Source organism: Theropithecus gelada, chromosome 6, assembly GCF_003255815.1.
Source record: "Theropithecus gelada isolate Dixy chromosome 6, Tgel_1.0, whole genome shotgun sequence".
Classification (NCBI taxonomy): Eukaryota; Metazoa; Chordata; class Mammalia; order Primates; family Cercopithecidae; genus Theropithecus; species Theropithecus gelada.
In genome coordinates, this window is record NC_037673.1 from 49,489,133 (window position 1) to 49,898,806 (window position 409,674).

Consider the following 409,674-nt stretch of genomic DNA (forward strand, 5'->3'; position numbering starts at 1 on the left):
GCTGGGATTACAGGCTTGAGCCACCGCGCCCGGCCAGGTTCTTTTTTTTTCCTTGAGACAGGGTCTTGCCCTGTCACCCAGGCTGGAGTGCCATGGTGCTCACCGCAACCTTGTCCTTCCAGGCTCAAGTGATCTTCCCACTTCAGCCTCCTGAGTAGCTGGGACTACAGGTGTAGCCACCATTCTTGGCTAATTTTTGTACATTTTATAGAGATGCATTTTCACCATATTTTCCAAGCTGGTTTTGAACTCCTGGGCTCAAATAATCTTTCCATCTCCCACCTCAGCTTCCCAAAGTGCTAGGATTACACAGCACCAGACATGAAATTTTGTAGTGAGCTTTTTGGCTCTACCAGATCAGTTTAGTTGTTTCTGAAAATTGCTATTTCATCTTTCAGGTCATGAATCATTTTACTGGATTGCAAAGTTTCCTCGGATTGGATTTCACTGTTCTCGTAAATCTTGGTGATCTTCACTGCCATCTTGATTCTTAATTCTATATCCCTCATTTCAGCCATTTTATCAGTAAAGGATCATTTTTGGAGACTCAGTATGGTCTTTTGGAGGTAAAAAAAGACACTCTGACTTTTAGAGTTGCAGTTCTTGCACAGATTCTTTCTCATCTGTGTGGGCTGATGTTTCTTTAACCTTTAAGTTGCTGTTCTTTGGAAGGAGCTGTGTGCTTTTAAATTCTCTGATGCCCTTGATGGTTTGACCATGATATAAGTTGGGTTTGGTTGACTGGCTTCATTTATGGATGATCTCAGGTGGCTAAGACTCAGCTCATCACTCCTAGGCTGTATGCTCTTACCCTGGGGACTGGGAACAGCTCCATGGCTTTGTACTCTGGTCCCTCGATGTCAAGCATCTGCTGCACTGTAGGGACCAAGGTATTCCCAGTCCACTGACAACAACACTCTGATGCAGGGTGCAAGCAAAAGTTTTGTGTGGGGGCAATGGTAGTGAGTTTCATGCTCATGTGTGCACACCAGGGAAAAAGAAGCAATAGTACAGCTAAGTCCATACCTGCATGTCAGCAATGACTGGGAGCAGGGTACATGTGTATGTATGCAATGGTTGAGGAGGGGGCAATGGTGAGGTCCATGCATGTACACACACTGGCAAAGTGATGGGGTAAGGCTCTGGGCAAATGTGCACAGGTGGGGGTGGAGCCATGGTGAGGTGCTTGCATGTACACACACTGGAAAAGTGGTGGGGTGAGGCGATGGGCAAGTGCGCACTGGAACAGTGGTTGGGGGAGGCTGTAGGTGAGTGGGTGCTGGCAGGAACACATCTGCGAAAACTTTCTGACAGTTAGCTGGGGTCTATCAGTGAAAGAGCTATAGCCATGGCCACTGGGATACTCCCTGTTTTCACATGCAAGGCTGTACGGTAAGCAGATGCAGCCAGATAAAGACCCTGGGAGAAGCTGGCAGACAGGGGACACTCAGATCAGACTGTCACCATTCCATGGGCAAGATAGCCCTGTTCTGTCCAGGTTAGAGAATGAACGAAAGCGAAAGTCACCTACAGGAGTATGGCGAGCCTTGGGCATCCCTGCTTGTGCTCCTTTGCAGCCAATGCAATGTGAAACCCTCTGAGCTCCACACAAGCTGGATTCCTGTCTCTGGCAACTCTCCAAGCAGCACTCTCTACCAGGTCAAATGTCCATGAGGTTGTAGGGTCTCCTGCAGCTGGGATTCCAGAGATTTGTTATAAGAGTGAGCCAGTTCATGCCTATTTAACTTGCCCCTTTGCTAGGAGCTGTTTGGAGCCAGAAAGGAGTCCTTGTGCTTGGTAACCCCATGCAGGGTTCCCAGCTTCCTCCTCCATCAGCCAAGGTCTGTGTCCTCTCTCTGTCCATTCTCAATACCTTCCCTCTGAAGATCTGCTCATAGTGTGCCGGTCTTCTTGATGGTCTGTTCTCTCAGTGGGAGAAGCTCTTCCTGGATGCATCTAGTCAGTGGCTCCTCATCCTTCATCATGTTTTAAACTTCATTGTGCTTTAATCATTTCAATGGTTCCTTTAGGATGATCATGCTTTTTCTTAGAAAAATAATGTTTCTTCTCAGACTTCTCTCCATCTCCCTAGCTCCTCTCCAAAATGTCATCTGAATATTTGTGCCACAGGGCAAGAGGTGTGTGTTTTCCACAATCTCACGGTGCAGAGAATGAGCTAGTCTTTAAGGGTGCTGTCCTTTGCCCCTCTTATAGCCAAGATGATGCCCTTCCTCCACCTTATTTATATTTATATCTGAATTCCACAGTATTCAGGAATTCTTCCATGAATGCAAGAATACCTGAGACTGGGTAATTTATAAGGAAAAGAGGTTTAATCGGCTCATGGTTCTGCAGGCTGTATAGGAAGCATAGCGGCTTCTGCTTCTGGGAAGACCTCAGAAAACTTACAATCATGGCAGAAAGCAAAGGGGAAGTGAGGCACTTCACATGGCCAGCTTAAGAGGAAGAATGCAAGAGGGGAGGTGCTACACACTTTTAAACAACCAGATTTCACAATAACTCACTCACTATCATGAGAAAAGCACTGAGGGGATGCTACTAAACAATTCATGAAGTACCACCCCTGTATTAGTCTGTTCTCACATTGCTAATAAACACTTTCCAGAGACTGGGTAATTTATAAAGGAAAGAGGCTTAATTGACCCACAGTTCTACCTGGTTGGGGAGGCCTCATCACGGCAGAAAAGAAAGGAGGAGCAAAGTCACATCTTACATAGAGGCAAGCAAGAGAGCTTGTGCAACGGAACTCTCATTTATAAAACCATCAATTCTCATGAGACTTATTCACTACCATGAGAACAGTATGGGGGAAACTGCACCCATGATTCAATTATCTCCACCTGGCTCTGCCCGTGACTCATGGGGATTATTACAATTCAAGGTAAGATTTGGGTGAGGACACAGCTAAATCATATCAACCCCCATGATCCAATCACCTCCCACCAGGGCGCACCTCCAACAGCAAGGATTGCAATTTGACATGAGATTTGGGTAGGGACACAGATCCAAATCATATCATCCACAAATGTGATAGTTCATAATCTCTGCTGTGCTTGATCAGAGTTCCAAAGGTTTCCCTATGCCTGTGTGCCCCACCTTAGTTTTCAGCAGTTCCTTCAACCTAGCTGCAGGGCCTACTGTGACTACTGATCTCACCTATGCCACACGGAAACCAAATTTGGCCAGGAAATCTCAACTTCAAGGACTCTTCTTGCCTAAGCAAGCAGCTCTGTCATGTTGCCTTTACCAAAAGGTGATGCACCGGCACCCAGGTAGTTTGAGAATAATCTGTGCAATACCTCCTTCCACAAACCTTCCCTTTGCCCAGTGGCTCCCTCACTTTTCCAAGACATGGCCCTTTCTACAATCTTCAACCTCTGAGGATTTGGAAAGGTGAGAGGAGCAAACATTGGAGCCTCTGTCAATTTTTTTTTCTTCCAGAAATCAGGGCATATGAGTTTTCTATTGCTCCTATAACAATTACCACAAATAGAGCAGCTTAGAAAACACCCATCTCACCATTCCCTAGGTCAGAAGTCTGAAGCAACTGGACCATCTGCTTAGTCTTACAAGGCCTGAATCAAGGTATCACTGTGCTGCATTCTTTCCAGAGGCTGTAGGGAAAAAGTACCTGCAAGCTCTTTCAGGTCATTGGACAAATGCAGTTTCTTGACATGGTAGAGCCAAGGTCCCCATTTCCTTGCTGGCTGTCATTCAGGGATGAGTATTTGCTTCTGTAAACTGCATGCAATCCTTCTCATGCCTTCCATATGGCCTCCTTCCAGCAAGAACAGAATGTGAGTCCCTCTCACCCTTTGAATCCCTTCCCCTTCTGTCATATTTCTCTGCCTTCCTCTTCTGCCTCTAGCTGGAAGTAGTTCTCTACTTTTAAGGACTCCTGTGATGCAACGGGGCCCACCTCCATAATCCAGGATAACCTCTCTATTTTAAGGTCTATAACATATTTTCATTTGAAAGGAGGAGACATTCTACCTACTACAGAGGTATTAATGACTTTCCTCATCCTGTATGGACATCACTTAGATAAAATACTTTGATCTAATACATTAAGCCTACTATTGATGTAGTACATGGAAGTAAAAAAAAATGTATAAAATCTCTCTTCACCAAAACTTGTCTTAGTTTGGTGATGGTTGCACAACTCTTGGAAAAACTAAACGCCAATTAATTTGTACACTTTTAATGCCTGAATTTTGTGGTATATAAATTATAACTCAAGAAATGTGTTAAAGTAAAAACAATAAACTTGGTTTGCAACACTCTTCTGCCCTACAAGATAAGTCTACTCACACGGAAAACTCCAGAAGAACAGTTATATAAAGAAAATGTTAAAGTCTAGGCTGACTTGCAAAAATAGCATCTCCATTATACCTACATGAGGTGACGAGGTAATAATTGCCAGTCATTAAAGAGCAGTCATTATTGACCAGAACGAGCTTTAAGCATGGTATGAATGCTAACACATTTAATCTTATCAACAAACCTGTGAAATGGATAACATTAACATGCTCATTTTACAAAGTAAATTGAATCACAGACAGTTTAAGTCAAACCTGCCAATGAATGCTGAGAGCTAGGATTCAAAACTAGGCATTGTGGCTCCTGAGTTTATGCTCTTAACCACTGTAAGGAAGCAAGAAGGTCTTTTATGAGGACACTGGGTGACAATGTGACATTTAAACAGACCAAGGTTTTAAAGCTAGACCTACTTCTTACTAATTATCATTAGGATGACTGGTTATTTAATCTGAGACTCAGTTTTATCATCTGCAAAACGTGGTATATCAGTTTTCTAGGGCTTCCATAACAGAGTATTACAACTTTAAAGAGAAATTTATCTGGCTTAAACAACAGAAATGTATTGTCTCACAGTTCTGGAGGCTGGAACCCCAAGATCAAGATATCATAAGTTTGGTTCCCTTAGAACTCAAACCATGAGAAGAAAGTTGATTCCATGCTTTTCTCCTGGCTTCTGATGACTTGCTGGGAACCGTTGCATTCCTTGGCATGTAGATCCCTGTCTTCATTCCTTGGCATGAAGCCGTGGCATGAAGACAGGGCTTTCTCCCTGTGTGCATGATTCTGTCTCTAAATTTTCCCATTTTATAAGGACACCATTCATATTGCATTGGATTAGGGATGCCTAATGACCTCATCTTCACCAATAATATCTACGATGACCCTATTTCAAAATAAGGTCAAATTCTGAGGTACTACGGATTAGGACCTCGGCATATGAATTTTTGAGGGACACAATTTAACCCATAACAGGGCATTATTACATTTACCATGGAGTGCAGCAGTGAGAGAGAAATGAGATTGTGCACATGACGTACCCAGAACAGCACCTGGCCCATAATAGGAGGTCAGTACATGTAGCAGTGATTTCATGCAACAATGTCAACATTATAAGTAACAAAGGAGCTTTTAGAGCAAAAATTGAGGAGAAAGGGAAGGCAACTAATTGCATTCTGACTGGGCTTTCGGGATGAATAGTTTTGGCAACCCAAGTGCACCTTGGAGTCTATAAGATTCTGCTGCCCAGTCTAACCTCAGACACACTTCCCCCGCCTACTCTACTCACAAGTGTTTTTCCTGCTGCTGACCTAACCAATTCCACAAGTATGTAAAAGCATCCACTAGTGCAGGGAGGAAAAGAGATGTGGAAATCAAGTAGCACAAGTCCCAAGACTCTTCCTAAAGAGAGTTCCAAGTTCCTCAAGTTTTAATTTAGGAAAGAAGTCATGTTTTATGCCAAAGATCAAGAGACAGATGTAAGGGAATGGACAGCAGATCGGAATTCAGGAGACCAGATCTGAGTTCCAGCTTTCGCGAGCTGGCTGTAGAAATTTACCTGAGTCCCTTGATCTGTAGCATATTCAAATGTTCTCAACTATAGAATATGAGACAGAGAGTTGCTTTTAAAGAACCCTTCCAGCTCCAATGCTCTCTATTATTTTTCTTAAGTTTTTATCACTATGATAACTCATTATGTATAGGTAAATATCCCTAAATTTTAAAAGAATCTCAAAATCTGAAATACTTCTGACTCCAAGCGTTTCACATGAGGGATATTCAGCCTTTAGCTATTTATTTTCTTGCTTTGCATAACTTACCCCACCCTTTTATTCTTCTTTCTTAGGTAAGTTAATAGATTTACCTACCTAAGGTAAAATTAAAAATTTGCTACTTCCAAATTTTGCTGGCCTAAGACTCTGTCTATCTCAATGAGAATGAGCAAACGCACTTTGAGGTAGCTTATATCTATAAAGGATAATTTTCTTTCTTTTTAAAATTATACTTTAAGTTCTGGGATATGTGTGCAGAACATGCAGGTTTGTTACATAGGTATACAATGCCATGGTGGTTTGCTGCACCCATCAACCCGTCATCTACATTAGGTGTTTCTCCTAATGCTATCCCTTTCCTAACCCCCAACCCCCACCCAGTGTGTGATATCCATGTGTCCTCATTGTTCATCTCCCACTTATGAATGAGAACATGTGGTGTTTGGTCTTCTGTTCTTGTATTGGTTTGCTGAGAATGATGGTTTCCAGCTTCATCTACGTCCCCACAAAGGACATGAACTCATCCTTTTTTATGGCTGCATAGTATTCCATGGTGCATATGTGCCACATTTTCTTTATCCAGTCTATCATTGATGGGCATTTGGGTCGGTTACAAGAATGAACAGGCAACCTACAGAGGTGAGAAAACTTGCAATCTATCCATCTGACAAAAGGCTAATATCCTGAATCTACAAATAACTTAAACAAATTTACAAGAATAAAACAACCCCATCAAAAAGTAGGTGAAGGATATGAACAGACACTTTTCAAAAGAAGACATTTATGCAGCCAACAAACATATGAAAAAAAGCTCATCATCACTGGTCATTAGAGAAATGCAAATCAAAACCACAATGAGATACAATCTCACGTCACTTAGAATGGCGATCATTAAAAAGTCAGGAAACAACAGATGCTGGAGAGGATGTGGAGAAATAGGAACACTTACACTGTTGGTGGGAGTGTAAATTAGATCAACCTTTGTGGAAGACAGTGTGGCGATTCCTCAAGGATCTAGAACCAGAAATATCATTTGACCTAGCAATCGCATTACTGGGTATATACCCAAAGGATTATAAATCATTCTACTATAAAGACACATGTACATGTATGTTTATTGTGGCACTTTTCTATTTTTTATCTCTAAAGTTTTCTTGAAAGAAGGTAAAAGCTCCAAGCTGTAATTGCCATTCCTTTAACACAGAAGATTAAAAAATGAGGGAAAAGTCAGGCGCGGTGGTTCACGCCTGTAATCTCAGCACTCTGAGAGGCCGAGGTGGGCGGATCACAAGGTCAGGAGATCGAGACCACCCTGGCTAACACGGTGAAACCCCGTTTCTACTAAAAATACAAAAAAATTAGCCGGGCTCAGTGGTGGGCGCCTGTAGTCCCAGCTACTAGGAAGGGTGAGACATGAGAATGGCGTGAATCCTGGATGCGGAGCTTTCAGTGAGCCCAGATCGTGCCACTGCACTTCAGCCTGGGCTACAGAGTGACACTCCGTCTGAAAAAAAAAAAAAAAAAAGGAAAAAGAGTTAAAAAGAGAAACTCCAAGGTGAAATGCTATGAAAGAAATTCATTGATTAAAGTCTTTCATCTGTGTGGGGGTTTCTAACCTGCAAGGCACATTCATCTGCATTACCAAGGAGGTGCAGGAGGTTTGATCTGCGGTTCAGAAAAAGAAAATGAGGCTACGGAAATTAAATGCCTTGCTTCTATCCCGTGAAAACCCAGAGTGTACAGCAAGGAATCACTGAAACAATATACAGACTATTTTTTTTTCATATTTTCTCTATTAGTATGTGGAGCTATCCTTTCAGTTCTGATGATATTGTGGATAATCAATTTTTAAAACTTGTGGTACAAGATCATGTGAGTTTAGCAATATGGGCCTATGACAGGTGCCTTTGCTCATTCTCATTGAGACAGACAGAGTCTTAGGCCAACAAAATTTGAAAGTAGCAAATTTTTAATTTTACCTTAGGTAAATAAATCTATTAACTTACCTAAGAAAAAAGAATAAAAGAGTGGGGTAAGTTATGGAAAGCAAGAAAATAAATAGCTAAAGGTTGAATATCCCTCATGTGAAACACTTGGAGTCAGAAGTATTTCAGATTTTGGGATTCTTTTAAAATTTAGGGATATTTACTTATACATAATGAGTTATCATAGTGATGAAAACTTAAGAAAAAAAAATAGAGAACATTGGAGCTGGAAGGATTCTTTAAAAGCAACTCTCTGTCTCATATTCTATAGTTGAGAACATTTGAATATGCTACAGATCAAGGGACTCAGGTAAATTTCTACAGCCAGCTCGCGAAAGCTGGAACTCAGATCTGGTCTCCTGAATTCCGGTCTGCTGTCCATTCCCTTACATCTGTCTCTTGATCTTTGGCATAAAACATGACTTCTTTCCTAAAATATGACTTGAGGAACTTGGAACTCTCTTTAGGAAGAGTCCTGGGACTTGTGCTACTTGATTTCCACATCTCTTTTCCTCCCTGCTCTAGACCTCTCAGATGCTCACTTTACTTGTGGCTCTGAAGTATTTTGGGACCCAGAGGATCCTCGTCTATGATGAGCATAAAAATCAAACAATACAGAGAAGGAAAATGAGTCATCACAGTGAAGACAGAAGGATTTGTCCCAAATCTAACTGTTTGCTTCCTGCATTTCCTGTGAGGCATGTTATCCACCACAGGAGGCTAAACTCTAGAGCACGAGTGCTGGTTTATATAATTTATCTCCTAGCTGATTTTATAATATTAGAAGAGTCAGGCAATATGTAGAAAAATGTGACCAATTTAGACAGTACAGCAAAACATGCCATTTGGTCTCATTTATCATAATAGGGATTTAAAAGGACACTCATGAGGCATTTAGAACCCATGAGTTAGTTGAGCAGAACAAGTGGTTTTGCATAAGCTCTACCCTTAAATCATTTAGTGCTTTCTTGCATCATTAAAAGCAAATGATGTTTTTAAAAACTGCAAGAGTCATAACAATTAACATCAGGAAAACAATTTTACCACCACTTAAAGGGCTTGCAGGGGTCAAGAGGACCACCTTTATTGTAAGTTCCAATCCCTTTGAGACACCTCAGTGTATTTTTCCCCTGCTCATATGATGGGGAAATCGAGTTTGCTGGGCCACCTCCAGCCTCCTTTGTGACAGTCTCCAGCTACAGTGTGGAGTAGCCTGACTCGCTGGGAACTCTCAGTCCAGTGGAAGAGAAGACACCTGGCAGCCATTCTGAAACAAGCAATATTGAACACAGAGCAAGAGCAAAACCAGAGGGGACAGCTTTGTGCAGTGGGCTGGTCTGCACTTTGGACGCATTACAAACCAGATCTAGCTTTCTGTTTGCTGGGCACCAAGCCACTTTCATAAAAGTCTACAGCGGATTTAAAAAAAAAAAAAAAAAAAAGGTCTACAGCAGAAAAGAATACGTATCTCCCCATCCTACCCCATCCAGTCAACATCAGAACCCAGACTGGGATCTCTTCATTGCTTGTGAGTATGTTTTTCTATGAACACAGGAGATTGACACTTATAGTAAAGGGACAATTTTGAATACCCAGGACAGTTTGTCAGACCTCTCCTGAGAGGCAGAAATCCTGCTAATGGACTCATGTGCCCATACTAAGAACCAAGGATACAAAAGTTATCTATTATACATGAGAATTCTCAATGGGCTACCTAATGGGGCTACTGCAAATATCGTTTTTGCTGACCTTTATTATAGCTTCTGTCACTATGCATCAAAATAATGTATTTAAATAGTAACCTTACATATGTTCGCTCTCTCTCTCCATACAGTAACCTAAAGAAGTAGATGTCATGATTACTCTCCATTATAGGTGAGGAGCTGAGCAGAACTGAGGTTAGGTCTTTTTCCCTAGATCACACAGTAGCACTAACCCAGGTCTGACCCCAGAGACTAGCGCTGGACCCTGTACTGATAGTGCCTATAATGGCCTGCCTTCCCTGCTGGGTAGCAAGCTCCCTGAGGGCAGAGGCAGCTTATTATACATATCTGAATTCCTGATGCCTGACACATTCCACTGATCCTTCTGGCTAAAACATCCTTTCCTGAAGGTCATGAACAAAGATTCATTCATTAAAAAAAAAAAAAACAAAAAAAAAAACAGATTAAGGAGCTAGTAAAGAGCTGTTAAGGAGCTGGCCAATGTACCTTGGCCACATGGCTAATAAAACATCCTAAATTGGCTGTAGTACTGAATAGTTGCCCTTTTCAAGCTTTTGGAGGCCAACCTGATAAACTCGTTTGGCAGTTTCCTTGACTAACTATTATTCTCTTTTATATTTGAGTTGTTAATCAAGCTATAATTTTATTCACTTGTATACTAAAGCAAAGAAGACCTACATAATCATTGTCTAGAGATAGCAACAAGTATCACTTTTTTCTTTATTACCCAATTGAGGGATGAGTTTTGAAAAAATTACAGTATAAAAGTATGCAAAGAAAAAGATTAAATTCCCCATATATTCCCTCAATTGTGTATTTTCCTTCTAGAGACAATGACTGTGAATAGTTGAGTATGTGTTTTTGCTTCATATTTATATATGACTTTGTCCCCAGATAAATAAGATTGTATAAATTGTTGCTGGACTTGGTGCACTGAAAGTAGGTCACATCGCACAACAACATAAGAAAGAAGATGGAAGTATATAACACTTCCATCAGCAAGGGTTGCTTGTGGGGTCACTGGGTGGGTCTCTGGGACCCTAGATCCTATCCTTCATCAATATCACCTTTTTCTTTACTAAGAAATTGGAAGCTGACTCATTCACTGATATGCTCAATCTCTGGTGCATTCTCTCTGCTGCTTAGTTGTGGCTTGGATAGAAATTGTGGATTCACACACTTAAAAGAGTAATTTTAAGTCAACGAGTCCACAATTTCAGCATTAAGAGCAAGCCTTCTGGATGGGCCTCTTTCAGAGGTAACATGATACCTGTTGATTTTTAAACAAGCATGTCTTGGGATCTTTCTATGCTTCTTAACAACTGAGTGATATTCTCTAGTATGACTGCTCCATACTATTAGTTACCTATTTGCCATTGGATGAAGGAAATTTAGGCTCTTACTAATTCTGTTGCTATTAGAAACACTACTATATTTTCCATATTTAAAAGGTAGCTGGAGCTTACAGAAAAAAAAAAAAAGAAAAGTGCAAAATGTGTATAAAAATACGAAAAAAAAAGGCAACAGTTATGGACTGTATGTTTGTGCCCTCCATGAAAAAATGTATATGTAGAAACTCTACTCTCCAATAGGATGATGTTCAGAGGTAAGGTCTTTGGGAGATAATTCGGTATCAGTGAGGTCATGAGGTTGGAGCCACCACGATGTGATTAGTGGCCTCGTAAGAAAAAACAGGCTAAAGCTATTTTTCTGTCCCCACTACGTGAGGTTGCAGCAAGAAGATGTGCATACCAGAATAGAGCCTTCAGCAGGAATCCAATCTACAAACGCCTTGATCCTGATTTTCCAGGCTCCAAACTGGGAAAGACAAATTTCTGTTGTTTAAGCTACCCAGTCTACAATATTGTTATTATAGCAGTTCAAACTGGCTAAGACAGAAATCTCAAAAAGATAATTTCTGTACTATCTTGAAATATTTGCTTATTTTGAATAGTTTTTGTTATTTTTAATCCTTTTTCTAAGGACATAAAATATTACATTTATATATCTGGTGAAATGCCATATTTTGATTGTGTATATTGCTTTGTATCACACTTAACATTATATCATAACATTATCCAATCCATTATTTATTAAAAATATGACTTTTAAAGGTCACATACTGCATCACACTTACATAACAAAATTTATTTATCCATTCCTCTATCTTAGTCACTTACATCATTTTGAAATTTTCACTTATAAACAATGGACAAATGAATATTATAGTGAATAAATCTTTGACCAAATCTTAAGTCATTATCTTAAATCACTTTGTAAAGTGGTAAAAAACTGTTATTTTTTCTCCTGATTATATTTAATTAAGTTGAACATTGGCTGTTTAAGGTTGACATTGTTGTCTCTCATGTATTAAAGACTATTTTTCTATTCCTGGTCTGTATTAATAATCCACATAAATGGCTTGTGGACTTTATCACATATTTTGAAAGCCTGTGTTTTTTGTTGTTGTAATTGTTAAATTGAATGGTTGATATTATTTTTCTAGAACTTTCACATTAATATCAATTTGATATAAAGCTATGTTTTCTGGGCTTTAATTTTTAGATTTTGTTATCAGAATTTGCTAACTTCAAAAATTGAAGTGTAGGCCAGGCATGGTGGCTCACGCCTGTAATCCCAGCACTTTGGAAGGCTGAGGCAGGTGGATCTCTTAAGGCCAGGAGTTCGAGACCAGCCTGGCCAACATGGGGAAACCCTGCCTCAACTAAAACTCCAAAAATTAGGTGGGCATGGTGGCATACACCTGTAATTCCAACTACTACTCAGGAGGCTGAGTCACAAGAGTCCCTTAAACCCAAGAGGTGGAGGTTGCAGTGAGCCGAGATCACATCACTGCACTCTAGCCTGGGCAACAAAGTGAGACTCTCTCAAAAAAAAAAAAAAAAAAAAAAAGAAGTGTATAGTCTTCCTTTCTTTTTACATACACATTTGGCTTACACAGAACATGGATTTTAAGTTTTTGAGAGTTTACAAGAACTTAGTAAAAGTCTGATTCTGTCATCTGTTGTTTTGAAGTAATGCTATGATAATTTTTTCTATTTTTCTTTTCTTTGCATCAAATCCACTATGATGTTATTTGGGCTATTTATTTCAACATCAGTTTATCTCTGTAAAATGATGGTAATAATAAAACAAGTTCAATGAATTGTTGTAAGTCTCACATGTAATAGCACATATATAGTGTCCAAGAGTTTATAAAGGGTTGTTTAGTCGTTTTTATTTTTAATATAAAGAGTTTTTTTTTAAATTTCTATGTCATGCATTGCAATACAACTTTTAAAAGTTTGTCCTGTGCTTCATTGATGATTTCAATTATTGTACTTAACTTTTTAATTAATATTGAATTTCTTTTCAGTTATGATATAAAATAAAGTTTAACTTGATTTTCACATTAGTATTATAATTAATGATATGGTTTGGCTCTGTGTCCCACGCAAATCTCATCTGAAATTGTAATCATCTTATGTCAATGGGAGGAAACTGGTGGGACGTGACTGGATCATAGAGGCAGTTTCCCCCATGTTGTTCTCATGATAGTGAGTGAGTTCTCACGAGATCTGCAGGTTTTATAAGGAGCCCTTTCCCTTTCATTCAGCACTTCTCCTTCCTGCCACCTTGTGAAGAAGGTGCCTTGCTTCCCTTTCACCTTCTGCCATGATTGTAAGTTTCCCGAGGCCTCCCAGCCATGTAGAACTGTGAGTTAAACTTCTCTCCTTTATAAATTAACCAGTCTCAGTATTGTTATAGCAGTGTGAAAAAGGACTGATAATGGAATTGGTAGCAAGTGTGGAGTACTGCTAGAAAGATAATCTGAAAATGTGGAAGCAACTTTGGAACTCGGTAACAGGTAGAGGTTGGAACAGTTTGGAAGACTCAGAAGAAGACAGGAAGATGTGGGAAAGTTTGGAACGTCCTAGAGACTTGTTGAATGGTTTTGACTAAAATGCTGATAGTGATACAGACAATGAAGTCCAGGATGAGGTGGTCTCAGATGGAGATGAGGAACTTACTAGGAACTGGAGCAAAGGTCATTCTTGCTATGCTTTAGCAAAGAGACTGGTGGCATTTTGCCCTGCCCTAGAGATCTGTGGAACTTTGAACTTGAGACAGATATTTTAGGGTATCTAGTGGAAGAAATTTCTAAGCAGCAAAGCATTCAAGAGGAAACCAGGCTTATTCTGAAAGTGCTCAGTTATATACATTCACAAAGAGGTGATTTAAAATTAGAATTTATGTTTAAAAGGGAAGCAGAGCATAAAGCATGGAAAATTTGCACCCTCACCATGTGATAGAAAAGAAAAGCCCATTTTCTGAGAGGAAATTCAAATCAGCTGCAGAAATGTGCATAAATAATGGGGAGCCAAATGTTAATAGCAAAGGCAATGGGGAAAATGTCTCCAGGGCATGTCAAAGATCTTCACTAGCCCCTCCCCTCAGAGGCCTGGAGGCCTAAGAGGAAAAAAAGTGGTTTTGTAGGCCAGGCCCAGGTCTCCACTGCTCTGTGCAGCCCTGAGACGTGGCACTCTGTTTCCCAGCCACTCCAGCTCCAGCCATGGCTAAAAGGGCCAAAGTACAGCTGGGGCCACTGCTTCAGAGGGTGAAAGTCCCAAGTCTTGGTGGTTTTCATGTTTAGTTGGGCCTGCAGTTATGCAAAAGATAAGAGCTAAACTTTGGGAACCTCCACCTAGATTTTAGAGGATGTATGAAAACGCCTGGATGTCCAAGCAGAAGTCTGCACAGGGGCAGAGTCCTCATGGCGAACTTCTGCTAGGGCAGCATGGAAAGAAAATGTGGGGTTGGAGAAAATGTTGGACAGAGTCCACGCTGGGGCACTGGCTAGTGGAGCTGTGAGAAGAGGGCCCTGTTCTCCAGACCCCAGAATGGTAGATCCACCAACAGCTTGCACCTTAGGCACTCAATGCCAGCTCAAGAAAGCCACAGAGACCATACTCTGAAGAGCTACGGGGTGAAACTGCACAAGGTCCTGGGAGCCCACCCCTTGCATTAGTGTGCCCTGGATGTGAGACATGGACTCAAATGAGATTTTGGAGCTTTAAAAGTTAATGATTGTCTGACTGGGTTTCAGACTTGCATGGGGCCTGTGGCCCCTTTATTTTGGCCAATTTCTTCCATTTGGAATGGGGACATTTTTCCAATGTCTGTACCCCCATTGTATCTTGGAAGTAACAACTTGCTTTTGATTTTACAGGCTGATAGGCAGAAGGAACTTGATTTGTCTCAGATGGACCTTTGGACTTGGACTTTGGAGTTAATGCTGGAAAGAGTTAAGACTTTGGGGACTGTTGGGAAGGCATGATTGATTTTGAAATGTGAAAGGGACATGAGATTTGAGAGGGCTTGGAGCAGAATGATATTAATTTGGTTCTGTGTCCCTAACCAAATCTCATCTCAAATTGTGGTCCCCACATGTCAAGGGAGGGACCTGGTGGGAGATGATTGGATCATAGAAGCAGTTTCCCCCATGCTGTTATCATGATAGTGAGTGAATTTGCACAGAATCTGGCTGTTTGATAAGTGTCTGACACATCCCTCTTCTCCCTTTCTTTCTCCTGCAGTCATGTAAAAAGTGCCTTGTTTCCCCTTCACCTTCTCCCATGATTGTAAGTTTTCTGAGGTCTCCTCAGCTGTGTGGAACTGTGAGTCAATTAAACCTCTTCCTTTACAGATTACCCAGTCTCACACAATATCTTTATTGCTGTGTGAAAACAGACTGATACAGTTAATTTTCAGGCTTTTCTTTGTGAATAAAGATTCAGAGTTTATATTTGTCAGAAAAACATTACTTCTTCATTGACATTTTCAAATTTATTAGCAAAAGTTTGTAAATATTATTTTCTTAAAATGTTTCTATGACTTCCACATCTATTATCTCCATTATCTCATTCTTAATTTTGTGATTTATACCCCTCCCAGTTGGATCTGAAAAACAAGAAATTAAACTTGGTTTTGTGGTTTTATTTAACAAAATAGACATTGGGTGTACTTACAATTCTGTGTGTGTGTGTGTGTGTGTGTGTGTGTGTGTGTTTCCTGTCACTAATGCTTAATGTTCTGCTTTTATGTTTACTACTTGTCTGCTTAAGCTGTCTTCAATTATTTATTTGGTTTAGAGTTGAGTCATTTGCCTTCCTCCCTTCCTTTTTTCCTCTTACCCTCCCTTCTTTTTGCCTTTCTCCTTATTCCTCTCTCCTTCCTTTGTTCCATCCCTCCCATTTACCTTCCTTCCTTGTTCTTTCCTTTATTCATTTTCTTTCTTTTTTCCATTCTTCTTTTCAATATATTTCTTTACCCCTTTTTAAAATTTGTCTTGAGTATATCTTTAATGGTTCCTCTAAGTTTTGACATGAAATGTTCAGAATTTGCTATATAAATACTTTGAAATAGTATTTTTAATTTTTTCTTAGCTCAATAGTTAACTGTGAGACTGTATTTTAAAATTTTTATTTGGTTTTGATTTGTTGTTCAAATTTGTCACTAGTTTTTAGTTTTGTTACATTGTGTGATTTGTATAATTTTGTCTTTTTAAATTTATTGAGATTTCATTGTGGACAATTATGACAACTATTTTTGGAAAGGTTTTAATGGCATGTAAAGATAATACAGTTCTTGTTTCACAGTTTATACATGTACAAACACACAATATTATAAATTATGTTACTCTAACTCCTTATTTAGTTATTACTGCATCTGGCAATAACTGGAAATAATAATATGAGATTTTAAAAATGTCCCTATGAACTTACACAAATAATTCATCATCTCTTTGTGGTATTTATGTGTATACACCATACATACATGTTTATGTATTATCACAAATAATAATTATTTTATTTATAATTATTTAAACTTTCAGTTAATATCTTGATAAATGAATGATTGCTATAAAGTCTCCAGTGACACATTTCAGTCAATTAGTCTCTGATTTTGTATTTTTCCTATTTTTGCACTACATATTTTGTTATTAGAAAATTTGTTATTTTTCTAACCTGGCATATTCTCCAAGTGTTTCCTAACTCAAAGAACAACATCAGTATCAATGAATTGATTATAAAACCTTGAAATCATTTTTGGCCCTCGTCCATAAACCTTCTACCGACTTACACATTGATTTCACTTTGTTAAATAAATATATGCCAAATCTATTCATCATTCTCCATTGGCATCACTAACTTGCCAACATCTGCCAACTGACTGAGAGCAATGGCCTCTCAACTGATTTTCCCATATTCTTTATTTGTTGAGTGAATAAGTGACTAAATTAATAAATATTTTTTATTGTACAATGGGATTGTCTTACTCTGCTCAGGATACTATAACAAAATACTATAGCCTGGGTGGTTTAAACAACATTTTTTTTTTTTTTCTCACAGTTCTGGATGCTGTGAAATTCAAAATCAAGATGCCAGCATATTTGGTGTCTGGTAAGGGCCTTCTTCCTGGTTTACTGATAGGCACCTTCTTGCTATTCCTTTAAGTGATAGAGAAGGAGAGGCCATTTCTCTCACTTTTCTTACATAGGCACTGATTACTTCATGAATGCTCTACCCCCATTATCTAATCACCTCCCAAAAGTCTCACCTCCAAATGCTATCCCACTGTGAATCAAAGCTCCAGCATATACATTTAGGGGAGACACAAACATTCAATTTATAGCAGTGTTCATAAAACATATGCCTATTTTAATATATAATGTTTATACATTCATTTCTACATTGTTTAAAATTTTGTCTGATTGCCCTACAGTATTTTTTTTCTTTTTGTTTTATAATTTATACTAATTATTTATGTTTTGCTATTCTCTATTGGATATGTTCCCATACACATTATAATTTTTTTTTTGTTTTGAACTCTATCTGGGTTGTCTTTTAATAAGTTAGTTAAAATTTATGCCTGTAACTATAATGCATATAGTCTGTCTTGCTACTGTTTCTTGTTTCTGAGGAATCTGATTTTTGCTTTTATTTTTTACATTGATTTTGAATGTGTAAATAATAGATTTTGCTAACTGGTTAGCATTGTGCATTACTGTAAGCTTTGTATTTCTGTGTGCAGTTGGATTTGCACCAGGAATTGGTGCATAGTCTCCATTATAAACAGAAGTACTCACAATATATTTTAATAGTTCCCTCTTAATCAAAGAATTCAATTTTGTGAAAAGAATGATGATGATAATAATGACAACAATAAATAACACATTTAGCACTTTCTATGTGCCACACACTTTGTTAGGAACTGTGAAGAGTTTGAGCTTTTACTCTACTTCAAGCTAAGAAGTTACCCTGTTACAGTATCAAGAAAACTGAAGAAAACACAAGTTTCCTGGATCAGAGACAAAAGTATTTCTTACCCACAGCAATGAGAGTACCCAGAACATCCACATTTTCACCAGTTTCCTGAACCTCAGTTCTCACAGGGTGACACAAAGAGGGACAAGTTAGCCTGCACACAGAGTGGGTTGTATTACAGGAGAACAAAAGCCTTTTACATGGGAATGATTTTTTATAATGATCTTTTATCATGAGAAGTTAACGAACCAGTTTGATCTTCACTCTGAATAACATATTATTTTAATTATACTGGATGGTATGTAAACCTGCCATCTCTTCCAGAGGGAGATACTATCTCTATATTTTAAGGCTATTCTCTACCCAAATATTTGTGAAAAGAGAGTCTAAAGAAAAGGCAGTCGGTGACTCCGCTTGTAGAATGTATAGAAACCCATAAACCATGCATACAATTCTAAGGATTTTTAAGTGCTGCAAATATACATACTCATTTCATCCTCACAACAAACCAATAAAGTGGATAATATTATAAAGAACAGTTTAGGTATAGGGACCCTGAGCCACAGGAAGGCAAAGTATCTTGTTAAATAGAGGAAGCATATGAAATAGAGAAAAAGAAGAAATAACAGTAACTTGTTTCCCACATTACCTTCTCTCCCTCAATTACCTTACTACCTACAAAAAGCATTAGGAAGATAAAGTCAAAATGTTGAAATTATTTTCAAAAGAAAATGTTATCATGTAAGTAAAAGTGGTCCAGATATTAAACCAAAATTTAAGGTGAAACTCTATGCTAGGAAAACAGTCAAATACAGCAGAATTATCACTTAATTTTTATTTCATAGGAATTTGTCTAAAAAGAACAAAATGACTACTTTGTGTCTGTTGCATTAAAAAAAAAAAACAAAAAAAAACCTGTATTATCAGGTTAGAAAATTGGCTGTTCTCATTTTATACTTCCTTGGCAATTCCTTATTACATTTGAGTTGATTCCCTAGAAAAACTGTGTTCTAGAGATCCTATCTAATTTATTACCAGTTTAATTTTTAAAGTAGAACTAATTTATACCCATGTGAATGATCTCTATAATTTCTAAATCTCTTTGGATCATTTATGAAAGATAAGTCTAAGGCCGTGTATGTTTTTGGTGATTTATGTTTTCACTAGGTTCTATAGCTTATAGACCCTAGATATGAAAACATGTTTCTCAGAAAGCGAAAAGATCATGGGCTATATAGAGAGTGAAATTTCTTAATGATTGGTACTAGTAGTAATACTAGGTAACTCCTGTGGTTGCAATCCAAGGACACTATTGTTTAATAAATTAAAATAAATAAAATAAAATGAAAAATATAGTATAAGAATATAAAATAAATGGAAAAAAGAGAATGAATAATGAGGTAGATTACAGAAGTAGATACTGTACATGATTGAGATAATGCCAAAAAAATTGCAACAGTTAACATTTAACGTAGCAAATATTGTATGTTACCTATGCTTTTTCAGAAAATATTCCAAAAAAAAAATTTCATTTGAGTTAGAAATTATAAAGCGGTACACCCAATATAAACTGCCTATCACATCTTTTCAACAAGTCATAATCAATATTAGATTTTACAGACATTCTATAACCAATGTTTCCACTACCCACTATAGTCATGAAAGATACCTCTTCTCAGTTCAAGGATCTTTGGTAGGAAAGACTGTTTGTTTAGAAGTGGTAACTCCTATCCATTCCCCAAAATGGTGATGCAATCAATTCTTCTTCTGTTATCAAATGTCCCACCCCCCACAAGTCAATTCTAACTTCCTATCTCAATTTCCACTCTTCCCTATCACTCTTCTAATCTGAAAACTGTGATAAATCAAAACATTTCTGACTTATTCAGAAATCCCTACATATCAAGTGTTTCTTTGTTAATGTTTTCAGTTGTAAGGAATAGAAATCTCCACTCAAATTAGCTTGAAACTTCTAAAGGAAATACATACTTGGCTGATTTTACTGCAAATCCAGAGGCAGATCTGAATCCAGGAGAGGCTTCATCCAGTGGTTTGAAAGTGGTCACAAAAACTCCATTCTTCTCTGTCCCTTTGCTTTTCTATCAATGGTATTTACTGTGTCCTCAAGCTCTCCAAAGGGGCCTACCAACAGTTCTGGGTTGGTAATAGACCTGGTAATAACCAATGGTTACTACAGTTCCAAATATTGCATGCTCACACCATATCAACCATGAGAAGAGAGAAAACATCCATGTTCTAGAAACATCAGTAAACATCTTGTGTCTCATTGACTCTGATTAAAGTTTGGAATAGCTAGAAGAATGGGATTGTTGGCTGGGTTTAGTTGATGATGACTCAAGGCTGTAACTAAAAGTAGGGTAGAGACTATTCAGAACACATAGCTGCCATCAGGAGAGATTTGGTGTCCCAAAACAAAATTGAACAACAATTTTGAATAAGAGGGGAATTAGATGCCAGGCAATAAGGGCAACAACAGATGCCTATTACAGTTGCTGTACATAATGTTTTTGAAGAAGGAAGATGTTGAAGAGATGAAAGGTAATGATAACATGGCAGCACATCAAATCCAGAAGTCATTTAAGGTCTGTAAAATGGAACAGGACCAAGAAAGAATTAAGTCAGACTACCTTACATGTCAACAAACATAACCTTGGGAAAAGTATCTTTTCACTTTTCTGAGTTGCATCTACCTGATAAATATTTAATATCATTTTCCTCATTATTGCTGAAGTTAATCAATTTTGAAAGAGCAATTATTAACTTTCAAAAGTTGGAAGAAACAGAACACATTTCAAACATACATTAATTTAGCAGTACACCTCCTAAAAAGCAGATAATAATAAATTATGTACATCTTCTTAATCTTCAGTATCACAGGGGAAAAAAAAAATCAGACCGATTCTAAATGGAATACAAATTTATTGTAGGAGACAGATTTTAATGCTCCTTTCAGAGAGCTGTTGCAGTCTATTATGTCAGCTCTCACACCTCCCACAACGTAGCTTTGTCAGTGCACAGCCTTTCAAAATATGAAAAATCATAGATCTCAAAATGTTTAGAAATCTGTGGTTTGTTGGCAGTGCATTAGAAGAAAACATGTTTAATAAGATCAGAAAATCCAACAAAAGTCAGTCATTCTCTCAAAGTTGAAATGCATTCCCTGCAGGTATTGAGAGAAAAGTTGGCATCACGAAGATCAACACTTAGGCTCAGATGCTCCCAGGAATTGACTGACAGCAATTCTTATCCATTACACCTCTCAGCTCCTCTCCTACCTTCAACCTAGCAGTCTAACCCAAGCGCCGGTACGCTTTCATGGTACAAGTGTATAAAACTCAGCCTGCTGCTTCAGAGCATGTTGGCATAAGAGATGATGAATTAAAAAGATGTGTGGCATTGACTACAAAGGATATTTCAACTCATTCATTCAATTAATAAATAATTACTAGATATATTTTATGTGCCAGGGATTATGATATGTTATAGGAGTATAAACCATGAGTAATAAGGTTTAGTGAAGAATACTGACAAAACTACTATGTGATATAGCCTAGGCCTGTAACTGAGAATTCAGACATGGAATGGGTCCATGGTATCAAAGAGAAAGATAAGTCAATCTAGAATGGCTTGGTCTATGGTCAAAAAGGAGGAGAGCAAAGAGTGGGGGAAACTGGAAAATACGTCATGGGTGAGCTTCAGCTTAGGTTGAATATTTAAGTGTGTATATTCAAGATTATTTGTAAATACTCATTGCAACTAGATATTTCCTAAAAGTGCATTTCAAGTCATTGCGCAATATAATGAAAAACGATTAAGTGTTATATGTGGAGCAGACATTTGTCCCATTGTGTCTGAGACAATGCAGATATACACCTGTTGTTACAGCATATTTATTAATAACACCCTCTACACCCTCAAAAGTATCCTGGTATGGATAATAAATTGTGTGATTACCCTGTTCTAACAAATATCAGTATGGTCTTTTGTCATTCAGAGATTTAAGTAAATTTGACTAGAATCTTCTTCCTTCCTACACAATTTCTTGACTTTGGGAAGCTTAAGCCACTCCCTGAGAATGATAGTTTCTCAGTATCAGAAACTAACCTGGTCATCTGAGCTCCCATGACCTTGCATTCTCCCTCTCTGCTGCCCCTATGGCCCCAGACAGGAAACCCATCCCCTCAAATTCCACACAAAAAAAATGCATTCCTATAATTAACATTGAGATTATTTATTAGTGACTACAAGTGGAAACAGAGCAGAGGTGTGCAATGCTCATCACCCAGATAACTAATTTGTCCTTTAAATTTCATATCTGCTTCTTAAGGGAAATAGTTCCAAAGTTTCCTTTCTACCCCCTCCCCAAGGAAGTATCCAGTCTTACAGTTTCCTGGGTCCTCTCCTCTTCGTTTACCTTCTTTCCAGGCATCAATTTAACATTTTTTCCCTTTGTCATATATACCTTTGACATGATTCTTGGGATCTGCTTACATTTATTCTCACTGACCACAAGAGAACACAGTCAATTCTCTCTTTAATTGCAGCTCTACTGCCAGTAGAAGTAGAACTAGAAGTGCGGAAAAAGAGAAACAGATAGAGATTGAGAGGTAATATGTCTTGGTAATGACTAGGATTGAGAGGTAGTATGTCTTGGTAATGACTAGGACAAGAGATAGCACAGACACCCAGATTAATACTCAGGTGCCTATACTTATTATCCTTAACCTCAAGATTTGATTATTTATGTTCATATGTATTTATTATTCTGGAAAAGAAATAAATCTATGACTTCTTTTCATAATACAAATAATAAGGTAAAACATATGAAATGGAAACAAAAAATTTAGCAAATTTTTTAAAAATGCATTTTATAAATGCACCTATTAATATATATGATAGAGGTGGGCTGCAGATTCAACTCAGTGCTTCCTAGCAATCAAAACAAAGAATGAAATAAAACCAGTAAAAACATTCATGGTATTCATAAGAATTCTTTTTAAACTTAGGTACAGATATCTTTCTTGATACTAGATATCTGAAAAGAACTTCATCCATAAATTTTCATTAAAATCATACTATGAGATGTAACAACCCACTTCCTTAGTGATACCCCTTTAAGAACTTTAAGTAGGGTTCCTTTGTTTAGTCCATACGAGTTAATGTCACATGCGCAATACAATTGATTTAAATCAATTTTAGAAGAGGCTACATGGTGTAAGTGTGCAACATTCTGATGGTGTAATACAAAGATTTTAAAATACATTCAATGACTTTTGTAGTCTGAGTCAATCCTCCTTGATTATAATTTCTCAAAAGCAAGATTTTGATAGGAATTGAACAGCAAAGAATTCAAAATTATGTTCTCTGGCTAGAACTTGCAGTGCAAATATTCTGAACTGCTGATTAAGGGCAAATCCATATTCTTTGACAATCAGCTGAGTAAGTTTCTTGTAGTAATTAAATTGCCTAATCAAGTCTTGTTGCTGAATAAATGGTCAGCACACCTCCACACACAGGTGGGTCAATAAACCCGTATTGGCAGAGCAAAGAATTTCCTCAGACCTCATCTCTGGTTCTGCTCCAACACACTGACAAATATGCAATCAAGACCTAGGAGTTCTATGCTTTAGAGCATGGCCATAATAAAGCATCCATTCAAGTCTTACTTTGAGTCATATAACTTCCCACTGTGCTCTATTCTAGTTTGCAAAAATGTACTCTCTATATAATATTGGATCTGCTGAATGGGGTTGGATGGTCTTATGCTATTAAATATTGGGTGACATGTGCTGAAAATAGCAATTTGGTTTTGAAACATATTATTTTGAACCATTCTCTATAACAACAATTAGCTAGCAGAATTTGTTGAAGCCATTTGTTACTAAGTACATTAAAACAGAGTGGAGAAGAATGAGTAAGTTTCTGTTTTCCATCATACTGGTGCCAATAGAGAAAAGAAGATATTATTCTTCAATAGGCTGAACTACCCCTTGAAGAAGTGGGAGATTCATGCTTGAAATGCAGAGAGGTAGCAGAAACAAAGCACAGGGAAGGGTAGTGGAGGTGCAGGGCTGCAGCCTGGAGGTCAGGACCTGGGTTGTGGCTGGAGTTCTATTTACACCATGTGACCTAAACCCACCACTTAACCTGTTTGGATCTTTGTCTTTCCTCTATAAAATAAGGGGAGAGGAAAATCCAGACCAGATCAGTGGCTCTCAACCATTTTAAGGTAGAGAGCTTCTTCAAATAAAAGCTTACTTCTTATCCACATGAGTGAAGGTAAAGGTGAGGTTGCTCTGGCTGAAACTTGGCCAGCAGTATATTTACCAATTTCTGCAAAGGCAGCCCCTATATGTTTCTGAGAAAACCTTAAAATTATATAGAACAAAGTCTTGAAAATAAACTGGTCTAGGTGATCTAGAACATGAGCCCTGACCATGACATCAGAGATTTTCTAGCAAAAGATGTTTGTTGTACAGATGAAAAACTGAAGACTTTAGCAAAGAGTTTGAGTGGCTTTGTAAATGCCAGAACAGTAACTCAAAATGCCAGGCTCTTTATCCAGGAATCTAGTCACTATACTTCAGCCAAGTACAAGAAGAAAAAAAAATATTTTTGGAGGGAATAACCCTCTACATAGTGGATGCTGAGTTAAAGTGACTTTAATCAAATTAAATTAAAATACTTTATCATATCAAATAAGGCATTACTGAAGTGTATCACCAATTACATTTTTATACTACCAGAAAATCAGATAAGATTTCTTGACCTACTTCTATGGTGACCACTACCACTCTCTTCCCATCTAAATGTCCCCATCCAAGCTGCTCTTTTTATCAACAGTTCAATCTGTGGCTTTGCCTTTTTCTTTTTTTCTTTTTTTTTAAATTACAATAATTATAGTTGAGCTAGTATTAGAGCTAAGCTGAAGATTTTGAAAGCTCTCAGAATTCTTATGATGCTGGCTGATTTAGGAAGGAAGGAAGGAAGGAAGGAAGGAAGGAAGGAAGGAAGGAAGGAAGGAAGGAAAGAAGGAAAGAGGGAGGGAGGGAGAGAGGGAAGGAAGGAAGGAAGGAAGGAAGGAAGGAAGGAAGGAAGGAAGGAAGGAAGGAAGGAAGGAAGGAAAGAAGGAGGGAAAGAGGGAAAGAGGGAGGGAAAGGAGGGAGGGAAAGGAGGGATGGAGGAAGAAGTAAGTTGGTTGCATCAAAACAATTTAACAGAGTTTTGAAACAATTTTTATTTTTCTAAGTTAATTCATCTTCCAACTTAGAATAATGTCTATCATTTACCTTCATTAAAAGAGGGCAATGAGGATCTATAGATAAAATATACACTATACTATATACTCTTGGAATACTACAACAGAGGTATGGTTTTATTCTCCATTCGCTGTATATAACTTTTGTGTAATTTTATAAATGTGAAGAAATATATCAATGGTGTTTCTATGTTCTCAATATGGGCAAGCGTCAGTCCAGAGTTCCTTCATTTACAAACCTTTATTTTTTTGCAGTGCTTTTAAAAAATGTGCATAAATGTGTATCTTTATTTTAATAAAAATCATTTTCTTTAATGTTTTCTATGAGCAAACTTAATTATAAGACATCTTACTATTTTGGTGCCATACAGGTCAATTTATACAAATAACCTTTCACAGGAAACAAAAATTGAGATCGTTTTTCATTTGAAAGAATCAGAATTTTAATTTTGACTTTCTGTATAACTTAACTGATGTCATATACTAGCCAAATAATTATAATATATACATGTGGCTCCTACATATTTCATTGTCAAATGTTTCCTTCTGAACTAAATTGGACCCTTCAAACAAAAAGAAATCCACCATAGGGGAAAAAAAAAAAAATCAATTTAAAGAACACGGTGATGATGAACGTGTAAGTTCCAACTCTTCTTAGTAAGAACTGACACTTCCATGCTAATCGTACTGGAATAAAATATGTGCAATGTGTACCATCACAGAAAAACACATTTTCCCCTACTCAATGCTCATTTATAGATTTCAAATGGCTTTAATCTTTTAAACAGATTTCCTTTTTCATGACTCTTTAACAGATTTCCTTTTTCATTACTCTTTAAACTAAGATTATGTTTTCTAGCTAGCTAGCCTTCATTTCATTAAAAAGAAAATTGTTATTTTAAAAAATCACCTCATTTTTGAGGTTGTATCACATAGTACTCAAATTATGCCCAGGATTCACCAGCCAAAGTGCAAAATTTGAACTATAATTTATTTCTCTCTTTTATCCTCATAGATAGACATGAAGGCTGAAGGAGAATCCACTATCCAAGAAGCATCAGTCCACATAGAAGGGGACCAAAATGTATTCAGAGTTTTTCAGAAGACACGTGGTTAGGTGAAAAATGTATCAAGGTATGTAATCTTCAGCAGGTTGGAAACTGATGTGTGCATATATGTATACATAAAATCTTAAAACTGCTCTCCTTTCAAGTGAGAAAACTATTTCATTTGTTCCACTTGGAAGTCGCTGAAACAATAATACACCCAGTTCCTTCCGCAGCATAATTATAGAAAAAAACTTAACTATGAAGATGTATACTGCCATCTTGTGGTTATTGCTAAAGTAACATGTTTTAAGTGAAAACGTAATTCACAAAACCATCGGGAACATCACTGCAATTTATCCATTCTTTCCCGAGTCCCAGGCACCACATTAGGACTCTCCATATACTATCTTATTTAGTAGTCAGAACAGCACAAAAAGGGATGTGCCACTTAAATTTCACAGTAAATTATGTAATTTTATAATATAAAAATAATTCAGTACATCTATAACCCCATTTTTTAACTTCACAGATAAGAATAACTGAAGTCCTCATTGTTGAAAGGCTTATAGTCATTGACTAGTCATTTACTCTAATAGAGTTCAGATCTCTTGGTTTCCACCGTTGTGCTAAAATATTCCATGTCATTTTGTGTTATACTATTCTATGTGGACCTCTAATTTAAAACTGTAAGTGTTACTATTTTCAAGTTCTCTCTATAGAAATAAATAGTATTATTTATTCTTGGCAATTAGATATAGAGTTACAACTGCTCTCTTACCGGGGGGAGAAGGGTTTCATTTTTATTACATAATGCTAGATCAGGCCAAAATGCTAGTTTTGATTAGTCAAAGATCACTGAAAAATATCCAGAAGAAAGAACAGGTACAGTAGGTCTTCAGACTAATGACAAAAGTTCCAAAAAGAACATAGTAGGAAATTCCATGACTAGAAGTACACATTATTAACAAATTAATTTTACAAAAATAAGTAATCCAACCTCCATGCCATGGAGCTCATTTTACTGTATCATCTAATTCTAGCAAACCAGTAAGAGATGAGAGAGAGACAGAGAGAAAGAGAGAGAGAGAAAGAGAGAGACTCATTACAGTCACATCTCCTTTAAAGAGAAAGTAACATTTTCTGGAACTGTTCCTTGTGAACATTTGTTAGATTTACTCTAAAGACTTCCCAGCAGATGCAGGAAGCAGAATTACTTTATTGTGGGAAGTCCTCCATTTCATAGACCCCAATTATAGGTTACTGTTTTGGAGGGCTCTGCCTTAGATCATGGCAAGGAGCAAAGCCTTAATAAGGATTTCCATTTTTTAAAGCTTGCTTAAGCTTGGAAAAGATAAGATTGGTCTGATAAAGTCATTCATAATCACTGCTGTTTGGTTATTTCCATCCTGTTGATAATGTGCAGATACTATTTTGTACAAGGAGTAGGAAGCAACTCCTACCTTAGCCCTTGCCCGCGCCTTAACACACAACGGATCTGCAGAAACTGAAGAGAACATTCTTCTATCAGCTGATACAAGGCGGAAGGATGGCGCTTTCTGACCTATTTTTGTATCATTATTAGGAATCCACACTTCTCACATTTTATTAGTTTGAATAACATAAAATAAATATTTAAATTAATAAAGGAATCAATAGAATTCTATGTTCTTACTGAAAGAAAAAGAGCAAGAATTATATGATCACACCCTAATTCTCACAAGCTAAGATTTGGTTTTTAAGTCAACCTAGTGTTAGAAAAGTATACCCTAATGAGAGTTTTGAAATTATTTTTAAAGATGAATCTCAATATTGTTTAATCTTTTTATACAAAACACTTTGAACATCAGGGCAATTTCCAGCTCAGCAAAATATGATTCCATTTTCAAACGTATGCAATACTATATACCATACTAAGATAGATTATTAGTTTGTTTTCATATTTTAAAAATAGACCCAATTTTTTAAAGTGGCCTTCATTCTTGCATATTTCAAATGCATAACTGAATGTCCAATTCTTCATACTATATATGAGATAAAAATTTTTCATGTAATAGCAAAAATTGTCATTTTATGACTTCTTAAATATCTTAAGTTATATACAGAGACTAGCACTGCGAGTTAAAAGCTTGCCTTAAAAATCATATGTATTCTACTAGTCTTGGACAACAAGCAAAAGATCATGTGTGCTGCGCAAATTAGCTGCTCCCTAGAGGGTGTGAGCATCTCAGTAACAAACTACACTAGGTATAATAGTCTTCGCAGCCTGAAAGATCTCCTGAGGTAGTATCTTCAACATCTGTATGCATGACTTAGCACATAAGCTACTGTTAAAATTGAGATACCAAGCTGGGATATGTACAATGACCAAATTAGCACACCACTGTTTCTTGCTATTGTTAAAATTCCACCAGGCTTTCTTCCTCACGAATTATGTCATTAACTCCTTCCACTAACAATAGCAATTGAATAAAACAGATACATAAGCAAACAGAATCAAATCCAAAAGTCCCATCTAGATTCAAGTTCTTTAAAATAACAGGACACCCACAGAAAACTTTGGAAATAGGCCTGGCACAGAGGTTTATGCCTGTAATCCCAGCAGTGTGGGAGGCCAAGGCTGGCGGATCACTTGAGGTCAGGAGTTCAAGACCAGCCTGGCCAACATGGGGAAACCCCGACTCTACTAAAAATACAAAAAAAAAACACACACACAAATCAAGCGTTGTGGCACATGCCTGTAATCCCAACTACCTGGGAGGCTGAGGCAGGAGAATTGCTTGAACCCGGGAGGCGGAGGCTGCAGTGAGCCGAGATGGCACCACTGCACTCCAGCCTGGGCAACAGAATGAGACTCTATCTCAAAAACAAAACAAAACAAAAAAGCTTTGGAAGTAATATACGACAGCAGTCAGGATTAGATTTATGAAGTTTCTATCCATTAAGAAGGTTATAGCTTTACATCCTCAAGAAACTTGATTCTTAATCACCCTTAGGGGAGAGACAGAATGCTCCCCAATTCTTAATTCCCTCTAGACTCTGCAAGAAGAATGAGAGGTACAAAAGACTGTAATAGCTCTCTTAAGGGATCTTTCAAGGCCCTTCCAAGTAGAAATATAAACTCTACACGCCCAGCCCTATAATGCTGACAGTGCTTGGGGCAGATCGGAGGCAAGGCAGGAAGTTATTTCACCGCACACATAGGACCAGAATGGCCTCAATGGAATATGGGGCCATTCACAGGATCCTCATTCAAAGAACACAAAAGTGTCCTCAGAATTATCACTCTTTCTCTTTGAAGGCCCTGAATTGCCAGCATTCATTCATTTCACTTTAAAGCTGGAATGCTTTGACTGTCAGGAGGTCCTTATTGAAAAGCAGATTATTTTTGTGCAAGGTAAAATCCCTCCACAGTTAATACATAAGTGAAGATTAGTTGGACCTTTGCTAAAGATAATTTGAAGGAGAAGATAGTGTCTGAATTACCTAGCAGCAAAGTGAAAACAAATGGATAAAGCATAAATTTTATAAAAATTCAATTTGTCTGGCATTTAGTTTTTGCTGTGGCTGATACTCTGCTTTTATTCAAAATATCTGTTATCGGTGGCTTCTCAGGGATTACAAAACTATGATTTGTGCCTCTCAAAATAAATATAAACACTTTAGGAAATAATTTATTTTCTCCCTAATTGACAGGAACAGGACATGTTCTGCATTTGGATAAACTGCATTCTGATATCTACCACGGAGATTTCTACTAGTCTGGTTTTCAGGAGCATCACATCATTGAGATAATTCATTATAAAAGGGAAGCACATCAAAAGCAAGCAAGAAGTTAGTGATAAACCTGAGTCTTTTCATTCCTACTATAAAGTTTTCACCTCCATTTTATTCTGAAATATTTCTTAATATTTGTAGTTTCATTCATTGGTAAACCTTCATTGTCTGGGTTAATAGGACATGGCCTACTTGGCTGGATTCTGACTAACTTCTCTGTGTTCTCTAACGGTGGGAAGAGATCATTAATAGAAAGAGTGCCAACTGGGAAAGATTCTTATAAAAGGACATACTGAGACATTGCTGACATTGCTGCAGACTTCCTCTCTACAAAGCTCAAACTCATGTAGGTGTGTCCCCACTTCCAGGGGCACACCAGTTCCACTATTCTTGGTATTTTACCCCCTAGAAAAAACATGATATTTACTGAGTCAATTTCAAGAAGGTGATCTAGCCATCGTATCTAGGGTCCATCATTCTCTCTTAGGACCCCAACCTGAGAACAACCATTGGTAAATTGAATACTTAAAGGAAGAGAGATTGTTCTCATCTGTTTGGAGTATAAACTTCCTTAAGGAATTAGCATCTCTACACCACATTACATTTGCTATCTTACTGTTCCCTTTGAGAAGAAGGGAGTCATTGAACAAGTTTCTCTCCTCATAAAACTCCTTAATTAGATTTTGCCATTTCAACTTTTTTCATTTGATCCAAGTAAAAAAAAAATGTCAGAATCCCCAAAATATGGGTGGGACTTCTTTCTCTTCTACTTGGATTAAATGATTTCTACTCTATTTCTAACAGACTGGATCAGTTTATTGCTGTCCCATTTGGTTGCAGATAATCCTGGATTATATTCTTAAAGTAAAGAAAGAAGACCATAAATTTTAGTGTACAATGTGTTAAATTTCTGAAACTTTTAAATAGGAGATTTATTGTCTGTTCAAATTAAGGAAAAAATGCTAGAAACTTCAAAGCTTAAAATGCTTTGTAGATTCTTGCCGAAAGGTAACCAGAAGATAAGGTAACAAATACTGAATATTAGATTTAATCGATAAATGTTTCTTCAAATAATGTAAAGTGTTTACCAAATTCTTTTCACCCTAGCTATGTAATGCTAAATTTGCAACGTTTGAAGTTGTGGGTTCCTAGTTACAGAAGCAACCGGTCTGTGGTGCTCAGTTTTGTTTACATTTGGCAAATGGTGTCTTCCTGCTTTCAGGAAAAGAAGGCTTAAGTGGGCTTATAACTACCTAGATATCAAATGGTTTCTACAGACATCTTCCTTCTTAAATATAAGTTAGATATGTACGTAATAATTAGAAAGTTGAACTAAAATGGTCAGAACAAAATACAGGAGATACTAGTCCAATCAACTCTTACATATTCGAAAGCTCTACTGAGGTGTTCACAAAATCAAAACTGCAGCTGAATTCCCATTTCCTTCACATAACACCACCTTGGCTATAAAAACTTAGCTTACTTCCAGAAAAGGATGTTTACTGGACTAATCCCAAGAATACATAGTGAGTAAACTTTGAACTTCATTCTCAAGGGTTCTTCAACCCAGACAGCATACAAATGCTAAAGTCTAAAATGATTTTAGCTGTTAAAAATGTGTGCAGATTCATATAAATATTTAAACTATAATTATAAATACATATAGCATTGTATTATAATAGTTCCTGATAAAGATTGATAATTTTATTTTAAAAATATATTAAACTTTTAATCTCCCATCCTTCAGTTAACTCATTTTTAAAAATATCTGGCAACTTATATGCAGTTTCTGAAGAGAAAACCCAAGATCCAACACCCGTCTATGTAGGTCTGGTTGTTTATCCATGGACAAGTGGCATAGCAAAGGAAAAGCAAATGAATCTAGACACTGTTAAGGAACAATAAGCCCACCAAGACTAAGGAAAATGCTTGCCACAAGACTTAGCTTTCCTTCATACAGTAAGATTACATTCATTCAGAATGATATCAAGATGCTTTTAACAATGAAATCAGGAAATTTATGTCTGTGGCAGTTGCAAATATTTCTACCAATCCTGACAGAAGAACAGAGACCTGAGAAAGTCTGAAGAAATGAAAGGAACTCAATCAAACACGAATCCAAGAAGCTCTGAGGATTGTGTGAGATTAATTCCAGGAAGGTAAGCAGCAAAATCTAAAATATCTTTACTCTCAAAGAATTCATGTTCCACCAATGTAATGAATCTTTAAGATGGCCGTCATTTGGATTCAGCCTTAAGAAGAAAAACTATCATGCATCAAAAAAGGTATTTTTCTCATTAATTTCACAACAGAACATCAACCAAAGCAATTCAAATGGATCAGCTCCAATTCATCTGGAGTGGTCAAACTGTGGGAAGGATTTCCAATCACACAATCAAGACCAGAAATAAAAGCTATATCAAAATATAGTCATCTCCTTCCTCCTTACCCCCTCCTTTCCACCAACTACTTTACCCCATGACCTCAAATAATCACTGAATCTGGGAAACATTAGTAGAGTTGCTCTAGCTGACCTCCATCACTGTCCCCAGTAGGTGAAGGTAGTCTCTGAGGTAGCGAATGTCAAGGTTTAGTGTGAAGTGTAATGTTCATTTCAGACACAAAAACGCTCGTTTAGAAATAAAGAGGCCATTGATGGAGAAGTGCATGAATGTCTTACAAGCCTAGAACAATATTCTGGGTGAGGAAGTGATAAATAATAAGTTATTCTGACCACACCTGCTACTCGTTAAGTGACAGAAGCCTCTTGGCCACCACTAATACTTTCAGCATCAGTCAGAGGAAATACAGGGCTTTGTAAAGGAAAAAATGTTTTTAAACGGTGGTGGTAGAACTGAGCAGATGTGCATCTATTTGCTGATTACATTACAGTGGGATTTAGTGAACAAAGGTTTAATAATTAAAGCTGAGGCATAAACAACATAGATCAAACACAAAGTATCTAAGAAATTAAAGACGTTCAGTTTAACTCAGAAAGACTTTGTTCTAGTACTCACTCTGCAGTTAACACTGTGTAATTAAAAGTTATTTATTAACTACTGGGACATTCTTCGGAGTTTCTATAAAATGAGATTTCCTATACATAGTTTTTGGATTTAGGGGTTTAGGGTGAAAATGAAGACTATAAATAGAAGCCAATCCTTCCTCCACAAAATGGGAATTTCACTGCTTTAAGAATTTATATTAGCAACATGATGTGGCCCCATAGGCTCTTACAAGGCACTGTCACTGGAGAAGAGCAGAGGTGTGAAGATAAGTCCTCTTTGTCTTCTCAGACTGAATATGGAAGCTACCCCAAGAATGGTCTCACTGAGATTGGGAATGAGGACAAGGGAACCAGCAAAAGTGCAGACTTCTGGAAACACTGAAATTTGTACATTTCTCTCTTTCTAACAGGAATCACTGCTGCAACCCAAAATTAAAAAGCTGCATTGGAAAATAGACACAAGACTGGAGTTCCATCATCCTTGTAAGGCTAGTTCCTTGAGAGTTTGACTCTAACCCTGGATTGAGTCAGAAAAAGAAAAGGAAATGTAGTAATTCTGCAGTGAATTAATTTTCTATTAGAAAATCATTTGGCCCAATTTGTCAGAGTCTGACTTTCTTGAAAAAAAAAATTAGTAGGAGCTTTAAGTCTTTAGGACCACTAAGCGATAATTTTAATCATTACTGCTGAGCTACTCTCTGGCTCCAAATCTATCTCTAGTGTCCTTTCAGTGTGACTACCTTCTTCCCAGTGTCTACATGGGCACTGAGGGAAAGCTATTTGATCACTCACTATTGAAATCTTGATTAAGAGCAAGTGTTCTCTCAGGGTACTTTAGCTCTCTCTCAGGGATCTGATTTTTTTGTTGTTGTTCTATCTCAACAGCTAAGTTTGAATTCTAACTCCTAAATACAACATTTGCTATTTAAAGTTGCAACCACAAGATAGCAGGATAACTTAATTTGGGTTTCAACTGGTGAGGGAATGGATTCTAAAAACTGATAAGATGGGAGACTATGGCAGATGGGTCACCTAAGGTCAGGAATTTGTGACCAGCCTGACCAACATGGCAAAACCCCGTCTCTACTAAAAATACAAAAATTAGCCGGGCATGGTGGCAGGTGCCTGTAATCCCAACTACTCAGGAGGTTGAGGCAGGAGAATCGCTTGAACCCGGGAGGCGGAGGTTGCAGTGAGCTGACATAGTGCCATTGCACTCCAGCCTGGGCAACAAGAGCGAAACTCCATCTTAAAAAAAAAAAAAAAAAAAAAAAAAAACTGGTAAGAGCAAATTATAGAAACATGATTATGATGTGGTACAGGATGAAATACAATTAGATAAACTTCATTGTTTAAACTATATTTTTTAAAAAAATAATGCCTGAATGTATTATTTTATTAATAGTGAATGATAAAGAAATATTAATATATAGAAATTTATAAATTACACAGCAAAGTGAGTATATTACTAATATAATGATAGCCATAATATAAAAATCCCTTTTAAGTTATCCGAGATAAAAACAATATATGTAAACGTGTGTTTGTTAATAATTTCTAGCCTTTATTATTGGCAATAAGTGTTGCTGTAAAATTTGTAGCTGAATTATAGAACTGACATTAAAAAGCAAGAGAATATTGCATTATTTGTTTGTTTTCAATTAACTCCTGAAGTAATAAAATGTTCTCTAAGAATATTTGAGCAGAATAAAATGTTTCATCTTAACAGTCATGGATGATTCTTCACAGAGCTAAACTATAAACTTGTCTCAAGAATTTCAGCCAGTCCCTGGAGATTTCACAGAGCTTCCTTCACATCTCTCCTTAAGAAGAGAAGCCTGAGAAAACAGATGGGTCTTCCTCTGTGACTCTGAGATCAGCAGCCCAGCCTCTGGCAACTAATCAAGAGGAAGAATTCCAGGGCCAATGGCCCTTCTGAACAAAATATTCTGCTTCCTTTTTCCCAGAACTCAAAGTGAAACTCAAATTTATGCATCGTTGGTTATCCTGTATCTCAACAAATCGCTAAATGTTCCCCCAGATTTCATACAAAAGAAGAAAAGGAAAAGATAGACGAAGTTGGGAGAGTGCACATGCCCCTTAGATAATATAGTCACTCTCAGGAGAAGCCAAATAGCTCATAAGATTATGTTGCAATTATGAAGTGAAGTAAAATAAGAATAAAATGAAGCAAATTAGCCTTGATTGATATCAACAAAAGTGAAGGTACTAAACTTTATAAGAATGATAAGTCAGTACCACAGTTGGGGGCTTAAGTATATGAAGTATACAATATGATGGGATAGTATGCAAAATATTTTCTCAGTTTAAGGATTTTTGAAAACATTTGCAAGGATGAGTCAATATATGTTTTCTCTACATTAGAAACAAAAACTCAGTAAATAAGTCCTGGAAAGACTATGAGCATCTTTATTTTTATTCCTGTCTCCAGAAAGACTTGATCTCCTAGACAATATATAACAAAAATTTTGAGGTTATTACTTGTTTTACATAATCACAAATGGAAGTAAGGAACCAAAAGATCGTGTTCTACTTTTATCAAAAATATCTCCTCTCATTGTATTTTAAATACATTATTCCTCAGACACTAACACAAATTATCTTTCATTTCAACTAGTAATTAGAAAAGAAGAACAGATATTATGGTCTTTTTAAAATGCTGTGTGTGTGTGTGTTGACAAGAAAAATATTCATACTTGAAGGAAACTAATTTCATCTTTCTTGCTCTAAGCCATATAAAACAGGAAGGGTTTTGAAGGAAGACAGTCTTTTTCTATATTATGTAGAGCAAATAAGATGAAATTAGTTTCCTTCAAGCACAGATATTTTTCTTTTCAACACACACACACACTATGACAAATCACGTCACAGAAAGACTTTAGGCCATCTTCTCCTTGCATCCTTTTCCCAAAGCCGTGTTTGTATTTTAATCTAAAATTTGATGAACCCCAAATTATACCTCCATCACAGACTGCCCTCTTGCAATCATATTTCTATGTTTAGCTGCCTCATGGATACCTGGAAGGTCTAGAGGCTCCACAAGTTCAGCCAGTCCAAAGCTTTAAGGAATGAATGAGTACATCTTTTCCTGCCAAAGCATTTTATCTTCATTGTATGTTTTCTTCATTGACTCCATTACCACCCACTTACCAGTCATTCATTCCTTGGGTTCTTTCTCCTCCTCTTCTTTGCCACTGCATTAAGACAATATCTCTCTGCCTATTGTATTCCATCAAAATTTTAAGTTGCCTCTGCTGCTTCCCATTTTGAATCCTTCCATTCTACCAAAGAGGACTTTCAGAAAAGCACGTCTAGAAAAGTTACTCTTCCTACTCAAAACTTTTAATGGCTTCCCTATAGGAGAAAACCAACATTTCTTAAGATGGTATACAAAGTCCTCCACATACGCTTACAGTTAAGGCTTCAGGTCTAAACCATTCCCTTACCACTACCCTTCCTTCTTTATGTATTATTCACCTTGTGTTCTAGACACTCAGAATTGCATGTAGCTTTCCATGTGTCATGCTGTTTCACACCTCAAGGCCCCTGCTCAAATTCTTCAGACTCTTTAGGATTTCATCATTTTTATACTCCTGGATAAACTTTCTTTGAGTACTTTAAGATCCAGATTTCCCAGGATTTCTTACTCTACAAAACTGTCCTTAAGTCATCCACTCAGATTTTATTACTCTTTCCTTTGTGCCAGACTGTACCCAGAACACAATTTAATACTCAAGCATACACTGTATTTTAAAATAATTTCCAGAATGTCTTTCCTGATAGGCCTTGAAATCCATATAACAGAGAAATGTCTTTGTTTCCCCTGTGTATTCCCAATACTTAGAGATGGGTGGTATATACGAAACACTAAAACAATTTAAATTTAAAAAATAATCAAGAATTGAATAAGATTATATGAGTTTTACAAGGTGTATGTCATTATTCTAAGTATTGTGTGGAATACAAATACAAATAAAACAGTGTTCTACTCTTCATGAGCTAATAGCACGTTTATAAATAAGAATATATAGCAAGATGGAAAGTGACTCTGCTGTGGGAAATCAGAGAGAGAGTTTTTTTGTTTGTTTTGTTTTGTTTTTGTTTCTTGTTTCTTGTTTTCAATCAAAAGGTCTAGAAACTTTTCATGGAGAAAGAGGAATTAGGGTAGAGATGGGAAATGAGAGTCATGAAGCCCAAATCTGGACTGAAGTACATGGGCTTTACCTGGAATTAATCAGGAGCCCTCAAAGTTTCACAGCATGAGAATAAATATTCAGAGCTAAGCTTCAACGTGGTTAATTTGAGAGCAGTAGTTAGGATAAACAGAATCAGTGAAGGCTGGGAACAGAGAGGCTATTTAAATAATTATTACAATTAATCATAATTATTGTTAATAGTTATTCTATATTTAATTATTTAATTTTTATAATTATTCAAACTATTCCAAAGGACTTGATATTTGAATCTTAGAAATGGGGTTGGAGAGTTCCCGAGGGAAACATGGCGGATAGGAGGCAAGACTAGATTGGAGACTCACTTGCATTATGAACTTTTGCTCCAGAACTGCTGCAGGAATATACCAGGAAAGCCGAGAGAATCCACAGACCCTCTGAAGGAAGCGGATTGCTCCTGCAGGACTGCAGAGACAGCCCAAATTCTTGTCTGCCTAGTCGAGGAGGAGTGCCTCCCAGGCTTGGAGGGCTGGTGTGAGTGTTGACCCTACCTACCTCACGTGTGCCAAGACTCTCATGTCACAAGCATAGATTGCTGCCCCGCCTGCAGCACCGTGCACGACGTGGATCAGCTGAAGATGCTCCACAGGAAGGAGGAGAGTCACAGCCCATGTCCTGGCCGCGAAGTGAGAGAGCACTGCCCAGAAGGGCAGCTTGGTTGGCTTCTGAGAACGGGACTCTGTGCTTCAGGGAACATCTGATGGCTGAGGTTTGTGTGCACGGCAGCTGCGGGACAAACTGTTGATGCTGAATCGGCAGAAACTGTCACAGAGGGCAGCAGGGATAGGATTGGAAAGGACTTGCAGCCCGGAGACCCCGTCTGGCCCCAGCTGGCCCCAAGCTGATCAAGTGATGGGCAAGTCATGTGACCTTCCCCAGGCTCTGCTTCCGAATCTGCAAAAGGGAAGCGGAGGCTGCCAGCCTGGGCGACAGAGCAAGACTCCACCTCAAAACAAAAAACAAACAAACAAACAAAAGTCTTTGATTCTCAGAGAGCATTTGTTTAATATAATAATAATAATTTTTAAAAAGTGGCTTTAATAAAACCTCAAAACTGTTAAGGCATCTTCTAGGCTTCCCGGATTCTTGACATGTAACCGTTCTGTTCAGAGAAGTTTATAGAATTCAGATAATTCTGTATAAGTTATGGAGATCCGCAATACTTCTTTGTTGAGATTTAAAGTTCTAAGATCAATAGACATCAAAATATTAAAGGCTCTTCAAAAAATTGTTGTTTTTTTTCTTCTGTTGTATACATTTGAGTCCTGCATGCTGTGAAATGCTGAGAATAGAAGCATTAAATCGGTTTCTCTTAGGGGGAAAACACAAAAAAAAATGGGGTTGCAGCTGGGAAAGCAAAGAGATAGGAACACACATGGGACATTTGGAGGATAGGATCCTTGAAACTTGGCAAAAGATTTCACAGAGCCAAACAAAAGGCATATGCACACAAGAAGAATTAGAAGTTGTGAATCTGAGGAACTGAAAGAATCGCCATGCCATTAAGAGAAACAGGGAAAATATGAAGAAGAGCTTTGGGAAGAACATTACCTCTATTTTTTTGTCAGGAAAAGATCTTGGCCTTTCATACAAAGATATTTAAAGACATCGGAAAGAGTGTTAATGCCCAGGAATAAAATGTAGGAAATGTACAAAAGAAACCTGGGAACAATTTATATGTAAGAAACTGGAGGAAGAAAAGAACATCAGAAAAGGAGGAGAAAACAGGAAAACAATCATGAGATCATGAACATTCAACCAACGGCAAACAAAGTGTCAGCATGAAGGTGCTGTTGACAAGATCTAAGGACGCTGAGGTATTGAAGATGTGTGGTCCAATACAGTAGCCAATGGCTATGCGTGCCTGTTTCAATTTAAATCAGAATAAATTTAAAATGTATTTCCTCAGTTGCCTTAGCCACATTGTAAGTGCTTAATACCCAGAAGAGGCAAGGGGGTTGTGTATAAAAATAGTGCAGCTATAGAACAAACTTATTTTGGCAGAAAGTTCCTTTAGACAGTATTGGATTGAGGAATATAAAGACCGAAATAAAAGTCAACATGAAGGTGGTCTGTCAAGGCAGTTAAGGAGTTAGGATTAGATCAGAATTAATTCCTCACTCTTTCGCTTACCCTAAGTGTGTCCTTCTACAAATTACTTAATCTCTTTAGAGCCAATTATTAGCATTTATCTCCTGGAGTTGTTTCTTAAGTGATTAAATGGTAATATGTCTGTATTTCATTGTTATTCCTGGACCACTGTTAATAAAGGGAAAGAGCAGCTGCAGCAGTGGAGTACAGAGGGGTTAGAAGCCCTATTGCTATTGATTGAAAAGAAAGTCGCAGGTTAATATGTGGATGCTGCAGGCCTAGACCACACTTTAATAGATCCAGAAAGCTCAGAAGACAGACTATGTGGGTAACAGTTTGGAGAGGAGTTCTTTTCTGGTAAGTGTCCTAGAGGAAGCATGGGCATGAGGGGACAACAGAGAAAGTACGTGAAGAGGAAACAACTAGGAAGAAAGCTGGAAAGGCTGTGTAAGCATCAATCTATGTCTTCTGATTGTTGAAGGGATGGTTGTGTTGTCTGACAAAGATAATATCACACATCAGTAGAGACATTGGATAGGGGAATTTTTATTGGGGAAAGGCAAGGAGGAAGTCAAAGTAGGACCAAGAAGTGTTCCCCATTCCCCCTGAAATTGCTTTATTACTAGGACAAGAACTGGTTTGATTTCTAAAACCTTAACCTGACTTTGTTGGTATTTGCCGCCTCCTGAAGTCCTATGTTAACAAACATTCTGAGGCTGTATTTGGGCTCATTGGGAAGTAGTGAATGAAAAAAGAATAATTTCGTGGACACAGAAATCTTGCCCTAAGTTCAACAGTGCATATGAACCTGGTTTAACTGGTTTCAAGTGACCAAATGGTCACAGCCAGAAAGAACCATCATTGGCTTTTTCTGCCCTGAAGGTTTCCTGCTTCTGTGACACACAGACTTCGACTTCAAGGACTTAGATTCTGCCTCTGGAGAACTATGCTTTTGTGTCTCACACCCATGTAACCCACAGGTCATATCCTATTCCTTCACCAAATCATAGTAAATTCCCAGCCCCAATTCCCCATCCTTCCTGTGCTTCAAGACTTCAGATGGCCTCGATGCAAAATTAATCCCCACTAGCACTCCAAGATCCCACCTCTGGCCCCTCCCATAGTGAATGCTGATATTCTTTCCAAAGAGCATTAGTAGCCACTTGAACCTTGAAAGACAGAGAATAGTTCATTGAACCAGTTAGAACATCTAAGTCATGGAAGATGGAAGCTGGGGTGAAAACAGAGTAGTGATACAAAAAATTTAGTCTAGACCCTTTTTTGTTTTCTTACATTTCCATGTGGGAATGAAAATGATGAATATTGAACTGATATAAAAAAAATGCCTCATTAAATATGATTTTACAAATTGAGAACCTAGAAATTTTAAATATTCTTTATTGCAGTCTCCATATATTATTCATTTTTGTATGACCTTTAAGTACCTACTAATCATCAATCAATGCATTTGACATTGGTGATAAAATTACGAACAAGATGCTACTTCTGACTTCAGGGCAATTAAGATCTTGCATCTAGTGGGCACACAATGATTTCTGTTGCTTTTAAATGAATTAAGGAAAATAATAAAGGGTTTTTTTGACTACACATAAGGGGAAATTAATTGCAATAATTATGTGAGCACTTACATATATTGTGCCTAAAAACTTCCTAGAACAATAATCATAGTGATCACTAAATGTGTCAGAACAACTTAGTCTTAAGATATATTTGATTAGAATATCTAATTAACTTTAATGTATTAGATTCTCTTCATAATTTTTAGTCATAGTCCTGTATGCCCCATACTTGAAGAAAACACAGAGAATATTGCTCACATCTTAGTTCTCAATCAATTAAAAGCCCAACATAGCTGCTTATTCCTACCCCCCTCCCACCCACACCAACAAAATACTCATTTTGGGAAGAAATGCTAATTTTGACCTGAATTAGGTCAAGGTTTGCCAAAAATATAGTGGCGAGACATTACCACACATTTAGTTCTTCTGATTTCATATTATTTTTCCTTCTTAAATTGAGTCATTTATGATAGGCTTATGGATAGCTCAGAGAAAATGGAAGAATTGGTTTGAATGATTCTGTTCAGTAGGAAAAAAGACGGAAGTATGGCTAATCCTTAAGGTTTTATTCTCCATGATCAAATGACTTTGAAAAATTAAAGAGTTTGGAAAATGAGACAAGGAGTGTTGAAGCTAAAACAGGGACCTCTCAGAAGTTTGTTGAGCTAGACTGAAAAAAAAAAAAAAAAAAAAAAAAAAAACCGAGGAATGTGAAATTCAAAGCCTTGCTCTTTGAATCTCAGTGCTGTTACACAGGAGCTACGTGGCTTTTGGAGTCCAATAGAGCCTTTCATTTCTCCCTGAGGCAAAATGTTTATATGTAGATACAAGAGCTCTGTAAATCAACCAAATCAGTGCATCAACTCTCTTTCTGTTTATATACACTAAGCATATGCTTCCTGTGACCACTTCAAAAGAAATATAACTTTCTTGAATATTATTTAAGTGCAGCTCGATGGCTGTGAAAGAGAGAAAGTATAACTGATTTTGAATCTTTTACTACATGGGTGGAGAAAGAAGGAAGGAGTGATTGAAATGTTACACTGACCAGTCTAGGAAATGGGTAATAACTTGTGATTAAATGCAGATGTTAACCTGAAAAATTCAGTTAATCACAGATATTAAACATGCCTGGAAGCCATAAAAAGGCAGAAGGTAAACCAATGAATAACCTTGCGTTGAAATCGTGTAGTGACACACAACTCACACTGGAATAACATAATGGACTAAATTTAAATTACTTCAACTTTTCCATCTCATATAAATGTTTACATACAAATGATCAGACCATTACATGGACTAGTAACCAGGGAACGCTGGCAACTTGAATATATCAAAATCAAAGTGGAAAGATCCATGAACAACAGGTGTGTAAGTACCACTCAGAAAGCTGAAAAATATTCCATTTGAGTAAGCATAAACCGCATTAGAAACAAACATTATAAATAGGTTTTAAAATCCAGAATACCTGTTACATCTAGAGATAGTGCACTAATATGAAAAGCAGATCATAATTTGCCATAAGTGGTGCTTGGAAATCACAACTAGGCATTTCATAGCTTAATGCTCCACAGTTTAGTACTGGACTTGGGATATAATAATCAACACTCAATAAATGTTGGTTCTGATTTATTGTTAGCAGTGCTCCTCAAAATAAAAAAACCAGAATGTTCTATAAATAAGAGGACTTCAAAAACATTCAAATAAGCAAGTGTAATTGCTACTATAATACATATATTCATACATTTTGCCAATAGTCACCACTCTTTGCCACCTCTAGTTACCAATCTAACATTGTTGACAAGCACCTATATTTCACTTTGAGTTCTAATCAGTCTCGCATTCATCATTTTCAGCTGCTGATTTATCACTTTCAGCAGCTGATTCTTCAAAGCCCACTGTAAATACAGGCAGGAGCTTGGTGATAGAATAGGATAACCACAAGTTGCAAAGTGGCTTTTGCAATCAGAAAATAAAACTATTTCTCACCATTTCTGCTTTCCAAGCACCCTCCAAGATGTAGTCTAGCAAAATGTGGGGACTCCCCATGTCCATATTTCAAAAAATTTCAGTCTTGAGAGTCACAATCTTGGCCAAATTACATTAGACTAATCGAAAGAGTATTTCAAAAGTTATGAAGTAATGGACAATCAAAATAAAAAGGAGTTTAATGTTGGGGGAAATCACTGAGACTGAAAATTGTGAATTCCTAGTATTATTGATCCAATTGCTGATGGAGTTGAGGTTGTTTTTGTTTTTGTTTTGGTTTTTGGTTTTTTTTTGGTAGATTAAAAGATTGAGGCATTGTTGTTGGTCTATAGAGAGAGTTTTATTGAAAAACAAATGGAAAGAGTAATCAATAGAATTGGCAAATAGTGATTATAATAATAACAGTAATAATGAAAACAAAACCCTAATTGCACATGTAATTCTGCATAGAATACGAAGGAAATGGGGCCAAACAGATGACTGAGTGGAAGGGTAAGAGCATTTAAGGGGTCAAAGAACAGTGGCTGTGCCAGTTAGAGTGTGACCACACAGATTCTCTGACCCATGAGACACATTGAGTGTGAAGAAGGAACCTGCAGTCTTTTTGTGGCAAGAATGGAAGATGAAGAACATGAAAGTTAAAAGTCACCTCTAATCTCATACCTATGGTGTTTTTTTTTTGTTTTTTTGTTTTTTTTTGTAATTTTCAAATGTAATTTCTTGCCCATTCAAGCATACAAACATTTTTAATGAGCCAATGACTGGCCAAGTTAGTAATGTTATCATTGTGTTTCTACAGATCAGTCTTCTTGATTATAGGAAACAATACTCTACGAAACAGAGGCTGAAAAAAAAAAAAAAACTGCAAAACAAATTCCAACTCATTTCCTGTGTTGAATTGGAAAACTTAATACCAAAGAGCATTGGTAGTCATTGTCACAAGTGGAGTCTTAACTGTAACTTCTTAAGTTTCAGTTTCTCATTCAGGATCTATGTCTATCAACAAGGAAATATAAATACATTTGTTCAATTAGAGAGAAACTAATTCTTCTGACATTTTTCTTCCTTGTTATTCCCCTGGGCACACTCCTGAAATAAAATAGAATCATTCACATCATCTTTTATTCAATTTAAGTTTAAACTATAATTGAGTATATCCAGGGATAAAATAATGAGTGTATTTAAGGATAGAAATAGAGTCTGTAACCTCTTAAGAACTTAGGGAAATTCTATCTCTTGTGAGTTGCGGATTACCCAGGCAGCTTTGCCACAACATCTCCACTCCATTTGATGAGGTTAGTCACCTTGTTTTCACAGGCTTCTTCACATGTAAGACTTTTCATGGTTCAGCAGTGCTGGCTCCATCACCAGAGATCTTTCCATGTTTCTTCACCTTCTAAAATCTTTGTAGATTTTGATGCTTATATTTAGTCTTGAGGTTTCTTCATCTGAAAGCAATGATTCTGTTTGAAGGGATCAGAGTTCACTTAGATGCATCATAGCATAAAATGAGAAAGTATCGATGAAGCAGCCTGCAAATATTAACAAATTGAAATTATAAATCCAGTTGATCTTAGCATACCACAAATGCTTTTTATTCAGAAAATACATTCATTAAAGCCAGGAGCAAATACATTGTTTGTAACTCTAGTGCCTATAAGAGTGCCTAATTTACGATAGGTGCTCGACAACTATTTATTGACTGACAGTGAATGACTGTTGACAGAAAAATAATTTAGATTTAGAAATGGCCTTAATTGAAGGATCCTGATGCCTATAACATTTAATTTTCTGTCCTAGAAAACTGGTTGGGGTAGGGGATGGTCGGCGGAAAGTACTAGATAATTATCTGTGATCTTGTCTGAGATTGCTAACTCAGTAAAAGATACAAAGTGAAGCCCAAAACACTCAATTGTGTTTCCACCATATCTTTTTAAAAAAAAAAAAATTATTTTGAAATAATTGTAGACTCATATACAATTATAAGAAAAATCTGTCAGAAATTCCACTGAACATTTACTCAGTCTCCCCAACACTGTAAAATTTCCAACCAGCAATTTTACACTGATACAATCAATACACCTTAGTTTTACATGCACTCATTTGTGTATGTGTATTTAGTTCAATGCAGTTTTATCACATGTGTAGATTCTTGTGATCCACTCAGATATCTTCTATTATTTTTTAACACAATTTTATATCAAAGAAATTTTTTCCAGGGGTGAAGGGACCCTTATGGAAATTACAGAAATTAGAGACTCTACTACTGGATGTGCGTATGTGAGTAAGCACAAAAGTCAAAGTTCAGTTAGACTGTCTGCAATACTATAAATAGAGGGAGATATGAACAGAATAAGATAAAACCTCCCTGGAGCTACACACTTAAATTAGGAGCCGGTAAGAGTCTTATGAAGGAATCACGTAAACTGCAGAATGTGAGAGAGGATAGGAACTTGGAAATCTGTTAATATGAAAAAGGCAGGACAGATAGAAACAAAATCCAGATGTTGGTCAATGTGGGGAAAATATTGAGGGAAAGATTTGGGGCAATAAAAGAAGGTAATAGATATCTAGAGAGAAACACAGCAAGAGAGATTGATTATAGGGACTTTTTCATTTCTTCAAAAAAACAAAAAATGGGATACATGTGCAGAAAGTGCAGGTTTGTTACATAGATGTATGTGTGCCATGGTGGTTTGCTGCACCTATTGACCCATCTTCTAAGTTCCCTCCCCTCAACCCCCACCCATTAACAGGCCCTGGCATGTGTTGTTCCCTCTCTGTGCCCATGTGTTCTCAATCTTCAACTCCCACTTATGAGTGAAAACATGTGGTGTTTGGTTTACTGTTTGTTGTTCCTGTGTTAGTTTGCTGAGGATGATTTCCAGCTTCATCCATGTTCCTGCAGAGGACATAGTCTCATTGCTTTTTATGGCTGCATAGTATTCTATGGTGTATATGTACCACATTTTCTTTATCCAGTCTATCATTGATGGGCATTTGGGTTGGTTCCATGTCTTTGCTATTGTAAATAGTGCTGCAGTAAACATATACGTGCATGTGTCTTTATAGCAGAATGATTTATAATCCTTTGGGTATATACCCAGTAATGGGATTGATGGGTCAAATGGTATTTCTGGTTCTAGATTCTTGAGGAATCACCATGCTGTCTTCCACAATAGTTGAACTAATTTACACTCCCACCAACAGTGTAAAAGTGTTCCTATTTCTCCATAGCCTTGCCAGCATCTATTATTTCCTGACTTTTTAATAATCGCTATTCTGACTGGTGTGAGATGGTATATCATTGCGGTTTTGATTTGCACTTTTCTGATGATCAGTGATGTTGAACTTTTTTCCATATGTTTGTTGGGCATGTAAATGTTTTCTTTTGAGACATGCCTGTTTATATCCTTTGCCCAATTTTTGATGTTTTTTTTTTTTTTCTTGTAAATTTGTTTCACTTCCTTATAAATTCTGGATATTAAACCTGTGTCAGACGGGTAGATTGCAAAATTTTCTCCTGTTCAGTAGGTTGCCTGTCCATTCTGATGATAGTTTCTTTTGCTGTGCAGAAGTTCGTTAGTTTAATTAGATCCCATTTGTCAATTTTGACTTTTGTTGCAATCAATTTTGGCATTTTTGTTATCAAGTCTTTGCCCATGCCTATATCCTGAATGTCCTAGATTTTCTTCTAGGTTGCTTATGGTTTGGGGCTTTACGTTTAAGTCTTTAATCCATCTTGAATTAATTGTTTGTATAAGGTATAAGAAAGGGGTCCAGTTTCTGTTGTCTGCATATGGCTAGCCAGTTTTCCCAGCACCATTGACTGAATAGGAGATCCTCTCCCCGTTGCTTGTTTTTGTTAGGTTTGTTGAAGATCAGATGGTTGTAGGTGTGTGGTGTTGTGTCCGAGGTTTCTGTTCTGCTCCCTTGGTCTATATGTCTGTTTTGTTACCAGTACCATGCTGTTTTGGTTACTGCAGCCTTGTGTATAGTTTGAAATCAGGTAGCATGCTGCATCCAGCTTTGTTCTTTTTGCTTAGGATTGTCTTGCCTATATAAGATCTCCTTTGGTTCCATATGAAATTTAAAGTAGTTTTTTCTAATTCTCCTAAGAAAGTCAACGGTAGTTTGATGATAATGACATCGAATCTATAAATTACTTTGGGCAGTATGGCCATTTTCATGATATTGATTCTTCCTATCCATGAACATGGAATTTTTTTCCATTTGTTTGTGTCCTTTCTTATGTTCTTGAGCAGTGGTTTGTAGTTCTCCTTGAAGAGGTCCTTCATATCCCTTGTTAGCTGTCTTCCTAGGTATTTTATTCCCTTTGTAGCATTGTGAATGGGATGATTCGACTCTCTGCTTGCTGATTGTTGGTGTAAAGGAATGCTGGTAATTTTTACACATTGATTTTGTATTCTGAGACTTTACTGAAGTTGCTTTTCAGTTCAAGAAGTTTGGGGGCTGAGATGATGGCATTTTCTAAATATAAAATCATGTCATCAGCAAACAGAAACAACTTGACTTCTTCTCTTCCTATTTGAATACACTTTATTTCTTTCTTTGACTGATTGTCCTGGCCAGAATTTACAATACTATGTTAAAGAGGAGTGGTGAGACAGGGCATCCTTTTCTTGTACCAGTTTTCAAAGGGAATGCTTCCAGCTTTTGCCCATTCAGTATGATATTGGCTGTGGGTTTGTCATAAATAGCTCTTATTATTTTGGGATATGTTCCATCAATACCTAGTTTAATGAGAGTTTTTAACATGAAGCAATGTTGAATTTTATCAAAGGCCTTTTCTGCATCTATTGAGACAATCATGTGGTTTTTGTCTTTGGTTCTGTGTATGTGATGGATTACATTTATTGATTTGTGTATGTTGAACCAGCCTTGCACCTCAGGGATGAAGCCAACTTGATCTTGGTGGATAGGCTTTTTGATGTGCTGCTGGATTCAGTTTGCCAGCATTTTATTGAGCAGTATTTATTGCATCAATATTCATCGGGGTACTGGCCTGAAGTTTTTTGTTGTGTTTCTTCCCAGTTTTGGTATCTGGATGATGCTGGCTTCATAAAATGAGTGAGGAATCCTTCCTTTTCAATTGTTTGCAATACTTTCAGAAGGAATGGTACCAGCTCCTCTTTGTATTTTTGGTAGAATTCACCTGTGAATCTGTCTGATCATGGGCTTTTTTTTTTTTGGTTAGTAGGCTATTAATTACTGCCTCAATTTCAGAGCTTGTTATTGGTCTAGTAAGGGATTTGACTTCTTCCTGGTTTAGTCTTGGGCAGGTGTATGAGTCCAGGGATTTATCTATTTCTTCTAGATTTTCTAGTTTATTTACATAGTGGTGATTATAGTATTCTCTGATGGTAGTTTTTATTTCTGTGGGGTCAGTGGTGATATCCACTGACGTCATTTTTTATTTTGTCTATTTGATTCTTGTCTCTCTATTCTTCATTAGTCTAGCTAGCAGTCTAGCTATTTTGATAATTTAAAAAAAAAAAAAAACAACTCCTGCATTCATTGATGTTTTGGAGGGTTTTTCGTGTCTTTGCCTCCTTCAATTCTTCTCTGATCTTAGTTATTTCTTGTCTTCTGCTAGCTTGTGGATTATTTTGCTCTTGCTTCTCTACTTCTTTTAATTGTGATGTTAGGGTGTTGATTTGAGATCTTTGTAGCTTTCTGATATGGGCATTTAGTGCTACAAATTTCCCTCTTAACACTACTTTAGCCATTTCCCAGAGATTATGGTATGTTATCTCTTTGTTCTCATTGGTTTCAAAGAACTTCTTGATTTCTGCCTTAATTTTATTATTTACCCAGGAGTCATTCAGGAGCAGATTATTCAATTTCCATGAAATTGTGTGGTTTTGACTGAGTTTCTTAATCCCGAGTTCTAATTCGATTGCACTGTTGTCTGAGAGACTGTTATGATTTCCTTTCTTTTGCATTTGCTTAGGAGTGTTTGACTTCCAATTATGTGGTGACTTTTAGAATAAGTGCCATGTGGCACTGAGAAGAATTTATACTCCGTTGATTTGGGATGGAGAGCTCTGTAGACGTCTACTAGTTCCACTTGATCTGTAGCTGAGTTCAAGTCCTGAATATCCTTGTTAATTTTCTGTCTCACTGATCTGTCTAATACTGACAGTGGGGTGTTAAAGTCTCCCACTGTTACTGTGTGGGAATCTAAGTTTCTTTGTAGGTCTCCAAAAACTTGTATTATGAATCTGGGTGCTCCTGTATTGGGTGCATATATATTTAGAATACTTAGCTCTTCCTGTTTAATTGTTCTCTTTATCATTATGTAATGCCTTTCTATGTCTTTTTTTTAACTTTGTTGGTTTCAAGTCTGTTTTATCAGAGACTAGGATTGCAATCCCTGCTTTTTTTTCTTCTTCTTCTTTCAATTTGCTTGGTAAATATTCCTCCGTCACTTTATTTTGGGCCTGTGTAAGATGAGTCTCCTAAATACAGCAAACCAATGGGTTGACTCCTTACCCAATTTGACAGTCTTTTAATTGGGGCACTTAGCCCATTTACATTTAAGGTTAGTATTGTTATGTGTGAATTTGATCCTGTCATCATTATGCTACTTGGTTATTTTGCACACTAGTTGATGCAGTTTCTTCATAGTGTCATTGGTCTTTATAGTTTGGTGTGTTTTTGCAGTGGCTGTTACCAGATTTTCCTTTTCTTATGTAGTGCTTCTTTCAGGAGCTCTTGCAGGGCAGGCCTGGTGGTGATGAAATCCCTTAGAACTTGCTTGTCTGGAAAGGGTTTTCTTTCACCTTCATTTATGAAGCTTAGTTTGGCTGAATAAAAAATTCTGGGTTGAAAATTCTTTTATTTAAGAATGTTGAATATTGGCCCCCAGTCTCTTCTGGCTTGTAGAGTTTCTCCTGAGAGGTCTGCTGTTAGTCTGATGGGCTTTCCTTTATAGGTGACCTGGCTTTTCTCTCTGGTTGCCCTTAACAATTTTTCCTTAATTTTAACCTTGGAGAATCTGATGATTATATGTCCTGGGGTTGATCTTCTTATGGAGTATTTTAATGGTGTTCTCTGTATTTCCTGAATTTGCATGTTGGCCTATCTTGCTAGGTTGCTGAGGTTCTCCTGGATAATATTCTGAAGTGTGTTTTCCAGCTTGTTTCCTTTCTCCTCATATCCTTCTGATACTGCAGTCAATCACAGGTTCAGTCTTTTTATGAAGTCCCACATTTCTTGGAGGCTTTGTTCACTCCTTTTCATTCCTTTTTCTCCATTCTTGTCTGCACATCTTATTTCAGTAAGATGGTCTTCAAACTCTGATATCCTTTCTTCCACTTGGTCGATTCAGCTGTTGATACTTGTGTATTCTTCACAAAGTTCTCAAGCTGTGTTTTTCAACTCCATCAGGTCATTTATGTTCCTCCATAAACTGGTTATTCTAGTTAGCAATTCCTCTAATTTTTTATCAAGGTTCTTAGCTTCTTTGCACTGAGTTAGAACATGCTCCTTTAGCTCACTTTAGTTTGTTATTACCCATCTTCTGAAGAATACTTCTGTCGGTTCATCCATCTGATCCTCCGTCCAGTTCTGTGCCCTTGATGGAGAGACATTGTAATCATTTGGAGGAGAAGAGGCACTCTGGCCTTTTGGGTTTTCAGCACTTTTTTGTTGATTCTTTCTCATCTTCATGAGTTTGTCTAGTTTGGTCTTTGAGGCTGCTGACCCTTGGATGGGGTTTTTGTGGGGGCCTTTTTTGCTGTTGTGGTTGATGCTGTGGTTGCTTTCTGCTTGTTTTTCTTTCAATAGTCAGGTCCCTCTTCTGTAGGGCTGCTGCAGTGAGTCCCTCTTCTGTAGGGCTGCTGCAGTTTGCTGGGGCTTCCCTTCAGGAATTATTCATTTGATTCACTCCAGTGCCTAGAGATGTCCCTCAAGGAGTCTCGAAAACAACAAAGATGGGTGCCTGCTCCTTCTTCTGGGACCTCTAACCTTGAGGGACACCAACCTGATGCCTGTAGGATTGCTCCTGTATAAGGTGCCTGGCAATCGCTATTGGAGTGTCTCACCCAGTTTGGTCGCATGGGGAGCAGGACCCATTTAACGAAGCACGTTGTCCCTTGGTGGAGCGAGTGTGTTTCGCTGGGGGAAAACCCACTCATCTGGGCTTCCCAGATTCCTCAGAACTACTAGGAGGAGAGGCTAAGCCTGTTTGTCCACAGAGACTGCGGCCACCACTCCCTCTAGGGGTTCAGGCCCAGAGAAATCCAAATTCTGTCCCTGAGACTCTGGCTGGAGTTATTGGAGATCCTGCAGGGAAGCCCTGCCCAATGAGGAAGGATGGGTCAGATTTAGGCCTGAAGAGGCACTCTGGCTGAATACTGCCACAGCCAGTGTGTTGGGCTGTGGGGACAAGTCTTAGGATCCAAGCTGTCCAGCCTCCCTGGCTCCAGCAAGGAAAAAGTACAACCTGGAGCTATAGAAATGGACACTCCCCTTCCCCCACCCAGGGGGCTTAGCATGTTAGGCAGTTGCCAATCCCAGTGCTGGCTGTTGCCTCTCTCCCAAGGAGCTCAAATGGCTTAGACAGCAAGCAGCCACAGCTGGGTGCTGGTCGCCCCTCCCCTCGGGAATTCAGTAAGCTTCAGCAGATTCCAGCTGAGAGGCTCTCAGAGTCTGTGCATTCCAGAGTTGGGATGCTAGGCCCAGGTGGTGTGGGTTCGCGAGTGGGATCTTCCGATCCATGGGTTGCACAGTTTCGTGGAAAAAGCACAGCTTCCCTGGCTGGGTAGCAGGCTCACTCACTGCCTTCCTTGGCTGGGAGCAGGGGATTCCCCTTCCCCATGTGGCTCTCAAGTGGGCAGCCACACCACACTGTCCTTCCTTCTCTCCATGAGTCACAACAGCCTTCTGGTCAATTTTGATGAGAGAACCTGGATACCTTGGTTGCAGGTGAAGGATTCACATGCTTATTCATTTTTTTTTTTTTTTTTTTACTTTTCATTTTTTAAAGTTAGCATCTCCCTTGTCCCTTATAGTCCTATTAATTTCATACCACGTTTATTTTTAAAGACCTAATCAACAAAACTATTGGGCTTAGTGAGATAATAAGGCATAGCATTTCATAAACTAGACAAGATATGAGTTACGTCTTTTTTATAGATTATTACACACACACACACACTCCAGATACACACACATGCCACATGCACAAACTTGGAACTGACATCTACCCTTTCAAGTAGAAAAATAAACACATCAGGGTAACATCGTAAGATTATTGGTATCTTGTTAGTATTCCTTCCTTTATTTTTGCATGTCAAAATGAGAGGTAATAAGACAACTGCTATATCCCATAAAAAGGCTAAAAGAACTGGAAAAATGGTGTGTTTATAGAAAAATATTCTAAAATATAGCTATTTCCCATACTAAATGTGAATCTAAATAGTATTCTGCTTCCTAAATCTTAGCAAAAATAAACATTCATTCGTTTGATCTGTATTTTTCTTCTTCATGAAACTGCAGTTTTATCTCTAAAGTTTTGCTTCTGTTGTTTGATCACTTAAGTTAAAAACCTGAAGCTGTGCCATTCCCTAGAGTTTTTGCAATGTTCAGACATTCTGACTTCATAATCAATCTTGCTTACTTGCTCTGTAAGAATGTTTGATAGCTTTTCCTGGGCAATCTATTGTCTCTCTGTTCACCCTTCAGTCATCTCCCACAGTAACTGATGTAAAGAAATTATTAAACATTTTGTCAATTTCTGCATTCTTTTTTCAACTAATATTCTTTCATTTTTATAATAGCCTATCACTTCCATACTTCTGATCTTTGACCACATTTATAATTAACTATTCACATTCTTGAAGGATTAGACATACAAATTCTTGGGAAGTCAGTACACGGTGCTCTTTTTATATTCCTAACTGAACTACAAATAAAAAAATTCTTATAAAAATAAGATTTGGGCCTGGGTTTAGAAGAAACTGAGATAAACAAAATGACATTCAGAGTGAGTCCACCAAAAATAATATATTAGTGTCATCTTGAACACTTTGGCTTTCCAAATTCTACAAACTACACACACACACACACACACACACACACACACATATTAACTTTTAAACAGGTAATTAAAAGAGAGGAAAATTGACACTAAAATAAAATGTCACTCAGATAGTATAGAAAAATGTAAAGCAAATCACAAAAATTGATTTTAAAACATACTGGACTCCTAATACAATTAAATGTCCCCTGGTGTTCAGGACAATTGGACCTAAGATAAAAATGGCTTATAACAGAGTTATTTTAGTACCTTTAACAAAGAACAGTCTACTTAAGCATGGAAGGAGGTAACATGCTCTTACACACTCTTTCCCATCTTTCACTAAACCCATGAAACAAAGTTTTAAAAAACTTTTAGAAAAAAATGCTACCCACTAGCCTGGCAAAGTAGTAAGAATACTTACCAAAATTCAGAGCAGTAAGAAAGGGAAAAGGATTTAACAAAATATATCAGGTGCCCAATCCTATTCTCTGTGTGAGTTTAAAATCTAATTTACCCCAAGCAAAAATTTATTATGAAAACTAGCCTGGAATCAGAGAAACTCATGGAGGTCTACTATAAGCAAATTTAATCCATTCTTTAGCCCTGAGTACCAGTACTCATGGGTCAACACGAGCTGAAGTTGTAGTTGCTACCAAATGGCTGAATACAGGGTAACCATGGGAGAGAAACAGTAGACTCAACAAGAAGCAAATTTTGTACACAAAGGACAAAAAGTATTCTTTTTAATCAGAGAGAAGCTCTAAGTAAATTTAGAATATTGTAAGAAAGAAAGGAATAAAATAGAGAAATAATAAGATGTCTATAGTAATAGGAAAAGGTGAAAATAGACTAGAAATTGGTTAAAATTGAACGTTTAGAAAAGAGAAATACATACGTATGTCAGGGGTCCCCAAGAGCATCCTCAGCCTTGGTGATTTACTTGAAGTATTTACAGGACTCAGAAAATCCACTATACTTTTGGTTAGAGTTTAATACAGCAAAAGAATACAGAATAAAAGCAGTAAGAGAAAAAGGCACATAGGTTGAAGTCCAGGAGGTACCAGGTACACACTTCTATGTGTCTTTTCCCAGTGGAGTTACACAAACCTGTTTAATTATGCCAACAATAATGTGTAATGACATATGTGAGGTGTTGTCAGTCATGAAAGCTCACTTGAGTCTTATGCCCAAGGTGTTTATTGGGGGTCAGTGATGTAGGCATGTAGTCACATAAGCACCTTAGCTACTCAGACTCCAGTCCTGCAGAGCAAAAACAGGTGCTTGACATAAACCACAGTGTTAGCATAAACTATCTGATCAAACTGTGTCCCTTGCCTCAGGCACACAAAAGCTATCAGGCAGAATATTCCAAAGATTCAGAGTTCATCTCCAAGGAGCTGTCCAAGAGCAGGTTCTGAAGACAAGTCCTTTCTGAAGGTGTAAGGTTTGAGCAACTCACACCTGCAAGTTAACCCTTTCCTGCAGAGATTTATACAATTTAAAGAAAAAAAATCAGTGAAAAAAACACAAGACACAAAGAAAATATAAATGGATAAATTGAAGGACAAATCCAAGGACACTTCCCAGAATTCAGTACAAATTGACAAAAGTAAATACAGAGACATGAAGGATGAGATGGAAAGGTCCAGTGGCCCACAAGGAAGCGCTATGAAAAGAGAAAGCTGGCCGGGCTCGGTGGCTCAAGCCTGTAATCCCAGCACTTTGGGAGGCCAAGATGGGCCGATCACGAGGTCAGGAGATCGAGACCATCCTGGCTAACACAGTGAAACCCCATCTCTACTAAAAAAAAAAAAAAAAAAAATACAAAAAACTTGCCGGGCGACGTGGCGGGCGCCTGTAGTCCCAGCTACTCGGGAGGCTGAGGCAGGAGAATGGCGGGAACCCGGGAGGCGGAGCTTGCAGTGAGCCGAGATCCCGCCACTGCACTCCAGCCTGGGCGACAGAGCCAGACTCCGTCTCAAAAAACAAAACAAAAAAAAGAAAAGAAAAGAAAAGAAAAGAGAAAGCAGACAGAATTAGAGAAAGGCTCTCATTGTTCAGAGAGATGTGAAGAACAAGAATCTCAGTGTAAAGGAGAACACCAAGTTACCAGCAGAGTAAGAGAAGCAAATTCATACCTAGACTCATCTAAATACTCCTGCAGAAAGTTATGGAAGAATCTTTAAGCTTACCAGAAAGAAGAGACTCATTATCAAAGGAGGCAAGGTAATTAGACATCATATTTTACATCAATAAATGTCAGCTAAGAATAGAATTTTAGAGAAGGAGATTTTTACCCTTCAAATTATATTATTCCATTGTCTTGGGCATTCACTGTCGGTCACTTTTAACAGTTTACCTCTCTGAGAAATTTCTTTATCAAATCTTCAACTCAGATTCCTCACTTATAAAATGGAAGTAATAGCTGTAGCTTTATAAAATAGAATCCAGACATTTTCAAATATACATAGATAAAGTGTTATGGGTTGGTAGGCCTTTATTAAAAGAAATACTAAAAGAGGTGTTTCAACAAGAATTGAAACTAAAAGAAAAGAGAAGAATGTAAGAAATAAATATATTTTCAAGCGTGTTGGTAAATATAAATAAGTATTGACTTTAAAATATGTTAATGATGAAACAAGGAGGCAATGTTAAAATAAGTTGGAATTAAAATATTAGAGAATAGTAATATAAGACAAATCAGACTTAAATAGTTGTAAGATGTTTCTATTACCTGAATATATAGGGGAGGAATAAAGACACTGAATAATTTCAAATACCCTTCAGTCAAACACACAAATTCAAATTTAAGATAAACTAGTATTTAAAATGTTTTGTGAAATTAATAACCTTTAATCCAGTGGAAAACAGGAAAAGAGAGACAGAATAAAGAAAATTATGTCAATGAAAAAGAAGCAAGAAGAGGAACAAAATAAAAATGGAGGAGAAGGAGAAGCATCATACAATTAAGCTATTCAATAAAATGTATTAAAAGTGCAAATTAAGCTGCAACAAATATCTAAATATGTCAGTAACTACAAAGAATATTAATGTATTATCTACCTTAAAAGATAGAATGTCACATCTGATTACAAAAAGAATCCAGTGATATGCTACTTACGATGGTCACATTTCCCAGTGACCTGGATTTCTGGATTTCACCTATTGTCCTGGCATAATTATCAATACTCGTCTTTTTACTCTCAAGAGTTCTGGCTTGGATGAGAAATGACACACTAAAAGAAGCACTATACAAGGAAGTTGAAAACAAATGTATGCAAAAATAGATTGACAAAATAGATATTTGCCAAAATAATGCTGGTATGGAAATATTAATAGCAAAAAAATGGAATTTAAGATTAAAATTATTAATAAAGAAAGAGGAACATTTCATTAAGCTAAAAGGAAGAAGGCACCAAGGACATTAAGCAATCATTAGTTTGTAAGCCTTCTACAACTTAGCCTTAAAATGCTGAATGAAAATAAATAAATAAATAAATAAATAAGCAAACTTACAATAATGGGAGATTTGAATAGACCTCTCTGAGAAACCAATGGATACATTCTTTTAAATAATAAAGATGAAGATATTTGAACAAAACTCTTACAAACTTAATTTTTATAGAAAATATACATTATTGGTCAGGTGTGGTGCCTCACGCCTGTAATCCTAGCACTTTGCCTGAGCTCAGGAGTTTGGGACCAGCCTGGGCAACATGGCGATACACAGTCTATTACCATGAACTGCACAATTATCTAAAATTATTAGCCTTTCCTGGTAAAGACCTCAACAAGGTATTGTACAATCTTCCCTGAACTTGTACAGCATTAGGATTCTTGGAAAATTGGGTGTACACTATAAAATTTTATTTCTTAGCATAAATCAGTGGTTCTCAAATGTTAGTGTGCAACAAGGAGCTTGATAAAACATGGATTGCTTGGTTGGCCTCACCCATGAGTTTTTGATTCAGTACATCTGGAGCGGAGCCCAAAAATCTGCGTGTAAAATAAGTTATCAGTTGATGCTGATGCTGATGGTCTGAGGGTCACAATTAAGAACACTCACATAGAAAAATGTAATGAATGTTTTTCACATACATGAATGTTTTATGGTTCATTTGGGGGACAAGAAAACCATTCTCAATTTTGCAGGACTCCCCCATTGTTGCAGGAAGTCTACCATCCCTGGCACCATTCCCTAAATGCCAGGGTGGTTAGCTTTCTCACATAGTAATTCAGTGCTCCAAACGCAAGTGTTCTAAGAGAGAGGACATGGAAACTATCAATCTCCTACATCCTAAGCCAGAACCTGTAGAGTCAAAGATGCTGGCAAGATTCAAGAGGAGAAGAAGTAGATCCCACCTCTTCATGGAAATAGCAGAAACCAAATTGCACACATCTTTAATCGACCACAATCTACCCTCTCACCAGAAATTATTCACATTTTTCCCATATGCAACATTAATTAACTACCCCTTCTAAAATCCCCACTCCTCAAGTCTAAAATCTTGTCTCCATCAGGTCCAGGTGCAGAGGAAGCTCCTTAGATAAGTTTCTCAAGTATAGCTTTCCGAGTACTATTCCTCTCTATGTGAAATCTGCTCATCACCCACACCCATCATATGATGTTGGGACAGAGGTAAGATAACGTCAAGATATTACCAATCTGAAAGGAGAGAATAGAAGGTACACTGCAGTCACTGGTTCATAGCAATTCTGAAATCCATTGAACACATGGATGCCAGTGTACTATGGACTGAATTGTGTCCCCTGTGAAATTAGGATGTTGAAGCCCTAACCCTAAAGTGATATGTCCTTGGAAATGGGCCTTTTGTAGACAATGAGGTCAAGAGAGTGAATCCCTCATTATGCCACTAGCACCTTTATAAGAAGAGACATGGGAGAGATCTCATTCTCTGTCTCACCTCCACCTCCACCACATGAGGACATAGCCAAAAGAGGGCCATCTGTAAGCCAGGAAAAGTGCACAGCTGAACTGACCAGTAGTACTTAGCTGTAAGTATTTCCCGTTAAGGCCTCAGAGGTTGTAGATTAAATCAGTGCCTTAAAACCATTTCTTACTTTGATAATATTTGTTGGAAGAGACTAGGATGATAAATAACCTTTCTTAAAAAAACAATAGACTAAGTCCTGGATCCTCTACATAATCCTTTAAATTCCCCTCAAAGTTTTAACAGTTCTATGTATCTCGTATGGCTCTTTTCCCTATCTTTCATATGCAGCTAAAATAAACAATAGGAACTTTTGACTTCCCACATCAACACTTTATGTGATCCACCAGTTTATTAGACACAATTTTTATTTGCCATGACTGCAAACAACAACTTCACTAAATTTTCTGCCACTACCATTGTAGCAGGATGAGCCACAGACAAAACTCCTCAGACACCGAGTTAAAGAAGGAAGGGGTTTATTTGGCCAGGGGCATTGGCAAGACTTCTGTCTCAAGAGCTGAGCTCCTGGAATGAGCAATTCCTGTCCCTTTTAAAGGCTCACAACTCTAAGGGGGTGCGTGTGAGGGGGTTGTGATTGATTGAGCAAGCAGGGGGTACGTGACTGGGGGCTGCACACACCGGTAATTAGATCGGAACAAAACAAAATAGGGATTTTCACAGTGCATTTCTATACAATGTCTGTAATCTATAGATAATATAACTGATTAAGTCAGGGGTCGATCTTTAACTACCAGGCCCAGGATACAATGCTGGGCTGTCTGCCTGTGGATTTCATTTCTGCCTTTTCGTTTTTACTTCTTCTTTCTTTGGAGGCAGAAATTGAGCATAAGACAATATGAGGGGTGGTCTCCTCCCTTATTCCTCTCTTCTCAGACTCTCACTCATTTTATTAGTGGGAGTTCTCACTTTCATTTTCACTACCCATGTCTTCTTGCAAGACAGATCAAGTTTTAAATCCTCCTAGCACTGGGAACCGTTTTCCAGACATGGCCCCAGGATCAAATCCATGCCACACTGGCACGGGCACATGTACCAGTTTTGTTATATCTCTAACTATGTCTTCAACTACTTGCCCTTGATTATCTATTTGTAGACAGCAATCAGTAAGGTTGAATTTCCCACAGACCCCTCCTTCAGCTGCTGGCAAGTAGTTGAGAGCCAATCTATTTTGATAGATAGCATTTCTCATCTGAGTTTCTTGCTGGGCCAGAATAGTCAAGGCTCTGCCAGTTTTATTAGTGATTATTTCTAAGACAGCTTGTAACTGTATGATTCAGTTGATCATGTAAACAGGGGCCTGGTATCACCATAAGCTGTCCTGTGCCCAAGTAGCAGGCCTATAATGTTGTATGATTCTCTTGGGGGACCATTCATCATCTTTCCAATTTCCTATAGCTATACATCTCTAATAGACAGGGAAACCCAGGAGTTCACCTGTTTTTTGGGGCAGTAAGAAGAAAGATGGTTTAATAGTGCCAATAACAAAACTACCTGCCCACTGGTCAGGTAATTTGGTGTAAGCTCTATGCCCACATATCCAATATAATCCAGTGGGGGCTGTCCAGTCCTGGTGGGACTTCGGGTGCGTCCACACACTTTGCAACTTTGAGAATTTGCTAAATGGATTCATCTCTGTTTGATTTGAACTTCACCAAGTGACTGTTTTTGTTGTACCATTATACAGTTTCTGTCTCAGACAACTAAGTCATCCTACAAGTGAATTCTTTTCCTTCTCTAGCTATGCAATATTGTCCAATAATTGAGGCTTTTAGGACCCAGAAATTATCAGGGTGATTCTTTTGATCCAGGAATTCATCAGGAACTGCATCTGTAGGTACTAATTATCAGGCTTCCCATGGCCATTGATCTCCCATTACAGTTCCTCCACATACATAACAAAAAATGACATTGAGAGACTGGGCTACATGCTTGGCTAATTGCAAAAACAAATTTCTTGTTTTTCCTGGAATTTCTGGTACTGGTACATTTAGTTCATCATTGAAAGTCTGAAACACTAGGTCAGGAGATTGTTTGTAAACTTCTCCTTGAACCAAGATATGTATTCGAGGATCCAGTCTGGCCCCATCGATTCCTAAGGTCACATGCTCTGCTTTTTTCCAGTGAGGATCAAGGGGACTGATTATTACTAGTTCTAAGGGGTTACATTGTCCCTTAGTACAGGAAGGGCCATTTTTTCCTTGTTGAAGGGGGACTGGATCCTTTTCATTTTTATACAAGCGGCCCAAATGACACAAGACCAGTATCCACATTCATTTCCACACAATCCTAATTCATGACAACTATACTTATTTTCAGTCATATAACCTTTTTCCCAACTAAAAGAGCCACACCCCCTCCCTAACTTATTGCAATTAATGACAGTACAGACATCAAATTTCAAGATTATGCATTTGGGCACTCCTTTTTCTTCTGTTCTGGCTAATACTTTACTTGTATCATTTATGAGTCCCCACCAGTCTTCAGTCCTTCATCTTATTTCAAAAACTGTGGACATGGGAGGCTCAGAGGGGTCATAACACACATCTGTTTGGTCGTTTCCTGGGCTACACACCTTGTACTGAGTGTCATTATATAAACATGCTCCTTTCAAAGTTCCTAGGCATTTATAGTAACTATAGAACAGAAAGATTGTTTTAACTTGTTGCCCTACCTCGGTAACCTGATGTATACACTGAGAGCAGTCTTCCACGCGGGGAAAATCTGTGAAAGTTTTTACTATACAAGTCCAAATTATAAGGAAAATGAGTTCCACGATGATTCTCCTCATGCTTCGGCAGTGTGTAGACCAGTCAGCTTCCGGGTGTGACTGGAGCAGGGCTTGTTGTCCTCCTCAGAGTCACTTTGCAGGAGTTGTCCGGGCTCGGTTTTGCCTCCCAGGTTTCATCGGCTGCAGGTTTCACACGGCTGTGGTGGATCCAGGCTGGGATTCCTTCTACCTCTACAGCCATGGAGGTGGTCAGAATGACGGTCTGAGGTCCTTTCCACCATGGCTGCAAAGGAGCTACGTTCCAGTCCTTGATCCACACGCGATCACCTGGAGAGAAAGGGCGAACTGGGGAGAATAAGCTGATGGGACACCTCTCATTTACCCAATGAGACTGTCTGTGTAATTTTTCCTAAAGCCTGTAGCTGTCGCTGTAATTCAATTTCACCTAACTCTTGGGGAGTGCCTGAAAGCTCCCGTAGTATACGAGGAGGCCTATGATACAGTATTTCATGAGGGGAGTATCCTGTTTTCTTAGAAGGAGTGTACCTAATTTTAAACAATACTATAGGAAGGGCCTGTCTCCACTTTAATCCTGTTTCCTGACATACTTTCCCTAAACTATTTTTGACAGTCCGATTCATTTGCTCCACCTTTCCGGAACTCTGAGGTCGGTAGGTGGCATGTAGCTTCCAAGTGATTCCTAATGTCTTTGCTGTCTTCTGTACCAAGTCAGCCACAAATGCCAGCCCATTATCTGAGCTGATTCATAAGGGCAGTCCAAACCTAGGAATATAAGATCTCGGAGAAGCACACGGGTTACCTCATAGGCCTTTTCAGTTTGTGTTGGATAAGCTTCCACCCACCCAGAGTAAGTACACACAAGAACCAGCAAATACTTGTTACCTCCACATTTTGGCATTTCTGTGAAATCCACCTGAAGATCCTCAAAAGGAGCCGCTCATAAGCTTGTATGCCAGGCGGAACAGTGGGGCCTTGCCTCACATTGTGCTGTTGGCAAGTAATGCACCGCTGTGCTACTGCTTTGGCAAGGGCTGTCAAGTGTGAGACGTAGAAGTACCAGCCTAACAATTTTTCAAGTGACTCTGGACCTAGATGAGTGGTTTCACGCACGACCAATACCATTGGGGCTCCCAGCAACTGTGGCACAGCTACCCTCCCATCTGGCAGTCTGATCCATCCTCCTTTTATTACTTGCCCCCCTTCTGCTTGGAAGAAGTCTTTTTCTTCCTTAGAATAGGTAGGTATCAGGTCAGGTGTTTGAGGGAGTAACGGGGCTACTATCGATGCCCGGTAAGGGTAGATGCTGCTTTTCAAGCTTCTGAATCAGCTCGAGAGTTTCCTAAGGCCACTGAGGTAGAGGCTTGCTGGTGTCCCCTGCAGTGCATGACTGACACCCTCTGAGGTTTCCACATTGCCTCTAATAATTGTAGAATTTCTTGTTGATATTTTATATCCTTTCCCCCAGAGTTTAACAGACCCTTTTCCTTATATAATGCTCCATGCACTTGGAGGGTTAGAAAGGCATATCAAGAGTCAGTGTAGACGTTTACAGTCTTACCTTCACTGACTTCTAGAGCCTGAGTTAAAACAATGAGCTCAGCCTTCTGGGCTGAAGTGCCCTGTGGCAACGGTTTGGCTTCAATGACAGCATCCAAAGTCACCACCGCATATCCTGCACATCTTTCTCCTTGTGGGTTAATGAAGCTGCTCCTGTCCACGTATAACTCCCAGTCTACTGATGCCCATGGCTGGTCCCGAAGGTCAGGTCTGCTAGAATAGACTGAGTCCAACACCTCTATACAGTTATACTCGACCAGGCTCTCTGATACTGGGAGCAGGGTGGCGGGATATAGGGGGTTACAGACTTCAATAGTCATGTGGGGATTTTCATATAGCAAGCTTTGGTACTTGGTTAATCCAGCATTTGTTAGCCAATGATGTCCTTTGGTACTCATCAAAGTTACCACAGTATGAGGGGCCTTTATATTCAGGTTTTGCCCAAGGGTTAGTTTATCTGCTTCTTGTGCTAACAAGGCTGTTGCTGCCAGGTCCCTTAGACATGGTGGCCAGCCTTTGGAAACCTCATCTAGTTGTTTTGAGAGATAGGCCACTGGCCTTGGCCAGGGCCCCAAGGTCTGGGTTAAAACTCCAACTGCCATTTTTTCTCTTTCCGACACATAGAGTATAAAGAGCTTTGTCAAATCTGGTAGTCCCGGGGCTAGGGCCAACATAAGTTTTTTCCTTTAACTTACAAAAGGCTTGCTGTTGTAGATGCCCCCATTCAAAAGGCTCCCGGTGACTCCCCTTTGCAACCCTGTACAAAGGTTTGGCTAGTACTGCAAAGTTTGGAATCCATAATTTGCAAAACCCCACAGCTCCTAGGAATTCCCTTATTTGCCTTCTGGTTTTAGGTTCCGGTAGGCTGCAGATGACCTGCTTTCTTTCTGACCCCAGACTGCGCTCCCCTTTCTGAATGGTGAATCCCAGGTAGCGTACCTGCTGTCTGCAGATCTGAGCTTTCTTCTTGGATACCTTATACCCACAGTCCTCCAGGTGCTGAAGCAGGGTATCAGTCCATTTTATGCACCTGACTGCTGTGGAGTATCCCAGCAGAAGGTCGTCCACCTACAGGAGCAAGACACAGCCTAGGTCTTTAGCAGGAAACTTTTGCAGGTCTTGAGTCAGGGCCTCCCCGAAGAAAGTAAGGGAGTTCTTGAACCCTTGGGGAAGCCATGTCCAAGTGTACTGAGTAGTAACACCTGACTCCGGTTCTTCCCACTGAAAGGCAAACAGCTTCTGGCTCTCAGGAGTTATTCTGATGCTAAAGAAGGCATCTTTTAAGTCCAGACAAGTAAACCAGCTGTCATCAGCCAGCAGCAGCCCTAACAATGTGTCAGGGTTAGGAACTGTTGGGTGCAGAGTCACTGTAGCTTTGTTGACCAAGGGCAAGTCCTGTACTGGTCAGTAGTCCTTGGTCCCTGACTTAGGGACAGACAGGAGGGGGGTTTTCCATGGAGAATGGCAAAGAACTATAATTCCATAGGCTTTCAAGCACCTGAGATGAACCTAGATTCCTTCGAGAGCTTCTCTGGGAACCAGATACTGCTTTTTTCTAATTGGTTGGGCTCCAGGCTTAACTTCTATGAGTACGGGGGCTTGGTTGACTGCCAGCCCTGGAGGATTATCCTCTGCCCATACTTGGGGCCATTGCTTAGCTAGAGCTGGTTTTATCTCTTGGCCTGGCATAGTTAAAAAAGTCTCCATTCTTCTTCCCTGGGGACCGTAAGGGCCATGATAACTCCTGTTCTGGGTAACTTTAGCTGTAAAGAGCCCTGTTTTGTAAAGGAGATGGTGGCTCTCAGCTTGCTAAGCAAGTCTCCTCCCAGCAAGGGCAAGGGACAGCCAGGCATGTACAAGAACTGGTGAACTATCTCATGTCCCCCCACTGAGCAGGTCCGTTGGGGTAGACAGAAAGCCTGCTTAGTGGAACCTTCTGTTGCTCCGATTATATCAATGGTTTTCTTGGATAAGGGGGCGACCAGGGTGGTCACTACTGAATGTTCAGCACCAGTATCGACCAAAAACTTAATGTCCTTACCCCCAATTGTAATCCTGACCATGGGCTCCTTGGGGGCACTTGAGCCCAGTCCCCTTCAGTCCAGTAGCCCTTCAGCCAGACTGAACAAAGCTCCCTCGTCTTTACCTGAGGTCTTTTGTTCCAAACCACCTTGCTTTTCCTTCAGCTGGGGACACTTATCTTTCCAAAGTCCTATTTCTTTACAATAGGCGCATTGGTTACATTGCAAGTGTGGGCGATTAGACTGGGCATTCTTCCCTGAACCCCCTTTTTACCTCTCCTTTTGGGGGAATTCCCTTAATGGCCGCGGCCAGTAAGTTGGCGTTTCGCCTAGCCTGGCGTTCGCCTTCCTTTCGGCTTTCTCTGTGGCTTGTTGCATATCTATTCACTAACACTTGACTGGCTATTTCCAGTAACTGTGAGGTATTCATACCTGCAAACCCAGCCTGTTTCTGCATTTTTCTCCTGATATCTTCCGCGCTTTGACTAAGGCCATGTTAATCATGTGCTGATTTTCAGGGCTATCTGAATCAAAAGGAGTGTACATACGGTAAGCCTGAAACAGTCTTTCATAGAATTGCACTAGAATCTCTTCTTTTCCTTGGATGACCTCAGAGACCTTATTTACATTTGTAGCCTTTTGAGACCCTTTCTTTAGGCTTTCTATTAATGCCACAAGGTACCGTCTTAGCCTGTCCATGTCTGGTCCCTCATTTGGGTACCATTGGGGGGTCTGTTCCTGGCAGTTAAATTCTTATATATTCTTGGGGGTTTTGGTAATCGACTGGGACGTGATCCTCTAGCCACTTAGTTGCTTCCTGGAGCACCCTTTGCCTTTCATCTGTATTAAAGAGGTACATGAGCAGCTGGTGGCAATCAGCCCCCATAGGATTATGAGTCTGTATAATAGTTTGGAGCAAGCCAATTAAGGCTTGAGACTTTTCAGTGTAAGATGGAGTATTATTTTTCCAATTGAGGAGGTCAGCAGAGGTGAAAGGTTGATAGACAAAGGCACGCCTTTCCACCATGTGTCCATCCTCATCTACCCCAATATATCGCTGCTCTCTCAGGGGCATTTGGATTCCAGTCTTCGGCCATAAGGGAACTGCCAAGGGAGGAGTTTTTCCCACGGCTTCACTTCCTCTCTTGTCTACTCTGGGTGGTCTAGAGGTGTGGTCATCTGGCGGAGGTGGAGGTGCTGTGGGCTCAGGGGTGGGGAACCCTTCCTCCCAATAAGGAGGGGGTATTGCTGGTACCAATTCCTGCCATGATTCTTCTGGTGTTGGGTCAGACAGGACTTTTGTTTCCGAATTCCCTTGGCGGGTGGAGCAAGGACCTTCCTTAACTAACTCTCCCTTTGCTACTAGTACTGCTGCTGCCTGTCCTCTTAACCACTGTGGGGGGTCCAAAACCAGTTGTAACCAATAATCTATATATGGGAACTGATCTGGGTACCCTGGGTTACAGGCTACCCTGTGCCTTCAAGACAAGGGACATGTCCAGGCTTCCTTCTGATGGCCAACCCACCTCTAATGCTGGCTAGTCTATCTCAAACAAAGTTCTAAGTTTTCCTGGTGTCATGGTGACTCCATAGTCTTCTTTAAATCCCTTTGTGAAATTTTTCAACATAGTTCCTAGTGGAGTGGGCTTACTTTGTGCCTGACCCATGTTTCCTCGAGACAAAACACCACACTCACACCACACGCACACCACAAAAGGAAGAACGGGTTAAAAGGGCACACACACACTTTTATAGTTTATGCCAAACCAGAATCAAAACCAAAATCAGAGTATCAAGAAATCTAAGCCAGGTCAAAATCAAAACCAAAGTATCAAGAAATCCAAGTCAAGTCAAAAACAAAAACCAAAGTGCCAGTACAGGCACACTATGGGTGATCAGGCCTTGCTTCCACTCGAATAGAGTAGGCAAGTTCCCAAGATCAGTCCTGTCAAGCAATTCAAACCAAGTCAAAACCAAAACCAAAGTGCCGATAAAGGCAAGTCATGAGTGATCAGGCCACATTTCCACTCAAATGGAGTGGGCAAGTTCCCAAGACCGGTCCTGTCAAACAATTCAAACCAAGTCAAAACCAAAACCCAAACCAAACCAAAGTGCCAATAAAGGCATGCTGTGGGTGATCAATCCACGCTTCCACTCAAATGGAGTGGGCAAGTTCTCAAGACTAGTCTTACCAAGTTTTAGATGTGCAGACTCCAAGTACCAGTTCCTTCTCAGTGTTCAGCCACTGAGTTGATCCTCCACGGGAGCCTGCCACACACTGCTCTGGCGAGACATCCCACCGGGGCAAATGCCTACCTGGGAGCACTCTCAGGATCCACATCGCTGGGGCTGGTCAGAGTCCCCCCAAAGGGATGTTCCACATTGCAGACTTAAGCCGCCTAAGGAGCTGCCTCGGCCATCGGCCAATCACCTCGCTTCCTGGTCAGAGAACCAAGACATGTAGCAGGACGAGCTGCAGACAAAACTCCTCAGACACTGAGTTAAAGAAGGAAGGGGTTTATTCGGCCGGGAGCATTGGCAAGACTCCTGTCTCAAGAGCTGCACTCCTTGAATGAGCAATTTCTGTCCCTTTTAAGGGCTCACAACTCTAAGGGAGTGCATGTGAAGGGGTCGTGATTGATTAAGCAAGCAGGGGGTATGTGACTGGGGGCTGCATGTACCAGTAATTAGATCAGAACAAAACAGGATAGGGATTTTCACAGTGCATTTCTATACAATGTCTGTAATCTATAGATAACATAACTGATTAGGTCAGGGGTTGATCTTTAACTGCCAGGCCCAGGGTGCGGCACCAGGCTCTCTACCTGTGGATTTCAATTCTGCCTTTTAGTTTTTACTTCTTCTTTCTTTGGAGGCAGAAATTGGGCATAAGACGATATGAGGGGTGGTCTCCTCCCTTACCATCACAACAGCCATCTTTCTTCAGCTTCCAATAACATTTTCTCCACTGTCCTCGAATCCCTCATCAACAGCCTCCTAAAGTCCCTTCCATGTTAACAAATAGCCTTCTTGAGGCCTTTCCAGTCTCTACTCACTGTCTTGTCCTAAAATCAATCGTCCATGAATTTTAGGTTTTCCTTACAGTATCACCAGGTGTTGAGTACCAAAATGTGGGTATGTTATCTTTGTTGGATAACAAACTAACCCCAAATGTTAGTGGTTCTTACAGTATCACCAGGTGTTGAGTACCAATATGTGGGTACGTTATCTTTGCTGGATAACAAACTAACCCCAAATGTTAGTGGTTCCTTCACATACCTATAACCTTGGCAAGGACAGCCAGAAACTGTCTGGCTCCTTTGGGCCTCTCTTCTCGTACATTCTCAGAGTCTTCCCACTGGTCTCATTAGACTCCGTGTATGTCGAATCAGGGCTCCCCAAGTGAGTGCTCCAAGAGAGAAGAAGGGAAAGCCACTAGTCTCATAAGGCCTGGGCCCTGAAACTAGTACAACACCGGTTCTGTCAAGCACTTGTAAGGTTTACCCAGATTCCAGGGAGAGAAATAGGCCTCACTTTTCTTTCTTTTTTTTTTTTTTTTTTTTTTTTTTGCCCAAGGTGGAGTGCCATGGCATGGCATGATCATGGCTTACTGCAGCCTCAATTTCCTGGGTTCAGATGCTCTTCCCACCTCAGCCTCCCTAGTAGCTGGGACAATGGGCACATGCTGGTTAATTTTTTGTATTTTTAGTAGAGACAAGGTTTCACATTGCCCAGGCTGGTCTCCAATTCCTGAGCTCAAGTGATCCTCCCTCTTCCGGGCCTCCCAAAGTGCTGGGATTACAAGCATGACCCTCTGCCCCAGGCTGGCCTCACCTTTCAGTGGAAAAAGTAGCAAAGAATTTGTGTCTGTACCACACCTCCTGTCACTAAGACAAACAAAATGCCTTACCAATTTGAAAACTGCCTCCCAGGGAAGGGGGCACACCCATCAACCTGATTTTAGGATAATTAGCATTCCCAAGGACCTGAGTTCTCACATTTCCTTTCAGTGAAGGAGCTGTTACATCTGGGGAAGTGACCACACCCACAATCAGTCCCAAGGTCCTGCTAGGGATATTTCTACAGGGGAGAAAGGATTTTATGAGACTAACAAGAGTTCTTTTCCTCAGGGTTAACTTTTACTGTTCTTGAGGTATTTGAAGGCAATCGCTAAAGTGCTTCTATGTTGGCTGACAAATACATTCCTGGCTTATCTCAAGGGAATTCCCAAAGTGAGTTTCCTATTTATAAGCTGAATATCTAGTCCTATAAATCTTCCTATATTTCTCAGGAAAAAGGTAGGGGCAGGCTGCTCTGAGCTCTGGGTGGTCTGTTATAAACTTTCTTACAGAGGTTATGCTTAAATGTCCTTCTTGTTCTGCTCAGCTGGAGTCTGTTGTCTGAGCAATGCTAGGACGAGAGAAAAGTATTAAAAGGTTTCAGAGATTTAGACAAAAAGAAAAGTGCTGAGGTCCCATGCTTCTGAGGAGCCATATCTAATGCCATGGCCCAGGATTGGAGATAATCGGCCATCCTTGCTTGTCGATGGAAAAGGAAAAAAAAAAATACTGAAGAATATTTTTTAGGTATTCCTGTATGAAGTCTCCTTTAGCAGAAGTCTTTCAAAACTTCTGTTAAAACACAGACTTTATAACCTACATTTCAGTTGTGTTAACTTTTCCTGAAACTAAGTGTGACCACAGACATTCGTGTAAAGCCAGAAACTTCAGAATTTGGGGGTCTCCCAAATGTAGTACCCTTTTCAAAATGCATGTGACAAAACACCTTTCTTCCTTGAGCTATGAGCTGGAAGAATTTTCTCAGCTTTCACATAAGTGAGTAAGCTCTTTTCATTTTGTGGTTGTACCTCTTTTAATACTTAGAATTTCATTGTCATGTCCAGTAAGCCATGATTAAATATTGAGGTCAGGTGCCCTCTGCGGACTGGAGTCACTAAGTTAAATCCTGTCCACTTGCTGGAAATGTGTGAAGTTTCCAATCCAATTACATATAGCTTCCGATTGTGACTAGTAAGCACTGAATAAATATTTCTAAGCTGCTTACTAATTCATAATTGTATGTTTTTCTGCAGATCTATTTCTTTTTTTCCAAGTCTACTAATTCCACATTAGTGTCTCAGTCAACATATTTCAAGCCATCTCAAATCTAATCATCCCTCAGTGATTCAGGGGACTGAGACACAGGGAGAATCTAAGGTACTGATATTTTGTACACCTTTGTGTCAGGTCTTCCTTTTCACATTCAGAAGAACACAGCTGAATCGTGAGTGTGGGCTACAAAAACACACAGGTGAAAACAATTAGAGATTTTAAGTCAGTTAGGGGTGCAGAGAGAAGTTATCCATTTGTTCCTTTAACAAAGAAAAACCTTTGATTTTCTTTCCTAAGCCCTCAATGATGCTCTAAGCTCTCCCAAGCACAAAGTTATCACTCATGAACACTAACTACAATGACTGATTTTCTTAGACTTGTTTGGTTCTTGTAAAGTAGCCAATAAACTAATTGCATGAAAAATGACAGGTTAAATTATCTCTACTTTTTTGGAAAAAGCAGATTGATTTACTTTTTTATTTTATTTATTTATTTTTTAAGCCAAGCACAGATGAGGCATTTTCCAGAAAGGCACTGACTATAATTATAAATTAATGCAAGGGAATTTTATCTGTGCCAATTTGAGCTTGGAAGAAAATTGTATAGAATTACTTGTCTCTTTGTGCAGGTCATGTTACAATGCTTCTCAAAGACTGATCCAATATTCAGTGTATTGTACAGTAACGTCTAAGCGAGAAAGGGGGAGTAAAAGCTGAGCTGGTCAAATGCAATGTCCTCTTTCATGAGGTCAGCCAATAGGAATTGTAACAGCTAATATTCTAGACAGTGGGAATGCAGTAGAGGGCTTTTTCCCTTCTTTCCCAGGAGAAAAAAAAAATAAATATCAAGGCAGTTGTTTTGAAATCCAGAAAAATCACACTTGGAAACCCAAAATAAACTATCCTCAACCGTCAGATTCTATCATTTGATGTATTATCTCCTAGAGAGTCCAAATAAAGTGAGACATTAGCTTTACATAGTTTCATTCTGATTTCTAACATAGGACCCCAATTAGAGGTAACTTCTGTTTAGATTAAGGTTTGTTGCATAACTTTTAAAGTTCAATATCACTTATAAATAATTTCTATCCCCTTACATTACCTTTCAGCAACCTGGCTTTTATTATCCTTTTCTCCTATTCAAGTAAGTCTTTGTGAAGTTAAACCTAGACGCTTTTCCGAATTATAGATTTCTCACCTGACATACTTTGCACATACTGTCTGTTCCCATTCTTCCTCCTTTAAAAATCCAGCTCAACTCTTGCCTGAGGAAATAGAACTGAAATGTAAGGATCTTCAAAACTGCTGCACAATCAACCAATGTTTCTGCACAAGCTGTGTCTACTGCCCTTGTTGCCTATTCTGCTTGGAAACAGGAGAACAACAGAAGAAACAAGTGACCAAAGAATGAATAACATGTCCAGCCTTTTGTATTACTCCTGATATCATAGTAAGATGTTATGTATTTTATTCACATGGATCTTGGCCATATATTGAGTACAGCGAGACCTCACTGGCTTCAATGTACACTAGACCAGGCAAAGAGCAAATGGTGGCACCAAACCCATCCCTGCTGCCCATCCCATGACCCTTCTGAGCAACACCTGAAAACCTCTTTAGCATATTCCTGTAAATTCTACCAGGTAGTTAACATCTGCTAAACATTTTTCTCTTCTAAATTACTGATGCTTATAGACAACATCAGAAATTCATTTTAATAAAAGCATTCTCCCTGTAATAGTAGTACACAATTTTATGGCACTAACCAGGTACCAGGTTCTTCACATACACAAACTCATTTGAACCTCACCATATTGCTGTGAAGTAGGTATGAGTCCCCTCTCAAGTTATGGTACAAATGAGGAAACTGAGGTACACAGGTATGCAATAAACAACAGAGCTTAGGTTTGAATTCAAGATGTCTTGATCTCAGGTCCATGCTCTTAACACCACACTGTGCTGCCTATCTGGCCACCAGAGGTCAGCTTCCCTGAAGGAATCAATATTTGACTGAGGTGTGGTGCTTTCTGCAGGGAAGAAGAGAAGAATCTCGGGGAATCCCATAGTGTTTTTAGCATCAGGGTTGTACACAAAAGGAGTACACTAGCAACAGATGAAAGAACACAAATGTCCCTTGATTCAAAAAGTTACAGCTACCCAGCTCTGCTGAGGCTTATTTGTACTAGAAAGACACATAAAACTTACCTGCGAATATTGAAGATTCGAAGGTACTAAGGGGATACCCACATAACAAAAGACCAGGGCTATACATACACGAATCTTCTGCTGTTCATCAAGTTAATTCTACAAACATTTATCAAGCATCTATTATTCACAGCATAATTAAGCATCTATTGTACATAAAACACTAGACTAACTAACAGGGGGATGCAAAGATGAATGCCATTTGTTTGGAGTCTGGAGTGGACATGCCTCGTTATTAGATTCAACTTGTAGAGCAATGGTTCTTGAATTTGCCACATGTTATAACCACCTGGGGGAGTTCCAGTGAAAACTTCCAAAGGAAAACATTCCCAGACCAGTAAATTCAGAATCTCTAGGGTAGAACCCAGGCATGAGGATTTTTTTTAAAGCTCCCCAGGGTTTCCAATGTGAAGCCAAGGTTGAAAACGCTGAGAACTACTGTTTAGAGTAACCCATTGTGTCAAAGCTTAAATGACCTCAGAAAAAAGTTCACTTTTGCCTTGGCATTTTCTTTCTTCTTGAACAGATAGATACTAGGCTGTAGCTTCCTTATTGCATTTTATGTAACCCACTTAGAGTGCCTTTTTCTGGAGCACTTACTTGCTTCTAATTCAAAACTGGCAGCAGGGTAGTGGTGTGAGGGGAAGGTGGGGTCACTGCCAATTGCTTTACATGTCCAATAGTGGAAGATTCCACTGGGAGGTTAGGTGGGGAGCAGTGGCCTGGGCTCTAAAGAGAGATGTAGCTCAGTTTTTCTGCTTGACATTATTACCCTGGACAAGTCCCTTCACTCTTTGAGTCTTGGTTTCCCTATTTGTAAAATGGGGTCAATGATGCCTGTTTGTGAGAAGTAAACTAAGTAACTTATGTGGAGTGCATGGTACAGAGCAGATACATCGTGGAGGCATCTTCTCTACTATAATTATCCTATTAATTCAAGTGAATCCTGCTTTCTTGAGGCCTTCTTTGCCAGGTTCTCATAACTGCCATGCTGCCTGGGGAATGAAGTCAAGGGGCTACTCTCCCCAACTCAGACAAAAGTCTTTGAAACTCTCCATTTCCTTTAACAGCAATTTCCCACACTGGATCGCTGAAGTCACATCTTGGCTTCATCCTAACAGTTTTCAATTCTTCAGATTCTTTTGTCTCTCTCACTTCCCCCCCCCGCCTTTTCCTCAGGCTTGCCCTTTAAAAGTGGTCTTTGCTTCAAGATCTTTCCATACCGTTCCTCCCTGTTAGCTTCCTCTCCCTTTCTCCTTCACCAGGATCTCACAGACATAAAATGGACGCTAAAACTCTTTTTATTCCAGCTTTTTACTTCTGCTTTTACTTTAAAGATTAAAGCTATAAACCTGGTGAATATTTCGTGTGGAACATTTCTCAGCCCTAATTCACCGAGGTGGATGTAATAACTAGCAGAAAGGCTGTAATAAAGTAAACTTGATAAAGATAACCAGACAGAACATATTAAAAGACACAAATCTAGGACTGCTTGATGAGGCAAAATGTTCTTGAAGAAGATTTGCAGGTTCCTTTTTCATTTCACCTTCCTTCATCTCCTTTTTAGTGCTGGTTCGCATCATCCTTTACTCCTCTAACCTCTACTGGCTTCCTTTTTCCTTTTTAAATCTGTAAGTCCCTATTCTAAACACTTTGTTTTCTCTTTTATTGATTTTGGAATAGGCTGGAAGCCGTGATCCACTGTGTCCCTCTTGGATGTCTCCTAATATCACAACCCTGGCTGCATTTTATGCAGCAGCTCTGCTTCTTTTCATTTCTCGTTTTTCCCACAATTCTAGCCTGATGACGGCTGGAAAATCCCGGTAACAGGTAACACATGGCCTCTTTTTCATATGTACAGTAGAGTCTCCTGGAGGCAGTTTAACTTAATCCTGGTGCCTTCCTCTTTTTGCCAACCCACCCATTCACTAAGGAGATGCCAGGTATAAATTTGTGAGGTGCCAGAGTGACTGACATTTAGATAGCAATGAGCTCATATTCACCATTTTAAAGAAAGCAACATCATCAGCCTGCCTAATGCTATTTGGTCCATTAATCTTCTTGTTTCTAATTTAGCCATCTTTTCCTGTTTTCTCAGCTTCTTAATGTAGTTTGCAACCTTTGCAACCTTTCCTGTTTTCTCAGCTTCTTAATGTAGTTTGCAACAGATCACAATTATCTGTGTCTGTATCCACTGTTGTTTCTGCAAAATTCAGTTTCCACCATGGCTTGTAAAGTCACATCTTCAATTCTCTTTCTCATAAAGTCAGTGAGAGGTTAACCTTTCAGGTAACTGTTTTTAAATAATCTCTTTAAACTATTCTATTAATAACTTAAATACTTTTTGAATTGTGCCCTTTTTGTTTTGATCTTTTTCTCTTTCTTTAGAGAACGGAAGCATGTATGCTATATACACAGGCTAAAAGCAGACTATCTTTAAGGTAATGCCTTTGGATAGCTGAGAGCCACTCAAATAGTTAGGTCCTAGTTCTGGCAATGTTCTCTAAATTCTTCCGGGTTATATATCTTCACTAGTGTTCAATTTAAGTTGTTCTTGGGAAATTTTGGATAATAGTTATAAAATATAACTTTTAAGAACCAGAGATGAATTAATCTACCCAGGCTTATTGTTGTCCCCAGAAGTTTTATAAAATGTATGGCTCCTGACGTACGTAATACTAAATATATTCTCGATGTCTTTGTGGTGCCAGAATTGTGGACAGTAGAGAGGAGCAGTAAAAGATCTCTGAACAGGAAATTCCAAGATGTCAAAGAAAAAATTTCAGTTGGGAAATCATAACATCAGCACAGTTGAATGTAGTGAAAATGCCACCTATTTTATTTTAGTCCCAAATACTAAGTAATAAAGCACAGAGCTGGATACACAATAGGATCTCTAAAGAGTATGCAATAATTTGTTTTAATTTGGACAATGATATTTCGGCTAAAATAAATATTGATGAGAAGGTTGGCATCTAATCAGTTAAGCTGTGATCATAATATAAAACCACAGAATTGCTTACAAATAAAAAAATACATTCAATATCATCAAGTCCAGTCAGAGAAAAACTTAAACAAAATAAGGGAGTCCTTTATGCTAAAGACATAATAAGGGATAGAAACAGTGTCTCCAAGCTTGAAGAATGAATGAGAGACAACAGAGTCTCACACAGTAAGCCCACCCCTATCCTCTCCATCCCCATGGAGACTCGTTTGAAAATAACTGATCGAATTCAATATGTTTACTTATGAATAAGGGTACTAAGGCCTAAACAGTCTGTACACCTCACCCAAGGACACAGACCTTGTTAGCAGTGTAACATAAAGAAGAACATTTCTGGCCCACAGGGCTCTCAGTACGTCATGTTGCCTCATCAAAGAGACCCATTTTGGAAACCACACTTTTACTACAAAAGAGGCAGTAGAGGAACATCTCAAGATTCTGCTCAAAATTGAGAAGTGTGCACTCCAAGAAAGCAAGTAGACAAGGCCCATCACTGTAGATGCATAAATCCTGTGGTTTTTGCACTCTGGCATTTATATCTTCAATCGTATCATTAACAAATGGGCTAGACAGCAGCCTATAGCTAACTCCCTGGTTTTATATGTATGGGAACCTGTTACTGTGGCTATAATAATAATGATGGAATTATAAAACTTGTTATGGGACCATTCAGCTGTGTTTAAGTTAGGCAAGCTTTAAAGAGTCTGAGAAAGAATGTTTTCAGATATATTCTATAACAATCACTGCCCGATAGCTATGACCTAGCCAGTGGTATGAGTTCAACAAATAAACAAATTTCTATAAACTGTAACTTTTCTAAGAGTGAGACTTTATGCTAAAGCCTCAGGAAGACATTAACAGGACAAATCATGTTGAGAAAAAGACTACGAAAACTTATGTGTATCATTCATAATGATTAAAAGAATGACTCAATTAATCTGAACACCACTGAATTAAAAACCTACAACTGGGGTGGGGCGTGGTGGCTCATGCCTGTAATCCTAGCACTTGGGGAGGCCAAGGCAGGTGGCTTACGAGGTCAAGAGTTCGAGACCAGCCTGATCAACATGGTGAAACCCCACCTTTACTAAGAATACAAAAAATTAGCCAGGCATGGTGGTGCATGCCTGTAATCCCAGCTACTTGGGAGGCTGAGGCAGGAGAATCACTTGAACCCAGGAGGTGGAATTTGCAGTAAGCCAAGATGGCACCACTGCACTCCAGCCTGGGCAACAGAGCAAGACTCCATCTCTGAAAAGAAAAAAAAAAAAACCCTATAATACTTCTAATTAATATGCATTATCTTAGTCAGTTTGCGCTTCCATCATAAAACACCATAGACTGAGCAGTTCAAACTATAAAAATGTATTTTCTTACAGTTTTGGAGGCTGCAAGTCCAAGATCCAAGTGCAAGAAGGGTTGGGTTCTGAGTAGGGCCCTTCCTGGCTTACAGATATCTGCCTTCTTGGTGTGTGCTCACATGACAGGGAGGGAGAAGGAGCTCTCTGGTGTCTTCTTCTAATCCTATGATATCAATTGTCATCTTCATGACTTCATTTAACCAGAATTACATTTTTAAAGGCTCTATATCAAAATATAGACACACTGGCAGCTAGGGCTTCAACATATGAAGTTTGAGGGGACATATTAATGTGTCTCACTGAATATAAAACTTGGAATAAATGCCATAACAAGCCTTTCATGTTTATTACACTTATTATAAATTATTTTATGTATTACATAATTACGTTGAAACCCATATTATATCTATATTTATCATATGCATAATACAAGGGCAAAAGCCATTTTTCAAACATCATGTGGGAATAAACTATTTAGTACATATAAATTTTTCGGATAAGTAAAAAGTACCATTATAAAAGTGGATGGATCTTTAATATGATAGACATTTAATAAAATCATTTGTAGCATGTTCACAAGTCTTATTTACAAGTTGTAGAGTATATTTTTAAAATAATTCAAAAGTATTTTCTGACAATGCAAGTCCATAATTTGGAGGATCAAGTTTTATACTTTAACCATAAAGAATGCCAAAAGGGTGTAAAACTGTTTCCCTCTACTGATAGAGACCCCAGATTTAAGATCTCCACACTCAAACATAAACAATCCCAGAGAAAAACAATTCTCATACTTCAAGATAACAGACCTTCTCATGTGTTGTTCTATACTATCATTTATTGGACAACCCGTTATATTAAGTTGTTATTTTTCCTTTAACATTCAATTCTGAATCAGTAGAACGTGGTCTAAGAGCCTGAAGTTTCATCCCTGGGAATAAAATATGAAGTCTGTAACTTTTAAATTTATTGCTACATTTAACTTATTTATTTGTGTTTTTCAAAAGTTTTGTCTCAAGAATTAAAGTTACTAAAAGCCCAATCATATCTGAAAAGTCATTTTATTTAAAAGTAATCAAGTTGCTTTAAATTTAAAATATTCTTAAATTCAGTCTTTTTACTAAATATACTGTGTTCATCAGTATCAGTTGAGTTTAACTTAGCATTAATAAAATGAATGGGAAACATTATGTTAACACGATTATTATTATTGAAATATAATCATGTAAATAACTCAGTTCCACTGGGAGAAGAATAAGTACTATTTTTAATATATGTACTTCCTTTTCTCATAGACTCTACATATTTAAATAATTTAACCTAAATAAAAGCAAATATTTTTGTATAATCACAAGAATTTAACTAAACTTTTTCATTACAAAAATGCCATTGTATATTTTTTCAATCTTTATTTTATTTCTACTGAACTAACATGACTTTGCTGATGATTTTAAAGTTTTTTGATGTTTTTATTACCATAGGCAAAGCTAAGCCTTAAATTGTATTTTGCATATATGATATTCAATAATTTAAGTAACATTCAAGTATGTATTAAATATATAATAGAGCCATTCATATTTTGGAGTTTAAGAACATATTTTCCTTCCCTTTTGAAATTCAATATGTATAATTCCAAGGAAACATAAATAAAAATTAAAACTATTAGTTATTAATATTTAAGAAAAGATCAGTTTCGGATAAACAATAATTTATTTTAAAAGAGGTTTGGCATGTATTTATGTTGAGAGTTGACTGAAAATTCTGATTTATTTTCTCTCAAGAATTGTACTAGTGCTTCACTAAAATGTCATTCTTGTTGAGTAAAATTTGGCCTTAATTTTCACTCTGACAACCCCAACCTGGTGAATCAAAGCACAATATAATCACAAAGTAAGCTGTCACATAAACTATTTGGACAGTGATTTAATGAAAAAGTAGTTTAAGATTATTTCATTGTCACAATCATTGACAGAAGCAATATAGGATAGTAACAAGGTTTAAACTTAAAAGTCAGAAATTTTGTTTCAATGTCATTTGAAAATATGTATCAAGAGATAAAACAATTCATTTCTTTTGACAATATTTTTCTCTTGAGGCCCTAATATTAAATAGGAAGATATTAATTAATATTAAAACAATATAAATCTTTTTACACAAAGATAAGAATTGGAACATTATGTTATCAATGCCTGCAAAAATTCAATTTATTGACTGATTACATCTTCATAAAAATGTGATGTAAAGTCTAAAATTAAGGTCCAATATTATATCTACCTTGATGTCTGGTGAAATCAGAAAGGCTTCAAATGTCATAACCACAAGTCACCCTCCCTACTCTGCCTCCAGTGGTAAGGTTCCAGATCCAAGCCTCTTTATCTATCTCTTTATCTTTATCAAATCTCTTTATCAAGATGGGAGGAGGCTGGGTGTTATTTCTGCTTAGCCCTGAGTAACTTTTCAGTTTCCTGCAGCCACAGAAAATTATTCAAACAAGCAAGCCAATGAAATCCTCCTGTGGGAACCAAGGGACACCTACCCTCTTAATACTACCAATTCCATCTCCCACAGTCCCTATTACTTATACTGTTCTTGATTGTAACCTTCCTGTGGCCCTGCATGGCACAGTGTCCTCCTGCCCTGGGCTCTGAGTTTAGGATACCAGTAAACTGCCACCAATCTCATCTGTCCAGGTTGGGCGCCATGTATTCAGCCATCCCATAACCTGGATTCATCTCTCACCAATGGTATGACTAGCAAGAGATTTAAAACAAACAAACAAACAAAAACTTCTTATACACACAACAAAATTGTTGTTAAATGGGAAAAAGAAGTTACAATAATAGATCAAAATTCATGGCCAAAAATGTATACCAAATACAAACTTAATATTAAAAATATTTTTCAAAGAACTAGAAAGATGCAACTAATGTATTAATAGTAGTTTCCTCTCCATAGTGGGATTCTGTACTTTTCCTTTTTTCCTACTTGCTTTACTTGACAATAATTTAAAATTTAATAAATAAGAACCCTTAAAAATAAGAAGCCAATGTTTTTCCCCTAGCTAATAAAACTTGGACTGTTAAACTTGCTCTATTCCTCATTTTATTCTCCAATATGGGGTGTAATAATACCTTCCACAGTCATGGCTACATTCACTTAAGGGTACTTTGAGTCTGTCTTATGAATTTTAAGAGGTTAGATAATGTAAGTCATTTTTGTTGTTAATTATTACAGTAAAAATAGAGTTCTTCCATTAAAACAGCTAAAACTGGCTAGTTGAGTAAAAATAGTTTCCTGTCTTTCTCTGCCAGCTCTACAAAAAACACCATAGTCGTAAGCTGACTTCAGTATGCCACTGCTTTCTCCCAACAATTCAGTGTGAACCCTTTCGACGTTCAGGGCCCCCAGTTTTCTATCAGACAACCCACAAAGGGTCTCACTTCACAATGCAGCTTTTCCCTTCTTCCTACTACTTCTCATCTTGTAACAAAATGTACTGAATTTTATTCAAGTCTCTCTAGTTCCTTTTTTCTGCTTTTCATGATAGCAATCAGAAAATCACCCAAACCATCTTTATAATGGATTAAAATGTGTCAATGACTTATCCAGCCTGGGTAAGACATGTGTGTTTTAACAATGCCTTCTTATAACCTTAACCCAAAGAAGTGACTAGAATGGAATTAATGTATTTTATTCTAAAATTATCATTGTATCTTGTTCCTGATTACCTAATGACAGGGATTTGTGGCACCAAAGTTAATCAATGTGGCAAATAATTAAAGGTAGAAGGAACCTCCTTCCCCACCTTTGCCCTATGTATGACTGGGTCCCTCAAGGAGAAAGTCGTGGAGAAACTGTGAAAGAAGGCATTCCACAAACTGCCTGAGACAGACTGTGAAGTAAGGGGCTAAAGTGGCCAAACTTCTAACATTATTACCATGTGTTATATTTTGCAAACACATTAAAGAATACATACTGGGGAAGGGAGTTTTAAAAAAATACTTCTGAGTATGTTAATTTAGTCACATACAAAAATGTACAGTATTCTTAAAAGTAAATGTAATTTATATTTTCATGTTCATTATCGCTTGTTATTCCTTTATCTTGATAAAGGTCAGAAAGCTACACTTTTCAGGTAAGTTGCGATTGCTTCAGAACTGGAGCATACACTGTGATTATATGCTACACGGTCGACAGGTAAGGAAGTGAATGGCCATTTATAATGCTATTGGCAACACGCTTATTCCTTTGTGCTCGGAATTCAGGTGCTTGTATTCTGCCACAATTATTACTTGACAGTTGCAATTGGCTGAGGTTCGCGGTTTTTTTTTTTTTTTTTTCAACTACTGATCATCAAAGGACTACACCAATGATAATTTTGAACATCTGAAGTCTGTTTCCATCTTAATCGGTTGATCTCATGTAATTATAGGTTAATACTCTATGTAGAAAGGCTTTGGAAACTGTAATTCAACGCATTCACAGAGGTACCTGCTGCATCATACTGGACAATGTCACTCTGGAAAAGCAAGGTTAATAATGATGAATAGTTGACCAGAAGACAGTTTAAGTGATAATAAAGTGCTTGAGTGAAACTAAGTGAAGAAAAGGGGAGTTGGAAGACAACAAAAAGCTATAGAACATATTTCAAAGCAAGCTACCACCAAATTGTTTCCTTCACTAAAATTAGGCAGATACAGAAAGGAAAAAGCATATCATAACTAAGCAAAATATGTGCCATGTGATATGATACCTTCTTGCTTTTCTCTCTTTAATAGGTATTTGCTTTTGAATAGAGCTTGCAAATTAATTTCTTTCTGTTAGGAATAAAGGGTAGAGTCTCTTTTTCCCACATAAATACCACCAATTATCACTTTTGTAGGCCAATAGGCCAGTGACTATTTTTAATATTGTTTTGGTTGATTTCTCTTTTGTAAAAATCTAAAAATTAACAAAAGTAACTTGGGAAGGCATGCAAATATTTAGTTATTTGACTTAAAAAGAGTTCCAAGGGGCAAGGCCCATCTCATGAGATGGCCTCTGCCATCTGATTTATAGGGGTCCAGGCCGACCTCCTGACTCGTCATTTGCTGGTTCACAACACCAAACTCACCACTTTGCCTTCTATGAAAAGTCTTCCTAGAGTCCAGTGTCTCTAATATTAGGGGCATAAGGCCTTATCTGCCAATCCTTTGGGCAGAATTATAATGGGTACCCTTAAATAGGACTTTTCACAGGATAGAAACTCAGGAGAAAGGAGAGTATCTGGTAAGGAAAATGATGGGGGCTTGAAGGGAAGGAGATTGACTGTATCAGTTATCTTTCACGGCTTTCTATCAATGCCTTGGATGCAAGTTCAGACATAAATATTAAAGTCACACACACACATTTTTTGACACTAATTCACAACTATTTTTTGATCACTAAGATCATATCAATTGGCTCACTTCAACCTCTAATAATAGATTTGCATTAGTAATCAGCTCTAGGCATGATACTCATTAAGGCACAAAGACCTGCTATTCTTTCCTAGGCTCAGGAACTGGGACTAATGTTAAAATATTATCGTAGCCAGAAATGAGTCAACTTAAACTTATGAGAGACAAATCAATCAATGAATAAATCTGAACAATTATTTCCTTGTTATTTTTCTTAGACCTGCAATAGCCATGGCATTTGGTATTGCTTTGTTAGGTATATGTAGGTGCGTCTAGTTGAGTATTTTTTTGGAATAACTACTGATAACATCCTTTTGCTAGATCAATACCGTCCTTTTGTTACATCAATACTACTTTTTAAATATTCTTATAAAAATGGTCAGTACTGCTATATATTTTTGAGATAGACAGACTTCAGAGAAACTTTCAGTCTGTGTACATGCATTACCAGCTTCAATTAAATGATTTCCATCGATTAACATGACAGAGCAACTAGCAAAGACTGGAGAAGTTCTCAGTGGAACCAAAATTTGGGTCTTAATGGCAAAGTCCAGAGTTTACACAAATCTCAAGCCATACTTCCAGTTCATGCTCATTATGGAAATTCTACATTTTTCTCACACCTCTGCACTTCCAGTTGTCTTTACCACTGAACATGGAAGTGCTCAAATACCAAAGGCATGATTCCTTCATGTTATTTATGGCCTGACCATGGCAGGAAGTACCAGAAACCTCATGAGGATTTCCTCCCTTGTGTTATTTTCAGCTTTGTGTTCATGCTGTAAAGGTCTAAATAGTTCTCAAGTCTTTCTCAAAAGCAAATGAACCTGAATATTTTTTTCAAAAGCAAATTGTAGGGGTTTTCATAGTTGTATTCTCTAAGTCCTGTCAGAAACTAAGAAGATTGCATCCCAGAAAGCCAATCAAGGTTTCCTGACTTATAAACTTAATTCAATAAAAAGAGGTTAGCTTAGATTTAAAAAATCTGAGTCTTATTCAAAATAAATCATGTAACTTACATATCTATGACCAAGGGACCCAAGCTGATACAGAGCACATAGCCAAGTATACTTATCTCTATTCTTATTTGGCTAGTCAGAGATTTATTTAATTCTATCGAAAATACCACGTCATAAAGTTTCCTTTGAAATGAGGCTGGGGAAGAGTGGAACCAGGTTTCACCATTAGCAATCATAAAGGTACAACAACAAAAACTTGGCAAAATGATAAGAAAGTACAATAATTCTAACCAAGGCCACTGCTAGTGTTCAACAGAACACATATCTCCACTGGGAAAGAGACACTGAAGAAAGGATGCCCTTCCTCCAGATAATGGCATTGGCATTTGTGGGCACGTGACCTGGGGGTGGCTCAGGCTGCAGAATCCCACCCCCACCTATCCCCTGACTCTGCTTTTGGGCTCAACTACACAATCATAGCACACGCTCTACTTTTTATACACAGCCCAGACCTTATTATGCCAGATCCCTATTAACTTCAGTAGGGATGGCACCAGGTTCAAGAGGCCAAAAAAGAGACTCAGAAACAGCAAAGGAGACACAGGGGTTTTACTAGCCTGAAACTTACATACAGGGGCATTCCAGTGGCAGTGTGCTGGACAGGAGAACTGCAACCACTTGAAAAAAGCACGCAGTTTATACAGCACCTTCACTGAGCACTCTCCCCCAACAACCTCCACCTGGCAACATTCATTAAACTAAAAAAAAAAAGAAAAGAAAAAGAAACGGCCTCAATCCCTTGCATGGCTCTCATTCCATTTCACGGGATGGGCTGGGGCTGGGGAGAGGGGCTCAGATGTTTCTAATGGGTAAAGAATTAATCTCCAACTTGGCTACTCACAGATTCCTTAGCGCAGAACACTAAACACTCATTCAGGTGCATCTGCCATACAGGGTCATTCTCAGGGTTTGCTTAAGTTATTGCTGTCAGGTATATTGACCATATAAGGCTGTACAGATATTTTTTTCTCTTAAAAACAAAAATTGCTATCCTTAACCTAATAAGCTATCTCTTGACAAAATATGAATTGCTCAACAAATCCCTCTGCACAAACATTCATCCTCTGTGGTTCTCAAATACATATAAAGTCTGGAGATACTTCCATTTGTCACAGCTGGGTATGAAGGATGTGCTATTGGTATCTAATTAGTAGAAGCGAGGGATGCTGTTCAACAGCCTATACCCCCCCCCAAACATACATAAATACACATGCACCCCAAAAAGTCGTCCAGTCCATATGTCATCAGTCCCAAGCTTGAGAAAATCTGATCTAACTGAAGTCATGTAACAAATCAAATGTAAAAGAAAGTTTGTAGCAAAATAACCAGTCTGTCACACCTGGGAAATCATCTCAAAATGGACTCAAGGTGACTTGGATTAAATTTTAAATAGCTATTACATCCTAGTACTTATCCCAAAAACACTGATATAACTATGGTCAATTAATTCACTCATTAAACTCCTCTTTACTGAGTAGCCCCTATGTGAAAAGCACTGTGATAAACACAGAGGATAAAATAGTGAGAAAAACAGAAAAAACAGACACGGTTCCTGCACTGATGGAGCTTATAGTACAGTAAGAAACACTGTTTATCAATTCAGTGACTAGAGTTGTTTGCACTTCAAGTTTTTGTTCTTTACTCAATGTGTGTTTGCTTTGGCCTTACTGAATCCTAAGTACTGGCTAAATGTGGCTATGTGAAGTGCAGACGATACACCCTCTGCCGCCATAGAACTTCTGAATAACTCTAATATGATATGACAGAGGTTACAGGATACTTTGGTGGTACACGAAGTTTACCCCAAGCTTGGGGAATCAGGGGAGGTTGTTCAGAAATTGTGACATCTCATTAAGGCCCGAAAAATGCATGCAAATTGATCAGGTAAAAAAGAGGGAGGAGTCAGGCAAGGTGGAAGAGTTTCAGAGAACTGTCAGCACTTCAATGCCATTGAAGATCAAGGAGCAAGCCTGACAGGTCAGCAGGGCCAGATCATAAAAAGGTTATGTAATATATGTAGATAATTGACTTTTTCCCAAGGACAATTGAAACTATTGAGCATCAATTTCTTTGTTGTTGTTTTTTAGACTTTTTCCATCTGAGACTTCATTTTGCAGTAAATCAAATAAAATTACTTTTGTCTACTATATTCCTACCTTAACCCTAATGCTGGAGATAAAGAGACACAGAAAAGATATTTAGGATTGGTCAGAGTAGGTAACAGTGGCCATTTCTATAAGTGGAGAAATGCCACAAACTAATTTTATTAGCCGTAGTGCTGAAAACATTCACTCTTTCAGAGACAAAAGGAAATACGATTTTTTTTTAAAGCTCACTTCTTCCCAAAACATGCACATTTTTGTTGCAGATATAGATGAATTACTGCCAGATTCCACTTAAAATGACAAATACACCCAGATAATTGTTGCCTGAGTATTTCAGTGTCATAGTAACATTTTTCTCCAGAGTGTCAGACATAACTCTTCACTTAGTACTTGGGGGAAAAAAAAAAAAAAAAATTACAGGAAGTTTCAGAGGAACCAGGGCAGACAAAACGGTGATCCACTGCTTTTTAATTTAATTTCCATTCTCATTTTCCCATTTTAAAAAGCAAAACATAAGTGAGACTTCACGTTTTTGTTTCCAACATTTACTAACTTTTGCACATTAAGAAAAGAAAAACTGCAAAATATGGGAGCAAATGGCTTACTAAGAGAGGTGAAAACAATGATGTATTTATAAAGCCCATCAAACACTTTGTGGTTTGGGTTTGCAGTTGTTAACTTCCTCCCAAATATAATTTTCTGCTAATATTTATGCCTATTATGTAAAGGAATTTTTTTTCTCTGAAGTAAAAATGAATACTAAGAATCAAAACAATAATAGAAGTAACCTTTATTGCTTGCTATTTGGTTACTTGTTTTTATTCTACTCTCAAATTAAGTGAAAGATGATCTGGCATATTAGATTTTCTTGCCTATTTTAAAATAAAAGTTGTAGTTGATGGACTTACACTTTCTTGGGCTAAGGATGCATACCGTGCACATATGAGAATACTTTCCATGGTATCCTTTTTGTGGATCCATTATTCCTAATGTAGCCACATAGAAGAATCACATTTATTCAACTTATAACAGACATGTATTGCACAACTACAGGATGCAAGTCATGGTTACAGCTTCTGAGTTAGATACAAATATGAATAAGCCATAATTCCTACCCTCAAGAAGTTCAGAGTTTACCAATTTAGGTAAGAGATCTTACTGTCCAATGGTTCCTGCATCTTTCGTTCAACAGATAAGGAATAAAAAGATATATAAGGAACAGAAATAAATTTTCTGGCCCAAAGTCACATACACGTAAAGAAAAAGAACAAAGAAGCACCGGCTCCTTCAAAGCTTTAGAGGTTTCCCACAAAACCCACATTGCTTGACCTAGCAGCAACAATGACTAATGGAGATAGTTAGTAAAACACTAGACATGCTGTCAGATCTTCCTTGTGGGTACACTTCACAACAAACTTCAGAACAAGGCATGCTATTTGTTCAAGAGATCACTGGTGTTTTCCTGGAAGACACCAACGAGCTGGGCTGAAATGTTCATTTCCTTCTACTGGACTGTCCGGAAGAAGATCACTTGTCCTTCCCACGCACTGTTTAGCTGGAAAACAGCCAGGAACCTTGGCCTCATGGACCCACACATAATTCCAGGACTGAGCATTGCATTTCTCATTTTTATTTTCAAGTTTTATATAATCCATGACTTTGGGAACCATTAAATATGTATTATAAGGTAAGGTAACAATGTGTACTGCTCTTAAGGGTTTCTCCAAGATTCTCCAAGAATGTCCATGTGGAGCAGATGGAAAATTCAAATCCACTGGGATCAAAGGACCTCCACGTCTCGAAGATCTCCTTTCCATGGGACGCCTCCTACCATCCCCATTTAAAGATGCTCCTCCAGTATTTCCTTACCCCATTTCCCGTTGCATTTCATTTTTTCTTCATAATATTTGTTGCTCTCTAACAGACTACACAAAATGTCCTTCCTTTTCTCTATTGCATCGCCCAGCTAGAATATAAGCAGGACACAGATTTCTGTGTCAGTATTGTTCATTGCTGAATCCCCAGCATCTAGATTAGTTCCTCATCTCCAATAGTGCTCAGTAAATACTGTTTAATGACTCATAAATAATCTTATACTGAAAATTGTTGTCTGTATTCCATAGGATCATTAACCTGAGAAAGTGTATATAACACTGTGAACCTCTTTCATGAACAAATTTGTTTGAGGAAGTGGTATGGTACGATCGATTATTAACTGCATGACCTAGAAACTCAGCCTGTTGAATTTAATTCCAGCTCCACTACTACTTGCTATGTTACCTTGTCAACACCTCTGTTTTTTCACCTATGAAATGGAAATGAGGATGTTATCACTGACTCCCTAGTAGTGAAGATTAAATGAAATATACATTTTATGTATGACATACTTCTGTTTATTTCCAGTCAAGACAGTGTCAGTATTTGACCAAGCTATATTTACAATAGTGTCTTTTATTCTGTAATGCAAGTATTTTACTATGTGATCTACTAACAGTCACAGTGAGTGACAGACAGCCTTATCTTTAACCTCAACTGCCAGATTGACACAAAATCTGGGATCAGTGACCAGGCAGAACACCTCTTTCCTGGTGCCCTTAACAGCTTCAGAAAAGTCCATATTCTTTCCAGCAATTACCTTTCCCAAGAACCATGCCCCCTTTTTCAAAAAATAAATCTAGAGTTATAGATTTTCATAGACAAAACAAATGTCTTTTAGATTTTATCTAGGCTGCTCACACCAACCACTGCTCTGCTCACTCCCATGTATAAACTGGATCCCTTTTATAATTTCCCTGTATAAAGCAGTCATGTATGCAACCTCTGCTTCATCTCTTGCAGTTGACTTCCACCCCTTTACCAGGAAGTCTGTCTCATATATGCATAGTATGTATTATTAGAACATCCTTCCTCATACTGAATTAAATCTAGCCACTGGTTTAGTTCTGACTTTCAGGGCCGAGAGTAATATGACTGCACCATCTTTATCATGTTTATGGGATATTTGAAGACAACCTACAGTTCTCTTCCTCTGATGAAACATTCCTGGTTCCTATGGCCATTACTCATACAGCAAACTTTCCGGATCCATTTTTATTTTGCCTATTTCTGCCAAATTTATTACTCTGAGTGACCTTTTGAATTATGATCCACAGGACATGACCCCAAACTCAAAGAATGTCATGACCTGGTCTATGCCTTGGAATTCCTCTATGTAGGATTTGATTTTTAACCTCTTTAAAGACTATGTGGTTTTGGATAGATATTTCTAGAAACAATGTCATGCTGTTGGATCAGAGCAAGTGTGTAGACACATAAAATCCCCAAATCTATTTTGTGGAAGGTGCTATGAAGCCGGGTTTTCTAGCTTCTTGGTAAACTTGGGGCAATGCTCTATTTTCTCAGAAGATCAAGAGACGTGCTGGATTCACACACGATTTTCTTTTGGCACACTATGCACTATGCTCCAGCAACTAGATTGTTGTATAAGAAGCCAGGCCAGAGGTTTGGTGTCAGGAGGAAACAAACCTGACATTATCTAAAGACACTAAAAGGGAAGGTCTGAGTTAGCACAAATAATTGAATAGCTATTCATGGTTCTGAAATGATTTTGGAAATTCTATCATATAGAAATACAAAGTTCAAAAAAATTTTCTGTCCAGTTATTCTTACCCTTTGATCCATATTACTTCAGGAAGTCTATAACCCTCCTCAAAGGCATGCAAAATTCATGTAAATATATATTCCTAATTTTTTGTTTCTGGAGAGAGAATTTATAGCTTTCATCAGGCTCATAAAAGGGCCAATAACCAAAAGAGCAATTAAGAACCACTGTCAACTTTCTTACTTTATAAAGGGCATATTTGGGCATTCTAGGTGTTAAGAAAAGTACTCAGTCACATAGCTGATAGATAATAAAGTCTGAACTATAACCAAGGTCCTCTAAATCCCAGCCAAAGCTCCCTCCACTGCCACATGCAATGGTAGGAAAGCATTACCAAATACAAGAAAAATATATGTGTGTATGTAAATGAATATGAATATATATATTTGATATATACATATCTAACATTGTAAAACTTACATTAGTCAATTTTAGATTAGCATATTCAAATTGCTAATTGAAAAGGATATTAGGCACTGCTAATGGAAGACAGACATAGTTAAAAACAAGGCTAGCGATACAATATAGGAAATAATGTCTTCTCATGGTTGTTGTATAATAGCCTTCTTTGTGCTTTGTAACTGATGACTTGAACATTGTAAACTTCAAAGTGAAAGCTGTACTTCAAAAGTTCAGAGGAATTAACACCAGAAGAGTACTTAAATATAATCAGCTTTGTTTTATTTCTGTATATGATACATAATGCTTAGAAATATTAAGAATTCACACCGCATTCTTCTAAGTAAAGGGTGGGTGCCCTTTCTACTGGGGAAAAGTAAATCATAGTCCTGTGGTATTTGCAATTTATGAATTTAACACACACTATTTAACAAATAGGACATTTTATATTTTCTAGTTTTATTCTCATGCTAGTTTGAGTTTTTAACTAATATATTGTTTTATTTTAAACCTCATGTTTCTGTTACCCAATTTGAAAAGCATGCATACTGATATAGTACTTAATAGTAATTTATTGGACTTTAAAACTCTAAGTTACAAACTCACTTAAGAAAATAACCTACAGAATGGGAGAAAATTTTTGCAACCTACTCATCTGACAAAGGGCTAATATCCAGAATCTACAAAGAACTCAAACAAATTTACAAGAAAAATACAAACAACCCCATCAAAAAGTGGGCAAAGGATACGAACAGACACTTCTCAAAAGAAGACATTTATGCAGCCAACAGACACATGAAAAAATGCTCATCATCACTGGTCATCAGATAAATGCAAATCAAAACCACAATGAGATATCATCTCATGCCAGTTAGAATGGTGATCATTTAAAAGTCAGGAAACCACAGATGCTGGAGAGAATGTGGAGAAATAGGAACGCTTTTACACTGTTGGTGGGAGTGTGAATTACTTGAACCATTGTGGAAGACAGTGTGGTGATCCCTCAAGGATCTAGAATTAGAAATACCATTGGACCCAGCCATCCCATTACTGGGTATATACCCAAAGGATTATAAGTCATCCTACTGTAAAGACACACACACACACATATGTTTATTGCAGCACTATTCACAATAGCAAAAACTTGGAACCAACCCAAATGTCCATCAATGATAGACTGGATTAAGAAGTGTGGCACATTACACCATGGAACACTATGCAGCCATAAAAAGGATGAGTTCGTGTCCTTTGCAGGTACATGGATGAAGCTGGAAACCATCATTCTCAGCAAACTAACACAGGAACAGAAAACCAAACATTGCATGTTCTCATTCATAGGTGGGAATTGAACAATGAGATCACTTGGACAAAGGACGGGGAACATCACACACAGGGGCCTGTTGGGGGGTGGGGGGCTGGGGGAGGGATAACATTAGGATAAATACCTAATGTAAATGACGAGTTGATGGGTGCAGCAAACCACCATGGCACATGTATACCTATGTATCAAACCTGCATGTTGTGCACATGTACCCTAGATCTTAAACTATATTTAAAAAAAAAAGAAAGAAAATATCTTTGACAGTAATGAATAGTTCAGACATGAATCATACATGTCTACAATCTTTGATTTGGGAGGGAAGGGAAAGATGTTTGGCTGTGGCGTCTTGTTTCATAAATGGGAAAACTAATACCTGAAGAGATAATGTGACCCACTTTAGCAAAGTCACACTAAATGTTAATATCAATGATGAAGAGGAAAGTCAGATTTCAGTCTAGATTATAATAATTTCAATGACAGTAAACTGTTTAGCCTGTCAAGGTATATTTGAAAAGATAAAAGTAGTAATGTCATTGGCACTTATTTTATCTTAGTCTCATTATTTTGATGAGGTCAGAAATTATACAAGTCCTCAAAATGGTCTTCATTACCAAAGGAATATGCACCATAAACAGTAAAAGTTTCAATCCTCTAGATGTTGACCTACATATGTGTTCAAAGTTTTTGAAATATGAATGATCTTAGGATAATGGGTTATTAGCAATGGAACAAATGCTGGAGATTGATCACCCACACCAAAGACTTCAATTTATAGAGATGTGGCACCTGAAATGCCAAAGAGTTGCATAAAGTCCTCAAAGTCACAGTAGAAGTAGCTCTGCTCACTATCACTCCCAGCAATTCTTTTGGGGAATTTGTGCATCTTGTTCTCATAAATATGGACTTTGTAGGAAGAGTTCCATCAAATCTTAAGCTATAGTTTCCCGCTGCTCACCTTGAACTCAAGGTTTTGAGAGACCAGCAGGCAAGGAAAGGAGTAACGCTTCTTTCATGGGTATTGGATACTAGATCATCAAGGGCTGCTCTTAAACAATGAATGCAGGAAAGGTTTGTCACTGAACTGATCCACCTGACAATCTCGTAGTACTCACATGTGCAATTTTTCAAGACTTTATTTTTAGAACAGTTTTATGTTCACAGCAAAATTGAGAGCAAAATATGGAGATTTTCCATATACTTTCTTCCAGAACACATACATTGCATCCCCTAGTATTAATATCACCCATCAGAATGATACATTTGTTGCAAATAATGAAACTATGTCAACATATACAACCATATGTCAATGTAAACCATATTGAGAATATGATTTTAATACTCAAAAACCATAGTTCACATTAGGGTTCAATATTGTTGTCCATTTTATGGGTTTAGACAAGCATGTAATGATATATATCTATCGTTATAGTACAATCAATGTAGTTTCAATGCCCTAAAATTCCTCTGTGCTCTGCCGATTCATCCCGCCCTGCCTGATAACCCTGGCAACCATTGTGGCAATGTTTTCATTGTTTATATATGGGTTTTGACTTTTCCACAATGCCGTATGACTGGAATCATACAGTATGTTGCCTTTTAAGATTAGTTTCTTTTATTTAGCAATGGGCATTTCAGTTTTCCCTAGTACTGTTCATGTCTTAGTAACTCATTTCTTGTTAGTACTGAAAAACATACCATCGTCTAGGTATACCACAGTTTATCCATTTGCCTACTGAAGGACATATCAAACCTTGATTCCAAGCTTTGGCAATTTTGTATAAAGCTGCTACAAATATCTGTATGTAAATCTTTGTGTGAACATAAGTCTTCAAAAAATACTAAGGAGGCCAATTGTTGGTTCATAATGATAAAAGTATGTTTACTTTTGTAAGAAAATGCCAAACTATCTTCCAAAGTAGTTGTATCATTTTGAATTTACCAAAAATGACTAAGACTCCCTGTTTGTCCATATCCTAGTCAGCATTTAGTATTGTCAGTGTTCTTTATTTTGGCCCTCTGATGGGTGTAAAGTGTAATCTCACGTTGTTTTAATTTGTATTTTCCTGATGAATGATGTGGAGCGTCTTTTTATATACTTATTTGCCATCCATATGTCTTCTTTGGTAAGATGTCTTTTAATTTTTTAACCAGCTGGTTGTTTTCTTATTGTTGAGTTTTAAGGGTTCTTTGTAAATTTTGGAAAACAGTACTTCATAGGACATGTCTTCTGCAAATATTTTCTCCCAATCTGAAGCTTTTCTTTCATTCTCTTGATAGTGTCTTTGACAGAGCAGAAATTCTTTATTTTAATGAAGTTTTGTTTATCAATTCTTTCTTTATTTCATAGATGTGTCTTTGGTATCATGTCTAGAAAGTCATCTCAATTTTTCTTCTATGTTTTCTTCTATCTTCTAGAAGTTTTACAGTTCTGCATTTTACATTTAGTTATGTGATTAATTTTGAGCTAAGTTTTATAAAGGGTATAAGGTCTGTGCCTAGATTTACTTTTTTGCATGTGGATGTGCAATTGTTCTAGTACTATTAGTTGTGGAGTTTTTCTACATTTTCTTAATTTTTTCTACATTACTTTTTGGAAAAAAAATTTGGAGAAAAAAAGTATTTTTTTTTCTACATTACTGCCTTAATTACTGTAACTTTATTATAAGTCTTGAAATCAGGTAGAGCCAGTTCTCCAACTTTGTTCTTCTCTTTCAATATTGTGTTGTCCAACTGGGTCTTTTGTCTCTCTGTATAAACTTTCTAATAAGATTGGCAATGGCCAGGTAAGGTGACTCATGTTTTTAATCCCAGCACTTTGAGAGACCAAGGCAGGTGGATTACCTGAGGTCAGGAGTTTGAGACCAGCCTGGCTAATACGGTGAAACCCCATCTCTACCAAAAATACAGAAATTAGCCTGGAGTGGTAGCAGGTACCTGTAATCCCAGTTACTCAGGAGGCTGAAGCAGGATAATCACTTGAACCCAGGTGGCAGAGGCTACAGTGAGCCAAGATCATGCCACTGCACTCCAACCTGCACTCCAGCCTTTATCTCTGTCTCGATGATAAAAAAAAAAAGGAATAAGATTGGTAATATCCACAAAGTAATTTGGTGGTATTTTTATTGGGATTAAACTGAATCTACAGATCAAGCTAGGAAGAACTGACATCTTAACAACATTAGATTCTTCTACTCATGAATATGGAATATCTCTCCATTTTTTTATTTAGGTTTCCTTGAAGTCGTGCATCAGAGCTTTGTAGTTTTCCTCATATAGATCTTGTCTATATTTCATTAGATTTATACCTAAGTATTTCTTTTGAGGGGTACTAATGTAAATGTTATTATGTTTTTAATTCTAAATTTCAATTTTTCTTTGCTGAAGAAAGTGAATGACTTTTGTATATTAACCTTATATCCTGCAACCTTTCCATAATCACTTAGTAATTCCAGGAGCCTTTTTGTTGATTCTTTAAGATTTTCTACATAGATAATCATGTTATCTGAGAACAAAGAGAGTTTATTTCTTTCTTCCCAATCAGTATGCCTTTTGTTCTATTTTCTTGTCTTATTGCATTAGTTAGGACTTTCAGTTTAGTTTTGAAAAGGAGTGGTGAGAGGTGGTATCTTTGTCTTGTTCCAGATCTTAGTGGGAACGTTTCTAATTTCTCACCATTATGTACACTGTTAACTATAGGTTTTGGTAGATATGTTTTATCAAGTCAAGGAAGTTTACTTCTATCCCAAGTTTATGGAAAAAGTTTTTACCATGAATGGATGTGGAATTTGTTCCTATATCTGTTGATATATCGTGTGATTTTTTTTTCTTGAGTCTGTTGATGTGATGGATAGCATTAATTGATTTTTGAATGTCAAACCAGTCATTCATATTTAGGATATGACACTTGGTCATGATATATAATTATTTTTATATATTGTTGGATTCCATTAGCCAATATTTCATCAAAGATTTCTGTATCAATGTTTGTGAGAGGTATTGATCTGTATTTTTCTTTTATTATAATGTCTTTGTATGGATTTGGTATTAAGGTAATGCTGGCCCCATAGAATATATTGGGAAGTATTCCCTATGCCTCTAACATTTGGAAGAGATTATAGAGAATTGGTACAACTTAAAAAATATATATATTTGCTAGAATTCATTAGTGAATTCATCTGAGTCTAATGCTTGGGGTTTGGAAGATTTTAACTATTGATTCAATTTATTTCACAATCATAGCGCTATTAAGATTGTCTATTCTTTCTTGTGTGAGTTTTGGCAGATTATCTTTCAAGGAATTAGTCTACTTTATCTAGGTTATTAAATTTATGGGCATAGAGTTGCTCCTAGTATTCCTTTATTTATTTTTTTAAATGTACATGGGATCTGTAGTGACGTCCCCTCTTTCATTTTTGATATTAGTAATTTGTTTCTCTCCCTTTTTTTTTACTCTGCCAGACTAGAGGCTTTTTAACTTTATTATCTTCTCAAATAGCCAGCTTTTATTTCTATTGATTCTGTTAAATTGTTTCTGACTTCATCGATTTCTGCTATAATTTTTTGCTATTTATTTTTCTTTTACTTTGGAGATAATTTCTTCTTTTTCTAATTTCTAAGTTGAAAGCTTAGATTCTTTCTTTTTTCTTTCTTTCTCTTTCTTTCTTTCTTTCTTTCCTTCTTTCTTTCTTTCTCTCCTTCTTGTTTTCTTTCTATTTCTTTTTTTTCTCTTTCTCATACTCTCTCTCTCTCTCTTTCTTCCTCTGTCACCTAGATTAGAGTGCAGTAGCACTATCACAGCTCACTGCAACCTCAAACCCCAGAGTGGCTGGAACTACAGGCACATACCACCATGCTTGTCTAATTTCTTTTGTATTTTTGTAGAGACAGGGTTTAACCACGTTGTTAGGGTCAATCTCAAACTCCTGGGCTCAAGTGATTTGCCTGCCTCAGCCTCCCAAAATACTTATTTTGATAAGTTGTATTTTCATTTTTATTTAGTTCAAAACATATTTTTAAAATGTCTCCTGAGATTTCTTATTTGATTCATAGGCTATTTATTTATTTATTTATTTATTTATTTTGAGATGGAGTCTTGCTCTACTTTTCAGGCTGGAATGCAGTGGCTCGATCTTGGCCCCATGTGATCTCTGCCTCCTGAGTTCAAACAATTCTCCTGCCTCAGACTCCCAGGTAGCTGGGATCACAGGCACCTGCCACCACACCCAACTAATTTTTGTATTTTTAGCAAAGACAGGGTTTCACCAGTTTGGCCAGGCTGGTCTCAAACTCCTGACCTCAGGTGATCACTCGCCTTGGCTTCCCAAAGTGCTGGAATTACAGGTGTGAGCCACTGCAATCGACCTGATTCATAGGCTATTTAGAAGTGTGTTATTTAATCTTCACATATTTAGGAATTTGCCAGCTACCTTTCTGTTATTGAATTTTAATTTAATTCCATTGTGGTCTGAGATGAAACATTGTATAAACTTTTTAAAAATTTCTTGAGGTGTATTCTATGGCACAGATATGTCCTATCAAGTTGAACTTTTATGTGAGCTTGAGAAGAATGTTTTCTGTTGTTTTTGAATGAACTAGCCTATAGATGTCTATTATATCCTGTTATTTGATGGTGTTGTTGAGTCCAACTCTCTTCTTGTTGATTTTCTTCCTGATGCATCTGTCCATTTCTCATCGATGGGTGCTGAAATCTCAAACTATAATGGTGGATTCATGTATTTCTCCTTGCAGATATGATGAATATTGCCTTACATATGCTTGGGTGTAAGTGGGTTCTTTTTTTTGACATTTATTCTTCTCGGAGTTCTCTGAGATTCCTGAATCTGTGTTGTGGTATCCAACATTAATTTTGAAAAAATTCTTAGTCATTATTGTTTCAAACATTTCTTCTGCAATTCTTTTGTTGCTTTCTCACTTTCTTCTCCTTGTGGTATTTCTATTAAGTGTATGTTACACCTTTTGTAGTTACAGTTCTTGGATACTCTTTACTGTTTCATTTTGTATTGTATTGTTTTCAATCTTTTTTCTCTCTGCTCTTGAGGTTTCGAGGTTTCTACTGAGATATCCTTAGGCTTAAATATTCTTTCGTGAATTGTATTCAGTCTTCTAATGAGCTCATCAAAGATCTTTTTTTTTTATTTAATTATTTTTCAGTACTTTTTTTTTTTTTTTTTTTTTTTTTTGAGCAAGATTTTTTTTTTGCTCTTGTTGCCCAGGCTGGAATGCAATGGCAAGATCTCGGCTCACCAAAACCTCTGCCTCCTGGGTTCAAGCAATTCTCCTGCCTCAGCCTCCCGAGTAGCTAGGATTATAGGCAAGCACCACCATGCCTGGCTAAGTTTGTATTTTTAGTAGAGATGGGGTTTCTCCATGTTGGTCAGGCTGGTCTCGAACTCCCAACCTCAGGTGATCGGCCCACCTCAGCCTCCCAAAGTGCTAGGATTACAAGTGTGAGCCACCATGCTGCCCAGCCCATTAGAGCATTTTTATCTTTAGCATTTCCTTTTGATTCTTTCTTGGACTTTCTATATCTGTACTCACATTGCCCATCTGTTCTTGTGTGCTTTTTGCTTTATATATTGGAGCCCTTGGCATATTAATCACAGTTTCTTTTTAATCTTTAGTCTGATAATTCTAATATCACTGCCATATCTGAGTCTGGTTCTGATGCTTGATATCTTTTAAGTTGTGACTTTTGCCTTTTACTGTGCCTTGTAATTTTTACTGATAGCCAGACATTATGTATTGAGTAAAAGAAATTGCTGTAAATAGGCTTTAGGATTGTGGTAAGGCATGATGGGAGAAGAAGTGTTCTATAATTCTATGATTAGGTCTGCATCTTTCAGTAATCTTCACTAGCCCATCCCAGTTTTTTCCCCTCCTTTTTGGGAAGGATGGCTGCAGTGAGCTGGAGTATTTCCTTTTACCCAGGTCAGTTAGGCTCTGATAAACCTCAGCAGATTGGGGTCTGGCTAAATAGTTTCTTCTGAGAACAGGCCTTGTTAAGAAAAACAGAAAGATCTAGTCTATTTCAAATTCATCTATTTTTCCCTCCCCCTGATGGAAGCAATGAAGAGATTTTTTTCTCCAATACTCATTGTGAGATCCAGGTCAAGCTCCTGCTTAATAAAACTCACAAAATTATGACAGCCACATTATGAATGAGTCCCCTTGGATTTTATAACTCTCACAGTTGTCTTCACTGAAGCCTTCAGCAATTCATTAATACAGTTGAGGTTTTCCTACCACCCACCCCCCACCGTTATGCAGTTCTCATGGTAAATGGAAAAAATGCATCAGCAATTTCCTAAAAGGAACATGGTAACCTGTGGCTTAGGCTTCTTGAGAACAAGAGTCTTGGTCACCCTACCAGTTAACCTGGACTAAGAGTTGCAAGCCAAAGATGAAAAGAATCTAGAATGATGAGTAGAGGAAGGAATAGGTGAGTATCAGTTGGACCTTCAAGATCAGTTGCAATAGCAGAGGCATGAACGAGAATCCCAAAGGAGCTATTCACAGAATTTATATGAACCAAGTCAATCTGAGCAGCTTAAGGGGTAGACCAAGATGAATCACCCAGATTTTTCTTTAGTACTGAAGCACTCATGTCTGCAGCTCCTGATACTGCAAACTGAGATGCTCTCCAAAGATTTCCCTTGACTGAAGAGACATACCCTGCCAAATGTGCTTCTCTTTCTCAGCGGCAACACACATGCAACAAGTGGTTGATGTAGGAATATAAAGACATGGTCCCCCTTTCCCAAGTCAGAACTAACTTGCAGGGCCATTTCAACTCCAGAGCACCCATGGGGGATTGGCTGAAGCTTTTGTTGAGACCTCATGGTAGTCCAACTTCTTCTTCCATCCTACCTCACTTTATTTATATTTCTATTCTGAGTACATTACCCAATAAACCTCCTTGCTGTGGAAACTGGCTTTCAATAGTCACCCATCTTTTTGATGTGAGAAGTATACTACATACTGGTCTCTTTATGTTCAGACAAGCCAATGTAAGGCTCTTTCCATTTTATGATTTCTGTAAATTGAATCCGAAACCTGGAATTTTGTGATCATGCATACAACAGGAGCATTCTCATAGTATAACTTCATCAGAAGTCTGTGTAATCTGAATACCTCAGACAGATATATGTTCAACTCACTGCTGACCACTCCTGATGAAAAAGAAAAGGATGGTTTAGAATTCCATGCATTGCAGATGAGGGTGCCATTAGGAAAGAAGTAGTAAAAAGACTAGGACATCTGGATGAAGCAAATGAATCTAACCAGGCTTAAATAATCAACCCTTTTTTAAATGACAAAAATTTGATTGAAATTACTAAAGTTGGCTGGGCATGGTGGCTCACTCCTGTAATCCCAGCACTTTGGGAGGCCAAGGCGGGTAGATCACCTGAGGTCAGGAGTTTGAGACCAGCCTGACTAACATGGTGAAACTCCGTCTCTACTTCCTGGGGATGGTGGTGCATGCCTGTAATCCCAGCTACTTGGGAGGCTAAGGAAGAAGAATGGCTTGAACTCAGGAGGCAGAGGTTGCAGTGAGCGGAGATCTCACCATTGCACTCCAGCCTGGGTGACAAGAGCAAAACTAAAAAAAGAAATCACCAAAATTTAAGGATCTACTTTTGAATAAATGTAAATACCTTTTGATAAAGTGCTTACTTTCCTAACAAATGCATTTATTCTTATGTTCAGTTAAAACACATACACATGTATTCATAGATAACAAAATGTCTCAGGAATACCTGGGTAGTAGTATTTTCACTTATTCTGGACAACAAAAATATGTCTTAATCTAATAGAGAAATCAGTGTATCTTTGATATTAGAAATTCATCTTTATTAAGCATTTCCTTTCATAAAGTTCTTCTAGCTAATATGTTAAGCATGTTACATTTGATGTTTAGCTAAGTAAGGATCTGCAAGAGTTTGAATAATAATAAAGTGATTACTTCAAATCAATAGCTGACCTTGTTTTATTTATTTTAATGAGTTATAAATACAAAGTAGAATTTTTTGATAAAAATGACTTTTATCCCAAATTTATTTTATTTATTAAAATATAGTTTTAATATAATATCAACTTTATAATTTATTAGAAATTATTTTTTGACTAAAAGTAAAATAATTCTTCTTGATACTGAACAGCAACTCTCTGCTCCTCCATCAAGGCCTTGGGTCCACTGTACAATTAACAAATATTTGAGAACTTATTTAGAAATGATCAATATTATTTCCTCCTTTTTTTTTTTTTTTTTTTCAGATGGAGTCTCGCCCTGTCACCCAGGCTAGAGTGCAGTCGTATGATCTCGGCTTACTGCAACCTCTGCCTCCGAGGTTCAAGCAATTCTCCTACCTCAGCCTCCTGAGTAGCTGAAATTATAGGTGCCCGCCACCACACCCGGCTAATTTTTGTATTTTTAATAGAGATGGGGTTTCACCATGTTGGCCAGGCTGGTCTTGAACTCCTGACCTCAAGTAATCTGCCTGCCTTGGCCTCCAAAAGTGCTGGGATTACAGGTATGTGCCACCGCGTCCGGCCCAATATTTCTTCTTCTCCCACATTTTCTCTTACAAAACTATCCACTAAATGTAAGCATAAGACCTTGGGTGAAATCCAGAGGTGAATATTTTTAAGAATTAAGCTCTTAGTCCTTTTTCACTTAACAGTCAAAAGTAAAACGCAGAATTGAAATACTGTTCTCTTTGATTCACAGAACAAGTCAGGACTGGGGGTCCCAGACACAACACACTGATGGAGACAAGATGTAGCTGACTGAAAAAGCCAAACATTTCAATCCTATATAGCATCTCCATATAGGCATATTTTCATTCTCCTGTGTGAGAAGTCTCTTGCTCCTAACCCAAATCACTATAAATTGTGGGGTTAAACTAGGAGGAGAGATGTTGATAATAGGCAGGAGGGAGAGGAAAAGAAATAGAATGAGAGTGGATTCTGTGTTAAAATATAAACATGCAGCCTGAACTATTTTTAAATTTTAATGTAAGTGAATAGACCTCATTATCAACCTACATAACATGAATGCCCGAAAGTAATATTATACAAGACTAGGCAGAAGTTTTCTTAGTGATCCTTCAGATGGAAGCATGAACAAAGTATCTTTCTTATATATGTGTATGTTTAGGGTATAGGAGTGGTTTATCAGAAGGAAGTAGAATAGAGAGGCTAAATGAAAAAAATACAAATGTGAACAACAGAGCCATTTAAATAATTGACTGAGGACAGGAAAAAGAGATAAAGAGATGATCCAAAATGGAAGGTCCAAAAGACAAGCGGTAGGGAACCTATAAGAATAAAGGCCAGTATGCTGGTGTCACATCACAGGCACCCATCAAGCTGGTGAGCAGGTTCACCTGAGCTCATAGGAGTATAACCCTACCAAAACCAAAATCCATGTGGTCCAGGCCCAGAGACATATTGTCTTTAAATATAGGCAAAATGGGAATTCCAATATTTGTTTGCATCTCTCAAAAACATCTAGACAGATTCTAGTATATTACACATTCACAGCAGTCTTAATAATATCCGATGTTCATCTTTCATCCCCAGTAACTCTCAGATGCTTTATATTCTTCCTTCCCAGATGAATTCAGCATGCCTTGCTACCTGATTACCTCCCACCTTCAAACAGCATCTTCCGCCATGAAATACTCCCCTAATTTGCTTAACACTTAGAGGTTAATTTTTTTAAAGAACCTGCACACACTTATTTGTCCTTTCTCTCTTCAAGGCCAGTTGTCTGAGGTGGAGGAACAGGGTTGTGAACCTCCTAATCATTAGTGTTGTCTCCTCCTACTAGTTTTGACCAAGGTTGTAGCTGGAGCTTTTATTCCTTTTGGAAAAACCTTATCACCTAGGATCAATTGGCCCTAATGGCCTAAGGCATCTAAGCAATGAATTAACTCAATCTTCTATGCATGTGAAGTGGCACCCACGATCTACCATTTTTGGAAAAATTGAGAAAACAGTCACTCAAACCATTTCTGTACAGACTAATTCTCTTATGGAACTAGTTGAGAAAGCCTGTTTTAGAGAGCCGATGAAGGCTGTATACTATAGCTACTCTACAAGATTCATATCTAGGAGTTATGATTACCAAGTTTCTCACAATCCTGAGTGCCTGACCCAGTGAACAGCATTTAATAAAGACTTGAGGCCGGGCATAGTGGCTCATGCCTGTAATCCCAGCACATTGGGAGGCCAAGGTGGGTGGATCACCTGAGGTCAGGAGTTCGAGACCAGCCTGGTCAACATGGTGAAATCCCATCTCTATTAAAAATGCAAATATGTGCTGCAGGTGGTGGTCCCAGCTACTCAGGAGGCTGAGGCATGAAGAATCACTTGAACCTGGGAGGCAGAGGTTTCGGTGAGCCAAGATCATGCCACTGCACTCCAGCCTGGACAACAGAGTGGGACTCAGTCTTAGAAAAAAAAAAAGACTTGAAAGAATAAATAATGATTCAGGACTCATGATTCTATCTAGACAAACAAACCATAAAAGTCAGAGTCCTAAAGTAAACGATAACAGAGTACACCTGAAAAAAATTCACTTGTACTTTAACCTATGCCAAGAAATTTTTTAATGTAACACCTTCCTTGTATTAAACCATGGCTACAGTGTACTCCATTGTTCCCTTTCTCTGCAGAAAGGTTTCGTTGTGCACCTGGACAGATTGACTGTATGAGCTGGAACACACTGTGTGCTATCAGACAAGGGATGTGTTCCAGAGAATAGAACAGGAGAAAATCCCAAGCTTAAGTGTTTGCTTTTGATACATACTTGTTCTATTTTTACTCTGGAACCTAGTACATGAGGTTGGGGGTGAGGTCAATGTCTGGTAGTATGACATTTCTAAACCAGTCACTGCTTGCTGTTTCACCTCAGCTATCAATGACTTCCTGTTGTTTCATGTGTCAGATGTGGTCTGATAAGCCCAAGGTGAGCCATGTCCTGTTTCTCATCTCTGATATATGGGAATCCATCTTCATACAGGATGCTGTAGTATGTAAAACAAACCACGGTGGAACAGTCAAGGAGTTGCTGCACTGTTTTAAGCTTCTGCATTTTGCAGTGTTCTCTCACCACGTTTTGGAGTCAAGGCGATGAATACTCCTTAACCTTCTTCTTCCTCTACTCCCCTACTAGCTTGTGAATTCTTAAACCTTCAGTACAACGTGGACCTGCAAGAGGTGCTGCACTTGTGCTCTCGATCACATTCAACAACATCAGTAATTACAGAAACAGAACATTAAGTAAAAGGAAGGGTGATAAACAATGGGGTCCTGGAAGGCAGCCAGTCCCTCGGCCTCGAATCAGTGCTTACCCCAGTGTAACGCTAATAGCTGAATACAGGTGGAGCACAAAAGGCCCAAGCTGCCCAGCAGTGTCTCCAAGCAGCTGCTAGCCTGTAAGGTCAAGTAGGGCAATATGTTCAGACTTTCCAGAAAGTTCCACTTGTGTGTAGGAAAAAAAGTCCTACATACCACACTTTTCAAAAAGTGGAATAGGCTATAACTTAACAAATGAGTTCCAGCTGTTTAAAATTAGACCGCTAAAAGAAATTCCATATAAGAATATTCTCTAGGACTATCACATTTTCATTAAATTAGAACCTGGATAATTCCTTCACTTAAAGAACTGACCTCTCTAAACTGAAGGCCGAGATAGTTACATAATTGTTGATAGGCATGTTGGTTGTAGTAATGCCATCTCCATTACTTAAATTGCTTACATTACTTAAAGTTGTATGTTTTTAAAAGTGAAATGCTTGCATTTCCACAGAGAAGACACTGACCACACTAAAACCATTTGACTCATGAGAGGGCAATGGAGTGGAGACTGGAGGAATTTTGCACCAGCATTTAGGAACCTGGGTGATGATTCCTATTTTACCATTCATTGTTTCCATGCAGTTGGAAAACTCTCTTCAGCTCCTCTGTTCAAGTATAATATTGAAATTATGTGTATGGAACATCAGGGTTGCTCAAAGTCCATCCCAGCTCTCAAATTGAGAATGCCATGACTTTTCTGGTATGAACTGTATTTTTAAGATATGTCTTAATATCAAACATAGACACATGTAACCTGGCCTCTTAAATTAGGGTAGGGGTTTCTCTAGATATACCTCATCCATCTTCCTTCTTTCATGTCTGCTTAATGTAATAAAGTGACAAGATCCTTTCTAGTTTCTATTTCCCTGGTCTTAGAGTCTGATTTTATGGTGATATTGGTCTCTTCCAAATCCCAAACCCACCATTCTTAAGTTGATTCATTCTTTGACACATTGAAAAGTATCCATTCTTACTCTTCTCTCATTTGGGGATACTTCAGTGGGAAAGTTTGAGGGGAATAGATCTAAGGAAATCTGAGAGTGTCTCTTCTTTGAAATGCAAAAGGACTTACATAATACAAAACATACATATCCATTTTGCTCAACAATATAGATAACTTGCATTATAAGCTTATGTCTGAGTACATATTTTTAAGTCCTTGGAGTTCTCTCTACCATTGAGCTTTTTACTGACTGCTCACTTGTGCTGTTCGTCTCTTTGATATCTTCTCCAGTGCACCATCTCAGAGCCTTATAAGGCTATCCAGATCCTGGCAAGAGATTAAATGTTTTTTATGCAGTATTTTTCATCTTTGTCAAAGCAATTATCGTTAGTTTAGGAAAAGTGCAACCCAAGTTTTTCCATATACTATCAGCAAGATCAATTAACAGTATTTACAAAATGTATGATTTACTTCAGTTTAATTTTGTGAAAATGAAACTGGCAAGGATTTCAAATTTTTCTCTATCTGTAATAATAAAAAAGAAAATTATTTATCTTTGTGCATGCACAGAGTTTCATACACAGTATAATTCTTAGAACAAATAAAACAATTATCCTGAGATAGAGAGAGAGTTCCCGAAGGGAACAGAATAGGAAGATAAATATCACCAGGAATTTGGCCTTTTCCTAACTGTCTAATTTCTGGCATACAATAACTTTCTCTAAAAATGGCATGCAAGCTTTCTGTAAAAAAAAGTTTTGAATGCCAGAATAGGTCTGGCAGTTGTTTCTCCTTCATATCAATAAAGCTTCGGTCACAGACTTCACGTGGTCTGTTCTTTGGAGAAAAACGCTGGCACACTAGGTGTGGAGATAAAGGAGAGAGGAGACCAGAGAACAGAGCCAGTTTCCCTCTGAGTCAGACACTGAAGGGCTGTGGGAAAGGGAGCTGGCCTCCAGGGCCTTCCAATCTGACCACTTTTCCAAGCCACTCCTTTATCCTGCAGGAAGGAGGAGGCTGAGCTTTCTTGTCACCAGAGAAGATCAATCAGGATCCCTTTAAGGCAGGGAGAGCCACATATCCTAGTCTTCCAAAGACACAGGATGAATTTCAAAGGAACAGAAATGGCAAGTCACCAACAAATAGATCCATATGTTGTTGTTGTTGTTGTTTTTACAGTGAAAATAGCTTTTTTTTTTTAATAGAAAAACTACCACATGCTTATTATGAAAAATTCAGACAACACATAAAAAGAACAAAGAGTAGAGTCAAAATTTGAACCCAGGCAGGCAAGCTCCAGAATTTAAGGTCTGTATGTTGTGGTAGTTAGTTACTACTGCCTCTTGGGTCTTCCCAGAATTAAACAAGAGCTCCAAGCTGCTATTTGAATCACAGTTTGGTGAAAGACAGGGAGTGAATTTTTTAGAACCTGGAGACCTGGCACCAAAGAACAGGCTTATAAACAGAGTTATAATAATAATGACTCACATGCTTATCAGATGGAAGGCATTATACCAAATAATAAGTATGTGTATGTGCACATATACAGTGTGTGTATGAGAAATCTCATTTAATCCTCACAGTAATCTGTCAGTTACAATTTACTCTCATCAATCTACAGACATGGCACCTACAGCTCAGAGTTTCAAACAATTTTCTAGAATCACAAAGCTTATACTCTGTAGTAACGAAGTTAGGACTGTGATCTGTCTGACCAGATTCCCAACTCTCAACATGAATTTGAGTGTCAGAAGTATGCCGGTATTACGAAAAAGAAAATAAATATAGAAAAGAAAGGAAAAATCACAGATCCTCTCCCCTACAATGTGCAATAATGACTAAGCACCAGGACACATGGGTTTCAATCCTAAGTTAGCCATGAATGAACTACACAGTGATGGGCAAATCACTCAGTGTCTGTACTTTAGTTTCCCATTGAAATGAGCAGGGTGTGATAGGTTAGTGGTTCTAATTTTTGGTGATCATAAACCATTTCCATGAATTCAATGAACTCTCCCTCCAGAAAAATGTATAAATGAGCACAAGATATAAAACTGCATTCAATTCAGTGGTGACATCCTAGTATGTCAGGCCTTCCGACTGAAATGAAATATGAATGAGGGCAAAGGACTCTGTTTTTCCTGTCTATATCCCCAGCTACTACAGCATTACTTGGAACATCATAGACTCTGTAAAACTATCAATTGAATGAATACATAGATCAGGGCTCCTGGTCTGCTTGAAGTTGACCCATACTCAACCCAGTTAAAAAACCCATGGATTGAATTATTTATGAGATCCTTTTTGGTTCTGAAAGATCTAAGCTTCAACCAAATGAAATAGCCAAACACTCTACTTTTTTTGACCAGTAATATTGGTAATTACATGTGCTTCAACCTAATATGTTAGCTTGCAATTTTACCAACTTGTCTAACAGTGAGCATACACACATGCACTATCATATATGACACTAATTTTTTAGCGTTAATCCTGCTCATCTGTGACAGCTGTTATTTACCTTGCGTTTACCACATGATAAAACCCAGGCAAACAGATAAATGTGTAGTATTTCCTGCTCCTTAGAAACTGGCTGTGAATGCAAAGTCCCTTACTGTTTAAGGTACAGTTCAGTTGTATTTTCTTCTTAAATTACATAATTTAAAATGTATCATGACCTAAATAATTCCAAATGCTTTCTTAATGAGTTACAACTAAACAGATTACAACTGAATTTAATATAAGTAGGTCAGTGATATGGTTCAGCTCTGTGTCTCCACTCAAATCTCACCTTGATTTGTAATCCCCCTAATCCCCATATGTCAAGGGCAGGACCAGGTGGAGGTAACCAGATCATGGAGGCAGTTTTCCCCGTGCTGATCTCATGATGATGAATGAGTCTCACGAGATCTTTTGGTTTTATAAGTGTCTGGCATTTCCTTTACTTTCACTCACTCTGTCCTGCTGCCCTGTGAAGAAGGTGCCTGCTTCTCCTTTGCCTTCCACCATGATTGTAAGTTTCCTGAGGCCTCCTCAGCAATATGGAACTGTGGGCCAGGCGCGGTGGCTCACGCCTGTAATCCCAGCACTTTGGGAGAGTGAGGTGGGTGGATCACGAGGTCAGGAGATCGAGACCATCCTGGCTAAAATGGTGAAACCCCGTCTCTACTAAAAATACAAAAAATTAACTGGGCGTGGTGGTGGGCACCTGTAGTCCCAGCTACTCAGGAGGCTGAGGCAGGAGAATGGCATGAACCCTGGAGGCAGAGCTTGCAGTGAGCCGAGATCGCACTACTGCACTCCCGCCTAGGCGACAGAACAAGACTCTGTCTCAAAAAAAAAAAAAAAAAATATATATATATATATATATATATATATATATATATGGAACTGTGATTCAATTAAATCTCTTTCCTTTATAAATTACCCAGCCTCAGGTATTTCTTTATAGCAGCGTGAGAACGTACTGATACAGTAAATCAGTACTGGGAGTGACGTGCCACTGTAAAGATACCTGAAGATGTGGAAGCAACTTTGGAACTGAGTAACAGAGGTTGGGATAGTATAGAGGGCTCAGAAGAAGACAGGAAGATGTGGGAAAGTTTGGAATTTCCTAGTGACTTGTTAAATGGCTTTGAACAAAATGCTTACAGTGATATGGACAGTGAAGTCCAGGCTCAGGTTTTCTCAGATGGAGATGAGGAACTTGCTGGGAACTGGAGAAAAGGTGATTCTTGCTATGCTTTAGCAAAGAGATTGGCAGCATTTTGTCCCTGCCCTAGAGATCTTTGGAACTTTGAACTTGAGAGAGATGATTTAGGGTATCTGATGGAAGAAATTTATAAGTGGCAAAGCATTCAAGAGAAAGCAGAGCATAAAAGTTTGGAAAATTTGTAGCCTGACAATGAGATAGAAAAGAAAAACCCCTTTTCTGGGGAGAAATTGAAGCCAGCTGCAGAAATTTGCATAAGTAACAAGGAACCAAATGTTAATCACCAAGACAATGGAGAAAATATCTCCCCAGGAAGGGCATGTTAGAGACCTTCATGGCAGCAGCCCCTCCGATCACAGGCCCAGAGGACTCGAAGGGAAAAATGGTTTCATGGGCCAGGCCCACGGCTCTCCTGCTATGTGCAGCCTTAGGACATGGTACCCTGTGTCCCATCTGCTTCAGTTCTAGCCAAGGTTAAAAGGGACCAAGGTATAGCTGGGGCTGTGACTTCAGAGGGTGTAAGCCCCAAGTCTTGGCAGCGTACATGTGGTATTGAGCCTGTGGGTGCACAGAAGTCAAGAACTGAGGTTTGGGAACCTCCATCTAGATTTCAAAGGATATACAGAAACACCTAGATGTCCCACAGGCAGAAGTTTGCTGCAGGGGTGGAGCCTTCATGGAGAACCTCCGCTAGGGCAATACAGAAAGGAAATGTGGGGTCAGAGTCTCCACACAGAGTCCCCGCTGGGGCACTGCCTAGTGGAGTTGTGAGAAGAGGGCCACCATTCTCCCAGAATGGTAGATCCACTGACACCTTGCACAGTGCATGCGGAAAAGCTGCAGACATTCAATACCAGCCCATGAAAGCAGCTGAGAAGGGGCTGTACCCTGCAAATTCACAGAGGCAGAGCAGCCCAAGGCCATGGGATTCCACCTCTGACATCAGCATAACCTGGATGTGAGACACGGATTCAAAGGAGGTCATTTTGGAAGTTTTAAGTTTTAATGACTGCTTTGTTGGATTTGGGATTTACATGGAGCCTGTAACCCCTTTGTTCTGACCAATTCTTCCCTTTTGGAATGGGAGCATTTACCTAATGCCTGTACCCCCATTTTATCTAGAAAGTAACTAACTTGCTTTTGATTTTACAGGCTCACAGGCAGAAGGGACCAGGCTTGTCTGAGATGAGACTTTGGACTGTGGACTTTTGAGTTAATGAAAAAATGAGTTAAGACTCTGGGGTACTGTTGGGAAGGCATAATTTGTTTTGAAATGTGAAAGGACATGAGATTTAGGAGGGGCCAAAGGTGGAATAATATGGTTTGGCTCTGTGTCCTCACCCAAATCTCACCTCAAATTGTAACCCCCATAATCTCCACATGTCAAGGGTGGGACTAGGTGGAGATAATTGGATCATGGCAGCATTTTACCCTATGCTGTTCTCGTGATAGTGAGTGAGTGAGTCTCAGAAGATCTGATGGTTTTATAAGCATTGGGAATTTCCCTGCTTGCACTCACTCCATCCTGCTGCCCTGTGAAGAAGGTACCTGCTTCTCCTTTCCCTTCTGCCATGATTGTAAGTTTCCTGAGGCCTTGCCAGCAATGTGGAACTGTGAGTCAATTAAACCTCTTTCCTTTATAAATTACCCAGTCTCGAGTATTTCTTCATAGCTGTGTAAGAACAGACTAATACAATCAGACTTCCAAAATAATTGTTAACATGAGAAAACAGCGTGCTCAACCAGAAGCAAAGCTTTTTAAAATGCATGCTGAGCATAAACTTTGGGCGAAAGTGTAGACTCACTACTCCATTGTGTGACTTCTGTATTTGATCATAAGACATCAGGTTTAGTATTTATTCAGTTCTCTTTCCAGGTATTCTGTGACCTCCAGTGTCCACTACTTAAGTATTGCACATTATGAATTTTTTTTTTAACAGAGTCTTTTTATGTTGCCCAGGCTGGCCTCAAACTCCTTGGCTCAAGTGACCCTCCTGCCCCAGCCTCCTGAGTATCTGAAACCACAGGCACATGCCACCATGCCTAGCTCTTTCTAAATTTTTTAAGACCTCGAAATATATCTACTGTAGAAGACTCTTGGTGTTAAAACTTAAAATTTTTTAAATTAAAATTACTGAAGTGAAGAGTATACACTCTGAATTAACTTGATGCAGTATAACCCTTGTGATAGTATTTCTAAAATATGCTATGGAATATGTTGGCTAATTAAGTCTTACTTATAATTTACCTATGGCAATGGCAATTTATTTGGATTTGTGAGAAAAAAATTTACAGTATATGAAAGTTCTAACATGTGCTAAGACTACAGTGCCTGCTCCTTCTTAACCATAAAAATTTAATGTATGGTGTTTCAGTGGGATTCCACCAGCCTCGAGCTAAATGTGTTTCTTCTAAAACATTGTTTTGGGGAAGTTTCCATTAAGATGGATTGAGGTAGAATTAAGATTAAAATAATAAACCAAAAAAACTTTATGCAGAAAAAGTGAAAGCTAAGAGAAGTCCAGGGCATGTCAATGCTTGCCAAATAAAAGAAAAATGGAAATGTGATATGAATGTGTAACCTTTAGCATGTATTCCCCAAAACCATTCCTACTGTCTGCTATATTCATTATCAAGTCCAAAGTGGGGAAAAAAGAAATAAAAGGTTTTGTTGTCTTGCTCTACTAGCTGCGGTTTTGAAATAGTTGGCTTGTCCTTACTAGTTGGAGGTGTCCAAAATATGATAGAATTGGATAAAAGAAATGAACATTTGAACCCTAAAGCAGTCCACATTCCTGAATGGGGTGTGTGTGTGTGTGTGTGTGTGTGTGTGTGTGTCAGAGAGAGGGTACTAAAACAAAAATTAAATATGTTTATTCAATTAGTCTAGTAAATAGTAAAATTATCCAAAGATGCTGAATAAAAAAGGCACAGGCACAGGAAAAACAAAGGAATTGTATTATCTAACCCAGAATTACCAAACTTAGTAGTCTTTTTTTAATTCTTTATAGATGCTCCCCTATCATTCAGTCATGGAGAGGTAAGTCTGAATTTATTTTCTAAGAAAATAGATCTTATTATAATACCATGTAACTCTTCAAAGCAGCTCTTTCTAAAAACAGTATTACCACCATGCAGTCTTAAATACCCATACTCTGGGAACTCATAGAGGGAATGAGATGATTGGGGGAAAGAAAAAGACGGAAATCAGATCTACCTGAAAGAAAGACATTATAAGGAAACTTGAAACTATTGAATACAGAGCAATTTGAGAATCTTTTTTAATCTTAATAATTTGTTCTATATTTACCTCCTTCTATCACTGATAATGTAGTTTTCTGTACCCAATAAAGGTAAACGTAAGCATTATGTTTAGAATGTAATTGTATATTTCCTCAAGGAAATGCCTTTCTTTCTTTCTTTCTCTCTCTTTCTTTCTTTCTTTCTTTCTTTCTTTCTTTCTTTCTTTCTTTCTTTCCTTCCTTCCTTCCTTCCTTCCTTCCTTCCTTCCTTCTTTCTTTCTTTCTTTCTTTCTTTCTTTCTTTCTTTCTTTCTTTCTTTCTTTCTTTCCTTCTTTCTTTCTTTCTTTTCTTTCTTTCTTTCTTTCTTTCTTTCCTTTTTTTTTTTTTTTTTTTTTCAAGACAGAGTCTCACTCTGTTACCCAGGCTGGAGTGCTGTAGCACAATCTTGGCTCACTGCAACCTCCACCTCCCAGGCTTAAGCACTTCTCCAGCCTCAGCCCCCTGACTAGCTGGGACTACAGGTGCACATTACCACACGCAGCTAACTTTTGTATTTTTAGTAGAGATGGGGTTTTGCCATGTTGGCCAGGCTGGTCTTGAACTCTTGACCTCAAGTAATCTGCCTGCCTCAGCCTCCTAAAGTACTGGGATTACAGGCATGAGCCACCATTCCCAGTCATGGAAATGTCTTTTCATAATAGAGAGTAGAGTTTAGATTGTAAAATTATTAACTACTTTAATGGGGTATGTGTTACCAAGTGTCTTGAAAACTGGTGGTCTAGAATTCCTTTTTAACCTACCCTCCTACTTCTCTCTGATCAATTTAAGTCATTGAAAATTCTAAAGAAATACAATAAAGTGAATTATTTTTGGAGTATATCAACATTAAAATCATAAAAAATATTAAAAGGATATGAGGAAAAGTAGAAAAGTAGAAAATAGGAGATTTCTGCATACTCCCCTCTTTATTAGAGAGAGCCACAAAAACCATGAAGATGTGCTTTTATGAGGCCATGTGAGAGAAGGAAGAAAAATTGTGAGAAAATTTAACATTTGCAAGTTGGAAGCAGGAGCTGAAACCCATCTGGAGCAGTGATGTCCCTCTTAATTACCTTATCTCCCAATATGAAAAGAAGCAGAATAAAAGGCCAGGGTCTCTCCATAATCACTAGTCAGAAAACCAGCTAAAAAGGAGAAAAAATACAACTACCCTGGAGGAAGATGTAAAAGATTTCTACTATATTGAGAGACAAAATGTTACTCATCAGTGCACTGTGGTTTACATTTTTAAAAATGTCTCGAAAGGATCAAAGAAAGCAAGGGGGAGAGTAAGGAATGCTAAAACAGAAGTATCATAGACAAAATACTAAATCTTAAATACATTTGGTCCTCATTTGACCTAATGAATAGTAAAATTATAAAGAGGTACTAAATAAAAGGGTAAATTAAAAAAAAAAAAAAACAGAAATAACAAAAACAAAAGGCATCATTAAGTCTTTTCCTCACCATCAGATGGCAAAAACTATAAAGAGGAAAACAGAGTCTCAGACAATGAAATGGCAAAATAATCTTCAACTTGAAACTGCAAAACTCCATTGCAGAAAGCATCTCAGATTACACTGTGCTGGTTGCCTGCAATGATTCCAGGTTCAGATTGTCATAACGATTCATAGGAAAAGTTTGTTTCTCTTCCCAGATCATGACAGTCAAGATGATACAATGCCTTTGAGATTTTTATCAAGAGAGTGAACTACAAGAGCCACTAATGTCTCTAATTTAGAGATTAGAATGACCTGAGGAGCTTGTTAAGCATTCTGATTCACATGATTCCTCCTTGCCAGGGATGCTATTTCATTATCTAGAAGGAGGCCCAGGGATTTGCATTTTTAACTGGTATCTAAGGTGATCCTAGAACAGGAGGCTCCTGAATCTCACCTTACGAAGCACTGCATTCGAAGTTGCTATAGTAATCTCTCGATTCTTATGCTGCCCTGAGTAGGTTGTGTTGGTGAACTTAAGGAATGTTAGTCTGCTCCCTCTAAAACACAGTGAGCACAAGTTTAGTTGCTCCCATATTTGCATAAAGGGAAAAATTTAAGGTATTTCCTAGGAACCTGTGCAACTACTAGCAGGCCTTCTCCCTGCTAAAGCTAGATATTTTGTGAAATTTACCAGACTACTATTGTCCAAGGTTCAAAGGAATAGCGTGCTTTGAAAGCCATTTTCAGATTACGTTTTAAGATGCTATGAAAACAATCTATGTAAGTATATATTTAAGTACATCGTGTTAAGGGCAAAATATATGCTACTCATTCAAGTCACCACATGAGGTTTTCAGTACCATATACTGGCTTGATTTGAATGAAAATTTCTAGAAATAGGATCTTAGAAGATTACCTTCAAACAATTAAAATCCCAAAGAAAAAATGGACAGTCCTACATCTGTTTCAACTTTACTTATTTCTGATGACACTCATTTTTCTAGATTTTCTTACTGTTTTATGCCCCTGACTTTCTAGTAAGGTCTTCTGAAGCACTGTGGGCTGTTTATAGGCATTTATGTTTGTGAGAGTATCAGTACATTATCAACCGCAGATCAAAACCCCCAGATAACAGTCTTGCTTTACTGACTTAAAAGGAACTTGTAATAAAAAGTCCCTTTTCAATAGTGGCCTCTGTGTGTTACTTTATTCCCTTCAGCGCTGTTAAGGTATATTATTTGGCTTCAGGTTAATCTACCTTTTTAGAGACCAAAAATGACTTTCTTTACACTCTGCTCTGTTTTTTCAATTATGAGATCTTACAGTTTTTGTGTTAGCTCTCCATGCTGTATTGAATGCTCAATGACAGATATTTTCTGTAAAATAAAATACAAAATATTACTAGACTAATTAGGTATTTGTTTTGCTGTGGCCATGATGGCCTAGCCAGACATTTCAGTCCTGGTTTAATATCAGATGTGTTAACACATTTCTTATGTTGTTATTGAAACAGTGGATCACATTCATCACTTTTGGGAGAATCTGAGGTTTATATTTATATGATAATTTTGCATGTTACTTAACATCACTCTTCATTTTTCTTATGTCCCATCCATAGTAGCTGCAGCAAGTGTTTATCTTAGATTTTCTGAGATAGTCCTAATATTAAATACTTTTCTCCTATTTTCAGACTCTTTATTACAGTGTCAAGACAGCGATGGCAAATTTTTCTTTGGAAAATATAATTACAAAGTCAATACATGCCTTAGAAATGACTGACCAATTTTGAGTATTTCTGGGGCAACCTTCTTACTCCTTCTCCCATTCTTGGGCTCTGTTAGGATGGTGATTTGTAGAGGTTGGCATTGACCTTAATGTTCAAGGCCTTGGGAAGCTCTTGCTCTGTAAATAACATCATCTGTTTCCTGCCTCTGCAAGAGGAGATTTTCCGCTGAATAGACTGCACCTTGGTTTCAAGGCTCTCTTATCTCTTGGACATGTGTCTGCTGCTGCTGCTTTCCTGGTAATTTTTCTAACTGTGACCTGGAATTGACCTCTAGTTTTCACCTATTCTCTTGTTCCTCTTACTCAGCCACAATCTCCTGGTTTAGATCATCAGGGACTTTTCCATCTCCCTTACTCTGGCCTTTCTGGTTCAAGCTTTTAGTCTTAAAAACCAATAGCATTCTGACTTGTGACTTGGCCCAACCTCATCACCTGCTTTCAAATTCTCCTCCATACTAACTCCCACCCACAGACTTTCTCATGCTCTCTTTCACTACACAAAACCCATTTCCTTCCTTATAGTTTCTGTTCCAATTTTTGATTTTCTCTTCTCTGCCACTGCATCTATGTTTCTCAGATGAATTTCTGACCATTGAAGCTATAAGTAACAGAAGCAGAGATCTACTAAGAAATTAGCATTGAAAAATAAATATATGTAATCCTGAGAAAAATGTTGATATTAAACTTTGAGAGTTCAGCTTCAAAAGATAGGTACTACACATTAATAGGTTTAGCTTTTCTTCATACACAAACCAGTTTGTTTTAATTTATTCATTAGTGAAAAGAAATACCAAGTTAGTAAAAACGCTGGTAAAGTTAATTATTCAACCGACTTGAGAGTTTTTCTAAAACCAAATTTTGTAGCAATTTGATCAGAATAGCAAGCTCGTTTGAACATATGGCCCAGTCTAAAAAAATATATACGTATCATAGCCATGAGCCTCATATGTTTTTAAACTATTAAGTGTTAGATAAATGTATTAGTCATCAAAAATAACCCAGGTCATTTCCAACTTTTCTAATTGTGAGTACTTTTCTATGTGCATATATTGCTTATTTTATACTTTTTTATTCCCCAACAATTTCTAGCCTGACCTGTAGTTCATGCCAAAAATACTAATGCCAACTCCTCTTATTTCACATACCAACATGGTTTTTCAGTAGCTGTCTGTCAAAACACAAGGTGATTGTATAAATAAAGATACTATTTCCCATGAGATAAACCATTCATATCAATAAGAAAGCAAATTGTACTCAGAATTAATGAAGAAAAGGAATCAGTCACCTGGCTTTTTTAGTAGTCTGCAGAATACATTGGTTTCATTTGAAATATATGTTTTTGGGCTAGGACTTTCTCTGGAAGGCTAGAGCTTTGAGGAATTACTAACATGGTAGTTGAAGTCACGGGGTTAGATAATATTTCCAAGAGATACTCATTGCTTGGCATTAAAAGAAAAGTCAGTGTTTAGCTGGTAGGACATAAATTTAAAACAGGTAGGATCTTTTGTAGTCTCCCCAAATCACATTACTTTATCCTGACTGAGGTCAGCTCTTGAAGTTGAGACGTCTGTCTCTATGCACAGGCCTTTGCACACACACAAGTGCACACGTACTTATTCATGTGTACATGTGTGCACAAATACACACACACATTACATCAATCATTTGAATTACTTATACACGTAAAAAAGTATGGCATATTTATATAAGACTGTTGAGCAGAGAGGCAAAGTCAAGTCATCATAAATATGGGTAGAGAAGGGTAAGCATTTGTTGAAATCCCTGTGGTAATCATGGTTGAAATGTTGGGGTAACAGAAGAACCCAAAATACATAGCCTTAAATATTATGAATCTTTTTATATGCTCTGTGGATACCAAACACACACACAAACACAACACAAACACACACACATACACACAAACACAAAGGCTCTATAACTGTGTTCTTAGCTGAACATAGATGTTTAATGGTCTTAGACCCTAGTAAAATTGTAATACGGTTATAATGCATCCCTGACACTTCAGAAATATGGAGCTGAAGGTACCTAGAAGTCATTTAACGTAAATATTAATTTTACAGATAAGAAAACTAACAATACGATGAAATATCTCAAATCTCACACAGACCATTGCTTCCTCAATCCATGTGACATTTTCCTCTTGATGACAGGAAGCAGCGGTCTTTTGAGATTTTCCCTAGGGCAAAAGCCACATCTGATTTATATATGTTCCTGTACCCTGGAATGTTGGCTAATTTTAAAGTCCACACTTAGTTTTTGTAATGGAAAAATGCCAACAGTTTACATTTTCCTCATGGGTGTAACAGTAGCTGCCACTTATTGAGCATTAAATTGGCCAGGCCTTGTGCTAGACACTTGATTCATCATGTCTCATTTCATCCTTAAGACAATCTTGTATATTGGATATTGCATTGTAATTTTATAAATAAGGACAGTGAAGCTGAAAAAATAGAGATTATGCCTCAGGTAGTATATTAGGAAGGTGATAAAATGAAGATTTAAGCCCAAGTCCATCTGATTACTAAGTCTTTTCTGTGCTTCTTTCATCACTGGATTCTATCACCAGGGTCCAGGGATAAAAGAGGAGCAACAGAGGGCACCTAAACAGAATCACTTCTGTAGAGTGCTCAGAAGAAACACTATAGAAGCTCACCTGACACAGCTACATGGCCGGCCAGCTCTTATTTAGGAGAATGGTAGGTAATGCTGTTTCAGCACTTAGAAACACATGCTTGATGGGAAGGAGTGGGGAGACACTCCAACAAAGTCTCTCATGATATCACTGTGTTCAGTTTTACCAGAGCAGATTTCAGTGCCTTCCTTCATCAAATTGACTGGTGTAACAAAATATCCGGCTACAAAATTCTAATAATTCTGAAAAAGAATAGATACCAATTTGGGATATTGCCTAACTGAAATTATTTACATATCTGAATTTAAGTATCAAACCTAATCCAGCATGAGGTTTTTTTGTAATAAATTCTCAAACTCCCAAATATTAGGAAATGTTATCCACAAATAATAATAAAATTGTTGGGGACAGCTGGAAAGTAAACATTTTGGGCTTGAGCAACTTATTTGGCACATCCTTTCAGGAGCCTTAAGATATGGATTGCACCTTAATAAACATCAGGTGTAAATTTCACATGAAATCTAAAAAGTAATGAAGAGTAGGTGGGATCAGATCCAAGGAATTATTTGGTAGGAGTTATGGATTTCATTTTGCCAATATGTAAAATATACCTCGGAATGTGGCCAAGGAAAAAGATAATGTTTGCCCCTCGACCTTTCCACTGAAGATCAAGAATCCAAATCCCTGTGAGAACATCATGCCAGCTAACATGCTACATTCTGTCACTCCTTGGCTTAAAACCCTTCAATAGCTACTCATGGTTCTTAGAATAAAATCTAAACTCTTACGTATGGATTTATGGATCTCCCTTATTGTCTCTTCTTCCTTATTTTTAGCCACACCACTTATTCTACTCTCCAGTCGTAGTCAGTTTCTTTCCTCTCCAATTTCTGTCTCTTCTTCAAGCCTTATCTTACGATATGCCTTCTTGCTGGGACATTCTCTGCTGCACCGCTCTCCTGCCCTCCATATTCCTTCTATCACTCCTGGCTGGTAAGCCCCATTCATCCTCCAGTTCGCACTTGGACACCACTTTTTGCAGAAGCTCTTCCCTGACTCCCTGGGTCTGGATTAAGGGCCTCCCTGTGAGGCCCTTACCGCCCTCTGTAATCATCATAGTTCACTATAACTTCTTGTTATATGGTTTCTTTTGCCAGTTAGACTGTAAGTTCTAAAATGGCAAAGACATGCTGCCAATTAGCAAATATTTTTCATGTCAACTCTGTGCTAGACATTTGGGATACTGTGGCACACTAAATATAAAGTGTGCCCAACATTGCATCTTAAAATGGGGCTTTTCCTCTCAGATGTGGTTCATTTATGATAGAAGACATGTCTATGGATATCATGGACCTTTTTGTTCCATGCATATACATGAGGCAGGGCAATTTCTAGAGGATGGAATCATGCTCTCCTGGAAGGTGGAATTAGGGTGCAACCATTGGAAATTGCCTTTGCCTGGGCTAGATAAGGCAATGCCGAGGGTAAAATACTTTGGTGGATTTTTGAGGTACTATGTGCCAAACTCTATGCTAGCAACAAGAAAGAGATTGTACTTGAACTAAAGCCAACATGTCTCAAAATACTCTGAGCACGAATCTTAGTAGTCTTTATGGTGACACTGTTTGATAGTACTAACCCATTATAAGATTGCTTTCCTGTATGTACTTCCTGCTAATTTATTTAACAAAAATCCTGATTTGTGATATACATGTCAAGCAATTAATGAGATTAGAAATAAGGTAGTTCAGGAATACAACTGCAGAAGGAATCAATTTTCAGCCAGAAAGTTTACATTTGGCTGAAAAGCCACAATTTAGACCTCATCTCTCTGGTCTAATAACACCTGAACTAAAGGAGGCATTTCATTTAACTATCCAAATATATTGGCATGTAAATTCAGGCTATCAGTAAAAATGAAGCGAGATGATGAACTAATCCCTTAGGACTCTTGGTTTTGAAAAGCTTTTCTCTTTTTAGTATAATTTGTGGTGCTTTATTATCTCAGAAAATCCTTCATTTGTCATGGATGAACTGAGATAAGGGAAATTATTGCCACCTAGATGCCTCTCTAATTTTCTAGCACAATAATTTGTATATATTCACCCAGTGAGAAGATTATACAATTTTATGTCTTTCCCTCAATCTAAGGGCCACTGGGAAAATGGAAAAAGTTGACAGAAAGGAAGAGACAGGCAGAGAGAAGGTAAAAAAACAAAACAAAACAAAACAAAACAAAACCTCCAAAGAGTAGAATATTATATTAGATGTTTGACATGAGATTTAATGAGTCTACCTCCATGGTGGCTTGGTGAGAGAGATCTATTAGTCTTGAGTCCAGAAGAGAGAGATTCATTATTATTAAGAGGAATTTTGGGCCTCTGAACATGCATGTTAACTTCTTTTTCTTTATTAAATTACTTTAAAATTATAATGTAGAAAAAGTGATATTGAAACTGCAAAGTAGATACAGGACTGGTTACTGACTGAATAGAGCTAAGGAAGTGACTGCTGAAGTCTCCACAGGGGAAAGGCACCAAAGACAGTGAGTCATTTCCCTCTGCAGAAGCCTTGAGGGTCTCAGGGTTTAGGGCCACTAGGGATCAGGATAAGCAAGGCCCTGGGAAGGAACTTAGCTAAAAATAGAGTGATTATTCAAAGTCTGCATTGTAAACTGAGGTCTTTTCAAAAAGGCAATGATTAACTGTAGGAAAAGCCAAAAGTTGTCTGGGAAATAAACTTGGAAAAGCAATGGATGTTATTTATGTAACCATAACCATGCTAACATGCCTGTCTAAAGAGAATGTGTGGTACAGCTATGCTGGGAGGCTGAAGAGAAGACAAGTAGGGGTGAAGTGATGGGAAGGGAATGCTGGGAAGGGCAACATTTTTCAATGACTACCAAAGGAAGCTAGTAAATCGTACATAATCGTGATATATGAAGACATATCAGGAATATTATCTACAAATATGTAGGAAATAGGGTGAAAAAGTTGAAGAGATGAAAATGGTTGCTCTGGGGCCTAAGGCTGGAGCATTGGGTACAGTGGGTAGGAGAAGGGACCACTGCTTCCCAACAGGGTGCTTTTTTCTCTATCTGATTTCTTAAACTCTGTATATGTATAAAAACAAAAGCTTTTTTAATAATTGAAAAGAGAAGTGGGTGGCTTAGGTTGCTGGAGTAGTGGGGATATTAGCCTGGAAGAAATTTTTGATCCTTTTTTTCATTAGCTTTATATACCCAGAATTTCAGGATCTTCTGTGTCTGTAAGTAGGTGATAGATACTCAAGCCTGAATTGGTTCATCACTAAAGTAATCATAGAAGTTTGCAGCAAAGAGAAGATAGCACAAAAATTCAAGCCACAAAAGGTTGCACTGTGACTCTTCTGTAAACCTCAACCCAGTGTCAGAGGGCTGTTTCTTCCTTTCTTACTGCTATCTTTTCAGTGTTAGCACAGTGACTGGCTCACATGGGTGCCTTAGAAGTAGTTGACGAAAATGCAGAGATTACAGAAATGTTAGTTAAGAAAAGATTGATGAATTAATTGGCATGGATTGGGAGGAAGGAAGTTCTAAGGAAGACTCCACTTGCAAAAGGCCAAATATAACTGGGAGCTAGGCCAAATTTTATCCCTTGTTAAGGAATCAAAACCAAGGTTAAGCCAGGGTCAAACCACTAATAAAGGAAAATGAGAACAAAATAAGTCCAAACTGGTATATCTGTGAATTTAATTTGCTTGCTAAGCACGTTGTGTATGAAGTGGGTGGAGTTTGTGAACTGAGGGTGTTCCACATCTCATATGTAGTCCATATCTCATATACATTATTATAGCTGATATTTCAAAATAAAGAAAAATGATAAAGTTTTCATCACTCAACTTATTTGGATGGTCAAGAAAATATAGAGACTATGTGATAAGTGACATAATCAATCAAGTTCAGAATATAGTTTTGAAAAAGAGAAGTGGTCTTCTGTCTAACTAGGAATAGAAATTTTATGTTTAACAGCATGCATTGTTTACTAGGTCTGCCTTAAAAAACACCACACACTGGTTGACTTAAACAACAGAAATGTATTACCCTGAAGATTTGAAGTCTGTGTTAGTCCAATTTCAAACTGCTATGAAAAATACCCGAGACTGGTAATTTATCAAGAAAAATAGGTTTAATAGACTCACAGTTCCACGTGGCTGGGGAGGCCTCACAATCATGGCAGAAGGCAAAGGAAGAGCAAAGGCACTATTACAAGAACAGCACAGGAGAAACCCGCTCCCATGATTCAATTACCTCCCACTGGGTCCCTTCCACAACACATGGGGATTATGGGAGCTACAATTCAAATGAGATTTGGGTGCAGACACAGTCAAACCACATCAAAGTCCAAGATCAAGGTGTTGGCAGGTTTGGTTCCTCCTGAGGTCTCTGAGAAAGAATCTGTTCCATGCCTCTCCTTTAGTATTTAGTGGTTTGCCAGAAATCTTTGGCATTCCTTGACTTATAGATGCATCACCCCATCTCTGCCTTGATGTGCACATGGTATTCTCCATGTGTGCATTTATGTGTCTAAATTTCCCTTTTTGTAGAGACACTAGTCATATTGGATTAGATGCCTACCCTAGTGTAATTAGTCAGGGTTCTCTAGAGGGACTAAACTAATATAATATATATATATACACACACACACACACATATATACATATATATGTATATATATTTATACATAAATATGTGTGTGTGTGTGTGTGTGTATAGGGGAGTTTATTAAGTATTAACTTGCATGATCACAGGGTCCCACAATAGACCATCTGCAAGCTGAGGAGCAAGGAGAGCCAGTCCGAGTCCCAAAACTGAAGAACCTGGAGTCCAAGTTTCTTCAGGAAGCATCCAGCATGGGAGATAGATTTAGGCTGGGAGGCTAGGCCAGTCTTGTCCTTTCACAATTTTCTACCTGCTTTATATTCTAGCTATGCTAGTAGCTGATTAGCTTCTGCCCACCCAGGTTAAGGGTGGGTCTGCCTTTCTCAACCCACTGACTCAAATGTTAATCTCAAATGTTAATCAAATGATGGTTGTTGATTAAAGAAAAAGTTGCTTTAAAGTACTGGATGTTGTCATGAATTACTTATGAATGACTTTAATCTTTTTGATTATAAATAAAATTCATTTTCCTATCTCCTGACTTTTACGAGGAACTTCCTTTTGCTTTCACCTTTTTTTTTTTTTTTTCGCTCAATCCCTCAATGCCTGCCCCTCTCCTAATACTACTTCTAGATCTCAGGTCTGGTGAGAGCAACCATTCCCAGAACAGGCATCAGCAGGTTCTAAAGTTGGACATGTGAACCATGGTAAAGAGAAAATAGCAAAAGAGAAACTACAAAACATTGTTGAAAGTAACTAAAGACGATCTAAAAAATAGAAACAATTCTTTGTTAATGGATTGGAAGACTTTATATTACTAAGATGGCAATAGTCCCCACAGTGATCTACAAAATCAATGCAATTCCTATCAAAATTCCAACTACTTTTTTGTTCAGAAATGAACAAGCTGATCCTAAAATTCATATGGAAAGGCAAGAAATTGTAAATAGAAAAATCAATCTTGGAAAAGAAAAACATAAGTGGAGAAATTTTGAAAAGTTTTCTGATTTCTAAACTTGCTACAAAGCTACAACAATCAAGACAGCAAGTGTGGTCATGGCATAAGGACATTATATACACCAATGGAATACAATAGAGTGTCCAGAAATAAACCTATACATTTGTGATAGGTTAATTTTCAACAAGAGTTCCAAGACTGTTCAGTGAGAGAATAATAGTCTTTCTAACAAATAGTGCCAGGAGAAGTAGATATCCACAATTCAAAAGAATGAAGTTGGACCTCCACTTACACAAAAACTAAACTCAAAATGAATCACAAACCTAAATGTAAGAGCTAAAACTATAAAATTCTTAGAACAATACATAGTTGTAAAACTGCATGAACTTGGATTAGCAGTTTCTTAGATATGACACTGAAAGCCCCCAAACCAAAGATAAGTAGATAAATTTGTCTTCGTCAAAATTGGAAACTTGTGTGCTGCAATGAACACTATCAATAATGTTAAAAGTTCTCAGGATGGAAGAATATATTTGCAAAGCATATATCTGATAAGGATCTGGCATCTCCAATATGTAAAGAATTATTATAACTCAACAACAAAAAGACAAATAACCCAATTAAAAATGGGCAAAACATTTCAACAGACATTTCTCCAAAGAAGATATAGAAGTGACCAATAAGTACATGAAAAGATACTCATCTTTATTAGTCATCGGGAAAATGCAAATCAAAACCACAATGAGATAGTCTTTCACACTCACTAGGATAGGATTAACACAGAAAATAACAAGTATTGGTGAGGAAGTGGAGAAACTGGAGCCCTTATGCATTGCTTGTAGAAATGTAAAATTGTACAGACACTTTGGAAAAGAGTCTGGCAGTTTTTCCAAATGTTAAACACATATTTGCCATTTAATCCAGGGTCCCACTCTTACGTATGTACTCAAGAAAATTAAAAACATATTTTCACAGAGAAACATGTGCATAAATGTTCATTGCAGCATTACTCACTACAGCCAAAAAGGAGAAACAACTCAAATGTCCATCAACTGATGAATGGATAAACAAGATGTGGTATAACCAAACAAAGTAATATTATTCAGCCATAAAAAGGAGTAAAGTACCGTTTCATGCTACACCATGGAGGAATCTTAAAAGCATTATGTTAAACAAATGAAGTCAGACACAAAAAGCCACATATTGTATAATATCACTTACATGAACATTCCAAAATAGAAAAATCCATAAAGAAAGAAAATAGGTTAGTGGCTGCCAAAAGAGATGATAGAAGGGGAAAATTAGGACTGGCTGCTGAAGGATAAGTGGTCTTTTCAGAGTAGAATGGAAATTAGTGTTTGTAACCGGATAGAAAGATAACAGCACAATATAGTGAACATACTAATAACTACCAGATTGTGTACTTTAACATTATGAACTTATTATGATGTGAATTATATCTCATTTTTTAAAAAAAGAAGTAACAGTTCATTGTGTGCTCCTGCATCATAGTTATTTGTCTACATTTTAAACAATAAAATAGAAGTCATGTTGTCCATAGGACCTCCGTAAGAGTTACTAAAAAAAGTCCCTATAAAAGCCTGAGCCAGGTGGCTACAATGATGCCTATCTGGGTGCCCAAAGACCAAATGTGGAAGAAAGAGGATATCACACTTAGTATAAATAACATAAGGAATATATTTGGAATTCAGGCACTATGTGTGTCACCCATACATGCTTTGAAATATGACCAAGGGTTGCTCTTTTGAGTTTTCCTGGGCTACTGGCTCTCCCTTTTCCTGCACCCAGTGGTTTGGGTAGATGTGCATATTAAAGAGCAGCTAATTCAACTCATTCAACTCAAGCAAAGAACAAAAGATATTTCATTCTTAAACTTCAAAATTAACATGACAGCAATTCTAGGAATCTGTCTCTCTACCAAACAGCATCAAGAGACAAATAAGACAGAACATCTTTACTGGTTTTTGCCAACACAGTTATAGAAAAACTGAGAAAGAGGTACAGAGGGCTTTTGAAAACAGAATTTAGGGAGCTATAGATTGCAAAGTGCTGTCCCTTCCCATTTTTCTCTGTTGCCTTTTACCCCATTTTCTCATAAAATTTGGCAATGGTTTGGGCCTCTCTTAGGGAAGATTCCTCAGAAACAGACTCTGAGATGAAAATTTGCTGCAGGAATTTTACTGGTAAACACCCACGGATTAACCTCTGTGATGATGGAGGAGGCAGGTAAAGATGAGGTGAGCTACAGTGCAGTGCAAGATAGGCTTTGGCCAGTCCCGGGAGAGCTGGATGGCCAAGGGGAAAAGGACTGGGGCTTTATATGTCCACACCAAACTCATGAGTGAGCAACTTTGGGTTGAAGGTAATTTTTGGAGAGCAACTCGGCTAAGGGCCATAAGCCACCTAAATTTTTAGCAACTGGGAGAATCAGCTCTGTCATCCTGAGGGGAACCTGGATAATGAGCTACAGGATCCACCACAGAGGTGTCTATAGACCAGAAAAAATGGATATCTCATTCACAAGTTGAATTGTGTTACAGAGCAGTGTCGGTGGAACACAGAAAATACCGAATATTTGATAGGATGTTATTGTAGTCTCCTTTCTCCATTTCTTATGGACCAAACATTGGCATTGTGGGGAGACCTGGGCTTCCCAAAAGCTGAGAGAAAGTTGTAAGGTAGACCTCCCTTGGTGGGAGAGCAAAGGAATGGGGTGAATCCATTCCCTATAGGAGCCTGAGCCAGGTGGCTACAATGATGCCTATCTGAGTGCCCAAGACCATAAAAAAAACCAACAGGACAGACCAGTATGAATCCGTAAGGTTTGAGGGCTGCAGCAATCAGACCCATAAGGAAAGGAAATGAAGAAAACCCACATGCATCCCCATTCTCACAGGCATGCTCCTCAAACCCCTCAAGAAAGCATACTCTTCTCCTCTCCTCTCTTACTAAACCTGTTGCAAGGCAATGGTGTATCTGAGACTCTCTGGGAGTTTTAAGTCAGAATTTATTAGGTTGGTGCAAAAGTAATTGTGGTTTTTGCCATTTTAAAATGGCAAACCTAATAAAAGGGAGGAAGGATCCAGGAATTATTAACATGAACTAATAAAATGGTAATAGCAGAATCTGACTTAATATTTACCTATGAGTAAATGATTATAAATGGAGTGACTGAAATGGAGTTACTGAAATGGCCTGTTTACATATTAGAAGAAATTTAATTTTTCTGCTGCCAAGTGGGGATAAGGGATTCCCCAATAGCATGATTACATATGTGTGTGTGTGTGAGTGTGTGTGTGTGTGTGTGTGTGTATGTATGTTCAGCTTTAGTTTTGTACATACCTGATGTATACTTGATATATGTCTGGTCATTCATATCTGTTGCATCCAATGTGGTCCTTATGAATTCCTTCTATGCAGAAAGAAAAATGAAGACATAAAAAAATTTTCTCTTTGTCAAAATGGCTAGTAAGTGACAGACCTATAATTCAAACCAAGTCTGTCTAATTCAAAAGTCTTTCAACTATTCTAAGGTACCTTTTTGGGAGTTTATTGAGATCTTAAGCTGTCCAAGTGTCTTAGTCATTTGTGCTGCTATAACAAAATATCACAGACTAGGTAATTTATAAATTAATAGAAATTTGTTTTCACAGTTTTGAAGGCTGAAAAGTCCAAGATCAAGGGCCCAGCAAGTTTGGTGTCTGGTGACAGCTGCTCTCTCTGCTTCCAAGATGGTGCCTTGCTGCTGCATCCTCCAGAATGGATGGATGCTGGGTCCTCATATGGCAAAAGGTGGAAGGACAAAGGAGGCAAACTCTCTCTGTCAAGCCCTTTAATGAGGGCACCTAAATCCCATTCAATCACTTCGTAAAAGCTGCACCTCTTTATACTATTACATTGGGTATTAAGTTTCAACATGCAATTTGAAGAGAACAAAAACATTCAAACCATAGCACCAGGTAAAAATAAATACACAGGATAAGAAAGGGTCAGAGGACTTCTGAGCCATCTCTAAATCTTACAGAGACCTCTCAGGACATCCCAGGACCAGGATTTTGTGTGAGACATGTAAAAATGGACCATGCATGCTGTTAGCCTGCTTGTGGCTGCTATGGGTTCCAGCTCTGGGCTATGAGTCTTGTGAGGCAGCTGCCTAGAGAAGCATTCAACAGAAGATCACTAGGAGGAAGAATGAATCAAAACCCAAAGCACAATTTATATCTTTGGCCAAGTTTAGTAAAGGAGGAGGGTGGGGTGCGAATATATGGAAATAATTTTGGTTTCGTAAAGACCATTTTTAATGTACTTAATTTCATATAAAGGAATGAACTAATAACTATGCATCATCCATACTCTGGTCATTTTTATATTATAACCTTTAAAAATATATAAAATCAAAAAATCATAAAAGACTGATTTAACATTGCCGTATCAGTTTCTTCTTTATTTCAGAAATGTTTGATCTAGTTGTTGGGCTATTTTTTCTCTCCTCATTGCAGTATTTATTTCATGAAGCAGTTGTTTGTCACTTTCCATTCTCTGAAAGGCAGTAGTGTAGTTTGGGCTCTTGTGCTCTGACCTTTCAAATAATTTATAATTAAGTTAGTGAATGCTGTTCCCTATTTTCCAACCTCAAAGCTAGCAAGCAACTGCTAGAATAGTCTCTGACCTATAAGAAAGAATGTGAAAAAGCTTGTAATTATTACAGAATGGTACTCTTTTGCAAAGCAACTAGACACGAACTTCTTGTTCTAGAGAAACTAAATACGAGAATAAAAAATTCTCTGTAAAATCCTGTACAATCTATGATTACAGTTATACTTTAACTCAATCATTTTCAATATATGCCCACTATGTGCCAGATACTCTGCTCAAGACAGAGGTTCAGAATGAATAAGGACTTCACAGTTTAGGGGTAGAGAAAGACATATAAACAAATAAATTTAAATTCATTTTGATAATCATAACAACAGAATCATGCACATAACACTGGAGAAGGGGCTGCTTAATTCTGAAGAATGTCAACAATATCCCCACAAGGTCACATTTTCTAATTATAGGATTGCATAGCACTATGACTATCATGACAGCGCTGGTCACAGGGGTATCCCTCCATTTACCCATGGATTATCCGATTAATGCCTACCTCCTCCATTAATAAATAAGTTTCATTGGGGCATGAAGCATGTTTGTTGTTCCTCACTACTAAATGCCCAACACCCAGGATAATGTGTACAAAAGTCTTTCAACTAATATATCTTAAACATTGTCAACTATGTGTAGGAAACATATCCTTAAAGGAATACATCAGGATACCTGACTTAGCTCAGGCATTCCAACTTAGTTGGAAGAGTTAGGAGTTTCTCAAGAGAACAAGGCAAAAAGAGGAGGACATTACAGGCAAGGGGTAGAGGCAGTATGCGTAAAGAGGTGAAGGCATGTGTGCTTGGTGCTAGGTGTAAGATGGGATTTGAAGGTGATGTGATAGGGAGCGAAAGAAGGAGTGTGCAGAATATGAGAACCGTCATACTAAGGAATTTCAGCTTTTGTCTCACAGGTGTGTGATAGGGAGTCACTATAGCATTATATGCAAGTGAGAAGCGTAACTAGATTTTCCTTGAAACGTTAAAAGGACTAGTTTTTTGCAATGCTCTGGTCATTAGGTTTTTTTGTTTGCAAGTAACAGAAGATCACCCAAGTTATATTAAAAAGGGAGGTTTACTTTAAGAATAAGATGAAAATCGGGAGGGGTAATATTAACAATGAAAGAGAAAATGTGGAGAAAACTTGGATGTCTTCTTTGACTTGGCAAGAGAAGTTACATTGATAGGAGCAGACCCCCGATTATAAGTAGAAGTCTTAATTGGTGGGAAAGAAATGGAGATACTACAAATAGACTACTTTTTCTTTTATTTATTTATTTATTTATTTATTTATTTATTTATTTATTATTATACTTTAAGTTGTAGGGTACATGTGCATAACGTGCAGGTTTGTTACATATGTATACTTGTGCCATGTTGGTCTGCTGCACCCATCAACTCGTCATTTACATCAGGTATAACTCCCAATGCAATCTCTCCCACCTCCCCCCTCCCCATGATAGGCCCCGGTGTGTGATGTTCCCCTCCTGAGTCCAAGTGGTCTCATTGTTCAGTTCCCACCTATGAGTGAGAACATGCGGTGTTTGGTTTTCTGTTCTTGTGATAGTTTGCTAAGAATGATGGTTTCCAGCTGCATCCATGTCCCTACAAACGACGCAAACTCATCCTTTTTTATGGCTGCATAGTATTCCATGGTGTATATGTGTCACATTTTCTTAATCCAATCTGTCACTGATGGACATTTGGGTTGATTCCAAGTCTTTGCTATTGTGAATAGTGCTGCAATAAACATACGTGTGCATGTGTCTTTATAGCAGCATAATTTATAATCCTTTGGGTATATCCCCAGTAATGGGATGGCTGGGTCATATGGTACATCTAGTTCTAGATCCTTGAGGAATCGCCATACTGTTTTCCATAATGGTTGAACTAGTTTACAATCCCACCAACAGTGTAAAAGTGTTCCTATTTCTCCACATCCTCTCCAGCACCTGTTGTTTCCTGACTTTTGAATGATCGCCATTCTAACTGGTGTGAGATGGTATCTCATTGTGGTTTTGATTTGCATTTCTCTGATGGCCAGTGATGATGAGCATTTTTTCATATGTCTGTTGGCTGTATGAATGTCTTCTTTTGAGAAATGTCTGTTCATATCCTTTGCCCACTTTTTGATGGGGTTGTTTGTTTTTTTCTTGTAAATTTGTTTGAGTTCTTTGTAGGTTCTGGATATTAGCCCTTTGTCAGATGAGTAGATTGCAAAAATTTTCTCCCATTCTGTCGGTTGCCTGTTCACTCTGATGGTAGTTTCTTTTGCTGTGCAGAAGCTCTTTAGTTTAATGAGATCCCATTTGTCAATTTTAGCTTTTGCTGCCGTTGCTTTTGGTGTTTTAGACATGAAGTCTTTTTCAAGAAGCTTGAAAAAAGAGAAGGAGGCCTCTGGGCCAACAGGATACTGAGAATGTATGCTTCAAAAAACCTTCTTCCTAACACAGCAATGAATGGTAAAATGTTAAACACACACACATGAACAGACACACACACACGCACACACACCACAGCTGGGCTCAAATATAAGACAAATATCTACATGGGTGAGAAACAGAACAGAAACAGAGTGGTGAATCAAAGCTGAAGTCACAATTTTCTGAGTTTTGTAGTTGTGGCAAAGCACTAAGCAACGGTAGCTCAAAGGTCAATAATAGTAATCCTCTCATAATTGGGGAGACTTGAGCTTCACTTTCTGCTGAAATCTGGTGAGATTCCTCCCCTTGCAAAAGGAAGTAGCAAGAATGTAATGTCTATTAAATGTTATTAAATGTAGTTGAATAGAGCTAAGGGCACATAGAAATTGTGGGTTCAAGGAGGCACTGAGGAAAACAACCACAGTTTCATTCTCTAAAACTGAGTCAAGTTGCCTTCAAGCTGCAGCCTATATTTCTCATATTCCTGACCGCTCCATAGGGCTGGTAACTTCAAACTGTGATGATAAAACCTAGTCCTGTATTGGAGACTAAAAGTGTACAGAGGCAACCACAAAACGCCTAGACCAGGAAGGGTGAGCTGCTTGGGAACCTGGCAGAGGAGGGTGTGTGTGTGTGTGTGTGTGTGTGTGTGTGTATGTATGTGTGTGTAGAGCAAGAGAGAAAGAGAGAATATTCAAAATAAACCATCATACAAAAATTCTAAAACATATGTAGAAAATACAGTCAACAAAATCAACAATCAAACTAATGAAGTTTTCTATATGATATTTATTTTAAAGAAGAGTTTGGCAAAGATTTAAAAATGTTAAGGATGCCAAAGAGATAATAGAAAATGTAACTATTTAAATAGAATACAAAATTATTGAACAAAAGTAAACATGAACACAGCAAGATCAGAAATGATAGATGATAGATAGATAGATATGCTAATTAGAAATTTTGGAAATGAAGAAAAATTGTCAATGAATTGGAAAATGCAATAGATGAGAAATTTTCTTGACAAAACAAAGCCCAAGAATAAATTAATGAGCTGGAACACAGAACTGAAGAATTCTAGCATGAAAAGACAAAGAGATAAATAGGAAAATATTATTAAAAAGCTAGTTTGAGAGTCTGCAACATTTATAAAATAGGAGATCTTGAAGGAAAAAAAGTAATAGTGAGGATGTAACCTTTAAGGAAATGATTATTGAGAAGTTTTTACAATTACAGAAGGACTAAATTTTCAGCTTTAGAGGGATGCAAAGAAACAAGGCCACTAAATAAAAAATAAATCTCTGTAAGAAAACATTATAAAAATCATGAAGATACGATCTCAAAAGTTAGCAGAGGAAAAAGAGTGATTACTTATGGATAATGACAATAAATTTTACAGGATATTATTTATTAGCAAAATAGAGGCCAGAAGAAAATAGGTAAAACACTGAAGTAGGCAAGGGAAAATAAATGCCAAACGATAATTTTATACCCAGCCTAAAAATCATTCAAGACTAAAATATCTTTAGATATTTTCACATATACAAAGTCTACATACACACACACGCATACATAATCCACTCACTCACGGTCACACTCACACTCACACATACAGATACACTTATGCTCACATTCTCACACACACACACACACAGTTCTTATTTAAGATGTGTTTTAGTTGGTGGACAAGTGAATCTGGAAGAAGAAATATAAAACAATGTTAAAATATGTTAATTAGCTATTGACTATAAAAAATAATTTCTAAAGTTTAAAATAATGTTTAAACTTCGGCAGGCCGTGGTCGCTCATGCCTATAATCCCAGCACTCTGGGAGGCCCAATGGGCGGATCACTTGAAGTTGGGAGTTTGAGACCAGTCTGACCAATATGGAGAAAGCCCATCTCTACCAAAAATACAAAATTAAATGGGCATGGTGGTGAATGCCTGTAATCCCAGCTTCTCAGGAGGCTGAGGCAGGAGAATAGCTTGAACCAGGAGTCGGAGATTGCGGTGAGCCAAGATCGCACCATTGCACTCCAGCCTGGGCAACAAGAGTTAGACTCTGTCTCAAAAAACAAAAATAAAAAAAAAAAATGTTTAAACTTCAATAAAAACATAAAATTGAAATTTCAAACAACAGTAATGAAGTGACAGGGGTGGAAGGTTATTTACCAGGTAAGTAAATCCTGACAGTTCTTATAGTTGAGAGAGGACAGAATTACTGTACTGGACAGCAATACATTTTTTAGATGGTTTTATATTTTATTATGCATATCCAAGTGTAGATAGTAAACGAAAAAAAAAATCAATCATGAAGCCGAAGAGATTTTGCTGAGATAAACCATTATCCCTGATCAGCAAGTTTTCTCCAGGTAGATACAAATTTTCTCAAGGACAAAGTAGTGGTTGGTTGATCTTAGAGAAATACTGGACTGATCAGGCAGGGTGACAATTAGATGTTTCTTTTAAAAGATAGCAAGCTTCAAGGGAGTGAATTTCTGTCTTCATCAGTGAAGATACCTTCGAAGTTGGCCTCAGAGCACTGTGATTGACACTGGATGATTTTGCAATGGTTGCTACCATAGGATGCTGGTGTGGAATTTTCACAGAGTTTCTTTAGGAAAAGAGAATTCCTTTTCCTAAAGGAACAGGGCTTGCAAGCTCTCCCTGCCCAGAGTTCACAGCTTGAGGTGAGGTCTTGGGTTTTTCCTCAAAGCCTTGCATCAGGGTGTGGGTCTGTCCTTGGAACACTAGGTCAGACTGAATCAATAACTCCCATCACACTAAGACAGACCTCTGTTATTTCCTCCCATTCTCTTGGAAAACCATTTTTTCAGTGGAGAGAATCGGACCAAAATGGGTCTTTCTATAGAGCTCACACCCTGAGACTCTCACAGTAACTGCCATTTATTTCCCGTACTGGAGTCTACCCTCCATAGTGCCAGGGTAACATTCTGTCCCTGTCTATGCTTTGATTGAGGGTCATATAGAATGCTACAGAGGAGAGAAAAAGCTGAAGCCGTACTTTGAGCCCTCCCTGATGACACTGCTGACCCCAGCTGGTTCCAGGCACTGCAGGGGGACATAGAACACTTTGAGGAAAGCATTTTAAAGTACATGGCTCTCTGAGGCATAGGGTCCCTGCTTGCTCAAGTCTAAGGCCAGTACTATGCAATGAGAAAAATGCTACATAAATGTTTAGGAATGAATTTGACCCCATTTCTCAATTCTGGCTGGGTTGAATGGCCATAGGGCTTAGGACTCAGGTTGGTGAGGGCAGTAATAGAATCATTCCTCCTGGAGTCCCAGAAGATGGGATATGATATACAAGGCTGCGGGTTGGTTATGAAAAGAGAAATAGGACACTTCATCAAACACATTGTTCTTATTTTGCATTATCACAGGATGTTGATTATTTCAATATTCATGTCTAAGATTTTGTTGAATATAAAATCATTATTACCATTTCAATAGCTGCTATTTACTTACTTTGCCTTTCAATAAATTTACAGGAAGATTTAATTAAGTAAGAAGGCCTTGACAAGACAATATATTTCTGAGACATTGTAGCATGCTACAAATGGTGACATGAGGTCAAATGCCGATGATTTTATCCTCAGATGAACTATAATAACTTCCCTGAAATGCACGCCCTGGAATTTGCAATTGTTATGAAACAGAATTTATAATTAAAGGAAGAAGCTAATACCATATGCTAGACTAGAATAAAAATCACAAAACCTCTACTTATTAATATTTTTAAATAAAAAGAAATACAAAGAAGGAAATAGAAGAGAACTAACATTTATTCAGAGCTTATTGTAAATCAGAGTGTGTGTTAGACAATTTAAGTTAGAATTCATAATGACTCAATATAGCACGTTCATTAAAAGGATAGGAGATTTCAGGTTTAAACGCATACCAGCAATGTTCCCCAGTGAATGGATTTGTCAAAGGGGTGTGTGGGGATAAAGAACAGGAAATACTTTCAACAGCCTGATGGCCAGACATCATTCAAGGAATTGAAGGACTGTAATCTCATTTAGGATACAGCTACACATGCAAATCCGGCCTCAGGGATGACTAAAACTCCACCAATTCTCCTGTTTGCATATACAGTTTTGCCCACAGGCACCATTTGCTCCCGTATTATGATGACTCAGATAGACCTTGTCTCAGTTTCTACATCTCCTTCTATAGCTCAAATAATATTTTCTATAGGTCTTAAATTAAAATATAAGAAGAAAAGTAAAGTGTAATCTATTAAAAGAAAGCAAACATGAGAGTAAAAAAATTCCATGTGACCTTGCTTGTAGGCATAACTCCAATAAACTGAGCTTCAGTATACTTGATTTTGAGTATACTGAATTGACGTGGCTCATGCCTGTAATCCCAGCACTTTGGGAGACGGAGGCAGGCGGACAACCTGAGGTCAGGAGTTCAAGACCAGCCTGACCAACATGAAGAAACCCCACCTCTACTAAAAGTACAAAATTAGCCGGGCCTGGTGGCACATGCCTGTAATTCCAGCTACTCGGGAGGCTGAGGCAGGAGAATCACTTGAACCCAGGAGGCGGAGGTTGCGGTAAGCCAAGATTGTGCCATCGCACTCCAGCCTGGGCAACACGATCAAAACTCCGTCTCAAAAAAAAAAAAAAAAAAGTGATTGTATAATAATTGATGTGAGGTGAGTTCACAACGTATAGTAGAAATTTTGTAATTTAGTTTTGAACTGGTATTACTGGCCAAACCCCACCCAGTATAAGGAGTGAGCTCTACAAGCCTGGATACCTTACAGTGTATTTGCCAACTTTGGGCCCACTGTAGACCCACCAATGATAGCCAGAGTAGTAGGGTCATGGGATCTGTCTGGCGGGGCTACTTCACAAAGCTCTGGATGATGTTAGATGTTATCCTAAAGTCTGATGGCTCTCAACTGTAGCTTTGCTTGCTCACTGCATCATCACCAAAGTCACAATTGGTGGTGGGCTTCCCCAGCTCAAATTATGCCTCAACAGTGTGTATGGTCCCTAGTTTGCAATTTACATACAAATGATAATTAATAATTGAACATTTTTACTGTAAACTATTCAACACTGTCCTTTCTCTTTTTAGAAGAATTTGTTAATGGTCTAAGCTCTATGAATGAAAGAAAATTTCCTGCCAAGTTTGACACCCACTCTAAATGGACAAATCTGAGCTTGGAAGGCAAAACAAAACATTTGGGATTCTGTGATATTTTACCAATGACCAAACCTAACTTCCTTTTTTGGAGAAGAAATTTAATGTAAACCTTCATGTGAAAATTCCCAAAGATTTTTCAGATACCACAAGTCCTCTTAAAACCAAAAGCTGGAAGAACAAGTATAAATATACTAAAACATGTGGGATTTGTTTTCTTTAAAATGTACATTTTTTTTTTAAGTTCAGGCAAGGGTCATTTGAATAATTCTATGAGCTGTACCAAGCCAAAGCCAAGAATACCTCATGGCAGTGTGGTGAGAGGCTCTTGATTTCCCATGCCCACATATGCACATAATATTGCCTTTAAGAGATATTTTAAGGAATAAAGATAAAGGCCATGTTTGTATAAACATAACATTAATAATGATAAAATAATAATAATGATAAAAGCCCTTGGATACATAGCATATGGTCACTGGCATAAGAAATTCCCAAAGATTTCCACATAAATAAGGAAGGACAACTCACCTATGGTGAAAACTTGTTCATATGAATGGTATGGTGACCCCCCTAATTCTGACTTCCTCTCACCTATAATCAGTAGCTGCACTCTCCAATAGAACTATCTGCAATGATGTCAATGTTCCTCGTTCTGCAGTGTCCAATACGTAGCCACTAGCCATGTGGGGCTATTAAATAATAGAACTATGGCCAGGACTAAGGAATTTTTAAATCTTATTTAGTTTTAATTATCTTGAAATTAAATAGCTTCATGTGGCTAATGGCTGCTATAATGGGCAGTATAGCTCTACAGAGCAGGAATAAACCCTTGATTAAATCAACATTATTCCTTGAATACATCCATAATAATAAATAATTAACATTTGTTTAACACTTGGGGCTTTACCTACTTACTCCTCACAGAGCAAATTTCAACCATCATTCATGCCCCAGGTATTTATAAACTTACTCTGGATAAAATCCTATCGTAACAACTGAAGTGAAGACTCAGGTGATAAGTATGATGATGGCCCTGGATCCAGGGACACAGAGCATACAAGTTGGTATAAGGACTGGTGTTAATCAGCTCAGTGCACCGGATGGACAATCACATGAAAGGGTAGCAGAAGTCAGAGATAAATTTATGGACCACATAAGAGAGAAGAATGGTGAACTCATAGGAGTAGATAGTCCCCTTGTAACCCAACAGGCTGTAGGTAATCTTGATATGGGTCCCAGTCCTATCTCTGATCTTAGTATTCTCTGAAACAAAGAGGGAACAATGGCCTACTGACAAGGAACTCCAAGGAGTGTAATATAATCACATACTTTCACAAGATGTTGAGATTTACATAGAAATGTTTGCAAATAAGAAAGTTTGCCTTTGGTGACTTTGGAGTCACACTCAACAACTCTCTCTCACACCCCACATCTGATCTCTTCAAGCAAATACTATTGACTTTATCTTTAAAATACATTCAGAACCTAGCAACTTCTCATCACATTCACCGTGTTCTGACCACTATCATGCCATATCAGGATACTGAAATTGTTTTCTCACTTCTTTTTGTGTCAGTCCTTACCACAGCACAGTATTGGACATATGGTATATATTTCCACCAAACAAGCAGGCGGAAATGGAAAACCCCAGCAACGTTTATTGCAACAGTTGGATTTATCACTGATATGATTTGGCTGTGCCCCCACCCAAATCTCATCTTGAATTATAGCTCTCATAATCCCTATGTATCAAGAGAGGAACCCAGTGGGAGGTAACTGAATCATGGGGGCAGGTTTTTCCCTTGCTGTTCTAGTGATAGTGAATAAGTCTCACAAGATCTGATGGTTTTAAATAGGGGAGTTCCCCTGTACACGCGCTCTTGCATGCCATCATGTAAGATGTGACTTTGCTCCTTCTTTGCCTTCCACCATGATTGTGAGGCCTCCCAGCCATGTGGAACTGTGAGTTCATGAAACCTCTTTTTCTTTATAAATTACCCAGTCTTGGGTATTTCTTCATAGCAGTATGAAAATGGACTAATACAATCACAGACATGATCAAATGGTTGTAATTATATTTTACCTATATCTAATTATATTTTCTACTTGTGCAATTTTTCCTACTTTGTCTGAAAAGTCAAAAATAGTGATTACATAAAAGTCCACTGAAACTGTACGATATCTGGAAAGAGCACAGAGTGATGCTTTAAAAATGTGTCTGGTAGAGCGCCATGTCTCACACCTGTAATCCCAACATTTGGAGAGACTGAAGCAGGAGGATCACTTGAGTGCAGGTGTTTGAGACCAGCCTAGGCAACATAGCAAGGCCATGTCTGTACAAATATAATAATAATAATGGTAAAATTTCTTTAAAAATGTATCAACTAATGCTACCTTTCCACCCCAAATTCTCTACTAGCTTCCATCTCTGAATAAAAGCCAAATCCTCTAAATGGCCTTTAAGTCCCTACATAATCTGACCTCATCTTTCTACCATGGCCTGCCTTAATCACTCCATTCCAAACAGAGTGGTCTCCTGAACTTCCCAAAGATGCTCTTGCCTTAGGGACCTTCTGCTGTAAGTTTCTTACCCTACATTCTAGCATAGATCTTATAGACTGAATGTTTCTGTCTCTCTCAAATTCATATGTTGAAATCTTAATTTTCAATGTGATGGTATGTAGAGATTGGGCCTTTGGGAGGTAACAAGGTTAGATTAGGTCATGAGGGCAGGGTCCTCATAACACAATTAGTGCTCTTATTAAAAAAAAAAAAAAAAAAAAAGGCAGAGACACAGGATCTCTTTCTCTATGCTCTCCGTTATGTAAGGTTTCAACCAAAAGATGGTCATTTACAAGCCAGGAGGAGGGCCCTCAGCAGAAATGAGATCTATTGGTACCTTGATCTTGAAATTTTCAACCTCTAGAACTATGAGAAATAAATGTTTGTTGTAGAGTAACCCAGTCCATGGTAATTAGTTACAACAGCTAGAACTAAGACAGACCTTCCTCCCACCTTTGCTCAAACATCATGTTTGCAATGAAACCTTTCCTGATTATTCTGTCTTAAATTTGCCACTCATACCCTCACATACACTCTTTTCTCTAGTTCAGCTTCATTTTTCTCCATTAAACTATTAACTATCTGAAATACTATTTTTTTATATTTTATTGATTGTCTATTTCTCTCCACCAAAATATAAGCTTCATTAAGATAGGATTTAGTTTTGTTTTGTTTAGTTCATTGCTTTATCCACAACATATAGAGAATTTCTTAATAGGTAGTAGACACTAAAACAAATAAATAAAATGAAGAATAAAGCTTTCTGAGTGGAAATTTGATGAAAAAGAAGTTTGATAAACCACTAAAGTTTGTTGTTAGGACAAAGTTTGCATGCATTTCAACCATTGCACTTGTCCTCCAATGTTTTTTCCTCAATTTCAACAACAGACATTAGCCCACAGCTATATTTTGTTTGTAAGAGAATTTCTCTCCAACTAAGAGGGCATGAATCTTGCTTGGCCACAGTTAAAAAATGTAGACACATTGAATGTTACAACTGGAAGAGGCCATAGGAAACACTACTCCAGTGGGCCTCAAACTACGTTCCCACAATAGCTAGACCAAGGTTTCCCACCATAAAATAAAGTAACGTAATATTTTATCCAGTTTTCAGAAAACATAAAGCCAATAGAAAAAGTTTTCTCATTTTTTTTTCTCATAAATTTCTCTTAAGGTATTGGCACTGCAATCACTTAACTAATGATATGGTTTGGCTGTGTCCCCAACCAAATCTTATCTTGAATAGTAGCTCCCATAATTTCCGCTTGCTGTAGGAGGGATGAGGTGGGAGATAATTGAATCATGGGGGGCAGTTTCCCCCATATTGTTCTCATGGCAGTGAATAAATCTCATGAGATCTGATGGTTTTATAAGGGGTTTCCCGTTTCACTTGGCTCTTCATTCTCTCATGCCTGCCAGCATGTCAGACATACTTTTCACCTTCCTCAACAATTATGAGGCCTCCCCAGCTACATGGAACTGTGAGTCCATTAAACCTCTTTTTCTTTATAAATTACCCAGTCTCAAGTATGTCTTTATCAGCAGCATGAAAATGGAGAAATACAACTAACAAGCATTTTGAGATATCAAATATTAATAAACAAGAAGCAAGGAGATAGAAATAGAAAATCCTAGAAATGTTTATTGCAACAACTGGATTTATCATAGATATGATCAAATGGTTGTAATTCTATTTTGCCTACATCTAATTACATTTTCTACTAGTGCAATTTTCCCTGCTTTGTCTAAAAAAATTAAAAATAATGATTACATGACATTCCACTAAAACTGTATAGTATCTGGAAAACAGAATTCTAACTGTAAGTTCTCTAAGTTGAGACAAGTTTGAAAACATCTGACCTAGTCTAGGCCTTAATTTCACAAATGCAGCAACATACACCAAAGGGAGATGGCTGGCTTTTCTGCTTACCTGTTTCTTCCTGATTTCAAATCTCTTGGATTTAATTTGTTTTTTTTGTTTGTTGGTTTGTTTGTTTTTAAGATCTCACCATTTACTTTATTATATGAGGAATATCTGCTCAAAAATCAGTGTATTAAATTGAGTTTCCCTGGAAGCCAACTCCTTTTCAGTCTCCCAACAAGCCCACTTTTCTAATCACTATGTGTATTAGAGTTCTCAGACATACAGAATGAATAACTTTATATATATATAAAACTTTATATATATAATAGCACATATGTACATATATAGAGATAGATATTATAAATATATGTGTGTATATATATGTATGGAGACAGAGAGATTATGAAAAATTGGCTCATGCTATTGCAAAGGATGAGAAGTTCTAAGATCTGCAGTTAACAAGCTAGAGATCTAGGAGAGCTGATAATACAGCTCCAGTCTGAAAACCAGTGGAGAACACTGGAAGATCTTGCAATACAAGCCCATTTGTTAAATGGCAACAATCAATTGGATCAAGTAACAACTTCTAGGCCTTTACACAGGCCTAGAGTTTCCTGTTCACCCCAGTTCTCTCTGTCTTTTTCACCAGAAAATGTTAGTTTCCAATCAATACTAATTTGATCAGCATTTTTATCTTAAGTAGAATATTTTTGTGTCTTCATGTCATCATCAAAATTGGGGAAAAAATAAACTAAGGTGGTAATGAATTTAAAGAATATGGTGAGAAGAATCACATTTATTTTGTGGAAATTAATTATATTATTATGTTTTAATATGCATACAATATGTTTCTGTGTAGAAACAACTAAAATCAGTTTTGGTTTTTTTTTCATATATTAGCCCATGGCTTTACTTGAGTTTGTGATTCCTGTTTTATAGTCATGATTATTAACTCACTTCATATATAGTAATTGAAAGTTGTGGGCTTCCTGTTTGCTTTCTCTTCTGAAGAATATTACTAGTACTCCTAACTCATAGCAGACACATGCCATGCCTAATATCTCTGCAGCTTCCTTGCTCACCACCAACCCATCACACAAACACACAATAACACCCAACAACTACACGTTCAATGAAACAGTTGTAAGTTGTTCCTTGCAGAGAAGTGGTAATTCATGGTGACATTGCCAGGCACTTGGCTCAAGGGCACTACAACTTGAACCCACTAAGCCAGGGAGAGACCTAGCTTTTTATTATGGCAACCAGACTTGCTCTGTTTTGAATTTTTGATGTTATAAGATTTTAATTTTTATATGTTTAAAATTTCAATTTTAATTTAATGAGATTGTTCAGACAATAATGAGAATAGAGGAGAGAGTCAGACAGGACAAAAACAGAAAATAAGATGAGACTATGTGGTACATAAAAAAGCTAGCTGGGCATAGTGGCTCATGCCTGCAATCCCAGCACTTTGGGAGGCTGAGGCAGGAGGATCACTTGAGCCCAGGAGTTCAAGGATGCAGTGAGCTAAGATTGCATGACTTACTTCAACCTGGGCAACAGAGTGAAACCTTGTCTCTTAAAACAAAACAAAACAAAACAAGAACTACTGAGAAATTCATGTTTTTTTAAAGCTTCCTCTGTGACCAAGTGATTATTCCCTTTCAGAATATAAATATTAGCCTAAATTAGATTATATAATTATACTTTTTAAAAGTTTACTTCTTTTTTTTTTTATGTCTCAAGGAACTGCCCATACTGAGGGACTCCTAACTGAGTTGGCCTCTTGTTCCAGGTAATTTTCAACAATGACCATGTCTATCAGTCAGGGTTCTCTAGAGGGACAGAACAAATAGCATATACGTATACAGGAAAGGGAGTTTATTAAGGAGAATTGACTCATACGATCACGAGGTAAAGTTCCACAATAGGCTTTACCACAATAGGTAAAGTTCCTCCTACAAGTTGAGGAGCAAGGAAGCCAGTAGTGAATCAGTCCCAGTCTCAAAACCTCAAAAGTAGGGAAGCCAACAGTGCAGCCATTAGTCTCTGGCAAAAGGCCTGAGAGGCCCTGGCAAACTACTGGTGTAAGTCCAAGAGTCCGAAAGCCGAAGAACTTGGGGTCTGATGTTCTAGAGCAGGAAGCAATCAGCACAGGAGAAAGATGAAGACCAGAACACTAAGCAAATCAGACCCTTTCACCTTCTTCTGCCTACTTTTATTCTAGCCATGCTGGCAGCTGATTAGATGGTGCTCTCCCAGATTGAGGGTGGATCTGCCTCTTCCAGACCACTGACTCAAATGTTAATCTCCTTTAGCAAGACACTCACAGACACAATACTTGGCATCCTTCAATCCAGTCAAGTTGACACTCAATATTAACTGTCACATGATGTAACCAGAAATCCACTAGTGTGGGTTGAGTCTTTTATTCCTAAAATTGGTAAAGAATATTTTTCAGGACTCACTCCAATTCTGAATCTAGGTTGACATCACCAAAGATGACTTTCTGATTTATGTTGGTAATTTCTAGGTGTTTGGCCATAAGCTGAGTATATCAATAGTTTCAAAACTGATATACTCATCTCTCAAATGGCATTAGTATGTCATCTTGTTAAGAAAAGTTCACTTACAGTTTGTCATAGTTCATTTTCTTTTGCTATAACTGAATACCACAAATTGGGTAATTTATAAAGAAAAGGAATGTATTTGCCACAGTTCTGGCTGCTGAGAAGTCTAAGAGCATGGTACTGGCATCTTGTGAGGACCTTCTTGCTGTCTCATAACATGGTGAAGGGCATCACATGAGGAGAGGGCAACAGCAGGCCAACTCAAGTCTCTCCTCCTCTCCTTATAAAGCTACCAGTCTTATCAGAGGGCCCTACCCTATGACCTTATCTAGTCCTAATTATCTCCCGAAGACCCCATCTCCAAATACCGTCAACATAAGATTTGGTGAATTAAGTTTCCAACACATGAAATTTGGGGAACACATTGAAACCATAGCACAATTTCATCAGTTTCTTTGGATATTGTGGCTTATAGATATACCACATTTCTGTAATTACCTAAAAAATAATCTTGGTGTTTATTTTCCAAGAGCCTCTGCCAAAACTTAAAGTGTGTTTCAGACTTATTGTAACTTCAGAACTTCCTCTATAACTGGGCCTTTGTTTACACCAACATATCTGTATATCTAGGCAATCTATATCTCTACTGAATTCAGGGAATATCATAAAAAGGAAACAAATGTGCATTGAGTCAATCCACAAGTTCAGTTTGAATCTGAATATTTCACTTCCTTAAAGAAAGCAGAGCTATTTTTGTGTAGCTTATCTGTCCTTTAATTTTAAGTTTAATCTGTGACATTCTCTTCTCACATCAGTAAGAAACAAGAATCATACTATGAGTCCTGAGGGGTTGGTCCTACAAGTTAGTTCTTGCAGATTTTCTGAACTCCAAAAATTCCTTGGTATCAATATGTAGTTAAATTCTTTCACCTCCTATCTGCCTGATAGCACAAAAACTAGCAAATTTTTCATACTTTGTTTTAAATTCCTGCATAAACTGGTAAGATACGGTCACAAGCAGAAAAATTCTTTACAAAGTTGATCATTTCCTTTGTCATGTAATGAAATGAACCTAGCTTGGAAAACTCGCAGCAAAACTTGTCTGGTGAATTTGGACACTAGGCACACTAACAGTCTCTTGGAACATGAATAAACTGTTGAAAGCTTCTTTAGTCTCTTTCATCACAGTGCTCTATCTGAAAAAAGCAAAATTAATTTTTCAAATTTTGAGCAAACTTCTCAGCTTTCTTTCTGGCAAATACTTACTTCATTATTTTGGTCTTTAAAATATTGCTAAAAATGACAGACTGTCTGCACTGGAAGTCAGGTGGGCAGAGTTGACCTGCTGTAGAATATTTCTTTACAACCTCTAGCTCCTCTTATTTACCCTGAGCTTTTGTGCACCCATATCCTGTATGCTGCAGTGTTTGTTTTCCACAATACAATGTCACCCACCTACCCCACACAAAATAGAGGCAACAGACAAAAGTATTGCTTCATATGCCAATAATTTCCTATGATCTAAACAAAACCTGTTTATAAAATTCTACACAACCTAAAGTAAGCAAATATTAATACAATTTTGCCCACATTCCGATTTGATTAATGACTGAACTGTTGGCAGAAACATTATTTTATTTATTATTATTATTTTATTTTATTTTATTTTGAGGCAGAGTCTCACTCTGTTGCCCAGGCTGGAGTGTAATGGCATGACCTCGGCTCACTGCAACTTCCACCTCCCAGATTCAAGCAATTCTCCTGCCTCAGCCTCCCAAGCAGCTGGGATTACAGTCATGCACCATTACGCCAGGCTAATATTTGTAGAAGGGGATTTGGCCATGTTGGCCAGGCTGGTCTCGAACTCCTAACCTCAGTTGATCCACCCACCTTGGCCTCCCAAAGTGCTGAAACTAAGGCATGAGCCACGGCGCCCAGCCAGAAATATTATTTTAAAGCCAGCACAGTTGGTACATCACTATTTGCGACCTAGGAATCCTAATCCCTCACTTTGTATTTTCTCTGACTCATGTCATGACCCCTCCACAGCTGTGTTATAATGTGGAAATTTATCTTTCATATGGGTCTTGATTTAATCTTTACTTTTTTTTCTGTCTGTCACATAAATCATGATGTTTGAGTCCCATCTTGCATGTTTTTTACTATTCTCTCTTCCGGTCTTTGCCAATTCCTGGGATTTCCTAACTACTGGGCCAAACTCAAGGCACATTAATCCATGATTCATGATTAATCCATGATCACCTTTTGAGGTTCTATAGGGAAGATGGTATGATTAAGATTCTAATGAGTATAGATGGGGAAAATGCTGGTCAAGTTTTATTTTTTTAAGATCCCGGGCCAGGCGCTGTGGCTCACGCCTGTAATCCCAGCAATTTGGGAGACCGAGGCGGGAGGATCATGAGGTCAGGAGATGCAGACCATCCTGGCTAACACGGTGAAACCCCGTGTCTACTGAAAATATAAAAAAATTAGCCAGGCATGGTGGCGGGCACCTGTAGTCCCACCTACTCGGGAGACTGAGGCAGGAAAATGGCGTGAACCCGGGAGGCGGAGCTTGCAGTCAGCCCAGATCGCAACACTGCACTCCAGCCTGGGCGACAGAGCCAGATTTCTTCTCAAAAAAAAAAAAAAAAAAAATTGATCCCGCCGAATAGGCAGGGTTTCTGGGCTGTGAATTAATTTATTAACTGTAACGTTGACCTTTGTAAGCCATCTGACCTGTTTCTTGTTATGGCTTTGTAGTCATCGATCCTGTATGTCTACCTAAGCACAACCTTTATTTGTTACTGATGGACTTTTTATATCTGACTAAAGGAGACTGACTGTTCCTAAATACGACACTTCAGAAGATTCAAATAATTTGGTTGCATAATCAGTTAATTCAATGATAGCCAGAAAATTAGGAGAATAAGTTTTATTGTTCCTATGCAAATAACTACATTGTTATTAATATGATACAGAGGGAGAAAAAGAGAGAAAAGAGTAAAAGATTTATTTCTGGATTCTGAGGGTCAGTGAGAACATGAAACCATTTAAATATCATACTAAATTAATGATTAAAGAAAGAATAAGAATAAACAAAGATTGTTCAGCTTAGGTTTAGAAAGGATGTTCAGCTTATTTTTCATCATCATTTACAGATGGGCTTCTCAGATCTCAGCTTTGAGGTCTCATCTTGGAGGTTTCCACTTCTGAGAACCTTTTGCTGACTTCCTTATACTGGACTAAGGATCCATCACATGAGCTTTTGTTGCACTCTGTTTACCCAATTAGGTACGTGTGTATGTCAATTAAAACATTGTTTATGTAAGAAAAATTGGAAATGACTTAAGTGGTCAACAGAAAATAACATGGCAAATCTATGTAATGAAATGTTGTAATTAAAAATGGTGGTGTCAATGTATATTCAATGGCATGAACATATGTTCATAATTAAAAACAGATTAATAGTGAAATTACATAATAAAAACAGACTACAAGAACATAATACACATAATATGGTTGCATTTTTATAACTGCACATATATGTATGGAACATTAACTTTTTTTCTTTTATTTTAGAGATGGGATCTCACTCTTGTCACCCACGCTGGAGTGCAGTGCCATGATCATAACTCACTGCAACCTCGATCTGTTGTGCACAAACGGTCCTCCTCCCTTAGCCTCCCCAGTAGCTAGGATTACAGTCATGAGCCACAGTACCTGGCTTTCGCATAGAAAAAGTTCTAAAGGTTATAAATGTTACTAATAGAGGTTATCACTTAATGGCAAGACTATGCATTATTTTCATTTTTATTTACTGTCTAATTTTTGCACTTTTATTAAGCATGGATTTATTTTGTCTCAAAAGGAACAATAAAGTCTATTAAACATTTTCTTAGCAAAATATTGGTAATTTGAACAATAAAATATGATGCATTCAATCTTCACAAAGATGCTTTACTACCCCTCACACCAGATGGAGCCGAGTGTTTTAAAATGGAGTTTTGCAAGATTTGGGATTTTTCTGCTTAAAAAAAGGAAATGCCTTTCTTTTCTCCCTTTCTTCTGGGGAAGGCTAGATTCCAGGCAATCCTCATAAACAGACATTTAAAATTTAACCTACAGGTTTTCAAAATACGAATGAATTCTTCATTCCATTTCGCAAGGCCAGGCATGGTTTTTCTTCTTGGACACTTGGTATAAGTGTTCTGGATTGGTCTGGTACAGTGGTGACTCTGGACGTGAGCCAAATTCACCTGTTTTGTTTTGTTTTGCTTTTTTTGTTTGTTTTGTTTTTTTGTGTAATTTCAGCTTATGTACCACAAACTAGAATTGGAAAACAGTTGGTTCATAGATTTTCGTAGTTAACTTTTAAGCATTCCAGTTAGTAGCCAAATTTATTGCTGTGCGTTTTTTCCTCCAATTGTAAAGAGCTATTGATAAGTGACTCTGAGATGGAGAACACAACCTAAGAAGCCACGGCCCACTGGCGGCTTCACATTCAGACTTCTGCGAAAGATAGAGAAACCACAGTGTAAGAAGAACTGATACTTTCATACTAGTTCACTCATAAAAGAAAAGAAAAGAAAAGGAAAGAAAAGAGAAATCCATTGTCACTGTGAAAGGAGGGTCAGGAAGCATACAATTGGATTGTTACTCACTTATTCTTATTGATTAAAGAATGTTTAACTCTAAGATATACATTCTTTAAAGTTCCTTTTCACAAGATAGAACCGAATTCCAGATTCTAAATAAAATGATAACACTAACTATGGGTGAAAGTGACCTGAATCTCCTAACAGTTTCCTCCTCTCCCTACATAAATAGCACATGCTATTTGTTCAAGATGCATCCGCTAATACTTTGCATCTTCAGGTCTGGAGGAGAGAGAGATGAGAAATAAAAGGGAATCGCTGTGTTTTTTCACATTCTTCTTCTTCTTACAACCTCCACATATTCATGCCATAATTCATTTTTACTTTATATTTGCCTCTACAAATAACTCGTCTTCTGTGCAACTTGCTCCTGGAGTTATTTTTCTAACATTACTTTCGCTCAAAATCTATACACATTCACCAGTCTTCTTGAACAAAGGTGTACACATTCATTAAGGAGGGTAAGGGGAAATTTGTGACATTAAACAATTTTAAGTTTACTTCTGTTTTGTTTTTCAGATAAACTTAGATGATCCTTATGTGATCTTCACAAAGCTGACTTCTTTTCATTCAAAAAGCACATTAAGTGTTGTTTTTATACATGTCTTCTCTGACAATTCAAATGAAAGTGGCCACTATTCTATTGTAATTATTTGTGTAATATTATTTCTATGTAACATGTTTAACCATTTATGTATTTATGTATTTATTTATTGTTTATCTCCTCCCAACAACAAGAAAAATTAACTTCATGAAGGCAGGGACTTGTTGATCTTATTTAATACCCGAGAATAGCTTCAGGTATAGTAGATGCCCAATAAATTCTGAAGACTAAATGAATAACTTTGTGTACAAATCCTCTTCTCTGAGACCAGCAGTCACTTAACTAGCAGAATAGTGTTAAATAAATATTTCACGTTAGGTAAACAATCTTCATTTCTACACAGTCCTGCCATACTCTTGTGGACTTAGTCAATGCCAACAGAAGAACAAACATGATTAATTAATCTTATTAACTGATGGCCCCAAAACCAGAACTCAATTACAACACAGACTGCAGTAGATATATTCATCAACAGCATGTAAAATCTTGGTTCCAAAACTAAAGCTCAGTAAAATGACAATATAATGTGATTTGAGTAAGCTACTGGGTTAAAATAATCCCACTAAGTCACCACAGCAAAAAAAAATTCTGTTAAATGACAGTTCATTCTAGCAGAAGTTATATTAGAAAGCATGGATTAAGCAAGGCAGGAGCTTAGCTCTTAATTCTGACTTATAGAAAATTATCAGGGTGGCAGTTCCATGATGGCCAAATAGGAACAGGTCCACCCTCCAGCTCCCAGAGTGAGTGACACAGAAGACAGGTGATTTCTGCATTTCCAACTCAGGCACCAGTTTCATCTCACTGGAGTATGTTGGACAGTGGGTGCAGCGCATGGAGCAAGAGCTGAAGCAGGGCAAGGCATCGCCTCACGTGGGAAGCACAAGGGGGAAGGGAATTCCCTTTCCTAGCCAAGGGAAACTGTGACACACAACATCTGGAAAATTGGGTCACTCCCACCATAATACTACGCTATACCAAGGGTCTTGGCAAACTGCACACCAGGAGATTATATCCCGCACCTGGCTCAGAGGGTCCCACACCCACGGAGCCTCCCTCACTACTAGCACAGCAGTCTGAGATCTAACAGCAAGGTGGCAGCAAGGCTGGGGAGGTGCTCTCGCCATTGCTGAGGCTTGAGTAGGTAAACAAAGCAGCCAGGAAGCTCGAAATAGGTGGAGCCCACCGCAGCTCAAGGAGGCCTGCCTGCCTCTGTAGATTCCACCTCTGGGGACAGGGCATAGCCAAACAAAAGGCAGCAGAAACCTCTGCAGATTCAAATGTCCCTGTCTGACAGCTTTGAAGAGAGTAGTGGTTCTCCCAGCCCGGAGTTTGAGATCTGAGAACAGACAGACTGCCTGCTCAAGTGGGTCCCTGATTCCTGAGTAGCCTAACTGGGAGACACTACCCACTGGGGCAGACTGACACCTCACACCTCACACGGCTGGGTACCCCTCTGAGACGAAGCTTCCAGAGGAACAATCAGGCAGCAACATTTACTGTTCAGCAATATTCGCTCTTCTGCAGCCTCCACTGCTGATACCCAGGCAAACAGAGTCTGGAGTCAACCTCAAGCAAACTCCAACAGACCTGCAGCTGAGGGTCCTGACTGTTAGAAGGAAAACTAACAAACAGAAAGGACATCCACACCAAAATCCCATCTGTACGTCACCATCATCAAAGACCAAAGGTAGACAAAACCACAAAGATGGGGAAAAAGCAGTGCAGAAAAGCTGAAAATTCTAAAAATCAGAGCACCTCTTCCCCTCCAAAGGAACGCAGCTCCTCGCCAGCAACAGACCAAACCTGGATGGAGAATGACTTTGACGAGTTGAGAGAAGAAGGCTTCAGATGTTCAAACTTCTCCGAGCTAAAGGAGGAAGTTCGAACCCATTGCAAAGGAGCTAAAAACCTTGAAAAAAGATTTGATGAAGGGCTAACTAGAATAATCAATGTAGAGAAGTCCTTAAATGACCTAATGGAGCTGAAAACCATGACACGAGAACTACATGACAAATGCACAAGCTTCAGTAACCAACTCAATCAACCGGAAGAAATGGTATCAGTGATTGAAGATCAAATGAATGAAATGAAGCAAGAAGTTCAGAGAAAAAATAGTAGAAAGAAATGAACAAAGCCTCCAAGAAATATGGCACTATGCGAAAAGACCAATCTATGTCTGATTGGTGTACCTGAAAGTGACGGGGAGAATGGAACCAAGTTGGAAAACACTCTGCAGGATATTATCCAGGAGAACTTCCCGAACCTAGCAAGGCACGCCAACATTCAAATTCAGGAAATACAGAGAACGCCACAAAGATACTCCTCGAGAAGAGCAACTCCAAGACACATAATTATCAGATTCACCAAAGTTGAAATGAAGGAAAAAATGTTAAGGGCAGCCAGAGAGAAAGGTCGGGTTACCCACAAAGGGAAGCCCATCAGACTAACAGCAGATCTCTCGGCAGAAACTCTACAAGACAGAATAGAAGGGGACTAATGTTCAACGTTCTTAAAGAAAAGAATTTTAAACCCAGAATTTCATATCCAGCCAAACTAAGTTTCATAAGTGAAGGAGAAATAAAATCCTTTACAGACAAGCAAATGCTTAGAGATTTTGTCACCACCAGGCCTGCTCTATAAGAGACCCTGAAGGAAGCACTAAACATGGAAGGGAACAACCAGTACCAGCAATTGCAAAAACATGCCAAAATGTAAAGACCATCAAGGCTAGGAAGAAACTGCAACAACTAATGAGCAAAATAACCAGCTAACATCATAATGACAGGATCAAGTTCACACATAAAAATATTAACTTTAAATGTAAATGGGCTAAATGCTCCAATTAACAGACACAGACTGGCAAATTGGATAAAAAGTCAAGACCCATCAGTCTGCTGTATTCAGGAGAGCCATCTCATGTGCAGATGCACAGACAGGCTCAAAATAAAGGGATGGAGGAAGATCTACCAAGCAAACGGAAAACAATAAAAGGCAGGGGTTGCAATCCTAGTCTCTGATAAAACAGACTTTAATCCATCAAAGATCAAAAGAGACAAAGAAGGCCATTACATAATGGTAAAGGGATCAATTCAACAAGAAGAGCTAACTATCCTAAATATATATACACCCAATACAAGAGCACCCAAATTCACAAAGCAAGTACTTAGAGACTTACAAAGAGACTTATACTACCACACAATAATAATAGGAGACATTAACAACCCACTGTCAACATTAGACAGATCAACGAGACAGAAAGTAACAAGGATATCCAGGAATTGAACTCACCTCTACACCAAGCAGACCTAATAGACATCTACAGAACTCTCCACCCAAAATCAACAGAACATACATTCTTCTCAGTGCCACATCACAATTATTCCAAAATTGACCACATAGTTGGAAGTAAAGCACTTCTCAGCAAATGTAAAAGAACAGAAATTATAACAAACTGTCTCTCAGACCATAGTGCAATCAAACTAGCATACAGGATTAAGAAACTCAATCAAAACCACTCAACTGCATGGAAACTGAACAACTTGCTCCTGAATAACTCCTGGGTACATAATGAAATGAAGGCAGAAATAAAGATGTTCTTTGAAACCAATGAGAACAAAGATACAACATACCAGAATCTCTGGGACACATTTAAAGCAGTGTGTAGAGGGAAATTTATAGCACTAAATGCCCACAAGAGAAAGCTGGAAAGATCTAAAATTGACACCCTAACATCACAATTAAAAGAACTAGAGAAGCAAGAGCAAACACATTCAAAAGCTAGCAGAAGGCAAGAAATAGCTAAGATCAGTGCAGAACTGAAGGAGATAGAGAAACAAAAAATCTTCAAAAAATCAATGAATCCAGGAGCTTGTTTTTTGAAAAGATCAACAGAATTGATAGCCCCCTAGCAAGACTAATAAAGAAGAAAAGAGAGAAGAATCAAATAGACACAATAAAAAATGATAAAGGGGATATCACCACTGATCCCACAGAAAGACAAACTACCATCAGAGAATACTATAAACACCTCTACGCAAATAAACTAGAAAACCTAGAAGAAATGGATAAATTCCTGGACACATATACTCTCCCAATGCTAAACCAGGAAGAAGTTGAATCCCTGAATAGACCAATAACAGGCTCTGAAACTGAGGCAATAATTAATAGCCTACCAACAAAAAACGTCCAGGACCACATGGATTCCCAGCTGAATTCTACCAGAGGTACAAGGAGGAGCTGGTACCATTCCTTCTTAAACTATTCCAATCAATAGAAAAAGAGGGAATCCTCCCTAACTCATTTTATGAGGCCAACATCATCCTGATACCAAAGCCTGGCAGAGACACAACAAATAAAGAGAATTTTAGACCAATATCCCTGATGAACATCGATGCAAAAATCCTCAATAGAATACTGGCAAACCGAATCCAGCAGCACATCAAAAAGTTGTTCCACCATGATCAAGTGGGCTGCACCCCTGGGATGCAAGGCTGGTTCAACATACGCAAATCAATAAACATAATACAGCATATAAACAGAAACAAAGACAAAAACCACATGATTATATCAATAGATGCAGAAAAGGCCTTCGACAACATTCAACAGCCCTTCATGCTAAAAACTCTCAATAAATTCGGTATGGATGGAAAGTATCTCAAAATAATAAGAGCTATTTATGACAAACCCACAGCCAATATCATACTGAATGGGCAAAAACTCAAGCATTCTCCTTGAAAACTGGCACAAGACAGGGATGCCCTCTCTCACCACTAATATTCAACATAGTGGTGGAAGTTCTGGCCAGGGCAATCAGGGAAGAGAAAGAAATAAAGGGTATTCAATTAGGAAAAGAGGAAGTCAAATTGTCCCTGTTTGCAGATGGGATGATTGTCTATTTAGAAAACCCCATTGTCTCAGCCCCAAATCTCCGTAAGCTGATAAGAAACTTCAGCAAAGTCTCAGGATACAAAATCAATGTGCAAAACTCATAAGCATTTTTATACACCAATAACAGACAAACAGAGAGCCAAATCATGAGTGAACTCCCATTCACAATTGCTTCAAAGAGAATAAAATACCTAGGAATCCAACTTACAAGGGATGTAAAGGAACTCTTCAAGGAGAGCTACAAACCACTGCTCAGTGAAATAAAAGAGGACACAAACAAATGGAAGAACATTCCATGCTCATGGATAGGAAGAATCAATATCGTGAAAATGGCCATACTGCCCAAGGTAATTTATAGATTCAATGCCATCCCCAGTAAGCTACCAATGACTTTCTTCACAGAATTGGAAAAAACTACTTTAAAGTTCATATGGAACCAAAAAAGAGCCCACATTGCCAAGACAATCCTAAGCCAAAAGAACAAAGCTGGAGACATCACGCTACCTGACTTCAAACTATACTACAAGGCTACAGTAACCAAAACAGCATGTTACTGGTACCAAAACATAGATATAGACCAATGGAGCCGAACAGAGCCCTCAGAAATAATACCACACATCTACAACCATCTGATCTTTGACATACCTGACAAAAACACGGGAAAGGATTCCCTATTTAATAAATGGTGCTGGGAAAACTGGCTAGTCATAAGTAGAAAGCTGAAACTGGATCCCTTCCTTATTCCTTATACAAAAATTAATTCAAGATGCATTAGAGACTTAAATGTTAGACTTAAAACCATAAAAACCTCAGAAGAAAATCTAGGCAATAGCATTCAGGACATAGGCACAGGCAAGGACTTCATGTCTAAAACACCAAAAGCAATGGCAACAAAAGCCAAAGTTGACAAATGGGATCTAATTAAACTAAAGAGCTTCTGCACAGCAAAAGAAACTACCATCAGAGTGAACAGGTAAACCACAGAATGGGAGAAAATATTTGCAATCTACTCATCTGACAAAGGGCTAATATCCAGAACCCACAAAGAACTCAAACAAATTTATAAGAAAAAAACACACAATCCCATCAAAAAGTGGGCAAAGGATATGAACAGACACTTCTCAAAAGAAGACATTTATGCAGCCAACAGACATATGAAAAAATGCTCATCATCGCTACCCATCAGAGAAATGCAAATCAAAACCACAATAGGATACCATCTCACACTAGTTAGAATGGTGATCATTAAAAAGTCAGGAAACAACAGGTGCTGGAGGGGATGTGGAGAAATAGGAACACTTTTACACTGTTGGTGGGACTGTAAACTAGTTCAACTGTTGTGGAAGACAGTGTGGCGATTCCTCAAGGATCTAGAACTAGAAATACCATTTGACCCAGCCATCCCATTACTGAGTATATACCCAAAGGATTATAAATCATGCTGCTATAAAGACACATGCACATGTGTGTTTATTGCAGCACTATTCACAATAGCAAAGACTTGGAACCAACCCAAATGTCCATCAATGAAAGACTGGATTAAGAAAACATGGCACTTATACACCATAGAATACTATGCAGTCATAAAAAAGGATGAGTCCATGTCCTTTGTAGGGACTTGGATGCAGTTGGAAACCATCATTCTCAGCAAACTATTGCAAGAACAGAAAACCAAACATCGCATGTTCTCACTCATAGGTGGAAATTGAACAATGAGAACACTTGGACACAGGAAGGGGAACATCACACAGTGGGGCCTGTTTTGGGGTCGGCAGAGGGGGGGAGGGATAGCATTAGAGATATACCTAATGTAAGCGACAAGTTAATGGGTACAGCACACCAACATGGCACATGTATACATATGTAACGAACCTGCACGTTGTGCACATGTACCCTAGAACAAAAAGTATAATATAAAAAAAGAAAATTATTAGATATGAACCTAAACTATAAATTTGGGTTTTTCAGAACAAAACTTTTCTTGGTATATATGAAACTTTAATCTCTACGCCTGAAAAGTTTCATAACATAGTCTTGGTTTTTAAAAATTTGACATCAGTACATTCTATCTACTAAAGGTCATTTGATTTCTTGTAAATGTAGCTCTTTTGAGTGATCCAAATAATTAGTAACACACTCAGTGATCTCCAGTTATTTAGTGTCGCACTACATTATAACAGAAGCCATTATATCCTGTGTGACAGGAAAATGGGTGGAGGCCCTTGTATATCAAACTTCCAGAAATCCTTGTTTACAAGGCTGAGTTTTTATGTCATAGTGTGGCAGTCCAAAACTTTTTCAGCAGGTCATGGCTTTTTTTCTAGGAAAGTTATCTTCACAAAACACATTGACAATTGTTTCCTTTTTGCATATATAACAAAATACCTAAAACAGACACATACTAGCATGAAAAAAATCTTACTAAATTAAAGAAAAAAATGATATTAAGTGATTTCTTATGGCGGTCTTATAATGCTTTGCATACAGTAGGTACTCTGTAAGTATTTATTAGTTTAGTGAATTAGTTAAAAAATTAAAGCACATGCTTCCCTGATTCTCTCCACTGTTCTGAAGACTGCATGCAGGTTCCTGAATAACAAGTGGTAGATCCTAGTGATAAACAAATTTAAAAGTTTATTGATTATATGAATATATGTTTAGAAGTTTTAAATTACAATTTCAAACTGCACTTAAACGAACTTCTTCCACTTCAGACTCTCTCTGCACAAGATTGCCTCTGTGCCACCCCTCTTCCCTGCTCTGTGTCCCTGTCCCGGTAGTTCAGCTTTTTATCAGCCTCTCTCCAGTGACACAAATGCACTCTTTTATTTGTGTTCCCCTTGACCTCAGAGTTTTCACAACTGAAACAAAATTCCAGGTTTCAGAGTCCTATTCCTGCATGGTAACATTTCATAACCCTTTTGTTCAGCTACTCAGAAAAAAATAGTTATTGTCCCTTCCTTTGTGCCCTCACAGCAGGTTGTGGTGCCTTTAGGTTGTGCTGATCTCCAGCTACCTCCTTTGACTTGTCTGGCTAGGCAACCCGCCCTTCCTTAACATTTCCCACCTTCGTCTCCATGTCCCCACCCCTATCTCTACCACAGCAATTAAAAGAGAATCTCATTGTTTATCACTGGGTTGGTAAACAATCCAGTTAAAATCTGAATTTAAAGACAAGATTTTAGCTGATATTTCGTGATCTTTCTCTATACACATTTTAACAAACAAGATAATTTTGAGTACTCTGAGCCATCAAGCAGTAAAATCTCAAGGGCTGCTCATTCACTCATTCTAAAGCGAACATTCTAATGTCCTTATTTCCTCTATTTTGTAAGTTTTGAATGTTTTAAGCATTCTCTTATTGAATTCTTTTCTTCTTTAATTTTATCATCCAGCCTGGCCAACATGGCGAAACCCCGTCTCTACTAAAAATACAAAACTTAGCCAGACGTGGTGGTGGGCTACTGTAGTCCCAGCTACTCAGGAGACTGAGGCAAGAGAATTGCTTGAACCCAGGAGGCAGAGGTTGCAGTGAGCTGAGACCACGCTACTGCCCTCCAGCCTGGGGTATAGAGCGAGATTCCATCTCTAAAACAAAAACAAAAACAAAAATCACTATATATTTGACTAAGACTAAAACTACAGAAGGACATACTGTAGTAATAGCAATCACAAATTTTCTAGTCAAAATTTTCTCCATATTTTGGAAGAATTTAATTCTGCTTAACAGCAGTACATTGGATCAATGGTGTCATTCAGTGGAAAGCCGCAGCTAATTTCCATGTGTTAGCTACAGTTTTTCCCTGATATCTTAGAGAGGTGCGTCTAATAACCTTCAAAGCATGGGCAAAATCACATTCTTTAACAATGTTTAGTAATATTAAATTATCTTCATGTTAGCCCATGTTTACATGACACCAAACAGATCACATTTTTAAGGACTATTCCAGCATCTTGAAGCAAAACAGTTTCTTTCTTAAAATGAGAAACAGAGCAATACACAAAAGTAATACAGAAAAGTTTATTTCATGTATATACATTGAAGAGTGTATATGCTCTGAACCTCTAGTGTTAACCAAAATCGAATATTGAGTTTGATATAAAAAATTTTTCATTTTATAGAAACATAATATTTTGGAGTTTTGGACAAGGATCTTTCTAGCCTGGTGAATTCTTTTTTTTTTTTTTTTTTTGAGACGGAGTCTGGCTCTGTCGCCCAGGCTGGAGTGCAGTGGCGGGATCTCGGCTCACTGCAAGCTCCGCCTCCCGGGTTCCCGCCATTCTCCTGCCTCAGCCTCCCGAGGAGCTGGGACTACAGGCGCCCGCCACCGCGCCCGGCTAATTTTTTGTATTTTTTAGTAGAGACGGGGTTTCACCATGTTAGCCGGGATGGTCTCCATCTCCTGACCTCGTGATCCGCCCGCCTCAGCCTCCCAAAGTGCTGGGATTACAGGCGTGAGCCACCGCGCCCGGCCTAGCCTGGTGAATTCTTGTCTAACTGGAATACATACACTGATATTTTGAGCACAGAGTACCTTAGCACCTCTGGGGAGTTTCTACTAGCTCTGAGGTATGAACCAATATGATAACCAAAGTCTTTATCTAATCGAAGTTACTGGAGAGGACTGTGGCCCACCTGAGTTAAGGGTCATTCTGGGAGAATAACTGGTCTCCATGAAAGTGGATCAATACATAGTTCTGTATAAGAACCCCCAGGATCTCTCCTTCAAGATGATTACTGTCCTGACTTTGACTCATCCTGGTCAATTAACTCTGGGAAACGGGGAGCCTAACTTTAGAGAGACCTATTGGAAAACACCCCCAAGCACCAGAATCCATAATACGGGGTCTAGGGCTTGAAAGCCAGGACAGAGGGTGACCTTGCCTGCTTTCATGTTGTAGCCCCAGATAAAGAAATGGTCACTTATGTAAGCACACAGTCAGAGCTGGGAGAGGTTAGTTTGCCTGGTCAGTAGGCAGCCAAACTGAGAAAATGAAGCACTGGGGATGGGGGTTGGTTATTTTCCATTTGCTGCCACTGCTCCCCTAGATCCATTCTGGACCCTTTTCCACCCAGCTCTGTGTTGCAGGAGGACTGATCCCTATGGATGGGATCCCCTTGCCCCCTGGAAGCTTAGGCCAGTGGGAGCCACTGGCAGGATATTGGAGGGCAGAAAAAGAAAGATGTCAAACATTTCTTATGCCCTGCCTAGCTCCCTCTAACCCTGCACACAACTTTACCCTCCCCCATCTCAAACCACTGACTGCCCCCTTCCACAAAGACAGCTTCTATTGGATATCCACTCCCTTTCAAGACTCAGTTCTCACTGGTAATGCTAGCTCCTTCCTTTGCACCTTGAGGTCTGGGGGTGCAGAGAGTTGGTGACTCAAGATGGTTTGTTGGTTTCCTCTGATCTGTGTATACCTCAGTAAACATCTCCTTTATTTCATGTTACCCAAACTCCTGCTGTTGTAACTTTTAATACCTTCTGGGACATGGCTGACAGAGTGGGAGGTAAATACATATACGCATGCATGCATATATATGTGTGTATATATATGTATATACGTATAAATATATGTGTGTGTATATATATGTGTGTGTATATATATGCATATGTTTATCTGTGTGACCAGAGAGACCTCATTCCTAGGGAGGGACCTTTGATTTCTACAAAAAAAGAGTCAAAGGCTGCAGAAACTTTCCCTTGAAGGAAATGAAAAAGGGAAGGAAGAGAGAGGAAAGGAAATAAAGATAATTTCTTCTTTGCCTTAGTATAATTTTTTTTAGTCCTTGATGTCTGATATGTGTTTAAATATTAAAGATTCCATTTCAAATAAGGTAATGTTAGGCATGTTTCCTCATCTAAAGAATTCTAAATTTCAAGTCCTTAAATTAGACCTTTTAAAGTGTTAAAAAAAATCTAAATTAATTTAGATTTCCTAATTTCTTAATTTAAGCTATCTTAATTTAGCTAGTTAAGATCTAAAGGCAAACTTCAACAAACTTTATTCCAAATCAAAAGTTGGCAACCTGCTCATAATATAGGATTATTTTAAAATGTACACCTATTTAGGAATGCATTCTGGTCCTTTAACCACTGCGTTACCTAAAAGAAAGAATAATATATGTATATATGTTGCACACATATGGGTATAAACTTTTGACATCATCTCAAAATTAACAAAAACTACCTGGGAAAGAATTTAAGAAATGTTTAGCATTTTTAAGAAAATCACTGTGTTATTTATTGAAACTCTAATTTACTGTTCCTGGTAACCATATAATTTCAAGATTTATTTCCTAGCTGAATATATTCAAGGTTTGCTTTATTTTATAAAAGCTTTTGAAATAAATAATCAGTTCCCACATTAGCAGTGAGAGCTGAAAAACATCATCGCTGCTGCTACTGTCATTTCTTGAGGTTTTCAAATGTCAATTTTCATTCCAAAAGCTTATAACATGATGTGCACAATGAACAGGAAACAGATGTGTCCTAGAGATTTATTTTGATATTTTGTGTATATTTACTACAAACAGACAAGAATTAAAATATCAGCGTAGTGTAAATTATCTAAAAAATGATCTTTAAAATGTTCCTAGATCGTGGGTACACAGAATTTAAAATATATATATACAAAAATTTTCCAGATTTGGGTTTCAGTCATAGCAATTATATTTATTATGTTGCTCTGAATTTCTTAAAACTAGGCTATCTACCTAGCCTTCCTAATGGGAATGCTGAATTCAAATATAACTATAAATGGAACAAATTCTAAATTAATTATAAAATGCCATGCATATAATAATTATTTTTTTCTGTGAGACTTTATGAACTTCATAACTTCTTATGAATTTAGTAACTTCTTAAATTTGGAAAGAGACTAAATCTTTTCAAAGAATGGTGAAAGATAATATCACTTAGAAGCCTATGAACCTGTAATATAAAGTCACTAAAGGAAGAAAAAGTGAAATATTGCAAAGATTCTTACTAAATAGGTGAGCATTTTTAAATAACCTCATCTTGTGTTTCTGCATAGACCATTGCCATATTGTGGGGATTATGTACTGAGGGGTATGTGTGTGTGTGTGTATGTATACACTAACAGTCATGTGTGTATTTTAAATGTTAGGACACAACCAAACTGACTTTTAATTTGCTGACTTGATTGGGGTGTTTTTTGGCTTTCAAATGTAGAAACAAATTTTATTTAAGATATGAAATACAATTTCTAAAATATCTTTTTTCAGAAAACCATGGCTACACAATAATAATTGCCTTTATCATGTTAGAATGTTCATTAGTCTCAAATACAAAAACCATGAAATAAGCCACCATCCTTCAATAATTTGAGCAAAGATAGAATGCCTAAGGAACAACATAGGTGGACTTGCAGAGGATGGGCTGTTTTACTTCAACAACCATTAAAAAAAAAAAAAAGCATGGATTTTGGGGTATATACATTAAGTTGAACCTTTGACACTTGGAATCAGGGCATTTTGTCACATAGCATTAACACATATTAGAAAATTGTGTAGTATCAAAGAAATAGAACCACCAGCATTCAAGCACTGTTGTCGACTAGGCAATAAAATGTTCTACTGAATGTTTCTTCTTTGTTCTAATTACTGTATACACTGTGTAGCAACTTTCAAATGAGAAAAGGAGCTTACACTTCTTTTATTTTCTGTTTAAAACAGCACAGAAAACAAACTGTGCCCTGTTATACATTAACAATTAGCCCTGTTATACATTAATAATTTTAAAGAACATCAATCTTACAAGAAAAAGGCTAAGAACAAAAAATGTTTCCAGATACCAGACAGATAAGAATGAGTGGTCTGTAGACCCACACAGGGCTTTGCAGTGGTATTAAGCAAAAGCCACTTTGTAATTAATGGCAGTAAACAGAGATACAGAATTATTTACCAGATGCAAGGCTCTTCTCTTCAGGGGTTGTATAGACCAACATTTCTCTAATTCTTACAATAATCTCAGTAGGTGTGGTAGTACGTAAACCTGGGACATGGGTGCATCAGGGTGAGCCAAGAGTATTTCAGCATACTTAGACCTTTTAAATTTGTAGAGCAGCTGAGTGCCCAACATCACAGTGAAATATTGTTTAATTCCTGCCACGTTATTAACCACATTTTCCCTATTATCGATGGTTCCCTGAGATTTCTTGCAGTTTGCATTCTCTTCCAGAATTGTACCTACCTTTTTCTTAGCAGTAAGTTGAAATGGCTGCTTCTGCCTGGTAAGAAAGTCCTAGTCCTCCATAAGCCATGGTTTTAATTCTTCAGGAATCTTCACTTTAACTTTCATTCTATTCTTAAATACTTCCTCTCTTTCAACAGTGAGATCTGCCAGGGCTCTTTTCTACTGAGGGGGCTGAAGTGCTTCACTGGTACTGCCACCATCTTTGTTTCCAGGAGTCTTCTGCTTGTTCCTTCTGGTCTTCCTCACAGATCCTGAAGGAATGTTCTCTACAGAGCGACCCCCCTATCTTACCGGGAGAGCTAGTTCAAGATTTTTCTGCTGTGTATCAGTTGTCTTTTTTCTTGAGGAGTTCCCTCACATATCTTACTTCTCTGCATGTTGCTTCTAGTTGGTTTTTTAAAGCTGCCTTCTGCAGATTGTTGTCCACAAATTTGAGAACCCTGCTTTCTGGAATGCATTCAACCTTGTTTTTATTCCAACCAACAATCTTCCTTCTTTTCCTTCCAAGATCTCCTGGTTATTTCCCAGATGGAATCTTATAGATCTTCTGGGATGGTCTGGAAAGATGAAGTAGGAGACACAATCCAATAAAAAACAGCCAAGTATATTTTTGCACTTATAAGAAAATCTTCAGACCTCTCCTGGAATATGAGGTCACTTCAAGTCTCTCTACTTCATTTTGTCAACTCTGAATTCCATTTAATTGCTTAATAAATAAGGGTGGAATAATTCTTAATATAAGAAACTGGAGTTAATTATTAATATGGTTTGGCTCTGTGTCCCCACACAAATCTCATCTCAGATTGTAATCCTCACATGTTGAGGGAAGGAACTGGTGGAAGGTGATTGGATGATGGGGGCAGTTTCCCCCATGGTATTCTTGTGATAGTGAGGAAGTTCTTATGAGAGCTGATGATTTTAAAAGTGGCAGTTTGCCCTTCACTCTCTCTCTCTCCTGCCATGTTGTGAAAAAGGTGCTTGCTTGTCCTTCACCTTCTCCCATGACTGCAAGTTTCCTGAGACCCTTCCAGCCATGCAGAACGTTGGGTCAATTAAACCTCTTTTATTTGTAAATTACCCAGTCTTAGGTAGTATCTTTATAGCAGTGTAAAAAGGGACTAATACAATTACAGACCATTAGGAGTTGCCTACTTCTTGGGATTTTACTTCCAGTATTTCTTTCTGTTTTCAGTTTGGGGGCACCTAATTCATTAGAATACTTATTATCATCATTGATTCAACCACAGAGCTGAAAGCAAATGGAGAAGGTGCTTCTCTATGTGGCCCACTTTGCCACGTTCTCATTCATATCTAGAACTCGTTCCCACTGAATACTCTCTATACTTTCTGGTTTCTTGTCTACTTTAGGCAAATGCCTTAAAATTTTTGTGATCAATGGAGATATTCTGGAAAACCTTTATATTCTCTAGCACTTTCTTCTAATTAGTAGGTATTATTGAACCAGTGCCTCAACCAAATAGTAAATGAACTATTATCATTTAAATAACCGAAGACTATTTATCTTGAAGAACTCTAGTAGTTTTTTCTGTTTTGTATTCATTGTTGGTATAGTATTTCATGTTGTTCTCTAGAATTTTTATATGTACCAAGTTGAAAATAAAAAAAGAAGATCTTTTAATTTTTCTACATTTACATGCATAGCAGCCAAATTACTGTAGAATATTTTAGACTAAAATTTACAATCACGCTCTTCTACTGTAAAATTTCTACACATTACTGAAAAGCATGATAGGCAGTGATTGTGAATCACTGATTATTTCTGATATGCCAATGTAGACACATAAGCTAATCAGTTTTACCAAAAGTTTAAAAAGGAATAATTTTACTACTTCATTAATTTTACTACTACTCATGTAGACTAGGCCTCTTGATCCTCACCCACCACCTACAGTCACCTACAGTTTATTTGCAGGGTATATTTTTAATAAAATATTTATTATATAATATAAAATTAACCCTTTTAAATTATATAATTCAGTGTTTTTTAGTATATTCAGAGTTGTGCCCCATCACAACTATTTAATTTTAGAATATTTTCCTCACCCTAAAAAAAGAAACCACTTACATATTAACAGTCATTACTAATTTCTCCTTCCCTCTAGCTCCTGAAAACCACAAATCTACTTTTTTTCTTTACAGATTAGCCTATTCTGGGCATTTCATAAATGGAATCACACAGTATGTAGCCTCTTGTGTCTGGCTTTTTTCACTTAGCTTAATGTTGTCAAGGTTCACCCATATATTAGTACTTACTCCGTTTTATAGCTGAACAGTATTCTGTTGTGTGGGTATGCCACATTTTACTTGTCCATTCATTAGCTGATAAACCTTTAGATAAACCTTTAGCTTCAATACTATAAATAATGCTACTTTGACATTGGTGTAGAAGTTTTTGTGTGGATATAGGTTTTCAATTATCTTAGGTATAAACCTAAAAGTGAAATTTCTGGGTCATAAGATAACTTGATGTTTAATCCTTTGAGGAACTGACTGTTTTCTAAACTAGTTGCACTGTTTACAATTTCACCAGCAATCTAGGAGAGTATTAATTTCTTAACATCCTTGTCAACACTTGTTACTGTCTCATAGCCACCATAGTAGATGTGAAGTGGTATCTCATTGTGATTTTGATTTGAATTTCCCAGTAATTAATGATGTTGAGTATCTTTTCATGTGCTTGTTGGTCAGTTTCCTCCCTTCTTTGTAGAAAGGTGTATATATAGCATTTATTTATTTTTAAATTGGGTTATCTGTTGGAGTTTTTTTAATCATTGAGGTATAAGAGTTCTTTATATATTCTAGGTACTAGATGCTTCTCAGATTTATGATTAGAAAATATTTTCTGCAATCATGTGGGTTGTGTTGTTGGTGTTATATCTGAGAAACCACTGCTTAACCCAAGGTCATTAAGATTTAATACTATGCTTCTATTAAGCGGTTTTATAGGTTTAGCGCTTATATTTAGGTTTGTGATCCATTTTGAGTTAATATTTGTGTATAGTCTAAGGAAAGTTCCTCTATTCTTCTATTATTGTTTTAATTTTGTTAAATTTATATTTCTTAGTGTACCATAGTAATTCCCTTATTTCTTTTACACAGTTTTTAAGTTATTTTCTTCTTAGTTGCCCTGGGGATTACAGTTAACATATTAACCTAAAATAGTCCAGTTGGGATTAATTTTAATAGCATTCAAATCTTTGCTCCAAGACACTTCATTCCTTCCCCCTCTTTTCTGAGGCTATTGTCATTCAAATTATATCTTATTAATTATAAGCCCATCAATACAGTTTTATGATTATTACTCTATGTAGTTATCTTTTAAGTGTGATATGAGAAAAGTTATAAACAAAAATATATTTTTATTCCCTTTCACAGTAACACATGTAGTTACCTTTACTAGAGTTTTTTTATTCCTTCATGTGAATTTGAATTATTGTCTAGTGTCCTTTCACTTCAAATGAATGACGACTTTAGCATTTCTTAAAGAACAATTCTGCTAGCAATGATTTCTCTAAGTATTTCTGTATCAGAGAATGTCTCAATTTTTCTTTTGAAAGATAGTGTTAGTAGATATGGTTAATAGTCTTTTTACTTTTAGCAATTTGATTATAACATCCTACTCTGTTCTGACTTTCATGATACCTGAGGAGAAGTCAGCTGAAAACTCCTTGCATAGGATGAATACTTTTGTTGCTTTCATAATCTTCCCTTTTTCTTTGGCTTTTGGCAGTTTGACTATTGAATCAAGGTGTGAATCTCTTTGGCTCTATCCTAATTGGAACTCATTAAGCTTTCAAAAAGTAATTATTATTTTTCACCAGATTTGGAAAGCTTTCAGCCGTTATTTCTTCAGATACTCTTTTTCCACTCTTATTCTCCTCTTCTTCTGAAAATCTCTTTTTCTGGAACTCTCATCATGCATATGTTGGTATACTTGATGGTATTCCACACATCTCTGAGGCTCTGTTTATTTTTTCTGTTTTTTTCTTTTCTTTCTTTCTTTTTTATTTTTTTAGTGTTCTGTTCTTCAGACTGAATAATCTCAATTGACCTATCTTGAAGTTAATTGATTCTTTCTTCTGCCAGTTCAAATCTGTTGTTGAGCTTATGTAGTGAACTTATTATTTCAGTTACTGTGCTTTTTCTACTTCATAATTCCTAGTTTTTACAACATTTATATCTTTATTGATATTTTATATTTGATGAGAGATGATTCTCCTACATTTAATTAGACTTTTTAAAATTAATTAGACTACATTTAATTAGACGTTTTTCTTTTAAACATGTTTGCAACAGCTGACAAAGTTTTTTCTAACAAATCCATAGTTTGGGATTCCTAATAAATGGTTTCCATTGCTGTTTCCCCCCCCCCCCCCCACTGTGTTTAGGTTATACTTTCCTATTTCTTTGTAGTATTGTTTTGGTTGAACTGGAAATTTTAAATATTATCATATGGAAACTCTAAATCAGATTATCCACCCTAGAGTTTATTTTTATTGTTGTCTGCTGCTGTTGTCATTGCTGCTGCTGCTGCTGATGATGATGATAATGATGATTTGTGTTTATTTAGTGACTTTCTTGGACTAATTCTATAAAGTCTTTCTGTAGCTACTGAAGTCTCTCCTTCATTAGCTTAATGGTTAATTAATAATTAAACAGAGATGTTCTTTAATATCTTAAAGAAACAATAAATCTCCTAGCCTTTGCTGAAGGGTTCTCTCTCTCTGTGTTGCAAGTACATCTTCAATGCACCAGTGGGCAATTCACAACTCTACCTTAGCTATCACTTCCTGATGGCACAAAGCCTTAAGGTCAGTCAGAGGTGAGAGATTGGGATCTCAGGTCTTTCCAGGCCATATGCACAGACCCATACATGTACATATCCTTTGAGATTTCTGGAACATGTAGAACCTTTCTAAAGTTCCCTATGGACATCTTTCAGATTACTTGATCACCAATACCTTGACTGGTATTGCTGCCTCAGATTGCTGTAGGATTAAACAATTGCCACAGAATTTTTTTTTTTTTTTTTTTTTTACTTGAAATATAGCTGCTTTTATAGAGATAGCTCTAAGACAGTCCAAATAAAGACAAATCTTGAGAATGGAGCTTTTCAAGAAATTGCCTGCCATATAGGTCAAATAGCAATAATTTTCTCAGGATGGGGTTTTACAGGAGCTCCAAAAGTGGCTGCTTTGTCAACTCCAATGGCTGCTAGATAGACTACTGTTCTCTATCACCTCCAGTGACTACTAGACTGCTGATTTTCATGGTTCCAAGGCCATTCCCCTTCAGAGCTACCACAGAGCCAGGAAGTGAGGGAAAATGGAAATACAACAAATCAAAATGTCACAGAGTTTTTTTCTGTTTTTCAAGATTCTGCTGTTTTTCTGGATTTCTTTGTTAATTTCTGCAAGTCTTTGGTTAATTACAGAGTTCTGAAAAAGTTGATTTTGACCATTTTTGCTAATATTCTCATTGCTTTTATCGAGGAAAAAATGTTTGGAGGTTCTTCCTCCACAATCCCAGAAATATTTCTAGCCTCTTGTTTGTTTTAATATTGCACGAATATGCCTATTAATATAGTCCATACAAGATAAGTTTTTCATTAAAATATTTTAATGAAATTAAAGTATCATTTTCATTCCTAAGACTTGACTTTGATTAACACAAAGTAGAAAATTCTAATTCATTTCCCCTAACTCCTGGTGACATAAACAACAAAACAATCTCAAAACTAAGTATTGTGGCTATAATAAGGAAAATCTAAATATTGCTACTCTAGCTAGACTGAATTTATATTTAAACATTTTACACTATTTTTTTGTTTTGCTTTTTCTTTTTTGTTTTTTAGCAATGGGGACTCGCCCTCTCACCCAGGCTAGAGGGCATTGGTGCAATCATAGCTTACTGTAACTTCCAACCCCCGGGTTCAAGCAATCCTCTGGTCTCGGCCTCCTGAGTAGCTAAGACTACAGGTGTATGCCACCACATCTGGCTAGCTTTTTAAAAAAAAAATTTTGTAGAGATCTCTCTATGTCGCCTAGGCTGGTATCAAATTCCTGGTTCAAGCAATCCTCCAGTCTCAACCTCCCAAAGTACTTAGATTACAGGGTGAGACACCACACCTGGACCTGGGTTTATTTTTCTATGAGAGGTATGGGTCATAGTAAAAATAAATTATATGATCTTGTAAAACATTAATATAAATATCCAGTTATGATGTAGTCAAATGCCAGATACACATTGTTTGTAACTTTTCAGGACTTTTTTCTAAGTCCTTTAATGCCCAATTTTGCTAAGCACTAATAATCATTCCTAGACTAATTAAATACAATGTATTTTTTATAAATGTATAACAGATGCTTTCATTCTGTCCCAAGTCAAATGAAGACTGAGTCTGGTTCAGTCAGTTTCCTTCAAACATAAGTAGGTTGGGAGGGAGTAGTTACTTTCCTCTCTTCATCACCACCACTTTTCCAGGTGTATAGTGCCCACTCTTAAGGTGTTTTAAGTGCTGTACACTGTTGAGAGTTATGTTATCTTCAGGGATGGTCAGATGTGGATTGACTCAGGCAACAGCCAAGTCAACACAACAGCTGGCCATGGCTGATGGTGGTTACTGGGTCTTAAAATAAATGATATACTTTGCTTTTTCAAATAGCAACTGATAGGCCCATGAGTAGCAAGAAGGCACTGAATGGGCACCTGAACAGCTACCAGGTGCTACCAAATAATGCTGCTGCTTTAAGTATGGATTGGGCCCATGTTTGGATGCTCTTTCCACCCTTCTGTGAAGTCACTCTACGTCCAGATCCCCCATTACAGGATCCACCAATTTCTCTTCATTCTCATATCCTTTATGAGACTCTTTTTCATCCTAAAGTGTTCTGTAACATTCTGTAGTTCCTGGAGAAAAGAAAACTAACTCTTTGGCTATGTAATCCTCCATTTTTCTTTTCTTCTCAGCAGGAGTTAATTTTGTTTTTAATCAATTCCAGGGGGAAAAAAAAAAAAAAGAGGAGGGGGAACACTAAATTATCTCTTATATTAGGAGCTTGAGAGAAAAATGTAGTCTTAAAAAGTTTCCTTTGTTATACCTCTTCTTTTTATGACCTTGAGATATTTCCCTTCTGTGTAATCATGTAATTGTTTAATTAATATTATTCTCATTTTACTATTAGCCTTGCTAATATTACAATTACCTATCCTATTACTTTTTATAGTTCAGATATATTTAGCCTTAATTTCACAGTAGATTCTTAAAACTCTTGCCCTTTTTGCTCTGTGGCATATCTGGACCCACATTGGAGGAAAAAAACAAAACAAAAACAAAAACCTGAGCAGACCCTAATATTTACAGCCTTAATTTTGAACTTTTCAAACCTTCTGGTCCAAACATTGCTCTAGAGTGCTTCATCTTCAACTCGCACTTGACTCTTCATTCTTGCTTTACCCTGGTGTCTTCAGTGGTTTTTAACTCACAATCTGCCCCTGTCCCCTTGGCTGCCTGCACTTTTCTTTTCTGGCGAGCAATCAACTAGTCATGGCTATTTTTCTGAAGAGCCCTAAGGTCTCCTCTAACCATGCAGGGCTTTAAAAGCAGTCCCCACCCCACAAAACAAAGACTTGGATGATAATGATTTAACAGTCCCTCCATCCCAGTAATTTACTTTGCCTTCCCCTAAAAAACTTAAAATGGCCAATATTGGTAGCATCCATTTACTAATGTTTAAATACCTATTATATGTTGTTCAACAAAAGTGTTTAAAGCTTTTTTGGGTACCATTACAAGTTGCTTCATTTTTATCTTCTTCCAATTTTAAAAGAATCACCAAGGATTATTCTTCTAGCTTATGCTCTCTCATCAGAGACAAGTGTCCACTTTTACAGCTTTATTCTGGTAATGCATACAATTTTATTTATTTATAATAAATAATAATAAATTTCTTTACAGAAGGCATTACATTAAATTTCATTGTATAAAAGTTTCACAGTATACTTCTTGCATATGATATATTTCATCCCCTCTACTACAAAAATAAGATAAAAATCAAGCCACTTCAGAAACCAAATAAGAGAAAAAAAAAAAAACCATGTTTGTATATGTCAATAAGAACTGTGAAAATATTCTATGCTTATAAGAAGCCCAAATTCCCTGGTATCTTTCTAAGATCCTTTCTAATCTGGTCTCAGCTTCACTCACTTTTCTTAACTTCTATTCCAGTCTCTTCATCTATTTTCATGTTACCTCTGCATAGAATGTCCATTACCATTTTCTCCACCTACAAAATCCCCTACCCACTCCCTGCAAGGTTAAATTTCAGTGCTATCATCTATTTGAAAGCCTTGACTTTATTTATTCTCTATTACGGGGATCAGATGCAATTAGATCATTCTGTGTATGTTGTCTCTACGTAGTCTGTGAATATTCTTGAGGTTAGGGCCTAGTACTTCAACATCTCTGATTCCCCAGTATCTAAGAGACTTCCTCCTGAATAGAAGTAAGTTCGTAAGTGTTTCAGTGCATTACATGAGCACAGATGCTGCAGAGAACAAACATTAGCAATTGACTATCATTGTATAGATCATGATCTAGGAGAGAAGATAAAAAATGGGCACATTGTTGTAAAATAAGCTATGTAAGTATTATTATTTCAGAGCCAAATAACAGACTTCCTTCCCTTGATGCATTTATTTTGTATTAAAGACAAAGGGTATTTCCCCACACATGTGTTTACTGACCCAGTCCTACCACAAGAAATGCCAGTCTTCTTGCTTTGAAATACAAATTAATCATTTTTTGTTGTAATTCTGGGATTTTAGAGCCCACTTACTTTATTTAACTTTTTACAAATTAGTTAAAAGAAAACAATTAAATCAACTTGTCCAAACGATCCTAGAATTGCATAACAGCTTAAAATATAATTAAGTCGTATTGCAAATTAAGGGGCCCAGCAACGCAGCTAAAATGTTACTGCTCATCAGTGGTTGTTATTCTGAGTCATAGAATGCCACGAATTGAACATTCCTGCCAGGGCACCACCCTGGTCCACCCTTCCCTGCTGCAGCCCTGGTGTGTCACTCATGTTGAAGTCTGCCAGTAAGTCCAAAGAAGTTTCCTATAGTGCTGAGAACTGTTCCTCACCAGGATTCTGAAGTCAAGTTTTTGTTTTTTTTCTTAAATACCAGTTGCCCAAATGTCTTTGGACAAGGTTTCTGGCACAGGCTTGTCCAGGAAGTAGGGAGGGAGAAACACCTATTTTATATTTTAAGTGAAAAAACACACAGGAATATTACGTAATAACAAAAAACAAATGGTTGGCTCATGGTGAAGTTTAAGTTCCATAACACTGTGACTTTATTTTGGTCAGAGAGGAAGCAGTTATAAGTTCTCAAGGTATGTCAACAACAACTATTAGGATAATTTCACTAGACTGCTTAATTTAATAGGCTTAAAATGAAATATGCCAATGTTAGAATTGAGGACAAAACTACTTATTTTCTGCTTCTAGTTACAAGTGAAAGAAATTAATGAATAGCAGGTTTGCAGTGGAATAACGACTGTTCTATCCATTTTTGCCTCTGCAGAACACAGCCCTGGAGCCCAATATATGCCAGAAAATTAAAAATTATTTAACTAAACTAAGTTGTCCATATGAGTTAGCTTTGTGAGTTAGCCCCACTGTATATTCCCCTAAGTGCTTACACAGTAAAACTTAAAAATTCAAATCTTCATAAAATCTTTGTAAAAACGGAAACAGTTCTATATACTTCCACCTACCCCTAACACCTGAGAGCGGAGGGGATGGGGTTGGAGTAAAACCACACTTTGATGCTACCTTAAAATGCATTTAAAATGTCATATTTGACTTTTAAAAAGAAAACATGATTTAAAAATCTTTCTTATAAAAATCTGTTATTTTAGCAAACAATTTTTAAATTATTTACTTTTGAGTAAAATCAGCACCACCCCCACTACCCAGGTGGGAGTACCTTACTCATCCTGTGGCTTTGAGAACCCATAATCTTACTGCTAGAGAACACTGGCATACATTAGACACGGAGTTCTAGACCCTCTTCTATTCCCAACCTTAGTGGAATGTTCTTCTCTTGTAAAAAAAAAAAAAAAAAAAAAAAAAAAAAAAAAAAAAAAAAAAANCAACAACAAAAAAAAAACCTCTGATGGCCAGCCAATTTGAAAAGCAAATTCATGTGAATGTTACAATGGGTTCTGATGTCTTCATGCATGCCCATTTTGTAGAAATATCTTCAAGATAATTCCCTAATCCAAGGTAAATATTTTTAAAGTGAGGATTCCAGAAACAATAATAGGTATTGATAGAGATATTTTTACGCAGACATTAAAGTGTCCTCTTGTGATGGCCGTCAAATTTCACCACTTCCTACAGGGTCTACCACACACAGAGCCTGCCGTTTCCATGGTCTGTCTAATACCAATTCTTCTATTTACGGAGAAGAATGATTCATACTAACTGAGCACTTACTTTAATCCAGGCATTGTGCTAAATGCTTAGAGGCTCAGTTCATTTAATCCCCACAGCAATCCTCAGATCAGAGGTAGTACAGGATTTTCATTCCCACTTTACATTTGAGAAAACTGAGGCCTAGATAAACTTGATGACATTTCCCAAATCACACAGCTACTATATTGTGGTTCCAGGACTTGAGGCCAAGCAGTGTAACTCCAGAACCTTACTTACTCTAATTACTTTACTCAGTATATTAGATTAACTCCAAGAAGAATACTTTGGTTTTAAGTATATGTTTTTCTTTTTGAGATTATTAGTTAATAATATCAATTACTCTTGCCTCAATTAATAGACACCCACTTTCCAAATTCTTAATCTGTTCAGTCTCTAATCTTTCAGCACAGCCATCCCCAACCTTTTTGGCACAGATACCGGTTTCATGGAAGGCATTTTTTTCCACAGACCAGGGATGAGGGGAACGGTTTCAAGATGATTCAAACACATTACATTCATTTTGCACTTTATTCCTATTATAGTTACATTATAATATATAATGAAGTAATTATACAACTCACCATAATGTAGAATCAGTGGGAGCCCTGAGCCTGTTTTCCTGCAACTAGACAGTTTCATCTGGGGATGATGGGAGACAGTGACAGATCATCAGGCATTAGATTCTCATAAGAAGTGTATGCAGTTCACAATAAGGTTCATGCTCCTACTCATGCTTCCAAATCCTAAAAGAGATCTGATCAAGTCTCACTTAAAATAGAAAAGTATGTAGTATAAAGTCTACAGCTGAAACATTTGTCATCAAGTATCTCATATCAATAACTAGTTTGTGCCTCTGGGCAAGTTTTTGTCTTCTCTAAATCTTTACTCAATGACATGTCTTTCTGTCAGAATAAAATTGGTTAAGAAAATAACTGGCTTGGCATTTATTTGTATTTGGGTTTATTGAAGTTCAGAAAAGAAGCATTGATTCTAATACTAATTCTCCAACAATAGTTATCTCTCAGTCTCCACATTTGTATTGACTAGACATAAAAAAGATTCATAAATATCTAAATATGTACACATAAAATTTGTAACATGTGAAAATTAATTGTAACAATATCACTGTTAGTGACGGTTATCACCAATAATTTGTAAGTCCTAAAGGAAATAAAAATATCAAAATTGAAATTATGTATTAGCCCCCAGAAGAAAGGTAAATTTCCCAGTGATTGTAACCTTGAACATATGTTAACCCTACTTTATTTCAGTAAGATAGTTTACAATTTCTTTTTGTTTTTTCTAATGAAATATATTGCAAGTTGCTAAAATGTCATATATGTATTTGCATATGTATGTATATGCTGTACATTTGTATATACACATACATACACACACATATATTTGTGTATATATAGACACACTATTACATATTTTTGAAAACTAAGCAATTTAGAGAAGTATCACTGGGAAAGTACTTATGATTTTTAAATGTCTATGCATTAATCAATATCTATTGGTTACTGTTCAAAGCAAAGACAGTCATACTGAGAGGCATAAGACATAACTGATACTACGGACAGGGAAATGAGATGTACACAGGAAATGAATTCCTTGGCAGGATATGAGAGCGTTGAACACAAACAAAGGAACTCAAGTAAAGTCCAATAGGATTGGACTGTGACCCAACACAATGCAATTTTTCTAGAGACTCATTTGTGTACATTTGAAGAAAGAACTGAGAAATGACATTATAAAAACTAAAAACATCTGAGAACAGGATTTTTAATGTATTCACTAAATAGTGAATCAGTTCAGATACATAACAGAAAAGGAATTTCTTGACTAATGGGTCAACATACTGAGATCTGATGGCCTTCAACTTCCTTGGGTCTGCCCACCCCATTTTTGACCCTCCTTAAACTTCTTCAGCTTTTGTCTTCTCCAGCTTTTAGTTGCTGCGATCCTCTAATTGGCAGTGTATCCAGTGATCCCTGTGGGTTTCTTCCTTCCTGTCCCTCGTGTTACCTGTTCTGTGCTACCTGTGTTGTGTTCTGCTCAACGAACCCTCCTTTGGGTGGCACTCTTGTCCTGCCTAGCCCTAGTTCTGTTAGATAGAGATGCTCAATTAGTTGTTGAGTTGAAGTGAATTGAATTGAACTGTTCCCCTCAGATTCCTCTAAACACAAATCCACTCATCTTTTCTGTTCTTTGAAACTCTCCAAACCGCTAAGACACAGCTATTTTGAAAATAGCAAGCATTGGTTGAAGTTAGCACGAATATGGCTTTTGACTCAGCCAGGTTGTTCAACTCACCAGGAAAGGGAAGCATTGCAACTTCCTAAGCAGGTCTGGACTCTTAACGAATTTTTACTCGTAAAAGTTTCAAGCAAGAAAAAAATAAAGCAGTGCCCCGAGTTCTTTATTAGATTCAATTACCAGCGTACAAACATCCTAATTCACTTAAACAAAATAGCCCACACACATTCCATTTCCAAAGAGGCTGCTTTTCTTCCTCTCTTCTCTTCTCTCTCTCCCTCTTTCTGTTTTTCCTCGGTCTTGCTTCTCCTTTTCTCCCTTTATCATAGTTATCTCAAAGAAAAGCTCATCTGCAACCACTGTTTAACCACGAATTACCATAAACTAAGCAAAGCCTCCCCCCACCCCCGCTCCCAATAAGCGAAAGCAAAGCCCTCAGTGGAGCCTGTCGGGGTGGTAGGGACGCCCCCTTTCGTGCAAAACGACTTCACGGTGAAGTTCAAGTGTCCGCAGGAGATGGAAGGGGGGATTCCAGATCCTCTCATTTTCACAGACGGCCTAATCCCTCTGCGTAATGGACCTCGGAAAGCTGCCTCCGGTTAAGGGCGCCCAGGTACTGCCAAAGCTCCTTCGCTACCCGGACCGGGAGAAGTCAGGGGTGTGAAGGCGGAGCCACTTGGCTGGCGACACCCTCCCGAAGTCCAGCCCTTACCCGCCTTCCTACCACCTTAGGGGATTTGGCCCGGAAAACGAGATCACCCTCTCAATGAAAGGCAGATGTCCCTTTAAGGTTTGCTTCTACAGCCCGTGGACTTTAGCCTAAACACGGACCCGCGAAGCTGGCTTTATTTGTCCATGTCTCGGACAGAGCCTGGGAAGCTGCCAGTGAGATTTCAGAGACCAAGAGCGCGCAGGGGCGGGCGATGTGGCAATCCGTCTGGGATGTGAAAAGCGTGGAGCGCACTTAGAGGCATTCGACGAAAACACAGGAAATCACTCCTCTCCCGCTCCTGGACGCCGCTGCCACTGGGGCAGAGGACTGGGAACCGCGGCAGCGGGCTGAGTGGCCCAGCCAGAGCGTGCAGCTCCCGCGCCCGGTCCTGCCAGGTCCTGTCCTGCGAACCAGCGCGGCCCCCTGGCGCTGAGGCCGCTCCGGCCATGGCCCCTCGGCCCCGCGCCCGCCCAGGGGTCGCTGTCGCCTGCTGCTGGCTCCTCACTGGTGAGCAACTCGCTTTTCTCTGAGCATCTCCGATTCGCGGGCTTGGGGCTTGGAGCGGGGAGGGAGGTCCTCAGAGCCATGGGCCAGATAGGAGAGAGTGCCCTTCCACTTTCGGGCACTCCAGGTACTCAGATCAGGCTACGGAGCAGGCAGGAGTTTCGTGTTCTGGTTTTGATGTGAATTAGTCTTGCTGTCTCTCCAAAGTCCTTCACCCTAGGAGTAGGAGTGAAGCAGCACTGAAAACCTTACAAAGTAGAATTGACTTTTAAAATTAAAGTTGTTTTTACAATACACATTGTATTTTAGGACTTCGCTGAATATTTCCTCCCCTCCACCCTTTTTTATGGCATGGGATGAGAGGGTGATGCTTATAGGGCGCCTCATACGCAAAATTCCTACCCTCGGGTTGTTCCAGAGTGGACATTATTGAATTTTCTTGCTGTCTACTATTCAGACTTTTTTCCCATGCAGAACAAGAAAAAACAGGGATGCAAGGCGAAACTGCCACTTGTTCCAAAATGATGTTTCTATGTCAGCATCCAAGAGGAGGGATATTTTGAAACGTAGAAAGGAATGGTGAACATTTTCTCTGTCAATATCACAGTGCAGTCTACTTTTAAGATGCAAAATATACTATTGTTATTTGTACATAAATGTGTATTTTTAAGGAGGGGACTTAAAAACATAGTGGAAATGCAAAGTTGTATCCAATTTAGGAAAAGGTTGAAATATAGTATTTTCTAAGATTTTCCCAATAATTAACTCATGGTCAGATCTTTTTTACCAGTTACTGATTGGGATGGTGGGAAGTTGAAATGGTGAAAAATGGAAGGAGGTGGGGGGAAAGTGTATGGATAGAATCTCTGTGTGAAAGAAAATCATGTTTTTAATGGGATAATTAACAGCTGGCTTTAACATATCATTGATATTCAGTTGTTCCGTGTTTTTACTGCTGGCATGGTTATTAGTACTAGTTAATTTAGCATTTTTACCATTAAAAACAAGGTAGAGCCAGCCAGTTTAGACCTGCCTTAGATGTCCAAGCATTGTTAACTTTTATGAAGATCATTTAGAAGTTGATTATCAGCAAGCAAAGCTTTTTTCAGAAGGGAGGTGATGTAAAGAGAGTTAATAATGAGCTACTGGCTTTTCATCCAAACATTTCCCACTACTCAGGAAATGTCCAATAATCCAAACAGTGGTAACTGCTGAACAGCATTATGGCTAGTGAGTAGTTTAACTTACCAGCTACTGCCACTACTCTTTACACATACTTAACCTACGAGTCTTCTCCAACTGAATTGTTTTTAGATTGTATTTTGTTGTTTTTGTGCAAAATCTGAATACAGTAGTCTACTATTTGAGTTGTACCTATTTCATTCTACCAAATAAGCAGTCTCTAGAGTAGAAATGATGAAATGAGGTTTGCATATCCTCTAAAAAGACAAGAGTGAAACTTGATGTAACAGAGAAGTTTAGCAAGTAACAATTTCATATATATGTTGGTGAAATATACATTGGTGAATCCAGGAAGAGACTTAAAATATTTAGAACCCTTGTGTGTTTTATGCCCATTTCACAACACATGAGGCATCTGAAATTGGACTGCTTTCCTTTGCTGATTCCCCATCAGTCATTATATTCTGTAGGCTCTTCTTTAGCAATCTCTTTCAGATTTGGAAACTTCTTATCAATTAACAGAGTCCATTTGTAACCTGGGTACTAATCACCATACTTATCCATGCACACCACTGTAGAGCTTATCTTTCTGTCTTCAGTCTGAACCCAACTTCCAGTCTACTCTCCTAATACATCATTTTCATTATATCTGTTTTTAGTAAAAAATCTTTGGTGGTTCTTTGTTGGCTTTAAGATAATATCCAAAATTCTCAACTGACTGCCCTAATCCAACACGCTTTCTCTATCTCCTATGTCAGTTTCTTATTGCTGTTGTAACAACTTGCCACAGATCACCACCTTAAAACAACATAAATTTACTATTGTACAATTCTGTAGGTCAGAAATCTCACTGGGGCCGGGCGCGGTGGCTCAAGCCTGTAATCCTAGCACTTTGGGAGGCCGAGACGGGCGGATCATGAGGTCAGGAGATCGAGACCATCCTGGCTAATACGAACCCCGTCTCTACTAAAAAATACAAAAAACTAGCCGGGCGAAGTGGCGGGTGCCTGTAGTCCCAGCTACTCGGGAGGCTGAGGCAGGAGAATGGCGTGAACCCAAGAGGAGGAGCTTGCAGTGAGCTGAGATCCGGCCACTGCACTCCAGCCTGGGTGACACAGCAAGACTCCGTCTCAAAAAAAAAAAAAAAAAAAAAAGAAATCTCACTGGGCTGGAATCAAGATGTCACTAGGGCTGCATTTCTTCTGGAGGTTCTAGGGGAAAGTCAGTTTCTCTGTTTTTATCAGCCTCTGGCCACCACCTGCATTCTTGGCCTGTGGCCCCTTTCTCCATCTTCAACCCAGCAGGGTAGAATCTTCAGCTCTTCCCCTGTGATTCTGCTTTATCATCATATCTCCTTCTCTGACTATGACCCTACTACCTTCCTAAGGATCCTTTGTAATTACAATGCGCCTAACAGAATAATCTCATCATCTCAAGATCTTTAATTTAATTACATCTTCCAAGTCCCTTTTACCATCTAAGATAACATATTCACAAGTTCCAGGCATTAGTTCATGGATATCTTTGGGAGACCATTATTCTGCCTACCACAACCCTTAAGCATAAAGTGTCCATTATAGCCAATCACCTTTATTTACTTTCTCCATAATCCTTATGTTCACTTTGCCACTGAAGATATGATCTTGTTTTATGCATCAAGAAAAGAACTCCACCTTTCCTTCCTACAACCATCTGCCATCTAAACAAACTCTACAGCCTTCAAAGCTGGATTTACATCATCAGAACAACAAACCACCAGCATCTCAATAAACTTCCCATTTGATTTAGAATGTCTCATATTAGCTCCTTACAACATTTACTAAAATGATTCATCAAAAAGATGTCCTTCCTGATGTCCAAACAAAGTATTGTTGTTTTATGTACATCAAAGTCTCAGTATAAACTAATGCCACATATAAAGAATTTAACTGAAGACAGTTTCATAAAGTGACAGTTTAGAGAGGCCTTAAAGGAACAAGAAAAGAGGGTGGAACATCTAGCGCAAGCAGCGGTGGGAAAAAAGAACCTGAAGCAACAGTGAGAAGAAAAACCATGACCATTCCTAGGCCTGAGGAGGTGGCAGTGTTAGTCTGTTATGAACTCTAGCTATGGGAGGGTGGCCATTAGACTGGAGTTGTGGTCATAAAAAGGAATGCAGCTAGTGACAAAATTGAAGCCTAGCAGAGAAGGAGTAAGGAAAATAAATATACCTCCTTTCCTCCCACCCTCTGATGTCTTGCTCAGCCTTCCCATTGGCCATACCCAAATGGCAAGATCCAACCTTCCAGAGGACAAAGGGCAAGACAATCAATAACGGAATAACTAGCACAACTTAACCCCGAAATGTGTTATGTGCAAGGCACTGTGCAAGGGCTTTGCATGTATTATTTCATTTTAATCTAAAAAAGTAAGTTTACTAATTGATCACAACCAGTCACAGATTTCTTTGTTCTTTTTTCACTCCTTCTGCTTCAGTTGATTAGCCTTGAAAAAAGGAAAAGAAAAAAAGTAAAACGTTATAACTATTATCCATATTTTAGAGATGAAGAAATCAAAATACAGTACTAAGAAGTTAATTTCACCTTTCCAAAGTTGAAGAACTAATGACAAATCTACTCAATTCCTATCTCTGACCTCAAATTAAATGCTCTAAAATAATATGCTATATAGGCTGCCTAAAGATAAGTTCATTCTCTCTTGCTCACTCCTCTAAATGTGAAATCCAAACATAATTGTCTAAAAGACTTAAAGACCTAATTAATGATACATCAATCTTTTATTTCCATGATTTTTAGGTGTACAGCATTAAGTGTAACTCAAATAAGACTACTATCTCTTGTTATTAAGAATATAAATATAGAATTACCTCTAATTAAGTTATATGTCTGTCTTCCCTAGAAACATTTTGGTTGGCCTAGAAGCAAGGGTCTTCTTTTGTGACTTTTTTCACAGGCAAGAGTTCCTATTCAAAATGAAATCCAGTGAGGAGACGGGAGATGGCTGAATATGGGGAGGAAGTCAGCCACCTATTCAAAACAAAGAATGACTCCCAGTGGCAGACAATGTACTGTCAGGAATTGCTGAAGATGGTGAAAATTGTCTTACTCATTGTGATGTTTGTAAAGGCAGCAATGAATTCATGGGATTTTTGTTTGTTTAGTAAACAGGCAACGAGAGTAACCATGAGACACATATATATGCTACACTAATTTACCTATTTCTCTTCCCTCCTGTCATAACACTTATCCAGCTATTTTGAAGCACGATCTCTTGGGCTACAGCTTATCACAGATGTTCTGACTTTAGTAGATGGATGCTCCTCTAATGTGTTCCTCCACTTCCAACCCAATAAACTTTCCACTAGATTTAGAACTTGCTGAATTTCCCCATCTCTTGACATATCTTAGTAGAATAAAGTAGCTCATGTTTAAAATATATTTAGAAAAGTTGGGGGCTAAAATGCTATTCTTTACCTACACTACTCTTCTGTTGAATGAAATACAAAATAGTGTACTCAAATTCATGTTAAGAAACTGAGATGAAAGATATTTTGAAACTGTTGCCACAGTGCTAAAGTCAGAATAGATTGCCTATTCAGAGCAGTCTGTGACTGGAGAATTGTACTCGCCCTCAAAGCAAGTACAGTAGAGTATCAAGAGATGCAAATGACTGCATATATTTCTATCTTCAAGATTATTGAGCTTCTTTCAGCTCCTTCATTCTTCCAGCTACTCTAAAGTCTCCTTGGGGACTTTGCATAAGTAGTTACTCCCACTGCTACTGATCTCAATCCCTGAATAAACATCATTTCCAAAAGACCCTGAAGTAGATTGAACCCTACCTTAGGGCATGTGTATCCCAGCACCTTTGCTTCCATTATATAACGCGCCATGGTATTATAATTAACTAGCTAATTGTCTGATTTCCAGCTTGCTGTATGCTCTGTGAGGGTAGGATCTTTAACCACAGCACCTAGAAATAATAGACACTTTTTAATTGAATGAATCACAAAAGAATTGACTATTGACAAACTCATAAAATACTTAAGGGATCCGATTGTCCCTTTATTATATACCTTCATCTGATTTTTATTATACCTCCACCTGAAATATTTCTGTATACCCAAATTTATAAATAATGGAATGGAAGACACCACCAATTGAAAGATGCACCATATTTTATGTACCACTAAGAAAGACAAGCCACTCCCAATCCAATTATAATTGCTAGATTGTTAGATACTTCCTAGTTTCAGAGATGTTGAAATTGGGAAAAAAGTGCATCTGAAAATTATGATCAATAATACACAGTGTAGCTACATGGTAATTTTCTACTTCTTTGGACACTTAAAAATTGTGTCATAAGATTTCGAAGAGGCTAATATGTGAACCCCATCTAGATACAAAGATATGACATTGTTCCTCTAAGTTCTCTTCAAGTGCCAAGTTTGTATCTGATTTAGGGGATAATTGCTCCTCTGGCACCAACAGCGTCACCAGATCCCCAAAACAGAGCTTCCTCCAAATGCTCTATCTTTGGAAGAGAGCTTCAGGAGAAAGGTGACAATAAAGTGATCAAATAATGTTCCAGTTGCACAGGATTAATGACTCTAGCTTTGGCAAACTCTTAACCTTTTGTCATGTTGGTGGTAGGCTCCAGGGCTGTGTATATAGGAAGGAGACTAATTTTCATCAAAACTTTCCTATGATTTAAAAGGAAGATAAAAAAGTCAACTAAATATTAAAAGGAAATTAAAACGCACATGCTGGTTGTTGTTAAGAATTCACTTTACGTGTTAAAAAAATTCAGTTTTATCCAAACAGGAGATCCCTATTAACAAAACAAGTAAGAGATCTGAACTGAAAAATCATTGTAATTCAAATATGCAAAGGAGTGGATATACACATACTCTTTTTGTGTGAATCATATGAGATCTCCTAAAATAAATGCCAATTCTTACATTTAAATATAGCACCTAAATCACTTTAAAACATCAATAGTTAAGATGGTTTATATATTTTGTTATAAATCATATATCCTTATTATAAATTAAATGTACTTTCAAAATTATTTTATTAATTTGACTTTTATTTTACCAAATACTGAAGTCTAGAAATACATGGCTACTGGCCAGTCCTTAAAAATACCTGTGTTATACATTTTACTTATAATATCTTTGGTGAAATGATCTTATGCTGTGTAAGAATACATGCAAATAGAAATACACACACACACACACACACACACACACACACACACACTTTTGTTGATAGGATTTTCTTTATTTGGTAGGAGGTTTTGTATTATTTTGTGACAACTGCAAGTAAGCATTTTCCATCATGAGAAATTTACATAGTGAGAACAAGTTCCTTAAAACAAACAAACAAACAAAACCCAAAAAACACTTTCTCTTTTACTTTTTACCTTTTTGTCTATATTAGCTAACTAATCCTCCCAGTCATCCACTTAGCTTTGTTGGTGGAGGTCACATGGGAACCTTTGCACAATCTGAGGTTTGCACATTCTCTCTAAATAAACAATTGCGTTTATCACTAGATATTCATAATTGGAGCTCTGGCTTCTTATTTTATAAAGTTCACTTTCCAAACCATGTATAATAAAACTAATTACCATTATGTATTATTTTAAAACATTTTAAGAACTTTTCCTGGGGAAGATGTATTTTAAATTACCATTTTCTTACCTAAGCATGGCTATCTCAAATATTGAAATAGGCTTATATATAAACTTACCTTAAGAGTAACCTTCTTTTAAAATTTTTAGTAACATTATAAAACAGAATGTGATTCCCTAATTTTAGAATGTCAGTTATAGGCAAGTTAAAAACTCTGAATTAAAGACAAATTAATAACCATTAATTTTTGCATACTAAAAATATGAGTATGTGCCACTTGCTATGCTGTGTTCCAGGAGCACAAAGACAGATAAAACGTAGTAAGTCTCCGCCTTTACTGGTGGAAGAGGTAGTAGACATGGAAAGAAGCAATGGTGGGAGCGATTCCCAAGGTTCTTTATATGGAGTAACAAAAGGATTAGGTTTGTGTTGCAGGAAAGTAAGCCTTCCAAAATAAAATACAAGATGAAAACAAGACAATTTATACAGCCCTGTTTAAGGGTCACATGCTAAGCAGAGGGTATTAAAACAAAATTTCCATCTTTCAGGAGCCCATAATTCCCTTTCATATCATATAAAACATTTATTTCATATTATTATAATAGGAAAGATAGTAATTCAACTCACCAATGAGGTCCATGAACCATTTCATTCAGTAGAGCTGACCTATGGTTTCCCTGAAAGGGGGGTGATAACATAAATTAATGTACCCCAAAGATTATCCATCAGTCAACTCTACCAAACCAGTTATTTTTCCAAGGCTGAATAATCATGATCATGTTAAAATGAGCTCTTGTCCCTTGTTTTGTCTGATCCAGTTTTCTAGCTTCAAGTCAGGCATTTTTAGAGCTCTATAATTTATTAATATCAAGTATCATAATATCCCTAGAACCTCATAAGGATGGTCAAATGAGAGAGCAGGACAAATAATCTTATTTATAATTTAGAATGAAAATAATTAGCTTTATTGCGGTCTGGGACTTATTTCAAGTTGGTAGAATCCATCCAGGAAAGACCATATTTGAGGTCTGCCAATTCTTGGTCCACAAGTATGAAACTTCGAATCAGTCTTCCACCACCGAAATGGGTCTTAGAAAAATCAGATTTGAAAGATAGCATGCAAAATTGAAAACAAATATGTTAGGATGAGATTATAGGTGCTGTTTAAACATTTTAAAAATATTACTGCAGCATAATTTTTAGTTACAAGTTTAACTATTGAATTCAATTCCCTCAATTCTTCAGTAAAATAAATTGGGTTCCAAAGAGACTGAGTACTGCCAAAAGTTACAGTAAAAACAATTGAAGAGTAAGAACTACAATCCAGGATGCTTGACTTCTAGCCCAGTTCTCTTTTTGAGACACTGGAAGTGTCTCAAGAGCAACAAATTAAAAACTTTTAGAAGTAACATTACTTTTTTTCCCCTTATGAAGAGATTAATATAAATTGTAGGAAAAATAGGTATAATTAAAGTTACTGATATAAAGATTTATACTGATACAAAGTTACTGATATAAAGATTTCTATTTTAAACAGCCAATAAATAAGTATAAAATTAGTATTTAAAGCAACAGAGCTAAAAACACTGATATTTTCCTCAATATTTTGCTTATTTGGAAAAAAAATGAAAATAAATATATAACTACAGCAGTTTCTAAACTACCATTATTAAGTGAAATACAGTCAATAAGAATATAAGTGCCTTAAGAAATGTCTGGAAATGTCTGCAATAATGTTAAAGTAGCTGCCATACTTTACATTTGACTCACCTAGCTTATCATTAATACATGAGTGCATACTATGCGCAAAGGACCTTTCAGAAGACAAAAGAGTATAAAGATGAATCCTTCCAGAGTTCAACAAAAAATATATGTGTTTAAATTAACATGGTTTCAAGATTACACAGTTTCACGTTTGAGACAACATTTAAGCTGGACTTTAAAGATAGGCAGCATTAATGGAAGCAGGGATGAAAAGAAGTGACATTTTAAATAGAGAAGTTAGTATGTGTTAAGGTAGCAAATGAGAAAGTTCCTAGCATATGTAGGAAACAAAGGTTACTTTCAAGGTGGAATATAGGATGCCCTGAGGGGAAAAGCGGGAAGTAAATTTGTAAGGCCAGTGCAATTTGGTATTGTAGAGAGGGATTGTAGACGTTAATTCATAGGGAATGAGAATCCAAAATGAATCAAAATAAAAATATAATGATTGGTCTAGAAATACTAATTCATAACACAAAATCTGGGTGAAAACGTCTAATAGTCAACTACAGGTTTAAATTACAAAAAAAAAAAAAGAAAAAAAAGGAAAAAATGTTCCCAACTATTGCAGATGTTTCACATAAAACAGTAATTCTATGAACGATTTTATAGTATGCTCAATTATGGAGGCACATTGATTTTTTTTAAAATGGCCTGAAGTGGTTTGTCTCATAACTTAAAATAAAACTTTTTAAACCATGGATTTAAGAGTCAATAAGGGTTTTTCACAGGTTTCTAATGTAGATAGATAGATAGATAGATAGATAGATAGATAGATAGATAGATAGATAGATAGATATTTTTTTTTCTAAAGTAGAATATTAGATCTTTCTCTAAGAGTGTAATGATGACCTAGGCTGGACAGAAGGAAAAAAAAAAACTATGTAGAAGACAAAAGTATAATAGTTTTAAGAGGTGATAAAAGCAGGAAAGGGACTAGTGCCTTTCAAATCCTCTAGGTTGGTTCCCAAGCTGTGAGTTTTTGTTTAACTGGTAAAGGTGACAGTTGAGGGGAAGTGACAGTGGATAACAGCACATAATTTGCAGTGACAAAGATGATTACAAACATTCATAACATAGGATGGTGGTAGTGGAAAGAGAGGGTATAGAGTTAAGCAGGCCTGAATTTCAATGCTAGTCATGTGATCTTGAAAATATTTCTTAACTTCCCCATGGTTGATTTTCTTCTATAAAATTAGGATAACGAATATTTACCTTACAAGGGAGAATTAGAGCATAGGAAAGAACTTGATAAACATTCAGTAAGTGATAGCTCTTCAATAAAAACCTTTTGTTAAGATCCTACTGTGTGCTTACCACTGTGATTCTGTGGCTTTTAATCTTTGGCAGACTATGGGAAAGATGAATTGTACTTAGAAAGATGATCGAGGAGCACTTCAAAGCCCCAGTTCAAAATTATTTCTTCTCTCTCTCTCACACATACACACCCAAGCACACTTCCACCCTACCAATTAGGTAGGAATTTTAAGTTAACAAGATACTTTAAAAAAAAATACAGTGTCCTTTGGATAGGCAAATCACCTTCACACTTCAGTGTGATCAGTTCTTTGCTTAGTGAAAAGTTGCTGGGTTCTCTTGGAATTGGAAGAAGGCAATGTGAATTAGGAACTTCTTGAGGGTACTCAGTATGATTGGAAGGTGGGAAGGAAGGAGGAAGTAAAGGGAGACATAGAGAACGAGAAACAAAGAGAAAAGAGGCCACAAATATTAATAAGTAGTGGTTCTTACTTGGACTTTCCCCTTGGAGGGGACCTTTCCGTCCCCTGATAATCTCTTAGGAAGATAATTGACACTTAAATTTAAATTGTGAATTTAAATTGAGACAAGTCTCAATCATTTTAGGACGTCTATTTGACAAAATTAAGGACGCGCGCCGGCTATGCCTTTCTGGGAAGATAATTTTGAGGGCTCCAAATTTAAAGGGGAAAGGGTGGGATACTGAGAAATACAGTTTTCATGTGAGAAGTTGGCAGGGGGAAAATAATCATTCATGCCCCCATCTGGCATAGTGAGTCTGAATCTGCATTTTTACATAAGGTAACATAGATAAATGGGGCAGGAGAACAATCAGATATGCATTTGTGTCAGGTGGGCAGAGGCTGAAAACAGAAGCTATCCATTTACATTCCCACGGTAAATTTTAATATAAACACTTTAGGGTAAAGATTTTGGCGCTCACTGAGAATTTCCTTGTGGGCAAAATATGAGCGACGTGTGTAGCTTTTCATCTGGTAGCCATCTCATTTAAAAACCAAGAGGCAAGGCAGTTTTGTGTGACCCAGTTCCCAGCTTAACTTTTCCCTTTGGCTTAATGAGTTTGGGGATCCGAGATTTATTTTCCTTTCACAAGCCTATGCCAAACTCAGATTCCTTCCTTTCATCCCTGTTTCATCTGTTCAGGCTGATTAGTTCCCCTTTCCAATCCACACAGAGTAAAACAGAAAAGACAGTGAGAAGCTATGTGTGCAGGACTCTTCTGCGCTCCACTCCATCTAAGCTCTCAAGAAACTTTTGGATTTTTTTGTTTGTTTTTTCTATTCATCGGTCTTTTAAAGAGGCAATCCCACTTCTCCATTTCCACTTCCTAATAAAAAATGCTAAGTAACTTAAGGATTGTATTTAAATTATGTAGCTATTCAATCAGGGTCAGTCATAGTTAATTGTTTTCCCCCACTTCCCATAGCCTTGACTTTTAGCTTAGCTGTGGCAGTGAAGATCTGGCCCTAAGCTATTGCGACCCAACCCCCACCCTAAACATTTCACAGGCTACTGGACTGCGGAAAGCTGAGACTGCCAACTTTGGAGCCTAGGTTTCTCAGGACATCAGGTCAAGCAACTGAGAGGTCCACCCAGGGGTAAATTCCTCACATAGTTTCTTCTCTCTTGGGACCAGCGCTTTAACATCTGGGTTAATGAGATCGTGCAGACACGGTAACTAGGCGCAGAAAACAGCTGGACATGTTGCTGGGAGCCCAGACAGAACGTGATCAGTAGTTCTCAGAAACTGCGTCTAAATACCAGCTCCAACAGGCTTGTAGCGTCCGAGTGCGGATAAGGCAAGTGCAAAAACGACAATAGTTTGGGCCTTTGGGGCCAAATCTGCACTTCTGAGAGCTACTTTTACTGCTAAGTTTTGAAATTTAATTTACCCAGAAGGAAGCGTTTCAGAGTGGCAACCGCAGCCAGGTAAAACTAATATTTGCACTCACACACTCCCCGGATTCTTCACAGACAGGGATGGAAGAGAAAACTTGGAAGTTCAAGTTTGGCATTAAACTAAAGGACTCGCCGCCACTCTGCACCTTCTTTAGGGAGTTCATTCGTCCCAAGCGCCTCACAGCTTAGTGCGCCTGCGCGTGCGCGGACTGCGGCCCCGCCTACCCCTTGGGGACGTGGACGTGCGTCGGGTCGCGGGACGCGGGCTGCGCATGCGCCTTCATTACGTCAGCCCGCTGCCTCGGGCTGCCAGCGGGAACCGCGGAGTGGACGATTTTCGCTGCTGTGTTTCCCGTGCCTGTTAGGCGCAGCGAGCCCGCAGACTGAGCGAGGAAAGGATAGAGGAAGTGCTCCCCTAGGCTGCAAGAGTCGAAGCAAGAGTATTTCCTTCCCACCAGGCAAGTGCCCATAGAAACCGGGCCCCGCCCCCTTCCCGGCCTGAGTTCCCATCCCCTCTCCGGGGCGGAGGTGAGGACCTCCTTGGTTCCTGTAGTTCTGTCAGTGAGCCCCTTCCTTGGTCATGAAGCTCGTGAGGAAGAACATCGAGAAGGATAATGCAGGCCAGGTGACCCTGGTCCCCGAGGAGCCTGAGGACATGTGGCACACTTACAACCTCGTGCAAGTGGGCGACAGCCTGCGCGCCTCCACCATCCGCAAGGTACAGACCGAGTCCTCCACGGGCAGCGTGGGCAGCAATCGGGTCCGCACTACCCTCACTCTCTGCGTGGAGGCCATCGACTTCGACTCTCAAGCCTGCCAGCTGCGGGTTAAGGGGACCAACATCCAAGAGAATGAGTATGTCAAGATGGGGGCTTACCACACTATCGAGCTGGAGCCCAACCGCCAGTTCACCCTAGCCAAGAAACAGTGGGATAGTGTGGTTCTGGAGCGCATCGAGCAGGCCTGTGACCCAGCCTGGAGCGCTGATGTGGCAGCTGTGGTCATGCAGGAAGGCCTCGCCCATATCTGCTTAGTCACTCCCAGCATGACCCTCACTCGGGCCAAGGTGGAGGTGAACATCCCTAGGAAAAGGAAAGGCAATTGCTCTCAGCATGACCGGGCCTTGGAGCGGTTCTATGAACAGGTGGTCCAGGCTATCCAGCGCCACATACACTTTGATGTTGTAAAGTGCATCCTGGTGGCCAGCCCAGGATTTGTGAGGGAGCAGTTCTGCGACTACATGTTTCAACAAGCAGTGAAGACCGACAACAAACTGCTCCTGGAAAACCGGTCCAAATTTCTTCAGGTAAAACAATCTTACCCAGGGATAGTTAAGAATGGGCAGAGGGATTGGTATAAACTACTCCTAAAGTTTTAGAACTGGGAAAAATAAGAGGAGAAAGGCTTTACTTACCTGGAATTGTCATGAGATAATGAAATTAAAAAAAAAAGAGAATGTTAAATAGCAAATTTGTGGAGTCAACTTTGCTGAAACATATGAAGCCCTATTAGCGCTTTTGGCTTTAAGCCTTTGTGGGCTGATCAATAGGTGTTCTGAGAGATTCTTTTGCCTAACTTTTGTAATTGTGATTCTAGGTACATGCCTCCTCCGGACACAAGTATTCCCTGAAAGAGGCCCTTTGTGACCCTACTGTAGCTAGCCGCCTTTCAGACACTAAAGCTGCTGGGGAAGTCAAAGCCTTGGATGACTTCTATAAAATGTTACAACATGAACCCGATCGAGCTTTCTATGGACTCAAGCAGGTGGAGAAGGCCAATGAAGCCATGGCAATTGACACATTGCTCATCAGCGATGAGCTCTTCAGGCATCAGGATGTAGCCACACGGAGCCGGTATGTGAGGCTGGTGGACAGTGTGAAAGAGAATGCAGGCACCGTTAGGATATTCTCTAGTCTTCACGTTTCTGGGGAACAGCTCAGCCAGTTGACTGGGGTAGCTGCCATTCTCCGCTTCCCTGTTCCCGAACTCTCTGACCAAGAGGATGATTCCAGTTCTGAAGAGGATTAATGATTGAAACTTAAAACTGAGACAATCTTGTGTCTCCTAAACTGTTACAGTACATTTCTCAGCTTCCTTGTGACAGAAAGCTGCAAGAATGGCACTTTTTTATTCATACAGGGATTTCTTATGTATTTGGCTACACTAGATATTTTGTGATTGCCAGGACATGTATTTAAACAATAAACTAAAAGGAAATAATCTCCACGTACTACCATCTTTATTAAATTGGGTAATTTTTATAGGAATTATGAGTTATCTGTAGTACTTGGAAACAGAAAATGTGTGTATTTAATAACGATGCCTATATAGTATGTTGTTTGGGGTAAATTGTAAAATTTCACACTGCATGCTTTGAAACAGTTTTCCTTAGAAAAAGCATTTGCTAACTTATCCTCAGTTTGCATTATTTCTTTATTTTAATTCTGCATGGTGTTCTTGCATTGCATTTAATGATCCCTTTTCTCCCCACCTCCACACACTACATATTTTTTAGATTTAAATAGTTTTACTATTTTAAATGATTGCCGTACAATTAGTAGACTTGAAGACAAGTTTTAAATATTTTTCTTCAAAGGCTTGTTGAACCAATCATGTTAAAAGGAAATTCTTGGTTTTGTTTTGTTGTTGTTAGCATTAGTCATATTTGATTTAGAGGGTAACTTAATCAGTTATTTTTAGATTTTTAGAGCTTTGATCTGCTAGGGATTGTCAAAATAATCTTGAGGCATCTTTATTTTTAAAATGAGATTGAAGTATGTGATTTGCTTGTTATGTGGCTAATTAGTGGCAAAGCTGGAAGTCATTCCCAGTCAGGACTTTAGCTCTTTGCACCAAAACATGCCATATTATTTATTTATTTTTTGCTTGTCAAAGTTGTACTTTATTCTGTTTTATATTTGTATGTGGCATTAATTTGAGTTTGCACATTTTTATTGGACTATTTTAGTTGTGAAGAAGCCTGTTCCAAAGTTTAAGTCACATGACTAGTACGTGGCAGTTTACTTAAACTCCAGTACTCTTTACTATCATTGACTTAAACTCCAGTACAATTTACTGTAATTATGGAATTGTGCAAATACCTCCGAGTTTAAAATATTATTTTTATTAAGTATTTTTGGTGCACATTTCTAAAAGTTAAGGAAGGAGCTTCAGTAATGGAATTGCTTCTTGACCTTTTCAAACCTCAATTTAGCAAAATAATTAGTAATGATCTAATAGTGATGATTCAGTTTTTAACTGCTGGATCAGCAACGCCTATTTCAAGTAGTGATACTAAGTAAACTTTTGCCTCTCTTTCCTGTGTCTGTGGGCCTTCTTCCTGGTGTGAAAGACTTCGGGATTTTTTGTAAGCTTCTTAACTAGTCTGAACCTTTTTATTTCTTATAGGGAACTGACTTTCCTCTATACTTTAAAACTCACATATTTATATTTTTATAAATCTACCTCCTAATTTAAAATAATTGAGATTGTCATTTCATTATAATTCCATGAGTATTTATCTTTAAAATACTGTTTAAATATGTTACTAAATAATTTAATAAGAATATAGAAATGAAACCACTGAGATTCTTCAAGTTGGAACCTGATTGATAATTATATTTTCAGTAAGGATTTGGAGATTTTTGGACATTTTTACTCTCATAACCTATGCAGTACTGAAATGAGGCCTAATAAATATAACCAATACATGTGAGGCCATAGGTTCTCAAATTTAGCTACCTGTTCACCTCAACTTGAGAGTTCTTAAAACCCTCAGTGTCCAGGTTGCAGCCCAGACTAATTAAGTAATGTTTTATTCCTAGAAATGTTTTTTTTTAAAGCCACCCAGATGATTCCAATAGGCATCAAGGCTGAGAGCCACTGATTCAGGCCTTGCTATTCAAAAGTATGGTCCATAGACAGCAGCATCCCCGAGAGCTTGTTAGAAACTAGAATTCAGGGATCTTTTGTAGACCTAGTGAGACAGACGCTACCTGTACCAACATCTCTGGATGATTCCTGTGCATAATAAAATCTGATAAAGGCAATAGGTTATTTTTCCTATGCTGGTAAATATCTGGCAGGGGTCCCCAGTCAGGAAAAAGATTGGAGTATTAAGGTCTTTCAAAAGAGTTAACTGGCCATACTCAACTATAAAACCTCTAAAAATTTCTGGTTTTATGTCTATGAATTAATTAAAATTTAACTGATTTTTAAGAAATTACATTTCTGTTATCAAGAATACAATTCTTACTAGATCATAGGTGAAAATGACAAAATGATAGCAAATTAAAAATTCAAATAATTATTTTTGACTTTTCTAGAAGACATAATGGTCTCTGGAAAGCATATACAGTAGTCTAATTCCAACTGCTACTCATTAAGTATTGGATATGTGATAAAAACTCCATAACTCCAATGTACCTTCTCTAATGTACTGTAAATTTCTATTTCCTATCATGTGCTTACAAACAAAGATTTGCTATGCCCACTAAACTCAGTAAATGAGAAGCTTGCACATTATTTCATTTTGCTATAGATACGATACATATCAAATGACACTTAGCTACTCCTGGTCCCCCATTTATATGTTAAATGCCTTGTTAAAATGACAAGATTGGATTTCACTTTGATTACCCTCTTAGATTGGATCTTTCTCTTCCCAGATGCCACTGGAGTAGCTTTGTAAAGCTCATTTTTCTTTATCTTTACTTAGTTTCTGTCTCTAACTTTAGTTTCCTTTTTCAGTTTCCCTAATTCTCTTAACTGCCATTTATCTTTAACAGAAGTTACTAATTCTGGAATTCATATATTCTGGAACTGAAATTATCTGTGTTCCTAAACAACCAGGTATACATATGAAATGGTCTGTACATTAATCCCCCATAATAGCAGCTCTTATTTGGGAAAGGGTTATAGAACATTTAAATCATATGGTTTTCCAAGCGAGTTAAGACTGCTATTTGTGTTTAGTGTCAGAATATGTTGAATTAGAAGTTGAAGAGTTTCTAAAGTGATTCTAAGGGCTTGAGGAGAGATGAACCCTTTTTCTTAGAGCAAGAGCTCTATATTCATATAGAGACAATATAGACATGGGGTGTCTATATTTATATTACACTACTCATTAAGAGTAATATTTCTATTTATATTAATATAATATATATTAGTAATATAGTATTACTAATATATACTAATATTAGTATTACTTATATACTAGTAATATTAGTATTACTAATATAATATTAGTAATATAGTAATATCTATATTTATATTACACTACTCATTAAGAGTAATATATTTACTTTTATCCATTTTTTAGTGCCTTTTTTGAAACAGTCACTGGGCTAGATGTGGGGAAGACAAACATGTAAGCAAATCACTGTTAAAAGTATAAGTAACTTGTACAAAGTGTCTAAAAGGACACAGTGCTGAAAGGGGTCACTTTTAGGAAGAACTTTATAGAGCAAGGACCACTAAGTTTACCTAAAATGGGAAGAAGAAATACGGAGAAATTAAGTGGGAATATGGGGAGGGGAAGTGTGCTAATCACCTAAGAACCTCAGTGCCACAAGGAGGAGTTTGGGTCTGACCATTAGGAGAAACAATTACAAAATTTAAGCAGCATGCTAAAGTGCATTTCACAAATATCACTCTTCGGCAGCATCAAGGATGGATTGGAGGAGGCAAGACTGGAGGCAGGAAGACTGGTTAAACAAATGCATATTAGGAAGATACGAGAGAAAAATGACAATGGCCTTATCAAGGGCAGCGATAATGTTCCTTGCAATAGGAATGAACAGAAGTCAATAGGCAATATTAAGAGATGGGATCAAAAGGACATGACTGCAGATTGTTGTTTAGAGTTATGGAAAAAAGTAGAATCCAAAGGTAAATCTCAGATTTCTTGAGTGGTGGGAGAGATGATGACACAAAATGTAACTTTAAAAATGGTAATTAAAAAAAAAATGTTTTATATGATGGTGGTTAAATTTACTAAAAATATTTTTCAGGATTCCCATAGTGGAGGAATTAGCAAGCTGTATCTCATTCAGGCCAACCAGTTACTGCTAGTGGACCCCGTAGCCTTGTGCTCCCCATCTGAACGTGGTATCTCTGATTTGTCTCACCAGACATTTGCTTCACTTCCCTTTTTATTCCCTGAAGAACCACAAGAGTATGAACTGTGGCATCAATTTTGCAGTTTGATTTACATCTTTCTTAATGATTTGAAACTAATTTGTTTCAAAAATTGATTTTGACCAGAGCACAATTTTGCTGGTATATCACGTTAAGTAAATGAATTCTCCAGCAGTGAGTGCAACTAAAGGGAAGAGCTGACGAGCAACTTAAAAAAGAACTATTAATTCCAGTAAAGTTGGTAAAATGCTCAGTAAAATAATTTTCTTACAATTGATGTCAGCATATTTAAACTTTGTGGTGTGATTCAGTTTATATACTCTAAGAGATTTAGTGTTTTAGAAAAGTGTTCTTCAAGATTTTCCTAATGTATTATATGTATCTCTCATAAATTGAATTGATTTAGAAATTTAGTGTAAAAGTGTTACTACAAAGCCAACAACATGATATATAAAGGAGCTAGGATGCAATTATAATATTTTTGTGAATCAATTATGCCTTTTTAGGAAAAGATTTAGAATTCAAAAATGCAGCTAATGAAGATGTTAGAAAATAAAATCTATAATAGTAGTTTTGGATTTAACAAGGAGAACAATCAGAAGTTACTAAATATGGTCATCAAGTAGTAAACTTTCCTTAGAAATAAAAAAAAATTGACCAAGTTCAGTAAAGAGATATTTATTTAGGTTGAAAATACCATTCAGAAACATTACGAGAAGGTATTTGTTAATGGAAATACCTTTTCAGTGGAGATGATAAAGTCTCATTCATTGTTTTTCTTTATATAGTAAGAATTAGACTTTTTTAGAAAGTGTGTGATATGTATCACCATCTATATTCTCATCCACATGTTACAATATTATTTCTAAATTTCTAAGAATAATCTGTAAAATAACTATTTTGCAGTAGATCTCTGTTTTTGGTAACATGTTTTTATATTGTGTTGAGATAACACTGATTGATTGGAATATTATGAATGTTTTAATTTAAATTGAGAAATGAATGAGTTTCTGTAAGGACAAACACCTTTGTGTGTAGTAGTATAGTTGCATACAAATTTGAGGCTGCAGTGTTTGCTTTTTACAATGAATATTTTAACTCTATAATAATTGGCATTGATATGGGAAGGTCTTAAATTTTCAGATTTTGTTTGTTAAGGATGATAACATTTATGATAAATTGTGAAGACTTGGATATCAGTCTTCTTTTAAATTTCCTTTATTTCCTAAAATTGCCCACATTAAAACCCCATTCTTTAGAATGTTAGTTCAATGGAAATGCCTTTTTTCTATGTCAGAGATTTAAGGAATTTAAAGCTTATTTCTATTTGGGTGCCACATGTGTTTTCAAAACACCCGACACTGAAGCAAGAGCAGTATTTGCCAAGTAGCAAATACAAGAGCAAAATGTTTTGGCAGTCATATTGCCTGGCTTCGTCCAGGGTTGGTACTACTGTCCCCACTCCAGGAATGGACAACCTGTTATAACAAAAGTAACTGTGTGCTTATTAAGTGTCAGGTATTATGGTAAGTGCTTTAAAATGCATTAGTCTTTCAAGAACCCTGTTAGAATGGTTTTGTCTTTACTATTTTCTGATGCAAAAAGTTGAAATTAAAGAAAGTTAAATAATTTATCCAAAGTAACATAGCTAGTGGGTGTGATGTGGTGCTCCCTCAGCTATCACCCCAAAAAAACTAAGAATGCCAGTTCTTCTCAGCTTTCAGTTTGGAGTAGGCAAACACGTATCTAAAAATAAAAATAAATTATTTGATGACACTAAATTTTATATAATCAGCTAAAGTTTATGCATTTTTTATGTTTTTATTATTTTGTCATCTCTCATGAAAAATCAGGAACTCAATTCTATGGTCCTGTAATCTATCTGGATCATAGTGGAAAATTAGAAAAAGCAGAGAAAATGTGGCAAATCTGTGTATTAAAGCAATCCCCTCAAGCATTACCCAGCATCCATTTATTGTTATTTCACACCTAGTTTCAGCAAGCTTTTTTTGTTTGTTTAATTTTAAACCTACAATTAAGTCATGCACTATTTCAACAACCTTGTTTTGTTAATGATGCACCTTAAGTAACTAGAACTATGCTACCCCTGGGTATGCAAGGATGAATTAAGACAGTTTTCCCTGCCTTTAATCTTGAAATTAGATAGCAGCAGGAGATGACCACAAGTGACCAAGTTAACAGAATTGATAGCAGTCAAAAGTGACAGCTGATAGTGGGAGTGGATCCTGAAACGCTGTCAAAAGGAAAAAAGCTTAGGGTATTATAGAGTTTTTCGTTGGGGCTTGAGGATGTTACTGAGTACAATACCAGTATCTGGTGTTCACATTGAGGAAAAGATCAAATTACATTCAGTGTATTCTGTTAAAGAAGTTAAATACATGTAATGTCTTTCAAAATGATTTTCATCCAAAAGTAGTTGTACTTAAAAAAGTCTTTAGCTGTCATACGTAGAATGACTTCCAGATAACCAGTTTTACTATGCCTTAATAGTCTCAGTAATAAAACTCAAATAATTGTTGAAGGATGAATTTTTGTTAAGGAAAAAAAATCCCAGTAGGTTTTAGTTATACAATTCATTCAGAGATAGGAGGTCCTTCTGAGTTCAAGTCTACGTACCAGAAGTTTTATGTCTGGAATTTTTCATCAAGTCCTAGTGTAAACATTGACTAGAACTTTTTGTTTGACACCATTATGAAAAATTGCTCTGTGGATAGAAAGCATTTTAATCTTGTGTTTCAGCTCATTTGATCTGATGACCATAACTTATAATTTATTTTTCCTCCCCAAGTGTGTTGTTGACTATGGTATAATTCTTATTTTCTTTTTCTTTCTTTCTTTTTTTTTTTTTTTTTTTTTTAATGAGTTTGAAGAGGAAGCCTAAAATACATTTCAGTACATGACTCTGAATCATTTAGAATCATAAGCGGTTAAAGCTGTAAGGAACTTTATATATTTTCGGACCTAGTTACTTCATGTTACAGATGTATTGGTAACTTGCTCAAATACAAGAGGAGTTTTTCACAGGGTCCACATTCCTGTTTGATACATCTGATTCCAATGTTACCTATTTTTTGTCACCTATTCATATTGAGTAATTTGGGGTAGAGGAACAAGGAACAATGCAAGATTCAAAAATGCCTTAAACTCTCCTTATTTATCAAATTATCACCTTGTGGCAAGGCAGTTTTTCTCTGAGCAGCATTGCTGAGACTCAAACTCAGTTTTGAAGTCTTATTCCTTCCTTGGAGGAGTATTTATATTTCTCTATAGGAACTCTTCCTGCCTTTCTTCTGAGAACCATTTCATTATCCTGAAAATCATGCACTAAGTACCTACTATGTGACAGGGACTCTGATAGCCCCCAGTGATCGGAGGTAAAGAAAGATCACAGTCCCTTCCTTGCAAAAATACACAGTCTACAATGGGCAACAAATGGTAAAGCAGAAGTAATAGCAGTGCAATCTGGCACAGGAACATGGGAGCTCAGAGGGCTCCTAACTCAGCCTGACTTTAGCGAGGAGGTATTCCCAGAGTTTAATCTGGCAAGTTCCAGAAGCCCACACTGATCTTCCATTAGTTTCTAGAGTTATCAGGCAAAGGACCTGAGAGCATTCCTCTTTTAAGACCTCTCAACTTTACTTTTTTTTTTTTTCTTTGAGACAAGAGTCTTGCTCTATCCCCCATGCTGCAGTGCAGTAGACCAATCTTGGCTCACTGCAACCTCTGCCTCCCGGGTTCAAGCAATTCTCATGCCTCACCCTCCCCAGTAGCTGGGATTACAGATGCATGCCACCACACCCAGCTGATTGTCATATTTTTAGTAGAGACAGGGTTTCACCATGTTGACCAGGTTGGTCTCAAACTCCTGACCTCAAGTGATCTGCCCATCTTGGCCCCCCCAAGTGGGATTACAGGCGTGAGCCCCTGCACCTGGCCTCAACTTTACTTTGGTAATATTTTTCTTCTACATAGTGGTATCTGTATTATCTGATCTCTCTAAATGTTAAATATTTACTGTGGAGTCAACAAACCTGAGAGGAGACATCACGGAGAAGGAGATTCCATTACCTCCTACCCTCATAAGTGAAAAGGTGTACGTGGAATCAAATACCGACCAGGGACCATGACCGAAAGGACTCTGAAAGATTGTGGAACCTTTGTATAAGAGGATCCATGTTTTTGTTGTCTCTTCTGCGTTTCTGACATGACTAAGCTCTGACTGGTTAAACGAAAAAAGGAAGCTTCTTTCGTTTTTAGGACGGCAAAGACGGGGATGGTGAAAGGGGAGTTTGAGACATTCTGTCCCTTTCCACAGCCATTCCTGGAAGAAAGAATGTCCAGGATTGACTGGTTGGTGGGAGCCACCTCAGGGAAAGGGAAACTGACCCCTGGGGACTGAAGTCAGGAATAAAGAAGTGACAGGGAGCTAGCTGGGGCCTGAGAAAGGCCCTGGGGCTGGACGCTAGAAAGACCCACTGGGGTCTTTTCTATTTTCTTATTCAACATTTTATCTTTGGTTGTAAAACTCAGGAAAACACCTTTAACAAACAATAATAACTTATCTTTTAAGTTGTTCATTTACTAAATGGTGAACATGGATTGGGTGTGGTAGAAGGAAAGAACATTTTCTGCAGAAGGGAGGAAAAAACCACAATCAATTTTAGGAGGAGGAATGAAATCTGGGAATAGTTCTCTGACCCTTTGTGTGTCAGTGTGTTCTCAGCCTGAACTGGAAGGAAATGGGATAGCATGTGGAATGTGGGAAAGTGAGAAGAACTGACGCAAAATTCACTATCTGCCTCATTAAATGCACTAGTAGATTTTCAAGAGAATGAGCCTGTTATCACTACAGTAAATTTCTCACTCTGGGCCTACCTCCTTGTCTAAAACTTAATAGAGCTTAATAAGTGTTCAAATTTTTCCTGTCTTTCTGGGAATAATTTTCACCTTTATCTCTGATGATCCTGTACTTTCCCTAGGTCAGAGTAAAATATAATAGGAAATGGGCAAGTAGGTAGGAAATCTGGAGAAGGTCAAGGCCTTTTTATAATGATTCATTGTAAATTTAAAATACTTAGATTTGTATTTCATGCAGATTCACATATGTTCTTCTGGATGAATCAGAAATTTTAATTGTGAGGATGAAGAAAGTAGTGCAACCAGCTTTCATATTTGTATGAAATTTAGGACTTTGGAAAGGATGTTGCACACTAAAAATTACAAAATAATTCAACGATTATTTGCTACAGTTACAAAGATTATAATATTAACATTTGCAAGAACATTGCATTTGTGAATAACAAGTATGATACAAGTAAGAAATCATCCATGTCATTCTCAGAAGTCATTGTGTGAGAACTGGACTGATTCGTGAGACCAGGCCCTGCCACTAGGTTGTGTGACTTTAGAAAATCATTTCATCTTTTTGAGAGTTGATTTCTTCATCTGCAGAATGAACAAAGAAGGGTGGCTCTTGATTTCATAATCTCTCTTGCACATATCTGATTCTACTTGGTGCAGTAACAATAATTGCTTGTTATGTTTGCGATCATGTCTTTCCAGTAAAATAAATCTTTAGTGACTCTCAGGTTTAAAAAGAATCTTTTTTTGCACCCTATTTTAAAAGCTGCCAGATTTGGGGTTTGGCTGACTACTAAGGAGAGCAGCCTGCTAGAAGGAGCAAATTCCAGAGCTGAGGGTCATTTATTTGGAATGCTTTGCCAAACACTCCCCTATTTTTAAAGTTGTTGGGAGCCTTTAAACTTGAACATGGGGTGGGAGGACAATTGTTTAAACCACTTTGTCAATACGTGCATGAAAATCTTGAGGTTTACAAATAATTTTTAATAGTTTGCCACATTCCAATGGCATGCTAAGTTTCAGGGTCCTGCCACTTTTCTTCTTGTTATTTTCCTCCCCTATCAACTTTGCTCACTCTCCCAAAGAAACCGGCAGTGAGAAAAAACAGGTCTTCATTTTTACTGGAATGCTCTTTCCATTTGGCCAGAGGTTTCTCAAACCAGGCAGCACCAACCACCTACGGAGTTTTAAAATCATAGTGATGCCTGAGCCCTACCCCAACTAAGTCAGAATATTTGGGAAAGGAGCCCAGGCATCTGCACATTATAAAAGCTCCCCAGGTGCTTCTTATCTGCAGCCAGGTTAAACCAGGAGTGTCATCACTGATTGGCCTATTGGCTTTAATGTGTCCTGTGACGACAATACCAATCAGCCGTCTGGTTAAGAAAAGAGATGGACATAGATATTCTGAAAAGGCAAGTTTAAAAAGTTGAGGGGAATGTATTTCTTTAGCTTTAATGCCTCACTGTGGGATTTGTCTATACATTTATGTATTTTAAAATTACTATCATAAATTCACAATACCAACACTGATCAATTTGTGAATATTTATTGATGCCATTTTCATGCATATGTGTCGCTAAATACAATGGGAGGGGGCCTACAGAAAGAGAACCCAGATCCTACCCACTTCTTAAAGCTTATATCATTTTGGGGTGCAAGAATTGTGTAAGACAAGACACAAAAATCACACATGTTATACAGATTAAAAGCTAATATCACTGAGAACAGGAAGACATTACAATTGGCTAGAATCACCTGAGGAGATGGTACTTGGTTCTGGGCACCCTTTGAATGTTTTTCACTTATCTGGTATGTAAGGATATTAGCTCTGGACTAGAAAATCTTGGATCGCCCACAGGTGAGCTCCGTGACCTTGGGCAAGTCATATTACCTTTATGATCCCCAAATTTAGCTTCGTGAGCTTCAATTTGTAAAATGGAAAAATATAAAACTTCCCTCACAGAGTTGCAAGGAATAAATGATATGATATAAGCAAAATACCTGAAAGTTCCTGAGAGTTTAAGTTCATTTTGTTCCTTCTTATTGCTTTTTTTTTTTTTTTTTTTTGCCACATATACCGCTTGGGCAACAGATCAGCCATGGAAATACGATGCAGAAGATCTGCCTCATGCCTGTTCCCAACATAAATCTCTCTCTCCCAAAACTCTGTCAGAGATTGTGTTCAAACCTGAACAAGTGGACCCACTCAGTCCAGAGTTACCCTCAGCATGAGACAGGCTACCCAGATGGTTCTTTGTCTTTATAATATTTTTATTTCTTTAAATTTGGTGAAGTACACACTTTTGTGAGTTATACATGCAAATGAAGAGGAGTACAGAAGAGCACATTTCAATTGTAATGTTCATGCCAAGAATAGTAACCTCTTCAAGGATACCACTGAGTGCACACAGAATGCTAGGAGGTCTTGACTCTGCTTATGGAAACCACAGAAACTCATCCCTGAGGCTGATTCTATAGCAGCCATGACCCTCATTAAACTTCCAATCAAGTAAAATTAATATTAGCTGTTAGGTTAGATGTTAGATATTGTCCTTCCCTCCATTTAATTATCTTAGTTCCTATGAATCTCCTTCCTTAACGGCTGAGCCTTCTATACCTGGGTGTTTCAGCCATATGTAAGTCATAAACTACAATTATCTTACTATTTATAAGTTGCTTGCAAACAACAGGAACCAAGTCTTATAATACAAGAAGTGAATAAATTTTCCCGAAGAAGGTAAAGAGACTCAGATAGGAACAAAGAGAGGAAGGCACAGTCAGAACCCTGCTATAGAAATCACCTATGTAAGGCAATGCAGCTCATGGAATAGCCACCCCCAGACAACCATCACCGGTACACTGGGGCTTCTGAGAGACTCAATCAGAGCTTCTGAGAATAATCGCTGAGTGTGAACATCAGATTGACTATTGAAAGGTCACATGCCCACATTCTATGGACCAGGAGGCAGGATAAGGGACTATTCTATATGCCTACATCTTCTCTTCTCATCCCCATCTCCTATGTACCTTCCCCAACCAGGAAGAGTGTAGATCTGGTTAGCCAAAACAAAAGAAAATATTCACTAACCATTTTAAAGGAGTTGAAGTAAGGGGACTAACGTTTACCAGATATCTTGCCAAAGCCAGACATTGCATTGGTATTAGGGGAACTGATACACTGTGCTGTTATTAGTACCTTGTAGTCAGACTGGCATTGTTCAAATCTCAGCTCAGCCACTTGCTGGAAGAAACAATGAATGGTCTTGCTGGGTCTGGACTGGCAGGACTCCAGAGCCTGTTGACATATCACTCTTTTATGTAGCTCTGTAGGACTGATTTCACTTATCTTTAGTCTCAGGCTTTAATTCACAATGAGTTGTTTTTCAGTTTGTTTGTTTGTTTGTTTTTGAGATGGAGTCTCATTCTGTTGCCCAGGCTTGAGTGCAGTGGCGCAATCTTGGCTCACTGCAACCTCAGCATCCTGGGTTCAAGCGATTCTTTGCCTTAGCCTCCCAAGTGGCTGGGACCACAGGCGTGCAACACCTCGCCCAGCTAATTTTTGTATTTTTAGTAGAGACGAGTTTTCGCCATGTTGGCCAGGCTGGTCTCAAACTTCTAACCTCAGGTGATCTGCCTTCCTCGGGCTCCCAAAGTGCCGGGATTATAGGCATGAGAATTGTGCCAGCCCTCAATGAGTTTTTAACACTCAGTGATCCTCATCAGAGATGCCAGTTTGTTAGGAAAACAGACTGCATCCCTTTCAGGCTTCATATCTGCTTAGAAAAAAGCATAATCCTGTAAATTACCTAATCATATAAATTAGTTGAGTAATACAAAATTATTTTTCCTTTTATCTGATTTTTTTCTGAATAAACTACCTTAATCCTGGCTTCATTTTGCTCATGAGCCCCCGATATTTGAACAGATATCTGATTCCTCCACAGAAAAGAATTAGTCCTCTGCATATTCTGAGAAGTATTAAAAAATATAATAAAAATAAATAAAAAAGGAAAAAAAATCAGTCTTATTGGTAGATTTTAAATGGCTTATTTAAATATTAAAAGTTTATCAGTCTCTAAATTTTCAGCCTGGGAAAATCTCAGCAACGAATTTGATATTAGCCCTGATGCATCATGGAAGTACAGGAAACTCAGTTTCTACAGACTCAGGTCTTCCTGGGGTCACCTCAGGCCACTTACATCTCTTATCTGTGCTTTTCCTTAGCTGACAGTTGGTTCTGGAATGAAATGGAAATCAGGAAAGAGGAAGATGATGTTGTACTTTCCCACTCACAACACACACTTGTCTTTAGCCTAAACATTGTTTTCCAATCCAGCTGTCAGTCTTCAAGTATGGAAGAGGAGGAGAAAAATCAGCTAGCAAATATATCCAGATTTCCTGCTGGGCACCAAATGCTAAGCAGAATAGGCCAAAAATATTTAATCAAGAAAACAAGATTCACTAGGGTTTTTACTCTCCTAAAGAAAAATCTAAATTTGGAGGTGAGCCAAAGTTAAAAATATAAAAATAAAGCAAGTGTTTCTCTCCTGCTTTCCTAGGGTTGCCAGGTTTTGGGAGCCGGGGATGGGGAAAAATGGTAAAGGAAACATACTTATTATAAAACATTCAAAACAGTGAATGGGAAATACTTCTTCTAAAAGTTTACTTATTGTTTATCTGAAATTCAAATGTAATTGAGTATCTAGCAACCCTGCATCCTGATATTCAACTTTCATACTCCTCTGGCCATGACTGGCTTGGGCAGGAGAGATCTTTGCCTGGATAGATGTTGGGAGGAGCCTGGTGAACGTATTCCTTCCCAGGATTGGTCTGGAGCCTTTATTGGGAGAATGGTGCCCTTTCCATTCTTGGAAGAAAGGGCACCATTCTCCCAACAAATGGAATAGGGATCTCCTTCCCTATGTTTGGAAAACACTGGTCTAAGCCTTTCAACAATAGCCTTGAATATAAATGAATGTCTACTTAGCAGTCATCTTTTCCAGATGATTCTTGTATCTTAAAATAATGTTACTTCAAGAAGGTGCCTAATTGTAAGACATCCTTACAGTAATAGTAGTTGAGGTTATGATGAAATTTGATAATGTGAGATTCTCTTAGAAAATAAAATTAGTAATAAGTAACTACAACTGAGTTTATAATCTTAATAAATTAAAGAAGCTTAATTTAAAATGTATAACTAAATAGAAACTAAGTCACAAAAACTCCTTGATGACAGAAGTAACATATAACAGGGAGACAGTAGTAAGTAGTGGCTAAGGGTAAAGGCTGTGGAATTACACTACCTGGGTCCAATATCTAACACTGATTATTGTGGTGACTTACTGAATTTTCCTCACCTACAAACTAAGTTACAACCTATTGTGTTTTTTTAATTGATTGAGATTATTAACACTTTTTATAATGCCTGGTCCAGAGTAAATGCTCAAAACACTTTACCTATTTTATATGCTAAATTTAAACTTAATCTTTTTGGGACTTAATATATATCCATGCACATTGAACATATTTCAAATTCAGAAAGGAAACCGATATGCCAGCAAAAACACAGCAAATATTCTTGTTTTCAAATAAAGACCATTTCTTTATGAGAAAGTTGAAAATTAAAGATGTTTTAGAGATAGTTCAGTGTTAGCCACTCACAGTCACAGGTTTAAACCATGAAGTTAGTGTTTATTAATCTGAAAACAATTGTTCCCAGCCATGGCATGAAGTCTTCTTGTTGCCCCCAACCCACATAAACACACTAGAAACTTTCATTCTTAGGGAGCGATAGGGAGGCTGGGGGCTAGTGAATAGACATTTTGTTAAGAGCTCACTCACAGGCTGAAGGAGTGTTGAATAGGTCCACTATTAACTACTCTAGCCATACCTCTCTTAGAGATTGGAGTTCTTGTTACCAACGAAGGACCATGTGGCCATATCCAGAGGGTTGGAGCAGGTCTCAGGGTCCATTGCCTGGCACACCTCCTCCCAGAATCCCTGAGGTATAACCTTCTTAGGGAGATAGCAAAGCACTTTTCTAACACTCCGCATTTCTGGAGAGTAGTGAGTATATTCCCCTCCAGGCCTTTTCACTTTTATTCAGAAACACAGGGAAAATAATAAAAGTCTGTCTGTATTATGACTGGCTACAGCAGGTGGGGGTTTTCTTCTCAGTAATGTTTTCAAGTGGTATCACCTAGCAGCTGGATTCCTTTGCCTTGACAGAATTGGCACCCTAAAAGCAAAAGAGATGGAAACACTGGGGGTGATAAACTGTGTCAGTTTGGAATCAATTTAGAACAGTTTAAAACCATTCAAACGTGACACATTCAAAAGCTTTCAATGCTATCCACTGAGAAATCATATTTGAGGAATTTTTTCCATTAAACATTTAGTCTGGCTTAAATCTAGTAAGATGCTAATCTCTTCAACATTTGTTTTTCTTTCTTTTTGTAAAAGTCGGTCGAGTATAATATAACAAAAGGACTGAACACAAGAGGTAGAGTAGAAAGTGTCCCGGGTTTGGTTTCAAGACAACTAGGTCCTGGGTTCTACAACTAAGTGATTTTATGACCTTGAGCATTACTAAGCCATCGTAAGCCTCATTTATAAAGTAGGGATAAAGATTAAATTATTAGGTCTTTCTGTAAGTAATTGGCACACAGAATATGTGTTCAATAAATATTAACTCTGTAGCCTAGGAGTGATCTGGTTACAAGCTTTGTTAAAACTCCTTCTTTTAGGAAATGTAAAAATGAATTGGTACTATCAAAGCTTTTATGCCCAGGCCATATAGAGATTATCTTCCCTCCAAAGAAACTAAAATGGATTGAGAAGACAAATACCATTCCAAGAAAAGGCTAGAAATCTGCAAAATTACGCAATTGTACTTTAGTGAACCAAAGATTAAAAATAATGCAGTCAGAATAACATTTATTTCATCTACCAGAATCTTACCCTATTTCTTGCCTTTGATTAGTTTAAGAATAGGAAACGAAGACAGTATAGACTTATAAAGATCTAACATATTTATAAATATGTACTTTGCATATGCAAATTATAATATACATATTTTTAAAGTTTGCTTCAGTGAAATTTAGAGCATGAGCAGACAACCTAATTTTGGTGAAGAGTCAGAGATAGTAAAGTTTTTAGCCTTTGCAGGCCACACAAGCTCTGTAGTGGACTGTCATTGTACGGCAAAAGCAGGTCTCAGGGCCACAGACAATAGTAAATAATAGGATATGATTGTGTTCCCATAAAACTTTATTTACATAAACAGGTAGTGGGCAGGATTTGGTCTGTAGGATATAGTTTGTTGAACCCTGGCCTAGAGCATGATATAGAGTACACTTACAAACCGGGAATAATTAAGATAACTAATTGAAGAGAAAAATAATGTATATGCTTAGATCAACTCAGCAATTGAATAAACACAACTGTAGTACATACGTCTATTCCTTTAGCATCAAGGCTTGCTGAGTTGAAAAAAAAATAGTATGATTCTCTAACTACATTCTGTTGAGTTGCTGGTGTGTAACTCACATTGTAAATGACCTACATTTCACTATTACTTTTTGAAGTTCTAACATACAACCATGCTTATTTGCACATTAGGGTTTACTGTTTCTCTGTGATAGACAAATACTGAAATTTGATTCAGACCCATTTCAGAAATGGCCAAGGCAAGATTTCCTTATGATGCACAAGAATATTCTGTGAATTTCCTGGGAAGTGTATTCAAGTATCACTTACCTGACAGCATCCGAGTCATTGTGTTATAAGGAATTTCCTGCAGGGATTGAATTAGTTAGGCTTGGCCCTCAGTGGTTTTATAACTATTTCCCACATTTACCTTAAACAATGCCTTTTAGAAATGGGTTTTGGTGATTCTTTTTCTCCTGGAAGAGATTACAAATAATGAAATGTCTAGACCATTAGAGAATATAAATCAGTAGAGAATGCTAATTTCTTTTTATGTCATAGTAACAGAGCAAGCCAACTTAATCCTCAGTGCCCTGACAAAGCATCCAGCACCAACACTTACATTAGAAAGGTATCTAATTCCTCATCTTTTTGAGATTCTATTTTTATAAATTTTAATTCTATTCCATTTTGAAAGTATCTAGGAATCAGAACCTTTATGCAAGACTAATAACAAGGTAAACACTATTACCTAGCTTAAGAGACCCCAAAATGTCAGTGACTTCATACCACAATGATTTATTTTGCTCATGTGTCTCCTTCCTGTGTGAGTTAGATAACCCCACTCCCTCCTGTACTATGCCCTTGGGAATACACGCCTCTATGATTACAGTCAAAGGAGAGAGTTGTAGATAGAAAACGGCACACTTGCTCTTGACTCCCTTGGCTGGAGGTGGAGGTAATACGTTGTCAGTTCTGATCCTTGTTCATTGACAAGAACCAGCCCACATGGCTTCCAACTACTGCCAGGTGCTCTGGGACATACAGACAAGCACATAATTATTTGGTGATACTTGGTGAGCCCTAACTGCCACAGAAAAACTTTTGAAGAATTTAGTTCTGTTCTGAGACTAGAAATCAATCAGGTAAAGACGAATAAGAAATTTATAGTATTATCTCAGTTTTTTTAAATTGACTTTAACAAGAGTATATGCTGGGAGGATATTTGCTATATTCTACTAGTTTTCCCAATTTAAGGTTGTCTGTTTTGAGTAAAACCATCTGCTCTTTAGCCCAGTGGAAAGATGAAACTCTCGTCTATTTAGTCCTTAATATCTCTATCATTAAATGGATAGATTTCATGTACTCTTCAGTATTGATAGCCTACTTTCTAAGTGTGTGTGTGTGCGTGTGTGTGTGTGCGTGTGTTTCTGCCATTACAGTCATTGCAAGAAACAATTATGTATTCTGACAACAACTAGCACAGATTTATTTATTTAATAAATGTTGGTTGATTAATAGATAAAGACACGTTTATATATACCAGCAAATACGAAGACTTGGATTCAGTAAAGTTTGATACCAATCAAGAGCATGAAGATTAAGGATGACTGTGACTGGCTTTAGTTTGCATTTTTAGACTGCTTAATTTGGGTCAGTGTTTCTCAAAGTTATGTCCAATGGTCTGAACTGTGAAATCTGTTCTGAAGTCCAGGAACCTATATTAGTCAAAAAATAATGTTTTTAGACAGCTCTCCTCACACCATTCAGTGTGAAGATGGCCCCACTGATATTCATAAAATAAAAAGAAGAATATTCCCTCCCAATGAATGTTACTATAAGGAAATTTGCTCATACAGAATTGGTAAATGGAAAAATGATGTCACTGAAATACATAAGTCACTGTAATTCAGTTTTCCCCAGCACCTTAATGTTTATACTACCAATACCGCCACTTGAATGCCAAATACACTAAGAGCTGGACACAGTAAGCATATACTGATACAGTATTGTAAGGAATTCCATTCTCCTTGGATTCTTCCTCTTTGCTTAGTTTTGCTGTATGTGATTTCTTGGAATGGCTTGTATAATTGGCCCCAAACTTAGTTCATTTTGCCCTTGTCCCCACAACTATTCAGCCTTAACATTCTCTTACTTCATTCCATTGCAATCCTTTATTTAGTATAGAATTTATTAAGAATCTAAATGCCTTTAAAATTATGCTAGTATTTTTATTTGAGTAGTTTTGACTTTGTGTTTTGGCTAAAAAGGTGTATGGACTTTGAGTTGACTGCCCCAACTCTGTTTTTATCATAAGCTCTATGATTTTTACGTGTGATTTTGTAGAAAACACAAGATTGCTTTTAGGAATGAATATATCACATTATAGTAGAAATGCCTGTTTTCTTGCAACTTAAATTGCATATATTTTATGAATGGAAGAATGTCAAAACAAAATTGGCAATGGGCCTATTTGAGAATTTGCCATGTGGAGGCCGTTTCCTGACCTTTTATCCTTTACATGCTAGAGTGCTTTAGAGTTCCCAAATGGTGTTCATATGTAGAATTTTATGTCAATCCTTAAACAATACTACAAGGATCATTATTAACATTCCTACTTGATAGACTTGGAAATCCAGGCTCAGAGGAGACAAATGTTTTGCCTAAGGTAGATTGGTGACAAAATTCTGGCTATAATTAGTTACTCTATTCAAATAAACATATTTGAGCATCGATTTTGCTTAGGGCACTGGGGATACAAAGGTAACTAAAATGAAACTCAGTCCTCATCCAGCCAGTTGCCTCTCCTCTTCCTCCTATTGATTCAGGGACACTTCAGCTTGGACTGGGCAGAGCTAGACAATCTCAAACTCATAGAGGCATCTGCATTGCTAGTTTCCTAGAAGAGCTGGAAGCTGAGTATTCTGGCTGCTCTGCATAGGGGATATGGGACACTTAGGTGGCTCCTGGCCAAGTGGCCCAAGCCTGTTGCTGACTGGAAGTCTGTCACTTGGCTCTCCTCCCTCACCGGTTTGTATTGTAGCCTCTACCCTTGACACTGTCTCACCCAGTGGAAACACAGCTGCAAGAGCTGCAGAAGGTCTGTTGCTTCAAATCTTTCTGCTTTGTATGATCGGTAATTACACTCCAGGGACACATAATGAAGATGGTTCATCACTGCTTTTCATGTGCTTCTTAGTGTGAGATAGTGGACTGGGAACTTGAATCAGAGCAAGAAAATTGTTTTCTGCTCTGGGCTTGGTCACTTAAACTAGCCACACTATATTAGGCAAAATATTTCAACTGCTTGGGCATGAATGTTCTCATCATTTGAGGACACTGTCTCATTAGATGGTCTAATAGGGACTTTTCCAGCTATAGCCTTCTGAGATTCCTCAAGGACACATTGAGTTTGTATTGCATTGTCAAAAGAGGGCTCCAAGGAACCAGGTCTAACAAGCTTTAAGGTGAGTGAGGTCTCTCAATGGTGACCCGACTTTCCTGACATCCTTCTGAATCTTAGACAAGCCTCAGAGAGAGATACCCATGGAATAACCAAAATGGTAGCACCAGATCTGTATGAGGTATTTAATTATTTTATTTTATTTTATTTTTTAGACAGTCTTGCTCTGTTGCCCAGGCTGGAGTGCAGTGGTGTGATCTCAGCTCACTGCAACCTCTGCGTCCCAGGTTTAAGCAATTCTCCTGCCTCAGCCTCCCGAGTAGCTGGGATTATATGCTTGCACCACCATGCCCGGTTAATTTTTGTATTTTTTAGTAGAGATGGGGTTTTTCCTCTGTGGGCCAGGCTGGTCTCGAACTCCTGGCCTTAAGTGATCCACCCGCCTTGGCCTCCCGAAGTGCTGAGATTGCAGGCGTGAGCCATGGCACCTAGTCAAATCATTTTAAATGGTGATGATTATGTCCAATAAGTTCATCTTATTCTCTTGGGCATCTCATCCTTTTCCTGTCTTAGGAAAATGGAGGTCCTCTAACTCCTAAGATCTTGTCACATGATCCTGCTGTAGGCAGAGCCCACACCAGTTAAACGTTTATTTACTTAGTCAATGTTTAGCCTGTGATTGGCTTTTAAATATCCCAGTGGAGACTGAGAAAGCAGTCCAGAGAGTGCTAAAACACAGACAAAGGAAAAGAAAGAATTAGAAACTAAGAGAAAACAAGGAAAAAGAAGGGGAAAGTGCTTTCAGCATTTCTTTTTAACTTCTCTCCAAATGCTTAGAAAACAGAATTGGCTTTTGTATGTCTGTGGTAGCTTTCAAAGAAATTAAACGTATTATCAACACTTGCCAATTTATTTTACAAGTATACAGAATATCATTAGCACATTCTGGTGATAGTATGTCAGATATTTAAAGAGCTCTAGCTTGAAGAAAATGGGCCTCACTTTAAGAGTACTATATTTGTTTTATGTTCTCATACTTAATGATCTGGGACCTAATTTTCTTCAGTCCTGATCATGCTTTGTTTCATGAGCTTTAAATATATATATATATACACACACACATACATATATATAGTAATCATTAAATAAAATAATTATAAGTCACTTACTGAAGGAGTTAAATATGGAAAGTACATATGAATATGTAATGAATCATCCACATTTTAATATCTATACTTACTTCTGTTTCCTTTTGTCTCCCATTAATGACAAAATAGCTGAGAAGATTGTTCTCTCTTTTTTCTTTTCTTTTTCTTTTTTTTTTTTTTTTTGAGATGGAGTCTTGCTCTGTTGCCCAGGCTGGAGCGGAGTGTCATGATCCCAGCCTATGGTGACCTCTGCCTCCTGAGTTCAAGCAATTCTTCTGCCTCAGCCTCCCGAGTAGCTAGGATTAAAAGCATGTGCCACCACGCCCCACTAATTTTTGTATTTTTTAGGAGAGATGGGGTTTCACATGTTGCTCGGGCTGGTATTGAACTTCTGACCTAAAATGATCTGCCCACCTCGACCTTCCAAAGTGCTGGGATTACAGGCATGAGCCACTGTGCCCAGCCAGATTGTTCTCTCTTAATGGGCTAATAAGTAACCAAGTAAAACATATTGTACTTTTACCCCATGCTAGAGGCAGGAAGCCCAAGCTGCAGAATGCCCAGTTACACACTCCTTTATTAGACACCAAAGAGAAGATACTTTTAAATTTTATTACATTATTTAAATAGAAAAAATAAAAACAGAAGATCCTTTAAACAGCAAACTGGATAAATAGTACATGAGAATTCTATATATTATTTGTTACAACTGCATGTAAACCTATAATTACCTCAAAATGAAAAGTTTAATTTTTAAACAAAGCCTATTATTGTATGATTAAGGTGGATAATTGAGCTGCTCTTATTTTTATTATAGTAAAATATAAATAAAAGAAAATGTATCATTTTAACTGCTTTAAAATTATAATTCAGTGGCATTAAGTACATTTACAAGGTTGTACAATACTGTGAACCACTGTCTGTTTCAGAACTTTTGTTACTACATCCAATGGAAATTCTCTATCTGTTAATTAATCACTCTTATTCCTCCCTTCCCTCTGCTCCTGGGAAACGCAGATCTGTTTTCTGTTCCTATTAATATGCCGCTTTAAATAATATCTCGTATAAATGAAATCAGACAATAAAATGGTGTTTTGTGTCTGGTTTCTTTCACTTAGTGTGATGTTTTCAAGATTCATTCATGTTGCAGTATGTATCAGTATAGGTCCATCTTGTTTTATTGCGCTTCACTTTATTGTGCTTCATAGATACTGCGTTTTTCACAAATTGCAGGTTTGTGGCCACTCTTCACATGAACAAGTCTCTCAGTGCTGTTTTTACAACAGCAAGTGCTCATTTCATGTCTTTATGTCACACTTTGGTAATTCTCGCAATTTCAAAATTTTTCCTTATTATTATATCTGTTATGGGGCCTTGTGATCAGTGGTGCCAGGAACTGTGCCTATATAAGATGAAAAATGTGATAAGTATGTGTTCTGATAGCTCCACTGACCAGCCATTTCCTTCTCTCTCTCCCTTTTCTTGGGCCTCTCTATTGCCTGAGACACAAAAGTATTGAAATTAGTCTAAAATCGGCTGGACATGGTGGCTCATGCTCGTAATCCCAGCACTTTGAGAGGCCAACGCAGGCCGATCACGAGCTCAGGAAATCGAGACCATTCTGGTCAACATGGTGAAATCCCATCTCTACTAAAAATGCAAAAATTAGCTGGGCGAGGTAGTGCCTGCCTGTAATCCCAGCTACTTGGGAGGCTGAGGCAGGAGAATCGCTTGAACCAGGGAGTCAGAGGTTGCGGTGAGCTGAGATCATGCTATTGCACTCCAGCCTGGGTGACAGAGCGAGACTCTGTCAAAGAAAAAAGAAAAAAAAAAGTTAGTCTAAAATAACCTTACAATGGCTTCTAAGTGTTCAAGTAAAAGGAAGTCACACATCTCTCACTTTAAATGAAAAGCTAGAAATGACTGTGCTTAGTGAGGAAAGCATATTGAAAGCCAAGATAGGCCAAAGCTAGGCCTCTTGGTCCAGTTAGCTGAGTCATGAATGTAAAGGAAAAGTTCTGGAAGAAAATTAAGTGCTACTCCAGTGAACACCTGAATGATAAGAAAGCAAAGCAGCCTTATTGCTTATATGTGGAAAGCTGAGTGGTCTGGGAAGATCAAACTAGTCACAATAGTCCCTTAAGCCAAAGCCTAATTCAAAGCAAGATCCTACCTCTCTTCAATTCTGTGAAGACTGAGAGAGGGGTGGAAGCTGCAGAAGAAAAGTTGGAAGCTAGCAGAGGTTGGTTCATGAGGTTTAAGGAAATAAACCATCTGCATAACATAAAAGTGCAAGGTGAAGCAGCAAGTGCTGATGTAGAAGCTGCAGCAAGTTATTCAGAAGATCTAGCTAAGATAATTGGTAAAAGTAGCTACACTGAACAACAGATTTTTAGTGTAAGTGAAACAGCCTTCTAGTGGAAGAAAATACCATCTAGGACTTTCATAGCTAGAGAGGACAAGTCATTCTGGATTCAAAGCTTCAAAGGACAGGCTAACTCTCCTTAGGGGCTAATGTAGCTGGTAACCTTAAGGTAAAGCCAATGCTTACTTCAAAAATCCTAGGGCCCTTAAGCTCTATGCTAAATCTACCTATGCTCTATAAATGGAACAGCAAAACCTGGAATGCAGCATATCTGTTTACAGCATGGTTAACTGCATATTTTAAGCCCATTGTTGAGATTTACTGCCCAGAAAAAGAGATTCCTTTCAAAATATTACTGCTCATTGGTGGTATACCCAGTCACCCAAGAGCTCCAATGGAGATGTGCAGAGATAAATGTTGTTTCAATGACTTCTGATACAACATTAATTCTGCACCCCATGTATCAAAAAGTAATTTTGACTTTCATGTCTTATTATTTAAGAAATAACATTTCATAAGACTATAGCTGTCATAGACAGCGATTACTCTGATGGATCTGGGAAAAGCAAATTGCAAACCTCCTGGAAAGGATTTATTATTATAGATGCCATTAGAAACTTTTTTTTTTTTTTTTTGGTTTATGGGAGGAGGTTAAAATATCAACATTAACAGGAATTTAGTAGAAATTTATTTCCAACCCTCACGGATGACTTTAAGGAGTTCAAGACTTCAGTGGAGATAGTAACTGCAGATACGGTGGGAATAGCAAGAGAACTGGAATTAGAAATAGATCCTGAAAATGTGACTGCATTATTGTGATCTCATGATAAAACTTTAGTGGATGAGTTGTTTCTCAGAGTGAACAGAGAAAGTGGTTTCTTGAGATGAAATCAATTCCTGAAATTAACTCCTGGTGAAGATGCTGTCAACATTGTTAAAATGACCACAAAGAATTTAGAATATCCCGTAAACTTAGATGATAAAGCAATGGCAGGATTTGAGGATTGACTCTAATTTTGAAAGAAGTTTTACTGTGGGAAAAGTGCGATAAAAAAAAGATGCTCAACAGCATTAATCATTAGGTATTCAACCGTGGGTAAAATTGCATGCTCCAGAGAAATCTTTCATAAAATGAAGAGTCAATTGATGTGACAAACTTCATTGTTATTTTAGTCTAAGAAATTTCCAGAGCCACTCCAGCCTTCAGCAACCACCACACTGACCAGTCAGCAACCATCACCATCGAAGCAAACCCTCCACCTGCAAAAAGATTATGACTCACTAAAGGCTCAAAGGATTGTTAACATTTTTAATCAATAAATTATTTTAAAACTAAGGTATGCATATTGTTTTTGTAGAAATAATGCTTTTTGCACTTAATAGATTACATTGTAGTTTAAACATAAGTTTTATATGGACTGGAAGACCAAAAAATTTGCACCGCTTGCTTTATTGCAGTGGTCTGGAACCAAACCCACAGTATCTCTGTGGTGTGCCTGTATTTCATTCCTTTTTTATAGCTGAATAATATTCTGTTGTATGGATATACCACTTTTCATTTATCTATTTAGATGGACATTTGAGTCATTTCCACCTTTTTGGCTATTGTGAATAGTACTGCTGTGAAGAATTGTGAACAAGTTTTCTGTGAACATGTGTTTTCAATTCTTTGGGAGTAATATATCTAGGAGTAGAATTGTTGACTTGTAGGGCAACTCTAAGTGTAACTTTTTGAAGAACTGCCAAACTATTTTCCACAGCAACATTACCACTTTACATTCCCACCAACAATGTATGAGATTTCCAATTATTACACGTCCTTGTCAATACTTATTTTCTGTTTTGTATTTTTTTTATTATGGCCATTCTACTGGGTGTGAAGTGGTATCCCATTGGGGTTTTAATTTACCTTTCCCTAATATTTAATGCTGTTGAGCATCTTTTTATGTGCTTTTTGGTCATTTGTATAACTTATTTGGAGAAATCTCTATTAATATTATTTACTCATTTTTTAATTGGGTTGCTTGCCTTTTTGTCGTTGAATTGCTTCTTATTTTAAAAGAAATCAGACCCAAGAGGACTTTAGTTGCATGGGAAATATTCTATGTCTGGGTGATGGTTTCATGGATGTGTTCACTTTGTGGTAATTTGTGCACTTATATATTTGTCAAAAATGTCATGTGTTTCCTTTCCTGAATGTATTAGTTTCCTAGAGCTGCTATACCAAATTAGTACAAACATTAGTGGCTTAAAGCAATATAAATTTATTCTCTCACAATTCTGGAGACCAGAAGTCCAAAACCAAGCTGTTGGCAGAGCCATTCTCCCTCTGAAGGCTCTATGGGAGAATCACTCCCTGCCTTTTCCAGTTTCTGGTGGTTCCTGGCAATCCTTAGCATTCCATGGCTTCTTGACACTTGATACTAATCTCTAACTTTGTCTTCACATGGTCTTCTCTCTCTTTCATGTTTCTGTTTGTGTGTCTAGGTATCTTAAATATTCCTCTCCTTTCTCTTATAAGATAACCAGTCATTGAATTCTGGGCCCACCCTAAAAATCAGGATGATCTCATCTAGAGATCCTTAAGTTAAGTACTTCTGCAAAGAACCTGTTTCCAAATAAGGTCACATTTACAGATACTGGGAATTAGGACTAGACATCTTTTGTGTGGGGGAACACAATTTGGCCCACTATAATGAACATTTGTTAGGCTTCAGTTTTTAAAAGATGGCTTTAAAAAATATAATGGAAAACAATTTTACTGGTCGGGTGTGGTGGCTCATGCCTGTAATCCCAGCAGTTTGGGAGGCCAAGGCAGCTAGATCACTTCAGGCCGGGAGTTCAAGATCAGTTTGGTCAACATGGTGAAACCTGTCTTTACCAAAGAAAAGTAATAATGATAATAAAAATTTTAAAAACAGGAAAAAGAAAACTAGAAAAATGTGGTAATCTAGATTTTTGAGTCAAAATATCTTTAAGTTAGGGTGGAAAAGAATTTACAGGATGCTCACCACCATAAAAGTTATAAATTCTTAATTTTTGAAAAATGATCTCACTATTTAAAAAGCATAGTTAGATGGAAAGGGAACTTTTATAAAAAAGACTTTCAAGGGATATTTATCTGTTGTGGGGTTTTTTTTCATTTTTTTTGAGAGGAAGCTAATGAAAACAGTTCAATACTCATGTATGTAGAGAATATCTTTCAAGACATTAAAAAGCATATTTCTTAGTATTGACAAATACAGAGAATTCTATTAAAATTTCCAGAAGGCATATTTTTTTGTGTTCACACTGTTACCCACGGCACATTCCTGGTTTTTTGTTTTTGTTTCTGTCCTTAAGTGATCAATAATGTTGGTATTTGGTCATTTTGAACTTTGTGATCTTTACTTTTGTACTTGTTAACAACTGGCTGCAGATTCAAGTCATAAAAGGTATATTATACTTAATATTGAGCCTCAGCACCTTTGTATTTTCATGTGACACGTGGCTGATGATCAACCTTGTTGGGTCTCATTTCATATATCAGTTAAATAAATATATGATGAAGTAATATTTTCTTCCCAAGAGTGACATTTGATTCAATAGATTAAAAGTTATTTTAGTCCCTAAACATCAAAAAGCCAGTAGCTCTGTGACAAGCAATCAGTATCAGAACACATGAATTTAAAACTTTGGACAATGGCCTTATTCAGAAGACTAAAAGCTTACAAGACTACTCTTTAGATTGTAGTGCTATTTTGGAAGCATGTCTTTTTTCTTTTTTTCTCTTATTTTTTCTTTTTTGGATAGTATTATCTGTTAAGAAACAGATGATGAGGCTTTAATTTAGTACATTCTTAAATTGTTCCCACTACAAAACTTGTTTCAAAGGTAAACTTTGAAAGTTTTCATAGATAGGACTGTAAGAATGTTTTAAATAAATCCTAATCATTTTACCAGACGGTATACCTTAAAACAATTTTTTTTTTTTTGCTTTATTTGACAGTTGTTTTTCTTAAAAAATAATCATTTTTAAGTTGATTGCAGTTCATCCAATAACTTACTCCATGTTGGTAAAGGTTAAAAATTAAGAGAGTCCGATTTTTGAAAATTTTCACAAAGCTCTTTTTATACTTTTAAATTAGTCAAAGGCCAAGTATTTCCTAAAGTGTTGATGTAAATTGTGTTACTGATTTTTGATCATAATGTGGAATAGTAGTTGCACTCAAGATATGAAGGAAAAATATGTTACAGGGTTTGGCTTTGAAATAACTGACATACAGCAGAAGCACTCACCCTAACATATTTTCCATCTAAGCACCAGGCAGGGCTGTCAGTTTGTGGAAAGGCAAACTGGGGCCTCCCTCAGCTCTGCCCTCCTAATAAGACCATCCTGACACAAAGCAGCAATTATTGTTCGATGACATCACCACCATCTTGCCCGTATTTTTATGTGCATAATGAAAGATTTCAACTTTAAATCTGACCTAGCCATGAAAGTCAGTGTGAGTCCTGCGTCATGTTTTCATCCTGCTATAATTTTACTTTCTGGTAGTTCTTTTAACACAGTACTCTCTTTTAACACAGAGAGTTTCCAACTTGAAATATAGAGACCTTTTAGGAAGTTTTTTATATAGGAATCACCTGTCTAATCAACTACAAGAGGTCACACTTTTTTTTCTTTCTCTGAGACAGAGTCTCCTCTATTGCCCAGACTGGAGGGCAATAATGAAATCTTGGCTCATTGCAACCTCCGCCTCCTGGGTTCTAGCGATTCTCATGCCTCCGTCTCCCAAGTAGCTGGGATTACAGACGTGCACCACCACACCCAGATAATTTTTGTATTTTTAGTAGAGATGGGATTTTGCCATGTTGGCCAGGCTGGTCTCAAACTCCTGACCTCAAGTGATCCACCCACCTCAGCACCCCAAAGTGCTGGGATCACAGGTGTGAGTCACTGCACCCAGCCAAAAAGTCGCACTTTTTAAAATGATACACAGAGTGTTACCCAAACTAAGTCTCAAGATACCTGTTTCTAATGACTTTTAGATAGCGTAGACCTTTTCATTGATTAAATATGAAAGAAAAAAGAAAAAAAAAACTCTAGAATTTTTAGGATTCATAAAATTGGCATCACAATGACAGTAATCACTTATAGCGCCTAAGAATTTTTTCTTTTTTCTTTTTTAACCTTTCAGATTAGCTAATTTAATTATACCTTAAATATATCTCACAAGTGACTACAAATTCTTTGAGGTCAGGGACAATATTTTATTTTTTTTACCTTTTAATCCCTTGAAGGCGTTCTACCTTTCCTTTCACATGGTGGACTTTTATTAATGTCTGCTGAATGAATATAACATATTCATAATATAGTCATGTCTATACATTGATTAACATATTTGTTATCTACATACAGAGTAAGCCCAATCTTTCTCTTTTACTCTCTGTCCTTTTAAAAAATTTAAGAGGTTTTGGGGAAAATAAAGTAAGAAGAAAACAATGAGTCTTGTCTTTGTAGCCATCTAGATTTCTTAGCTCTGTTGCTTCATTCTTCCTCCTCATTCTTCCCCTAGCCGTGGTAGAGAAATAAAGTTGTCTGGGGGCTCATTACTGGAGTATGGAGATTGGACTACCCAATCTCAGTTCTCTTCTGTACTTTAGAACTCTCTCCTTCCCTCATCTTGATTTCACTAGGTCACACTACAACCCTGCTTCCTGGAGAGAATCAGACCCATGTGAGCTCTTGAGTCTCCTATTCCATGGATCTCTCCACCAAGACAAGAGCCTACTCCAGGCTGCGAACCTGAGATTAGAGAGTACAGTACTCTGATTGGTCCCCATAGAATTAATCAACTGTGGCCAAGAGCGTAGGAAACTCGATGGCTCATTCAGATCTGATACTCATTCCTGGACTTGTCAGTTGTGGCCCAGGTGGCAGAGTCACTTAAAAACATTGTGGCACCTTCAAAAATCTTTGGTTGAAGTAGAACAGATACCAAAAAAGGTAGTTGTTGGCTTCTGATGAAATGGAAGGGTCAAATTAAATAATAGCTGAGGTGTCTCATTCCTTCCACCCATTAGATTCTATGATGTATCGCTAAAACAATCACATATTAGGAGGAGGTCAAAAATAATTCTATGCAAGTTCTTCTAATCTCAATATTTTCTTATACCTATGGTCAAATACGTCTCTCTTGCAAGAATTGTATAACCAAATATTACATACACTATATTAGAATAAAGAATGAACACTATCACTAGAAACTTGGAAGCAGATTTAAATACTGAAAACTATTCTAGGTATTGAAAATACCCTTTTGATTCTGGCAGAAATATATAAATCTGTGTGTGTGTGTGTGTGTGTGTGTGTTTTCTGGTGCTATTTCTCAAAAGATGTTTTTTTTGCTTTTTTTTTTGGTAGGTTGTCTTTGGTTACTTTTTTATTTCATTTTGTTAAGCCATCAAAAACTTTGAGTTTGGGCTGGGCATGATGACTCATGCCTGTAATCCCAGCACTTTGGGAAGCCAAGGTGTGAAGATCATTTGAGGTCAAGAGCTTGAGACCAACCTGGCCAACATGGTGAGACCCCATCTCCCTAAAAATACAAAAATTATCTGGGTGTGGTGGTGCACGCTTGTAATCCCAGCTACTTGGGAGGGTGATGTGGGAGGATCACTTGAACCCAGGAGGTGGAGGCTGCAGTGAGCCAAGATAGTGCCACTGCACTCCAAGCTGAGTGACGTACCGAGACTGTCTCAAAAAAAAAAAAAAAAAAAAAAGGAAACATGCTTTGAAATTGGTCTTTACCTGTGTGTACTACAATTTAAAAGACCATCTTTGAAAAGACAGTAAAATAGACTTTTACTATGAAATGCTACTATCTGGAACCCTTAGTATACTGACTATTACCTCATAAAGAGTACAACCAAGCCTAATGCAACTTAATTGTTCACACAGTTTTGTAAGATGTGCTTTTTGTATAACTCTACAGGTCTTAAAAGAAATCCTCATAATATTATATAATTGTATTATGGGTTCCATAAAACATTATTACAATATATTTTCTGGAAAAATGTTTCCTAGTGAACATGCATATCCTAGACATTTTATCTTTCTCTTAAATGATTCCATCTGATTTTACTACTTTGCTCTTGCTAGAGTTAAGAGTTTTCTGTAAACTTATTCAGTGTTAACTAACATTACTTTTCCTGGGCTATTTTTGTTGATATTGAGTTTTTTCTTTATGTGATCATAAAGTTATAGCTTAGAACAAGGTTATTTTGTGGCAAGAGTCTATTTAGGAGTAATATTTTCTAAGCAAGTTGAAGTTGTTCTGATAAATGTTTATCTAAATTAAAATAAAGCTTAATTAACTATGATGTGACCATTTAGAGGGGGGAGATATATTAACTTTGTGGGATTGTGCCATTAAATACAAAGAACAGGAAAAAAAGAAAAACAGTGGCTGGATGAGGTAGTGTAGAATTGCAAACTTACATGAGATAATAATTAGACTCAATAAGACACCTAATGGAAAAAGAATATTCATATGACATATTCATTCATTCAACAAATTTTATTAAACACATCATCTGCCAATGAATCTATGAAGATCGGGTACTTTAGCACTATAGAACAATGTACAATAACAAATAAGACAATCCATGTGAAGGCAGTTCGTTGCTGGTGTGGTGGCTCTATCATCAGCATAACCCTGTGTTACTTTCATCTTTCTGCTCCAGCACCTAGCAAACATCACTTCCATTCAAGTTCAATTCATAGTCCAACAGGGCAGTTGAAGCCTGTCTTAGTCTGCTTAGTCGCCATAGCAGAATACCACAGACTGTGTGGCTTTTACAACAGAAATGTATTATCCCTCTGCTGTGGAAGCTAGAAGGTCAAAATAAGTTGCTTTCAGCTTGGTTTTGAGGCTTCCCTTTGAGGCTTCCCTTCCTGTCTTGTAGATGACCACCTTCTTGCTGTATCCTCACACGGCCTTGTCTCTGTGTACATGGTGGAGAGAGACAGAGAGAAAGAGAGAGAGAGATGGGGAGAGAGAGACAGGGAAAGAGGGAGAGACAGAGAGAGAGAAGGAAGGAAGGAAGGAAGGGAGGGAGGGAGGGAGGGAGGGAGGAAGGGAGGGGAAAGAAAGAGAGAAAGAAAGAAAGAAAGAAAAAAAGAAAGAAAGAAAGAAAGAAAGAAAGAAAGAAAGAAAGAAAGAAAGAAAGAAAGAAAGAAAGAAAGAGAAAGGAAGGAAGGAAGGAAGGAAGGAAGGAAGGAAGGAAAGAAAGAAAAAGAAAGAAAGAAAGAAAGAAAGAAAGAAAGAAAGAAAGAAAGAAGAAAGAAAGAAAGAAAGAAAGAAAGAAAGAAAGAAAGAAAGAAAGAAAAGAAAGAAAAAAAGAAAGAAAGAAAGAAGAAAAGAAAGGAAGGAAAGAAAGGAAAAAAGGAAGGAAGGAGAGAAAGAGAGAGATAAATGGTATCTATTTCTTTTATTATAAGGACAACAGTCCTATCAGATTAGGGCCCCACTGGCTGTGATTTCATTTAACCTTAATTACCTCCCTAAAGGCCCTATTTCCAAATGCTGTCACTTTAGGGGTTAGGGCTGCAACATATGAATCTCAGGAGACACAATTCACTCTTGAGTGAATGCTAACTGTTAAGTAAGAGTTCATAATTGAGAGAAGGACAAAGAAGAAAGGTATAAGAAGGATAAAAGAGAAAATAGAAGGACATAAAGGGCATTCTGAGTTGAATCAGTTCTACACAGGGGATTTCTGGAATATCCCACACAATACTTCCACTTACTTTTTTGGGGCCAGTATTTAGTCATACAGCTATGCATATCTACAAGTTGTCTTCTAGCTGTGTGTACTGCTGCCCCAAGTAAAGATTTTATTACTAATGAAAAAAGTAGACATTAGGAGCTAACAAGCCTTCTTAATTACATCCAAAAATTGTGCTAGGCATTGAGGATAAGAATATAAGTTCTTATCTTTAAGTACTTGAAGGACTTCCAAGTCTAACAGGAGACTAGTACATGTAAACCAGTTACCTTTAATATAAAGCAATACATCCTATGGGAGAAATGTGTAAAAGTTCTGCAGAAACAAAGGAAGAATGATTATCAATGGGGGAAGCTGGAGAGAGTGACCTTGTGGTAGCCTTTGATAGATGGTTGAGAGTTCACCAGGCTAAGAATTGAATAAAGGAATTTCCAGAAGTAGGGAAAATTTTAGCAGAAGTTCAGTTGAGAATACAAAATGTTTCAGGGAATTGCACATATTAAAGGGTGGCCATAACTTGACATTCTGAGCCAGAGTAGTAATGAGACTGGAAAGGTCAAATGAGCCCTCATTTTAATGGGTCTAAAATGGTGCTTAAAAAGTGGGGCAGCATTTATTGGGTGATGAATTTATAGACGTGTGTGTGTGTGTGTGTATTTTGATATAAGAAACCCTTCTGAGGAAATAAGTTATTAGATTATATTGATATCATAAGATCTTGTTTTTGTTGTTGTTATTGGTTCGGTTGTTCTAATTTCTGTCCTTTTCAAGATTCAAATCATAACTTAAAAGCAAGGAGTTGCAAGAATATATGGAATGGTGAGAAATGATTGATGTTAGAAAGCTTTCAAAAATTGCAATATATAAGGAAAATTGTCCAATGCACATTCTCATTTATCTGCGTTTATCTTTCTATATCCTGTTGAACTTTGCTGATAATTGTAGAAACTCCTTGGCATTTCTTTCTTCCATCTTTATATTTTCTTGATATCATTAGAAATAGATGTTCAGTCCACCTCTTGCATGCTGACCAATCCTAAATTGGATGATGACCTGTTTATTTTGCATCTTCCCTGAATGCTTAATATTCATGAACTAGAAATGGCCAGTAGAAAGTCAGTAAGTGTTACTTAATTTACTTCCCTATTTATTCAATTTCTCCCAGAGTAAGGAATTATGAGTTCCTGGAGCAGCACATGTGTCTCTTTCTTAAAGAAAATTTCAGTTTCATGGTGAGGATTATTTGCACATCTCTGAAGAGGCAATGGTACAACCAGACAAAATAGCACAGAGCTAGTACATAAAATAAGAAAGTGGACTGTGGACAAGTACTGACAAAATTATGGAAAGAGAAACTAGTGAAAATTCTAGCAAGTCAGTATCTTTTCTGGCCAGTACATTTGTGTCAGCAAATTGAACTTTAATCAGAATGCCAATTTGATTTCCAAAATCTTTGTCTTTTTTTTTGTCCCCCCTTGGAAATTGAGTCTCAGTGATGTACACCAGAATATGAATGCAAGATGACAGCTCCCACAACAAATCACCCTTGGCCAGATTTCTGCCATTTGGTTGTTCACTTTGCCTACCTCTGAAGTTAGCACATCTCTGCCTTTTCCTACTCGTACCTTCTCAGATCTGCTGCTGCTGGCCCATTCCTTGTTCTCAATGTGGCTGAAAGTATTAAGATTTTAGAGAATAGGAAATGCATAAAGATAATAAAGGTCATTCAATCAAGCTCTTCTATTTTGTGCCTTTTTGCTTCTCTAAGAAGCAAGAATGGCACTGTGATTTCATTGTTGAATTAGTTAAGAGAATAGGGGACAATTTTAATACAATTAGAAAGTCTTAGAGAAGTATCCTGTTACTACATCTTCAAATGTCTAATGATAATTATACTGGAAAAATTTAAAAGCATTTTTATCATGAAATACTTCAAGCAAACTAGAAAATTGTGAGGAATAATGTATCAAATAGCAGTGTGCCCTCTACCCAGCTTTGCCAAATCTAAACATTTTTCTATAATTGTTTATTTTTCACAAGAAATAACACTTCATTAGGATTTTTGAGAAAGTCCAGTAAAGACCAAACCTCTTCCTTACTTGAGGTCAGAACCAATTGGGAAATGACAAAGAATCAGACTGATGAATCAGCATGGTTGAGGAATTAAATTCCCACTACTGAACCCCAGACGCGGCTGTCTACACTCCAGCACCAGCTGAGAGCCTGGTACTGGAAGAACAAAGCAAAGCATTTTCTTAACGTAGGCAGGCTCACTTCTAAAAGCAAATGAGAAAGAGAGGATGGGGCTGCCCATACAGTGTCTCCTTCCAGACTCACCAATCAGTTAAGTGTGAAGGAAGGGCAGGTTGAGAAATAGCCCTTAACCAGTTGTTAAGTATTACAACCGGTGAGGCACTCACCCCATGGAAGGAAATGTCAGAAGTGGAAAGTCAGCATTTCCCTCTAAAAACATGCAAAGATAAAGCTATGTTTTTATTTCCTTTTAGATCCTATTTTTTTTCCTCCCCTTCCCCCATGCAGACATAACCTCTACCCTGAATTTTAAGATCCTTATATATAACAAATACTTAGTCACTAGTGTTGCGATTCTAAGTATCAGAATACTTCCATTTAAGGGAAATATTGGCTGCTTGTTCTTGGGGATACTGACTATAACATCTGTATTTATTTCAATTTCAAGATACTCTTGTAGACTAATGGAAAGAATGTAAAAGATGATGCTACTAGATAGGAATAGAGTTTGGATCCAAAGGATGTTACTGCCCAACTAATGTTCTAAGTGCTGGAAGATCATCCTGGTCTTAGCAACAGCAATTATAACTAAGAAAACAAAGTTTAGAGTTATCTCAAAACAGAAAAGAAAGCATCAAAAAGTTATCTCTTTCCTCTGAAACAAAAACAAGCATTCTAGTGACCCTTGGCTTCTGAAATATTTCAACATTCCAGGCTACTGAGACTTTTCTTATTTTCTTATAAACAAACTTTAATGTCCTTTAAAATACTTTCTGAATTCTTTTCTAAGTGTTTTCAGGTGAATAACAAGTTACATTCGTTCGACTTATTTTCTCTTCATAAAATGGGTAAGTTTTTAGTTAAGCAGAGGAACCGGAAAACTTCTGAATGAAGGAAATATTTGGTAGTGAATGATATAATGGAAAATTGCTATAATAAGTAGCTGGGAAGTAGCGAAGAAGGGAGAGAAATTATACAGAATCATTTTAGTTTAAGTGGCAGTGTATGATTAGAAGCAGTATTGAGACACAGAAAAATAGCCTATTACACACCATAGGAAAATCAACAATGGCATCTCGGAATATGGAATTGCTAGTTAAAGCTACTAGGTGACTCTAGGATGGACAATTTTTTTAAAAGATTTTTGGTTTTGGTTGAGGCACACTGTCAGAGTGTGCAGAGTATTTCATTTTGTTAGTTAGCTTCATGAAAACTTTAATTTATTAATGTTAATGATTGACCGTTTGTGTGTTAAACCAGAAAGTATTTAGACAATTGAATTCCATCAGAAAAGAAATGTTATGAATCTATATATTTTGCCTCCTGTTTCTGAGAAATATGGCAACTAAAAAAAGAGAGGTGAAGGCAAACTAAATCTAATACCTCTTTAAGGCTCACAGGAAAAGAAAACATAGGTAGACCTCATTTTATGTTTTGAATATGTCCCGAAAACCTTGTATAAAAGTTAATCTGTAAAAGTCTAGGCATGCTCCATTTTTGAAATAAGGTGGTAGATGATTTAAAATGCCAGTAATTATTTTCCAATCTAAATAATCACAACATTGAGTCAGGGTGTGGTGACTCACGCCTGTAATCCCAGCACTTCGAGAGGCCGAGGCAGGCAGATCACTTGAGCCCAGGAGTTCAAAACCAGTCTGGGCAACATGATGAGCACTTTTGTATTTTTCTATACAAAAAATACAAAAAGTAACCAGGCATGGTGGCTTGTGCCTGTGGTCTTAGCTACTTGGGAGGCTGAGGTGGAAGAATGGCTTGAGCTGGAGAGGCTGAGGCTGCAGTGAGCCATGATTGCACCATTGCATCCTAAGCTGGGTGACTGAGTGAGACCCTGCCTCAAAACAACAACACAGTCACAACATAATTTAGTAGATTTTTTCATATGTTGGAGTTTCACTAAGTGAAGAATTGCTGTTATGTGTTATAGGTGATACCATAAGATATGTGAATGATCATATTTCTAAAAAACTTTATACTTTGACTCCTAAATTTCAATGATCTAACTAAGTACTTTGAGGTATATTTGAAAATGTTATTCTTCTTCATTCATTTCTATTTTATTTTTATTTACATCTAAATGTGTTTTCGCTAAACAAGTTTAGCTCCAAACTCCAAATTGTACTATTAGGGAAAGGGAGAATAGCTTTTGGCTCTTCTTGTAGTATTTGAACATTAGGTAACTGGGTACTGTCTTTTGCACACTTTTAGGATGTCATTGATTTAATCTCAGGGTCAAGTCTTACCCAACTATCCTATGTACTCTGTCCATTGATGCCTTAAAAGAAATAACCTGAATAAAAAGTTATAACTTTATTAGCAGGTTCTTTTAAATGAATTTTATTAATTTACATATAATTTCTTCTCAGTAAGATACGTGAGCTGGCAACACATTGCCAGTCCTATGGTTATTTTTGTTAGTATGCACAACAGGTAGTTTCATGGGCCAGGAAAGCAGAAATAGTATACAAGGTTAAGGAAATGATTTTTAGTTCTCTAATTTCCACTGGAATTGTTAAACTTATAAATAAACAAAAGAGAAGATAACTCACTGTCCCCAGGTGAAGCAAGGAAAGTAGGTGAAGTAGTAACTGTGTCTGCTGTTTCACCCTCATGCTTGGACATGTGTATGCCTTCAAAAGCTCACATCCAAGTCATCCAGAAAAATTAGCCTGTTAAATAGTATAGGAGAATCAACAATGGAATCTCTTAGTGCCTGGAATTTGCAATTGCCGGTTAAAGCTAGTGGATAAATTAAAAATAATTTGTTTTACAGTGTATACTACCTCTTTGCTTTACTGACCCTCAAAGCTACCTGCTGTATATACTAACAAAAATACCTTTATAACTGGCAATATCTTACTGAGAAAAAAATTATAAGTAAATGAATAAAATTCATGGAAAATATTCCACTAATAAAAGTACCACTTTTATTCAGATTCTTATACATGTGAAGGCTTACAATACCACATTTCTGGGTAAATACTTGAATAGGATGCCACCCTGTTTTGTTTTGAAGTGTAGTACGCCTTTCCGTATGCAGTGCTCCATGCTGTGCAGTCACAGAAATTAATGAGTTCAGCATTCAGGATGCCAGGGCAGCTGGAGAACAGAGTTCTGTGCTCATGTGGCTTACACAAACACACGAGTTGTGTTTCCCACAGTGGGATCCAGGGACCCCTGAGGTTCTGCAGCTTTTTTATTTGGTAACACATAGATCTGAAAGATGATGCTGATGTGGTGAAGGGGGTTGGTTTCTGAAACTGTTTAAGAATTTTAGAGATCAAGAGTAGGTCTGAGAGGAGCTGGCAAAGCAGGCAATTATTTGTGGTGGGAGGATATGGGGAAAGAGCAGATGTCTGTAGATACTACAAAGGAAAATAAACACCACGAAAGAACAAACTTATGTAGAAAAATTTTAAAGGAAGATTTTTTAACAAAGGATGTTTGCGAAACACTCTAGGAGTTATTCTGGGTAGCACTTATAAAATGGGACAAATTCTTTTTTTTTTTTTTTTTTTTTTTTGAGACGGAGTCTCGCTCTGTCGCCCAGGCTGGAGTGCAGTGGCGCGATCTCGGCTCACTGCAAGCTCCACCTCCCAGGTTCACGCCATTCTCCCGCCTCAGCCTCCGAGTAGCTGGGACTACAGGCACCCGCCACCACGCCCGGCTAGTTTGTTTTTTTTTTTGTATTTTTAGTAGAGACGGGGTTTCACCATGTTAGCCAGGATGGTCTCGATCTCCTGACCTCGTGATCCACCCGCCTCGGCCTCCCAAAGTGCTGGGATTACAGGCTTGAGCCACCGCGCCCGGCCAAAATGGGACAAATTCTTACAGCCAGAATGACCTTTATACTAAAAGTCTTTATTTTTTTTGATTTATTCCATCCTGTCCCATTTAACAAATTTGTATTAAACAGCTACTTTGTATCAAAAACTATACTTCCTTGCCTCCTTTCCACCAGACACAGATATACATATATATGCACACTCACTTTGAAGTTCAAATACCATTTGTAATAACTGGAGAGCCACAGGACTTTAGCACTAAAAGTCAAAACAATTAGATCGCTATGGCAAGATGAAGTTAAAAAGCAGCTTCCCAGGATGAAACTTGGAAAATGCTTGAATGAGGTGTTTATTTGGATTTGCTTTTCTAAACTTGTTGATGGAGGTAGGTGTCTTGCTGACATATTACATCATTTCTGATGAAAGAACTTTGATAAGATTTATTGAGCCAGATTTTCTTCTTACATCAATTGTACTGGGAAGTTCCAATTGTTTGAAGGAGACACCGAGTTGGATATATTATTTTTTACATCACATATGAATTTTCTGTATTTGAGATTATGATGTCATTTCCAAATGGTTGTGTTGATTCTGTGCTCATCGGACAAGGCCCTATAACTATTGTCATATTTTAATTATCTTTGTTTCTTGTATCTTTACCACTAGAGGTCTGTGGCTCCTGCTTCTCAAGGTTATAGTGCTATAAAAATACTCATTTTAGATTTCAAACCAACTAGAATGAATGTAGTACTATAGAGTTTTTGGATTCAGTTACACTTTGAGTCAAATGTTATCTTTTACAGCAACCATATACATCAAAACTGAGATCAAACTCAACCTATTAAGAGTAATAAAACTGATTAAAATTTCTGACCCATAAGACTAATATTATAAAGTCGTTATACATTAAGGAAAAGGGCTTCCAACTTTCACAAACTCTTATTACTAAAATATTTTTCTTCCAACCCCCTGTAATGCCTCAAAATGGAATATATTTCATCTGAATTTAGGAGATTGAAAGTAAATTTGGAGTTATAGAAAATACTTAATATATCACCTTTTAGTTATAGTGAGAACATATGACGTTGGCAGTTTATACCATGTGAATGGGGTGAATTAACTCTTTCCACCAGGAGGCTTTGGCACAAGAGGTAAGAGCTACCAAGAATATACTAGGGCTCAGGCTTGGGGAAGGGAGGGGCCTCTCCAGCTCTTCATTATAGAGCTCATACTTTCTAGATATGCTGTCTGATTCTCAGGTGGTTTAGGTCTGTGAATTCATTAGTAGGACATTAATATACTAGAAAGAGTCACCGCAGGGTCACCCTGTCTTTGTAATAGACTTGCAACCCTTAAAATAGGTTAGAGGGGAGTAAATTTTCGTTAGAGTGAAAGAAGGTCCAACTTGTTATTGGCTCAGATCCTAGGTGGTATCACAGATATGCATCATGTTTTGAGCAACTGAGATGAGAATCCAAGGGTTCTAACTGAATGGACTGGTGTCATCTGCACTCCTCCTCCCTGGCTAGCTCTTCCACTTGGAAGGCCTGACACCTTCATCTTAGATTTTCTTTATGTATCTCATTGCAGCCAAGTTTAGAAACAGGAAATTTGCTATGAGAATGAGTCCAAGAATCTGCTGTCTCATCCCCACTGATGTAACATACCTGTATTGTGTTTCAAGATACAGTCATCAAAATGAGGGAAAAGTCCTCTTTTGAAAGAAAAATCAACTGCCAGATGGTATATTGATTATTTGTATTCTACCTATGAAATCAGTTAGCTCATTTCTTGATCATTCTCTTTTGCTAAATGCATAATTTGTATTTCTTGCAGCAATTAATACCTGAAAGTTATTTGTAAGCTCATTTCAAATATGGTAAACTGAGGTTCATAGAGGTGAAATCACTTGCCTTTTTTGGGGGGGAGCTGGGAGCATCATCTTTTTTTTTTTTTTTTTTTTTTTTTTTGAGATGAAGTCTCACTCTGTTACCCAGGCTGGAGTGCATTGGCACAATCTCGGCTTACTGCAACTTCTGCCTCCCAGGTTCAAGCAATTCTCCTGCCTCAGTCTTCTGAGTAGCTGGGACTACAGGTGTGCACCCCTAAGCTCAGCTAATATTTTTGTATTTTTAGTAGAGATAGGGTTTCACCATATTGGCCAGGCTGGTCTTGAACTCCTGAGTTGAGGTAATCCACCTGACTTGGCCTCCCAAAGTGCTGGAATTTCAAGTGTGAGCCACTGTGCCTGGCCTAGCACCATCTTTTTATGACTGTATTTCCAGGGCCTACCATATATTCAATTCAGAGTAAACACTTGGTTATATTTGTGGAGTGGTGGAATATATGAATGATTTAATAAATAATATAGATGAAAAGATTAGTTCATGTGTCTCCAGGGATGACTATCTTTCTTTATCACCAAGAAATTTGCCCTAAACCATTAATTCACTATAAAAACATAATTATGATTATGTCTTATCTTAATCTTATGTCATTATTTCATTATTTATATTAAAAATAATAAAAATAATGTTAATTCTATGATTTCTTCTATTTCTAAATAGGATAAACATATATAGGAAGCTTTGAAATAAAGCAATAGCATTTTAATACATTACCTTGTCATCATTTATTTGATATCCTCTTTCCTTGGCTTGAAATTTGCAATATTCAGAATTGCATTCATTGTTGAATATTCCCATCTGGATATTACTAGATTGGGATTCAGTCTGACCCACCTGGTCCAAAGACAGACTTTCTTTATTAAGAAGCCAACAACTAAACGGGCTACAGTAACACTTCTTGGAACTCAAGGATGCGTACAAGAGGGTGGCTTCTTTCCATCTGTCAACAGCCTCTGTCACCTCCATTTATCCTTTTTCTGCCAGTCCTATTGTCAAATACTCCAGAGCTACAAGATGATTAAGAGCCATCATGAGCCTTTTGAGGATTGTTGTGAGCTGGGTTATTTTTACTTTTATTTTAATTAATCAGACCAACTCAATAGCACCCTAGTTACAGAAATCCTATGATTTAGCCTCATAAGATCAATGTTGAAATCTTGGCTCTGCCATTAAAGCAGGCTGGCCTTTGGCAAATCACTCAACCTCTCTGAGCTTCAGTTTCCTAATATACAAAAAGAGGGGAATGTCTGCTGTCCTGCCTCACCTCCACAAATGTTTGAATAGCTCAATATCATTACGGTTATTATTATTATTATTATGTTATTATATTTAAAATGTTTGTAAGCAGAAAGTACGGTAGAGCTGTAGGTTGCTTCTCCCTCTTTCTCATTTAGTTTTCTTACATATCAAATTCCATCCTGGGGTAAAGGAATTGCTCATAATTTATTTTTATAAGAGATACCCTTCAACACCAGCAATTTCACCTTTCTCTTTTGTTCTTAACACTTACATATATCGCATATATAACCATATTTGAATGGGAGCAAGTCTTTTCATTTCTTTTCTACCTAGACCTGTAAGTTGTAGCTGAAGTCCTTCACGAAGTTAGATCTGGAGCTCTGTGGCCAGGATTTCTCTCCTTACCCAGCCTTTCCACTCATTCCCCAAATCCTTTCCAGCCCATTGCTATTGTAGAAAAGTCTCCTCCCCAAATTTGCCTCTCAGGAGATGCAGTTATGCGGACTAATATGTGGCTGTCTTCTAAGCTCATCCTCATATCACTTTGCATAGCCCTTTCTAGTTTTAGACCTAAGATGTAAAAATTGAATTAATATGAATATTGGTTACTACTTTGGACTTGGAAGCCTGTGGAAATGTGGGCACATTTCTCTGCCTTCCCAAGCTTTCTTCTCCTTATTTTCAGAATGATGATAGTAATGGTATTTAATTATAGAGTTGCTGGCAAATTAAATGAGAGTAACACCTGGTCAGTACACAATATAGTTATTATTTGCTAGGGGAAAAAATACTGGTTTTCAATTGCTGGTACATGTGAAATCAGAATTTACTTTTGATATCTGTCTTATCTATGTTTATTTCCCATTATCTTTTGTATTTTTTCTATGTTGTCTCTGAAACCACCTCTGTGTTTTGCTTTTTTGGGGATGGAAACAGAGGCTCAGTTGTGAATAAGTACAATTTTTCTTTACTTCTGGTACATAAAGTTCCGAATAGTATAGTATAACAAAATGCACATTGAACTAAAAGTTATGAAAGGCTACTTTTACTGTTTACTCACTCCTTTAAATCAAAAGAAGTAAATGTAAACTATTTTGTTTATGTCATCTCTTGTTCTTCAGGCTCTTTGGTGCCTCAGAAAACATAAAAGAGTCTGATTTACAATCATTTTGGGCAAATTGCCTGTAGAACTCTAAGGACAGGAAATGAAAAAAGAAGTACAGCACACACCCCCGGGCATTCCACACAACATGTAGAATAAATAAACAGGCCCAAAAAGGAAACCAAAACTGCTTGGTCTTACGTTGAGGAGGGGTACCACAAATGGCTTTTGGAGAAAATGTACTAAAGATGATGACATGCTAGAAAAATCCTTCAAGGGGGTGAAATTGACCCTGATTAAAGAGGATCCTTTTCCCCTCTTCTCTACAGCATAGTAAGTATTTTTTATTTAGGTTATCTGTATTGACATTATGAAAAAGAGATACCACGTTACAGAGCTGTGCTTCTCAAACCTTAATAGGCATGATTGCCCTGGGGATCTCGTGGAAGCGTAGGTAGTGATTCGGGGAATCTGGATAGGGCCTGAGGTTCTGCATTATTCACAAGCTCCCAGGTGATGCAGAGTCTGCTGGTTTATGAGCCATGGTTGGTTTTCAGTCATATTCTTCAACAAAATAATTGGTGGTGATGTTCTGCGCTTCATCTGTTCAAGAGTGGTTTTCAACTGGGGACAATTTTGGCCTCATGGGAATTTGGCTGTGTCTGGAGATTTTTGATTATGACAATTCATGAAGCGCTATTGGCTTCATGTGGGTAGGGGCCAAGGATGCTGCTAAACACTCTATAGTATACAGGATAGCCCCGATAACAAGAATTTTATGACCCATACGTGAATAGTACCAAAGTTGAGAAACCCTCCTACAGAAGTATTATTTTATGCATTTCTTGTATCAAAAAATACTTCGTTGAAATTGTTCAAAAAATAGATACACAAAGCCTATGAGCAAAGAATAGGAGCATCTGCTACAGTCATGCATCACCTAGTGATGGAGATGTGTTCTGCAAACTGTGTCCTTAGGTGATTTCATCATTGTGCGAATATCATAGAGTATATTTACACAAATCTAGATTTTAGAGCTACACATCTAGGCGGTATATCACCTAAGTTTTCTAGGCTACAGACCCCTACAGGTGGTTACTATACTGTGTACTGTAGGCCACGGAAACACAATGGTGGCCGGGCGCAGTGACTCACACCTGTAATCCCATCACTTCGAGAGGCCAAGGCAGGTAGATCACTTGAGGCCAGCAGTTTGAGATCAGCCTGGCCAACATGGCAAAACTCAGTCTCTTCTAAAAATATTTAAAAATTAGCCAAACATGGTGGCAGGCACCTGTAATCCCAGGTACTTGGGAGGCTGAGGCATGAGAATAGCTTGAAGCCGGGAGACGAGGTTGCGGTGAACAGAGATTGCACCACTGCACCCCAGCCTGCGCAACAGAGTGAGACTCAGCCTTAAAAAAGAAAAAAAAAAAAAAGTAAAATATTAGTGTGTCTAAACATATCTGAACATAGAAAAGTACAGGTACACTAAAGCTATTGTATTATAATCTTATGACACCACCATTGTATATACAGTTTGTCATTAACTGAAACATTATTATGCAGTGCATGACTATTTAGTTTAGAGAGTAAGCAGCATTTAAAACTGTCTTCAAATATATGAAAGACTATTATGCAGAAGATGGTAACCAGCTGTTCTCTATCACCCTTGAAGAATGAACAGCAAATGTACATAAAAGGACCCATGCAATTCACCCGTTCTTTTTCTGCTTCCTTCATGCCAGCTAGACAAATCTCTTCATGATCTTGCAACCGTATTTGTCCTGACCTGTGTCTTAATACTTGCAGAGACCCTCTCAAATCCTGGGTACACATTTTCTTTTCACTGCCAAATCTCATCTCTTTCTCTCTTTAAAAATCTTAGTTGAAAGTTTCTATCTCCATAAAATCTTCTTTAACTAAGATGAAATAGTTGCCAGTTCATCTTTAACTAGAGGTGGCATACTTCTTCCTTCAACGTTTTATCTGTCAGTCTGAAAATATGTTACTGCCCATCTGTGTACAAGGAGTTGTGCGAGATTTTGATAAAGGATTGAAAAAAGGTAAGTAAGAGAGTCATTGTTTTCTAGGAATTTTCCAATCTGGCGGGGGGAAATCTCACACAGATAACTATATAGTATTCAATAATTATCTCCATGAGAGGTTTCTTAAAAAATACGAAAGGAGGTTTTAGAAGTTTAAAGATTACTTCTAGGTAGGGAGGTCAAGAAAGACTTTACAGATAGATACACAGGTGTATCTTTTTTGTTTCTTTGATGAATTTATTCTTCAAGGAAAAAGCAGTTACTATTGTTGCCAAAACTTAAAGATTATAAATTTAGAGTAGTGTGGACTTAAAGTACATTTATGAAAAAAGTTCATAGTGAGCAAGGGTTAAAATATTAGAGTGATTTAATCCACTCACAATTTATAAGACTAGAAAAGATAATTTTTCAGAATCTATGTGTCTATATGGTGATTTTAACAAAGGAGACTGAATTTAGCCACCTCTGAATGTACCTGATGAGGCTCTATAATTTTATAAGACAGTGTTCTTTGGAAATAATTTTGTTTGTTTGTTTGTTTTGTCTGTTTGAGACGGTCTTTCTCTGTTGCCCAGGTTGGAGTGCAGTGGGACAATCTTGGCTCACTGCAACCTCCGTCTCCCAGGTTCAAGCGGTGCGCCTGCCTCAGCCTCCCGATTAGCTGGGACTACAGGTGTACGCCACCACACTTAGCTAATTTTTTGTGTATTTTTAGTAGAGACGGAATTTCATCCTGTTGGCCAGGCTAGCTTCAAACTCCTGACCTCAGGTGATCCACCCACCTCTCAAAGTGCTGGGATTACAAGCATGAGCCATTGTGGCCCCCTGGAAAGAATTCTTAGTTACATCTAGGAGAAGAATATTTTGGAACTTCATAAGTATACTTTAAAAACCAAAACCAAAGCAGGAATTTGGCACCATCCATTTGAGGTGGTGATTCTAGAACTTCTTTAAGAGACAGTCTCACTTACTAAGAGTTTCCACAACCTGTACTGTGAGAAAATTAAAAAGAATTAACCCTCATCAAATATGTAGTATGTGCCAGGCATTGGGTAGACCCTTTAGATATATCATGTGATTTAATCTGGATAACAACTGGTGAATTTATCAACACCAATTTTATAAGGAAGCTTCAGAGAATTAGTATAAGTTTCCATCCAACACTTGATTAAGGAAGGGAAACACAGCAATCTCAGGCCTGCATGGGAAGCCATCTCTGGGTGGAGAGCATCAGTTTGCCTTTTCCTTTGGAAGCAGCAAGGAGAACAACTATTTTTATAAAGCTTTACATGGTGATGTGTGCATTCTCTATAGTTGAAATGGGAAAATGAGCTGTTCAGAGTTCACTGATGGCCATGGTTTTCTGCAGGGCTCACTGCTGGAAAACTATCTGCAACTGTATTAGTCATATAAGAATCTGAGTTTCTGCCTGCTCTTTTCCACACATTCTGAAATCCTTAGCTCTAGGAATGGTACAGATATTAAATTAGTATGGAATTTTTTTGAATGTTAGTATTTGTGTTCTTTAAAGTCATTATGTTGATTTACAGTTAGTAATACAGTTAAGAATGGTGACCTTCCTTGAGTTTTCATTCTTTGAGTTTCATTTTTTTTTAAATAGAAACAGCTTTGGATGGTAACCTCAACAATGCCTTCCATAACTCAAAACATGATGGAATCTTAGTTAACTTTATGTAACTGGATTTTGTTTTTCTCCTAAAGTTGTTCTACGCTGCTGCGTATCATTCAATGTTGATGTGAAAAATTCGATGACTTTCAGCGGCCCAGTGGAAGACATGTTTGGATATACTGTTCAACAATATGAAAATGAAGAAGGAAAATGGTAAGCCCGTGGGTTTTGTTGTTGTTTACTTATTTTACAAGGTAATGGGAAATGTTATTTGATTACAGTTTCTTTTATGAACGAAACTTTAACAGAATGAATTATTTATGGTGGAAAATGCAATCTAGTCATTTGGCAATGGAAGCTAACTTAAAGTAAAAAAAAAAAAAAAAATGCCTTGGTAATATTAGAGGAAGGGATTAGTGATTTTTGTTGATGCCTGGATTGACCTCAAGGAAGTTCTGTATCCAAAAAAGCTATTGTTCCATAATTATGTTCTTTTGGCAAGAATTCTTTAATTGTTCTCATTTCAGAGTAGCTTAAATGCACCTGTTTGAAATCCAGTAGGAAGGATTTGGAGGCAAATGAGGTGGTGCTCTGAAAGGGTTAATATCACTTCCGTGAGTTTGGGCTTTACTGATTTATTGAGCTTGGTCTAATGTTTATAATGAACTTTATAGGGTTTCTTGTATCTACCTTCAAACCCTTTAATATTGGTTACGTTCATTGTAGATATTATTATTATTATTATTATTATTTTCAGATGGAGTCTTGCTCTGTCACCCAGGCTGGAGTACGGTGGTGTGATCTCAGCTCACTGCAACCTCTACCTCCTGGGTTCAGGTGATTCTCCTGCCTCAGCCTCCTAGTAACTGGGATTACAGGCACGTGCCACCATGCCCTGCTAATTTTTGTATTTCTAGTAAAGATGGGGTTTCACTACGTTGGTCAGGCTGGTCTTGAATTTTTGACCTAGTGATCCACCTGCCTCAGCCTCCCAAAGTGCTGGGATTACAGGCGTGAGTCACAGCTCCTGGCCATAGATATGATTTTTAAAGTATAACTAACTTGTTGAAAATTATATAAACTGAATATTAGAGCTCTTTTGCTTAATATTTAATAGAATTTTTAGTAAATGCAATTTTTGTTTAATTGGACATTATAGAAAAAAAGAGCAGTAGCTAGTTAAACTTTAGTTTAATAATTTAAACTAAACAAGCCTATATTTTTAGTAGCTATAATAATAAGCAAAAACAGATTATATCTACTTGGATAACAAGGATCTATGAATCACTATAATTATTTCATTAATAAAAATATGTGGATTTTCTGCATTTTATCTTTTAGACTTGGTTAATTTGATAATAATGCCCTAAAGACTATAAAAAGTAATGAGTTCTCACATTTTTAAGTACATTATTTTATGCTAGGTATAAAGTAGAATTTGTTGAGATACTTCACTCTTTTACTCTCCTTACGTATATCTCAGATAACAAACCTAATGCTAGACGCTAAGTTTTTAAGTTCTCTTTCCCTCCCTCCTATAATTACCCTCCTATACTCTCCACCCATCCCATCCACCAGTTTTTAAGGTTAAATGAGTACAGCTGTCCCTCTAGACACCAGCTTTATTCTTTTAGGAATTATACCTTCAATTCAGGTACCTCTGGGAGAGTAATGGTGAGTAGACCAACTGGCCAGACTTTGTGCATAAGCTATAATAAACAGAAATGCAGTTCATGTTATTCTTCAAAACCTTAACTTTACATAAACACATAAAAGTTAATTTTCACTAATTACTAATAGTTACACAAATTTTAAAGAGGAATATAGTAAACAGCAAGCTTTAAGACTTAAACCACCTACTTAAAATGAAGTGTCCCTTTAAAGGATGGTTAAATATTGCTAAAATATTTTATGAAATTCTCATTTTCAGTTTCTGATTTGAGAAAAACCTATATGTTTTCTTTCTTATCTAGTCCTGTCTTTGTGATTTTAGAAAAATCTGATGTCAGAAGTCCTTAATTATATGAATGAACCTTAGTAGAGTGAAAAGGGGTTCATATTTCTTTTTAGAAGCCTTAGTGCCCCCATTTGATCTCTTCAGTCACTGTTTCTCATTATAAGAACCTATCCTATTGTGAGATTTCCACCCTCTAAATTCTACAGTCCCTCCTTTCAAGGCACCAGAAGTCAAAGCAGTGGAAAATTGAGAAACCAGGCCTGAATGAAGCCTTGATGTAATGAGGAATGTCCTTGCTAAGGTTATTCTATCTTTGTAGAAGGTTAAGGTATGGATGAGGAAAAAGGAAGACAGCCAACACTGGGAAAGGAACAAAAGAGTGCATACATTGGATAGTAAGGGTAAGGTTGCAAGAAGGATGTTGCTAATGGTCTGTCTGAATGAATCTAGACTGGACTGAACCATCAGAATTCTACATGCATTTGTGAAGTAATGTTAATAAGACATGAGGGACTATGCCTTATATCTTGACTTACCCATAAAACTGAGTTGAATTGTCTCTGAAAATGTTTGTTGGTGGGTTAAGGTTTTTTTATTTAGCCATAGCATAAATGTGGGTCAGTCAATCAACACGTATTTATGTAATACATTTTATGTGTCTGGCATTATGCTAAATTCCATGGGAAATGTTTACATGTAAAGCAAATATAAAAGCTTTAACCTAATCAACGACATACATGAAATGCTTAGGAATAGGGAATAGTGCCAACAACCAGTGCAGAAAAGACTATAAATTCAACGGGAATTCAAAACATGAGGAGATGATTCTTGGTTCTTGACTTAAATCTTGAAAGATGACTTAACTTTCAATATGAGAAGAAAAATGTCACTCCAAGCTTGGGAAGCCACAAGAGCAAGGGCCTAGACTTGAGAATAAGTGAGTGTGTTGGTAAGTAAACAGGCCTCATACTGAGATGAAAGAAGAGGAAAGGATGGTGGCAGATCTTGAAAGACAAACACAGGAGCTTGGACCTAATATGAGGACATTGAGAAGCCATCGTAAGTTGCCATTTTATGAAACTTCATTTGGGAAGTTATATATAAATTGGATTGGATAATGGGGTGCCTGAAAACTAGGAAATATATAGACACTCAAGAACTATAATCTGCTACTTAAAGGATGAGCCTTCAGGCTGTATTAGGGGCAACCGGAAAAAAAAAGAAAGATGTATTCAAGACAAATTAAGATGAATCAGTAAGTCTTGGTGGAAGTTTGGAAATGGTCAATGAAGGTGTAGGAGAGGTCAGATAGATTCCAAAATTTCTGTGCTCGCTCATTGGGAAGTGGGTTGTCATTGACAGAGAAAGGGAAATTGACTTGTCAGGAAGTGGATAAGTCTGTTTTTAAATAGCTTGATTCAAGGTGATTTTTAGGTAGTGGGAAACCTCAAACTGGAATGTAGGTAAGAGGGAGAAGTTAATGTGTTAGTGGAAATGCCTAGAAAACAAAGACTGATTTTGCAGCCCACTTGTAACCCTGGGCACTACCCCACATCTAGCATGAGGCCTTATACATAATATGCACTCAATCATTTGTTGGCTGAACAACTAAATCTAGTTAGACACTTTGTTATCATCAATTAAAAAAAAAAAAAAAAGCTCCTTAAAAAATAAAGTTAAATGTGGCTCTCCTAGGGAAATGAAACTACTTAGGACCAGAGCTGTAATAGATTTCATCTCTACACTCCGCCTTGTGCCTTTTTCTTCATTAGAACTATATTTAAAAGTAAATGTTGTTAAAACCTATTTTTGTGGTAGGTATCAGACTTTACATATTAATATGTGTGCATTTGTAAGCATTTGAATGTCAATGATATCAGAAACCTAAATCTCACACTGACATTTATTATTTACAATGATTTTATGGAAAAGTTGTGAAAAATCAGAGCAACCAATAAGATATGAGCAATTGAATTTAAAAGTAAGCAAATTACAAATACCTAAATTTCCAAACTTTTAAAGATGGCATGGTAGCAGCATATTGTTCTAAAGAGATCTGGGATCTGGTAGTGCAAAATAAATGTAGAAACATGTTTGGATGTTCTGTAAGTGCCTATAAAATCAGATAGATTGCAGACTTACTTCAAGAAATGCACCACAGAATAATTGACATATTTGGAGGAACATGGATTTTGTTATTTAATTATCTCTAGAGGTAGGCACCTTCATAAGTCATATTTACTGCTCATGCTTTTGAATTTTATTATAACCTCAGATTTAAAAAAAAAAATCACTCTGACCCATCTTACATTGTGGCTATAGTACACCTATAGAAGGAGCACTTGTTGGCCCATGACAAGTACGGTCTGTGTATTTGAAAACATAGCTTTAATTCTGATGAAAGAAATATAAGTTAACAGAAAAGGTAGCCTTATGTCCTCTTTGCTGTTCAGAAGTTTGCTGTGAAGTATAATTTATATCTTTGGCTCAGAAGCCACATGCTTTCTCAGTAGCAGAACACATCATACATCTGATTAAGATCAGCCGTTGTTCATTATGTTTAGCATGAGCTGGAGCATCCAAGTAATTGTAATGTGGTTCAGAAGAATTCAGAAAGAACATAATTGCCTTCATAATTTTGCTTTGAGGAAAAGAAATTCAAACATGCTCAGCACAGCACAAGCCTTCCAGATTTCCAGATTTAGTGATAAACATCAGCATGGCCAAGTCTCAGCTGAATGGGAAAATGTGAGATGTCTTTTTGGGGCTTTCCACTCTAATCTGTTGCTGCTTTGCTTCATTCCTTCCAGCATGTATGCCTACCCTTTTAATTGCCCTTCAAGCAACCTTTCTTGGGGGCTTCAGTGACTTCACTGGACCTGTCTGAACGCAAAGTAGATTTTCAGGATCCATCCTTGCCAACCTTCAACCCAATGTTTATCTTGACCTCATGCCTTTTCCCCTAGAGGACACTACTTTATGCCAGGTCAGGGTACCAATGGGCTCATGTGATTGATGCCCTATTCCCAATATGTCTGTACCTTAAAAGAAAAGAAGAATCCCGGCTGATATGGAACTATTCCAGACTGGGGAGGAGAGACATTTTAAGGGTTTACACAATTTTCTGTTACAGATTTAAATATGCTTATTTTACATTGCTTCTATGCCGTTTGAGGTTGAAATTTCCTCATTGCCAAACTTGTCATTTCTTTGGCTCCCTTCTTTTCCACCCCTCCACCTTTTATGAGCAAATCACTGCAGTTGATGGGGTCACCGTGTAAGTTTCATTCTCTCAGACGAAAAAATGCTTATTCCATTTATTTAAAAAGAAATAGGCGAGCAGAAGTTGCTTGGCATTCTGAGAGTGACTTTGGCTTGATCTATGTATTAGACATCAAGGTAAAGTTAGGTGAAAAGGATCTTAATGAAATAATGTAAATATAAGACGCTCTTCTCCAAGAAACTATCTTTTACAGGAAATAAAACATAAATATGAAACAGAGACATCAGACACCAGCTACCCTTCAAATAAATATAATAATGGACATAATAACAAGGTGACTATTGTGAATAGCAAATATTTCTGCTTACTAAATATTATTATAATTGTAGTTTTTTCATGGAGAAATATGTTTCTCTCACTTTAATGATCCTTGAGTTGATCAGATGTTTCTCCAGAAATCAGTAATGATATCCATAACATGTTTTGATCCTGTTAATCTGCATACAGGTCATTGCAAAAATGCCATATAAAAAGCAAGATCTAATAGAAATAAAATGTAATAAGTTAAAACTAACTTGCATTAAATTTTAGAATAATGATACTCATAGTTTATAAAACAATGTGCCTGGGCCTTCACATTGACCCTGTGGGTTTGGGTGGATATCGTTGTTATCATCTGTATTTTCTAGACAGGAAACTGAGACAGAGAATGAATGTCCAAAGGTTTAATATAGCAAGTATGTCACGGGGTCAGGATATGGAACACCAGCCTTCTGACTTTTCAGTCAATTGTCTACCTCTAGCAATAAGGATTCTCTAGCTCTTTGACCTGGAGAAATGCCTTTGGTGTCACTCAAAGGCATGTATAGCATCCCACTTATGCAGAATATATATCCTCTAAAATGGAAAAAAAGATTTTGCAATCCAGATCTCTTGGCTGGTCACATAAGTGTAAATTCCCTGGTCTGCCTTATTCAGATTCTTAAGTACTTGACACAGTCGTTAATTCATTCATTCAATAGATATTTATTGAATGCCTATTTTTTGCTTGGTACTAGTATAGGCACTAAGGATGTGTTAGTGAACAAAATAGAGAAACAAATCCCTACTATTGTGGAGCTTATATTCTTTTAGGGAATAGAGAACAGAAAATAAACAATGAAGTTAATAAACAGGTAGTTTACATCAAATGCCAGAATAGGATCAGTGTTGTGAGAACAAACTGAGCAAGATAATAGATTGAGAATGCTGGAGATTCCTGAAATTCTATAAACACTATGCTGACACTTCTCTAGGATCTTGTTATTTTGATGTAGTTTGAGAAAAGTGAGGCTTACTTAGAATTAAAGTGGTAAGATACATGTACTTTCAAGCTTGTTATTAAAAGTTTCATGTTTGTTTTCAGAGAAAACAGATACTAGGAAAATACAGAAAATTAGCAGTCCTACAATCTGCTAACCTAGTCTTTACTGTTAGTCCCAACTCCCAAATTCCCTGTCTCAATCCTGGGCTCCTATACTCTACCACTTTCTGAGTGCTCACTCGGCAGTCTTCACTTATATTACAATATGCAATAGGCCGTGGTTGAGATTGCTGTTATCAGGTCAGTTTCCAATTATCGCCATACTCTAAGTACTTCTCTTGCCCTAGAGGTCAAACATAAACTCCAGATCTTTTCCTTCAAAGCTAAATTCTTGCCAAATCTCAAGCTCCCTGTTCCTGTGTATAAGCAAGCTTTATCCTGAGTTCTAAACACCCATACTTTCTCATTATCTTCCATTTTCAATCTTCATTCTCCTGTCTCCACACTTTTCCCTGAGCTATCCATATCTCCCTTTCCTTCTGCCTTACAATCCACAATAGCTCTCCTATTAGCATGCTGTACAAGACTCACTTTTCATCAGTTATCCTAGATTTTTCCCCACTTGATATTACATGTTTTCCAACTAGTGAGTAAATTCTTCTCTACAAACTTGTATTTGTTTTAGTCAGATGATGGAATGTTAGAATTGGAAAGGACTTTGAGGGCCTACCTCCCATCCACTATTAAAACCATTTTCCGAAACATCCGTGGCCAGCTGCAACCCACCTCATCTTGACCAGAGGAGCTGCCTGACAGATCTACATATGCCTTATCATTTTAAATCTTCGTCGCTCTCCACAAGCCCAGCACCCCTCTACCTCTTCCCTAAATCTCACTAGGTGACTGCAGCTACTATTTTCCAAAGAAGAAAAAGAGAGAGAGAGACAGAGAGAGAGAAGCTACTAGGTCAAAATTTAATCCTCATTTCCTGTTTCAGTTAACTATTGCTGCATAATAAATCATTCTAATACTTAGTGACTTAAAGCAGCAATGGTCTATAATTTCTCAAGATTTCTGAGGATTGAATGGGCATTCCCCTATTGCCTGGGCTCATCATCTGGTCCCTCAACTGCGGCTGGAGTGTCCAAGCTGGCTTTCCTCACATGTCTGGAAGTTCCTGCTGTCAGCTAAAGCACCGATTCTGCTCCATGTGGCCTCTTATCCTCTATTAAGCGACACTGGGCTTCTTCATATCATGATGTTCTCAGATTTCAAAAACAGGTAAAATGGAATCTATAAAGGCCTTTTAAGGCCTAGCCTCAGAAGTCATAGTATCATTTCTGATGTATTCTATTTATCAAAACAAATCCTAGATTCAATGGGTGGAAAAACAGATTCTACCTCATGAAATAATAAAAGTCAAAGTCATGTTGCAAAAATGTACACAATTCCAAACCATCAACCACCCTTGCAAACAGCTCAATACTGGGTCGCCCAGAGTGCTGCCTAGGGAATGGTCGCTCTTCCTCATTTTTAAGACAAACCTCTCTTTCTGGATCCACCCTGTCTACCTGCTCAGAGATTCTACTCCCTCTCCTCTGAAATCAGGGTTTCTCTTGTTACTGGTTCTTTCTTGCCATCATTTAGCCATATGCAGGTTGCCTCCATGATAAATTTAGACACACCTCAAGATGGTTTGTCATTGCCCCCCACCAAAGAAAAAGCCACATTTATTAACACTGCCCATCTCCCTCATTTTTAGCCAAGTTACTTGAAAGGAAATTTGCCACAAACATATGCCTCTCATTCTTGCCTCCTATTATTTATATTATTTCCTTGTTTGGTTTCTGTGACACCACTGTTTTCTGATTCTTGCTCGCTTTCTGATTGCTGTTACCTAGTTTTCTTCCTTTGTTCATTGAAACCTTAAGTGTTATTTCACCTTCAGATGTCAGCATTTTATGCTCTTCTCACTATATTTCGAGGTGGTAATATTTACTTTTAGGGCCTCAACCATGCTCATATCATGCTCATACGTGTTCCACATGGTTTCTGAGATGTTCCCCAGCAAGACTGAGTCCACCTGCCCACAGGAGTAACTCATTATCAGTGCATCCTTTCTTGGCCTTTCTTCCTTCCTCCTGTTCTTTTCCCCATCTCCACACTTATGCATACTTGGAATTGCCTCCAAAAAACTTAGCTGTACCAAAGTTTTTTGCCTTGGATCTACGTTTGGAGAAACCAGAACTAAGACAGCTTATATTCTAAATATTTATAGAGTTAGTCCTTCCATCCTCTGTACTTCCTGAATTCAAATCCTCCTCTGGATTACTTTAGGAATTCGTATCTTGTCTTTTGACTCTGATTTTGTTCCTCTTCAATTTACTCATGAAACTTCAAGCAAATAAGCTTTGTAAATCAAAAAGGTGATCATGTTATACCCCTTTTTAATAGCTTCAGTGGTTCCCAACTTCCCCCTACATAGAATAAAGCCGAAGTTCTTAAAGCTGACTATGAGAACATTCATGATCTGGACTTGTTTTACCTCTCTAGACTCAACTTCTACTGCAGCTATACTGAGCTACTTGGCATTTATCAAAGCAGTGGTGTTCTTCTTACTTCTAAGACTTTGCTGAAGTTGCATCAAGTTCAGACCTATTCAGTATTGCAATAGTACATGTATAGTTGTGCTTCTCTCTCTAAGTTATAAGCAAACTAAAAATTGTGTTTTATTCACTTTTATGTCATTTTATATCCTCAGGACCTGGCATAAATGCCCAGCATGTAAAATGTTGTTAATGAACATTAATTACTCTAGCCTCAAATTAAATACTTTCTATAATTGTAGGATCATTTTTTTCTCTAAACTGTTTTTAACTATAAAACTAATTTATTCCATTACATATTTTAAAACTGAAAATATTAGAAAAAATAATCATAGCCTCATTAATGTAATTTGTTATATTCTTGATATATTCCTGATTAATCTTTTAACACACATGTTAGTTGCTTAATCATCTGAAATAAATACATAATAATAATAATAAAAAGAACTAACATTTAGACAGCACATACTATAACCCAAATACTGTTCTAAGCATTTTGTATACATTAACTTATTTATTTTATTTTTTTTTTTGATGATCCTCTGAAATGATCTCCATTTTAAAGATTAAAAAACTAAATCACAGACAGGGTAATTGACTTGTCCTAAGCCATACAGCTAAGTAAATGGTAAAGCCATAATTTGAACTCATATAGGCTGGCACCAAAGTTCATGCTATATTTCATGGAGAAAATTAAATTATTTAATACACAGAAAGCACTTAGAACAGGGCCTAACACACGGTATAAATTCAATAAAGCCTAGCTGTTATTATCAGTGGTAGTATAATGAACATAGTAATTTGGTATCTTTCAGCTTAAATTAGGGCACAGATTTTTACTTAGATAAATTTTCACTTTGAGTTTGATCATAAATAATTTTTCATCCTACCATACAATGAATGTACAATATGCTATAGAATGATCCTGTAATAATTAGTTTTTATTTACCATATTTTACTCTTTCATAATTATATATAACATCATGAGCATTATCTTTGTGCATTAACCTTTTCCCTCTTATTTTAGGTCATTTTATTTAGGATAGTTTCCCAGAAGTAAAAATTATGTATTAAGGGGTTTGAACATTTTCATAGTTCTTTATACACATCAGAAATTGCTCTCCAAAGGCATTATATTAAAACTATGTTTTAGAGTCTCAATAGCTTAATATTTACAATTGTTTTATTAAATTTATTTTCATTAATACTAGTATGCCTACAGCGCCTACACAAAATAAATCCCATTTCTTTTCAATATGACAGACTTTCAAATCTGTAAATTTTCAAAATGTATGCCTAATCCATTTGTACCTCAGTGCAGCTTCTCAGTTCTCCTGCAGACGTTCTTTCTCCATGCCAAACATCCCTAACTTTCCCAGCATCTTTTGTCTGACAAATTTACCAGACTCCTAACTATCTGAGTCATAGTCTCCTAAATACATTCCATTCTGCCTATGTCCCCTTAATTTAGATATTTCAGACATGGCCTGACCAGCACAGAACACAGAGGGGCTATCACTGCTTGACCAGGGCATCTATTTCCAGCACTGCAGACTAAAGTCACATTAGCATTTTTGGCACTAAAATACGCTGTTGCTCATGTTTATGTGCTGTCATCGAAATCCCCCACGCCTTTTTCACATGAACTCCCATTAAGTGAGGGCTCCCACATCCTGCACTGATATAAATAATAGTATGCAATTGTTATTTATGTAGGTTATTTATGTAGGTTCTAAGTAAACTTTAGTTTATTTATGTTTATTGTTCCGGAACGTTGAGATTCATCTGAATTTCCAAGTATGTATATTAATAAACTTGATAAGTATTTTTTTCTTGCTCTGTCTTACGGTGCTGTTTGATAAGTATATTTATACTTTCTATATCTTCACTAAAGTCATTAATAAAGTTGTAACCTGACTGACACAGTGGCTCACACCTGTAATCCCAGTACTTTAGGAGGCCAAGGTGGGCAGATCATGTGGTCAAGAGACCAAGACCATCCTGGCCAACATGGTGAAATGCTCTCTCTACTAAAAATACAAAAAATAGCTAGGTGTGGTGGTGCGCACCTGTAGTCCCAGCTACTTGGGAGGCTGAGGCAGGAGAATCACTTGAACCCAGGAGGCGGAGGTTGTAGTGAGCAGAGACGGGGCCACTGAACTCCATCCAGCCTGGCAACAGAGCGAGACTCCGTCTCAAAAAAAAAATAATAATAATAATTAATTAATTAATTAAAAAATAAATAAAATTGTAGTCTAACACAATCCCAAGTACAAAATATAATATTACGTAATTACAGTCCTTTGGTTGCTAGCAGTCAAAGTTTTTGGATATGGCTACTTGGCCAGCAGTAAATCAGCAACAGTGGATCCACCCAAGTATCTTACTATTTACTTCAATTCATTCGATTCCTGAAGATATCATGGTTGACTTAAATGACTTGTTGGAACTAAAATCAGTTGTGATTGTATATTTTTTCCATTAATTATTATTAGAATGGTTTTATAATTCTGTTTAAAAGGAAAGTAATTGATTTTAACCTGGATCTCATAAACTATCCTTATTTTCTAAGCAATTATAAACTAGCACATGCTAATATTAAATCTTATGATGATCCAATGTTTATATTTCCTGACTTCTCTATAAAATTAACAGTTTATCATCGGAAAAAGTCATTTATACTTCCATGTGTGTTTTATAAGCTAATACAGTAGCAGACTTAGCCAATAACTATTGATTATGTCAATGCCCCAGTAAAAAATATAATAAAGTAATAAACAAAATAATGAAACAAAATCTCTGAAATATCTCTCCTACATGTACACACATACATGTATATACACACATATATATGTATATGCACACATATACGTGTGTGTATATGTGTATATGTATGTGTGTGTGTCTATATATACTTTTTAATCCACATCAATATGCAAGAGGTAGGCTCTCTGCTTAGTTCAGATAACATTAAATTACTAATAGCATGATTATTATCTGATTATGAGTGTTACTGTCAATTATCTTAAAATCAGTCTTAAAACAACTCATATAAACTGTTTCTCAATGTTCAAAATTGTTTATTGATTTATTTGACTTTCAGGGTGCTTATTGGTTCTCCTTTAGTTGGCCAACCCAAAAACAGAACTGGAGATGTCTATAAGTGTCCAGTTGGGAGAGGTGAATCATTACCTTGTGTAAAGTTGGATCTACCAGGTATGTAAAATAAAAAAATCTGGTTTTAGGCCAGGTGCAGTGGGTCATGCCTGTAATCCCAACACTTTAAGAGGTCAAGACAGGCATATCATTTGAGCCCAGGAGTTTGAGACCAGCCCGGGCAACCTGACGAAACCTCATCTCTACAAAATACACAAAAAAACAGCTGGGTGGGGTGGTGCACTACTGTAGTCCCAGCTACTCAAGAGGATGAGGTGTGAGGACCGCTTGAGCCCAGGAGTTTGAGACTGCAGTGAATGGTAATTGTGCCACTGCACTCCAGCCTGGGTGACAGAGTGAGACCCTGTCTCAAAAAAAAAAAAAAAAAAAAAAAATCTGCTCTTAAATTATACCCAGTATTCTCACTGAAAACCGATTTTGGGCCGGGTGCAGTGGCTCACACCTGTAATCCCAGCACTTTGGGAGGCTGTGGCAGACGGATCACCTGAGGTCAGGAGTTCGAGACCAGCCTGACCAACATGGAGAAACCCCGTCTCTACTAAAAATACAAAATTATCTGGGCGTGGTGGCACATGCCTATAATCCCAGCCACTCAGGAGGCTGAGGCAGGAGAACCGCTTGAACCTGGGAGGCAGAGGTTGCGGTGAGACAAACGTTGCACCATTGCACTCCAGCCTGAGGAACAAGAGCAAAACTCCACCTCAAAAAGAAAGAAAGAAAGAAAAGAAAACAGATTTAAATCAATTCAAGAAAATATTAGAAGTAATCTATAATCATTTTTCATATAATCATTTATAATGTATAATCATTTTTCTGTAATCATTTATCTTGCAGATTCACAGAGAATGCCATTTCGATTCCCTCTGTCCTTAATTTGCTTTAGAAAGTCATCAAGGAGCATACATAAATTAGAATATCTTACTAATTTTATAACTTTTAACTCCCTGCATTTTTCAGGATTCTTTCTAATTCACTGGTAATGTGAAAGAACTTCTCCAAATAAACCTGCCCACCACATTCCCTCCACAAAATTTAACTTAGTGCCTGGTTTCCAAGAGGAAATAGAATCAAAGGAATTGTAATAGATAAATTTAATTTTAAAAATGGAATTGCACAAGATAAATTTATATTGAAATAGATGTATTTGACAGAAATAGTTGGAACATGACTGGAAAATTCCTACTAAAATTATCTAGAAATTAGAACCCTGTCAATGTTATATACAATATTACATACTATGGAAATGATTTATAGTCCCACAAGTTTATTTCAGATATTGTATTTTTTGGTTCTCTTTTTTTCAATTTTCTATTTGTTTGTTATTATGAACTTTTTTTTCTTTACATGCATAAGCATACTTATAACAGCTGCTTTAATATCCTTGCCTGATAATTCCAACATCTGGAATATCTCAACATCGCGTTCCATTTATTACCTTTCCTTGAGGCTGCATCACATTTTCCTGTCTTGTCTTGTGGGTAGTAATTTTGGATCATAACCTGTATTATGTTTTTTAATTATAGGTGTGGAGATTCTAGATTCTGTTATATGCCTGTGAATAGTCTTAACTTTTCTTATTAGCAGGAAATTCACTTGGCTCAACTCAATTTCCAAGCATTGACTTTCTTGCAATGACAAGTAGTTAAAATCTCTATTCAGATTTTATTTCAGCTGGGCTATTTGAAATATACTCTGTACATTTATTATGCAAGTCATCTAGTTATTTGGATAAAATATGTATGCATATTATAGAACTGCTGTTTTTGTGGCTGTTTTTAGAAGATATACTACTCTCCTCCTCACTTTGCAGTTGCTGCCATTGCCCCTAATCTCTGTTCTCTTTTTATTCAATACAGTAAGACTAGGAGTTCTATTTGAGTTTTAGCCACTGACTAGGACCTTCCCTAGGTGGGGGGGTGGGTTAGGGGTGAGGGACAAAAACAAAACAAAACACAGAAACAGGAAACTCATTTAGTGCCAGTATCTTTTTCCAAGTATGGATTCCCCTCCAGTTTCTGCCGCCTTTCTAGTGCCTTCAGGTGATTGTTTCATGTAATTTTTTTTTTTTATTCTTCCGAGAATTTATAGTTGTGGTTTGCAGAGGAGCTGTTTTGATAGGAGTTACTCCTTCTTTACTGGAAATTAGAATAGTTTTAAAATTAGCCTAGAGATTTTAGCCACATCAAGAACAGTAGGGAAGTTTCCACTGTACTCCCTAATTGTCCCAGGAATGCTTTTCCTGGGTCAAGCTTTGTATATAAAACTCTAATACAGATTACTCAAGATCAATGCATATAATCACCCAGCTCCAGGTGCTTTCAAAGCAAACCAGACTAAACTCTTGGACAAAGATCATTGCTCACATCAGGAAGTCCAACTGACCATTTCAGAATCTCTGCTTCCATTCCCCACTTTAAATCCATATACAGTCTTAACGTGCAAACAACTTCTGGAACAAACAGTGAGACAAATCTTTCTCAACCTGAATTTTGCCTCTTTGTAATATTCCACTCTACTAAGAAGATTTAGAAGTTCTTTTTTTTCCTGTCCAGTCTTTTTTTCTTTTTCTTTTTAGTGTGAGAAAGTGGAACTTCTTACCAATGTTGTCAGGCTGGCATGCTTCATGCTTCAGGACCCAACATTCCCTTCAGAATGTCAAATGTAGTCTCTTTACTGTGTTTCCTTTATTGAAACTTCCTGGACACTGCTCTAATATTCCTCTAGTTTCCTTTGTCACCCAAAGGATGTCCTCATGATTTTGGAAGTCATGGTCAAAAAACTGGTGTTTGAGTTTTCTTTTCTGATCTTCTACCCATTTCCCCTTTTCTTACCAAAAATCATGTTTCATCACTGGTCTTTTATAACAAAGTTATGAGATTACATTATAACTACAGTGTTATGAGACTTAAAACTTTGTTTTAATTAGCAAGAACGTGCAAAAATCAATCCCACATTTTCATTGCCCTACTAGTTCTGCATTCTTTAGCAGTTCAGCAAAACTATCTGAAATAGTTTCTGGGACATGGGCCAACTCTTCAGCCTTAACTTGTTCATTATATTCTTTAAGAATACTTGGAAGCCTAATTAGTTGAACCAAAAGAAGAATGTGCTATGATATGAGCAAAACAAATAGAATGTCTTAATGAGAGATGCTTAATTTCACTTTGTGAAACTTTTCTCCCTCATAAAATTTTGTTCTATTTTTAGTTAATACATCAATTCCCAATGTCACAGAAGTAAAAGAGAACATGACATTTGGATCAACTTTAGTCACCAACCCAAACGGAGGATTTTTGGTAAGAACTGAAAGAATAATGATATTTATTGACAACAGATATGCTATCATTTTAATTCTTTGTAAAATCTGTTATATAATTTTCAGTCTAATGATTTCTAATTTTAAAATAATTTTTTAAAGGCATGTGGGCCCTTATATGCCTATAGATGTGGACATTTGCATTACACAACTGGAATCTGTTCTGACGTCAGTCCCACATTTCAAGTCGTGAATTCCATTGCCCCTGTAAGAGGTACAGATTTTACGCAATGTTATTGCACGTTTGAAAAGCCTAAGCAATGAATGACACATATGTATACAAAGGAGCATACCAAAAAGCTTAAAGTATTTTCTTAGCTACCAGCATTACCAATTTAGGTAAATGTTTGCTTTACCAGTGTATAACAAAATCTGACTGCTATTTTTGCAATTGATATTAGTGTAAATAACTTTACAAAGTCATTTTTAAACTTCATAGATGAAGCTCTTATGCTGCTTATATTTAAAGAGTGAGTCTCTTTGAGGAAAGAAGTAACTTAATTTGAGATATGCACAAAAACTGTTTTATAAAAACTGTTATATAAAATTCATATTGAGAAAATTTGCAAAGATAACTCTCATGCAATATTAATTAAAACTCAGTAGGTATGAATTTTACTTGATACAGACCCCACACCAATTGTTATTGAAAGCAATTAATATTTTTATCACCTTTACTTTTTCTAAAACTATATTTTATTGCTAACACAGTGTATCTACTATGTAGAACATCAGTTCATCTTTTAAAATGAATTTCTTTCATCCATGAAAGCACTTCATATGCCTCTGAAAAAAGTAGATTCCAAATTTGCACAATTGACTCCTTTTATTGCAGAATGCAGCACTCAACTGGACATAGTCATAGTGCTAGATGGTTCCAACAGTATTTACCCATGGGACAGTGTTACAGCTTTTTTAAATGACCTTCTTGAAAGAATGGATATTGGTCCTAAACAGACACAGGTATGTGACTTTGTGTTTTGATTTCTGTTGTTCTAAAGATAAAAATGCAAAAATTTTTAACAAAACTAATTATTCTGAAAGCAAATTAATCAATACAACTAACGTTGAGAATTAATTTTATATCCATTTTCCTGTTCTTATTTCTGATAAAAAGGACATTACTTTAAGCTGTGTTATTTTGTATTTTTTTCTTTTAAGACAGAGTCTCACTCTGTTGTCCAGAATTGAGTGCAGTGGTGCAGTCTCGGCTCACTGCAACCTTCACCTCCCACACTCAAGCAATTCATATTCCTCAGCCTCTCAAGAAGCTGGAGTTAACAGGCATGTGCCACCACACCTGGCTAATTTTTATTTTTGTAATAGAGCTGGGATTTCATCATGTTGGCCAGGCTGGTCTCAAACTCCTAGCCTCTGGTTGATCAACCTGTGTCTGCCTCTCAAAGTGTTGGTATTACAGGCGTGAGCCACTGTGCCCAACCTAGGCTGTGTTATTTTCTAAACAAAAAATATTATGAAAGCTGCCATTTGTAATGCACTTGGAAAATAACTCCTATAGATTTCTATAAACTCATAATTTAATTCTTACTTAAAATAGATATAGCTACTTTTGGTAATATCAGAGCAGGGTGTCAGAGTTTGTAGAAACCAATCTGACATCCCAAAAAACCCATCACATTATAATCTCTCTTCTCATATTATATAAATAAGTTAGTAACTGACCAGAGGATACTACTTAAAGTATGTTGTCCTCTCTATTAATAATTTCTTTTCCCTAAGTTAAAAGCAAATGCCCCTGGCTATCTCTCCATAAAATCAAATAGTTGTTCGTTTATTCCCCCAATTAATATCTATTTCTAAACACATCTCCTTTATTGCCACTAAATGAAGTGGAACTTCTCACATAGCTTTTCCACTTTAGATACTGAGTTTAATTGTATTTAATTAAATACATTTGACTGATTTAATGTTTATTAAACTTATATGGGCATATATATTAAAATACAGAGCAGACATAATGGATAACAGGCAAATAAAATGTCAAAATTAAATCGATGCCTCAGGTCAGAAATTAGCGCTAGAATCAGAGCCTAAAAGGTTATTGTGTGGTTTGAAAGCTGTAGAGAGCATAGGAGACTTTAAGATTGTAGAACTGCAATCAGTACAGTGATCATCTTTTTTTTTTTTTTTTTTTTTTTCCTGAGGGATTTACTTTGGAAGAAGTTTCTGAGGCACTGAAAAAGCGGTCTGAGTGCGTTAATGTTTGCCACACCTACATTAAATTTGGAACATAATACGTGCACATATATATACATACATGTGTCTTCATGTGTCTGTGTATATTTATGTCTCGCTTTATATTTTAATATATATGTATGTATAATTTTCTAAAAGGATGGTGGTTGAAAATGTCAAAGTTGAACTCAGACCTCAAAGTGAAATGTATTACTGCATTCCAAGACTGAATAGGTCTCTGTAGAGAGCAAGTGGAAGGATAAGGTTATATACATCCTACTGGACAATAGAAAACTTCTTGAAATCAGGGTAAAATCATTAAAAATGAAATGGGCTTTTACATACCACAAAATGTAATTTTCCGTGGAAGTGACTTATTTGCAATTGACCTTCTCAAGTGAAATTACTAGTGGATGGTAGGGGACCTTTTATCCCTTCTTGTACAGGGTTCAGGGCAGTCCGCATCTTAACAGACCCACTCCAGGATGTGACTTGCTCTTCCTTCCGGCACCTGTTCTGCATGGACCTCCTTTTTTCCCTTCTGAGGACCACTCTCCCTTCCTCCTTTCCTCTCTTCCTCTATCCCATCTCTCCGTGGCCAATAAGATAGCATAGAGTCATAAAATTAAAGCTGGAAAGAATCTTAAAGGTCATTTGACCCCAAACCTCAATTTATGAAGGTGACACGGAGGCTAACTGACTTGTTTAAGGTCTTCCTGCTTGCTGATGGCAGATCAGAGCACACAGTTCTCTAATTGTAGTTGAATTTGTTGTTGTTGTCGTTGTTTTTCTTTCTGAGAGCTCTACTTCTAGAGAAGCTTCAGAGCCCGTACCATCTAATGCCCCTAAATAGTAGATTTCAATCCCTTTCCGTCTCAAGAGGATGACTGTCCTCATCCTTCCTCAGGCAGCCTCTTGGCTGAAACAATGCTAAGCTTGGCAATGCTTCGCTCCCTGCACTAACATACCTGAAATGAAATGGCTTGTGTTCCCGCTTTCTCCACTTTTGCCCATGATGTGCTTTCTTTCCTTCTCCTTGTTTTGTCCATCCCATTTGATCTTCTTATCCAGTTTTTTCCTTCCAAAGCTAATAACATTCTTGAAATATATTTTAAAATTTATTATACAGCCATCTAAATATTTTATTTTACCTTTAAATTCACTTATATATATTACTCTAAAAATTAATTTATTAGTGGCTATTTGTGAAAATCAGTGCAGCTGTGACATGTTTGAAGTCAGTCCACAACTTTAGAAAGAAAATCTATATGGTTCTTTTAGACTAATGATCACAGCTTCTGTGAAGATCTATGCCAGTGACTCCATTTTGTAAAGAAATAAATAACAGTCAATTGCTTATATGCTCAACTTTTCTTCTGCAATTTTGATGTTTTTCAGTTAGAACTATAATTAATTTACATTCCTGTGTTGAGAGTCCTAAAAGAGGAGCTATTCTTCTTGTCCACCAGAGGAATTCTAGCCTGCCAGGGTGGGCAACATGAAGTTATATGTCTTTCCTGGAGGGAACAATGGCTCTATTCAGACACATGCAGGAGCGCCCTTGGGGTCCAGATGCTACCACTGAATGGGAGGAAAATGATCTTACCCTGAGGCAGAAGAGTTCAGTTGCATTTACTCAGGTTCAGAACCTCATTCCACAGAGAAGAATATTTCTGAATGAAACACTCTGCACAGTGTCGTTTACAGTATCTTCTGACTTCATCCAAGGAAACCTGCTTTTTAAAGAGAGAAGCTGATTATATTTCTGTTTTATTTTTTATGTCACATCTTGCTTGCATTATTGATTGTGGAGCTTAACCATATACATTCATTCATTTATTCAGATGTATGCACTAAGGGCTTACTATGTTCCAAGTTCTATGCTATAGCTTGGATAATAGTGGGGAATAAGACAGACAAGGCTGCTGCCTTAATGGTGCTTCTGTCTAATGCAATGTTTCTCCAATTATGGCTCATGGAATTTCTGCTTCCAAATCACTGGGATGCTTGAACTATACCCCAAATTTTCAAAATCAGAATCTCTGAGGGTGGGGCTATAGAGCCTGCATTATACATAAACAACCCATATGATTCTTTTTGTTTGTTTGTTTTTTTTGACACGGAGTTTCTCTTGCCACCCAGGCTGGAGTGCAATGGTGCAATCTTGGCTCACTGCAGTCTCCACCTCCCGGGTTCAAGCGATTCTCTTGCCTCAACCTTCCGAGTAGCGGGGATTACAGGCATATGCCACTATGCCCAGCTAATTTTTGTATTTTTAGTAGAGACAGGGTTTCGCCATGTTGGCCAAGCTGGTCTTGAACTCTTGACCTAATGATCAGCCTGCCTCAGCCTCCCAAAGTGCTGGGATTACAGGTTTGAGCCACTATGCCTGGCCCCATATGATTATTAAACAGATTAAAGTTTGAGAAACACTGGACTAAGCCATAATTATTATATTGGTGGGTGTGTGTGTGTGTCTGTCTGTCTATCTGTGTTTGCTGCATACTGTAGATAATAGGGACCTCAAGAGCAAAGGCTGCATCATCTTTCTATCTTCATCAGTGGCCAGCCCAGTGGTTTGCTGTAGCATAGTAAGCCCTCAACGAGCACTTGTTGAATAAATGTTTGTATCATAATGAGTCCAGTTTTGGGGTTTTCTCTGATTATTGGACATTTAATAAGTCTTTTTTCTATAACTGGTATTTTAAAAATTATTTTAAGTATATTACTTTATACTTGATTCTCTAGTGTTCAGTCTTTTCTAATCTTCTTTTCTATTTTGGCTTATGTTATATCAGTGACTAATTTCATAAATAATTTTCTAAAATAAAGAGATTGGAAAGGACATATTTACCAAGCCATTGCTTTTGCTAAACCACTTTTAATAGGGTTTTAAGTATAATGCATGTAAACTCTTTTTAAAGTTTGATCATCATTCAGTGGATTCAGAAAAGAAATCTAGTCATAGAAAATTTGGAAAGACATTTTCTCTTCAAAGAAAATGTGTGCTGAAAAGCATGCTTATCTTTTCATGTAGTCTTACAGTAATTCTTTCCAAAAACAGTTTGTTTGCTTGACAACCAATTCTTTTTCTTGATTTGTTGCTAATGTAATTTAAATCTGTTTGATTTTGTTTGTTTGTTTGTTTTAGTTTTATTTGTTTCTTTTAATGAAAGCATTCAGTTCCACCCTATGATTGGCAAAATTAGCTTCTGGAATTTATTCTCCCCTTTATGTATTCTCTCTATCTCCATTTCTGAAAGGAGCAGATATAAAAATGAATTGTGAGAAAGATTACCCAGAGGAAGGTGCAAAAGATAGAAAGCTAAGAGCCAGACAGAGAACTTTTAGACTCCTCATCCATACCAAATTTCTAAAAGACTATTAATGTAGTTGATAAGATTTGTAGAGAAGATTTCTCTGTAGAAAGAGCCTACTCAGAAAGACTTCAGTGGCGTCATACACATCTTGGTATGTGTATACTGGAGTTCGGACACGTAGTTGATTGACTAATGCCTAACTCCTGCCTGAAGTGTCAGAGCATGACAGCAGCTGTTACGTCTAGCTGCTGACAGGGAAGTCAGAGCAGAGGTCACTGCACTGGAGTCAGCCTGCATCCCCAGAGATTGTTAGAATGCATGTGTTTTCCCAGGATTGGCATGGGTACTCAAAAGAAAGAGCCAGCGTGAGGTCATGTCAGGGTCTGTCCATAGGGATTACTGGAAGTGAGTGGCTGCCTCTGCAGAGAACGCACAAGATCTCTGTAATTCTTAGGGACTGAGGCAGTGGGATGCATTCACTCAGGGCAGGGGTGTAGGTGAGACATCTTAGTGAAGGGAGTTCTCCAAAGAACCCTTGAAAAAGTTGTACATACCTATTAGGACCTGATTTATCTTAGGATAATACCAACGCAGTAATAATTTCTCTATCCTTATTTATCTTCCCTACCTCTGTCCCTGGAAGGGCAGAAATCACAGTTAGCAATCTGAGTGAAAACAAGTAGGAAAACAAATAAAAGCCAGTCATGCATCTTTCTCAACTACAGGCTTCTCACCTCATGTAAGCCCTTAGTAGAAGTAGGAGAGAAGATTTAACTACAAATGTGCTTTGATGTTTCGCCTTGTTGGTTTTTAGACAGAACCACATGAAAGTATTGCTATTTGATCTTTTCTTTCCAACCTACAAATACAGCAGTTTCATTTGGTACAGGCTAAATTAAAATATATAACTTTGTAAATTAACAGACATTTTAAAACTAAGAATTAAAAAAAAAATCTTAAGATATTTATCTTTCCATCTAGGGATAGGAAAATACTTCACTTTGAATAAATTTTGAAGGGCTGGTGGGCCACAAATAAAAGTTGTATTCTAATTACACCTCCTGTATTTTTGTTTGCAGTATTGATTAGTTACACATTTGGTACAATAGATATAGATTGAATATGATTCCTATTCTCTGCAGTCATAGATTTGTCATTTAGTAATTGTAAGCAATAAAAGGCAGAGTCAAAGATATGGAACATTTCTCAAAGTAACTGTTACCTCCAAAAAACAAAAATAGAAAAAAAGAAAAGGAAAGTGGGAAGGAAGGAAGGGAGGGAGGGAGGGAGGCAGGAAGGCAGGAAGGCAAGCAGGAAGGAAGGAAGGAAGGAAGGAAGGAAGGAAGGAAGGAAGGAAGGAAGGAAGGAAGGAAGGAAGGAAGGAAGGAAGGAAGGAAGGAAGGAAGGAAGGAAACTTATATTAAGTTTTCCATGTGACAATTCAGTATGCATTAGGGAAATACATTCACTCTAAATAGTTACTCAAAATCCATTCTATGTTTCTGTGTGGCCCAGTTAAGACTTTTGCAAGCATAGTTAAGGAATTTTTGTCACCCAATTTTTTTACCCAAGACAGAGTAAAGGCTATAAAATTGCCTTTTAAAAAACACCTATAAAAACAAACCTGAAGCACTCTGAGCTTGCCATAAAAGATATGATGGTAAAACATTATAGAGGTCTTATTGATCCTCAATACCTAAACATAACATTGCTTTTAATAATAAATGAAGATCATATAAATATGTCAAATATGAGTGCATTACCCTAAATAAAACCAGTAAATTGTGAAGCTTGATATAAAAGTGAAATATACTAATGGAACAATGTCTAGATTGTTCACATCAAAAGTGTAGCATAGCATTAAACCAGGCAAAATGAAAGAGAGAAATTAATTAAATTTTAGGAATATTATTTATCTTTCTTTTTACTGCTGATTTTATGGCCATTTCCCTAGAAGCCTTAAATCTGAGGCCTGATTCATTGTTTTCAGGTCTGAAAAGAAGCCTGAGGGAGCCAGGCAGCCATACCTTTGTCAGTCTGGCTAGGGTTTCCAAATGTGGTATAGGGAATGGGGTGAATCTTCTCTCTCACTAGCCTCTAGTCTCCATTCTCCCACCCCTCCAGCCATCAGGCACTAGAATAATCATTCCAAAGTAAGTTCAGAACATTTTCCTAATAACAAACAAATAAACAAACAAACAACTCCTCTTGTTCCTTGCTAAATAATATCCAGGCTCTCTAGTGCACTAACTGACATCTGACCACCTGGCCCAGCCACTCCTCTTGCAACCTACTTCCCCTTATACCCACCTCAGTTTTTTTTTTTTTTTTTTTTTTTTTTGGAGATGGAGTTTTGCTCATGATCTCGGCTCACTGCAGCCTCTGCTTCCCAGGTTCAAGCTATTCTCCTGCCTCGGTCTCCTGAGTAGCTTACCCTTCAGCCATCCCTGGGCCCTTGCCTTCCTTGGTCATGAAGTGCTGTGCTCTTTTTATTTGCTTTTCCTGAGATTCCCTGCTCCGTCTCAAGCACTGTGTGCTAGAAGAACTTCAAATGTCACTTTCTCTGTAATTTTCTATGATTATCCTACCCACTGCTCTTGAGAAAAATGCCTTCACCTCCTATGTTCCCATAGCATCTGCAACCGTGAGAGCATATTTCCTTACTGCTCTTATCACTCTGTAGCTTTGCTCTTTGTTTTTTGGGTCTGTCTCTCCCAGTAGACTATGAATTCCATGATGACAGAATTGTGCCTTAATCTTTTCATTTATGGAAGATAGTCTAAGGTTTTAGAATACATAAATACACTAGCACATGACGTGAGCCTTTTTTATGTTGAAAAAAATGAGAGTTTTTGAATTTTTACCTTCTCATGTATAAAATCATTGTTTTAATGACGTCTTTCCCTTACTCTGCTTCATGAAGTCTGATTGATCTACTGAGCTGGAAGGTACTTGCTTGTTAGGGATTTCCCTGGACAACCCTTTACATTGTATTTCAGTCTTTTCTTTGCAAGTGTTTACCCATCTAGCCCCATTCCCCTCAGACCTAATTTCTCCTATAGCCCTCTCCCTTCTCCACAAACACAGTGAATTAACTATCTTAACCTCTCCTATCTTTGCATTTTTGAGCCTAGGTCACTTTCATTGTAGCATCTTCCATGAAGCAAGAGGCCAGATAAAGACACCCTTTTTCTAGAGCCTGTATCTATTATTTATCAACTTTATTATGTTTCTGAAAACTTGTTTCCTTAGGAAATGATCGTCTACCTGTAAATCAGTCCCATTTATATCCCTCTTCATAATGACAAAATGTTAAACCTGGCCTCTGCCAACGTAGCTTCAGAATGGTTTTTGCTAACAGTTAACTGGGATTGTAGCCTGTATAATTACTACATTCATATCCTGACTTAGTCACACTGGAAGCATGTTGTGGGGTAGGGCTTTGTAGCATAGTTTGATAAAAGAAAATATACATTGGCCAGACATAAAGCCTGAGCTCTTTTCATATTAAGCAATTGTGCATCTTACAGAAACACAAAAAAAAACCTCATTGTTTCACCTTGTCATTACTTCCTTAACGAAACCATTGACTTGGTAATTGAATGAAAGCCCAGAAACTTAGCTTATGCTGGGCATTAAAATTTAGGTGCTGGTGTAACCCTGACTTAACAAGATAGATATAGAAGATAATAATATGATTATTAATGAATAAATAACTCCATTCCTTCATAACTCTTTGACTAAATATACTTATCCTAGTTGACTTTGCACAAAATGCCCAAGACTAGATAATTTGAAGAAAAAAAAAAAAGATGGATTATTTAGCTCATGATTCTGGAGGCTGGGAGGGCCAAGGTAGGGTGGCTGCAGCTGCTCAGCTTCTCGTGAGGGCCTTGCGCTTGTGTCATAACGTGGTGGAGAAACAGGAAAGGAAGCAACCATATACAAAAAGAGGCAGCCACGCTTTATAACAACCTGCTCTCTTGTAGTAACTAATCCACTCCCACAAGAGTGAGGACTCACTCAGGTGATGAAGTCCCTCTTGACTCTTTTTTTACCTCTTAAAGGCACCACCTCCCAACACCACTCCATCGGAGACCAAGCCTCAACCTGAGCTTTGGTGTTTTGGTGGGGACAAACCATATTCAAGCCATAGCAGAAATTCATAGCTACTTTAGACACTTCTTTTTCTTAAACACTCTTTTCATTTAAGATCTTTCTTAAAGTCTTAAACATGACTTTCAGTTTCGTAAGAGACTAATCCAAAAGGCCCTCCTTTCAGTGTTTTCTGATAGTGTCCTTCCTTTCATGTTCTCACACTCACTTTTCTCCCTCTTTCTTCTCTACCCATGAAAGAAATGAAGTCATTGGATAATTAATTTTATAGAACTGAGTGAATATTTATAAAGTGTCTGGTTGATCAGGTATTTTGCTAGCTGTGAAGAGCAATAAAAAAAATCACTGAAATCTTGTTCCTGATCTCAAAATCTTCCAACTTAGAAATGAGGTAAAATCATATATTGGGACAGCTACAATGCATGATGGTAGGTCATAAATATAATGAAGGTGAATTTAAAACACAGAACAATTAGTTGATCTTGACAATTAAGTAACTCTTACTGTTGTAGAACAATGTTTCCCAGTCTGAGGTGTTGAATATGATCCTCAGAAAAAATATTACTTTAAATAAGAATAAAATATACCAGGTCTTCCAATAAGTAATCCACAATACCTGTTTTTAAAGACTCCGAGAAAACTTTTGAAAGAATTTGCTTATAAGTCTAAATAGAACAAGTGGGGATAGGACTAAGACAAAACCTTACTCTTTTGCACCATTTGCAATTTGTGACAGTTTTCATAGTGATAGGATAAAGGTAGAGATGGGGAGGAGTCTGCTATAAAGATATATACTTTATTTTACTCATTGTTTTCCAAGATTATTTGACCATAAAATTATTTTTTTAAATCAAACTTAGTAACATACAAAGGGATGCTAGTATTCCCTGGGAAAAAAAAAAAAAGTGAGTGGATATTTGCTTAGGGACTTACCTGAAAACATGATTGTAAATCTCATATTTAAGTGGAATGTTCTAATAAATATTACAAACCTCTTGTTCGTGTAACAAAATCCATAGCCAATTGTGTACCTGATTTATGCCATAGCCTGAATCAGCCTTTAGGTCTCTTCGGCCTTGGACTGTAATTATCTACCCATCTATTTATTTTGTTCTACTTAATCAAGAGGTTTAAAACACATCTCCTCAGGAGGTAAATGTGTCCTTTTCAGTTGTCTCTGAAAAGGAATTTTCCTTCCACATGTGACTCCTTATCCCCCTTGATATTATAAGAGACTGTTGTTTCTATATTCATCTACTCTTTTACTGATACCATAAACTGCTCTTTACAATCTCTGGGAAAGAATGTCCACATTCAACCCACTTGCATCTTTTAGCTGTCATCCCTGCATACCCATTTCCATTCATCAAAATGCCTAAAATATTTCCACCTCCATTATTTGTTGTCACCAGCCCTCTATCCAACTTCCACTCTGACTTTTGTATAACTCCAATGTAATTGGCTATTTAAAGTCAAATATTACAATTACTGTTTTTTTTTTCCTTTCTCCTCTCAATTTCTAGGATGACTTAAACTCCTTTAATTATCATCTCTGACGTATTTTCCAGGCTGAGGCCACTTTGTTTCCTTCCATAGTACTTTCATAACCTCTTGGCTATTTTTGAGCTGGCTTTCAGATTCAGGAAGCTGAGTCCTCCTTCCTCCTTGAGGATTTTCAGTGGGAGAGAATAACTATGCTTGTGATTTTCTCTCCTCTTCCTTCCTCACAATATTCATTACTTGCCTTACTTTTTAACTTGCTATTTAATTCTCATACTTATTTGATTCTGCTACATACATATACATTATGCTTGTTTTATTAGCCTTAAATTATAAGCTAAGGTGAGATGGAAACTATCTCTGTTGAATTGAATCTCACCAATATTCAGCACAACATTACATTTGTCTGTTTTGTGATTTGACTCTTTGCCTGTAATGAAAATTAATATTAGGTTAGTACCAAAGTAATTGCGGTTTTGCCATTACTTTTAATAAATGGTACCATTTTCTGGGAAAGATTCACAGCAGACCTGACTCTGTCTGGTTCCTAGGAAACCAAGCACCCCAGTATCAGCCAGGGACCTACACTGAATGTCATTTCCCTGAGACTTGAGTTTTTCCACTGCTCCCTCTTCACATTTCCCAGACTTTGTTGTATCTCTCTTTTTCCGCTTATCATTATTTCCCTGCTATCTCAGTTTTCCATTTGCTTATGCAAAATGTTACAGTCATCTAGTAAGAATGTCTTAGGGTCAGCTGTGAGCAAAGCAAAACAGCAGTGAAGGATAAGGGAATATCAAAAGCCATGACATAGTCCATACTCTTTACCCCTGCCTGTCCCTATAAAGTTAGGATGTACTTGGGAAGATAAAGTGTGCACTCAGACAGTTGAGAAGAATGTAATACTCACAGACAAGTTTGTTTCAGAGTTCCAAGAAGGGGAAGCTCAATATGGGCTACCTTGGTAACAAGGTAAGAAAAGTTTTGCAGAGAGGATGGAACTTGAATTAAATCTTACAGGATTAGCTTAGTAGGAGGGACAAAGAAGAGCATTTGGTAGGAGTGGAATTCTTACTGGGGTGTCCTGAAGATGAGGGTGAATGGAGAATTTAGCACTGGAATATTGAGGGACTGAAGGGCCGGGGGAGAAAAATGGATTTTAACATATGGACCTAGTATTTCAAGGAGTAGCTTGAAGTTTTATCTATTTTAAAAAATATTAGAATAAAAATCTATCTTTTAAAGTACATTTCAAAGTCATTGATACAGGCAATGGAGAGTTATTGGAGGTTTTTGAACAAGTATGTTATAGGATGACAGCAGAGTTTCAGGATAATTAGTCTGCCAGGAATATGTAGAAGGATTTGAAGAGAGTGGAAATGAAGAGAGGGAAATCAGTAGCAAAGAGATTGACCATTGCCATGGTCCAACTTCAAAGCAATGATGTCTGGCCTGAGCTAAGGTAATGAGGTAGGAGGCGAGACTTGACTCTGGAGTCGGGCTCTGACACCAGACCAAATTGAGGACTAGCTAAAACAGGGATGAGGCAGAAGGTGCTTTCCATAAACAAGCCCACCAGGGTGCCATGTTAGTTTACCATTGCCATGGCAACAACCAGGGGTTACTGTCCCATTCCATGGCAATGACCCAAGGACTCAAAAGTTATTTCTCCTTCCCTAGAAAGTTCTGCATACACCACCTCTTAATGTACATGTGATTAAAGTTAAGTATAAATATAACTGCAAAACTGCCCTGAGCTGCTCCTCTCTGCCTGTGAGGTAGCCCTGTCTGGCAGGAGCAGTCACAGAACTGTAATGCCACCAGAGCTGTAACGCTGCAGCTTCAAGATAAAGGTGTTTTCTTCCACCTCTGGCTTGCCCTTGAATTCTTTCCTGAGCAAAACCAAGAACCCTTATAGGCTGAGACCCATTTTGGGGCTCACCTGTCCTGCATGAGTAGGAATGAAGGGACACAGTTGACAGCTGCCTTAGGTCCAGCTCCCAGAAGCAAACGTTGAGAGGACGGTTCACATGATTGTGATTTATTTGTGAGGAAGCATTTCCAACAGAAAGCAGTGGAAGAATTGGGGAAGCAAAACAATGTATCAACAGAGGAAAAAGGAAAGTGCAATTTCAAGTGGAATCCAGGCCTCAGCTTGATCTGGAAGGAGAGTTTCTACTTGAGTCACGGGGCTGATTTCTCATTTCCTGCACTCAGCATTACCTGTGGATCAGGGTGGTGGGGAGCTGGGGAGGGCAGGGGACTCCCAGACACTCCTGGTTCTTTCAGTCTTTGGGGTAAAGCAGTCTAGTAGCCCAAGTGCAGTCATCTGAAGAGAGTCTCAGCTAGAGTTGTTAGAAGCAAAGTATCCAGAGCAGATAAGGGAATAGGCAGTTATAACTCATCTTATATTTTAAGATTTACAAAGAATAAGCTTTTAGAAGCCAGGCACATATTGGAGGTGGATAGGTGGATGATAGAGATGTAAAATTTAAAGCACTGATTTCTGACTTATCAACATTTTGAGTTTTTTACTATTCCTAATGTGAAGATAATTTTTCCAGATAATCCAGTAGTTCATAGTAGGTTATTTAAGATATGTAGAGTGTGTTGTAAATGTAAAGTATTAACACACATGTGGCACAAAGCAGTCTTGTTAAGTTGGCATCCCTTCAACTCCTCTCATGTGAGCTCATCCCCACATATAAGTGACATAATCCTTTTTCTCAAGGAGTTGGCAGTTTATGACAATTAGATTAAAACCAATAAATGAGAGCAGCGTGCACTCATTAGTAAAAAAATAGTAGTAGTGTTTGGCGGCACTCAAATGTGCAACCTCCTTTGAGATTCATGGTCATTCCTTTAAAAGGAGACCAGGTTACAAGTTGTGTGACTTGTGTCAAGCAGCATTCAAAGCCACAGAAGCATATACAGAGAAGGAGATAATAGGATTTAACCAGAGTTGGAAGTTAGCCAAGTGAGTCAATGGAGGAAAAAAAGGTTAAAGGAGTTAAATGTTTGCAAATAAATGATTATAGTGATTGGACCATGGAATCTAGTCTAAGTACAAAAAAATGGCAGTATTAATGAATTAGTTGGAGGTCTCGATGTAGTCAAGGAATTAGTGAAATAAGCCAAAGTTAATGGTCAAAAAGAAGGACATTTAAAATTGGAATTCAGCTGCTGACAAGGTCTTCCAAATGACAAGGTCAAGGATAAGACCTTGGGAGAAGATGGCTAGAGGAAACATTACTGATGCTGGGGAGGTCAAAGAAATAGATACTAGTATATTCAATAGATTATCAGTAGATATTAGATTGATAGATTATTAAGTAGATGCTAAAATTTTCAAGTAAAACCACAGGAGTAAGAGGGAAAATTTTCAAAGTTCTTTAGCCTCTTACTTAATCAGATAAAAACACGGGGTAATAAAAACAAAGACTCTGTGAGATGTCCTTAATTGATGAGCAATTAACTTCCACAACAGTGTTTGTTCACTTTGATACCTAGAATTAGCCATAATGATTATCCAAGTAACGAAACCATTTTGCTTTTATTTACACTTAACATTTATATACACAAAGACATGTATATCCATGGATATGTCCCTTAATAATTATTCAATGTCCCCAAGGATTACTAATCAAAAGCTTTAGGGTCATTGAAAAAAATAATTTTAAATTTATGCAGAGGGTAATAAAAATGTTCTTCACATTTTATTATAAATCAAGAAAATATCCTGAATTGGAGTCATTGATGTGTCTTTATCTACTCTGTTATTTTTGTGTAATTAATTGGCTGTATCCTATCTTGTTCCCAAAGGGTCTTCTGGTCACCTTTATTCCGAATATGGTAGCTCTCTCAGAATAGGTGGTAAAGGATATTGGGTGAAAGATAAATTCACAGAACATGGCTAACCTGGACGTGGATTGAGCAGAGTGCATGTTCATTCAGCTGATAATGTAACCTCTTCTTACAATTACGTATATTCTCTAGTTATTTCTTATTAATCTTATACCTAACTAAGCAGCTTTAGGAGAGAATTTATATGTTCTATTATTTTTACAAAATACGATATAGGTATTTGTGTGTTTGTTGCATCATATACTCTAACATATCTCAGTTAACTAGCTAGTTAGTCAAATTCATTTAGTAGCCATGAAATGGCAGTGACACTCAGCAGAAGCTAGCAGGTTGAGGTGTATCATGGGAACCAGCCCCCAATATTTCAATGTAGGTTCTTTTCTATTTTCCCTAAGTGTTGACTGGTCTGAGAAATAAAGGGAAAGAGTACAAAAGAGACAAATTTTAAAGCTGAGTGTCCCGGGGAGACATCACGTGTTGGCAGGTTCCGTGGTGTCCCCCAAGCCACAAAACTGGCGAGGTTTTATTATGGATTTCAAAAGGGAGGGAGTGTATGAATAGGGTGTGGGTCACAGAGATCACATGCTTCACAAGGCAATAAAATATCACAAGGTAAATGGAGGCAGAGCGAGATCACAGGACCAGGGGGAAATTAAAATTGCTAATGAAGTTTCATGTCCCACCGGGCATGCATTGTCATTGATAACATATTATCAGGAGACAAGGTTTGAGAGCAGACAACCAGTCTGACTAAAATTTACTAGACAGAAATTTCCTCATCCTAATAGGCCTGGGGGTGCTACGGGAGGCCAGGGCTTATTTCATCCCTTATCTACATTAATAATAAGACAGACATTCCCAGAGCGGCTATTTCAGAGTCCTCCCCCTAGGAATGCATTCTCTTTCTCAGGGCTGTTCCTTGCTGAGAAAAAGAATTCAGTGATATTTCTCCTATTCGCTTTGTAAGAAGAGAAATATGACTCTGTTCCACCCAGCTCTCAGGCAGCCAGACCTAATGGTTATCTCCCTTGTTCCCTGAACATCACTGTTATCCTATTCTTTTTTCAAGGTGTCCAGATTTCATGTTGTTCAAACACACATGCTCTATGAACAATTTGTGCAGTTAATGCAATCATCACAGGGTCCTGAGGCGACATACATCCTCCCAATCATCACAGGATCCTGAGGCGACATACATCCTCCTCAACTTACGAAGATGAAGGGATTAAGAGATTAAAGTAAAGACAGACATAGGAAATCACAAGAATATTGACTGGGGAATTGATAAATGTCCATGAAGTTTTCACAATTTATGTTCAGAGATTGTAGTAAAGACAGGCATAAGAAATTACAAAAGTATTAATTTGGGGAACTAATAAATGTCCATGAAATCTTCATAATTTATGTTCTTCTGTCACAGCTTCAGCAGGTCCCTCCATTCGGAGTTCCTGACTTCCCACAACAGAGGTGACTAAAGAATGGAGGATTTTGGATAGATGCCTTTTTACTGAGAGGAAATAGGGTGATTGAAAGAACCCTGGGATTAGGGATACACATCTTAGACTAGACCCCCCTTCCACCACTTCACTATAGGGATGGGGTGTTTTCAACTCAGTTTCCTCACTTATAAAACATGATCATATTTCTATTATTATAATTTAAATAATTAGAGAAAAAAGTTTTAAAAAGACCATTAAATACATATCATAGTATTCTTATTTAAGCATAAGGACATAATTGCTCCAAGATAACCAGTGTACTCCAGAGGGTAACTCAAAGATGATAAAAATTGCTTTAAATTTTGGCTTCTCTTATTTGTTTCTAAAACATCAGATTATGCTTTTAGTTTCCAAAAGACCCAGTGAGAAAATGTATGTATAAATCAGACATGAAATTAATACTAAAACTTTCTGACGTCAGTGATATCAGCAGACGAGGCTGGAAACCAGTTACTGAGCCTTCTTGCTACTTCAGAATAAGGTTAGACTCAGAAATAGGATTTGCTCTAAAGCAAGTAATAGAGGCAACTTCACCAACAGGCAAAGTAGGCAATTGCCTTGGAAAGAAGGCAGGCTTGTTGCAAATTACCTCCCCTACCCAAGTAATGAAGCACCTGGAATTCCTGAATTAAAGAGACCTTCCTTTGGGCAAAGAATTGTCTGAGTCTGGATTTTGAGATAGGATGGTTAAACAAAAAGTCATCTTCAGCTACAATTTTTCATGCAGATTAGTTTATTGGTTCACATCAACCTTTAAAGGGGGATGTGGAAAAAAGGGTAGGAGAAATAGCCATTTCTGGGGCCAGGAGGCAGGTGGGAAGAGGAAGAATATGGAGCAAGGGAAATCGAATCTGAGGGCACTTTCCCTCCTGTATTTCACTTCATGAAGGCTCTGCAGTTAGCTGCCTGCATTATATAGTCTGTGCACTAAAGGGAATGAAAGGAGGAAGGTGGTAGGAAAGGAAGACAACAAGGAAAGAAGGTGGAGTTGGGAAAGGCTGATTTGGGAGAAATGAGGCTTCTGCTAGGCTAGACAAAGCACACTGCTCAAGTGTGTAACTCTGCAGGCTACATAACTTGCTTATTCCTCCAGCCTCATGGTGCCCTCTTCTTTTCTCATGGTGCCCTCTTCTTTCCTCACAGCCCTGACCATGGCTCACTGTCTTTTTTTCCGTTCTTAGGGTAGATCTATCTCTTTCCCATCCTGGTCTTCTTCACATACACAGTTTTCTCTGTATGGACGTTCTGCCATTCTAGCACCCACTCTTGCAGTCTCAGCTTCTGAGAGGCCTTCCCTGGGCCCCCATTTTCAATCTGGCCTCTAGATTATATTTGTTGATTAGGGATTTTCCAATACAGTCCTTTCAACAGTTTGCAATTGTTCATGTATTTGAATGATCACGTTTTTAATCTCTCTCTCCCTCTAGCTTAAGAGAAGCTCCATGAAGGCAGAGACCATATCAATGTGTTTCATATTCTACATACCAAGGCCTATCAGAGTCACTCTGCAAAATCTGTTGAATTAGATAAACCAATCATATGAGAAGTTTAGTAACAGCATCACAGCATGTTTACTTTTGTTCTTTGGACTATGAAGAGTCACAGAATGGCTACGCTTATTACTGTCAAAATAGAAGGATTTGTGTATTGATAGGTTTGCAAACTCATCTGAAACACAAAAATGTATTATATCTGATTCACATGCTTAAACTGAAGAAATCTGAACAGGAAATTTGGATTGATGTATAACTCACAGTGGCTTGGTATTTCAGGTTGGAATTGTACAGTATGGAGAAAACGTGACCCATGAGTTCAACCTCAATAAGTATTCTTCCACCGAAGAGGTACTTGTTGCAGCAAAGAAAATAGTCCAGAGAGGTGGCCGCCAGACTATGACAGCTCTTGGAATAGACACAGCAAGGTATATGGATAAAAAAATAAACTAAAGTAAAAGACTGCAAAAATAACTGCTCATGATTTAGCCCTTTGGCATATCAATTGAAAGTTTAATATGACAATATTTAAAGCCATTTTATTTAAAATGAGCTTCAGAAGATTAGATAATGGTTACAAGATCAGATGTTTCTATAACACAATCTCACCATCCTTCTTATCCTTCTCTTCTTACAAGGGTTTAATTGATAGAGAATTCATTTTAAAATATCACTGCATCTATAACTTCATATTCTTGGATACTGAGACAATATTAGGTAATATTTGTTTTCATTTATTTTTTGTTTTCAGGCTCTAGGAGTCTTAATCTAAAAGAATGGATTAAAAATATGTCTACCTGTACTCAATATATATTTATATTCTAGATTGTCCATGTATTTTCAGTACTTGATTTACTGCTATTGAAGCTATCAGATAAGAGGTTTTAAGGGGCCAAATTAAATATTGTCTATTTGAAATCATTTTTAGTGCAAAGATTGAAAGAAATGGAAAGGATCTTATCATTTGTAATGCTCTCTTTCTCCTTTTTTTCTTTCTTTAGATTCCCTTCAATTTACAATCCTTCCTTTCTTCCATCTGCAGTTTTCTTTATGGTGAACACATAACTCAGTCTGTGGTTGAATTTCATTTTATAAGAACCAACTGAATTGTCCTCTCTTACAAATGTAGAACACTTTATTTCCTGTATGTTCTCTTATCTCATTTGTTAAACTAGCAAACTTCTGAACAAATTCAAAACAATACAAAAATCACAGGAAATATAATAAGTAATTTGACTAATGTTAAGAATCTTTCTGTTAAATGTCTTCAACTTCTGAACTCTCGCCTCAGGTGGAAAGCTAATTTTCCATGCTCTCATTTCATCTGCCTGCTAAGATGAGTGTTTTAAGGAGGTTGAAAAAGTTAATAATGATCCTGCGAAGAATGGGATTCAAAATTTTAAAATTTCATGTGCAGCTTTTGCCTCGTGAATGTTAGAAAGTCATGTGGTTCTAGTTATATGGGGCCCAAGAGAAAATAACCACAAACAGATGGAGGTAATTTGACATTTACCTAACTATTGGGTCACCAATTTGCATACACAAAGAGTGCACATGTTTAGGTGTACTGAATGCACCTCCTTCAATAATTGATTAAATGTGACTGTGCATTTGAAGTAAGTCAAAGTGTTCTTTGAAACCTCTGAGCCTGTAGGGAGCTGTACGTTTTCCAAAGGCAACCATTTAAGAATGAATACTCATCTTTGAAAACTAACTGAAGAAATATCCTGGCTGCTTTGGCTTCTGCATCAATACTGCTCTAAATACCATGTCCCTATATGTTTTTTGCCTCTGTGTTTCACAAAGGGTATAGCTGTGGGACACAGAATTGATTGAATGTTGATTATACATTAAAAGTCTGTAGTGACAGTACCAAGTATTTTTCTCCTACATTAATTACCTTTTCGTGTTTAAGCACATTTTAATTGTTTTTTATCCCTTTCAGGCAGAGCCAGTTGCAAACAATATTTTTAATATTTTTAGAATTCTTTGCCTTTATTTCCAGTAACTCCCAGTTCAAATTTTCGTGTGTGTGTGTGTTCCCTTCTCCCTATCTCGAATTTTTACTTTTGTCAGTAAACTTACAGGATTTAATCATAAGGCCTGGATTCTCCTGTCTCAAAGAAAGGGACACTATTGCTATATTTTAATTTTTTAAAGCATGCAGGAAAGTCAGTGCTTGGTGCCAAGAAAGGACACTGGATACTGGTACTTTGAGGACAAGGACAATTTGTTAAGGAATGTAGTTGAAACAGAAACGGTGTACTCAGGAGTTCTGCCAATGGCTAATCTTCCATTACGTAAAGCCAGCCCTGATTTTAGAACAGCCACATTTTATTTATGAAAGGCTTCTTAATCATCTCCTTCAGCTGATGTTCATTCAGTTCAGTTGTAACCTTGATATTTAGGAGAATTAGGAAGTTTTAGTGATCTAAGGAATTTGAATTTCAAAAATGATTGAATCTTGTATGATACTCAAATACAAAGATCTGTTAAAGACTAATGTGTAACATCTGTTTTCACCTTTGTTTGTATACATTAAAAATTGAGAAAATCAGCTGGGTGCGGTAGCTCATGCCTGTAATCCCAGCACTTTGGGAAGCCGAGGTGGCTGCATCACCTAAGGTCAGGGGTTTGAGACCAGCCTGGCCAACATGGTGAAACCGTGTCTCTACTAAAAATACAAAAAAAAAAAAAAAAAAAAATTAACTGGGCGTGGTGGTGGGCACCTATAATCCCAGCTACTCAGGAGGTTGAGGCAGGAGAAGCACCTGAACCCGGGAGGCGGAGGCTGCAGTGAGCCGAGATCATGCCACCGCACTCCAGCCTGGGCAACAAGAGTGAAACTCTGCCTTAAAAAAAAAAAAAAAAAAAGAAAGAAAAAAGCCAGAAAATCTACTTGTATAGTATGTTAAAAATTATTCATGACATTTGTTAAAGATTGTAAGGAAGACATCACTCAAGAGGGACCTTTACAATGAAAGTATTGCAGTAGGGAAGAGAGATTGGGCTCAGCTTTGACTACAGTGAGGACAAGTGGGCATTTGCAGTCAAGGAGCAGGGCAGGGATTGGAGGAAACATCAAGGCTGGGGGATTCTTGCTAGACTGGCTCAACAGGATTCTTGCCGAAGGCAGATAAATAGCAGGAAAAATAAAACTGTTTTTCTCTTTCTATGCTCTCAACACTTGACACATCACTTCTGATGCCAGATGTGTGGATTTTTCCCACATTGACCAGTTATCTGACATCAGCTGAGTGTTCTAGAATTCAATTCAGTTCTGACACCAACTAGAGTTTGTGCAGACCTCCCACAGATTAAGGGCTCAGTCCTTCAAGAATTCCCTCCAATTTAGAGCCAGAAGGTTTCCAGGTTACCCACAATTTGTCTAATGTGGCTACAAATTAGACTCCCTACTTGGGTTTGATTATATGCTAAAGTGGATCACAGAACTCAGTAAAGCATCTTACTTACTATTATTAGTTTATTATAAAAGGATATAACTCAGGAACAGCAAGAGATACATAGTGCAAGCTATAAGGGAAAGGGGTCAGAGCTGCCATTCCCTCTCATGGTGTACCCCCTTCCACATGTTCAGCAACCTGGAAAACTTCTGAAACCCGTAGTTCAGAAATTTTTACAGAGGCTTGATCACAGGCATGATTGATTATTAACTGAGTTTCTAGCCCCTCACTTCTTCCTGGAGAATGAGAGCTGGGGCTGAACATTTCAAGCTTCTGATCATGGCCTGGTCCTTCTGGTGACCAACTCCCATTTAGGAGCCCACCAAGAGTTACTTCATTAGAACAAAAGATACTCCTATCACCCAGAAAATTCAACAGATTAGAATATCTACGTCAGAAACCCAGGTTAAAGGCCATATATTAGAACAAAAAATGCTCCTCGCACCAGTAGTGCTCAGGAAATTATAAGAGTTTTAGGGGTTCTGCACCAGAAACCAGAGGCAGAGACCAAATACATATTTATTATATGTTAAAGGAAAATTTTAGACAAATTAAATTTGACAGAGTTTATTTGAGCAAAGAATGATTCATGAATCAGGCAGCACTCAGAACCATAAGAGACTTGGAAAGATCCATGTTAGTAGTGTGCGCAATAGGCTTTTATGGGCTGAATGCAAAATCAAATTAAAGAAATGATTTGATTGGCTACAGCTAGGCATTTAACTTATTTGGGTATGATCTGGTGGAAAGTCCCTAGTTAGAGGTTACTTGCCAGGTTCTGATTGGTAAAGTCTCTAGTTAGAAGTTAGTTGGCAGTTTCTAATTGGTAATGTTTAAGTTTTGTTTTACTGTTTACATTGAATTGGATTTTGGTTTGCTTACATAGGAACATAAGTCACAGGAGCTATCTCAGCCTAATTGCCTATAAATTCAATTCTTTTAAAAGATAATATCGCAGAACAGGGTAATAAGATTTAGAGGGTGGGGAATGAGGAATGTGATCAGATAACAAGGATGAGGGATTTCCACTAAATTGGTGAAGCCAGATTCTTGCTAAAACTGGACTAAGTGGGTAAAGAACACAGCCCAAGGTCAGAGCCCAGTCTAGAAGAAGACATAAAGGAGCCAGACTCAGTTTTTGTCAAGGAGAGGGTCTTTGTCAAGTATAGAGGGCAGAGAGATATAGTTACTCAAAGAAAGTAAAAAGTTAGTACAACTGTATATCCTGTATATCCGACACTCAGAACTGACAGTTGTCAACATCTTGTCATATTTGCTTTAAGTCCTTTGAAGGGAAAAGTAATCATATAGAATCCTTTTGCCCACTTCACCAGAATCCTCTCTTCCTGCTTAAAGATATCAATTATGGTATATTTACTGTGTATCTGTTGTGCAAACTCTTTGGAATGTTAGCTTAAGACAGGCCTTTCCTTAGCAAATCTATCCCTAATGACAGCAGTTTGTCTGTACAACCAAATATCTAAATGGACCGTTCAGTACAATGATCGATGTACTTTGTACCAAAATCCTAGAAATATATGAAATCCTTTCATTACTTTAGTCCTAAATAAAATATACTCATCTCTCCCAAGACTCCAGCGAGAAAAGGTTTGAGTAAAAGGAAATAAAGGGGAAGGGGAGAAGTGTGTGTATATATTTATATAGAATACATAAAAGACAAAAATTTTCCATTTCCCTGTCTTCTGTTTCTTTCCATACACGCTGTTTAATTAAATTGAAATTCGTTTTATTTCGGTTTTTTTTTTTTTTTTTTTTTTTTTGAGACGGAGTCTCGCACTGTCATCCAGGCTGGATTGCAGTGGTGCGATCTCAGCTCACTGCAAGATCCACCTCCTAGGTTCACGCCATTCTCCTGCCTCAGCCTCCGGAGTAGCTGGGACTACAGGCACCCGCCACCATGCCTGCCTAATTTTTTGTATTTTTAGTAGACGGGGTTTCACCGTGTTAGCTGGGATAGTCTCCATCTCCTGACCTCGTAATCTGCCCACCTCGGCCTCCCTGAAATTCGGGTGTTTTTGCAGTTGGGTTATAGCATTTTCCCCTCCTCTCCATGCCATCTTCTCCCACTCTGCTCTCAGCAGCCTGTGTCCTAACACATAGTTCAGGCCAAATGTTTTGTAACTCTGCCAACCACTTTTTGACCCCTAAAACACAACTGACTACTCCATGGACCCAGACCATCAGCATCTGCAGTCTTTTACTCCCATGTGAAAGACTGCAGATGTCCCTATACCCAGAACACTCTCAGGCCCTCACAGCCCCACTAATACTCTGTTCTCTCTCATCTCTCCTCCCCAGATTAGAGGATTTCTGAGCCATTCTACAAATGTCAGAGTAGCTGTGGGGGAAGCGAAGTCTCAAGCGAAAGTTTCTGCTAGAAGCAGAAGAAAAGAGACCTGTCAAATGAGAGAAGGGGTGTTTACAGAGAAAGGAGCAGCTAGGGGAGTGTTTACAGATCTGGCCTTCTCTGACCCTGATGTATGCCTCAGTCACACCCTCCCTTTGAAATTTCCAAAGAACAAAATACTGGCACCTTTTTATATATAGGATGTGTGGTGATTAACAAAATGGAGACCTCTCCATCATCTGAAATAAATTGAAAACTCTTACAAACAAGGCTCATCAAGCCTCCCAGCTTGAATGATGGGGATTGATGCTGATTTTGGAGGGAAGCACCAGGTTACCTAGAGTAGTCAGTGTTTTTGTTTAGTTTTTTACTTTGTCTACTGTAAAGTGGTGTCTGGTCAACCTCTCTGTTGTTTGTGATTACTTCAGAAAGGAGGCATTCACGGAAGCCCGGGGTGCCCGAAGAGGAGTTAAAAAAGTCATGGTTATTGTGACGGATGGAGAGTCCCATGACAACCATCGACTGAAGAAGGTCATTCAAGACTGTGAAGATGAAAACATTCAACGGTTTTCCATAGCTGTAAGTGTGTTGCTAGAGATGTTTTCAAACTCTTGGGTGTAGAGAAGAGCTGTGTGCATATTGGGGTCATTTTATGAAAGTCACACAAACCAGGTTGGAAAAGAGAAAGGTCTCCATTTGAAGGTAAGCCCTGTGAGGACAGACTTGGATCTTGCTCCCTCTGGGTCCTTAGTACCCAGCACAATGCCAGGCCAAACAGACACTCAACAAACAATCATTGAAACTGAGGAAGGAAGAAAATAAGGAAAGATGAAAAGAGGAAGAAGGAAGCAAAAACATAAGAAGGAAGGAAGGGTGAGAAAAAGAGGACTGAAAAAAAGAAGAGAAAACGAGAAGGAAAGGAAGGGAAGAAGGTGGGAAGGTGGGAAAAATGCCTTTGCCTTTTTAAATAAGAGAGAGGATTTGTTCGATATAACAAGAGCAGAGGCCACTGGGCTTCCCTTTCCATTCTGAGCAATTTTCAACTATCTTTTTCATTAATTATCTTCCCCCATCACTTAGCTAAAGTGTGGGGAAGTGCCAGTTATCTCTGTTTAAATATTAATAACTTCTGATGTTTGACACTTGCTTTTCGGAGAAGTAGACAGGAAATGAATTTTTGTTTTCTGATGCAATTTGTAAGCTCCTGGTGTAGACCTTTCTACCTAAAATGTAGACATTCTATTGGGGAACAAGTTCTAAAATAAAAAAGTTGCCCAAATGGTATGCCAATTACTTCAGAGTCAGCTCTAGTTTTCTTTAACAGTGTGCTTCTTCAAAGCAGCTTGAAGTTCTTCCCAGACATTAGTGCATTACTCCTGTAACCTCATTATTCCCGTAACTTCATGGAACAGCAGGTGAGGGAGCTGAGAAAGAGGCAAGGGCACCCAGTGACTTGGGGGGTCCCAGACGATAGGAGCAGAGTTGGCTTAAAGTCCTCTGATGAGACATGTGGTATTTCCTCTGGGATAGTCACTGATACTCCCCAGGGAAAAGGATGAGAGCCTTACTGAAGCAAAAGAAAAGAATTGAGAATAAATCCACCACTGCCTTCTCTCTAGTAAGGAACATTCAAAAGCCACTGCACTGCCTGCAAGACTCACTTTCTCACATTAACATTGAGTGTACATTATAGTATTTCAGTCTTTGCTCTAAACCACTATCCATTTTTTTTTTTTTAAACGGAGTCTCGCTCTGTCTCCCAGGATGGAGTGAAGTGATACGATCTCAGCTCACTGCAACCTCCACCTCTCGGGGTCAAGCAACTCTCCTGCCTCAGCCTCCCAAGTAGCTGGGACTACAGGTGCGCACCACCACATTTGGCTAATTTTTATATTTGTAGTATAGATGGAGTTTCACCATATTGGTCAGGCTGGTCTTGAACTCCTGACCTCAGGGGATCCACCCACCTTGACCTCCCAAAGTGCTGGGATTACAGGCGGGAGCCACCGCACCCAGCCCACTATCCCTTTAATGATACAAATAAACAAATATTTTGTAGATCATAAACAACAACACTTTAAACAGTAATTTTAGTTCTTTTCTAACTTTCTATAAGTGAAAAATCTGTATCCTTCTTAATCAAAATATCAGTTTTTAAATTTATCATTATAAATCTAACTTTAAAAAACTACATGTAGATGTACAGTGGGGGTGAGCTACTCGGGTAGGTAGAGGGAGCCTCGGACCTGAAGGAAAGGGGTGGGGGCAGCCCTCAAGCCCATTGCCCTTGTGCCCACTATCTTTCCAGGCCACAGTGCAGAACCGTGGTCGGAAGGGTGTTTGAGGTCTGTTTTGTAACAGGACTTTGAAGGCAGCACCATGGAGCTCTTCATTTTTAATGATGCCAGACAAGGCTATTATTGGAAAAATTAATGTGAAGTCAGAAAATCCCTGTACCTTAATGGTCACTGGAGGCCAAGACTCTCCTGCTTCTTAGAGGATTTGGATATTCTAAAAATAAAAAAATAAAAAATAAAAAATAAAAAAAAAATCAAACAATACCAAAGGGCTCAATGTCTTTCCTTCATTTTTCGGATTCCAGGAGCATAGCCTTGAATTAATCCTGATCCTTGCTTTGTTCAGGCCACATTGTAATCATTTGTTGAAGTGTGACTCACTTTATTTGTTTCTCTGTTTAGAACTATATCTGTGTATTTATTTTAATAATATTATAAGCATCCATGAACCTACCACCCAAATCAAGAGCTAGCTCTCTTTTTTGACAACTACATGTGAGCGCATTTACCACCTGCCTTCCTCCACTTGGGTAACCATCAGTCCACTTTCTATATTCTTCAACCCTTGCTCTACTTTTCAAAATAATGTTTAGGCACCCATACATATCCAAAAAAAAAAACCATTTAAGAATATTTCATTGCTTTTAACATTATAAAAGGGGTGTAATGCTGTATATAATATTTTGGAACTTTTGAAACTTAATACTATATTAAGATTCATCCATATTGTTGCATATCCATATAGTTCATTCTGTTTTTAAAAATTGAGGTGATATTTACAATACAGTGAAATGCAAGGTTTCAGTGTGAAAAGTGTGCACGAAGTGAACAATTTGGTGAGTTTTGACAATTGTGTGCAACCACATAAGACCTTAATCAAGATATAGGGCAATTTCATCACTCCCAGAAAGTTTCCTGTGCTTTCTTTTTTAAAATTTGTTTTTAATTTTTATGGATACATGGTACATATTTACCTGGTACCTGTGATATTTTGATACAGGCATACAGTGGGTAATGATCAAATCTGGGCAGTTGGAATATCCATCACCTTAGACACTTATCATTTCTTTGTGTTGGGAATATTCCAAATCTTCTCCTCTAGCTATTTTGAAAAATACAATCTTGTTTACTGTCGTTGCCCTACAGTGCTTCTGAACACTAGCTCTTATTCCTTCCATCTAATTGTAGTTTTATACACACTAACTAACCCCTCTTCATCCCTGCTCCTCCCCACTACTCTTTCCAGCCTTTAGTAACCACCACTCTCTTCACTACCTCCATGAGATCCACATTTTTCAGCTCCCACATTTGAGTGAGAATGTAATGATATTTGTCTTTCAGTGCTTGACTTATTTTACTTAATATAATGCTCTTCAGTTCCATCCATATTGCTGCAAATGACAAAGTTTCATTCTTTTTAGTGCATACATTATATTCTGTTCGGAAGATATATCATGTTTTTTTAAATCCATTCATCTGTTGATCCATACTTACAATTAATTTTATATCTTATCTATTGTAAACAGTGCTGCAATAAACATGGGAGTGCAGATATTTCTTCAATATACTGATTTCCTTTCTTTGGGATATATACCCAGCAATGTTTTTTTGTTTGTTTGTTTGTTTTCATTTTAAATACACACCCCCTGTAGTAACCACTGATGTGACTTACCACTTATAGCTCGCTTAGATTGCCAATTCTTGAATTTCAAATAAATAAAAGTGTATAGTATGTACTGTGTGTTTAGCTTTTCACTCAACATAATTATTGTTTGTGATATTTTGTGTACGGGGGGTTCATTTTTTGTTATTGTTATCTATTTTATAGACCACAATTTGTACTCTACTGTTTACAGATATTTTGCTCGTGTCCAGTTTGAGTTATTGTTGTAAATAACAGTAATATAATAATATAAATTTTTAGTGTTAAAAATTTATAGAATTTTAAAATTTTATATAAAAAAATAAAAACCAAAGTGATAATCTGCAGGTAACGCTTGCAACTACAAATGTTAGGATAAAAACTAATTTTTTATTTATTACAAAAGTGATTTTCTATTGTAAGGTTTTAAAAAATATATTGACGCAAATATAAGGAAACACTTAGTGTCCTAATATACAGAAATAAAAAATAAGAAATTATGATACACATTTTTCACATTTTTTAATGCCCATGTAGTTATGTGATTTAAAAAATAGAATTAGGTCATATCTACATATTGGGGATTTTTAAACTTTTTTGCATGTTAAATTTTACATATTGTTTTAAAAATGTTTTCATTATCTTGAACATTTTTATATTAAAAACTAAGTTTTAACATAATATGAAATTTTTACATTAAAAACTAACTTTTTTAGGCAGAAAAAGTACAAACCTTAACAAAGCTAATTAGTTGGACTTCATCAAAATGTAAAACTTCTACTCTTCAGATGACACTGTTGAGAATATGAAAAGACAACCCATAGGCAGGAAGAAAACATCTGCAAAACACAGAAAGGACTTGCATCCAGACTATATACAGAACTCTTACAACACAATTAAGGGAAAATTCACATCTCATTGTCTTTTAATGGGAAAAAAGATTTGAACAGACACTAACTACACCAAAGAAGAAATACTATAGCAAATAAGTGTATGAAAGAGTCTCAACATCATTAGTCATTAGAGAAATGCAAATTAAATAAGACACCACTACACATCAACACAATTGCTAAAGCTAACAAGTGAACAACAACAACAACAAAAAGCTGACAATAACAAGTATTGACAAGCATGCAAAGCAGCTGGATCTCTTATACATTTCTGATGGGAATAGTAAAATGGCAAAATGGGACAATTACTGTGGAAAGCAGTGGCAATTTCTTATAAAGTTAATCATTCACTTATTACGTGACCCAATACTTTCACTCCTAGTTCTTTACTCAAGAGAAAATGAAATATACATCTATTACAAAGACCTATGTGTGAATATTTACAACAGCTTTATTCATAATATCTTGAAGCTGCAAACAACTCAGATGTTCTCATTAAATAAATTATAGTGCATCCATACAATGGAATGCTACTCTGCAACAGAAAGGACCCAGCTACTGCAACATGAAGCAACACAGATGACTCTGAAAAGCATTGTGCAAAGTCACAGAAGCCAGACACAAATGCCTACATACTATATGATTCCTTAAATCTGACATTCTGGAAAAATCAAAGCTGTAAGGACAGAAAATTGATCGGTGGTTGCCAAAGGTGGACGAGGGGAGGAAGGGATTGACTGTAGGGGCAGGAGGGAGCTTTTTGGGGTGATGGAAATATTCTACATGATATGGCAGTAACACAACTATATTGGTTTGTCACACTCATAGAATTGTACATCTAAAAAGGGTGAATTTTACTGTATATAATTTATTGCAATAAGCATTACCTTAAAAAAAACTAAATGTTTGAGAAAACCTGCTTGGACAGCTAAATAATTATAGTTAACTATCATATATAACTCCTGCTTCTCTCTCCTCTCTATAAAAAAGAATGTCCCTGTCTCCAGCATTTGGTTTCAAACAAGAATATCTCAATTGTTTATTGTCTAGATTGCCAATTTAGATCACCACTTAGTCCAGTATGTGTTTAAAATATATATGTGCTGGGCTGTGCCTTGGTAAGAGTTTCAGGAAGAATTGCTCATTCAAGGGCAGGCAACTCACTTGCTGATGGCCTTTGCCAGCAGATAATGACATCACTAGCTGGAATAATGTCAAAGACATTCAGAAACTATGAATATAACATTACTTTTGAACTGTCAGATTTTAAAAATACAGCTGTTAGTAACAGAGACACAGAGTACAAGAGGAGAAATTTTCACACACATACACAATTGCCCTTTATATTTTTCTACACCAATTGTGGTGTTTATATAACAGTTAATATTAGGGAGTCTACAAATTTTGAAAATCAATCTTCCATAAATATGAAAGTACATAAAAATTCCATTATGCTAAGGTACTCTACCCTGTTGTTTACTGACAAAATGCTTGAGATCCTTTATTTAACACATATAATTTAAAATATATTCTTGCTGTTCCTGTTGTGTCTTAGATTCTTGGCAGCTATAACCGAGGAAATTTAAGCACTGAAAAATTTGTGGAGGAAATAAAATCAATTGCAAGCGAACCCACTGAAAAGCATTTCTTCAATGTCTCTGATGAATTGGCTCTAGTCACCATTGTTAAAACTCTGGGAGAAAGAATATTTGCCCTGGAAGGTATGTCTATTTATCTTATTGCTGCATGTTCTCTCTGCAATTCAAAATCAATGTAACGGGATTTTTGTATTTATTCCTAACACATCAGTAATACATTTTTTTACTGTGTACAATAGCTAGCATGGAACAATGCTCTTTTATATAAATCTGTCATTGAGACAGCTGTTTCTCAGAACGCTGTGTCTGCTAGAGGCTCTCTTTGTAAGGGCACGGTAGGACAGTGCTGATGGGACAGCCGATGAAGACAATGGTCAATGTATATGTGCCAGGACAAAAATGTTTCCATGTGCTTTATTCCTTTTCTGTAACATAGATTTAGAAAATGAGGGTACTATCTCAGGTTTTGTTTTTTTTTTTTTAATTGTTTCTTCGTTTCATATTGAGCTGCTACATACAAGAGTGCTCTTATGCAATAACTTCTTTGTTCATTTATTTTCTCTGTATTTTGCTCCTTGCCCAGTTTAAAGGTCTTCATGGAACTGTGCCTTAAAATCCATGGCAAAGAAACATTGGTTCACTGTATTTGTCTAAATCATGTTACTTCTTTGCAGATTTTCCCTTGATTTTTCAATGATGACTGGCTGTTAAGGATAACAAGTTATGGCATTCCCCATTCTGCCTTAGGTAGAGGATGTCAAGTAGCTAATTACTTTGGAACTAGATCTTTCCTAAAAAAATCTTCAGAATTGTTATGCCAGGCAAACTGGCAAAGCTTCTTTCTTCACATTCTTTGATGATCTCTAGTCTCAGGGAACATGCGCCTTTTCTCCAGCTAGGGAGAGAAACCACCAGAGAATTCTTTTCCCCTTAGGCTACATCCAAATCCAGTTGATCGTGTCCTTGTGAGAACACACTAAAAGACTGTTATTTCTGCATCTTAAAAGCAGAAATTTAAGAGCACCTTCTTGGTCTCCCTGATATGATTGATAATAGGAAACAGAAAGACAAAATGGGAATGAGACATAACTGAAGAAAGTGGACCATTTTGATTGAGCATCAAGGGACTGGGAAAATGCAGAAAAATGAGACTATGAAAATGTATAGAAGGGAAAGAAGATTATTTAGAATTATGGCTTTCAAACCTTTTTTGAGTGTGACTCACAATAATAACTGCATGTTGCTTTTTGACCCAGTGCACATAAATATATACATATAAAAATAAGGCAAAGTTTCACAAGATAATTCTTATTATATGTGATACACTGTGATGGCTTCTCATCTCTTCCATTCTACCCTAATCTCTTTCAATGAAAAGAAATGCTGGCTATACTGAGTCTGTTGATTTCATGACTGGGTCACAATCCGTACTTAGAACATTTGATTTAGAGGTGATAGGAATCTACTGCCCAGCCAGACTGAATTTCTCTGCCTCCCTTTTCCCCTGGCCTCTTTCCCCTGTGCCTTTAGAAACAGAACACTCTAATTGTTTATGAGTCTGGAGTTACAGCTGCTTCTGAAGAACTCAGCTGTCTTGTGCTCTGTGTACAAGTCATTTTTAAGTGGCTTTGGTCTCTCAACAGCTATCCCGGTGTCATTTACCAATAAACCAGATTATGAACTTGGCTGGCCTTAAGGAAAATACATAAGGTCTTCCAACTCATTGTGTACTTTTATTTTTAATAACATGGGCTAAGATATGATAGAAACAATCTGTAAAAATAATTTTTTAAAAAAGTTACATAGTTACATTTTATAGTTCAAAAGAATACAGTGTCATTTCTAAATCTCCTCTTAAATAAGCAAGTAATCTAAGACTGGCAAAAATGAAGCCCACATCAGCTGGGGGAGGGGGAGATCAATGATCTGAAATGACATTTCAGATTGTTTCTAATCTGACTACACCACGGGTTAAAGGTGACATGTTGAAGAGCCCAAACACTCCAAGAAGTCTCTATATTTAAATATGACATCATTTTATAAGGAACTTTACAGATTAAAAATGTCTTCTGTATCATCTTTGTTGCTACACTACACCAAAAGCAATGTTTTGACTAGATTGTTTCTTTTTTTTTTTTCATGAGATTTTTACTTTATTTCCTTGTTGCTTGGGAAATCTCCATTTCCTGTCAACATGTATCTTAAGATGACAAATAGCTGTGATTAAGAAATTTCTGCTTGTCAAGGACAGTGCCATCTATTGAGGCAAGTATGCCAAGGACTTGCCTAGTACATCAGAAAATGGTCTACTGTCTCCATTTCCCATTGAGCATTGGGAGAAAATGCCAACATTTCTAACCAGAGGCTGCACAGTGGTTAGAGGGGCTGGCCCAAACACCCATGAACAGTCCAGGGAGGAGTTTGCAACAAGAAGCCCAGGAGAATATAGTGACCTCTTATCATGATGCCACTGCAGCAGGAAGAACTTCACATAGCTTCCTTCTGTCTGTTCTCAGCTGAAGACAGAATAGCAGCAGGGCAGGTGCTGGAAATAATGCAGGCTTCTGTTGCTGCATTCTTACTGATCTTGCAGATAAGTGAGAGAACCCCTGAAAGCATTGTGGACTAAAAATACATGTTTAAATTAAAGTTAAAGTGCATCTCAGTCATTTAAATTACAGGACAATTCGTACAAGAGATTAAAATGATATATTGGAATTATTGATTGCCCTATTTAATCTAGTCCTACAAAGGTAATTACTGATGTATTTGTTCACAATTTTATCCATGTAAATAACTAACAAATACAGTTACCTTCACAAATTTGATTATTCTCTTGCCTCAACGAAAGGGCAGACTGACTTTCTTAAGTGCTATTTTTAACTTATCTGCAAGACCAAATAAATCAGTAACTCCTAGTGCAAGCAAATAAATCAACATTCCATCAACTCCCTCAGGAAATTGTGGCTTTGGGTTTGTGAATATTTTGAGAATAATTTGAGAGTAGCAGACTGCCATAAAATGCTCTGAATTGTCTCTGCATTTCAGTAAAGAGCTTCAAAATGGCTACAGGATCTTTTAAATATATATGATTGAAAGGCATGTGCGCAGCCCTATCCAAAGACCCCTCCTGATCTGTGAGTGACACTTACCAGCAGTGATTAGAGCAAATAAATGCATACTAAAATACCTAAACCCTTTATCTCTCAATGAAACTCTGACAGGATCTATGGCCTGAATATGGGTGGAACTGATGGAGCTGAGAAACCTCCTCAAACATGTGAATGAAATTTTTTTCAGTCCCGTAACATATTAAGGGAATTTCTTGGCAGTGTTCCCAAGGCATGGATTTGGATAGGAATTTCCTCCTGTAGCACATCCAACTTAAACCATGTGGACCCAAAGCACCATAGGATCCACAACATGCTACAGTATAAGAATGGAGATTTCTCAACCCCTCCATCAAGGACAGGGCCGCTAATGAGCAAGAATTTGAGACATGAGTCCTTTGACTATCTTTCTCTGTCTTCTACCCAGGCCTACCTAGAAATTTTGAGTTGAGAAATGTATGGCTGAAAATACCCTAAAATGTTTGAAGTTCTGGTTGGTAAGACCACAAGTCCTACCAGGTATCTGTATTCTGCAAGTCAGTAGTGCATGAAAAGGCATTGTTACTTATTTACAGTGATATTTTCCTATGTTATAGCTACAGCTGACCAGTCAGCAGCTTCATTTGAAATGGAAATGTCTCAGACTGGCTTCAGTGCTCATTATTCACAGGTATGTTGACCAGTTTGTGGAAAATGAAATATATGTTTGCAAGACTTCCTTTCCCAAAACCAACGTCTAGCCATCAGGACTGTAAGTGCAACGTGCAGTTCATAGCTTAAACAATTATGCAGGCTATGATGATGTTTGCTAATTCAAACAGGAAAATGTCGTTTCACAAGCTTCTTATTAGAAAAACATGTTCTCTCACACAGCTCATTGTGTTGTATTAATAGTTGTGAATCAGACAGTATGAGCTGTGCCTTGTAATTATGTATCTGTCTAAATGAAATAATTTAACATATTTGCTACAGATGTGGAAATTTTTCCACAGTGTCAAGGAATTCAACGGTCTTACTACAATTCCGTGTTCAAGACCTACAATTCTTGGCACCCAGAATAAAGTAGAAAGGCGAGATTTAAAAATATATCATTTGCAGGTAATGAAAGAAAAGGCATAATGGTCCTTGCAAAAGAATATGGACATTTTTTTTTTTCAAAGAAAGCTTTTTTATTTGTTTGTTTGTTTTTGTCCAGATCCTGATACGTGAAAAAACAGAATAGAAAACCCCAATGGGCAAGTGGGTAGAGAGATCAAACTTAGAGGACAGTCACTACCTGATTTTGTGACTTTGAGCAACAATCTTACCATCCTTGGTACAGTTTCTAATTATAAGAAGAAGTTTATTTTTAAAAAGAAATTTATAACTAAGGCCCATTCAGATCCCCCCCAATGCGATGTAGGTCTGGCTCCCTTACCTCTTCAGTGGACAGGGCTGTCCCGCGTCCAGAATATGGACATTTTTATGTGCAATTTTACTGTATAACTTGGGCAAGTTATTTGTGCCTCGATTTCCTTTTCTGTAAAACAGGTATGGTAACAATAGCATCTAGCCCATAGAGTTATCATGAGGATTATATGAGCTAATAAATGTGAAGCACTTTGAATGGTATACCTATACACATTGTTAATGGTGTTTAAGTGTTTCCCCTTATTATTTTTATTAAATATAATTATCTTATCCGTTTGCATGTAAGGACTGGGTCATGCTTGGAGCAGTAGGAGCCTATGATTGGAATGGAACAGTCGTCATGCAGAAGGCTAGTCAAATCATCATCCCTCGAAACACAACCTTTAACGTTGAGTCTACCAAAAAGAATGAACCGCTTGCTTCTTATTTAGGTAAGGCTTGGATATAATTATAAAAGAGTTGTCTTACTTTTCAATTTTTTACCTTCAGCATTATTTGCTTATGTTTCTATAGGCTTGCAACCATATAGCAAGATTATTTCAGTGAGTCGGGTATTTTTCAGAACCCATGCAAAGTTTCAGGCCTCTGAGCAGCTTTAGTTAGTCAAAATGACACACATGGAAGACATTGTTTGTTAGCAGGGCTATCTAATGCAGGGAATGGTTTTGGATGATATGTGCCCTTTCTGATATGTTCAGTTTCTCTGTATCTGGTATCAATTTTAACTTCAGAAGAGCTTTGAACCTGTGGACAAGAAAGGAGAGTAGAAAAGGAAACCTCAACTTCTCCTATATCCTGAAAACCAAACTCGCGTATTGTCTTAAATGTCTATCATTAATTTCTCTCTATGGGTCCTAATTTTGGAAAAGAAAAATGTATTTTTTCATGTAACTTCTTCTTTAATAGCTCCATTCACAATCAGACAAATATTGAACTTAAACCCAGTGATGTAACATGATCCTGTTTCCCAGTGTCTTGCCAGAAATGAGGAGGTATATGTCTGGTACCACTTTATTTGGGATCTATACCAAGCTGAGCAATGCCTAGGGGATGCCAGGGAACTCTCCCATCACTGAACAAAGATCTCTGTGAACGATTGGGAGGATCTAGAATAGAAAGGACCATCAGGATATGGATTCCCAGCTCGTACTCACTCAGCAAATATTTGGAGGCTCCTCTTTTGCCCCAGGCATTGATCTTAGTGCTGGGGATGTAGTGATAAAGAAAAAGGATACCTTGGCCTGGAAGCATTCAGTTTCACATGTTAGCATTCCTCTCTGGGATGTTTCTGTCCCAGAGGCAAGTCTTTTTCTCTCTGTCCCAGTTGCTTTCTATTTTACCAGGAAGGTGGCAGGTCTTTACTGCGGTGTTTATACATCTCCTTATTTAAGGACACCTATTAAAGCTGTAGGGGCAGCAGGACTTAAGAAGAATAAAAGGACTATAGTTTTAGATGACTAAAAATGTAACAGTCAACAGCAGCTACACTGTGACTGCTAAAATCTCTTAAGACATGTAGAACTGCATGAATGAAAGTCTACTCTGTTTCTCATAGAAATCCTATTACATTCCACTCTGGTCAGCCGACAGCTAGAGTATCTTGTTGTTCTAAGTATCACATGCTAGAGGGAGAAAATGACAAACTAGGATGTGCCAGTAAAAGATTACATAGAGAAGTTAGCTCCAGAAGCAATTCCTTGCTACAAGTCTCACTCTCTCCAAAACTTAAAGAAATTGAAGGTTAGAAAACAAAGTGTGCATTGCATGTCTTTTAAGTATTTGGAGGATTGTGATATAAAATATAGGGGTTAGACTTAAAATTCATTTCAAATTTCAGCATTAAAAGAGATCCTATGGAGCATGTAGTCTTAATTTCCAATTGAGAAACTGAGAGATAGAACAATTGTGTCCCAGCTGCCTATGATAGGTGTGAAACCACAATTGAGACTTCCTGATTCTTATGTCAGTGTTCATATCACGATATTGAAATAACTGATTCTGGGTTGATTAAGAAAGCACCGCACAAATACTGAGTACCAGCAATGTGCCAAACACTGAGTTTATAGAGAATAAGAAGATAGATGAGGCAGGTCCATTCCTACATTCATAAATCTTACTTTTTTGGGTGAGAGACAATAATGGAACAAGCAATCGCTATCAGCATGATATGTGCTATGACACAGAATATCTAAAAAAAGAGGGCTGGGGATTAGATTAGATATCTTCTAAAAGTTCGCTACATCCTAAGGTTCTATGAGACTGTTTACGTGAAATACCTTGGAATCAAGAACCAGCTTAACCTGAGGCTTCTTTGTATTCTATGTAGAATAAATATAGAACATTTATCTTCCTATATAATGGATGACATATAAATTAGTAAAACTCCTTATGAAAGGCATTTGACAGTGTGTTTACAGAGCTATAAAAATGTTCATACCACATTTATACAGAAATTTCACTTCTGTGGACCTAACCTAAGGAAAAAAATCCAATATTTAAGAATGCCAAGTGAACAGTTATTTCCACTGTATTATTATTTATGGTATTGAAGGAAATGCCATTATCCTAAATGCCCCAAAATATGCAGATAGTTAAGTAAATAGTAAATCCACTTAACAAATATTGTACACTCATAAAAATAAAAATTATAAAGCTGCTGATACTAAAGACTTGAAGCAGTTATGGTACAAGATGTACAATTAGCGATAGCCATGAGGTCATAGAGACTTGAGTTTGTTTTCTGATTCTGCCTCTGGCTATGGCTTTAGGGAAATTACTTTCCCGCTGAAAGCCTCAATCTTACTATTTCTAAACTGGAAATAATTACACCATATATATCATTTGGATTGTTAGATTAAGTAATGACCGTATTTAGTACTGTGCCTGACACACAGTTAACAATCAATGGGTGTTGTCTATTATTTTATTATGTAAATGTTATTTTGTATTTTTTATTATGTAATGTTATATAGTAAACATTCCTCTTATTAGTATTGTGGTAGGCAGAATAATGATCCCCAAAGATGTCCATGTGCTAATCCCTGGGCCCATGAATAGGTTACTTTGCATGGCAAAAGGGACTTTTCAGATATGATGAAATTAAGGAAAAGATGGGAAGATTATCCTCAGATATCTGGCTGGACCTGATATAATCAAGCATTCTAAAAATCAGAGAACCTCTCTTGGATGTGGCCAGAGGGAGACAGAACTATGGGAAAATGGTCAGAGAGATGCAATGTTGTTGGCTTTAAAGATGGAGGGGGGCCACAAGCCAAAAACTGTGGATGACTCCAGTGCTACAAAGGGCAAGAAAATGGATTCTCCTTGATAGGCTCCCGAAAGGAACACTGACCTGCCAATATCCTGATGTTTAGTCCAGGAAGCTCTATGCCAGACTTCTGATGTACAGAATTGTAAGATAATAAGTTATGATGCTTTAAGCCACCAAGTTTTTAGTAATTTGTTACAGCAGCAATAGAAAACTCATACATAATACAAAATAATAATAGTAGCTGACATTAGTACTATTACTAGTAAGTATTGAGTATTTACAAAATCAAAGACACTGTGTGAAGCCCACAAAGATGTGTATGATATTGTTGCCACTCTTAGGAAGCCCACATATTTTAATTGATAGCACTGTAGTTTTTGGTATTCTTAATTGTATGTGATTAAATTCCTTTAAAATAAGTAAACTTTTAAGAATCCTAAGTTTGTCATTCCCAAAAAGCTTTGGTTAAACGTTGCTTAAAGCAGACTTGGATAATTCAACTTAAAGATGGCACTGTAAGTGAGAAAATATTAAAAGAATCATTTCTGACCACAGTATTTATAATATATGACTTCTCTCTGTCCAAAAAGGAAATTTTTGGGTATGTTTTCTACAGTGTGCTGAGATTTCCTTTTCTGTTTCAGAAATTATTTCATTAGCTTATTCACAAGTGAGGGTATGTGACATTTTGCCAACATAAAGTCTGATACATGTAGGATTTCTTTCAAAATAGAAAAGCATCCAAAAGGCAGGACAAATACCTTGTTTTTTTTTTTCACCCAAAATAATATTCTAAATCTGAAATGAAGTTTTCAAAATGTTTCTTTGTGGGGGTCACAAATTGAGAAGACACTGAATGTATTTTTTCGTAAATCTTTATGGATTGCAAGTTGTAAGACTATGAAAAATCTTATGAAGGAAGCAGAGAGGCAGAGGCTCTATTAGAAAAATCCCGTGCTTATCCATAATGATCAGTTAGCTGTCAAACATCTGTCTCAGGACATAATCGTACCCCTATCTTTCTATTACCCAAACTGCCTTATGCCAATACGCATTGCAAGTGGATTTAGTGGTGAGAATACAGCTGGGATTATGTTCCCCCGCTTCCTCCACCCACAGTTTGCTGAATTCTATTCCTGCCAACAGCTTCCAAAGGAGAAGGAAAGATCTGAGGCAATGTCTTGGCATCAAGACAGATCATACCTGTTTCCCATTACCTCACTAGATCCTGGCCCTTTACCCCAGAACTGAATTATGAGAGCTGACAGAATTCATTCTTCATAAATTCATGCAAAGGGCTATGCCACCCATTTTGGCCTTTTCTTCCTCTTTTTTTTCTCTTAATTTGAGTCAGAGTTTCTCTCTTATTGCCCAGGCTGGAGTGCAGTGGCACGATCTCTGCTCATTGCAACCTCCACCTCCTGCATTCAAGTGATTCTCCTGCCTCAGCCTCCCGAGTAACTGGGATTACAGGCACCTGCCACCATCCCCTGGCTAAGTTTTTGTATTTTGGGTAGAGACCGGGTTTCATCATGTTGGCCAGACTGGTCTCAAACTCCTGACCTCAGGTGATCCACCAGCCTCAGCCTCCAAAAGTTCTGCGATTACAGGCGCGAGCCACCGCGCCCAGCCCTTTTCGTCCATCTTATTCTTTTCTTTTTCAGGAAACACTATTAAGCTTAAATATTTATAATTATTTTCCTTCTACTAAATTTAGGCTTTACTTGGCTCTGGCTCTCTTTTTCTTTTCTTCTTTCTTGTCTTTAGACACCCAAGCCTCAATTAGTAACTATGCTAACTGTCCCTGAGATTATTTCAACTAATATTTTTATTTATGAAGTATAAGTCATCAAAGAGAGTTAACTAAATAATCTCACAACTCCTAGCCTCAAACAAAATTTTCAACTTATTTTTAAAAGAGGCCTTTTATCCAGTTACATTCACAGCTCTGCAAATTACACACACACACGTACTAACACTCTCATTCTACTCCCTTCTTCATAGTTCTTAGTAGAGTGGCATGAAATAAAATGGCCTTCGCACATTCTTCGTTTCCATTTTATGTGTGTATAAACATAGCCTGAAAGATTCATTTTATAAACATATAACACATTACATGTTTGAAAAAATATTTTAGATTCTATTTTGCATAATAATAAAAAAACCCTCAAAGAAAGATGAAGGAATGAGAATGTGAGGAATATTCATAAAGGATAATATGCGTGCGTAACTATGTTCCTTTAGCACTTGTAAGAATAAACATATTGTATAAAAACCTTTTTTCCTTTTTAACACTTTTGGAAGAAAGTCAAACTTACTTTATAGTAAAATACTTGGTAAGTGAGTTAGAAAATGATATTTTTCTCAGTGAGAAGTGCTATTCTGTGGCATTTTGAAAAATAATCTGACTTCTACTGCACTGAAGAAATCTGGTTATTAGAAGAGTTATTCCTTTTATAAAATCAAAATCTGCATGTGATAATTTTATTCATTGATGTCGCTGTGTTCTCAAAACACAAAGAACAAATCTGATTTTTCACTCAAAAATTAATTCTAAAGACACAATTTATGCTCTTCCTGTAAGCAGCCTGAGATGATCTCTTAAAATGGTTTACTATTCACTTGACCCAGAATAACCCAAAAAATTATGCAAATCAAGAGATTCAAATCTTCATGTTCACTTTAAGAACATCCATGAAAATACCCAGGCAATCAGGGGTGTGTATATCTGAAAAGCCAGCAAGTATCTGAAAGATGTGACTTTCCAGAAGCAGTGTGTGCCGTTCCATCATTGCAATGGTGGAGTTGGTAGATGTGCCCGAAGCCAAACAGTGGAGCCGGACAGAGGGTTTATGGCCCCAAAAGAGTGCTGAAAGTTTGTTGCACATGCTTAAAAATATAAAAAAAACAGTGCTGATCTTAAAGGTTTGTATGTAGATTCTCTTGATCATTGTGTACATCTAGGTGGGCAAAGCACCCAAGATGCACTGGCTCTATTTACAGGGCTCATGGTCAGATTAACCCACATGTGACCTCCACCCCCACTGTCGCACCCACCGCACTGAGATGATGCTTACTGAAATAGAACAGATTTTTCTAAACCAGAGGAGGAGGTTGCGCAGAAGAAGAAGGTATTCCAGAAGAAACTGAAGAAACAAAATTAATGACCCAGGAATAACTTCAATATAAAATACATGCAAATAAAATCAAAAGTAGAAAAAAGACAATTCAAAATTTTAAAGAGCATGGAAGCTCAATTAAAAAGAGGAAAGATCAGATATGTGAAAAACGATTCAAGCTCTCTGTTGAATAAAGTCACATTAAAATCACAGCAAGGTACTGTTGTTAGACGATGTTTAACACCTATTAAAACATACACAAATTTAAATAATAGTGATAATACACAAAGCCTGGGACAGTTTCATGAAATTGTCTTTCATATGGCTGTTCATAGAAGAAAGTAGTACAAATTTTCTGGAAACAATTTTCTAGACACTATAAGAATCATTAAAAACTTGATCCAGTGATCTATTCTTTAAAATTTACTGTCAAAAATCCAGAAGAGGGACAAATTTAAATGCACCAAGGTGTCTTTGAAATCTTAAGTGTAATAACAAAAATATTAAAACCACCTGAATTCTAGTGTTTTATCGGGCAATGCTCATGTAATATAAATGTAATGTCTTTATGCTTTAACCAAGAGAAATCATCTTCAATTATTTAAAATTACAATTTAAAAAGCTAGTAGCAGCACAGAAAAAGTTTACATTTTCTCTGATCCAACTATATAAAAAGTATTAAATTCTGTAGTGCAGACACATATATCCAAATGAAATACAATCGATTTATTACAAAATGGGGTGGGGATGTGCAATGTTTTTGTGTGTGTCATCATTGTTGTATCATTTGTGATTTTAAATAATGAAAAACTCAGACTGGGGGTAAATAGATTCTCCGGAGAAAGCAATTGTGGTAGATAGAGAGCACATTAAAAGCCTTCACCAGAACAAATTCTTACATGCACTGAAGAAAAAATATTATTTTCAAAATATAACCATATAAAAATGATTCTCTTGGTCATTTAGAAAGAGTTTTAATTTATTACATGAAGACTTTAAGGGTCCAGGTAGTATATCTGGAATCTTTCTTTTGTTAGGTTACACTGTAAACTCTGCTACTGCTTCTTCTGGAGATGTGCTCTATATTGCTGGACAGCCTCGGTACAATCATACAGGCCAGGTCATTATCTACAGGATGGAAGATGGAAACATCAAAATTCTCCAGACACTCAGTGGAGAACAGGTAAACTTGAAAAATATTGTTTTATTTAAATTAATCGATTCATACTCTATGTATGTTTACTGTCTATTGTCCTAAACTTTTAAAAATGCGTTATCCACATATTCAGTAACAACTGGGAACAGGGCCCCATGTTAGGTTCTTTGGAAGGATGTATAGTGTCTGTATCTTTCTCTTCATGTTGGATGGGGGTGGAGGTAAGATGTATAATAGGCTGGGCACGGTGGCTCACACCTATAATCCCAGCACTTTGGGAGGCTGAGGCGGGCAGATTACCTGAGGTCAGGAGTTTGAGACCAGCCTGACCAACATGGAGAAACCAAACTCTACTAAACAGCCTGACTAACATGGAGGAAAAAACTCTACTAAAAATACAAAATTAGCCGGGCGTGGTGGCACATGCCTGTAATCCCAGTTACTAGGGAGGCTGAGGCAGGAGAATCGCTTGAACCTGGGAGGTGGAGGTTGCCGTGAGCCGAGATCGTGCCACTGCACTCCAGCCTGGGCAACAAGAGTGGAACCCCATCTCAGAAAAAAAAAAAAAAAAAAAAAAAAGTTGTATAATAGATGTAGATACAGACATACAAATACATACACAAGAAAAGAGATCCAAAACATTAAGAGGTACGAAACTACCAGTGGCCCAGACAATACAGTCAGAATATGATGAGATTGCTTTAAGCTAGGATTGGTGCAGAAAAGCTTCTTAGAAGATGAAATTTGGGCTGAATCTACAAGGGATGATAGAATATAGATAGGTAGGAAGAGCAGTGAAAGAGAAAGTTAAAAAGATAACATGGACTCATATTATGTGAGGTTTTGAATGGCAAATTAAGAGCTTGGATTTTATCCTGGAGGTAATGGGAAATTGGCTGTAATATTTAAAATTCGAAAATTCTTATTAGGTGGTATTGAATATTAAAAGAAATTTGGGAAATTATACATGAAATAACATTTATATATGTATATATATAAACTGAAAGAAACATCATATATATGCAAACATTTACACACACGTGCACACACACACACACACACATACATATTAACTGAAAGAAAGATCTAACCATGCTTTTTGTTGTTGTTATTTTTGAATTGTGATAGCTCAGGGAACTTTTATCTCTAAAAAGTTTTCTGTATTTTTCAACAGTTCTACAAGGAGGATTTATTAACTTTATTCCACAGTCCTTTTACAGAGGGTGGGAGAGGGGTTCTTCTTAGCCTTCACTAAATATTCCAACTCTCTAGACTAGAGGGGCAGGGCCGCATCAGCCCTGCTGTTCTGCAGGAGTCCCAGCTGCAGCCCAGCGCAGCAGTAAAGCTCAGGTGCAGGGATACTCACATTAGTCATGTCCACAGACTGCACTGGCTTTCTAGCCCCGTGCCCCGCAGGAGCAGTATCTTTTATGACAGCACCATAGACATAGCTTCCAGGGTCTCTACAAAGGGCAGGCTGGCTACAAGAGTAACTGCGCTCTGGGAAGTCAAAACTATGTCATCTTCATCAGGTCCTTATAAATCATTTATAGTTCCACACAGCCTGAATACAATATCCCAATAAGAGGTTATTTTTACCCCATCAGGGGTAAAAGCAACAGCTTAGCCTTAGTGGTAAAGTTGAAATCCCAGCCTCAGCAGATTCCCAGGGCAACAGAGTTAGAGTAACTAAAGGTCAGATCCTCATGTATCAGGTGAAAGGGTTTTATTAACTCTTTGCCCACATTTATACTCGGAAAATGCATAACAGTTAGAGTAAGGCTATTGTTATAGCTCAAACTGGAGGTAAGAAGAACGTCAAATAAGATGTCAGCAGTAAAAATGGAAAAGGAAGGGGCATGACAGATATCAATAAGAAGAAATTGACAATAGTAAAATGAAGCATTTTAGATGACATCTTACATCCATTATCACTCCATTAATTGTCTACAAGACAGGAAGTGTCAAATTTTATGAAAATTTACATATGAAAGTTGAGGAGAGTATCATGAATGATTTAAATCATGAATGACTTCAGTTTCAGCCTGGGAATGTGAAAGAAAGGTGGCTCCATGATTAGAATGTCAACACCTCAAGCAATTTAGGTATTTTTAACAGTGACGTTTGGCTTTTAGACATGTTCCTTGTAACAGTAAGCACAAATTCAGATATTTGCATGTGCCAGTAAAGTAAAATCAAAATAGGTAAAGTCAGTGAGTAAAGCTGCTGGGTGAGAAAACACAGGAAGTGGTGGGAATCATGGCCCTGGGCAGCTTGTAAAATTCCACCGAGCTCCAGTTGACCGTTGCCATGTGGGAAGGAAAACCCAGTGTTGCAAGATCTTCTAATTTATTTATGTTTATAATTAATTCAACTTTTAAAAAGACCTCTTAAGCCCCTCAAAAACCTGTGAGAAAAGTGCACTCAAAAGGCAGTGTCTTTTGCCCACATGCCTAGGAGCAATGTCTAGAAATGTAGAACTGAAGCCTTGAGAAGGAAGACAGAATGATATTTGCAATTGCCTTAGTAGAAATGTTTAAGAAGGATTGGTTATCTAGGGTAAGAGAATGGAAAAAAGCTACAGGTCTGAGCTTTAGAAGAGGCCAAAATTCAGAAAATGGGAGTCGGGGAAGAAGCCAGTAAATATGAAAGAGTGTCTATGCCACAGGGGCAGAAGCAAGATTGTAAGAGTAAAATCACAGAAGCCACTACAGGGAGATGTACAATAAGATAATTATGAAGAGCATCAAATATTAAGCATAGAATAATATTTGAAAAACTTGTTTAAGCATTTAAGTAATGAAGTGTAAGTTCTCTGCTTTTGTCTAAACAGATTACTATCTTTAAATGAGAAAACATATTGCTACAAGGGATGATCCCCCTGCAATCCTTCCATATTTTTCTGTATCCCATAGCTGCTGGGATAACACTTAATCATTTAATTGAGAAGACAATCTTCCAAGACTATGAGGTGAAATATGCCACACCAGTATTCCAGTGCAACTCAGTTCCTTATAATGTATTTAAACATATATGCAACCATTACAGAATGCATTCTACTGCTTATCTAATTTTATTTCCTTAAAAAATCACTATAGTATTACTGACCTTTTCTGATTTGTGGAGAAGAAAGAGAGGTTAGAGTGAAATCTAAAGAAATTCATTTTGTTACTGTCAAGCAATGAAATCTGTAACAGCTGTTCATCCTCAAAGATGGAACCGACTAATATTCTTTATCCTCATGAAAGAGCCAATAAATAACTTTCAGGGAGCATCAATTTCTATCTTTCATTTCCTTTGCCAACTAGCTCCTCTACTAGATTGCTAGAAGTAAAACAAATGTAGATTTCAGCTTCCTTGAGAATTTCCGATGTTCATTGGGCTGTTTTGTTTCATTTTGTGTCCTAGATTGGTTCCTACTTTGGCAGTATTTTAACAACAATTGACATTGACAAGGATTCTAATACTGACATTCTTCTAGTCGGAGCCCCTATGTACATGGGAACGGAGAAAGAGGAGCAAGGAAAAGTGTATGTGTATGCTCTCAATCAGGTAATGGTGTCTGAGTTTGGTAGAAATCCAGTAAAATCTCTTCCTTCTCTTCATTTTTGAATGATAGGTTCTAATTTTTCACTCACTTTGAAAAAACAGAGCAAAGAAGCTATCAGGATTTATTCACTCCACCAACCCCTCAGTTTTGAAATGACCATTTATAATTCTAATAAAGTAGCTCCAACCCTTAGATATTTTCTGCTTGGAAATGTGAATTATGTTTAACACTGTATAGGATAAAGGATGTAAATATAAATCTCACTAAACTGTTAAATAAACGCACAAGGCTTATTTAGGCTGGGAGGCTTATCAGCTCTGGCTTGGAGGTGGATAATAACCTCAGCAGTTAAATCGGATAGGGTTGAGGGGGAGAAGTCATGAGTTTCAAGGCAGCGACACTGCAGACGTCCAGGAAATACTTCACTGGGCTGGAGTGAGATTTTGTCTTCCATGCCTGACTTTAGACATCATTTTTTAAGTTAAATAATTTTTAATTTCTTCATTAGAAGAATGTTTTGCTCTTTACAGCAAAGCCAGTGTTTATTTAGCTTTCCCAAATATGTACATTCTCTCCTAAATTGATTATTTTAAATAATAAATCATGTATCTTTCTTCTTATCATTTTTTGGCTCCCTCCTGTCAACTTTTTTTGTCCCAGGCTGTTTTGTTCTTTTTCCAAGAAAGTGTATTCTTGATCACCTTTGCTAGTACTTTCTGTCTGGGATTTTTTTTTTTTTTTCTTCCACTCTAGGCAGCTTTAGAGAAAGTTTCCTTTTAAAGCAGAATAAATTTTCACTTTGCACAATATTGGGTGAAGAGGGGATAGTGGTACAAATTAAGGATTTAAATATTATTTGGCCTGAAAAAGATGCTCTGAATTATATACTCACTCAATTGCATTAAAGAGAGATTCCATTAAAGTATGTCTCCCACACTTCTACAATCTGCTCTTTGGAATCCCTAACTTTGCTCTCAGATAGGCACAATTTTAAAGAAATTTTACCACCCTTACCACTAATGTACAAATGGCTGTTAATAGCACTGATTTAGTATACTTTAAAAATTTTACTCTGCTGTAGTAATGATGGAAATCTGTAAATATCCTGTTTATCTTTCTTCCAGACAAGGTTTGAATATCAAATGAGCCTGGAACCTACTAAGCAGACGTGCTGTTCATCTCGGCAGCACAATTCATGCACAAAAGAAAACAAAAATGAGCCATGCGGGGCTCGTTTTGGAACTGCTATTGCTGCTGTAAAAGACCTCAATCTTGATGGATTTAATGACATCGTGATAGGAGCTCCGCTGGAAGATGATCACGGGGGAGCTGTGTACATTTATCATGGAAGTGGCAAGACGATAAGGAAAGAGTATGCACAAGTAAGAGTTGAAACCTACAGATTCCCACCCTTCAGTGATAAGTCAGTTCGATGCCAGGCATTACCTGTCTAACTTCATGAGTTATTTAATTTCTTCCTCCTGACCTTATTGGGAAACTAGATTTAATTCTCTTTAAGTGCTCCTTATAGATTAATTACTTTATATTTTATACATTTATCTAATTTCCTTTCTGTTGTTATTTTCCATGTCTCCAGGATTTGACTTTTTGACACAGTGAAAAACAAAAGAATTCTTTGTAACAATGCTGTTTAACATCTTCTGTGTGTCCCATTCTAAATAGAGGGCACTGCTTTGTGAATAAGGCAAAAATAATTATATGACTTAACCAATAAAGGAAATTAGATTCTTGATTTTATATTTAATGTTCATGCTGTTATAATAAATTGCATTAAGTTCATATTTATCCATTAAGTTGTTATATTTTCCTCAAGTGAATTAGGATTTCTAAAGGTTTATAATTTTCTCACAAGTAATCCTTAGGAAAAATAAATCTGAATATTAAGTTTAAGCTGCAGGGAACTTCTGTTATTCTTGTTTGTACTTTGTTGTCAGTTAACAGCTCTAATCCATAAGCGTATTTTTTTCCTGCATTAGAAAAATAACAAGTTACAAAAGTGCTAAATGCACTATAAAAACAAAATAATTTAAAGGAGTTTGAATGTAATTGTCTGTTTTTAGGTAATCATAGTCGGTTAGATATTGAACAGCTACTTACAAATAAATCAGAATTCACTACCTTCTAACTTACATAGTTTGAAAAGAAACCAGAATATTAATTATTTCATTTTCTATTTGAGTGTTCTCTTTGGTTCTGTAGTCAACAGAGCTCTCAAAATCTATTCATGTAATGCAAACATGAGTGATTTTTCATAAAACCATAACAACAATAGTGAACAGAATAAAGAGCTTATTTCAATAAGAGCACTTGTAGCCATTTGATAAATAATTTGTTTCTGTTGAAAATCTTTATGGCATTATTTATGTAACAAGAGACAGGCAATATTAATGACTGGGGCATGATGGAATTAGGAAACACGGGAAGAGGTTCTTTCTTATATTCTTCCACTTTACTCCTTCAGTGTCAATCCTGTAAATTTAATGGGGTAGCATTTGAAGTAGAAAAGGAAACCTAAATCATTGTGAGATGAAATAGATTGTCATAAACAACTTGTTTTCTAAATGGTGATAAATCAAGATGCAACTTTAAACAAAAACAACAAAAAGAATATTAGAGTTGGATTTGTTTAATTACTGGCAAAATGCTTTTTGAAGGAATAGGTGAAGATGTGCTTACTCATTTCCATGAGAACCAGATGCTGCTTATGTGTGGGATAATCCAGAATCAAACAGTCAAGCCCATAGAACCAATGAGGCAGATATCTCCTGAATTCTTCGCTTAAAAAAATGAGGATGGCTGGGTGCAGTGGCTCATGCCTATAATCCCAGCACTTTGGGAGGCCGAGGCAGGCAGATCACAAGGTCAGGAGTTCGAGATCAGCCTGGCCAACATGGTGAAACCCCGTCTTTACCAAAAATACAAAAAATTAGTCGGGAGTGGTGGTGCGCACCTGTAATCCCAGCTACTTGGGAGGCTGAGGCAGGAGAAGTGCTTGAACCTGGGAGGCGGAGGTTGCAGTGAACTGAGGTAGTGCCACTGCACTCCAGCGTGGGTGACAGAGCGAGTCTCCGTCTCAAAACAACAACAACAACAACAACAAACAACTTTAAAATGAGCCTAACCTGTTTAAGCATGAAAACTGTTTCCATTTGGTTTTCCTTAGTGGGCTTCTTATTTTGTGTTTTTTATGTGGAAAACAAGAATCTGAGAAGACTTGAAGTTTAGGGAGGGTTTGTAAGTCCTGTCTGCTTGCCATGGACTTCTGTTAAAAGCATTAGCTTCAGCTTGAACCAATGCTAAGTCAGGAAGTACAGATATCAAACATACTATGTATGGTAATATGCACAGATCTGTCTTCAAGACATATTCATTTGTGCCATCTCAACGTTGTGAATACATGTGAGTGGAATTGAGTCTCGTGCCCTCAACTTTTAGGACAATTTTTGAAAGACAGTAGAGATTACATATTGGAAAATGTATTTGATGGGATGTATTATTTATACCCAGCCACAAAGTTCAGTGAACTCCAAATTGACCCCTAGAGCAATCTTCCACTCCTCTCCCCGCTGCCCTAATATGATATGTTTTCAAGATCTCCAGTACCTTTAAATATGTCTGTGTGATGGGATTGGCTAGGAAGCAGAAAGCACAGAACCAATTACTCATACTGTTTCCTTTGAGGGTTAGACAAAATGACATTATATAATTTTTTCCTCTGTCTCTGGTGTCAGTGACCTTGAAATGATTTTGTCTGTACTATAAAAAGAGCAATATCCTCTGGGAACATCTGAGTTTTTCCTCTTTATCTCCACGTGAGGGACCTCTTGGGCGGATTCCCAAAAGATCTTTAATTTTGATTTTGTTAAACAATTTAAATTCTCAGATTTATTTGAAACTGTTTTGAACAGACTCTTCTCATATGAAACTCTTTTTTTGGATTCTCACAGCGTATTCCATCAGGTGGGGATGGTGAGACACTGAAATTTTTTGGCCAGTCTATCCACGGAGAAATGGATTTAAATGGTGACGGTCTGACAGATGTGACTATTGGGGGCCTTGGTGGTGCTGCCCTCTTCTGGTAAGTATTTTAATAACATCCTGTTAATCTGAGACTGGGTCACCCATAACTTGCCGAGCTCCCAGTGTGATTGGAGCTCGTATCATACCAAATATCTATTTCCTTTTGTGTTCCACTATGCAGATACAAGTTATTCAGCTGAGTGAGCTGAAAGAGTCAATATATCTTAAGAACAAAGAAGCTATATGAAAGAAACAAGTAGAATGAACTCTTTTTTTTTTTTTTTTTTTTTTTTTTTGAGATGGAGTCTGGCTCTGTCGCCCAGGCTGGAGTGCAGTGGCCGGATCTCAGCTCACTGCAAGCTCCGCCTCCCGGGTTTACGCCATTCTCCTGCCTCAGCCTCCGGAGTAGCTGGGACTACAGGCGCCCGCCACCTCGCCCGGCTAGTTTTTTTGTATTTTTTAGTAGAGACGGGGTTTCACTGTGTTCGCCAGGATGGTCTCGATCTCCTGACCTCGTGATCCGCCCGTCTCGGCCTCCCAAAGTGCTGGGATTACAGGCTTGAGCCACCGCGCCCGGCCTAGAATGAACTCTTAATTTGGTGTGTCTATTATGTGGTTTACACTAAAATAGGTATTCTGTTTTAGGAGAGGTATAGGGGAAGAGAAGATCTTACAGAGGATGTATATAAACAATAAACCATCCCTAATATTGGGTTGCTTACAAGGTTTTAGAGATAATCGACTTTTTATTCATTGGCCTGATACATAGAAACAGATAATCCAACAGCACTCTCTGACTGTTTATATTGTTGTCAAGCCTAGAGGCATCTTAAGTAATATCTTTGCTCAGCTGTTAAAATGCCCGCATCCCCCAATTTGCCCAGTTCTTTCAGATACATACATTCATAATGCTTTATTTATTAAGAATAAAATAATAATTTAGTAAGCAATAACGTTAATAACCATAGCTTTAACCAGCTAAAATATCCTATTTCAAAAACTGTTCTGTTTGAAAAAAAATTACTAGGAAGTCAAGAATCAACTTAATGAGAAACCCACATGATAATTTTGAAAAATATAATAAATTTCATTAAGAAATATAAAGGAAGAGTTTCATAAGTAAAATGTCTATTCCAAGTGACCTTATGAGAAGTCCACATGTTGATTCTCCTAAATTAATGCATTGGTTTACTGTAATTCAGGTGGAAACATACCTCAATTCTCTTTTTCCCAAAAATTTACCTAGAAGAGTAGTAAACAGTGAAAGAAAGATGAAGATAGAGAGGTGAAAATAAATGACTTTGCTGTAATTTAACATAATGCTTAAGAACTAATGGTCAAATTAGAATGGTACAGTAAATTGTGCATATACAATAATCACTATGTTAAAAAAAAAAAACTTTACAGTAGAGGGGAAAGAAGACTGAGGGGTGATACCTAAGAAAAGGGAATATTAGGCAGCCAAGTGGCTGGGACTTTGGGGAGGACTCGCCAGAAACCAAGGTTCAAAACCAGAAGTCAGCAGTGTCAGAGACAATATATATATTTCAATTTTGTTTGAACTGTTAATCCTGAATTAGTTTATTATGCTCCCTTTAGCTCACAAATATTTATTTTATTAATTCTCATATTAAAAATATGTCTTCAGGATTTTTATGCTCCAGTTTTGTTTCAAGGCCTTCTTGCAAAGCTTTGCAAACTTATTTATGGCCTCTCCTGCCCCGAATCAAGGCATTGATGGGCCAAAATGATGGTCATTTCTCTAGCATAGTCCAGGCTCCATTGACAGCAGAATGGACCAAACCAATAAACTGGGACACGAAGACTAAGATTGACAATGCCTAACAAACAAGAAGTGAGAGTGTATACAAATGACAGGCAATAGGAAGAACATTTGGAAGCAAATAGTGAGGGTCTTGTCATGTGACCTGGACTGACCCCCAAGAAAGATGTGGCTGGGGCAGAAAGGATGTGTGGGGTAGATAATGGTCAAGACAGCTTCATGCCTGGAGAATCCTTATTACTAAGCAGGAAACTAGGCATGTTCATTCATTGCTGATGAAAGGGTAAACTGGTTGAAACTCATTAGAAGGTCTTTATCAATAAGTATTTAAAAGCATTCCAATGTTCCTACTTTTTACCAAGGATTTAATTTCCTCAAAATGTAAAGATACAATCTAGAAGTACGATTGAAGATGTCATCACAGCACTGTATGTAATACTATCTTTTAATAATGTTAAATTTACCACTATACTCAGAAACCATTTTTTAAAATTAAGCTAAATATCCAATAAGAGGGGACTGAATGCATAGATTATGGTATGTGCATATGCTGGTATAGTCTATTCCCATTAAAAATAATAACTTCCATTAAAAATCATATTCTCAGAAAAATGTAAATATTGGAAAGTTGTTCACTGTAATATAATGGTTTAAAAATATGTATGCATACATATGAAGATGTGCTTTTGTACATATATATATGGACGCATGTGTATATGTATATGCACATTTTCTTCTGTAAAGAAAAATCCACCAAGTGTACTAAATGTTAATGGTGATTATTGCTGAGTGGTAGTATTACAAGTTATTTGTGTTTTCTTTATGCATTTCTATGATGTTTATATTTTCTATGAGTACATTGTTTTAACAGAAAAAAGAAAACCACCGTTTTTTAAAGCAAAAGCATAAGTAGTGACTTCATTATTCACAAGATACGTAGTTACAAGGGGCTAGCTCTGGCCACAAGGCAGAAACCAGGTAAAAATGTGCAATAATTGTTCTAGCTTGGATATAAGACAATGGCCTCAGGATCCATATATTCCCCATGTCTAAGATCTTACTCTGATCTCATTTTGGATTAGTAGACATCATTGGGCTTTAGAGTTAAAACGATTGAGTTTAAAATCCCAGGTTTTTCCTCTTAATAGCTTTTGACCTGGCGTAAAATATTTAACCTTTCAGAGCCCCAGTTATCAAACATAAAACAGAAATGATGTTTCTTATAATTAATCTTAAGAATTCAATGAAATAACATCCATGTCTAGCACACTGCCTCAAATGTTATTTTGCTTTTCCTTCCTACAAATAGAGGAAGAGCTGAACTCACAAGGACTGACAATATTACAGTCCAGATGAGAGATAGCAGGGGCCTACGAGTTACTCAGGGACCTTTAGACTTCTTTCAAATTGGGAACAAACTCGTAAATCCCCAAAATATAGTTGATTCTGGGGTTTCACCTGGGCACTTGGTTCCATCTCTTTTCCATCACAGGCAAAACTAGATCTTTGGCGTTTGAACCAAAAGCCCCAAATGGTTTCCAAATATAACCTGCATGTCTTAGAACATCAGATATAATCTCTTCTGTCACAAAGATTAATTAAATAAACGGAGTCCTGAGTGCTGTATTATACACGAAGCAGACCCCCTTCCATGCCCTCACTTTGCACATCCAAGTTGATAACATTCATTAAATGTAAAAATGTGTGAGTAATCCCATTGTTTTTGTTTGGAGGTCCCGAGATGTGGCCGTAGTTAAAGTGACCATGAATTTTGAACCAAATAAAGTGAATATTCAAAAGAAAAACTGCCATATGGAGGGAAAGGAAACAGTATGCATAAATGCTACAGTGTGTTTTGATGTGAAATTAAAATCTAAAGAAGACACGATTTATGAAGCTGGTAAGCAAAATAATTATAGCAAGTACTTTTGGGTAGAGGACGATGTATTTGCTCCAGCATGATGAAATCCGGCAGGATATTGCATTTTCCCCACCATGGTGAGCTGCACATCATATTTGCCCCAGTGAACATGTAGAACCTTGAAAAAAAATCCTGCTGCAAAAGGAATAGGTTATGGAACCCAGTCAATACTGGAGCAGAAATTACATGTTTGTATGCAGCGCCCTCAACACTGCATAGTGTCTGTCTGGCTCTCCTACTTACTATGTACAATCAGAGGCTTAAGAAAAAAATACCGATTCAGAGGTAGAGTTTAGAAATTGGGTCCCAGATGGGCCCAGTTTTCCTTCCTGTGGGTTTCTGCAAAGAATCTTCTCTCCCTTCTCTTGCCCCCTCCTGGGAAAGACTGGTATTGCAGAGAACCCGAATACTTCACCATTCTCACATTTCTGAGATCCTTTGCTCCACTGAGGTGACCCTAGTTTCTGAGAGTCAGACTTGCTGTGTGTGTGTGTTCTCAGGTGCATCAGGTCAGCCTGTACTTCCTCGTCCTCCCTTTGTTCTCCACTTTCTAAGGCAGGTTTTTAATGATGTTGAAATATGCTCGAATCAAAGCTATAAAGACCATTGACTGTAGAAGAAAAATTTACTCTGTAACCAAATATAAGCAGAATGAGAAAAACCATTAATCCTTAAAATCTGTTTTCCTTGATTTGTTCCATATGTGCATGTATATGCTCTGAAATAGCCTCCTGACTAGAAAGATCAATGAGGTATAGGAATATAAAGTAATGACTTTTGCATTTTATATGTAACTTTGTTTCAGTCTTACTTAATTTTTGCAAAGTAACTAAGTGATCAAATAAGGACTATTGTAGCCTTCATATAAAGTGTAAGATTTCACTTATTTTCTTTATTGTAGTATGCTTATTTTATTGAACCTTAATAGTGGCTTGAACATAAGCTGAGATAATATCCTTTTATATATAAATAGATTAAAATGTATATATTTGTAAACAAGTAACTAATGTATATTTTTGCCTCTATTGAAATATAACATAATCAATATTCTAACAGGGTTCCAGCATTTCTAAAGTTAAAAGGAATATTTTAAGTGAAAATATAATAATTACTGTGGTGGTCTGGAAATTAGATGATAGGCAGGTGTGCGTGTGTGTATGTGTGTGTATAAGAATTATAAACAATAAATGTAGTTAAACACTGAAAGCACAGTGAACTCAGAGAGCAGTTCTATAGAGTTCCTCAAGGTTATCTTTATGACTGCTAATACCATTGTTATTATAGTGTGGATATGCTGAACAATAGAATCTTTTTCGATTGATTGCCGAAGAGATTTTTCTATAATGCTAATTTAATAATCTGTACAATATGAGAATCACTTCAAGTAAACATTTCCATCAATTATTTTTTAAAATTTTTGTAGATTTGCAGTACCGTGTCACCCTAGATTCACTAAGGCAAATATCACGAAGTTTTTTCTCTGGAACTCAAGAGAGAAAAGTTCAAAGGAACATCACAGTTCGAAAATCAGAATGCACTAAGCACTCCTTCTACATGTTGGCAAGTAAATCATATATCGTAGCTGCCTTATTCCAAATCAAGAATATAGTGGAGATGTCTTATTTCAAGTCAATCGAATTCTTACTGTTCTATTTCAAAATGCACTTATGATGTCATAAAGGAAATTTTATCTTGTTTGTTCATTTTTATCATAAAATCGCAAGTCTAATTTTCTCATTTCCAGATATTTTTAAAACTATCTCTAGTCTTCCCTGTCTGCGTTATGACATCCATATAGTATGGAACGGCAGAAAAAGACACAGTGTTCTAGTTGACAAGAAACCTTACTCGTGTCTTCATTTCTTTCATTCATTCATTTATTCCTTCAACTTGAAAACACTGAATTTCTGTGGGCTTTGTCTGTCAGTTGTGGGTGATAAGTGAATAACTGCTCTGGGGGGCAGACTGCTGGGCTGTACGCTTTCTGGGATTCATGTAACTATATATCTCGCTGTTTGACTTTAGAGCAAAGGGGAAAATTATCTGCTATTTTCTATCATCTGTAGGCTTTGTGCTACTTCGGGTTTTTTTGTTTTGTTTTGTTTTTTGTTGTAATTTTAGTGGATGAGGGAGGTTTGGAAAGCAAACTATTAATCTTGAGAGATGGCTGGTAAGCCAGTGTGAACCATTTAAAATGTGTTTTGTTGGGACATTGTGTAGATGGGGAATGTTCCCAACAGAGGGCAGGAGTTTCCTCAACATTTTCTTAAAGTGTACATGAGAGTGATAAAATTAAGAAGCAGCATGAAGGTAATGAGGAAACTGATTTTAGTAACTGACATTAAGACTTAGAGGCTTGATGGTGATCTTGGAGCTTTAAAGGAACCAGGCCAATTTTCCCACTTCTGACTTATTTCTGTATTACTGATATATTCATAGTCTGTATTCTGAAAATTGTAGTTAGGGGCAGGGGAGTGACAGAAAATGTGCATCCTTTTGTGCCACATTTGTTCTTCCTCAGTGATTTTCATGTTGATACGCTTCATGATACTTGTCATGAAGCTTACTCTGTCAGCACCGGATCAATCTATTATTTGATAAAGTAACACTGGAGTTGCCCCTCCTATTTAGTTCACCAGAACTGAACACTTAGGAATTCGAATGTGGATAAAATTTGAAGGGGTATGAAACCAGATATGGCATTGCCTCCAACCTGCTAAAAATCATCTCAGTCTATGTTTGTCCACAAATTCAGTGTCTAAGCTCTGTCTAGGCACTGGTGTTTAAAGGACTGAAATATTTTCAACATTTCCAAAATTGTTTTGGAGTTTGGAATAAGCGCTTTGAAATTTGTTCTGGAGTCAGCCAGTGTCGAATTTGTATCCCAAATGTTCCACATTCTGAGAGACTTTGGCAAAGTTGTTTGTTCTCTTAGAAGCTCAGTCTTTCATCTATAAAATAAGGACAATAATAGTTACTCATCTTAGAGGACTGTGAAATAATTTGCAATAATGTATATAAAGCTCATAATTTTGAATACTACAAAAGATTATTGTTATTGGTGGCATGTTAATAATATTAATCATATTCACATCCTTTCCAAATAATTTTACATTATAAAGGTGTTGGCTGGGCGCAGTGGCTCACGCCTGTAATCCCAGCACTTTGGGAGGCCGAGGTGAGTGGATCACCTGAGGTCAGGAGTTCGAGACCAGCCTGGCCAACATGGTGAAACTCCGTCTATACTAAAAACACAAAAATTAGCTGGGTGTGGTGGCACATGCCTGTAATCCCAGCTACTCGGGAGGCTGAGGCAGGAGAATCACTCAAACCTGGAAAGTGGAGGTCGCAGTGAGCTGAGATTGCGCCACTGTACTCCAGCCGGGTGACAGAGAGAGACTCTGTCTCAAAAAAAAAAAAACAAAAAAAAAAAACTTATAGCTCTAGGTACATATTATATTAATGAAATGTAACTCATTTTATAGAATGTTTGCTCTTCTGAAGGTGGGAAATGTTCCCAGAAGCGTTACATAATGATCTTTGGCTTGAGGTCTCAAGAAAAACTACACTGTGATGTAGGTAGCTCATATGTTGACACAACAAGGCCCTCTGAGGAGCTGGAAGTGAGTCAACAGGTCATACTCTGAAACCTCCACATTTCCCTATGCCCCTTGTCAGAATGCCAGTCCCTCTCCAGGAAAGCAAAAGCCTGATGAAATCTTATGTCAGATTAGATGCACAAAAATGTTGCAGTAAGCCTGACCCTTGGGGACAGAATAAGGAGACATAACAAGATCAGAACACCTGGCAAATATGATACCAATTATATATTGTGTTTCACCCTCTAGGACAAGCATGACTTTCAGGACTCTGTGAGAATAACGTTGGACTTTAATCTTACCGATCCAGAAAATGGGCCTGTTCTTGATGATTCTCTACCGAACTCAGTACATGAATATGTAAGTCGGATTTCTTTAAAATACAAAATACTAACTTGTGAATATTTTAGTGTCACTAGTAAATTGTGTTTTTTCACTACTCTGCATTGGTCACAAAGAAAGGACAACCAACTGGAAGAAAGAAAAAAAAGGCAAGCAGGTTTTATTCCTGGTCAGGAATGGAGAAAGCGTGAGCTCTTGCTCTAAAGACCTCCTTCTCCTCAAGCTGTGAAAACCTGGGGAATTTTAAGGAGTTAGATGTGGGGCAGGGAGGTATACGTAAGCATGTCCAGAGAGAAACTCCAGATGTACAAGTACAGATCATAAACATGCTTCCTTATACAACATATGTTCAAGAAATCGTGGCCATTTTCTTCTACGGCAGGGACTTTAGCCCTATAATGACATGTTAATGACCTAAAGGTAACAAGGGGTTGCTGGTTCTTGTTTGCTCCATTTTCTCAATGGCTTTATCTTCCTCTGGTAATTGGCAAAGGGTCCTGAAGCTCCCAGGCCATCTGGAGTTGTTTTTCAGAAAGCTTACCTACTGATAAATAGAACAGAAACAAACAAACAACAAAAAAAACTGCTTAAAAAAATGCACTTTCTCAACTATCTACTGTGTAACAAAATAATGAACTTTCTCAAAATAATGAACAAAATAATGAACTTTCTACTGTGTAACAAAATAATGAACAAAATCTGCTGTTTAAGAAAATAATGAACTTTCTCAGCCATATCTCCAGGTTTGCCCTGGTGACATTAGGAAAATCTTGAAACCCATGCACACATAACCCTAAATCAATTTGAAATGTTTTAAAAAAGAATTAGGCTTTTCTAGACTTTTCCCAATCCTTCTAATTTCCTATTGTTGGAGTTTAAGAAAACTGATAAATGACACTCATTTTCACCTCACTTGAATTTAGGACCAATGGAAAGAAATCTCCCCTGTTATTCTAATTAGCACTGGATTGCAGTGTATGGTTTAGGTATAAAGATAGTCGTCACACTGAAGCGTTGACTTAGACCACGGATAACCACCTACATCATCAGCAGTGCTGATCCATCTCTGTCCTTCTTCATGGAGCCCACCTTGTAAAACTTGTCAGATGGAGTAGAGCCAAATGTGTGCTTCCTGTGGGTACACAGCTGCTCTGAGAATAGAAACGAGAGAAAGGGAATGAGTTGTGTTCACTTAGTTCCTGTTCCCAAAGTTAGAGTCCATGTGCCACCCCTGAGAGTGAGTGAGGGGAGAGAAGAGGGAGGGTGTCACTAGCGTGGCTCCAGTGGAGGAGACATTAGGGATGGGGAATTCTTTTTCCCCATACACCTCTCTTCCACTCTCTCTTCCTTCCTACCAGATATATTGATATATTGATTATCTTATACACACCAGGCATTGGAACTTACCGTCTAACACTGGAAACAGGTATTAAGTAGTAATTAGAGCGTATGCTATGGGGGAGGATTTCAGAGCTCTACGGGAACTTCCACCTAGGCTGGGAAGTCAGGAGAGCCCTCCTGAAGTTGTGCCATTTCAGTGGAGCCCTGAAGGATAGGGCGATTTCCACCCTATTTAGGGGAGTTTGGGGAGCAGAGGGGATGCTAAGTGTGAAAGTCCTGAGCATGAAGGGAACAACGACCCTCGCTAGTGTGACTGACACTAAAGAGCAAGAAAGGAGGGGATGTGAGGTGAGGCTGGAGGTAAAGGCAGGGGCCATGTCATTCGGGACTTGGTGCCGCTGCACAAATTCTAAACTTTTGAAAGAGGAGCGCGGTGTTTTGAAGCTTTTTATTTGGTTCAGTCACGGGACAGGATACAGCAGAGTGAAGAGTGGTTGGAGGGAAACAGGTGGATGTGGGAGCCCAGTGGGAAGCTGTTACTTTAGTTCGGGGAGGAAATGAGAATGCTTGGGCGAGAGATGGTGGTGGGAATGCAAAAGCAAGAAAGGATTGGAGAGATATTTAGAAGAGGAGTAGAATGGGCAGGGCTTCGTGAGTTACATATGGGGTGGTGGAGAGGCTGTCAATGAAGAAGAATCAAGCGAAACTCCTAGATTTGTGGCTTAACCGTTTTCCACCCTCTCAACTGAGCTTTATGACATTCCTAGGTATTTGATTGATTTTAAGAGAAAAATCTCATAATTAGAGTTGAATAGATTTAGATCTTGCAGTACTTGACTTTGTATTTCAAAACTGCCCTTCCCTGGCAGACAAAAGCCAGTACAAAGCACCCATGAAAATTGTTCATTCTTAAAAGGATTAGCACAATTTACATTCGTAAGTAAATGTTTATTCTTCTCCCCTTTAAATTATAGGGATAAATATAAAATCCCTTAAGATTTTTGCAGGGAAATTTTCTTTATGAGTTACTTAACTTACTTTGGCTGTATGCCATTTTTGTTACACAAATTGATGGGTAATTTTCAATAATGCATAGCGAAATTTTGAAAAATTCTTTCCTGTCATCATTTCAGATACCTTTTGCCAAAGATTGTGGAAACAAGGAAAAATGTATCTCGGACCTCAGCCTGCATGTTGCCACCACAGAAAAGGACCTGCTAATTGTCCGGTCCCAGAATGATAAATTCAATGTTAGCCTCACAGTCAAAAATACAAAGGACAGTGCCTACAACACCAGGACAATAGTGCATTATTCTCCAAATCTAGTTTTTTCAGGAATTGAGGTAAACTTTTAGTTTTTCATTTATTTATTCTCTTAACAGTCATTTACCGAGCCTACTTTTCATGCTACTGAGATAATTGCTTTTATTAGATTGATTTTAAAAGAATAGAAGGATTTTTTTACATTAGTCCTCACCAATGGTGAAAGTATTAAGCTTTTTAAAAAAGTTTTATTTATTCAAATATGTATGTCTTTTCTTAGATTTTGTATGAGGAAAGCATAGCTCATGTATAAAAATTGTATGTTTTACAAAATATTGAAACCACTGAAACTGAAATGGGGTCAAGGAAAACAACAACAATCAAAGCCAAAACAGTTTAACAGAGGTACAGAGAGTTCCCTCTGTGTTGAGCAAAACAATTTTACCTGCAGGAAAATCAAGATGTCATATATCCCTTTCTATGCAAAGTCCTTACTTTGTCAAGATACTTGTATTAAATAACTGTGTCTTTTTGATTCGTAACAGAAGTTTCTTTTATTATGTTGGCAAAAAAACTATATTAATCTGTGTAAGGTGCTATATCAGAGGTAATCAGCGTTTCCAAATTTGAACTTTGCTTTTAATTCTGATCTCCAAATGAATCCCACTGAGTTAAAATTTTGTGTATATTTATATTAATTAATATTACATACAATTTATATTAAAAACAATGCACTTATTCATATTATACGTAGTATTAAAACACTATTGTCTACTTTCTGTAAACTCAGATTTCACGGACATTTCTCTCTATTAGGATGTCACTTAGAGACATGATGACTAAGACAAACCTAAAAATAATGTCCTATATTACTATATTTTGGATTCAATTAAGAATATTAATTATAGGCTGGGCACAGTGGCTCATGCCTGTAATCCCAGCACTTTGGGAGACTGAGGCGGGCGGATCATGAAGTCAGGAGATTGAGACCATCCAGGCTAACACGGTGAAACCCTGTCTCTATTAAAAATACAAAAAATTAGCAAGGCATGGTGGCATGCGCCTGTAGTCCCAGCTACTCCGGAGGCTGAGGCAGGAGAATTGCTCGAACCTGGGAGGCGGAGGTTTCAGTGAGCCGAGATCGCTCCACTGCACTCCAGCCTGGGTGACAGAGAGAGAACAAGACTCTGTCTCAAAAAATAATTATTATTATTAAAATTATAAATATAAATGTACAAAGTAATCTTGGGGAAAATATTACCACAAATTTATTCTCTATTAAAAACTATTGCCTATATCCTCCTCAGCTGATTTAATGGCCTGGCAGACAGGCATAGCTAAAAATCTGACAGTGCATCTCTTCTGTGTATATTAACAATAACAACGGTAATAACGATGGCAACCATTTATTGAGTCACATCATGTTTTAGGCCCTGTTCTAAGGGTTTCACTTATTTAATTTTCATTAATTATTTTGTAAGTAGGTATGACTGTACTGCAGAGATGAGAGGCTAAAACCTTTTTTTCCTGTTTTAACATTCTTGTAATTGCATTTTACAACTGATAACATGTTTATTTACCTGGCAGTGTTATTTTTCCTTCTTATGGGTATGTAAAAATAATGGCATATCTCATGTTCAATGGCATTTTAAATTGCACAAAATAGAGTATATGACTAAACCACTTGAAAGAAAATCAGTCCGAGAGAGGTGAGGAATCTTAACAAGGATAAAGCTAACAGTGGTGCAGTCGGGGTTTAAATTCTGGTGGTCATGGGTCAGAGCCTATGCTCTTATCCACTGCATTAAACTCCTCCAATGACTGACATTCAATGAAGGCTGCTCTGTGCCAGTCTTGAGTGTGTGGATTATTTTATGCAGCCACCGCAATCACCCTGTGAGGGGGGTGCTGTTAGTACTTCCATTTTAAAACTGAAGATGTAGGCAGGATTGTGAGATATGCTTTGTCTTTCAGGCACCCAACAAGTGGTGTTTTAGGATTTCCATGAGTGTAGAACAGCTGGTCCCAGAATTCTGTGCCTCTTCCAGCTAAATCAAGACAAAAATATTGGCAAGGCAGTCACCAAGACACATCTGGGAAAATTCTGAAAGAACACGTTTCAGTATTTCAGCTGCTTGTCCGCTCTGATTCTGTTTACTTTCTCTTCCTAGGCTATCCAAAAAGACAGTTGTGAATCCAATCATAATATCACATGTAAAGTTGGATATCCCTTCCTGAGAAAAGGAGAGATGGTGAGCAGGTTATACAAAATACATGTGGAAATTGAATATGAAAAGTAGTATGTGCAAAGACAAACATATAAATCCTTCCAATGGTAGTTTAGGATAATACAGATGAAAAATGTTCAGTTCAAAATTGTGACAGATTGGAATATGCTATGGTCAGAATGTTTATGCCCCAACAAAATTCGTCTGTTAATACTTAATCCCCAATGTGATAGTAGTAAAAGATGAGGCCTTTAGGAAGTCATTAGGTCCAGAGGGTGGAGCTCCCATAAGGGATTAGTGCCCTCATCAGAGAGGCTTGAGGGAGACTGCTCATCCCTTCTACCATGTGAGAACACATAGCAGGTACCATCTATAAGAACTGGGTGTTTCCAGACACTGAATCTGTTGGTGCCTTGATCTTGGACTTCCCAACCCTCAGAACTGTGAGCAAAATATTTCTGTTATTTATAAATTGCCTGGTGTAAGGTATTTTGTACAAGGTGTAAGGTACACAATACGTTATACCAGGCAATTTATAATAACAGAAACATATTGTAACAACCTTGTAACACTTCTCACACAGGCAAACTCAAACACCAAGACAAGATTTAAAGTTTATACTATGTAACATATCTAATGTATATTAGATAACATATCTCATAAAATAGAGCTGGGAGATTCTGTTATTGGAGTCTCCTAGGTAGTAGGTGTCTCTGGCCTTCAAGAAAAAGAATGCTTCAAATAGATTGGTGTAGAACTTAATTCAGAAATTCTCCTTCCATCTCTCTCTTTTTAAAAACCAATTGCCTTATTGAGATATAATTCATGTAGCATAGAATTCACTCATTCAAAGTGTGTATTTCATTGGATTTTAGTACATTCACCAAATTATAAATTGTACAGTCGTTATGACAGTTGAGTTTAGAACATTTTCACACACCACAAAGAAACCACATATGCATTGGCAGTCACTCTGATTTTCCTCAACAGCCTTTCTCCCAATCCCAGGCAACCACTAATCTACTTTCTTTTTCTATGGAATGAATTTAGTTTCCAAATATTAATTGACTTTTATTTGCAGTTCTAGAATCAGGCAACACCTTATTCTGTAAAATAAAATGAGTGATGGAAGAGCTGAGGAGAGGATATTGGCTTTACAGACAGAAAAGGTCTAAAGAAAGCAGAGACAGAACGAAAAGTTGATTGGTCATTTCAAAGTTATTTTCCTTGTAAAAGTGAAAGTAGAGGGGATTTTCTTATCATGCTGTCTGAAACTGGCTTGACTGGGGATTTGGTGATTATCTCTCACTTTCCTCATCTCTCAAAAATTCAGACAAGTGATTCAATTTCGGCTTTATGGTGTGGAACTTAAGCATTATTTAGTCTGTTGGGCCTAGAGCAAGAGCTCAGTCCAAACCAGTGACCTCCTATACATTTTATTTAACATGTTTCTTAGTCTATTCTGGCTGCTATAACTAAATACTATAAACTGAGTAGCTTATAAACCAGAAGTTTATTTCTCACAGTTCTGGAAGCTGGGAAGTCCAAGGTAAATGCACTGATAGATCCAGTGTCTGGTGAGGGCCCATTTCATGCTTCATAGAAGACGTCTTTTCAATGCATCCTCAGATAGCAGAAGCAGGGAGGCAGCTTCCTGAGTCCCCTGTTACAAGGGTACTCATCCCACTCATGCAGGCTCTGCCCTTATGATCTCATCAGCTGCCCAAAGGCCCCATCACCTAATATCATCACATTGGTGTTTAGGTTTCAACACATGAATTTTGAGGGAAAACATTCACATCATAGCAATATGTAAAACATGGTACACATTCACATTGAAAAAAAATGTGTATATTATATATTATTCTATTTTTGAGATACAATAAGGTTTCATTTTGTAAGACAATGTTTCTCAAATAACTTCATAATTTGAGTTTAGGTAATGTCATTTGTGGAAATTGAATATTTTAGTCAAAGTAAACAATTTCTTATCTGTTACTAAAGACTTATTTTTATTTTATAGGTAACTTTCAAAATATTGTTTCAGTTTAACACATCCTATCTCATGGAAAATGTGACCATTTATTTAAATGCAACAAGGTGGGTTTACATGTGTATAAATATAAGTATATGAATATATATCGCTGCTTCTGTGTATTTTGAATATTTTGCTCTATAAACTCACTGACAGTTTCTTCCAGGTTGTAGGAGATCAGAAGAAGTGGAAGGCAATTAACCACTTTGCTTCACAAAAACACCCTTATGAATGATTAGTAAAATAAAGAAATTTTCATTTAATAGAAATGATTCACCTAACTAGATTAAATCAATGAGCTATAGAAGATACCATAATCACATATCATTTATATCTGCCAAATTGCATTTAAATTCATAAAAAATTTACTGATAATTTAAAAACTTTCACTGACTGCCCATCGAGGTCAAATGAATCATTAGATGGACTTAAAGTTTTGTGATATCCTTTTGTAATTTAATATACTTTATTCAAATCAGTCAGAACTTCTGAAAGGTATCATAGAACACACAGAATGACAACAGCAAAGGCCCAGTAAGGAAGAGTGGTCTTTCTTCCAATTGTATTTTTCCACTGACCTGTCTCCAGTGAGATAGTGTCTTTTACTGTTTTATTCACAGTGACTAGCATTGTGCCTGCCATATTATAATCACTACATAGATGTAGACTAAATGAATAAATTGGAGAAATGAATTAATGGATTAATTCTGTACATTAAGTCAACTCAACAAACATTTATTTGACAACTATTATGCACAAGACATTGAATCGGTCACTGATATTGAATTAGTCACTGTAAGGAATATAAAAATTACATAAGGTAAGTATTACAGTAGGAGGTTGAGACTAGTATAAAATTATTGTAACCTGGGATAGAATAAAAACAATCCATTATAGAGATATAAAGCTGTGTCAGAAAATTACTGGAAGCTGAAATAATATCTACTTGGCAATGGGAACCCAAGAAAGCTTTATCAAGGAAATTATAATTGAGAAAGACGTTGAAGGGTAGACAGCCTTTCACAGAGAGGTCAGTGAATAGCACTAGGTGGAGCATTTCAGGCAAAATATACAGCTTAATTAAAAAGATTATCAATTTTAGCTGAAACATAAAGAATACATAAAGTAGCAATGAAAATAAGCAGGAAGTGTGCATTCTATCATATTACGCTAGGCACTGAATGTCAGTCAAGGTATTATTTCTGAATTGAACAGACCGTGAAAAGCCAGTAAAGTTTCTGAGAGGTAAAGTCATCTGTACAGAGCTGCTGCTTATGGAGACTGATTTAGGAAGGCTCTGTGTGGAATGGGTGAGAGAAAAGGTGACCATTCACGCTAAGAGCTGGGTCACACAAATACCTATAATCCAAGGCAGCATGCTAGCTTTCTCTGTCCTGCTGCTTCTGAGCCACTTTACACATTTGGGAATTACCAGAGTCATTAAAAAGTACTCTTATGCCCATTCTGTGAGACAATATGTTAGGTGCTTGGTCAGTTGGTGGAGGGGTATGTGTGATAGTAATAATGAAAGCTAACACTGAAGATTTCCTATGTCCTAGGCACAGTCTTAAGCACTTTATACTTATTACTCATTTAATCATCATTTATTACTCATTTAATATCCCATTTTATAGATGAAGAAACCAAGGCAAAGACAGATAAGTAATTTGACCAACATATATCAGTGTCCAAGAACAATCCCATTCTCTGGCCCCGGAGCCAGTGTTCATTACTCATTGTATCATTTGTATGTGCTTCTAATATGAGGAAGTATGTATATGTGTGTATACACATATATACATGTGTTTACATAATATATAATTAAAGTGATAACCAAAATCAAAGGAATAAATCAGTGCTTAACAAATAATATGATCATCAAATACTTAGTATAGAAAGACTATTAAAGAAGAAAACAAAAGATTTTAGATTTACTCTCAGCTGTGTGATCCTAATCACTTATCTTTGCTAAGTCCTCATCTGTGATAAATAAGAATCACCTGGGGGTAGATATGTGGTTAAAAACAGAAATTCCTGGGCCCCAAGTTGGAACCACTACATCCACATTTCTAAGGGAAGCCCAGTTATCTCTGTATTTTAACAATTAAACCCAGGGATTCTTATCATTATAGTCATAAAATTTTAAAAAACGTAAGTCAGTGTGATTGTCAACTCTAGTTGCACATCAGAATCAACTTGGGAACGTTCAACCATACCAATCATTTCTGATCTCCTTATTCACCCCAATTTAAAAAATAATTAAAAATTATACTCTTAGATGCTTTTATTTAGTTGCCAGGACAAGCCTCTCTTTCAAACACTTAGAAATATCTCTAAATAGTCAAGATTTTAATGGTTTGTCTGAATGTGCTGTGTATTTTCTAGCGACAGTGAAGAACCTCCTGAAACCCTTTCTGATAATGTAGTAAACATTTCTATTCCGGTAAAATATGAAGTTGGACTACAGTTTTACAGGTAAGAGAAAACTGCATTTTTATGTTGATGCCTTTCTATTAACCCAGTGGTTCTCAAAGTGTGGTCCCTGGCTGGCCAAGGGCATCAGCATCTCCTGGAAACTTGTTAGGCAAATTCTCTGGCCCCACCCGAAACCTACCGAATCAGAAACTCAGAGGACGGGGTTAAACAAGCCTTCCAGGTAATTCTCATGCATCCTAATGCATAACCCCAAATGTTAGGTGTTAGTGATTCCAGATTGCATTCGCTGTCCAGCATTAACTCCTGAATGCAAGTTGAAGACCCAAAAATCCTACACAAAACACAATATTTTCTTAGAGGCCACCAGCATATTTCTTGGTCATTGTTCTCATCCTGTGGAAGCTGATCAGTCTTCTCAATCTGGATACACAAGATTAAAGCATTTCTCATTGATAAGAACTGTTTATTTCTTCCACCATTCATAAACCATTCTTTCCCTTAAGAACTTCTTATCTATCCAAACACAAACCATGTTAACAAACTTTCTCTCTATAATTTTCCTTGCTTAAGCAGAATTCCAAGCTTTTGCTAAATAAACATGTGCAATGTATATATAAAGTATAAGAATCATTGGCAAGTTGGTATATTCTAAAAGTCTTATCACTTTATTAATTTTTTAATAATGGTGGCTAACATTTATTGAGCCTTTGTGTTCTGTCTTATCTGATCCTTATGATAATGCTGTGGTTCAAATACAACTACTATCTCCATTTTCCAGTTGAAGAATTTGAGGTTCGGAGAGGCTAATTTACCCAAGGTTATATATTCAGGAAGTGTTAGTTTAAACCATTTCACATGCTTTTTTTTTTTTCTTTTAATTTGAAAACTATTTTAAATTGACACATAATAATTGTACATACTTATAAGGCGCTTCGAGATGTTGTGATGCACGTAATATATAGCAATTAAATAGGGTAATTAGAACATGCATCGTCTCAAACATTTATCTTTTTTTGCATTGGGAACATTCAATATCTTCCTTTTGGCTTCATTTATTATCTATGGCACTCTCTCTGTACTAACTGGAGACTACAAAAATGGCATGATTATAGGATATGCATATAGATTGTGCTAATATTTCTCAGCCTTTAAATTCTGTTGGCTGTTTTCTATTTTTCTGTATGCACTTCTATTGATGCACTGACTTTTCCCCAAGAGTTTTCCATTTACTTAAAATCAAATTTTGGTGAACACTTAAAAATATTTTTGTCTTCCCTTGACTGAAGTGCGGCTTAAAAACATGCTATTTTACTCTACCAAGTTCATCCAAAGAAGATGGTGACTGTGTGGAGAAGATTGAACTTTGAAGTTTAGCAGTAAATATAGGACTTTAAATTATGAAATGGCAAAAATTTTAAATCTATTTATAATTCAGCATTACATTTTAACTTCATTTTTCAGTAGGTATAAATGGTATTAGTGAATTTATGGAAATTTTTCACTTGTTAACAATGAAATTTTAACTTTTAAAACTCATATTCTAGCATTTTGGGGACAAATAAGCATCAGTGACTATTGAACTAAATTATATAATCCTTTTCACTCTCCTCAAAGATTTAATTTTAGCTTTCAAGGTAAATGAATTCCCCTGTGATTTGAAATCCCTACAGATATTTTTGTGGAATTACATGATATGAAGAAAGAAAATAATGAGGCCAAATAAAAGTTAAACTTTATTATGTTTTATTTTTCTTCTTCTAATTAATTCTTTTAAGCTCTGCAAGTGAATACCACATTTCAATTGCTGCCAATGAGACAGTCCCTGAAGTTATTAATTCTACGGAGGACATTGGAAATGAAATTAATATCTTCTACCTGGTAAGAAATTACCTCTAAAATAGTATTCTAATGGAGTTATTTGTAAATATATAAATTAAAGTATTAACAGATGCATAAAAACATGTTCCTTCAATGTTTAGTCTTTATATTCCAGCATATTTTCTTTATAATTTCATAAATATAAATATAAGCATATTATATATAATTATAATTTTCCATTTATGTTTTTCTTTGTAATTCCACTGAATGTTTAAATTTGTGATAATTATATTTTCAAATCAATTTAGAGATCTAAGTCTCTAATTTCCTCAAAATGACATACCATTAGAATGGCTTTCTAGAAAAAAATATAAACTATGGAACTAGATAGATGCTACCAATAAACCTGTAGACTTTACTTGCATTATTTTTCCAGTTTGACTGAAAAAAGTACGTTTTCATTAATTATGACTATATCAGAAATTTGTTATCACACTTGTCTTGGCAAATTTTTTTACGCAACAAATAAATATGTATCATGTTCTCCTTATTGTTGCCTTTCACATGCATTGTACTATCAATCACTCATGTTGGTACTACCACCTCCTTAAGTGATGCTTTCTATTACATTTATTTTTCCTTTTAAATCCTTCATAACAAACTCTTCCTAACCACTATGGCAAACAATCATGGAATTTTATTTTAGGTAATGGCTAATTACTGACACAGACTCAAGTTAAAATTACTCAAGGAAAAAAGAGAACACAATTCAAATAATGGATTAAATATGTATTCAAAAATATAAGATAATGCAACAAAATTATAAATGAAAATAGCCTCAATCCCTCTGGGAATTGCCAACCCCCCCAAAAAGTTATCTCACAAAATATAAATAAACACATACTCCCAAGATTAATTTCATTTTTTAAAATTTGTACTCTTTGCTAGAATTCCTACGACAAGATATACCCTGGAAATTAGCATAAATGCCAATCACTCTACTGGATTCTAGGATAGATTTTTGGAATTCAGGCTATCTGATTTCTCCAGCCCCATTCACTTTCCCTGAACTAGAAAATTCAGCAAAAAAAGAAAGAAAACAAAAGACTTTGTTGTAGATCTTTATATATTGTAACTTATTAGGGTCCAGATTTGAAATAGGTGCTCTCTGTTATTAAAGTGTTGATATGAATTACATTGCTAGGAATATTCCTGATCACAAAACTTTGTGTGTATCTCTGATTATTTTGCTGAAGTAAATTCTAGAATTGGAATAACGGAGTTTTTTAAAAAGAACTTTTTTTAAGATGAAACTCAGTAAGTTTACTGCTAGAAATTTTCCCTAGGAAATTTTTGGTGATAGAAACAAAGATTTCAGGGATGTTCTTAACAATGTTATTTATAATAGTTTAAAAACTAATTATATGGGCACAATCTAAACACTTAACACAATGAAATTGCTTAAATAAATTATCATATATTTAGTGAAGAGATTATCATATATTCAATGGAGAGACTTTATGTAATTTTTTTTTCTTTTTTTTTTTTCATTATACTTTAAGTCCTAGGGTACATGTGCACAAGGTGCAGGTTTATTACATATGTATACATGTGCCATATTGGTGTGCTGCACCCATTAACTCGTCATTTACATTAGGTATATCTCCTAATGCTATCCCTCCCCTTTCCCCCTCCCCACAATAGGCCCCGGTGTGTGATGTTCCCCTTCCTGTGTCCAAGTGATCTCATTGTTCGATTCCCACCTATCAGTGAGAACATGCGGTGTTTGGTTTTCTGTTCTTGCGATAGTTTGCTGAGAATGATGGTTTCCAACTGCATCCAAGTCCCTACAAAGGACATGAACTCATCCTTTTTTATGGCTGCATAGTATTCCATGGTATACATGTGCCACATTTTCTTAATCCAGTCTGTCACTGATGGACATTTGGGTTGATTCCAAGTCCTTGCTATTGTGAATAGTGCCACAATAAACATACGTGTGCATGTGTCTTTATAGCAGCATGACTTCTAATCCTTTGGGTATATATCCAGTAATGGGATGGCTGGGTCACATGATCTAGATCCTTGAGGAATCGCCACACTGTTTTCCACAATGGTTGAACTAGTTTACAGTCCCACCAACTACTTTATGTAATATTTTAGAAGGCACATTTTGGTGTAAGAGACCGTAATGCTGCTCTTTACTAGCTTTGTGATCTTAGAAAGTTCTTAATTTTCATTCCAACCTTCTTACCTCATAGAAAAAACAAAGATAATAAGAGGATCTGCTTCCTGGAGTTGTTAACAGGGTTAAAGGCAATAATGCGTATAAGAAGATGAGCACAGTGTGTGGCACATAGTCAACAATATTGATATTGTGGTTGTTATGAACAGTCATATTCTCAATAAACTTATACATTTAAACGAAAATGCTATAGCATAATACATTTTACAGACAGGGTACAAAACTTTGTATTTTATTGTGATACAAATTTTATAAATATGCATATATGTAAATAGTAAAGACAGGTAACACACACTAAAATGTTACCAAGGTAGTTGAAGTATAGGAAACTTTTATTTTCTGTTTATTTTCAGTATTTTCCAATGTTTCTACAAGGAACATATTTTAATCAAAAAAAATGGTAATTACAGAGCACAGGATTTCTGACTGAATATCAGGAAACAGAATGTGACTGGAAATCAGGAAGATAAGAGTTAGCGAGCATGTTTAAAGGTCCAGGCGCAGCTAGTCAGAAACCCCCGGAATTCCAGGACTAAAGGATGTATTTAATCTTTACCAACCCAGGAAATTGCTTCAGATCTGAGGCGCTATCAGTCTGGAAGGCTCAGTTGGGTAGATCACCGGCTTTCCTTGCATCTATCTATGTAGATCAAGGGGTTCCCTACCCAGGTAAAGATGCTGCACAGGGATGCCGTAAGCTTCGGGCCTGCAGATTATGCTTCAGCAGTGGGAAGGGGACCACTGCACCTGGTTGTCCCAGTTCAGTTGCACCTTCTAAGCAGGCAAAGACCTCTGGATAGTGAGTTCAGTTTCCTGTTGAACTTCATCCTGCCCACATTTTCCTCTGAGCTATACTCACTACTGGTAGCAGAACATGATGCTAAGTGGAAATTTTGGGTTAGTGGATAAAAACGAATGGAGACAATTAATCTGACTCTCATAAAACCAGATTATCAACAGCCAGTGGCACAGTAGCCCTAGCTGGGGGTAGAATTGTGAAGGGAAGCAGATGGGAGTCTGGTTTGCCTGTATAGTGGTGGCACATCCCATCTAGCCAGTATTAGAGATGATTTATGGGTTTAGGGAATTATGTCAAACTGGGTAAAGGCAACCAAAAATCTAAATTGTTCCATGGTCCTCCCTTCTTTCCAGTTTCAAAAAGAGTGGTATGTTTAAAAAAAAAAAAAAGAGCATGGCAAGAACATAATAACAGATAAAAACTTCCAATTCTGTTTTTCTATTAATCCCAGGTCTATTAAGAGAATGGGGGATGGAGGAACAATATGATTATAGCTGATATATACAGCTACTGATTGTTAAGTGTCCGTATTTTCTTGCTAGCTGAATTATGCCAGTTCTCTGTACAGCACCATAAAGGATCTAGATTCGTTTGGGGATTCAAAATATTACACAACTTACTTCATCAGCTAGAAAACAAAGTCCTACATAAGACAGAAAGAATTCTATTAAAAGAGGAAGAAAGATTACATTTCCATTTTTTTCTTGTAGATTAGAAAAAGTGGATCTTTTCCAATGCCAGAACTTAAGCTGTCAATTGCATTCCCCAACATGACATCAAATGGTTATCCTGTGCTGTACCCAACTGGATTGTCATCTTCTGATGTAAGTCATGTGTGCCTTGGAATTATGTCATTACTGTTATCTTTTCCACTTTATGTTTAAGCCTTTTGTTTGGCATGATACTTGTAATAAACAGTTTTACCGAAGTAACATGGACAGGTATTGAGATAATTAAAAGCAAATACTAATAGATGTATTATTCCCTAGGGCTGCTGTAACAAATTATCACAAATCAAGTGACTTAACACAACACAAATTTATCCTTTCACAGTTCTGGAGTCCAGAAGTCCAAAATCAAGGTGTTGACAGTGTTAATTCCCTCTGAAGGCTCAAGAGAGACTCTTTTTCATGCTGTTTTCTTAGCTTCTGGTGACAGCTGGCAACCCTAGGCATTCCTTGGCTTGTGGCAGCATAACTCCTATCTCTGCCTCTGTCTTCACATGGCCTTCTCTGTGTTTCTGTGTGTTCTCCTTCTCTCTTTGGGTTTCTGCACACTCGTCATTAGATTTAGGGTCCACCCTAAATCCAGTGATCTCATCTGGAGATCCTTAATATAATTATATCTGCAAAGACCCTATTTCCAAGTAAAGTCACATTTACTAGTTCTAGGAGGATTTAGCTATATCTTTGGGGACCACTGTTCAATCCACTAGAGCAGATTTTAGATAATCCATTGTTATGAAATGTTTGTTACCCTTTTCCTTGGTTTGTGGTAATCAAACAACTCTATAAAGTGGCTTCTTAATTGTGCCTAAGCATGCACAGCTGCAAACAAAATAGTATAATTGTATTTACTCACATCCCAAATAATAGCAATATTGCACCCCCTTTATATTTTTAGCATTGAATGAGACTATATGATAGTTCATTATGGTTTAGTGTCTAAAACAAAAAAATCACCGTAAGTATTGAATTAATGTGTGCATGATTTCAGAATTTGAAAATCTGTCTTTTCAGGCATTTTTAAAAGTATTCTCAGACATCAAGAAATAGCAACAGTGCTAACTGGCTTGTGACCACTTAAATGTTTTCCTAAGGGCAAAGAAAAAATAAGCCTCTGGAATTTCCCTCTAATCCAAAAAGGCAGGTTTGTGAAAATCCAGAAGAGAAAAAAAAAAAAATTGTACTTTTCATACTGCTTAGGAAACTTTAATCTTACTAACTTTTATCAAGGGTTGAGAGTACTGGGGAAGCAAAAGGTTTAAGTCTAGAACCAGCTGTCTTATAAACATAGGATTTAAACATAATATGTTAACATCTATCAGGTTGTCTGCTTACGTCTTCCTCCTGTGTAGACTGAGTGTCTTATCCTTGGTGTGTAGGGAATCAAAAGTATTATTGGATGAATACGTAAGTACAGATGAAGGTCCCTCTCTTTTCAATTGTTTCATGAGCCATAATATTGAACAAGTATTTTTGTTGTTTTTGTTTCCTTCTTTTTTTTTTTTTTTTTTTTTTCTGAGACAGTCTCTCTCTGTCACCCAGCCTGGAGTGCAATGGCACGATCTTAGCTCACTGCAACCTCCGCCTCCCATGTCCAAATGATTCTCCTGCCTCAGCCTCCCAAGTAGCTGGGACTACAGGTGCTCACCACCACACCCAACTAATTTTTGTGTTTTAACAGAGATGGGGGGGTCTCACAATGTTGGCCAGGCTGGTCTCAAACTCCTGACCTCAGGTGATCCACCCGCCTCAGCCTCCCAAAGTGCTAGGATTACAGATGTGAGCCACCATGTCTGGCAATTGTTTTTGTTTTTATCAGTAGAATTTTAAATATTTTTCTCTCTCTGTAGTATAGAATTCATAAGCTTATCTTTGATTAAAGTAATAAATTAATGAATGTATTAATCATGTAATAGTAACTTCTATTAGCATTCTTTCTTTTCCATAACAACCTCACTAGTGTCCATTACAATTCAAGAGTAGCATGGTAACAATACATATTATCTTGGGGTGGATATATATGTATGTATGGCTGGTGCACAACAACCTTTTCCATATAGCACACTTACAAAGATGGATCTTTAATATATGGCAATGGCTGTCATTCACAGATTCTTCACACTACTGCTGCAAGTCATTTTTTCCTCTGATATCTGGCATTGTCTAATAAATGTAATATTTTCATTTCTAGAATGCAAACTGCAGACCCCATATCTTTGAGGATCCTTTCAGTATAGACTCTGGAAAGAAAATGACTACATCAACTGACCATCTCAAACAAGGCACAATTCTGGTAAATTAAGACAAGTGCTATTTTTACCTTTTGCTTTCCAAATGAATAAAATTGATATCAATCTAGAAAAACCATCTGAAGTATTTAAATATAGTATATTTGATAAAATGGCAAGAATACTGATATGTATCTCTGGACATTTAAACAGGACTGCAATCCATGTAAATTTGCTACCATCACGTGTAATCTCACTCCTTCTGACATGAGCCAAGTGAATGTTTCACTTATCTTGTGGAAACCAACGTTTATAAAAGTAAGTAACTACATTGTTCTATGCACTGATTGAATAATATCAATACATATTCATTTACCACTTAGAATATGCAAGGCACTATGCTGCTGTTGGAAAGAATGTGAGACTGGAAGTCTAAGAGGATGTGACCAAGCCCCAGCTCTACTTAATCAGCTATGTGTGCCTCATCTTCCCTGTCCGTTAAGAACTAAGATATTACCAAGGTCCCTTCTGGAGAGACACACTTTTTTCAATCTCTCCTATCCACTTTCTTTGTACCTTAAGACATAAATACCTTTCCAGTACCAAAGCTTGCACTTATCTTAATAATTTGGAACTCAATTAATGTGCAGAGTATAATAAAGTGGCAACCTTTGACCCCAGGAACAAGGGAAAGAGCTAACACATACCATAGACTTACTGTGTTTTATCAGACTTTTATTATATATGTAATTTTATAATATACAGGTATATATGAAGACATTTTTAACCCCTTATAAAGCCAAATCTGTCTGACAGTAAGCTACTTTAAAACTTTTTATTTTTTTTTTTGTATTATTTGTTTCTCAAGAAGTATTTAGTTGAACATATGACATTGCCATTTTTGAATTTGATCATAGTAAGTTGCTATTTTTATGTCATTAACTGTTAATATTGGCAATTTCACTTTTTAAATTTCGACTTTAATTTTAGATACAGGGAATATACATGCATGGGTTTGTTACATGGATATATTTATAGGATATTGAGGTTTAGGGTACAGATTCCATCGCTCAAGTAGTGGATATAATACCCAGTAGGTAGTTTGTCAGCTCCCTCAAGTAGTCCACAGTATCTACTGTTCCCATCTTTATATCCATGAGTACCCAAGGCCTAACTCTCACTTATATGTAAGAACATGTGGTATTTGGTTTTCTGTTCCTGTGGAATTTGCTTAGGATTATGGCCTCCATCTGCATGTATGCTGCTGCAAAGGACATGATTTTGTTCTTTTTTATGGCTGTGCAGTGCTCCATGGTGTATATGTACATATTTTCTTTATCCAGGCCACTGTTGATGGGCACTTATGTTGATTCCATGTCTTTGCTGTTGTGAATAGCACTGCAATGAAGGTATGACTGCCTGTGTCTTTTTGGTAAACAGTTTCTTTGGGGTATATACACCCAGTAATGGGATTGCTGGGTTGAATGGTAGTCCTATTTTAAGTTGTTTGAGAAATCTCCAAACTGCTTTCCACTGGCTGAACTAATTTACATCCCTACCAACAGTGTATAAGCTTTTCCTTTTCTCCACTGCCTCACTATTTTCTGTTATTTTTTGACTTCTTAATAATAGCCATTCTGATTGGAATGAGATGGTACCTCATTTTGACTTTGATTTGCATTTCTCTAATGATTAGTGATAATGAGAGTTTTTTCATATGTTTGTTGGCCACCCATGTGTCATCTTTTGAGGAGTCTATTCATGTCCTTTGCCCATTATTTAATGTGGTTATTTGTTCTTTGCTTGCTGATTTGTTCAAGTTTCTTATTCTGGATATTAGACCTTTGTCAGATGCATAGTTTGTAAATATTTTCTCCCATTCTGTAGGTTTTCTGTTTACTCTATTGATAGTGTATTTTGTTGTGCAGAAGCTCTTTAGTTTAATTATATCCCACTTATCCATTTTTGGTTTTGTTGCAATTGCTTTTCGAGACTTAGCCAAAAATTATTTGCCAAGACCAATGTCAGGGAGGGTATTTCCTAGGTTTTCTTATAATATTTTTATAGTTTAAGGTCTTATATTTAAATATTTAATTTATCTTTGTTAGTTTTTGTATATGGGGAAAGTTAGGGGTCCAGTTTCATTCTTCTGCATATGGCTAGCCAGTTATCCCAACACCATTTATTGACTAGGTAGTCCTTTCCCCATTGCTTGCTTTTGTTGGCTTTATCAAAGATCAGATGGCTGCGGTATGTGGCTTTATTTCTGAATTCTCTATTCTGTTCCACTGGCTCATGTGACTCTCCTGTACCAGTATCACACTGTTTAGATTACCGTAGCCTTATAGTAGGGTTCGAAGTCAGGCAGTGTGATGAGTCTGGCTTTGTTCTTTTTACTTAGGATTGCTTTGGCTACTTGAGCTCTTTTTTTAGATCCATATGAATTATAGAATATTTTTTTCTAATTCTGTGATACTTTGAGAGCAATAATGTTAAATCTATAAATTGTTTTGGGCAGTATAGCCATTTAATGGTATTAAATGAAAAGTTTTTTCTTTTATTTGTCTCATCTCTGATTTCTTTCAGCAGTGTTTTGTAGGTCGCCTTTTAGAGATCTTTCACCTCCTTGGTTAGTTGTACTCCTGGATATTTCAGTGCTTTTTTTGTAGCTTCTGTAAATGGAGTTGTTCTTTATTTGACTCTCAGCTTGAACATTATTGGTGTATAGAAATTCTACTAATTTTTGTACACTTATTTTATATTCTGAAACTTTACTAAAGTCATTTATGAATTCTAGGAGTTTTTTGGCAGAGTCTTAAGGGTTTTCTAGGTATAGGATCATATTACAAGTGAAAAAAGATAGCTTGACTTCTTCTATTCCTATTCTGATGTCTTTATTTCTTTATCTTGCCTTACTGCTCTGGCTAGGACTTAGAGTACTAGGTTGAATAAGACTGGCAAGAGTGGGCATCCTTATCTTATTCCAGTTCCCCAGGGTAATGGTTCCAGCAAAAGCTGGAATGATATTGTCAGCAATATCAGTATGATATTGTCTAGGAATAGTTACAGATGACTCTTATTATTTGGAATTATGTTCCTTTGATGCCTGTCTCTGCCTACTCCCTGGGAAAATCCACCTACCAGCTCTGTTGGAAGTTTTTATCATGAAGGGGTGTTGGATTTTATCAGAAGCTTTTTCTGCATCTATTGAGATGATCATATGGTTTGTGCATTTAATCCTGTTTAAGGGGTGAATCACATTTATTGATTTTCATGTGTCAAACTAGCCTTACATCCCAGGAAAAAAGTCTACTTGATCATGATGTGTTAACTTTTTGATGCGCTGCTGAATTCAGTTTGCCGGTATTTTGTTAAAAATGTGTCTCTGTTCATCAGGGACATTAGCCTGATGTTTTCTTTTTATGTTTTTGTATCTGCTAGATTTTGGTATCAAGAGGATGCTGGCTTCATAGAATGAGTTTGGGAGGAGCCCCTCCTCTCCAATTTTTTGGAATAGTTTCAATTTGGTACCAGCTTTTCTTTGTACATCTGTTAGAATTCAGCTGTGACTTTATCTGGTCCAGGGCTTTTCTTGGTTAATACGTTTTTTAATTACTGACTCAATTTCAGAAATTGTTATTGGTCTGTTCAGATTTTCGTGTTCTTTCTGCTTCAATCTTGGGAGGTTGCATGTTTCCAGGAATTTACCTATTTTTGTTTTCCATTTGCATGGTACATTGTTCTCCATCCGCTTCCTTTGAGCCTGTGAGTGTTGTTACTTGTGAGATGAGTTGAAGACAGCATGCAGTTGGGCCTTGTCTTTTTATCCACCTTTCTACTCTATGTATTTTAAGGGGGTGTTTAACCCTTTTACATTCAGGGTTCGTATTGATATATGAGATTTTGATGCTGTCATTGGGGGACTGATGTTCTTTAACTGTGGTGTAAGTTGAGTGTGGTCATTTGGGTTTGTTTTTTGGATGCTTTCAGAGGACCAAGGCTCTGTAGAGTATCTTTATTTGTGGGTGAATGCTCACAGGAGTGTTTGTTAGCAAAGTGATTTTTGATGTTGTTGTTTGAGCAGTGATCCAGTAGAGGGCACTAAAGGGTAATAGGCAGTAGATAGGCTCTTAGTCTTGCCACTCATGTATTTGCTCATTTTTGCAGGTATGCTCTGCATTGGGTGGGGAGAGGCCTCCTCCGATCACTGGCACTGTACCCATGCTTCTTTTGTTAGGTGTTCTGGGCCACAGGCTCCCTCGGGCAGAGGCCATGACAGGGAGATAGGTGACACCTTTTCCGAACCAGCCCTGTGGAGGGAGTCATGCCCTGTCCCAGTGCTGGCCCACACTGGCCCACAAATCCATGTGTGTTACCTGTCTCAGTGGTCTGAGATGGGGGCTGCTCCCCCCTTGAGTGCCAGCCATAGATCTCAGCTTGGTACTTCTGAGCTGGACATACCATCTCTGGGTCTCCAGGACACCCCACAGCTCAGAGTCAGGCTCTGGTTGCTGTGGAGGATCCGAAGTGCTCCCAGGTCACAGGGCAAGTACTCAGGTGGGGCGCAGCACCCATACTGGGCAGCAGAGACTGCGCTGTGTACATGCTCCTGTGGGGCAGTTAGGCAGGGACTCTAGGAGGGTCTGGCAGACGGGAGAGGCTGGAGAACAGACATGCCCTAGCCCCATGGGGAAAGCCTGCTCTCTCCTGGCTTGTGATCACCGGGAGCTAGAGCCTCCCTGAAGGAGATGGGGAGTCCGAGGAGATGAGCACCTATGTCTGTGCTCTGCTCACAAAAGCTCCTGGGCTGCACACTAGCTGAAGCCCTGTCTCTACCTACTCCCTGGGAAAATCCACCTGCCAGCTCACACATCCATTGGAGATGTTGGGTACCCTGTAGCTTAGATCCCAGATGTCTGTGGCGAGAGTGAGCTGTCCCTCAGTCCCCTCCCTCACCCCTTCTCCAGGAGCCATTTGGAGCCAGGAAGTAGCCCAAGCATTCAGGTACCCTACGCAGGGTTCCCAGCTTCTCCATCTTCAGCCTTGGCATCTGTGTTGCCTCTCCACACACTCTCAGTGTTTTCTCCCTAGAGATCAGATCTGCCTAAATTATATTGTCTACTTGATAATTTGGGATCTCTTAGTGGGAGAGATGTCTGTGTCTAGTTAGCCATCTTGTCCCCCCAGATCATCAATTTCATTTTTAATCCTAAATAAGTGCCTAGATAAACTTCATCACCAGAATGTAGCTGTTTCATGTCTTGCTACATTAAAGGTAGGCAGTTTGAGATTTGTTTTTTCTAATGATAAATCAATAGAAAATATTTTTTAAAAAAATTTTCATTCCATAACCAGGATCTAAGTAAGGATTTTCAGTGGCAAATGAGGGAGGACGAGTGCACAGTTATTATTTGATACTACCAGTTCCATTTGGAAGTTAACAAAATTGGAATTTTTAATCTCTCAGAAAAATCTTAGCTTTTATAAATGTCCTACTCAAACATGACTAGCTGTCATTTTGATTAGCATAATATATTAAGAACAAATCCTATTTGCTTTTCAGTCATATTTTTCCAGCTTAAATCTTACTATAAGGGGAGAACTTCGGAGTGAAAATACATCACTGGTTTTAAGTAGCAGCAATCAAAAAAGAGAGGTAAGTGCAACAATGAGTTTTGAAAACATTATGCATTTCACTCTGAATTTTGTGACATAATGTTTTATAATTGTTGATAGTCCCTTAAGCAGTGACTGGTATTGCTCTCAGTAAGTGACAGACACTATTTGCTTCAAATTATACTTCATTAGCTTCAAGTGTGATTTTAGTCTTATTCTTCCTTGTAAGAAACTGGGAAAATCATGATATTTACAATTCACATGCCATTTTTGACTTTATCACTTATAACTATCATGGTGAATGGATGTTTTTACTTTCACTTTGATAACAAATGATGCAGTTGTAATTTTCCTCCTTAAAAGCTGACATTATAAAATGCAGCTGACATCTGAAGAGCAGCCTCAAAAAACAACTTCTTTATAAAAAATGCCTTTATATTGTACAGGAAAACATGTACATTTTTTAAAGTTTTCTTTCAAATTTCATTGAGAAATTTGAAACAAAAATGAGATGGTATTTCCTAATACAAATTCGGACTTGAGTCCTTAGTAAAAATAGAAAGGTTTGAGTTTTTCACTCTTGTCCTTTTATAAATTAATAAGCAAAGGTGAAGAGTAAGACCCCATCTCTAAAAAAATAAAATAAAATAAGTACTTGTTACACATGCAGGCACTTCAGCATGATCTCCCCCCTTCTCATGGGAGACTTTAAATGTCCCATGTGGATAAACAGCACCATGTGAATCATAAAATTCAATTTGGAAGCTCCCTAACTTTCAGATGTTCTTTTCAAATTGCTTATTTCAAATTATTCCAATATCAATGACTTCTGATAAGTATACACTTTTCAAGAAAAAGTAAAATATATGCATATAATGTTTACTTATGTCATAAAGAGCGTTTAGCATAAGCAATGCAAAATGCAAAGTTGTTCCTTACATAGAATAGCCAACATAGCACTAAAACCTAAAAAGTTTGAGTATGGTTTATATTGGGAAAGTGATTTTGATTCCTAAATATGTGTGTTAAAATTTTATAATTAGTTTTATTTCCCCTAAATATTAGTTAAAAATTCCCCTGGAAATATTTGTTCTGCATTCATCCTAAAGGAAAAATGTATCTATATTGATAAAATTACTAAAAGTGATCATTTTGTAATTGTGTGATCTGAGGAAAGTCACTGATCTTATCTAGATTCCAATTTCCATGTCTGTAAGTTCAGGGAATTGTTTTGCATGTGTTTAAAGTCTGCCTTGCTGGGCATAGTGGCTCATGTCTGTCATCCTAGCCTATTCGGGGGACTGAGATGGAAGGATCACTTTAGCCCAGGAGTTTGAGGTCAGCCTGGGCAAAATAGTGAAACCCTGTCTGTGTTTTGTTTTGTTTTGTTTTAAGAAACTGTCATAATGGTCTGATGCTGTATATGTCTACATTCTTGCCAGCTCTGTCACCTACCTGGAGTGATTTGATCTCTCCCTGTTGGTTTCTTTTTCTCCCTAATCTTCCCTCTGGGTAAAGAAATTGAGGTGTTACTGTTAAAGGCAAGTACAGGGCTCAAACTATTACTAGCCATTGATATCTACCTTAAATTAACTTTTTTCAAATATCCCAGGGATGGGACACAGAGCAGATAGGTTTCATTGAGGTTTGAGTGCCACCTTGAGAGAGCTTGAGTAGCTGGAACACTAAAAGCTGTCCATTTTACAGGTTTGCTTCAGTTAAAACCTGATTTAATGTGGACTCAGTGATAAGTCAAGTAAAAGAGACATTGTGGTATAATGAAGAGCACACTGGGAGTGAATATATATGCAAATATTCACTTATCCGTACACTTGAGATTCATGCATTATACTTTCAATTTATAAACAAAAAATGAAGCACGCTAGAAATAAAATAAGGAGGCTTTCTCAGGTTTTTATGACAACAAACTGTGACATTCCAACCTAAATTAATGCTGTTGTGATAATCCAGTAGTCTACTAATTAATTTTTAACACACATAATACTTTGGTTCTCCCTGAGTTAAACAGAAATTCACTCCTCCCTTTGAGCATTCCAATTCATTGACATCTAACTCTTTATGTATAAATTTCTGAAGGATAAGATTATAAATACCTTTTGGTAATAATAAATTTGACATAGTTAGAGATTTAGACTAGATGAAGGGCATTTTCTAATGTAAACTTCATATTTTCTCTGTATATAGGAACGAGATTAATGCGCTGGTAGAGCGTTGTAGCCTGCAAGAACTCAATATTCCAGGAGTTCTAATAGGTGTTTATCATGTTAACAATCTTGTTTAATAATTTTCAGCTTGCTATTCAAATATCCAAAGATGGACTACCGGGCAGAGTGCCATTATGGGTCATCCTGCTGAGTGCTTTTGCTGGATTATTGCTGTTAATGCTGCTCATTTTAGCACTGTGGAAGGTAAACACCAAAATTCCTTTGACTCTCTACTTCAACCATCAAGAGCAAACTGGAGAAATAAGCTATGATCTATTCAGACTATGCAATATAGTATTATCACAGCAATGAAACAAATGTTGAAATGATGACTAAGAGAAAGAAAAAAGAAAAATGTGTATTTCAAACACTGCATACAACTTGAACCAATTTTTGCGAAGGAAAAAAACTTATTTGGGGTTAGAAATATTCAAAAATCTCAAAAGTATCTTTCTAGAGTTAGGACAATAAGGGACTTTCATATATCTGTAACAATTAAAATTTTATAATAAGTATGTATTTATTTTGTAAATAGAGAACAATGAAAACTGTCTTTTATAGAGAAAGAAAAATGAATTCCTATGCCAATTGAAGGATATATAAGCAGTAGATTCATGGTTAACATAAGCCTTGTTTTTATCACACATCTCTATGTGTCTTAAACATTAAATAATTCTTTAATGTTTAAATAGACATGGCACATTTTATGTAATAAATTGTGTGCCTGAGTGGAGGGTGCGGGATCAGCTGATGTAGGGGAGGTCTTTAAGTTTCACAGACTCCTATTTCAAATTCTATGGTAAAAGTCAGTAACCACCTATTTTGTGTCAAGTAGCTCTGGATATTTATGTAGATATTTTGCTTAGGCTGAAATAGACATGATTTTTAAAACTCTTAGAAACTGTATAATTTTCACATTAAGCAGAACTGAAATGACAGCTTTTGGGATAAGTTGAATAGAGAATAACATCCCATACAAAGTTGAACGTTTTTTCAATTAAATATCAAATAGGTATTTATTCTAGCATAATATCCCCCTATATTTTACCTATTATTTTGTTAAATAGTTAACTTATGTTAAAAATAAAGATTGTGGCTACATATTAATTATTCTATTACCTGAGCAACATAATTATTTAATCAAATAGTTTAGACAGCAAGTTTCTCTCCCACTGAAATACCAACCGTTCCTATCCTTTCTTACTCTCCTATGACTCACTTCCTCTTTTGAGGGGCTTAGTCTTAGAGGAGACGGCAAACAAAGCCAGATGTAGGTCAGTGGCATTTAATTCAGTAAATAGAATCCACGGCTTTTCTCCAGCAAAGTTCCCCAAACAAAATTCTCCACTATATCCATGTCTAGCTCTTCCTTCTACTTCTAAGGGATCAGTGTTCTCTGTGTAATACCTAGCTTTGCCACTGTGTGGTACCCAAGGCCTGGCTTATTTGTGTCAAGGTTGTACTTGAAATACAGGAAGTGGTTTCTTCATTTATATGCACCTCTAATAGAGAGTGTTACTGTTGATTTTTTTCAGCATAGTCTTCTATTCTGAGCACTGCACTTACCTGTATGGTTTTAGGACACCACTGACAGGAGAAGAGGCAAACCAGAGCTGATATTTGAATAGGTTCTTTCCGGCCTTGTACCTCTATTTCAGACAAACAAATAGGAAATTTCAGTTACCTATTTTTCAGTCAGTAGTCTGAAAAAGCATAAATGTAAAAATAAGCGCATTATTTCATCCAGATAATGATGTGTTGATACATTCTGACAGCTTCTTAGGTTATTATTATTATTATTGTAGGCCCAAAAGAATGTCATTTGACAAACTTTGGGCTGTCTTACCCAGTAGAAATAGTTCAACAACTTCACTGGGAGGCCCAGCAATCAGAACTGTGATTCCAAAGCAGAAGGGAAAAAACTAGCTCTTACTGAATGCTTACTATGTGCAGGGAACTGTTTTAAACACTTCTGCTTTAAGCATTTCCACTTAATACTCATATCAACCTTATGAGGTCTTACGAACCTCCTCTTGTAAATGAGGAACATAAAATTTAAGTGTATTTCCCAAAGACACATAGTGAGATTCAGAGTAAGGATCTGAATTCTGTGCCAAAACCACTGACTATTATTACTCCGTGTTCTCTCTTGCTTCCATTCCCTCTGGTGTCCTTGCAACAATCTTTTCGACCAAATATTTTAACTACATTTTACACCTGAGGACATTAAAGCAAAGGGAAGTAAAGTGACTCACCCACGATTACTTGCTAGTAAATGAGTGGATTCAAGGAATGATCTACAGAGCTCTTTCTTTTTCCAATATGTCGTACTGCTGCAGGCTGTAGAACAGAGCTCTTTACTCTGGAGCTCCAGGAGTCGGGTTTTGTTCAAGAGGGTCATGAACTCTCTGAAACACATAATACGGTCTTTGGTTTTGGAATGAGGGTCCCTAGTTGGATTCAGACTTTCAGTAGTTCCATTATATCAAGAAGGCTAATCCTACTTCCCCCTACTTTAAAGTTCAGTTGGAAGCTCCCTGAAGCATGAATTCAGTTGCAGTAGGCTCAGAAGAGCTACTCTTATCCCAGACATCTTTTTTATACTAACTAGATCTGGATCAGACACCTCAGGACTATCCCTTCTTCCTTCCTCTCCTGAATCCCACCACTTTGGAGGTCCATTGGACTCCAAAGTCTGAGTCTCTGTGCGAGAGACAGGCCAAAAATTTCTCTTAGAGCAGAGATTCAGTTTCAAAAGACACAGTCTTTATATCTTTGTCTTCGTCGTACACATGACAAAAATTAAAGCTTGACAAAGTGATAGTAGCTGCCTAGTACACTTCATGATTGATGGGAGGAATCTTTTAGGGGACGTAGGTTTAAATAGGTGGAGAAACTTGTCCTGAAATATGGTACTACACGCTGGGGGAGATGCCCAGCCAGGCCAACATATCCAATAAAGTAGAATGACTTCAGCCCACGAGGAACCATGAGAGATTCAGAACGTTCCTCTCTCCTAACTTGACGTCATAATGATGCCTGAAGTTCCTCAACTGATGATTTATTTATTAATCCTAAAGGTTTATTCTTCATTCAATATACATGTTCTGGGAGGTGTGGATGGGGACTGGTATCTCACCACTTTTTAGTCTTTTATACATTAGTGTGAATTTGTTTATTCAGCAATTATTCCATGTTATATTCATTATGCACCTACTTTTTTGACAGAGATCATTTCATCAGACCCTTTGCCATAGGGTTTTGAACAAGGGATCATGAAATAAACACAGGAAGAAAAAAAGGAAAGCCAGCGCTACAAAGAAAGTGTTGGGGCTGAAAGCAAACTGTTTGTTTCAGATTTGGGCTAGGATTGGCCCAGTCCACCTTGAAGCTATAAACTATATTCTCTTAATCTCCACTCTTTGTCACTTAAATTCTCTTAAAAACCCATGTTAATTGGTTGGGTGGAATGCTTAGATAACCGAAGTTATTTTAAAATAGAACATTTAATGTGTAGAAGCCAAGGAGTGTTGTAAAAAAGCAAAAAGATCTGTGAGAGATCAGTAGCAAAGCAGAACGAAAAGGAGAAAAAGTCTTAGAATCCATCACCTGCTTTTGTGAAGCCTTGTGTGTTTATTTTTGACTCAGGACATGCAGGCACCAGTTGAGAAGCCTAATGGTTTGTGAATCTGGAACTTTAACAGTTGGCTCATATAAAAAAGCCTGAGACATGTAGGAGAGCTGGCATTTGGGGAAGACAAACTTATTGTTTTCATGTGTATTTGTTCTGTTACCACCTTTTCTTCATCTACCACCACCTAGATGATGGCATCATAGAAGACATAAGCCCTGAATAAAAATTTTCTAACCTAAAAGTGCATATTTTTGAGGGTTTATCCCCTCTCAGCCCTCAGTTGCTTAATAATTATTTTATAAATACATCGTTCCCTAGCATAATTTGCCATAATTTTGTGATTAAAATGATATAGAGGTACCACACTTTCAAAGAATTAACTCCTTGCCTTTGCTCGATCTATTATAGCTCTCTCTCAAATTTAAAAAATATGTACAAATTTGAAAAAACACTTATCTATGACCCTTAATTTTTTTTTTAAATAAGCATTTTAGGTTAGATAATTGTAAAGATCCCTTCTATCCCCTATACTTAGTTTTGTTATTCTATAGAATGGGAAACAATTGCAACACTTAGAACATTTTATGATGCCCCAAATTGCAAAGCGTACTGAAATATGGCTCACCATTCACCACAATGTGAAATTTCTCTTATGGCCAATGACTTCATTTTTTATTTCCAAATGACGTAGTGTATTTCAAGAGGCTTTTTATATCAGATCTATATAAGCAGACATCCTGATGCATTTAAAGTTAATACAGACAACTCAGAAATCTCCCTAACGCTGTAGCCATAATATACCTGTCAGATTCACTACCATCTCTAATGACTTCAACCTACAGTCATCGATCATTTGATGGAAATTTCTCTGCCACATCCCTGAAAAAAAAAAAAAAAAAAAAAGATGACGGCAAAGTTGAGACAATGCTAGCTAATTTCAGTTTGTTTGTCACCCAAAATATTTTCCCAGAAACTTTTAATTAGTTCAATATGTATACTATATTTTACTAGGGGTCATGATATATTTAACCAATGAAAATGTTAAAAATGATACAGCGGACCAGCAAGGCGGCTCACACCTGTAATCCCAGCACTTTGGGAGGCCGAGGCGGGCAGATCACGAGGTCAAGAGACAGAGACCATCCTGGCCAACATGGTGAAACCCCGTCTCTACTGAAAATACAAAACTTAGCTGGACATGGTGGCGCATGCCTTTAGTCCCAGCTACTCAGAAGGCTGAGGCAGGAGAATCACTTGAATCCAGGAGGCGGAGGTTGCAGTGGGCAGAGATCACCCCACTGCACTCCATCCTGGCGACAGAGTGAGACTCTTTCTCAAAAGAAAAAAAAAAAAAAAGAAACAGCAATTTAATAAATGTCATTTTTTGACATTGAATATTAATAGGTCAATGAGAAAATATGTCTTAATTATATTAGTTGTGTGTCCAGCATTGCCAATATATTATTAAATTTAATTCTATCCAAAAGGATTAATATTTATTACCTAAATTAAAATAGTTAATTGTGTTATGTTTTGTGTTTTCTCAACAGATTGGATTCTTCAAAAGACCACTGAAAAAGAAAATGGAGAAATGAAACATTTTACAAAAGAAAATAATAACAATTATTCAATAATCTATCCTCAGGTTTGCCTCAAATATGTGACAAGAAATGTATAGTTCATGACATAGTCATATAACTATGTAATCCATCAGGGATCCATTATTTGGAAAATGACAGGTCATGCATTATCCAAAAACAATACCAAAAAGACATAATTTATAAAATGATAAAAAATATTTTACATAATTACTCATTTTTGTTGAGTAAGCAAAATTACAACGTGTTTTTAAAAAATCCTATACAAATATGTTTGTGTATTAAATCACCATCCAAAATATTTAAGGAATACATAAGAAGATTGTTATGATCATGGAAACATCTATTTTCAAAACAATATAAATTAAGCTTTTCCCCTTGATTCCTGTTGGATATCCATGTTCAGCATGACAGTCAGCACTTGTAAATGCCAAGAAAAGAATTACCTGAAAAAGATCATTTCTCCCGATCCAAATGAGAACATTTTCCCTTGGTAGAATCCATATACAATATGGATTGAAAATTAAGTCACAAAGAATACATTTAGCATCTTTGTGTTGGGTTCTATACCTAAAAAGTTTCTTCCCCGCCCCAAGGTGATTGGAAAGTACTGCAATTGAGCTGAAATTTTATCTACGATGGAAAATCAGGATAGACTCATTTAAAAACAAGTATACTAAATGGGTTAAATTAAGCTTTTACAGAACATACTTAATTTTGATATTGAGCTCTAAATGCAAAACTCTTTTATACTGAAAAAACACTTAAAGCAGTTTTGTATGGCATCACAGTGATTTGTCATGAAAAGCCATATGTGGGGGACATGCTAAAATGGCTTCTGAATGAAAAATGACAGCAGAGAAAGATGCCACTGAAATGCTGAAATTATCTTTACTGAGCAGCTTTTGAATGCTAAGGGTTGCAGTATGTGACCCAAAGAAGGAGTTGTCTCCACTTCTTGGTACAGGGTTCATTCAAACCCCCAAGCTGTGAGATTGTGTTTATTCTTAATTTTTTTAAAGGTATTTAATTTCCAACCACATTTCTTATTTTTGTGAAAAGACAATATTCCATTTCAGTATTACATTTTACCAAGAAGTCACTGCTTTTTAAGTGCAGTGCATCAATATTTAAATAAAATCCCAGAAATGTATTTTAAAGAATTTCAGGTTTGAAAACTCGAACCAACAGAAAGATATCACACCTTTGTATGTGCTTCTTTGTTCTTGAAGTAGTCATTATGGTTCATTGGAATCTACTGTAGCATAAGCTCCTAGGTTGCTCCATTTCTTAGGAAAATAGCAATGAATGAATGTATAGTAGCTGCATGTGTGAACTACTGCTGTAAAGTTTGCTGACATTTCTGCAAAAACTCCATTTCTCCACCTGATTTATCAGAACCTGTAACAAGACCAGAACATGTATTTATCCAGAAACTCCTGGGGTCTGCTTTGTTCAAAAAGGAGCAAATCCACAAAGAAATTAAATGTTATAAATTTATTTTTTTCAAACTTAATTTTCAAAGAATTTAGCTGAAGATTCAGAGTCAGCCTACCTCTTGACTCTCCACATCTGCATCTAAGATCCTGAAAGTCAAAGGGATGTGCTTATGGGACGCCAAAGCCATCAGTAGCTGGAAGAAAGAATACTTCTTTTTAGAGGTTTGGTGTCCTCTTGCTAGCCTGTCATTATTCGGAAATACATGCTTTTGGAATTTCCTTCATTTTCGCTATCTCCAGGTTCAGAAATCATACCTTCCACTTATTCTTTATTTGCGCAGTAGAACTCAGGGTTTCTCTTATTCGGAGTTACCATGTTGCACACCCCCAGTGCTCAGCCTGCCCAGAAGCCCTGCTCCGATCTCAGCAAGTTCTTAGTAGTAAAGCTAACAGATACATTGAAATTCATACTCAGCATTTGTGACTACTAGACAAAGCCCATTTACTGAACCATGAGTGTGCACTTTTAAACTAAATTGTTAACTGAAAGGTAAAAAATAGAAATGAGGGCATTTTGAAGTTTTTAGAAAAGAGAGGAAGAGCTGTTGGCCAGATCAGAGATACTTACAAGCCTGGCACAATTTTTAACATAAGTCATTCCTGGCTATTAAGTAAATTATTTCATGAACCAGAAGTCCTGTTTCTCTAATATTAAAATTTTTTGAGGTTTGTTTGTGTGTGTGTGTGTGTGCATGTGCAGACACATGTACACATATAAATTGAATACAAAAATAGCTCGGTAACACCAAAAAACGGAATTTACAGAAAATAAACACAAAAGTTATACTTGCAAGACAAGTTTGATTCATCTGCTTTTCATATAGTTTCATTTTTATTAATATTTAGGTTTAACTTATAGTTCTGCAATTATTTAAAAAACAAGCTCAGAGCATTTGATTTTAAAAAGTCAACAGATGTTTCAAAATAGCTTTGTACAAATGTTATAAAACATATTTAATGATTAAGAAATATACTAGACTCTATCATTTACTTTTAAAACATTTAATTAGAAAATGATATTTAAGACTATTTATAAACTTATTGGCTAAGTTGCCAAAAAATTTTCTTTTTCTCTAACTTTGGTATTCTAAATAATTGATTGTTGCTCCCATTGCAAACTGAACCATGTATGCGCTCTCTTTTCTGACCAAACTACAATGGTATATTGGTAAATTATTTAACAACACACTGTCCAGGAAGGAAAGGAAGTCTCTGATTTGTATCATTTGCCAATTTCCATGGTCTAAATATTCTCTCTTCATTTTCAAACTACCAAAGTGACCCTAATCAGCTTACAAAATTCTTGGAAATGTATCTGCCAGCTCTTACCAACCAGCGTGAGCTGACTTCAGCACACCACTGAGACAGATTACACAATAGATAGATTAGATAGATAGATAGATAGATAGATAGATAGACAGATAGACAGATAGAGACTGATAGAGAATATGTTGTGTCTATATAAATATCCAATGACATACAGTATATTCATATTTTAAATTATGCCAAAAGTACTGATTATATCAAGTCCAGTAGACATAATGCTACACAACACCCATTCTTTAATTTTGATTTCTAAAATTATAACCTTCTTTTGATATTAATAAAATGTTATGAACTTGCAGGAGAAGGAAGGAGTTGAAAGAAGGAAAATACAAAGGGTGATCCACAGTGAAAATCAGACCTACACAGCAGCCACAAAAAAATTGTCTCATTTTCACAAGGAATCCAGAATCCAGTGAGACACATTACAAAAGATGATACTTTGTAAATATTTTTAACTTCTGTGATCAAATTTCAACTTCATTGGTCCAATGTGTCAAGCTATTTTCCTCTGAGCACTAGATTCATGGGCAATTTAATCTCTGAATATTTTCTGTGTCATAAGTGTGCTTGAAAAGAGGCTTGTAGTAAAGAGATACTTTTACAAAATTTGATGCTTCTGCAGCCATAATAATTTTATCTATAAAAGCATATATACATACACTTACATGTAGATATTTACATATGTGGATGTTCTCTTTTCCTTTTATAAAATCAAAGTCTAGGTTCAATTGGAAAATGGAAATAATTACACCAAAAGAAAAAAGTGCCATTGTTGTAATCAATGGAGTAAAGCTGGGGTATAGTAGAGGCTGGGGAAGCCCTGCCCGTGTTCTCTCCAAGGCCACAGCTTGCACACTGTGAATGGTGGCCCTGCTGGCTCCATGGAGTGTGCCTTCACACAGGGGAATGTCCTTGTCCAACACGCTACAATCTACTCCATGGGAACTGACTGTCTTGCTTTTCACCACCAAATTGAGAAACAGGCCCAGAGCCTGTCTCATGTGCCAGGTGCAGTCACATTATTGTTCAAATAAAGTGGCTTCTGACAAATCAGTTTTTCAGAATAGCATCCTATGTACTCTTCATTTCTTCCAACAACTCTCAGGCCCCCTTTTGCCAGTTTTCTCCCCCAGGGGAGATTTTCAAGACTACTAGAGAAAAATCTGTTAATAAAGCATTTGCTCCGAGTTCCAGCTTCAGTGACTCAATCATTTATACAGGATTTCAGCGTTTTGTTCTGCAGTGGTGTTCTAAAGGGTTCACACAGTATAATGGAGGAGGGGCAAAGCAGAATATACTTCCAAGCTGGAACATCTTTAAGACATTTACAAACTGTTATGGGATACTATCAGCAACTGTGCCTGGGGAAGCTAGCAGGATTTAGCTCTTCAATGGCCCTCCAAATGCACCCAACAATCGCCAACCTCACCCATGGAAATCATCTAAAAAATGAAAAGAAGGGCCTTAAAATCCTCACGTGGATGCTGTATTTATAACTAAAATGTACAGTTTAATTCTAAATAGCAGGCTTTTAAATGCAACCAGTTTCAAGGTGAGTCCTTCCAATCAGACTGCTGATTCGACACCATTTTCACACAGAATTTCTGAAACCATCACCAGGTGTTAATTCTGTTAACTGCAGGGAAAGGAAACCCAAGGCACATTACAAAAGGCTAAATGCTGCTGTTTCTAAGTGGAAGCACTGTTGTACAACACTCTTAGGGAGAATAAGAAAAATAGGGTTAAACTGTAACATTGTAATCTGATGAACAAATCAGCATCTTTGATCCTCAGGTTAAAATTTAATCTTAAATTTAGAAATTCAAAGTAACAGCCTTTAACCATTAACCTAGAAGAAAATGTGAAGTAGCGTCTGGAGTCTCTTAAGCCCCAGCCCTGTTGTCCCCTATAGCAGCTGGTACCCAGGAAGTCCAGTTCCTAACTAATGGGAATGGATCCTTTTCCCATTATAAAGGGCCTATGCTCAACCCTTGAACCCACCAACGTTCTTATGCCCCAGGATCTGCACCTTCCATCAGGCACCCAGGAATGCTTCTCGTTGATATTTTAACCGTACCAAAAACTATGTAAGGGTGACTCATCACTCCTAACTTTGGACTCCTTGCTTTGAGATCAGTATTTTCTTTCTCTCTACTTTACGTATACCAAAAGCTTTCCCCAGTAGCTAATGAATTTAGAACTTTATACAAGACTCCCTAGCATTTTCCTCCTCCCACAGGCTGGAGAATTTCAATGCTATGAGACTGGGCAGTAGGAGCCAGAGCCAATTTGTAGGATCTCTCTTCCTTCTGCCTTCCAGTTGCCTTTTCTTCTCAGCAGCACAGTGGGGATGATATGGGGCTTCCTTAGCAAGGTTATTCTCTGCCTTGTGCCCATAGCAGGGTCTTGGGTGGTGGGATGTTATCTTTGTTGGTGAGCAGACGCTCAGAGATACTTTAATTATCTGACACACCATGGAAATCTTGGCAGTCAACTAAGGACCTGTGACACTCATAACTACGATTACATTTGGCTTTAGCATATTTCAGGTAATATCTTTATGGGAAAAGATGAAGTATGGAATTGTAGGAATTCTTTTGCAATAGACTGAGATCCAATGTTTAAATCATTTTATTTCAGTTTGATCTGCGCCCTTAGATTAGGGACAGATTTTTAAAAGTAAATCTTCCAAATGACACCACAATGAAAGCCAACTGTGCTCTTGAAAAATCTCTCTATTGCATTACTTGTCCTCATCCTTGTTTTTTAAGAGGTAGAGAGAGATTAACGGGAAGCAGTGAGCCAACATAATTGTCCCTTTCCTCTACAGAGTAACTGTGCAGAAGGGGGCCACCACACTTAGGACCAGTGCCAGGTGACAATCTTTCTGTCATGCTGCTGCAGCATTTTGCACCTTGAGAGACAGGAAAAAAAATGGTGATGAGGGAGTGGGAGATGATGACTATTTCTCTTTTATGTCTACATCCTTACTCCTCAAAATACTTTAAGCCCACTCAGACCCCATGTACCCTGCCCACAATACTAACACATGTACTTTGCATAAATAAATTGTTGTTTAAATAAGAGCAAAAGTATATTCTGATGTGTAGATTAACCAAGCGAGACTAATTTCGTGGAGTTTAATACACTTTGGATTCAAGTAAAAACAATCACTTAATGCAGCAATATCTCAGACCCTCTTCACTCAAGAACCATTTTATACAAGAGAACTCAACATTTACTGTTTTATTTCTGGTACTGCCTGACATTACTCAGGATGCAAGAGATGCTCTGCATTCCTTATTAGGAAAAATTGGCCTGTAAGGAGAATGGTATACTGTGTATTACTACTGTGAGACTGTAAAATTGTTAATGAACAGTGTAAAGAATTATATTCATTTATTAGCAAAAAAATATTGCATACAAGAACTACTGCCCTGAAACATCCGTCACTCCAATAAACTGTTCTGCCTGATCTAACATAAAGTTATATTTCATTGCTTATTTTTTATTTGCCTCACTAAAATGAATAACTTAAGGGAATGTGCATTTCTACAAGACATTAATTGGATAAACTCGTTAGAAGAAAATGTTTCGATTGCATTCAAGAACAAAGAAGCATAACCTTTGCTGATTCTAGTAATTTATTATATGCTTCATTTAAACCCATTTTGCAAAGAAATCAGGGCAAAGAGCAAAGAGTGAAGGGGGAAAGATGGGTAAGGTAATATTACCAAGAATGATAGCATATTTGGCCTTGTTTATTATGCAAACCAAATGTATTATTTTGTTAATACAGTCATTTAATCTGATATAATTAGAAACAGCTGAGAGAGTAAAAAAGCATTCTGAATGTCCTATGTATGGCATATCCTGTACACTGATTGAAGGTCAAAGCTTTGGTATTTTTGTATAATTCTATCTTATCTGGTGCATCAGCTGTGTATTTTACGTCAAGGTAAATGAGCATCCTGTCTTATATGTTAAATAAAAAAATGACTTTTTCAAAGAAGAATGTGATTGCTGTGATTTGTATGTGTACATATATATTTTTTCCAAAATTAATATGACTTCTTCTGAAGCTACAACCTTTTTTTTTTTTTTTTTTTTTTTTTGACGCTTTGGCAGGTTTTCACTTTAATGCTCAAAAAGCAAAAAGCAAAAAGTAAATTAAGTCTGTCTGTGGTGTTTCCTGTACAAGATTCAGCAATGTGAATAGTTTTTTTGCAAACTTGAAACAAAAACCACAGGATCTATAATACTATATATCTTCTTCTAATGAGCTATTTTAATAATAAATAGTCTTCAGTATAATCATAGATTATACTACATAGGTGAGATTTTAAAAAATCAAGAAATTTAAAAATAGCTATTTTCTTTATTCAATTTATAGTTTATTATATAAAATTACTTAACATATTAGGGCCAGAAGAAAATACAGGAAGAAGTTTTAGTAAAAATAACGCATGGCCATCTTATTTAAAATTTCATCCTGAACTATGCTGTGGGGTGAGCGAGGAACTATTGTTACAGAAGACACAGACTGAATTATGAAGAGGTTATATGTCAGGTTGTCCACCTAAGTTTTGACAGAGCACATTTTCACTGCCCTCTCTTTTCTCCCTTACTGTAAAGTAAGAACTTCTTCTCTCTCTTCACCCCTTATCCAGGAAGAGAATACGGTGGAGTTACTAAGGAAGATCTGGATATATTCACTGGAAAATAAATGGTATAAATCAAGATTTATTATTTGTACATCCAGAGAATAGTATAACATTTACCTTCTTACCTTCGTTTACTCTGATTATAAAAATAATGTGATCCTCATAGGCAGATGTCAAATGGAATATTCATCAAACAGAAGTGATCATGAATTAAGAAGACTGAAGATTATGTCTATTTATTCTTTATAAGAGTGATATTATTTTAATTGCTTAAAAATATGTGAATATTAATTTTAAATGAGGAAAACATTTATTGTAAAAGGGGGATATATTCTAACATGTAGGTAATTTGAAAACCACAAGAAAGAATTTTAAAACAGCCATCTTACCAGTACCAGAAATTACATGCTAAAAATCATAAAGAATATAGTACTCTGTACTTTTAAAAAATATAATAATATATTTCTTAATTTTTCTCTATTAAAAAAGGATGATAGTCACCAAATACTTTCCCTTGCTTTGAAGTTGACAATAAGGAAGAAAATTACCTACTTGCCTCCTTCTCCTTCTGAGCTAATAACCACTATACACATATACATATGCCACACTAGAATTCTCTATAGTCTGCATGGAGAATAATTACTTCTTTACCTACTTCTTCAAGCATAAGTGAGGTGGGGCAAAGAGCAAAGAGTGAAGGGGGAAAGATGGGTAAGGTAATATCACCAAGAATGATAGCATATTTGGCCTTGTTTATTATGTAAACCAAATGTATTATTTTATTAATAATCCCAGAGAAAGAAAGAATTTTTGCCAGAAGTAAAAGACCTGGCATCATTACAAGTATTAGCAAAAAAAAAAAAAAAAGTAAATAAGGAACAGAGGAACACATGAGACAGGAGACATATAGAAAACAAACAGCAATATGGCAAATATAACTCTGACCATATCAATAATTACATTAAAGGTAAATGGCTAAACACTCAAATCAAAAAGCAGAGATCTTCAGACTGATAAAAGAATAAAGTTGATCTATATGCCCTCTAAAAGAGTAATACTTTAGCTTGAAAGGTGCAAGTGGACTGAAAGAAAAGTGATGGAATAAAAATACACAATGCAAATAATAACCATAAGAGAGCTGAAGTGGCTATATTATATCAGACAAAATAAACTTTAAGATGTGTCTAGTTCCAGGCATAGGAAGATTCTAATCTTGTGAGGGAGACAGAGACCCCTGGAAATCTGCTAAGCATGTAGAAATTCTAGATTTTTGTTTGGATTGACTTTGATGTCCTGTAGATTTTCAAGGACCATTGGCACCCGAAATAAAACTCAGATTAAGGAAGAATCCATGGAGTCACCCCACTTTGAAATTTGTCTTAAGTTCACGTGTAGGGGGATCCCTAACCTACACAGATTCTGGTTACCATGGTCTAATTCTTACCCTAATGACAGGAATAATAGAGGAGGCATCATAGTCCATAGGCACCTGGGCTTCCAAGCATTTTACAGATGTATGCAGTTTGGTCATGTGCCAGGTCTCTAGTTTGTACTTCACTGGCAAGTGCTGTCTTGAATTAATAAAAGCAGCATTGAAATATCTGTGGGTTTTGTCTTTAGCTTCCACTTCACTCAGCTATTTTTTTGTTTTTGTAGTATCTTTCAACTGAATGTGTGGCATGAATTCACTTAGATACCACAACTCAGAATGGCATTCCAAAGGCAAAAGTGGAAATGTCTCAACTTGGTAAACAAAAATAGCAACCAGATTCAGCCATCAGACAGTAATTAGTGAAGCTGGAAGCTAGCCAGTCCAAGGACTAACTATCCTTGATAAAACGCCCAGGGCTCTTTAGCTTTGCATGCTCAATCTCTCCTTTTCTGTTTTCTTCCTTCCTTTACTCAGATTTTCTATTCCATTTCACTCAAGTACCATCTGTTATCCCTTTTCACACACTTTTCAGACCCTTCTTTTATTCCTGCCCATTCTGCATACCTCATTGTTAAAAGGCGGGTAATTCTACAAAGATTCCAATTAGTGTATTGTTTGACGGCTGATCAGGTTTTCCACCTTTTAAGATGAATAAATGGTGTAAAGAATGTAGTCTTGTGTTGCCAACATCTTGTCAGAATTTTTTTTGAAGTTTGAATTCACTATTGTCCACTTGAGTTGCCGTTAAGCAGAATATATATCTCTATGTGAATATGTCTGAGCCCCTATGTGAGCAAACACATGAATGAAGATCATATGTTTAGATGGGAAGTCATTTGAATTCTGAAAGTGGCAAGACATGTAAGACAGTAATACAGGGAAAGTAGGTAGTTTTGAATGAAACTGATGGTGACTGGTGAAGTGTCTCAATTTTCAATGGGGAGGGGAAGAAAGGTAAGAGACTAACATTTGTTGTCTGCCTCCCACATGCCAGGCATTGAGCTAGGCAATTTTCCAGCATCACGCCTTTTAATCCCATCAGCAACACTAAATGGTATTATTATTATTATTATTATTATTATTCCTATTATACAGATGATGTAATTGAGACCCAAAGGACCTAAGGAGCTACTTCAAGGCTATAAAGTCAGTAAGTAGTGATGTAGAAATAAAAACCAAGATCTATCTGAGTCCAAATCTATTTCCCCAGGGACAGGAACTTGAGAGGAAGTCACTGGAAGAGAAATGAAAACAGAGAGGTAGAGGAGAACACACATCTATCTTGGCAGTACTCGGCACATAGTAACATTCAGTAAATGTTTGTTTATTGCTGAATGGATGCAAGAATTGATCAACTCTATTAGTCAGAGATCTCCAGAGACATAGAGCTAATAGGAGATATATAGATATATATGTATATATAGGAGAGATGTCTATATCTTATACACAGACACACAGATACACACACACACACACAGACAGAGAGATTATAAAGGAACTGGTTCACATGACTATGGAGGCTGAGAAGTGCCATGGTCTACAGTCTGTAAACTAGAGACCCGGGAAAGCTGGTGGTATAGTTTCAGTCCAAGTCTGAAGGCCCAAGACCAGAAGAACTGATGATGTAAGTGGTGGAAGAAAGTTGGTGGTGTAGTTCTAGTCCAAGTCCAAAGGCCTGAAAATTAGAAGTGCCAATGGTGTAAGTCCCAGTCCAAGGATAGGAGAAGACTGATATCCCAATTCAAACTGTCAGGCAGAGAGAGCAAATTCTCTCTTACCCTGCCTTTTGTTCCATTCAGGCCTCCAACAGATTGGATAAGGACTAAAAACACCAGACATCGGCTTTCCTCAGTCTACCAATTCAAACGCTAATCTCACTCAGAAACACCCTCACAAACTTACCCAGAATAATGTTTAACCAAATATCTGGGCACCGTATGTCCCAGTCACATTGACACATAAAATTAATCATCACAAATCCACCTCTGTGAACTTGTCACCCGTACACATCTCATCAAGCCATACTTAACCTCAAAATAAAGGCAATAACAGGGTCATAATTTCACCAAACATGATACAACTATCCCGCATACCACCAAAAATGCACTAACCCCTTCCCCAGAAAAGGAGGCAAAGTGTTTGGAATTCACTCTTCTCCTTGATGTCTTGTAACTGAAATACTATGATTGAAAGTTAGCAATACTTACCTATGATATAAAGTCAATACATCTGCTGTTACATGACAGAAGAATCAGAGATAGTGAAAATCAAAGATATTTTCTTAATACATACAAATATAAATATATTTAAAACATATTCACATTCTAACCAAAATAAGGAGGACTATTCCTAACAATTACAATCCTCTTTTTTCTGTAACTGGTCACTTGTAGCTGATACTTACAGCTACCTTCTTCCACTAGCCATTCTATATTCCTTTTCCCTTCAGCAAGCTCCTTATTTGGTCATGGTTCTTCACCTGGTAGAATGACCCAAATCTTCGTTACTGAAAAGTCTGAGCCATTAGTAGTCCTTCCTGGATTGGGACGTTGTAGCTTTCCAGTGAGTATAATCACAAGGTAAGGTAATACTCAGTGACACACTAAGGGATCTCTTCGAATTCAAGCATGTTCTTTCGTATCTCTATTGTGGAGTAGCAGTTGAATTTCTCCTCTGTAGCGAGGATCAGCCACCTCACCCAGTATAGTATTATAACTCACTTCTTTGCCTATTGATTCAGAAGCACGATCAAAGGGGCCAGGTGGCAGTCTTAATTTCCAGTTCAGTGGAATCATTTGTGTGTCTCCTGGTGGGAGGATTCTTCCCTGAGGAACTGAGACCCCTAGGCCATCAGAGCACAAGGTCATGAGAACAGAAAGCAAAAATTTTGTTAGTGGGTCCCTGCGGGTAATAGTGAGTGGAGTCACTCCTATTTCCACCTTCGATTACTGGACTCATGAATCCTAGTTATTGGAGAAACACCACCATATACTGGACAGTGATTCAGAGGATATTCAATCTTGTAGAGAATCTTGCCCATGCCCTCTGATGTACTGCCACCTAGCTGGTGCTATAGCTGAGTCTTCAGAAGGACATTCCACTGTTCCACCAGCCCAGCTGCTTCAGAAAGGTGGAGAACATGGTAAGACTAGTGAAGTCCATGAGCCTGGGCCCACTGCTACAATTATTTTGCAGCGAAGTGAGTTCGTCAGTCAGAAGCAATGCCGTGGGGAATATCATGATGGTGAATACAGTTTTATAGTTATATTTTTTTCAGCTCACTTACATCTCTTTGGCAAGGAAACCATGAACATACAAAATGGTCACTAATCATAGACTTGAACCCTTGGAGGCAGTTGAAAAATCATGCAGTACTGGAAACTTCTTTACAACATCCCCAACAGTGAAACTTGGTCTATGCTTGGGCACTTTCAACCGTAAGGTCTTCACTACCCCAGCTGCAGCTTCTGTTCTGCTTTTGTGAAGCACTAGTTATTTGAGAGTATATCCTTTTATTTCAAATTCTAATATTAGCTATGCATCAGCAAAAGTCTCTATTTATCTAAGTGTTCTTTAACCTATTAAATCTAACTTAGGGCAATGAGTTCCATAAACTTACTACCCATTGTGCAAAGTAAGACTTTAATTTTTCCATTTCCTTATTAATTTAATACCTAAAATCGCCTCCCCAGTTAATGTCTCTCAATGAATTTACCCTCTACTAACTGTCAGAACTCTCAAACCAGTGTTTTCCTTCATCCAAAAAATAAAGAAGCAGTATTAGGACTGTAATATCTGGATAAAATAAAGCAATATTAGAATTATTACTATGTAGCCTGGCGTGATGGCTCACGCCTATAATCCCAGCACTTTGAGAGGGTGAGGCGGATGGATCAATTGAGGTCAGGAGTTTGAGACCAGCCTGGCCAACATGTGAAACCCCATCTCTACTAAAAATACAAAAATTAGCTGGGTGTGGTGGACATGCCTGTAATTCCAGCTACTTGGGAGGCTGAGGCAGGAGAATCACGTGAGCCAGGAGGCGAAGGTTGCAGTGAGTCAAGATCACACCACTACACTCTAGCCTGGGTGACAGAGCGAGACTCCATCTAAAAAAAAAAAAGATTACTATATAATAAACTATTAAACTATTATAAAAATCCAAACAACATATAATGCTGCAAACATAAGTAAGGCATAGTTATGATGCATCTTGCATCTAATGACCTTTTCTCACAGTGACAATACAAGTGGATCCTTGACAGAATTATTAAAGTTATAAGGTGACAGAAATGCATTTTACAAATAGCATAGCAGCTTATATATGGTGCTGATCCAAAAAATACTACCGATTTAAGGTCTTTGATCTTTGTATTATTATGAGAATAGGCAAAATGTTTTACATCACAACTATTTAACATTAGCCGGCTTGCTTACATCTTTAACAAAAATTGAAAAATGGTGACACTTTTTTTTTTTTATTATTGTACTTTAAGATCTGGGATACATGTGCAGAAAGTGCAGGTTTGTTACGTAGGTATACCTAGGTATACACATGCCACGGTGGTTTGCTGCATCCATCAACCCATTATCTACATTAGGTATTTCTCCTAATGCTATCCCTCCCCTAGCTCCCCACCCCCTGAAAGGCCCCGGTGTGTGACATTCGCCTCTCTGTGTCCACGTGTTCTTATTGTTCAACTCCCATTTATGAGTGACAACATGCTGTGTTTGGTTTTCTGTTCAAGTGTTGGCTTTCTGAGAAGGATGGTTTTCAGCTTCATCCATGACCCTGCAAAGGACATGAACTCATCCTTTTTTATGGCTGCATAGTATTCCATGGGGGTGTATGTGCCACATTTTCTTTATCCAGCCTATCATTGATGGGCATTTGGGTGGCTCAAAGTCTTTGCTATTGTGAACAGTCCTGCAATAAGCATACATGTGCATGTGTCTTTATGGTAGAATGATTTATAATCCTTTGGGTATATACCCAGTAATGGGATTGTGGGGTCACATGGTATTTCTAGTTCTAGATCCTTGAGGAATCACCACACTGTCTTCCACAATGATTGAAGTAATTTACACTCACAGCAACAGTGTAAAAGTGTTCCTATTTCTCCAAATTCTCTCCAGCATCTGTTGTTTTCTAACTTTTTAATCATCACCATTCTAACTGGTGTGAGATGGTATCTCATGGTGGTTTTGATTTGCATTTCTCTAATGACCACTGATGATGAGCTTTTTTCCATGTGTTTCTTGACCACATAAATGTCTTCTTTTGAAAAGTGTCTGTTCATATCCTTTGCCCACTTTTTGATGGGGTTTTTTATTTCTTGTAAATTTGTTTAAGTTCTTTGCAGATTCTGGATATTAGCCCTTTGTCAGATGGATAGATTGCAAAAATTTTCTCCCATTCTGTAAGTTGCCTATTCACTTTGATGATAGTTTCTTTTGCTGTGCAGAAGCTCTTTAGTTTAATGAGATCCCATTTGTCAATTTTGGCTTTTATTCATTGCTTTTGGTGTTTTATTCATGAAGTCTTTGCCCATGCCTACGTCCTGAATGGTATTGCCTAGGTTTTCTTGTAGGGTTTTTATGGTTTCAGGTTTTACTTGTAAGTCTTTAATCCATCTTGAATTAATTTTTGTATAAGGTGTAAGGAAGGGGTCCAGTTTCAGTTTTCTGCATATGGCTAGCCAGTTTTCCCAACACTGTTTATTAAATAGGGAATCCTTTCTCCATTGCTTGTTTTTGTCAAGATTGTCAAAGATCAGATGGTTGTAGATATGCAGGTTATTTCTGAGGCCTCTGTCTATTCCATTTGTCCATATATCCGTTTTGGTACCAGTACCATGCTGTTTTGGTTACTATAGCCTCACAGTATAGTTTGAAGTCAGGTAGCATGATGTCTCCAGCTTTGTTCTTTTTGCTTAGGATTTTCTTGGCTATAAGAGCTCTTTTTTGATTCCGTATGAAATTTGAAGTAGTTTTTTCTAATTCTGTGAAGAAAGTCAATGGTAGCTGGAGGGGGTTGCATTGAATCCACAATTACTTTGGGCAGTAAAGCCATTTTCATGATATTGATTCTTTCTATCCATGAGCATGGAAGGTTTTTCAATTTGTTTGTGTCCTCTCTTATTTCCTTGAGCACTGATTTGTAGTTTTCCTTGAAGAGGTCCTTCACATCCCTCGTAAGTTGTATTCCTAAGTATTTTATTCTCTTTGTAGCAATTGTGAATGGGGTTTCACTCATGATTTGGCTTTCTGTTTGTCTATTATTGGTGTATAGGAATGCTTGTGATTTTTGCACATTGATTTTGTATCCTGAGACTTTGCTGAAGTTGCTTATCAGCTTAAGGATATTTGGGGCTAAGACGATGGGGTTTTCTAAATATACAATTATGTCATCTGCAAATAGAAACTATTTGACTTCCTCTTTTCCTAACTGAATACCCTTTATTTCTTTCTCTTGCCCTATTGCCCTGGCCAGAACTTCCAATACTACGTTGAATAGGAGTGGTGAGAGAGGGCATCTTTGTCTTGTGCCTCTTTTCAATGGGAATGCTTCCAGCTTTTGCCCACTCAGGATGATATTGACTATGGGTTTGTCATAAATAGCTCTTATTATTTTGAGATATGTTGCATCAATACCTAGTTTATTGAGAGTTTTTAGCATGAAGGAGTGTTGAATTTTATAGAAGGCCTTTTCTGCATCTATTGAGATAATCATATGGTTTTTGTCATTGGTTCTGTTGTGTGATGGATTACATTTATTGATTTGTGTATGTTGAACCAACCTTGCATCCCAGGAATGAAGCCAACTTGATTGTGGTGGATAAGCTTTTTGATGTGTTGCTGGATTCAGTTTGCCAGTATTTTATTGAGGATTTTTGCATCGATGTTCATCAGGGATACTGTCCTAAAATTCTCTTTTTTTGTTGTGTCTCTGCCAGGCTTTGGTATCAGGATGATGCTGGCCTCATAAAATGAGTTAGGGAGGAATCCCTCCTTTTCTATTGTTTGAAATAGTTTCAGAAGGAATTATACCAGCTCCTCTTTGTACCTCTGGTAGAATTTGGCTGTGAATCCATCTGGTCCTGGGCTTCTTTTGATTGGTAGCCTATTAATTACTGCCTCAATTTCAGATCTTGTTATTGGTCTATTCAGGGAGTCAACTTCTTCCTTATTTAGTATTGGGAGGGTGGATATGTCCAGGAATTTATCCATTTCTTCTAGATTTTCTAGTTTATTTGTGTAGAGGTGTTTATATTATTCTCTGATGGTAGTTTGTCTTTCTGTGGGATCAGTGGTGATATCCCCTTTATCAGTTTTTAATGTGTCTATTTGATTCTTCTCTCTTTTCCTTTTTATTAGTCTGGCTAGTGGTCTATCTATCTTGTTAATCTTTTCAAAGAAACAGTTCTTGGATTCATTGATATTTTTAAGGGATTTTCATGTCTGTATCTCCTTTAGTCCTGCTCTGATCTTAGTTATTTCTTGTCTTCTGCTAGCTTTTGAATTTATTTGCTTTTGCTTCTCTAGTTCTTTTAATTGTGATGTTGACATGTTGATTTTACATCTTTCCAGCTTTCTGATGTGGGCATTTAATGGTATCAATTCACTCTACACACTGCTTTAGCTGTGTCCCAGAGATTCTGGTACATTGTGTCTTTGTTCTCATTGGTTTCAAAGAAATTATTTATTTCTGCCTTAATTTCATTATTTACCCAGTAGTCATTCAGGAGCAGGTTGTTCAGTTTCCATGTAGTTGTGCGGTTTCGAGTGAGTTTCTTAATACTGAGATCAAATTTGATTGCACTGTGGTCTGACAGACTGTTTGTTATGATTTCTGTTCTTTCACATTTGCTGAGCAGTGTTTTACTTCCAATTATGTGGTCAGTTTTACAATCAGTGTGATGTGCTGAGAAAAATGTATATTCTGTTGGTTTGGGGTGGAGAGTTCTGTAGATGTCTATTAGGACCACTCGGTCCAAAGCTGAGTTCAAGTCCTGAACATCCTTGTTAATTTTCTTTCTCGTTGACCTGTGTAATATTGACAGTGAGGTGTTAATGTCACCCACTATTATTGTGTTGGGGTCTAAGTCTCTTTGTAGGTCTCTAAGAACTTGCTTTATGGATCTGGATGCTCCTGTATTGGGTGCATATATATTTAGTATAGTTAGCTCTTCTTGTTGCATTGATCCCTTTACCATTATGTAATGCCCTTCTTTGTCTTTTTTGATCTTTGTTGGTTTAAAGTCTGTTTTACCAGAGACTAGGATTGCAATGCCTCCTGTTTTTGCTTTCCATTTTCTTGGTAAATCTTCCTCCATCCCTTTATTTTGAGCCTATGTGTGTCTTTGCATGTGAGATGGGTCTCCTGCATACACTGATCGGTCTTTACTCTTTATCCAATTTGCTAGTCTGTGTCTATTAATTGGAGCATTTAGTCCATTTACATTTAAGGTTAATATAGTTATGTGTGAATTTTATCCTCTCATTATGATGCTAGCTGGTTATTTTGCCCGTTAGTTGATGCAGTTTCTTCATAGTGTTGATGGTCTATACAATTTGATATCTTTTTGCAGAGGCTGGTACCAGTTTTTCTTTTCCATATTTAGTGCTTCCTTCAGGAGCTCTTGTAAGGCAGGCCTGGTGGTGACAAAATCTCTCAGCATTTGCTTTTCTGTAAAAGATTTTATTTCTCTTTCTCTTATGAAGCTTAGTTTGGCTGGATATGAAATTCTGGGTTGAAAATTCTTTTCTTTAAGATGTTGAACATTGGCCCCCACTCTCTTCTGGCTTAAAGGGTTCCTGCAGAGAGATCTGCTGTTAGTCTGATGGGCTTCCCTTTGTGGGTAACCCAACCTTTCTCTCTGGCTGCCCTTAACATTTTTTCCTTCATTTCAACTTTGGTGAATTTGATGATTATATGTCTTGGAGTTGCTCTTCTCAAGGCGTATCTTTGTGGTGTTCTCTGCATTTCCTGAATTTGAATGTTGGCCTGCCTTTCTAGGTTAGGGAAGTTCTCCTGGATAACATCCTGAAGAATGTTTTCCAACTTGGTTCCATTCTCCTTGTCACTTTCAAGTACACCAATCAAACGTAGGTTTGATCTTTTCACATAGTCCCATATTTCTTGGAGGCTTTGTTCTTTCCTTTTCATTCTTTTTCCTTTAATCTTGTCTTCACTATTTCTTTAAACTAATCTTCAATCTCTGATATCCTTTCTTCCACTTGATCAATTCGGCCATTGATACTGGTTCACAAGTTCTTGTGCTGTATTTTTCAGCTCTGTCTAGTCATTTATGTTCTTCTCTAAACTGATTATTCTAGTTAGCAATTCCTCTAACCTTTTTTCAAGATTCTTTTTTAAAATTATTATATTTTAAGTTCTAGGGTACATGTGCACAATGTGCAGGTTTGTTACATATGTATACATGCACCATGTTGGTGTGCTGCACCCATTAACTCATCATTTACATTAGATATATCTCCTAATGCTATCTCTCCCCACTCTCCCCACCCCATGACAGGCCCCAGTGTGTGATGTTCCCTATCCTGTGTGCAAGTGTAGTCATTGTTCAGTTCCCACCTATGAGTGAGAACATGCAGTGTTTGGTTTTCTGTCCTTGTGATAGTTTGCTCAGAATGATGGTTTCCAGCTGCCTCCATGTCCCTAAAAAGGACACAAACTCATCCTTTTTTATGGCTGCATAGTATTCCATGGTGTATATGTGTCACATTTTCTTAATCCAGTCTATCATTGATGGATATTTGGGTTGGTTCCAATTCTTTTCTATTGTGAATAGTGTCACAATAAACATATGTGTGCATGTGTCTTTATAGCAGCATGATTTATAATCCTTTGGGTATATATCCAGTAATGGGATGGCTGGGTCACATGATCTAGATCCTTGAGGAATCACCACACTGCCTTCTACAATGGTTGAACTACTTTACAGTCCCACCAACAGTGTAAACATGTTCCTATTTCTTCACATCCTCTCTAGCACCTGTTGTTTCCTGACTTTTTAATGACCATCATTCTAACTGGCATGAGATGGTATCTCATTGTGGTTTCGATTTGCATTTCTCTGATGGCGAGTGATGATGAGCATTTTTTCATGTGTCTGTTGGCTACATAAATGTCTTCTTTTGAGAAGTGTCTGTTCATATCCTTTGCCCAATTTTTGATGGATTGTTTGATTTTTTCTTGTAAATTTGTTTAAGTTCTTTGCAGAATATGGATATTAGCCCTTTGTCAGATGAGTAGATTGTAAAAATTTTCTCCCATTCTGTAGATTGCCTGTTCACTCTGATGGTAGTTTTTTTTTTGTTTTGTTTTGTTTTGTTTTTTTGTTTTTGTTTTTGTTTTGTTTTGTTTTGCTGTGCAGAAGCTTTTTAGTTTAATTAGATACCATTTGTCAATTTTGGCTTTTGTTGCCATTGCTTTTGGTGTTTTAGTTATGAAGTCCTTGCCCATGCCTATGTCCTGAATGGTATTGCCTAGGTTTTCTTCTAGGGTTTTTATGGTTTAAGGTCTAACATTTAAATCTTTTATCCATCTTGAGTTAATTTTTGTGTAAGGTGTAAGGAAGGGAACCAATTTCAGCTTTCTACCTATGGCTAGCCAGTTTTCCCAGCACCATTTATTAAATAGGGAACCCTTTCCCCATTTCTTGTTTTTGTCAGGCTTCTCAAAGATCAGATGGTTGTAGATGTGTGATATTATTTCTGAGGGCTCTGTTCTATCCTATTAGTCTACATCTCTGTTTTGGTACCAGTACCATGCTGTTTTGGTTACTGTAGTCTTGTAGTATAGTTTGAAGTCAGGTAGCATGATGCCTCCAGCTTTGTTCTTTTTGCTTAGGATTGTCTTGGCAATGTGGGCTCTTTTTTGGTTCCATATGAACTTTAAAGTAGTTTTTTTCCAATTCTGTGAAGAAAGTCATTGGTAGCTTGATGGGGATGGCATTGAATCTGTAAATTACCTTGGGCAGTATGACCATTTTCACAATATTGATTCTTCCTTTCCATGAGCATGGACTGTTCTTCCATTTTTTATGTCCTCTTTTATTTCGTTGAGCAGTGGTTTGTAGTTCTCCTGGAAGAGGTCCTTCACATCCCTTGTAAGTTGGATTCCTAGGTATTTTATTCTCTTTGTAGCACTTGTGAATGGGAATTCACTCATAATTTGGCTCTCTGTTTGTCTGTTACTGCTGTATAGGGATCTTTGTGATTTTTGCACATTGATTTTGTATCCTGAGACTTTGCTGAAGTTGCTTATCAGCTTAGGGAGATTTGAGACTGAGACGATGGGGTTTTCTAAATATACAATCATGTCATCTGCAAACAGGGACAATTTGACTTCCTCTTTTCCTAACTGATTACCCTTTATTTCTTTCTCCTGACTGATTGCCCTGGACAGAACTTCCAACACTATGTTGAGTAAGAGTGGTGAGAGAGGGCATCCATGTCTTGCGCCAGTTTTCAAAGGGAATGCTTCCAGTTTTTGCCCATTCAGTATGATATTGGCTGTGGGCTTGTCATAAATAGCTCTTTTTATTTTGAGATAAGTCCCATCAATACCTAGGTTATTGAGAGTTTTTAGCATGAAGGGCTGTTGAATTTTGTCAAAGGCCTTTTCTTCATCTATTGAAATAATCATGTGGTTTTTGTCTTTGCTTCTGTTTATATGATGTATTACATTTATTGATTTGCTTATGTTGAACCAGTCTTGCAACCCAGGGATGAAGCCAACTTGATCACGGTGGATAAGCTTTTTGATGTGCTGCTGGATTCAATTTGCCAGTATTTTATTGAGGATTTTTGCATTGATGTTCATCAGGGATACAGGCCTAAGATTCTTTTTTGTTGTTGTTTTGTCTCTGCCAGGCTTTGGTATCAGGATGATGCTGGCCTCATAAAATGAGTTAGGGAGGATTTCTTCTTTTTCCATTGATTGAAATAGTTTCAGAAGGAATGGTACCAGCTCCTCTTTGTATCCCTGGTAGAAGTCAGCTGCGAATCTGTCTGGTCCTGGACCCTTTTTGGTTGGTAGGCTATTAATTATTGCCTCAACTTCAGAGCCTGTTATTGGTCTACTCAGGGATTCAACTTCTTCTTGGTTTAGTCTTGGGAAGGTTTTGTGTCCAGGAATTTATCCACTTCTTCTAGATTTTCTAGTTTATTTGCATAGAAGTGTTTATAGTATTCTCTGATGGTAGTTTGTATTTCCGTGGGATCGGTGGTGATATCTCCTCTATCATTTTTTATTGCATCTATTTGATTCTTCTCTCTTTTCTTCTGTATTAGTCTTACTAGTGGTCTATGAATTTTGTTGTTCTTTTCAAAAAACAGCTCCTGGATTCATTAATTTTTGAAGGGTTTTTTTGTGTCTCTATCTCCTTCATTTCTGCTCTGATATTAGTTATTTCTCACCTTCTGCTAGCTTTTGAATGTATTTGCTCTTGCTTCTCTAGTTCTTTTAATTGTGATGTTAGGGTGTCAATTTTAGATCTTTCTTGCTTTCTCTTGTGAGCATTTAGTGCTATAAATTTCCCTCCACACACTGCTTTAAATGTGTCCCAGAGATTCTGAAATGTTGTGTCTTTGTTCTCCTTGGTTTCAAAGAACATCTTTATTTCTGCCTTCATTTTGTTATGTACCCAGTAGTCATTCGGAAACAGCAAGGTGTTCACTTTCCAGGTAGTTGAGTGGTTTTGAGTTACTTTTTTAATCCTGATTTCTAGTTTGGTTGCACTGTGGTCAGAGAGACAGTTTGTTATAATTTCTGTTCTTTTACATTTGTTGAGGAGTGCTTTACTTCCAACTATGTGGTCAATTTTGGAATAAGTGTGATGTGGTGCTGAGAAGAATGTATATTCTGTTAATTTAGAGTGGAGAGTTCTGCAGATGTCTATTATGTCCGCTTGGTGTAGAGCTGAGTTCCAGTCCTGGATATCCTTGTTAACCTTCTGTCTCATTGATCTAATACTGACAGTGGAGCGTTAAAGTCTCCCATTATTATTGTGTGGGAGTCTAAGTCTCTTTGTAGGTTTTTAAGAACTGGCTTTATGAATCTAGGTGCTCCAGCATTGGGTGCATATATATTTAGGATAGTTAGCTCTTCTTGTTGAATTGACCCCTTTACTATTATGTAATGGCCTTGTCTCTTTTGATCTTTGTTGGTTTAAAGTCTGTTTTATCAGAGACTAGGATTACAACCCTTGCCTTTTTTTTTTTTTTAATTTTCCATTTGCTTGGTAAATCTTCCTCCATCCCTTTATTTTGAGCCTATGTGTGTGTCTGCACATGAGATGGGTCTCCCAAATATAGCACACTAATGGTTCTTGACTTTTTATCCAATTTGCCAGCCTGTGTCTTTTAATTGGAGCATTTAGCCCATTTACATTTAAGGCTAATATTGTTATGTGTGAATTTGATCCTGTCATTATGATGTTAGCTGGTTATTTTGCTCGTTAGTTGATGCAGTTTCTTCATAGCATCGATGGTCTTTACAATTTGGCATGTTTTTGCAGTTGTTGGTACCGGTTTTTCCTTTCCATGTTTAGTGCTTCCTTCAGGAGCTCTTGTAAGGCAGGCCTGGTGGTGACAAAATCTCTCAGCATTTGCTTGTCTATAAAGGATTTTATTTCTCCTTCACTTATGAAGCTTAGTTTGGCTGGATATGAAATTCTGGATTGAAAATTCTTTTCTTTAGGAATGTTGAATATTGGCCCCCACCTCTTCTGGCTTGTAGAGTTTCTGCCAAGAGATCCGCTGTTAGTCTGATGGGCTTGCCTTTGTGGGTAACCCAACCTTTCTCTCTGGCTGCCCTTAGCATTTTTTTTCCTTCATTTCAACTTTGGTGAATCTCACAATTCTGTGTCTTGGAGTTGCTCTTCTTGAGGAGTATTTTTATGGCATTCTCTATATTTCCTCAATTTGAATGTTGGCCTACTTTTCTAGGTTGGGGAAGTTCTCCTGGATAATATCCTGAAGAATGTTTTCCAACTTGGTTCCACTCTCCCTGTCACTTTCAGCTACACCAATCAGACATAGATTTGGTCTTTTCACATAGTCCCATATTTCTTGGAGGCTTTGTTCATTTCTTTTTACTCTTTTTTTCTCTAAACTTCTCTTTTCACTTCATTTCATTCATTTGATCTTCAAGCACTGATATCCTTTCTTCCACTTTATCGAATCAGCTACCGAAGTTTGTGCATGAGTCATACAGTTTTCGTGCCATGGTTTTCAGCTCCATCAGGTCATTTAAGGACTTCTCTACACTGTTTATTCTAGTGAGCCAGTCATCTAATCTTTTCTCAGGGTTTTAGCTTCTTTGCAATGGGTTTGAGCATCCTCCTTTAGCTTGGAGAAGTTTGTTATTACCCATCATCTGAAGCCTTCTTCTCTCAGCTTGTCAAAATCATTCTCCGTCCAGCTTTTTTCCATTGCTGGTGAGGAGCTGCGTTCCTTTGGAGGAAAAGAGGCACTCTGATTTTTAGAATTTTCAGCTTTTCAGCTTTTCTGCTTTGGTTTCTCCCCATCTTTGTGGTTTCATCTGCCTTCGGTCTTTGATGATGGTGACGTACAGATGGGGTTTGGTGTGAGTGTCCTTTCTGTTTGTTAGTTTTCCTTCTAACAGTCAGGACCCTCAGCTGCAGGTCTGTTGGAGTTTGCTGGAGGTCCACTCCAGACCCTGTTTGCCTGGGTATCACCAGCGGAGGCTGCAGAACAGCAAAGATTGCTGCCTCTTCCTTCCTCTGGAAGCTTCGTCTCAGAGGGGCACCTGCCAGATGCCAGCCAGAGCTTTCCTGTATGGGGTATGTGTCGACTCCTGCTGGGAGTTGTCTCCAAGTCAGGAGGCATAGCGTTCAGGGATCCACTTGAAGAGGCAGTCTGTCCCTTAACAGAGCTGGAGCACTGTGCTGGGAAATCCACTGCTCTCTTCAGAGCTGGCAGGCAAGAACGTTTAAGTCTGCTCAAGCTGTGCCTATAGCTGCCCCTTCCCCCACGTGCTTTGTCCCAGGGAGATGGGAGTTTTTTCTATAAACCCCTGACTGGGGCTGCTGCCTTTCTTTTAGAGATGCCCTGCCCAGAGAGGAGGAATCTAGAGAGGCAGTCTGGCTACAGTGACTTTCCGGAGGCATGTTGGGCTCTGCGCAGTTTGAACTTCCTGGTGACTTTGTTTACATTGTGAGGGGAAAACTGCCTACTCAAGCCTCAATAATGATGGACGCTTCTCCCCCGCCAAGCTGAAGTGTCCCAGGTCAACTGCACACTGCTGTGCTGGCAGCGAGAATTTCAACCCAGTGGATCTTAGCTTGCTGGGCTCCAGAGGGGTGGGATCTGCTGAGCTAGACAACTTGACACCCTGGCTTCAGTCCCCTTTCCAGGGGAGCGAACAATTATGTCTCACTGATGTTCCAGGCAACACTGGGCTATGAAGAAAAAAAAAAAAACTCCTGCAGCTAGGTTGGTATCTGTCCAAATGGCTGCCCAGTTTTGTGCTTGAAACTCAGAGCCCTGGTGGTGTAGGCACCCAAGGGAATCTCCTGGTCTGCAGGTTGCGAAGACTATGGGAAAAATGTAGTATCTGGGCTGGAATGCAGTGTTCCTCATGGCACAGTCCCTCATGGCTTCCTTTGGCTAGGGAGAGAATTCCCCAACCCCTTGTGTTTCCCAGGTGAGGTGATGCCACACCCTGCTTCGGTTCACCCTCCATGGGCTGCACCCACTGTCTAACCAATCCCAATGAGATGAACTGGGTACCTCAGTTGGAAATGCAGAAATCACCCACCTTCGGCGTTGATCTCGCTGGGAGCTGCAGACTGCAGCTGTTCCTTTTCGGTCATCTTGCTAGCCATCCTCTGAAACATTATTAAATGGTGTTCAGAGGATGGGGAATTGAGGCTTTGAAGAATTCCATCACTAAAAGTGCCTTTAACATTTTTCCAAAGTTTTAAATACTATTAAAGCTATAATATCCAAATATTACAAAACATTAAGACAAATCATCTTCCATTATCATAAAAGGATAAATAAACATTTTATTTGGCCTCATATAACAGAAAATTCAATTTAAGATGGCTTAAAATTGAGTGTAATTAAGTAAGTTGTGGTATTGCCATGCGATGGAATACTACTCCGCAACAAAAAAGGAAAGAACTACTGATATTCAACAACATAGTTTAATCTCAAAAGCATTATGCTGAAGACCACATTAGACACCACATATTGAATGATTTGTATGAAATTCTAGAACATGAAAAACCATAGTGATAGAAAGCAGAAAGGCAGTTGCCCATAGCTGACACAAGGACAGGATTGACTGCAAACAACCATGTGAGAAGTTTTTTGAAGTAACCGAAAAATTTCACGTTGTTATTGTGATGATACTTATATGACTGCATACAAGTCAAAACTCTCTATATTTGCAATAAAAATTAGTAAATTTTGTTTTGTGGACACAAAGCTGACCAAAAATAAAATAATTTTCAAAAGGAAATTCTAAGTACCGACCCATTTGCAGAAAATCATCAGCTCAAAGTGTGATAATGAACCCGAATGTCACTATTCCCTCAAAGAGATACCAAAGGATGCTTTATTAGCACAAAATTCTTTTCTGACAATTCTTTGGAAAGTGCTTTTTGCAGAGATTTGAGTTAAATGTCAACTCCAGAGCTCAGATCTTATCTTTCTCAGGGAAGTCCTACAGCAGGGTAGTCTATGACTTCTCCCTCCTCTGAATTTCAATGACAATTACAGTCTACCCCAGTCCTTGTGGCATAAATGTTGTTTTATTTATCTGCATTTACCCATATAATATCTGTTATAGGCCCATGTGAAGGTAAAACTGGGCTGATATGAACAGTCACAAATATCCTTGAATATATGGCCACTCTGTGAACTGCAGTCTCCTGCTTCCTGACCCTTAGAAATAACCTCTTCCAATTCTTTCTGTTCTTTGTTTTAGCTCACCAACAGAAGCCAGACCAGGCACTTTTCAGTAATCAAAGTAGTCCCTTCTTTCAGATTCTAGGTCATTGCTTTGTCTGTCTTCTTAATTAAGGTAAGTTCATCATTCATGAGGCTCCTCAATCCAGAGAGCAAGTTGACTCCCAGTGAATTATCTCACCAGTCCAGAGTCAGAGGCTTTTACTGCATGAGTATCTCTCACTCCACAGCTGACCATCAGCTTCCTGAGGAGAGGACGCATTGCACTTCTGGTTCTCCCTCACTGTGCTTTCCATGCACTAGTTGGCCACAACAGGAACTCAATAAATACATGTTGAATGGAAGAAAACAGGACCTACCTAGCATGAAGAAAGAACCATTTCTTACAGTCCAGGGTTTGAAAGTTGGCTGAAGGCAAAAACAAAAATGAACACCAGATTTTCCAGCACATGATTGAATTTCATTTGATGGTATTGTCAGGGAGGCTTCTTTGGATTAACAGGAATAATTAAGGAAGACGGACTGCTTCAGACACCCTAGCGGCTACTTAGTTCTCCAGTGAGGCATTTTGCTTTCATGTTTAAATATTATTTTCACTGATTATAAAAAGAAACATCCGTTCTCTTTTATCGCTTTCTAGTCAAGGCAGCCAAATGTGCTTAGATAGATGGAAAATGCCTTTTAAGTAAGTAATTACCTATGAAGAATTAGTCTGTCTTCTTTCCTTTTCTAGACATTGTGGCATTAATATTGGCGTTTTGTTTCTTTCAATTGCATCCTAAGGTCCCCTTCCACCACAGCTCCTTCCCAGACGGCGTTACTGTAGACCAGACTTTTTGCCCTATTCGTCTCCTTTTCTAAAGACTTATATTTTCTTTTTAGTTTGCACTTTCAAGCTCTAGCCATAATTATTGGGGTATAATTTATACTCAGCGAACTTTATCCTTTTCAAGTCAACAGTTCAATGAGTTTTGAAAAATTGATATAGTCATGTAACCACCACCACAATCAAGATATAAAATCTTACTATCACTTCTAAAAGTTTCCTTGTGCCCCTTTTGTCAACTTCCTCTCCCCATTCCCAGCCTCTGCAACTGATCTGATTTCTGTCACTTTAGTTTTGGCTTTTTGAGATTGTCATATGAATGGATTCATAAAGTATATCACCTTCTGTATCTGCCTTCTTTCATTTAGCATTCGAATGTGATGGTGATTCATTCATGTTGTTGCATGTATCAATTGTTCATTCCTTTTTATTACTGAGTAGTGTTCCATCCTATGGATGCATTTTGCGATTATGTCAATTAGTTTGTTTTCTTGTCTGTAATATTTGTATGTGTGGTGGGTTGAAAGGGATTTTGTTTATATCATAGTTGGATTTTTTTCACTTTGTATTTCCTATCAGACAATACTGTCCTTTAGGAAGACTCATGCCTGGTATGAACATATTTACATGCCTTGCATTATTCAGGAAGAAATGTACTCAGTTCCTATATGCTGTATAAAAGACCTACTGCATATGTGTGATGATTCTTCCTGTAGTTTTGAAGAGCGTGATCAGGGATTTTGTATCTCAAATTGTGCAATTTAAAGGTATGCAGTTAATTGTTAATTATACCTCAATGCAGCTGTTAAATAAAAATATATAAAATCACTATTAAAATCTCATTCTTAAAAGAAAAATATACACATGCAGCAGGGGTTTGTGGTAGGGTTGGAGCTGAGATGTAGTGATATATGTAATGTGGAATTAGGTAGTTGGAGAAGGCAGAGAATGGAAAAGAACAGAAGCCAAACTGCAGGGAAATGTGGAGGGAAAATTCTGAGCCAGATTCAGACACAGAACCAAAGGTCAGGAGGAGATAGTGTTTCTGAGTCTACAGTAGTTCCTCTCATTTTAATGCTGGTGATCCAGCTATACTGGATGCACATAGGTACCCTGCCAGTGGGGCGTGGGGAATTGACTACAGGTAAATAAGGATGTGTAACACTTTGGGGCATACGAAAGACTTCTCTGGAATCCCTCTAAGAAAATGTTAGTCTGAGGCAAAGCAGCAGTCTCCTCATTTTCAGACAGACTCACAAGCAGACCTGGCACAATAACATCCAGTGTCATCACAAGTTGTTGAAATGGACAGAGATCTATCTACTCCGATTTTGTGATGGAGAAGTACATGGGCCGCCAAATAACAGGCCAACAGCAGCCAGGACTGATCTCTAAGCACAGTGAGAAATAACTCAGGGATTGAGGAACTTAGTCCATTTGTGTTGCTACAACAAAATACCACAGACTGGGAATTTATAAAGAACAGAAATATACTCTCTCACCATTCGGGAGGCTGGGAAGTTCAAGATCTAGTCACCAACAACTGGTGAAGGCCTTCTTGCTGGAGCCTTATGTGACAAAAGATGCAAGGGCAAAATGGATTCAAGCTTTCTCTACCAAGCCCTTAATCCATTCATGAGAGTGGAGCCCTCACCTCAACACCTCCCCAAAGACTCCACTTCCCAACACTGTTACATTGGGGATTAAGTTTCCAACACATGAATTTGGGGGGATACATTCAGATCATAGCTGGGCCCTATATATACAAGCGGAAACGGTGAGAGGAGGACATCTGAGCATTTGCATGGATAGGACCTCATTTGTACCGAAAGGCTGGTGAGGCTGATAATTTTCAGTTTACAAATGAGTATAAGTCACTACCTCTAGGTTTATCGGCCACAACTCTAAGAAGGAAATGGGCCTCTATGTATAGGTCACAATGACAAGAAGAAAATAAACTGCATCACCATGATGTACCGTGTGAAAGTTTATGGTTGTAGGGGCTTTTAAAATATTAGTTCCTCTCAAATTTAAGCTTTAGAATGTCTTCATTTATCTACACATACAGAGTTTTTTGATGGTACAAGCCACCTTCCATATAACTGTACTTTTATAAAGGTTCCTGATGCATCTAAAGAAAATGTGCCTAGGCTGGGCATGGTGGCTCATGCTTATTCCCAGCACTTTGGGAAGCCGAGACAGGCAGATCATCTGAAGTCAGGAGTTCAAGAACAGACTGACCAACATGAAAAAAACCCCATGTCTAATAAAAATACAAAAATTAGCCAGGTGTGGTGGTGTGTACCTATAGTCCCAGCTACTTGGGAGGAGGCTGAGGCAGGAGAATCACTTGAACCCAGGAGGCGGAGGTTACAGTGAGCCGAGATCATGCCACTGCATTCCAGTTTGGGCAACAGAGTAAGACTCTGTCTCAAAATAATAATAATAATAATAATAATAATAATAATAATTTTTTAAAAAGGTGCCTAAACGTTCTGTCATTCCACTGAATAGCATGAACCAGACTGAACTTCCATATTTTCTGCTCATATCCAAGCATATGATTTCAGCTAGAACAAGACTCTGAAGACAATATCTGGTAAGGAGATTTCAAGCCCATCGAGCACAGCCACTGAGGATGGTCATGACTGGTTCTCAACACGGTGCTTGGCTCAATACTTTGCACATTGCAGATGCTAAATAAATATGTGGTAAGTGAGTGAACGTTAAAAAACTGAAGAGATTGCAAGATTCTCAACTTAATCCAAGTGAAGGATAATGTTAGAAACAACAAGAATCTGTGAGAAAAAGAGACAGAAAGTCTGGAGAAGAAGTATGAAAGAACCTAGAGACAAATATCAGGAGACCATGAAATAGGCCACCATTTGTGAGCCGGGAATACTAGCTGTTGCTTTCTCATACGGCATGGTAGGAAATGTGAAAGCAGAAAATATTTAGATTGTCATTAAAACTGAGATTCCTGGCAAAACCGAAGTTCAAAATCTTTCTAGGCTCTCCCAGCTTCACTGATTCCATTCTTTTGATGGGCAAGCAAAGTTCACCAGTCTGCCAGTCAAATAGATGCTAATGGTAAAATTGGCTCCGTTTGACTTTTTGATGTTACACATTTGAAATGTGTTTCCATCTAAAAGGCCAGGCTCCAATCTAAATGGTACCAACAAAATTACTTCAAACAAAACAGGAGTTAATGTCACTCAAGATGCACTAGAAGTTAAATTGCAAAATGGCTGAAAAGGAGAGGTCTTGGCTTCAGAAAAGAATAATAACTACCTAAAGAACAAAAGTTTGTGTTCTTGGCAGGAAATTTTAAAAAAAGAAAAAATCATCTGGTGTGGTCACATAGTGTATCAAACTGAAGAAGACCCTTTCTTTATTAAGTTAAAATTAGGTCTTATAGAATCCTAACCAGAGACAAGCCATGGAAAACTAAAGGCACTGGCAAGTTGAAGTTCTGGGGTGATGGAAATGTTGAGTCATTAAGGAGGAAGTCAGCCTACAGAGAAGAGAATAGACCAGGTACACACAGAGAAGCAAAGCCAACAAGTCATGCATGCCCTAAAAGCTGCAGAGAGTTAATTAGGTTCCTATCATCCCAGTCTCCACTTTAAGTACCCAAGGGCTATAATTTCTGTCTTTGGGTTCTCAGAAATTTCTTCATATCCTTGCAATTAACTATTCTTTGACGTGGGCTAGTTTAAATGTTATTTATTCCCCGCCCCCCCCCGAAAAATAACTGCTCTCTAACTGGAACATGCAAGTTTTCCAGACAGAGCAGAGTAGCAGATAGCCATAAGCAGCCTTAATCCTTCATATGACACATTTCTTTAAAAAAAAAAGTCCAAAGTATGGATGAACAATGTTTCCCTCTCGTTGAGCTTTTCCATGGAGATAAAATTCTTCTTCTTTTTTTGGGTTCATCTTAACAAATCAAGACATTAGTCACTAGTTGAAGAAGTATGTTTATTCATTTGGGGAACAAACATTCATTGAGCATCAACTCTATGTCAGCCCCTATTTTAGGAACTGTGAGTGAAAGAAGTTAATGAGACACGTTAACTTGGAAGTCCTTAAGATTTCCCAGAAGAGAGACAGATATGTCTTAAAGGTAGTCTAGTACAAGGACTAGAAACCTGCTCAAATTAGCTTCAGAGAAAAAGAGAAACTATTATTAGGTTGGTCCAAAAATAATTGTAGTTTTTGCCATTAGAAGTAATAGAATGATGCACAGATATTTCATGGAAGTAAACCTAAGAAGAACAGCCAGATTCACACAACTTCAAACAAAGTTAAAGAACTAGAACAATCTCTCCCTGTATCTGTCTTTCTCTGTCTGTCTGTCTCTTTCTCTGTCTGTCTGTCTCATGCATGCACACCTCAGTTTCTCAGTCTCTCATATCTGTCTCTGTTTTTGATAAACAGTGCAGACTGGCTTTTTCTACACTAATTGAAGAAAATGAGTGGGCTGGGTGTAATTCCAACACTTTGGGAGGATGGGGCAGGAGGATTGCTTGAGGCCAAGAGTTCCAGACCAGCCTTGGCAACACAGTGAGACCCCATCTCTATAAAAAGAAAAATTAAAAAATTAGCCAGGTGTGGTGGTGCATGCCTGTAGTCCCAGCTACTCGGGTGGCTGAGGTAGCAAGATCACTTGAGCCCAGGCGTTTTGAGGCTGAAATGAAGTATGATCACACCACTGCACTCTAGTCTAGGCAGCACAACAAGGCCCCATCTCAAAAACAAAAACAAAGAAAGAAAGAAAGAAAGAAAGAAAGAAAGAAAGAGAAAATGACTGTACAAAGTGAACACAAATTTCCATTTCATGTGATCAGCAAAGATTCTAGAATCTCTGTACCATGAATATAAATCCCTAGGAGAAAGAATTTGATCGATCAAGCTTGGTTAGGTATTTGGCTTAGTGACAAGGAGGCAGGATTATGTGACTCAGTGTCTTCTAGAAGAGAATTGTGGAAGACTCTGAGAAAGCCCTATTAACAGAGCTGGCAAATAGCTTTGCATGTCTGCCACATGCATGAAAACAAGTAAGGCCAGTCAACCGTAGTAGTGCTAGAATTGAAATATGAATACGATTCATTGGTGCATTGACAGGTCCAGGAAGCTAGGAAACCTAGAATTATTTTATTTGTTTTGTTTGTATTTAAGTTAGGAGTGTCTCTTTTATTTTGGCCATTATGTACCCCAGCCAGTGCTTAGAGACTTGTGTGTGAGTCAAGCTCAATGGATTCTAAGCTTTACTCACTCATGCCATGGAGTCATTGAGTAACATTTGAGAAGTCACTGGTTACTTCACTTCAAATTTACTAGGACTTACCTAAAAGTTCATATTTACAATCCTTTTCAGGTCAAGGAAGAAGAATGTGGAATTGTTAGGAAATTCATTTCAATGTATTATAATAACTATTAATATTTATTAGAAATTTATTTACCAGGTATAGGACTAGACTCTTATAACACAAATGTATAAGATTTCAGAGACGCTGCATTTAAATGAGAAGGTATACACATGTAACTCAATTTAAGTTACTCTGTAATGCATACAAAAGAAAGTTTATTTGGGGGAAAAAACAAAACAAAACAAAAAACTAGAGGAAACCGGAGCCAAGAAAGAAGAATGATGAGTTCTCAATGAAGAAGATAGGAAAGGCTGGGCTAATAACATAAAATTTGACTGAAGCCTTGAAGTACAATTTGAAACAATGGAAGAAAAAAAAGAAAGCTATTCTAAGTAGAAAAATAAGGTATTGACATGAAGAATGGGAAAGGCAGGCAAGTGAATTGGGGAATTTGGTCTAAACATAGTGTGCAAGAGGGAAAGACAGCTACGGAGCCACAAAGGTAGGTTGGGGCCAAATCGTGACCTTAAACACTAGGGTACTTTGAATGTCCTGAAGACATCTAATGATTTTCAGCAGATCAATCCTGCATTTTTGGATAACTATGACAACAGGTATAAAAGATGAACTGCAACAGGAGAGGAGGAAGCACAAAGAGGTTATCTGGGAGTCTGTCATCATGGTGAAAAATCAAAAGGGTTTGAACCAAAGAGATTAGCAGCGGAACAGAAAATAGGAGATGGCACAGAAAACCCTAGTAGGGTATAAAGATAGAATTGGTATGGGATGTTAGCAGCGGGGCTGGTGGTGCACCTGGGGAAGAAAGCAGAGGTTTCTGGTTTGGGTGATTGTCTATATGAAAACGAGATAAGCAAAGGAGAACAGGGCATGACAATACAACAGATCAGAAGGAAACACTGGGGAAACTTACCTGAGCCATCTTTCCCAACAAAATTATTTTCTTAGGAAAAGAAAAAAAGGGAAAAGCCTCACTTCACCCCTGAGTACTTTTCGGAGTAGGGTCTCTGGGTCTCTCAAGATCCTTTCAAGAGGCCAGTGAAGTCAAAACTATTTTCATAACAATACTGAGACATTACTGCCTTTTTCACTGTGTTGACATTTGCCCTGATGGTGCAAGAACAAGGATGGGGACTGGTGGTCATCGTATTCTTCATCACTGGGCACTCACAAGAAGAGAAAGGGAGAGGGACAGGAAGAGGCCAGCAGATCAGTGAATTTTAATGCCACGGAATAGGAGAAACCATTGATATGGTTTCCGATTCCACATTGCAACTTTAAGAAACTACCACTTGTTGAGTTTTGGTGTAGTATCAGAGGATTATCCAGAATTATCTCCTGTTTTTCTAAGTCCTTATCTGTGTAACACCAGATTAAGCAATATAATTTCACCAAAACTACATGCCACAACAGATTGGATGCAGAAGCAGATCTGAGAATCCAAATGTCTGTTTCTAAGCCAGATATTTAAAGTATTAGTAAAAATGTAAAGCAATGCCACTCTTCTCCTGGATTCTTTCATTTGCAGAAATATAGTTATTTGTCATAAAATATACATGATTTATGTTCACACATAATAGACTTTTTGTTAAAGGACTTATTGAGTAAAGGACTCTTGAGACCAAAGAGTTTGAGAAGCCCCAGCTTAACCTTCCATATTTCCTGCTCTGAGTGTGGTGTCCGTCACAACTGCACCTAGGCAGGAGAGCACCCCAGAAGGGGTTCTCAAACTACTTTGTCTCAGGAACACTTTATCCTCTTAAAATTAATGTGAGACAGGAGTTTATTCTTTGTTTCTTAAAAGTTTTACCTGGCTCTGGAAAATCACAGCTCCTGACTTATTCTGCACTTCATGCCAGTGTAATGGTAATTGGTCCAGTTCTGAGAACAAAACCCAAGAAGGATGCATGTTAATTCCCCCCACCCCCAGAGATAAAGCACAAATTCCTGTCTCACATTAAAGGAACTGTCCTGACTCCCAAACACAGGTCTGTTCCAAACACTTACTCACATTTCAGTGAGTCAGAAGGAAACAGACAGATATTCATCTCCCTGAAACCTGGCTGACTTCCTTCAAAAAGTCTGTAAGGAGCGTCAAAATTGTGTCATAGGTTAGTGAGCGGTCACCTAAGAGGTCTCAGGTGATAGCTGGAGTTTTAGTAAGCAGGTGAGTACCACAGACAGTTCAGAAAAAAAAGCCTTCAGGTGTTTGTCAAGGTGAGTAAGTAGAGCCAGTAAATGACTGATAAGAAAACAGGAAAGAGCCTGGTTCTATATCATTTGGGTTCAAAGGGTGTTAGTCATAACCCGTCTGCAGCAACATCTGATGCATACCAATTTAATACTTTAACAATGTGACACTTCAGCCCTATGTATAGTAAACAGTAGAGCTTTGATTTTTATGAATTATTAAGTCCTTCCCACCTTGAGCCACTTTGCTTCCTAGAGGCAGTATCTCAGGCATCCCATTCTGCTCATAGTAGCATTCCATGAAAATCTGGAATGATGACAATAATGATGATTATTAGACTCATAACTCCTTAAACTTGATTTATGAAAACATTTGGTTCCTTCACAAAAGTAGTCACTGGAAGAATTCTGGTTTCTGGAAATTTGTGGCCAAACTTTTGGATAAAACATAAGATTTAGAGAAGAAAAATTAATATCTTATTTCTTAGGTTTTTAACTAAAAGTCTCGGATATAGAATGTTCTCTTTCCAGATGTGAGACTGAAATAATGGAAGAAAATGGTCACAGTCTATGTCACGGTGTAATCTAGACAGAGAGTGTCACAAGTGCATGTATGGGCTCTCAGCCTTCTCGCTGGCCTTGAAGTTAATCTCCTAAACTCGGTCATTAAATCAGCTCTTTATTATCTCGGAGGCTCGGAGGAGAGGAAGTAATAATGATTTCTCTTTCTCTCTCTTTCTCTCTCTCTCTCTCTCTCACACACACACACACACACACACACACACACACACAGCGCTTGCAGCAGGTATTGCTTAAATATCACCTCGGATAATCATAACTTGTGAGCAGATCTTCTTTCCTGATGAGTTAGTTTCTAACCTGGTCATTCTGTGCTTATTTTTGTCCCTTTCTCCACCCACTTAGGAAAGAGAGAGAAAGAGACGCACCGCGCAGACCCTAGGAACTGTGGTTTAGGGCTGGTGCCCTCGGCACCCGCTGCCAGGAGCCGGGCGCTGCCAAGGGCTGCGGAGGGGCCAGGTTCTCCCGGGGACTGGGGCATCTCCTGCGGGTTGGCGACAGGCTGCAGGGGCGGGGTAATGCCAGGGCGGGCGCTCCCCCGTCGGATGTGCCCACCCGTCCGTCCAGGGCAGGAAAGCCTGCCAGGGCGCCATCCCCATCTCCACCGCCTCCAGGCTGCCGGGGCTGGGCCACTGTACTGGAGCCAAGGTGCGGTGCCCCGGGTGTGGACCAGTAGCGGTGCAGCCCGCGGGGCCGCGGAGCCTCAGGGCCGGGGTGGGGCGGGGCGCGGCCAGGGCAGATCCGGTGTTTGCGGAATCAGGAGAGGCGGGCCGGGGCGGGCCCTCGGCGCTCCAAGAACTGCCCAGCAACTTTTCCCTGCTCTCACCAGGCGAGGGAGAGAAGCCCTCTGGACAGCTTCTAGAGTGTGCAGGTTCTCGTATCCCTCGGTCAAGGGTATCCTCTGTAAACCTCTGCAAACCCAGCGCGACTACGGTCCCCCGGACAGACCCAGGATGGGACCAGGACGGACAGGGTCCTCGCCGCTGCCGCTGCTGCTGGTGTTGGCGCTCAGTCAAGGTAAGCGGGGATTTCGCTCTGCATCTGCTGCAGGAGGGACCCGCGCGGCTCCCTGGGGCTCGCGGGAAGGATTGGGCGGAACTAGGGAGCAAACTCCGTGTGTGTCCCCACGGATTCCACGTGGACTCGGGCTCCCAGCCACCAGGACCTGCTTGGAAAGAGATACTTCTTACTCCCCTTCCTGCTCTCCCAGGCCTTGCGTCCCCATTAGGCGTGTCTCGCCTTGTCTGTTAAGCACCCTCCAAAGTCATCTCAGTGAGTGCTTTGTTTTAGGTACACACACACACACACACACACACACACACACACACACGCACGCGGGCTTGGACATTGTGGAGATCCGCGGGTGTCCTGAAGACCGCGAGTCCTGCAGCCCAACTTCCCCTGGCTCAGACAGGTGCCTCGCCTGCCAGGGACTGGGGGAACCCGGAATCCAGTGCTGACGGCGGCCTGCAGCTCCCCAGAGCAGTGCTTGCTGACTTTGCAGAAGCCTCCGAGCCCCAAAAGGCTTATTTTTCAAACCAAGGATGTGAATAATGCCTCTATTTCTTACTTGAGGACGAAGCGCTGTTTTTCTTCCAGGAGGGACTTGAAATAAACCAATCGCCACTTAAATACTTGGCAGAAGGAAATTCTTCCTTTCCTTCTGCCTTCCTCTTATTGTTGTAACATTGCCTATTCGGCGAATGTAAACTTAGGCTAGCAAAAGTTCTTTCCATTTCTGGATCCTAGATGCCGCAATGAGAGAATAAGCCGGAGCAACCGCTCTAACTGTTGTGCTGTGGCATTGGGGCCCGCCCACCTCCTGAGTTCTTTTACACTAAGAGGAGGAAATAAGGCTGGGGTGGGGAGCTTTTGTGAGACCATCGCGAATACGTGAGCACTTTTTCCCTGACCATTAGGCAGAGCTAGAGTGTGCTCAAATGTAAGAACTTTAGTTTATTTGGATGGAGAAGGAGTCACATGTGTATATTGTAGTTTGAACAGCGATCAAAACAAAACAAAAAAAAGTTGTCTCTGATTTTAAAGTGTGTGTGTGTGTGTTTTACAAAGAAGATAAATATTTCCTAAGATGTCCTCCTTTGAGACTGACGTTTAGCCACTTGCTATTCTAGATTGTGGAGGAATGAATCCTAGTCCACGTCAACCTGGTGGCATTTTCTCCAGGTCAGAGATAGGAGAGAAATAACACCACTGTCCCCAGCCCCAGCAGAGAATGGGCATCTTAGGTTTTCTGTCTCACCTGTTTTGGGTGCTTCAGATACTTTCTCAGGGAACCACTTGAGTTGTTTTGAGGGGCCACCAACCCTAATCTACCGGTTTCAGGTAAAGTTGTACTTGACATTGAAAGTGAGTCTCTGGAATACAACCTTTCTAGAGCTAATAGAAATATAAACCCAAGCTTTTCATCTCTCTGTAATTACCCAGTATTAAAATAAGCTATGGAAACATAACGTCATTTTCTTATCTTTGGAGTGTTGAGACTTGTTATGTAAAGAGCAGTGAGAAACACTTTAATGGAATGTAGCACTGCAAGGCATGAAGTCAGGAACAGAGACTTAACCTGCAGTTAATAAGGACACCTCAGGGCAAGCAAGCAGAGATGATCTAAAATAACATCTGCAAAAGTTTTGTCCATTTATTCCTTCCTCCTGCTCCAATCATTTGTATACTCAAGGAACAGGTTTTCTCTTAATTTAAGATCATCATAAGAAAGCTCTCTCATTTGTGATATCACTTGAGGTTCCTGGAGAAGCAGCATCGTTTTCTGATACCATGAGTATCCCAGGCTAACATGAATAACTGAAATCTCTAGCTCAGCAGAGTCTAAAATTGTGTATGGCATTACTCTATCTGTATAAAATGTCTCATTCACTATCACTACACACACATATAGCTATTATAAAATTATATGCATACACAATTGCATAATATGATCACATACAAAAATTTGAATTTAAAAGCTATATCTGTAACAGAGCTTTATTATGATGATCTTAAATTAAGAGAAAACCTGTTCCTTGAGTATACAATATGCAATTATATATGCATAATATAAATGCATAAACAATTGTATGTACATAATATACATGCATATACCTGTTAATATGTACAAAACACATATGTGTTTAGATGTCTTGCATCCTCTGTAGCATACATGCAAACCACTTTAAAAACATATCACCTTCAAATCTTATTTTAACATTTACATTCAAATTTGCTTTCCAGAAACCTTTTCATAGGTGCTTTAAGAAGAAACTGTACTCATAGTTTAGTCCCATATTTATCACCTTTCATTGCTCATTTCTAAGTGCTTAATGTCATGAAAATGGTAAATGGGCAGCTTGAGGATGAAAAAGAGAGAACATAAGAGGCCTAGATAACCTATAAACTAAATATAGGCCCTTAGGAGAAGGCAAATGTAATTTTGAAATGAGGCCATCATGTATTTTCTCCAATATGTTCACAGGTCAAGGATAGTCCTTCCATCCAAGTTCTAGACCCCTGAAACCCTGCCCCAGCACTCATCCCTCTTCAGTGCACGTCTTCAAATTCTCTCCTTGATGTAACTTACCCTCAGTCTGTAAATATTCTAATTTTTCTCATTGTAAAAAAAATATTTCTTTTGATATTTAATTTCCTCCTGAAACACTGTGTACTTCTGGCTTCTGTTTCCTTCCTGTTTTTCTCCTTCTTTCCTCGCTGCTCTCCCTTCATCTCCTTCACAGGCTCTTTCCTTGTTGGTGTTTGCGGAGTTTCATCCTGAATCCTCCTCTTCATTCTACAGATTGTCTCTGGGCCCATTCCCTGCACAAGTCACTATCTCCAGCCAGACTCTCCTTCTGAGTTCCAGATCAGTATTTCCATCAGCCACCAAATTTCTCCATCTAGATAGTCTGTAAATAAGCCAGATTCAACATTTACGAAACTGAATTTAATATGCGTCCTCCAAAATGTTCTCCTCCATTGGCTACCATTGTTTAACGGCAGTATTATTATCACACAAACATGAAAGCCAGGAATTTGTCCCCATGTTTTCAACCTCACAGCCACTCTCCAAATTCTCTTGGCTCTCCTCCCATCCATGCAACTCCTGCCACCTAGTCAGTCCCTCATCTTATGTCTGTATGTAACTTTTAAGCTGGATTTTCTTTTCTTATCTCTCCAACCCATTCTCTCCATTTTCACCAATGATATCTTTCTAAGACACTTATACGTATCCAATTACTGCTTTGTTTCAAATGTTAGTGGCTCCCCATCTCAGGTAGGGTAAAGTGCAAATTTCTTGGCATGTCATAAAAAGGTACATTCTGCCTATCCAATCTTTTCTTTACCGTACCTTTTCCTGAACACAAATGTACATTCACACACACAACACACACACATACCCACACATGTACACACTCTAAAGCCATCTATATACACCATTCTTTGTTATAACTACACCTGATCATACCATATTTAGTGTGAAAATATTTTCCAAATACTCCCTTTGCCTTCATTGCATTGTTGCTTTCACCCCTTTTCACTCATCTCTTTGCAACTGACCATTATCCAATGCTAGAAGACACAATACCAAGAAAAACTATAAAGTGGATAAGTTTTACTTTTGCAACAAAAAGGAAACTTGAGGTAACCTACCTTTGCTGGGTCCCACCCTAAACCACTTCTCTGGTCTCATCCTCAGCCCCTTAATGGACTTAGGCCACCCTCTGATAAAGTGACTTTGCTCCCCTATGGCTTAGCAGTTATACTTGCCCAACCTCAGTTAAGCTTTGCTCTCTTACTACTAGGTCCTGAGCCACTGTTTGACTTAAATTTATGGACTGGGGTTCAGGATTCAGTATTTACAATGGCTCATATATTTCTGATGTTCAGTCTGGTTTGGAAGTGATTGCTTAAATATAATCACTGCCTCCCCACTTTCCTAAAATTAAAATTCCAGTGTTATCCACCCCATACTACCTTGTGGGATGAACACCAAGACAGGTAGATTTCAACACCAGGAGTCAGTGGCTGTGAGTGGCTGTGTCAGTTAAATTAATTCCTTCCAAAGTGGATGATGACTACTCCCTGTCTTCATATGCTGACAGCCCTGGAGATATTAAAATGTAGAAGCTTGTTCATGTAAAGAGATGAGCTTCTCATGGTGGAATTTTAGGCATTCAGCAAAATAAAGACACATGTTCAGTCAGTGTGTATAAAGTCAAGAACTTCAGGAAGAATGGGGAAAACATTTGGGGCCAAAAGTGTCCAGGCATCATATAAATTCTACTACTAAAGCCAGAAGTCTTGACTACCAACCCTGCTCAGCTTGGGATATTACTAAAAGATTTAGCACAGCGTAAAAGAAGAGAAACCATGAAACATCACGGCTCTGAATGGCAAGTGAAAGAAATGGAAGGTGGGTGGAGTTCTTTTTTCCAGTTGTTACAGTGACCAATCATTTACCAGCAGAACATACAGAAGAATGGCTCCCTACAGGAGAGAATCCTGGCATTACAAATCATGAGACAATAGACTCTGTATGACAGTGATTCCTATGCCCCTTCAGGTGATCCATAGAAGCTTTATTGATCTGGCTATGGTGAATTTCTTAAAACTAATGCTTGATCATATTCTTATAGGGTATCTACTTTATGTAAGGCTGTTTGTTAGACTCAAGGTGGAATCAGAGAAAACTTGAAACACGGCTGAAAGAGGTTGGAGTTTATTTGGAAACAAATCCAAACATGGGGAAAGAAAATTGTCTCAGCCCTGAAGCATACCTAACCAATTTCAGCCCCTTGCCACCTTCCTTTCTAGCAGAAGTTCATTTGTTGAGTTACCATTCTCTTCTGCATAGCTAAAAAATTGAGGTGACGCTGAAGGGTGATTAGACTGGTCCCAGACATCTGGGCTGTGTCTGATTTAGTCATGGGCATGTAATGCAAGGTTGGCCAATGAGATCTGCTGGGTGACTTATGGGAAAGGAATTTTCATTCCTAAGAGAGATATTTGTTAAAGAAAATATTGTCAAGTTTATATGTGAACTTTGATAAAACTACAGCCATCTTGCAACTGTGATGTCAACTAGCTTAACGATAAAGCCAGTATATTGGAGTTAGCCTTGTGGAAAGAAATGGACTTTGATGTTGTCTTTTCACTTCTGAATTATTGGAATTTAAGACTATAGTATGTCGTGGTGTCTTTAAAATTTTCATATAATTTAAAACTTGGTTATATTATTTTCTATAACTTAGAGGGCTGTAACATGAGTTTCCATAGCATAATAGATGTCATGTGTTCACAATTAATGAGTGGTAGAGATAACATGTTGAATTCAGAGGATGGAGAGATATCATTGTGATGCAGTGAAGTGTCGAGCCTCCTGAGATGTCTTCATGGAAACAGGTAAGAATAATTACAATTTAGATCTTCCATGAAGAACCTCAGAGATCCTGGAGTACAGTTTCTACCTTTTAAAATGGATGTAAGTGATACTAGAAAAGCAAGCAACATAACTAGCAATAGGACTCATCTCCTAGTTCTTGGGGCAGGTGTTTAGGATCTTGAATAGGATATTGACGCAATGGAAACAGAAGGTCGTTATGCCCACAATGTGGTATTCAAGTTGTTCCCAGAGAGTGAAAGCTGAATTGCAGCCACCAGACCTTGAAGGGCCTTGTAAATCATGATATAGAGCAGGGGTTTTATCCTGAAGACAATAGAAAGGTCTTGAAGGGCCTTGAGCAGGGGAGTGACATGATCAGATGAGGAGAGCGGATTGGATGGAGGCCAGGTGGAAGGCACCAGGATCATTTAGGAAAGAATATGTTTGGGTTTAATTTTAGTTTAAGAGGCCAGTTGTGAGATGATGGTGGTAAAAACTCAGATAGTGGCAGTAGGGAAAGAGACTGGAGGATTTATTGGAAAGGCATTAAAGAAGAAAAATGAACAGGATTTGATGATTGATTTACTATGGAGGTGGAGAGAGAGGGAGAAGATAAGGCTGATGCTTAAGTTTCTGATATGGACAAGTCAGTTGATGTGCCATTTGCTGAGATAAGCAATGCTGAAGGAGAGCAAGTTGGAGGAAAAAGATCAGGTCAACAGATTGAGTTTGAGACATCTGGATGTACACCTGGATGTATATGTCTAATTAGCAAATAGTTATATGTAGTGGTGTTAGGAACAGGCAGGAAAGTAAGATGGGGATAGGGATTTCAGATTCATTGGCACCTAGAGAATAATTGAAGACATGACATTAACAAGATGAGTCAGGCAAAGAGACTGGAAGAGAGCTTTGGCCATGGCTCAAGGAACTGCTTTAGAGGGTCAGATGAGGAAGAGGAGATGTGAAGGGAGAGAGTAGGAACAGCTGGAGAAGTAGAAAGACAACTGCAAGAACTGGGATAGCACACAAATATTTGGAGAAAGAAGAGGTAGTGAATAGGGTCAACCTCTTCACAGAAGTCAAGCAAGTTGACAGTCTTGAAGGGCAGTCTACATGGAGTGAAAAAAGAGAAGTCAGAACAGAGTGGCCTGAGGAGTAAATGGAAGATGAGGAAATGTAGAGAGTGTGACAAAATTTGGTATGATAGTAAAAGGGAGGAGAGAGTAGCAAGAGAGGTAAAATGGGAGCAGCTGCCTTTAAACAAACATGGGCAACGCTTGCATAAAAATTATTACAAGAAGATTTTTTATTTCTGTTACTTATGGTGCTGTATGGTACACTTGCAATGTTTTAAAATTGCATTGAGGTATATGTATGTGGCAGAGATTCATTGCACAAGAGAAACTGAGGGAAGGGGAGGAACTTCGATGACTATACAAAAGATATTATCAGAGAGAAAGGAGAGGAAGAAAGTTAGGTGTCCAGCACCAGTAACAGCTCTGGCAGAAAAGAGCCCCTGCTTAGAAGCTACAGGTGATCATGGGAAGGTAGGCGAAGCAGACTCTGGGCTATGAAATAGAGAGGATACTAATTAATCAGAGAAAGGTGAAGTTGATCCAGGTATGCAAAGAGGGAAAGAAAGCAGAGGTATGGAAAAAGGTACCTCTCATCCTCCAGGGTGGCTGCTTAGATTGATGAGCCCATTTATACATTTTGGTTTCAAACATACTTTTCACACTACTGTAGTTATGATTAATAAGCTGCTTTTAGGGCATGTAATATATAACACTCCAATTCCAGTGGCAGAATTAATATCAGTGCTTTAGTCAGATTTCCTAAAAACCAAACGAGTTCTTTTAGAAATATAGATTTATGTTTCTCCAGTTAAGCTTTCAATTCCTTTTTTCTATCTAGTTTAATAAAGATCCCCAAAATAATCCTATTAGAAATAACAGTCTCATATATCACAGAGAAATAGTGTTGGCTCTGAAAGATTTTGCTAGTAAAATGTGAAAGCTTTTTGCCCTGTAACTTAGTGTTGTTTTCAAAGCATTTTAAAACGTTTTCATTGAATCATAAATTAGAACAGAAGTTGATGTCTATTCTTAATTTTGTTAGTCATAATTAAAGTGCTTATATTCAAGTGTTTTATCCAGTCTATGCCTGCTAACTCTTGAACACGTAATTTACATTTTAGAACCAGTATAAACTTGAACTGCATATTTGGCTAATGTTTTCAGCTCCATAGGCTGTTGGGACAGTTAATGATTTTCAAATATATTTTACTTCCTTTGAGAGACTCGTCTGTTCTGTTGCCCAAATAGGTAACAGAAACTTTGCAATTCTGTCAGCAAAGATGCCTGCATTATTCTCTTGTTCTGAAAAGGTGACTGCAATTCTTCCATGTATTAGTTTAAAGAGTCTAGAGACAGTTTTTGCTACAGAAGCCGTATATAACTCCTGACCACTGAAAGGCTTTCTGTATAAAAATGAAGTTAATGTTTAAACAGAGCAATGGAAATAAAAGTGTTCAAAAAAATGGAAATAAAACAGAGCAATGGAAATAAAAGAATCACTGTATTGTCAGTGTAAGAGATTACTTCATTGTGTTTTGAAAGGCATGAGCAAAGCTATCGCGCCGATGGATGCCTTGAACATTGGCAGTTGTCATTCTCCGGGATTCATTTGAAGGTGGCCTTTGTTTGTCTTTGTGCAGGCCTGATCTCATTTCCATGGATACCATGTAGAAATGCAGACTGAACACAAGCTGGCTTCGGGTCAGTTCAGTCAGACAACTCTATTCCAAATTGTTTACCAGTTGCCTTCAGGTCCTTTAGCCAACAGCTTCTTGGGTGCTTGGTAGAATAGAGACCCCAAACCATCCTGGATTTTATAACCTCTTCTAAACCATATTCTGAATGCTGGTGCATAAAAATAGATATTTCAAAATAGTTAGCTTAGTTTTCTATGTTTTTATTAACATTGTTCCCTGGGTGGAGAGGGGAAGGAAAAACCTAGCCTTGGAAATTGGAGCACTTTTATGTGATCTTTATTATCTTTTCAGTATAAAAATGTAATAAATAGCCCTAAGGAAAAAATCTAATGCCACATTGAAAAATGATTAAAAATTTATGTAAGTAGTCATGGTCATTAAGAAAGCCTTTTTATTACACAGCGTTTAATTTTTGCTACTCAAATAATCAGCCTTTAATATATTAGTGTCATTTTACAATTTTTTTTTTTTTTTTTTTTGCTATGGTTCAAGTGAGCTATCACCGTAGCTATTTTTAAAAGTGAAGTCCCAGACCGAATGCAATGGCTCATGTCTGTAATCCTAGCACTTCGGGAGGCTGAGGCGAGCAGCTCACCTCAGCCTGAGAGGCTGAGGTCAGGAGTTCTAGACCAGCCTGGCCAACAAGGTAAAACCCCGTCTCTACTAAAAATACCAAAAAATTAGCCAGGCTTGGTGGTGGGTTCCTGTAATCCCAGCTACTTGAGAGGCTGAGGCAGGAGAATTGCTTGAACCTGGGAGGCGGAGGTTGCAGTGAGCCAAGATTGGTGCCACTGCACTTCAGCCCCGGTGACAGAGCCAGACTGTCTTAAGAAAAGAAAAAAGAAGGAAAAAAAAAAAGGGCAAAGTCTCATGAGCTCCTACTTTTGTTCATGTCCTCTCTTTTGTTAGCCCCAACCTCTATTCTATGCATCATTCAAATCTCAATTTCAATGAGGTTCATGTACCCTAGGAACCCTACCAATCTTCTCATCTAATTTAGATATCACTCCTCACTTGGACCCTTCCACAACAATGTTACATTCTATTTCAGTAACCCATCAGAACTCGGCTATAGCTCCTACAGACTGCAAGTTGAGAAGACAGGCCCATATCATCTTCACTTGTATCAAGGGTTCTTGGCACTATTTTATTCAATGAGTGAAGAATCTATGAACCATGTATGACAGCTACTGTAATGGGATTAAAGACACACTTTCTGAATGAAAGCCAAGCTGAGAAATTTCTACTTCTTTCCAATTAGTATATGCAAAAATAATTCTATTTGTAAGTATATCTGAATTTGCTAAAATATTCCTTTAGTTGATAAATTTGTTTTCACTTCTTTGACAGAGTTTGTTTGCTTCTAAAATGTTTTTCCTTTTTCATGACATGTCTAACTAGGATAGCTCTGTTGACAAGCAACAAGATTAATGAAAGTACTAGGACAGTACAGATATCATTTTTTTCCCCAATCCCTTTTCTGTTCTCATAAAGCAACACTATAATTCATCTTCAGCTTGACTCTCCCTCCCACTGAATACGCATTCTTTAAGATTACCTTCTGTCCTACTTATCATTGTATTTCAGGAGCCTAGCTTATAGTAAGCACTCAGAAAATGATGTATTAAAAAATAAAGAAAAAAATCAAAATTCAAATACAGTAAATTTAAAAACCTTTATTTATTGTAAAATGTAACATACATGGAGACAAATGCATAAAAGGTAAATGTACAACTTTTTAGGGCTTGGGTTTCATTTTACTCTACTTAGAATTAGTAATTTTGTTTGTTACTATTTCACAGACACTGACACAAGACATGAAACTTCTGGGTCAGAGACAAAGGTCTTTATTACTCATTGCACAGCAAGCAACTTGATCAGCATATTTGTGTTGATACCCTTTGCCCACCAAGACACAGAGGGGCAACACAGAGGGCCCAGATAGATGCCTAAACATGCAGTAGGTTGCATTACAGAAAAGGAACACTGAGCTTGGTGAATCTGCTGTTTTGTAGCAAGTCAGAAAGCCTGTTCTTTGTCCCACAGGGAGATGTTACCTCATTCTTCAAAGCTGTGCACTGCAAAGATACACCTGAGAAATGCTATGGTAAAGAGTCATCAGGGTCTTGCATCTGAGGCATACTCAGCAGATATGTAGATGTGTGAGATCTCCATGGAAGCAGGTCTCCCAACACAGCTTAACATATTACTTTTTAAACTGTTGTGTAACCACAACTCAGATAAAAATAAATAAATAAATAAAAGATTTCCAGGATCCCAGAAGTCCTCTACATGTTCATTTCCAATCACAAATCCATTTCTCTAGCCTTATTTTTTTGGCAATAATTTCCTTGCTTTCATTTATACTCCTACTAGTTAAATATACATCTACACTCAAGGGCTTAATTTTGCTAGATTTTAAGTATACACACACACAATTATACAATACATATTATTTTGTTTTTGACTTTTTTTAACGTTACATTTGTGAGATTAATCTATATGTTACACATAGATGTAGTTCTTTTGTTTTCACTACTGTACAGTAAATAGTATAGTATTTTTATCACACAGTTCTCCTTCATCACTAGATTGCTAAGAGATTTTTTAAAGTGACAATTGAGTATTAACTTTTATAAATATTTTTCTGCATCTTTTGGTGATTACATAAATTTTTCTTCTTTATTAATGTGGAAAAGTACATTTATTGATATTAAAATATGATGAAAACCTAGTATTTGTGGTATGAACCCAAGTTGATCAACATGCTCTTTTTATAGGTTGCTGGATTTTGTTTAGAATTTTTGTATTCACGTTCATGAGTGTGACTATTCTATAATTTTTATGTTTCTTACTCTCTCTATGGTATTTTCCCTCCATATGTCTGCCTACACTTCATTCTGGTTAGTTTCTTTTATCCTATATTACTATTCACTAATTGTTGTTTCAACAGTGTGTATTCTGGAGTTAAGACATTCATTGAGTTCTTAATGTTGTTTATTATATTTCTCAGTTTATGAGTTTCTATTTGGTTCTTTTCTAAATTTCTTTGCTAAAATGTTTAAGTTTAGCTTGTCCCCTTCACAACTTTTGTAAAGTTAGCGCTGGTTCTCATTTATGTTGCCTTCTTTCTTCTGGTGCCTGCTTATCTTAGCTAGACATTATATTAGAAAAAAATTATTTGACAAAATAGTTTGAGGCTTGGGTGGTATTTTTCTACAGAAAGCATTTTCTTTTTTTCTTTTCTGTTTTTTTTTTTTTTTTTTTTTTTTTTTTTTTTTTTTTTTTTTTTCTTGACGAAATCCAACTCTATTGCCCTGGCTGAAGTGCAGTGATGCCATCTTGGCTCACTGCAACCTCCGACTCCCGGGTTCAAGTGATTCTCCTGCTTCAGATTCCTGAGTAGCTGGAAATACAGGTGTGCACCACTACGCCCAGCTAATTTTTGTAGTTTTAGTAGAGACGGGGCTTCACCATGTTGGCCAGGCTGGTCTTGAGCTCCTGACCTCAAGTGATCCACCCACCTCAGCCTCCCAAAGTGCTGGAATTACAGGTGTGAGCCACCACACCCAGCAAGAAAGCATTTTCATTTGCTTCTATTGAGACAATACCCTAGAAGCTTTGCAGTGGCAGTGTGATGACCAATGAGGATTATCTGAGGTGTGATTATTGCTAATTGAATCAGTGCCCTGAAGGTACTAGGATTCCCTATCAGTTTCATACAATTTCAGGGCTTGATTTTTATAGGTTACCCAGGCAATTCATTCAAGGGCTGCTTTACTTATGGTTCACATGTCATGTAAGGAGCAGTAGTTTTGAGTGTAAACTGTATTCCTGGGATGAATTATCACATACCCCACTTTTGACAGGTCTTGGATTTCACTTTTCAGATCCTTTTTAGGATTGGCAAATCCCTTTCCTCACTGTCCTCTAGCAAGACAAAAGGTGATTCAACTCCCCAGCACTTTGGGAAGCCAAGGCAGGAGGATTGTTTGAGGCCAGGAATTTGAACCTAGACTGGTCAATATAGTGAGACTCTGTTTCTACAAAAGAAAAATTTTAAACATTAGCCAGGAATCGTGGTGCATGCCTGTAGTCCCAGCTACGCCGGAGGCTGAGGCAAGAGGATCATTTGATCATTTGAGCCTGAGAGGTCAAGGCTGCAGCAAACCTGGATGACAGAACAAGGCCCTTTCTATTAAAAAAAAAAAAAAAAAAAAAAGTGATCCAACTGTCTGCCTGAGTCATTTCTCCGAACTTCTTTCTTCACCCCATTTTCTTAGCAATCTGATGCCTTAGAAGACATCTAAAATATCTTTTTTTATATTTCTTCCAATTTTTCAGTGATCTTCAGTGGGAGAGTTGGTTAAAACAACAAAGTATTTTATTGCCAAAGGAGAAAATCTAGAGTAGTGCTTTAGAGTCCCTTTTAAAAAAATATTGATTTTTAATTTTCCAAATTCCCCTCATACTATTTACTGATATGGCATTTTAACTGATGGAAAATTAGATTTTTTTCAAAATGGATTAAAGCAATATTCAATATTGGTTAGTATTCTAAAAATGTAATTTTATAATAGAAAACATTTTTAGCCAATACATTCAACTGACTTTTTAATATATATCTGTATATTTGCTTGCATTAATTACTCCCTTTTCTTTAACTGTGAAGTAAACGTGTCCCTTGAAATACTAAACTTGATTAATATTTTTATTTTGTGAATTTTCTTCATAAAGTTGAATATTTAAATATCTTTAGAGAAAAATGACACATACTAAAATACTCAACAGAAAAAATATTTATATTTCTTTCTTTTGACATTTACATGTGATTATATGAACATAATCTTTTCAAAGATATATTCACTATTTAGATGCAATGAATACTGCACTTTTTTCACGTAATATATTTTGTATATACTTTTCCATGTGAGTTTTATATTTATAACTTTAATGCATCCTGCCATGCCATGGTTAACTTTTGTCCCATTGTTGGATATTTAGGTTGTTTCCTGTGGGATATTTTGCCCCCCACTGTAAATAATGTGGCTATAAACATCATTGTACTAGAAGTTTTTTCTTTTCTTTTTACTTCTGGATCATTTCCAGAAGGGGCATTACATGTCAAAGAGTGTGTGTGCTTTTTAGCTCTTGTTGCATATGGAACAGTGTAGCCATCTGTAATGTGGAATTTATCAGTTTCACCAACATTAGATTTTCATTTACTTCTTGAAGTTTGATGGATATAAAGTGGTGCTCCATATTTATTTCCATTCTTTTTATTCATGAGGGTGCATTTTTTCAAGTTATGATTTAAAAATGCCTATCTTTTGAAAAAAATATTTTTTAGAGTAGGGTATTCTAGAATTTTGACCTAGAAGAAACTTCAAGATATTATCTAGTTCAGTGTCCTGCTTTGTTCTTATGATAACCAACCTTGAAGTGACTAAAGCCCAGGACTCCAACCTGAACAGAACACTCCAGCCAGCATACTGTCCATCATTTTAAGCTACCCATTGGGTCTCCTCAAAATCTCTTTGACAAACTGCCCTTTGTCTTTTATTCCCCACAGGCTGATTACAGTCCATTTTCACTTGAGGAATGGCAATCTTCTAGTTAAGATTTCCACACTTCCATGGGTCAGAACCCTTTAAGGGAGAGGGAAGACATTCTGTTTGCCAGAGCACTTGACTGTGAGTAACTGAATCTGTAGACTGTTCTGGTTATCCCTTGACATGTAACCAGTCACCCCAAAGTTTAGTGACATAAAACCACAACCTCATTTATTATCTCTCATGGTGTCTTGGGTCAGAGCTTTGAGAATGGCTTGACTGGGCAGCCTCACGCAAAGTCTCTCACATACTGTCAGAGGGAGGCAGCTCTCTCTCTTCCTGTGGTATCCTCAAGCCTCTCCACATGGTGCCCTCGGAGTAAGTTGACTTCCTGCATGGTGAGTAGGGCACCAAAGGCAACCATCCCAAAAGAAACTAGCAGAATGGAATGGCTTTTATAACCTTGGCTCAGAAATCACATATAACTGCCTCTATTCATCAAAGCAATCACAAAGTCTCACCTAGATTCAGGGGGAGGAGACTTAGATTCCACCTATGGATGAGGAGTGTCAAAAAATTCCCAGACATATTTTTAAACAAAGTAGTAACTTAATGAACTTAATGGTCCTCACAAGACCATTGATTGTTTATTTTTTGTTTTTATTTTTTAGAGACAGGATCTCACGATGTTTGCCCAGGCTGGTCTTGAACTCCTCAGCTCAAGTGATCTGCCCTCCTCAGCCTCCCAAAGTGCTGGGATTACAAGCTTTTAAGAGACCATGCGAGGCCCCATTTGTTGTTTAGACCAGTGTTTGGGCATGGATATTATTGACAATTGGGGCCAGGTAATTTTTTTGAAGTAGTAAGGTAGGGTGGGGGTGTCTGGTCTGTACATTGTAGGATATTGATCAGCAGCCCTGTCCTCCACCCACTAGACGTTAATAGCAATACACTACTCCAGCTGCCCCAGAGTGACAACCAAAAATATGCCCAGACATTACTAAATGTCCTCTGAGGGATAAAATTGCATCAGTTGAGCACCACTGCACTAAATAAACATATATTAAGCACATTCAATGTTCATGGCAACATAAAGAGAACTCTAACTCTGGAGAGTAAGTTAAATCCCATCATTTTTCTGAGTGACTTTAGATAAGTCATAGGCAAACAATTCCCTACCTTGTTGGGTCATTGGGAAAATCAAAGGGGATTATAAGTGAAAAAGTATTTTGCAGATTGTAAAAGCACATAAACATTATTTTAAAAAATCAGTACACTTGGTATGCATTCATTTTCATCATTATTCATTTATTTAAGGGACCTTCTTAAGGGACTTTTGTGGAGTGCCTATCATATACCCACACAGAGTGTCAAGCCTGGGGAACTGGAGGATTGAGGCAGCCAGCCGCTTTCCAGAAGCTCCTCTTTCCATTTCTAGTATCACCTGTACAGAATAGCAGCACCTAGATCCTTAGTGAATGTAAAGTTTGACACTTAAAGCAAGGACTTTTTAAGAAAATCGCATCTTTCTTTTTTTAATGAAAGCAGGGGAAATGTTATGCCACTACATTCCAAAAGCAGTTGTAAGGGTCCTTTTGTGCTTTTGGCTTTTGCTCTAATGTTTTGTTTAAGGACTAGAGTCATAAACCAAACATTACAGAACTTAAATCTTTACACAGTGTGTGGTCATTTCCAAAGGGCCTACAACTTCTAAGTTTAGTTGCTTTGTTTTTTTTTTGGAGGGGGAGGGGAGGACTTTCTACTTGCATTACTGTCCTTTCAACATGAAGACAATGCCCTTGGAAAATGAGATTTCCTGTGGTGACGTATGTGTTCAAAAGATCTCATGTGACCTGTGATCATTTCCCGCTGCCATGCATATTCTGAGTGATGATGAGATACACTTTAGAGTTTGAAGTCTATTTGCTTAGGTTCAGAGTCAGGGTCTGAGTAACCCCACTTCCTGTTTGTGTGACTTCCTGGAGGGTCCATGGATGGATAATATTTTCTTGGCTTTTGTGGTGTGCTTCTCATGTGCCTCAGCAAAATGCAGCAACATGTCATCCTCCTACCCATTAGACAGCAGTTTTCAGAAACTTAAATATAAATTTGCTCAGGATACACTTTTTATGTTAGAGATGAAAGTGGGGGCCTGGCACGGTGGCTCATGCCTGTAATCCTAGCACTTTGGGAGGCCGAGGTGGGCAGATCACTGGAGGTCAGGAGTTTGAGACCAGCCTGGCCAATGTGGTGAAACCCCGTCTGCACTAAAAATACAAAAATTAGCCAAGTATCATAGCGGGCACCTGTAATCCCAGCTAACAGGAGGCTGAGGTAGGAGAATCGCTGGAACCTGGGACCTGGGAGGTGGAGGTTGCAGTGAGCCAAGATTATGCCACTGCACTCCAGCCTGGGCGACACAGAGAGACTCTGTGTCAAAAAAAAAAAAAAAGGAGATGAAGGTAGGATAATACATTTGTAAGCCTTATTAAATTTTTCAAGAAGTGTGCCCCTCTCAGTAGCGCATAATGATACTAATCATAAAAACAAAATCTACTAAGTACTTACCATTGGTTAGACACGGCATCGAGAGTTTTATATGCATTGTCTGACCACAATGAGATAAACATATACATGATATCTATTTTACAGATGGAAAAGCAATGGCTTATACAAAACAAGGAAGTTGCTCAAGGTCATAGAACTATTCAAACCTCTGAGGCCGAGCTCTTAGGCACTGTGATATACTGTTGGCTTTGCTCAGTAAATGGATCTTTCAGCTTTAAAAATGCTGCACATCACAAACTAACACAGAAACAGAAAACCAAACACAGCATGTTCTCACTTGTAAGTGGCAGCTGAACAATGAGAAGACATGCACACAGGGAGGGAAACAACACACACTGGGGCCTGTCAGTGGGGGCGGGGGGAGAGAGAGCATCAGGATAAGTAGCTAGTGCATGCTGGGCTTCATGCCTAGGTGATGGGTTGATAGGAGCAGCAAATCACCATGGCACACGTTTACCTATGTAACAAACCTGCACATTCTGCACATGTATCCCAGAACTTAAAGTAAAATTTAAAAAGAAAAGAAAAGTTACAGTTGTGAAATTTAAAGAAAAGATGTACATCTCTTAATGGTATTAGCATACTTCTGCCATGCCATCGCCCCATAATATAGTCAATCTTCTTTTTAGGGTTCTCCTATAGCTAAATTTTTGAAAAAGTTAAATGTTCTGTCAAATTCTAAGTAGAAAATACAGTGTGATTATTTTCATATGTATATATAGGTATATATTTTTAAAATTAATCTGTCTTTTAATTCATTGATGTATATACCTGCACAGTAGCCTGCATTCAAGCATTTTCCTTTGAATCAGTCTAGAACTCTGAGGATTTATTAATTAAACTGTTCTTTATTAATCTCCTATTATATTCATAACGTATTGTTAGGTGGAAAGGTGAAACAATCAGTGTTTATTTGGTGATTATTATTGAACCGCGACCATGTGCAAGGCATTACTCTAAGTCCTGGGGAATATATCAGTGAACAAAATAGACACAACCCCTCTCTGTTAGGGTCAGAGGCATATTTATCATAAAACAAGTGAAGCTGAAGTTTCAGGGGCCTTCCCTGTGCACTTCCCTTCCTCTGTTTTCACAGTGCCAGGTATTTTCATTCAACATGCAAAAGGTTAAAGTCACCGTCTCTTTTCTATCCTAACACAACATATTTCAACAACAAGAACATCAAAAAAAAATCCATTAATCGACTTCATCAATTCAAACTTTCTGGATTAATCACTGTGAAACAAAGCATGAGGTGCCTTGAAATGCTGTAGCTCCTATGCAAACTTAGAAAAGTGTCCTAAACTGTGCATGGCATTACAAACAGGGAGGTGTGAAAGTGAAAGGAGCTTGTCCTAACTACGAATAATGATAATTTTAACAATTCAATTTAGCATGCTAGAAGAAGAAATGAATTCTCTTATTCTCTTTAGAGAATATGACTTGATAAAATCGCTGTCATGTGAAGAGGCGATCTAGAGCAGAGCCCCAAACTAGGAAAAAACGTGGTACATAAGAGCGTCAGGCAGTTAGAGTTCCAGGAAGCACACTACAGTAAGAGCTGCCAGTAGTGAGCATCAGAGGAGTTGGAAGAAAGATATGTACAGGCTAGGATGGTCAGAAAAGAACCCAACCAGAACTTTGTAGAGAAGTGGCTTGTGAACAGGGGCATAATACAAGAAATACTAACTTCAGTTATATCTGTTTTTTCCATACATTGCCTCAAGATATGTGAGACATATCCTGCTAATGAGCAAGTTAGGTGACAGGCACTGACTTGCTAAATACACAGAAAATATGCTATTTTGAGAGAGAGAAACAGGGGGAGAGAGAGGGAGAGAAAAAGAAGAAAGTTTATCCTTTCACATAGAAGCAATTTAGGAAGAAGTGGAGAAGTAGAAAGTGACTTCGTGAGATGGTATTTCTAGTAACTCTTGGGCCAACACACTTTCTTCTGTATTTCACTGTCTTCCTCTCAGTCACTGAGAGACAGCAAGTCTACCAGATGGTGGCTCACCCTCCAGCAATCTCATGGAAAAGAGGGAATCTATTGAGCTGTTAGGAAGCACTAACTCATTATAAATGGACATTAGAGGCAATTGCAATGGGCTTTTGGAGATGTTCCTGGCTGAAGATTGAATTTTTGAAATGTGAAAGGGACTCCAAATGATCTAAACACATGCCACAGTACTCCAGGACTTGATGCAGTTACCAAACAAAACGAAAACAATTTTGGATTGTTTTCACACAAAATATAAACCTTAAATGATACAACTGGAATTAGTGTATATCTGTCCTGATATTTATATCAGTGCACAAATATGTGGACAGAATTATCTTCGAAACCTAAAATAGTAATTTGGAATTTTCTGGTGTAATCTACTTTCTCCTTGTGTTAGTCAGCTCGGGATATCCTAACAAAATATCACAGACTAGGTGGCTTCAACAACAGAGACGTATTTTCTCACAGTTCTGGAGGTGAAAAGTTCAAGATCAAGGCTGTCTCAGGGTTGGTGTTGGTTTCTACCAAGGTCTCTCTTCCCGGCTTAGAGATGGGTGCTTTCTGACTGTGTCCTCACATCACCTTTCCCTATGTGTGTCCTGAGAGAGAAAGATCTCTGGTGTCTCTTCTTCTTCTTGTAGGGACACCAGTTATACTGGATTAGGGCTTCACTCTTAGGACTGCATTTGACCTTAATCACTTCATTAAAGACTCTGTCTCTAAGTACAGTCACAATGGGGGTTAGGGTTTCAATATTAGAATTTTGAGAGAGACACAATTCAGTTTGTAACACCCCCTTAGGGTTAATGGTATTTTAAGGAGTTTATTTCTGGCCATGGCAGTGACGCTCATGTATTTCTTTGATGTGAACACAAAGTAAGTGTCAAACGTATGATATATGGACACACTGTAAAAAACAAATAGCCACAAATCATGAAGCAGGATGTTGTCACCAGATGTGAACTACAGTCTGTCTCTCTGCCTCTTAAAATTGAGATAAGATTTATTCAAATACCTATTCCATTCGTATAAGAAAATGCAATGCCCCCTCAAGATTTCTCTGAACTCCCAGGAGATGTGCATTTTCATTACCATTTGTGCCCTCACTTCCTGACTGCAGAGTGTTTATTCTCCACTCTGCCAGGTGTGGTATTTGATTTTGACCCTAGGTACAGTCAATACATTAGCCTGATACTGTCTCATGGATGCCGCCAGATGCCATGACATGCATGAGTCAGAGAAGGACTTTATTACTCACAGCACAGTAGGTAGCACAAGCACGAGCATGCTTCTATCAGTTCCCCTTTCCCCACTCTAGTCTCATGGTGTTATATGAAGGTGTCTAGACAGACATCTGCACACAGTGGGGTGCACTACAGGAAAGAAACAATGAGCTTGGTGGACCTGCTGCTTTATAGCAAGCAGTCAGCAAGCCTGCTCTTTGACCTGGGGTAAGAGATTATCTCACTCCTCAGTATTATTCACCATAAACATAACACTAAGAAATGGCTCAGATAAATAGTAGTCAGGGCCTTGCTTTCTTGATATGCCCATTGTATTGAGTTGAACGGTGGTCTCCCCAAAATATGTCTCTATTCTAATCCCCAAAACCTATGAATATTACCTTATTTGGAAAGAGGGTTTCTGTTGATTGCCTTGAGGAGACTGATGGTAATAACATGAAGGCTCAAGCTACTTCTGATAAGAGCTCAGAAGGAAACGAAGAATATACTGTAGGAAACTGCAGGAAATATCCTCATATAGTGGCAGAAAATTTGGCCTAACTGGGTCTTATAGTTGTGCAGAAAGCACACAGCTTTTAAGTGAGGAGCTTGGATATTTAGCTGAGCAAATTTTCAAGCAAAATGTTCAGGGTGTAACCTGTTTTTTCCCTGCTAGATACAGTAAATTGTGAGAGGAAAGAGATAAATTGAAGGATCACCACTTGATGATCCGGCAAATTCTCAGCCTATCCAGATTGGAAAAAAAGTATATATATATATATATATATATGCATGCTAAGTCTTATGATATATGAATATATATATTCATATATATATATATATGCGCTAAGTGCTATGGACTAAATGTTTGTGTCTCTCCAAAATGCATGTGTTGAATTACAATCCCCAGTGTGATGGCATTTGGAGATGAAGTCTTTGGAACATAATTAGGTCATGTGAATATAGCTCTCTTCCTGCCTTGTGAGGATGCAACAGTAAGTCAGCAGCCTGAAACTTGGAAGAAGACTCTCACCAGAACTTGACCATACTGCACAATGATCTTAGACTTCCATCTCCAGAACTGTTAAGAAATAAATTTCTGTTGTTTTTAAGCCACCCAGTCTATGGTACTTTGTTATAACAGCCGGAACGAAGACACTCATATTAGGAGTTTCATTGTTAGAAAAGCATGCTCTGAAAGCAAAAGGTGTGGCTAGACATCCTTTTGTGGAACAGATTAGGTATGTGGTTGCTGGATCCTCTCAAATATCTCAGCAGCAATCAAAATAGTGAGGTTATCCAGGAAAGATTTCCTGTGGAGAGCTCTTTTGTTTAGTGGCATGAATCCTGCATTACCTACATAAGAAACCTACAAATTTTTTAAAGAATGTTATATCAGCAGAAACATTGCCATCTTTGACTGAAGGTGATCGAGAGGTAGAGGCCAGAGGAGCTGTTGAGAGCCCAGAGGCCTATGGTTGAGAGCCCAGAGAACAGAGGCTCGAGCAACAGAGGATTATTCTCAGGCCTTGAAATCTAATGGAAAATTTCCTGCTAGGTATCAAATTTGTTTAAGATTGGTGACCCTTTTACTCCTTCCAATTGCTGCCTTTTGAAATGGGGATGTCTATCAGATGCCTGCCCCACCATTATATTTTGGAAGCAAATAACCTATTTTCTAGGTTCACAGGCCCAGAGATGGAGAGAAATTTTGCCCCAGGACAGATCATGCCTGGCACCTCACTCACACCAAATTTAGATGATGACATTTGGGACTTTTGAGCTGACAATATTTAGATGAGATTTTGAGCTCAAAGTTAATTCTGTAATGGGTTGAGCCGTTTGGAAATGTTGAGGTACCTTAATGAATGTGTTTTGCATGTGGCATGAATGTGAGTTTTGGGGGGCCAGGTGACAGAGTATAGTGGCTCCCAAAAAGATATGTCCACGTCTTAATCACTGGAACCAGTAATTGGAAAAGGGGTCTTTACAGATACAATTTAAGGATCTTGAGATGAAAACATCCTGGATTATCTTGGTGAGACCTAAATCCAATGACAAATGTTTTTGTAAGAGTGAGGCAGAGGGAAATTTGACACACATAAAGGGGAGGAGGCAATGTGACCACAGAGATAAAGATTGGAGTGATGCAGACACAAGTTAAGGAATGCTCATAGCCCCAAGAAGCTAGAAGAAACAAGAAATGAATTCTTCTCTGGAGCCTCCAGAGGGAGCAGAGCAGCAGAGCCTGCCTACACCTTGATTTTGGACTTCTGACCTTCAGAACTGTGAGAGAATAAACTTCTGCTGTTTTAAACCACAACATTTATGGTAATTTGTTACAGCAGCCAGAGGAAACTAATGCATCCATTAAGACATACAGAGGGGCAAGAGACCCATAGAGGACAGTCTTTGCCAGCAGACTAATCCTCTAGTTGTTCCTTTATTTTGCCTAAAAGGTTGAATTTTCTTCCTTAACCTTCCCACAAAATCATTCATATATAACCTTTGTGTGTGTAGTGAGCTTTCTCCAAGGTGTGGTGAGATCAGAAGCAAGCCAACTACAGCAATACAAACAGGCTAAACTACCGTGTTAGGCATCCCTGTTTCTGCAAGTTTCCAACCACACTGCTATGTTGCTGGTCATCCTTTCTTTCCCTCTTATCGTTGTTCCTGCTTCCCTCAAAATCCTGTTCAGCTTCCTCCTTAGTGGCCCTGCCTCTTTATTACTGATACCCTAAAAGTTTTATCTGCAGCTCAGTTTATCAAGGATTTTTCTACACAAAGATAGTTTCTCTCTAAAATATAATAAAATATAAGTATAAAATATTTTCCCCATTAAATAATAAATGATTGCATCAGAGTAATAGTGTTTAAAAAGAACTTTGAGAGATTCCATGTAGTGGTGGTGAATATGTGAGTGGGAGGGGGGGAGTGAGGGAATTGATAATAAGGGAGGAAGGTAGGATGGGACGAAGAAAACCCGGAATCAGAAGGATGTTGGAATTAGAACCAGTCAGAGCTACAGAAACAAGGTCCTCAAGGCTGAGAATATGGTCTCATGCATCCAGACATCAAAGTTACAAAGTGGAAGAATCTGCCAACTTAAAATGTAAGTAATGAGTGTATTTGAAAACAAATTTGTCATCATTGATTTTAGCAAAATCTGTGTAAATTAAGTACAAAGAAATTGTCATGATTATAAAAAAAAAAAAATCCTTGGGAGCAGTAAGGGGTTATTTATATGTAAAATATCATTATAGTCTTAGGAAGTTGAGCACAGCCTAGCTGTCATTCTGCACTACACGCTAGAGTGGAGATTTCCTCAGGATGAGGACCGTATTTTGAATTTCAATGATGATTAACAGTTTCTACAAGGTGGGAAATTATTCTCCTACTGTACACTCTTGCTAAGAATTTTTAATGTTTGTGGATGCATTTGGATTTATTTGGATAAAAAAGGATGAGTTTGTTCCTAATACACATGAGATAGCTTTAGTTTTCTGTTCATGGTACCAGAGAGCAACATTATATCCAAATGGTGACTTGAATTGACTGGAAAGTTTTAAAGAATGTTAAAAAAATTAATTTCTATTTTTACTTTTGGAGAAGGAAGAAATGATTTTGTCTTAAGCATCAGCATTTATTGCTCTCTATTGTTATTTTTAAACAATAAGACTTGGATTCAAGTGGGAGGTCATACTGCCTCTATTTAAGTTAGTCACATTTACCTAAAGGTCTTGTCAGATAATATAGCTTTAAAAAAAAAAAAAAAACTTTTATTTTAGGTTCAGGGGTACATGTGCAGGTTTGTTATATAAGTAAATTAAGTTACACGAGGGTTTGGTGTACAGAAAATTCATCACCCTGGTAATAAGCATAGTACCTGATAGGTAGTTTTTCAGTGCTCAACCTCCTTCCACCCTCCACCCTCAAGTAGGCTCTAGTGTCTATGGTTCCCTTCTTTGTGTCCATGTGTACTCAGTATTTATCTCCCACTTATAAGTGAGAAAATGTGTTATTTGGTCTTCTGTTCCCGCATTAGTTTGCTGGGATAACAGCCTCCGGCTCCATCCATGTTGCTGAGAAGAACATGATCTCATTCTTTTTTATTGCTGCATAATATTCCACATATATATATATATACCATATTTTCTTTATCCAGTCTACCCTTGGTGGGTATTTAGGTGACTCCATGTCTTTGCTATTGTGAATAGCACTGCAATGAACATGGGCATGCATGTGTCTTTATGGTAAAACAATTTTAGTCCTTTGGGTATATACCTAATAATGGGATTGCTGGGTCAAATGATAATTCTGTTTTAAGTTCTTTGAGAAGTCACTAAACTGCTTTCCACAATGGCAGAACTAATTTACATTCCTACCAGCAGTTTATAAGTGATCCCTTTTCTCTACAACCTCACCAGCATCTGTTTTTTGTTTGTTTGTTTGTTTTTTTACTTTACTTTTTATTGCTAGCCATGCTGACTGGTATGAGATGATATCTCATTGTGGCCTTGACTTGTATTTCTCTAAAGATCAATGGTGTGGAGCATTTTTTCATATACTTGTTGGCCACATGTATGTCTTCTTTTGAAAGCGTTGGTTAATTTCCTTTGCCCACTTTTTAATGGGGTTGTTTGGTGTTTTGCTTGTAAATTTGCTTAAGTTCCATACAGATTCTGTATATTAAACCTTTTTCAGATACATAGTTTTTGAATACTCTCTCCCACTCTGTAGGTTGTCTGTTTACTCTGTTGATAGTTTGTTTTGCTGTACAGAAGCTTTTTAGTTTAATTAGGTCTCACTTGTCAATTTTGTTTTATTGTAACTGCTTTTGGCATCTTTATCATGAAATCCTTGCCAAAGCCAGTGTTCAGAATGGTATTTCCTAGATTATCTTCCAGAGTTTTATAGTTTCAGGTTTTGCATTTAAGTCCTTAAATCTATCTTGAGTTGATTTTTGTGTATGGTGTAAGGAAGGGGTCCAGTATCAATCTTCTGCATATGACTAGCCAGTTATCCCAACACCATTTAGTAAATGTGCAGTCCTTTCCCTATTTCTTTCTTTTTTTTGTCAACTTTGTCAAAGATCAGATGGTTGTAAGTGTACAACTTTATTTCTGGGGCTCTCTATTCTGTGCCATTCATCTATGTGTCCATTTTTGTGCCAGTACCATGTTGTTTTCATTACTGTAGCCTTTTAGTATAGTTTGAAGTTGGATAATGTGATGACTCTAACTTTTTTATTTTTTCTTAGATTATTTTTGCTATTCAGGCTCTTTTTGATTCCATATGAATTTTAAATATAGTTTTTTTTTCTAATTCTGTGAAGAATGTCATTAATAGTTTGATAGTAATGGCACTGAATCTATAAATTGGATTGGGAAGTATGGCCATTTTAACAATATTGATTCTTCCTAGCCACAAGCATGAAATGTTTTTCCATTTGTTTGTATCATCTAGGATTTCTTTCAGAACATCTCTATAGAGATCTTCCACTTCCCTGGTTATCTGTACTCCTAGGTATTGTATTCTTTTTGTGAATTTTGTGAATGGGATTATTTTCTTGTTTTGGCCCTCAGCTTGGACGTTATTGATGTATAGGAATGCTACTGATTTTTGTATGTCAATCTTGTATCCTTAAACTTTGCTGAAGTTGCTTATCAAATCTAGGAGCTTTGAGCAGAGACTATGACATTTTCTAGGTATAGAATCATATCATCTGCAAACAAATAGTTTGACTTCCTCCCTTTCTATTTGGATGCTTTTATTTCTTTCTCTTGTGCGATTGCTTCGGCTATGACTACCAGTAATATGGTAAATAGGAGTAGTGAGAGTCAGCATCCTCGTCTTGTTCTGGTTCTCTAAGAGAATGCTTCCCACTTTTGCCCATTCAGTATGACATTGGCTGTGGGTTTGTCACAGGTGGTTCTTATTACTTTGAGGTATGTTTCTTCAGAACCTAATTTGTTGAGGGTATTTAACATGAAAGGATGTTGAATTTTATTGAAAGGTTTTTCTGCACCTATTCAGACGATCATGTGGTTTTTGTTTTTAGTTCTGTTTATGTGATGAATCACATTTATTAATTGGTGTATGTTGCACCAACCTTGCATCCGAGGGATAAAACCTACTTGATCATGGTGGATTAGCTTTTTGATGTGCTGCTGGATTTGACTTGCTGGTACTTTATTGAGGATTTTTCTTCTATGTTCATCAGGGATGTTGGCCTGAAGTTTTCTTTTTTATAGTGTTTCTACCAGGATTTGGTATCAGAATAATTCTGGCTTCACAGAATGAGTTAGGAAAGAGTCCCTCCTCCTCATTTTTTTGGAATAGTTTTAGTAGGAATGGTACCAGTTCTTCTTTATACATCTGGTAGAATTCAGTTATGAATTCGTCAGGTCCTGGGCTTTTTTCTGGTTGGTAAGCTTTTTCTCACTCATTCAATTCCAAAACTCACTATTCATCTATCCAGTTTCGATTTCTTTGTGGTTCAATATTAGGAGGTTGTATGTTTCCAGGAATGCATGTAGTTCTTCTAGGTTTTCTAGTTTGTGTGCATAGAGGTGTTCATAATAGACTCTAAGGGTTTTTAGTATTTCTGTGAGGTTGCTGATGATATCCCCTTTGTCATTTCTGATTGTGTTTATTTTAATTGCTTCTCTTTTTGTTTTTAGTCTAGTTAGCAGTCTATCTTCAGGAAAAAAAAAAAAAAGAAAAGAAAAGAAAGAAAATAAAGAAAAAAAGAACTCCTGAATTCCTGAATTTGTTGATCTTTTGTATGGGTTTTTGTACCTCAATTTCATTCAGTTCTTCTCTGATTTTGGTTATATGTTGCCTTCTGCTAGCTTTGGAGTTGGCTTGTTCTTATTGTTCTAGCTCCCGTAGGTGTGACGTTAGGTTGTTAATTTGAGATCTTTCTAACTTTCTCACATGTATGTTTAACACTATCAACTTTCCACTTAATATTGGTTTTGCTGTGTCCCAGAGATTCTCATATGTTGTATCTTTGCTTTCATTAGTTTCAAAGAATTTCCTGACTTCTGCCTTAATTTCATTGTTTACCCAAAGATCATTCAGGAGCAGGATGTTTAATTTAGATGCAATTATTTGGTTTTGAGCAATCTTCTCCATATTGATTTCTGTTTTTATTGTGCTGTTGTCCAAGAGTGTGGTTGGTATGACTTTTTGAATTTTTTTAATTTGCTGAGAATTGTTTTATGGCTAATTGTGTGGTCAGTGTTAGAGTATGTACCTTGTGCAGATGAGAAGAATGTGTATTATGTTGTTTTGGGGTAGAAAGTTCTTAGATGTCTATTAGGTCCATTTGGTCAAGTGTCAAATTCAGGTCCTAAATATCTTTGTTAGTTTTCTGCCTCAATGATCTGTCTAATACTGTCAGTGGGGTGTTGAAGTTGCCCATTATTATTGAGTGGTTATCTAAGTCTTTGTAGGTCTCTAAGGACTTGTTTTATGAATCTGGGTGCCCCTATTTTGAGTGCATACATATTTAGGATAGTTAGATCTTCTTGTTGAATTGAACCCTTTACATGGGGATATAATGCCCTTCTTTGTCCTTTCTGATTGTTGTTGGTTTAAAGTCAATTTTGTCTGAAATTAGAATAGCAGCCTCTGCTTTTTTCACTTCTCTGTTTGCTTAGTAGATTTTTCTCCAGCTCTTTACTTTGAGTCTACAGGTGTCATCACATGTGAGATGGCTCTCTTGAAGACAGCATACAGTTGGGTCTTGCTTCTTTCTCCAACTTGCCACTCTGTGCCTTTTAACTGGGGCATTCAGCCCATTTATACTCAAGGTTCACATTGATTTGTGTGAATTTGATCCTATCATCATGTTAGCTGATTGTTATACAGACTTGATTGTGTAGTTGCTTTACAGTGTCAATGGTCTATGTACTTAAGTGTGTTTTTGTGGTAGCTGCTAACAGTCTTTCCTTTCCATATCTAGCACCCCCCTAAGGACCTCTTGTAAGGGAGAGGTCTGGTGGTAACTAATTCCCTTAGCATGTGCTTATCTGAAAAGGATCTTATTTCTCCTTCACTTACGAAGCTTAGTTTGGCTGGAAATGAAATTCTTGGTTGGAACTGCTTTTGTTCAAGAATGCTGAATATAGACCTCAAATCTCTTCTGACTTGTAGTATTTCTGCTTGTAAGGTTCATTGTTAGCCTGATGGGGTTCCCTTTATAGGTGGCCTAGCTCTTCTTTCTGGCTTCCTTTAACATTTGTTCTTTATTTTATTTTCGGCTTTGGAGAATCTGATGACGATGTGTTTTGGGGATGATCATCTTGTCTGGTATCTTGCAGGGGTTCTCTGCATTTCCTGAATTTAAATGTTGTTCTCTGCAATGAGGTTGGGGAAATTTTCATGGATGATATCCTCAAATATGTTTTCCAAGTTGCTGTCTGTCTTCCCCTTTCTTTCAGGGATACCAATGAATCATAGATTTGGTCTCTTTACATACTCCCATATTTCCTGGAGGTTTTGTTCATTCTTTTTTATTCTTTTTTCTTTATTTTTGTCTGAGTTAATTCGGAGAACTGGTCTTTGAGCTCTGACATATTTTCATCAGCTTGGTATATTCTGCTGTTAATACTTGTGATTGTATTACGAAATTCTTGAAGTGAGTTTTTCAGCTCTATCAGATGAACTTATTTATTTCTTGAAATAGTCATTTTGTCTTTCAGCTCCTGTATTATTTCATTGTATTCCTGAGATTCCTTGGATTGGGTTTTGACTTTCTCCTGAACCTTGATGATCTTCATTTCTATTCATATTGTGAATTCTAGTTCTGTCATTTCAGCCACTTCAGGCTGGTTAAGAACCATTGCTGGGGAACTAGTGCTGTTGTTTGGAAGTAAGGAGACATTCTGGCTTTATGAGTTGTCAGAGTTCATGGGCTGTTTCTTTGTCATGTGTGGGCTGATGTTCCTTCAGTCTTTGAAATTGCTACTTTTTGGATGGGTTGTTTTTTGCTTTTATCTTCTTTGATGCCCTTTGAGGAGTTCATTGTGGTGTTTAGCGAACTGGCATTGTCTCTGTAAGATTATAGGGAGCAAAGGCTCAGCCCTGCACTCCTGGGCTGCATACTCTAACTCTGAGGAACTGGTACTCGGCCCCCAGCTTTGTTCTCTGGTTCCTCAGGGTTAGGCATCTGCTGCACTGGAGGGGCCAAAGTGTTCACGGTCTATATCGTCCACAACTCTCCGATGGGGAATGCCAGCCAAAGCTCTTTGTTGGGGTGGTGGCAGCAGGATCTATGCTCACTTTTATGTGACAGCAGCTGTGGCAGCATGGCTGCGTGCACATGTGTCAGCTGGGTTGGGGCTCCAGAAGGAGCAGGGCGGCAGCATTCCTACATGAGCTCCTGCTGGTGGTACGTGGTAGCAGCACAGCAGGGGCGGGGCACCAGTGGGGATGAGGTTGCCAATATTCCTGTGTGCATTCATGCCAGGATAGCAGGGTGCCCACACATCAGCCGGGGGTGTGGTAGGATGAGCATTCACTGGCAGGGGAGGAGAGACAAGGTCTTCTGGCATGTGTGGGCCAGCAAAGCAGTGTTGGGGGGAAGTGGAGGGGTGTGGGGCATGGGCAAGTGCATGCTGGCAAAATGGTGGGGAGAGGCTGTGGTTGGGGAGGCTGCCGTTGGGGGAGGCTGCAGGTAAACCATTGTGCCTCGGTAGGGGCTGTTCTGCTGGAGCCCTCCTGATGGCCAGGCATTTTCTGTCAGTGCAGGAGCTCTGGTGAGGTGCCCTAGGAAGCACTCTGGTTGGGCATCTGAAGCTGCTCTGCAAGCGGCTGTGGTCAGGTTGGAGCTCCTGGAAAGGCCAGGAGACGGGGAGATGCTCAGATAGGATTGGCCCCATCCCACGGGCAAGACTGCCCTGCTCTGTCCAGGTCCAACAGTCACCCTAAAGCTAAAATCTCCTATAGGAGCACGGCAGGCCCTGAGGGATGGGCGTCTTTGGCCATGTTCTGCCGTTGTCAAACCCTCTGGGCTCCGCGCTGGCTGGTGTCCTGCCTCTGCCACCTCTCTAAGCAGCTCTCTTTGTGTCAGCTCAGGTGTCCATGGGGTTCGTGAGTTCTGCTGCTAGGATGCCGGAAGTCCGTGGTAGGAACAAGTGACTCCTCTCTGTTCAACTCACCCCAGAAGTTGCTGGGGACCAGGAAGGATTCCTGGTGCAAGGCAACCCCGTGTAGGGCGCCTAGCTTTCTCCGCCTTCAGCCCAGCATCCGCGTCCTCCCTCATCCACTCTCAATGCCTCGCTTGCAAAGACCTGTTCAGAGTGTGTGCCATCCTTCCCAATGTCCTGGTTTCTTGGTGGGAGAGGTTTCTCCCAGCTGCCTCTAGTCAGCCATCTTGGCTTCCGTCTTAGTATAGTTTTTGAATAACACAAAGAGGATTATAGAAAGCATATAAAATATTTATAGAAATTACATTTATTCTTGAAGAGGTCATATCTAAAATTAGTGAAATATTCTTTAAAACATTTTGTTTTTTTAGGCTGGACTCGGTGGCTCATGCCTGTAAATTCCGGCACTTTGCGGGGCCAAGGTGCCTGGGTCTCCTGAGGTCAGGGATTCGAGACCAGCTTGACCAACATGGTGAAACCCTGTCTCTACTAAAAGTACAAAAATTAGCAGGGCGTGGTGGTACACACCTGTAATCCCAGCTACTGAGGAGACTGAGATAAGAATCACTTGAACTCGGGAGGCAGAGGTTGCAGTGAGCGGAGATCATGCCATTGCGCTCCAGCCTGGGTAACAGAGCGAGACTCCAATCTCAAAATAGATAAATAAATACACGTCAAATGAATAAATAAAGCATTTTGTTTTTTAAATGAAAATGAAGGGTACTTAAAAAAATTAAAATAAATCGAATCATTTAAAAATGATTCAATGATTTATTGAACCACAAAGGATAAAAGAAGTAATTCATATATAATAAGCAAACTAATTAATTTTTTATCTTGAGCAAAATATATAAATTAGTTACCCACAGTCACCTGTGACCTAAAAATATTAAATGGAAAATTTCTTTTTTTTTTTTTATTATTATACTTTGAGTTCTAGGGTACATGTGCATAATGTGCAGGTTTGTTACATATGTATACTTGTGCCATGTTGGTGTGCTGCACCCATCAACTCGTCAGCACCCATCAACTCGTCATTTACATCAGGTATAACTCCCAATGCAATCCCTCCCCCCTCCCCCCGCCCCATGATAGGCCCCGGTGTGTGATGTTCCCCTTCCCGAGTCCAAGTGATCTCATTGTTCAGTTCCCACCTATGAGTGAGAACATGCGGTGTTTGGTTTTCTGTTCTTGTGATAGTTTGCTAAGAATGATGGTTTCCAGCTGCATCCATGTCCCTACAAAGGACACAAACTCATCCTTTTTTATGGCTGCATAGTATTCCATGGTGTATATGTGCCACATTTTCTTAATCCAGTCTGTCACTGATGGACATTTGGGTTGATTCCAAGTCTTTGCTATTGTGAATAGTGCCACAATAAACATACGTGTGCATGTGTCTTTATAGCAGCATGATTTAAAATCCTTTGGGTATATACCCAGTAATGGGATGGCTGGGTCATATGATACATCTAGTTCTAGATCCTTGAGGAATCGCCATACTGTTTTCCATAATGGTTGAACTAGTTTACAATCCCACCAACAGTGTAAAAGTGTTCCTGTTTCTCCACATCCTCTCCAGCACCTGTTGTTTCCTGACTTTTTAATGATCACCATTCTAACTGGTGTGAGATGGTATCTCATTGTGGTTTTGATTTGCATTTCTCTGATGGCCAGTGATGATGAGCATTTTTTCATGTGTCTGTTGGCTGTATGAATGCCATAAAAATCCTAGAGGAAAACCTAGGTAGTACCATTCAGGACATAGGCATGGGCAAAGACTTCATGTCTAAAACACCAAAAGCAACGGCAACAAAAGCCAAAATAGACAAATGGGATCTCATTAAACTAAAGAGCTTCTGCACAGCAAAAGAAACTACCATCAGAGTGAACAGGCAACCTACAGAATGGGGGAAAATTTTTGCAATCTACTCATCTGACAAAGGGCTAATATCCAGAACCTACAAATAACTCAAACAAATTTACAAGAAAAGAACAAACAACCCCATCAAAAAGTGGGCAAAGGATATGAACAGACATTTCTCAAAAGAAGACATTCATAAATGGAAAATTTCAAAAATAAACAAGTGTTAAATTGTGCATCTTTCTGAGTAGTGTGACAAAATCTCACTCTATCCTGCCCAGGATGTGAATCGTCCCTTTGTCCAGCATGCTGTCTGTGGCCCCTGCCCATTAGTCACGTAGGAGCCGTCTTGGTTATCAGATCAACAGTCATGGCATTGCAGGGCTTGTGTCTGAGTCACCCTTATTTAGTTATGTATGTATTTATTTATTTATTCAGAGATGGAATCTTGCTCTGTGACCCAGGCTGGAGTGCAGTGGCACGATCTGGGCTCACTCCAACCTCCATCTCCTGGGTTCAAGCGATTCTCCTGCCTTACCCTCCCATGTAGCTGGGATTATAGGCATGTGCCACCACTCCTAGCTAATTTGTGCATTTTTAGTAGAGATGGGGTTTCACCAGGTTGGCCAGGCTGGTCTTGAACTCCTGACCTCAGGTGATCTGCCCACCTCAGCCTTCCAAAGTGCTGGGATTATAGGCATAAGCCACCATGCCTGGCCAAGTCATCCTTATTTTACTTCATAATGGCCCCAAAGTGCAAGAGTAGTAATGCTGGTATATTGTTATAATTGTTCTATTTATTATTAGTTATTGTTTTTAATCTCTTATTGTGTCTAATTTTATAAGTTAAATGTTATTATAGGTAGGTATATATGGAAAAACACTATATACTGTATAGGGTTTGGTGTTACCTATTGTTTTAGGCATCTACTTGGTTGGGGGGGGGGTGGGATGCCGGGACTTAGAACACATTCCCTTAAGGTAAGAGAGGATTAATGTAATTCTCATTCCTGCACTAAGAACAGTGTTTACCACATCATACTCAATAAGTTTATTGAGTGAACAAAAATTAAATAAATAGGAAAATAAAATCTATTTATTAACTGTGTGCATAAATTCATTAATTTTGTATTATGGATAGTTTTGAATATAGAGAGAAAAACCATAGAATCATGGAGAAAACATCACAAGTTATCTTACAGACATGAACAAGTTTATACAAGACTTATTACAAACATAGAGTTCCATGGACTCAAAGTGTTATTATGTGACCATTTGAGTTACTGAGATGAAAGACATTTATAACCATTGCACTTTTAAGTCTATAGGCATAAATGTAGGGATCCCATTCTTAGGATTTGCCTAGCAAATGAAAGTCAGAGTCAAATGCAACCCAATGGGCCAGAGTTTCCCTTTATATATTATAAATATTGTATTTGTGCATGTGACAGTCAGATTAGACACTGCAAATGAGGTTGAAATCAAATAGCTCATGCTTACAGTCCTAGTCTAGGATAGGAGAAGCAATTTTCTTTCTTCCTTATTTTTATCATGATTCTTATTCTTCTTATTCTTATTATTTTGGTGAGACGGAGTTTCACTCTGTCACCCAGGCTGGACGACAGTGACTCGATCTTGGCTCACTGCAACCTCCTTCTCTGGGCTCGAGTGATTATCCTGCCTCAGCCTCCCAAGATGCTGGGACTACAGATATGTGCCCGGCTAATATAGTTTTTTTTTTTTTTTTTGTATTTTTAGTAGAGACGGGGTTTCACCATGTTGGCCAGGCTAGTTTCGAACTTCTGACCTCAGGTGATCCACCCACCTTGGCTTCCCAAAGTGGTGGAATTATAGGCGTGAGCCACTGTGCTGGCCTTTTTATCCTGATTCTTATTTGTTGCAAGTGTATTATAATACACTAAAGGAAAATTTAAAAGCAGCGACATTACACTCACAATTGTACTCTTTGCTCTGTTAATATTCACATATATTTTTACCTTTTTCTTCTATTGTGAATATAATTTTGTGTTTTATTTTTGTTAAGCACTTTCATCCTCTTCACAACTGCTGTTTTTTTAATGGCAGGATACAACTCCGTCTAGTTTATATGCTACTATTTGCATATTCACTCCCCTAATCTTGGACATTCAGATAATTTTAATGGTGGTCATTAAGAACTAATTATTTTAGATTGCTAGAAATCATTAAAGCTGTTTAATATATATAAAGTGTGTTTCCTTAGGCCACCTAAGACTGAGAGATGACATAAAATACAAAATTGTGATTAACAAAATAGAACTTCTGTGGCCCAACCACCTACTTACACACATGGAGAGCCTAAGTGCCTAAACAGTGTTTTCTCATTCTTCAGGAGTAAAGAACATTCTCCCAGACTCTAGAGCATGGTTCTCCTGGAAACTTTTGCTGCCCCTAATTGTATCCCCTGTGTCCTGGTCACTTGCACCATGGCCCCTGCCTTCTGCATGCCCTAGTTGCTCACTATTCTCTGCCCTCTTCCCTGTCAATCCTTCTGTAGCTACTGAGGACCAGTCCCTCAGGCATGGGAGAAATGTGCTCCACCTTCTTAAAGTAATGACATTCTGTGCTCACATTTAGAGATAGGCCTTACGGTTCTTATGTTTTTATTCAATATTTAATGGAGACATTGTTCCCCCTAGAAGTGCAGCATGCATCTTCAGGAATGGGCCAAATTGCAATCTGAGAAGCTATGTCAAAACCACACCTCTCTTCCCAAGTTCACCTCTTGCTTTTGGCCTTTACTCTTTTCTCTTAACCTGAATTTCTTCCTATGTATGTCCCTGGGCACCTTTTGCAAATGAGTCCCTTCTATGAAAAACCCATCCCTACCCCTGGCCCTTCAGTGTATATAGATATGCTCAAATTTGCATTGACCACAAAAGTTAGACCCTTTTTTGCCACCCTTTACTAAAAAAATGCATCCTTCAGTTATGACACTGATATCATAGACATCAATAAACTTCCCTTGCCAAATTTTTGTGGTTGAATATAAAATAGTTTTGTTTTATACATTATTTATGCTCTTGTTGTTAAAAGACTTTTTCCTTTCTGAGTTTCACTGCTTTTTTTTTTTTTTTGGAGACAGAGTCTTACTCTGTTGCCCAGGTTGAAGTACAGTGGCACAATCACAGTTCACTGCAGCCTTGAACTCCTGGGCTCAAATGATCCTCCTGTCTCAGTCGGCCATTGAGATTACATGTGTGAGCTGCCATCCTTAGCCTTCGCTACATTTTTAGAACACAAGTAGGTTAACTATATTCAATCCCCAATCATATATTTCTCTTTTGAATTATAACTTAAAATTAGGCTCCAGAAGAAAGTAGAATACATTTCATATTTATTAAAATTAATTATTAAATGTTTTCCAAAAAAATTATTTCAGAGATGGTCAGGAATCCTCAGAAAAGGAGATCCTGTAAATTTTTGTTTATTTGATTTAGAGACAGAACCTCTGTCACCCAGTCTGCAGTGCAGTGGTGCCTTCATGGCTCACTGCAGTCTGGACCTCCTGAACTCAAGCAATCCTCTCATCTCAGCCTCCCAAGTAGCTGGAACTACAGGCATGCACCACCATGCCCACCTAATTGTCTATTTTTTATAGAGATGATGTCTCATTGTGCTGCCAAGGATGGTCTTGCACTCCTGGATTCAAGCTATCCTCCTGCCCCAGACTCTAAGAAAAATAAGAAATCTACAGTAGTTAACTTGTATTTGATTATCTGGTTTACCTATGGATATTAAAATGGCAATCAGCCTGTTATAATCTAGGATGAAACATTATCTCCTTTATAGTGTGAAAATAGAGGAAACTAATTAACTCTACATGAGTAAAATGTTTGTATTTGGTGTAAGCTTTGGTGAGATTTACTGGAATACTTTGGCCTGGTTATAGTCAACACATGTATAACAAGATCACCTTTGTTAAATATGTTGAGTTTGCTATGCAATTATTGCATTTCCAGGCATTCACATGAGGACAAAGAAGGAAGATTTATACTGTGGGTGATAATAGGCTCCTGGCAAAGCCCAAGTCAGTTGAAGACTCACTGCATCTCATAGAGAACTAGAAATGTATAGATTAGTGAAGCAACCTATGACTTTCTGTGCCAGACTTTTCACCATTGCCATACTCTTCTCTTTCACACCCTAGGCCTGTTTAACATGATGTTTCTGGTGCCTGGGATGAACTTTGCCTTCCTCTTTATGTAGTGAATTCCAACTTGTCCTCCAAGATCCAGATTAATTGCTACCTCCTCTGTGAAACCGTTGAACTTAGATTTACCCTCTTCTCAATACTGAGCTCAAGGCTCTTTTCACCACTCTTTATTTTAACACTTACACATTTTGATGCCATCTTTTTAGTAAAATTACCATAATGGAAATGCAAAGAGAGCAGGGAGAGTTTAGTTTTATTTATTTGCAGTATCCTCAGTACCTTAAAAAATTCCTGGTACAAAGGAGCTGTATAAACATATGTTGAATGGTCCATTTTTTAAGTATGTATAGACACATGGGCATGGTTTGGGAGAAGGAAACAAGGTGAACCAAATATGGTTCTCATTATCCATATGATTCAGTTGAGCTATGAGGACAGACATCAGAAGATACAGGCATTGGGATTGCAAAGAAGAAATAGATGCTGAATTAGACAGAATTCTTCCATTAAATTTTTATGAGCTATTTAGATATCATATGCCAAGTGTGAAATGATGACAGAGAATTGAGTTGTAAATACATATTAAGAGAAAAGTATAGAGACTTGAGATTGTCCAGATTTATCAAAAGAGGCAGGATATAAAGGGCAAGATTTAAGTAGCAGAAAAGAGGAGATTTAGTATCAATGAAATGAAGGGATGGTGATAACGAAGGACACGCTTTGTGAGTAAAAATGAGCAGATCATTTATTAATAGAAATTCTGGACAATAAAGTTGAGAGATAAGCCAAACCTAGACTCAGAGTGGGTGACATTGCACAAGAAAGACATTTAGCCTTCATGAGTTTCAGTTTCTTTATCTGTAATTTGTTAATAATAGCTTGGTTTTGCTGTTTCACAGGATTGTTGTGGCACGCAAATGAGTCAGGATGATTCTGACATAGGCAGACATAAGCATTAAGAAACAGTAGGATGCAATTTGGAATAAACATTATAATTTAAATAGAGGAAAAATACTGGAAGGAAATACATCTGAATTAACTGTACTTACAGTAGAATGAAAAGATTATGAATGATTTTTCCCTCCAGTTTTCTTTATATTCCAAATCATTATTGAAGAACACATAGTAATTAAAATGCATTTTATATGCTCATCATCACTGGCCATCAGAGAAATGCAAATCAAAACCACAATGAGATACCATCTCACACCAGTTAGAATGGCGATCATTAAAAAGTCAGGAAACAACAGGTGCTGGAGAGGATGTGGAGAAACAGGAACACTTTTACACTGTTGGTGGGATTGTAAACTAGTTCAACCAT

The 409,674-nt window shown here is 37.6% G+C and overlaps 3 protein-coding genes, 1 long non-coding RNA gene and 1 pseudogene across 4 annotated transcripts in view; 3 read left to right on the plus strand and 2 right to left on the minus strand.

Annotated features, from left to right (window-relative positions):
* Window positions 1-38,027: 38,027 nt before the first annotated feature.
* LOC112627001 lies at window positions 38,028-160,029 on the minus strand (annotated as a pseudogene).
* A 13,043-nt stretch (window positions 160,030-173,072) lies between these two features.
* Window positions 173,073-188,111, plus strand: PELO (pelota mRNA surveillance and ribosome rescue factor). The gene is made up of 3 exons (XM_025387227.1): window positions 173,073-173,557; window positions 185,385-186,615; window positions 186,906-188,111. The coding sequence occupies exons 2-3, from the start codon at window positions 185,890-185,892 to the stop codon at window positions 187,335-187,337; spliced, it is 1,158 nt and encodes a 385-aa protein (XP_025243012.1). The 5' UTR covers window positions 173,073-173,557; window positions 185,385-185,889; the 3' UTR covers window positions 187,338-188,111.
* ITGA1 (integrin subunit alpha 1) lies at window positions 173,090-340,760 on the plus strand. The gene is made up of 29 exons (XM_025387226.1): window positions 173,090-173,557; window positions 233,522-233,642; window positions 245,622-245,734; window positions 248,903-248,991; window positions 249,114-249,225; window positions 249,847-249,974; window positions 267,279-267,427; window positions 273,260-273,410; window positions 279,216-279,381; window positions 282,965-283,038; window positions 284,065-284,209; window positions 291,206-291,351; window positions 294,733-294,876; window positions 295,999-296,256; window positions 298,843-298,973; window positions 302,432-302,598; window positions 304,043-304,179; window positions 306,468-306,578; window positions 309,035-309,244; window positions 311,336-311,416; window positions 313,416-313,492; window positions 315,813-315,902; window positions 317,639-317,741; window positions 321,436-321,549; window positions 323,642-323,743; window positions 323,892-323,996; window positions 329,242-329,334; window positions 331,607-331,723; window positions 336,704-340,760. The coding sequence occupies exons 1-29, from the start codon at window positions 173,497-173,499 to the stop codon at window positions 336,746-336,748; spliced, it is 3,540 nt and encodes a 1,179-aa protein (XP_025243011.1). The 5' UTR covers window positions 173,090-173,496; the 3' UTR covers window positions 336,749-340,760.
* Window positions 176,474-185,431, minus strand: LOC112625835. Its single transcript, XR_003119787.1, has 4 exons — window positions 185,363-185,431; window positions 180,999-181,048; window positions 178,578-178,708; window positions 176,474-177,220 (listed from the first exon to the last, which is right to left on the minus strand). It is a non-coding gene; the product is annotated as an uncharacterized LOC112625835 (long non-coding RNA).
* A 31,700-nt stretch (window positions 340,761-372,460) lies between the features above and the next one.
* Window positions 372,461-409,674, plus strand: part of ITGA2 (integrin subunit alpha 2) — a 109,652-nt gene continuing 72,438 nt past the window's right edge. The window contains exon 1 of the mRNA XM_025389394.1: window positions 372,461-372,897. Within this exon, the coding sequence (XP_025245179.1) occupies window positions 372,579-372,897 (319 nt within the window). The 5' untranslated portion in view covers window positions 372,461-372,578. The remainder of the gene's footprint in view (window positions 372,898-409,674) is intronic.

Bases quoted from the DNA above. Each gene is read 5' to 3' on its own strand.
- ITGA1 (XM_025387226.1), top strand. From the start codon at position 173,497: ATGGCCCCTCGGCCCCGCGCCCGCCCAGGGGTCGCTGTCGCCTGCTGC. The intron at 298,974-302,431 runs GTAAGTATTTTA...TTTTGTTTGGAG, and splicing joins GGTGGTGCTGCCCTCTTCTG to GTCCCGAGATGTGGCCGTAG. The intron at 331,724-336,703 runs GTAAACACCAAA...TTTTCTCAACAG, and splicing joins TCATTTTAGCACTGTGGAAG to ATTGGATTCTTCAAAAGACC.
- PELO (XM_025387227.1), top strand. From the start codon at position 185,890: ATGAAGCTCGTGAGGAAGAACATCGAGAAGGATAATGCAGGCCAGGTG. The intron at 186,616-186,905 runs GTAAAACAATCT...TTGTGATTCTAG, and splicing joins ACCGGTCCAAATTTCTTCAG to GTACATGCCTCCTCCGGACA.